The sequence below is a fragment of the Apostichopus japonicus genome, chromosome 23 (genome assembly GCF_037975245.1).
Source record: "Apostichopus japonicus isolate 1M-3 chromosome 23, ASM3797524v1, whole genome shotgun sequence".
In the NCBI taxonomy this organism is placed as follows: domain Eukaryota; kingdom Metazoa; phylum Echinodermata; class Holothuroidea; order Aspidochirotida; family Stichopodidae; genus Apostichopus; species Apostichopus japonicus.
The window spans coordinates 4,408,251-4,854,174 of record NC_092583.1 but is presented as its reverse complement, the minus strand read 5'-3'; the positions used below and the strand labels follow the sequence as shown (position 1 = coordinate 4,854,174).

Genomic DNA, 445,924 nt, shown 5'->3' with positions numbered 1-445,924 from the left:
ATGCTTATCTCTCATTTATTGATTCTTGTATGGACAATGAGCTCACCATCCCTTACACCACTCTCCCCTACCACTACACACCATGGCTGTCCTCTTCATGTATATGGAATCCAATTCAGTGCAACATCAGCGATCAACCCTCAAGAAACCTCACAATATTTCACAACTCTTTGATATGATTAACTTTCATTGACCAAAGATCAAATAATGGTTGTAAGGCAAAATGCATGGTTTTTAACCACAAGTTTAAAGTGCCTTCATCTATTGTTACATTTTGAACAGAAAAGTGCATCTTTAGACAATTTCTTGTAATACTCTGGTTGATTAAGTTTAAAGACAAAATCAATTAAAGTGCATGATGTTAGTGAGTTGTTTAATACATACACTTAAAAACAATTATATTATGCCCAACATAACATTACATTATTAATGATAAATACTGATAAGATCAAACCAAAATGCAGAGTTGTTTTCAATTAAATAAAAATAAAAACTGCTGACTGTGAAACACCTCAACATGATTGCAATAGTACTCTAGTGTTAAGTCCTGTCACATTGAATCTCAAGTGGGTATAAACTGCATCTGTTATAACATCTTATAGGTGGTGTTTAATACATACAATATTTAACACTTCACTGAAAATGTATTAAACAATACACCTGGCAGACAATTTTAAAATTACTACTGTAATTAGTATTGTTATACTGGTTTTGAAAGAGCTGCAATATTGAAATGCACCGTTTGATGAAGTTGAGCCAACTGGTTACGCCAACGAATCGTATTATACTGGATTGTACTGGTAAAGCTGTATAGAGAGCTGATGGTACATTAAGAGAATTAAGAGACACCATCCTAGTCTTGATTATGAAATCAACTTAGACCCATCAAACTCTAATCAATGCCCCCCCCCCCACCTTTCCCCCAAAAAGAAACACACCAAAAAAAAAAAGGCAAAGAATCAAACTAAATCATGGCGACAATAAAGCTATATTATTAATTTTTTTTTTTTAGTGAGACATGCAAAAAAGCACTATTGAAAAAAATGCAAGACATTTACATTATTAATTTACTAACTAGTTAAAATGATTCATTTCAGAAATAAAACTTGATAAATTCCTACGTTCTGACATCGGTTCGATAACCAAATACCATCCACTTTACCGAATCAGAATGCACCTGTCTTTCCACAACTTGAAATATATCTCTCCTATTCTTTCCTTATCTTCTTGCTACTTTCCTCTTTATTTTTTCTCTTTCTTTTTCTCGTTATTCTGTTTCCCATGCTTTGGATTTTTGTTGGCGTTATTCACATCACATCTGTTTCATAGCAATTTTATGTAATGTAAAGACACTACATGCCATGCCAAAAACGTCGTCAATTACTTGTGGCTAAAATGCATGATTTGAATATGGTGTGAATCAGAAGGACTGAAGCACGTTATAAATATCTAACTACAATCTTTAATGATACTGTTATTAGGCTGCAAATGGCTTCTGTTCAAGTACAGTTTACCCCATCTTAGTTAAATTTTTTGTATTTTTTTCTTTGTGTGTGGAAAATTACATGATTTCCACTGTTCCATTATTATTAAAGCATTAATTGATAAAAAGTGATCATATTGCTGTATGTAAATGCAAAGTTGAAACTGAACAATTTGTAGCATGCATTAATTAATCATTTTATTATCATTATAATAATTGTTGTTTTCCTTGGTGTGATAAATAGACTATAAAGGAAATTTAGATTTTATCATAAAACATGATTTTTGTAGCACTCATTTCATAACGTCTAATAGCTGTCACCAGTTTGTTGCTTTCACGCGAATAAAATATTCCCAATGTTTTTATGACTCCACAACTAACAGATGAGTTACCTAAGTACACTAACTTATGCTTATTGCAAACCTGCTACACTCTGTAAGCAATGGTTCCTAAAGAGTGACTAAAACAAGTTGGAACCATCTGTAATTTTCTGATAAAGATATGTCACAGAGTGAAATCTGTTGAAATGTTCTTGGCCCTCTCTTCTAAACGTACCGAGCCTATGTCCCAAATATGTCATCCAAACTGTCGGATGATAAACATCATGCTACAGCTCGAGTTTCTGACCCTCCCATCAATCTCTGACCCCTCCATTTCACAGTTCTAAGGTGAAAGTTGCCTTCTCACATTTCTTACATTTTCCTAACATGCCTTTATGCAGTGTACATTAATCCAGCTACATACATAGTTTCCTACAGATATGATCAAACTTTCTAGTTCAAAATGTGTAAAACATTTTTTTTACTAACACCCTGTAATGTGACTGAGAAAAAGTGAAATAGAATTGCTCACACATGTCCCAGCAGTGGCAGAGCGTCCATACAGTCAGGGGGGCGGAAGCCCCCCCCGACGGACTCAAATGGTCTGCTGGCGCCCTTTTCAGCTTTTTACCACTTTTTACTTATTCGTGATTGACTTTTTTATTGCACTCTCATCCACCTATTGACATTTGTCACATTTTGTTGGCGATGGCACCTATTTATTCTTCGTTTAGGCCCGGAAAGGGTCATTTCCAGCGATCTAGGGAGCATCTTTACTCAAAAAAATTCTGTACGCTCCGCGCCAATCTGTGGTGGCGCTCCCCTTAGATAGTGTCGAAAGCGCCCCTACAGACCATTCTCGCCTCCCTTGACCAATACCCCTAGCTCTGCCACTGGATCCCAGCACAGAGATTTAATCTGGGCACAGACCAGGGTTGAACACAAAGAGTCCTCCTCAATCTACATTTGCTCTGACAACTCTCCCTGACTCATCTCAAGGTGACTCAGGATCGTTGTGACCAGATGTGTAGGGATGTATTGTGCAATACTTCTCTGTGTGTAAGGCAGCATCTCATTCATCTCTGGATCAGACAACTATTGTTTAAACGTTACGCATTTTGACTCGCAAGAGATACGACCTTAGCAACGGAATGGTGGATTCGATCCAGACCGTGGGTCAATCTACCCTATAAATGTTCCTAGTAGATTCCATATTTATGTTAAACTTAACACGGCAGAGGTTTAAGAAGTTTGCATACCACAATCTTAAATACAATCAATTTAGAAAATATGAAAGGTATGCTGATATCCATTCCTAATAATGCGATGATTAAGTTCTAATGCCATTTTAAATGCTCTCCTTTCTCCTGTTATCTCTTCATTTTTATTTTTGCTTTTTGATGTCTGTATATTAAACTCCCAGGTGTGATATGTTATATAGTACAATAACATGCAATGTATTCAAGCTATATCTCGCAATAAAACCAACATATAAATAAACACATTCGAGCACCATATAATTTACCCTAAACTTTCCATACATTACACCATTTTTGACCAAATAATGCCATCTGATATAGTCCACATCCTGGTCCATGAAGGGTCCACTTGACACAATTTTACATTTCAATTGTCCAACTACATATCAAAGCTTTCATTTGTTATTTTTCTTTGTTAGCATGCTAATATTCCATACCTTGTAGCTACCATTGCAAACTTGTTTTCAAGAAAGGCAAGAGTTCTTTGTTTTTGGTTTCTTCGGTTGATAAAAAGGCCAGACACTTTACAACAAAATGCAACAAAAGTTTCCAAATTCAGAAAAAGTTAAGTATCTGCAAGCAGATTGACCAAGACCATGGTACGTACATTCAGAAATGTATACTTATATGCAATGTATACTTATATGCAATGACTATATATGCAAGCTGTATCTACTGTGGAAACATAACTCCCTAACCTCCTTAAAAAATGGTTGTATTCGAAAGCTTAATGAAAAACAACCAAAAGAAGATTAAATTGAAAGCAGAAAAGCCTGAACTTATCAGCTATTTTACAGCAATAATCACATTTTTTAATTTTTCTTTTATAATGAATTGGCTCAAATACCATTTTGCTCTAAGTAGAAGGGATGCTAGTTGCAGGAGCAGAAGATGGCATATTCTGTTCCTTCTTGGGACGGCCTCCTCCGGTGTAGCCCATGGCCCACAGGTCTATACCGTGGTGCTTCTTAAGGTGATTTTTAAGACTCACGTTATGGGTGAATGACTTCATACAGTTGTCGCACTTGTACGGTTGCTCCCCTGTATGCTGCCGCATGTGGTACTGCATATTGGACTTTTGGGTGAAGCCCCGCCCGCACGTGGGACACATGTAAGGCTTGTCGACTCTATGGACGAGTTCGTGCCTCTCCAGATCCATTCTGAATCGGAATGACTTTGGACAGGTCCCACACTTGAAAGCTGCCGGAGGGTTGGTGTGTTTGAAGAGATGTTTTGGGAGAGATGACGGCGTGAACTTTTTGTGGCAGACGTTACACGAGACGAGCGACTGCAGGTGAATGCGGTTGTAGTGGAGAGAAAAGTATTCCTTCTGATAAGAATTCCCGCAGACGTCGCAGAGGACGTACACCGGCTTGTCGTCCGAGCCCCTGCACCGGTGCTTGTTGGTCCGTTTCGAGACGCGGATGCCTCGGTGACAGTTCGGACACTGCGTCCTGATCTTGACCCATTTCTCGATCAGGGTTATGACCTGATCGACTTCGAGGGACTTGGACAATTGTTCGATATCCACTCCAGACTTTCTAAATTTATTAAGATATAAGCCTCTGGGTTCGCTCTGGCAAGATAGCATTGTTGACTGTTGACTGATCCCCTCTAGGGGCTTCTGTCTATTACTGGCATCGGTAGCTGGACTCCCTGCATCTGCTTCCGAGCTGGTCTGACTCACAGAACTTGCTTGGGATGTCGCAATGGCAGCAGCATTTAACAAAGACACGTGGCTGTCGATTGATGAAGGTGGCATTGGTGGACATTCATGGCTACGACTGATGTTTGGTGGGTATCCTCCCCCCGGGAGAGGAGGGAGACCTCCATCACCCAGTGCATGATGAGAGAGCCCCGGTATGTACGGTAAGGCACCGGTAGCACTTAGAGCACCAAAGACTGCACCAGGTGGAGCACCATGTAGAAAGGCCATCGCATTCGTCGCTGGTGGGAGAGCTTGGGAGAGTGCGGTCATTACAATTTCCGACGTGGGGGGCATCCTACTCTCTGCCTCCTGGTGGGACAGAATACTGGACAGTATGCCAGACACTGGTGGCAACCTCTTATTATGCTGCTCATCCTCCCCCCTGAAGGATTTGTCCTCGTACTTCCTGCCGGTGAGAAATTCAAACGCCGTAGCTGTACGATCCCCCACGGTGATCTCCAGTTTGGAATAGACCTTAGCGAGGTCGTCTACGACTTCCATGTGACCATCGAAGAGATGGAGAGACATATCGGTGATACAGGGACTCTCGTACTGACAGATCTTACACTGGTACTGCTTCATCAACTCGTTCCAACTGATCTTAACGATCGGTCTGAAACAAAAAGCGAGAGGAAGACAAAATTTAACGAAGAGGTAGAGAATTGGACTCGAGAAATTAAAAGACGGACCTGTGTTGGACACAGGAGGTAAGCATCATTGATGGATAATCCTACTGACATACGTGATATTTGGTTTAATATTCCAGGGGTAAATGCGGGAAGGACAAGAATCATGACTCCATCGTCATCACTTCACACCAACTTAGACCAATTTTGTCAAAAGGTTCTAGACCAACATGTTTCTTTGCAAGTTCATGAGAACTAAGTTTTACAGCTTTTTAAATGATTGCACTGTTTCTGAGCAAGAAGAATTAAAAAATGGTATTGCTCAGGAATGTTGCAATTAACTGCACTTCCTCAAGCTGTGAATTTGGGAAATTATGCAAAAATGTTTACATTCTTGTAGACATGAAATCCTACTACTTTAATAAACAAATCTTCTCATGGACATAGCATTGTTTGCACAGTCTTAATTTTGAGACTCAAACTAATCCCATTAAACAAATGAACCAGAAAACAAAAATGTTTAGTGGTTCCGTTGCCGAGACATACTCATAGCGAAGTAAGCCATACATGTTAATATTCATGAACTTGTGCACACCAAAATGAAGAGGGTACAAGGAATCAGTTGTATTATCCAAGTACATCTATAAAACTAATTAGACATACTATTTCAGAGATATCTGATTAAGAATTTTATGTTCACTGCTTAATATTCATGATATGCACACAAAAAACATCACAGTTGATTGTATGCATGCAGTGTGACAAACCTAATATGTCAAGGATACATCCCATTGAACGTTTGGAACTTGCCTTGTTTTTAAAAGCGATTTCTTGCTATTTTATACAAATTAATGGCATATAGTTGGACACGTCATGAAAATGTGCTAATTATGTACCAACATCACCATACCAGTATCAACCAAATTTTACATTAAGCCCCTCCCATTTACTAATATTCATGAGATGGGAACCAAAAACAATCTACTCATCACAGGCATCTTCCTACCAAGTACGACTTAGATTCAATTTTTGTTTGTTGAGATATTGTGTCTACAAGCTATTTTTGAGGATTTTCCATTAAGCCCCACCCACTCATGAATATGAATATGGTAACACTTGTTGTTGCAAAGAACATGTACTTACTATGTATATACATCACCATGTTTGAACTAAATCGGACAAAGGGTTGTAGAGATATTGACATTTTAAGGATTTTATGTTAAGCCCCACCCACTCATTAATATTCAAGAGATGGGAACCAAAAACAATCATGGGGCATGTACCTACCAGGTATGACACTGATTCAACTTGTGGTTGTTGAGATATCGTGGTTACAAGCTAGCCATCACATGCCAGCATGATTGCAAAGGTTACTGAACCTTCAGCATCTAACCAAACCTGACCATTTAGCTTCACACCAATCCCTAGTTCCAGTGAACAGACAAGCCACCAAATTTTGACAAATCACCAAAAGACAACTCCCAAGGTACAAACAATCAAAATTGTGCTGACATTTTGATATTAACATGGTTACAATTTCATGTTTGTGTTGATACTGTGTGTATAATGTGATTAGATCATCCCTTGATTATTGTATATACTGTAGTGTTATTCTTTGTCTGCTGTAGCGCTGATAGTCGACTCTTTCTTTTGTGGTCAATTAATCCCATAGCTATTCTCGTGATTACTCGGTTACAGTCATTAGGTCATCACTGTCATGTTTACTTTGCAGAAATACAGTCAAAACAAATCTTTTCCATTGTGCACTGTTTTTATTTGTTCTTTCGTGCCTTAACGTGTGGTGTCTAAATCATGTTTTAAAACATCTAATAATAATAACTATATTTGCTGACAAACTGCTTTAGTCATGTTCTTGACAAGGTAAGGCCATTATTCAAAAGCAGTTTATGTGTAATGCTAGTTTGTAGTCGAGTATTCGCAACTTAGGTTTTGAGCGCGATTAATCAAACTTCCAAAGTGTAATCGCTACTATTGGCAATTAATCGATTACGACTATCAGCACTAGTGTGCTGCACAGATTAAAGAGATGTAAGATGCAATAAACGGTGCTTCTTGTAAAGTAGATCGCAACTTTGTGTGGTAATAAGCTGAATGTGAATCATATTCCATGATTTACCCTCATTTTCTTTTTGAGGGTTGGGGGGGTGAGGGGGAATCCTTGCAGTAATCATTTCCACATGGTGAATTGTCACCACTGGGGAATGAAAAATGTTACTTGGAGAGAACGGTTTCAGAGTGAGACACTGTAAATCACGCAGAGGGTGACCAAGACTTTGAATTGAGTTTGCATGTTGTAACACAGACTTGAAGACTTGTAGTGAGTCTGTACTGGTACTCACATTCTAGCATTAGTTGCTCATGTATAACTGTACTACCTAGATACGGGAGCACCAAATACTTGATCGTAGAGTCTTGGATTTGTGACTCATAGCAAGCTGGCTGATTCTACTTGTACTCGTACTCCTAATGTTGTAATTTTACTAAGAGTCTGCTACACAATACAGAATAGGAAAACCACAAGAGTGGTGTAAAACGGTATTCAGTTTGTTACTAAGGCAACCAAAGAATATCATTGTAATTAAAAAATGCACTTTGCAGACATATGTCACTTTACAGAATTTGACAATTCACAAATATACGCCTGTTCTGATGGCAGAGTGGTTCTAAATACATATACAATCGTGTACTGTGATCGTGGCTGGCGTTAACAGACTTCTGTACATAAATTCCTCTCGCTTTAAAGATTCTCTGACATCGAATGTCTGTGGAATCTAACCATCTTTGACGATCCCCTGAACACAATACGTTAAGTCTACTGATGATTACTGGATTCACTTACCGAGTATCGATTTTACTTATCTGTGTGTATAACACTATGAGTTGTTGACATAATGCAGAGGAATCACATACCCACATAAAATCATAAAACATTTGACGAGCTACAAATACATACCTAACACACACACACATGTACACCCGGTTAATAGATACTGTACACACATACATACATGCATTCATACATGCAAACATAACAACATGCATCATACATCTGTCTGTATGTATGTTCATGAATGCGTATCCATTTGTTTGATAACTGTTGTGTCCATTTTGGGTACTTTGCTCCTGCAGCGCTTCTGAGCAGTTTTTTTTAACTGGATAAAAGCGCTTTACAAATTCTTATATTATTATTATTATTATTATATATATATTCATGCACAGACTGTAGCTAAGGAACCCTAATAGTGAACACACACATACAAACATACACATACAGTCTTACTTTGAATTTTTGCCTCTTCTTTGCTTGACAGGGGCTGTGGTATTCCGAGATGGTTTTCTTCCTCTCTTAGCCGGAACTGCCGCTGCTCCCTCCTCTGCCCTGGCTTTTGGCTTCGCTGGTCGTTTGGCTCTTACCGTCTTCTTGGGCTTGGCTGGTTTCCGGGGTTTCCTAGTTCGAGTCGTGGTACCACCTGTCACCTGGGTTGCATCTTTCTTAACCTGGCTTTCACTCAACTTCCTACTCTGCTTGAACTTAATCTTTAAAGGTGCTCTAGGGTTGTTGTTCTCGAGGATGTATTCACACTCTGTCTTCTTATTGACAACGGAGGAGGAGTTCAGTCCGCTGGACGAATGAGACCGTAGCTTGGTCTTGTGGAAGTTCAGCGGTTTGTCGTCATCGGCAGAGTCGCTGTGATACCCTGCAGGCTGGAAATCCGCATCCGAAGCATGATCGTCCGCATCGACGCCGGACTCTAAAGAAGAATCCTCCGAGAAAGAAATCACTCCGACTCGGTCTAAAGAGCTCTGATTCTTACCCCGAAATTCGTTTGCATCCATGTTGTAGAGAGGATCACTGGGTTTAGTCTTATAAATAGGAACGGGTGAATACGGCAAGTATGATTCATCCAATTTTCTCTTGCGCGGCGTCCGCTGTCCGCCTTTCCTCCGATTTACGGATGCCACTTTGGGCTGAGCAGCTTTCCGTCCGGGTCTCAACCTTGGCCTACCTTCCGATGCTAAGGTAGCACCAGATTGTTGGACGTTCTGTTCTTCCATGTCATCAGATATGAAAACCTGGTCTGGAGAAGTATGACTTTGACGAGATGGCCTCCGGCTCTTCCTGCTGTTACTTCTATGGAGGAAAATAAGAATCCCATCAATTTATCTTTTAGAGTGGACGTCATGCTCAAGATACTATTTAAATAATCTTGGTTCTACTTTAAATCTCCAAACATTCCCAAATTTTGCTAACGAAAAGTCAGCAATACTGACGTAAATTTCATATATGTTGTAAAGTTATGAAAAGTAAATATTGAGAAAAATAATTTCATGAGATGTTTGTACAACAATGGCAAGATCCCAACGAATAAGTGGTCAGCATTTCATGTTACCAGGGTGGGTTAAGGAGATTACCCTGGTTGATAACTGCTCTAGTACAGTAGCAAGATTTCACTTACTTGTAAGAAATATATCATATGAATCAAATTACTGTTCAGACAGGAAGGATCATTGATCAATTCTTTCAAATTGAGCAGTTTACAAAAAGCAGTCAAGCACATACCAACAGAATTTATGTGTAATAGCTATAGCTTCTTCAACGAAAGGAGCAGATGACGCTCCAACACTCCAAGGTTTTGTTATTTTTTAGCAGCGTTAACCTTTCTTGACTCTACTTTTCACTTTTCTAACTACTATACCTAGCCTATATATAATATTATTTATATATAATTATTATTATATATTATAATTTGTATAATTTTAGCAAATTACTGTGAACTGACCTATCTAACAATGATATGCAGTCATCAAATTCCATCTGCATTTGTTGATACTCCTCTGCATAGATTTTTAACTTGAATTAACAGAAAATTGTTCTAGTGATCAAAACCGACCTCCATCACGGACAATTTTATCGGATATCGTCATTCCCCCTCGTGGATACCAACTTATATTCCACTACACTACAAATATTGCTGTGAAAGGAGTAACTTACCGGGAGGGTTTGGCATTAATCGACAGCTGTTCGACCTGCGCTTTATTCGAAATGTAGAAATTTAGCAAAAACCCTGCAAAGTCTGAATGTCTGTCCCCAAATCCACTCTCTGACATCACCTGCTGCCATTTGGAGTCCACGGTGACATCGACCTTCATCTGTATCGGTGCATCTCTTTCGGGTTCTGGCGCAAGATTTTCTGGGGCATTTGCACCACTGGTTGACTCGGGTTCGGTTGCCTTTGAACTCTGGGATCGGTCCCCGGTATCTTTTTTCTCTTGGAAAACATCTTTCGTATCTTCTGCCTCATCGATCGGTGGTTGTTTAATAAATGCTGGGTATTTCGCTTGGACTTCTACGGATTCTGCTGCGGCGCCCTCTTTCTCCTGCACAACGTTGCCGTTGTTCGCGACGGGGTGTTGGACGGTGATGTTTTTGACATCGTGAGTGTCATCCATCTCTGTTGTCTTTGGTCCATCGGTGTTCTCTGCCGCATCTTGACCGTGCGTTTGGTCATTTTGATGCTGACCATTCTCCTCCATCTGTGAATGTTCCGTTAGACGGGGAGCATTCTCACATTCCTCCGAGTCATCGACCTCATCATGACTGCTGTTCTCCTCATCCTCCGCTTCGTACTCTTCTGCTTCATTTTCTGCCGTCTTCACATCAGCTGCGGTCACTTCTCCGTTCTCCTCACGCTGGTCGTGGTTGTCCTTGTTATAATTAGTAACATCTCCCGCAGCTTCTGGAGAATTCACCTTTTCGAGATGTAAACTCGCATCCTGTGGTGAACTCCTCACTGCGTCATTCTCGGAGGCGATCTCCTTCTCTGATTCACGTACGTCAGAGAATTTCTGTTGACCGGAAACTGTAATTGTCTCTTCTGGGGATGACGTACCACCCTCACCTGTTGGCCTAGCATTCAGAGGAGTGGGAGATGCAGTCATCTGCTCCCGGACATTATCTGTTGTCTTCTGTCCAGGTGAAGCTATGTTGCCAACCGAATGACCACCATGTTCACTGCTACCGACTGCCTTTCTATATAATTCATGCCCATAAAAGGGCATGTGCAATGGTGGGAGGTGACCACTAGACTGGTGTTTTGTATGATGAAAACTGTTTCTCTGACCCCCATCGGCATCTGTCTCTTGATGCGCTTCCGTTGGCTCGCCTTGTATTTCAGTGTAAGGGTAGCTAGCCATGTTTGTACTATCAGAGCTATTGACATGCAGCCTACTACGTGATAAGTCTTGCGGTTGGGAAGGACTGGACCGGTCTGGTGGGTGAGGGTCCGGTGAGTCATCGCTACTGGATTGGTATCTATGCTGCTGTTCTGAAGGGTGCTGCCTCAAACTCTCGTGTGGCAAACTCTCCCTGTGGACCGGATGTGTTAAATGTTTGGTGTTATCTGTGACCACTCTATACCCATGTGACAGGTCAGGTGGTTGAAAAGGATTGATTGAGCCTCTATGGAAATGGTCGCCTACGCCAGCCTGCGAGACATGGGCGACGTCATAATGTCCCCTCATACTAGCGGATCCATCATCGACTGTCTTGGGGTGATGTCTGTAGTCGGAACTTTGCTTGCCGAGGTCAGGCATGAATCGAGAATAGTAGCTCGGCAAGTCGACAGGTCGATAAATAGAGCTTTGGTCCACCTTACTGGCTTGGTGTACATTCTCTGTCTCCATACCAGCTTGCCGCAGACTGTCCGAGGATCGATGCTGTGATGTGTCGTGGTGTGAGGCATGGTTCGATTTATCGGCATACATTGCAAACCCACTCTGACTGTGATTTCCGTAACAGTAGGACGAGTTGCCATGCATGGATGCGTTCTGCATGACGTGCGGTTGATGCATTCGGTCATGTGATACGTCACCTGATGAGCTGCTGTGATGACCATGGTTAGACGACTGCTTGCCACCGTCATGCAGGAGCTGCTCGGGGTGGTGACCTCCGTGACCGGTCACAGGACTGTGTTCACTGTGCGAAGTGGATGTGATGCTACTATGAGATCCTGGTTGGGCAAGGTTTGGGTCGTGTTCAGTGGATGGTGGTAGGCCTGGTGGAGGGAGGTACGTCACATGATGTTCCATGGTGAGTAAAAGTGCAGCTCAAGGTCTGTGATGCTTCGCCTCACACAGCTCTGTAGAGAAAGCAAACCAGAAAGCCAGTTAGCTTTGTGATTCCTTGGCATATCATTTGCTCAAATTCCAAACTTCCTGCTTATGCGTTCAGCAAGTGAGTTAAATTTGTCCAAGAATTAAGTGAGACCCAGAAAGATCAGAAATGTCCATCTCTTTTTTATAGCACTCACTTGTGGGCCATCAACCACTTAAATGCACCGGTAAGGATTTTACAGTATAGAATTTGTATTCCAAAATGTTTCAATATCCAGAAAGAACTGTCTTCCTAGGTGAAATATAGACACATAGATGTATGAGCAAATGGACATTTTTTTTTTACCAATTTTGAACTAGCAAATCAGCTCTGTCACCAACCATCCCTTTAATAATTGCTATTAATAACGAATGAGAGTTACATGACTGTTGTTTATACACTGTGAAATATTATTATTATATAACTGACAAACCCAAAGCCATCTAGTATAAATCACAGAGAATAATGCCAATTTTGAGACCATTTGAGATTTACCTATATTGATCCCGTGAAGCTCAGGGTGTGAAAACTGATAAACGGCCACTTGAGTCAGTTTAAAGCTTCCAACACAAGAATATCAATAATCTGAAGCACATTTCATTTCCTGGGTGACAATATTTATATATATGAAAGGTTAAAGATCACTTGAGATCTATTTATATTGGGCCTGTTCACTAAACTGAACTGAAAGTGACCAAATTTTGTTCATCAGTTCTCCTAGCATGGTAGAACTCACAGATTAATTGCAGCTTTAAGTATGGAGTTAACATGGATTACAAACTGTACTTTGACATATGTTGGCCTCATGTGATCTTTTACCTCTACCATTTACAGTAAGGTTCTTGCAATCACTGAGCTGGTTCTACATACTCAGTATGAAGTTCCACAAATATGTACTTTTTGAGTTTTTCATCATGTTTACAAAGTCATACAGACTTTTGACTTATATTGACCGCAAATGACCTTTGATCTCCACCAATTTCAATAGAGATCTTGTACTCACTAAGCTGAATGTACTTTCTGAGTTCTTGTGTTTACAAAGTTTCCAGACTTTGACCTCTGTTGACCCCAAATGACCATTGAACTTCACAGAAAAGAATAGAGTTCTTGTACTCAATAGGACGGATCCACATACCAAGCATGAAGGTAATCCAATATGAAAATGAAGTTTTTGAGCTATGGTGTTTACAGGCAATTCTCAGATGCACACACACACACACACACACATGAAACAACCATCGTAGATTCCTTCCGCCTCCGGCAAGGAATAAAAACCTTCTGTTTTGACAATTTGTCTGTACTGATTCAAACTGATTCTTGGTGATAGTACTGATTATTGGATACAATCAATTTGATGATAGTAAAAAATCATGCATTTCTTGTCCATAATGAAAGTCAAAACAACTGATGGCATGTGATCTTCCTTCGATTGTCTAAATTTTAAAACACAAAATTTTACAAATGAAATCATCCAGTACATGTACAAATCTATTCACTTCCAAAAAATGAATTAGAAAGTAAGACATTGCAGACAGCCCTTTCTGATTTTCCCAGACAAGTGCTGACATTGCTTACAAATTCTCAATCAATTCTCAACCACCAGAACATTAACAGTGTGTTTCATATATACCTGCACATGCACATGAGAACATAGATAAGCAATCACTGGGGCATATCTAATTGTGCTTTGTACTTAGCTTAAGCTGTCATGGTTTGAATCACACTTTATCATGAAAAGGCAGTTTCATTCATGCTTCATATAATAAAGGTTGCCTACATTACTGTACAGGTAACAAACAAACAGTGATGTCGTTTATCTCATCTCAAATGTTTTTGTTGTACTGTAGGATCTCTATTTCAGTTCAATAAAAGGGGTACACCTATAAACAGTGTTTCTCACTGATTTACTGTACATTCATACTCATTTCTCCAGATTTCTAGTTTATAAAAGAATATTTGAAGTTGACTTAAAGTCAAGTTTCTATTTAATACATCACCTGATGTGAATCAAGGAGCAGAATGAAATCATGAATCCTGCTTCAAGCCTTCACCTATTGTGGCGTATATGTGACTGATAAAGCTTTTGGGTAATACTCAGCACATTGATATTTAACTGAACATTATATATAATCAACACACATGTACACACATTAGTATAGAACTGTACCATCATTGAAGTATTTCAATTTGGTTGCCTTGACCCATTTCATGGGCATGTACTGTATGTTCAGCAAAACATGTACACATTAGAACAGAACTGTATATAACACTGTTACCTTACAGCATCTCACTTGGATGACTTGACCGATGTCATGGACTGATGTTACTAATTATATTTAGCTAACATTGGTGTAGAACTGTAACACTGTTAGTGTCCGTCCCACATTTCACTGTGGGTGCCTGTTCCCTAATTTGTAAAACATAGTCTAAATACAACAAAATTAACAAGGTTTAGAATACAGTAGCTCACAGAAATTAAGCTATCTTGCACTTTGCTCTGTTAAAATATATTGTTCCAGTTTTTGGGGGATATAAGTTTGTTTTTAAAGATGAACGATAGTGATTTTTCAGCATCGACGAAAAAATACGATTTTATTCAAGAGTATTCTAGTTGGTTTCCATATTACACATGTGAAAATTCAAGTCAATCCGATGTTGGGAAAGGCTTAAAAAAAATTCCTAAACTCGTTGATTTTTTAAACAAAAATTGGGCTTTTCGCGAACAGCGATATGATGATCACGTGATCTACAGTGACATGTGACGTCATTATGATGATAACAAAGTGAGCTCGGCGTAGTGTACTTCAGCTGTGTGCACTTAGTGTGTAAGTTTAGTTGCAACCTACTCTATATTGGACTCGACAAACAACCTAAACCAGAGAGGAGATTTGATACACTGCGTGAGACATTTAACGGTCTAATTTTAATAAGGTGTTATTGTTCCTGCTTTTTCTTGTCGTTTTAGTGAAACCGACTGCCCCAATGTAAATTACGGAATAATCGGTCATAGAGCCATCTCGGGCCCAATTGAAATTTGCGTGTGGCAAGGTCACTAAAGTAACAAAAGTTTGAAAGATTGATGCTTTTATGCCGCATTATTTATATATATCCCGATAAATGCAACAGTAAGTGTTGGAACTGGAAGACATGTCATACGTGAACAACCCAATGACTATGTGAGGAGAGAATCCACGTGCAAATTTCAATTGGGGCATGGACGTCGCTTAGGCAGAGTTTTTTTGGGCAGAGATGTGTTCATACCCTCCAAACCACTTTAAATGTAATACGAATAGGAAATGTATGTATGCTCGAGCGAAACAAAACATCGTGTAAGTATTACTTACGGTCAGTGGCGTCACCAGACTTTTCAGTCTGGGGGGCACAGGGGGGCACCAGAATTTGATGGGGGCACTTAGGTGGATACAGATCGCCGTCCTGGGGAGGGGTCTAAGGGGAGGGGTCGCATACGGAGGATGGGCTAGATGCAAAATGGTGCCACATTTGATGCTAAATTCGATCTGAAGATATCTCCAGAAATTGCTATTTTTGAGGTAATGATTTAAACAATGCGCAGAATTTTGCAGAGGATATGAACCACATGCTGTCGATATTATGCCTAACCCTATCAATAGAACCTACATTTGTTGAATTAATGTGTGCATGACCCCCGACTCCTTTCTTGTCCTCGTTTTCTCCCATTATCTATTAAGATGTAACAGGTTCCAGCATCGTTATTGGCTCTTATCAGGGATCTCACCATGCAATCCAAAGTTTGATCACACATCGAGTATAGCTCAGTATGCAGGTGTGAACATTCGCCATTTGTTCCTACAAGCATCTGACCTCAAATGACCTCTGCACCCCCTACACAACAGGGTTAATATATGGGTCTACAAATATAGGCAAGTATGGTGCCTGCGGACCCTCACATTCTCACATTTCGTCAGCTCCTAACCTGTCAACCTCAGACTAAGGCAACATACTGCAGTACCCTCCCTTCTCACAGCAGGTCCGAATTTTCGGCATTTCACAGGCATCCAATTCACGAGTTGTGATGGCGCGGGTTACGACTTCGATACCCGACGGTCAAGGATAAACTTTTTCATTTTTTCGCAGCTCATTTGAAGAAAATACGAATTACTGTGCTTCTTTGTCCTTATGAAAAACCAACTCAGATGATGGGAGTTGAATATAACAAAATATATATATATATATTTTTTTACCAACCCAAATCTCAGATGGGGGGGGCACTCGGGGGGCACTAGGTTTTCCAGGGGGGCACGTGCCCCCCTGCCCCCCCCCCCCTTGGCGACGCCACTGCTTACGGTAGCGCACACTGTCACTTATGTTTGCACAGTGTGAAAGTACCGTTTGCGGACCTACGTGAAGTTGGGCTAGAATACAATTCCTCCTGAAGCCCAAACCACGAGGCATGCATGTGAATAAACGCAATAGGCATTGCATGTAGTGAGAAAATTGTTCGAGCTAGACTAACTACTCGATTGAGTTCAAATGCGGTTGTATTTCAAGCTCAGTGAAACCTTTCTGTTGGATTTAATGACGCACGGAACAAGGAACGTTTATGTTTTACAGTAGGCCTAGTGCATACAAGCGAATCTACTTTGTTTAGAACTTTGGATTTTCTTTCGGATGTTATACTAAACTACGTTTGAGACTATCATGATCATCACTTTTGTTATTGTGCCAGTTTGACTGGTAAGTGGGCACATTCATACATCACTCTGTATAAAACCCGCCAAAAACGTGATCTTGAGATTTACGTTACTTTGGGTCAGCTTGCGAGTTACCTCTTCAGATATTGGGAAATCGTTGCGAAATCGCCGCAAATTTCGTAAAAAAAACTTGTAAACACGTGGTGAAGAAATCAAGAAACACCATTATATTCAGTATCTATTTATGTCTTGAACATTACGCCGGAAAATAACAGTTATGCTGACACGAAATGCACGCACAGCTCCGTACTGAACAGTTCACAACAGAAAAGATCATCACAGTGACGTCATTCACTGACCTGAGGGCTGTTCAAGGTCGTTGCAGTGTTTGCAAATTCCTAAATTACGGAGACGAAAAAACGATGTTTCAATTCCCTTTTTTATTACTTTCCGGTGTGCTATTTGGAAAATTAAAAAAATATGTTGCTTGGTAACATATAAACTACATTATATATGAAAATGAGAGATTTTTTTTTCTGTCACTATCGTTCTACTTTAAGCAAACTCTCTAGAGAGGCATCCTACTTAAAAGTCAAACACTTCAGTGTCTAAAGGATTATGGTAGAGATCTAGTTCAACTTTAACAAAATAGTTAAATGTTTTGATTAAATGCAATGTCCCTACATGTATGTACAGTAACCTGTATTTAGGCTACTTCAAGAAAACGTTCCAAATATAAACACATGTATGGTAAGTTGGGTAAAGATCATCAGTAAGAAATTGTCATGATTTCCATACATGACAAGTTGTTCCCACTATTAAAATTACATAAGTAAAAGAACCTTTTAGAGCAAATTTGACTTTCATCAAATCTATAATTCATAATTATTTGTCACTGTGGTATTAAAACCAATTTTTGCAGACAGCATGCAACTGCGGAGTGGGTCAGGCTTCACTGTGCCTTACACTAACAACGGTTCGGTATAACAACAAAGAGAAGAAATCAAGTTTGTTTTTGTCAGCAAAACAATATACTAGATGTGACCAAACATCTCATAAATGATTTCTACATGCCAATGGTCATACTTTGCAAAATATATAAACTAAGGAGTTTTGAAACAAGTTTGCTGTCCTCACTATGCCTTGCTTATTTTTGGGCAGTTTCAGTGTGGCATACTCCTATTAAAGTCTTTATAAATCCGCTTGAGTGTTCAGAAAAGTGCCAAAATGCAGCAAATTAACATCTTTCCTGATATGTTATCAATCAGGATCTGGTGTTATGTGGCTTGAATGTTGAAGAACATAAATGGAAGAACAAAAAGTGGGTCAATTGAGGCAATTTTAGACCCCTCTCAGGAGCAGAATACGAAAATTGTTTACTACTGAGTAAAGAGGTTTGTTTACAAGTACTAACAAAACTTCAGGAACTCATAGCAAAAAATCTGTATGGTCATGGTCACCTGTGGAAAATTGATGTTGCAATGAATGGCCAACTTGTCAGCTACCCAGTGATGGGTAGCGTTTAGCTTGTGAGAACTATCTAGATCGACTTAAAGACCACATTACTTTTGTGATTTAGTGTGTTAAGTCAATGGAACTTTTAATAGGCGTATGCTACCTCAGAGTCTCACTCGACACAGATTGATGGTGGAAAAAAGATGCTTTGTCAACCTTAAAGTCTCAATACCTGTTTGCTGATGCATTTCAGAAAACAAACTTCCAAAGCAGATTTAATGTTTCTTATTCTAAATGCACTCTGACCAGGTGGGTTTAATGGAGAGAAGTTGTCGCAATCAAAAGAAAGAAATTCATTTTCTGTTGTCCTTATGGCGCGAACGATTTATCATAAAATCACTGCGACCGACCATATCGGCATGTTCATTACACAAATGTTACCTAGTTATACTTGTATCGTCCACTTTCTTTACCCAATTTCAAGGAGGAAACGTTTGAAAACACCTTTTCATTCCTTGTAATGGAGGAAATGACACAATTTTGCAAGCTACATCAGTAAGACTAAAGAAGATACTATTCAAGAAAATGTACCTACCACTGACTAGCCAGTGAAAGTCCTAGGTCTAACGTTTGTAAACAAAACAGAGAGAGTTGATTGGTGCATGATATGTTGGGGGGGGGCTTGCAAATTTTGATTGAAGTTTGTAGAATCTACAGACTCGTTAATAAATCTAGCAAATTTTATTCAAAATGTTTAACGATAGATATATAACTCAATAAAAATAATGAATATTGATATGGAAATTGCATAGAAGGGTGTCATTTTCACTAAGCTTTCAGTGCACTAGTGCAGTAAGCTGGAAAGGTCGAAGTTTAAATTTGGTCACCATGTAATGAGACATTAAATTTTCACTGTGTAAAATATCGCTTTGATCTGAGCAGTGCTAGTGGAGTAAAAGTTGCCTTAGTGATTCCTTGCCATATTTTGTATAATAACTTTAAAGTTAAGCAATATCTCAGTTCAATTACTAAAGTTTGTTGATCCTAGATATTTTGAAAAAATTAAAGGGTGTGAAGACTCGCGTTAAAAGAAACGTCTAATGCCGGTAATCTGACCTAGTTTCGAATGAGGTGTAACAGAATTGTTAGACACCACCATCGATGCCAGAAAATATGCACACACAGCTTGCTACCTTCTGTAGTTAGACACTAGTGTACAGTCAGTACATACAGCTGCGGGCAATACACACAGCACAGTGTACAAAGGATACAGCGATGGACATCTCAGGTCCAGCTAAAGATAACAAGGTATCACGTTTCATTACTGTCTGCATTTTGTAGCGATAAGCAGCAAACTTCACTTGCAAGCAACGGAAAGTTAACTTTTTTCAGAGCGGGGCACGCCATTTGGGGCGAGTCTTCAATGCCTTTAACCTACACTAGTACTGCTGACAGTGCTCCGTGATACAGAAGCCATCCATATGCTGATGTTCCTAATTTGAATCTGTTTACCAAGATGTCCATTAATCTTGTTGATGATTCTGACAATTGTTTTTGGTAACATTCTTTTTACACTTTTGTACATTGCTTCTTCATTGGTAGCAGAAGTCTAAAGTGAGTATTAATTGGAACAATAACCTTTCCAGGGTTAATTATGCAGTGGCATTTAGATATATGCGTAGTTGTAGCCTAGAAATACTATGCATGCTTCAATGAGATTCCATTAGTCTACGTTGTCCAGATATTAAGACTTTTACTCAGAGCATTTAAATTTAATTTCTTCTTGAGGCCTACTAACTTGGATAAATGACTTTCCTGATAGCTCTATGCTGTTTATTGCATTTCATCTCATTTTCAAAATTGAGGATCAAAGGACTACGATATATAAACCTGGTTAACATTTTGCAAAGAAAAACTGACCGAAAATATCACCTCCCCAAGTACTATAGGAAATTGTACAGAGTAAGTCTTAAATGTTATTCAGGCTCTGGTTGGACCAGCCGGATCCAACACTAATACTGATCATGTCAAACATCTGGTGGTCAACAACTCATCTCTTTGCTATTATTAAAAATTATTATTAAAAATTATTAAAAATGCTATGAAATGAAGTTTCAATGGCATAACTGGGAATCTAGTAGTGTAATCAATGATTTTTGATAGCTTCATAACAGCATTTCAGAAGTACATCTGGACTAGGCTACCTTTTAAGACTTGCAAACCAAGTAGCCTAGTTAGTTAAAGCAACATGACCTCCAGAATGTGGTCAACTGCAGCACCCAGCCAAATGGTGAAGGCTAATCAAAACACACATTCTTTACGAGCACATCACCTCTCATATTCGGATGTAATTTGAGGGCTTTATTCATAAGAACATTACTGAGCATATTTGCATGCCATCTTGGTAACGTTTATTTTCAGTGCATGTATCTTGTTACTTAAATCACTTATCCTAACGAGCGTTTCACACATATGAAACAATACGCATAGCTAAGCCTACACTCTGGTGCAACATGGGTACACGCCATTGTTAATACTGCTGCTAACGTAAGGCCTGCTACTAGTGTAATATCAGCAAGCCGACTCCAAGAGAAGAGACTTTGCAGAGGAATTAGCTCCGTTTAAGATGCGTTGATTTCTTCATGCAGTATTTCAAGAATATGTCATTCGAATAGACTTTACCTTCTCAGATGAGCCGGTGGCTACTGCATTGCTTATTTCTGCAAGGAATTTGATGGCTGTATTTTCGTCGATAAATAACAGGATGTTTGTTGTCTTGCTTTAATTACTACGGTGGGCACGGTAAAGCCCAAACATATATTCGCCGAACAAAACGCCCTCTAACGCATGCTGAAAAACATAAAACGAAAAAGAAACAAGACCCTCCAGAACAGCTATCGACGGAAATATGTGTTACTTTCGTGTTATTTTCTTGTGAGTCTTTCGTTGTACGTGTTTCATTCAGTAATCCCCAGTTCTGAACAATCATCAGGGGCGAAAAAAAGGCTGACATGGATCGGTCTAAATGACTTTGTTCTCTACATACCATAACAACATCAGGTTAAATACAAAGAGTGCAAGTCCCGGGATCACCTTCCTGTTGGCATGGAAGTTCCAGTTACTCTCTGTTCCAACAAAAAGTGAGATTCTAGAAGACGATATGGAAGTAACACCATGGGAGGGTAAGGGAGGGAAAACCACTATAAATTCATAACCTAGAAAGGAGTTTTTAAGTAGATAAAACTTGAATCTCACTGACTTTGACATTTTATGATATTGCACTCTTAACATGCATTCAAGCAGTTATTTCTACTCCCTATATATATGGAAAGACACCTTCATCAATTTTGTCATTTAGCCTTTGCATAATAGACAACTATAACGGAATGGTTTCTTCATTTCATTTAAATTTAAAGCAAATTTATTAAGCAATCAGTTTAAGCCATCGGAAAATGATATCCCTGTAAGTTCAACACACTATTTTTGGCACGTGCACAAATACTGCTAAGTTTGACCCCGGCGTTGACAGTCATTGAACTGAACAGCATTAACAACTTGCATACAACTACAGTGATAATACGATATATTCCATAAATCGTCTACACCGTTAAAATAGATCTTAGTCTACACGGTTAAACAGCAGCTAGGCAAGTAAGCGTATATACCAAACTGATAAATTGACCGAGACACACAAACCTACTATGAAGGATACTAAGGATACAGACCTCCGTAAGTTTATCGCGCACTAGTAATTAATGACACAAATGTCATATGCCATGTATCAAACCAAACTTTCTAAAAAAGAAACCCTTATTCAGTCTGGTATATGCATGTTTCCTCTTCACAACAATTCATTGGTACAATATAGGTCAATAATTAAGCATGCATTGAAACTATATTGAGATACTCCCAAAAATAGTGTCATTTTGTCACAGTGAATACAGGCTTCTTATTGACGATGTTTGTAGACTCTCTATTTATAAATTGAACACGACATCCCGGCTGCCGTTGTCCCTGACAGCTTCTCATCTGCTCATTTTCGAGGCGTAGAAAATATACAAGAAATTGAAAATGGCTGGGCATGCTTTCAAGGAATCATTTGGTATTTTCCATTGACTCCTCTGTATACATCAGCCAATAACACTGTACCCTCCGCCCCCACCCCGCCCCCGCCCCCCCCCTCGCACCTCATTAGAAATATTCTCCTTTGTCTCTGAGTCTAAATGCTTGCCAAGTTTACAGTGGCGTAGGAAGGTACTTTCGAGTGGGGGGCTGAAGACTGATGGCCGGCCTGGGGGAGGGGTCTAAAGGGAGGGGGTGTCCCCCTCCCCTTTGGATTTTTTGGCATTTCCAGGTGGCCTTAGATGCAATTTGGTGCAATATAGCACACTTCAACACCCAATCCATTTTGTAAATAATTTTGCATTTTCACCTGGCCTTATAGATGCAATTTGGTGCTCCAAATGAGATTTTTTTCTCATTTGGAAATGAAAAAGGGGTTTTCTGACTCGCGGAGCGGGGGGGTGGAATGATACTTCCGCCCCCATATTTTTCAGTGGGGGGCTGGCGCCCCCCAGCCCCCCGGTTCCTACCCCCTTGCAAGTTTATCAGGAAATAACGCGATGATATACTTACTGGAAAGCAGCGGAGTAGCAATCATGAGAAATGGACATGAAAGGAAAGCCACATTTGGTAAGCCTGTATATTTGCCTGTGTATTTAATGTTCCCTCTCTTTTTTCTTTCTTTTTTGGTTGGAGGGGGGGGGGGGGGGGGGTTGGTACCGGGAAGCGGAGAACTTCAAGAATGTACTGAAAAGTATTCAAGACATAAGTTAATAGATATTAAATCAATAAAATCATATCATTTTTAAAACTTATCCTACGATATAATTTACATAAAATAGCAAGGCTTTGTTACCGTATAATTGCTAAAGGCATGCTAACCAGGGACGACCAACTGCAAGTAAAAAATTAATGTCAAGGGCGTAGGAACCGGGGGGCTGGGGGGCGCCAGCCCCCCCAGTGAAAAATGTGGAGGGGCGGAAGTATCATTCCGCCCCCCCCGCTTCGCAAGTCAGAAAACCCCTTTTTCATTTCCAAATGAGAAAAAAATCTCATTTGGAGCACCAAATTGCATCTAAGGCTTGGTGAAAATACAAAATTAAGTTTACAAAATGGAGTGGGTGTTGAAGTGTGCTATATTGCACCAAATTGCATCTGAGGCTACCTGGAAATGCAAAAAATTCCAAAGGGGAGGGGGACACCCCCTCCCCTTAGACCCCTCCCCCAGGCCGGCCATCAGTCTTCAGCCCCCCCCCCCCCCACTCAAAAGTACCTTCCTACGCCAGTGATTAATCTTAACTCAGACATAACTTTTTACATTAAGTTTACACGACCGTAGTGAATTTGTCAAATAGTTTTCTATCATTCCGATGCGGACAACTCCTAAGAACTTCTATTTCTTCGTGGGTCCGACGTCCGATTGAAGGGCTCATTTGATGATTCTAAAGGGGCCTTCAGCAATACCGACCGCTTTCATGCTATATTTGGTGGGCCCGACAACATATTTAGAAAACGGCCTTTTCTAGCAGTAGTAGATGACAAAGCAATGAGCCCTAAAGAGAACATAGAAATAGAATCGTTTAATTTGCCGAATGGACGCAGTAGGTTTTAGCGGATGAGTGGTTATTTTTTGACAGTACTTTTCACCAGACCCCTTGGACAAGGGGCCCCGGACGACCGCACCGGTTTGACCGCTTTACGGCGTTGCACACAAATATATTGTATCCAAATATATATGAAACCCCATGAGGCTGTCATGTTTTTCAAACGATACATTCCTGTCGTACTAAAGGTTACAAGACTTTCATAGAAGAGGCTTTAAAATGAATCTTCTTTACAAATAGGATCCGGGCTACGGCTGTCAGGGTTTAGGCCAAGTTACCCGCCTAAATAATATTGTACTTTCTTCATGTTCAAACTTTACTAGGGTATTTTCGATACGTGAGTATAGTTGGGTGTCGTAATACGCTTTTGTAAATGTAGTAATAACATCCAGTTTTATTTGTAGGCCGAGCAATGGTAACGTAATGTAGAGTCAGAAGGACTCCAGTGGAATGTATGTAGTATAGTAAGTACCGAAGAACAGTCCATCATAAGTGAACTGGAACAGCGCCACCGTTTTGAGGAGTCTGTCAGGCTGACCCTCTTGCGTCACAATGCGTTGCTGCGTGCAACGTAAACTTCGAGATGTATTGCTTCCCATACACATGTACGTGTACGTCGTATAGTAATACATTCCTTACTGTGAAGGTATACAGACGGCGAGCCAGGATTGAAGCAGGGAACGGATAGCGCGGCGCAAGTAATATCATGGGTTGCCAACATTCGAAATGTCAGGTCAGGAGAGAGGAAAGAGGCTCAGGGAGAGTCAGAGACAGAAAAGGAAACTTTTGGAACTGGATCGGGAGGAAGCGACGTGCAATGGTGAGTCGAAATTATCATAGCCTTGATCGTATGCAAGTTATCGTTTTATGCATAGTGCAGGCATGTATATGTCTCACTGATACGCGTATACAATATAACCCAACATTTCCTTGCACAGGCCGCCACTGTATTCGATTGTCAGACATTCGTGTTTCTGTGATAAGTTTTAATATGATATTTACCTACTTATCCTAAAAGCCCTATTTGTAAAGCCACATAAAGGTATGTGCCTAGTCTTCCTTGAACAACTTGTACAACAAAATTTCTCGGACTCGGGAAACAATTCTGACGGCAATGATTTTATTTGGAAGCAGCCTGAGCTGCAGCATATACAAGTTTTTTGATCCATAATTCCTCTATGGTGCCCACCTTTTGTCAATGGAAATTATATAAAAGGATCAACATTCCCGTAGGCCTAGGCTATAACTATAGAAGATGTATTTATTTTACATAGTTTACTAGGCATGGATGTAAACCAAAGGGTTTACTGAAAAATACCGTATCTGTTTGCTTTAAAGAATTCAATAAACTGACCATCGGAAGTACTTGTCGTTTTTTCTTTACTTAAAGCTGTAAATAAATAACAAGTTATTGTAAATTTCAGAAGATCCCCTAAAAATCGTCAATGTGTCTTCTCAGTGCGCTATATTGTGAGGGCCTGTTCCGCGAAAATTAATCCCTATCGTCAGGAACACAATTGATATTGGGCATGGCGCGTTGGAGTTACCATTATATTTATGCACACTATACAGAATAAGCGAGTGAAAGATATACATAACTTGAATGATTTTATTCAATTTAGCGACACGTAGGCTGTCTAATAAAGCTGAGGAGGTAAAAGAAGAATAGATAGGGCATAGCACAAACTGTTGGATATCCACGGTACAGATATATCTTGGTAGGCTGCTGTGGTTATATAACAAAGCTATCAAAGAGAAGGGAAGGGAAGGGAGGGGGTGGGCGTGAACCACAATGGTAGCCGCTTCGGGATCTTTGACAGACGAATTGTAATGTATAGAAGCTATGGTGGCCAACATGGGACAAAGAATATTTCATTACATTATTTTAACATTTCATCCAATATATATTTTTCTCAAATTTCGCATTATCCCTCATATGTTTAAAAAAATTCTTGTCAACATTTTGAAATTAATGCTTTTTATCTCGACTTATTTCGATTTTTTCTTTGAGTTGCGCTCTTGGTATGCAGATGTATAATTACGTTTAAATCGTGCATTCTGCAGATGAGAATATGTATAAATGATTATACAGTGAACATGAGCTTACTGCAGGTCTGAAGTGAAAACTGTAAATAACTAATAACATATATAATGACCAAAAAATCACCCCCAGAAAAATGACACTAAACAACACCAAAGTATATACAATTTGAATCAGGGGTGCAACCAAGTACACTTCTGAACGACCCCATGCACTCTCCCCAAACACAAACACACATCGGTTTGGAATTTCCCTATGCATGGCTAGCAGTCGTACCTAAGCATGACAGGGAATACAGGTTATGGATGTAAAGGGCGAGGGGCGAGTGGAAGTTGGGTAAGATACCTCTAATTGGATAAAAAGTTTTCTCTGTGCTAAGTACTTTGCCCCAAACATAACTTTGCCAACATTATAATATTATAATACTTAATAAATAATATTCATAAACTGATATATCAAAACATGACAGACGATTGGGTTTATGAATGTGAGGTAGTGGGGAGGGGGGGGGGGCGTGGGTGGAAGTTGAGGTCAAATTTTTAACCTGAAATTCTGCTTGAACAAACAATTTCACGAAATGGACACAAAAAAAGGTATATACTTTCCCCCTCCCCATCTGTATGAAGGGGGGCGGTATGGAGGTTGCGGTATGAATTTAATCTGAAATTCTGCTTAAACAATTCCACAAATTGGACACAATTAATGACATACTTTACCCCTCCCCATATGGCCCCTTCCCCCCCCCCCATATTCGCATATTTGTATAGAATTCGACCATGAATGGAGAGGATGGATAAATTCCAACAGAAACAAAATGTACTCTCCGGGTCAAGTACTTTGCCCGAAACATAATTATGCCAACATGATAATTTAGTATATAATAAATCTATTATAAATTTATATATCAAATGGTATCAATTTAATTGTAAATTTTTTTATCTTCTCTGAAATTCGCTTTCTTTCTCACATTCTCAACAATTTGTTTTCATTTCTCAGTATTTCGAAAACTCTCCGCCCTCTATTACCAAACTTTTTGCATTTTTTTACTGAAAATTTCGAGTTTGTCGATTTTGTTCTTGAATCCATTTCACTTTAAAAGTCAACCATTTGGACATAATTGTTATCACAAATTATTGTTACTATCATATGTCATTTTTTGTCCACAATCTCCAACTTTGAAGTTGTTTCTGGAAACTTTGAAGGGATGCCTTTGACTGGAAAACCTGACGACTGAGGTTTCGACTCATTTCTCGAAGTTTGGACTTTTGATATCAACATTTTTTACAAAGTTTCAATAAGTTATATCTCATATCTGCCACTATGTGTACTACGGTATGGAATTAATTTCATTCGGTAGGGGCATTGCGAATAAGGCAAATAATTTTTTTCCTGGAGAGGGGGGGGGGGGCGGGAGGGGTGAGGGTATATGGTCAAGATTGTGTGATTATTTACTGTACAATAGTGTCAAGAGAGTGATTGTATAGGGTGAGGGTTACTTGGTGTTTATAATGGAATGCGTAAAGGGATTTTTTTAAACAATCAATTGACTAACTGGAAGGAAACCAAATGAAAGTGATGACGTTCTATAACCAAAGCGAGGGTGGACGGAATTTAAGAGAGCGGGTGGGGTTCTGGGGGACTGGTGAGTATATATAGGAATAGAAGAACAGAAGATAGAACATTATACAGCCTATATCAAACCCTATGTTGCCATGCGTATACAAAACAGTACAAGAAGTCATTATTTGTAGGATTTTGCCAAATACTTGTTTTTCTACTTTGATTTCCCGAAAGGGAAAACTATGGAGTCACTCTTACCGACCTTAAAAAATGGTGAGGGGGACCGCGGATTACAAAGACGACAATGACTATAACGCGGATCGCAAAGTCGGTAATTAATATTACGGTTAGATTCGCCCAACACGGCAACATGCAGAAACGCTGTACTCAAAGTCGAATACTTCTTTGGTACAAAACGCAAGACAGGACACTGTGATCATTTCTCCAAAAAGTTGCTATTACTAAAATCGTAGGGTCTGCACTGTTTGTCAATGTTAGAGAAATAACATTCAACAGGTAGAATAAAATTATCAAAGGAACTTAAAAATTGTACATGGCACTTTCAAATTAGTAAATGTTGATAATATTATGTAGTAAACATGTCTTTAAGAACAGTGGCGGAGCTAGGGGTTTTGGTCAGAGGGGGCGAGAATGGTCTGTATGGCGCTTTTGACACTATCTAAGCGGAGCGCCACCACAGGTTGGCGCGGAGCGTACAGAATTTATTTGAGTAAAGATACTCCCTAGATCGCCGGAAATGACCCTTTCCGGGCCTTGCTAATTTGAAGATAAACGAAGACTAAATAGCCGTAAGAGCACTTTGTCAGAAAATTACACCAACAAAATGTGACAAATGTCAATAGGTAGATGAGAGTGCAATAAACAAGCCTTCAATAATCGCGAATAAGTAAAATGTGGTAAAAAGCTGAAAAGGGCGCCAGCAGTCCATTTGATTCCGTCAGGGGGGGGGGGGGAGGCATACCCCCTGACTGTATGGACGCTCCGCCACTGCTTAAGAGTTAAAATATGTTGTATTTGATATAGAAATTAGTAACCCCCTTTACAATAATCCATGTATCTGAAACTTTGGTCAATATCATTATATTGATAGGGGTCATAAGTTGGCTTTAAATAAAAACAAAAGTGGAAATATATCTATAACGATAATAACTGCTTGCACCGCAGAAGACGTATACGGAATAAAATTCATTCGATTACTCAATAATGTGTATTACATGTCAACCTATACGCATTAGGGCGATTCCATATGTGTCGTAGGGGCCAATTTACAGACATTTCTAATTCACTCTTAATTGCTAATGATGTTCCATTATTTAGATGGTGAGGGAGGGAGGTTGTACCCCAAATATACTAAATATAACAACAAGTAAAAGTTTTCAACATTCTTAGTGGGAAATATGTAAGAAAAAGTGACATGTCGTACGGGACACTTCACGGACAGGCGTTTTTTTTTCTTAAAGTGAAAAGTTCTGTGAAGTGGCTGCAGATGCTTTTGTTTACCTACATTTAACAATGCACAAAATATTGATGTAATTATCATATGAATTTAAACCTACTAAATTTCTTATTGGCAGGGTTAAATCAGTATATATGTCTTATGGAACATTAAACAGGCGTGTCCATACACTTAAAAGTAGTAAAACCAGTAGAGTATCCACTCCCTTTCCCCATTTTATATACATTTAAGCCACAGCATATGGATCACACTAACAAACGCAAATAAGGAGTCTTTTCAATTTTCCATTGATGGGGTAAGAGTACATGAATCAGAAATGTCGCACATGAAATCAAGAAGGCTTGTCATCCCTCATACTAGATAAAGATGTCCTTCCTCACGGACATTGGATGACCTATACCCGTGTAAGATCTAAATGTGATTAAGTGCTTGGTTATGGTTGATAATTAAGATGTACTCTACCTGTTTCATAATCGTTCAATTATACATACTGTGAAACAATTTCAACTTTGTCTTTCGATGTACGCATCCCTTACGAACGAAACTTGCGCTAATTTATTATACTGATGCAATGTTTTATTTTAATGCAAGGTGAATTTCCCACAGTACGTACTGTCAACTTTAACTATAGTAACTAAGTAAAGTAAGAGCTGTTATATTAGGATACTTAAGCGAAAAAATGAATCACGCTCACCATTGAACAGCACCATTGAACTCCTCCAGATATGTCCTGCAGCAAACGTCTACATGCTACAAAATAAGATGGACATGTTGATTCACATAAGCCACCGATGTAAACAATCTTGAGCGCCAAAAGCAGCTTCCTTTTTTGGTTATTGATATCAGAAGTAAATGAGTGATTGTTACCTAAGGTAACAAAATATGACTAGGCTTTCAAGACATTGTATGAGGATGTCTCACCTTCTCTTTTGATCAATTATGTACAGTAAAATCCATTTTAGTAATCCTTTTGTAAGCACGAACTTGTCTGTTTCATTTAACTTTGTACCACGGCACCATATAAACGGCATATATATATATGCATACATTATAAGTGCGCGCACAGTACATACGTAATGTGTTGTAGTCTTCTACAGAACAATCATAACGCAGCGTATAACGCAGCGTAAACATTTACACGTACACAGGCGCGCGTGACGTTCTCGATCACAATCCAATCACATTTGTGTGTAATTGTAGCCCCGCCTTGTAAGTTGAATATTGACAGCTGTTTAAGTCATGTGCTGTCTGTTGTAAATGAGACGATCGGCGCATTTGGATGTTTTGTAATGGACTATTTATCCGCAATTTAATATGTTCTCCTTGACTGAAATATGAAATTTTGTTTTACAATAAGTTCGTAGGCGTTTAGTTCCGTCCTCCTTCAATCTTTCCCAGTTTTTGAAAGCTTTTACACGATTTCGCTTTGTACGTATGAGACCACATACACAGTCTTTCTGAATTTCCACTACTCGCACTCATTATCAATTGAAAAATGGATGCCAATCCACGAAGTTGCATGTCTCATCGCAAAATCACTTTTATGGATAATTTATGAGCTATGTAACAATTTGTAAAATTCACACCTTATTCATGAACGCCGCACTGACCAAGTTGTACTTCTACCACTTGGCATCATTGTACCTATATTTCGTAGCTTTGAAATTAAGGTGTGTCCAACATTTGTCATTGTATTCCTCCCTGTATGGGAGAGATGAGATGTGAATCCCCGTAAGCAGGTGTAGATATAACTTACTCTTCAGGAAGTTTGGTGTCGGTGGCCCATAGCTCCGCACCCCATGGAGCAGCGACGTGATTTGATGTGTGAAAGTTGGGGTGGGTCGGGGGGGGGGGTGGCATGGGGAGGGTCTAAGAGGAGGGGTGTCACTCCAATTTTTTTATTTGATATAGCCCCTAGATGTAATGTGGTGCAATTTTTATAGGTTATTTCCCAGTACTTGTACTAATAATGCTATCTGCATATAAATCTTGCCAGATTTATTAAGCGTTATAAACAGTATCAAATGGATTTTAATAAGAATCGTCACAATGGGTCGATCTTTTTTTATAGCTATAATGACATTATGAATAAGTATAAAAGTATCGCAGCGTTGTCAGTATTGCTGTCATAGCCAACCATAAAAGAAGCCAACTCAAAGTATCGGGGAAAGTGTGTGTGTGGGGAGGGGGGCAAGTAACCTCAATTGCCCCCTGTAATCCCGCCTATGCTCTGGACTCCTGCCTATCAACCTCAGGGAGTATGTGTATCCCATTTTTACTAACACTGACCCGGGAGTTTGTCCCTGAGCTTATACAAACACGGTAAGCTGCAAGGGCTTAGGGGTAAAGGTCGTCACCTTACATTATGCTTTGATAGTTTTTTCCTAAAATTTGCCTCAAACATTTAAATTAATTTTTCCTATTTTCTTAGAGGAGAAAAACCTCGACATAATGAATAAAGTGTAATTAAGAATTTTTTCTCCTTTTCAATAAAAATGTAGGTTCGAATCCTGAAATCATCGGATGATGACGTTTCAGCGACCACTCACGTCGAGCAGCTTACACGTGATAAGCAAGGGCGCGGGAAAACCAACCCACTTTCTACTCGAAGAGCAGACGATATGCGTCGTGCTGGTAGACAAGCTCAGAAAAAGGTTGAAAAACCAGAGGGACTGCAGCAAGGTGGGTTTACATTTCAATTAATTATAATTTCTATCATATCGATGAGCTCAATGATTTAATTTTTAATGATTAAAGTTTTAAGATCAGTTTGTAACTTATTTTAGAAAGGTTCTTCCTCCACTATATTGCTCTTCTTTCCACTTCAGGAACATATCGTGCTACGAAAAAAAGTCGATGTCCACCACCAACACCGTCTAAGATTGCTAATACGTCGACTCTTGACCAGAGAGATCGCTCCGTGGATTCGTGTTCTAGTCAACGCGACAACCCGACACAAAACAAATCCAGCAAGCCCTCTATAACATCAGCCGAATCTTCATCTGATGACATCATACCAATAATTCCAGAATGGAGGATGAGAAACAGGCCTGTCGAAGAAAAGGTCAGTGATGTGATGTCGGAGGAGGAGGAAGCAGAAGAGGAGGAAGAGGATAAGGAGGAGGAGGAAGAAGAAGTAGAAGAGGAGGAGAATACTTTGGCCCACCAAGAACAAGGCAACGAAATAGCACGTCATAGCGAGGAGCCAATTATCAATAGAAGAGGCAATGACGTCACATCATGGGAAGAGCCAGTGAGGGACTGGATTGGAGGAGATGGTTCCTGGCAAGATGAGAGACAGGATCAGATGGAAGAGGAACAAGAACCAGCGAATGCATCCATGTTAAGAAGAGCAGGCCCGGGACAAGGAAGTCTTGCGAGGGAGCAAAGCGGGAGGCAGGAAGAACTGAGCAATTCGAGAGCAATTGAAAAGCGAATGTCGAGAAGGGAATCGAAAATATCAGAGAAACGAGAGATGGAGAAGAAAACGAGAGAGAAGAAGAAGAAGGTCACCCTGAGAGAAATTTTAAAAGATCAAGTCGACAAGAGACAAGAGGAAATTAGGATTTTGAAGGACAATGAACTGAAAGAACTAATGAAGGATGAAAAGTTTGCAGAGGCTTACAGACAAAAGAAACAGAAAGAGGAAGAACAAAAGAGGAGAGAAGAGTACTTGAGAGAAAACGGATTTGTTTCTGAGGAGATTGACGATGAAGACATAAGACAATTTAAATACAGAGCGATCCAGAGACAGATTGCTGAGAAGGAAGAGCGACGAAAGATTCAGAAGCAGCAGAGAGCAGAGGAAGAGAAGCGACTGGAAGAGGAAAAGAAACGCAAGGAAGAGATGAAGTTGGAGAGATACTTTGAGCGGTTGAGACTGAAACGTGAAAATGAAAAACAACAGCTGAAGCAGCAGAGAGAGGAAAAGGAGAAGAGAGAGAAGGCGCAAGGGATCCTGGATGAAATAGAAACAATTGCAGAGATGAGGAAGAGAGAAACGAGAGCACGACAAGAAAAGATGATGCAGCCAAAGAGATTATCAGACGAAAGGAGACAAAGGTTGTCTGTTATTGATGAAATTGATGAAAGTAATAGGGAGAGAGAGAACTCATCAAACCGCTGCAGAAGTCAATTGCCGAGTGATTCTATTGACGATCTGTTACAGAGGAAGGTATTTATGAATTATAAAAGCCATCCTACTTATTTAATTTTCAAAGACCTTTCCTCAATATTGAGGATAAAGTAAAAATTTTTTTTTTCAATTCCGAAGATATGTCATATGTTTGAGCATTGCTGTTAATACATACTGACGAGAATCTCCTGTCATACAGACGAAAACGTCATAAACCGTACATTTAATAGTAGAACAAACATAAGCAAACAATATACGTGAGTATCATTATTTATCTGGACTAGTTGTTAAATGCTTTAATTACATCTTACAAATATCTACAGGTCAAACAAAATCAGACAACGTCTCAACCAAACCAGAGGAGCTCCGTCGAGACGAGAGAGGTTACTGGGATAGGAAACAGAGTTGGTGAACTTGTCACCCAGAGCATCGGCTTTAGTAATGTGAGTGAGAAATATATAATCTTGATTTATGGGATCGGGTAATGTGATAAATTCAAATTATATTTCACCTTTCCCCAGCTTCATTCAACGTTCCCAAAGTCCTGATGACAACTGAGAATGGGTGGGTGGGTGGGAAGGGGGGGGGGGGTTGGGGTTGGAGGAGTGTTATTACAATCTTGACCCAATTTCTTCTTTTTGTTCTAACTTAAGTTGGACAAATACACAATCTAAATTCCAATGGCTATAACCCTTCTTCTCTAACAACCTTAAATCATCGAACCTTTGTTTGAAACCTCACATTACGTCATAAATTATATGGCAACGCCCAACTCTTTCCTCCATCCTGATATATCGTTTGTGTTCACAGTTCAACAACAGATACCAAAGTAGGTTTCATGCATCTCGCTTCCCTGCTGCCATTACCAAATCAGTTCGGCCTCTAAGGGTCCATGCCAACCCAACCCACAGCCCACACTTGACAACAGGCAGTAACTTCTCTAGACACCAGGCACTCAACGGTCAGAACAACAGACCACAACCATCAACTGTGACGAACCAGAGAGAAAAACCAACTAGACCCAAAGCTGCAGTTGGGGAACGTCCACCAGTTCCCTCAGTTGGAAGGATCCCGGAATCTGCAAGACTATTCTTCCAACGGCAACACCGGCAGTAAATCCCATGACTCAGACTTGGCCCCAGATGAAGCTTAAGTGTCCCCACTCCCATTCCTCCCCAACCTTCCTTCCCTTCCCTTCTCCCCCTCAACCCCCCTTTTTCCGCCCCTTTTTTTCCCTTTTTTCTTATTCTTCATCCCCATTTTCCCCTTACGCTTTTTGCCCCCTCGGCATCCCTCCCCTATTTCCCCCTTTTTTCCCTCCCCGCCTTCTCCCTCTTTTATTCCCTTTTTTTCTATTTTTTTCCATCCCGCCGTACCCCCCTCTCCCCGAGTCCAAAAGCCCAAACTACTTTTTTGTCGATTGATTGCACGATGTTTTTAATTCCATTTTCCACTCCTCTCCTCCCCACCCCGCCCCCCCCCCCCCATATCCCTCCTTCGGCTGAATTCGCGTTCCGAGTTATGAGTCATGTCTGAGCCGAGTTGTTTTGGGAGAAACATCAGAAATTAATACAGCCTCAAGAGATTCTAATTTAGTCAGGGATGTTTATACTAACTGCTGCTCTTTGAAGTGAGAATCGTGAGAATTGAAACTAAGTGATGTCTGAGTCAAGATGTGTTGGAGCAAAAGAACAGACGGAAATCAGCCTCTGAGAATGAACGTTGATCAGGACTTTTAGTAATAGCTGCTCTTTGAAAGTGGGAATCGTGAGAAATGAAACTGATTTATGTCTGGGTCGAGGTATGTTCGGAAAAGGAACGGATGGAAGTCACTGTAGCCTTCTGAGAATGAAATTTTAAGTGTTAAAGGACTTTTAATAAAAAACTGCTCTTTTAAAGCAAGAATCACGAGAACTAAAACTGTGTCATGTTTAGGTTCAAGTAAAAGCTTAAGTCAAAGATGAGAACCATGTAAAGTTATACTGAAACTAAACTAAAGATTTTTTAAATTAAATTTCAATCAATACATTTGCAACTCAATATAAAACTACTTACCCCTGTTTAATGTTCTCTCGTTTATCCATTCTATCTACAAATCCTTGTCAACCTATATTTTCAGATTTTCCCAGAAATGATTTATGTTATTCCACTATGTTATATATATTTTGGCGATGTCTTGAGAACTTGCAATATATGGCAACACATTGCTTTCCATCTCCGCTGTTGTTGGTCCACCATTAACTTTGTAGAGTTATTTTGTAAGGGCCAATGGAGTGTTGGCCAAATGGACGTCGATTTTAGGAAGGGGGGGGGGGCGGGCGGGGTGTTCCCCTTTTATACATTACATCTCTTTCCGTCCACTTTTGTACTTTGGATATTTAATGTTTTAATTGACAAATCTGTTTCATGATTGATGAGATATGATAAGTTGTCAATTCAAGACATTTTGCAGAAAATTGTTCAATTGCTCTGTTAAAGCAACTGAGCAATCCAACATTTAACTGATGTTTGCTAAGATATTATCTTGTTATCTAAACAATTTACTGAAATAATGTCAACTTAATGGGGCAAAGTTTTTTATGCTGATGGCACTTTTAAGCTTCCGTACTCTCCCATTGAAACAAATTGATGTTTTCTCAATACAGAGCTCTGCTGTGGAGTGTATGCCTATAGTTGAATAAAGTGAGGGGGGATGCACATACTCCTGCTTTTTTTCTAAGTGGGGGCCGTCGGGAGGAGGGTGGGGATTCCCTTGTTCCTATGCCTAAGAGGTATTAATAGTTGAACGTGGGTAAATTGGTTGTAGTTAGTTTATGTTGTGGCTTAGGAAGCGATGCATGGTGTTACCTCTCTTTCTCTGACGTGTAGTATCAAGGGCTCGAAAATCGCTACAAGAGAACAAGAAAAATTTAAAAATGCTGTAACATCGGTCTCCCAACAACCCTTTCCCTAACTAATAACAGTAACCTTCTACATCCTCCAATGAATTATTCCTATGAAGGGAACATGATCAAATTTCGTTTCGTTTATTTCTACCATCAAATCACAATGATGCAATTTCTATGGTTAATACACAGTTATAGGCAGGGACGTAGCTAAGGCCTGATGATTGGGGGTGTAGCCAGGAAATTCCGACTGCTGCCTTGTAACCCCCCCCCCCCCCATCCCGCGCTACTCGTCAACGATACGGTCAGTGTCAGTCAGACAGACACCCCATCTTTCGCGACTGCACTTTTGTTCCGAACTTTTTTTCGATACATTTGTACCCACTGGCACTCACTTAACAAACTATTAGACCCCATCCCTTCCCAACTAAATATTTTTATGAAAATTTGGGCAATATGCTGATAACTTTTCGGACACCTACTGAAAGAAAGATAATTTGCAATGTGTATTTCAATGGTTAAACTTATATTATCATTACTATTAATGTTGTAACGACTTCCCCAATAATTGTAACCAATGGAAGGGTAGCAACACGGAAAATGATTGTATGTTATTGGCATGTCATGTAAAAACCGATGCATGCCTATATGATATGCACATTAACATCTGCAACGCGCGCGGAGCGCGCGAAAAAGTTTGGTTATATTTTTCGGCCAAGTCGTTACAGCCCCCCCCCCCCCCCACTCAATCAAATTGGGCTCCTACGCCTATGACAGTAGTTCTATTAGGATTTTTTGGAGTATTCAAATCATACGAAGTTTTGTATGGTGAAGTATAAGAATCGCGAGATACATTTTCTCAAAGTGGCAAGGAAACGTGGTAAATATGACTGATTAAAGGTCAATTTTGACCGAAATTTTCCAATTTTTAGGTCATTCACAATCACAGGAATATATGAATAGGGCAAGATAAACTAGAGTGAGACAGTCGGAAATTCCGACTCCAATTTTCCAACTATCGTCAGTTTTACCAAGTTTGTGGTGAGACCCCCCCCCCCCGACACCCCATCTAGCGACGTCCCTGGTTATAGGAATGAGGCAGCGGGACCAGAAGTAAGATAACTTTTCGAGCCCGGCCCCTTACATAGTAAAACGAGAAGATTAACGTTTATATAGAGAAAAGAAAAGAAATTTAATGGAAAATTTGTTAATTTGTAGAAATAAACAAATTACTGCTGAAGTGTTGCAACGCTTCATAGGTAAATTGGACCAAAAAATATTTATTAATATTTAAGATACACATCGTATTGTTGTATTGTATTCTGGGTACCCGCGGGACTGGTTCATGTGTCTCCATTGATTATGATCAGCTTACTCGAACCATACTTAACTTTCATCATTTTTTTTTTTTTAAACACGAGATAGGTATATACGCGTCAATAAACCTTTATTCCTTGTTGTAGATTACGGTTACAGCTTAAATAGATGCCACCAACGGAATCACAAACGCTGCTACTTTATGTTGCATCATCTCTTTTATAGAGAGTGTCAGCTGATTCACTGGCTTCATTTTAAGCTGTAACCGTAATCTACAACAAGGAATCGAATATCTCGTGTTTTTTTAACTTTTTTTTTTTTTTTTTTATGAAACTTAAGTACGGCGGCACATGAACCAGTCCCGCGGGTACCCGGGATATAACAATACGAGGTGTATATCTTAAATATTAGTTAATATTGTTGGGTCCAATTTACCTATGAAGCGTAGCAACACTTCAGCAGTAATTATTTATTTCTAAAAATTATCAAATATTCTATCAAATTTGTTTTCTTTTCTCTATATAAACTTTAATTTTCTCGTTTTTACTATGTAAGGGGCCGGGCTCGGAAAGTTATCTTACTTCTGGTCCCGCTGCCTCATTCCTATAACTATGTATTAACAAATGTAACATCATTGTGATTTAATGGTAGAAATAAACGAATCGAAATTTGAACATGTTCCCTCCTTGGAACAATTAATTGGAGGATGTAGAAGGTTACTGTTATTAGTTAGGGTATGGGTTAGGGGGGGGGGGGGGTTGTTGAGAGACCGATGTTACAGCATTTTAAATATTTCTTGTTTTTCTTGTATCGAATTTCGAGCTCCTTTACTACACGTCAGAGATAGAAAGGTAACACCATCGCTTCGTAAGCCACAACATAAACTAACTTCAACCATATTACCCACGTTCAACTGTTATACCTCTTAGACACAGGATCAAGGGGACCCCACCCTCCTCCCGACGGCCCCCTCTTAGAAAAGTCAGGGAGCAGGAGTATGTGCATTCCCCCTCACTTTTTCAACTATAGGCATACACTCCACAGCAGAGCCCTGTATTTAGCAAACAGATCAATTTGTTTCAATGGGAGAGTTACGGAAACTTGAAAGTGCTATCAACATAAGAAAATCTTTGCCCCATTAAGTTGACATTATTTCAGTAAATTGTTTAGAAAACAAGATAATATTTTATCCTACATCAGAAAATGTTGGATTGCTCAGCAGTTGCTTTAACAGAGCAATTGAAGAATTATCTGCAAAATGTCTAATTGACAACTTATCATATCTTGTCAATTCAACAGTTTTCTGCAAAATGTTCAATTGTTCTTTTCATTCCATCTGAGCAATTGAACAATCTCTGCATTATGTCTAATTAACCACTTGTCATATCTCGTCAATTCAACATTTTTCTGCAAAATGTTCAATTGTTCATCTGAGCAATTGAACAATTTTCTGCAAAATATTGACAACTTATCGTATCTCGTCAATTCAACATTCTTAACTGATTAGGTGCGATATAAAAATGCGAAGAAATGAAAAAGATTTCTGAACATTTCTGGGAGAAAATAAAAGATAAAAACGAGCTAATGACAACAACAAAAATTTTCGGCAGATGTGAGATTCGAACTCACAATGCTCATACAGCATCAGATTGACATTGTTTACAAATCTTACTGCTTTAGAGCGAGTGACACGTGCATATTTGATGACGTCAAAATGAACTTGGCTGTGATTGGCTATTCAATATACACAATGGTACGAAACTACCTGCATAAAAAAAACTTGCGGTCGGGGAGGGGGTGGTACTGACTGATATTTTAATTAGCTCTGCGTTATTCAAACGCTTTTGGCTCATGTAAATATGCATGAGATGCAATAGCCATGATGTTATTTCTTACTTTATGTAAACCACATATTACCACATATAAATTCTACAAAGATACTCAACCAATCTCAGTGGCATTGGAAGTGCACATTTCTATTTCTGTTCTTTATTTCTATATATTTTTCTATCTATCAGAGACCTCCACTAAGCATCCACAACTTTCCCACGCCCTTCCCACGGTGTCCATGGAATGTGATTCCTTGAATCAAACTTCACATGTATTCAATGGAAACACAAACACATACAAAACAGAATAAAAATCGCCCCTGTTTTAAAATTGGCATGAAAAATGTTAACCTGCACGATACAATGTTCATGGTCGTTTTTAGATTCCAACATTAAACATGGACATGGAGGTTTGTGGAATCCTCACATAAAAAAAATAATATCATCTCTAGGCATGGTCATTTTTTTACCTGTTTCATTACAAGATATGATTAGCAGATAATATTCGTTTTATGGCTACAGTATGAATTCTTCTAAAGCTATGAAGAGCCATGCATTCTCCAAAGTTAAAAGCTCAATTATGATGGTTCGGTTCCCGGCGAAATTTCCTTTCCACATATTTGGATAAGGTTAATCGAAGACGCATGCTCATACCCGGACTGTGAACTCTGACCAACTTGGTGTTATACGAACAAGGAAGTTACAAAACAATTGTGAGGATTTGCAGGTATAAATTTAATGACGTGTAACATAACCTACAAATTCAAATTGAAACTACAAATGCTGAGGAGTAAATGCCAGATAAGAGTGAGGGCGCCCGACGGTTTTGGGCGCTGATAATTTCGACAAACATTGCGAGATTCATGCCTTAAATTGGCTAGTAAGCTGTATTTTTAATCTTTGTCTAATTTCTGTTGATATTCATCCTTCTGTAGATGCGGGGACGTTTATCAGGACCCAAAATCATCGGTCGTGAACCAGTTGATTCTCTCAATAAAAGAGATGATGCAATATAAAGTAGCAGCGTTTGTGATTCCGTTGGTGGCTTCATATTAAGCTGTAACCGTAATCTACAACAAGGAATCGAATATCTCGTGTTTTTTTTAACATTATTATTTTTTTATATGAAACTTAAGTATGGTTCGAGTTAGCTGATCATAATCAATGGAGGCACATGAACCAGTCCCGCGGGTACCCAGGATATAACAATACGAGGTGTATCTTAAATATTAGTTGATATTGTTTGGTCCAATTTACCCATGAAGCGTAGCAACACTTCAGCAGTAATTATTTATTTCTACAAATTATCAAATATTCTATCAAATTTGTTTTCTTTTCTCTATATAAACTTTAATTTTCTCATTTTTACTATGTGAGGGGCCGGGCTCGAAAAGTTCTCTTACTTCTGGTCCCGCTGCCTCATTCCTATAACTATGTATTAACAAATGTATATCATTGTGATTTAATGCATAGAAATAAACGAAACGAAATTTGATCATGTTCCCTTCATAGGATGTAGAAGGTTGCTGTTATTAGTTAGGGGAAGGAGTTGTTGTGAGACCGATGTTACAGCATTTGTAAATTGTCTTGTTCTCTTGTATCGATTTTTGAGCTTCAATACTACACGTTAGAGATAGAAAGGTAACACCATCTCTTCCTAAGCGACAGCATAAACTAACTACAACCAATTTACCCACGTTCAACTATTAATACCTCTCAGGCATAGGAACAAGGGAACCCCTACCCTCCTCCCGACGGCCCCCACTTAGAAAAGAAGCAGGAGTATGTGCATCCCCCTCACTTTTTCAACTATAGGCATACACTCCAGGGGGGGGGGAGGGGGCGGGTAATGCTAACTGCATCAAAATGTCACAAAACAAATTCATATGAGTAGTGCCAGGGAATCAAAATGATAATTTTTTCATTCATATACCGGTACCTCATGCATTTAGTTTTCTCTCTCTTTTTCGAATTTTGATGATTCCTTGAAATAGACAGACACTGAAATTCGTATAGAAAATTGGAGTAGAAACGTCCAATCTGGGCCACCGTAGTGAAACATTCTTCTGGGATACACCAGACCCCACTGGTATTCTGCCCCATCCCATCACAATCGATAGTTAGTCTTTCTATACTTATCTATACGTATCTAACCAACTTCCTCAAAGAAAGGAAGTACATGCAGCATTATGGGTACATTGCTCTCATATTTGGAAGGAACTGTGGTGTCATTCAATTTCTGGAAACTGAAGCAATTATAGTAATACATAAGCACGATTGAAATACTGATTTGAGTCAGTCTCCGGAGGTACATGAAACTTATTAGCGGGTACCCAAGATGTAAATGTGCACCTTTATGTAAGAAAATATTATCTAGCCTATTATTTGAGTTATATTTGTTTGTCAGTGATATTATATTGCAATATGTAAATGAAGTCACGTAATACCACCACTGCTGTTTTTTCTTTACTGTGAGATTATATGACACATTGCGCAATGGTATACTGAGCACGCGCATTCAACAAATTGGAAGGTTTATTATAGTGAGCTTGCGCATTCAACTCATTAAAAGGCGAGATCTTGAGAGATTGCCACTTCTTCTATTAAATTCATCATCCAGACATTTTACTCCTTGATTTGCAACAACTTGTGGAAGATCGACTGTCTAGTTTGATCAAGGTAAGTTTTATTAAGTTATTTCGATCGATTATAGTTCGTTTTAACAAAAAGTGTTGTCAAAGTTGTCTTATTATAGTTTGCAGCATAAATTTTAAATGTCTTGCTAAAACATTCTCAGAAGAGGGTTATGCGTAAATTAATTTTCCAATATATCGTCTTCAACCATATGTAAAATTTAGTGTTATGAATTTAAGTCTAAATGAAACTATGATGTTGAGTATAGTTTCATGACGTTCAGTGGAGATGTCTATAATATCTGATGCATGAAAAAAAAACTACAACTAGACAGGGACATTGTCGTAAATGTTTTGTCGGGTATTAATTCTTAAATAATTTCATTTTTGCTGAAATCTGTTTGATTGTGAAGACATTGAACCTTTCTAATTGTACATGCAGACTAAGATGCTAACCATGACCCATAGTTTATTTCAAATTGTGTGAGGGGAGTAGAAAGAGGGGAACTCAGTTTGACACTTAGAAATCACAATTGTAATCGCGATATTCCTCTATATTGTTGCTAACTACTTGCGCACGTACTATATCCGAATGGGCGGGGGGTCGCTGGGGGGAGTAGGAGGGAGGCAGCAAATAACAAATAGGAAGTTCTTTGTAAAATTGTCTATATTTTCTGTGGCGAAAAAAATGAAACTCTTTCGTAACGACCCTTCCATCGGGTTCAGCCATATGTTTTTGCTGCACCGGCGATGTGGACTGTCCCTACTTCGGCAGCAAAAGTGTTCCCTGGAACGGTCATCATTAGGTCATTTTAGATTAAAGAAAAGTGGTTTTCAAATTTAAAGTGATTATTATCTATGGCAAAAACTACTGAGAATCAGAGTGAATTGTTGCTGAAAATACAGTGAAAACCAATAAGACAGGTCGACAGTTGCGAAATGTTCGACACACAGTCGTGATTATATCAGTAACGCAAACATACGAATGAGATCGACTTTCAAAGATATCGCTACTTGCGTGATAGCTTCTTTCTCCACCTCTCTCTCCACCCACCTCTCTCTCCACCCACCTCTCTCTCCTCCCACCTTCACCTCTGTGTTTCTCTCCGTCCCTGTCTTTGGCTTTTGAGAGAAGGTGGGGATTTGGGGGGGGGGTCTAAAGTAGAAACCCTTCTTTATCTACTATATTATGCAGGTATGTAGTATTTTCACTCACTTTGAACTTTGTTTCGACGAGGTATATAATTATGTATGTGTAAAGTTCTTTATGGTCACAGTGGTTTCACTTTTCAACAGTCAACAAACAGACAAAGATCACTTTTTACCTTCTGATGTGAGAATATTACACTAATTCTTATTCATTCTTAAACTCGTTTTGTCAGCAGAATACTTACTGCCGCTTCCCGAAATGGCTAGAATTAATAGTTTTCTACCACATATCCTACTGTTGATGTCTGTGTACACCGCGACAATGATGAAAGCGGAGCCACTGATTCGCAGTTCCAAGGAGCCTTCACCTTCTCAAGGGGTTGATATCGTGGACAACATAGATACGAACCCCTATAACTATATTAGTAGCTCTGATGTTATCGAAACTCTCTACCCTGACAACGAAGTCAATGCGGCTCTGGACAATAGTGATCTTGCTGCTATTGAAACTCTCTACCCTGACAACGAAGTCAATGCGGCTCTGGACGATAGTGATCTTGCTGCTATTGAAACTCTCCACCCTGACAACGAAGTCAATGCGGCTCTGTTCGGTTACCTTAAGATTATGAGCGATGAAAAACCAGGTAATGAAATTTTATATTGGTAAATTAACAATTACGATAGGAACAAAGTACACTTGTACTGAAGTATTATTTTAACAGAGAATTTATCGTCTTGGTGGACAGTTGGTTGAGATTCCAAACAGTTATAAGTGTAGCCGTTTGTTTAAATGCAATTCAATACGGGATTAAATATATAACAACTTGAGCGAAACCATGAATAGTTTACATGTAAATTGGTATAATAAACGATCTTGCATACTTTGTACCCACACCTTTAAAATGTGTTAATTATTCATGCTATTTCACGCTACAAACTAGAGACTGGTAATTATGATCATTCATATCGTTGTAAACGGTTGCTGGCTTAAATGGTTAATTCATCCCGTGGTAACACAATAGGATTGTTAACGCTTAGCCAAGTTAATACAAATTACCGTGCTAAGCTGTTATTTACAAGATGTGCTATCCTTCTGTATATAATATCTTTCTAATGAACACTCCTTTACGTGGACACATCCCGGCCGCGAATATTTTTTTCCCAAACTGAACTGACGCTGAAATTATTTCCTCGATTCTGATTGGCTCTCAGATATACTTTAGTATTCAACATGGATCCCTCCATACTCTGTCGATATCAGAATGATCAACACGAACAAATTCAAGATATTCACACTAGCAACTTTCCAGAACTTTTGGTAGGTATATATGAACGAACGTTTATAGTGTTCTTAACACAATGAAGCAACTATTCCCAACTAAACTGCTGCGCCCATTATAGGCAGTCGCAGTCCTCGATCGTTTGTTTACTCGCTTGACTCCGCTCTACACAACACATTTTATGTAGCCTATTGTACTATGTATAGCATACAACACAATACACAGTGCATTTGTAATTGTATACATGTAGCCAGTGGCGTAGGCAGGTACTTTTGAGTGGGGGGCTGAAGACTGATGGCCGGCCTGGAAGAGGGGTCTAAGAGGAGGGGGTGTCCCCCTCCCCTTTGGAATTTTTTGCATTTCCAGGTAGCCTCAGATGCAATTTGGTGCAATATAGCACACTTCAACACCCACTCCATTTTGTAAACTTAATTTTGTATTTTCACCAGGCCTTAGATGCAATTTGGTGCTCCAAATGAGATTTTTTTTCTCATTTCGAAATGAAAAAGGGGTTTTTTGACTGCGAAGCGGGGGGGGGGGGGCGGAATGATACTTCCGCCCTTCCACATTTTTCACTGGGGGGCCGGCGCCCCCCAGCCCCCCGGTTCCTACGCCCTTGCATGTAGCCGATGTACATATGTACGAGGTGTTTGTGTACATTCGGAATTGCGATACTTTTGGTTTTATAATCATAAATTCAAAATGAATTCAGTCAGTGAATCATGATAGGCCTAGTCGAATATGCAGTGGCCGTGAAGACTGCGAGCGAGTGTGTGCCAGCCAGTGAGTGTACACAAAAAAAGGCATTTGACGATATGTCTGTGTCTTTTGACTTGTTCGCTGTTTGACGTTTGACGTGCTCGCTGAGAGCCAATCAGAAGCGAGGAAATAATTTCAGTGTCAGTTCAGTTTGGGAAAAAAATATTCGCATCCCGGTCGACTGTTACCTACATAGAAGCCATATCGCTCCTACTGACAGCAATCACTGATCTTATTGGAAGAACGCTCGCGCCATCTTGGTACACCCAAAACAATGACTCGCGCAAAGGGTGCCTACGTTATGGTAACGAGGTTTCGACGAAATCGTAATCTTATCATCAAAACATAGGCCTAACCTCTCTTTTTTTATGTCGCTGAACAATAATTGACATGCTGTTTAATATTTACCACAAACATTTAATCTTCATCGTTATTTGCTTGGAAGGTCCAAGAATGACTCTGTCGTGTTGCATCTTATGCTTCTTAATTAGCAATTAGGCCTATAGGCCTACTTGACAAACAGGAAGAGCAAACTGTCATCTCAGTCCCAACAAAGCTGGTTATCACCTAATACTTGTGTTGAATTCTACTTTCCTATCCTATCCATTGAATATAGCCTAGACATAGAAACTACTGTAGCTTTAATACAACGATAACTTTATATTTGCAACGGTATAGTAGGGCCCTACTATACTACTACTACTAGTTAACTTGTAGCTAGGTCTATAGGCTAGAAAAGCCGTATATGATATCGCCCGTTCTGTCACTGCCATTGAAATACCAAAGGAAAGATGCAGTCTAGCGGTAATCAAATGGTCTCGCATCACAATTAATTGTTCCATTGACGTACACACTAAACTCGTCACTTTCAAGTCCTGCCAAAGCATAGATAGCTGAGATATTGACCTATTATGGCACTTGCAAACTTCCATATCATGACCGTTTAGATTTTGAGCTAGAAGAGGAGCAAGTTTAGCATACTGAACCCACACCCTTCCATCTGCTCGCTCGGAGTAATATCAACATTTAACCAAAGATTTTATAAAATGGTTTATATCACCTTCGATCCTCCCTATTTTCACACCATCTGTATTTTAAATTATGCTCTTTCATATAAAGGCAGAACAAACAATGATAGTTACTGAGAACATGCTTAAAGAAGCAGCAAATTTTCTCTGACAGTGGTTAACCTTTCGAGCGAATGTACACTACTCTAATTAAGGTGCGGTACCTTATACTGATCGATGAACTTTGGTAACATGTTACGAGTTGCATTTTTGTTCAGTTAAACGACGCATTTCAATTTCTTGGTGCCTTGAAAATGTCGTTAAACGTTCATTATGTTCCGTAGATAGTACTGCTTAGTGTTGTTACGACCCAGTAGTACTGATCGAGCAGCAACAAACTGTTTCGTTGAACCATTTAAAAAAAAAAACATGTTAAAGATTCCTTTTCGCTTTCCATTCCGCATACATATACTTTTAGATATGTCTCACAATCTGTGTGTTTGTTTTTTATTTAAAGAATTTCTTACAAATAGTCTGGAAAATTAATTGTGCACTTCATTGCCTAACATTTAGACTCTACGTAAAGTAGCAATGTAGGTTGACGCTTTTGGGTGAGCGGTTGATCTTCAATTTGCTGCAAGCGACAAGCAGTGACTGGCTTCTATGCATTAATGCAACGTGCATTGTTATGGCGTTAAGGGGTTCTAAGCTATGCTTATATGTGAGAGATTTCCTGCGGAGCGAGGCGTATGTCAATTTGCCCGTTTGGTAATGGCGCTGGAATCTCCAATGATGCTGGCACAGCTATTCACAGTTTTTTGTTTTCACAATTTGACCCCTGGTGACCCCAAATGATCTGTGACCTTCTCTAAGAACGATAGCCTTTTTCGACTCAATGTGGTACACCTACTCACCAAGGTTAAGATTGATTCAAGCTTCCCTTCTTGAGTTATCGTGTTAACAAGCAAGGCGTCACACTCATACACGCACTCATCCACCTACATGACTAAATAGGTTACGATTATCATCGAAACCAAAAACGCCATAAACCCCAGTAGGATGAGAGTGTTCACAATATATAGACTGTGGTTATCGAGATATGCATAATTAAGGTCCATCAAACGAAGAATACGGCTTCAGGTAAAGATAGAACCTTTTCTATATTGCATTGCTTCTATATGCATTCAACAATATGTAATAAATAGACCGATATGCATGCTTAGTTACCGTATCTATTTTAGCGTACGTCTGCAGTGCAAGTAGTCACAATGTGAAACTAACGGCCTAAGTGTACGAGTTTCCGGCTCGAGTTCTACCTAATTAGTGGACTGCTTCGAATTGCATTAGTCGTATGCGTTTTTCGTCATTACAGGACTTTGCAATAGGTCTCATGTAATACACTATATTAGCAGACGTGTTTTCCTCCTGAATGTTGAACTTAATTGATTTTTAATACCTCGATTCCAATATACCGGCTTACCGGAAGTGGACTCGTAAGGTTGGGTGGAGAGGGGGGGGGGGTGGGGTTAAGTGGACTCGACTCAAACAATGATATATGCATTATTATTATGTTTTTCTTCTTTGTTATATTTAAGTATCTGGCAGTATCTACATTCGCTGGGGCCGTGACGAGTGTCCAACCACCGCTAATAAAGTATACAGTGGTCTAGCTGCGGCACCAGATCGTGTTGCTAAGGGAGGAGGCAGTAACTACCTGTGCCTCCCAGAAACACCTGAATACAACAACAATTCGCAGTCTGGTAAACAAGAAAGAAGAAGCTCTATCTATACTGTGAAATACAGGCATGATTTCCCGCCACTAGATCCATTAGCAGAGCACGATATTCCTTGTGCAGTATGTGAGTCTATCGGTCGAAATACTATGCTCATGATCCCTGCTCGTTTATCTTGTCCGTCGAGTGAATGGAACCTCGAATACAGTGGGTTCTTAATGGCTGAGCGAGAAAAACATTATCGTGTTCAGTACGTATGCCTTGACGGTAACCCCACCATTAGAAATGATACAGATCAACGGGTAACCGGTAACGGAAACCCCACCACTAGAAATAATCAACGGGTAAAGTTTGCATCTATGCAGCCTGTCGAAGGTGTGTGCTCTTCTACCGGAGGTTTGCCTTGTGGTTCTTATAAAGACCGATTCGAATTGGCATGCACAGTTTGCACCAAGTAAAGTTTACTTGACCCCTCTGGACTGCTATCTTTTATTCATTTCTTGACTAGTGCGTAATACGTAGTAAGTTTCGTAAATTTAGCGACTAAACTCGAATGCTATGCTTAGATGTTAATTGTAAAAAAAGTCGCGTTATCACTATATCACGTGATAAGTTGAAGTATTGCTCCCAAGTATGCTACAAATTCAAATAATGGTCCTCTCTGTTTTCGATGCTTTTACATTCATCGGAACTTATGTTCTCTGGTAGGTTTTCTGTACGTTTTCTGGTTAAGAAAAGTCACCCAAAAATAACCATGGGCACGAATACTATAAACAACCAAACATTGATCCGCTCTCAACCCCAGTCCCCTTGCATCTAGACTGTGACTTTGTGATCATCGTCAGGTGTCAACGATTCCCTTAGAAAGGGAACAGTTTACGACATATGGTCTTAGCTAAAATGCCAAGAAGTTAAATTATGGTCACTGAAGATCAGATTTCAACGCCATCTTACTGCACCCTTCAAATCATTTTGCCAAATTCTGACAAATAAATGTCCAAATGAACTTGTTTTGGGCGACTAGAAAGAAAAAGAAAACACTTTTAAAAACCTGTACCAAGTTGTAGCATGCTTAAGTTTGGGGCCAATACTTCATATAACGAACACATTAAGAGAACTGTTGTTTTGTAGAATTTTTTATGATCGATGATACCTTCTGCAGTGTTCCTAAACTGCTAAATAAAAGCTATAATTATGATGACCTCGAGAAAGCCTTGGCTTGACCTCTGACCTTGTTGAATCATCTGTTACATTTTACCGAAGATCAGATCTGTAAACGAAGAAGGAATGTCACTCTATTGGTTGTGGTTAACCTGTCTCTTAGTTAGTAAATAAAATAATCACCATGCATACTAATTATGTTTCGAATATCATCATTTGCTCCTTTGTGTTTTGATATTGGATTGTATGTAAGGAAACAACAATACCCCTCCATCCTCTGCTCTTTGGCAACACCAGTACTGTTTATAACCGATGCCATTGCATTACAAAATATGTCACAAATAATGGTCAAAGGTCAAACTACACAGAGGTAAAAACAGGCGCGTAGCCAGGAAATTGCCAAGGGAGGGGCGAAAATGTAGGCAAATTTTCAGAGCCGTAGATACGGCATTGCAAACTATCTAAGCGTAGCGCCACCATGGGTTGGCGCGAAGCATACAAGAACATTTTGGCTGAAAATGCCTCCTAGATGGCTGGCCAAATGGCACTTCCCAGGCCTTGTAAGTTCCATCTTAGCATTTTCTCTTTTGAAATTACTAGCGATATCATAAAAACATTAAAAAAATTAATAAAAACATGCTCAAGGGGGGGGGGGCCGTCTCCCCCTTCGCCGCCCCCCCCCCCCTCTTGGCTACGCGCAATTGCGATACTCTCAACCCTTACGAAAATGCGGTAAAATCCATTTCCCCCTTTTCAGTATTCTTTCGAGTGACCTAAAATCTCCGTTTCTACTGTTTGTTGATGTATTTGGTTGTTATACCTCTTAATTGCTCCATTGACTGACCAACTATTCAGATTGCCATCCCCCCCCCCCCCTCACCATCTTCAATCTTATGTATTTGTTTTCTTTAAAGCTCTTCTAAAACGAGCATGAAAATGATGATATCTGAACCAAACTAAATCACCACAATAGGTAGTTGTATAAGGAACCAGTACAATGGAAATTATAACCGTTTTCATATCAAACTTTCCACGTGTTTCTTAAACTTTGAAACTTTCATATTATCAACTTTTCGACTTTGTTTTCTTGTTATATCGACTATCATTTGTAAATGCTTTATCGAAAGTTCAATATTTTTATCTTGAAATATTGACTTTGAATTTCTGCATGGTATAGCAATTACGGTAAACAAGTCGAAAAATTGACGGATTATGATCAAAACCAAGCAAAGCATTGGTCATTCGATTGTCTGGCACTGTTTAAAGGGTGTGAAGACTCGCACAAAAAAAGAAACGTCTAATGCCGGTAATCTGACCTAGTTTCGAATGAGGTGTAACAGAAGTGTTAGACACTACTATCGATCCCAGATAATACACACACAGCTTGCTACCGTCGGTAATTAGACACTAGTGTATAGTCAGTAAATACAGCTGCGGTCAATACCCACAGCACAGTGTACAAACGATACAGCGATGGACATCTCAGGCCCAGCTAAAGATAACAAGGTATCAGGTTTCCTTACTGCCTGCCATTTTGTAGCGACAAGAAGAAAATGTCACTTGCAAGCAACGGAAAGTTAACTTTTTCACAGGACGGCACACGGTTTGGGGCGAGTCTTCAATGCCTGTAATTCTCTGCATGGGATTCAGGTAAGGGGGGGGGGGGGAAAGGGGGGCCAGACGAGAGGAGAAAAGTTTTTTATTAACCCTCAATTAAGGACTCCAAAGCACAATAGATATGGAGGGAAGATGTAAAGAATTAGTCCCCCTCCTCCATCCCCTGACTCCCACTTGGTCAACCATCCCTTGGTTTTTGCCAACACAGTTAGTTTAATAAGTCAATGGAGAACCTATGCTACGGGAGATGGAAGGTAAATGTGTTACAATAAAATGCAAGTGCTGAAAATATCTCAAATAAAAATCAAATAACAAAGATTTGTAGATACAATGCATAAACGGGAGCACAGTAAACAGGGTAAGTAGTTTTATCTTAAATTGCAAATGTATTGATTGAAATTTAATTTACAAAATATGTAGTTTTAGTATCATTGCACATGGTTCTCTTCCTTGACTTAAACTTTTACTTTAGGTTTTAGTTCTCATGATTCTTGCTTTCAAAGAGCAGCTTTATTAAAAGTCCTTTAACACTGAAATTTCATTCTGAGAAGGCTACAGTGGCTTCCATCAGTTCCATTTCCAAACAAACCTTGACCCAGATATAAATCAGTTTCATTTCTCACGATTCCCACTTTCAAAGAGCAGCTATTACTAACAGTCCTGATCAACGTTCATTCTCAGAGGCTATATTGGTTTCCATCTGTTCTTTTGCCGCAACACATTTCGACTCAGACATCACTTGGTTTCATTTCTCACAGTTTTTCACTTTAAAGAGCAGCAGTTATTATGAACATCCCTGACTAAAATTAGAATCTCATAAGGCTATATTAATTTCTGATGTTACTCCCAAACAGTTCAACCCAGAAATGACCCAAAACTTTTACCCTAAAGTCAGCAGTAGTGGGGGGGGGGGGATTTAAAGGGTGAATTTAAGAAAAAATGAGAACATCCTTAAAAAAAAAAAGCGACAAATAATTATTTTGGAAAAACTTCTGGATGGGGAGGGGAGAGGGTGGGGAGATGGAAAAAATGGAAAAAATGGAAAAAAATCCAATAAAGAAGAAAAAAAGCAGAAAAAAGGGGGTGAGAAGGCAGCATGGTTGGAAATGGAAGGGGAAAGGAGGAGGGGAGGGGAAAATGGGGGTGGGGACACTAAAGTTTCCTCTAGGGCCAAGTCTGAGTCATGGGATTTACTGCCGGTGTTGCGTTGGAAGAATAGTCTTGCAGATTCCGGGATGCTTCCAACTGAGGAAACTGGTGGACGTTCCCCAACTGCAGCTTTTGGTCTAGTTGGTTTATCTCTCTGGTTCGTCACAGTTGATGGTTGTGGTCTGTTGTTCTGACCGTTGAGTGCCTGGTGTCTAGAGAAGTCACTGCCTGTTGTCCAGTGTGGGCTGTGGGTTGGGTTGGCATGGACCCTTAGAGGCCGAACTGATTTGGTAATGGCAGCAGGGAAGCGAGATGCATGAAACCTACTTTGGTATCTGTTGTTGAACTGTGAACACAAACAGGGTAAAATACATTTCACGGTATATCAGGATGGAAGAAAGAGTCGGGCATTGCCAAACCATTTGTGACGTAATGTGAGGTTTCAAACCAAGAAAGGTTCGAGGATGTAAGGTGGGAGTAAAAAAGATGAGAGCCATTGGATTTTAGATTGTGTATTTTGCTCAAATTTAAATTACAACAAATGTGAAGAAATTGGGTCAGAATGGGTAAGCCCTTCCCATCCTCCCTCCTCAGTTATCATATTTGGCAAAAATCATCCCTATTGTCGGGACTTTGCACAGGAACATTGGACAAGAAAGAAATCATGTGCAACATGACTTGATTGCAGCACTGAACTTTGAGATGGTACCCTCTTTAGGGGATGCAACCCCTCCACCTGTCTCCCTCCCCTCCCCCCACACATCACCCTGCACCTTCTCCCATGACCCTTTACATTCCTCACCACTTTAAGCTGATCAGTCCCAGGTCCCAAATATAAGAGAACATGGGAGTTCGGTAAACTAAATCATCATTTGTTTAACATTACCAACATTCAAGGACAAGACTGATAATTTCTCACTCACATTACTAAAGCCGATGCTCTGGCTAACAAGTTCACCAACCCTGTGTCCTCTCCCAGAAACCTCTCTCGTCTTGACGGCGCTCCTCTGGTCTGGTTGGGAAGGAGGTTGATTTTTTTTAACCTGCGGATAGTTGTAAGATGTGATTAAAGCATTAAGCAACTAGTCCATATTCCTTTGGTTAAGTAGGGTAGGGAGGATTTGCTTTATTATCGAAAAATTGCTGTAGCATTTTCCAAAGTGGGAACAATGATTGTATATATTACACCATACCTGCCAGCAAACAACTTATGCTTCACCCCTACCAACCCACCCCCCAATTCCCCACCCTTAATGCCTGCCTACTGTGTTCCACATGTATCATTTTATTTATTTGCTTTATTTCTACTATTGAGTACTTAAGTAAGTTGGTCAGCGATTTTAGGAGAAACTGCGCCAGGTATAAAAACTAAATGCTAAACCATATCACAGGGTACATTTATTTTCGCTGTCATATTTGAAGCAAGATATTTTAAATTAATTAGGATGGCTTTTAGAATTCATAAATACCTTCCTCTGTAACAGATCGTCAATAGAATCACTCGGCAATTCACTTCTGCTGCGGTTAGATGAGTTGTCACTCTCCCTATTACTTTCATCAATAACAGACAACCTTTGTCTTCTTTCCTCTGATAATCTCTTTGGCTGCATCTTCTTATCTTGTCTTGCTCTCGTTTCTCTCTTCCTCATCTCTGCAATTGTTTCTATTTCATCCAGGATCCCTAGCGCCTTCTCTCTCCTCTCCTCTTCCTCTCTCTGCTGCTTCAGCTGTTGTTTTTCATTCTCTCGTTTCAGTCTCAACCGCTCAAAGTATCTCTCCAACTTCATCTCTTCGTTTCGTTTCTTTTCCTCTTCCAGTCCCTTCTCTTCCTCTGCTCTCTGCTGCTTCTGAATCTTTCGTCGCTCTTCCTTCTCAGCAATCTGTCTCTGGATCGCTCTGTATTTGAATTGTCTTATGTCTTCGTCGTCAATCTCCTCAGAAACGAATCCGTTTTCTCTCAAGTACTCTTCTCTCCTCTTTTGTTCTTTCTCTTTATGTCTCTTAACCTCTGCAAACTTTTCATCCTTAAGAAGTTCTTTCAGTTCATTGTCCTTCTGAACTCTAATCTTCTCTTCTATTTTGACGACTTCTTCTTTTAAACTTTCTCTGAGGGCGAGATTCTTCTTCTCTCTGTTTTTCTGCTCCGTCCCTCTTTTCCCTAATTTTTTTGATTCCCTTCTTGACATTCGCTTTTCAATTGCTCTCGAATTGCTCAGTTCTTCCTGCCTTCTGGTTTGCTCCCTCCTGAGACTTCCTCGTACCGGGCCTGCTCTTCTTGACATGGGTGTAGTCACTGGTTCTTCTCCCATCTGATCCTGTCTCCCATCTTGCCAGGAACCATTTCCTGCAATCCAATCGCTCACTGGCTCTTCCCGTGATGTGACGTCATCGCCTCTTCTATTGATAATTGGCTCCTCGCTATGACTTGCTAAATCGTTGCCTTGTTCTTGATTGGCCACAGTATTCTCCTCCTCCTCTTCAACTTCCTCCTCCTGCTCCTCCTCCTCCTCCTCTGACGTCACATCACATTCCTTCTCTTCAACAGGCCTGTTTCTCATCCTCCATGATGGAATTATTGGTATGAAGTCATCGCATGAGGATTCGGCTGATGTAAAAGAGGGCTTACCCATATATCTTTGTGTCGGACTGCGATCACTCTGTTCAATGGTCGATTTTCGGCAATCTCGGACGATGCTGGTGTTGGACATCGACTTTTCTTCCCAGGACGAGATGCTGCTGCTGATGTGGCAAAAAAAAAACAAGAATAGAAAAAAGATATCATATTTAAATTGCATTCAATTACTATCAACGTTAAAAATGAAACCCTTCAAACCATGTATATGCTAGATAGACTCATATTAGTCACATTTGGACTTCTTACTTTCTTCCTTTGGTTTTTTAAATTTTTCTTGCCTTTCTTGCTCATTGAGGAATCATGTTATATGAGTGTTTCAAAAATTGAGGAAAATTTTCTTGAAATTATTTAATAATAACTTTCAAATTGAAATTCATAAATTTTAACCTGGAAATAGCTCTGGTCAAATGCTTTACTTAAAAGGCTCAGTGGTTAGCTCAGTGGTTAACGCCAGTGCCTTTCAATCATAAGGTCCTGAGTTTGAGTCACTCCATAATTTAATGTATGTCGTCCAGTTACAGAGTGGTTGACAATTGACAATTCATAATCATGGTCGTTAAATATGAATCTAAGAGACTGATTTTCGGTCAGATTGCGGCTTTAATAAGCCAATGATGGCTTCTTCGCGAGTTCCTGCTTACAGGAGGATCTAACATACATACACACATACACGCACATACATACAAACATACAAAAGGGAACCCACCTTGCTGCAGTCTCTCTCCTCTCTCCACTGTTTCCTGTGCTCGGTTACCAGCAACATGCCTGCCGTCTGCTCTTCGAGCAAAAGATGTTTTGGTATTCGCACGGCCTTGCTTATCCAACGTGACCAGCTCGGAGTAAGTGGTCGTTGAAACGTCATCATCATCCGATGATTTCAGGATTTTAACCTGTATGAGCGAATGCAGAAATGAAAAACTACTGATGTGAAACTGATTCCATATTGTTAATGTGTCTGTTGCTATCGAAATTGAAACGACAAAGTTGGAACAACTCTTAAAAGCAAGGTGTCATAACTTAATCCTGGTTATGTAGAAAATCTGGATGAACAGTGAGGGGATGCTGCACCACATATACAGTGCTTGTAACTAAATGTATGAGTCCCTAGGTACATACATACTTACGTGTCAAATGCCAAACTTTTTGAGGTTTCTGGATTAGGAGAGAAGGACAGGGAGGGGGAGGGCTATAGTCAAGTAGTATGCAAAAATCATGAAAAAGTAACTTAAGTAAAGAAGGCAGGTTTCGTGAATGGTTAAAACGTTTTATATTTGAGTAACTGGAAAGTTACAACCACCATTGAACTGACATAAATGACATTGGATGTAATGTATACATGGTTCAAGTACAAGCAATGCACCCAGAATATTATAATGAAGGTAAGCCATTTTCTCCCTTGAATTGCCTTGATCACTTTTCCTTCACTCACCCCCCCCCCCTCCCTCCTCCCCCCTTGTAGAAATTCCTTTGAAATATTTTAAGGTCTTCTAGCCATTCCCAGTATTTATCCACTGGGGAGGGGGGAAGGAAAAGATAGTTTGGGGAGATGTTCTGACACCAATACAGTCTCTGGCAAACCAATGATCTTATTCTACATAAATTACACCACACAACTTAATGAACACCAATTTCAGGGACACACTAAGAACCTTCCCTCTTCTTCCATCATGATCAGATTTTCTGCAAGGGCCTTTTTCCAAACATACTAACTGGGAGAGGGGCTTGGCCACTGTTTGGCCTATGCACATGCAACTCCCCTTCCCCCAGTCTGTTCCACCAAAGTAAAGCTATTTATTTGTACACAAATGAAGAATATTCCTGATTTATTCGCAAAACTAGGTCAAACTTTTTAATGTTTCAAACGATTTTCACATTTTTCACAAATCTTGAAATCTTAGAACTTTTCCCACCACCCATATACACATCTCCATATTTCTCATAAAATTCTCTATCCTGTTCATATAAAAACAACAGCTGCATATAGGGCTCTCCCAAATGAATTAACATGGCTGTCATGTTAATTCAAATATTTTTACAGCACAAAACAATGATGTGACATTTAATTAATAACAACATAAGAATGAACATCCCAAACTGGTATGTATTTCGGAAGGGAATTTGTGAATTTAAATTTATGAAAATGTTTATGAAAGTTCATAGGCAACAAAATACTTGTTTAAGTTAACTTAAACATAATGCATGTACATGCTAGATCTACTAGATCGAACTTAGGCCTAACTGTTACTGTGTTAGGCTAACAAATAAAAACTTTGGGCACCTCGGGTATTTGAAATAATTATAGGCAATGCTCAATTTGAAATTCATGAACGCAAATAAACTGAAAAGCAACGTAAGAAGCATGTGAAAGAATCATTTACATTTATGTAACACCTATTTTGTCTAAAGAAAGTAAAATGGACATCGTCAAGGCCACATTGTCATGTACACTACGACTGTAGTTAGGCCTCTGTTAACATTACTGTAGAACTAAGCCTTATGTTAGACTTGGCTAAGTACGTCATAAGATTGATGTGCAACGAACTTTTTTCATTGGTCAAGGAATCGATAAGTAATTGTCACATATTTTATAACTTACCTTTACATCCTACTGTATTGCCAAGTCCTCAAGTTCAAACAAAATTCTCGGTTATTAATGGCTATATTAAAGTTTTAATTCGTTCGTGTACTATTTTTCTAACTGAACGAAGAGCTTGTGAACACACACGTACCAATGTCATCACATATATGAACATTTCCGATATGCATGGCACGCGCCAAGCTATATCACACAGTTAATTCCCATTGAGATAAATGGTATAAATTTAAACTTGCTGTAAGTTTACCGCGAACTGTCAATTGCAACAACATTGTAATTCATCTATGTATCATTCACTAGTATGGTTATTGCTCGTTTAAATTTATGATTGTTCTCTTATCACAGTGTTTCTTTCTTACGCATAATTATTATTACTATGGATTATTTTCAACATAATAAAAACGTATTCTTTGAGGGAAAACCCGTACACCGTATTTATCATGAGTTAACGTACGAAATGTAGCCTACTAGGTGGTAGCTCTGCAATATCGGACACGGAATTAAGAGCTCAGCGGGTTCAGCTTTAGAATTACGATTTATATGGAGGATTAAGTTGAACTAAAACATTTTAATTGGGAATTGAAAAAGCAGTTTACATTTTAGTCGAATGACTTATCCTAGGAACATATGCTCACCGTTGAACTAAAATAGATGACGTCAGACGTTTTCCCGACTCAAGACAAGTTAGGGGTTATTTAAAATTGGCTACATGGTTAAACGAATACATTACCTGACATAAACAGAGCCATTTTATCACTACAAGGGAATACAGATAAATTGCAATAAAATGAAGACGATGAAATACATGGGCGGGATCATTGCGAGGAAGCGCCGTGGGATGATATTAATTTTACGGTGTACCCGTAAGACAGAACATATACACTATACTGTACATAGGCCTTACGCATATGGTCAAGGCTATAATTCCGACTCACCATTGCACGTCGCTTCCTCCCGATCCAGTTCCAAAAGATTCCCTTTCTGTCTTTGACGCTCCCTGAGCCTCTTTCCTCTCTCCTGACCTGACATTTTGAATGTTGGCAACCCATGATATTACTTGCGCCGCGTTATCCGTTCCCTGCTTCAATCCTGGCTCGCCGTCTGTATACCTTCACAGTAAGGAATGTATTACTATACGACGTATCCGTACATATACATGTGTGTGTACGGAAAGCAATGTAGCTCGTAGTTCACGTCGGGCGCAGCAACGCATTGTGACGCAGGCGGATCGGCCTACATACTCTAAAATAGAGAGGGCGCCATTAAAGTTTACTATACATATCGTTACAACTCTCGGATACGGACAGCATATCAGCACATAGTAGTGCTCAGCACATCAGAATAACCGTGTTCAATGCAGGTTGATTGCGCATGCTTGTTCTTTTTAACCATCAGCTTTGCGAGAGCAAATAATGAAGTTTACCTTATGGGAAATAAGAACGGGTTTTTTTGGCATACTTTTCATTTCTGAAATATGATATTTTCTTGTAGTTTGAAACACCTTTTGTGGACTTAATTTAACAATCTCAAATGTAATTTTTATATTACTTATATGCGTTAAGTAGTGTAGAAACAGGTAGAATCCTGTACATAAACACACAAACGTCAGCATTCTGCTGAAGCGCACGCAACAGAAGAGACTTCATTGCCTTGATAGAGCGAGGGAGAGATACAGAGGGGGGTTCCGGGGCACGGAAGTGGAAGGTTCCCCAAGTTTCATGTGAAGAATAACTTGGCTTTCTTATCATCCTAAGTGTCTTCAGATGTTTTACACTCTTCGAGTGGATGAACACCCCATGCTCCCCTTTCCATCAGGTTTATATTCTTCAGGTGGGGGAAGGAGGTGGTTGGAATACCAAAAGTGATTATTAGAAATGATAGCAATTGTTTAAGATTTACAAAAGGAGGGCTGACGGTGCACGAGTCCTAAAAGTAGTCTACACAATGCCCTGATGGGTTGGGGGAATACCCCACAACACAGCGTCGTGAAGAGTAGCATAGAAACATTATCTCCAATGTGATGGAATATTTTGAGATGAGAAAATGGCCATTTTGATACGCTGGCTTAGAAAGTTTAAGACAAAACATAAAATAAAATAAAACATAAAACTCGGAGAAAGAACTTTGTATGGACTCGTTAAATCCTTCATTTAGTTCATGTCTTTACAATATCTTGACATAATACATCTTTCCATGAAAAGTAAAAAGTCCAAAGAAAAAAAAATCATGTAGCACCAATAATAAAAAATATCTCTGTTTACCTTAAATTATACTTGAAATAACACTTTTAATTTTCAAACTGAATAGTCAGTCAAAGTGATGAAGTTCTATTTTCCTGACCATTTTTGACCTATGTTCTAATAATCAAATCAAATATTTCTTCCAGAAAATATTTCAAAGTAGATTAGGAAAAGAAGTTCTAGATGGTTGACTCAAATGTTGACAATCTTAATTTTGGAACCTATATGGGCCTACATAGGTGGAATATATAGATGGCCTGCATAGGCCGTATATACAGAAGGTCTGCATATATAGAGGTCCTGCATAGGCCACATATACAGAGGGTCTGCATAGGCCGCATATATAATGGGCCTGCATACACTCAAAAAAATGAAGTGTTAAATTTGAATCGTAAAGTGTTGAATTTAACACCCCACCCTGTTTGGATTAGGGACAACACCCACCGGGTTAAATTAACACTTCAGAAGTGTAACATAATATAACACTTTGCGAGTGTTGCCTTAACAACACCCATACAAGTGTCAAAATAACACTTCCTGGTGTTGAAGGTACACTACAGGGAGTAAAATTAACACAATAAAGTGTTCATTTGTTAAAACTTCTGGGTGTCAACATGACACTTCAGGATGTAAAATTAACACCATAAAGTGTTCATTTGTTAGCACTTCTGGGTGTCAAAATTGCACTTCAGGGAGTATAATTAACACTCTAGTGCACATTTTTTGGCCTTCTGGGTGTCAAAGTTCTGCTTCAGTGAGTAGAATTACCACCATATAGTGTTCATTTGTCATCTGTGTCAAGATGATACTTAATGGACTATCAACACACAATAGTGCTCTCTCGTTTATACTTCTGGATGTATATTTAACTGTTGGTTTGTAAAGTTTTAAATGTTTATTATGTAACGCAAATACAATACTGTTATGTAAAATTTTGCCAGAAAAGTTTACATCACACCCGTTTAGTAAATATTTTATACAGGTTTTAGGTTAATTATTACCTAGTAATTAGGTAAACAATATGGATGCATGTTTGAATCGCTCACAGCAGAAAGTTACATTTAAGAAAGAGCAAAAAGCAATGACAACACAAACAATTCAGAATGTGGGATTTTCAGCAATTAAACACCCTACTACCTTCCTATTCCAGAGGTCCATTTATTTTATCCCAGTAAATGTAAAACGAACAATTTAGGCTATAAAAGTATTGTCTTGTGGAATTAAGTCAACTTAAAAGTGCCAACATTTTCAAATGCTACAGTTCAGTTACTTGGTCTTTATTTTTTTGCACATGCCTTTTGGTTTCTAGATTAAAGACAAAGAAACAACTCTTCCCAAAGTCAATTTCAAATAAGCAACAACTTTAGAAAAATTCTGATCCATGGGATGAGAAAACATTGAGTGCTGTGTATGATGACTGCTACACTACAGTGACTATGTCTTTGTTGTTGGCAAATGCCTTTTGGTATTCCAGATTAAACGCAAGAAACAACTCTTCCCAAAGTCAATTTCAAATAAGCAACAACTTTAGATATATGCTGATCCGTGGGATGAGAAAACGTGGAGTACTGTCTATGATGACTGCTACACTGCAGTTACTTTGTCTTTGTTGTTGGCTCGTGCCTTTGGTATTCCAAATTAAACACAAAGAAAAAAACTCTTCCCAAAGACAATTCCAAATAAGCAGCAACTTTACATACATTCTGATCCGTGAGATGAGGAAACATGGAGTTCTGTTTATGACAACTGGTAAACTGCAGTAACTTTGTCTTTTTTTGTCGGCACGGTGAGCATAAAAATCTCGAATCTGGTTGCGTTTCACACCACCAGGCAACTTGTAGACAACTTTTTGGAAAAATTCCCAGCCACCGAGACTTGCAATTTGGTATAATTCAGATTTAACACGTAGAATAATTTGAAGCAAACATCAATGGCTTCATAAATGTCCTCTGGGGTAGGGCATGTCTCTGGATGATCACAAATGACTGCTTGGGGTGTATTTTGCTTCCTCCAAGAAGTAACACATATTGCTGAGGTCTTTCTGAAATCTTTTGCAAATAGAATTCCAAGTTGATGCTTCCTAAGTAACAACAAAGAAAAGAAAAGAAAATTCCCATCATAATGAAGTTGTGTTAAAACCTTCTTGGAGTATAAGCAGTTTTTTACATGTACCCCTCACAAAACATGAACATTCCTTAAAAAAATGCACACAATTTAATCAGTTGTGATTCTAACTTCTTCAAGTACGTTTGAATCTAGAAAGCCAGATGGCCTATAGTGATTACTTGTCAAAACAGGAACTTGCATTAAACTTTCATCAGACAAGGTAGGCAACTTTTATAACCAATGCATCATGTTAACATTAATGCTTAAAACAATGCTCACTCCCACTGTATGCAATTGTGTAGATTGATATGAATTATAACAGCTAGATCATTTTCATAAGATAGCTAAATTATAGTTGGGCCTAGGTCTAAAAGTATCACCAATCCACATCAGCTTCGGCCTACTTGCTACAACTTACAAGCTAAAATGGCAATTAGTGGTAATTATATATTGCATTACATGAATATATGTTTATCCCTTATTGAACATAGTACCAGCGTAACTATAGGCCCATGCCCGATGCTATTTAAAATGCATTGTCTTGAAATAGCCTAAGTATACCCTACTAATACTAGGCCTAGAAGTAGTACTAATTAAAAAAGTGACTCGCAGGGTATACGAAGTTACGGTTAACGCACAAAAAGGAATAGAATGCACTAGATTACAATAAAGGCCTAGACCAAAGTCCTCCGTCCGTCCGAAGGCAATTCCGTTTAATGTTTACTTGTATGTAGGCTACACTGATTCGTTGACAATTATGAGTTGACTATGACAAACAGCAGCTAGCCTATTATATTAACTTATAGTATGACTTTAACGTTAGGTCTACGTAACGCAAGCGATTCAAATGCATTCGTCTATCCAGCTTAGTCGTGGGTCTCTAAGCATATCTCGTTCTTGTCACGTACACTTACATAATTTCAAAACATACCTTCGAATTTTTCAATCAATTCTTCCAGGCCCCAGTCTCCTATAACGTCATTTTCATGCCATTGTAGCTCGTTCTCGCACACTGAGTACGTAACGTTTTGTGGCTTGAACGTTTATATGGCTGTGGTTACTATAGTACATTTAGTAACGATAAATGTCGACAAACTGGTACAAGTATTGCTAGGTACGGTAAATGGGTGTCCACGGTACCGTGGTATCGTTTAAACACTTAACTTACACTAAGAATCCAGCTGACGGGAGGTTTGACCAATCAGAATGCTCGAACTGAAAGTACACTTCTGCAGGTGTTAAAAAATCCACGCTACATAAATTATGTAACCCTACTCAGGGTCAGAGTAACCCTTCAGGTGTAGGGTGAACGGTTACACCTGGAAAGTGTTAAAATTCAACACTCCATTTTTTTGCGTGTATGTCGCATATATAGAGGGCCTACATAGGCGGTTTATATTGAGTGCCTACACAGGGGGCATATATTGAGGGCATACATAGGCTGTTCATATAGAGGGTCTACATAGGCAGCATTCATAGAGGGCCTACACAGGGGGCATTCATAGAGGGCCTACACAGGCTTTATATAGAGAGCCTACACAGGAAATATATATATATATAGAGGGTCTACACAGGGGGCATAAATATAGGGCCTGCATAGGCCACATATATAGAGGGCCTACATGGGTGGTATATATAGAGGGCCTGCATAGGCAGCATATACAGTGGGTCTACATAGCTGGCATATACAGAGGGCCTGCGTAGGCAGCATATACAGAGGGTCTACATAGGTGGAATATATAGAGGGCTTGCATAGGCATCATATATAGAGGGCCTGCATAGGCGGTATATCCAGAGGGTCTACATAGGTGGAATATATAGAGGGCCTGCATAGGCTGCATATATAGAGGGCCTGCATAGGCGGTATATATGCATAGGTGGTATACATAGAGGCCTACATAGGCTGTTTATGTAGAGGGCTTACATAGGCCGCATATATTGAGGGCCTACATAGGCCACATATATGGAGAGTCTACACAGGCGGAATTTATAGAGGGCCTTCATAGGCAATTTATATAGAGGGTCTACATAGGTGGCATACATAAAGGTCCTGCAAAGGCCACATATATAGAGGGTCTACACGCGGAATTTATAGAGGGTTTACACAGGTGGAATTTATAGAGGGCCTGCATAGGTGGTATATATAGAGGGCCAATACAGGTTGTCTAACATACACTGCCTTATAGAAGGTATAAATGGTAAATAGATTCTCTGTAGGTTTGTGCGAGAGAAGAATTAAGGAAGAGAAAAACCTGTGATTTGTACTTTTAACATCATGACTTGGATGTCTGTTGCCCTGATAAGTATTTGAAGTATTAAACTTGAATATTCATATTCATTTAGCAAATGAGAGGACTTGATATATAATTGAATTATATCTGAGAAAAGTACCTTAAAACAAATCAAGAATATGTTAACTACGAAAAGACTTTTTTCATTTTCATCTGTCAGTATTGGAACAAAACTTATCTAGCAGTCCCAACCAGGGTAAATAGTGTATGCAGAACGTCAACAAGCACATAACTTCACTTCAGAGTTTTCTTCTGCCTTTATAGACCACAAGGGATACATTCTTCTGTCCCATAGGCCCTGAACCAGGCAAATGCGTACGGATACAAGTTACATTTCATAAAATATCATAGACTACAATGTCACTGCAAAGTTACTAAGAGTTGGAACTATAATGTTCTGAATAACAATTAAAGTAGTTTTTCCATCTTATAAAAAGTGAAGGAATGGAATTGACAATATTCCATATGATTTCCAAAATATCTGTAAACAGCCATTCATAGAAAATTAACACAAAAAACAACATAATGATGTAAGTATGCAGGCGCGTATCCAGGGGGGGGGCGTTGGGGGCGAAAAAGAGGAGAGGAGTAAGAAAAAGAGGAGAGAAAAAAAAAGAGAAGAAAAAGGAAAAAAGAGGGGAAAAAAGAGGAGGAGAGGAAGGAAGGGAAGAGAAAAAGAAGAAAGAGAGAAAAGGAGAAAAGGAGGGAGTAAAAGAAAAACGCCAAGACACCGGGAAGAGAAAGAGGAACAGTGACATCATTACAGCGCCGACCCCTATTATATACACTGGGTAGCCAGTGACGGATCAAGGATTTCGAAAGGGGCGTGTGCCTCACCCTACCCCTTACACCGACAACTCCATTTTTGACGTTTCTATTTTTCCTCTCTCACTCATTATCTATATACTATATATGGTCTACCATAACGCGTGTGTGTGTATATAGGCCTTAAACAATTGTAGAATTGTGCTATGAAACCAAATGTGGCTGGTCTCGAACTCGACCGTGTTGTCGGGGAACATGACGCATTTCGGGAAGGGGGCGACCGCCCCCACCCTTCAGCATATTTCTTTTTTTATGATATTGCTAGTAATTTCAAAATTGAAAGTGCTCAGATGCAACTTACAAGGCCTGGGAAGTGTCATTTCCAGCGATCTGGGAGGCATTTTCGGCCAAAATTTGATTGTACGCTTCGCGCCAATAAATGGTCCTGGGTAGTGCCATTTCCAGCCATCTGGGAGGGATTTGCGGCAAACTTTTCTTGTACAGTTCGCGCCAACTCATGATGGCGCTACGCTTAGATACTTTGCCTACAGGCTTCGCCTCTCCCGTGGCAAATTCCTCGCTACGCGCCTGTTCGAATTTGTAAAGCAAACAGCAGATATCACATAATATCAGTGAGCATGAAAATGGCGTTCCAGGATGAACAGCCTCAAAACTGTCCGACTTGCCCGAAAAATAACCAAAAATTTTCGCGCGCTCTGCGCGCGTTCAACATGTTATTGTCAGTATTATATAAGCAAGCATCGGTTATTAGGCCTACATCGCATGCCATAGTATACCGTACGGTCCGTCAAAGTTGCGCAGTATACCGCGGGATGCTAATGTAAACAACGAAATGTCTTACGTAGATAGAGAAAAAGCATGGAGGTCCAATTATGTCAAAACTATCTTTTACATTAGTCATGGCGAATTAGGGACTGCAGCCCCCGCCCCCTATGCCAATGTGTGTAGTGTTCGGTTTCGGAAATATCTGCTATTTTTCATTTCCTTCAACCAAGTTTAATAGTAGCGCCGTTATAAGAGGTTTTAATATTTGTACACCAATAAATTAACTGTGTCTGAATTTTCGAAAATTTCTGACCATCATTCTTCATCACACTTCCCTCTACTCGTGCAATTTCAGAGCTCCCAACTGACCCGCAATTCGCGGGTTGGACCCGCATTCTAACACCCAAACCCGCTGACCCGCGCAAGCTTCCGAAAAACCCGCATTGTAATTGTCAAGTATACATAAAAAAAATTGCATTCAATTTTGACTTAGCAACCATCATTTCTCTAGCATTTAGCATAATATAGTATAAAACCTCCTTTACAGCATCATTTGAACCACAAATTAGCCTATATTTCTTTTCATTGGGGCGAGCAGCGAACATTTTCATGCCACGGGAAAGAATGAATTATCACCTATACTATTCAATTTATTGATGTTACACACAAAAAAATGCATATTTCTCAGAAAATGTTGGGTGACAAAAGCCTTTATAAGTGCCACCATTTTACATGTAGGCATCATCAGGATTCCCCCCCCAAAAAATGAAAAGGGCAAGGGGACAACCCCTCCCCTTATACCCCTCCCCCAGGACGGCGATTCGTGGCATGGACCAGCATTTGCCTTCTCAAGAGTTGGGAGCTATGCAATTTTGACCGGTCTGTTAGGGGTTGATGGAGGCTTTTCTATATTGGTTGTCCATAGATGAAATTTTGTGTAACATTATGGGTATTTTTTGAAGTGAGTTTATTCACGAGAATGTGAATTTTCAAATTCTGAACAAATAATGGGCTTAAAACCTTGAAAAGTGGGGCTGACGGATATTGTGGGCGGCGCGACGTAGAATCACCTACAAAAACAATGATCCACAGGTCATGCGGTGAGGTCGAACATGATGTGTGACTGGTGACAATATCTTCAACAAGGTTATGGATGAAAAAAAAACTATTGGGAAATACTTGGTTCTCAGGCAAAAGTGTACATCTGGTTGGTCATTTCAAGCCCGAGAAGTGTCATTTCCGGTGATCTGGGGGATATCAAAACCAGAAATTTTCTTGTACGCTGCGCGCCAACCGATGGTGGCGCCCCGCTTAGATAGAAATTCGCGCCCCCCGGGTTAGAAAATCCTGGATACGCCCTTGTATATGGGACAAGTTTTACCACACTCTTAAAAAGTAGAAAAACTGTACAGTGTCTACTGCCTTTCCCGATTTCTCTGTATGTCTACATTTAAGCCACAACATATTGATCTTACTAGCAAATGCAAATTAGGTTTTATATTTTTAAATTTGTCATTGGTGGGTTAAGAGTATACATAAGTCAGCGTGTTGTCAGGAAATTAATACACATGCCATACGGGATGTTTGTCTGTACTCTTAACGGGAGAAAACTGAACGTTTGGCTTATCCCTAGTCTTTTCTACTTTTTCTTTGTACAATTAATTAATTAGTAAAGGTATGGTAATCTAATTTTAACGCAAGTTGAAGTCTATTAAGTTTGTCTCTGGGTGTGGTGGAATGCAAGAATCAACATGCTAAAAGGAACATTCAACATCAGGATAATTGTTTTTTTCAAAGTGGCTATTCTTATGACTAGTTGTAACAATAATGACCTTTTGAGCATGCGCAGTTGCTATTTTTACAGCTAGGAGTACTATTTTCACGACCAGGAGTAACAATAATAGGTTCAGGGTTAGGGCTGGATTGAGGGTTAGAGTTAGGGTTAGGGTTACCCCTACTTCATGCGCAGTTGCTTTATTTACTTTGAATTACTTTGTTGTAAGAATAGTTTATAAATAATTGTTACAACTAGTCGTAAGAATAGCCACGGCCTTGTTTTTTACTTGGGTTGAAATGCAAGACTGACCCGTTCTAGTAAGAACTAGTAGTATTTAATTCATTCGAAATTTACAGTACTGCAAGCAGGGTATATGACCAAAAACTTGGTAACACTTGGTCAAAACTAAAGATTGTTGAAATTATTTAAATTAATGCCCAATATTGTAGCAAAGACCGCATATTTAATTTTGATTATAATTAAATAACATAAAATTGGAACAGTCAATACACACATATTTAGGTAGATATTAGGAGACTGTATTAGAAAAGCAGGTATAGGAGGACTCTCTCATGCAGACTAAGTCAATTGCACACTTTTAATTCGCTCTTAATTTTGCATATCGCTCGTACAGTATACTCCATATTGAGTCTCTCTATACAATATCAATCTATCTGAATTTTCTCCAAAAGTGCCAAAAAGAAATGTTTAGGAGATATCTATTACTGTAGATACTGTACTGTATGATTAATCATAGGCATGGGAGCCCAATTTGATATGGGGGGGGGGGGGGTCTGTAACGACTTGCTCGAAAAATATAACCAAACTTTTTCGCGCTCCACGCGCGCTCAACATATTAATGTACATATCATATTGGCTTTGACATTAGTAATGGCGAATTAGTCGGGCAAGCTTAGAACTATACTTTAATTACCATGGAGCTTTTTTTTAAAACTTCCTTTAGCTACATCATTACAATTTATTTTTCTTTCAGTAGGTGCCCGAAAAATTCTCAGCATATTGCCCGAATTTCTACAAAAATATTTGGTTGGGGGCTGAAGCTCCCCCCCCCCGCCAGCCCCCGCCTCCTACGCCTATGTGATTAATACCTAAGGCGGATTTGGATTTTTGATTTTTTAAGTTGTCAGCCATACAGTGAAGCAGTCCTATGCAACACCCTTAGTACCTGTAGGGTGGTCCGGTCAAGTTCAAAGTATCAAACAGCAAAGAACCATGTAGCATGCATTCAGTGCATGGGCGGCGATCCTGGGGGGGGGGAAGGGGGATATATCCCCCCATGAAAATGGGTGGAGGGGATGTAATACACCATATCCCCCCCCACACCAAATGCCAGGGATAAGAATTTTTTCATGCCTACATTTATGCATCATCGTGAATGTACGGCTCTTTTTTAGCTTCATTTCTCGCCTATCATAAACGCAGTGCGATCTTTTCAAATATACCGTCTTTATAAAGCAAGAATAGTTGACTGTAGGCTTCATTGGCCCTATAACAACAAAATGTATTATTGCGCCCACGGTATTGATATAGTACATATATGCACCCTCACAGTATTCATATCATTGATTCATATAGGCCCTATAGTAGGCCTACACACGTACATGTTCCCTCGAACAGCTGAGAATCTCATGTTACCAGGGTAATGCTTAATACACGTTTCACCTGGATGCCCTAGCAATCGGTACCTAGGAATGTAACTATGTGTAATTGTGTATTGCATGTGTATAGGCCTATAATAGCCTGCATGAGGCCATTTTCTTCATCGAATAATATAAAAGAGCTCTCGAACATTCTAACGTAGCGCCTGAAACAAGATTGACAGGGGCAATTTTCCCAAAATAACACCCGAAATTAAAAAAAAGTATTTTGGATCCTGATTATGAGATATTTCGGACATGATATCCCTATTTTAAAGTTGGGTATTTGCCGCTTGGAAACCTCGGGAAGTGCCGTTTCCGGCCATATAGAGGGTTTGTAAATCCCAAAATTTTCTTGTACGCTTCGCGTAAACTCATGGTGGCACTACGCTTAGATAGTCAACCAGAGCCGTATATAGAGACGGCTCTGATAGTCAACAAGGTCATATCCCCCCCACTCGGAAGTACGGATCGCCGCCCATGATTCAGTGCTGCTGTTCTGGATAAGTTTTACAGAAAGTTTCACAGTACTACTATATAGCAACAATTAAAGGCCTATCAGTTCTTATTCAGCATAGCCTCTTGTGCAGAAATTACATGGTTTGTGGTACTGTGTATCCATCCCTCACGCAACAGTTGTGCGTCTCTGAAAATTCTGATCTGTCCTTTCTTGCACAAATCCTATTCATTATAAGTCAAAGGTTAGATCAAATGATTTGATTTGACAATCTAAGCCACGTTTTGTCTGTCCCTTTATACTAGATAACGATGTCCTTCCTCACGGACATTGGATGACCTATACCCGTGTAAGATCTAAATGTGATTAAGTGCTTGGTTATGGTTGATAATTAAGATGTACTCTACCTGTTTCATAATCGTTCAATTATACATACTGTGAAACAATTTCAACTTTGTCTTTCGATGTACGCATCCCTTACGAACGAAACTTGCGCTAATTTATTATACTGATGCAATGTTTTATTTTAATGCAAGGTGAATTTCCCACAGTACGTACTGTCAACTTTAACTATAGTAACTAAGTAAAGTAAGAGCTGTTATATTAGGATACTTAAGCGAAAAATTGAATCACGCTCACCATTGAACAGCACCATTGAACTCCTCCAGATATGTCCTGCAGCAAACGTCATACATGCTATAAAATAAGATGGAAAACGTTGATTCACACAAGCCACCGATGTAAACAATCTTGAGCGCCAAAAGCAGCTTCCTTTTTTGGTTATTGATATCAGAAGTAAATGAGTGATTGTTTCCTAAGGTAACAAAATATGACAATCAATTATGTACCGTAAAATCCATTTTATTAATCCTTGTGTAAGCACGAACTTGTCTGTTCCTTTAACTTTGTAACACGGCGCCGCGCCGGATATATAAACGGCATATATATGCATACATTGTAAATGCGCGCACATTATATACGTAATGTGTTGTAGTCTACTACAGAACAACAGGTATAATCATAACGCAGCGTAAACATTTACAAGCGCGCGTGACGTTGCTCGATCACAAGCCAATCACATTTGTGTGTAATGGTAGCCCCGCCCTGTAAGTTGAATATTGACAGGTGTTTAAGTCATGTGCTGTCTGTTGTAAATGAGACGATCGGCGCATTGATTTGGATGTTTTGTAATGGACTATTTATCCGCAATTTAATATGTTCTCCTTGACTGAAATATGAATTTTTGTTTTACAATAAGTTCGTGGGCGTTTAGTCCCGTCCTCCTTCAATCTTTCCAGTTTTTGAAAGCTTTTACACGCTTTCGCTTTGTGCGTAGAAGACCACATACGCAGTGTTTCTGAATTTCCACTACTCGCACTCATTGTCAATTGAAAAATAGAGGCCAATCCACGAAGTTGCATGTCTCATCGCAATCACTTTTACGGATAATTTATGAGCTATGTAACAATTTGTAAAATTCACACCTTATTCATGAACGCCGCACTGAACAAGTTGTACTTCTAACACTTGACTTCAGCATCATTGTACCTATATTTCGTAGCTTTGAAATTAAGGTGTGTCCAACATTTGTCTTTGTATTCCTCCCTGTATGGAAGAGATGAGATGTGAATCCCCGTAAGCAGGTGTAGATTAACTTACTCTTCAGGAAGTTTGGTGTCTGTGGCCCATAGCTTCGCACCCCATGGAGCAGCGGCGTGATTTAATGTGTGAAAGTTGGGGTGGGTCGGGGGGGGGGGTAGCATGGGGAGGGTCTAAGGGGAGGGGTGTCACTCCATTTTTTTTATTTGATATAGCCCCTAGATGTAATGTGGTGCAATTTTTATAGGTTATTTCCCAGTACTTGTACTAATAATGCTATCTGCATATAAATCTTGCCAGATTTATTAAGCGTTATAAACAGTATCAAATGGATTTTAATAAGAATCGTCACAATGGGTCGATCTTTTTTTATAGCTATAATGACATTATGAATAAGTATAAAAGTATCGCAGCGTTGCCAGTATTGCTGTCATAGCCAACCAAATTACCAACTGAATTGGATAAAAGAAGCCAACTCAAAGTATCGGGGAAAGTGTGTGTGTGGGGAGGGGGGCAAGTAACCTCAATTGCCCCCTGTAATCCCGCCTATGCTCTGGACTCCTGCCTATCAACCTCGGGGAGTATGTGTATCCCATTTTTACTAACACTGACCCGGGAGTTTGTCCCTGAGCTTATACAAACACGGTAAGCTGCAAGGGCTTAGGGGTAAAGGTCGTCACCTTCCATTATGCTTTGATAGTTTTTTCCTAACATTTGCCTCAAACATTTAAACTAATTTTTCCTATTTTCTTAGAGGAGAAAAACCTCGACATAATGAATACAGTGTAATTAAGAATTTTTTCTCCTTTTCAATATAAATATAGGTTCGAATCCTGAAATCATCGGATGATGACGTTTCAGCGACCACTCACGTCGAGCAGCTTACACGTGATAAGCAAAGGCGCGGGAAAACCAAACCACTTTCTACTCGAAGAGCAGACGATATGCGTCGTGCTGGTAGACAAGCTCAGAAAAAGGTTGAGAAACCAGAGGAACTGCAGCAAGGTGGGTTTACATTTCAATTAATTATAATTTCTAGCATATCGATGAGCTCAATGATTTAATTTTAAAGTTTTAAGATCAGTTTGTAAATTATTTTAGAAAGGTTCTTCCTCCACTATATTGTTCTTCTTTCCACTTCAGGAACATATCGTGCTACGAAAAAAGTCGATGTCCACCACCAACACCGTCTAAGATTGCTGATACGTCGACTCTTGACCAGAGAGATCGCTCCGTGGATTCGTGTTCTAGTCAACGCGACAACCCGACACAAAAAAATCCAACAAGCCCTCTATAACATCAGCCGAATCTTCATCTGATGACATCATACCAATAATTCCAGAATGGAGGATGAGAAACAGGCCTGTCGAAGAAAAGGTCAGTGATGTGATGTCGGAGGAGGAGGAAGCAGAAGAGGAGGAAGAGGATAAGGAGGAGGAGGAGGAAGAAGAAGATGTAGAAGAGGAGGAGAATACTGTGGCCAATCAAGAACAACTCAAGGAAGTAGCACGTCATAGCGAGGAGCCAATTATAAATAGAAGAGGCAATGACGTCACATCGCGGGAAGAGCCAGTGAGCGATTGGATTGCAGGAGATGGTTCCTGGCAAGATGAGAGACAGGATCAGATGGAAGAGGAACAAGAACCAGCGAATGTATCCATGTCAAGAAGAGCAGGCCCGGGACAAGGAAGTCTCGCGAGGGAGCAAAGCAGAAGGCAAGAAGAACTGAACAATTCGAAATCAATTGAAAAGCGAATGTCGAGAAGGGAATCGAAAAGATCAGAGAAACGAGAGATGGAGAAGAAAACGAGAGAGAAGAAGAAGAAAGTCACCCTGAGAGAAATCTTAAAAGATCAAGTCGACAAGAGACAGGAGGAAATTAGGATCCAGAAGGACAATGAACTGAAAGAACTTCTTAAGGATGAAAAGTTCGCAGAGGCTTACAGACAAAAGAAACAGAAAGAGGAAGAACAAAAGAGGAGAGAAGAGTACTTGCGAGAAAACGGTTCCGTTTCTGAGGAGATTGGCGACGAAGACATAAGGCAATTCAAATACAGAGCGATCCAGAGACAGATTGCTGAGAAGGAAGAGCGACGAAAGATTCAGAAGCAGCAGAGAGCAGAGGAAGAGAAGCGATTGGAAGAAGAAAAGAAACGCAAGGAAGAGATGAAGTTGGAGAGATACTTTGAGCGGTTGAGACTGAAACGTGAGAATGAAAAACAACAGCTGAAGCAGCAGAGAGAGGAAGAGGAGAGGAGAGAGAAGGCGCAAGGGATCCTGGATGAAATAGAAACAATTGCAGAGATGAGGAAGAGAGAAACGAGAGCAAGACAAGAAAAGATGATGCAGCCAAAGAGATTATCAGACGAAAGGAGACAAAGGTTGTCTGTTATTGATGAAATTGATGAAAGTAATAGGGAGAGAGAGAACACATCAAACCGCTGCAGAAGTCAATTGCCGAGTGATTCTATTGACGATCTGTTACAGAGGAAGGTATTTATGAATTATAAAAGCCATCCTAATTATTTAATTTTAAAGACCTTTCCTCAATATTGAGGATAAAGTAAAAAAAAAAAAATTTTTTTCAATTCCGAAGATATGTCATATGTTTGAGCATTGCTGTTGATACATACTGACGAGAATCTCCTGTCATACAGACGACGACCTTACATAACGTAGTTTTAATAGTAGAACAAACATAAGCAAACAATATACGTGTGATACACGATAAATTACGAGACGGAGTAGCGTCGCAAATTGTTGTAAGATACAGAATCATTTTTCCCACTTAAAAAATGCTGTCTCAATTTCGGATACCCCCCCCCCCCACACACACACATACAACCACCTTCAAAAATATATGAGTATCATTATTTATCTGGACTAGTTGCTAAATGCTTTAATGACATCTTACAAATATCTTCAGGTCAAACAAAATCAGCCAACGTCTCAACCAAACCAGAGGAGCCCCGTCGAGACGAGAGAGGTTTCTGGGAGAGGACACAGAGTTGGTGAACTTGTCAACCAGAGCATCGGCTTTAGAAATGTGAGAATTATATAATCTTGATTTATGGGAGCAGGTAATATGAGGGTAATATTCTCGAATTAAAGTGATAAATTCAAATTATATTTTCACCTTTCCCCAGCTTCATTCAACGTTCCCAAAGTCCTGATGACAATTGAGAATGGTTGGGTGGGTTGGGGGGGGGGTAGTGTTTTTACAATCTTGACCCAATTTCTTCTTTTTGTTCTAATTTAAGTTGGACAAATACACAATCTAAATTCCAATGGCTATATTCTTTCTTCTCTGACCTTAAATCCTCGACCTTTGTTTGAAACCTCACAGTACGTCATAAATGGTTGGGCAATGCCCAACTCTTTCCTCCATCCTGATATATCGTGAAATGTATTTTACCCTGTTTGTGTTCACAGTTCAGCAACAGATACCAAAGTAGGTTTCATGCATCTCGCTTCCCTGCTGCCATTACCAAATCAGTTCGGCCTCTAAGGGTCCATGCCAACCCAACCTACGGCTCACGGATAACAGGGAGTGACTTCTCTAGACACCAGGCACTCAACGGTCAGAACAACAGACCACAACCATCAACTGTGACAAACCAAAGAGAAAAACCAACTAGACCAAAAGCTGCAGTTGGGGAACGTCCACCAGTTCCCTCAGTTGGAAGGATCCCGGAATCTGCAAGACTGTTCTTCCAACGGCAACACCGGCATTAAAGACCGGGCATGACTCGGACTTGGCCCAGATGAAGCTTAAGTGTCCCCACTCCCATTCCTCCCCACCCTTCCTTCCCTTCTCCCCCTCAACCCCCCTTTTTCCGCCCCTTTTTTCCCTTTTTTCTTATTCTTCATCCCCATTTTCCCCTTACGCCTTTTGCCCCCTCGGTATCCCTCCCCTATTTCCTCCTTTTTTCCCTCCCCGCCTTCTCCCTCTTTTTTTCCTTTTTTTCTATTTTTTTCCATCCCGCCCTACCCCCCTCTCCCCGAGTCCAAAAGCCCAAACTACTTTTTTGTCGATTGATTGCACGATGTTTTTAATTCCATTTTCCACTCCTCTCCACCCCACCCCGCCCCTCCCCCGTATCCCTCCTTCGGCTGAATTCGCGTTCCGAGTTATGAGTCATGTCTGAGCCGAGTTGTTTGGGAGTAACATCAGAAATTAATATAGCCTCATGAGATTCTAATTTAGTCAGGGATGTTCATACTAACTGCTGCTCTTTGAAGTGAGAATCGTGAGAATTGAAACTAAGTGATGTCTGAGTCAAGATGTTTTGGAGCAAAAGAACAGATGGAAACCAGCCTCTGAGAATGAACGTTGATCAGGACTTTTAGTAATACTATAGCTGCTCTTTGAAAGTGGGAATCATGAGAAATGAAACTGATTTATGTCTGGGTCGAGCTATGTTCGGAAAGGGAACGGACGGAAGCCACTGTATCCTTCTGGGAATGAACGTTGATCAGGACTTTTAGTAATAGCTGCTCTTTGAAAGTTGGAATCATGAGAAATGAAACTGATTTTTGTCTGGGTCGAGATATGTTCGGAAAAGGAACGGAAGCCACTGTAGCCTTCTGAGAATGAAATTTTAAGTGTTAAAGGACTTTTAATATAATAGCTGCTCTTTGAAAGCAAGATTCATGAGAACTAAATTTGTGTCATGTTTAGGTTGAATTAGGTTAATTTAGGTTAATTAAAAGATGAGAACAATGTAAAATGAAACTGAATCTGAAACTAAAGATTTTTTAAATTAAATTTCAATCAATACATTTGCAACTCAATATAAAACTACTTACCCCTGTTTAATGTTCTCTCGTTTATCCATTCTATCTACAAATCCTTGTCAACCTATATTTTCAGATTTTCCCAAAAATGATTTATGTTATTCTACTATATGTTATATATATTTTGGCGATGTTTTGAGAACTTGCAATAAATGGCAACACATGGCTTTCCATCTCCGCTGTTGTTGGTCCACCCTTAATTTTTGTAGAGTTATTTTGTAGGCCTAGGCCAAAGGAGTGTTGCCCATATGAACGTCGATTTTAGGAAGGGGGCGGGGTGTTCCCCTCTTATACATTACATCTTTTTCCGTCCACTTTTGTACTATGGATTTTTAATGTTTTAATTGACAAATCTGTTTCATGATTGACGAGATATGATAAGTTGTCAATTCAAGACATTTTGCAGAAAATTGTTCAATTGCTCTGTTAAAACAACTGAGCAATCCAACATTTTTCTGATGTTTGCTAAGATATTATCTTTTTATCTAAACAATTTTACTGAAAAATGTCAACTTAATGGGGCAAAGTTTTTCTTATGTTGATGGCACTTTTAAGCTTCCATACTCTCCCATTGAAACAAATTGATGTTTTCTCAATACAGAGCTCTGCTGTGGAGTGTATGCCTATAGTTGAATAAAGTGAGGGGGGATGCACATACTCCTGCTTTTTTTCTAAGTGGGGGGAGGAGGGTGGGGATTCCCTTGTTCCTATGCCTAAGAGGTATTAATAGTTGAACGTGGGTAAATTGGTTGTAGTTAGTTTATGTTGTGGCTTAGGAAGCGATGGTGTTACCTCTCTTTCTCTGACGTGTAGTATTAAGGGCTCGAAAATCGCTACAAGAGAACAAGAAAAATTTAAAAATGCTGTAACATCGGTCTCCCAACAACCCTTTCCCTAACTAATAACAGTAACCTTCTACATCCTCCAATTAATTATTCCTATGAAGGGAACATGATCAAATTTCGTTTCGTTTATTTCTACCATCAAATCACAATGATGCAATTTCTATGGTTAATACACAGTTATAGGCAGGGACGTAGCTAAGGCCTGATGATTGGGGGTGTAGTTGCTGAAAGTCCAACTGGATGGGTTTTGAAGCCAGAAAATTCCGACTGCTGCCTTGTATCCCCCCCCCCCCCCCATCCCGCGCTACTCGTCAACGATACGGTAAGTGTCAGTCAGACAGACACCCCATCTTTCGCGACTGCACTTTTGTTCCGAACTTTTTTTCGATACATTTGTACCCACTGGCACTCACTTAACAAACAATTAGCCCCCATCCCTTCCCCAACCAAATATTTTTATGAAAATTCGGGCAATATGCTGATAACTTTTCGGACACCTACTGAAAGAAAGATAATTTGCAATGTGTATTTCAATGGTTAAACTTATATTATCATTACTATTAATGTTGTAACGACTTCCCCAATAATTGTAACCAATGGAAGGGTAGCCACACGGAAAATGATTGTATGTTATGGCATGCGATGTAAAAGCCGATGCATGCCTTTATGATATGCACATTAACATCTGGAACGTCTGGAACATACGAAGTTTTGTATGGTGGAGTATAAGAATCGCGAGATACAATTTCTCATAGTGGCAAGGAAACGTGGTAAATATGACTGATTAAAGGTCAATTTTGACCGAAATTTTCCAATTTTTAGGTCATTCACAATCACAGGAATATATGAATAGGCCTAGATAAACTAGAGTGAGACAGTCGGAAATTCCGACTCCAATTTTCCAACTATCGTCAGTTTTACCAAGTTTGTGGTGAGATCCCCCCCCCCCACACCCCCTCTAGCGACGTCCCTGGTTATAGGAATGAGGCAGCGGGACCAGAAGTAAGATAACTTTTCGAGCCCGGCCCCTTACGTAGTAAAACGAGAAGATTAAAGTTTATATAGAGAAAAGAAAAGAAATTTAATGGAAAATTTGTTAATTTGTAGAAAAAAAATAATTACTGCTGAAGTGTTGCTACGCTTCATAGGTAAATTGGACCAAAAAATATTTATTAATATTTAAGATACACATCGTATTGTTGTATTCTGGGTACCCGCGGGACTGGTTCATGTGTCTCCATTGATTATGATCAGCTTACTCGAACCATACTTAACTTTCATCATTTTTTTTTTTAAACACGAGATAGGTATACGCGTCAATAAACCTTTATTCCTTGTTGTAGATTACGGTTACAGCTTAAATAGATGCCACCAATGGAATCACAAACGCTGCTACTTTATGTTGCATCATCTCTTTTATTGAGAGTATCAGCTGATTCACTGGCTTCATTTTAAGCTGTAACCGTTATCTACAACAAGGAATCGAATATCTCGTGTTTTTTTAACTTTATTTTTTTTTTATGAAACTTAAGTACGGCGGCACATGAACCAGTCCCGCGGGTACCCGGGATATAACAATACGAGGTGTATCTTAAATATTAGTTAATATTGTTGGGTCCAATTTACCTATGAAGCGTTGCAACACTTCATCAGTAATTATTTATTTCTACAAATTAACAAATTTTTCATTAAATTTGTTTTCTTTTCTCTATATAAACTTTAATCTTCTCGTTTTACTATGTAAGGGGCCGGGCTCGAAAAGTTATCTTACTTCTGGTCCCGCTGCCTCATTCCTATAACTATGTATTAACAAATGTAACATCATTGTGATTTAATGCTAGAAATAAACGAAACGAAATTTGAACATGTTCCCTCCTTGGAACAATTAATTGGAGGATGTAGAAGGTTACTGTTATTAGTTAGGGTATGAGTTAGGGGGGGGGGGGGGGTTGTTGAGAGACCGATGTTACAGCATTTTAAATTTTTCTTGTTTTTCTTGTATCGAATTTCGAGCTCCTTTACTACACGTCAGAGATAGAAAGGTAACACCATCGCTTCGTAAGCCACAACATAAACTAACTACAACCATATTACCCACGTTCAACTGTTATACCTCTTAGACACAGGATCAAGGGGACCCCACCCTCCTCCCGACGGCCCCCTCTTAGAAAAGTCAGGGAGCAGGAGTATGTGCATTCCCCCTCACTTTTCAACTATAGGCATACACTACACAGCAGAGCCCTGTATTTAGCAAACAGATCAATTTGTTTCAATGGGAGAGTTACGGAAACTTGAAAGTGCTATCAACATAAGAAAATCTTTGCCCCATTAAGTTGACATTATTTCAGTAAATTGTTTAGAAAACAAGATAATATTTTATCCTACATCAGAAAATGTTGGATTGCTCAGTTGCTTTAACAGAGCAATTGAACAATTATCTGCAAAATGTCTAATTGACAACTTATCATATCTTGTCAATTCAACAGTTTTCTGCAAAATGTTCAATTGTTCTTTTCATTCCATCTGAGCAATTGAACAATCTCTGCATTATGTCTAATTAACCACTTATCATATCTCGTCAATTCAACATTTTTCTGCAAAATGTTCAATTGTTCATCTGAGCAATTGAACAATTTTCTGCAAAATATTGACAACTTATCGTATCTCGTCAATTCAACATTCTTAACTGATTAGGTGCGGTCGGGGAGGGGGTGGTACTGACTGATATTTTAATTAGCTCTGCGTTATTCAAACGCTTTTGGCTCATGTAAATATGCATGAGATGCAATAGCCATGATGCTATTTCTTACTTTATGTAAACCACATATTACCACATATAAATTCTACAAAGATACTCAACCAATCTCAGTGGCATTGGAAGTGCACATTTCTATTTCTGTTCTTTATTTCTATATATTTTTCTATCTATCAGAGACCTCCACTAAGCATCCACAACTTGCCCACGCCCTTCCCACAGTGTCCATGGAATGTGATTCCTTGAATCAAACTTCACATGTATTTAAAGGAAACACAAACACATACAAAACAGAATAAAAATCGCCCCTGTTTTAAAATTGGCATGAAAAATGTTAACCTGCACGATACAATGTTCATGGTCGTTTTTAGATTCCAACATTAAACATGGACATGGAGGTTTGTGGAATCCTCACATAAAAAAATAATATCATCTCTAGACATGGTCATTTTGCTACCTGTTTCATTACAAGATATGATGTGTAGATAATATCGTTTTATGGCTACAGTATGAATTCTTCTAATCCTGTGAAAAGACAATGCATTCTCTAAAGTTGAAACCTCAATTTTGATGGTTCGGTTCCGAAATTTCCTTTTCACATATTTGGATAAGGTTAACCGAAGACGCATGCTCATACCCGGACTGTGAACTCTGACCAACTTGGTGTTATACGAACAAGGAAGTTACAAAACAATTGTGAGGATTTGCAGGTATAAATTTATTTACGTGTATCATAACCTACAAATTCAAATTGAAACTACAAATGCTGCGGAGTAAAATGCCAGATAAGAGGGAGGGCGCCCGACGGTTTTGGGCGCTGATAATTTCGACAAACATGGCGACACTCACGCCTTGAAGTGGCTAGTAAGCTGTATTTTTAATCTTTGTCTAATTTCTGTTGATATTCATCCTTCTGTAGATGCGGGGACGTTTATCAGGCCCCAAAATGTCGTGAACCAGTTGATACTCTCAATAAAAGAGATGATGCAATATAAAGTAGCAGCGTTTGTGATTCCGTTGGTGGCTTCTATTTAAGCTGTAACCGTAATCTACAACAAGGAATCGAATATCTCGTGTTTTTTTAACATTATTTTTTTTTTATGAAACTTAAGTATGGTTCGAGTTAGCTGATCATAATCAATGGAGGCACATGAACCAGTCCCGCGGGTACCCAGGATATAACAATACGAGGTGTATCTTAGTTGATATTGTTTGGTCCAATTTACCAATGAAGCGTAGCAACACTTCAGCAGTAATTATTTATTTCTACAAATTATCAAATATTCTATCAAATTTGTTTTCTTTTCTCTATATAAACTTTAATTTTCTCGTTTTTACTATGTGAGGGGCCGGGCTCGAAAAGTTATCTTACTTCTGGTCCCGCTGCCTCATTTCTTTAACTATGTATTAACAAATGTATATCATTGTGATTTAATGGTAGAAATAAGCGAAACGAAGTTTGATCATGTTCCCTTCATAGGAATAATTAATTGGAGGATGTACTGGTTGCTGTTATTAGTTAGGGGAAGGAGTTGTTGTGAGACCGATGTTACAGCATTTTTAAATTGTCTTGTTCTCTTGTATCGATTTTTTGAGCTTCAATACTACACGTTAGAGATAGAAAGGTAACACCATCTCTTCCTAAGCGACAGCATAAACTAACTACAACCAATTTACCCACGTTCAACTGTCATACCTCTTAAGCATAGGAACAAGGGAATCCCTATACCCTCCTCCCGACGGCCCCACTTAGAAAAGAAGCAGGAGTATGTGCATCCCCCTCACTTTTTCAACTATAGGCATACACTCCACGGGGGGGGGGGGAGGGGGGCGGGTAACGCTAACTGCATCAAAATGTCACAAAACAAATTCATATGAGTAGTGCCAGGGAATCAAAATGATAATTTTTCATTCATATACCGGTACCTCATGCATTTAGTTTTCTCTTTCTTTTTCGAATTTTGATGATTCCATGAAATAGACAAACACTGAAATTCGTATAGAAAATTAGAGTAGAAACGTCCAATCTGGGCCACCTTAGTGAAACATTCTTCTGGGATACACCAGACCCCACTGGTATTCTGCCCCATCCCATCACAATCGATAGTTAGTCTTCCTATACTTATCTATACGTATCTAACCAACTTCCTCAAAGAAAGGAAGCACATGCAGCATTATGGGTACATTGCTCTCATATTTGGAAGGAACTGTGGTGTCATTCAATTTCTGGAAACTGAAGCAATTATAGTAATACATAAGCACGATTGAAATACTGATTTGAGTCAGTCTCCGGAGGTACATGAAACTTATTAGCGGGTACCCAAGATGTAAATGTGCACCTTTATGTAAGAAAATATTATCTAGCCTATTATTTGAGTTATATTTGTTTGTCAGTGATATTATATTGCAATATGTAAATGAAGTCACGTAATACCACCACTGCTGTTTTTTCTTTACTGTGAGATTATATGACACATTGCGCAATGGTATACTGAGCACGCGCATTCAACTAATTGGAAGGTTTATTATAGTGAGGGACATGCGCATTCAACTCATTAGAAGGCGAGATCATGAGAGATTGCCACTTCTTCTATTAAATCCATCATTCAGACATTTTACTCCTTGACTTGCAACAACTTGTGGAAGATCGACTGTCTAGTTTGATCAAGGTAAGTTTTATTAAGTTATTTCGATCGATTATAGTTCTTTTTAACAAAAAGTGTTGTCAAAGTTGTCTTATTATAGTTTGCAGCATAAATTTTAAATGTCTTGCTAAAACATTCTCAGAAGAGGGTTATGCGTAAATTAATTTTCCAATATATCGTCTTCAACCATATGTAAAATTTAGTGTTATGAATTTAAGTCTAAATGAAACTATGATGTTGAGTATAGTTTCATGACGTTCAGTGGAGATGTCTATTATATCTGATGCATGAAAAAAAAACTACAACTAGACAGGGACATTGTCGTAAATGTTTTGTCGGGTATTAATTCTTAAATAATTTCATTTTTGCTGAAATCTGTTTGATTGTGAAGACATTGAACCTTCCTAATTGTACATGCAGACTAAGATGCTAATCATGACCCATAGTTTATTTCAAATTGTGTGAGGGGAGTAGAAAGAGGGGAACTCAGTTTGACACTTAGAAATCACAATTGTAATCGCGATATTCCACTATATTGTTGCTAACTACTTGCGCACGTACTATATCCGAATGGGCGGGGGGTCGCTGGGGGAGTAGGAGGGAGGCAGCAAATGACAAATAGGAAGTTCTTTGTAAAATTGTCTATATTTTCTGTGGCGAAAGAAATGAAACTCTTTCGTAACGACCCTTCCATCGGGTTCAGCCATAGGTTTTTGTTGCACCGGCGATGTGGACTGTCCCTACTTCGGCAGCAAAAGTGTTCCCTGGAACGGTCATCATTAGGTCATTTTAGATTAAAGAAAAGTGGTTTTCAAATTTAAAGTGATTATTATCTATGGCAAAAACTACTGAGAATCAGAGTGAATTGTTGCTGAAAATACAGTGAAAACCAATAAGACAGGTCGACAGTTGCGAAATGTTCGACACAGTCGTGATTATATCAGTAACGCAAACATACGAATGAGATCGACTTTCAAAGATATCGCTATTTGCGTGATAGCTTCTTTCTCCACCTCTCTCTCCACCCACCTCTCTCTCCACCTCTCTCTCCTCCCACCTTCACCTCTGTGTTTCTCTCTCCCTGTCTTTGGCTTTTGAGAGAAGGTGGGGAGGGGGGGGGGGGTCTAAAGTAGAAACCCTTCTTTATCTACTATATTATGCAGGTATGTAGTATTTTCACTCACTTTGAACTTTGCTTCGACGAGGTATATAATTATGTATGTGTAAAGTTCTTTATGGTCACAGTGGTTTCACTTTTCAACAGTCAACAAACACTGACAAAGATCACTTTTTACCTTCTGATGTGAGAATATTACATTAATTCTTATTCATTCTTAAACTCGTTTTGTCAGCAGAATACTTACTGCCGCTTCCCGAAATGGCTAGAATTAATAGTTTTCTACCACATATCCTACTGTTGATGTCTGTGTACACCGCGACAATGATGAAAGCGGAGCCACTGATTCGCAGTTCCAAGGAGCGTTCACCTTTACAAGGGGATGATATCATGGACGACATAGATAACCCAAATCTCTATAGTGACTACCATCAGGGACTTGATGTTATCGAAACTCTCAACCCTGACAACGAAGTCAATGCGGCTCTGTTCGGTTACCTTAAGATTATGAGCGATGAAAAACCAGGTAATGAAATTTTATATTGGTAAATTAACAATTACGATAGGAACAAAGTACACTTGTACTGAAGTATTATTTTAACAGAGAATTTATCGTCTTGGTGGACAGTTGGTTGAGATTCCAAACAGTTATAAGTGTAGCCGTTTGTTTAAATGCAATTCAATACGGGATTAAATATATCACAACTTGAGCGAAACCATGAATAGTTTACATGTAAATTGGTGTAATAAACGATCTTGCATACTTTGTACCCACACCTTTAAAATGTGTTAATTATCCATGCTATTTCACGCTTCAAACTAGAGACTGGTAATTATAATCATTCATATCGTTGTAAACGGTTGCTGGCTTGAATGGTTAATTCATCCCGTGATAACACAATAGGATTGTTAACGCTTAGCCAAGTTAATACAAATTACCGTGCTAAGCTGTTATTTACAAGATGTGCTATCCTTCTGTATATAATATCCTTTTAATGAACACTCCCTTATGTGGACACATCCCGGCCGTGAATATTTTTTTCCCAAACTGAACTGACGCTGAAATTATTTCCTCGATTCTGATTGGCTCTCAGCGATCAAGTGATATACTTTAGTATTCAACATGGATCCCTCCATACTCTGTCGATATCAGAATGATCAACACGAACAAATTCAAGATATTCACACTAGCAACTTTCCAGAACTTTTGGTAGGTATATATGAACGAACGTTTATAGTGTTCTTAACACAATGAAGCAACTATTCCCAACTGCTGCGCCCATTATAGGTAGTCCTCGATCGTTTGTTTACTCGCTTGACTCCGCTCTACACAACACATTTTATGTAGCCTATTGTACTATGTATAGCATACAAATGAATTCAGTCAGTGAATCATGATAGGCCTAGTCGAATATGCAGTGGCCGCGAAGACTGCGATCGAGTGTGTGCCAGCCAGCGTAATTTTTTTTCCCAGGACGAACGTGGGTTTCAGGTTTTTCTGGAATTTACAAATTCGTTTGAAATCAGGGGTAGGGTTTTGAAAGTGGGTTAGGGATCCAGTTTCTATGAAAATGAAGGATTGTCGTTCATAATCTGGGGTCAAAACTAGGAAAAAAGATTCACAACATGTTTTTTGAAAAAGCGTCACATGTTTGGAATCCAGGGATTTGATTGGCCGATGCCCACGTTCGTCCTGGGAAAAAAAATACGCTGCCAGCCAGTGAGTGTACACAAAAAAAGGCATTTGACGATATGTCTGTGTCTTTTGACTTGTTCGCTGTTTGACGTTTGACGTGCTCGCTGAGAGCCAATCAGAAGCGATGAAATAATTTCAGTGTCAGTTCAGTTTGGGAAAAAAATATTCGCATCCCGGTCGACTGTTACCTACATAGAAGCCATATCGCTCCTACTGAGAGCAATCACTGATCTTATTGGAAGAACGCTCGCGCCATCTTGGTACACCCAAAACAATGATTTGCGGAGAGGGTGCCTACGTTATGGTAACGAGGTTTCGACGAAATCGTAATCTTATCATCAAAACCTAGGCCTCTCTTTTTTATGTCGCTGAACAATAATTGACATGCTGTTTAATATTTACCACAAACATTTAATCTTCATCGTTATTTGCTTGGAAGGTTCAAGAATGACTCTGTCGTGTTGCAGCTTAGCAGTGAGGCCTATAGGCCTACTTGACAAACAGGAAGAGCAAACTGTCATCTCAGTCCCAACAAAGCTGGTTATCACCTAATACTTTTGTTGAATTCTACTTTCCTATCGTATCCATTGAATATAGCCTAGACATAGAAACTACTGTAGTTTTAATACAACGATAACTTTATATTTGCAACGGTATAGTAGGCCCCTACTATACTACTACTACTAGTTAACTTGTAGCTAGGTCTATAGGCTAGAAAAGCCGTATATGATATCGCCCGTTCTGTCACTGCCATTGAAATACCAAAGGAAAGATGCAGTCTAGCGGTAATCAAATGGTCTCGCACCACAATTAATTGTTCCATTGAGGTACACACTAAACTCGTCACTTTTAAGTCCTGCCAAAGCATAGATAGCTGAGATATTGGCCTATTATGGCACTTGCAATCTTCCATATCATGACCGTTTAGATTTTGAGCTAGAAGAGGGGCAAGTTTAGCATACTGAACCCACACCCTTCCATCTGCTCGCTCGGAGTAATATCAACATTTAGCCAAAGATTTTATAAAATGGTTTATATCACCTTCGATCCTCCCTATTTTCACACCATCTGTATTTTAAATTATGCTCTTTCATATAAAGGCAGAACAAACAATGATAGTTACTGAGAACATGCTTAAACAAGCAGCAAATTTTCTCTGACAGTGGTTAACCTTTCGAGCGAATGTACACTACTCTAATTAAGGTGCGGTACCTTATACTGATCGATGAACTTTGGTAACATGTTACGAGTTGCATTTTGGTTCAGTTAAACGACGCATTTCAATTTCTTGGTGCCTTGAAAATGTCGTTAAACGTTCATTATGTTCCGTAGATAGTACTGCTTAGTGTTGTTACGACCCAGTAGTACTGATCGAGCAGCAACAAACTGTTTCGTTGAACCATTTAAAAAAAAAAAAAAAAACATGTTAAAGATTCCTTTCGCTTTCCATTCCGCATACATATACTTTTAGATATGTCTCACAATCTGTGTGTTTGTTTTTTATTTAAAGAATTTCTTACAAATAGTCTGGAAAATTAATTGTGCACTTCATTGCCTAAAATTTAGACTCTACGTAAAGTAGCAATGTAGGTTGACGCTTTTGGGTGAGCGGTTGATCTTCAATTTGCTGCAAGCGACAAGCAGTGACTGGCTTCTATGCATTAATGCAACGTACATTGTCATGGCGTTAAGGGGTTCTAAGCTATGCTTATATGTGAGAGATTTCCTGCGGAGCGAGGCGTATGTCAATTTGCCCGTTTGGTAATGGCGCTGGAATCTCCAATGATGCTGGCACAGCTATTCACAATTTTTTGTTTTCACAATTTGACCCCTGGTGACCCCAAATGATCTGTGACCTTCTCTAAGAACGATAGCCTTTTTCGACTCAATGTGGTACACCTACTCACCAAGGTTAAGATTGATTCAAGCTTCCCTTCTTGAGTTATCGTGTTAACAAGCAAGGCGTCACACTCATACACGCACTCATCCACCTACATGACTAAATAGGTTACGATTATCATCGAAACCAAAAACGCCATAAACCCCAGTAGGATGAGAGTGTTCACAACATATAGACTGTGGTTATCGAGATATGCATAATTAAGGTCCATCAAACGAAGAGTACGGCTTCAGGTAAAGATAGAACCTTTTCAATATTGCATTGCTTCTATATGCATTCAACAATATGTAATAAATAGACCGATATGCATGCTTAGTTACCGTATCTATTTTAGCGTACGTCTGCAGTGCAAGTAGTCACAATGTGAAACTAACGGCCTAAGTGTAAGAGTTTCCGGCTCGAAGTCTTACTCCGAGTTCTACCTAATTAGTGGACTGCTTCGAATTGCATTAGTCGTATGCGTCTTTCGTCATTACAGGACTTTGCAATAGGTCTCATGTAATACACTATATATTAGCAGACGTTTTTTCCTCCTGAATGTTGAACTTAATTGATTTTTAATACCTCGATTCCAATATACCGGCTTACCGGAAGTGGACTCGTAAGGTTGGGTGGAGAGGGGGGGGGGTGGGGTTAAGTGGACTCGACTCAAACAATGATATATGCATTATTATTATGTTTTTCTTCTTTGTTATATTTAAGTATCTGGCAGTATCTACATTCGCTGGGGCCGTGACGAGTGTCCAACCACCGCTAATAAAGTATACAGTGGTCTAGCTGCGGCGCCAGATCGTCTTGCTAAGGGAGGAGGCAGTAACTACCTGTGCCTCCCAGAAACACCTGAATACAACAACAATTCACAGTCTGGTAAACAAGAAAGAAGAAGCTATATCTATACTGTGAAATACAGGGATGATTTCCCGCCACTAGATCCATTAGCAGAGCACGATATTCCTTGTGCAGTATGTGAGTCTATCGGTCGAAATACTATGCTCATGATCCCTGCTCGTTTATCTTGTCCGTCGAGTGAATGGAACCTCGAATACAGTGGGTTCTTAATGGCTGAGCGAGAAACACATTCTCGTGTTCAGTACGTATGCCTTGACGGAAACCCCACCATTAGAAATGATACAGATCAACGGGTAACCGGTAACGGAAACCCCACCACTAGAAATAATCAACGGGTAAAGTTTGCAGCTATGCACCCTGTCGAAGGTGTGTGCGTTTCTACCGGAGGTTTGCCCTGTGGTATTTATAAAGACCGATTCGAATTGGCATGCACAGTTTGCACCAAGTAAAGTTTACTTGACCCCTCTAGCCTGCTATCTTTTATTCATTTCTTGACTAGTGCGTGATACGTAGTAAGTTTCGTAAATTTAGCGACTAAACTCGAATGCTATGCTTAGATGTTAATTGTAAAAGAAGTCGCGTTATCACTATATCACGTGATATTTGAAGTATTGCTCCCAAATATGCTACAAATTCAAATAATGGTCCTCTCTGTTTTCGATGCTTTTACATTCATCGGAACTTATGTTCTCTGGGTACGTTTTCTGTACGTTTTCTGGTTAAGAAAAGTCACCCAAAAAGAACCATGGGCACTAATACTAAACAACCAAACATTGATCCGCTCTCAACCCCAGTCCCCTTGCATCTAGACTGTGACTTTGTGATCATCGTCAGGTGTGTGTCGACGATTCCCTTAGAAAGGGAACAGTATACGACATATGGTCTTAGCTAAAATGCCAAGAAGTTAAATTATGGTCACTGAAGATCAGATTTCAACGCCATCTTACTGCACCCTTCAAATCATTTTGCCAAATTCTGACATTTAAATGTCTAAATGAACTTCTTTTGGGCGTCTAGAAAGAAAAAGAAAAAAAACTTTTAAAAACCTGTACCAAGTTGTAGCATGCTTAAATTTGGGGCCAATACTTCATATAACGAACACATTAAGAGAACTGTTATTTTGTAGAATTTTTTATGATCGATAATACCTTCTGCAGTGTTCCTAAACTGCTAAATAAAAGCTATAATTATGATGACCTCGAGAAAGCCTTGGCTTGACCTCTGACCTTGTTGAATCATCTGTTACATTTTACCGAAGATCAGATCTGTAAACGAAGAAGGAATGTCACTCTATTGGTTGTGGTTAACCTGTATCTTAGTTAGTAAATAAAATAATCACCATGCATACTAATTATGTTTCGAATATCATCATTTGCTCCTTTGTGTTTTGATATTGGATTGTATGTAAGGAAACAACAATACCCCTCCATCCTCTGCTCTTTGGCAACACCAGTACTGTTTATAACTGATGCCATTGCCATTTGATACAAAATATGTCACAAATAATGTTAAGTCAAAGGTCGTGAAGGTCAAACTACACACAGGTAAAAACAGGCGCGTAGCCAGGAAATTGCCAAGGGAGGGGCGAAAATGTAGGCAAATTATCAGAGCCGTAGATACGGCATTGCAAACTATCTAAGCGTAGCACCACCATGAGTTGGCGCGAAGCATACATGACAATTTTGGCTGAAGTGCCTCCCAAATCGCTGGAAATGGCACTTCCCAGGCCTTGTAAGTTCCATCTTAGCATTTTCTCTTTTGAAATTACCAGCGATATCAATTTTAAAAAATGATAAAAATATGCTCAAGGGGGGGGGGCGGGTGCCCCCCCCCCTTCGCCCCTTGGCTACCCGCAATAGCGATACTCCCAACCCTACGAAAATGCGGTAAAAAAAAAAATTCATTTCCCCCCTTTTCAGTATTCTTTCGAGTGACCTAAAATCTCCGTTTCTACTCAGTTTGTTGATGTATTTGGTTGTTATACCTCTTAATTGCTCCATTGACTGACCAACTATTCAGATTGCCACCCCCCCCCCCCTCACCATCTTCAATTTTATGTATTTGTTTTCTTTAAAGCTCTTCTAAAACGAGCATGAAAATAATGATATCTGAACCAAACTAAATCACCACAATAGGTAGTTGTACAAGGAACCAGTATAATGGAAATTATAACCGTTTTCATATCAAACTTTCGACGTGTTTCTTAACTTTGAAACTTTTCGACTTTGTTTTCTTGTTATATCGACTATCATTTGTAAATACTTTTGAAATATTGACTTTGAATTTCCGCATGGTATAGCAATTACGGGAAACAAGTCGAAAAATTGAAGGATTATGATAAAAACCAAGCAAAGCATTGGTCATTCGATTGTCTGGCACTGTTTAAAGGGTGTGAAGACTCGCACAAAAAAGAAACGTCTAATGCCGGTAATCTGACCTGGTTTCGAATGAGGTGTAACAGAAGTGTTAGACACCACTATCGATCCCAGAAAATACACACACAGCTTGCTACAGTCGGTAATTAGACACTAGTGTATAGTCAGTAAATACAGCTGCGGTCAATACCCATAGCACAGTGTACTAACGATACAGCGATGGACATCTCAGGCCCAGCTAAAGATAACAAGGTATCACGTTTCCTTACTGCCTGCCATTATGTAGCGACAAGAAGAAAATGTCACTTGCAAGCAACGGAAAGTTAACTTTTTCACAGGACGGCACACGGTTTGGGGCGAGTCTTCAATGCCTGTAATTTTCTGCATGGGATTCAGGTAAGTACTGAAAAAGGGGGGCCAGACGAGAGGAGAAAAAGTTTTTTATTAACCCTCAATTAAGGACTCCAAAGTACAATAGATATGGAGGGAAGATGTAAAGAATTAGTCCCCCTCCTCCATCCCCTGACTCCCACTTGGTCAACCATCCCTTGGTTTTTGCCAACACAGTTAGTTTAATAAGTCAATGGAGAACCTATGCTACGAAATGAGGAGATGGAAGGTAAATGTGTTGCAATAAAATGCAAGTGCTGAAAATATTTCAAATAAAAATCAAATAACAAAGATTTGTAGATAGAATGCATAAACGGGAGCACAGTAAACAGGGTAAGTAGTTTTATCTTGAATTGCAAATGTATTGATTGAAATTTAATTTACAAAATATGTAGTTTTAGTATCATTGCACATGGTTCTCTTCCTTGACTTAAACTTTTACTTTAGGTTTTAGTTCTCATGATTCTTGCTTTCAAAGAGCAGCTTTATTAAAAGTCCTTTAACACTGAAATTTCATTCTGAGAAGGCTACAGTGGCTTCCATCAGTTCCTTTTCCAAACAAATCTCGACCCAGATATAAATCAGTTTCATTTCTCACGATTCCCACTTTCAAAGAGCAGCTATTACTAAAAGTCCTGATCAACGTTCATTCTCAGAGGCTTTATTGGTTTCCATCTGTTCTTTTGCCGCAACACATTTCGACTCAGACATCACTTGGTTTCATTTCTCACAGTTTTTCACTTCAAAGAGCAGCAGTTATTATGAACATCCCTGACTAAAATTAGAATCTCATAAGGCTAAATTAATTTCTGCCAAACAGTTCAACCCAGAAATGACCCAAAACTTGTACCCTTAAGTCAGCAGTAGTGGGAGGGGGGGGGGGCATTTAAAGGGTGAGATTAAGAAAAAATGAGAACATCCTTAAAAAAAAAAGCGACAAATAATTATTTTGGAAAAACTTTTGGATGGGGAGGGGAGAGGGTGTTTTGGATGGATGGAAAAAATGGAAAAAAGCCCCAATAAGGAAGAAAAAATAGAAAAAAGGGGGAAGTGAGAAGAGTGACAATATCACAGGAATGGGGTAAAAAAAGCAGAAAAAGGGGGTTAGAAGGCAGCATGGTTGGAGATGGAAGGGGAAAGGAGGGGAGGGGAAAAATGGGGGTGGGGACACTAAAGCTCCCTCTGGGGCTAAGTCTGAGTCATGGGATTTACTGCCGGCGTTGCCGTTGGAAGAATAGTCTTGCAGATTCCGGGCTCCTTCCAACTGAGGGAACTGGTGGACGTTCCCCAACTGCAGCTTTTGGTCTAGTTGGTTTTTCTCTCTGGTTCGTCACAGTTGATGGTTGTGGTCTGTTGTTCTGACCGTTGAGTGCCTGATGTCTAGAGAAGTCACTCCCTGTTATCCGTGAGCCGTGGGTTGGGTTGGCATGGACCCTTAGAGGCCGAACTGATTTGGTAATGGCAGCAGGGAAGCGAGATGCATGAAACCTACTTTGGTATCTGTTGCTGAACTGCGAACACAAACAGGGTAAAATACATTTCACGATATAGCAGGATGGAGGAAAGAGTTGGGCATTGCCATATAATTTTGACGTAATGTGAGGTTTCAAACCAAGAAAGGTTCGAGAATGTAAGGTCGGAGAAAAAGGATGAGAGCTATTGGATTTTGTATTTTGCTCAAATTTAAATTAAAACAAATGTGAAGAGATTGGGTCAGAATGGGTTAGCCCTTCCCATCCTCCTCCGTTACTAGTTTTGGCAAAAATCATCCCTATTGTCAGGAATTTGCACAGGAACATTGGACAAGAAAGAAATCATATGCAACATGACTTGATTGCAGCACTGAACTTTGAGATGGTACCCTCTTTAGGGGATGAAACCCCTCCACCTGTCTCCCTCCCCTCCCCCCCACATCACCCTGCACCTTCACCCTCTCCCATGACCCCTTTACATTCCTCACCACTTTAAGCTGATCAGTCCCCGGTCCCAAATATAAGAGAACATGGGAGTTTGGTAAACTAAATCATCATTTGTTTAACATTACCAACATTCAAGGACAAGACTGATCAATTCTCACTCACATTACTAAAGCCGATGCTCTGGTTGACAAGTTCACCAACTCTGTGTCCTATCCCAGTAACCTCTCTCGTCTCGACGGAGATCCTCTGGTCTGGTTGAGAAGGAGGTTGATTTTTTTTTACCTGCGACTAGTTGTAAGATGTGTTAAAAGCATTAAGCAACTAGTCCATATTCCTTTGGTTAAGTAGGGTAGGGAGGTTTTGCTTTATTATCGAAAAATTGCTGTAGCATTTTTCCAAAGTGGGAACAATGATTATATATATTACACCATACCTGCCAGCAAACAACTTATGTTTCACCCCTGTCAACCCCCCCCCCACCCCCCCCGCAACCCACACACCCTTACTGCCTGCCTACTGTGTTCCACACATAATTTTTTTATTTGCTTTATTTCTACCATTGAGTATTTAAGTAAGTTGGTCAGCGATTTGAGGAGAAACTGCGCCAGGTATAAAAACTAAATGCTCAACCATATCACAGGGTACTTTTTTTTTCGCTGTCAAATTTGAAGCAAGATATTTTAAATTAATTAGGATGGCTTTTAGAATTCATAAATACCTTCCTCTGTAACAGATCGTCAATAGAATCACTCGGCAATTCACTTCTGCTGCGGTTTGATGAGTTCTCACTCTCCCTATAACTTTCATCAATTTCATCAATAACAGACAACCTTTGTCTCCTTTCATCTGATAATCTCTCCGACTTCATCTTTTCTTGTCGTGCTCTCGTTTCTCTCTTCCTCATCTCTGCAATTGTTTCTATTTCATCCAGGATCCCTTGCGCCTTCTCTCTCCTCTCCTCTTCCTCTCTCTGCTGCTTCAGCTGTTGTTTTTCATTCTCACGTTTCAGTCTCAATCGCTCAAAGTATCTCTCCAACTTCATCTCTTCCTTGCGTTTCTTTTCTTCTTCCAGTCCCTTCTCTTCCTCTGCTCTCTGCTGCTTCTGAATCTTTCGTCGCTCTTCCTTCTCAGCAATCTGTCTCTGGATCGCTCTGTATTTGAATTGTCTTATGTCTTTGTCGTCAATCTCCTCAGAAACGAATCCGTTTTCTCTCAAGTACTCTTCTCTCCTCTTTTGTTCTTCCTCTTTCTGTTTCTTTTGTCTGTAACCATCTGCAAACTTTTCATCCTTTAGAAGTTCTTTCACTTCATTGTCCTTCTGAACTCTAATTTTCTCTTCTATTTTGACGACTTGTTCTTTTAAACTTTCTCTGAGGGCGAAATTCTTCTTCTCTCTATTTTTCTGCTCCGTCCCTCTTTTCCCTATTTTTTTTGATTCCCTTCTCGACATTCGCTTTTCAATTGCTCTCGAATTGCTCAGTTCTTCCTGCCTCACGCTTTGCTGCCTCCTGAGACTTCCTCGTCCCGGGCCTGCTCTTCTTGACATGGATGCATTCGCTGGTTCTTGTTCCTCTACCATCTGATCCCGTCTCCCATCTTGCCAGGAACCATCTCCTCCAATCCATTCCCTCACTGGCTTTTCTTGTGATGTAATGTCATTGCCTCTTCTGCTTATAACTGGCTCCTCGCTGTGACATGCTAAATCGTTGCCTTGTCCTTGATCGGCCACAGTATTCTCCTCCTCTTCATTCTCCTCCTCCTCCTCCTCCTCCTCCTCCTCCTCCTCTGACGTCACATCACCGACCTTCTCTTCGACAGGCCTGTTTCTCATCCTCCACGATGGAATTATTGGTATGAAGTCATCGGATGAGGATTCGGCTGATGTAAGAGAGGGCTTACCCATATATCTTTGTGTCGGACTGCGATCACTCTGTTCGACGGTCGATATATCGGCAATCTCGGACGATGCTGGTGTTGGACATCGACTTTTCTTCCCAGGACAAGATGCTGCTGCTGATGTGGCAAAAAAACAAGAATAGAAAAAAAAATATCATATGTTAATCACATTCAATTACTATCAACGGTAAAAATGAAACCCTTCAAACATATGCTAGAAAGAATTAGTCACCTTTGGACTTCTTACTTTCTCTCTTTGGTTTTTTTTTCTTGCTCATTGAGGATATCATGTTTTTATGAGTGTTACAAAAATCAGGAAAATTTTCTTGAAATCATTTAATAATTACTTACAAATTGAAATTCATAATTTTTAACCTGGATATATCTCTGGTCAAATACTTTACTTAAAAGGCTCAGTGGTTAGCTCAGTGGTTAAAGCCGGTGCCTTTCAATCATAAGGTCCCGAGTTCCAGTCACTCCAAGGTTAATGTATGTCGTCCAGTTACAGAGTTGTTGACAATTCATAATTATGGTCTTTAAATATGAATCTAAGAGACTGACTTCGGTCAGCCTGCGGCTTGATAAGCCAATGATAGCTTCTTCGCAAGTTCCTGCTTGCAGGAGGATCTAAAATACATACATATATACATACATACATACAAACAAAAGGGAACCCACCTTGCTGCAGTCTCTGTCCTCTCTGAACTGTTTCCTGTGCTTGGTTACCAGGGTTACCAGCAACATGCCTGTCGTCTGCTCTTCGAGCAAAAGATGTTTTTGTTTTCGCACGGCCTTGCTTATCAAGTGTGAGCAGCTCGGAGTAAGTGGTCGCTGAAACGTCATCATCATCTGATGATTTCAGGATTTGAACCTGTATGAGTGAATGCAGAAATAAAAATACTACTGTAGTGTGACTGATTCCATATTGTTAATGTGTCTGTTGCTATCGAAATGAAACGACAATGTTGGAATAACTCTTAAGCAGAGTGTCATAACTTAATCTAATATGTAAAAAATCTGGATGAACAGTGAGGGGATGCCGCACCACATATACAGTGATTGTAACTAAATGTATACGTCCATAGTTAGATACATACTTACATGTCAAAAACCAGATTTTTCTGGATTAGGAGAGAAGGACAGGGAGGGGGAGGGCTATAGTCAAGTAGAATTCAAAAATCATGAAAAAGTAACTTTAGTTAAGAAGGCAGGTTTCGTGAGTGGTTAAACCGTTTTATTTTTGAGTTACAACTGGAAAGTTACAACCACCATTGAACTTACATAATGACATTGGATGTAATGTATACATGGTTCAAGTACAAGCACTGCACCCAGAATATTATAATGAAGGTAAGCCATTCTCTCCCTTGAATTACCTTGATCACTTTTCCTTCACTCAACCCCCCCCCCTTCCTCCCTCCTCCCCCCTTGTAGAAATTCCTTTGAAATATTTTAAGGTCTTCTAGCCATTCCCAGTATTTATCCACTGGGGAGGGGGGAAGGAAAAGATAGTTTGGGGAGACGTTCTGACACCAATACAGTCTCTGGCAAACCAATGATCTTATTCTACATAAATTACACCAACACAACTTAATGAACACCAATTTCAGGGACACACTAAGAACCTTCCCTCTTCTTCCATGATCAGATTTTCTGCAAGGGCCTTTTTCCAAACATACTAACTGGGAGAGGGGCTTGGCCACTGTTTGGCCTATGCACATGCAACTCCCCTTCCCCCAGTCTGTTCCACCAAAGTAAAGCTATTTATTTGTACACAAATGAAGAATATTCCTTGATTTATTCGCAAAACTAGGTCAAACTTTCTCATGTTTCAAACGATTTTCACATTTTTCACAAATCTTGAAATCTTAGAACTTTTCCCACCACCCATATACACATCTCCATATTTCTCATAAAATTCTCTATCCTGTTCATATAAAAACAACAGCTGTATATAGGGCTCTCCCAAATGAATTAACATGGCTGTCATGTTAATTCAAATATTCTTACAGCACAAAACAATGACGTGACATTTAATTAATAACAACATAAGAATGAACATCCCAAACTGGTATGTATTTCGGAAGGGAATTTGTGAATTTAAATTTATGAAAATGTTTATGAAAGTTCATAGGCAACAGAATACTTGTTTAAGTTAACTTACACATAATGCATGTATGTATGCTAGATCTACTAGATCGAACTTAGGCCTAACTATTACTGTGTTAGGCTAACAAATAAAAACTGTGGGCACCTCGGGAATTTGAAATAATTATAGGCAATGCTCAATTTAAATTCATGAACGCAAAGAAACTGAAAAGCAACGTAATAAGCATGTGAAAGAATCATTAACATTTTTATAACACCTATTTTGTCTAAAGAAAGTAAAATGGACATCGTCAAGGCCACATTGTCATGTACACTACGACTGTAGTTAGGCCTCTGTTAACATTACTGTAGAACTAAGCCTAATGTTAGACTCGGCTAAGTACGTCATAAGATTGATGTGCAACGAACTTTTTTCATTGGTCAAGGAATCGATAAGTAATTGTCACATATTTTATAACTTACCTTTACATCCTACTGTATTGCAAAGTCCCCAAGTTCAAACAAAATTCTCGATTACTAATGGCTATATTAAAGTTTTTATTTGTTCGTGTACTATTTTTCTAACTGAACGAAGAGCTTGTGAACACACACGTACCAATGTCATCACATATATGAACATTTCCGACATGCATGGCACGCGCCAAGCTATATCACACAGTTAATTCCCATTGAGATAAATGGTATAAATTTAAACTTGCTGTAAGTTTACCGCGAACTGTCAATTGCAACAACATTGTAATTCATCTATGTATCATTCACTAGTATGGTTATTGCTCGTTTAAATTTATGATTGTTCTCTTATCACAGTGTTTCTTTCCTACGCATAATTATTATTACTATGGATTATTTTCAACATAAAAAAAACGTATTCTTTGAGGGAAAACCCGTACACCGCATTTATCATGAGTTAACGTACGAAATGTAGCCTACTAGTTGGTAGCTCTGCAATATCGGACACGGAATTAAGAGCTCAGCGGGTTCAGCTTTAGAATTACGATTTATATGGAGGATTAAGTTGAACTAAAACATTTTAATTGGAAATTGAAAAAGCAGTTTACATTTTAGTCAAATGACTTATCCTAGGAACATATGCTCACCGTTGAACTAAAATAGATGACGTCAGACGTTTTCCAGACTCAGGACAAGTTAGGGGTTATTTAAAATTGGCTACATGGTTAAACGGATACATTATTGACATAAAAAGTGCCATTTTATTACTAAAAGGGAAGACAAATAAATTGCAATAAAATGCAGTCGATGAAATACATGGGCGGGATCGTTGCGAGGGAGCGCCGTGGGATGATATTAATTGTACGGTGTACCCATAAGACAGAACATATACACTATACATAGGCCTTACAACGCATTTGGTCAAGGCTATAATTCCGACTCACCATTGCACGTCGCTTCCTCCCGATCCAGTTCCAAAAGTTTCCCTTTCTGTCTCTGACGCTCCCTGAGCCTCTTTCCTCTCTCCTGACCTGACATTTTGAATGTTGGCAACCCATGATATTACTTGCGCCGCGCTATCCGTTCCCTGCTTCAATCCTGGCTCGCCGTCTGTATACCTTCACAGTAAGGAATGTATTACTATACGACGTACACGTACATATACATTTGTGTGTACGGAAGAAAGGTAGCTCGTAGTTCACGTCGGGCGCAGCAACGCATTGTGACGCAGGCGGATCGGCCAACAGACTACAAAAGAGAGAGGGCGCCATTAAAGTTTACTATACATATCGTTACAACTCTCGGGTACGGACAGCACATCAGAATAACCATGTTCAATGCAGGTTGATTGCGCATGCTTGTTCTTCTTAATCATCAACTTTGCAAGAGCAAATAATACAGTTTACATTATGGGAGATAAGAACGGGTTTATTTGGCATACTTTTCATTTCTGAATTATGATATTTTCTTGTAGTTTGAAACACTTTTTGTGGAATTAATTTAACAATCTCAAGTGTAATTACTTATATGCGTTAAGCAGTTTACAAACAGTGTAGAATCTTGTACATAAACACACAAACGTCAGCATTCTGCAGCAGCGCATGCAACAGAAGATACTTTATTGCCATGATAGAGAGAGGGAGAGAGACAGAGGGGGGGGGGGTTCCGGTGCACGGAAGTGGAAGGTTCCCCAATTTTCATGGGAAGAATAACTTGGCTTTCTTATTATCCTAAGTGTCTTCAGATGTTTTACACTCTTCAAGTGGATGAACACCCCACCCCCTCCCTTTCCATCAGGTTTATATTCTTCAGGTGGGGAAAGGGAGTTGGTTGGAATACCAAAAGTGATTATTAGAAATGATAACAATAGTTTAAGCCCTCCTTTTTGAAATGATTATTATTATTATTCATTTTTTTCGAAACTACCTATCACATCATGAGGAAAATTTATCCTGGTGGACCTTTTAGCGAACTGATTGCATTACTTAAGAACAAGTTCACATGGAGTCCCATAATCTCTGTTCACTACATTTATCTTAACTTTCCGAACTTTGTTACTGGCTTAGAAAACAATTAAAAAATCTGCCAATTTTTTCATGGAAAATTCAAGGGCGTAGGAACCGGGGGGGCTAGGGGCGCCAGCCCCCCAGTGAAAAATATGGAGGGGCGGAAGTATCATTCCGCCCCCCCCCCCCCGCTTCGCAAGTCAGAAAACCCCTTTTTCATTTCCACATGAGAAAAAAATCTCATTTGGAGCACCAAATTGCATCTAAGGCCAGGTGAAAATGCAAAAGAATTTACAAAATGGTGTGGGTGTTGAAGTGTGCTACATTGCACCAAATTGCATCTGAGGCCACCTGAAAATGCCAAAAAATTCCAAAGGGGAGGGGGGTCACATCAGTCTTCAGCCCCCCACTCAAAAGTACCTTCCTACGCCACTGGGGGAATTTACTGACTTTGGCAAAGGTAACGGGTTGCACTTACTCTGGGACTATGTATATATAATATTGTTCAACGATGGCAGCGTTGATGGCACGTTTGGTTCATTAGTTATCAACCAGTAATTTTTTAACTGTTTCGATTGACTGAATATCAACAATTAAAAACCATTGAACAAACAGTCAACAGAAGCCTCATTTCTCGTAGGCCCTACAAGAAATTCAGTTGCTGACACTATTCTCATTCAACGTCGCTGAGTTAGGTTCCAAAATGAGTCAATGGTAGTCTGCTTGCACGCTTCCGCGCGGTCGGGTGCGTGGCCAGCACCATCAGGTCACTCAGGCGAGCTTAGGACAAACATATTCAAAGGCAATGGCATTACTAATCCCGATATGTCGTCTTTGAGGTGTGTGGAAAATCCGCAACGACCATCAAAGAGCAATTGACTATTTAGTCTACTTTTCGATTTCGAAAACACTTTTTTTTTTAAATTATGACAAAATTTTATGACACCTTTGACAAAATTTGGGGGGGGGCCTGTGCCCCCCGGGCCCCAATGGGCACGACGCCACTGAGTCCACACACTGCCCTGATGGGTTGAGGGAATACCCTACAACACAGCGTCGTGGAGATTGCATAGAAACATTATCTCCAATGTGATGGAATATTTTGAGATGAGAAAATGGCCATTTTGATATGCTGGCTTAGAAAGTTTAAGACAAAACATAAAATAAAATAAAACTCGGAGAAAGAAATTTTTATGGACTCGTTAAATCCTTCATTTAATTCATGTCTTTACAATATCTTGACATAATACATCTTTCCATGAAAAGTAAAAAGTCCAAAGGAAAAAAAATCATGTAGCACCAATAATAAAAAATATCTCTGTTACCTTAAATTATACTTGAAATAACACTTTAATCTCATTCCCTCAAAAATACTCAAGAAAATTGTGTCTTACTCCAGAAAGAAACTTAATTAGAAGACTCTGATAAAGTGTCATCTTCATCACTGACACTAATGTTGTTTTTTCAAGTACGAATATTTCTTTGACTAGTTTCTCAAATTTTGTATCTTTGATTACTTGAGATTCACACTCTTTATTCTTTTAATAAGTTGAATTTTATTTTAATAACTAATGACGTTATTAATTTTCAAACTGAATAGTCAGTCAAAGTGATGAAGTTCTATTCCTGACCATTTTTGACCTATGTTCTAATAATCAAATCAAATATTTCTTCTAGAACATATTTCAAAGTAGATTAGGAAAAGAAGTTCTAAATGGTTGACTCAATCTTAATTTTGGAACCTATATGGTCCTACATAGCAGGAATATATAGAGGGCCTGGATAGGCCGTAGATACAGGTCTGCATAGGCCGCATATATAAAGGGCCTGCACAGGCCGCATATATCGAGGGCCTAAATAGGCGGTATATACACTGTTAAAACACTGGGTAAAAAAATTGTTGGGCAAGTACCCTTTCAACTGTGTTGGTCAAATAGTGCCCAATTTATATATAAAAATGATCGAATCGCAGATTAGTATGTTAACCCATCGAGTTGGTAAACTCCGTGCTCATATTTGTCCACATGTTGGTCTTTTCTGTCATCGTAATCGTATGTTGGGCGAAATTTCGGTTCTTTATACCATACGCTGGGCAAGCATTCGGCCTTACCTTGGCGACGTTTACCAACGTTGGGCAACTTTGAATGCAAAGTGTGCTTGAGCGCGCGTGCACGACGAAGGGTTACATATTCCGTCGAGTTGACAGCCTCAAAAGTCGAAATGGAAGATCTACTCAAGAGCTGGGGGTTGTTTGTTCCCGACATATTTCAGTCTATGAAAGGTAATCATTTCAGTGAAGGGATTGAAGTAATCGGAATAAACTGGGACGATTCTTTCACACAATTTTCATCAACATTTTGTACTCCTATGCTAGGCCTAGTAGTAATACTAACGTTAGCGTATAGAGCCGATACAGTAGTGTAGCCTATCACAGTGACAAAAGGATACCTGTATACCGACGTACGAACTATATGCCTAGCCTAGATTACTTAAGCGAGTCCTACTCCTATGCTAGTTAAGGTTAAGTGTGGAGTTCGGACTTCCAATAACCTTTTCTATCCTTTTAATAAGCCTATGGTGATCCGTGGTTGAAATCTTGGGCTTATGTTTACAATGTGTATCGTTTTTATTATGCTACAGTGGCAAGCTACAGTAGCTTCAGCATATTACGGTAATTTCTTAGTGTTTATTGTAGATAATATAGAAACTGTAGGTCAAATGACAAATTAAGTCAGCAGAGGTCAAACAATGACCTTTAACCATATTACCTCAGGAACAACCAGGTTGATGATGTTAAGTATGTTCTGTATATTTCCCATATTGAATACAGGATCACTATCTTTCTTTGAATGGGAGGGGGGTCTCCCAGCTACTTACCTACCCTATTGTTTCTAACCTGATGACTATTGAATTTGGTATTTACTTCCCGATAGACTATTATATTACAACAACCATTGATTTTGAGGTTTTCATGCTTCGCTAAATTTGGCATTCTGGTTTTCACTTGCAGAGGAGAAGGACAAGCTGTCATTGCTCATGTTACCACCTATTTTTGGGACCAGGAGCAAGGCCAAAACTGGAGGACGATCAGCGGCAACAGACCATGCTTCATCATTTATTGAATTAAAAAGGGTATGTCTAAATGCATTATTCATATCAGCTGCTGACTTTGCTTGTAATCAGCTAGGGTTTGAATCTCGTAATCCAAGAATCAGTGGTTCAAATCCCGGCTACATTGTGTCCTTAGGCAAGGCACTCTATCTTGATGGCCTCACTCCACTCAGGTGAAAATGTGAACTTGTGAGGAACCTGAGCAAAACCCTGTGTGGATTACAAAGACTGCAGCAACTTACTCTCCAGGATTGTTGGAGAATTGTGACAGGCTCCACTGATCTGTAAAACCCTTTAAGCTGTATTTTCATCATTATTGTTATTGTTGCTGTTCTTCCTTTTTTTTTTTTTTTTTCTTGTTCTTGTTCTTCTTGTCATTGTCGTTGGTGGTAGTATTAGTATCAGGAGTATCAGCAGTATTAGGTGTAGTATTGCTATTGTTGGACATTGGATTGTGCAAAATCCCTGAGTTCAAAACTAGCATGTACCCATTGTGATCTACATTTATATTTCAAATGGGAAGGAGGTGCCAACTAATGCCCTACGACAATCTTCTTGTTCACTTAGATGATCTTAAGTCAGTTAAGTCCCTCCAAACTAATTCTACATATGAATCAGTGGTGTGCTGGTATCATCCTACTGGTTAGACATATCAAAAGGGAGCGTTTCCATTTTTAATTTATACTACAAGTTCAATAACATATTTGTGATATGCAGAAAGTAAATGGTTTTGGCTGTAATATAGAACACACCAGAAATAAATAAATTTGAACATGGAATACTAAAAGCTACTTTTCATTGCTTCTATTGGTTTCACAGGAGCACACCCATTTGCCTTCATACTTACAGGGAATAAGCAGTGGATGAAGATCTCAGCCTTTCATCCTTGGGTTTTACTCAGACTTCAAGCTGACACCATCACAAGTGTTTGTTATCTTGGAGAGGCACACAGTGAGCGTGCAGACACTCTCTGAAGGAGTCGACATCTGCTATAAAGCACACTACATATTCAACTTGCAGTACCAGCACCACTGCCGAAATGTTTGGGATTTCATTGAAAGTTGCATATATAAACAATCAGGAAAGAAGAATTTTTTCTCCTCCATCCGGTCTTTCAGAGCTTTCATGAAGAAAGCTGCCAGTCCTTAAACAGTTTATCACCTGGCTCGGAGCCTTTTTTCCTCGAGGTATCATAATGGGATACATATCCAAAGCCCTAATACCGCTGTTTCAAACTTCGACACAAATTACAAGGTGTCTAGAAATTCATTTTTGAAGCATGCATTTATCATGGAATTGGGTAAAAAAAGTGGATGATACGAGTATATGTAGGTTACATTTGTGTAATGAACGTGCTGAAATGGGCAGTTGCCGTGATTTTACGGCTAATTAAGGAACTATTTAGCTACTGTAGCACTTAAGTTAAGATATTTCGCAGAACTAGTCCATAGGAATTTTTATGTACAACTGAACATCTAGATTTGAACTTACTCTGTAATTGTATTCACTTAAATCAAAATGACAACATTATTAAGGGCACCCATGAAAGGCAGAGCTTCATGCACAATGTGACTGCAAATGTTATTTTGAAACTTACTCTTGATTCGCACCACCAATTAAAATTCTTCCAGCAACTACTGTGTGATGAGCTAGTGTACAATGAACTGACATACTTGTGCTCTTTCTATCCACTATTTTTACATTTTTACATATGTAGAATAGACCCTTCCCCCTCCCCCATCTCAATGTAATGAACTTTCAAACATTTCCTTAGCCTGTGCTACCTTGTATATTTGGAAACTGAAAGGAAACTGAACCGTGTGCCTTACGTGATTAATTTGCATAAGAATATCAGTATAAAATGCATATCAATTAAATTTTACCTTGAAGTTATTCCTCAATGTGTCCTTTTCAGATATAATAGGCACCTTAGCAGATTTCTCTCAATGCTTCACAAGATTTATTGGTTTCCTCCAAAAAGTTTAAATTCTTCATTTCTCTGCGTGACTTACGTGACAAATGTTGAGGGCGATATAATTCGCAATGGGAAAGCATTAATGTTTCGCAGTGGTGACAGAATTTATTTTGGGTTTTCAAAGTTCAGGAACTATAGGCTTCTGACTTAACTACAGACTTGTACTGAACATGATATTGAAAACAAGTGTAAAATTTCGCTCTGATTTGTGTCTTACGTCACATGGAATGGCCCTAAAGAATGTTATCAGTTTTTAAATCATATGAACATTGTATAGCTTGCTTCACAGCACAGAAACACAGAAATTAGCATAGCAATATATCAAAATTTGCGGATCTTTATTTTAATTATCATGAAGAACATTTTCAAAGACATTTTTTGGCCAGCCCTCATATCTCCTTTAATTCCATTATTCATTTGAACAAAAGTTTAAAAGTGTTCCATTCATGTTCATCTAAAAAAGAGACTTTTTCCTATTCAACAATTTAAAGATGGCTAGTTATGTAGTAATCATTTTGTGGAAAATGTTTTGCCAATATCATTAGATTGTGAAAGACATTTGTTCAAGTGCAAAAGAAATTGCTGTAAATTTTGTAAATTCAACTTTGTACATGGTTCCACATAATTATTAATTAATTAATGATGAGTTTAAAAGACTCCAAAGGTAATAAGTGATTAGCTATGGTCAGAAAACATAGGTCCTAACATAGATCTAGAGAGGGAGTGAGTCTGACCACAGCAAATTTCCATTTCCTAAACAAGAAAAGACAGCAAGGGCAGTACTGGGCTGAAGGCAGTAAGCATTTAGGTACAAGAACATTGCTGACAACCTGTTTTGCTTCCTGTTTAACTATAGTATGGAGCTTTACACCCCTTGATTGCAGCCCATTTTGATCCACCCTTGCATTGGTTAAATATTAATTTTAACCAGTACACTTTCAGACACGGGTACTCCAGAAATTGAGGGTGTATATGTGCTTCTGATCCACATTACTGAAACTTTTGGAGTTAAACTTAAGTTAAAAGGTTAAAATATTAATGCAAAGTTGGTGTATGATGTACAAGGGGGATTTTAGTTCTCATGGCAAGGAATCACAAAGCCATTGGCATTTTTTTCTATAAAATTTATCCTGTGGGATTCTTAAGAAAATTGAGGCCACAAATGTTAATGTCACTTTTGGGAAGGTTGTTTTCAGATCAAAATGAGTTTCCAAGGAATGTGCGTGAACCCTACATAAATGAAACATATGGCTTCGTTAATTAATTTATTTCAGTTCATACCCTTGTTTCAAGAATACCTGAATTTAAGACTTCTTATATCAAATTATACTGTTCAGTCAACAATAAGTTTCTTCAACCATTATAGTTATATGTCTTGTTCAAGTTCAGTTCATTCAACAATAAGTTTATTCACCCATGATAGTTATATATGTCTTCTTCAAGGTCAGTGAATAAAGGTGTTCCAAGTATTACAAAATACAGTATCTTTCTTTATTTCAAAGGATGTGATGTCTTAGATTTTTTAGAATTCCAACAGTTCTTTTTCCATTATTGCCCAACACGATCTAAGAAACCCCCAACAGTTGGAAGTGGTTCAGGATTAACCCAACATTTGGTTGTTGCAAATGCCCAACAAAATCCATGAATTGTCCAACAATTGGGACAAATTTAGTATACACCCAACAGGTGGCTAAATGAACTGCTCAACAGATGGATACATTACTGGTGCCTTAACCCATACGTTGGTTAAATGATTTGCCCAACAAAATGAATGACCCACCCAACAGTTGGGGAAATGGCTAACCTGAACAGTTGGGTAATTCCCCTCCCAACTGTTGAGAATTTATTATACCTATTTGGGTTGGTCAATTTTTGCCCAACTTTTGAGGTTGCTGAATACATGCCCAACGTTGGTTAAAAAGTTGGGTAAATTTTGCCCATTATTTTTAACAGTGTATAGAGGGTCTACATAGGTGGCATATATAGAGGTTCTGCATAGGCCACATATATAGAGGGCCTGCATATATAGAGGGCCTGCATTGGCAGCATATGTAGAGGGTCTAAATAGCCGGCATATACAGCATGTACAGAGGGTCTAAATAGGTGGAATATATAGAGGGCCTGCATAGGCAGCATATATAGAGGGTCTACATAGGCTGTTTATATAGAGGGCCTACATAGGCAGCATTCATAGAGGGCCTACACAGGGGGCATATATAGAGGGTCTACACAGGCTGAATTATTGAGGGCCTGCATAGGTGGTATATATGGAGGGCCAATACAGGTGGTACTGCCTTATAGAAGCTATAAATGGTAAATATATTCTCTGTAGGTTTGTGCGAGAGAAGGATTAAGGAAGAGAAAAACCTGTGATTTGTACTTTTAACATCATGACTTGGATGTCTGTTGTCCTGATAGTATTTGTAGTATTAAATCTTGAATTTTCATATTAAGTTTAGCAAATGAGAGGACTTGATATCTTATTGAGAAATATCTGAGAAAAGTACCTTTAAACAAATCAAGAATATGTTAACTACGAAAAGACTTTTTTCATTTTCATCTGTCAGTATTGGAACAAAACTTATCTAGCAGTCCCAACCAGGGTATGCAGAATGTCCACAACCACTTCACTTCAGAGTTTCCTTCTGCCTTTAAAGACCACAAGAGATACATTCTTTGTCCCATAGGCCCCGAACCAGGCAAATGCGTATGGATACAAGTTACATTTCAAAAAATATCGTAGACTATAATGTTACTGTAAAGTTACTAAGAATTGGAACTATAATGTTCTGAATAACAATTAAAGTAGTTTTTCCATCTTATAAAAAGTGAAGAAATGGAATTGACAATATTCAATATGATTTCCAAAATATTTGTAAACAGCCATACATAGAAAATTAAAACAAATAAAACAACATAATGATGTAAGTATGTAATACAAGGACATGGCCTTTTAATACTACTGAATGCTGTAGAAATTGTTTGACGTTATAAAAGGCAATTGTTTTAAAATGCTTGCACTTTTTGTGTGTGTATTGCCATTAATTGGAACAAATGTATTGTATATATAACAATTAGGTTACAAATATTCAATCCATCTGTTTTAACCCTTTGTTACATTTATGAAAATATGTGTTTACTGTTCAAAGTGTGTTTATGAATCTTAAAAAATAAGACAAGATGCTAATATCTTGAGAGAAAAGGTTGAAAAGGGCTTATGATTTCCTTTTGTGAGGAAATTTTCCGTCAGTTTCCTAAACTTTTAATTTGCATAATTTACCATAAAAGGAAAAGAAAGCAGATCACATTACTTCATGTGCCCCTAGTTTAATTTCCTCCTACCTTCCATTCACCCACTCCCCACCCCTCCCTCCCCAAGTTGAATCAAAAGCTGATATTTTATGATATTCAATCAATTTTCATTGTACCCTGATACAGATTCAGTTCAAAGACAAACTGCAGCATAACATACTGTACCACAGTTAAGTGTTGTACAGTATAGTATACTATACAATAGCATAGTATGTTTTAGTATAATATACCTCAATATGCTATAGTGTAGTATAGTATAATAATATAGTATAGCAAAGTGTAACATAGTCAAGTATAGCATAGTATAAAATTAAATAGTATAACATAGTATAGTATACCATAGTATAATATAAAATAGTATAACATAGTATAGAATAACATAGTGTGATATTAAATAGTATAACACAGTATAGTATAGTAGAATAGCATAGAAGTGTAGTGTATTCTTGTAAAACATAGAACCGTTACATACAGTAGTTATAGTGTGGTTCAGAATACTGTAAGCATACCATAATGCAACATAAGATAGTGTCACAGAGTACAGTTCAGTAGCATACAGCATAACTGCAAACACAGAACAACACAGTCAAGTTTCACAAGTGTGAAATACATTACAATGGTTCATCATGTTTCAATCGTGTGTTTCAATAGGTTGTCTATGCTTTTGCTCACTTGTAAAGTCTCTTTTCTTCTCAACTTCCTTATCCCTTTGGCCTTCTTAAGGTTGTCTTCAAAATTCCACCCTCCCTTTAAATCAGCATTGCAAAAACGTTTTAAGCCAGCGATCCCAGATATTCCATGATCGAGCCAACAGACCCCGTCGCTCAGAATTGTAGCTCAGAATTCATGACAGTCTAGCTGACAATGGACTTGATGTTAAACCAAACAATAAACTTAATTCACCCCAAATTCACCGAGAAGGTCGAGTCGGAAGCTCCAAAAACCGTAGGGAACTTTTGGGTCGCACACGGCTAACCTTTGACGTCAACATTGGCGATGAAGGTACACATCAAGATCAGCTTGTCACCTCAACCTTAAATTAATATCAAGTAAATAAAGAAACTGTTCCCTCTTAATCAGAGACTATTTTCAAGCATTTTTCATTAAATTTTTCGAAATTTGTTGACAACTGTATAAAAATGTTCAAATTTCAATAATTATACATTTCTGGTTATCTTCAAAAGTTTGATCAGTTTTGATCACCACTGCTTTTTTAAAATATTGTTTCAAATTAAAAATTAAAATCAACTAAAACAATGAAAGCTGTTCTTGTTCCCACCCATTCAGTTCTATAAGCCATTTTGCTCAAACTGCCTGTAATAGAGAAAAAATGAAAACAATTATTCTCTTCATATAATATAGAAAGCAAAAATAATGTAAGCTATTTCAAGACACTGCAAACTAATATTTACAAATAAAAAGCAAGTCAGGCAAAATTAATGTATAAATATCAATCATATTTAGAAATAATAATAATAATAATGGAAAAAACTAATTCAATATTATTTAATTTTTCAAAATAAACGACCTGAATACATTCATAAATGTGTCTCTCTGTTTTGTTAAAACATTTCTGCACACACAGCTTGGATCAAAAACAATAAATTTCTTGAAAGTTTGTCAAAAGGAAGATTAAATCACACCAACATATTATTTGATTCAAACCATTCCCTAAAAGACATGTTACAGAATTTATGCATGGTACTAAATAAATATATTATGTTAAAACTGCCAAAATATTCAAAACAAATATGAAACATATGTAATCAATTTACCATGGTTACCCATTTTTTTCATAGCATAATCAAACAAGTTAAATCCATTTCCAGAAGCAGAGGAGATCCTTGTTCAATTGTTTTATTATTTTTTCCCTGCATAATCCTCTCTTGGGTTCCGAGTTTTACAAAAAAGTTATATTTTTTATTTCTAATGTCACAACTGCTGATCAAATATGAATAAGCAGTCAAAAGTTATCAGTACTGCCCCCACCCCCGCCCCTCCCCCAGCCCTATCTGCTAGACAGCTAAACAACTGTTACTACTCCTGAGACTTCAACAAGCAATTGTCCTTCTCTGGAACATTTCATTTCTAAATAAAACACTCTTAAATGTCTGGGAATACTTTAAGATCAATGGAAGTTATCAAAATTTCTAGTTAAGCATATTAAACAAAAATTTCAGCATTTTTCAGCAAAAAAAATGTTTTGTCTAATAATGCTGATCTTTAAGACTAAATAACCCATAAGGGTCAAGGGTCATCAAAACGCTACAGCCACTGTATGATGGTTTGACCAAACACAAAAGACAAACACCCAATGCGGTTCTCCGGCCACCGTGCTCAGAATCAAATAGAAGGCATTGTCACATTAGTCTTTATTTATTTCCGCGAGACTTGACAGGTCGTTGAATTCTCTGACCGCATAGCATAGCGGTACCTTCAGTTGATCACAACTAGCAAACACAACTTTGTATGTACCTACCAAAGAAGAGATCTATTGAAACATATATGCAGAGTTTTAAGTCAAAACTAACTGTTTTAACCACCTTAACTTGTGCTTTCTTAAAGCACTCTTTTTCGTTTCGGTCAAACTGCACAATTGAAACCTTGGTCTAGTCAATCAACCAGTGTGCCCTTTAAAGGCATTGAAGACTTGCCCCAAACCGCGTGCGGCCATCTGAAAAAGTTAACTTTCCGTTGCTTGCAAATGACGTTTTCTTCTTGTCACTACAAAATGCAGACAGTAATGAAAGGTGATACATAATTGTTATCTTTTATCTAGACCTGAGATGTCCATCGCTGCTATGTACACTGTGTTGTGGGTATTGACCGTAGCTGTATGTATTGACTTAACACTAGTGTCTAATTACCGACGGTAGCAAGCTGTGTGCGTATTTTCTGGGATCGATGGTGGTGTCTAACACTTCTGTTACACCTCATTTGAAACTAGGTCAGATTACCGGTATGAGACGTTTCTTTGTGCCCGAGTCTTCACACCTTTAACGCCATCGTGTAACTTTTCATTCAGAGTTGCGTAACACAGAACGGACCACGCGCATTAGGACAGATATGACATCACCCTCCTCAATGAGACTGTAGGGTTGGAAGCTGACTAGTGTCTGGTACAATGACTCATGGATACCCTTTGTATATAGAACTGTAAATTAATCCAAATGGTTGCCCAAAATAGGTGAGATAGGCTACCTTTGTTTTAAAGCATAAAGTACTCACTTTTGCAGATTCTGATTAAAATTTTTGAATAAAATAAAACTTTTTAAAGTTAATTAGACCAACCACCACTAATTACCATTTGGCAAATTACTTCATTGCAAATCAATTTCAATAACTCAGGTATAACAAGAAGGGGGAAAAATATCAGATATTAATTAAAGTATGCCATTGTAAACACAAATAATAACAATATTGTTCAATAATCATTGAATACATTCATATAACATACCAAAAAAAAATAGAAAAAGAAAGATGAAAATCCAAAGAAAATAGTTTTTTGATGATTTTTTCCAAAATAAATTATAGAGAGATTAAGGTATTAATAATTGGCAAACTTAGACATTCCAGAACTGTTTGATCTAATGAAAACTAAAATATTAGAACCGATCACTAAATCAAAATCGAAACGGAAGGTAACAAGTTACCACAAGGTGAAAGGAATCTTATCAGTCATCAGTATTGGTCCTAAAATTTGGGCTTTTTGGGGAAAAATTTCATTTCTTGGGGGCTTTGATCATCCAAATTAATCCCAGTCAATAAGAATTATCAAAACTAGATAATTAAATATCTCAGTGTGCTTAACTACTGTACCTATATAGTGGCATCAAAATACATCTTGAAGTTTAAGCAAGGGTGACCATTATCCAACTTTTTAGCATATTTGGGGGCCGATACTGTTAACCTTTAAGTACGAGGGTTTCTCAAGATAAATGGAAGAAAATTTGTGAAGGAACTGTGATCTGGTTGTTTCATCATTAAAACCAAATCAGTAGAAACATTCTTAAATAAATAAATAAAAAACGAAAAAAGTTTTTTTTTGGCTGTTTAATATTCATATATGATAATGAATATCGATTGTAAGCTATTGGCTAATAAATATTTATGAGCTGATAATATGAATAACAACGCATAAGAATACTTTTGGGAAGCATTAAAAGGAAATAACATAATAAAATAAAATATGATAAAATGTTTTAATTCTTAAAGCTGAAGTCAAGAAATAGCAAAATAAATCTTTATCTCCCAAAGATTTTAACTGCCAGAACACTGAAAATAAATGTTGTCAAAATCCTGCCAAGTTTATAAAATACCGGGGCTAAATATGTTTATATTTCACGTATATATGAGTGATAATGTAGTTGGCTAATCTCCATTTGATGTTTCAATACGTTTCTCTTTCTATAACTGTGTATATGTGTGTATCACCAGTGATTTATTTGAGTACTTCAACTCATGGTATCATGTCTTACCTCTAGTAAGATGTAGTAAGCATTATTACGTCTAGTAAACATTCTCTCTACTCCCCATCCCCCACCCCATTCAACCCTCCTTCATACATCCTAGGCTAATAGCACTCCCACATTTCTTCTTTTATCACCTCCGCAATGCACAATAACTATCTTATCCTGACAAGAACACCATTCGATATCGTTACCAGAGAAAACGTTACAGCACATTGACAGAGAAGAAAGATTGACGTATGTTTTCTGTCAATCTGAGCTCTCTGTCGAAGAGATTAATGAAGATTTGTGCAGCATGTTAAATACTTAATATTATAGGCACGTCAAAAGAGCCAACTGATAAAAAAAAAGATATATATACGAAAGAAACTCTTAAGGCCTATCTAGTGAATGTGAATTATGAAGTAACTTGTGACGATACATGGGAAAGGGCGCCCTCTTGTAACTACCGTCCGAGTTACCGCTGCTCCCCATGGAGTCCGTCTCGTCACCGCTCGTCCCCGACTCGGTGATGGACGACGAGTTTGAGTGGGACGGCCGACTTCTAAGGCTTGGCGATCGATTGATTGGAAGATGGTACTGTCAAAAAACCAAAAGGTCAAATATGCAGGTTATGGTCAGGTTATGAGGAAACACTTGATAAAGAAACAATAACATGGAAACAATGACACAAATAGTCTTAAAAACAAGAGTATTAACACCAGAGTATTCCAATCCGTTTATTCAAGAGTCCATACTTCTTTTCACCTTATAAATTAAAAACCACCCATTGATCCAAGTCATACTATTGGTTATGCCCTTTGACCTCAAGATCCCTATTCTTTAAATACAAAGAAAAACAAGTCTCAGTGAAGGGGTTTTCAAGGAAGTTGACTTCAATTTTTACGTGATATATCAACTGTTAACGATGATGACGAAGGAAACCATTATTTTATTTAACATATTTTGATATCTTATTAATGTATACCAGTCTGTGACTTGTAACACCTGTAACTGTTTAATCTTAATATGTCATTACTGCAAACTGATTTTTTAAGTCATGTTAGAAACAGTGAAATTTTGATTTTTTTTTCAACAATTCGAAACAACAACTTCACGGTTTAAAAAATAAAATGGTCAAGGAGTAATAGACTGGTGATCAACACAACCAACTGATACAGTATGTATGACCTTAACTTCCCAGAGACTGTTATGACAGAGGTAATACTCAGAACCAATAACCAAACTATATGTGCGAAGAACAAAATATAAAATAATTAAAGTTTCATGGTAAAATTAATGACAATCCAAATATTGTGTATATGTTATTTTGTGCTAAAACGTAATGGAAATGAATAAAGCTATTTTAACCTAGTAAACGAAATAGTGCACGCAGCGTAAACTAAATGGAACTTATAGGTTACACTAGGTAACCAAGTTACCATAAGTAACCAAGTTACCATAGGTAACCAGGTTACCATAGGTAACCAAGTTACCATAGGTAACCAAGACAATGTGCGAGTCAGTGTCTTGAACTTTATAACTCTGCAGTTGGCAAGTGTGTTCAAAACTAATGAAACTAGTGGTGTTATGAGAATACCCGGTCAGAGAAAAAACACAGTGTATTAGGTCACTGGTAGACATGTTGAAATCTACTACCAATAATAATAATAGTAATAATAATAATAATAATAGCGATTTATAATGCGCACATATCCGCCCTGCGGGGTGCTCAAGGCGCAAAATAGAGAAAACAAAAGGTATGGTAAAAGAACAGAAAAAACTTGAGATGAGTTTTAAGGAGTTCATTGAAAGTCAAAATACTGGTACACGACTTCAGTTTAAGTGGTAGTGCATTCCAAAGACGAGGGGCAGCAACCTCAAAAGACCTATCACCCCATGAGTTTCTGGATCTCTGTTCCCGAAGTAACATGTTGCTGGAACGAAGGTTCCGTGGTGGTGATTAAAGCACTAGTAATTCAGAGATGTAGATTCGAGCCATTTTGTTCAGTGATTTGAAAAACAAGGAGCATAATTTTGTAGATGATTCTATAGGAAATTGGTAGCCAATGAAGTTCTCTAAGTATAGGTGTTATATGACAGGATTTTCTTGACAAAGTAACAATACGTGCATCAGTACTTTGAAGGCGGTGGAGTCTGGAAAGCTGGCATTGTGGTAGACCATACAAAAGTGAATTTCCATTATCAAGACTAATAAATGAGTGAACAATTTGCTCAATGGCATCACGATTTAAGAATCTTCAAATTCTACCACTAAGTGTGAAAGGGGGAAAATACAGTGACAAGGGGAATCTAACAAGGATTACCTCAGTAGGGAATAGTACACAAGTATACTAAATTATGTGTTGTAATTTAGTATCTAATTAAAACGTGGGGTGACAGAACAGAATGGCAGTTTGATATTCCACTTAAGATGAGATTAGGCAAGTCAATGACTCTAAGGTACAGACAGGTAAACTAAACATAAGCCTATATTCTTTCCCATCCCCCTTCCCTATCCCTATCCTCTGATAGTTATCAGGGCTAGTCATAAAGTAAAACATGCTAATATCACTTCATAGCATAAACAGTGTTTTTATTTTTATCTTTAATTGGGGGGGGGGGGTTGGCATGTATAACCCTAAAAAATTTATCCCAAGACATTAACAAATCAATTTTAAAACTTTCAAAACATTTAAAATGTAAACAAACTAAAAAATCAAATGTTTAGCAAAAAAAAGGGAAAAAAAAGCAGCTTAGAAATGGTCTACTGATGGTATTAACTGTAGCATTTGACCCAGGTGACCAATTTTTGGTCTTCCTAGCATATAAAGTAAAAAACAGAGTCACTTTGAAGATATGAGAGTGCATTACCAGAAAATTGAGTTGTATTCCTGTGCTCATAGATTTGTTCCCTTACATATGTCCATATAGTTAAGTTGTCATTAACCTTAGAATCTGCCATATCATTAATAATATTTTCACCAGGGTAAATTATTAATGGTCACCTGAGACCACCAAATTTCTGTTCAGACAACCAAAAGGTTGTCTGGTGGATAATTTGTTATTTACATCAAATTCAAATTGTATTGTTGACTAAATAACTCAAAATAGATAATATGATCATTTTTTATCACCTGCCATCACTTTGGAGCCAAAAAAAAAAAATTGGTAGACCTATGATTGACCCAAACCTGGTGTTCTATTCACTAAATCTACATATCACTCCTGCAGTGAACATATTAGTCATTCTTTGTTAATTCTTTTCAGTTTTGTAGACAACCAAATTTTCTGTTTGAACAACCAAAGAGTATGGACAACCAGAAAATATTCTGAAAAAAATTCGCTCTGTGCAGCTTTCATCATATTCCATGGATCCTAATTTTTGAACTAACTCATTGTCAAAATGATGTTATCTACAAGTTTTTTTACCAATTTCTCCTGATTTCTCAATCTGGATAAAGGAAATGTAGAAAAAAAGGGGGATATTTTGAGATTACAGATTTCTGAGCATATTTACATAAAAGTATTAGCATATTATAAAAAAAAGTCGGATGGACCAAAGTTATATTTTAAGAGATGCAATTCTCCAACACTATATACTATTTCAATGACCAACGTGAGAAAGGGAAACAAGAGTTGTATAGAGCACTGAAAATTCCAGAACTTTACTATCAGTCAAATATATCAAGGATACCAGGTTAAATTTATTGGAAACAGTAAGTAACATTATCAAACCAAACATAACCTGGGTAGATAAAATGTTTCCTCTGGTAAACTGTTAACCCCATCACTGAGCTGATAGAAAAGTTGAGGGTTTACAGTCTTATATGAGGCCAAGGCCCCTCTCACACGACTTTACAACTTAACCCCAGATAGTTGGTAACTTGTCACACCCACACACCAAAGTGTGCACAATTCATACTATCCCTCCTGGGGCACTTCAGTGCACCTCATCCTCATGTCCCCTGGGTGACTTCCCATAGGGTGCAGCCACAAACTGGCGCATTCAACTATATTTTTATAAGTTGCCTTGCAAGTTCCCATTTATACACCTGGGTGAAGACAGGTAGTGGAGATAAAGTGCCTTGTCCAAGGACACAACGTAATGATCTGGCCAGCAAACATTAGATCACAAGTCCACTGCCTTAACCACTTGACCGCAATGCTCTAGAGATGTTTGCTGAAGGTTGCAAAGTAAAGATACTGTGGTTGGGGGCGGAGAGGGGGCTAGGGAGGGTTAGGCAAAAAACTGTTTTGGGTTAATAATATTGAGAATTATCATGATATGGTTGATATATTCTAGTTGTGTTTATGGATACGTACTTGGGAGGCAAGGCTATTACATAACGGTAATATTCGGATGAGAATGGTGAGAAGTAGCTTGGTGTCTTGAATGGTACTGTCAACCTGCAAAGAACAAAAGAATCATTGTAATAGTGATGATCTGGAAACCTGCAAAGAACAAAAGAATCATTGTAATAATGATGGTCTGGAAACCTGCATTGAGTGGCAGGCGCGGCGGAACGGAAAAATTATTGGGGGGGGGGGGGACTAATGTGTGGAGACTATCTAAGCGGAGCGCCACCATCGGTTGGCGCGGAGCGTACAATAAAATTTTGGTTTTTTTCAAACCCCCAGATGGCCGGAAACGGCACTTTCCGAGTGTTTTATGCTGCGAATACCTAGCCCTAAAATATGGGTCTCAAGCCTGCAATTTCTCAGATTGCACGTAAAAGTCTGTAAAAACATTGTAATTTGTATATTCGATGGTTTTTTTAAGAGAGTAGCTATTACTCGTAGTGTACTCGCAAAGATATTTTTGAGTGTAGTAAGGGCAGTGGCGGAGCTAGAGTATTTGTCAGGGAGGGCAAGAATGGTCTGTAGGGGCGCTTTTGACACTGTCTAAGCGGAGCGCCACCACAGGTTGGCGCGGAGCGTACAGAAAATTTTTGAGTAAAGATACTCCCTAGATTGCAGGAAATGACCCTTTCCGGGGCCTTGCTAATTTGCAGATAAACGGAGAATAAATAGGTGTCGTCGCCATTTTGTCGGAAAATTACACCAACAGAATATGACAAATGTCAATAGGTATATGAGAGCGCAATAAAATAGTCAAAAATGCGAATAAGTAAAAAGTAGTGAAAAGCTGAAAAGGGCGCCAGCAGTCCATTTGAGTCCGTCATGGGGGGGGGGGCATCCGCCCCCTGACTGTATATGTGGACGCTCCGCCACTAAGTAAAAATGAGGCAAGTCATTGGCCTAAGACGAAGTTGTGTTACGCTTACCGGTACTCACACTCACTGCTTCCACTTTTCACGGGGCGTGAAGACGCGGTTGGGGTGACAATGTGGTCTATAGCCAGGGGACGGGCCGAGGGTCCCCCAGAAATTACTAAAATTATTACACCTATAGAGTATACGTGTGCATCGGACAGATCGACAAGTATGCATTGAAAAATGGGCAGATGCACGTTTCGGAGCCTTGGTAAATATTGGGGGGGCTTATCATGCATTTGCCCCCTCAATTTTTTATTGGGGGCTGAGCCCCCCCCAAGCCCCCCCGGTTCCGCCGCCACTGTTGAGTGGGATGGGGGTGGAGGGGGAAGGAGGAGGAGTTAGGTGGGAGGGGGAAGGAGGGGGAGTTGGGTGGGAGGGGGAAGGAGGGGGGAGTTGGGTGGGCTAACAATGAGAAGCTGTAAATATAGATTGCAGTGATGCTACATAGGGCATACAGAGGGCCTTAACGGTTGACCAGACTTGTTAAGCTTAAGTTACTAGAAGTTTAAATGATTCTTGGGGTTTCCAAATAATTGATGTCCAGATGCTGAGGAGGGTTAAGTCAGATATTAAGAGCCCTAGAGAATAATTAGAGATGCTGAGAATGGCAGCACTAACATGAGATTAGAAAATTCTTGATGAAAGCTTGCAAGTCTGTTGTCTGTCTAGCACATTTATGACTTATAATAGAAGTATTCAATGTGAGGCTATCAACAGAAGAGCAACAGAATTGAATACAAAACAAGTACACGATTGTAAAAGCATTTTTAGTAACAGCCAAAATAGTATCTCCCAATAGGAGGTGAGCTTCACCTATTGGACACGCAATAGAATATACAAGTCCCATGCTACAAGAGTATCAAGTAGGATGTAAGATAACAATTGTTGAAAGCTGTTTTAACTAAGTTAATTAAGACTGCCACTATGCATAGCTGTTCCCTATCCGGATGCAGTTGACCGACAGAAACTAAAAACAAATGGTGAGAAAATAAAGAGTCAGTGGTGGTCATTTCCAATCAGGTGATTGATCCCAGACAGATGACTCAGGCAGCAAGACATATCACTCCCATATTACTGATAAATTATAGATAAATTAGGTACCACTTCTACCATAGCTAATGAATGATTGAAAACCATATAGTCAGGAGAATATGTGTGTGGGAATATATATATATATATATATATATATATATGTGTGGGAACATAATGAAAGCAAAAGTCGGCATTGATATCTATGCCATTCAACTTTGTCATAAATGGAAGTATTGTATGTCGCACTTGGTCAAAACAACGATGACACAACTGCAAGAAGAGACAGTCAAATTTACGGCATCGCATCGTTAAATTATAACAACACTCTGGATCAAGAATTGACAAACCTTATTGAAAGTCGCTACTTTTCCAGTCGCTGGTGTTCTTGTAATGAACAGAAGCTGTTGGCAATAAGAAAGCACTCTATCTAGAAGATGCACTAAATCACTCCGGAGTTGACAGTCCGGAGCCTGGAAGGTGGTATCCCTGACACAGCGGAATAACTTATTACCCTCCTCTGCGAAGTACTGAAAGTAGAAACCAGAGATAAATTTGGGAATCGTCGATAGAAGATGAAATATATAGACGAGAGGTATATTAAAATTTGCTTAAAAGATTAGAGGCTAATAACAAGGAACTACAAATCTCAAGTTACTGGAGGAGTGTGAGGGATATTATACAGGAAGGGAAAACTGGTTGATTATTATTGTTTTCCTGGTAGCCTAATTGGCTAAAATAATGTTAGTTCAACCTGTACCAAGACTTGCTTCAAGTCATTTCATTTGTCAACCTGTTGATCTGTTCATATAGGTCTACACAGACAGAAAGGCGCAAGATTAGCTATGTTGATTCTGACAGATAGTAAACATCGGTTAGCTCGGTTAATCTGTTTTCTATTCAACGATATTAAGGATACTCTCTTAGGGACCGAACAGGTTTGATTCTCATATTATGGTAGGCAATGATATGCAAGCCATCATAATGATAAGTCCCTAAAATGAAGGGCTGAAACTGAGAGGGGAAGGAGGGGTGGGGGGGGGGTTGGGTTGTCAGTTTGACAATGGTACCATCCTGTTTGCGGAAAGTATGCTCTCCGGTAAGTTAGCAAGTCACTGGTTCTTCCAAAAACAAATGGAATAAATATATGTTGTTTTGCCACCTCTCTTACCAAACATGCTTTATATTTTTACTTCCGCAATGACAGAATGTCGTTTATACCTCTGCTTGTTTGAATAAGTCTTATGTGGTTCTCAATGACCCTTGACCCGAGCTGAACATGTGCATAGCATAGGCCATACTGGAAAGATTCCGGGCTCTCCTTATGATGTCGTTATCCTGGTCGCTCCACCGATCGGTCTCTGCGTAAAGCTCTGAAGTCAGAAGCTTCAACTCAAGGCCACTTTTGGCAATGTTGGTTTGCTCCTGGAATGAAAATTGATTTAACCAAGAAATTAATGTAGTTTTAATCAAAAGAAAAATTAAAGTAAATTTTACAGATTGACCTCTCTTTATGAGACATAACTGTTACATAATAATTTTTTTCGAACACACGGCGAATGTTGGGCCGTCAATGATGCTCAATGTATCCATCAGTTAATTTAATGAGAGATGATATCGACCAATGATCAAATCGACAGAGCTCAAAATTCTTGGATCAAGTTATTGTTTAATTAGTAAAATTTCCTTTTATCAGTGACTTAACTTTATTCCTTGCTAATCTTACCTGGAGGATAAAACTTCACATCTAACAAAGTGCATTTGTCAACCCTTCTCCATCACTTGTAGTGCAACCCCTTCCCAACCCTTCCCCCATTTCTCCCTCACCCTTCCCTACCCCTACCACCACCCCATCCCATTCCCCACCCACAGGGTAAGCCACCTATCAGTAATAGAGCGTGTATTAATATTTACACAGCTTATAGTTTTTCTTTATTGCGTCATTAACATGTATTAATTAGTGGGTGCTGTGACCAGCAGCACAGTCATCGTCAGGAACGCTTGTTTCTAGCCCCTCCCAAAATATAATGCCCTAAAATAACAGAGGGATTAATAATTAAAATCTTCCATCCACCCCATACTTATGGATCAGCTGACTTTAGTACATAAACCACTTGAAATTACTTTTCATAATGGAGGGATAAACACATCATTTGTTTTTGCGAGCATAAATTGCTGTTTTCTTTTCTTTCATTGTTTGCATTCATTTTTTTCATAATTTTGCATAATTCTGATTTAGTTATTCCTTCATAAATACTTCTCTTTGTAGATATGCAAATTTTATATTGCTTGCAATGGAGTATATTTCATGCATGGAAGGGAAAATTTCTTGGTACATGCCTTTTCATTTGTGTTGTAAGTCTGTTAGCTACATTTATCAACAACCTCTCTCTTGCAATTAAATACTCCGGAGCAGTAAATATATGTTCATTTCTTACATGAATGTCACAACAGGTTTTTTCTCGAAAACCTTGAGAAAATATCAACACCAACAACTAGCCTACTTTGGATGCAAGATTTGGGACAGAAATTACAGTCAAAAGTTTGTAAATAAAGGAGCCTAATGTTATACCATTTTGACCAATCTCGGCAAGAATATAAACTACCTTTTAGTGTTTGCACAGAATAACGGATTCAAGATAAACTGTGTATCTGTTAGGAAGGGGGGATATCTTTGTGCAATTTTGATAAATGAAATTAAACCATTTTGTCGAATGTGAAATAATGTCGCACTTGAGAGTACGTTATAATGTTATCGATTACATTTAACGCTGCTACTTTATGTTGCATCTTCTCTTTCATTGAAAGTATCAGCTGATTCACTGGCTTCGTTTTAAGCTGTAACCGTAATCTACAACAAGGAATCGAATATCTCGTGTTTTTTAACTTTATTTTTTGTATGAAACTTAAGTATGGTTCGAGTTAGCTGATCATATCCAATGGAGACACATGAACCAGTCCCGCGGGTATCCAGGATATAACAACACGAGGTGTATCTTAAATATTAATACATATTTTTGGTCCAAATTACCTATGAAGTGTATAGCAACACTTCAGCAGTAATTATTTATTTCTACAAATTACCAATTTTCCATTAAATTTGTTTTCTTTCCTCTATATAAACTTTGATTTTCTCATATTTATTATGTGAGGGGCCGGGCTCGAAAAGTTATCTTACTTCTGGTCCCGCTGCCTCATTCCTATAACTATGTATTAACAAATGTAACATCATTGTGATTTAATGGTAGAAATAAGCGAAACGAAATTTGATCATGTTCCTTCCTTGGAACAATTAATTGGAGGATGTAGAAGGTTACTGTTATTAGTTAGGGTATGAGTTAGGGGGGGGGGGGGGGGTTGAGAGACCGATGTTACAGCATTTTAAATTTTTCTTGTTTTTTTTTTTGTATCGAATTTCGAGCTCCTTTACTACACGTCAGAGATAGAAAGGTAACACCATCGCTTCGTAAGCCACAACATAAACTAACTACAACCATATTACTCACGTTCAACTGTTATACCTCTTAGACACAGGATCAAGGGGACCCCACCCTCCTCCCGACGGCCCCCTCTTAGAAAAGTCAGGGAGCAGGAGTATGTGCATTCCCCCTCACTTTTTCAACTATAGGCATACACTACACAGCAGAGCCCTGTATTTAGCAAACAGATCAATTTGTTTCAATGGGAGAGTTACGGAAACTTGAAAGTGTTATCAACATAAGAAAATCTTTGCCCCATTAAGTTGACATTATTTCAGTAAATTGTTTAGAAAACAAGATAATATTTTATCCTACATCAGAAAATGTTGGATTGCTCAGTTGCTTTAACAGAGCAATTGAACAATTATCTGCAAAATGTCTAATTGACAACTTATCATATCTTGTCAATTCAACAGTTTTCTGCAAAATGTTCAATTGTTCTTTTCATTCCATCTGAGCAATTGAACAATCTCTGCATTATGTCTAATTAACCACTTATCATATCTCGTCAATTCAACATTTTTCTGCAAAATGTTCAATTGTTCATCTGAGCAATTGATCAATTTTCTGCAAAATATTGACAACTTATTGTATCTCGTCAATTCAACATTCTTAACTGATTAGGTGCGGTCGGGGAGGGGGTGGTACTGACTGATATTTTAATTAGCTCTGCGTTATTCAATCGCTTTTGGCTCATGTAAATATGCATGAGATGCAATAGCCATGATGTTATTTCTTACTTTATGTAAACCACATATTACCACATATAAATTCTACAAAGATACTCAACCAATCTCAGTGGCATTGGAAATGCACATTTCTATTTCTGTTCTTTATGTCAATATATTTTTCTATCTATCAGAGACCTCCACTAAGCATCCACAACTTGCCCACGCCCTTCCCACAGCGTCCATGGAATGTGATTCCTTGAATCAAACTTCACATGTATTTAAAGGAAACACAAACACATACAAAACAGAATAAAAATCGCCCCTGTTTTAAAATTGGCATGACAAATGTTAACCTGCACGATACAATGTTCATGGTCGTTTTTAGATTCCAACATTAAACATGGACATGGAGGTTTGTGGAATCCTCACATAAAAAAATAATATCATCTCTAGACATGGTCATTTTGCTACCTGTTTCATTACAAGATATGATGTGTAGATAATATCGTTTTATGGCTACAGTATGAATTCTTCTAATCCTGTGAAAAGACAATGCATTCTCTAAAGTTGAAACCTCAATTTTGATGGTTCGGTTCCGAAATTTCCTTTTCACATATTTGGATAAGGTTAATCGAAGACGCATGCTCATACCCGGACTGTGAACTCTGACCAACTTGGTGTTATACGAACAAGGAAGTTACAAAACAATTGTGAGGATTTGCAGGTATAAATTTATTTACGTGTATCATAACCTACAAATTCAAATTGAAACTACAAATGCTGCGGAGTAAATGCCAGATAAGAGGGAGGGCGCCCGGCGGTTTTGGGCGCTGATATTTTCGACAAACATGGCGACACTCACGCCTTGAAGTGGCTAGTAAGCTGTATTTTTAATCTTTGTCTAATTTCTGTTGATATTCATCCTTCTGTAGATGCGGGGACGTTTATCAGGCCCCAAAATGTCGTGAACCAGTTGATACTCTCGATAAAAGAGATGATGCAATATAAAGTAGCAGCGTTTGTGATTCCGTTGGTGGCTTCTATTTAAGCTGTAACCGTAATCTACAACAAGGAATCAAATATCTCGTGTTTTTTTAACTTTTTTTTATGAAACTTAAGTATGGTTCGAGTTAGCTGATCATAATCAATGGAGGCACATGAACCAGTCCAGCGGGTACCCAGGATATAATAATACGAGGTGTATCTTAAATATTAGTTAATATTGTTAGGTCCAATTTACCAATGAAGCGTAGCAACACTTCAGCAGTAATGATTTATTTCTACAAATTAACAAATTTTCCATTAAATTTGTTTTCTTTTCTCTATATAAACATTAATCTTCTCGTTTTACTATGTAAGGGGCCGGGCTCGAAAAGTTATCTTACTTCTGGTCCCGCTGCCTCATTCCTATAACTATGTATTAACAAATGTAACATCATTGTGATTTAATGCTAGAAATAAGCGAAACGAAATTTGATCATGTTCCCTTCATAGGAATAATTAATTGGAGGATGTAGAAGGTTGCTGTTATTAGTTAGGGGAAGGAGTTGTTGTGAGACCGATGTTACAGCATTTTTAAATTGTCTTGTTCTCTTGTATCGATTTTTGAGCTTCAATACTACACGTTAGAGATAGAAAGGTAACACCATCTCTTCCTAAGCGACAGCATAAACTAACTACAACCAATTTACCCACTTTCAACGGTCATACCTCTTAGGCATAGGAACAAGGGAACCCCTACCCTCCTCCCGACGCCCCCACTTAAAAAATTCAGGGAGCAGGAGTATGTGCATTCCTCCTCACTTTTTCAACTATAGGCATACACTCCACGGGGGAGGGGGGAGGGGGGCGGGTAACGCTAACTGCATCAAAATGTCACAACTTTCATATGAGTAGTGCCAGGGAATCAAAATGGTAATTTTTTCATTCATATACCGGTACCTCATGCATTTAGTTTTCTCTTTCTTTTTTCGAATTTTGATGATTCCATGAAATAGACAAACACTGAAATTCGTATAGAAAATTAGAGTAGAAACGTCCAATCTGGGCCACCTTAGTGAAACATTCTTCTGGGATACACCAGACCCCACTGGTATTCTGCCCCATCCCATCACAATCGATAGTTAGGCTTCCTATACTTATCTATACGTATCTAACCAACTTCCTCAAAGAAAGGAAGCACATGCAGCATTATGGGTACATTGCTCTCATATTTGGAAGGAACTGTGGTGTCATTCAATTTCTGGAAACTGAAGCAATTATAGTAATACATAAGCACGATTGAAATACTGATTTGAGTCAGCCTCCGGAGGTACATGAAACTTATTAGCGGGTACCCAAGATGTAAATGTGCACCTTTATGTAAGAAAATATTATCTAGCCTATTATTTGAGTTATATTTGTTTGTCAGTGATATTATATTGCAATATGTAAATGAAGTCACGTAATACCACCACTGCTGTTTTTTCTTTACTGTGAGATTATATGACACATTGCGCAATGGTATACTGAGCACGCGCATTCAACTAATTGGAAGGTTTATTATAGTGAGCATGTGCATTCAACTCATTAGAAGGCGAGATCTTGAGAGATTGCCACTTCTTCTATTAAATCCATCATTCAGACATTTTACTCCTTGACTTGCAACAACTTGTGGAAGATCGACTGTCTAGTTTGATCAAGGTAAGTTTTATTAAGTTATTTCGATCGATTATAGTTCGTTTTAACAAAAAGTGTTGTCAAAGTTGTCTTATTATAGTTTGCAGCATAAACTTTAAATGTCTTGCTAAAACATTCTCAGAAGAGGGTTATGCGTAAATTAATTTTCCAATATATCGTCTTCAACCATATGTAAAATTTAGTGTTATGAATTTAAGTCTAAATGAAACTGTGATGTTGAGTATAGTTTCATGACGTTCAGTGGAGATGTCTATAATATCTGATGCATGAAAAAAAAACTACAAATAGACAGGGACATTGTAGTAAATGTTTTGTCGGGTATTAATTCTTAAATAATTTCATTTTTGCTGAAATCTGTTTGATTGTGAAGACATTGAACCTTCCTAATTGTACATGCAGACTAAGATGCTAATCATGACCCATAGTTTATTTCAAATTGTGTGAGGGGAGTAGAAAGAGGGGAACTCAGTTTGACACTTAGAAATCACAATTGTAATCGCGATATTCCTCTATATTGTTGCTAACTACTTGCGCACGTACTATATCCGAATGGGCGGGGGTCGCTGGGGGGAGTAGGAGGGAGGCAGCAAATAACAAATTGGAAGTTCTTTGTAAAATTGTCTATATCTTCTGTGGCGAAAGAAATGAAACTCTTTCGTAACGACCCTTCCATCGGGTTCAGCCATATGTTTTTGCTGCACCGGCGATGTGGACTGTCCCTACTTCGGCAGCAAAAGTGTTCCCTGGAACGGTCATCATTAGGTCATTTTAGATTAAAGAAAAGTGGTTTTCAAATTTAAAGTGATTATTATCTATGGCAAAAACTACTGAGAATCAGAGTGAATTGTTGCTGAAAATACAGTGAAAACCAATAAGACAGGTCGACAGTTGCGAAATGTTCGACACAGTCGTGATTATATCAGTAACGCAAACATACGAATGAGATCGACTTTCAAAGATATCGCTATTTGCGTGATAGCTTCTTTCTCCACCTCTCTCTCCTCCCACCTTCACCTCTGTGTTTCTCTCTCCCCTGTCTTTGGCTTTTGAGAGAAGGTGGGGAGGGGGGTCTAAAGTAGAAACCCTTCTTTATCTACTATATTATGCAGGTATGTAGTATTTTCACTCACTTTGAACTTTGTTTCGACGAGGTATATAATTATGTATGTGTAAAGTTCTTTATGGTCACAGTGGTTTCACTTTTCAACAGTCAACAGACAAAGATCACTTTTTACCTTCTGATGTGAGAATATTACACTAATTCTTATTCATTCTTAAACTCGTTTTGTCAGCAGAATATTTACTGCCGCTTCCCGAAATGGCTAGAATTAATAGTTTTCTACCACATATCCTACTGTTGATGTCTGTGTACACCGCGACAATGATGAAAGCGGAGCCACTGATTCGCAGTTCCAAGGAGCCTTCACCTTCTCAAGGGGTTGATATCGTGGACAACATAGATACGAACCCCTATAACTGTATTAGTAGCTCTGATGATATCGAAACTCTCTACCCTGACAACGAAGTCAATGCGGCTCTGCACAATAATGATCCTGTTGTTATTGAAACTATCTACCCTGACAACGAAGTCAATGCGGCTCTGGACAATAGTGATCTTGCTGCTATTGAACCTCTCTACCCTGACAACGAAGTCAATGCGGCTCTGCACAATAATGATCCTGTTGTTATTGAAACTATCTACCCTGACAACGAAGTCAATGCGGCTCTGGACAATAATGATCCTGTTGTTATTGAAACTATCTACCCTGACAACGAAGTCAATGCGGCTCTGGACAATAGTGATCTTGCTGCTATTGAACCTCTCTACCCTGACAACGAAGTCAATGCGGCTCTGTTCGGTTACCTTAAGATTATGAGCGATGAAAAACCAGGTAATGAAATTTTATATTGGTAAATTAACAATTACGATAGGAACAAAGTACACTTGTACTGAAGTATTATTTTAACAGAGAATTTATCGTCTTGGTGGACAGTTGGTTGAGATTCCAAACAGTTATAAGTGTAGCCGTTTGTTTAAATGCAATTCTATACGGGATTAAATATATAACAACTTAAGCGAAACCATGAATAGTTTACATGTAAATTGGTATAATAAACGATCTTGCATACTTTGTACCCACACCTTTAAAATATGTTAATTATCCATGCTATTTCACGCTACAAACTAGAGACTGGTAATTATAATCATTCATATCGTTGTAAACGGTTGCTGGCTTGAATGGTTAATTCATCCCGTGGTAACACAATAGGATTGTTAACGCTTAGCCAAGTTAATACAAATTACCGTGCTAAGCTGTTATTTACAAGATGTGCTATCCTTCTGTATATAATATCCTTTTAATGAACACTCCTTTACGTGGACACATCCCGGCCGCGAATATTTTTTGCTCAAACTGAACTGACGCTGAAATTATTTCCTCGATTCTGATTGGCTCTCAGCGATCAAGTGATATACTTTAGTATTCAACATGGATCCCTCCATACTCTGTCGATATCAGAATGATCAACACGAACAAATTCAAGATATTCACACTAGCAACTTTCCAGAACTTTTGGTAGGTATATATGAACGAACGTTTATAGTGTTCTTAACAAAATGAAGCAACTATTCCCAACTAAACTGCTGCGCCCATTATAGGCAGTCGCAGTCCTCGATCGTTTGTTTACTCGCTTGACTCCGCTCTACACAACACATTTTATGTAGCCTATTGTACTATGTATAGCATACAACACAATACACAGTGCATTTGTAATTGTATACATGTAGCCAGTGGCGTAGGAAGGTACTTTTGAGTGGAGGGGGGCTGAAGACTAATGGCCGGCCTGGGAGAGGGGTCTAAGAGGAGGGGGTGTCCCCCTCCCCTTTGGAATTTTTTGCATTTCCAGGTAGCCTCAGATGCAATTTGGTGCAATATAGCACACTTCAACACCCACTCCATTTTGTAAACTTAATTTTGTATTTTCACCAGGCCTTAGATGCAATTTGGTGCTCCAAATGAGATTTTTTTTCTCATTTGGAAATGAAAAAGGGGTTTTTTGACTTGCGAAGCGGGGGGGGGGGGGGGCGGAATGATACTTCCGCCCCTCCACATTTTTCACTGGGGGGGCTGGCGCCCCCCAGCCCCCCGGTTCCTACGCCCTTGCATGTAGCCGATGTACATATGTACGAGGTGTTTGTGTACATTCGGAATTGCGATACTTTTGGTTTTATAATCATAAATTCAAAATGAATTCAGTCAGTGAATCATGATAGGCCTAGTCGAATATGCAGTGGCCGTGAAGACTGCGAGCGAGTGTGTGCCAGCCAGTGAGTGTACACAAAAAAAGGCATTTGACGATATGTCTGTGTCTTTTGACTTGTTCGCTGTTTGACGTTTGACGTGCTCGCTGAGAGCCAATCAGAAGCGAGGAAATAATTTCAGTGTCAGTTTCAGAAAAAAATATTCTCATCCCGGTCGACTGTTACCTACATAGAAGCCATATCGCTCCTACTGACAGCAATCACTGATCTTATTGGAAGAACGCTCGCGCCATCTTGGTACACCCAAAACAATGACTCGCGCAAAGGGTGCCTACGTTATGGTAACGAGGTTTCGACGAAATCGTAATCTTATCATCAAAACATAGGCCTAACCTCTCTTTTTTTATGTCGCTGAACAATAATTGACATGCTGTTTAACATTTACCACAAACATTTAATCTTCATCGTTATTTGCTTGGAAGGTCCAAGAATGACTCTGTCGTGTTGCATCTTATGCTTCTTAATTAGCAATTAGGCCTATAGGCCTACTTGACAAACAGGAAGAGCAAACTGTCATCTCAGTCCCAACAAAGCTGGTTATCACCTAATACTTGTGCTGAATTCTACTTTCCTATCCTATCCATTGAATATAGCCTAGACATAGAAACTACTGTAGCTTTAATACAACGATAACTTTATATTTGCAACGGTATAGTAGGGCCCTACTATACTACTACTACTACTACTACTAGTTAACTTGTAGCTAGGTCTATAGGCTAGCAAAGCCGTATATGATATCGCCCGTTCTGTCACTGCCATTGAAATACCAAAGGAAAGATGCAGTCTAGCGGTAATCAAATGGTCTCGCATCACAATTAATTGTTCCATTGACGTACACACTAAACTCGTCACTTTCAAGTCCTGCCAAAGCATAGATAGCTGAGATATTGGCCTATTATGGCACTTGCAAACTTCCATATCATGACCGTTTAGATTTTGAGCTAGAAGAGGAGCAAGTTTAGCATACTGAACCCACACCCTTCCATCTGCTCGCTCGGAGTAATATCAACATTTAACCAAAGATTTTATTAAATGGTTTATATCACCTTCGATCCTCCCTATTTTCACACCATCTGTGTTTTAAATTATGATTTTTCATATAAAGGCAGAACAAACAATGATAGTTACTGAAAACATGCTTAAACAAGCAGCAAATTTTCTCTGACAGTGGTTAACCTTTCGAGCGAATGTACACTACTCTAATTAAGGTGCGGTACCTTATACTGATCGATGAACTTTGGTAACATGTTACGAGTTGCATTTTTGTTCAGTTAAACGACGCATTTCAATTTCTTGGTGCCTTGAAAATGTCGTTAAACGTTCATTATGTTCCGTAGATAGTACTGCTTAGTGTTGTTACGACCCAGTAGTACTGATCGAGCAGCAACAAACTGTTTCGTTGAACCATTCATAAAAAATTAAAAAACATGTTAAAGATTCCTTTTCGCTTTCCATTCCGCATACATATACTTTTAGATATGTCTCACAATCTATGTGTTTGTTTTTTATTTACAGAATTTCTTACAAATAGTCTGGAAAATTAATTGTGCACTTCATTGCCTAACATTTAGACTCTACGTAAAGTAGCAATGTAGGTTGACGCTTTTGGGTGAGCGGTTGATCTTCAATTTGCTGCAAGCGACAAGCAGTGACTGGCTTCTATGCATTAATGCAACGTGCATTGTTATGGCGTTAAGGGGTTCTAAGCTATGCTTATATGTGAGAGATTTCCTGCGGAGTGAGGCGTATGTCAATTTGCCCGTTTGGTAATGGCGCTGGAATCTCCAATGATGCTGGCACAGCTATTCACAATTTTTTGTTTTCACAATTTGACCCCTGGTGACCCCAAATGATCTGTGACCTTCTCTAAGAACGATAGCCTTTTTCGACTCAATGTGGTACACCTACTCACCAAGGTTAAGATTGATTCAAGCTTCCCTTCTTGAGTTATCGTGTTAACAAGCAAGGCGTCACACTCATACACGCACTCATCCACCTACATGACTAAATAGGTTACGATTATCATCGAAACCAAAAACGCCATAAACCCCAGTGGGATGAGAGTGTTCACAATATATAGACTGTGGTTATCGAGATATGCATAATTAAGGTCCATCAAAGGAAGTGTACGGCTTCAGGTAAAGATAGAACCTTTTCTATATTGCATTGCTTCTATATGCATTCAACAATATGTAATGAATAGACCGATATGCATGCTTAGTTACCGTATCTATTTTAGCGTACGTCTGCAGTGCAAGTAGTCACAATAATGTGAAACTAACGGCCTAAGTGTACGAGTTTCCGGCTCGAAGTCTTACTCCGAGTTCTACCTAATTAGTGGACTGCTTCGAATTGCATTAGTCGTATGCGTTTTTCGTCATTACAGGACTTTGCAATAGGTCTCATGTAATACACTATATTAGCAGACGTTTTTTCCTCCTGAATGTTGAACTTAATTGATTTTTAATACCTCGATTCCAATATACCGGCTTACCGGAAGTGGACTCGTAAGGTTGGGTGGAGAGGGGGGGGTGGGGTTAAGTGGACTCGACTCAAACAATGATATATGCATTATTATTATGTTTTTCTTCTTTGTTATATTTAAGTATCTGGCAGTATCTACATTCGCTGGGGCCGTGACGAGTGTCCAACCACCGCTAATAAAGTATACAGTGGTCTAGCTGCGGCGCCAGATCGTGTTGCTAAGGGAGGAGACAGTAACTACCTGTGCCTCCCAGAAACACCTGAATACAACAACAATTCGCAGTCTGGTAAACAAGAAAGAAGAAGCTCTATCTATACTGTGAAATACAGGGAGGATTTCCCGCCACTAGATCCATTAGCAGGGCACGATGTTCCTTGTGCAGTATGTGAGTCTATCGGTCGAAATACTATGCTCATGATCCCTGCTCGTTTATCTTGTCCGTCGAGTGAATGGAACCTCGAATACAGTGGGTTCTTAATGGCTGAGCGAGAAACACATTATCGTGTTCAGTACGTATGCCTTGACGGAAACCCCACCATTAGAAATGATACAGATCAACGGGTAACCGGTAACGGAAACCCCACCACTAGAAATAATCAACGGGTAAAGTTTGCATCTATGCAGCCTGTCGAAGGTGTGTGCTCTTCTACTGGAGGTTTGCCGTGTGGTTCTTATAAAGACCGATTCGAATTGGCATGCACAGTTTGCACCAAGTAAAGTTTACTTGACCCCTCTGGACTGCTATCTTTTATTCATTTCTTGACTAGTGCGTAATACGTAGTAAGTTTCGTAAATTTAGCGACTAAACTCGAATGCTATGTAAAAAAAGTCGCGTTATCACTATATCACGTGATAAGTTGAAGTATTGCTCCCAAATATGCTACAAATTCAAATAATGGTCCTCTCTGTTTTCGATGCTTTTACATTCATCGGAACTTATGTTCTCTGGTAAGTTTACTGTACGTTTTCTGGTTAAGAAAAGTCACCCAAAAAGAACCATGGGCACGAATACTAAACAACCAAACATTGATCCGCTCTCAACCCCAGTCCCCTTGCATCTAGACTGTGACTTTGTGATCATCGTCAGGTGTCGACGATTCCCTTAGAAAGGGAACAGTTTACGACATATGGTCTTAGCTAAAATGCCAAGAAGTTAAATTATGGTCACTGAAGATCAGATTTCAACGCCATCTTACTGCACCCTTCAAATCATTTTGCCAAATTCTGACAATTAAATGTCCAAATGAACTTCTTTTGGGCGACTAGAAAGAAAAAGAAAAAACACTTTTAAAAACCTGTACCAAGTTGTAGCATGCTTAATTTTGGGGCCAATACTTCATATAACGAACACATTAAGAGAACTGTTGTTTTGTAGAATTTTTTTTATGATCGATAATACCTTCTGCAGTGTTCCTAAACTGCTAAATAAAAGCTATAATTATGATGACCTCAAGAAAGCCTTGGCTTGACCTCTGACCTTGTTGAATCATCTGTTACATTTTACCGAAGATCAGATCTGTAAACGAAGAAGGAATGTCACTCTATTGGTTGTGGTTAACCTGTCTCTTAGTTAGTAAATAAAGTAATCACCATGCATACTAATTATGTTTCGAATATCATCATTTGCTCCTTTGTGTTTTGATATTGGATTGTATGTAAGGAAACAACAATACCCCTCCATCCTCTGCTCTTTGGCAACACCAGTACTGTTTATAACTGATGCCATTGCCATTTGATACAAAATATGTCACAAATAATGGTCAAAGGTCGTGAAGGTCAAACTACACAGAGGTAAAAACAGGCGCGTAGCCAGGAAATTGCCAAGGGAGGGCGAAAATGTAGGCAAATTTTCAGAGCCGTAGATACGGCATTGCAAACTATCAGAGCCGTATATAGAGAGAGTTTGGCCAACCATGTAACCGATTTGGATTGGTCGAGAGGGAAAACGCCCACACAGGGTGGTAAAATAGGTCCACTTGAAAACTTTAGAGCAGGCGATACGCATACTCACAGTGTATAGACTATCGTTTGTGTACACGAAAAAGTACGAAATTATGAAAGAAATGGTGCTGGGGATGCTGCAATCGGTCAGAACATGGATATTGTTGTTTGATTTTCCGACTGACCATAAAAGAAGAGGAATTTTTTGGAAGTAGAAAGAACAAGATGGAGATTCAATGAAAAAAGTCTGTGTAGCCTAGGCCCATACTAGCCATAGGCCCTAGTGTAATACGAGTAAAGTACAAGCAATGCGAGAATTTTACGTTCAGACTGGTTTCTGTAATTACATTCATGGCTATTTTCTCTCGTTTTACGATCCACAAATTCGATTTCATTATGCCAGCTCTCCTAATCATAGGCATGGCAGTTTCAGTCGCACATATAGGCTAGTTATCCTAATTCCTAGTTATTGTATGCCTAGGATATTCCTAGCCTAAAAAAGTATAACTTTTAGTTTAATGTAAAAGGGTGGGCTAGCTTCTAGGCATCACGTAAAGCCCTAATTCTTAGTTAAGCCTGAAGCATAAGTTAAGCCTGGGCTTAGTTAGACCTGGACCATTCTTGCTATTACTACAACTGTTATAGCACATTACATAATATGGCACAGTATAAGGCCCAATTAAACTAGGCCTAAGGAATACAAAGTAGCCTAGGCCTAAACTAGTTAGGCTAGGTCTATACTCATTGGCAACTTGTGGGTTGTGTACACATACCGGCCTAATTATATAGACCCTTTTAGTATGCCATAAACAAGTGCCCAAATGGTTAAATGATCTTGGTTTGTGTTAATTGTCAGCATTGGCCTAGCCTTTTTAGGCTAACATGAATTCAGCCTAATTTTTTCTTCTTCAAAATTATAGCCTAGGCCTTGGTTTAATTTGGATGCAGTCAACTATCATTTATCAAAGTAGCAGGGGCCTAGGCTACATTTCAAAGACCACTAGGCCAAGGCTAATTATGGTACTGGTAGCCTAGCCATAGTCATGCTTATTGCAGACTACCCTACACTCTTGTCTAAGTCACTGAATTATCTTAAGAGCCCTGTCACCACCAAAGAAATGTTCAAAATATTGCGTAGGCCTAGCTTAGGCAATGCACGGTTTCGTTTGACTGTTTTAAAGGAAGACTTGAAAATTTAGTGTTAACTGGTATTTCATTAATAAGCAAAACTGTCTGTGCATTCCAACGGAGTGCAAATTAAGAGGGGGGGGGGGGAGGAGGATGCAGTATGATACACCTTTCAAGTTTTAACACATTATAAATGCACTTATGCCAGAAAGTCATTGCATCAGTAACTCCTTATTCCCTTAATTGACACCCACATTGACGATTGAAGTTAAAAAAAATCTTTTTAAATTATCTTTAGACAGTAAATTTTAACTCCCTAAATTTTAGGACTTTTTTACAAATCAAAGGTGACATGTGCTCTGAAGAAAAACTCCTAACATAAAAAGCCACAGTTAGCAGACTGTGATAAAGACGAACCTGGCGAGTGACTACTAGACTGAAATCCAGTTCCTGCAACCACAGCAATAAAGTCTTTGTTTTAATCAATGCACTTGTGTGTTTGAAACTTTCAAATGGACACTCAATGGCAGTTGGTTAAGATATAAGGTTTTACCTTCATCATGGCGAGTTGAAGGGAATCTGCCTCATCATCTGAATAATGGACTCAAGGATAGCAACAAATCATGATGGGATAATGATTTTGAGCAAGTAAATATCTGGCAATTTGAAAGTTTGTATTATTTTTTTACATATTATTTATGCTGTTTAGCTCACACACAAGCAAATGATCAAGTGACAACAGCCGATGCAGTATATTTAAAGGTATTGAAGACTCGCCCTAAACCGAATGCCGCGCTCTGAAAAAGTTTACTTTCCGTTGCTTGCAAGTGAAGTTTTTTTTTGTGTCGCTACAAAATGCAGACAGTAATGAAACCTGATACCTTGTTATCTTTTATCTAGACCTGAGATGTCCACGCTGCTATGTGCACTGTGTTGTGGGTATTGACCGTGATGTTTGTATTGACTGTTCACTTATGTCTATTTACAGATGGTAGCAGGCTGTGTGTGTACTTTCTGGGATCAATGGTGGTGTCTAACACTTCTGTTACACCGCATTCGAAACTAGGTCAGATAACGGGCATGAGACGTTTCTTTGTGCGGGAGTCTTCACACCCTTTAAGGAGAAGTATTTATATCCCATTAATAGAGAAAGAATTATGTTTCAATTGGTAGCATGCAACTTTAAATTTTGCAAACATTAGATACAATCAAACAATAACAAGGTTCATTTACAAGGTAACCTACTGCCCTATATTTCACATTAATCTGTCACATCAGAAGGTCACAGCTTTCAATAATTATACAAACAAATTCCCTTGATGGGTGCTTGGTTAGATTCCTGCAATTTTCAAGTTTATCAATGTAATAAGTTCTGAATGTGGCAATGTGGAGAAGCTTTGGGATAATCTGTGGATAAGACTGCCAGACTATCAACAAGATTCCACATCCATGCAACTCCAACTGCTTCCTTCACCTCCTTGCAGATGAACCACATGTCCAAAAAAAAGTCAGCATTGGTTAATGTAATCAAAATCTGGCTTCCTCCTGAGCTGGCAAATACACATGAATTGTCAAGTACAGAGGTCAGTGTGAAACCACTGAAAGATCTTCTCAGCTTTCAAGAAAACAAAGACTTGAAGCCAAATTGACAGAGGCCACACTGATACCATTCCACTCTCATAAGATGAAGGTATCACACACACTTCATTTTGCTTCTGCGGTGCAGTGCCTGGTAGACTGTGAGGGTCACCCAATGGATGTTTGAACAACTGCCTGGTTTATAGAGCTCTGCAACAGATAATTCATCCTGATGTCGAGTCGTCATCCTGTCATGGCCTTGAGCAAGTTGAACCCACTTCAACACAAAGCAGCTATTGAATTCTTGTCTAGGTACTGTAAAATCCACATCACCATCATTGCTGGTTCCAGCTACGCCGACCATAATAAAAGAGTACAATGAGGGTTGTTTCATTCACCCAACAGAGCTTGCATTCCAGTACCTTTGGGCATCTGAAAAGATATTCAGAAATTGTTATATGCGTGTGTTTGTATGCATGCATGCATATGTGTGATTTTCTTGCTTTACAGAACAACTTCATTTTGATAAGCTATGTAACGTGGAAACCTGCCAATCATATGTTTGAAATAGGACAGGCTGAAACGACTCTTAAATGAAAAGCATAACGACTTCTTGCATTTTTATACATCACTGTTCAGGTAAGGCCAGTGAGGGCAGTATGAAGAATAAGTAACAAGTAATAATTATCATTATGGCCATTTGCTGTCTTCAAACTGAATGATGTCATCAGCCCTGTGCTCAGTTGACAGAACAGACAAGTAGGCACACTATGTCAGTGTGATCCATGAAACCTTATTAAGGACATGACCGTATAGTATATATGTTAATGGAAAATACATAAGCTACAACATACACCAGTATTCAGTTGTTGCAGGGTTTTTTCTTCTTGACAGACCCATTCAATCTATTGTACCTACTATAGCCTAGTACTACATTCCTGAGAAATTAACACCACATATCAGTCTTAGGTTTGCCCACAGACTCCCAACTATTGCTAACTCCTACACTCAAGTATATAGTTTAGTTTAGTAGAAAAAAAGACCAGGAGAGACATTCAAGTCCCCATTAAGGACCCTAAGGCTATATGAGAGGAATAAAACCGAGGACATCAAATGTCATACCCAATTACAATGCTTAATGTACTCATCCAAAGTATTCTTAAACCCATTCACACTACTTGCAATTCAACCTTCTCAGGCAATCCATTCCATCCATTCACAACCCTTGTACAAGTTGTATTAGACTTCAGAGAAAAAGTTATGCCGAATATTAATCCTACTATGTAACTTCTGGAGTTTAAGACAATGACCTCTGGTACCACTACTTTTGGCAAACCTGAAAAGATCAGTGAAGCATAAATTGTCATTTTATGTGTAGGCCTACTTTATTTAATTGAAGGATCTATTAATGTAGGCCTGATGCTGCGTCTGTAATCTAGCCTAGCCAGGACTGTTGATGTGTGCTTTTCGTTTGTATGACTAAAGTAGGACTAGTAGTATGAGGCGTAAAATAAACAAGTGTAATGAAAGGTTTTCAGCGAGTTTTCTATGCATTTCAGGTGTGAAGATAAACGTAAATGTCATTAACTTACGCATACTCTAATTCAGTACCTGATATCCATTTTGTTCCTCGTATGCCTGTCAAAATCTGACATTCTGAGTCGCTTCGTTTGTTCGCAACGAGCACAGTGTGCAAAGCTGCTATATATTGTGTGTGGTGTTTTTCGTGTTTCGCGCAACTGGTAACGACAACTGGACCTATTTTGATGCCCATGGTTTGCGTGTGACGTCACAAATCGCCAGTTGGCCAAACTCTCTCTATATACGGCTCTGCAAACTATCTAAGCGTAGCGCTACCGTGAGTTGGCGCGAAGCATACAAGAAAATTTTGGCTGAAAATGCCTCCCAGATGGCTGGCCAAATGGCACTTCCCATACCTTGTAAGTTCCATCTTAGCATTTTCTCTTTTGAAATTACTAGCGATATCATAAAAACATTTTAAAAAATAATTAAAACATGCTCAATGGGGGGGCGTCTCCCCCTTCGCCGCCCCCCCCCCTCTTGGCTACGCGCAATTGCGATACTCTCAACCCTTACGAAAATGCGGTAAAATCCGTTTTCCCCCTTTTCAGTATTCTTTCGAGTGACCTAAAATCTCCGTTTCTACTCAGTTTGTTGATGTATTTGGTTGTTATACCTCTTAATTGCTCCATTGACTGACCAACTATTCAGATTGCCATCCCCCCCCCCCCTCACCATCTTCAATCTTATGTATTTGTTTTCTTTAAAGCTCTTCTAAAACGAGCATGAAAATGATGATATCTGAACCAAACTAAATCACCACAATAGGTAGTTGTACAAGGAACCAGTATAATGGAAATTATAACCGTTTTCATATCAAACTTTCGACGTGTTTCTTAAAATTTGAAACTATCATATTATCAACTTTTCGACTTTGTTTTCTTGTTATATCGACTATCATTTGTAAATACTTTATCGAAAGTTCAATATTTTTATCTTGAAATATTGACTTTGAATTTCCGCATGGTATAGCAATTACGGTAAACAAGTCGAAAAATTGACGGATTATGATCAAAACCAAGCAAAGCATTGGTCATTCGATTGTCTGGCACTGTTTAAAGGGTGTGAAGACTCGCACAAAAAAGAAACGTCTAATGCCGGTAATCTGACCTGGTTTCGAATGAGGTGTAACAGAAGTGTTAGACACCACTATCGATCCCAGAAAATACACACACAGCTTGCTACAGTCGGTAATTAGACACTAGTGTATAGTCAGTAAATACAGCTGCGGTCAATACCCATAGCACAGTGGACTAACGATACAGCGATGGACATCTCAGGCCCAGCTAAAGATAACAAGGTATCACGTTTCCTTACTGCCTGCCATTTTGTAGCGACAAGAAGAAAATGTCACTTGCAAGCAACGGAAAGTTAACTTTTTCACAGGACGGCACACGGTTTGGGGCGAGTCTTCAATGCCTGTAATTCTCTGCATGGGATTCAGGTAAGTACTGAAAAAGGGGGGCCAGACGAGAGGAATGCATAAACGGGAGCACAGTAAACAGGGTAAGTAGTTTTATCTTGAATTGCAAATGTATTGATTGAAATTTAATTTACAAAATATGTAGTTTTAGTATCATTGCACATGGTTTTTTCCTTGACTTAAACTTTTACGTTAGGTTTTAGTTCTCATGATTCTTGCTTTCAAAGAGCAGCTTTATTAAAAGTCCTTTAACACTGAAATTTCATTCTGAGAAGGCTACAGTGGCTTCCATCAGTTCCATTTCCAAACAAACTTCGACCCAGATATAAATCAGTTTCATTTCTCATGATTCCCACTTTCAAAGAGCAGCTACTACTAAAAGTCCTGATCAACGTTCATTCTCAGAGGCTATATTCCGACTCAGACATCACTTGGTTTCATTTCTCACAGTTTTTCACTTCAAAGAGCAGCAGTTATTATGAACATCCCTGACTAAAATTAGAATCTCATAAGGCTATATTAATTTCTGATGTTACTCCCAAACAGTTCAACCCAGAAATGACCCCAAACTTGTACCCTAAAGTCAGCAGTAGTGGGAGGGGGGGGGGGGGACTTAAAGGGTGAATTTAAGAAAAAAATGAGAACATCCTTAATAAAAAAAATCGACAAATAATTATTTTAGAAAACTTTTGGATAGGGAGGGGAGAGGGTGGGGAGATGGAAAAAATGGAAAAAAACTCCAATAAGGAAGAAAAAAAGCAGAAAAAAGGGGGTTAGAAGGCAGCATGGTTGGAGATGGAAGGGGAAAGAAGGGGAGGGGGAAAATGGGGGTGGGGACACTAAAGCTTCCTCTGGGGCTAAGTCTGAGTCATGGGATTTACTGCCGGCGTTGCCGTTGGAAGAATAGTCTTGCAGATTCCGGGATCCTTCCAACTGAGGGAACTGGTGGACGTTCCCCAACTGCAGCTTTGGGTCTAGTTGGTTTATCTCTCTGGTTCGTCACAGTTGATGGTTGTGGTCTGTTGTTCTGACCGTTGAGTGCCTGGTGTCTAGAGAAGTCACTCCCTGTTATCCGTGAGCCGTGGGTTGGGTTGGCATGGACCCTTAGAGGCTGAACAGATTTGGTAATGGCAGCAGGGAAGCGAGATGCATGAAACCTACTTTGGTATCTGTTGCTGAACTGTGAACACAAACAGGGTAAAATACATTTCACGGTATATCAGGATGGAAGAAAGAGTCGGGCATTGCCAAACCATTTGTGACGTAATATGAGGTTTCAAACCAAGAAAGGTTCGAGGATGTAAGGTGGGAGTAAAAAGGATGAGAGCCATTGGATTTTAGATTGTGTATTTTGCTCAAATTTAAATTACAACAAATGTGAAGAAATTGGGTCAGAATGGGTAAGCCCTTCCCATCCTCCCTCCTCAGTTATCATATTTGGCAAAACTCATCCCTATTGTCAGGACTTTGCACAGGAACATTGGACAAGAAAGAAATCATGTGCAACATGACTTGATTGCAGCACTGAACTTTGAGATGGTACCCTCTTTAGGGGATGAAACCCCTCCACCTGTCTCCCTCCCCTACACCCCCACATCACCCTGCACCTTCACCCTCTCCCATGACCCCTATACATTCCTCACCACTTTAAGCTGATCAGTCCCCGGTCCCAAATATAAGAGAACATGGGAGTTTGGTAAACTAAATCATCATTTGTTTAACTTTACCAACATTCAAGGACAAGACTGATAATTTCTCACTCACATTACTAAAGCCAATGCTCTGGTTGACAAGTTCACCAACTTTGTGTCCTCTCCCAGAAACCTCTCTCGTCTCGACGGAGATCCTCTGGTCTGGTTGAGAAGGAGGTTGATTTTTTTACCTGCGGAAAGTTGTAAGATGTGATTAAAGCATTAAGCAACTAGTCCATATTCCTTTGGTTAAGTAGGGTAGGGAGGATTTGCTTTATTATCGAAAAATTGCTGTAGCATTTTCCAAAGTGGGAACAATGATTGTATATATTACACCATACCTGCCAGCAAACAACTTATGTTTCACCCCTGTCAACCCCCCCCCCCCCCACCCGCCCCCCCCCCCGGCAACCCACACACCCTTACTGCCTGCCTACTGTGTTCCACACATAATTTTTTTATTTGCTTATTTCTACCATTGAGTATTTAAGTAAGTTGGTCAGCGATTTGAGGAGAAACTGCGCCAGGTATAAAAACTAAATGCTCAACCATATCACAGGGTACTTTTTTTTTCGCTGTCAAATTTGAAGCAAGATATTTTAAATTAATTAGGATGGCTTTTAGAATTCATAAATACCTTCCTCTGTAACAGATCGTCAATAGAATCACTCGGCAATTCACTTCTGCTGCGGTTTGATGAGTTCTCACTCTCCCTATAACTTTCATCAATTTCATCAATAACAGACAACCTTTGTCTCCTTTCATCTGATAATCTCTCCGACTTCATCTTTTCTTGTCGTGCTCTCGTTTCTCTCTTCCTCATCTCTGCAATTGTTTCTATTTCATCCAGGATCCCTTGCGCCTTCTCTCTCCTCTCCTCTTCCTCTCTCTGCTGCTTCAGCTGTTGTTTTTCATTCTCACGTTTCAGTCTCAACCGCTCAAAGTATCTCTCCAACTTCATCTCTTCCTTGCGTTTCTTTTCCTCTTCCAGTCGCTTCTCTTCCTCTGCTCTCCGCTGCTTCTGAATCTTTCGTCGCTCTTCCTTCTCAGCAATCTGTCTCTGGATCGCTCTGTATTTATATTGTCTTAAGTCTTCGTCGTCAATCTCCTCAGAAACGAATCCGTTTTCTCTCAAGTACTCTTCTCTCCTCTTTTGTTCTTCCTCTCTCTGTTTCTTTTGTCCGTAAGCCTCTGCAAACTTTTCATCCTTTAGAAGTTCTTTCAGTTCACTGTCCTTCTGAACTCTAATTTCCTCTTCTATTTTGACGACTTGTTCTTTTAAACTTTCTCTAAGGGCGAAATTCTTCTTCTCTCTGTTTTTCTGCTCCGTCCCTCTTCTCCCTAATTTGATCGATTCCCTTCTCGACATTCGCTTTTCAATTGCTTTCGAATTGCTCAGTTCTTCCTGCCTCTCGCTTTGCTCCCTCGCAAGACTTCCTCGTCCCGGGCCTGCTCTTCTTGACATGGATGCATTTGCTGGTTCTTGTTCCTCTTCCATCTGATCCTGTCTCCCAGCTTGCCAGGAACCATCTCCTCCAATCCAGTCTCTCACTGGCTTTTCTTGTGATGTGATGTCATTGCCTCTTCTGCTTATAACTGGCTCCTCGCTATGACATGCTAAATCTTTGCCTTGTTCTTGATTGGCCACAGTATTCTCCTCCTCCTCCTCCTCCTCCTCCTCCTCTCCTTTGGCCTCCTGCTCCTCCTCCTCCTCTGACGTCACATCACATTCCTTCTCTTCAACAGGCCTGTTTCTCATCCTCCATGATGGAATTATTGGTATGAAGTCATCGCATGAGGATTCGGCTGATGTAAGAGAGGGCTTACCCATATATCTTTGTGTCGGACTGCGATCACTCTGTTCGATGGTCGATTTATCGGCAATCTCAGACGATGCTGGTGTTGGACATCGACTTTTCTTCCCAGGACCATATGCTGCTGCTGATGATGTGGCAAGAAACAAGAACGGAAAAATAAACCTTATGTAAATTGCATTCAATTACTATCAACGTTAAAAATGAAACCATTCAAACCATGTATATGCTAGAAAGACTCATATTAGTCACCTTTGGACTTCTTACTTTCTTCCTTTGGTTTTTTAAATTTTTCTTGCCTTTCTTGCTCATTGAGGAATCATGTTATATGAGTGTTTCAAAAATTGAGGAAAATTTTCTTGAAATCATTTAGTAAGTTCTTTCAAATTGAGATTCATAATTTTTAACCTGGATATATCTCTGGTCAAATAGTACTTTACTTAAAAGGCTCAGTGGTTAGCTCAGTGGTTAACGCCGGTGCCTTTCAATCATAAGGTCCTGAGTTGGAGTCACTCCAAGATAAATGTATGTCGTCCAGTTACAGAGTTGTTGACAATTGACAATTCATAATCATGGTCGTTAAATATGAATCTAAGCGACTGACTTCGGTCAGCTTGCGGCTTTGATAAGCCAATGATGCCTTCTTATACATAAAATACATACATACATACACACATATATACATACAAAAGGGAACCCACCTTGCTGCAGTCTCTCTCCTCTCTCCACTGCTTCCTGTGATTGGTTACCAGCAACATGCCTGCCGTCTGCTCTTCGAGCAAAGGATGTTTTGGCTTTCGCACGGCCTAGCTTATCAAGTGTAACCAGTTCCTTGTAAGTGGTCGCAGAAACGTCATCATCATCCGATGATTTCAGGATTTGAACCTGCATGAGCGAATGCAGAAATGAAAAACTACTGTAGTGTGACTGATTCCATATTGTTAAATTTTCTTTTTGCTATCGAAATGAAACGACAATGTTGGAATAACTCTTAAAGGGTGCGAAGACTCGCGCAAAAAGAAACGTCTAATGCCGGTAATTTGACCTAGTTTCGAATGAGGTGTAACAGAAGTATTAAACACTACCATCGATCCCAGAAAATACACACACAGCTTGTTACCGTCGGTAATAAGACACTAGTGTACAGTTAGTACATACAGCTGCGGTCAATACCCACAGCACAGTATACAAACAATACAGCGATGGACATCTCAGATCCAGCTAAAGATAACAATTAAGGTATCACGTTTCATTACTGTCTGTATTTTGTAGCGACACGAACGAAACGTCACTTGCAAGCAACAGAAAGTTAACTCTTTCAGATGGCCGCACATGGTTTGGGGCGAGTCTTCAATGCCTTTAAAAGAAAGGTGTCATAACTTAATCCTGGTTATGTAGAAAATCTAGATGAACAGTGAGGGATGCCGCACCACATATACAGTGCTTTTAATTAAATGTATACGTCCATAGTTAGATACATGACTTATACATGTCAAATACCAACTTTATTGAGGTTTTCTAGATTACTGTAGGAGAGAAGTACAATGAGGGGGATAGTCAAGTAGTATGCAAAAGTCATGAAAAAGTAACTGTAGTTTAGAAGGCAGGTTTCGTGAGTGGTTAAACCGTGTTATTTTTGAGTTATAACTGGAAAGTTACAACCACCATTGAACTGACATAAATGACATTGGATGTAATGAATACATGGTTCAAGTACAAGCAATGCACCCAGAATATTATAATGAAGGTAAGCCATTTTCTCCCTTTAATTGCCTTGATCACTTTTCCTCCACTCAACCCCCCCCTCCCCTCCCTCCCCCTTGTAGAAATTCCTTTGAAGCAGCTTTAAGATCTTCTATCCATTACCAGTATTTATCCACCGAGGAGGGGGTGAAGGGAAAGATAGTTAGGGGAGATGTTCTGACACCAATGCTGTCCCTGACTAAACCAATGATTTTAATTCTATTTAAATTACACCCACACAATTTAATGAACACCAATTTCAGGGATACACTAAGATATGAATCTTCCCTCTTCTTCCAACACACTTTCTACAAGGGCCTTTTTCCAAACATACTAACTGGGAGAGGGGCTTGGCCACTGTTTGGCCTATCCACATATATGCAGCTCCCCCACCCCCAGTCTGGTCCGCCAAAGTAAAGCTATTTATTTGTACACAAATGAAGAATATTTCTTGATTCATTTGCAAAACTAGGTCAAACTTTCTCATGTTTTGTACGATTTTCAAAAATCTTGAAAACTGAACTTTTCGACCACTCATATACACATCTCCATATTTCTCATCAAATTCTCTATCCTGTTCATATAAAAACAACAGCTGCATATAGGGCTCTGCCAAATGAATTGGCAAAGATACATGAAGTCATGTTAATTAAAAAATTCTTACAGCACAAAACAATTGACATGACATTTAATTAAGAACAACAGAAGAATAAACTTCCCAAACTGGTACATATTTCGGAAGGGAATTTGTAAATAAAAAGTTTCTTTTGTTTGGACTGTTTGATACAAGACTGGTAGAGGTCTAACTTCATATCTTTTTACTAATTTGGTTGGTCAATATCACCTAATTGGGTTTAAAAAAAAGGCAATGACATGTAGCTTAGGAAAAATGGTCAGGTGTGGCGGTATACCCCAAAAGAATATTAGTCTTGCAGATCTATGCTCTTGAAATGATGACCTATTAGTAAAAACCTCCTCGTAAAATTTAGAAATGTAAGTGTCTTCAAAGTCAATTTTTTGGTCAAATGTCGAATAAAAATTTGTAAATTAGACAGATTCTGAAGTAAAGGATTTATACTTTGATTGCTTGGCGCTCTTTTTGCAAATATGAAGGATCCAGCTATATTATCTAGTTACCAAACCTTCACAGTAGGTAGGGGAGACAGCTATCCCTCTGTATCATTCTTTCCACGCCTAAGTAGCTTCCTAGAAAAAATATTAACCACAGGAATGTAGTAAACTGATCATTTTCCTATCCCAAGAGAGATAATGTTGTTGGGGGGGGGGGTGCCTGACATCCTTTGAACCTTTCCCTGCATATTGTAGACATTATCATATGGTGGAATGACCTATTTTCGAACAGTTCCACCCTCAATTGTGAATTTTTAAAGAAGAAAAAGGGCCCAGCTGCCCAGGGGCCAGTTAATTGCTCAAATAAAGCCTATACTACCTAGATATATCGTTCCCACCCCATGATGTGGTGTGCTTATTCTCGGGCATGTGGCAAAATACATGTAGAAGCTCTGCAAACAATATTTTAACAAAAGAAAAGGAAATCAATCAATCATGATTATATGGAAAAAATAGCCTATAGGCCTAGAACTAGTTCATGCATTGTTAATCAAAATGAAACCAGTCAAAATACTGATTGCAAGATAGCAGGATATCAGCAGGCAGTTTGACAAAAACTTTTGAAATTGCTCACCATTTGGACTTGGACTTAGAGAGCATGAGCCATGACTAAAAATCTAAACACAGAAGTAAAATTTTCTTGCAACTAACAATGATACATCGTAGTCTCCGTGGTCTACTAGGGTAGATTTAAAAGTGTAGGCCTACAATGTTTACGAAATTTCATAGGCAACAAAATACTTGTTTAACTTAGTTAACTTACACATAATGCATAGATGCTACTTGTTAGTACTAGATCGAACTTAGGCGTAAATGTTACTGTGTTAGGCTAACAAGTAAAAACTTAGGGCACCTCGGGAAATATTTACAGGCAATGCTCAATTTGAAATTCATGAACGCAAAGAAACTGAAAAGCAACGTTAGAAGCATGTGAAAGAATCATTAACATGTACGCTACGACTGTAGTTAGGCCTCTGTTAACATTGCTGTAGAACTAAGCCTCACATTATACTCGGCTAAGTACGTCATAAGATTGATGTGCAACGAACTTTTTTCATTGGTCAAGGAATCGATAAGTAATTGTCACATATTTTATAACTTACCTTTACATCCTACTGTATTGCAAAGTCCTCAAATTCAAACACAATTCTCGGTTATTAATGGCTATATTAAAGTTTAATGTCTTTGTGTACTTTTTTTCTAACTGAACGAAGAGTTTGTGAACACTCACGTACCAATGTCATCACATATATGAACATTTCCGATATGCATGGCACGCGCCAAGCTATATCACACAGTTAATTCCCATTGAGATAAATGGTATAAATTTAAACTTGCTGTAAGTTTACCGCGAACTGTCAATTGCAACAACATTGTAATTCATCTACATATGTATCATTCACTAGTATGGTTATTGCTCGTTTAAATTTATGATTGTTCTCTTATCACAGTGTTTCTTTCCTACGCATAATTATTATTACTATGGATTATTTTCAACATAATAAAAACGTATTCTTTGAGGGAAAACCCGTACACCGTATTTATCATGAGTTAACGTACGAAATGTAGCCTACTAGTTGGTAGCTCTGCAATACCGGACACGGAATTAAGAGCTCAGCTTTAGAATTACGATTTATATGGAGGATTAAGTTGAACTAAAACATTTTAATTGGAAATTGAAAAAGCAGTTTACATTTTAGTCGAATGACTTATCCTAGGAACATATGCTCACCGTTGAACTAAAATAGATGACGTCAGACGTTTTCCCGACTCAGGACAAGTTAGGGGTTATTTAAAATTGGCTACATGGTTAAACGGATACATTATTGACATAAAAAGAGCCATTTTATTACTAAAAGGGAAGACAAATAAATTGCAATAAAATGCAGTCGATGAAATACATGGGCGGGATCGTTGCGAGGGAGCGCCGTGGGATGATATTAATTGTACGGTGTACCCATAAGACAGAACATATACACTATACAAAGGCCTTACTACGCATTTGGTCAAGGCTATAATTCCGACTCACCATTGCACGTCGCTTCCTCCCGATCCAGTTCCAAAAGTTTCCCTTTCTGTCTCTGACACTCCCTGAGCCTCTTTCCTCTTTTCTGACCTGACATTTTGAATGTTGGCAACCCATGATATTACTTGCGCCGCGCTATCCGTTCCCTGCTTCAATCCTGGCTCGCCGTCTGTATACCTTCACCGTAAGGAATGTATTACTATACGACGTACATCTACCATACGTGTGTGTACGGAAAGCAATGTAGCTCGTATTTCACGTCGGGCGCAGCAACGCATTGTGACGCAGGCGGATCGGCCAACAGACTACAAAAGAGAGAGGGCGCCATAAAAGTTTACTATACATATCGTTACAACTCTCGGGTACGGACGGCACATCAGCACAGTAGTAGTGCTCAGCACATCAGAATACCATGTTCAATGCAGGTTGATTGCGCATGCTTGTTCTTTTTAACCATCAGCTTTGCGAGAGCAAATAATGCAGTTTACCTTATGGGAGACAAGAACGGGTATATTTGGCATACTTTTCATTTCTGAAATATGATATTTTCTTGTAGTTTGAAACACCTTTCGTGGACTTAATTTAACAATGTAAAAAAAAAATTAAAAATGTTATTTTGTAATTAGCCTACTTATATGCGTTAAGCAGTGTAGAAACAGGTAAAATCCTACATAAACACCTACATAAACACAAACGTCAGCATTCTGCTGAAGCGAATGCAACAGAAAAGACTTTATTGCCACGATATAGAGAGGGAGAGACAGAGGGGGGGGGGGGGGAGAGAGGTTCCGGGGCACGGAAGTGGAAGGTTCTTAAATTTTCATGGGAAGAATAACTTGGCTTTCTTATCATCCTAAGTGTCTTCGGATGTTTTACACTCTTCGAGTGGATGAACACCCCATGCCCCCCTTTCCATCAGGTTTATATTCTTCAGGTAAGGGAAGGGGGTGGTTGGAATACCAAAAGTGACTATTAGAAATGATAACAACAGTTTAAGATTTACAAAAGGAGGGCTGACGGTGCATGAGTACTAGAAGTAGTCCACACACTGCCCTGATGGGTTGGGGAATACCCTACAACACAGCGTCGTGAAGAGTTGCATAGAAACATATCTTCAATATGATGGAATATTTTGAGATGAGAAAATGGCCATTTTGATACACTGGCTAAGAAAGTTTAAGACAAAACATAACATAATATAAAAACATAAAACTCAGAGAAAGAACTTTGTATGGACTCGTTAAATCCTTCATTTAATTCATGTCTTTACAATATCTTGACATAATACATCTTTCCATGAAAAGTAAAAAGTCCAAAGAACAAAAATCATGTAGCACCAATAATAAAAAATATCTCTGTTACCTTAAATTATACTTGAAATAACACTTTCATTTCATTCCCCCAAATAAAAATACTCAAAAAAATTGTGTCTGACTCCAGAAATAAACTTAATTAGAAGACTTTGATAAAGTGTCATCTTTATCACTGACACTAATGTTGTGTTTTCAAGTACGAATATTTGTTTGAGTAGTTTATCAAATTTTGTATCTTTGATTACTTGAGATTCACACTCTTTATTCTTTTTATAAGTTGAATTTTATGTTAATAACTAATGACGTTATTAATTTTCAAACTGAATAGTCAGTCAAAGAGATGAAGTTCTATTTCTGACCATTCTTGACCTTTGTTCTTAAATAATCAAATCAAATATTTCTTCCAGAACATGTTTCAAAGTAGATTAGGAAAAGAAGTTCTAGATGGTTGACAATCTTAATTTTGGAACCTATATGGGCCTACATAGGTGGAATATATAGAGGGCCTGCATAGGCCGTATATACAGAGGGTCTGCATAGGCCATATATATTGAGGTCCTGCATAGGCCACATATATATAGGGCCTACATAGGCCACATATATAGAGGGCCTGCATAGGCCGTATATACAGAGGGTCTGCATAGGCTGCATATATAATGGGCCTGAATATATAGAGGGCCTGCATTGGCAGCATATATAGACGGCCTACATAGGCAGTTTATATAGAGGGTCTACAAAAGGTGGCATATATAGAGGCCCTGCATAGGCCACATATATAGAGGGCCTGCATATGCTGCATATATAGAGGGCCTGCATTGGCAGCATATACAGTGGGTCTACATAGCTGGCATATACACAGGGCCTGCATAGGCAGCATATACAGTGGGCCTACATAGGTGGAATATATAGAGGGCCTGCATAAATAGAGGGCCTTCATAGGCAGCATATACAGAGGGCCTGCATAGGCAGCATATACAGAGGGCCTGCATAGGCAGTATATATAGAGGGCCTACATAGGCCACATATATAGAGGGCCTGCATATGCTGCATATATAGAGGGCCTACATTGGTAGCATATATAGAGGGCCTGCATAGGCCGCATATATAGAGGGCCAACATAGACAGTATATGTAGAGGGTCTACATAGGCAGCATATACAGAGGGGTGCATAGGCCGAATGTATAGAGGGCCTACATTGGCGGTATATGTAGAGGGCCTACATAGGCATCTTTCATAGAGGGCCTACACAGGGGGCATATATAGAGGGCCTACACAGGGGGCATATATAGAGGGTCTACACAGGTGGAATTAATAGAGGGCCTGCATAGGTGGTATATATAGAGGGCCAATACAGATGGTCTAACATAAACTGCCTTATAGAAGGTATAAAAGGTAAATAGATTCTCTGTAGGTTTGTGCGAGAGAAGGATTAAGGAAGAGAAAAACCTGTGATTTGTACTTTTAACAACATGACTTGGATGTCTGTTGCCCTGATAAGTATTTGAAGTATTAAACTTGAATATTCATATTCATTTAGCAAATGAGAGGACTTGATATATAATTGAATTATATCTGAGAAAAGTACCTTAAAACAAATCAAGAATATGTTAACTACGAAAAGACTTTTTTCATTTTCATCTGTCAGTATTGGAACAAAACTTATCTAGCAGGCCCAACCAGGGTAAATAGTGTATGCAGAACGTCAACAAGCACATAACTTCACTTCAGAGTTTTCTTCTGCCTTTATCGTCCACAAGGGATACATTCTTCTGTCCCATAGGCCCTGAACCAGGCAAATAAGTACGGATACAAGTTACATTTCATAAAATATCATAGACTACAATGTTACTGCAAGGTTACTAAGAGTTGGAACTATAATGTTCTGAATAACAATTAAAGTAGTTTTTCCATCTTATAAAAAGTGAAGGAATGGAATTGACAATATTCCATATGATTTCCAAAATATCTGTAAACAGCCATACATAGAAAATTAACACAAAAAACAACATAATGATGTAAGTATGCAGGCGCGTATCCAGGGGGGGGGGGCGTTGGGGGCGAAAAAGAGGAGAGGAGTAAGAAAAAGAGGAGAGAAAAAAAAAGAGAAGAAAAAGGAAAAAAGAGGGGAAAAAAAGAGGAGGAGAGGAAGGAAGGGAAGAGAAAAAGAAGAAAGAGAGAAAAGGAGAAAAGGAGAAAAGGAGGGAGTAAAAGAAAAACGCCAAGACACCGGGAAGAGAAAGAGGAACAGTGACATCATTACAGCGACCCCTATTATATACACTGGGTAGCCAGTGACGGATCAAGGATTTCGAAAGGGGCGTGTGCCTCATCCTACCCCTTACACCGACAACTCCATTTTTGACGTTTCTATTTTTCCTCTCTCACTCATTATCTATATATATACTATATATGGTCTACCATAACGCGTGTGTGTGTATATAAGCCTTAAACAATTGTAGAATTGTGCTATGAAACCAAATGTGGCTGGTCTCGAACTCGACCGTGTTGTCGGGGAACATGACGCATTTCGGGAAGGGGGCGACCGCCCCCACCCTTCAGCATATTTCTTTTTTTATGATATTGCTAGTAATTTCAAAATTGAAAGTGCTCAGATGCAACTTACAAGGCCTGGGAAGTGTCATTTCCAGCGATCTGGGAGGCATTTTCGGCCAAAATTTGATTGTACGCTTCGCGCCAATAAATGGTCCTGGGTAGTGCCATTTCCAGCCATCTGGGAGGGATTTGCGGCAAACTTTTCTTGTACGCTTCGCGCCAACTCATGATGGCGCTACGCTTAGATACTTTGCCTACAGGCTTCGCCTCTCCCGTGGCAAATTCCTCGCTACGCGCCTGTTCGAATTTGTAAAGCAAACAGCAGATATCACATCATATCAGTGAGCATGAAAATGGCGTTCCAGGATGAACAGCCTCAAAACTGTCCGACTTGCCCGAAAAATAACCAAAAATTTTCGCGCGCTCTGCGCGCGTTCAACATGTTAATGTCAATATTATATAAGCAAGCATCGGTTATTAGGCCTACATCGCATGCCATAGTATACCGTACGGTCCGTCAAAGTTGCGCAGTATACCGCGGGATGCTAATGTAAACAACGAAATGTCTTACGTAGATAGAGAAAAAGCATGGAGGTCCAATTATGTCAAAACTATCTTTTACATTAGTCATGGCGAATTAGGGACTGCAGCCCCCGCCCCTTATGCCAATGTGTGTAGTGTTCGGTTTCGGAAATATCTGCTATTTTTCATTTCCTTCAACCAAGTTTAATAGTAGCGCCGTTATAAGAGGTTTTAATATTTGTACACCAATAAATTAACTGTGTCTGAATTTTCGAAAATTTCTGACCATCATTCTTCATCACCCTTCCCTCTACTCGTGCAATTTCAGAGCTCCCAACTGACCCGCAATTCGCGGGTTGGACCCGCATTCTAACACCCAAACCCGCTGACCCGCGCAAGCTTCCGAAAAACCCGCATTGTAATTGTCAAGTATACATAAAAAAAATTGCATTCAATTTTGACTTAGCAACCATCATTTCTCTAGCATTTAGCATAATATAGTATAAAACCTCCTTTACAGCATCATTTGAACCACAAATTAGCCTATATTTCTTTTCATTGGGGCGAGCAGCGAACATTTTCATGCCACGGGAAAGAATGAATTATCACCTATACTATTCAATTTATTGATGTTACACACAAAAAAATGCATATTTCTCAGAAAATGTTGGGTGACAAAAGCCTTTATAAGTGCCACCATTTTACATGTAGAATGTGAATTTTCAAATTCTGAACAAATAATGGGCTTAAAACCTTGAAAAGTGGGGCTGACGGATATTGTGGGCCGCGACGTAGAATCACCTACAAAAACAATGATCCACAGGTCATGCGGTGAGGTCGAACATGATTTGTGACTGGTGACAATATCTTCAAAAAGGTTATGGATGAAAAAAAAACTATTGGGAAATACTTGGTTCTCAGGCAAAAAGTGTACATCTGGTTGGTCATTTTCAAGGCCGAGAAGTACCATTTCCGGTGATCTGGGTGGTATCAAAACCAGAAATTTTCTTGTACGCTGCGCGCCAACCGATGGTGGCGCCCCGCTTAGATAGAAATTCGCGCCCCCCGGGTTAGAAAATCCTGGATACGCCCTTGTATATGGGACAAGTTTTACCACACTCTTAAAAAATAGAAAAACTGTACAGTGTCTACTGCCTTTCCCGATTTCTCTGTATGTCTACATTTAAGCCACAACATATTGATCTTACTAGCAAATGCAAATTAGGTGTTATATTTTTAAATTTGTCATTGGTGGGTTAAGAGTATACATAAGTCAGCGTGTTGTCAGGAAATTAATACACATGCCATACGGGATGTTTGTCTGTACTCTTAACGGGAGAAAACTGAACGTTTGGCTTATCCCTAGTCTTTTCTACTTTTTCTTTGTACAATTAATTAATTAGTAAAGGTATGGTAATCTAATTTTAACGCAAGTTGAAGTCTATTAAGTTTGTCTCTGGGTGTGGTGGAATGCAAGAATCAACATGCTAAAAGGAACATTCAACATCAGGATAATTGGTTTTTTCAAAGTGGCTATTTTTATGACTAGTTGTAACAATAATGACCTTTTGAGCATGCGCAGTTGCTATTTTTACAGCTAGGAGTACTATTTTTACGACCAGGAGTAACAATAATTTCCGGTTAGGGTTAGGTTCAGGGTTAGGGTTGGATTGAGGATTAGAGTTAGGGTTAGGGTTACCCCTACTTCATGCGCAGTTGCTTTATTTACTTTGAATTACTTTGTTGTAAGAATAGTTTATAAATAATTGTTACGACTAGTTGTAAGAATAGCCACGGCCTTGTTTTTTACTTGGGTTGAAATGCAAGACTGACCCGTTCTAGTTAAGAACTAGTAGTATTTAATTCATTCGAAATTTACAGTACTGCAAGCAGGGTATATGACCAAAAACTTGGTAACACTTGGTCAAAACTAAAAATTGTTGAAATTATTTAAATTAATGCCCAATATTGTAGCAAAGACCGCATATTAAATTTTGATTATAATTAAATAACATAAAATTGGAACAGTCAATACACACATATTTAGGTAGATATTAGGAGACTGTATTAGAAAAGCAGGTATATATAGGAGGACTCTCTCATGCAGACTAAGTCAATTGCACACTTTTAATTCGCTCTTAATTTTGCATATCGCTCGTACAGTATACTCCATATTGAGTCTCTCTATACAATATCAATCTATCTGAATTTTCTCCAAAAGTGCAAAAAAGCAATGTTTAGGAGATATCTATTACTGTAGATACTGTACTGTATGATTAATCATAGGCATGGGAGCCCAATTTGATATTGGGGGGGGGTTCTGTAACGACTTGCCCGAAAAATATAACCAAACTTTTTCGCGCTCCGCGCGCGTTCAACATATTAATGTACATATCATATTGGCTTTGACATTAGTAATGGCGAATTAGTCGGGCAAGCTTAGAACTATATTTTAATTACCATGGAGATTTTTTTTTAAACTTCCTTTAGCTACATCATTACAATTTATTTTTCTTTCAGTAGGTGCCCGAAAAATTCTCAGCATATTGCCCGAATTTTCACAAAAATATTTGGTTGGGGGCTGAAGCTCCCCCCCCCCCGCCAGCCACCGCCTCCTACGCCTATGTGATTAATACCTAAGGCGGATTTGGATTTTTGATTTTGTAAGTTGTCAGCCATACAGTGAAGCAGTCCTAAGCAACACCCTTAGTACCTGTAGGGTGGTCCGGTCAAGTTCAAAGTATCAAACAGCAAAGAACCATGTAGCATGCATTCAGTGCATGGGCGGCGATCTTGGGGGGGGGGAGGGGGATATATCTCCCCATGAAAATGGGTGGAGGGGATGTAATACACCATATCCCCCCACACCAAATGCCAGGGATAAGAATTTTTTCATGCCTACATTTATGCATCATCGTGAATGTACGGCTCTTTTTTAGCTTCATTTCTCGCCTACCATAAACGCAGTGCGATCTTTTCAAATATACCGTCTTTATAAAGCAAGAATAGTTGACTGTAGGCTTCAATGGCCCTATAACAACAAAATGTATTATTGCGCCCACGGTATTGATATAGTACATATATGCACCCTCACAGTATTCATATCATTGATTCATATAGGCCCTATAGTAGGCCTACACACGTACATATTCCCTCGAACAGCTGAGAATCTCATGTTACCAGGGTAATGCTTAATACACGTTTCACCTGGATGCCCTAGCAATCGGTACCTAGGAATGTAACTATGTGTAATTGTGTATTGCATGTGTATAGGCCTATAATAGCCTGCATGAGGCCATTTTCTTCATCGAATAATATAAAAGAGCTCTCGAACATTCTAACGTAGCGCCTGAAACAAGATTGACAGGGGCAATTTTCCCAAAATAACACCCGAAATTAAAAAAAAGTATTTTGGATCCTGATTATGAGATATTTCGGACATGATATCCCTATTTTAAAGTTGGGTATTTGCCGCTTGGAAACCTCGGGAAGTGCCGTTTCCGGCCATATAGAGGGTTTGTAAATCCTAAAATTTTCTTGTACGCTTCGCGCAAACTCATGGTGGCACTACGCTTAGATAGTCAACCAGAGCCGTATATAGAGACGGCTCTGATAGTCAACAAGGTCATATCCCCCCCCCCCCCCCCCACTCGGAAGTACGGATCGCCGCCCATGATTCAGTGCTGCTGTTCTGGATAAGTTTTACAGAAAGTTTCACAGTACTACTGTATAGCAACAATTAAAGGCCTTGCAGTTCTTATTCAGCATAGCCTCTTGTGCATAAATTACATGGTTGGTGGTACTGTGTATCCATACCTCACGCAACAGTTGTGCATCTCTGAAAATTCTGATCTGTCCTTTCTTGCACAAATCCTATTCATTATAAGTCAAAGGTTACATCAAATGATTTGATTTGACAATCTAAGCCACGTTTTGTCTGTCCCTTTATACTAGATAAAGATGTCCTTCCTCACGGACATTGGATGACCTATACCCGTGTAAGATCTAAATGTGATTAAGTGCTTGGTTATGGTTGATAATTAAGATGTACTCTTCCTGTTTCATAATCGATCAAGTATACATACTGTGAAACAATTTCAACTTTGTCTTTCGATGTACGCATCCCTTACGAGCGAAACTTGCGCTAATTTATTATACTGATGCAATGTTTTATTTTAATGCAAGGTGAATTTCCCACAGTACGTACTGTCAACTTTAACTATAGTAACTAAGTAAAGTAAGAGCTGTTATATTAGGATACTTAAGCGAAAAATTGAATCACGCTCACCATTGAACAGCACCATTGAACTCCTCCAGATATGTCCTGCAGCAAACGTCTACATGCTACAAAAATAAGATGGAAATGTTGATTCACACAAGCCACCGATGTAAACAATCTTGAGCGCCAAAAGCAGCTTCCTTTTTTGGTTATTGAAATCAGGAGCAAATGAGTGATTGTTTCTTAGGGTAAAAAAAAATAACTAGGCTTTCAAGACATTTTATGAGGATGTGCTCACCTTCTTTTTTGATCAATTATGTCCCGTAAAATCCATTTTATTAATCCTTGTGTAAGCACGAACTTGTCTGTTCCTTTAACTTTGTAAGACGGCGCCATATATACAAAGGGGAAATATATATGCATACATTATAAGTGCGCGCACAGTACATACGTATTGTGCTGTAGTCTTCTACAGAACAACAGGCATAACGCAGCTTAAACATTTACACGTTCACGTACACAAGCGCGCGTGACGTTGCTCGATCACAAGCCAATCACATTTGTGCGTAATAGTAGCCCCGCCCTGTAAGTTGAATATTGACAGGTGTTTAATTAAGTCATGTGCTGTCTGTTGTAAATGAGACGATCGGCGCATTTGGAAGTTTTGTAATAGACTGTTTATCCGCAAGTTAATATGTTCTCTTTGACTGAAATATGAAATTTTGTTTTACAATAAGTTCGTCGGCGTTTAGTCCCGTCCTCCTTCAATCTTTCCCAGTTTTTGAAAGCTTTTACACGATTTCGCTTTGTACGTAGAAGACCACATACGCAGTGTTTCTGAATTTCCACTACTCGCACTCATTATCAATTGAGAAATAGAGGCCAATCCACGAAGTTGCATGTCTCATCGCAAATATCACTTTTATGGATAATTTATGAGCTATGTAACAATTTGTAAAATTCACACCTTAATTATGAACGCCGCACTGACCAAGTTGTACTTCTACCATTCGACTTTAGCTATATGTCGTAGCTTTGAAATTAAGGTGTGTCCAACATTTGTCATTGAATTCCTTCCTGCAGTATGGGAGAGATGAGATGTGAATCCCCGTAAGCAGGTGTAGATATAACTTACTCTTCAGGAAGTTTGGTGTTTGTGGCCCATAGCTTCGCACCCCATGGAGCAGCGGCGTGATTTGATGTGTGAAAGTTGAATGAAGGGGGGTCACATGGGGAGGGCCTAAGGGGAGGGGTGTCACTCCATTTTTTTTTATTTGATAAAGCCCCCCTAGATGTAATGTGGTGCAATTTTTATAGGTTATTTCCCAGTACTTGTACTTGTATTTGAAAATGTAATGATGCTATCTGCATATAAATCTTGCCAGATTTAAATAAACAGTATCAAATGGATTTTAATAAGAATCGTCACAATGGGTCGATCTTTTTTATAGCTTGTGTATAATGACATTATGAATCAGTATAAAAGTATCGCAGAGTTGTCAGTATTGTTGTGGCATAGCCAACCAAATTACCAACTGAACTGGATAAAAAAGCCAACTCAAAGTATGGAAAAAAGTGTGTGTGGGGAGGGGGGCAAGTAACCCCCAATTGCCCCCTGTAATCCCGCCTATGCTCTGGACTCCTGCCTATCAACCTCAGGGAGTACGTGTATCCCATATTTACTAACACTGACCCGGGAGTTTGTCCCTGAGCTTATACATACACGCTAAGCTGCAAGGGCTTAGGGTTAAAGGTTGTCACCTTGCATTGTGCTTTGATAGTTGTTTTCCTCAAATTTGCCTCAAACATTTAAATGAATGTTTCATTTTTTCTTAGAGGAGAACAACCTCGACAGAATGAATAAAGTGTAATTTTTTCTCCTTTTCAATATAAATATAGGTTCGAATCCTGAAATCATCGGATGATGAGGTTTCAGAGACCACTGACTTCGAGCAGCTTACACGTGATAAGCATAGGCGTACGGGACCATTTCAGTTTGGGGGGGCAGAACTTTTTGTGCCCGAAAGTTCCCGTGACACTATCTAAGCGGAGCGCCACCATCGGTTGGCGCGTAGCGTACAAGAAAATTTTGGGCACACAATGCCTCTCAGATTGCCGGAAACGGCACTTCTGAGGCCTTGCAAGTTGCATCTAAACATTCTTTATTTTATAATCTCACGTTTTAGAAATTTACACTTCCCCAAAAATTTGGTTTATTAGAAGAAGAAAAAATGGTAACATCACTTTGAAGGGGGAAAATGGGACAGTATATTTTTTAAGCTCCTATTTAGTTACCTTATTTATTATTTTAACACAGTACTCAACTACCTCCAGAAAAAACATACATTGTTCAAGGACACGTAAGCGGGATAATGTCGCTGTGTAGGGTGAGACTGCAATTTGTCTCACAAAAAAGTATAAAATATAACAAAGAATATGATAAACCCGTACTTCTATGCTTGTAGGCACCCCCCCCCCCACCACCATCCATGAAAAAGAAAATGTTTCTTCTATATACACTCATGTTGGGGATATCCAGGTCAAGGGCGGCGGAAGCACTTTTAATCTGGGGGGCACCTACATCAAAGGGCACTTTGCAGAAATTCGATTGGACTGATGCAGCCCTCTATTTAGTACCCTTTATAACTCTTATTGTATTATCTTATTTGTGTATACACATCACTCCATCAACGCCCCCCCCCCCTCCTAAAGGAAAATATGCATACTAGCACTGCAATATCCAATATGCAAATTGGGAAACAAGGAACAAGTTTTCTCTTGAGACAAAATGAGGTGAAATCATGCTAGTTGCTAATGTAGGAATCTTCCGAATTAGACTGTTTTTTTTTCTTGTTAATATCTTAACAAATTTTCCATTCGAAATAGTTTTAAGTTTGACCCACAGAAATTCATTAAAAGTCACGGGCTTAGCCAGGATTTGCAAAGTTGTATGCACGACTATCTGAGCGGAGCGCCACCATCGGTTGGCGCGGAGCGTACTATGAAATTTTTTGGTTTTACAAACCCCTCAGATGGCCGGAAACGGCCCTTCCCGAGTGTTCATTATGGTTCCCTGGCCTCTTGCTAACTTGAGGCACCTCAATTTTTATATAGAAAAAAGGCACAATTTTAACCTGAGGAAAAGTGGGGGGGGGGCACGTGCCCCCCGGTTCCGCCGCCCTTGGTCCAGGTAACAATTGACTAGTTAGAAAAAAAATTGATCTTGCAAAAAGCGTGGTAGCCCAGATGAACTGCGCTTCCGGTGGTGTTACACGGAAATATTCGGGCATAATGATGCTGAATAAAGAAAATCATGGAATTGTCGGGCAAAAATTTGAAAAAGTTTCGGGCAAGCTACTGCATATTTATATTCCAGATGACAAGAAATTCGGGCAAAAGTCCTGAAAAATTCGGGCAGCCTAAAAAAAAATATATATATATATATATATTTTTTTTTTCTCCTCTTAGGCTGCCCGAATTTTTCAGGACTTTTGCCCGAATTTCTTGTCCTCTGGAAATTTGGGGGGCAGTCTGCCCCCCTGCCCCCCGCCTCGTACGCCTATGGTGATAAGCAAAGGCGCGGGAAAACCAAACTACTTTCTACTCGAAGAGCAGACGATAGGCGTCGTGCTGGTAGACAAGCTCAGAAGAAGGTTGAGAGACCAGAGGGACTGCAGCAAGGTGGGTTTACATTTCAATTAATATGCTTAAAAAATGACTTCAGAAATCAAAACAGCTTACAGTCAAGGGCAAGCTAAAATTGCCAGATAATTTCTAAAGCTTTTAATTCGTGGATTAAAGGGATGGAAAATTGGGATTCTCCGAAAACCAAATGGTCTCCATTTTTTTTAGAAAAGCAATCTTTCTAAGACGAACGCGCATCCTCGAAAAGACTAATTTCAAAGATTAATTAGCTAAATGATTCAAAAAACATTTTTCTAGTATTCAAACGCTCAGATTATTTCCCAAACAATAATGAACTTTGTCAGTGACGACGAAACGAAGACAAAGATAACTTGATGAACAAAAGAAAATGAAGAAAACAACAGAAATGTCCAAGAGAGACCATTACGAGTCTTTGTATAGCATATCGATGAGCTGAATGATATCATTTTCAAGTTTTAAGATCAGTTAATTGTAACTTACTTTAGAAAGGACCTTCCTCCACTATATTGTTCTTCTTTCCACTTCAGGAACATATCGTGCTACGACGAAAAGTCGATGTCCACCACCAACACCGTCTAAGATTGCTGATACGTCGACTCTTGACCAGAGAGATCGCTCCGTGGATTCGTGTTCTAGTCAACGCGACAACCCGACACAAAACAAATCCAGCAAGCCCTCTATTACATTAGCCGTATCTTCGTCTGATGACATAATACCAATAATTCCAGAATGGAGGATGAGAAACAGGCCTGTCGAAGAGAAGGTCGGTGATGTGATGTCGGAGGAGGAGGAAGCAGAAGAGGAGGAGGAGGATAAGGAGGAGGAAGAAGAAGAAGTAGAAAAAGAAGAGGAGGAGAATACTGTGGCCAATCAAGAACAAGGCAACGAAGTAGCAAGTCATAGCGAGGAGCCAATTATCAATAGAAGAGGCAATGACGTCACATCACGGGAAGAGCCAGTGAGCGATTGGATTGCAGGAGATGGTTCCTGGCAAGATGAGAGACAGGATCAGATGGAAGAGGAACAAGAACCAGCGAATGTATCCATGTCAAGAAGAGCAGGCCCGGAACGAGGAAGTCTTGCAAGGGAGCAAAGCAGAAGGCAGGTAGAATTACTGAGCAATTCGAAATCAATTGAAAAGCGAATGTCGAGAAGGGAATCGAAAAGATCAGAGAAACGAGAGATGGAGAAGAAAACGAGAGAGAAGAAGAAGAAAGTCACCCTGAGAAAAATCTTAAAAGATCAAGTCGACAAGAGACAAGAGGAAATTAGGATTCAGAAGGACAATGAACTGAAAGAACTTCTAAAGGATGAAAAGTTCGCAGAAGCTTACAGACAAAAGAAACAGAAAGAGAAAGAACAAAAGAGGAGAGAAGAGTACTTGAGAGAAAACGGATTTGTTTCTGAGGAGATTGACGACGAAGACTTAAGACAATTTAAATACAGAGCGATCCAGAGACAGATTGCTGAGAAGGAAGAGCGACGAAAGATTCAGAAGCAGCAGAGAGCAGAGGAAGAGAAGCGACTGGAAGAAGAAAAGAAACGCAACGAAGAGATGAAGTTGGAGAGATACTTTGAGCGGTTGAGACTGAAACGTGAGAATGAAAAACAACAGCTGAAGCAGCAGAGAGAGGAAGAGGAGAGGAGAGAGAAGGCGCAAGGGATCCTGGATGAAATAGAAACAATTGCAGAGATGAGGAAGAGAGAAACGAGAGCACGACAAGAAAAGATGATGTCGGAGAGATTATCAGACGAAAGGAGACAAAGGTTGTCTGTTATTGATGAAATTGATGAAAGTAATAGGGAGAGAGAGAACACATCAAACCGCTGCAGAAGTCAATTGCCGAGTGATTCTATTGACGATCTGTTACAGAGGAAGGTATTTATGAATTATAAAAGCCATCCTAATTATTTAATTTTAAAGACCTTTCCTCAATATTGAGGATAAAGTAAAAAAATTTTGTTTTTCAATTCCGAAGATATGTCATATGTTTGAGCATTGCTGTTGATACATACTGACGAGAATCTCCTGTCATACAGACGAAAACCTCATAAACCGTATATTTAATAGTAGAACAAACATAAGCAAACAATATACGTGAGTATCATTATTTATCTGGACTAGTTGTTAAATGCTTTAATTACATCTTTCAAATATCTACAGGTCAAACAAAATCAGACGTCTCAACCAAACCAGAGGACCTCCGTGAGGTTACTGGGATAGGACACAGAGTTGGTGAACTTGTCTCCCAGAGCATCGGCTTTAGTAATGTGAGTGAGAAATATATAATCTTGATTTATGGGAGCGGGTAATGTGATAAATTCAAATTATATTTCACCTTTCCCCAGCTTCATTCAACGTTCCTAAAGTCCTGATGACAACTGAGAATGGGTGGGTGGGGGGGGGGGGGTTGGAGGAGTGTTATTACAATCTTGACCCAATTTCTTCTTTTTGTTCTAACTTAAGTTGGACAAATACACAATCTAAATTCCAATGGCTATAATCCTTCTTCTCTAACCTTAAATCATCGAACCTTTGTTTCAAACCTCACATTACGTCATAAATTATATGGCAATGCCCAACTCTTTCCTCCATCCTGCTATATCGTGAAATGTATTTTACCCTGTTTGTGTTCACAGTTCAGCAACAGATACCAAAGTAGGTTTCATGCATCTCGCTTCCCTGCTGCCATTACCAAATCAGTTCGGCCTCTAAGGGTCCATGCCAACCCAACCCACAGCCCACGCCGGACAACAGTCAGTGACTTCTCTAGACACTAGGCACTCAACGGTCAGAGCAACAGACCACAACCATCAACTGTGACAAACCAAAGAGAAAAACCAACTAGACCAAAAGCTGCAGTTGGGGAACGTCCACCAGTTCCCTCAGTTGGAAGGATCCCGGAATCTGCAAGACTGTTCTTCCAACGGCAACACCGGCATTAAAGACCGGGCATGACTCGGATTTGGCCCAGATGAAGCTTAAGTGTCCCCACTCCCATTTCTCCCCACCCTTCTTTCCCTTCCCTTCTCCCCTTCAACCCCCCCCCATTTCCGCCCCTTTTCCCCCTTTTTTCTTATTCTTCATCCCCATTTTCTCCTTACGCTTTTTGCCCCCTCGGTATCCCTACCCTATTTCCCCCTTTTTTCCCTCCCCGCCTTCTCCCTCTTTTTCCCTTTTTCTTTCTATTTTTTTTCCATCCCGCCCTACCCCCCCTCCCGAAACCAAAAGCCTAAACTACTTTTTTTGTCGATTGATTGCACGATGTTTTTAATTCCATTTCCGCTCCTCTCCACCCCCCCCCCCACCCTCTCCTCCTTCGGCTGATTTTGCGTTCCGAGTTATGAGTCATGTCTGAGCCGAGTTGTTTGGGAGTAAAATCAGAAATTAATACAGCCTCAAGAGATTCTAATTTAGTCAGAGATGTTAATAATAACTGCTGCTCTTTGAAGTGAGAATCGTGAGAAACGAAACTGATTTATGTCTGGGTCGAGATATGTTCGGAAAAGGAACGGAAGCCACTGTAGCCTTCTGAGAATGAAATTTTAAGTGTCAAAGGACTTTTAATATAATAGCTGCTCTTTGAAAGCAAGAATCATGAGAACTAAATTTGTGTCATGTTTAGGTTGAATTAGGTTAATTTAGGTTATTTAAAAGATGAGAACAATGTAAAATGAAACTGAATCTGAAACTAAAGATTTTTAAATTAAATTTCAATCAATACATTTGCAACTCAATATAAAACGACTTACCCCTGTTTAATGTTCTCTCGTTTATCCATTCTATCTACAAATCCTTGTCAACCTATATTTTCAGATTTTCACAGAAATGATTTATGTTATTCTACTATATGTTCTATATACTTTTGCGATGTTTTGAGAACTTGCAATAAATGGCAACACATGGCTTTCCATCTCCGCTGTTTTTGGTCCACCCTTAATTTTAGAGTTATTTTGTAGGCCTAGGCCAATGGAGTGTTGCCCAAATGGACGTCGATTTTAGGAAGGGGGGGGGGGCGGGGTGTTCCCCTCTTATACATTACATCTCTTTCCGTCCACTTTTGTACTTTGGATTTTTAATGTTTTAATTGACAAATCTGTTTCATGATTGACGAGATATGATAAGTTGTCAATTCAAGACATTTTGCAGAAAATTGTTCAATTGCTCTGTTAAAGCAACTGAGCAACCCAACATTTTTCTGATGTTTGCTAAGATATTATCTTGTTATCTAAACAATTTACTGAAATAATGTCAACTTAATGGGGCAAAGTTTTTCTTATGCTGATGGCACTTTTAAGCTTCCGTACTCTCCCATTGGAACAAATTGATGTTTTCTCAATACAGAGCTCTGCTGTGGAGTGTATGCCCATAATTGAATAAAGTGAGGGGGGATGCACATACTCCTGCTTTTTTTTCTAAGTGGGGCCGTCGGGAGGAGGGTGGGGATTCCCTTGTTCCTATGCCTAAGAGGTATTAATAGTTGAACGTGGGTAAATTGGTTGTAGTTAGTTTATGTTGTGGCTTAAGAAGCGATGGTGTTACCTCTCTTTCTCTGACGTGTAGTATTAAGGGCTCGAAAATCGCTACAAGAGAACAAGAAAAATTTAAAAATACTGTAACATCGGTCTCCCAACAACCCTTTCCCTAACTAATAACAGTAACCTTCTACATCCTCCAATTAATTTTTCCTATGAAGGGAACATGATCAAATTTCGTTTCGTTTATTTCTACCATCTAATCACAATGATGCAATTTCTATGGTTAATACACAGTTATAGGCAGGGACGTAGCTAAGGCCTGATGATTGGGGGTGTAGTGGCTGAAATCCAACTGGATGGGTTTTGAAGCCAGAAAATTCCGACTGCTGCCTTGTACCCCCCCCCCCCCATCCCGCGCTACTCGTCAACGATACGGTCAGTGTCAGTCAGACAGACACCCCATCTTTCGCGACTGCACTTTTGTTCCGAACTTTTTTTCGATACATTTGTACCCACTGGCACTCACTTAACAAACAATTAGCCCCCATCCCTTCCCCAACCAAATATTTTTATGAAAATTCGGGCAATATGCTGATAACTTTTCGGACACCTACTGAAAGAAAGATAATTTGCAATGTGTATTTCAATGGTTAAACTTTTATTATCATTACTATTAATGTTGTAACGACTTCCCCAATAATTGTAACCAATGGAAGGGTAGCAACACGGAAAATGATTGTATGTTATTGGCATGCGATGTAAAAACCGATGCATGCCTGTATGATATGCACTTTAACATCTGCAACGCGCGCGGAGCGCGCGAAAAAGTTTGGTTATATTTTTCGGCCAAGTCGTTACAGCCCCCCCCCCCCCCCCAATCAAGTTGGGCTCCTACGCCTATGACGGTAGTTCTATTAGGTTTCTTTTTGGAGTATTCAAATCATACGAAGTTTTGTATGGTGGAGTATAAGAATCGCGAGATACAATTTCTCAAAGTGGCAAGGAAACGTGGTAAATATGACTGATTAAAGGTCAATTTTGACCGAAATTTTCCAATTTTTAGGTCATTCACAATCACAGGAATATATGAATAGGTCTAGATAAACTAGAGTGAGACAGTCGAAAATTCCGACTCCAATTTTCCAACTATCGTCAGTTTTACCAAGTTTGTGGTGAGACCCCCCCCCCCCCCGACACCCACTCTGGCGACGTCTCTGGTTATAGGAATGAGGCAGCGGGACCAGAAGTAAGATAACTTTTCGAGCCCGGCCCCTTACATAGTAAAACGAGAAGATTAACGTTTATATAGAGAGAAAAAAAGAAATTTATTGGAAAATTTGTTAATTTGTAGAAATAAATAATTACTGCTGAAGTGTTGCTACGCTTCATAGGTAAATTGGACCAAAAAATATTTATTAATATTTAAGATACACATCGTATTGTTGTATTCTGGGTACCCGCGGGACTGGTTCATGTGTCTCCATTGATTATGATCAGCTAACTCGAACCATACTTAAGTTTCATCCATTTTTTATTTTTTTTAAACACGAGATAGGTATACGCGTCAATAAACCTTTATTCCTTGTTGTAGATTACGGTTACAGCTTAAATAGAAGCCACCAATGGAATCACAAACGCTGCTACTTTATGTTGCATCATCTCTTTTATAGAGAGTATCAGCTGATTCACTGGCTTCATTTTAAGCTGTAACCGTTATCTACAACAAGGAATCGAATATCTCGTGTTTTTTAACTTTATTTTTTTTATGAAACTTAAGTACGGCGGCACATGAACCAGTCCCGCGGGTCCACGGGATATAACAATACGAGGTGTATCTTAAATATTAGTTAATATTGTTGGGTCCAATTTACCTATGAAGCGTAGCAACACTTCAGCAGTAATTATTTATTTCTACAAATTAACAAATTTTTCATTAAATTTGTTTTCTTTTCTCTATATAAACTTTAATCTTCTCGTTTTACTATGTAAGGGGCCGGGCTCGAAAAGTTATCTTACTTCTGGTCCCGCTGCCTCATTCCTATAACTATGTATTAACAAATGTATATCATTGTGATTTAATGGTAGAAATAAACGAAACGAAATTTGAACATGTTCCCTCCTTGGAACAATTAATTGGAGGATGTAGAAGGTTACTGTTATTAGTTAGGGTATGAGTTAGGGGGGGGGGGGGGTTGAGAGACCGATGTTACAGCATTTTAAATTTTTCTTGTTTTTCTTGTATCGAATTTCGAGCTCCTTTACTACACGTCAGAGATAGAAAGGTAACACCATCGCTTCGTAAGCCACAACATAAACTAACTACAACCATATTACCCACGTTCAACTGTTATGCCTCTTAGACACAGGATCAAGGGGACCCCACCCTCCTCCCGACGGCCCCCTCTTAGAAAAGTCAGGGAGCAGGAGTATGTGCATTCCCCCTCACTTTTTCAACTATAAGCATACACTCCACAGCAGAGCCCTGTATTTAGCAAACAGATCAATTTGTTTCAATGGGAGAGTTACGGAAACTTAAAAGTGCTATCAACATAAGAAAATCTTTGCCCCATTAAGTTGACATTATTTCAGTAAATTGTTTAGAAAACAAGATAATATTTTATCCTACATCAGAAAATGTTGGATTGCTCAGTTGCTTTAACAGAGCAATTGAAGAATTATCTGCAAAATGTCTAATTGACAACTTATCATATCTTGTCAATTCAACAGTTTTCTGCAAATTGTTCAATTGTTCTTTTCATTCCATCTGAGCAATTGAACAATCTCTGCATTATGTCTAATTAACCACTTGTCATATCTCGTCAATTCAACATTTTTTCTGCAAATTGTTCAATTGTTCATCTGAGCAATCCAACTTCACATGTATTCAAAGGAAGCACAAACACATACAAAACAGAATAAAAATCGCCCCTGTTTTAAAATTGGCATGATAAATGTTAACCGCAGGATACAATGTTCATGGCCGTTTTTAAATTCCAACATTAAATATGGACATTGAGGTTTGTGGAATCCTCACATAACAAATAAAATCATCTCTAGACATGGTCATTTTGTTACCTGTTTCATTAAAAGATATGATGAGCAGATAATATTCGTTTTATGGCTATAGTATGAATTCTTCTAATCCTGTGAAAAGACAATGCATTCTCCAAAGTTAAAAGCTCAATTATGATGGTTCGGTTCCCGGCGAAATTTCCTTTTCACATATTTGGATAAGGTTAATCGAAGACGCATGCTCATACCCGGACTGTGAACTCTGACCAACTTGGTGTTATACGAACAAGGAAGTTACAAAACAATTGTGAGGATTTGCAGGTATAAATTTAATGACGTGTAACATAACCTACAAATTCAAATTGAAACTACAAATGCTGCGGAGTAAATGCCAGATAAGAGTGAGGGCGCCCGACGGTTTTGGGCGCTGATAATTTCGACAAACATTGCGAGATTCATGCCTTAAATTGGCTAGTAAGCTGTATTTTTAATCTTTGTCTAATTTCTGTTGATATTCATCCTTCTGTAGATGCGGGGACGTTTATCAGGCCCCAAAATGTCGTAAACCAGTTGATACTCTCAATAAAAGAGATGATGCAATATAAAGTAGCAGCGTTTGTGATTCCGTTGGTGGCTTCATATTAAGCTGTAACCGTAATCTACAACAAGGAATCGAATATCTCGTGTTTTTTTAAAATTATTATTTTTTTTTTATGAAACTTAAGTATGGTTCGAGTTAGCTGATCATAATCAATGGAGGCACATGAACCAGTCCCGCGGGTACCCAGAATATAACAATACGAGGTGTATCTTAAATATTAGTTGATATTGTTTGGTCCAATTTACCAATGAAGCGTAGCAATACTTCAGCAGTAATTATTTATTTCTACAAATTATCAAATATTCTATCAAATTTGTTTTCTTTTCTCTATATAAACTTTAATTTTCTCGTTGTTACTATGTGAGGGGCCGGGCTCGAAAAGTTCTCTTACTTCTGGTCCCGCTGCCTCATTCCTATAACATATGTATTAACAAATGTATATCATTGTGATTTAATGCATATAGAAATAAACGAAACGAAATTTGATCATGTTCCCTTCATAGGAATAATTAATTGGAGGATGTAGAAGGTTGCTGTTATTAGTTAGGGGAAGGAGTTGTTGTGAGACCGATGTTACAGCATTTTTAAATTGTTTTCTTGTTCTCTTGTATCGATTTTTGAGCTTCAATACTACACGTTAGAGATAGAAAGGTAACACCATCTCTTCCTAAGCGACAGCATAAACTAACTACAACCAATTTACCCACGTTCAACTGTCATACCTCTTAAGCATAGGAACAAGGGAACCCCTACCCTCCTCCCGACTGCCCCAACTTAGAAAAGAAGCAGGAGTATGTGCATCCCCCCTCACTTTATTCAACTATAGGCATACACTCCACGGGGGGGGGTAGGAGGGGGCGGGTAACGCTAAGTGCATCAAAATGTCACAAAACAAATTCATATGAGTAGTGCCAGGGAATCAAAATGATAATTTCTTCATTCATATACCGGTACCTCATACATTTAGTTTTCTCTTTCTTTTTTTTTCGAATTTTGATGATTCCATGAAATAGACAAACACTGAAATTCGTATAGAAAATTAGAGTAGAAACGTCCAATCTGGGCCACCTTAGTGAAACATTCTTCTGGGATACACCAGACCCCACTGGTATTCTGCCCCATCCCATCACAATCGATAGTTAGTCTTTCTATACGTATCTAACCAACTTCCTCAAAGAAAGGAGGTACGTGCAGCATTATGGGTACATTGCTCTCATATTTGGAAGGAACTGTGGTGTCATTCAATTTCTGGAAACTGAAGCAATTATAGTAATACATAAGCACGATTGAAATACTGATTTGAGTCAGTCTCCGGAGGTACATGAAACTTATTAGCGGGTACCCAAGATGTAAATGTCCACCTTTATGTAAGAAAATATTATCTATAGCCTATTATTTGAGTTATATTTGTTTGTCAGTGATATTATATTGCAATATGTAAATGAAGTCACGTAATACCACCACTGCTGTTTTTTCTTTACTGTGAGATTATATGACACATTGCGCAATGGTATACTGAGCACGCGCATTCAACAAATTGGAAGGTTTATTATAGTGAGCTTGCGCATTCAACTCATTAGAAGGCGAGATCTTGAGAGATTGCCACTTCTTCTATTAAATCCATCATTCAGACATTTTACTCCTTGACTTGCAACAACTTGTGGAAGATCGACTGTCTAGTTTGATCAAGGTAAGTTATATTAAGTTATATCGACCGATTATAGTTCGTTTTTAACAAAAAAAGTGTTGTCAAAGTTGTCTTATTATAGTTTGCAGCATAAATTTTAAATGTCTTGCTAAAACATTCTCAGAAGAGGGTTATGCGTAAATTAATTTTCCAATATATCGTCTTCAACCATATGTAAAATTTAGAGTTATGAATTTAAGTCTAAATGAAACTATGATGTTGAGTATAGTTTCATGACGTTCAGTGGAGATGTCTATAATATCTGATGCATGAAAAAAAAAAAAACTACAAATAGACAGGGACATTGTAGTAAATGTTTTGTCGGGTATTAATTCTTAAATAATTTCATTTTTGCTGAAATCTGTTTGATTGTGAAGACAATGAACCTTCTTAATTGTACATGCAGACTAAGATGCTAATCATGACACATAGTTAATTTCAAATTGTGTGAGGGGAGTAGAAAGAGGGGAACTCAGTTTGACACTTAGAAATCACAATTGTAATCGCGATATTCCTCTATATTGTTGCTAACTACTTGCGCACGTACTATATCCGAATGGGCGGGGGTCGCTGGGGGGAGTAGGAGGGAGGCAGCAAATAACAAATAGGAAGTTCTTTGTAAAATTGTCTATATCTTCTGTGGCGAAAGAAATGAAACTCTTTCGTAACGACCCTTCCATCGGGTTCAGCCATATGTTTTTGCTGCACCGGCGATGTGGACTGTCCCTACTTCGGCAGCAAAAGTGTTCCCTGGAACGGTCATCATTAGGTCATTTTAGATTAAAGAAAAGTGGTTTTCAAATTTAAAGTGATTATTATCTATGGCAAAAACTACTGAGAATCAGAGTGAATTGTTGCTGAAAATACAGTGAAAACCAATAAGACAGGTCGACAGTTGCGAAATGTTCGACACACAGTCGTGATTATATCAGTAACGCAAACATACGAATGAGATCGACTTTCAAAGATATCGCTATTTGCGTGATAGCTTCTTTCTCCACCTCTCTCTCCACCCACCCCTCTCTCCTCCCACCTTCACCTCTGTGTTTCTCTCTCCCTGTCTTTGGCTTTTGAGAGAAGGTGGGGAGGGGGGGGGGGTCTAAATTAGAAACCCTTCTTTATCTACTATATTATGCAGGTATGTAGTATTTTCACTCACTTTGAACTTTGTTTCGACGAGGTATATAATTATGTATGTGTAAAGTTCTTTATGGTCACAGTGGTTTCACTTTTCAACAGTCAACAGACAAAGATCACTTTTTACCTTCTGATGTGAGAATATTACACTAATTCTTATTCATTCTTAAACTCGTTTTGTCAGCAGAATACTTACTGCCGCTTCCCGAAATGGCTAGAATTCATAGTTTTCTACCACATATCCTACTGTTGATGTCTGTGTACACCGCGACAATGATGAACGCGGAGCCTATAGATATTGAAACTCTCTACCCTGACAACGAAGTCAATGCGGCTCTGGACAATAGTGATCTTGCTGCTATTCAACCTCTCTACCCTGACAACGAAGTCAATGCGGCTCTGGACAATAGTGATCTTGCTGCTATTCAACCTCTCTACCCTGACAACGAAGTCAATGCGGCTCTGTTCGGTTACCTTAAGATTATGAGCGATGAAAAACCAGGTAATGAAATTTTATATTGGTAAATTAACAATTACGATAGGAACAAAGTACACTTGTACTGAAGTATTATTTTAACAGAGAATTTATCGTCTTGGTGGACAGTTGGTTGAGATTTCAAACAGTTATAAGTGTAGCCGTTTGTTTAAATGCAATTCAATACGGGATTAAATATATAACAACTTGAGCGAAACCATAAATAGTTTACATGTAAATTGGTATAATAAACGATCTTGCATACTTTGTACCCACACCTTTAAAATGTGTTAATTATCCATGCTATTTCACGCTACAAACTAGAGACTGGTAATTATAATCATTCATATCGTTGTAAACGGTTGCTGGCTTAAATGGTTAATTCATCCCGTGATAACACAATAGGATTGTTAACGCTTAGCCAAGTTAATACAAATTACCGTGCTAAGCTGTTATTTACAAGATGTGCTATCCTTCTGTATATAATATCCTTTTAATGAACACTCCCTTACGTCGACACATCCCGGCCGCGAATATTTTTTTCCCAAACTGAACTGACGCTGAAATTATTTCCTCGATTCTGATTGGCTCTCAGCGATCAAGTGATATACTTTAGTATTCAACATGGATCCCTCCATACTCTGTCGATATCAGAATGATCAACACGAACAAATTCAAGATATTCACACTAGCAACTTTCCAGAACTTTTGGTAGGTATATATGAACGAACGTTTATAGTGTTCTTAACACAATGAAGCAACTATTCCCAACTAAACTGCTGCGCCCATTATAGGCAGTCGCAGTCCTCGATCGTTTCTTTACTCGCTTGACTCCGCTCTACACAACACATTTTATGTAGCCTATTGTACTATGTATAGCATACAACACAATACACAGTGCATTTGTAATTGTATACATGTAGCCAGTGGCGTAGGAAGGTACTTTTGAGTGGGGGGCTGAAGACTGATGGCCGGCCTGGAAGAGGGGTCTAAGAGGAGGGGGTGTCCCCCTCCCCTTTGGAATTTTTTGCATTTCCACGTAGCCTCAGATGCAATTTGGTGCAATATAGCACACTTCAACACCCACTCCATTTTGTAAACTTAATTTTGTATTTTCACCAGGCCTTAGATGCAATTTGGTGCTCCAAATGAGATTTTTTTTCTCATTTGGAAATGAAAAAGGGGTTTTTTGACTTGCGAAGCGGGGGGGGGGGGGGGCGGAATGATACTTCCGCCCTCCACATTTTTCACTGGGGGGCTGGCGCCCCCCAGCCCCCCGGTTCCTACGCCCTTGCATGTAGCCGATGTACATATGTACGAGGTGTTTGTGTACATTCGGAATTGCGATACTTTTGGTTTTATAATCATAAATTCAAAATGAATTCAGTCAGTGAATCATGATAGGCCTAGTCGAATATGCAGTGGCCGTGAAGACTGCGAGCGAGTGTGTGCCAGCCAGTGAGTGTACACAAAAAAAGGCATTTGACGATATGTCTGTGTCTTTTGACTTGTTCGCTGTTTGACGTTTGACGTGCTCGCTGAGAGCCAATCAGAAGCGAGGAAATAATTTCAGTGTCAGTTCAGTTTGGGAAAAAAATATTCGCATCCCGGTCGACTGTTACCTACATAGAAGCCATATCGCTCCTACTGACAGCAATCACTGATCTTATTGGAAGAACGCTCGCGCCATCTTGGTACACCCAAAACAATGACTCGCGCAAAGGGTGCCTACGTTATGGTAACGAGGTTTCGACGAAATCGTAATCTTATCATCAAAACATAGGCCTAACCTCTCTTTTTTTATGTCGCTGAACAATAATTGACATGATGTTTAACATTTACCACAAACATTTAATCTTCATCGTTATTTGCTTGGAAGGTCCAAGAATGACTCTGTCGTGTTGCATCTTATGCTTCTTAATTAGCAATTAGGCCTATAGGCCTACTTGACAAACAGGAAGAGCAAACTGTCATCTCAGTCCCAACAAAGCTGGTTATCACCTAATACTTGTGTTGAATTCTACTTTCCTATCCTATCCATTGAATATAGCCTAGACATAGAAACTACTGTAGCTTTAATACAACGATAACTTTACATTTGCAACGGTATAGTAGGCCCCTACTATACTACTACTACTACTAGTTAACTTGTAGCTAGGTCTATAGGCTAGCAAAGCCGTATATGATATCGCCCGTTCTGTCACTGCCATTGAAATACCAAAGGAAAGATGCAGTCTAGCGGTAATCAAATGGTCTCGCATCACAATTAATTGTTCCATTGACGTACACACTAAACTCGTCACTTTCAAGTCCTGCCAAAGCATAGATAGCTGAGATATTGGCCTATTATGGCACTTGCAAACTTCCATATCATGACCGTTTAGATTTTGAGCTAGAAGAGGAGCAAGTTTAGCATACTGAACCCACACCCTTCCATCTGCTCGCTCGGAGTAATATCAACATTTAACCAAAGATTTTATAAAATGGTTTATATCACCTTCGATCCTCCCTATTTTCACACTATCTGTATTTTAAATTATGCTCTTTCATATAAAGGCAGAACAAGCAATGATAGTTACTGAGAACATGCTTAAACAAGCAGCAAATTTTCTCTGACAGTGGTTAACCTTTCGAGCGAATGTACACTACTCTAATTAAGGTGCGGTACCTTATACTGATCGATGAACTTTGGTAACATGTTACGAGTTGCATTTTTGTTCAGTTAAACGACGCATTTCAATTTCTTGGTGCCTTGAAAATGTCGTTAAACGTTCATTATGTTCCGTAGATAGTACTGCTTAGTGTTGTTACGACCCAGTAGTACTGATCGAGCAGCAACAAACTGTTTCGTTGAACCATTTAAAAAAAAAAAAACATGTTAAAGATTCCTTTTCGCTTTCCATTCCGCATACATATACTTTTAGATATGTCTCACAATCTGTGTGTTTGTTTTTTATTTAAAGAATTTCTTACAAATAGTCTGGAAAATTAATTGTGCACTTCATTGCCTAACATTTAGACTCTACGTAAAGTAGCAATGTAGGTTGACGCTTTTGGGTGAGCGGTTGATCTTCAATTTGCTGCAAGCGACAAGCAGTGACTGGCTTCTATGCATTAATGCAACGTGCATTGTTATGGCGTTAAGGGGTTCTAAGCTATGCTTATATGTGAGAGATTTCCTGCGGAGCGAGGCGTATGTCAATTTGCCCGTTTGGTAATGGCGCTGGAATCTCCAATGATGCTGGCACAGCTATTCACAAATTTTTGTTTTCACAATTTGACCCCTGGTGACCCCAAATGATCTGTGACCTTCTCTAAGAACGATAGCCTTTTTTCGACTCAATGTGGTACACCTACTCACCAAGGTTAAGATTGATTCAAGCTTCCCTTCTTGAGTTATCGTGTTAACAAGCAAGGCGTCACACTCATACACGCACTCATCCACCTACATGACTAAATAGGTTACGATTATCATCGAAACCAAAAACGCCATAAACCCCAGTAGGATGAGAGTGTTCACAATATATAGACTGTGGTTATCGAGATATGCATAATTAAGGTCCATCAAACGAAGAGTACGGCTTCAGGTAAAGATAGAACCTTTTCTATATTGCATTGCTTCTATATGCATTCAACAATATGTAATAAATAGACCGATATGCATGCTTAGTTTCCGTATCTATTTTAGCGTACGTCTGCAGTGCAAGTAGTCACAATGTGAAACTAACGGCCTAAGTGTACGAGTTTCCGGCTCGAAGTCTTACTCCGAGTTCTACCTAATTAGTGGACTGCTTCGAATTGCATTAGTCGTATGCGTCTTTCGTCATTACAGGACTTTGCAATAGGTCTCATGTAATACACTATATTAGCAGACGTTTTTTCCTCCTGAATGTTGAACTTAATTGATTTTTAATACCTCGATTCCAATATACCGGCTTACCGGAAGTGGACTCGTAAGGTTGGGTGGAGAGGGGGGGGGGTGGGTTAAGTGGACTCGACTCAAACAATGATATATGCATTATTATTATGTTTTTCTTCTTTGTTATATTTAAGTATCTGGCAGTATCTACATTCGCTGGGGCCGTGACGAGTGTCCAACCACCGCTAATAAAGTATACAGTGGTCTAGCTGCGGCACCAGATCGTGTTGCTAAGGGAGGAGGCAGTAACTACCTGTGCCTCCCAGAAACACCTGAATACAACAACAATTCGCAGTCTGGTAAACAAGAAAGAAGAAGCTCTATCTATACTGTGAAATACAGGCATGATTTCCCGCCACTAGATCCATTAGCAGGTCACGATATTCCTTGTGCAGTATGTGAGTCTATCGGTCGAAATACTATGCTCATGATCCCTGCTCGTTTATCTTGTCCGTCGAGTGAATGGAACCTCGAATACAGTGGGTTCTTAATGGCTGAGCGCGAAAAACATTATCGTGTTCAGTACGTATGCCTTGACGGTAACCCCACCATTAGAAATGATACAGATCAACGGGTAACCGGTAACGGAAACCCCACCACTAGAAATAATCAACGGGTAAAGTTTGCATCTATGCAGCCTGTCGAAGGTGTGTGCTCTTCTACCGGAGGTTTGCCTTGTGGTTCTTATAAAGACCGATTCGAATTGGCATGCACAGTTTGCACCAAGTAAAGTTTACTTGACCCCTCTGGACTGCTATCTTTTATTCATTTCTTGACTAGTGCGTAATACGTAGTAAGTTTCGTAAATTTAGCGACTAAACTCGAATGCTATGCTTAGATGTTAATTGTAAAAAAAGTCGCGTTATCACTATATCACGTGATAAGTTGAAGTATTGCTCCCAAATATGCTACAAATTCAAATAATGGTCCTCTCTGTTTTCGATGCTTTTACATTCATCGGAACTTATGTTCTCTGGTAGGTTTTCTGTACGTTTTCTGGTTAAGAAAAGTCACCCAAAAAGAACCATGGGCACGAATACTAAACAACCAAACATTGATCCGCTCTCAACCCCAGTCCCCTTGCATCTAGACTGTGACTTTGTGATCATCGTCAGGTGTCGACGATTCCCTTAGAAAGGGAACAGTTTACGACATATGGTCTTAGCTAAAATGCCAAGAAGTTAAATTATGGTCACTGAAGATCAGATTTCAACGCCATCTTACTGCACCCTTCAAATCATTTTGCCAAATTCTGACATTTAAATGTCCAAATGAACTTGTTTTGGGCGACTAGAAAGAAAAAGAAAAAACACTTTTAAAAACCTGTACCAAGTTGTAGCATGCTTAAGTTTGGGACCAATACTTCATATAACGAACACATTAAGAGAACTGTTGTTTTGTAGAATTTTTTATGATCGATAATACCTTCTGCAGTGTTCCTAAACTGCTAAATAAAAGCTATAATTATGATGACCTCGAGAAAGCCTTGGCTTGACCTCTGACCTTGTTGAATCATCTGTTACATTTTACCGAAGATCAGATCTGTAAACGAAGAAGGAATGTCACTCTATTGGTTGTGGTTAACCTGTCTCTTAGTTAGTAAATAAAATAATCACCATGCATACTAATTATGTTTCGAATATCATCATTTGCTCCTTTGTGTTTTGATATTGGATTGTATGTAAGGAAACAACAATACCCCTCCATCCTCTGCTCTTTGGCAACACCAGTACTGTTTATAACCGATGCCATTGCCATTTGATACAAAATATGTCACAAATAATGGTCAAAGGTCAAACTACACAGAGGTAAAAACAGGCGCGTAGCCAGGAAATTGCCAAGGGAGGGGCGAAAATGTAGGCAAATTTTCAGAGCCGTAGATACGGCATTGCAAACTATCTAAGCGTAGCGCCACCATGGGTTGGCGCGAAGCATACAAGAACATTTTGGCTGAAAATGCCTCCCAGATGGCTGGCCAAATGGCACTTCCCAGGCCTTGTAAGTTCCATCTTAGCATTTTCTCTTTTGAAATTACTAGCGATATCATAAAAACATTTTAAAAAAATAATAAAAACATGCTCAAGGGGGGGGGGCCGTCTTGCCCTTCGCCGCCCCCCCCCCCCCTCTTGGCTACGCGCAATTGCGATACTCTCAACCCTTACGAAAATGCGGTAAAATCCATTTCCCCCTTTTCAGTATTCTTTCGAGTGACCTAAAATCTCCGTTTCTACTGTTTGTTGATGTATTTGGTTGTTATACCTCTTAATTGCTCCATTGACTGACCAACTATTCAGATTGCCATCCCCCCCCCCCCCTCACCATCTTCAATCTTATGTATTTGTTTTCTTTAAAGCTCTTCTAAAACGAGCATGAAAATGATGATATCTGAACCAAACTAAATCACCACAATAGGTAGTTGTATAAGGAACCAGTACAATGGAAATTATAACCGTTTTCATATCAAACTTTCCACGTGTTTCTTAAACTTTGAAACTTTCATATTATCAACTTTTCGACTTTGTTTTCTTGTTATATCGACTATCATTTGTAAATGCTTTATCGAAAGTTCAATATTTTTATCTTGAAATATTGACTTTGAATTTCTGCATGGTATAGCAATTACGGTAAACAAGTCGAAAAATTGACGGATTATGATCAAAACCAAGCAAAGCATTGGTCATTCGATTGTCTGGCACTGTTTAAAGGGTGTGAAGACTCGCACAAAAAAAGAAACGTCTAATGCCGGTAATCTGACCTAGTTTCGAATGAGGTGTAACAGAAGTGTTAGACACTACTATCGATCCCAGAAAATACACACACAGCTTGCTACCGTCGGTAATTAGACACTAGTGTATAGTCAGTAAATACTGCTGCGGTCAATACCCACAGCACAGTGTACAAACGATACAGCGATGGACATCTCACGCCCAGCTAAAGATAACAAGGTATCACGTTTCCTTACTGCCTGCCATTTTGTAGCGACAAGAAGAAAATGTCACTTGCAAGCAACGGAAAGTTAACTTTTTCACAGGACGGCACACGGTTTGGGGCGAGTCTTCAATGCCTGTAATTCTCTGCATGGGATTCAGGTAAGGGGGGGGGGAAAGGGGGGCCAGACGAGAGGAGAAAAGTTTTTTATTAAATCTCAATTAAGGACTCCAAAGCACAATAGATATGGAGGGAAGATGTAAAGAATTAGTCCCCCTCCTCCATCCCCTGACTCCCACTTGGTCAACCATCCCTTGGTTTTTGCCAACACAGTTAGTTTAATAAGTCAATGGAGAACCTATGCTACGGGAGATGGAAGCTAAATGTGTTGCAATAAAATGCAAGTGCTGAAAATATCTCAAATAAAAATCAAATAACAAAGATTTGTAGATACAATGCATAAATGGGAGCACAGTAAACAGGGTAAGTAGTTTTATTTTGAATTGCAAATGTATTGATTGAAATTTAATTTACAAAATATGTAGTTTTAGTATCATTGCACATGGTTCTCTTCCTTGACTTAAACTTTTACTTTAGGTTTTAGTTCTCATGATTCTTGCTTTCAAAGAGCAGCTTTATTAAAAGTCCTTTAACACTGAAATTTCATTCTGAGAAGGCTACAGTGGCTTCCATCAGTTCCATTTCCAAACAAACCTCGACCCAGATATAAATCAGTTTCATTTCTCACGATTCCCACTTTCAAAGAGCAGCTATTACTAACAGTCCTGATCAACGTTCATTATCAGAGGCTATATTGGTTTCCATCTGTTCTTTTGCCGCAACACATTTCGACTCAGACATCACTTGGTTTCATTTCTCACAGTTTTTCACTTCAAAGAGCAGCAGTTATTATGAACATCCCTGACTAAAATTAGAATCTCATAAGGCTATATTAATTTCTGATGTTACTCCCTAATAGTTCAACCCAGAAATGACCCAAAACTTTTACCCTAAAGTCAGCAGTAGTGGGAGGGGGGGGGGGGATTTAAAGGGTGAATTTAAGAAAAAATGAGAACATCCTTAAAAAAAAAAAAGCGACAAATAATTATTTTGGAAAAACTTCTGGATGGGGAGGGGAGAGGGTGAGGAGATGGAAAAAATGGAAAAAAAATCCAATAAGGAAGAAAAAGAGCAGAAAAAAGGGGGTTAGAAGGCAGCATGGTTGGAAATGGAAGGGGAAAGGAGGAGGGGAGGGGAAAAATGGGGGTGGGGACACTTAAGTTTCCTCTAGGGCCAAGTCTGAGTCATGGGATTTACTGCCGGTGTTGCCGTTGGAAGAATAGTCTTGCAGATTCCGGGATCCTTCCAACTGAGGGAACTGGTGGACGTTCCCCAACTGCAGCTTTTGGTCTAGTTGGTTTATCTCTCTGGTTCGTCACAGTTGATGGTTGTGGTCTGTTGTTCTGACCGTTGAGTGCCTGGTGTCTAGAGAAGTCACTGCCTGTTGTCCAGTGTGGGCTGTGGGTTGGGTTGGCATGGACCCTTAGAGGCCGAACTGATTTGGTAATGGCAGCAGGGAAGCGAGATGCATGAAACCTACTTTGGTATCTGTTGTTGAACTGTGAACACAAACAGGGTAAAACACATTTCAAGATATATCAGGATGGAGAAAAGAGTCGGGCATTGCCACATAATTTATGACGTAATGTGAGGTTTGAAACAAAGAAAGGTTCGAGGATGTAAGGTCGGAGAAAAAGGATGAGAGCCATTGGATTTTGTATTTTGCTCAGATTTAAATTACAACAAATGTGAAGAAATTGGGTCAGAATGGGTCAGCCCTTCCCATCCTCCTCCGTTACTAGTTTTGGCAAAAATCATCCCTATTGTCGGGACTTTGCACAGGAACATTGGACAAGAAAGAAATCATGTGCAACATGACTTGATTGCAGCACTGAACTTTGAGATGGTACCCTCTTTAGGGGATGAAACCCCTCCACCTGTCTCCCTCCCCTCCCCCCCCACATCACCCTGCACCTTCACCCTCTCCCATGACCCCTTTACATTCCTCACCACTTTAAGCTGATCAGTCCCCGGTCCCAAATATAAGAGAACATGGGAGTCTGGTAAACTAAATCATCATTTGTTTAACATTACCAACATTCAAGGACAAGACTGATCAATTCTCACTCACATTACTAAAGCCGATGCTCTGGTTGACAAGTTCACCAACTTTGTGTCCTCTCCCAGAAACCTCTCTCATCTTGACGGCGTTCCTCTGGTCTGGTTGAGAAGGAGGTTGATTTTTTTTTACCTGCGAATAGTTGTAAGATGTGTTAAAAGCATTAAGCAACTAGTCCATATTCCTTTGGTTAAGTAGGGTAGGGAGGATTTGCTTTATTATCGAAAAATTGCTGCAGCATTTTTCCAAAGTGGGAACAATGATTATATATATTACACCATACCTGCCAGCAAACAACTTATGTTTCACCCCTGTCAACCCCCCCCCACCCCCCCCCCCCCGCAACCCACACACCCTTACTGCCTGCCTACTGTGTTCCACACATAATTTTTTTATTTGCTTTATTTCTACTATTGAGTATTTAAGTAAGTTGGTCAGCGATTTGAGGAGAAACTGCGCCAGGTATAAAAACTAAATGCTCAACCATATCACAGGGTACATTTTTTTTCGCTGTCAAATTTGAAGCAAGATATTTTAAATTAATTAGGATGGCTTTTAGAATTCATAAATACCTTCCTCTGTAACAGATCGTCAATAGAATCACTCGGCAATTCATTTCTGCGGCGGTTTGATGAGTTCTCTCTCTCCCTATTACTTTCATCAATTTCATCAATAACAGACAACCTTTGTCTCCTTTCGTCTGATAATCTCTTTGGCTGCATCATCTTTTCTTGTCGTGCTCTCGTTTCTCTCTTCCTCATCTCTGCAATTGTTTCTATTTCATCCAGGATCCCTTGCGCCTTCTCTCTCCTCTCCTCTTCCTCTCTCTGCTGCTTCAGCTGTTGTTTTTCATTCTCACGTTTCAGTCTCAACCGCTCAAAGTATCTCTCCAACTTCATCTCTTCGTTGCGTTTCTTTTCTTCTTCCAGTCGCTTCTCTTCCTCTGCTCTCTGCTGCTTCTGAATCTTTCGTCGCTCTTCCTTCTCCTCAATCTGTCTCTGGATCGCTCTGTATTTGAATTGTCTTATGTCTTCGTCGTCAATCTCCTCAGAAACGAATCCGTTTTCTCTCAAGTACTCTTCTCTCCTCTTTTGTTCTTTCTCTTTCTGTTTCTTTTGTCTGTAACCATCTGCAAACTTTTCATCCTTAAGAAGTTCTTTCAGTTCATTGTCCTTCTGAACTCTAATTTTCTCTTCTATTTTGACAACTTGTTCTTTTAAACTTTCTCTTAGGGCGAAATTCTTCTTCTCTCTGTTTTTCTGCTCCGTCCCTCTTTTCCCTAATTTTTTCGATTCCCTTCTTGACATTCGCTTTTCAATTGCTCTCGAATTGCTCAGTTCTTCCTGCCTTCTGGTTTGCTCCCTCCTGAGACTTCCTCGTCCCGGGCCTGCTCTTCTTGACATGGATGCGTTTGCTGGTTCTTGTTCCTCTTCCATCTGATCCTGTCTCCCAGCTTGCCAGGAACCATCTCCTCCAATCCAGTCTCTCACTGGCTTTTTTTGTGATGTGATGTCATTGCCTCTTCTGCTTATAACTGGCTCCTCGCTGTGACGTGCTAAATCGTTGCCTTGTCCTTGATCGGCCACAGTATTATCCTCCTCTTCCTTCTCTTGCTCCTCCTCCTCCTCCTCTGACGTCAAATCACCGACCTTTTCTTCGACAGGCCTGTTTCTCATCCTCCACGATGGAATTATTGGTATGAAGTCATCAGATGAGGATTCGGCTGATGTAAGAGAGGGCTTACCCATATATTTTTGTGTCGAGTTGCGATCACTCTGTTCGACGGTCGATATATCGGCAATCTCGGACGATGCTGGTGTTGGATATCGACTTTTCTTCCCAGGACAAGATGCTGCTGTGGCAAAAAAACAAGAATAGAAAAAAAATATCATATGTAAATTGCATTCAATTACTATCAACGTTAAAAATGAAACCCTTCAAACCATGTATATGCTAGAAAGACTCATATTAGTCACCTTTGGACTTCTTGCTTTCTTTCTTTGGTTTTTTTTTTTTCTTGCTCATTGAGGATATCATGTTTTATGAGTTTTTCAAAAATCAGGAAAATTTTCTTGAAATCATTTAATAATTACTTACAAATTGAAATTCATAATTTTTAACCTGGATATATCTCTGGTCAAATACTTTACTTAAAAGGCTCAGTGGTTAGCTCAGTGGTTAAGGCCGGTGCCTTTCAATCATAAGGTCCCGAGTTCGAGTCACTCCAAGGTTAATGTATGTCGTCCAGTTACAGAGTGGTTGACAATTGACAATTCATAATCATGGTCTTTAAATATAAATCTAAGAGACTGACTTCGGTCAGCTTGCAGCTTGACAAGCCAATGATGGCTTCTTCGCGAGTTCCTGCTTGCAGGAGGATCTAAAATACAGACATACATACATACAAACAAAAGGGAACTCACCTTGCTGCAGTCTCTGTCCTCTCTCAACTGTTTCCTGTGCTTGGTTACCAGGGTTACCAGCAACATGCCTGTCGTCTGCTCTTCGAGCAAAAGATGTCTTTGTTTTCGCACGGCCTTGCTTATCAAGTGTGAGCAGCTCGGAGTAAGTGGTCGCTGAAACGTCATCAACATCTGATGATTTCAGGATTTGAACCTGTATGAATGAATGCAGAAATAAAAAACTGCTTTAGTGAGACTTATTCCATATTGTTAATGTGTCTGTTGCTATCGAAATGAAACGACAAGTTGGAATAACTCTTAAGCAGGGTGTCATAACTTAATCCTGGTTATGTAGAAAATCTGGATGAACAGTGAGGGATGCTGCACCAACTGTATACAGTGATCATGTGTAACTAAATGTATAAGTCCATAGTTACATACATACTTACATGTCAAATACCAACCTTTTTGAGGTTTTCTGGATTGGGAGAGAAGGACAGGGAGGGAGAGGGCTATAGTGAAGTAGTATGCAAAAATCATGAAAAAGTAGATTCAGTTACGAAGGCAGGTTTCGTGAGTGGTTAAACCGTTTTTTATTTGAGTAACTGGAAAGTTACAACCACCATTGAACTGACATAAAAGATAGTTTGAGGATGTTCTGACACCAATACAGTCTCTGGCAAACCAATGATCTTATTCTACATAAATTACACCAACACAACTTAATGAACACCAATTTCAGGGACACACTAAGAACCTTCCCTCTTCTTCCATGATCAGATTTTCTGCAAGGGCCTTTTTCCAAACATACTAACTGGGAGAGGGGCTTGGCCACTGTTTGGCCTATGCACATGCAACTCCCCTTCCCTCAGTCTGTTCCACCAAAGTAAAGCTATTTATTTGTACACAAATGAAGAATATTCCTTGATTTATTCGCAAAACTAGGTCAAACTTTCTCATGTTTCAAACGATTTTCACATTTTTCACAAATCTTGAAATCTTAGAACTTTTCACACCACCCATATACACATCTCCATATTTCTCATAAAATTCTCTATCCTGTTCATATAAAAACAACAGCTGCATATAGGGCTCTCCCAAATGAATTAACATGGCTGTCATGTTAATTCAAATATTCTTACAGCACAAAACAATGGTGTGACATTTAATTAATAACAATATAAGAATGAACATCCCAAACTGGTATGTATTTCGGAAGGGAATTTGTGAATTTAAATTTATGAAAATGTTTATGAAAGTTCATAGGCAACAAAATACTTGTTTAAGTTAATTTACACATAATGCATGTACATGCTAGATCTACTAGATCGAACTTAGGCCTAACTGTTACTTTGTTAGGCTAACAAATAAAAACTTTGGGCACCTCGGGAATTTGAAAATTGAAATAATTATAGGCAATGCTCAATTTGAAATTCATGAACGCAAAGAAACTGAAAAGCAACGTAAGAAGCATGTGAAAGAATCATTAACATTTATATAACACCTATTTTGTCTAAAGAAAGTAAAATGGACATCGTCAAGGCCACATTGTCATGTACACTACGACTGTAGTTAGGCCTCTGTTAACATTACTGTAGAACTAAGCCTTATGTTAGACTCGGCTAAGTACGTCATAAGATTGATGTGCAACGAACTTTTTTCATTGGTCAAGGAATCGATAAGTAATTGTCACATATTTTATAACTTACCTTAACATCCTACTGTATTGCAAAGTCCTCAAGTTCAAACAAAATTCTCGGTTATTAATGGCTATATTAAAGTTTTAATTTGTTCGTGTACTATTTTTCTAACTGAACGAAGAGCTTGTGAACACACACGTACCAATGTCATCACATATATGAACATTTCCGATATGCATGGCACGCGCCAAGCTATATCACACAGTTAATTCCCATTGAGATAAATGGTATAAATTTAAACTTGCTGTAAGTTTACCGCGAACTGTCAATTGCAACAACATTGTAATTCATCTATGTATCATTCACTAGTATGGTTATTGCTCGTTTAAATTTATGATTGTTCTCTTATCACAGTGTTTCTTTTCTACGCATAATTATTATTACAATGGATTATTTTCAACATAAAAAAAACGTATTCTTTGAGGGAAAACCCGTACACCGTATTTATCATGAGTTAACGTACGAGCTCAGCGGGTTCAGCTTCAGAATTACGATTTATATGGAGGATTAAGTTGAACTAAAACATTTTAATTGGAAATTGAAAAAGCAGTTTACATTTTAGTCGAATGACTTATCCTAGGAACATATGCCCACCGTTGAACTAAAATAGATGACGTCAGACGTTTTCCCGACTCAGGACAAGTTAGGGGTTATTTAAAATTGGCTACATGGTTAAACGGACACATTATTGACATAAAAAGAGCCATTTTATTACTAAAAGGGAAGACAAATAAATTGCAATAAAATGCAGTCGATGAAATACATGGGCGGGATCGTTACGAGGGAGCGCCGTGGGATGATATTAATTGTACGGTGTACCCATAAGACAGAACATATACACTATACATAGGCCTTACTACGCATTTGGTCAAAGCTATAATTCCGACTCACCATTGCACGTCGCTTCCTCCCGATCCAGTTCCAAAAGTTTCCCTTTCTGTCTCTGACGCTCCCTGAGCCTCTTTCCTCTCTCCTGACCTGACATTTCGAATGTTGGCAACCCATGATATTACTTGCGCCGCGCTATCCGTTCCCTGCTTCAATCCTGGCTCGCCGTCTGTATACCTTCACAGTAAGGAATGTATTACTATACGACGTATCCGTACATATACATTTGTGTGTACGGAAAACAATGTAGCTCGTAGTTCACGTCGGGCGCAGCAACGCATTGTGACGCAGACGGATCGGCCTACAGACTACAAAACAGAGGGCGCCATTAAAGTTTACTATACATATCGTTACAACTCTCGGGTACGGACGGCACATCAGCACATACAGTAGTAGTGCTCAGCACATCAGAATAACCATTTGTTCAATGCAGGTTGATTGCGCATGCTTGTTCTTTTTAACCATCAGCTTTGCGAGAGCAAATGATGCAGTTTACCCTATGGGAGATAAGAACGGGTATATTTGGCATACTTTTCATTTCTGAAATATGATATTTTCTTGTAGTTTGAAACACCTTTTGTGGACTTAATTTAACAATATCAAATGTAATTTTGTAATTACTTATATGCGTTAAGCAGTGTAGAAACAGGTCGAATCATGTACATAAACATACAAACGTCAGCATTCTGCTGAAGCGCATGCAACAGAAGAGACTTTAGGTGGCATACTCCTATTAGAGTCTATATCCATCAGCTTGATTATTCTTCTGTTTCAGGAAAAGTGCCAAAAGCAGCAGGAGAACATCTTTTGTGACCTATTATCAATCATGATCTCGTTTTTTTGTGGCTTGCATGTTGAAGAGCATGAATGGAAGTAAATGTGGTGAGATAATTTGAGTCAATTGAGGCAATTTTAGACCCCTTTAGGCCTCCCAGGAGCAGCGTAGGAAAATTGTTTACCACTGAGTGAAGAGGTTTGTTTACAAGTGACGAAAACTTTCGGCTCGGATAGCAAAAATCTACACGGTCATGATACGGAAAATTGATGGTGCCATGAAAGGCAAAATTGTCAGCTATCCGGTGATGGGTAGCGTTAAGCTAGTGAAAACTTCTATCTAGACTTAGAGACCACATTACTTTTGTGATTTAGTGTGTAAGTCAATGGGGCTTTTAATGGCATATGCTACCTTAATTGCAATGATAGAAAGAGGGAGAGACACAGAGTGGGGGGGGGGGGGTAGGGGGAGGGGTTGGGGGGCACGGAAGTGGAAGGGTTTCCCAATTTTCATGGGAAGAATAACTTGGCTTTCTTATCATCACATCAAGTGTCTTCAGATGTTTTACACTCTTCAAGTGGATGAACACCCCATGCCCCCTTTCCATGGTTCCAAGTTTATATTCTTCAGGTGGGGAAAGGGGGTGGTTGGAATACCAAAAGTGACTATTAGAAATGATAACAATAGTTTAAGATTTACAAAAGGAGGGCTGACGGTGCACGAGTCCTAGAAGTAGTCCACACACTGCCCTGATGGGTTGGGGGAATACCCTACAACACAGCGTCGTGAAGAGTTGCATAGAGACATATCTTCAATATGATGGAATATTTAGAGATGAGAAAAGGTCCATTTTTAATAAGCTGGCTTAGAAAGTTTAACAAAAAATAAAATAAAAATAAAAACATAAAACACGGAGAAAGAACTTTGTATGGACTCGTTAAATCCTTCATTTAATTCATGTCTTTACAATATCTTGACATAATACATCTTTCCATGAAAAGTAAAAAGTCCAAAGAAAAAAAATCATGTAGCACCAATAATAAAAAATATCTGTTTACCTTAAATTATACTTGAAATAACACTTTCATCTCATTCCCCCCAAAAAATAATCAAAAAAATTGTGTCTGACTCCAGAAATAAACTTAATTAGAAGACTTTGATAAAGTGTCATCTTCATCACTGACACTAATGTTGGTTTTTCAAGTACGAATATTTGTTTGAGTAGTTTATCAAATTTTGTATCTTTGATTACTTGAGATTCACACTCTTTATTCTTTATATAAGTTGAATTTTATGTTAATAACTAATGACATTATTAATTTTCAAACTGAATAGTCAGTTAAAGTGATGAAGTTCCTGACCATTTTTGACCTATGCTCTAATAATCAAATAAAATATTTCTTCCAGAACATATTTCAAAGTAGATTAGGAAAAGAAGTTCTAAATGGTTGACTCAATCTTAATTTTGGAACCTATATGGGCCTACATAGGTGGCATATATAGAGGGCCTGCATAGGCCGTTTATACAGAGGGCATGCATAGGCCACATATATAGAGGGGCCTGCATATGCTGTATATATAGAGGGCCTACATTGGCAGCATATTTAGAGGGCCTACATAGGTAGTTTATATAGAGGGTCTACATAGGTAGCATATATAGAGGTTCTGCATAGGCCGTATATAGATGGCCTACATAGGCCACATATATAGAGGGCCTGCATATGCTGCATATATAGAGGGCCTACATTGGTAGCATATACAGAGGGCCTGCATAGGCCGCATATATAGAGGGCCATATAGACAGTATATGTAGAGGGTCTACATAGGCAGCATATACAGAGGGGTGCATAGGCAGCATATATAGAGGGTCTACATAGGCTGTTTATATAGAGGGCCTACATAGGCAGCATTCATAGAGGGCCTACACAGGGGGCATATATAGAGGGCCTACACAGGGGGCATATATAGAGGGCCTACACAGGCTTTATATAGAGGGCCTAAACAGGCAATATATATATATAGAGGGTCTACACAGGGGGCATAAATAGAGGGCCTGCATAGGCCACATATATAGAGGGCCTACATGGGTGGTATATATAGAGGGCATGCATAGGCAGCATATACAGAGGGTCTACATAGGTGGAATATATAGAGGGCTTGCATAGGCAGCATATATAGAGGGCCTGCATAGGCGGTAATCCAGATGGTCTATATAGGTGGAATATATAGAGGGCCTGCATAGGCTGCATATATAGAGGGCCTGCATAGGCGGTATATATACATAGGTGGTATACATAGAGGCCTACATAGGCTGTTTATGTAGAGGGCTTACATATGCCGCATATATTGAGGGCCTACATAGGCCACATATATGGAGGGTCTACACAGGCGGAATTTATAGAGGGCCTTCATAGGCAGTTTATACAGAGGGTCTACATAGGTGGCATACATAGAGGTCCTGCAAAGGCCACATATATAGAGGTTCTACACAGGTGGAATTTATAGAGGGTTTACACAGGTGGAATTTATAGAGGGCCTGCATAGGTGGTATATATAGAGGGCCAATACAGGTGGTCTAACATACGCTGCCTTATAGAAGGTATAAATGGTAAATATATTCTCTGTAGGTTTGTGCGAGAGAAGAATTAAGGAAGAGAAAAACCTGTGATTTGTACTTTTAACATCATGACTTGGATGTCTGTTGCCCTGATAGTATTTGAAGTATTAAATCTTGAATATTCATATTCCGTTAGCAAATGAGAGGACTTGGTATCTAATTGAGAAATATCTGAGAAAAGTACCTTAATACATGTCAAGAATATATTCACTACGAAAAGACTTTTTCATTTTCATCTGTCAGTATTGGAACAAAACTTATCTAGCAGGCCCAACCAGGGTATGCAGAACGTCCACAAGCACTTAACTTCACTTCAGAGTTTTCTTCTGCCTTTATCGTCCACAAGGGATACATTCTTTGTCCCATAGGCCCCCGAACCAGGCAAATGCGTATGGATACAAGTTACAATTCATAAAATATCGTAGACTATAATGTTACTGTAAAGTTACAAAGAAATGGAACTATAATGTTCTGAATAACAATTAAAGTAGTTTTTCCATCTTATAAAAAGTGAAGAAATGGAATTGACAATATTCAATATGATTTCCAAAATATTTGTAAACAGCCGTACATAGAAAATTAAAACAAATAAAACAACATAATGATGTAAGTATGTAATACAAGGACATAGCCTTTTTAATAACACTGAATGCTGTAGAAATTGTCTGACGTTATAAAAGGCAATTGTTTTAAAATGCTTGCACTTTTTGTGTGTGTATTGCCATTAATTGGAACAAATGTATTGTATATTTAACATTTAGGTTACAAATATTCAATCCATCTGTTTTAACCCTTTGTTACATTTATGAAAATATGTGTTTACTGTTCAAAGTGTGCTTATGAAAATGCTAATATCTTGAGAGAAAAGGATGAAAATGGCTTATGATTTCCTTTTGTGAGGAACTTTTTCGTCAGTTTCCTAAACTTTTTAATTTGCATAATTTACCACAAAAGGAAAAGAAAGCAGATCACATTAATTCATGTCCCTAGTTTGATTTCCTCCTACCTTCCATTCACCCAATCCCCACCCCTCCCTCCCCCACTTGAATGAAAAGCTTATATTTTATGATATTCAATCAATTTTCATTGTACCCTGATACACATTCAGTTCAAAGACAACTGCAGTATAATATACTGTACCACACTTAAGTATTGTACAGTATAGTATACTATACAAAAGCATAGTATGTTTTAGTATAATATACCTCAATATGCTATAGTATACAACAGTATACACTAGTATAGTGTAGTATAGTATAACAGTATAGTATAGCAAAGTATAACATAGTAAAGTATAGCATAGTATAATATAAAATGGTATAACATAAAATAGTATAACATAAAATAGTATATACCATAGTATAATATAAAATGGTATAACGTAGTATAGTATATACCATAGTATAATATAAAATAGTATAACATAGTATAGTATACCATAGTATAATATAAAATGGTATAACATAGTATAGTATAGTATAACATAGTGTAATATAAAATAATGTACCACAATATAGTATAGTAGAATAGCATAGAAGTGTAGTGTATTCTTGTACATAGAACCGTTACAGTAGTTATAGTGTGGTTATGAATACTGTAAGCATACCATAATACAACATAAGATAGTGTAACAGAGTACAGTGCAGTACCATACAGCAAAACTGCAAACACAGAATAACACAGTCGAGTACACAAGTGTGAAGTACATTACAATGTTTCATCATGTGTCAAAGGCATGTTTCACTAGGTTGTCTATGCTTTTGCTCACTTGTAACGTCTCTTCTCTTCTCAACTTCCTTTATTCCTTTGGCCTTCTTAGGTTGTCTCCAAAATTCCACCCTCCCTTTAAATCAGCATTGCAAAAACGTTTTAAGCCAACGATCCCAGATATTCCATGAGCCAACAGACCCCGTCGCTCAGAATTGTAGCTCAGGACACATGACAGTCTAGCTGACAATGGACTCGATGTTAAAACAAACAAACTTAATTCACCGGAAATTCACCAAGAAGGTTGAGTCGGAAGCTCCAAAAACCGTAGGGAACTTTTGGGTCGCACACGGCTAACCTTTGATGTCAACATTGGCAATGAAGGTAACCATTGAGGTCACCTCAACTTTAAATTAATATCAAGTAAATGAAGAAACTGTTCCTTCTTAATCACAGATTATTTTCAAACATTTTTCATTAAATTTTTCGAAATTTGTTGACAACTGTATAAAAATGTTCAAATTTCAAAAATTATACATTTCTGGGTATCTTCAAAATTTTGATCGGTTTTGATCACCACTGCTTCTTTAAAATATTGTTTCAAATTAAAAATTAATATTAACTAAAACAATGAAAGCTGTTATTGTTTCAACCCATTCAGTTCTATAAGCCTTTTTGCTCAAACTGCCTGTAATACAGAAAAATGAAAAAAAAATTAGTCTCTTCATAATATAGAAAGCAAAAATAATGTAAGCTATTTCAAGACACTGCAAACTAATATTTACAAATAAAAAGCAAGTCAGGCAAAAATAATCTATAAATATCAATCATATTTAGAAATAATAATAATAACAGAAAAAAACTAATTCAATATTATTTAATTTTTCAATATAAACACCCTGAATACATTCATAAATGTGTCTCTCTGTTTTGTTAAACATTTCTGAACACACACAGCTTGGATCAAAAACAAATAAATTTCTTGAAATTTTGTCAAAAGGAAGATTAAATCACACCAACATATTCTTTGATTCAATCCATTCCCTAAAGACAAGTTACAGAATTTATGCATGGTACTAAATAAATATATTATGTTAAAACTGCCGCAATATTCAAAACAAATATGAAACATATGTAATCAATTTACCATGGTTACCCATTTTTTTCATAGCATAATCAAACAAATTAAATCCATTTCCAGAAGCAGAGGAGATCCATGTTCAAATCTTCTTTTATTAATTTTTCCCTGCTCAATCCTCTCTTGGTTCCAAGTTTTCCAAAAAAGCTTCTATTTTTGTTTCCAATGTCACAACTGCTGATTAAATATGAATAAGCAGTCAAAAGTTATCAGCATTGCCAACCCCCCACCCCCGCACCCCACCCACCACCCATATCTGCTAGACAGCTAAACAACTGTTACTAATCCTGAGACCTCAACAAGCATTTGTCCTTCTCTGAAACATTTCATTTCAAATTAAAACACACTTAAATGTCTGGGAATACTTTTAGATCAATCTTGAAATTATCAAAATCTCTAGTTAAGCATATTAAACAAAAATTTCAGCAGTTTTCAGCAGACAAAAGTTTTGGCCTAATAATGCTGATAACCCACTAAGACTATATAAAGATAAGACTAAATAACCCATAAGGATCAAGGGTCATCAAAACGCTACAGCCACTGTATGATGGTTTGATCAAACACAAAAGACAAACACCTATGGGGTTCTCCGGCCATGCTCAGAATCAAATATCATGAGAGGGTCTGCAATAAATTGAAACAAATCATGCAAGACCCAACACACCCCTTGTTTCAGCACTGTAATTACAACCGCTCTGGACTGCGTTTATGCCCACCTCATACACTTAGGGGCCGCTACAGATACTCATTTGTGCCTAACTCCATCCATATATTTAAGTCACAAGTGAGAAGATAAGTTTCTTATTTGTAGGACTTGCTGTATATATGTTTGTATTACTGTATGTGTATCGCAGTCTATTGATACTTATACTATTGCTTTTCTTTTTTTCTTTTCTTTTTTCGTTTACGACCTGTGTAAGCCGAATTTCCGATTGTGGACAATAAATTCAAATTCATCTCAATTCAATTCAAATAGAAGGTATTGTCACATTAGTCTTCTTAATTTCCGGGAGACAAGTCGTCGTGTTCTCTGACAGCACAGCATAGCAGTACCTTCAGTTGATCACAACTAGCAAACACAACTTTGTATGTACCTATCAAAGAAGAGATCTAGTGAAACATATATGCAGAGTTTCAAGTCAAAACTAACTGTTTTAACCACCTGAATTTGTGCTGTCTTAAAGCACTCTTTTTCGTTCGGTCAAACTGCACAATTGGAACCTTGGTCTAGTCAATCAACCAGTGTGCCCTGGCATTGAAGACTCGCCCCAAACTGCGTGCTGCGCTCTGAAAAAGTTGACTTTCCATTGCTTGCAAATGACGTTTTCTTCTTGTCGCTACAAAATGCAGACAGTAATGAAACGTGATACCTTGTTATCTTTTATCTAGACCTGAGATGTCCATCGCTGCTATGTACACTGTGTTGTGGGTATTGACCGTAGCTGACTGTATTGACTGAACACTAGTGTCTAACTACCGACGGTAGCAAGCTGTGTGCGTATTTTCTGGGATCGATGGTGGTGTCTAACACTTCTGTTACACCTCATTTGAAACTAGGTCAGATTACCGGTATGAGACGTTTCTTTGTGCCCGAGTCTTCACACCTTTAACGCCATCGTGTAACTTTTCATTCAGAGTTGCGTAACACAGAACGGACCACGCGCATTAGGACAGATATGACATCACCCTCCTCAATGAGACTGTAGGGTTGGAAGCTGACTAGTGTCTGGTACAATGACTCATGGATACCCTTTGTATATAGAACTGTAAATTAATCCAAATGGTTGCCCAAAATAGGTGAGATAGGCTACCTTTATTTTAAAGCATAAAGTACTCACTTTCGCAGATTCTGAATAAAATTTTTGAATAAAATAAAACTTTTTAAAGTTAATTAGCCCAACCACCACTAATTACCATTTGGCAAATTACTTCATTGCAAATAAATTTCAATAACTCGTAAGGTATAACAAGAAGGGAGGAAAAAATCAGATATTAATTAACGTATGCCATTGTAAAAAACAAACAATAACAATATTGTTCAATAATGTTTGAATACATCCATACAACATACAAAAAAATAAAAATAAAAAAAGAAAGATGAAAATCCAAAGAAAATAGTTTTTTGATGATTTTTTCCAAAATAAATTATAGAGAGATTAAGGTATTAATAATTGGCAAACTTAGACATTCCAGAACTGTTTGATCTACTGTAAACTAAAAATATTAGAACCGATCACTAAATCAAAATCAAATTCGAAACGGAAGGTTACAAGTTACCACAAGGTGAAAGGAATCTTATAGGTCATCAGTATCGGCCCTAAAATTTGGGCATTTTTTGGGGCAAAATTTCATTTCTTGGAGGCTATGATCATGCAAATTAATCCCAGTCAATAAGAATTATCAAAACTAGATAATTAAATATCTCAGTGTGCTTAACTACCATACCTATATAGTGGCATCAAAATACATCTTGAAGTTAAAGCAAGGGTGACCATTATCCAACTTTCTAGCATATTTAGGGGCCGATACTGTTAACCTTTAAGTAAGAGGGTTTCTCAAGATAAATGGAAGAAAATTTGTGAAGGAATTGTGATCTGGTTGTTTCATCCTTAAAACTAAATCAGTAGAAACATTCTTAAATAAATAAATAAATTTAAAAAAAAAAAATTTTTTTTTGGCTGTTTAATATTCATAGATGACAATGAATATTGATTGTAAGCTATTGGCTAATAAATATTTACGAGCTGATAATATGAATAACAACGCATAAGAATACCTTTGGGAAGCATTAAAAGGAAATAACATCATAAAATAAAATATGATAAAATGTTTTAATCTTAAAGCTTAAGTCAAGAAATAGCAAAATAAATCTTTATCTCCCAAAGATTTTAACTGCCAGAACACTGAAAATAAATGTTGTCAAAATCCTGCCAAGTTTATAAAATAACGGGGCTACTTATGTTTATATTTCACGTATATATGAATGATAATGTAGTCGGCTAATCTCCATTTGATGTTTCAATACCTTTCTCTTTCTATAACTGTGTATATGTGTGTATTACCAGTGATTTATTTTAGTACTTCCGATCATGGCATTATGTCTTACGTCTAGTAAGCATTATTACGTCTAGTAAACATTCTCTCTTGCCAAGCATTCCCTACACCCCCCCACCCATCCAACCCTCCTTCATACATCCTAGCAATTACCCCTCTCCCAGATTTTTCCTTTCATCACCTCCAAAAACGCACAATAACCATCTGATCCTGACTATAATTCCGTTCGATATCTTTACCAAACAAAACTTTACAGCACATTGACAGAGAAGAAAAGATTGACGTATGTTTTCTGTCGATCTGAGCTCTCTGTCAAAGAGACGAGTGAAGATTTGTGCAGCATGTTAAATACTTAATATTATAGGCACGTCAAAAGAGCCAACTGATAAAAAAAAAATTATATATATACGAAAGAAACTCTTAAGGCCTATCTAGTGAATGTGAATTATGAAGTAACTTGTGACGATACATGGGGAAGGGCGCCCTCTTGTAACTACCGTCCGAGTTACCGCTGCTCCCCATGGAGTCCGTCTCGTCACCGCTCGTCCTCGACTCGGTGATCGACGACGAGTTTGAGTGGGACGGCCGACTTCTAAGGCTTGGCGATCGATTGATTGGAAGATGGTACTGTCAAAAAACCAAAACGGTAAAAATTAGAAAACAGGTTATGAGGAAACACTTGATAAAGAAACAATAACATGAAAACAATGAAACAAATAGTATTAAAAAGAAGAGTATTAACACCAGAGTATTCCAATCAGTTTAATCAAAGAGTCCATCCTTCTTTCACCTTATAAATTAAAAACACCCATTTATCCAATTCATACTATTTGTTATGCCCTTTGACCTGGAGTTCTCTATTCTTTAAATACAAAGAAAAACAAGTCTCAGTGAAGGGGTTTTCAAGGAAGTTGACTTCAATTTTTATGTGATATATATCAACTGTTAAAGATGATGACAAAGGAAACCATTATGTTATTTAACATATTTTGATATCTTATTAATGAATACCAGACTGTCACTTGTAACACCTGTAAAACTATTGGATCTTAACTTGTCATTAACTGCAAACTGATTTTTGAAGTCATGTAATAAACAGTGAAATTTTGAATTTGTTTCCACAACTCGAAACAACAACTTCACGGTTTCTAAATAAAATGGTTGAGGAGTAGTAGACTGGGTGATCAACACAACCAACTGATACAAGTATGTATGAACTTAACTTCACAGAGACTGTTATAACAGGAAATACATCAGAACCAATAACCAAACTATATGTGTGAAGAACAAAATATAAAAAGATTTGTACCGATAATTTAAGTTTCATGGTAAATATTAATGACAAATCAAATATTGTATATATGTTACTTTGTGAAGTGTGCTAAAATGTAATGGAAATGAAAATTAGCAAAGTTATTTTAACCTAGTAAACGAAATAGTGCACCCAGTGTAAACTAAGTGGAACTGATAGGTTACCATAGGTAACCAAGTTACCATAGGTAAACAAGTTACCATAGGTAACCAAGGCAATGTGCGAGTCAGTGTCTTGAACTTTATAACTCTGCAGTTGGCAAGTGTGTTCAAAGCTAATGAAACTAGTGGTGATATGTGAATACCCACTCAGAGAAAAAAAACACACACAGTGTATTAGGTCACTTGTAAACATGTTGAAATCTAATAAGTATGAAAGGGGGGGGGGACAATGACAGGGAATCTAGCAAGGATTACCTCAGTAGGGAATAGTACACAAATATACTAAATTCTGTGTTGTAAGTTAGTATCCAATTAAAATGTGGGGTGAAAGAAAAGAATGGCAGTTTGATATTCTACTTTAGATGAGATTAGGCAGGTCAACGACTCTGAGGTACAAACAGGTAAACTAAACATAAGCTGATATTCTTTCCCATCCCCCATTTCCCATCTCTATCCTCCTCTTTTGATAGTTATCAGGGCTGGTCACAAAGTAAAACATGCTAATATCACTTCATAGCATAAACAGTGGTTTCATTTTTATTTTTATTTGGGGGGGGGGGGTTGGAATGTATAACCTTAAAAATTATCCCAAAACAAATCAATTTTAAAACTTTCAAAACATTTAAAAAAATAAAAAAAAAAATTAGCAAAAAGGAAAACAAAGCAGCTTAGAAATGCTCTACTGATGGTAGTAACTGTAGCATATGACCCAGGTGACCAATTTTTGGTCTTTCTAGCATATAAAGTCAATAACAGAGTCACTTTGAAGATATGAGAGTGCAAGTGAAGACAATGATGACACTATAGTAGAATTTTGAGTTGTGTTCCTGTGCTCATAGATTTGTTCCCCTTACATACGTCCATATAGTTCATACAGGTTATGTTGTCATTAACCTTAGAATCTGCCACATCATCATAATATTTTTTCACAAGGGCAAATTATTAATGGTCACCTGAGACCACCAAATTTCTGTTCTGACAACCAAAAGGTTGTCTGTTGGACAATTCGTTATTTGCATCAAATTCAAATTGTATTGTTAACTAAATAACTCAAAATAGATAATATGATCATGTTTTACCACCTGCCATCACTTTGGAGCAAAAAAAAAAAATTTGGTAGACCTATGATTCACCCAAACCTGGTGTTCTTTTCACAAAATCTACAGATCTCTCCTGCAGTGAACATATGAGTCATTCTTTGTTATTTCATTGCAGTTTCTTAGACAACCAAATTTGCTGTATGAACAACCATGGAGTATGGACAATCAGAAAATATCCTGAAAAAATTCGCTCCGTGCAACTTTCATCATATTCCATGGGTCCCAATTTTTGACCTAACTCAGTACAAAGCTGCTTTTAGTGTCATAATGATGTTATCTACAAGTTTTTACCAATTTCTCCTGATTTCTCAATCTGGATAAAGGAAATGTAGAAAAAAAGGGGAATATATTGAGATACAGATTTCTGAGCATATTTATATAAAAGTGTTAGCATATAAGAAAAGTTGGATGGACCAAAGTTATATTTTAAGAGATGTTCTTCAACTCTTAATACTATATCAATGACCAAGGTAACAAGAGAAACAAGAGTTGTATAGAGCACTGCAATGGATGACTTTTACTATCAGTCAAACAGTGATGTGCCCAGGATTTCCTGAGTGCCGGGTATATTGATCGCCGTCCTGGGGGAGGGGTCTAAGGCGGAGGGCCCTCCCATTTGAGAAATTTTTCAATTTTTGAAGGTGCTCAGATGCCAAATGCTGGCACTTGTGTAGCTTTTTAAGCACATACACAAGTACTGGTTTTTCAAACAATTTACATTTTAAATTTTTTTTAGTGAAATATATTACGTACCTGGTAAAAGTTATTAGTTTGTTTCAAAGAGATTTCACAAGGGACCAATTGAAAGCCGTAAGTAATTTTTCTGGCATGCGTAACTGACGCATTATTAGTCTGTATCATTTTGGCATAGGCTAGGCCCAATTTATGTTGAATATATTGTTAGGAATGTCGGAATTTTAGATGAAAATATAGTGCTGGGCGGGATTCAAAATTTTTAAGACAGTGCTGGGCGGTAATTTTTGGTGCTGGGCGGAGCCGCCCAGTGCCGCCCAGCGTGGGCACATCCCTGGTCAAATATATCAAGGATACCAACACAGGTTGAATTTATTGGATAAAGTAAGTAACATTATCAAACCAAACATATACTGGGTAGATAAATGGAATCACCAATGTTTACTCTGGTAAACAATTAACCCCACCACAGGGTACAGGTTTGATAGAAAAGTTGAGGGTTACAGTCTTATATTAGGCCAAGGCCCCCCTCACACGACTTTACAACTTAACCCCTGATAGTCGGTAACTTGTCACACCCACACAACAACGTGTGCACAATTCATGCAATCTCTCCTGGGACACTACAGTCTACCACATCCATGTGTCTCTTGGGGGACCTCCTATAGGGTGCAGCTACAAACCGGCGCACACAACTATATTTACAAGTTACAGTACCTCACATGTCCCAATTTATACACCCTTGGCGAAGAGATGCAATGGAGATAAAGTGCCTTGCCCAAGGACACAACGTTATGATCTGGCCAGGACTGGAACCCTGCAAACCTTAGATCACAAGTCCACTGCCTTAACCACTTGACTGCAATGCTCTAGAGATGTTTGCTGAAGGTTGCAAGGTAAAGAGACTGTGGTTGGGGGCGGGGAGGGGGCTAGGGAGGGTTAGGCAAATAACTGTTTGGGCTAATAATAATATTGAGAATATTCATGAAATGGTTGGTATATTGTAGGTTGAGTTTATGGATACGTACTTGGGAGGCAAGGCTATTACATAACGGTAATATTCGGATAAGAATGGTGAGAAGTAGCTTGGTGTCTTGAATGGTACTGTCAACCTGTAAAGAACAAAAGAATCATTGTAATAGTGATGGTCTGGAAACCTGCATTGGGTGGGAGGGCGAAGGAGGGGGGGGGGAGAGTTGGGTGGGCTTACAATGAGAAGCTGTAAACATAGATTACAGTGATGCTACATAGGGCCTTAACGGTTGACCAGACTTGTAAAGCTAAAAGTTGCTAGAAGTTGAAATGATTCTTGAAGTTTCCAAATAATTGATGCCCAGATGTCAATGAGGGTTAAGCCCTAGAGAATAATTCAAGATGCTGAGAATGGCAGCACTAACATGAGATTAGAAAATTCTTGACGAAAGCTCACAGGACTTTTGTCTTTCAAGCACATTTATGACTTATAAGGAAGTATTCGATATGAGGCTATCAACAGAAGAGCAACAGAATTGAATACAAAACAAACAAGTACATGATTGTAAAAGCACTTTTGTTAACAAAGAAATATCTCACAATAATGGCACAACCTCAACTGAGGTGAGCTTCACCTCAATGGACATACAATAGAATATATTTACAAGTCACATACTACAAGATTATCAAGTAGGATTAAAGATAACAATTGTTGAGAGCTTTTTTTAACTGAGTTAAGAATGCCTCTATGCATAGCTTTTCCCTATCCAGATGCATTTGACCGACAGAAATTAGAAACAAATGATAAGAAAATAAGAGTCAGTGGTGGTCATTTCCCATCAGGTGATTGATCCCAGACAGATGACTCAGGCAGCAAGACATATCACTCCCATATTACAGATAAATTATAGATAAATTAGGTACCACTTCTACCATAGCTAATGAATGATTGAAAACCATAGAGTCAAGAGAATATATGTGTGGGAATATATATATATATAAGTATATATATATATATACATATATATATATATATATATATATATACATATATATATGTGTATATATATATATATTATATATATATATATATATATAGATATATATATATATATAGATATCTATATATATATATATATATATATATATATATATATATATATACATATATATATATACATATATATATATATATATTATATATATATAGATATATATATATATATTCCCACACATATATTATATATATATGTGGTAACATGCTGAAAGCAGAAGTCGGCATTGATATCTATGCCATTCAACTTTGTCATAAATGGAAGTAGTGTATGTCGCACTTGGTCAAAACAATGATGACACGACTACAAGAAGAGACAGTCAAATTTATGGCATCGCATCGTTACATTATAACAACACTCTGGATCAAGTATCGACAAACCTTATTGAAAGTCCCTACTTTTCCAGTCGCTGGTGTTCTTGTAATGAACAGAAGCTGTTGGCAATAAGAAAGCACTCTATCTAGAAGATGCACTAAATCACTACGGAGTTGACAGTCCGGAGCCTGGAAGGTGGTATCCCTGACACAGCGGAATAACTTATTACCCTCCTCTGCGAAGTACTGAAAGGAAGAACCAGAGATAAATTTGGGAATCATCAATAGAGGATGAAATATAGACAAGAGGTATACTAAAACTTGCTTAAAAGATAAGAGGCTAATAACAAAGAACCACAAAATTTCAAGTTACTGGAGGAGTGTGAGGGATATTATACAGGAAGGGAAAATGATCGATTATTACTGGTTTCCTGGGTAGCCTAATTGGCTTAAATAATTGTTAGTTCAACCTGTACCAAGACTTGCTTCAAGTCATTTCATTTGTCAACCTGTTGATCTGTTCATATAGGTCTACACAGACAGAAAGGCGCAAGATTAGCTATGTTGATTCTGACAGATAGTAAACATCAGTTAGCTCGGTTAACCTGTTTTCTATTCAATGATATGAAGGATACTATCTTAGGGACCGAACAGGTTTGATTCTCATATTATGGTAGGCAATGATATGCAAGCCATCATAATGATAAGTCCCTAGTATGAAGGGCTGAGACTGAGAGGGGAAGGATGGGGTGGGGGGAGGGGGGTTGTAAATTTGACAATGGTACCATCCTGTTTGCGGAAAGCATGCTCTCAGGTCAGTTACATGTGAATGATTTTGAGTTGTGTTTTATGCAACTGTATTAACTAACCTATAAAGCAATCTTAGGATTTGCTAGGTAACTTCCACATCCATAAAGGTCCCCCTCCCCCCGCCCCCTTCCCCAACACCCTATCTTGTATAGCTTGAAGGAGTGACAACAACATCTTGCAAGTCACTGGTTCTTCAAAAAACAAAAGAAATAAATATGTTGTTTTTGCCTCCTCTCTTACCAAACATGCTTTATATTTTTACTTCCGCAATGACAGATTGTCGTACGTACCTCTGCTTGTTTGAATAAGTCTTGTGTGGTTCTCAACGACCCTTGACCCGAGCTGAACATGTGCATAGCATATGCCATACTGGAAAGATTCCGGGCTCTCCTTATGATGTCGTTATCCTGGTCGCTCCACCGATCGGCCTCTGCGTCAAGCTCTGAAGTCAGAAGCTTCAACTCAAGGCCACTTTTGGCAATGTTGGTTTGCTCCTGGAATGAAAATTGATTAACCAAGAAATAAATGTAGATTAAAATCAAAAGAAATTTCAAGTAACTTTTAATGATAGACCTGTCTTTATTAGATATAACTGTTACATAATAATTTTTCGAACACATGGAGAATGTTGGGCCACCGTCAATGAGCGATGTATCAATCAGTTAATTTAATTAGAGATGGTATCGACCAATGATCGAATCGACAGCACCCAAATGTCTTGGATCGAGTTATTGTTTAATTAGTCAAGTTTCCTCTTATCACTGACTTAACTTTCTTCCTTGCTAATCTTACCTGGAAGAGGAAACTTCACATTTAATAAAGTGCTTTTGCCAACACTTCTCCATCACTTGTAGTGCAACCCCTTCCCCAACCCTTCTCCCATTTCTTCCACACCCTTCCCTACCCCTACCACCACCCCACCCCATTCCCCACCCACAGGTAAGCCACTTATCAGTAATAGAACATGTATTAATATTTACACAGCTTATAAAAGTGTCATAGTAGAATACCTCTCCTCAGGGATATGATCCAAGAAGAACATCTTAATGTGAAAAGCCAACTCAGCATATATATAATTACATATTACAAACTTGCATTCCTTTTATAAGAAGTTTACTAATTAAGGTCTGTGATGAGACTCAACATTACTTGTTAAAAGTGACGTAGAAACGACGAGATTAAAAATAAAAAAAATACCTCTGCATCTAATCTGGAAGGTTTTAATGATTTGACCGTTGTTCCATGTTTCTGGAAAATGAAATGACAATAATCAATTGTGTTAAAAGTGAATATAATTTTGAGTACCTGTTTTTCTTTATTGTGTCATTAATATGTATTAATTAGTGAGTGCTGTGACCAGCAGCACAGTCATTGTCAGAAACGCTTGTTTCTCCCAAAAAATGTCCTAAAATAACGGAGGGATTAATAGTTAAAATCTTCCAGCCACCCCACCTCATACTTATGGATCAGCAGACTTTAATACATAAAACACTTGAAATTATAATTATAATTAAATTAAATTATAAATTATAATGGAGGGATAACCACATCATTTTTTCTTGCGAGCATTAATTGCTGTTTCTTTTCTTTCTTATTTTGCATTCATTTTTTTTCATAATTTGCATAATTCTGATTTAGTTATTCCTTCATAAATACTGCTCTTTGTAGATATGCAATTCTTATCTTGCTTGCAATGGAGTATATTTCATGCATGGAAGGGAAAATTTCTTGGTATGTATGCCTTTTCATTTGTGTTGTAAGTCTGTTAGCTACATTTATCCACAACCGGTCTCTTGCAATTTAAATACTCCGAAGCACTAAAGAAATGCTTAATTTCTTACATGAATGTCACAACAGGTTTTGTCTCGAAACTTTGAGGAAACATCAACACTTAAAAGATTAGACCAACAACTAGTCTACTTTGCATACAAGAATTGGGACTTAAATTACAGTAAAAAGTTTGTAAATAAGGAGCCTAATGTTATACCATTTTGACCAATCTCAGTAAGAATATAAACTACCTTTTAGCGTTTTCACAGAATAACGGATTCAAGACAAACTGTGTATATGTTTGGAAGGGGGGATATTTTTGTGCAATTTTGTGAAATCCAACTAATTTGTTGAAAGTGAAATACATGTTGCACTTGAGAGTCCATTAAAAGGTAATCGATTACATTTATTGCTACTTCAAATGAATTATTCTTTGGTCAATTAAATCTCTCTGGTCATTATGATATGTGTTACACCATAAGGGTAAATATATCTGAATAAAAGGGAGTGTAAAAAACAAATTACAAAGACCCTCAACACTTCATGACTCATCATTTATCACACATTGAAATCACAGTTTGAGAAAAAAAGTTCAAATTCTTTTGGGTGGTATCACAAAACAAATTGGCATTTCAGGTCTATGACCCCTGACCCCTAACAGGATAGTAAGAGGAGACTTAGCCTACAATCTAACACCAATGCCTGTCCACTTCACCCATCCCTCATCCCCCTGCCCCTCCATACCTCACCCCTGCCCCCATCCCCCCAACAATCTCCATACAAACTTGACACACTGCTTATGTTCAGCCATGATTCTATTGTACGATTCCCAAAACTTTTAAGTCTCTTCAGTAATTAAGCTTAAATCATCCCATGCTCAAGGAACGTCTTTGTTTTATTAAGTTGATATTTACAAAAAAGCTGGCAAAAAAGATCATTTTAATTGGCAAAAGACTACTAAAGCTAGACTACTTCAAACACTTATTTCATCTATGTATGAAATTTTCAAAGAAATCCTTGAAAAAATTTAGTGGTAAACTAAGAAAAACAGAATTTAACAAAATAGGTTCGACAAATATGAGGGGATAAGAAAAAACAGAGGCAGGATTTGACAATAGGATGTTTGCTGTGACTAACAGAATACACAAAGAGGAAAGGGAAGGAGTCCATTCTATTGACAGCTATTAAAACAGAAATTAAAGATAGATAGAAAAATGAATGTGAAAAATGAATTGACAGATCATGCCTTGTATGTCAAATGAAATAAAAGTATACTAACTTAAAGAAGTAAGTAAATGAGCATGTTTATACTAATTTTCCAAACCTATATTTTCAGAGAGAATAGTATTAAAGCAAAGATTCACACTATGAACTTGTCTTGGGGTACAGACGCCTCTTTTTATATTAAAGTCACAAATTTACATGTTATCATTTAAGGCCACCTGAACTTTTTCTTGACTGTTTTTACTGTTAAAAGCAATTTTTTGACAGGAATTTTTATAATTTTCTAAGTCATTGTTCTTATTATGTTCACAATCCTGTTCTCCCACCAATATGTTACATTCAACAACTTGTTTATTATAAATCTCTACAATACATAAAGTGTTATTTCAACCCTGCCCCTCCTCCTGCCCCCTGCCCCCTCCACCTGCCCCCTCCAATTCCCACTTTTATCAGCTTCATCTACAATAAAGTTGTCCACATTTATCACTGGATTAAATTTTTCCCCTCCCCCCTCCCTCCTTTCCCAGATCTCACTACATCCTATAGAAATTGTCAAATTGTCAATTTGTGCAAACTGAATGTCATCATGTTACAAATATTCTTGAACCCAGAGTGAGTTTCATTATTTATGGCATGACTTATTTTAACTCATTGTAATTACAACTATTTCTTGAATGCCTCAAACTTTGCCCTCTCTCACACTCCACCCTCCACTCCTAAAAACATGGTGACAACCTATGTGTGACTCAACTTGACCATAAAAGAAGGATATATAGTTAGACACCATACACCCATTAATCTCCCCCTCCCCACACTCTCCCAGCCTTCCCTTACACACACACACACAAAATGTTCCAAAAGCAATGGTGGCTGTGACCACGCATGGTGTTCAATACCAAACCATTGCTTAATTTTTGGTGTCAGTTTGGAAAAGAAGAAAGAGAGAGAAAATGTCCAGATGCTTGGATGAAGAAACTAGCAATGAATCAAGGAGCAGCAGATTCATCTAAAACTAAAGAAGAAGAGATATAAATGGGAGTTTGTGGAGCCCTGTGGGGTAAAATAAGGGTGTAAATCCAAGAAGATCAACCCACTAAGTGAGGGGGAATACTTCCCCCCATCTTGCAAGTTTTATGTTTGTTTCTTGGCCAAGTCCTTACAACACCACTCCCCTCTCTTTAATCAATCCAACCCAAAATATAATTCCTCACGAGGAAAATTGGTCGAAGAAAGAATCTACCAAATGTAGGGAGACACACTCATGTCGGGTTGGCACTGGGTAATTTATACTCTGAGTTAGACGAGGGGTGCAAGAGTGCGATGGTTCTGTGAGGACAGGTAAGTGAGGGTTTGATACTGTGAACGTATGCATAATAGGAGAGAGAGAGGCTCTACAACAAGAATGAGAGGCTAGGGTGACGATAACATCTGCTATTGGCTATGCTCTGCGTCATCTCAAAGTACTCTATATCTGAGAGAGAGAGTGTGTGTAAGGAAGAAACATCGAGAGATCAGGAATCTAGAAGACAAACAGCCACAATGCAACAGATGTGTTTACATTTCTCAGGATTCTCAAGTCGTTTAACAGCTGAAACAATGTTTCCCAATGTTTACTCCGCCTCTAAAATAAGACACAATAAATAAACATAAAAATACAAAAAATCTGTAAAATGTGTGGGAAAAAAAAAACAGATTATTTTGTTATAAATCCAGTTAATGTGGTATGAAATAAGCTTTATACAAAGGTAATTAGGTCACAGATAAAGACAAACATAAACAACATAAACAACATCAAAAATAGAGAGAGAAAGAAGATTAGCTAAATAAATATATAAATCAATAAAAGACACCAACATGTCTATCATATTGCCTAAGGATGATCGTTAGATTTGCTTTCTCCTCTAAGAAAATTTTTCACAATTTAAAAAAAAATTTTGTTTGTATAATAAGCTCCTTTAAACTTTTCACTCTGCTGCCACCAATTTAAGTCTAACCATGCCAGATGTCTTTCACAGTTCAAGTTCGGCTTTAGTTCCGTCTGAGTGCCAGTGTGCCAGCTAGGACAGAAATAAAACCCTTTCGTAGCCTCCTCCTAAACAAAATATCTGGCGTTAACGAACCTCAGATATTCATAGAAGTGGTATAGACTAGTCTCAAAAACTGTTGAACACATTGATAAATTTCCTTTTGTATTACAGACGATATTCAGTTCATGAATAGCTTTCAGCTCTCTTTGATCCAGAACGTTTATACACAAATCTGGTCCCACAGACATTGAATCTAATATTTGATAAAACAAATAAATTTTCAAACTTCAGATCAAACAACATAACACGCTATGAACTAAAAAAAATATTAAAAATATAATAAAAAAATATTAAAAAATAAAAAAAAGCTCTTGAGGTCATCTCTGTTGCTACAGGTAAATGCTATACATGGGCATGTAAATCCAGTAAACCTGATAATTCACACAAAACTCAATAGCTCCTGTTATACATTACTGTGACTTAACTTACAGGGTGGAGACATGTTACAACTGCTCCCTAGAAATTTTCACAAACTAAAACCTTTTGAGGTGCAATGAAAGATGCTAATGTTGTTTACAATCAAAAATTGCAGAGGCCTGCTATGTCATTAATAGATTTATGAGAATCAAACATTGATATAATGCTTCGTGTATTCCACATATAGCAGCGGCTGGCATTGGTAAATATAGTGTTCTTCGTTAATAGTCCAATCAAGTGACTGGGTTTTACAGTCGTCTAAAGCCACATTCAAACTTTGGGAGGTAAAAATATGCTATGAAGGAATGTAAAAAATTTCCTCAATTACCTTGACAATCAATGCTGCATTCCCTCTAACAATGCTGTCTGTATCGTCAAACTTGAAACATAGTGTGTCATGGGAATTTGTACAGCAATTTTATTAATGAAAAATCTGTAATTTTCAGTTACTTTTATAATGATCAATAAACATTTTAATACTGGGTGCCTTTTGGTACTCTTTTTTTAATTTTTTTTATTTCATAGGTATTTAGAATATGCAGAAAACTTTTTGCAAGAATATTGCTGATCATTGCTGATTACAAAATTTGTCATATAGACGCAATAAAACTTGATATTGAAAGAAAAGAGAAAAAAAAAGATATCAACTATGATCTGCTGAAAGCGAAATTGCAAGAAAAAACAAAAATTATAGGAAGACAGCAAAAACAAAATTCAGGTATTAAGAAACCAAAAAGGTTAGTACACAGCTTTTTCACCCACATTATATTTATTTGTTAGTCTTCAAGTACGGACATCTTGTTCCTCCAAGTTTTAATGATTTGATGCAAAGAAAGTACCAATGAATAAAACCTGCCCCCTCATGACAAGAAAGATTGATTTCAGCGCTGGTCTGAAGATTTGTTTAAAAAAACTGTACCTCCCAAATAATGAACAAAACAAAGAGAAATGATTTAATTTATCGCTAAGGATAGGCTGCTACCACCCTCAAAATAAAGATTTCTACACTTTTCCACTGTTGTATCGATTCACCCATATCAACAAATGATGTAAATGTTTACCAAGTCCTGTACCTCTTACACAACCATGTAAGTGGTGAGATGGCTTCCGTCAATGTTAGTAAACTCTTCAAACAGAGAGCATAGTGCAACCTTATGGAAGTTCAATCTAATGTGATGTAAATTTTGGTTAAGCTATGATCTGTGTGGTAGCATTAACATACAGTAGTAATAACGTGTGTAGATAAGAACAAGAATTTGTAGGTTGTAATGTTTAGGATGTTTGGAGGTGGCTCCAGAGAGCCACTTGTGTAAAAGTGAGAAGGTATAATTGACATTTCATGTTAAGTCACCATTCAGCTTTGGATAGGACTCATAGTCTACAAACCAACTACTATGATGCCAACTTCCATGTCAGTTTCCATAGTGCAAATCAACACAAACGGGCCACACAAATTTACCACGGTATCACTACAACAATAGTTCATGTTTCATCACTTAAACCAGACAATAATTTGACATGATTCTTTCCTTAATATGGTTTGGATCTTGAAAAAAAAGAAAAAAAAACATGTTGTTGCCCTCTGCAACCATGCAAATAACACAATTTTCACAGTATGAAGATTACTCAAACAGGATGCCAATTCATACAAAGCACACAATCAATTGAAACGATCTCTTCCTCAATATGGTCGATTGTCATCAACGAGGCACTTGAAAACGTGGAATTGCCTTGTAAAAACCACACAGCAAAGGTACTATTAAATAGTATTAAGGTAACTCTTAACAGGATACAAGTGTAACATCACATCACAAAAGCTTTTTGTAGTACAACTAACAGTGTGTTTTTTCACCACAAACTGTTTCCGAGCAAGGTGTCAAGATGCCAATGGAAACCTGTTAACTTCAAATGTACACAGGGAAGTAAATAACACACTAAGCGGGTGGGCAATTGCCCATCCAATTCATTATATTGCCCACCCAGATAATTCTTTTGCACCAACATTTTTTAATTTTTTTTTTATAGTTTGCCATAAAAATGGTACAAGCAGTTCTTTGTTGAACTATGTTGAAATCATTGAAAGTAAATAAAAAATCCGATGTTGTACACCCAGTTAATTGGAAAATAGCCACTGGGTGTGCGGAAACTATTGAAGCTGCCGACCCAGTTAACATGATTCTTATTTACTTCGTAGAATGTACAGGATCCCATTAAAATTTGAATTCACAGAAGCAACATGGCATCATTACCACTGCAAACTCGAACAAACAAAATGTTGAGTCTTAGACATAAACAAACCATGAGCTAACAAACACATTAATGCAATCTCGAACCTTGTTGCAATTCATAAAGTACTTCACTTTATCAAGTTTATGTACTTTTTAAGTCAATCACAGTATAAAGGAGAAGGAGAAAGCAAATTGGATTGTTTCTCCCAGAGAAACACACCACCATGAGAAGACTTCAGCTGCATTTTGTGTTGTGTTGTAACTTCAAAACATTTCGATCAAGTCGTGAATATTCACGTACGATTGCCCTCCCACCTACCTAACAGAGAGTTCTCAATGTGAAAACTTTGCATTCTAAACAGGTGATGTGATGAAATCTGTTTCATTTACAAACCTATAAAATTTCAAGACTCTCTCACCGAATTTTGGTAAGACTATGCTAACAGATTATATACTCTTTATTGGTTGGGTGTGTACCATCAAATTTCTAGATAAATTCAATACAAAATGTAGCTTTAATTTGGATGAAAGTAGACAGAGGAAAGGCTGTTTTTCTATTTAAGAGTTCCTCAAACTGAAAGATGGAGCATAAAAGTTTTATAGATATTAGATGAGAAAAGAAGGAAAAAAGGTGATGAAAAGCTAAAGACAGAATTACTTACATCGTCAAACCACAAAAAGCTCTGTTAACACAGGAAAATGGAAACTTGAGCACTATATATTATGAAATATGCAGTTCCATGTTCACTTTTCATCGAAAATATCATTTAACAAAAACAAAAAATTGGAAAAGCTATTATTAACTGAGTGTCTGGAGATTAGAAGAGCCAGTCAAGTTAGTTTCCTGATTTTGTTACTTTAGAAACTATTAATCAAGCCAATCGGGTTTCTATCATCCACTGTGTTAATATTAAATTTAATCCATAGGCTTGGACGATTATAGCAAAACCAAATTAAATAGCTGAATTAGTCTCGAAATTCATTAATCGCAAGTTATCATATTACATAACAAGCAAATGTTCCATACCACTATCAGAAAGTAAGTTACCCTATTAATATAACATTAGGCCAAATCTGCCACATGTTTTACCTGTTAGGTTAGGTCATATCAGGTATAACTCATTCCACAGACTTTTGAGGACTTTATGCATCTTATCATTATAACACATACTGTAATACCCTAATGTTAGCGGTATTATCAACCATGAATACTTACCCCCGGTCTTGGAAGTGACATATACTGTCTTCTCTCATCTAGGATTAATTAAAAAGTAATTAGAGAAATATTTACAACAACGATCGTGATGTGAAATCTAACCTTAAAAGCTTTGATAGTTTAAAGGTAATGATAAATAGTTATTCTTTTCACTAAAACAATCATGGATCATTCTTAATGATTCATCCTAGAATCATTTGAGGTCTTAGTAAACCTACATATATGAAAACTCTGAATTAATAATGTGTCTGAGAAGGAGTTTATTCAAGGCTTGTGAAGGAACTTGTTCTTACTTTTGAAAGAATGTCAAAGGGTCATGCTTCATACACTAAAAAACAATAAAATCATATACTTTATGTTCACATTTCTTTCCCCATCCCACTTATAGTTTTAGAGAAATAATGCCTAAGATATCAGAGGGTCGTATCAAAGTATTAACTAGGCTTCCAACTTGAGGCCACAGTCCATTAAATCAGCTCCCCGGAAAGAATGCATATGTAAACAGGAAAGACAAGACACGATGACCTGAAATATGAGAGTAAATGTGTCAAGGACTATTTAATGTTGTCCATGGATGCCATACATGATGTTTATGTGAAGTTACAAGAACATATTTTGGTACAGTTATTAGAATTTCGTTAAAACAAAATGGATACATTTTTACCAATCAGATACAGACTGAGGAGTCGACATTATTATCGATTCAATCTTGAAGGCACATCAGAGACGTGGCATAGATATTTTAAATGGTGAACATCTGATAAGACCAAAACATTTTCACAAATCTAACTATGACATAACAACACTGACATGTTATTTAACGTAATCCTTTTAAAGGACAATATGACTCTATGTGGTAATAGCAACAACCGATAGTATTTCATTGCTAACGTTACACAACCCTATTGTGCCCCAGCAGATGCACATGTCGCCACTCATGTAAGTAGAGCACTGCTTTATTAGTATATCAAGGCATATCTCTGCAACCAAAACGTAGCAGCCAATTGTCATTTGAGACTAAACACTTGAGGACAATAACAACTTCTGCCGAGGGTATTCCATGTGAATTAGGTTATATACCTGGCTGTGTCTGCTAGTTGAATGTGATGTTTGTTTTCGTCTGTGTTTTATCACCCTATTTCTTTGGAAAGTAACAGGAATGTCTAAAGAGTTTTTTAACAATTGATGTGGTAAATAGATCTACAGTTGCTTTTAAGTGCAATCATGATAAGAAAATCTAACCCCAGATGAGTTGACATTTTGCAGAAAGTTGTTGAAATGTCAAGTTCATCATTTTTTTTTCAGATAACTGTCAAATTCTTTATTTGGAAAACAGTCAAGAATTTAATATTTTAAATCAAAAACTTGTTGAATGACTTGATACCACAACTTAAACAATTTATCTTTTTTTCTATTTTTTGACAAGATATATTCTTGCTATCAGAATAATTTTCTGATAAAATAGTCAACTGTTCGGTGGAATTTACATATTCTTATCTTGATGGCACTTTTAAGCTCCCCTATAGCACTTACTTCATGCTCATGTATTTGACTGATGGGAAATATCTAAGTACACTTCCTTTAAATATTTAAGCTAATAGTAGATGATACTTTTGCTCCTCTATCTGAAGATAAGTCTCCAAATACAAAACTTAGCCAGCGATGCATATAGTAATGTGACATACAGGATGAGATAACAATCCCAAGCAGGATCAATTTGAGCAGTCATAACATGACACAAATGAAATTAATCAGATTTATGTTCTCAACACATTTCTGAGACTTTAATATGACAAAACCAGTGACATAGTTTTCGCTTGGATTCTGTGGGTTATGATTCATAACGCTGTTTTTTTTTTAATCTACTTTGCGTTTTGTTTCTTCGCAAAGGGGGAACTGCTCTATGAAACAGCATTTAATTCCTCAGTTCTTCCCCACATCTAGCTTGTTAAATAATGTATTGATATTTTCAACAGAAATATCTAAACTAATATATACAGTCTGAAATACTTTGCACAGTAGGAGATGCAAAACTAGAATATAACACGCAAACGTTACTTTCCTTGACCATAAAGCAATGGTTCCTGCTAATTCTCCTCTGTGTTTCTTTCAAAATAGTTAATTGTAAACTTGTTTGCTTTTCAGTTTCAATTTTCTTTGTATAATTTATATTGTAGCCTACTTGTATTTTTGCAAATATGGAAATAAAAATATCCAATTAATTTCAAACTAATAAACAGATGCACTTCCTATCGACTAAAAACAGATGTAAATGTGATATTTTATTGATGATGCTATAAATAACTCTTCCTATAACTCATTCTTAAACTACCAAATGTACTCACATCTGAGATGCTTTGTAAAATATGTCAAAACATAACCCCACCCCAAACACATCACATTTCTACTTTTATTATAATATTTACAATATTTTATTTCTACATCACATTATGCCTGTTTCTAAAAGCTAATCCTACTGAGCTTTTATTCCTATCCCATTAGCCATCATGCATACGAAACACTAAATGCTGCAGCGTTTCCATATATGTTTTATTATTTTCTTCATTAATTTTTTCCATATCAATATCTTACCTTTCTTCCTCTTTAAACAAAATGAAGACTAAAACCTATTAGCCATAAATTATTTTCTCCAAATTTGATGGTTCTATATTTCATTTTTTCCAAGTAATGTCTCTAATCATCTTAACAAAGTTGTTACTACATTTTTTGATGAGAAAATTACAGAAAATCTACTCAAATAATCTGTCAAACCGATGAAAGGAATACCTCGCATCAGAAGAAATATGAGTAAACATGAGTAAAAGCATAGATTAGTATTTATCGGAGAGAGACAGTTTTTTGTTAGTCGTCTGACATTAAGAGTAATTAATATATGGTATGTCACATGCAACATTTTGTTTTTCTTCCAATATTTCTTGATAATTTCACAGTCATTTTTCGTTGTTGTTGGATGCTGGGGGGGGGGGGAGTTCTGCAGCATTCTGCATGGTACGTAACCTTATGTGCTGGGCAGTTTCCAAACAAAAGGCTCTGAAGACTTGATTGAGTCTAAATAGCCATGTGTGCTCCATTTTATTTAACATTTTACTTTATTGATTACAACACTTATTTTCTGTTATGTTCTGTTATTTTTCTGTTCTGTGGCGCTGCTCGCGTGGCGACACAGCTTGCAGTTTCCTCTCAAATTCCATGTTTCATCGTTCTATTGTCGCTGTTTTATCCACCGAATGCTGTCAATATGTGCTCTAAGTGGATGTTTATCGTTTTGTTGGTTGTGTTTTTGACTGTTTGTATCGTTTCCCACGGAAATGGCGAGGTTTTTCATAATGGCCACCGGACAGTCTTCTATTACACTCCATCGGAACTTCGCGCAATCGGTACTAGATGTGCAGTCGGTACAGGACTACCAGATATGCGATTACCAAAAGAGATGAGGCGACGAAAGCGTGGGAAAGCAGGGGGTGTCAAACGAAGGAATAGTCGGTGTAAGAACCGGCCTTATTTACCCTCAATCATAATGGGAAATGTTCAGTCTCTCAGCAACAAGATGGATGAACTTTGTGCGAGTGTGAGATATTTGTCGGACTTCAGGAATACTTGTATTGTGTCGTTCACAGAGACATGGTTGACAGGTAACCATAGTGACGATCATGTTAACATCGACGGATTCCAACTGGTACGTGGTGACAGGGATTTGGAAGCGGCTGGTAAATGCAGTGGGGGAGGTGTGTGTGTTTACGTCAACCAGAAGTGGTGTCACCCAAATAATGTGTACAGAAAGGACTATGTTTGCACCCCCCACCTGGAAATGTTAACTGTTTCTGTACGGCCATTTTATCTACCGCGGGAGTTCTCACACGTTTTAGTCTGTACTGTTTACATACCGGACAAGTCCGTTGCCAAGGCGGGTAGTGCTGAGTTGATTAAGGCCATTCAAGATTTTGAAGCTAAAGCCCCTGATGCCCTTATTGTGGTTAATGGAGATTTCAACCATGGATCAATGAAACACCCGGGATTACGGTTTTATCAACACGTCAATTGTCCAACAAGGGGGGAATCGACTCTGGACCTTTGTTACACCAACGTCAAAGACGCTTATGTATCATCCCAGTTGACTAAGCTTGGTGAAGCCGACCATGACCTTGTTCTCCTGTTACCAAAGTACAGGCCTGTCGTCCAGCGTGAAAAGCCGCGGGTAATTACAATCAAACAATGGTCGGATGATGCCCTGGATCAACTCCAAGACTGTTTTGATCGCACGGACTGGGAAATGTTCGTTGACACTGCCGATGATATTCACGAATTAACGGACACCGTCAGCTCCTATATCAAATTTTGTGAGGACGCCATCATTCCCACGAAGAAAGTCAAATGTTACCCCAATAACAAGCCATGGATTACTAAAAGGGTGAAACAGTTGATCAATAAGAAGAAACTGATATTCAGGACGGGTTCTAAATATGACTTGAAGCTAATTCAGAAGGAGATTAACTCTGTAATCAAACAAGAGAAAGATGCTTAAAAACGGAAAATCGAAAATAATTTCACAACAAACAACATTAGGGATGTGTGGACCGGCATGCGTTTGATGAGCGGTTATACTAACAGTAGCTCGAAGCAGGGCTCATTACCAGAATACTCCCAAACCTACGCCAATCAACTGAACTCATTTTATAACCGGTTCGATTGCCACGATTTCACGGATGAAATCGAACGTATTCTCAGAGTAACTTCCGGGGAGTCCGCGCCTTTCCTAACCATAACAGAGGATGATGTACTTCGAGATTTCTCCCGGCTGAACGCATCAAAATCAGCTGGACCGGACAAACTCTCACCGCGAGTTTTGAAACTATGTAACCATCAATTGTCATATATCTTCACCCACATTTTCAACTTGTGCTTTAGGACCCAGTGCATCCCTCGCCTATGGAAACAATCCTGTATTATTCCGGTGCCCAAAAAGTCAACTATCACCAGCATGAATGATCTTCGTCCGGTGGCGCTCACTTCCGTAGCCATGAAATCATGTGAAAGATTTATATTGCAGTATATCAAAAGGCTAACTGTAAACCTAATGGATGATCACCAGTTCGCATATAGGAAGGGACGCAACACTGACGATGCACTCCTGTTCACATTGGACACATTATACTCCCATCTCGAAGACTCTAAATCTGGTAAAGTCTCCGCTCGCATCATGTTCTTTGACTTTTCATCTGCTTTTAATACGATGCAACCTCATATTTTAGCTAACGTTTTACTTGGATCTGATGATGTGCCACATGCTTTGGTTCGATGGGTATTGGACTATCTCACTAACCGCTCACAATTTGTACGTATCGGTCGTGATGTTGTATCTGACATTATGGAATGTAGCACTGGAGCACCACAGGGCACTGTGTTAGCACCATTCCTATTCACTCTGTATACCTCCGGAATACGCTCCACTGACCTCAGCTGTCCGCTCATCAAGTTCGCGGATGACACTGCTCTCGTTGGCCGGATTAAAAATGACGATGACCGGATCTACCGTGAACAAATTGCCAATTTTGTTGCTGAATGCGACAGGAATTATCTCCATCTTAACGTCAGCAAGACGAAGGAACTCATTATAGACTTCCGGAGAGCGAACAAGATAGTGCCCGAACCTGTGGTCATTGACAGTAAGACAGTGGATAGGGTAACTGAGTACAAATATTTGGGTGTAGTTATGGATGATCAGCTAAAGTGGGATGCACATGTTGAGTATGTTGCCAAACGTTTGAAACCACGAATGTATTGCTTGAGGAAATTAGTCTCTTTTGACGTGAACCAGAACATTTTATCCATTTTTTACAACTCTATTATTAGTAGTGTTTGGTCATACTGCATAACTTCCTGGGTTGGTAACATAAATAAGACATCCAAGAAAGTGTTAGATGATACTGTTATACGGGCAGGTAGGGCTGTTGGGAAACGCTTGCCAATGGTTGACGAGGTCTTTGATAGTCGGGTTAATGATAAGCTTCATTCAGTTCTCAAGGATATCGATCACCCTCTCCACGCTCCATTAAATAATTGCATTATCCCTCGTAGTGGGAGGATGAGACCTCCGAAGGCTCATACTAATCGTTACCCCTCATCTTTCATGGGACAAGCTGTTAGAATTTTTAATGCATCTTTTAATCGCTAATCTCTTGCCTTTGTCTTTCCTTCTTTCATTGGGTTCTTATCATATTTACCGTTTGTGATTTGTTTATACTTTTTATTCCTTGCCATTCTGTGAGCTTCGGCCCATCTGTTCCTGTTCCTTGTTATTAGCATTTCTTATGCTTTTATTGTCCTACTGTTTGTTCTCTTATTGTTGTATAGTATCGTTTTTATATCTTACTGTTTTATCTGCAAGCATGTAATTTCCCTATCGGATGCAATAAAGTTTATCTTATCTTAACACTTATTTTCTGTTATGGAGATGGGTTTGCGAATGCTGAACCTAAAATGTTGAGGCCTACAACATGACCTAAATGATAGCATTGGTTTCATTGTCAAAATGTGGATACTTTACCTTGAAAATATGGAGGAGAAATGGTTTCAAATCCTAGCGACACTATGATGTCATAGATTTAAAAAATATCAGCACGAGATTCTTTTTCTCAGCTGTTTCTCCATCAGATAAGCTAAAGATGATGGCTAGGTTTCTGTATCCTTCCATACTATCATTGTTGCATGTGCTTGCTAGTATTAACTTTATGGAAGAATCAAACAAAGATTCCTGACTTCCTGGCAATGAAAGCTTGTACCAGGGGCAGGGGGCTCGAGGGGGGAGGGTGAATTGGAGAGGGGTGGCGTGCCCATTTTCGCTAGGTCCTTCTACTAGTAATTGACTGTGTTGCAAACCTAGGCTGACTTGGCAACTGCTCACATCTGACTTTTTTAGAAGTTAGCAGACCTCTGGAGATAATTACTTTAGTAGATTTCTGCCGATAATTACATCTTATGCGATTAAAATCCTCATATTTTGCACACGTCTATTTCCGTGTTCATAGAAACACTGACGTTCTCGTGGAACCGGAAATAGCAACTTTTATTCCTTCCACCCATTGTGACAGTAGTGTCAAAAAAGTTAAGCCATTTGATGCTGTGTGCACACTGTCTTCTCAAAAAAACAAAAAAAAAAACATAATAAAACAATGTTATAAGCCCATTTCTTTCAATGCTTACATAGAATATTCATATGCCTCATAAGATTTTAATGTAATTATCCATGCGTCATTGACAAGTAATGAGGCAATACATTTTAGCACCTTTGAGGAATGACGTTCAAATTATCATCCTCTTACAGCGACTTACTTATCTTTCCGTGAGAGACTTCCATCATCTCCTTGACGTATGATGACAGATCGTTGATGATCGCCTCCCAGGTGTCGACCAAAATATCGAGATTTTCTTTGGCAATTTTACTGCTCGGGTACTCCAAGAGAGCAGAAGCAGCGTAAGTCACCTGAAAGAGACAACGAGAGGCACGGTGATGATGAGGGAAGTGAAAATAAATGGTCTCCTGGAAATCCTAGAAACTAGAATCTCTCAAGAATGGAATTTTGTGGGAAAACCCACAGGTTTGCTCCCTTATTTTGTATTATTTCATACTCATTTCTAAGATCAGGGATGCCAGCAGGGTTTGCCCCTAGGGCCTGAAAGTTGTGGGGACTTGGATGTCCCAAAGACTATCTAAGCTAAAGTTCGGAACTTTATGAAAAAATCAGAGAAAAAAATTACGGTATAGGCCTCCAATTTGCATATGCTACAGTGTGTTAGGATATTAGTTAGAAATTCGCGGAAAAGCTCATGCCTGTTTCAACTAAGACGGAAAGGTCGTGTGGAGCCGAAACCAAATTTCAAAATCGGGAAAAAGCCGGAATTCCGTCTATTGCCGGAATTCTGGCATCCCTGCTATGATACTGATATCTTTGGGCGCAGTATAACGAGAGCTGATCAAACCCATCTGTGACACCTCAGGGACATTCAACTTACAGTAGCTGTCCTGTCTAGTCAGGGATTGCTTGCATGAATCAATATAGTTACATCCTGAAGAGAACATTTTTTCTGTGTTTCTTGCAAACTTACCAGCGGTGCCAAATTCCTGAGATTGTCTCCCGTCATGTCCAGACAGACTGTCAGAGATTCAGATGGTGTTATGTGAGACAGTAGTCGACATAACTGTGATGAAGAAGAATAGGATTATTACACCCCAGTTTATCTACAACTTTAAGAGAATAATGCCTCATCAGCAATGATTTCAGGCAATGAATAAGTTTTCAGTTTAGAGGAGGAGAGGGAAAGTGAGAGGGCAAGGAGATGGATGGGGGGGGGATGGATAGTGATAAAACACAAACTCCAGAAAACTATTTAAATTTGAAAGCATCACCCAAGTTACAATGCTTACTAAAGAAGAAGGAACTGAAGAAGGAAGGAACTAAAGAAGAAGGAACTGAAATCCCCACCTCCCAGCCCCTTCCCCCAACTCTTTTCATGCATTTTCATGGACAAGCTCCTTGCAAGTATTAGCTTCACTTACCAACTCTACCAGACCTCCCCCTCCCCCTTTTCCACTACCCAACATTTTCAAAATTATTGATTGTTCCATAGCTTTGCCTGTGTATGTACTACCATGAGTAACCCTCTGTCCTGTTGCTGCAGTATTACCTATACCCATCCCCTCTCCCACCCCCCCCCCCCCCATGAGAGAAGCTTCTTGCAATACTAGCTTTACTATGACCAACCTGAAGAACCTTTCACAGATATTGAACAGTGCCACCTATAAAGGCCTTGTTGACTAACATATACAGATACGACATATTTATGAGACCACATATCTCAGGAAAAAGTAGGTTACGGTGAAGCAACTCCATGACAAGATGATGATGGCAGTAATCCATTCAGCATGCACGTCTGCAGAGAGTTCCCACTTGTGGTTTGCGTACGGTACGTAAATGGAAGCTTACAGAGTATTAGCAAAATTACAGATAGAACCTACGTCTTGTACTTGGTCAGAATGTTCGTGGAATTTCTCCGAGAGTTTGCCGAGCTTTCCCTTCTCTGCAGACGAAGCTGCCTCTCTGATGTTAGTAAGAATAACATGATCTTCATTGGTGCGGAAAATATCAGCTGCTTGCCCAATCGCTGTCGATTGTAGCTGGAAAGGAAAGGAAAGGAAAGAAATACAATAAGAAGGTTTCAATAATTGTAATTAAGAGAAGAGGGAAGCCAGGATGAGCATGTGAAGTTACACCATTGGGAAGGGCTAGCACAAGATAAAAAAGCCTTGTGCTCTCCCACGGGGAGTGTATCGACACGGAGAGGTGGTAAACCAAGCAAGGTGACAGAGACGAACGTCACAATCTACTCTATATACATGCAGACAACCTATGAAGAAAAACATTTATCTAGGTATCATAGGTTGCCATGGTAACTGATTTCTGACAATTTTGTTCCTTCATATAGTTATTCCATGTATGTATATTCAAACAGATTTTTTTTATTTGGTGAAATGCTTTGCTGTTCTCCATACACCATGATCGGATTTGATCACATATAAACTGAGTAACATTTCTTGGCCTTGAGTTCCCTGTCATACATCTTACACTATAAAGACCCTGACAATGTTCTTAAAGCATCACTGTTAGAACCAGTTCTTATTTACTGTAGTTAAAGGTGTGCTGTTCTCCATACACCACGAAAAAAAAACCCAAAACTGAGCAACAACGGCCTTCCTTACCTTTAATATGTCCTATGCTCTAGAGATTATGGTGACATTTTCTTTAGCAAAAAGGTAAGAACAGCATTTATGGTTTACTTAACAGTGAACCGCTCTCCATACACTAAATGACTGAACTATGTAGAAGAGAAATGCAAACTAGGAGAGGTTTAACTGTCCTACAAAACTAGGAATAGCGTTGCTATGGTTTTTATGTCCCCCTCCCGACTCCCATATTGAAAGTGCCTCATGTCTGTTCAGGGACAAAGTGACTGAACCATGTAGAAGAGAAATGCAAACTAAGAAAGGTTAAATGGTCATACAAAACTTCTCACAATACACTACATAACAGTTACTCACTAAGATCTTAACAGGCAATTAGTTTAATACACATCTCAAACCCAACTTGCAACAAAGAATTTTCTATCAAATTTCACATCATGGAAAACAATATACATGTATTTATATACATTTGTTTTGTTTCTTGTTTCAAGATTCAGGTTAAAAATTGATAGATATTGAAATCTGAAATTTCTTTCCATTTTTTTTGCCTACGTTGTATTATATTGAATTATTTCTGCATGACATTTATGTGTTTTTGCTATCATTCTAAGGCCATACATAACTTTGTGCCTCGTTTTCCTGATAACATGCAACATGACCCTCCCCCTAAAGCAATTCAACCGGCCTCTGTACCACTTCAAAACAGAGTGGTATTTACCCTCCACCTATTTCTGACAGCTTGTAATGTACTTCCCTGCAGGTAAATCTGATTCATTGTACATATTTCAGGGGGTAAGGGAAGGTTTTCTTTGGACAGTTAAATGTGTTTGCACTTTTATGATGCATGTGATCAAGCATTGGTCTCTCTATCAATAATTGTATTTTCCTTCAGGATGCACAGTGATATATGAATTGAGATGATCAAGTGATGAACCTTCCAACCCCCCTCTTTCCCCCCCCATCTCCCTCTGATGGGGCCGGGGGAGTAAATCAGGTAGAGAGGGTGAGTACTTGATGAAAAATTCACAGAAGAATAAATTAGGTAGATAAACTCAATGATAGCATAGTAGCCCTGAAAATGATGTTGTTCTTAAAAGGTACTTCTGAAAGCACCATACACAATTAGAAGAGCCTAAGTCTGTTTTTTTCTTTTCTTTTACTCCAAGTGAATGCACAATCACTTAATGCGGTACACATTAATAATAATAATCATAATAATAATAATAATATACATTGCAAAAACAAATTTTGTATGGTCTGTTACATATTCAAAAGTCTGCAGTTAATGCCAGTTGATATAGGTAGACAAGGAACCAGTTGCAGTACAAAGCTAAATGAGAAAAATCTACGTGAACAAGTTTTGGACAAACTGAAAAGGCATTTCTAAGCTCTGGAAAATTTAACTTTTCCAGGGGTTCTTTTGCTTAAAATGATTGAGACTTTCGACATTCAGGGCATATTTAAATTTAAAAAAGTAACTCATTAATATTTGGCTTGGTGTTTATACTTCTCTTGCAAACAAAAAATGTATATATTAAGAAATTACGAAGTTCTACGGGTGACAGTTAACCTTACCAAAACCAAAAAATAAATATCTTGTTTGGAGACAAAGAATTGCCTATTTTAAAAACCGCATTCCAGCATTAAGGATAAAATTTGCAGTAACGTAGCAGTCCCCCCCCCCCCCAAAAAAAAGTGCTCGATTGACTCCTCGTCAGTTTTGCAAAGGGAACAGAGCGGAGACTCTGACTTCCCCATCAAAAAAAAGCCTATTGGTACCTAAAAATCCTGTGCAGAAACCTGAACTGAAAGAATTGAAGCTTGGCCTCAGAAAGAGTGCTCCAAGGAATACTAAATATGCGACGCCAATCGTGCTCAGTAATGTCAACAAAAGTATTTTACCACTTTGTGAATGGCGGTAGGCGGCCTAGAGATCCTTTTTGAGGTAACGTGAATAGCAGAATTGGGAAGGCAGAGTAAGAATGGATAAACCTTTCATGAAAGTCAGAAGACAGATTTGAAAAGTTAAGATTACTACAACCAGCCCTCTTCCATTCAATTGGAAGGGCGTTCATTAAACCCTCATAAGTCGTAAACGGAAACTTGAGCACTCGGCTTGTATTTATTTGCAAAAGCATTACAAGACAAAGGAGCACCATTCTCATCAAAGAGATCTCCTACAAATAAAATCCCTTTTTTATACAAAATATTATTAATGGCTATATTAATACCATCAAGTATTCATCGCCGAAAGTATCTGTGGGTGGCATGTAAGAGATATCACACCACGCCTCACAAAGTTGTTTAATAAACGGCTTGGAATGTTCTTGATATCAAATTTATTACAATTGCATTTCAAAAAACAGTGTTTTACCAAACGATGATAAGTAGAGATCAAAGAAAATTTTCCAAGGTCCATCCATATCATTTGTGTAACGGCAAACCCAGGTACACTTCACACTTTAAACAAGACTCTCAATAAGAGGTACCTTTAAACCCCCCTCACCTACACAACTTATTATCGATGAACGTTTAACTTTGTCTGGATTTCCATGCCAGATATTATCAAAGATGATGTGCTCAACTTCTTTAATGAAGCTTTTTGGCAGATTTTGGAAGAATTAAGAACAAGTATACTAGTTGAGAAAGCGTGAGGCTTTTAACAATTATATTCCTTCCCGTTGGGGTTAAATCTCCAGTAGATCAGATACGTAAACAACTGTTAAGTCTGGATAGTTCAGGAATGAAATTCAAATGAAATAGATCGTCGCATTTATTAGTAAAGACGATGCCTAAGAAATTTACTGGACCTTGAGTAAGTTGAATGCCAAAGTCATCAATGAAGAGGCAAGGTCACTAATTGTTGCTGAAGTTTATCATTTTCTTCTTTTTCTCTATTTTCTCTATATTCTCTATATTCTCTACTCGTGAAACTAATATAAATATTACTTTAACAGAAATACTCAATCCAAAAACTCAAAAAATGTTCATGTAAGTAAGTATTGATTTAAAGCAAACCAACGTGGATTAAAAATGGCAGCAAGGCTGTGCTCCAAAAATGGTGGAATATTTTCTTGGTAATCATCAGGGATAACAGCCATTATAAATCGTAACATTCAAAACTTTCCAAAACATTACTCCAGTTGGCAGCAAATTATGATACATTTTTATGATTAAACTGGACAAAAGATTCATCCTTTTCCAGCAAACTTTTCCTCTTAAGTGAAATATAAATCTTGACAGTCCTTACCTGTTTCCTAAGTTCCATTATCGTTCTCGAAATCTTTAATATTGCTGAATCCAATTCATCATCATGCCGAACTCTCTTCTGCTTGTCCTAAACACAAATGAAAGGATAAACCAAAGATGACATCATTATTTTAATATTCAGAAAACCTTTCGTAAAATTGCTCACTTTACCACCGAATGTTGCATTTTCAACAGTATTTTTTATACTTGTAACAAGAGAATGGGAAATGTCAAGCCCTCGTGAAATGAGGTCAAGAATTATCGCGAGGCCCCGTACCAGTAATATAAACAGATTTTCGGGCAGAATTAATTTGGAAAATCATCAAACCATTTACAGTTGTCACAAACATTACGGAAAATTGTCACAGAGTATGTGTACTGGCCTGAACGTCAAACAAGCTAGAAATGACTAAAAATTATCCAAAGTAATTTTCCTGGCAACTCTTGACTATCCAAATTATTTCTTGAGGAAGGAATAAATTACACGATTTAAATTAATTAAATTACAGGAAAGAGAAAATATTTCATGGTGATACATTGTTCATTGAAATGTTAACATGGGTGACCATTTTGTGGACTTGCTAGCATATTTGTGGGCAATGCTGATAGCCTTTAAACATTTGAGTGAGTATTGTTGTCAAGTGGCTAAGGCAGTGATCTAATGTTTACAGGTTCAAGTCCTGGCCAGAACATTACGTTGTGTCCTTAAGCAAGGCACTTTATCTCCATTGCCTCTCTTCAACCGGGTGTATAAATGGGAACTTGCGACATAACTTGTAAGTTTAGTTGCGTGCGCCGGTTTGTGGCTGTACCCTATGGGAAGTCCCCCGGGGGACACGTAGATGTAGGGCACTGTAGTGCCCCAGGGAGGGACTGTTTGAATTGTGCATGTACACTTTGGTGTGTGGGGGTGACAAGTTACCAATGACCAGTGGTTAGTGTTGTAAAGTCATGTGACCAAAGCCTTGACCTGAAACAATTAAGACTGTAAACCTTCAATTTTAACTTTTTAAATAGTAGACCCCCCTCTCCCCTCTCCAAACAAAAAGGACATGCTGCAGCGTTTTCTCACATTCATTACCAAAGTAAACTGACTGTAGGTGAATAAACTTGAACGTTCAATTATTAATGTGAAACTGCCTGGTCCCTGCAGGCATCCTTGCCACAGTGCAGACTCGCTTGCTTAAAATTGAGCCATCATTCAAATTTAAAAACGCTTACAATCCAAATTGAAACTGGCGGAAGATATTGAATTTAAATAAAACCTTTTTTTTCCAGAGGACATTCTGTAATATTTAAAGATTGCTCTACATCTGATCAACTCATTTAAAGCAAGATTCATGTAAAAGCCAAGAGACAGTTACGATACCGCTTCGGGCTGTTAATAATTAAAACTCTCGATCCTGCACTTTAAAATATAAATTAAATCTCCAATGATTCATTGAAATCTAAATACACACTAACATTTTTACTACTAATACCCTCTCTGCTCCCACCCCCTTAAAAAAATGCAGCATCTCTTGCGACTTCAGAATAAAAGGAGGGGAAAAAATGCAGTTGTGTTTTCAATATAAAAGACGACTACTTTTGAGTGGAAGCAAAGTTGTATTACGACAAGTAAGACAGATGACTAAGCCATGTGGGTTGAGACAACTTAACTGGCAGACAATCTCTGGGGAATGTGGACTTGTTGATAAACACACTTCATCAAAAGTTTCTCTCTCTATTTGACAGCAATCTTCGTCACCTATCTCAAAGGAGTTGTCAAAATTTTAAATAACGATAACCAGATACACGCAGACGCACAAGCAAAAGTATTGAGCAGTTCCCACAATTTTCACATGTATTTATTGTGATTTCTGGGGTCGGACTTTTTGGGTTAAGAAGATAAAAAGAATTGCACTTGTTTCTTGGACAATTGTCAAATTCTCTCTATATTGGGAAGAAAAAAATAAATAAAAAAAATAGAGAGCAAATCTTACAAAACTTTTTTTTTAAAGTTTCGACTTTCTTCATTCTCTTTAGATGGAGGACAAAACTTACAGTGAAAGGCAAAGATCAGATAACAGTGAAATTTCTCACCAATGGACGATTTTGAGATGGTTTGTTCTAACATGTAAATTTCTCTCATTATTAATTCACAACACAGTGTACTAAGGTAACGAGTGATCTGTGAATGCTAAATCAATCAAACTGGATTAAGTGATGACAACAGAAATGGGAAATTTTTGCATCGTGTATGGTAAGTTGAAAAGAGAAAAACAATTGTTTACCGGCATGACATTGTTACACACACTATTTTATTATTATGCAACTAAACAAACCTCCTGCAAACCTTTGCATTCATTTACAACCCTTTAGGGGGGAAAAAAAGTCTTTTGAACTTGAACAAGTTTTCTGAAGCTTGAGACAATATTAACCTCTAGTTTCCTGACCAACTCTAGCAAAGCTGAAAATGTGAAAGGATCAAAGGAGAGAACAAGTGCCAGCACATTCCTAAGAATGTCAAACTATTTTCTGCTATGAATTCCAGAATTTTGCCCACTTCAGATCTTCTTTACTTATCCTCTTACAAATTATATTTTAAAGTCCTCTACGGAGCTTCTTTCTAGCTCTCCCAACCCTGTTCCCTCATACCATTTTCCTGCTATGTATTCATTTTCACATGATGTAGCCTGTGGCAGTATATGAGCCAATAAAAGTTGTTTCGCAGTACAGAAAAAATAGTTATAATTATAAACAATTATAACAATAACAATAAATAAATAAATTGAAACACATGGTGGCAAGCTTCAAGTATGATAACACTATATCTGACAATTATCAGAATAGACTGATCAATCATAAATTATACAAATTAGGCTAGACCTTGGTTCATCTGCTGTGAAAGTGTTGTTGGCTTAATATTAGGCTACAATACTATGCATAGAATCTATATTTCATAGTAACAGACTTTTCTCAAGCCTACACTCATACATTGTGATACTTACATTATAGTAAAGTTACTATACAAATGTTTTTCAAGTCTTTCCCTAGCAGGAAGCTTAAAAATTCCTCATCAACATGATACCATGCAACTTAAATCACAAATCGTTACATATTTAAACAACTGCTTGTTCATTCTTATCCTGCCACAGTTCATTTCAGTTTCAATAATTAAGCAAACCTATCACATCTACAGTATGTCATTAATTTCCTTCACTCTAGTTCCCCTGGTTTCTGGGACATGAATACATCAATACCCTCAGAAAGAAGCTAATTTGCATATAGATGAATGAATAACCGACACAGTATGTATGAGGACTATACAGAAATGCCAATCTAAAGAAAGGGTGCTTCTCTGGAATGAAATTAACGTACAACTGTTCATAGGCTGAATGCTAGGCAAAGAGGAAATTATATAACACCCCCTAAGATGTGAAACCAAGGGATACACCAGCACCTTACAGGGATAACCGTGTCCAGACATCTGCCTCAGTTTAAAGACATTTTCTGCTTCGTATTATTAAATGTTCATCGATGGGATTGGTTCTGTCTGGGAAGCCTGATATGTTTGCTACTGAAGATCAGAAGTGACCAAGCAATTATAACAATTGCTTTTTGTTTGGAGGGGTAGGGGAGGGGTAGAGGAGGGGAGAAGAGGAGTAAGTTAAAATGTGGGTCTCCAGTATTTCTACCCAGGGTGCTATTATATGGGTCCTAGCATGCATAACCTGCACTGTTTACAGATCTTTGAATCAAAGAACCAAGATCTCGTGAAAGTGCTCACCAGATGAATTGGAATACCGACGCGCTCTGTGATTGACTAACTTCAAGGGTTCGTTTGCGCAGTTTGGCTGGACGGAAGAAAGTGCTCTAGAAAGCACAACTTGAGGTGATTAAAACAATTAGTTTGAATTGAAGCTAGTTTAAACGTTACAAAGATCTCTTATACAAAACTACCAATGAAATTGTATCTACTTGTGTGATCAACTCATGGTACCGTTATTGATCCAGTCACAGATTGCAGCTCATCACATTTTTAGAATTAGATAGGATCGATCAGACAACGCCCTCTGTTGATTTAGGGCGTTGCTGAAGCGTCCCACTGCATCAGATTATGAAAACTCTTGTAATCGAACTACTTTTCTGTACTTATACTTAAAAAAATTTCTCGATTCTTTTCAAATGAATTTTTGTTTTTTTCAAGTTCTGCAATTGATCTGCCTTGTAATGAAGGAATTGTCTCATGGAAAAATCTTTACATACAACAGACAAAATACAGCAGAAGTTGTGGAATACGATGGGTTTAATCTTAAATTTCTTTTTGATGCTGTACAACAGTGTAATTTTTCTTGTATTTTCCCCAATATTTATGCCGATGTCTCTGAATGAAAATAAATTTGGCAAATGGAAAGAGCAGTTATCAGTCCGCCAAAAATATGCAAATATGTTAGCTAATTTAGTTTGAATCTGATTGGTCGATAGTGATTACTCATTTTCATGCAGCATATGGCTTGAGGTCTCTCTGCACTTTGGCAATTACTTTACTCCAAACACGAGCTGGGAACTTAAACTTACCAGTCGTTTGCCTGCATTTTCGATTTCCTGTAGATCAACTCGAACCAGCTCCCCGAGCTGGATAATTTTCTCTCTGTGTTCGTGAGATGTGTAAGCCGAGTCAGTGAAGTCTTGAGAGGAATCGTTGACCTGGTGTAAGATATCCTGCAGTTTCTCCCTGGTGGCATGGTCTGCCAAGGTCACCCTTGCACCCTCCACTATCTCCTGCAAGGGGGGGAAGAGGTAACCGAACGGTGAGCGGATTTCATGACAGGAGAGGCAGAGACTATACTTTATAAAGAGAGATGCGTATTATGCCGCGCACGGACAGATATCCGACGATCGATAGAATGTATTCCCTTCGGAGACATCGGTTAAAATGCAAATGAAGAGCTAGCCAAAATTGTTGACAAAAGGGGTAAGCAGAAGAAAAACTAGATTATCAGCAATGTTGTGGATCAATTGACTTTGTATCTCAAATGAAAAAAAAAAGACAAACTGCCCCCCCCCCCCAGGTGTTTGATCAAATGTTTACTTTCTGGGTCACTAACCTAAAAGAAAACCATGCCATGTTTCTTTTAGTACCAGTTTGACAGAAATTACCTTATGTTGAGTTTATTGTATCTCTTTGCACCTTTGCAGAAAGCCCCTTTTGCACGCCCTTTAATCAACCGACAACTGTCGACAAATTTCGACCAGATCACATTAAATCCCTATGACGATGCTTTCACGTTAGGACCTACCTAGACCCCAAAATGTTCTTTGATCTAATTTCTTGTGTTCATTTTATTTGAAGACACTGACATGCCCATAAGCTTCATGGTGATCAATCGATGATAAACTCAGCAAAATTTACTCTTTCACTTGAGTCTTTCCCAAGGAAGTGCATGATAGGATCAATACTGTATCGGAAAACATTCGACCTTGAAGAGTCGGGCGGACAAGCACAGCAAAATATCTGCTGAAACAGCGAGAGTCATTAGAAATTGAAGGCTGGAGCAGTCTCTGAAACACTGGGAGAGTGTGGTGTGAGGAGGGGGGGGGGAGGGAAAGGGTGTGAGGTGATTTAAATATTACCTATCCCGTGTACCACTCTGTGAATGACAAAACCTTGGTTATTTCCTCCACAAAAGATTATAGCTGTCTTGAGTGCCACGCTTAACCAAGAATACCAAACATGGAAATGTTTGTATATTCAGCACTTGAAATATCCCAGATGGCATATACCCCCAGGCTTAATGTGGTCACTTAGCCACACCAACCCTTTTTCTCCCTCCTACCCCAAAACCCCAACCCCTTTACCACTCTGCCAAGAAATTGCAAGTAGAACGTAATCAAACACACTGCTACCTTCACTTACCGCTCTGTTCAGAATCGACTCCCCTACAGGTCTCACAGATTTCTTCACCTGTAAATACTGTTTTCACAGTTATGAAACTATGTACGCTGATAACCTTCACACACCACATTCTTAGAAGGAATTCTGCCCAACGAGTTGTCTGAGAATTCTTGAAAAAATTCTCTCTGGAATTAATAGCCGTGGGACATTAAAAAAACATGCCTTATCGATCGGTACAAAATAAAGAAGTCGCTTAGAATTATAACTGATAAAATTCCATTTTAGCATTGCTTTTATTATTTCTTTATTTGTACTTGATTTGTTTATATTATTATTATTAGACTAATTTTCATTGCAAAGATAACCGGCCACTTTCGCTTTATTCATGGGCGTATTAATTGATTTCTAAACAGTCCCTCTTACCAAAAATTCCTTCAGTACTGTATGGGCTCTCTTCTGAGGCGTGGTGACACCGTTGGTGTAGCATGTATTGGTTGGTGACTGCGGTAGAGGGCGCTCTTCTACTACACTGCTAATGGTATCTAAGGCAGAGTGAATGCTGCTAATAATGCCGTCTCTGGCCAGACGGGATGCTTGAGATTCCGGGTGTCTTAAATGGGTCTAAAAGAAAAAGAGCAAAGCAAAACCATAGATTCCAAAAGTTTTCAAGGGTAATTGTATTTATATGAACAATTTTACAATAGTTCTGTACCTTTATAATCCACAACACATATATCCTACACATATATCCTTCACAGAGTAGAACATCAACTTACTATGGATATTTTCCTAGCGAGGGTGTGGATAATTGGCTTCTAAAGCAGTCAGGTATGAGGTTTTCTTATAAGGGTCTTGTGCTAATTTACTACATTAATTACTATAATGAATATTCATGAATTATTTGCATCGTAAGTCACCTGTTTTGTTTTTTCCTAAATCACAGTTAGGCTTCATTGTAAGGATATTTATCCAATAAAAGTGCATTTCTATATGCACTATTTCCTTCATATATTTTATATGGGGGGGGGGAGGTGAGAGGGGGAGGAGGATGGATGGATAACCTGTATTAGTATCATGTTTTAATCTGTATTAAAGCAGGTTTAACAATTCAATGTTATGAGAGTCCTGTCCCAGCTCTTAAAAGTTAACTTTGTACCTATTATCATAATATGCACATTCCTTTTACTTGACAAAATGTGTGTTCACATTGCAGTTTCAATCCTCTGGACTTCCTCCAAGTGCTTTTTTTATATTTTATTTTCATGTCGTTAGACCATCATTTCATGATCAGTTGCATCTTTCTTGAACTGCCTCATCTACTGTACATAGCAATGACTTTAAAGGGTCCACTGAAATGTCATCTTTTAATGTCTACAATGAAGTTGTTTTTTAAATTCAGAAATTCAAACAAATTGTTGAAGGGATGAGGACAAAATATCTCTCTCAGATTGTCCCTACAAACATGAAACACATCGCATGAGGGTTCACCTCCTGTTCCATAATGACTCACTTTTGCTGATAGCTGTGAGGAAAGGTATAAAATCAATGCTGCTACGAGGAGAAGTCAAGGACAGACTCGAAGCAAAATATATTCTGGGGTTTCAAATTTTTATTTAAATCCTGAATGGCAGACTCCTTACATGCAGAGAGGTTTCTTTTAACAGGGTACTTGATCAGAAGCCATATATTGTAGCTACAGTACTTATTTTACATAAATACTGTCGAAGATGCCAGTCGACAAAGAGAACGTTGTGTACTTCTTTAGTAATTGAGACGTCCAGCCTGCACTTTATTCACGAAAAACAGCTGGATGAAAGGGGATCATGTCATTTTTGTTTTTAAAATTACTGGGCTTAATTATGAATAATTTAATGAATCTAAGAATTTACAGACATCCATTAAGAGATTACACAACTAGTACCATACTAAAGATAGAATAACCATAAAAGTACTACAAAAAGAAAAGGGTTCTTTTATATTTGAGTTGAAAATAGCGTCATTGTTTTACATATATAATTAAAGGGTCACAGTATAGCATCCTAAAAGGTAAAATTCATATTAAGATCATACAAGACGAAAAGACAGGCTGTTTAATAATGAGACAAAAATTTGGCTGCCTGTGTAAACAGACTATTCTCTAAATTCTTCTTCTACACACTAGACCTGACGACACAGGGCACCCTGTCAGCTGACACTTGCCTCGCATTTATAACCAAACTACTGTCTGTCTTTCTGAAACAGTATCAAGACCAACACACTTCAGAATATTTCTCTTACAATTTTAAAGATTTGAAAGATGATGTGTATAATAATACAGTACGCAGTAGCCAGCTCACTCCACACACGCATCGACGTACGTGGATGTGCTTGTCTTTGAATATTTCTCGAGAGTCAACTCCACGACGACGACGTGTCTGTTATTATCGCGATCCGATTCTCGGACAATGGCGCAAAATTTTTGACAGCTATTCCTTGCCCTGGTTGCATTCAAATGCAATTGCGGTGACCGACTTTTTTTTGTTCCATTCGCGATTAAGATGGCACACCCCGGCATATATTTGCCTGTGTGTTTCTCACTTACTATAAATGCAAATTCGTTTTCATAACAGATGCTGTTTGCCCTCCGAGCTACGGTTTGACGAGTGCCGTTGAGAGAGGGAGAGGTGTTCAGATCACAGAGTTGAGTAAACTTAAAACTCAACATCTACAGTTTAAAACATCTGCCCTAAGGTCATCAGTATAACTCCCAAATATGCTAGAGAGTCTGATAATGGTCACCCATGCTCAAATTTCAAGAGACAGTTTTTATTGCCACTCTTAAAGTAGTTATAATCCACCGCACTGTGAGATATTATCATTTATCTATTCTAACATTCCTCACTTTCTGGAAATATCTGGAAATAATTTGGTTGATCAAAGGCTCTAGAAAATACTTTTGGAAATCCTCTAGCAATGATTAGAGTGCTAAAGTTTGCGGCCGATAATGATGATATTTAATTGTTACATTTAACAAACCGAGTACGAACAGATCACGATGTAGCAACATATAGTGTAATAGTGGGAGTCGTGTGGGACCAGGTGTCAATGATAAAGTGAATGCATTCCTAGTGTAAAAATATCTGTCGTCACAGATTATAATAATAATGTCAACACAAAAATCAGTCCAAAATGTGCCAAACCACAAAATTTGAAGGATAAAATGTTAGGCCTGAGTAAGCACTAAGTAGGGTAGTTAATACATTGAGTTTATTGGCTGGGGCAGCTTTTATTCTTTTTTATTGCCAATCCCTAGAGTGGATTTATTTCTACAATTTTACTTGGTTGGCAACATTGGACTTACAATTGCATAATGGTGATGTCAGCATCCTTCAAATAAACCACTGCTGTAAATGTTATTTTTATGAGGGAGAGGGGGGGGACAGGGGGAGAAGGGTGTAGTCAAACTAATTGGTTTCATTTAATCCAGGATACCATACACCATAGCCAAAATCAAGTTGGACAAACTGGTGAGGGTCAGAAAGAACCAGTTTTGTGGAATATTATGGAATATCATTTACCCAAAGGGGGCAAAATTAAGTTATTCTCATACTTCTACTTGAGATAGCTGGCTCACATGGTTTTGGTTGTTTTGATGCATATCTCTGATATGAGCATGAACATTTGTGGGCAAACAAATTTACTGGGTGGACAAAATAATTAACTTAGTATGTTCTGGCAATATGGCAAAGGTATCAGCAGTCAATGAATGAATAACCAGTACAAAATAACTAAAAAAAGTGGAAAAATTAAATACTAGAACACATTTAAGATACAATCAACGTCCAAATTTTGAGAATCATATGACGACTACCGCCGTGAGTTTGTACACTATACCTAGACCAAACTCTCTTCTTACGTTGCTGTAGCTAATATATGCAAAAGCTACAAAAATGACCCAAATTTCAACTGGGCTTAAATTGTCCATCTACAAACATATGCCAGAATAATTATATGTAAGGAACATTTGCATATAACCTGGTGTCAAAGGTCAATTGATCTAATTCTTTAATCTAATTTTGTTCTTTTTTTCACATACTCTTTTGATTAATTCTGAAATTGTATACAAAACTGAAAGTAGTAGTGTCTTCCAGCGTCAATTCAGCTTAATTCTGATCAACATCTTAAAAGCCGTTCTAGTTTTTTACTAGGCTGCAATGGAATAACCTTTTTGTTTGTGTATACCTGTGACCTATTTTTCATTCTCTATTTCTCACCAGTTTCAGCCGTTGGTTGGAACAAGCTACAATTCTGTCAGACAGAACTCCCTACAAAATACTTTAAAGGACCTCCCAACTTGCATGTCCTCTATATCTCTCTTTCTCTGACAGAGGGCGCCATGGTCAAATGTCTACTAACTAGGCAATGGACTTGCAATCTAAGGAGTGCAGGTTCGGGTCCTGGCCAGAACATTACGTTGTTTGTGTCCTTGGGCAAGGCACTTTATCTCCATTGCCTCGCTTCGCCCAGGTGTATAAATATGGGTCTGCGAGGTAACTCTAAAATATACTTGAGTGCACTGGTTTGTGGCTGCACCGTATGGGAAGTCCCCCCCCCCACCGGGACACCTAGATGTGACGCACTGTAGTGCCTGGGGAGCGACCCGTTTGCATAATGCATACTTTGGTGTGTGGGTATAACAAGTCACTAATGACCAGGAGTTAAATGTTGTAGTTGTGTGAGAAGGCCTTAATGCCTTGATACAAGACTGTGAATCTTAAAATTTCAATTTAAACATTAGCAAATTTAAGAACACTAGAGTCTGAAGAAAATTCAATCAAAATAATTCCGAGGAGGGGGGGTATTTATAAAAGCATTTTTTGGGTTGCATTCTATCGCTACATCTATTTATGATACATAATAATGATAGAACAGTTCTCAATATCAGATTCAATAGTGTTTCAATAAAGTATTCAATTTTTGTTAGATTGTTAGAAAGTAAATTTTCACTCACTTAGTATACTTATTTTTAAGGCTTCAAAAAGTTTTTGAGTTCATTAGTCTTGAGGTTAGATGAGCTAACATATAATAATTAACATATCGCAGAATATTTTTCTCTGACCCATCGGTGGCATGTTTAATACCCATATCTGTAGAATCCCTTTAAACTGTGAATCCTTATCTCCATCTTGTCTTGTAATCCTAAAACCTCTTTCGGTTGCATTTTACAAACCGCTTTACAAAATCCTGGGTTGTTTCTCCACACAGATCTATATACACAGAGTGTCCTAGAGTACAACCGTGGACGCTTTGCTCCCCCGAGGAAATGATTGTTCAGTAATCACAGCTGCCTCTTTCAATTCGGGGGGAAACATGCGACCGCAGCAGAAACTTTGGCTCGCCGACCTAACGCAACATACGAAAGTGTACATTCCCCTTTACGTATGAAGCCTCTTGCCTATTTACTTCATCCCAAGTGCTTTTGGAAGGAAAACAATTTACACTTGAGTCAGTTATTGCTGAGCATATCTCCAGGACTACAACTTGAAGTATTTAATTCAAGCATGCCAACAGACTCTCTAACACTATATTGATGCTCTTGCTATTATATTTTAATATTATCTCTTTGTAAACGCTTTGTTGTTACGATTGATTGATCGATTGATTGAAATGAAGTAAAAAATTGACGACAAAAAACAACACTCTCAACGTATATAATATGTGCATGAATACCAAAGCAAAAAAGATAACTTATATGATATCGATGCGACCACAATACAAGCACATAATATGCCAAAGTTTGTTTCTGTTATTATAAATATGTGAAAATCACTCTCATTATTGATGAACATTAGTAAATAAAGAAGACTAATTTTTATGAATGTAACCAGGAATTATTACAACCATTTTGCTACCAGAGGGGGTAGGGGGGATGGGGAAAAATGAAACTTTATTCTACAAACCCAAGAAACAAGTTTATGGTTACATTTTCTACAATCTGTGAAAACTGAAAGACCAAATGACATTTCTGTCTGCTTGCATTAACACAGTAACATTTACTGATGATCTGAGGGCCCCCTTTAATACACATCTCTGCAGTTAAGACGTCAAACAGACATACGTATAGCACGTATGCTTAAAGGCAAGTTTAGTCGTAATCTTTCGAGAAATTAGAACATGCACACTAAGATCAAGTCAGATTATACCAGAATGCTTCCAGGCTTTAAGACTTACTAATTTTTCCCTCAAAAACCAGTTCTCAATTTCTCTAAGGAGTAAAGGATGACATGGATGGTAATTGAAAGGCTTTATCATTATTACGATTCTTGGTTTTTAGTATGTTTCAGGACACAGATGGGAGGATGTAAGCTGCATGCTTGGTAGTTCAATGACTTTCAGTAAGAGCTAGCCGGTTGCTATGCTGGGGTTCACTGTAATGTCACAACAACCTTTTACACGAGTCAAAGCCAATCTGCAAGGTGCCTTTTGAAAAGTTTAAAATTTATTCAGATAACAGCACAAAACAGGAAAAAAAAAAAAATCCACAATGCAAAACTGCATTGTAGTTTCGATGATGTAACATGAGCAGTTTTCTTCATGAATCTGACATAATGTACAGTGAGGGTGTACACTGTACAACATACTTGGTAATATAGTGAAAAGCAGTGTGATGTGACAAACAATAAATACAAAATGACACTGGCTGTCCTGAAATGACCATTGACCTCAACAACAGGCTTCTTATAATAAATGTGATAGATCAACATACTAAATATGACATCTGTACTTGCTGAAATATTGTGTAAAACATGGTTTTCACAATTTGACCTCTGTTGAATTCAAATGACCATTGACCTCTATCCACAACATTAGGCTTCTTGTATTCAATGTGGTACAATTACATACATAATATGCGATCTGTCCAAGCTTCCCCCTTGCGATATTATGTTTAGGAAGGTGCGTTAGTGTAGAGAGACAGGTAAAAGAGGAGTGAAGTAAATACTTGGCGTTTGTTAACTTCAAATGACCTTTGACCTCCACCAAAAAGCAATAATAGGCTCCTTAAATTTGATATGATACATCTACAAACCAAATATAACCTCTGTCCAAGGTTCCCTTCTTGAGATATTGTGTTAAGAAGGTTTTCACAATTTGACCCTTGGTAACCCCAAATGACCTCTGACCTCCACATTAAACAATAGGCTTCTTGCACTCAATGTGGTACTTCTACACACCACATATGAAATTGGATGGACCTTCGCTTCTTCAGATATCATGTTTACAAGCTGGGCACACACGCACGCCTTCATGAATGCAAAGTTACGATTATCATCGAAACCAAAAAAGGGAGGGGGGAGTTAAAACTAAATTTATAGAGACCCTGTCAATGAAACGTTTTCAGTGCTTCTCTCCCTAAAATTGTCTCTGTTCATACTCTCAAAGAACTAGGGCTAAAAACAAAAGTTTACGTCAGTCCCCATGTGTTGGTAATTGAATTGAAATGTAACCGTTTTCACTCTCAAAGAATTAGGTGAAAAAAAAACAATTTTATGTCAGTTAGAGTTTGGGTATACATTCATTCATCAATTAAAATTTTGCTTTTGATTCTTGAAGGAAAAAACAGGAATACAACATAATAACTGTCTGTGAATTTTATTTCCACCTCTTCAATCCTAAACTTTAAAATTTGAAGAAGAAAAAATTTAAAAAACAAAAATTGAGAAATGAATGCTCAGAATTTCTTTCTCTTCATGGCCAATCTTCCTTCATATTGAAAAAATGAAAAGCAAATCTATCTCTGCTACAAAATCATGAAAAAAATGTCCATGTTGTGAATAATTTAGGTAATTGACATATTATGTCTTGAGTCAAAATTTTCGAACGACTAATATCGACTTGTGTGCAATGTGCACACGCCTGCTGTAGAGAAAACATGTACAATATGGGAAAGGGCAAGGTTTCCTCTTTTTCGTATAATCTAATTTACTTGAAAAAGCTAATAGGTTTCTCATCGTTTTGATAACTTCATTTTTCCTTACATTAGGTTCATTTAACGAGTCTTCCTCTCGTGACTCACAATTCCCGTACCTTATACTATCAAAGAAGTGACCGGAAATACGAGGAAAGAGTAGGAGCGGAGAAAATCGATACTCGGAAATGGGAGAGATATCTTTAACACAGGAAGGTTAATCAAGGAAATTATATAACAAATTTGAACTGGAGTAAACTCATACTTAACTAACTACCATCGTATATAACCTTCAATGTCGGAGAGCGATAAAATATCAAATTTGAAACATGGCATTTGATGGTGGGTTTTTGTATATTGTCATTCCTGTTTGGATCATTTGAGTGTCATGTGTACTGACTAATATACAGTATATATAAATTTTTTTTTATTATTGTCATCTTTAATGATATACTAGCTGCTATGAATTTTTCCAAGCAATAATTAAAATGTGCTAAAGGGAACAGTTGGTACAAAGAGTTCAAAGGGGATGGGGAGGGGTGACTGGGGTGTCAGTTGGACATGATGTGATCCATTAGTTCATCATAATCACAAATTCCCTTATACAAATAATCAACTAATGACAGCAAGCACTAAAACACACAAGTTATAGGGTGGGGGGGTAGGGGGAAATGGTTTGCAATATCAGAGGAAAAAGATGTAAGGAGTGAAAGTTGGATAGTACAATACAAGCAGATAGCAGTGGCTCAGGACTATATGGAGTGTGCATGCTTGATGTAGTGGTTCACACAGCCGTATCATAACACTTCCACCTATTTACGGTATTTATGGTTCAAAGTGGCAGGGAACTTGATATTCTCATGATTCTCTCCCTTCAATTTTTATAAACCCTCCCCTCCCCCCTCCCAACCTGTTCCCTCCCCCCTCCTCCTTATCACCCTCTATACCTCCTCCTATTTTCAAAATGTACAAGATAGATGGTGACGAAGGCTGTCGCCTCTCATGTCAAAGAGAACACACCGTTAAAACGGTGAAGCCATTATACCTCCGTTCTCTAACAATGACTGACAGATCAGTGAAACAAAAAGAAGGTACAAATGTTTCCAAGGACAAACGACCATTGCCAGGAGACTGACTTCACAGAGTTATCGAGTGAGAATGAAATTCAAACGGAAATCAATTGACCAATCTGACTCTGCCCAATAGCTATAGGAACAGCTTTAATAACAGGGGATCAAGAAAAACACCAACATACCAAACAGTATTGTCATCCTTGACCTAGTAAACATTTGTATATTTGTCAATAATTACTTCCTGAAATCTTTATGGATGATGATAAAAAATATGCATTTCAACTCGTCATCCTGGTAGTACACCTTGCAGATATATATGATTGGTTGCCATGGAGACATAGTTGTACATCACAACAGCATACACACCAAATATAATTATTCTTTGGGAAATTTCTCACGACAATTTGTGTAGCGACCAATTTCCAAGTCGTCGTAGAAAAGTCAAGGTCTAGCTGCATTTTTTTTTTTTTTTTTAATTTTGAACGGTTGCTAACACCGTTCACCCAGGTCGGCCGTCGGTATCCGTCGGGTGAGCGTTTATACAATTTGCGTAGAAATCAAACTCATCTTGATGTTCGAATGGAGTACTCGCGGCTACTGGATGACAAATTGTAGAAGCTTTTGTAAAACTTTAATTGGAAGAAGAGTGTTCTCTGGCTACATCTTACATGTGAACAATGACAGCATCCAGTTTGCCTGATTTAATATAATAACGACAATTGTCAGAGATGACATTCCTGAATAGTTATGGAATTTCTTCTCGAATGTTTCTTCCTATTCACCCCTCGGGAGGAGAACAAATATATAAGATGTCCTTGCGGACTGACGCGAAATATCTTTTCGACAGACGGATACTGTTCCTTTATAATAACGAAAGGCATCAACGATTTTTTTTTGTAAGTCTTGGGAAACTGTCAAATATGGTCCTAAAAATTTGATTAAAAAAAATATATATATTTTTACAAAAAGAAGACATTCACAGTTTTTACATAGGCTCTCTTTAGGCTGATGTATGTGCTTTATTTACCAAAGTAGAGTAAACAAATTATTCTGTTTTTTTTTAGGGAGGGAGAAAAGGGGGGAGGGTCTTTTTCAGACATCACATTTTTACACCTCACATTATGCTATCGTAATAACATGAAACCAGAAGATATGAAATTACCACCTTTCTGAGACGTGCCCAAATAAATAAAATATGTATATTATGAGCAGTGTGTTAAGTATTAACATTAATGTGACTATAACAATGTAACTATTAACACTCTCACTTGAAGAGCATTATATTCACAATTTGCTACAGCACCCAAATGAACAATTCCCCCCCCCCCCCCCAATCAAAGACAGTAATATTTTGTGAAACATAATTTAATGCGAAACATTTGAATGAAAGAGATATTTTGGTCTTACCAAAAGAAACTATATCTTGCCTGGTTGTTACCCATAATGCTCAGCAGAAATCCAAACAGAGTTTTTTATAGAATTAAAGGAAAATAAACATTACAAGTCCAATTTCACCTGGGAATATTTGAACCCAGCAGTATTTTGCCCTCCACTTTGATTTTAATTCTTCATAAATGTCTGCTAAACTTTGCTTATTAAACCCAAGATGACTTTTACAATACAGACAATTGAACTTGTGGAAATACACATAATAAATACACACTAAGGATACATGTGGAAATTTTCTAAAGAAAAGCGTGGATTTATTATAGAGATTCCTAGAAAACTGTTGAGAAAGTATTAATCCGTCTTAAACCCGATAAAATCACAAAGATTAATCACAACCAAATCAAGCAAGATCGTACTTTAGCAGCAAACAGATGCTGGCTGACGAGGGGGTTGTACCATGCATGACTAACGCTGGTTAATCAACCGAACCTAACCCGCCCGATGGTGATAATGTTAACTCATGTGAACTGTCTTAAATGTGAAGATAATAAGAAAGTACAGGTTCATTAAACCAGGTAGGTTTTCCCTCTCAAGGCCAGATTATTTTGACAAGAATATTATCACATTTAGCCAGGTGTATGAACATATCATGCACTACACACCAGTCCAGTCTCGAATATAAAATGGCCTTCAAATTCATAGAAGTGGGATGTTTAGCCTCCAGGCCACACCATCGACAAAAATACGACATTTAGCTAGTTCTGTAGGTATATATCTTAGACACCAGCCCTGACCTCGACATCCAATTGACCGAAAATTTATAACTCTGAGATTGCTTGGTCTTGAGACCATATTATTGACAGGATATATCCGGTTTAATATGAAGGCAAGTTAAAAAGTTGTTGTCCAAGCATCTGTCCATGGCTTTATACAGAAAATGCAACTTGTTTTCTTTCATAATCCCCCCCCCTTCCCTCTCCAAAAAGCAAACAAAAGACAGCCCTTTTGACTTTTTGAGATGAAGATATAAAGTTATATCAACACATTCAACATTCATGTTAACTATTGTATACTATCGATCAAGTGTCATGTTGTTTACGGAAACTGTTTAGTTACTCTCTACTGATGGATAATGCAGATATGAAGGGTTAATACACCTTTTGTTACTTTAATATCACAACATGTGCTATTTTGCTTCACTTCATTTAACAGACCTAACAGATGGGTATGTGAACAGGCAGAAGTATATCCTACAGTCGCAAGATCGAAATGTGCAGAGTAAAATACACGCAACAAAACAAAATTAGACTACTTCCAAAATCTCTACCAACAGGCCATTTGTGGGATGGAATAAGAGGAGGGAAGGGATGGGAAGGGAAAGGTCAGGGGTAGAATATTTGAGATGCTACAATCCATGAGCATCCCTAATTGGAGTATATAGCTCTTAGGAACCGGGTGAGAATGTCGTGGATGGGTGGGAGGGGGGTGGGGTGGGGGGTTGGAGTACAATACTCAAGATGGAATATTTCATGAACATATCTGCAATAAGACGTTCCAGGATTGGGGGAGGGAGTGAAGAGGGGGGGATGTGGTAAAATACATGATGTAATATTATCTTGTTTGCACACCCAGAAAGATTTTCTTGGACAGCTTTACTATCAACATACAAGATTTATCGATCGCTGTCTCATATTTAAAGTTCGCCATATTTAATCCTTCATTTATTAACCCCTCTTGTCTTTCTGCCTGTTTGAATCATCCATTTGTTGACATGTGAAGAGAACTTTGCTCATCTGCTCACAGTGTTTCTGCCACGGATGAATGATATTAAATATTTTCTACTGCGTCGTCGGTCGGGCAAGTCATAATCCATTAAACTGTCATGTCTCATTCGTTGGATAAATTTGTTTTCAAATATCTTACGTCTAATTCAAGTTTTCTTATGTCTCAAGGATGGTTCAAGGATTACATCTATAAAAATTTTAGAGACATGTCATCTTGTCTATCAAGTACTTTAATGACTGATCTTGTTCTTAGTTGTTTTAACCTTGTTTATATTAGTTCATTAATTTGATTGACTGATTTTCTTTTTGGGGGTGGGGGGGGGGGCTTTGACAACTTTAGTACTTTTATTACTCTTTATGTATCTTTTATTTGTATTTTTTAAGAATTTTTCTTAGTCTGATGTAAATATGTATTATTATTAATACATCATTAAAACATGGGAGCATTCCAGAGGAAATCCCTCCCCTGCCCCCCCCCTCCCATTTGTCTCTCTATCCATGTTATCCCTGTCCTGCCCTTCCCCTCGCTTTCAATGTTAGTGAAGTCAACCAACTGGTTCCAAGTGATGTGTCATTTTAAACAAAACAATTGCTCCCCTTTATGGAGACAAGAGAGGGAAAGTTGTGCAGAGAGGATGGGGGGGGGGGGAAGGAGGAGCAGGAAATGGAATTGAAGGCTATTAAAAATATAAAATTTGCTTTCCCGTGAAAAAACAATTGAGCACAGGTTTGAACAAAGTTATATTTAGGCTTAAAACTGGATATCTAGCTGACTATTTATCTTCTTACCTTACAAGAGGTTAACAATAACATGGTTGACTTCTCAAGAGTTGCTCGGGAGGAAGCCATCTTAGCTCTCTGTTTCTCATCCTTCAAATCCTAACAAATGGAAGAAAAGAAAAGAAAAATCTAGCAAAGGTCAATCCTCATTATAAAGGTAGTCATGATATTTTAAACCTTCCTTTTTTATGACTAATTTTTAATTTTTTTATTATTGTCATCTAAAAGAGGATAGTCCTGCTTAGAGCAGCACTGCTTTCCAGAGGAGCCTTCCTTTCAACTGCATTTATAGTTCGATAAACATTCAAACTAAACAGATATGCTCTAAATACAACATAGCAAGAGTACGAAAGTTGTGAGGAGAAAGTAGGCAATAAACTTCGAAACGATTGTACATGGAAACATTAACATTAGATTAAGTTTGAGGGGCACTGAACTGTAGAAACAGTTAACAACACATGTTCTAATAAGGAACAGCCCATTGTTAGCTAATACACATGACAACAGTTTTATTAATTTGTGATGTCATTCCAACATACATAGTTTAGAATATCAAGCTTACCAGCCAACACAAACCGACAGCTATAGACCAGGCAGGTTTATCAGTATTTTACATTTAATTAAACGATATCAGAAGTTGGCTTTTTATAAATCCTGCTGGATATTACTTTTGCTGACCACCAGGGTAAAGAAATCCATATTCATTGATCAACTCTGTAATTATATCTAAATGTCAGTTTCCTCTTGACAATAACCAGACTGTCATTGCCCAATAGCCAATAGCCAAACTCGACATGCACAAACTGCCGTAAATTTGGCCAATATGAGAAATGAAAACAAATTATTATGCATTTATTTGTATTCTGACATTTATGATTGTTTTTCTCTCTCAACAAATTTACCAAAATGCCCGACGACAAAGTTCCCTGTGTATACCTGCAATAAATAAACTTAACCAGCTTCACTTACTTCATTCACTGGTTGCTACGACGACTCTTGCAAAGAAGGAAACCACAGAAATTAATTTGCCCGGATCGTCCAAAAATCATGAAATTGAGTAATTGAATCTTTCTTTTGACGTTACATTGTCAGAACGTGATGCAAGACTCCGAATGAGTTCGGTTGAAATGTATTGAAAATGACACTCTGGCTTCGACAACCGTCGAGAGACATCCCACCTTGTTTTTGCGATTAACGTCACCGGGACTGATACAAAGAGCATCTTACGAGGGCCGTAAGTCTATGTAAGGACTAATTGAGATATTTCTGTCAAATCTAGTATTACCTATTATTTCTCTCATTGCTTGAAGTTTGTTGTAAGTAATGCCAGTGAGTCGACTACGTGCTCAGAAACAATCGCCGACGACTCTCACGGCAGGCAGTTGGGGACGAGAGTTGATATCGGGTTGATATCTGGGAATATTATTTCTGACTGTCAACAGTAATAACATACAGTTTACTAACTTATCTTTCCCAATTCCTCACATTCCAAATCCAAATTATTTGGGCAGTTTTTCTAAAGCAATTTTGAGCAGATGGAATGTAAGCAGAGACAGGGTTTTCAAAACAAAAAGAGAAAAACATTTTTGGGGGGAATTAGGTAGCATGAAGAGATGGGATAAGGAGAAAGGGTTCACAGTACATCCTGTAATAATGTTGCCAGGAAAAATACTACAATTTCATTGTACATATTAAACCGAACATTGCACCAAATTTGACTACACACACCAACTTATCTTTGAAACATAAGATCCTCCTTTCTAAAGTTTAATATACATGTTTTGCTTTACATTCACTGAACAAGCTCATAGCCTACACAAATTTCAGACAAAAATCTCCTAAATGATCGCCCGAATTTTCCAGTCGACACAAGACAGTGGAATCTTGTTATCGTCCAGGGATGCTGGCTTCATTAAAGTGAGTACTACCTACCTCACAGCTGCTCTGTGAACAGGTCAATGGAACTCTGCTTTATAGAAGATTTCAATCTGACACAGGTCAACGGAACCCTGCTTTATAGAAGATTTCAATCTGAAACAGGTCAACAGAACCCTGCTTTATAGAAGATTTCAATCTGACACAGGTCAACGAAAGCCTGCTTTATAGAAGATTTCAATCTCAAACAGGTCAACGGAACCCTGCTTTATAGAAGATTTCAATCTCAAACAGGTCAAGGGAACCCTGCTTTATAGAAGATTCCAATCTGAAATAGGTCAAGAGAACCCTGCTTTATAGAAGATTTCAATCTGAAACAGGTCAACGAAACCCTGCTTTACAATCTCAAACAGGTCAAGGGAACCCTGCTTTATAGAAGATTTCAATCTCAAACAGGTTAACGGAACCCTGCTTCATAAAAGATTTCAATCTGTAATCTAATGCATTTCGGGAAGACCAACCAACAGTTTAAATGTTCCTTCACCTAGCCATAAGAAAAGCTCACACAAGACATTGGCCAGACAATAGTTAATCATCAAAATATCAGATAAGAGTCGCTTAAATCTCACTAGAATATGTAGTTTTGAGGTATACACAGACGCAAATTTTTCCACCAACTTTATGTATATGAGAGAAGTCTGACACACCCTACTGAGTACAAGACTGGAATAATTTTCCAAATGTTTGACCTCTCGTAGCTAAAGAACAGCAAGCAGGCAATGGTTCTGAAAGAAGTTGCCAAAGATTTGATAATGTTTGTCTCATTTCAAGTGATGGTTAGTATATATACCCTACAGTAACCTATAGTAACAAAACCTACCACAGAGCCAGACAGACCTTGTAAATAACAACAATGGTACATCTTCCTGTGCAAGGTAAGTTGTTAGTAAGGCTATACCCACGGATGATCCTTGGATGATCCTGGGATGATCCCAGAAAGGAACACAAAGGATTACCGTTACACAAGGAACTTTAAATTCCTGTGTAGTGAGTAAGAAGGCTGGTAGGAGAGACTGTTGAGTCTTTCAAAGATAATTCCTGGCTTTGATTTTGAGAAATGTTTGGGTCAGATGGATGTTTCAACACGCACCTCAAATGTTGTAAGTAACAAGAGGTCTAGAGGTCATTGTCGAAATCTGCGTTAAGTTATTGGTAGGTTACGAGTCAGGAACAATTTTTACCTATCAGAGGATTTTGAATAATGCATTTGTCTCATCAGAATCACTTGTGCAGTCAATTTTTTTAATTTTCTCTTATGGGTTAAGAATTCTTCAGACACATATTTTATGCATTTGCAGTACAATCTATGGGTCCTGTGTTCAACTTACCATCCCTCCCTATTTCTGATCTTTATTCTTTAAATTTTTTAACTGGTTGTCCCATTTCAAACTAGATACAAATTCAAATCCACCTAGCCACCTGGAAGAATGTTCTCAGAGAGTTTTGTAAATGAGGCGCAAGACCAAGGGAAACACTGTTTGTTACACAGCAGTACATTCTGCCATGTATCGATATATACGTTTTGGAACAGTTAAACACAGAGGGCAGGCTTCATCCAGACAGACCACCTACCATTCTGATAGCTTTTACACTGCATTGGAAGCTCAGTGTCCATACTTCTTTCTGCCTGTGCAGATCCAGTTCCATGCGGTTAAAGGTTGCGTGCACGCTAGAGATTTGATTCAGTGCCCTGTCATAAATCCTGGGTTCTACATTCATCCAGAGTATGTGTTTGAACAGGTCCTAAAACTACCACTTGATATGATCCTCACCTTATCCTGTAGGGATCATCACCAGATGTTATAAGGATTATCACATGATCCCAGAGGTATCACCCTTTACATGATTCTGTAGGGATCATCCCCAGATCTTACTAGGATCATCAACTGATCCCAGATGGATCATCCTTTAAATGATCCTGTAGGGATCATCACCTGATCCCATGTGGGATCATCACACGAAACTCACATCACTCTTGGTTATGCTGGATACTTACGACTTGCCGGTCACCGGTGAGGTGGGCCAGTGCTACCATCTGTTTCCCAAAGTGACTGAAACATTGCACAAACTCGGAAAAGTTCTTGGTAACTTCTATCTTCTTAAGACATTCTTTCACCTAGAGTTGGAGAGAAGTAAGATATTGATGAGATAGAAGAAGTTGATATTTATCATCACTTCTCGAATCTTGTCTGGAATTTAAAGGTTTAAGATATTCTTCAATCATAACAAACACAATAGACCAACTCACTAGTGGTTGCTTCATACATTAGGCTTCATCGGTACAGAAGCCCCCACTGCCACCCCCCCCCCGCCATTTGGAACAGAACAAACAAGGTGTCTCAAATTACCCATCTATCTCCCCTAATTTGCTTTACTACCCTCTCTGTAACAATCACATTCATTTCACTTATACAAACTATAGGGTTGATACCTCCACTATTTTTCTTGACAGAAGAACCAATTATACCTCAGCATGTGCTGTTTATAGCCATAAGTCAGGTACACTTCAGCCAGCAGGGCTATCAGTGGGAAAGCTTTTGTCTGCCAAAATTGTTTTTCAATCAAAGAAACAGTGAAAGCAGAGAATTTTGTTTTGCGATTGTTGCATCCATTCCATACATTTCGGCATATTTAAGTAACACATGAACTAGCAACAAGCTTTGCAAGATACGGTCGGAAAGTGCAGTAATCCGTGGTATTGAGAGGTGAATTGCGCGGATGCTGTTTCACTTTACATGCGGATGAAATCAACTTTGACAGCTGGCAACTGGAAGAAACCACACATCTTGCTTTGCAATTAACTTTGCAAACGTCAGTCAGGTTATAGGTGAAACAGCTGGGAACAGTGCTTTTGGCTTGGATGCACACAAAACTATTTAACCATCCTTCAAAGCTATCACACTCCAGACAGGTAACCAACTTTTTGTGATACTTGCCCGGCAGATATGTAAGTTGAACACATGAATACCTGACTGACTTCCAGAAGAGATTTACACTCAAGAGAAGTTATACTGTACAAAGGTAAATTATCTCAGAAACATCAGGGCAATTTTGTGGGACAAACTTTTGAAAACCATAATTTTTAGCAAACAACTACAAGTCATCAGTGTTGTCTCAATAAATGCTACATTTACCGAAAATTGTCAACGATCTTTTTTACTTTTCGTTGCCAACTTAAGAAGCGTTTTTTTTTCACTAGGGCATAAAATTATCTACTTTAAGCCCTCCAAAATATCAGGGAATAAAATCAATGCTACCACAGATTAAAACCACCAGTAGAGTACTGTCCCAAATGTAAATCTGAGAGATGCTCAAATTTGGTGGAAATGCAGTTACAACAAAAGAGGAAAGAAAGAGGAACTGCTCAATCACACATACCCTTGATCGGGAAGCCATAATTTGATTGATGGTTACTTGATCTCCGATGAGAAGGACCCTCGTCACCGCTGAGAGGAGCCCTCTAGCTGCTCGGACCATGGAATTCTTATCCCCCGGCAGTGAGACCTGGCCAGTATCGTCAAAAGATATGTCGGTCAGCTTGGCAATATTTGCACCTAGTAGAAAGCAGAATGTAACAAAGGTGTAAATGAACGGGATCGATCGACACCATGAAAACACCATAAATATAATGACACCAACAGTCCTCAGACTGCAACCTTTATGTTCCAAGTTTGTTAAGAGGCTCTACATACGTGTTTTCAATCATTATCACATGCAAAACCACAGCACTAGATTCAGCGCGACTCTCTCGGCATTCCTGTAAATCGTCTGAATTTCACTCAGCATTGTATCTGTTTCAAAGGTCCTAAGATCTGGGAGTCTTTGAGTGATCGTCTCAGATCTGATTATACCGTGACTTAAAAACTCCTTACAAAGCTCTTTTGTAAACCGAGAATTCATAACGTTTCCTATCTTCTATAAAAAATATATATATCCCCCAAAATATAATAATCAAAAATAAATAAATTTAAAAAGTAAAAAAAAAAAAAATTAAATTAAAAAATTAAAAAAATTAAAATAAATAAATAAGTAAAGTCATTAGAACACCAAATGTTTATTTGCATAACAAGGCTGCTGTAGTTATGAGGAGACAGAAAAGTGGGGCACGATGTAAATATTACAAAATTAATGCAAAGCAAATTCTTAATAGCAACTGATCAATCATGGACACTCAATACTTTTCAGATATCGTTTGTTATAAAATACAACACTATCATGGTCTCCTGGCTATACCTTTGCATTGTTGCAAACTTCCTATTCCAATGACCCCTATGTGAGGGCCACCATCCTCTATCTCCAAATCTACCAATGCCCCAGTCTATTTGGGACTTATTTTTCAAAGATTGCTGGTATGGAGTGAATTAATATGTACAGTCAACATTGATAGTAGAATTTCCATGTTGTTAAGCATAATGACCTATGCAGGTCGGAGTTTCCCTTATTTTATTTTGAATTATGTTAAATAACAAGAAGTAGAACAAATTCAAAATAAAATCCACTGAAGAATTCAAACAGGTTAAAGTCTGAAAATGTGAAGGTTTCATATTTACATATTATATACCTCAAGAGTAAAAATCATCTACCATGAAGGTGGTAAAACTCCCAGAGAGAGAGAGAGAGGGGGTAGGGGGTGGAGGGAGGGTAAAGGAAAAGGGAGATACAGTAGGGGAAAGGGAGAGAGGAGAATTAAGAGATGGTGCATGGGATGGGGAAAGGAGGGACAGGGAGATAGTGGAAAGAGAGGATGATAGGGAAGGGAGAGACGGAAAAGGGAGAGAGGAGAAAGAAAGATTGGAAAGGAACATAGGACAGAGAGGGAAAAAGTCAAAGGGGAGAGGGGGAGGGAGGCAAAGAGAATAAGGAAGGAGGAAGGAGGGAGAGGATGGGAACTAGATAGAGGGTAGAAAGGGGGAGGGATAGAGAGAACAAATAAATAGGGTTCAGTATATGACTAACAGCACTTGACAAAATATAATTACTAACAACTTATAACCTCAGTCACATCATTTCTCTCATATTTCTGGTATGCCTACAGTACTTTCTTGATTGACGTCACGCATGGATTTCTCTAATCAGACTCGCTGCGAGACAATATATCTCGAATATCTAAATATCGGCTGATTACAAAAAAACAAAAACAAAAAACTGAGACAGGAAACCTAGAAAAATCGAGAACTTCATTAACACTAATTGCACGTTCCTTCTCTGCCACAGATCGACCCAAACTAGACTTTTTGTTTTGTTTTTATTCAAATCTTTTATGTTCCAGCATTCCGGTAGCTAGGGCAGATGATCCACACGACCAAATTGGCTGAGATCCTCCGGTCCCTCGGGAATCAAGCTCATAGTCGTACCGTTACCATCTTGAGGCATCTGTTAAAAAAAATGCCCTATTTTTTCTGCTATTGAGCGCTAGACATTACCGTTGCCAATTCCACTGTGCGTCTGGAAAATGTTGACGTATAATACCAAAAATAGCTCCAGAATTGAGTCTGTTTTTGTGCATAGTTTACTCCTTAATTCTGCAATATAATTAATTATGCACACGAATACAGCAAGAGACTGACACAATAGAGATAGGAATAGCTCCAGCAGCTTGCGGAGTCTGGTCATCGATTTTCCCCAAAAAAATAACCAGATATTACACAAAATTTGAGTGCATTAATTGATCAAGTATAAAAGGTTAATGGGGAAGCATTAACTTAATGCATTCAATTATTACATGTATATTTTTTTCCAACATATTTACATTTTTTTTTACTTTTTACATTTGGTTGCTATAAGCTCAGAGACTTTTCATGGTAGACTTAAACATTCCCATTTAAGAGTAAATTGGGAAAGACAAAAAAAAAAATTCAAATTGTGCTAAAAAAAATTTAACTTCACTATTTGAAATGAAACTTGATCAGATAAGCTGAACTACATGTGAGTTTATCATCTGAATATCAGACATCGTCGAAAAATTGATCATAATCAACTCGGAACTTAGCTCCCTTTATGGGATCAGAGGCTAGGATTTTCCTAATTATAGTCTCTAATACGTCCAGCTTAATATACACTCATGAATCACGAAATAACACAAAATCAATGAGGCTGCTTGTCTCTTCAAATCCTCCTAATGGACGTGAATTATCCTTAAATCGCAGTCCGAGTGAACTCAAACGTCCGTCAGTAACTATATTCCAGTGCCAGCCTCAAAAATGTCACCAACATTTCTTTACATGAATACCAACCATATTTATTAATGAACTAAGAAATATTCCAACTGTTGATGTTTGTTTTTTTCCGTCACTATTTAGCATTTAAGTTCCAGAACTTACCAGGTTACTAGCACTGAGCTTACCTGTCTCCCCACACCCTTGACACTCTCCCTATACCGTGCCTAGAGTGAAACATTAACCTTTTTAGCACTGTACGCCCTCTGTGACCGGCTACTTCCTTCTCATGGGACCATACGCATCTCTCCATCCCCCTCCCCCCCCCCCCAAAAGACAAAGAAACTACCTTATCTACAGTATAGAGCAGGGTTTCCCTAACTTTATCACTCCATGAAGCCCCTGTGGATATCAAAGTTGTCCATGAACCCCCAACTTTTCGAGACACGATCTGAGTCATTATTATACTATAATACGCATAACAGTGCTTCGTAAAAGTTCATAATGCAATATTGTGGAGTTTGTCGATAGGTAGGACTTTTGTACATTACTAAATTATATGATATATCAGATTTTAGTTCAACAAAAAGTACTCTACTTTTGACTTACAGAAACGTCTCACGAACCCCCTGGGGTGGACTCACGCACCCCCTGGGGATTCATGCACCCCAGTTAGATAACCCCTGGTATAGAGGTACAGTATAGGTATTAAAAAGCACACTACAGGATGAGAGCTGTGTCCTATAGTATTGCCAATTTACCAACCGAGGTTCAAGAGGTAGATTGAATTTAAAGGACACAACCCTGAAGGGAAAATTGTGACCCTTTTGTAAGTTGTTACATATTCTGAATTGGTCAAAGAAAACAGATACAAAAAAAACCTTACGAAAACTATTAAAAATTTCTTGTTTGGTATTCATAAAATTCCGAAGAAGTTTACAAATGCTATGCAGACAACTCATGCTGTGTACTTCAGTTTAAATTAAAATGTTTCTTTCACACCAAATATGACTTTATTTAACTTACACAGACCCCAAAGGAGTGATCAATTAGTGATTCACATGGCCATGAAACAGCACCTATCAACACACACCCACCAAACCTACAAAATTTCACAACTACCCCCCTCCCCCCCCCCCAAAAAAAAAGCAGCACACTCTCTCCTCCATATTTTCTTTAAATTCTACTGTAGTTTAAAAAACACTACCATGTGACCAGAGTAAATAATTGAAAACCTCTCCTTTAAAAAAAAATTAAAAAAACCTTTCCAACAATTACCTCCAAGCTTAAAAATTACCATTAACCCTCGGCTTGAATAGTTTCTGCTTTTGCTAGCTGTGTTAATACATCCTTTTCCCGTAGTCTTGATTGTTACAGATTCAACGGTAAATTGGACTGTTCATATATACATCGAGGATCGAGAAAGAGACCGCTAAGAGCAAAAACCATAAGGAAAATGTCTTGGAGTGTCTGTAATCAACTGGCCTCATTTCAAGTTCCTTAGGTAAACTAAATGTTGACACAAGATTTTCAAACACAGCCTTTTTTGACCAGGTAGAGAAGAAGAAGAAAGAGAGAAAAAAAGGGTGATTTATTTCTCTGATATGAGCCAAAAATAGACTGCGAATTAACGTAGGTAGCTGATATACAATTCGAGCAGCTTTTAAAGAAAAACATTTAGGTGTCATATTCCTGCCTTCAAGTATTTCGTTTGCAAAGTAAATATCCTGATGTAGTGTTGCATGTAGGGAAGATTTATTCTGCTTCTGGCAGAATTTATTACAAAGTTTGATTTTAATTTTGCCATGTTTAGAAAACAAAAAAATTGAGCAATCAGGGAGGAGGGTCTCCAAATCTTCATCAAGAATACTTACGTTCTATTGAAGCAACAACAAGAAAATTGAATGATTTTGGAGGACAAGATGGATGAGAAAATGCAGTTGTTATGTGGTGACAGGTAAGCAAAGTGTACAGCATACCCCACAATTCTTTAATCTTGCTGTGATGACAATTCTTGAAACCGTTCTTGAAAATTTTCCAGACTTTCTACAGTATATATCACAATTTTAATGACTTTTTAGTCAGCAACTTAATCGAATCGACGTTACATATCATTTGGGGTTTTAACTGTCCAAATAAAAAGTATGTTATCGATAAAGAGAATTTACTTATTTATTAAAAATCTCCTTTTCTGAGTCACCTTTTTGGCCACAAATAGTGCTTAATAGAAGCAGTTGACAAAATTTTCTAGACTTAATGACAAGTGAAAATTGGGTCAAGAAATGAGATTGACATAAAAATATGCAACGTCAGAGCATAAAGTCTATTCACAAACACTTTATATGTAATAGGCCTGGTGTAGAGTTTTATATGAAATTAAAATAGTGTACTACTGGCAAGGCAGGAAGTCAGGGTTGTGTAGATGTAGAGAATTGTTCCATAACAACTCCCTGGTAGAAGGAGGTTTGATGTGACATTTAGTGCATATTAATAAAGCAGAATGCTAAAATGCATTTGTGGTTTCGATGATGTAATATGAGCAGTTTTCTTCATGAATCTGATGTAATGTATAGTGAGGGTGTACATGTTTACAAGAGTTTCACGATTTGACCTCTGATGACCCAATATGACCTTTGACCTCCACCAAAGACAATAGGCTTCTTTAACTCAATGTAGTACTTCTACAAACTAAATTAGAGGTCGGCACAAGCTTCCAGTATTGAGATATCATGATTACAAGGTTTTCACAATTTGACCCCTGGTGACCCCAAATGACCTTTGCCCTCCACCAAAAACGATAGGCTTCCACAGGTCTACCAGTCTATTCACAGACAATTTATATGTAACAGGCCCTGTGTAGAGTTTTATATGAAATTAAAATAGTGTGCTGCAGGGCAAGGCAGGATGGCAGGGTTGTGTAGATGCAGGGAGTTGTTCCATAACAACTCCCTGGGTAGCAAGGAGGTTTGATGTGACATTTAGTGCATATTAATAAAAATATAAAAAATAAAAAAAATAAATAAAAAAATAAAACATAAAAATAGTGAATATTAATTTCAAATTGACCAAGCCAGGGCTAACTTTCAATACTAAGAGTACTCCAACAGGTGTTAAAGGATTTTAGAAGCACTGATTCAGATTGGGAGAGCTGTGCACTAATCTTTTCTGTCCTTTTCTTTTTTTCCCACTTTTTATTGTCTTTTCTTTCTTAGAGGGGAGAAGAAGTTGGGGGGGGGGGGTTGGAGGGTGAAAGGGGTTTTGTTAGTCTCCTATTATCTCATAGCCTTTCACAGTAATTCATCAAGTTTCCCCTTAACTCTACATACAATCTGGTCTACCATGAAGTACCTACCATACAGTTTTGATGGCAAAAATCTAGGCAGGGTGTCTTGTACTATACGCAGTTTGATCAATATTTTCTACAGAGTATCGCTCGGTAAAGTATACAAATTCCGGGAAATTTTGCGATGAAAACTGGGAAAACAAATCAAAGAACTACTGTCAAGGACCTTTGCATTCAAATTGAGTAGGTATTGATTCAACTGAATTACAAGACAGTATTCAGACGAGATCAAATTAGGGACCAACCAAGTGGCATAGATTTGGCATCGCTGATTTGATAAAGTATCTGTGATACTCCAGATATTCCAAGACCATGAATTTTAGCAAGTTTAAAGTTCAGTTTAATCTGAATGTAATAAAGTGAGAGACTGTGAACACACGAAAGTATCACTCCTATATTCCCGACTATTCAAATGAATAGTCTTTACATTTAGGAAAGGTTTGGAATACAAATTAAAAACAATTTTATTAAAAAGTTTAAAAATAAATAAATAATTAAAATATTAAAATTTTTGGATGAATGAAAAGTACAAAGGGAAACCATTTCGGCCTTATGATGAAGAATTAACCCTACACTTTAAACTTATTGAAAAGAGCAAAGAATCTAATGGTAGGATGATTATCCTTCAATCATTAGTCCGTAGTATTTAAAACCTCGGCAGTTGCAATGACAAATTCTTACTTTCAACCCCTATAGGTCGCATATATGCAAAATAAGGTTAGGCTATACATATCTCTGCATTGGAAGTTTGGTAGGTCAATTTATTACTATAAACACATATCATCCAAGCTGTACGTGCACTTTCAAACAGAATTACACACTGGTTTTCCCACTCAGGCAAAGTGCTTTAGGCTTTGGATAATCTAGTCGCTGAAATTTTACTTCGAGTTATTCAACATCCATGTGACATTAATGCAATCTGTGACATCAAAAAGAAGCAAATTATGCACTTCATTGATCATAGTTAATGAAAGATACTACGCTCCACACACTACAAGAGCTCTGCAGAAATAAATATAAAAATGTCATTATTTAGCAATTTTAAACAACAACCAGAAATTTAAGCTAATAAAGTTTATGACTAAATATCTCCAATGAATTATAAAAGAGACTAACTGATAAGGCCCATTCCAGGCCCATTCCCACCCCCCCCCCTTCCCTTACCATCACACATCCGTACAACCAAATAACATGACCACATGTGATAAAAAAATAGCCTCATACTGACGATGAAATTCAATGTTCAAATAATTCAGGATTTAGCACTTACACTGATTTATTAATTCTGTCAAAAAATTAAATAATAATGACTTCAACGACTGTAATGATAAATAAAAAAACCTATTCATAATACTAATAACAAATTACTGAAATAAAATATTTTTCTCTTTTGACAAAGCAAAGTCAAATTAAAATAAGAATGACTTCTTGTTTTATCAAATCTCATATTTCTCATAATTTACAAAAAAAATCAGATATCCAATCACAGCAAGATGAGGGACATTGGACAACAGCTTTACACAATGAATGTTGAAGTAATGCATTCTTATTAGAGTGTCTCCGTAGAGAGGAAAATCTATATTACAAAGTTCTTGAATAATATGACGCCATCTTGTTTCTGAAGTGTACAAAACTACATTTCCCCTGGCAACTGATGTCTGCAATAAGGAGAGACTTTTATTGTATTTGTCCTTAAAAATATTTTGATGAAAATTAAAAGCATTTTTTTTTTCTGACAAGTAAAATTGCTTGAACATATTTTGATGTGTTCATTTGCACGAACAGTAATCATGTATGTAATTTACTCTGGAAAGTTGGCAGTGACTAGATATGGTATTAGTTGTGTGTTATATTAAAGGGTAGTTTATCAAGAAACTTGTAAGCTTGTCTTATCAACACTAATGTACACCTACAGTATGTGAGACATGTTACTGGAGGGGGAGGGGAGGGGAGGGAGGAGGGGAGGGGAGGTGAATGTAAACAAAACAAAATTTGAGTAAACAGTTAACAACTGGTTACAAATGATCAAGTAAATAACTAAAATAAAAATTTGTTGTGGATGTTAATCTTAAAGTTGATTTTATTTTGTTTTGAGCAGCTGAAATTTTTTTTCTCTTGCCTGCAGTTAAAATAAAAATATTGCCCAATGTTACAACTGAGTTGTTTTTATTTAAAAAAAAATAATGGCGCATGTTTAGCACTTGGGTAGAATTCCATTCTGATAGGTAAGCTTTATAAATTTGTGATCAACAGATATTAATATTTTGGTATCAATAAAGAATGGTTTTAAGGTTACGTCAAACAAGTAACTTTGTGAAAGTGCAAGATCTTGCAGCAATAAACGAAACCACAGAGCTGATTTTTGAATGATTGTGTACATGCAGGCAGTGTGAAACGACACAAATGTCTTCAATATTACATAACCACCACAGACTACTCTTGAGATTGTCTAATTGAGTATTTTTCAGGGCCAACATTAGAAGAAAAAAACATTAAAAGGTCTTGTATTTTTATGTAGACATACTGTCATGCATTAAAACCTTCAAGAATATGAAAGAAAAAAAAAGATTTCCAATAAATCATATAACTTTTCATACAAAAAGTACTGTACTTAGTAGTATATTAAGGAAAGACAATTTCATCGTGGGGATCAAAAGACACACAAAATGATTTTGTAGGAAATTACCAGTCCTGATTTTATTACAAAACAAGGCCAGTCCCATTCATTCATTGGACCATGTAAGTGATGACATCACAAAACAAGGCCAGACCCATTCATTCATTGGACCATGTAAGTGATGACATCACAAAACAAGGCCAGTGCCATTCATTCATTGGACCATGTAAGTGATGACATCACAAAACAAGGCCAGTCCCATTCATTCATTGGATCATGTAAGTGATGACATCACAAAACAAGGCCAGTCCCATTCATTCATTGGACCATGTAAGTGAGGGTTTCTAATCCGCCATGTTTAAAGCTAGATTCAAACGACTATATGAGTAAGGCATACAAGTGACAAACAGTGCGGTACCGGTTGGAAAATTTGATTTTCTTGGAAATTTTGTTAACTCGACGTAAGAGATATTGCGTGATAGAACTCTTTAACAAACTCTGTCCTCCAAAAACATGCCTTATCTTTCCTACATCAATATCAAGGATATTGAAAAGCTGTGACATCATGATTAATTTTCCAATATCATGAAAAATTAATCAAAATCTCATTCGGTGCCCAGTCCATAAATCATTTGATGTTAAGTAATTAACAGCGAGCTAAACAGAGGATCTCATTTATCATATCATACATCAGCGCTGCAAGATACAGCTACTTGCAAAAAATGGACTTTTTATCACGACCGATACGTGAAGCTCCCATCCAGGAAATGAGAAAAGAAAAAAAAAAAATTCTTACAAACCTTACTACAGTAGTTAACTATTTGTACCATATATATCTCACTCCAGGAATGTCATACGGTAGTTGGTAATTCTTTAAATTTTGCACCTCGAAAAAATACACATTACGCCAAACGTCTGAAGGGAGGGAGCAAATCTTTTTTATATGAAACCTTTTCCCATCTCGAGAGCAGAGACAGATAAATCATTCCCTCTCCTGATCATTTGGGATGGATGTCAAATTATGGATGAAACATCAATTAAGTTAAAAGGCAGCTTCTAGAAAATTGAAACAGCAGCCAATGACAACATCACTACCAAAATAGTTATATTGGAAATAAATACACAATCTTTCTGGCTCTTTATACATATATATATATATATATAAATATATGGACAAATAAAGAGACGCATTTAATTATCCATGACTTTTAAGCTTTCAAAGAGATCTTCCTAAACACAACATTTACCATGACTCCGGTTTTACATTACCACGTTAATGACACTTCCCATGTCTCTCTATGTGAACATATTTGCCAGTGGGTCGTGACTAATGGCTGTTGGCAAAATCAAGTCGTTTATATCTATTTACCTTATCACCGTATCTTTGGTTCGCTCGCCCAAAAAAATCATCCGCTATATATCTATAAAAATGGCGTCTTTAAAGGAGTACTCATGCTGGAGAAAACTAACTGTATGTATGAATGTATGAATGTATGTAATGTATGTATGTATTTTAGATCCTCCTGCAAGCAGGAACTCGTGAAGAAGCCTTTTTAGGGTACTTGCATTTTGCATAAAAGTCCCATCAATCTGGAGGTACATTATTTTACATGTATAGCAGCTTTCGTGGCAGTTACTTTAAAGTTGGAAACTTTTGTGTGTGTTCTGCTATTCAATATTGCATTCCAATAACAACTTATCTAGCTACTTTAATTTGGTAGCTATTTTTGTGTGCTATTAAATATTGCACTCCAATAACCATTTTTAGCAAGCTACCACAATTGGTAACTTTTTTGTGTGCTATTCAACTTAGCTAGCTACCTAAATTTGGTAGATTTTTTTTGTGTGCTATAAAATATTGCACTCACATAACAACTTAGCTAGCTACCTAAGTTTGGTACCTATTTGTGTGCTATTAAATATTGCATTCATATAACATCTTAGCTAGCTAACTTTATTTGGTAACTTTTTTTGTGTGCTATTCAATATTGAACTCCAATAACAACTTAGCTAGCTACCTAAATTTGGTAACTTTTCTGTGTGCTATTCAATATTGCACTCCAATAACAACTTAGCTAGCTACTTAATTGGTAACTTTTTTGTGTGCTATTCAACTTAGCTAGCTACCTAAATTGGTAGCTTTTTTGTGTGCTATTAAATATTGCACTCCAATGACAACTTAGCTTGCTACCTAAAGTTGGTAACTTTTTTGTGTTCCATTCAATATTGCACTCCCAATACAACTTAGCTAGCTACCTGAATTGACAACAGCCAACTATCATTTACACGTACATAAAGAGAATTAGAGTAAGAAAATTTACAAGTTTCACTTCTCCTAGTTAAACAGTTAAATTACGTCCTTCTCGACACTGGCATTAAAACTTTTCTCCTTGCTTTGCGACTGCAGATTTAACCTTTGTCATCGTGGCAACCCAACAGGGGCGGGTGTTGTTGACGTGGGGGGAAGGGGTTTACAGAAAGGAGGTATCACCCACCCCTTTGAGCAATGTGGTGCTTAATAAGTTTGCCATTAAGAAACAGATATGTTTTCCAGTACCTTATCATTTGCACAATGTCCGATATGCATACCAGGTTCAATGCAAAATGGGGGTTTTAATCTATAATAAACAGTACCATCATTTGCATATAATGAAAATATATATGTATGACTACATCATTTTGTGCCAAAGACCCTAGAGAAAACAGATCTTACACAGTTTTTAGAGCTGTCGAAGATAATGCAATCTTTGTCTAGAGCAGGGTTTCCCTAACTTTATCCCCCCACGAACCCCCTGTGTATGTCAGAGTTGTCCACAAACCCCCAACTTTTCAAGACACGATCTGAGTCATTATTACACTTTAATTTTTCAAGCATGAATTTATGCTAACTTTGCTTTGTGTCGGGCAAGATGGAGGTCATCTGGAATTTCCAAAAATAATAATAATTACTTTGGCCAACCTTTCAGTTACTTTCTCAGCTCTTTATCTTTACGACGTACTGTCATGCGTACACCAACTTCACCAAAGTCATGCGGGCCTGTGTCTGTTTCATAATTCAGTTATTTATCACATGCACAGTAGGGTACTACTATGGCAACATATGCGTATGGAACACGAAAAGAGTTTGTCGATACTGTAGGTACGACTTTTGTACATTACTAAATTATATGATATATCAGATTTTACTTCAACAAATAGTTCTCTAGTTTTGACGTTCGGAAACGTCTGGGATGGACTGACGCACCCCCTGGGGGTTCATGCACCCCAGTTAGGGAACCCCTGGTCTAGAGGGAGCTACATCAAAGTGTAGAGTATTATTTATGTCAGTATACATTTAACACTTCTGTATAGCCACGGTTACAACATGTGGTCGCTTCGGAGTTTTCCGATCACATTAAAATATCAGGAAAGGACAGCAGCCTATACTCTCGACAATTCATGATGCTACAAAAGACAACAAATCATCCGTCCTAAAATATCGAGCTAATCAATCCGACCAGAGTTTTCTTTTAAGAGCAAACTGAAGGCGCGACTACTTCAGAGGGCAATCTACGTTTCATCAACTATTTTTAAATGTGATCGGGGAGGGTGATATTTATGTTTTTGCTTTCCGTTTGAAGTTGACCTGCGAGAAATCAAATAGTAGGCCATAAAATACAAGCCTCCTCCTTCTTCTCTTCAGTTTGGTTTGATCCTGAAGCCCCTGACTCGAGAACCCGAGGCTATTTACTCTGAGAGGTAATACCCTCTGACACTATCAATCATATCGAGAGGGCATCGGAAAAGAACCAAGAACGAAATCTCTGCCCGAGCTACGGAGATTTGCCGAGTAGAAATAATATCCAGGAGAACAGAGAGATAGAGAGAGGCAGTCAATTGGAGGATAAAGATCCCATGAGTTAATCACCTTTCGTGTTTGAGATGGAGAATGATATTGATATCACTGCTGGGCTAAAACTTGTCAAAACCTAATTTCAAAATTTGTCAACTCTGCGATGGAACTGAAAGCTATGGGTTAAACGAGGTGACTTCCGATGTAAGTTGGGGAAGGTAGGGTCTGGAATGGTGGGGGAGGGGAGGGTGGAAGGGGCAGTTCTGGAGGAGATTTAGGTACATGACAGTTATCTCCAAGTGTCATATGTGACATTAAAAGAAGATAATCTTGAGTGTCTACGACAGCAGTAGATGAAACCAAGATGACCTCCATCACTGTGACCTGATGATATTCAAATTTACTGTCTCTGTCTCTGTATCTGTCTCATATCTGATATCTAACGGCAACAAAGGGTTATGTATGAAAGCCATGTCATTATTGAAGTCCCATTATGCATTCCATAATAAACCAAAATTATTACCGATCCCATCTACAGTACAATCAATTTTTTGGTACCATCGTAAAGTAGATAATCACAGAATGATGACGATGTATGTAAATATGTCCAAAACCTTTGGCCCTTTCATAGAGATGCAGCAAATGAAAAAATTCAAAGCAAAACACGGTGTCCGTTTTGTTGTGATTGCTCTGGTCGAGATGAGGAACATTAATTGGACGAACGTGCAGACATTTCCGTTCATAAATGTGCATTAGGTTATATGCTATGCATTGCACCATGTCTAGCACCATTACATAATGTCTGTGTGTCTCTGTCAATGTTCCACAACAGAGAGAACTGTTCAAAGGACACAATTAAAACAAAGAAACAATCACTCAGTGCTTAATTCCCTTGAACTATAGAGTCCAGCGAAATATTTCCCAGTGTTGCCTACATTGTTTTTCAAAATTACGTATTGAGGTAAAAATATTCCTCTTCTCCTGCACATGCATCCGATTAATGTTGAGCTGCACGAACACAGATGTTTTTGTTTGATTTTTTTCATTCGATCAATTTCTGCGAAGGAACCAAAATTTTTGTCAAAAAAAAAGGTATATCGAGCAGCTGTTTGCGTCTGGTCTATGACGTCCTGCACGTTGACACAAATTAATGGAAATTATTTAATATCCAAACAAGCCATGATTCATCGTACTAATGCGTTATATGCTTTTAGATACTTCCACCGAATGAAACATAAATTTGAATAACATTTGCATACAGTAAAGAATGATTCCAATCAATGCCATATACATTTTGTACCACAGACACTTTGATATACATCATACTTAGAAACAATAAAGAATTTGAAGACAAATAACCACTCACTTCTGAGGTAAAATACTGGTCTAGTCAAGCAACTGAACTACATAAATATTGGATGTTAAGTTCTGAAAATAAATTAAAACCAAAGGTAAAACATTCTTTTCTTTTTTCGTATCATACTGATAAGCCAACAATGATCACAACAACATCTAGAGCTGCTTTGTGAACTCGTTGTCAATATTCAGCAAACTATTTTCCAAAACCTACCTACAGTAGCAGTGCCTATACCCAAGACTTCAACTGACCAAAACTATTATAGGCTCTGTATGTAAATAGCAAGTAATTGATGAACTTGGTCCATTCTAAACAAATTTCCAGACATTTTTGGAAGCAATTTTAATCACGTGCAACATGCATATCAGAAAGCATTGGCTGGAAGACTGAAAAGCGGGCTGGTTAAAAGAGAGTGACCAGTCGCAGAGTGTGTACACATTACATACAGTGGTAGTGGAGCAAGAGTCCTCCAGTTAGGAGGAGACATGTAAGCAAACAGTGAAGTAATGTTGTTCACATTTTCTGACCCTGGTCTACATACTGTGATGAAAAATTTGATGAGTCCAGCCAAAGGTTTTGTTATCTGACAGTAATCCCTCGGTGCTGGTCTAAATTTATGAACACCCTTTATGAACGATTTTACCACTTACCTGTCTCCACTGCATTTCTACGCTATTTTTTCTAACTACCGAACTTACCAAAGGTTTTAGGAGTTCACCGACAATAACCCACTTTCCGAATACTGCCCATTTCCTCTTCCCTCTGAATGTTACAAACTCAAATTTAAGAAAAACACCTGCGTTCACGACAGAGCTTTTCATCTGCACGGAACACAGTCAACTCAAGGAGGTATTTAAACAACGATCGTACTGTTACCTGCGAGACGAGCTTCTTGACAAGCTCGGAACATCTCTTCTCTGAGTTCATGGTGTTCTTCGGCAAGGGCTTCTCCAACGTTCACAAACCTCTCTACGGCCAAACTGACTGCTTGACCTATCCGCTCGATGGCTCGACAAGTCCTCTCTGATCGTTTGGACACCTCTCGATGGTTGACAAGTGTCGTTATCTGTGAATGAATGAAACAGGGATTCATTGTAGGTTAGCTGCTATCTGAGCGAGACCAAAAAACTTACGTACCTACACGCTGCAAACCTCTGCTATGTACTGCGACAAATTTATTTTCAAAGTCTATAGGAGACATGTTTGGGTCAAAAGGCTAGGTACTTTATCTGGTTTTAACTCAGCTAATGCTTGAATGATATGTTGTGTAACAGTATTTAACAAGATTTACATAGTCCTGAGTGGGAGGGGAGAGATGTTTGCCCAGGGGTGCTACAGTACCACTTTTTCCTTGTCCAAGGGAGACAAAAGTGGTAAAATGGGGGGGATGCTTGGGGGAAAAATTTTGCGATATTTTGAAACAAGGTTGAAGAATTTTAGACTCTTTAGTTAGTACCTAATAAATGAATAAAATACCACCAGTATCCTTACAATTAGGTTATTATTGTCTTCATTGTTTAAAATATTACTTCCAGCTCTTTAAGTTTTCTTCATTTATAGATCTCTAATGACCACAGCACTGATACAAATTCCTCTCTCTCCACCTCACTCTCTCTCTATATATATATATTTATATATATATTGGTATCTTTTCATTTTCCTCAAACAGTACTCCATATCAAGTCTATAAGAGGCATGTTTGGGCCCATAGGCTAGGTACTTTATCTGTTTTTACTCAGCTAATGCCTGAATGATATGTTGTGTAACAGTATTAAACTAGATTTTCATAGTCCTGAGTGGTATTGCAGTAGTGCTGATATATTCAAATCTCTCTTGTTCGACTACAATAATTCTATATAAAATTGTTCTAGCTACACATACTCAATACATCTATTGGATTGTACATAAATTGAGGAAAAAAACTTAAGACACAGCATCACTTTAATAAATATATATATGTAAAGAGGATTAGACATCATTATTGACTTTGAAAAAGATCTGAAACCCACAATAACACGTCTGTATTATATGCTACGAGAACGGGGCTGTAATTAAGTTCTAGCTGTCACCTGAAATATGCACTATTGGTTGTAAATATTTTTAATATCAATTCCCATTAATAGCTGTTGCTATCCTGCACAGCTGTCGACCCCATGGAGAGACCAAATGTAACATCTGTCAATTCCACTTGACGCTCTCTTCCCCCCTTTTTTTTTTTTTTTAGTGTTATGAACATCCAACCTCAAAACTGTTTTAGCAATGAACCTTTGGTTCTCTTTTCATGTCAATTGTGCCAACTTTCAGGGTCACGCTATCTTTTTTATTGCCACCTGCCTGTTCTACAGTAAGGTTGACATTTGGCTATAGAATCAACAAACAGGCCATGTTTTGAAATGTTCCTTTTAAAGAGACTTCCTATATAGTAATGATAAGTAATCTCTTCTAAAAATAAACTCGTAAAATGTCTCCTAATATCTTTGAATTGGATATATAAGGTTATCAGTATTATTTCCTCCTCTCCCCCCCCCCTCCCCCATCCGTCCAATAGGCTAGAAAGTCGAAAAATTGCCACTCATGTTCAAATTCAAGAAGTATTTTACAGTAGCCAGCGCAGAATCTTTACAATATCTGAATAAATCCTTCTCTATTTTTGGGAAGAATTTGAAGAAACAGAACCAATAGCAGCAGTCTCTTTATAAACCTTTTTGCCTGCAATATTCAGCAGGGTACATTTTATATGAATGTATTTTAGGTCCTCCTGCAAGCAGGAACTCGCGAAGAAGCCATCATTAATTGGCTTATCAAAGCCGCAAGCTGACCGAAGTCAGTCTCTTAGATTCATATTTAACGTCCATGATTATGTATTGTCAATTGTCAACAACTCTGTAACTGGACGACATACATTAATCTTGAAGTGACTTGAATTCGGGACCTTATGAATTGGAAGGCATCGGCGTTAACCACTGTATGGGGCCATACTGACTTATGGGGCCACATGTACCATACTGACCATACTGACGTACTGATGTACTGACTTATGAGGCCATACTGACAACCTTAAATACCGAAATGTATATAACACTAATATAGTAAAAGAAAAAGAAAATGTAGGTAAGAACATTACACAACTGTGTTACATTCTTGGTTTCAATGTTAGGTCTATACAAAGACAGAATCGAGTTAATTTTTTTTCTTTAAGAATTATGCATGTTTGTATTAAACACTTGCTAATCCAGAATGAAGTATCTTTGGAATTTTGGCCAGATTGTAACTGCAAGACAAAAGGGTATTCTACTTTAAACCTAGAGAAAAGAACTAGTGCACATCGTAACAGAAGATGCTGAGGTTATATTTGAAGAATTGCCACCTCAAAGTTAACGCATAGGTAACTGACCAAGTACAATTTAATATGCATTTTGTGATTTTAACTGAACTCTTTCCAACTCCACTCTGTAGCTTTAAAGGTATCCCCCCCCACCCGCACCCCTGCTGATATCAGACAGCCAGCTGCCTCCATAAACCAGACAAACTATAAATCAGGTACAACAACCGCTATTACAATCACTTCAACAGATGGGTCTGGTTGAATGATCCTTCAGTACATGCAGTCATGCTTGAAAAGAGATCATAGCTACTTCTGTGTCATCATCAAACTATTTCAGTAAAAACTATATACCCAGGTGAACGTGTAAACAATGGATTAATTATTCACCAGGCAGGCTATGATGGAGTCATGTGCAATCATCAAACTCATCGAAGGGATACTGTACGCTTACCTGCAAGTTGTATCTGTCAGGTAGGTATTAAATGGGATGATAACAGCATGTTAAAATCATGACATGCTGACCAAGCCCCTCATGGCCTACCATGTATATATGTCTCTGAAAAGTTTCGTCCGGGATTTAATGGGGATCAATCTTGGCGTTTCAACAGAGGGCGCTATCATACCACCGGTCCTTACAGATCCGTATCGCTATACAGCTGTGGGTCCTTATGTGCTCGATTTTTTAAAGTTTACAGATCTCCACATACTTTGTACAGAGCTGTATTAAACCCTCTCTCAATCTATTTGGTAGTTATGAAAATATGTGTTTTCAAAAGATCTCGTCTTCAGTAATTTCAAATGAATTTGAATATACATATATATATTGAATAAATTCCAATGTTAAATGTCCAACAGGGAAGCCACATTCCATACATCTGATCAGAGATATGTAAAAAAAGAATTGTTTCTTTCTATATTGCTCTTCATCGTATAGCCTCCCATGTTTAAAGGTATGTTGTATTGGCCCCAAATATGCTAGATATTCAAATATGGTCACCTTTGGTCAAATTTTTTTTAACTGATATATTACAGCCTTTGAGGAAATTTTCCTCACTTCGACATTCCGTCATCTTGTGTGTTCCTTAAAAATTGTCTGAGAACAATTTGGAGCGTAAAGAGCTCCAGGAAAGTACTTTTTGAAAACTTTTAGCAATAATATAGCGTGCTATAATTTGGGACCTATACTGACTACCTTTAATCTTCAGTAAACCATGTAGATGACAATTACAGTTTGATATCTAGTATGCAATCTCTACAAGTCGATTGTAACCTACCCTTAAGCTACTGTACACTGCCAAGACGGTAACCTGCCACTTAATTAAAAGAACACTAGTCATAATATGGTTATTTCATATTTTGAGGGAGGAGTAAGCCCTAGGGGGGTTTGGGGGGGAGGGGGATGAGATAATCAAATTCTGCGAACGATCGAGGCATGATTTGGGCCAACATTTGACCCAGGAAAAAGCCGGCCAAGAGCAAGAAAAATGAAAGAATTACAATCGTGTGCGTGCGAGGACAGAGGGGTCAAGATGACAGGCCTAGCTGTTATTCTTACAATTTGAATCTGATCTACTTCTTTTGTGTTTTATAAAGAGTCAAACGATGGAGACCTATTTTACCTACTTAAAGGGTGTGAAGACTCGCCCAAAACAGCGTGCCGCCATCTTTAAAAAGTTAACTTTCTGTCGCTTGCAAGTGAAGTTTTCCTCTTGTCACTACAAAATGCAGACAGTATTGAAATGTGATACCTTATTATCTTTAGCTGTACCTGAGATGTCCATCGCTGTTTCATTTGTACACTGTGCTGTGGGTATTGACTGCAGCTGTATGTACTGACTGTACACTAGTGTCTAATTACAGACGGCAAGCTGTGTGTGTATTTTCTGGGATCGATGGTGGTGTCTAACACTTCTGTTACACCTCATTCGAAACTAGGTCAGATTACCGGCATAGACGTTTCTTTTTGCGCGAGTCTTCACACCCTTTAAGTGGTGAAAGTATTTCCCAATATTTAGTTAGAAACAACAGCAGAAATGTTTTAATAAGTCAATACATGTACTGTACATTTCAAAATCTTCTGCATTTATAAAGAGAAGTCACTGCTGTACAAAAAAATTTAAAAAATTAAAAAACCAATCCTTATTTTTATAAACTGCATGTGGTCAACTTTCACAGGCAGCTGCCAAAAGGTTTGGCAGAAAGAGAGAAAACTGAGGAATGTTGTCAAGTAAACATCAATATCTCAATAAATAGTGGTACCTATCAATCTTAATGAAAAATTCATGTGTGACTGAATCAGTGCCAAACTGTAAAGTGTTCATTTGAATAAATGCAAAAAGGTCTGCCAAGTACTGAAGTGTCAAATTAATACACGTTATTGCCTGAAACCAGCATTATCCACACTATAATTACACAATAATTGCATACATGATAACCACACTATATAATATACCACTATGGACTAAACAGATGTATTCAATTTCCAATACAAAATATTTCATCAAGTATTAAAATACATGAATTAAAAGGTTAAATTATACACAGATTTGGGAAGATTCATTTCCAACATATACGGTAAGAAATTGAACATTTCCCCTCCAGATGTAATTTTCTATGTCAAGCCCCAGTTCATGCTTTCCATCTCAAGTATAGGAGCAACAAGCGTCTATTGAAGACAACAACCTACAAAAAAATAATAATAAAAAAAACCCAAGCAAGCTCCTCCCATTAATAACTCCAAAAATGCAAAATTTGTTTTTTTGGCCTCAAAGTACAAGATCCACTCGAATATTTAGGGATAAGATTCTACTTAGATGGATAGAAAGAAAACAGGAAACTGGACGGGAGAAAAAAGGAGACACAGATTGAAACAAGGAAAAAAATCCTTATTCTGTTATTTTGTTTGTTGTCATTGAGAGGCTAAAAACTTGACAAATTGCAGTTTGCTTGAATCCAAATTTCATTAAAGGCTGATGACTTTAAAGCAACAGTTTAATCTTGATATGTTAAAGACTTTTAAAACACAAAGCTGTCTGTCCAGGATGTACAGTATTTCTATAATACTTTTGTTTTTAATTTTTTGAAATGTCCTTGTAAATAGCTGAGGTTTGCCAATTAAAGTGACTGGACTATGTAGTCTAATACACAGACTATTAGGTCAGTTTGGCAGATACAACACAAACCTCAATGGTAAAACATATAACGTTTATGACATGTTTACAATGTAGTACAAATTTGTCAAGGACAATGGTGTTTATGTCATCCAATGATGCTCTCTTGTTTAATATGAACTTCAAAGAAAATTTTTGGTAGAAGGTACAATTGTGAGGAGGGGGGGTGACAGAAAAGCAGGGAGGGAAGGCGCAGCTAGGGTAGGAGATGCAGTGAAGAAAAATATAACTTGTCACCCTTAATACTGAAGCCATCTTTGCATGGGGAGCCATTATACTGTGATGAATGACTTTAACAGAGACATTACAAAAACAACAACGACTTCAACACTATATTACGTTGTGCAAGATCGTATCGTTGCAGGATTATACCTATTACATCATATTACCATGGTAACAACATGACAAGTGTTAGGGCCTTTGTCAATAATATATCAGGAGATTTTAAACTAAACAGTTTCCTCTGGGTTCAACTTGTCGCTAAAAATAATAATTTCCTATTTCCTTCTAATATGGATCATAAATCAATGACAACAAGCAGTTATTATTAAAGATATAAAGATTATTAAAGATTAATGGGTCGTCTGGTTTTGCAATCACTTAAAATATAACATGGCTGTATGTTACAATTAAGTATTTACCACATATTTTATGGCTATCGTTGTTTTTGTGATTTCAGTGTATTTGTAGTTGTATACCTATTTGTCTAACATCTGCCCACTTATGATAAACTTAGTCGCTATATACTTAGGCAAGGCAAAATTTTCATGAAAACTTTTCTTGTAGTTAATGTGGAAGTCCTGTTGTGTTTTTGCATTTGACTTTCACTGATCTCCAACTGAAAACATGTCCATCATCAAACGAACAGCACAACTGTATTTTAAGTTATGTAGAAACTTGGGCATCCTGCTATTAGGCCATATCATAAAATTTACATGAACATTATTACACACTCAGCTGCTTTTGAACAACATTAATGATATTGTGTTTTGCTATGGAAACATCCAATACATGTTTGAAATATTCTGATGTACAAGCCCCTCCGGCATTGGAAGAAACAAATGGAAATATAGTTTTTCGTTATTTAATTAGTTCTATTGTGCTAAATTCTTTCCTTGCACACATAATTTTGACCGTCTTGCAGATAAATTCAAATGTCTCCTTCTTCATAATAGTCACATGACCTGTTAGTGATGATGAAGATTGGACATAATCTAATGATCAATTTTCATTTTCTCATTTTATGGCTAATTTCGTGGAATAAATTAATTTAACTTCGGTACCGACAAATATTATACTAAAGGAAATCAATACAACTTCAAGAGTCAAACTACAAAGTCACAGTTGTCCTTTAGGGCTCTGGACACTATTGGGTGGCAGAATGAGAAGGGGGGGGGGTTGGTAGACCGGAATTAGGCCGGTCACCAGGGCAAGACAGATTGCTTAAAGGTTACCAAGTGCTCTAGACTACAGCAGTTGTTGCGTAGAGACAAGGAAGTGAGTAATAACATAAATTCATTACAATGAGCTAATAACTCAAAATACAAAGTCATAACATACAGACACTTGCACATATATAGCATATTGGTAGACAGACAGAGCCCCATACAATCTGTAAAGGATCATATCTCCCAAACACCCTCTCTCTCAACACTCCCCCCCCCCCACAAGCCCTCAATAACCACCTTTACCCACTTCTAACAATTCTAGAGAAATTTCACTGACATTTAAGCCTGTTACAGGTATACATTTTAAGGATTCATTTTTCAAAAGTAATTTTACGAGACCTGGTCCGACTGCACTGTCAAGTGGAACAAAAACTAACACCGCAAATAAAATTAAACCTTCCCCACACTGGCAAAGTGACTGATTTTGCTGTTAACTTGGACTTAAAGGGGTGAGCCTTCTGGGATATGCTTTGCCACCGTCTTTATTATTTGAAAAGATTTTACTTCACAAACATTTTTCATTTGAAAAGTAAAAGAATACAAAATACCAATTTTCTAGCCAAATCTGTGACAGAAATAGAGAAGAGAAGAAACCAGAAAAGGCAAACACATCAAATGGCACTCTTAGGTGATCCTTTGATGGTCATAGCAATTAATCCGGTTCAAAGATACCACCTTACTTTGGATGGAAATGGTCTTGAAACTCCTCGAGTAAAAGACCGTTTGGCCTTTAAGGAATATGGCTAATCTAGTAATGTCCCTTGGAGATATGTAATGTGTGAATCCATGAAAACTGGGATTCAATTTCGTTTATTGATATTAAAATCCCAGAAGCGGGTAGCTTTACTTGATAAGTCAAGAACGACCGTCCAAAGAAAAGTAGGTAAGTGGCATGCATGATTTAGAGAATGTGAGAAGCCGAGGAAGGCAGGCAGTATTATAAAGCAAAAGGGATCATCTTTAATATAAAATGATAGAAAGTTTTCACCAATCACTGAACATTTTATGGAATTTATATTTCGAGAAGAATCAAATGAAGTTTATACTCAATCCATTTCCAAGGACAGTTTTATCCAGATTTCTACTTAAACGAGTGTGTACAGTAGGTGTAAATTTCGTGGAAGGAATTTATTTTTCGCAGTCCTGGCTTGGAATATAGAAAGTTTGTGTATACTCGGTACTTTATAAAACTCACATCGAAGCTGAGCTGCTAAGTGATTGTTTTGCTTTGTTTCATATATTCGTCACACTTTTAATCAGTGCAAAATTAAAGACAATTATAAAGAGAATAGAATGTAAATTATTAACTCATATACGACAGGAAGAGTACTGAGAAGTACCTTACCTGTCAGTATACAGAAAAAAGAAAGAAAAAAAAAATTATTCATGAAGGAAACTTTAGAAAAAAAAGGCTTAAGTTACATTGGGCTGAAAAGACTCATCAGAGCTATTCCGAATTTCCTGAATGCTAAGGCCATAAAATGTTGTCGATAACTTTTAATGCCTCTTTCTACAGATAATCTCTCTCCTGGTTTTTTTATTTGAATTCTTCACCACGGACGAAATGTTCTTCTTCTTTTTTCTTTTCTTTACCTCTGTACGGTAATATTTTATGTTTTGCAAAGAAAGCCAACGAAGTAGATGAAAATGACTTGAGGCAAGTCTAGCAGAGGCAGTAGCAGAGAAGCATCGAATCTTTTATCCATTCACTTCATTAGGAATCGCAAGAAAGGAAATGCTCTCAGCCATTTCATCTTAAGACAAACAGCCTAGGTTTAATAACATTCGAGTTTCATACCAACCTCTTCTTCATTTTTCTCCCGTCTCACCCAAAAAACAAAAAAACTTCCTAAAACAGCCTAGAAAAAGAAATTTTCATTTTTCCGTCTTTTATAATCTAGCCAAGGAGATGTTGTCACACGCTTTTCCTTTTCTATCGTTGATGGATGTTTACATTGAGGAGATGAAATCTCAATTTGGTAGATTGGGTAGGGAAATGACTTAGAGGGTAAAAGTAAACTTCGAGTCACAACCACTTGCAATAGAAATCACGTAAAGAAATGGATTCTCGAATACAGGGGGTACTCTCCATGCATGTACAGTAGCTTAGAATTGTCATTTTTAGTCTGCAGTTCAGAGGAACTCCTTCTTCTCCCATTCAACTTTTCTGGTTAACTTTGCTTTAAATGTAAAAGCTATGACATATCCACTCCAGGGCTTCTGAGGTGGAATTCCAACAAACACACCACATCATGATGGAAGTTCTGAGAGCTATGTCCACGTTTTTGAGACATGCCTCCTCCTTTTAAACTACAAATGTAAACCTGATAGGTGACATGATGTAAACATATATCTTGCTGAGCAGTGAGCATTGTAAAATGACACTACAAGAGGCATCATTAAAGGTATCAGTTGACCAAAAATTGATAAACTCCAGAGCGTCTTCGTCTTTCATGGTGGCTTGGTACTTTGGGGGAACTTCTAGTAAGGTAAACAGTACAGCGAAAGGTTCACCAAATATAGAACTGTTCTGACAAACAGATATGAACAAACTGCATGAGAATTGATAACTGTAGAGTACGATATCTGCAACACAGTGCACGACCCCGACAATACAGTACGGTATATATTCATGTGCGTTTGTGGAGGGGTGAGTGCGTGCGTATTCATGTGCATGTGTGTACGTGTTTGTGTGTAGGACAGATTCATGAATACGACTTGTGAAGTAGCTCTTTTTCAAAAGTGAAGTGACCAGAACAAGATTTAGAATATTTCTGTTAGAAACTTCTTATACTGCTCTGGGTATAAAGCACAACTACTGTAGGTTTTCCACAACATTGTAGCGCACAGTACGTAGGTATTAAAGTCCAGACTGGCAGCTAACTTGGATGGAGCGGAACGTGGCCAGTGACCCAGAGGGGGTTCACATGGGGTATACAGGGTGAGGAAGTTACCAATTTTGGTAAATTAGTTATATTGGGAATTTGGAAGGTGGAGTTTTACAAGGGGACCGGTACTTAATTAGGTCAATCAGAAGGGTGAGTAAATTTACTAAATATACATGAATCTACCATAAACTGAATGATAGTGACCATGAAACCTCTGCATCAGCCACACATCAGTTTACATGGATTTACCATTTCAGGTCATGTTTGCATTACAGACAAGTCCCGCCCTCGATGTTCAGCATCTACTGTAATTGACATTTGAACCCTTGCGCCTGTTGACATTTGAACCCTTGCGCCTGTTGACATTTGACCCCAAGCTCTGTCAACTAGAACCCACGTTTGAGATCACTAAACAGGAAGATTTCTTGACTTAGAAGAAAAGATGTGAAACCATAAGCCGTGTGATGTGTAGTGCTGTTACTAATGCCTACCACTAAATTGTGTAACAAACAAGTTAAAAAGTCACCACTGAAGCACAGTTAACCACGAGCTGCGTTCATTATTACAAATAAACATAGACCTTGGATCCTAGTCTATAGATCCTGGGTTCAAATCAAATGCTACAAAATTATAACACGGAGGGCGGTATTCAACACCTTCACAGAGTGACGATGACTCTCTCACTCCAGACAATGCAGGTCCCCTGACTCTCTCACTCCAGACAATGCAGGTCCCCTGGAGATAATCCCCCTCCCCTTTCCCCCCCCCCCCTGTTTAATACCGATTCATCCTAGATGAGCAGGGTTTTGCAGTTTCTTTCTTTTATTGCAATTCTTTCCACACAGTGCCTAACCAAGGAACGACTTAAAAACATTATCGCAATTGATCAAAGACACCCTACTTTTTGCATTTGTCAAAAACAATGAAGGCTTAAATGACCAAATAATTAACGAGTTGGTTTCAATCTTCAATACTTTATCATCCGGACACTTTTAGTGATATTTATTATTTAAATCACAACGAAAGCAAACCGAGAGATTTCAATTCTTTATTTATGCTTCCTTAACCCAGGCTAGTCGTCGAAATGAAACTTGACTATGAAGTCAAGTTAAGCGGCCTACATTGTCATGGGATTTTAGAATTGAATAACATTGAAGACTTTATTAAAAATCTCGACTCACAGACCTGCTTTCGATCAGGTATATGGTAATGATTCTAAGAAAAGAAGCCATGAAGATGGCTTATATGCCCAATCAAACATAATTTGTATTCACCAAAAAGTAGGTACAAAACCTAATCCACCTGGAACTGTCATATATAAGATTGAGTTTAGTTGCTAGCTGCATGGCCTTTAAAATCTTTCACTCTTCTTTTCACCTTTTTCATCACTTGTACCTATCAAAGCCCCCCCTCCCTCCCCCCCCAAAAAAAACACTTCATCAAGCTGACGAAATACAGTATTATGATTTCTGTATGCCGGTTACATGACAGCTTACAATCTCCTTAACGATACTAGATACTACAACCACACATTCAGTGTACCAGCGTGAAGCTGAAGTATTTGCATTTCACATATACTGGACTTAATGGCAGTACAAAATCCCTCATGGCTATTAATTTGGTAAGTTACCGATCACGTCCTCGGAGGCTGCAGGAGCAGTCATCTCGTGTCTATACCTACCGTACATCGATTTGTGAACGCTGCTAGTTCCCTATATATATGTGTGCCTCTGTATCGCAAAAGAGTCAGGATTGAATTGCAAACCCCCCCCCCCCCCCATTGCAACACTCTGAAAGTACAGGTGACATTGGGCACGGTACTTATCGAGGACACTCCTTCAAGGGCTTTCGATGTTAGTGCTCGTAGCTTGACTATCTTGTCACGACATGATAGGGAGAAGGTTTTTATCTAATATTCATTCGGTTTCACTGGAAACGATGTTGACAATGACTGAATGTCGCTATTGTGTGATGACATAAATCACCGTAACACAAGTTAGCACTTCCCTTAGAGGAACATGTGTAAACCGTTTTCCAACATTTTGTCGCTCTTAAAATTACTTGTATGAAGTACGTAACCATATAAAGTAATAGAAGCGCATCTATATATAGACTCACAGAGTCATCCATATTAGCTCAAACAGTGGACTAGAAGTACTCCATATATTAGAGATGCCTTTGGGGAAATTTTTTGACCATGCAGACACAATACGGTGACAGTATCATTTTTGAAATATTATAACTTCTGTTTGAAAAAAATACTTTGCAACTTCAAATAATGAACTGAATTGTTTATGTGATATTAGTGTTGAAAATGGCTTTTCGATTAAAGAAAGTATTGCAAACTAAAATATATAACCCCATCATACATAAAAGAACACTTCCATTTAGTAGCACTCTAAAAGCCAAGCAGCACTAAGAAATGAATTATGGCTGAGATGATGTATCCGACGATACGTGATTGCTGCTTAATCAACAGATCATCACATGTATGTTGATTACTGCATACATGTACAGTATGGGTCCATGCATATATCGCATGATGTACAGTATGCACAATAAATCTCAGCTGCGTGGTGTACTTCTTATAACCCTGCAGTTTAATCTTCTGCCTTAAAGACATTCCTCCTCCTCCTCTACCCGTTTTATACCTCGATTAGAATGCATTATTAAATCATGAGTGGGACAGAAGCACTCCCCCCACCCACCCACCCCCCTCTAACAGATGCTTATATATAACATACATGTATAAAGTATGAATCAACGAACAGATATCGAAAGCCAAGTCATAAATTATAACATCGTCTTGGATCTTGCAATCACTGTAGCAACAAAAGAAAGCTTACTGCAATATGTTTATATGCAGCTGGAGATATCGGAATATAACTTTAGTATAATGTGCGTTTATACATTCCCAATGTGTCAAAAATTAAACAAACTATTTGATATATATCTGGCAAGAAAATGCAGCATCTTATAAAGAAATAAGATATCATACAGAAGATACAGAGAGTTCAAGCTAGGATTACAGTGGTAGCTCTTAATTTTCTACACATAGCCTAGCTTTTGTCCGGTTTGTATGGCAAAATTAGAAAGGGTTATTAGTTGTCTCTCTTTGTGAAAAATGGGAAGTATGTAGGTTAGACTTTCTTAAATTGTTAAAGTTTTCTTTTCTGATTATTCAATCTTGGGTTATAACAATGTATATCCATCTCAAATCTGCCCTTTAGCCAACTGTACCTAAGAGAAACATACATTTTGAATCACCACCTACCATGACCAAGACAAAACTTTAAGGACAGAAAGAGCAACACTACTGCAAGACAGTCTTAGTGACTACTATTCTACCTCGACCAAACAACCCCTCACCCCCCCCCCCATTCCCACCATCCCACCTCAGCAACCACATAAACCTGACATAGAAATAACATCATAATCTTGGAACAGTTGGTACTTCTGTCTCTCCCTTCCTCATCATGCATCCAAACAAAAGTAAAGTTTATCATCAAATCAAGCCTGTACTCACAGAAACAAACATGCATCATAGTGTCAATAGGGGGAAGGTGAACCTACAATGACATTACATTACTACAGTGTAGTGGTATTCTCTAGAAGCCGGTCTGACTCTTGTTGGTCGTAAAAATAAACCACAGGGTTACTGGCTTTAGCTATGCATACTGACAACGGTATGGACGGTTGTCACCACTAGCCGGCTTGAACAGCTGTCAAAAGTGGTAAACAGATTTGAATAATTTCTTGAATTCCACAAGCCATGTTATACGATGCAAAATATTATTCAGCTTATAATTCCAGCTTTTACCTTGTTCTCAACTTGTCTTTAATCTTCTGCCTTTTTTCTTAGTCCACTTTTACCCTTTCACATTTGCTTTGGACTTGAAACTCTACAAGGAAGCAAACTCACATACATTGCAATAAAGTTTCAAAAGTAATTTTATCCTATTATCTGCTCAGTTCCAATTGTATCCAGTCTGTGATCATGCACACTTGGCAGGGTCCCGCAGGACTCACGCTATCAATCATTTCTTGCCAAACCATCAAAACGGAATATGTATGCCAATAATTCCGCATAACACCCTCAGTCCTCCCTCCTTCCTTTCGTTAAGAATTATGACGAGAGGAACTTGAGGGACGGCACGTTATATGACGACTGGCAAAATGTTGAAATAGATCATCCGTAGATGATGAGCAGATCTCCTATCATTGTAAAATTTATTTCAAATTTTTCTAAAATATGTATATGTTACAAATGAGATGGCTAGGTGAGTTGAAATAAAAACAGTACATAAGATGATTGAAAAAAAAAGGAAGGATGAGATTTGAAAAGGTTTAGCAAAGATAAAATTTTTAAATTTAATTCATGGGGAGAAAGCTCGGGACTGAAAAACCATCCATCAGGAACTCTCAAATTTTTGATACATTATACCAACAATTCAGTCTCTAGGTATGATCATATTTCCAAAACCAATGAATACAATATGAATATCTTTTTGTCAGTGTTGCCATATCACTTAAACATATAATAATGTTATTACATGGTTAGCTACTCTGCACATCTGTGTCTCAAAACTTGTATATCTGTTGTCTCCAGTAGTACGGTCTTAAAGTGAATTGGACCATTCGCCCTCCCCCCCCCCCAGTTTATGTCATCTGACACAGCTGCAGATGAAAAATGACCAGACGATCGACAAGGAATCAGTAAGATCAACATTGTGAGGCTGCACATTCCGAAACTATCAAGTCACCAGTTAGAGTAACTCACTCGCTGCTTTCATAATCCCCCAAATTTACCGGTTTGAGATTTGCGAGGAACTCTCCCAGTACACATATGTCACATACTTTCATAATTTGTTTTGGGTTTTTTGGTGGTGGTGGTTTGAGACAATAACAATGTCAGTACTTATTCTTTTATAAATTTACAGTAGGCTACTTTAATACTTCTCTGCTTTAAAATATATGGTAGGTCCAGGCTATAGGTTTTCATTTGCATAATTTGCATATTATGAAATATTTGACTACATTTATCGATCTTTCAGTTTTCACTGATACTGTACCTGGTTCGATGTTTTTCGATCCGTTTGACGGTTTTAAAAGTACAAACTTTTTCTTGTCGTTCAATTAGCCATTTGATTAGTCCGATCAGTTAAGATAAATACTTGTAAATGCCTCCGATCCTTGTCTACAAAATAAGCTGCTCTAGGAATATACTTGCTCTGAAAGTGATCATTGGAAAAAAGCCATTTTATCTTTTTTATTGATGGTTTATAATACTTTCATGATAACAATGCTACACTCTAAACAATGTAATTTTGCATGTTATGGATTTTTTTTATTTTTGCATATAGAGTACATTTACATTGCCAACACGTTTTTTCCATGCAAGAATAGTTTTTAACAAACAGAGATTTCACGATTGACAAATCTTCGAGAGATCAAATTTCGTAATTACTGACTCATAATTAGTCCGTAACTACTGTAAGTTCAAAACAGTTCTAGCTTTATAAAACACATGTCACAGTAAATATATGCAGCTACTGTAGTCTCATGTGACTCACAAGGTAAACATGGCCTAAAATATCATGATTGGCCTGGAGGGCATAATTTATATCTTAATATGTTAAACAAGATTATGTGTGCACTTTACATAAAGTGATCAAGAACAATTTGAAGATGTCACCTTTAGATCTGTTGACATTCCAGTTAACATTATTAATCCATTGAATATATTCTCTTTCTATAATTTGATGAAGAAAATGGATTCAAAACGTACTGTAAATATGAACCCTCCACAACCCCCACCCCCCCCCACCCCCCACTCCCCCATCCTGCATTTATGACCTCACTGATTCCTGGCTTAATCGCTTCAATTGCAACAACTGTTATCCACTCCACCGAAACACTGGTATAAACATTAATGGTCTATACAGCATACTGCAAAATTAACATTATCATGACTATAAATTTAAATGGTGACATCACTAAAAGTACCTAACAGTACTGTAGGGCAAAGAATAAAATCTTCATAAATTTAAAGTTTGAATATCTGTGAGCTATGAGGTGCATAAGTTTTAAACTGCATTTTTCACTTAAATTTACAATATAAATTTTAATTCTTTAAATAAAATTTAAATACTGCTTACAAATCTTCTTTTTCTTTTAAGGAACTTTATATCAATGAATCATGTTGATAGCCTCAGAATGGTAGATTCAGAGGAAAAGAGGAGAGGGGGGGAGGTGGAGGACACAAATTAAAAATGTTACACAATGTTTTTAAATTGGGTTATCAGAATAAGTGCAGTCAGCCAACGAATAGGACATGTCAGGTGCGAGAGGTACTGAATGAGGCAAATCATTCTAACTACGCTAGTATGGACACAATTCTTTGAAACTTAAAGCACGCTTTGAATACTTCTCTGGTGCATGGCTAAAGAATATAAAAAAATTAAAATTAATAGGAAAGAAGTCTACTGATACCAAGAAGCCATACGCATCATTTTGATCAGTTGGTTCTTAAAACAAAAATGTCATATTTTGAGATATACTGACACCAGTGAATCAAACTTCTTATGAAGTTTATGTGGTATATGTTATAACCATTAAGTTAGTAGACATATAACTTATAGTGAGCATATTATATATACCATTTATTGCAAGACAGACAGACAGTTTGTGTGCCACAAATTATTTTTAAAATGTTATTGATTACTATGCAAGGACTTTTGAGATGTTTTTTTTTTTAATTTTATTGTTATAGTTTTATAATATTCTCATGTCATCATTGATATATGCTTCTTTCAGAGCACTTGAAATACAAGCAACAGCTTGCTTAGCTTTCTATGTACCTTATCTATATCCTACAAATGGATCGAGTAAACAGCAGATTGTGCACAAATTGTAATGCAATATTTAAGGCATCATTAAGGTTTTTTTGTCATGTTATAGATTACTTAATTCAGGAACATCCACAGCTTATTATTATTACCCATTGTTTATCAATTCATGTTCCAGCACCGATGAAAAGCATGTTTATGCCTGCTGTGTATATATATGCAGAGGCGCAGTATATATACAATTAATGAGAGAAATAGTACATTGACAAACCAGGGGCTATCTCTATCTATCTATCTCTCTCCTCTTATTGATATATATATATATATACCCACACTAGAGAAGATTAACAAGGTCTCGATAGATTGGATCTACGGCGTAAAAAGAATCTTAAACATCTCAGATATGTAGAAAACTGTGGAAGCGACCAATCAGTGAGACTGGCATATATTTCAGGGAGTCATTGGTCGACGTGGAGGTCGTTGTTAATAAAGGCCTTTTAGTTCTAGCCGGGAGCTATTAATGCTATTAACCGTCCAGTTGTGATGATATTTGAGGTTGGCCGTAATGCTATTAAAGATAAATGTCGTACAGGGTGGTCTTAGAGAGGTTGCGTGATTAAATAGTCTAGTTCTGGAATATCCTTCCACCGAATTTCATACACGGGCAAAATTATTCTGTCGAGTTGATGGAAATTTGCAAAGAGAGAACTATAGCCCAGGAAAAGGAATTTATAGAGATAAAACAGTTGTAAAGTTTACAGATAATATTTAGTCAATAACCAGTAAAACATTAAGTGGTTCAGATTCCCTAAATAAATAGTGTGGTAAGCCGTACATGTTAAATATTGATGAACTTATGCAAGGCAGAAGTGACGAGGGATTACCTACTGACTAATAAGGCAACATATTTAAGAAAAGTACCAGCAATCAGTTATCATGTTGAAAAAATCTACTTAGTGACATAGTAGAACAAGAGCCCAATGGACACTATGATTCCTTGCTTAAAAGAAAATATATGTGTGTCAGTTAATCCAATATGTTAACACAAGAGCCCAATGGACCCTATACTTTCTTGCTTAAAAGAAAATTGTTGCACATATGTCAGTCATTCCTATAGTAAAGTAAATGCTAACACAAGAGCCCAATGGCATTATCCAAAATTGGGTTCAGAAAAACATTGGCTAAAAAAGATTTGGGTCCAAAGAAAATTTGGTTATTGAGCCTTCGGCATCGTAACTAAAAAGTAGTTTCCATATACTGAACATATTTCAGCTAAAACAAAGTGAGCTCAACTCTTATAGAGTTAACATGTTCATTTCCTTTCTACATAGTTCCTCTTTTCTTCTGTTCAGGGGGGGCACAACCACCATTTTTGTACTGAGGAAGAGGAACTAAGAGGATAAATTGTCCAGGGGAGGGGTTTCCCAACCTCTCTGAGAAAGTTTGGTACAAATCCTCAATGGTGCCTACAGTAGATGTGAAATGCCATATATACTTTGCAACTTTTGAAACAATGTTGAAGAATTTTAGGTCGTACCACATATATTTATGTATACTACACTAAGATTTTTTTTGTTCTATTCTGTTGCCAGTGGGGGTGGGGCATGAGCTCCCCCTCCCCGGGGGCTCAAGCCTCACAGAATTAAGCGGATGTGCCCCTGCCTATATTGATTATTCCATATTTTGCACAAAGTCCATATTTTTTCTTTTCAAATGTTTCACATGTTACTTGCACACAATGCCTTTCATATACTTTCTAAAACTTCTCTTTACATTATTTACAATTGCTCAATTAAAAAATACCCCCAATGAACAGCTAACCAGGACAACATATGGACAATTAGTGCTCGGTTATTATTAACTCCACCCATTTATCATACAATAAACTGAACATTCTCAATAAAGATCACAATACTTGTCCTCATTCCCAATAAAAACCATGTATACTCTAAAACATTAATAACATAACAAAAACATTTATTTCTTTCTATTATACGACTCCTAGCAAATGTTGGCATAAGAACAGCTAAATTGCATCTACTATATGTATCCCCGGACACTCGCTCCGCCTGCAAAATATGACTCACTGGGGATAGAAACTGAGCTGATTGCTGTCAAACAAGATATTATACCACATACTCAAAATCTTGAAGGAAATTTGCCAGTAGGATGATCTATCCTGAAGACAAAAAAATGTCAATATTATATCACTTCAAAGTGTTGCAAGTCTAGAATTTATTCGTTAGGTGTCATAAATATCTATGACTATCGATTCTTTTCTACAGTGGCGACTGAATTGATGATCATGATGAGCACTGTAACATTCATGATACATAGAGTGTCACAGAATATCCTATAGAAAACATTCTCATTTGCATTTTTGTGAACTTTGTGACATTTTCTCCAAAAATTTCAGTTTGCTTAATTTACACCGAACAGACATGCACAGTCAAGTTAGTAATAGATCCAAAATGAGTACAGTACACTTATTCAGATATTGCCAAATCGCTCAAATTTCTCTCATTTCTTCCACAAAACAATTCTACAAAACTCTTTAGCTTCAGCTATGTCCAATTACCATAAGCTCTAAAAAACAGTTGCTCTCAGAAGGTTTTGAGCTGGGAGTAAAATGTAGTTTCAAATATTTCCAGTAAACAAATCCTCGCATGGGGGTAAAGCATCTCCTATGAGAACATTTCCTATGTCCTCCCATAAAATGTCAGTATACTAACCAAAGTTTCACAGCTCACCCCCCCCCCCCCCCCCTCCAACAAACAACATAATACATTTCATCTTCTCATAAAATGATTCAATGCTCTCCCAAGAAGCTATTTAGCATTGTCTTTACCCATATCCATCCTCCCAATGCAAATATACATGTTTATATGTATTATATACACAGGCACATATCTATATAGATATATGTATGTAATGTATATGTAATGAATGTGTTGCAAGTGGTACAACAATTTTCCCTTTAGAAAACTTCTAGAACACATCAAGTTTATAATGAGTAAATGTTTGTCTATGAAACTTTCCGACGATAAATTTCAATGTTGGGGTGCTTGTAAACAAAATCACTTTTATGGTGTGCATCAGAATTAACATCAAAAGGATCAATCAAAACACAAAGCCCTTTAGAAGACCATCATGTTTCCAAAATGTCTTTAAAGTCTTGCTACAGTTGTGTCAATATTTTGTTATCATCGTTGGTCGTCGTCGTCGTACAATGACATATCACCGCGGGAACTGCATTTCGTCTATTATTTGTATTTCAAATACTTCAAATACTGGCTGGTTATGTGAAACTATATATATATAGCTGCATGATGTAGCTGCCATACCACAATACTGAAAAAAGAATGATGACTCACACAATGTATCCTATTTTTGGAGTAAAAAAAAGAATCCATTTAATCTCAAAAGCCCTGGGAACATGCTGCAAATTATTCAAAATACTGCCAATTATGTAAAACGATGTGTTACAAGTGCAGTTTCTGGGAGCTGTGACTAAAGCTAAACAAGAGCCCAAGGGAACTGTGGTTCCTTGCTTGGGGTATATGACAATACACATAATATTATCAAGCAAGATTGGGCTCAAATAGTCCAAGTAATTGTGGTCCTACATGTTCCCATAAAGTAACCAACACTATAGCCAAAACTTTTGTGATCACAAAATGTGATCGGATTTTGGATCAAAAGGCACTTTTGAGATCTAAATATGGCGTCGAAAATGTAAGAAATATAAGAGACCTACAAGCGTGTCAACAGATATGATAACATTGGTGACCTCAGATGACATGACCTTTAAGTTTCAAAATGTTCCACCACCCCGTTCACAACTTGTCCCAAAATATCAACCATGTCACACCTTGGCATTGAGATTTAATTGCATTAAATTAAAAAAAATTAACTTTGAACTTGTAAACATAACTTCACACACAAAGGTCACCCGAAGGTCAACCTATTGACATTTTTGATCGGTGAGACCTAAATAGAGCATGACTGTAAAAATTCAAACATTTTTTCTTTGCCCATTTTCTCCCCCCAAAATACTACTTTTTTAACATTAGCTGACCTTTGGTGACGTTGGACCACATGACCGTTAAGTTTGAAAATATTCCCCTATACCATTTGCAACTTATCCAAAAAAATAAACATTGTCACACCTTGGCACTGGGAGTTATTGCATTAAATGTGTGAAAATTAACTTTGACCTCATATAACTTCACACACGAAGGTCACATGGGGGTCAACCCGTTGACATTTATGATCAGAAGGTACCTTTAACATCTGAAAATAGCATCGAAACTGTAAAAATCCACAAAACACGAAAAGATCACCAGAGGTCAAATTGAGGTCAAGGGTCACCCAGATGCGGGTCGACAATTGGATTACATTGAAGCAACTCCCAACCCTAACGGACAATTTGTTCTCAAGTTATCGCAAAAATACTAGTTTTTTATCATTAATTGACCTTTGGTGACCTCGGATCACATGACCCTTAAGTTTGAAAATATTCCCCTATACCATTTGCAACTACTCCAAAAATATCAACCTTGTCACAACTTGGAACTGGGAGTTATTGCATTAAATGTCTGAAAATTAACTTTGACCTCATATAACTTAACATACAAAGGTCACCTTGGGTCAACTTATTGACATTTTTGATTGATGAGACCTAAATTAGAGCATCAAACTATAAAAATTCAAACATTTTTTCTTTGCCCTTTTTCTGCCCCCAAAATACTAGTTTTTTAACATTAATTGACCTTTGGTGACCTCGGATCACATGACCGTTAAGTTTGAAAATATTTCCCTATACCATTTGCAACTTGTCCAAAAATATCAACCATGTCACACCTTGGAACTGGGAGTTGTTGCATTAAATGTCTGAAAATTAACTTTGACCTCGTATAACTTCGCACACGAAGGTCACACGGGTGTCAACCAATTGACATTTTTGATCGGAAGGTACCTTTGATATCCAAATCTAGCATCAAAACCAAACATTTCCTTTTTTGCTCGTTTCCTCCCAAAATAAGCACATTTTTTCTAATGTGACCTTTGACCTTTTGACCTTGATTTCAGATGTAGTTTAATCTCCTGATTCCAAAAAACAAAACGACAAGTCTGTACCACCATCCTAACTCCGACCGAAAAACTTTGACCCCATATAACTTCGCACATAAAGGTCACACGGGGTCAACCTATTGACATTTATGATCAGAAGGTACCTTTGACATCTGAAAATAGCATCGAAACTGTAAAAATCCCCAAAAACACGTAAAGGTCACCAGAGGTCAAATTGAGGTCAAGGGTCACCCAGATGCGGGTCGACAATTGGATAACATTGAAGCAACTCCCAACCCTAACGGACATTTCGTTCTCAAGTTATCGCAAAAATACTAGTTTTTTATCATTAATTGACCTTTGGTGACCTCGGATCACATGACCGTTAAGTTTGAAAATGCTCCCCTAACCAGTTCACAACTTGTCCCAAAATATCAATCTTGTCACACATTGGCACTGGGAGTTATTGCAGTTTTAATATTTTCGGTTTTTGGACCATAACTGACCTTTGGTGACCTTTGTGGGCACCAGAAACAATAGGGCACACCTTCTCCATATGGCGGATCTATAGTCCAAGTTTGGCCTCAATCCAACATTCCCTTATTGAGATAGAGCGTACCCAAGCAAGTGTCACAGACACACACACGCACATACACACATACATACATACATACATACATACATACATACATACACACACACGCCAACCTGACTGCATAGGTTCCTTTTGCTAAAGCAAGGAACCAAAAACTGGTTAGGTGACAAAAACTGTATCGGTGACTAAGAATAGCTTTACAAGAAGGAGACAACAATCAAGCTTGTTGTTTGTTTGGTTCATGCATTGTTGTTATACTCTTTTCATTTGTTTTTGGTTTTTCTCCCTATAACCTCCCCCTCCCCCTCCCCCCCCCTTGAACAAAGTAAGTATTGTTATTGTTTCAATATCTTCAGATTTGGTATGTTCTTACTTTAATCATGTTCATCATGTTTCTGAAGAACACAAAAGTGATGAAATTTGTAAAATGTTCATTGTAGCCTACTTATTGAGCTTACAGTGCTCATGAAACTGTTAATGCCATACAAACAAACATACATAAATGCACAGACATCATTTAAATATAATAATACTATAAATTAAATATTATAATACTACATACATGCATATGTATACATACATGCCCATTAAATATTATTTTTTGATTTAACATGTGCAGTACATGACCGCATGTACAAGCATGTAATTACATGAAAATAAAATTGTTTCCGACTCACAAAAGTCCAAGTGCCCTCATCATAAACGAGAATGAATGATCTATTTAATTGTTCAAGATGCTGATAAAATAGCTATAAATAGCTGGTGCATTCACGAATCATGCCGAGCTATATTAAACTCTCATTTAGAACCGTCTTGTATTGACTTTTATAGATCTGTCTTTTAGTGTGAGTGCATTACATTAATTTACATGAAAATGACACAACAACAAAAAAACCAGAAAGATATAAAGAAAGGGAAGAATTATTGGCATATTAAGAAAAGTGCACTTTGTCGGTGAAATGGTGTGTAAACTTAAGATGTGACACAACTGAACATGACTTTTATAATGAATTGACAGACAGAAACAGTGACCCCAAACTGGACTTTTCTGTTTCTTAAAAATACCTTATAATTAAGTATTGAACCCAAACTGGACTTTTTTCATTATAGAAAATACCTGATAATTGAATGTGAAGCTAATTATGCTGACTGTATAAACTTGTAAAATCCCCCAAACTAAATGGATTGGGTTTTACTTGCGACTACAACTAACATTACCATTCTACTTATGCATGCTTCCATCTACCTATCCTACTACATTGGGAAGTTATTTATTGTGCCCCCCTCCCCATCCCATCCCCTCCCCATCCGCCTCCCCACCCCCTCCCCCACTTCCCTGTCCCATTAACAGGAAATTACCTACTTTCTGATCTACCAATGTTTAGATAGCAACCTATATTCTAAGCAGAAGTTAAACATTTTAGCTACATACACTTGCATATTTTCACATTGGAGATTTCTTTTGGACTGAGCATTTCTCCTCTCAAGATATAGTTAAGATTTCTTGCCTACTGTACTGTAGCCAGATCTAGAGTGCCTTTCCTTTGTTCATACAGGTTATCACTATCTTTTACACACAACGTCTTCTTAAGCTCTTGAAACATGTATGTACGAAAGAGTGCTGACAACAGTAACCAAACCAAGTAATTGTGCTTTACATGATCTCTTCATCAACCCATCCAACCGAACTACACCCTCCTCCAACCTCCCCCCCACCCCCCCTCCCTGCATGTGCATCCCGTACTCACAAAACCTGCGAAGTTGCATAACAGTGTTAACAGTTATTTGACACATTTACATTCTCTTAATTGTTGATGTTAACAAGGTTACATCTCGTGTTAATGTTAAAAAAAAAATATTGATTACTTTCCACTGGCTGTCAATACACCCCCCATATATCTCTCTGGCTGATAATCAAGGCCGCATCCAACATATATGAAAAACAAGCTTGTACATATATATATGTCTTAATCAAACATATGATTGAAATAAAAACCGCCAGAACCCCCCCCCCCCAAAAAAAAATACACATCATCAAAATTTGGAATCCATATTTCATCTTACAACACTTTGTAATAACCTTTCGGTAACAACGGCTCATGTTTCCATCGTGACAAAGAGACTTTGATACGACTGAGATATTATGTATACCCGATGTGCATGTAACAGGCGGCTACAAAGAACGGTATTGAAAAGAAAACTTTCAAAGTAATTAGTATAGATCTCCGTTAGAGATAATGGTTTATGGAGAGATATAACCATTTGCGATCAAGAGATCGTAGTCAATTAATACCTAACAAAAAAATCCACGGGAGTTACGTCTTCAATTTCTCTTTTGAGATGATGACTGCCCGATGACGACAGACAATAAACATCACAATGAGGTATCTAGATATATAATGTACTGAATGCGTGTTGAACGGAAATATTAATTTACGCAGCAGTTTGCCTAGCTCAGAGTCACGTTATTGTTACTCATAACTTCATGCATTGTGTGCATATAGGTTATTAACACGCTTACTCTGTACAGGCACAGTACGGTGGGGATCTCCAGCCACACCCCAAGCCGGCAGAGGGCGCTATCATATCAGTCCTTTCTAGTTCTACAAAAACTTGACAAGTTGCAATCTCTGAAATCACTCAGAATTCCATCCAGGAATCTCTGAAGGGAACTTCTACGCAAACTACCTGCACATTCCATAATTCCCTAATTGGAGCTAAGATACGTTTTTTACAACTCATAATTAGATCTAGTTTTGGCAACGAAATGTTGCCCACCATTCGTTTGGCAACTTTGTTGACCAATCAGAGCGCTTGTTTGAGGTTTTTTCAATCATGTCTGCTAAACTGGGTTTAAGGATTGAGCATCACTAAAATTTCATCCAAATTTCCAAAATGGATTATGCTGGACTTCTACCTGCGATTCGTCTCGTAAATATTGAAGACAAGATCTTTATAAATTTTTTTCACTACTAGCAAATAGACTGATATACGTTTACAACATTTTATAAAATCTTTGGAGATCTTTAAACATTACAGATAACAGGCATTAGGACCCAGAACTGTATCTATGGCACTGTTAGGACCGATACGTCATCACCCTCTGTAGAAACGCCAAAGATCCCAATTGCATATATGACCGCAACGTTTCTTTTGGACAACGTTTACAGGTTCCACAGTTAGGCTACCGTAGAACTTGAAACAAGTGTCTACACATTCAATATTTAGTCAAACTTCAATCAGGTTTTTTGGCTCATTGAGTCATTTAATTATCAAAGTATGTAACTCTCCTTTAACCTCTGGAAATAATCTAGCAGATCAAAATATCTCATGATTAGGTTTGAAAAAGGTTAGCAAAGAAAATATATATTGGAACTACACTGCTGCCCTTACACTGAGGAGCATTACAAACTACAATTCAGGTTTCATATCAGGAACATTATGGACACACAAATGTTACAGTAGGTCTGTCTCTTATAATAAATTCTGTTTACTCCCTGTTCAATCTCCATTTACCATGTCTGATCAACTCCTCAAAAGTCCTAATTTTATACACTCCATTATTTCTATCAGATGTTCATTGCTATGATTCATATATAAGTTAATATACACCCTAGGACATGTACAAAATGCTTATTTTCAAACTGAGCGTGATAAATCTCTCTCTGTGTGGACAGCCTATTTTGGCAAGGTCGTAAGATGTCCTTGAAGGACAGTTGTGTTGTTAAAAACAGAAGTGCATGACAAAATGTTTGTCATAGCATTTTATGCTCTTACACTATAAATAATGCAAACTTTGTTTGAACAACAAAGTATAAAAGATAGAACATCATTCTACTGGGATGTATGAAACAGAGTGACAAAAGAAGGTGAATTTCCTACACCCTTATCAAGACCAGAATTCAAGGGCAATATTCCGTTTAATAATCTGGAATTTTTAGCATTCCATTGTCACTGACATATCAGCTATTGCGATTGATGAAAGAGAGATTACTGTGATAGACTTTTTGCTAACTAGCGAGAAATCATTTTCATAAAAATTGACAGTTTTGTTCTCCCAAACAATTATGCATGCAAACCACACCTTTCTCATTCATATTTAAACTAGACCAATCAAATAAATCATCTCTATCACGTGACGTCAGACAACATAAGCTCCTGTTTTGCTCATAATACATACATTGATGTACCATACTACTAGTTGCAGCTGAATCACCCATACAGCCTATTACAATATACTGCACTATACTGTGTATTGATATTATATACTAAACTTACACAGACTACATTTATTCTAGTATGCGCCAATGCATGACAAAATGACAAAGCTAGTAATTATGAAAGTTCTATTCGCATCTACCCTTTTGTTCTCGTCCATAAAGATTCTTTTCCGTATTGGCAGATTAATCTTGCATTAGGCCTACGGTATAATCCACGGTATGTTCCGATAAATTTTGCTAACTAGACTACAGAATGTTAACATGTTGTTCAACTTGAGCAATCGGTGTCCAGGACTGGGTATTCTGTCACTTCCAAAACACACTTGATTGATGGATTGAGTTACAACATGTTAATGAGCTTGCGTTTGTTCCATTAACTGTGATGGTTTTAGTCATGATTTCTTCATTTATATTTCAAATTTTCTAAAGATAAGTTTCATTTTTCATTGAAAGAATTTGTTCTACATCAAATGCACACAGGTGATCTAATCCATAAATAAGAGGAAAGTCAACTTTCTATTTTTCCTTTTTTTAAACAACTTTTAACAGTCACTTTCCACGTAGTATCTGCCGATGCTGTCATGACACTATACAAGAACATTGTGTAATCTTATGCAAACAAGGTCAAAGGTCACACGGAATGGCATCACGGGTGACAGTTTACGAAGTCATCAAATTCTTGTAGGCTTTTAAACATTACATATTTACATCTACAATTTTTTTTTTACTACACTCACCTTACACGATTGCTTGTTTGAGCTTAAAGAGACCAAATAACTGATCGAGAAAATAAAGATTATATCTGGTGAAGATAAACAGAAGATAAAGCATCATGTCTTGTGAAGATGATCTCCATAAAACCACAGTACCGGTTTTACTCACATAGTGATTACAAAAGGAATTACATCATAGAAGATGGGGCATTTTAATGATTATCAAGGTTTTTTCTCCCCTACAAAGTCAGCTGGACACAAGGCACTTTTATGTCATCGATCAAGCTGATCATATTTTTATTCTTTTAATTTTAGGTAAAATAAACAAAGCTGGTTGCATGGCAATGTAACTTCTCTCATCAATTACCCTGCAGTGAGGAGAAGGAGGAGGAGTCTAGCCTAACAATAGCAATACCTTATTTAGGTACCAGAATGTTAAGTAGCTAGAGTATATGATTGTAAGCAGAGACAGGTAAGCTGCACTGCAGTTGCAACACTGAAACTATCAAACTTTCAACACCATAAACCTTCACATTGCAGATACCTTTTATAGGCCACTTTAATCCATTTAAAGTCATCTTAGAGTCTTGGGGTACCTTAAACAAATATCGTTTAACTTTCTGATGTGATGATACTGTACGCAGTAGACACCTAATATAGGCCACTTTTTAATATGTCATAATGCGTTTATCACCTTAGAAACTGGAGGCACATGAAGCAAACATCGTCTAACTTTCAGATATGATGACCTGTACCTTCTATGGGGGGCCATTTTAATAAGTTGATAATCTTAGTAACTCAAGTTCCATGAAACAAACATTGTCTAAACTTTCAGATATATATATAGCAACCTACCCTTCTATAGGCCCACTTAATACGTTTATAATCTTAGTAACTCGAGAGACATGAAGCATACATCGTCTAATTTTCAGATGTGATAGTAGTAGTGCTCAGTAACTTTTATATGCCACTTAATACATGTTTAAAATCGTCTAAATTAATAGCAATGTGAGATACTGTACATGCAGCAAACATCGATCGGCTAGATTGTCTACCTTTCAGACGTGATAAACCAAGACCTACTGATTGATGGTTGCTTTATAAAGGGAGCAACAAGCCAAAGATTATCCAAGGCTTTACTATGATAGACATCTTTGTCATGAGCGACTCTCCCATCAAGGAGATACCAGGGCTTAAAAGCATGTCCAAGAACTGCCATAATTCAATATGTGCCACTTTGAGGATATATCACCTTTTTCTTTGCCATTGTGTTTCTTGTCATATTTTGTAATATAATCTGAGGTGAATGTTAGCAGTGTTTACTCTGAGACTAATTAATATAAATATTACTAAAAAAATCATAATAATTTTTTTTTTCAGCATTTTTTTAAAGCATTTATTAGCATTGTACAAAGTAAAGAAAACCCTTTCAAGACAATGTAAGCTGAATATGGGACTAAATGATATAAATATTTAAATTTGCTCACGAAAGTCTTCCGCCTTGAGTGTGAAGGAACATTAAAACTGTGATTCCTCCCAAGTGGAAGAAGATCTTCCTTATAGCTGTTTAGGGAAAGCGTCCATCGCAAGTAAAACCTCTATCACACAGGCAAAAGATGACGGGTGAGTTTGCGTCTCCTTTAAGACATTTATAGTCTTACCAACTTGAGGTAGATGAAGGCAAACCTCCTCTAACTTTGCGATATATGATAGCCTCACCGTCTCCTTCAAGACATAATATTACCAACTTGAGGTAGATGAAGGCAAAGCTCCTCTAACTTTGCGATATATGATAGCCTCACCGTCTCCTTCAAGACATAATATTACCAACTTGAGGTAGATGAAGGCAAAGCTCCTCTAACTTTGCAATATATTGATAGCCTCACCGTCTCCTTTAAGACATTTAGGAAGAAATAATCTATAGGGACCATCAACCAACATCATTTTACCAGACCTGTATCAACTTTTGATCTATGATTCTTGACATTTCATGAAACTTGGAAGTAAATTTTAGCGAAATTTCTGTTTAATAGCCTACTCTTTAATAGTTTAATATTTATTCAATGAAAATCAAAATGGCAGTGCTGAAAATGTTCACATGGTCCATACCATATATGATCCCAAACATGAAGTCGATACAAGTTATGGTTATTAGAATTATTGCATTTTTTTAAGGTTTCCTACTAACTACTCAGCCCACTCATTAATATGCTTGTGATCTGCGCTATAATCCATATAGACCATCACTGGAACATAGGGTATCTTTGTGCCAAATATTGACTCAACCCCATTTTGCTGTGCTTGAGATTATGTGTGTTCCCAACTGATTTTAAGAAGCAGCAACCCTTGCATAAGCTTAAAAAAGTATCACAAAAGCTCTTCTTACAAGATAAAAAAAACAATTCAAGAGATATCGCAAAAGGATTTAGACAAACAAACTTTCACAATATTTGCAAAAACTTAGACCCCGATATTGAAATAAATTATTGACGCTGATGACAGCACCTGCTCCTATCAAGGTTCAGTCAACTCTCTAGAGGAGCACTCCACTTAACCATGATTTTACATGCATCATCTTCCCAATGTTATGCAAATGAGGCACTACCAGATGATGAAACAACCAAACTTCTTACTCCTGGGATAAGTTTCCTTGAGGCACCTGGCTTTAAAGAATTCACACTGGAAACAGCAGCGGTTTGGATGGCCCAAAGGAAACTTCCCTATATATATATTTATATATATACCACCACCCTGTGCATACCTTCCCATGGGACATCAGATTTAATCTCTTTGAGCAATTAGGTGATTAATATCACATAAACCAGACATGTTGTAATAAGTTGTGCCTTGAGGCACCCCTCCAAGCACCCTTTCGATGGTGAAGGTACACCCTTAAGTACCTCTTATAGGTTTTCGAATGTTTTACCATCTCGAAACCCGAAGGTAATTATTTGCATATTTGCCAATGTACTTCCTCCAAATCTTCCTCTCTTCCTTTCTACCGAGCTTTCTTGTTGTTTTAGAGAATACTGTCTAAAGTCTTAAATTTGTCTTTGAGTATTTCTGTCATTCTCTAAAATCCGAACCGAAATGCAGGTAATGTAAAATATGACAGAAACATTACCAAACCACAAACGAGTCTCAAGCGTGCTCATGCAATGACACTCTTCAGAACAACGTAAATGTTTAAAATTGGCACGGCCCCCTCTTCTCGAACCTAGTCAAACACCCTACATGGACCGCCGGCGACTATGTCGCTGTGGTTTTCTAAACATCACCACGGAGATTTCTACATTCATATACCGTTCTTTTGCTTTCATTTGTCAGACTAATAAAAAGCGATTACTAACGGTAAAACTTTGCAATGTTCGACATTGAAGCGGCATACCATAACAACACATCTCGACCTAAAAACTTTGTATCGCCTGCAAAAACACATCATCACGTTACAGCTATTTTCTCATCGCCAAAATATCAGACTTTAATGATGACAGCCCCATTGATTAATGTGAAGGCATTTCAATTTTTTTTGACGCTTCCACATCCGATCAAATATGGGTAGATGACTGGAATGGTTAAATCTCAAGATGTACTTTGCTTCCTTCCACGATGCATTAAATCCAGGCCATTAACAGAGACTCGATATGTAAATTCTCCATGAAGTCAAAAGACGAAGAAACTGTCGTCTGAAATGAAGCAGGCATGGATGGATGGATGGCTGCATGCTTACAGCAAATTCAAAAATCTGTGAATAAAATAACTTTAGTACCGCCAAACAGTTATGATTTTATGAGTATTAAGCACTTGTGCAATGCGCCTATGACTGACAGGCTGGGTATATATATGTATTTAGCATTCTGTCAGAGTCTTACTCATAGTGAGTGGAGTAAATGTCAACATATATTGCTTTCAACTTTCATAATTTCAAAAATGGTTAACTTGTAAAAATCGAAGCGTTTAACGAAATCCTTAAGAAAAAAGTTGTGATGACTGATGTTGTACTTCAGAAGTACAATATGGAATATATTGTATAACTGACCCTTGTAAGACAGATTTACATATCATCATAAAAAAAAAAGGAAAAAATTTCAAAAGAAATATGAGAGAGTTTGCAGTTGGTGAAGATATAAAATTCAGAACTCTTCTGTAATAAAAAAAATCCTCAAGATGAAACTTACAGTAAAAAACATTAAAATTGGAGCTGAAGAAAATTCTAGTTAGGATGGGTTCTGTATTAGCTTCCGAGTGGTAGATTGAAATTTGAAGAAGGCACAATTCAATAATCCTGTTGTGGGTTAATGGGCCTGGAATGCTTAAACGCAATAGTTAGGTATGTTGTAGTGTACATTATGTGTAGAAAACAGGAAAAAACGGAACAGTCTTGATGTTTTGCCTGACGAAATGATATTACGCATTATTCCCCATGACCTACTATTTCATTCTACATATGCACTCAAATTTACTAAGCTTATGCAAAAAGTAGTGTTTACACGGGTCCAAAAATCGGGAACCGGGTACCCGAGAGCTGTTACCCGTCGAGTATCCGGGTACCCGGGAAAAAATGTTTACCCTCATGTATCGCGATTTTCAAGAAACTACATATTTGATGCAATAATAAATGAATGATATTCTCCACTGACAATGTTTTCATGTTCAAATACGTAGGTGTAAGATAAGGCAGCTATTCCATAATACTAGGACATATTCATTACAAATCTGTCCCCTGGGGTAGTAGCCATTAACAACATCTGGATGGAGTACCATCCAGAAATATCAGTTTATGGACTACGTTCAACACACCTGAGAGTTCGGGAGATATAAATCCCTTTTTCACATGAATATTTCCAAATTAAAGAAGAGTACTTGTTTGGCTTTTCTCTCTTCCTCCTGATCAATGTACTGCCCTAATAATGCTGATCTGGAACCCTCTCTCTGCTATGAAACCTAATACGGAAAATCCCTATACATGTGAGGCTATCTCTGCCAAGTGCTCAACAGTTTTGAAAGCCATAAATGATTGCAAAGTGGCAAGTTTCTCTCACAAGACTCTCTTAAAACATAAAGAGAGAGAAAAACTCTTAAAAGAGGGGTTCTTCAATTTTTAAGTGTCTACTAGAAACTTTGCATTTCCCAATATACTTAGATAATCTATTGGGGAATCTTCTCTTAATGGAGTATCAAACCACTGCTACATCACAGTGTATGCACATAAAGGGAACATGATACAAGTATTTGGAAGATATTTAAATCTCAATGGAACAAGATATTAATCAGGGTGTGGCTATTCCATGATCAGTTTAATAATAGAAGAATAAACTGTACAACCTCATATAATACTAGCAGTTACAACTACTGTATGTTTGGGTACATAAATAGTGTTGGTGCTGTAAGAAATCATCTCTATTAACTTCATGTCCTCACTTACCTGTCTCCTCAACACCACAGCACTCTTGCCATACGATACCTATAGAGTGAACTGGTAATCTTTTGAGCACTGTACAATACACCCCCCCCATGACCAGGCACCACCTGTTACTGACCACCCACCATTCTACCGCCTAAAGTGCTTGGAAATTTTTTTTCTTTCCCACAGAAAATGATTTTACCATTCCTATATCCAAATCTGATCTCGACCAGCTCTTGTTGGTGTTTAACTGAGGAGTTGGATCGTTGGATCATCAATTGTGCACAGCACGATAAGTAGGTCATGCGAATACAGGTCAGCTCTTATTTAAATTCGTCCCTCATCAAATATCCAAACCTGGTAACTTTTGCGACATACATAGTTTGACATTGTACACATACTTTCCATGCTGTAGCAATGTAACATGCATTTTGCTATACAAAAGTCAGTTTTGGATTCATATATGATTTCTCACGACCATCACTCGAAAATGCATTGTCTGTGCATGTTTTACACATCCTTGTATCCCAGGCTCTATGTCGCTTTAATTCTTGACTTTGAAAGTCAATCCGGTCTGTTCCATGTTCAATTGATGGTTGACATCAACCCCTAAATAATAATCCTTGTTACTACACAGAGAATTAACTTTGCTACACACAACACCTCATACTTTCCTGAGCCAAATTAAACATCAGGTTGTATTTGCATCTATCTTCATGTTTAATACACACACTCTCATGCATGAACAAAATCACTTCCTCACATAAAATCATCACCCTCTACTACACACTGCACAATATTACTGTACCACACACTATTTATTCCCACGCAAAGAGTGTGGAATACGCATCCGTGCAACCGACTCGGTTATACACGGTCGTTCCAAAAAAACCAACATATTGCATATAAATTAATTCTAATGAGCCGGAAAAAAGGTGAAATTCTCAGGGGGAACTCCCTACTGGTCAATACTATACTGGTTGGTAATTAGGTCACTCGAAACCCATTATGGTACTAAATGAATGGATTTCCTCAGAGGAGTCGATGTCATTAAGTTCACTAATTAGCACAAATTGCTGGAAATATATCGTATTATCTCATGAGATAAACGAGTGTCCAAGTTTAAATATTGTCGATGTTGGGAAAAAGGAAAATGTTGTATAATATGTTCAATGAAGTAAAAAAAATGATTTGTGATTTATTACAAAATTTTCCATATTATGTACGATTCACATCGATGCAAACAGCCATCACCGCATTCTCAAGTGCTTTAATTTGAGCAATCTTCCGTACAGAAAATTCACCCAAATGCTAAAATGGATATTCTTCCTCTTATCACTGTCGCTAATATACAGTATCACACAAAAGAGTATCCATCGACGGCCATTTTAACAATAAGGAAAAATTGTACGCAATTTTTTTTTTGAGACCGGAATTTGTGCATGCAACCCCTGCAGGGTTATCATATCTCTATATTGTACACAGGGTATAATGAGAGTGCTCTGATCGTGAAAAGACATGTAAGGAAAAAAATGAAGTCAGAATCAAAGCAAACACACTTTGGTCATGTGATTACATTTATAATAAAAAAATTGAAAGGAACTACTATCAGATAAATCTGGTAAATATTAAGACCAGAATTATACCCAAAAATATGATAAGTCAAGTCAAACTTTACCATTTTCCTGAACTCCAAAGCCGTATCAGTTCCACTGCTAGGATTAAGCTTATAAATATAAACTCTCACGCAACATTTTAAAGAGCAATGGGTTTTCATATTAAAGATGGTAAAGATCAAGAACCTAGGTTCCAATTCCGTACGAAAATCGTTGTTAGAAATCCAGACAACAAAACACACGATGTCGGCACTTTCGATGGTAGAAAGAAAAGGGCATTGACCAGAGGAGCCGGTCATAGCGGGCACACAGTGTTAAAATGTTACAAGTTCATTCTAGGCATGGTAAACGGAGTGCTAAGGTTACAAGTATGGAGACAGGAAAACAAGGAACGAAGTGAAAGGAATTGTTCAGTATTCATAGATATATATCTGAGCTGTATCAGATTGAAATAATGGGTGACAGTTATAGGCTTTATGTACAATTTCACTCCCATTACGAATCAGGCAGTTTTGAATGACCAGTACAAACTATTTTGATTTGGGATGGAACACATTCATTCATGTGCATTGTGTGTCTGGTAATGATTGGATACGCTCCTGATTCAATAGATCCAGCTGCTCCACCGCTAGCAAACTATTACTGCATAATTGGTAGAACTGTATAAATTTATAGCCCTCCGCATTGGACATGAACAACACTCCTCCTTCCTCTGAGTTTTAATGTCAGCCAAACATCTAGCGGTCTATTTTATTTGACATGATTCTCGGAACTCGTGCAGAGAATGGTATGTTTACAGGGTAGGTACACAATCGAAGCAAACGGTTTGAAATATAATCTAGGCAATGTCAAACTTGATGGTGTTCAGCCTTTCAAGTCGACGTATGGCAGACGATCCTTAAAATACCAATATTTACAACACGTTCACTCCATCTTCCGTTCTCTGGACTCTCTCAACTAATTTACTTCGATGGAACGGGAACCCTTTTTAGTGCAAACCGACACTGACAGATTCATTGAGAGTCAATCAGACAGACAGTGCTGGTGAAGACAGGTCTGGAGCAAAGAGAAGTTAAACCAAATGAATAGTCGCTGAAAAGTATACATGATCCAGAAGGGATGGAAAACAAGGTTCTGCTACAAAATGATACTGTGCTTTCACTGGTTCAAAATTATTTACAGTACTATCACTGGTACAAAACCGTAAGTACAGATCTTGTAGAAACAAGCGCAATTAATAAATAGTATTAATTATAATAATTAGTATATATAACAATGAGTATTAATATAATAAATAGTATTAATACTATCAGAATAGGTAGTTCCGTACAAATTATGTTAAAGAAAAAATGGACGGTAGAATGAGTAGGAAGGATGCATTGACCAGAGGGGCCGGTCATAGAGGGCGCACAGTGTTAAAAGGTTACCAGTTCATTGTAGGCAGGGTAGAATGAGAGTGCTAAGGTTGTGGGGAGGCAGGTAAGCAATGAGCCAGGTAAGTAAGTGCAATTGTACTGTGGAGACAGGTTATTGGAGCTATCAATGTTATTCCAGGATGTCTCATGAATGTTATTGGACTATGTGTGATAACAACCATAAAATCTCCTTGGTTTGGATATTTACAACCAATGATGAGACATACCTGTCTCGACTTTCCTATATAGCACCTCTCCAGTTTACCTAGCCAAATAACTGGTAACATTTTAGCCCTGTGCCCCCCCCCACCCCTTGACCCTCCTCTGGGTCATTGCCCATCACCCCCTCCTTCTCCTGAATCTACAATTTGCGAAGTATACAAGAGGCCTATCCTAACTCACGAATGTTATTGGACTATTTAATAACACTGTGTTTTCACCACTGGGAATCAGGATATCTTTGGTGAGCATTTAAAATTCTAAACCCTTACAAATGAGGTGGATTTGCCACATTTGACACGGCAGTCCTTGAGCTGACAGCAGCCATGGGATATTCATCATTGCTGCTTTGTTGAATAGTGTAACATCTATAGATTACAAAATTTGTGAAAAGAGTTTTCCTTCATTTTTTTTCTTTTTCTTTGAAGTACATTGCGACACCATCTAGGGTATACGCACTATGTTCAAGAATATCCTTAGGGTTCGTTAAATTATGATCATATCAAGGAGTGCAAAAACAAATGACATATGAAACAAGCCCATCAGAGTACTTTGCCACGTAACGTACTTGTCTTATTTGTTTTTGCTGCCAATGAGCATCCAAACTTGACAGTTGCCTCAGACAGTTCAAGATTAAGATCTAACAATATTCGGTGAAGACACTCTATTGGTTACTTTTCATGTTTTCTTGTTGTACAACAGCGCTTCAAAATTAGTTCACTATAGACGGGATGAATACGAGTGACATGCAGTAAGTAAACGTAGTGAATATAGAAATAACAGATCACACGTAAAAGGGTAAAACTAACGCATCATTTTGGAAGCTACGAGAGTGACCCACCATAAAAATGTCCATGATGCACACTGTTTGGTTGTCGTGCGCCAGCTTGCGGACCCTCTCTTGTGTAATGTACGCACAGTAGATGTCATACAGAAGTTGTGTAATGCCCATACAGTAGATTCCATATAGTAGTTGTGAAATGTACACACAATAGATGCAATACAATAGGCATGACTGATGATTTGAACCTATATATGACTATTAATATTCTATGTTCATGCTCTATGTTCTAATTTCAAACAGAACCAGGGCCCAGGCTGAAAATAACGGCTGATTTATGTTATTATTATTATCATTATTGTTGTTGTTGTTATTGTTATTAATTTCTAACAGTACAGTATAAGATGACCCTGCTTATCTAGGTCTAGACCAAACATCTCGCAAACCTCAAAATTCACAGACAGGTCGTAGATGACAAATTTCGTGGTTTCCTGAATTAGCTGTATAAACATGTGGGCAAACACAAAACAACAGGTTTAATACATGAAAGATGGCAGGTAGGTGATAACTATAGCACGCTCGAATGGAAGTGTCTGGCATTATCTCTCAATAAAATTAGCAATCACTTCTTTCTGACGACTAATTCGATTAAATGTGACATCCTGTCACACGCTTAATTTCCCGTTGAGAATCTTTAATTAACAAAATTATGTAACATTTCAACAAAGTTCCACTTAACCTGTTGGATGCAAGTCATAAAACTCAACACCGTTTCATTTCTCTACCCCCCCCCCCGACCCCAATAAATGGCCGATCTTATCCAACAGACGACAAAAAAAAACAACAAGAAAAGCACGCACTGAAAAATTGATTAGGGACTGTAAGTGGTTGTTAGCCCGGAGTTATGCGCGTATAGAGTCTAGAGTTTGATGGCCTGCTTGAGCGATTGCGCCCACGAGTGGAGCGACAATGTTAGCAGACAATTGACGCTGTACCTCACTTGAACGGCGGGGGACTCCTTGTAAATTATACATGGAATAATGTGATAAAACCGTAGCAGGCATGAAGTAGGATGCTCTTGGCGCCAGATGTTTGTATCCGAAGGGCATCTGGGGGGTCTTCGCAAGGTACCTCGTGTATTTAGCATGTCAATTCATGATTCTTATGACCATCCTGTCGGGGCAAAAATCTTAGAAAAGTCAGGGAGAAACAGATGTAGATTTGTTTATTTATTTCACCTAAAGACATTCTGCTCGCATGACCGGCAGAGCTCAACAGTGTCCAGTCGTTAATCTCCGAGGATTCCATTCCGGCGGCCTCCGGTATTATCAAACAAAAACATCATGTGAGCGGTTAAAAGTCTACCCTCAGAAACAAATTAAGACTAAGGAGGAAAAAGAAGCTGGGGGAGGGGAGGGGAGGGGGTAGAAAAAGAATGGACATGAATGTGCAGACCTTTCTTTCCCAGGGTTCAAAGTTTAACATTCCTTCCAAAGAATCTACATAAAATAAAACAAAATTTTAAAAAATCTAAAAAAAGTTAGAAGGATAAATAATTTGTATGAGGACAATCAGATGTTATCAACTTTCATCCTATCGAGACAGATTACCTCCATCTAGGACTACAAAAAAAATTTAAAAAAAGTTAGGGAGGATAAATAATTTGTATGAGGACAATCAGATGTTATCAACTTTCATCCCATTGAGACAGAGTCCCTCCATCTAGGACTACAAGCAGCATTTGACATGTTTTAACCGATGGGAAATTCTCAAAAGTGCGATATAACAGATTGCACAATTGGGAGCTGAGATGGCAAAAGAATTACTTTACTGATCACTATAAAGTGCCTGTACATTTTGTCCTGGTACTGTCAATGTTCACGAAGGGCATTAATTTCAGATCAGGTGTTTCGATAACACATCTCAATATACAATCCCATCGGAACATTTATCCGACGCGTGGTTTTTTTTTGGCTCCGTTCGAGAGCGTTTTCACAACTAAGAGGAATCGTCATCGCCGTGGTTGACAAGTGAATTTGTAATCGGATTAGTTTGTTAATGGAGCTTGCGGAAACCGACAATGGCCTCCTGTTTCCGATGCTTTCCACGAGGGATTCTGAGCGGTTAAAATTGGCGGTTTTACAACTGACAGTACGTTTCATCTTCACGACGAGATGCCGCAATTAGAAGTTTAAGTTGGTAATTGAGACGCACTGCCCGGGCGAAAGTTGAGGGTCGAACTTTTTAAGAGGCTGTTTCACACGGTAAAAACTGAACTAAAACTGAAGCTATTATGAAGGTCACGGAGGAAGATGTGCGACATGACAACGGATAAACGGAGGACAGAGGATTGTGGGTAACATTGAAGGGGGTTCTTCTGAGAAGGGAGAGTGGGCAAGGAATTACATCTGGAGATAAACCTGCAACCACTCAAATACCCTTAAACTTACTGGTTTGGGTTTTTTTTTAAGAATGAAGACACTCACACAAAACTCGGACACAAAATTGGCGACCCTAGACGAAATAATATACATATTTTAAAAAAAGGAAACACTTTCAAGGATAGATATATTTTATGCAAAATTTGTTGTGGATGATCTGTGCCAACCCTTATTTTGAACGGTTCGTCTAGTCAGAAGATGAAAGATTTATAGAAATGAATTCTTCCCATGAGATTTGTTAATTGTACTTAATAACGGACATACCGCACAGTATATTTATGAATATCCATGAACCTTAATATAGCTTTCATTCATTTCCTCAAACCTTACAGGTTTGGGGGGTTTACTAGGGACGATCCTTACCCTCAGCATCTCCAACTCTTCATTTGAACTTTCTTATCTTCGGAAGGATGAGTAAGTGGGCGGTGCCCCAGAGGTTTTGGGGTTCAGAGTAAAAACATTCCAGTCATGTAGTTGATAGGTAGATAGCAAAGTGTTACCAGGTTACCAGGACATTCTAGGCACGGTAGAATGAGGGTGCTAAGGTTGTGGGGAGACAGGTAAGCGAGGAACGAAGTAAATAGAGTCAGAGACAGGTAAGAGAGGAGCGAATTAAATACCTTAGTATCCTCTCTCTCTCTGGTGCATAATAAAGACTCATTCACATTAAAAGTTTCGTACAGAAAAAAACATCTTGGAGGCCAATTAAAGTCAATTGTTAAATATGCCTATTTTAAGCAATGATATGAGGCCAGTACCATATAAATTCTGTTACAAAGTTGCAGGGACTTTCAAAATATTGGTATTGAGGCTAAATTATTAATAACGACAGAGATGATATTTATGTCCAAAGTCCAGTCCATATAGGCTTCTCGAAGTTTGCATAGCAAAAAGCTATTCATTACAGCATATTACAAACATTACAGTGTTTTCAGGCATATTGGCACAGTTACTGTAAGTTGTGCTGTATTATTGTGAAATAAGTGTGTTGTATAAAACACTTCAAGTTAAACACAGTTTGTCTTGTATTTCCATACCTTCCTTTACATAATGGATGTATTTAGTCAAGTTTCTGATCATGAAATATATCGGTTTGCAAGAAGTCTAGATATCAAACTTCCATATCAATTTGCACTCCCGAATTTAAATTCTTAGTGTTACCAACCCGATATTTTTAATATTAATTACATTAATTACTTACTAGCCAATTAATTGCATTATAAATCAGTCAGTAACCATGACTAGCAAAAACTGTATCCCTAAATATGACTACCGCCACTAACCCCCCCCCTTCCCTCCCTACTAACCCACCCCTATTCTATCCATTGCATACTTCTATTGGTATTAACCACTGTTCACCACCAGTTTGTTTACAAGTCCCAAAAAATCTTTTCACATCCTCTCTCACAAACCCTCTCATGCACCCAATCCACTATACCCCCCTCCTTCCTCTCCTCCACCTGACAGGCAAAAACTTTATACCCAATGGACTGTTTTGCATTCAACAACCCTTTTCCAGTCCAATAAGTAATAAAGTTAAGCATTACTTAGTGAATCTATAGCTCATTCAGCAATACACAATACACAATATATTGTACATATTGATGCAGAATTATATATACACAGTATCGTATGATATCTGTTACTGCACGAACGAATAGCTTGAATGAAACTTGCATTCTTCATCAGGGGGTGTAAAAATGCACAATGATCATTTCTAACTTTCCCTTTGAAAGGTTACAAAAGCACTCCTTAAGATGATATTTCCTTGAGATACAAAAGACATTGTGTTGGTTGAAAGCGGCTTACAAATTCTAAGCCATTCAAGCCAAATGAAATCAAAACAAACTCCTTGAGCAAAACACTGAGATTGAAAGCAAAACTACAAAATTTGGTTAAGTTTTGGGGAGAGGAAGCTGGAATACTATAGCTGTCATAAGAGACATTTATATTAAATTCAGATGCATCATAAAAAAAAATAGATTATACAACTGCAAAATTCTGTTGAGGTTTGATTCTATACCTACTGTAGGCTAAAGCAATGATTGATTGTATAAGGAGTGTATAACAAAAAGATCTGTGTCATATGAAAAAATAAAATAAACTTTCTTTTTTTCTTTTCAATTTTGGATCAAGTTTAATTTAAGAGTTTGTACACTGTATAAGTAGTGTATAACCAGTAGATCTTTTTCATATAAAATAATTTAAAAAAAAATCTTTTCAATTTTGGGTCAAGTTAAATTTAAGAATTTGTACACTGGTAATTAAATTTAAGAATTTGTACACTGCTACTGAACTCAGCATATTCCTTTAATAATTGTTAACATTGTCCTATAAATCCCACAACTTGTGCTAGGCAATTTCAATTTCATTGAATTTATGCTTCAGAAATCCCTCAAACACCATTATCTATCCATCTATCTAAACAGTTTGGATGGTAGAATGAGAAAGGCGTTCATTGACCGATGGGGTCCGGTCACAGAGGGCATATAGTGTAAAAAATGTTACCAGTTCACTCCAGACACGGTAGAGAAAGTGCTGAGGTTGTGAGGAGACTGGTACAGTAAGTGAAGAGCGAAGTAACTACATATCTCCTACCTAACATACAGAAAAACTATAATAATAGTTTGTGTTGCTTGACATTATAACTGTAATCAAAACAGCTGTGTTGTTGGGCACATCAAGCAACATATACAACCACAATACTGATTACACTGTAGCTCAGCATAGGCCTACTTCACAAGCACTAACACTGATACTATCAGTATTACTAGACTACAAAAACTACTAGCTGAAAAAGGGTTTTGGTCTGTAACAAGCACAGATCTGGCCATCACCTTCAAACCATTCACGACAGAAAGGCTTTTCATCGAGTCTTTTATAAACAAGGACATGGCGACCCAGAGTCTTCCACTAAATGAAAAAATATCCAAACATGCAAAAGACTTTCCATGCAAGTGGTAATAGATACTTGGGGACACCTTCTTTCAATAATGGAAATTGACAGAACAGTCTAAAAACAGGCATAAAAAATAAACTACGAGCCATCATTTTTTTTTTTTTTTTCCATCAAGGAATCTCTTTGGTTTTTCTGGCTCCAAACATACAGGGAGTCATCTTGTCTCTATACATTTCCGTCAAATATTTTCCAACATTGCCACCTTGATCTTTCCGAAACATTGATTTAGGCAGATAGTCGATAATATTGAGTTCATTAATGGAGCAAACAATAAACAAACTGTTTTGTAAACAAGTTCAATTAGGTGTTTTTTATACTATAGCATGATGTCCTATATTATATTAAACACACTTGATACTTCAAACTGGCAATTCAAATTACAAAATTTAGGGCAATTTCTTTAACTGATGAAAAGTATCATGGTCAATATTGCTGCAGTTTTGGTACATATTTATGAAGCAGTCTACTTTAACAAGCATAAACTCTGCTGAAAATCATGTAGTCAGCTAGACCCTTAGTAGTTACAAATACTGCCATGTTGTTTCATGTTTCTTGAGATTGTCTTCCACTCTGTTATCTATTCAAACGATACAGCCTTCCTTCTAACCATCTATAATCAGAGGGACTCATTCTGAAAATGTTTTGATTACTGTTGCAACATTTATGAAATGACCTAACAAACATAATATTCAGTCCATCGACATCCACATGTATACATATTAAGATTCAGAAAGTTACAGATCCGACCAACAAACTTCACTACCATATACTTTAACTTTTCTCCGTGTAGAACACTGCCCACTATCGGCTGAGACAGAGGCAACCGGCAGGGCAGGTGCCGCAACAATATCACTCTACCCTTTTGATGGGCCTTTCCTTCTTCTCGCTAGTTAAAATTAGTTTTAATCTCTCTATTTTTCACCCTCTTCGCAGACACAGATCCCCAAAAGTTGTCCCATGGGGACTTGATTATTAAGTCAATGGACACAATTTCTCTGCTTACGAACCTTTGGTGGACTCTCGAATGCGATGTTGGGATAATTAAGGGAGCAGAAACAACATGGATCTATGCAAGGTTGACAAACCATGCAGAAAATATGTTTCTGTGTGACGGAGGACGGCATATTGTTTTGACTCGCTCCGTTTAAAAACTCTGTTCCTCTCTCTAGACGGAAACATGGAAACTTTCGACAATTTAAGAAAACCCCTTTAGTCCATAATTTGATTCTGCAGGGGTATAATGTATTTTGCGATACATAATCAGAACCATGAAATAGTACATAACATATGCCAAATGTCTCGCATATGGAGGGTATTCCATAAAGGAAAGGGGTTGCAGTGAGACAGAATTTTGGATCTGATATTACGTTTTCAGGGACTTTGCCGTCGAACCGTTAGAGAATTAAAGACTTACATGACGACAAACAAACAAACAAAACATTAAAAATTCCAGCCATTAGTGGCTGAGTTTATGTAACTGTAGACTCTGTAACGTCTTCACTATTGAATATTAGAACTGAAAATCATATCATCTTCAGAATGAAAAAGGACTGACTGCACTTTTAAGTTTTAACCCTCTATGATATTTTTTTTTCTCAACCTTTAGCCTTTTTCTATATTCCATATTCTTTCATGATAATTCTCTCCATGTATATTCATATGCACTTCCAGTCCAAGAATGTTACCCAAATCTGTTAACATGAGCTAGGTAGATTGGAGAGTATATGTATGTTCATAGGAGAAAGGTTAGTACCATCGTTGGTACAGTAAACAGCCAAATCATAAGTTTTGGGTTAGAACTATTCAGCCTTCTACACAAAAAAAGTATCAATCCAGCTACAATGAGTTCTTATCAACTTCAATATATTCTACAGTAATCACAACAAAAAGATACATGGTCTCTTTGTGGTAACAGTTTTAACAAAAGAAATTAGCATATAATAATACAAAGGAAATTGAATGAGTAACTCTCTACTCGGAAATTCCTTTTATGCTACAAGCAATATAAAGAGATGTATATTTATCTCATATATGATCCTGTTAGTTCAAAGTTATTGTACAGTGAAGAAGCATCTGAGAGATACTTTCAACAAAAAAAGAATAAAAGTGAATTAAAAGGTTACCCATAAATGGGACATGGGTGGGTGCAATAAAGGTATATATAGTACATGTTATATGGGTCATGGGTGGGTGCTGTAAAGGTATTGTACATGTTGAATGGGACATGGGCGGGTGCAGTATTTAATTTATTGTGAACACATGTTATATGGGACATGTTAGGTGCATAGCATAAATGAGTTATACTGTACATGTTTCAGTGCAGATATGTAAATGGGCCAGAAAATCAACACCGAGTATGAAAGTCAATATCTGATTTTTGAGAATGACGACCGTGACAAAGGTACTATATAAGTTTAGAATGAAGAGGGAATAAGCATTGCCTTATAGAAGTGGGCCAATGGAGTTGTAGTCCTACAATGTAACCAAAATAAAGTACAGACTGTATGGTCAGGAATTGAAAATGCAATCCTAAAGTTGAGTCAGGTCAAGACAGGTCAAGACAGGTCAAGACAGGTCAAGACAGGTCAAGACAGGTCAAGACAGGTCAAGAAAGGTCTAGAGGGGCATGGCACATCTCTCACTTTCTAACTCATGCACTCTACAGTACACATTGGTAGTGCCATTAAAGTACAACATTCTACCATATATGTACCTATACAAGCTCCCATGGCTCTGTACGCATTGCATGATATCCATAACAAATATGGCATATTCTGATTCAACAGTTTTACACGTTAAATTCTGGTCAGTCATTATGACTACAAGGTCAATCAACGTCCCAGAGATTTTGTTAAGGTAAAATATATATATACTGTTTAACAGTTGTTCCGTGTATATATATATATATATATATATATATATATATATATATATATATATATATATATATATATACATATATAGAGAGAGAGATATATATATGAGAGAGATATATATACATATATAGAGATATATAGATATATATATACATGCTTTAGTACTTGACAGTATACCTCCGGCCTATGGCTAATAGATGAGTGCTGAGAACATTAATCACTTCCCAACTGTAGCATGCTGAAATAATTGGAGCATACAACTGAGATTAACTTTCTGATTTTCATTGGTTAAAAACGTAAAAACAAAGCAATCATGACCTCAATATTGTCATTATGACCCCACTGCTAGAACAATTTAGCAATAATTTGCAATTGCAATAAAAGTCAGTCATAATCAGGTATTTTTAACCAAACTCGTGCGTATTCCGATATCTATGGCAATTTGTTACATTGACTGTGGGGGGGGAGGGGGGCTTCAAACATTTAGGGTGATCAAAAGAAACAATAGGGTATTTTACAAACATTTTGGAAGAACAACCTATTAAATATTAATACAAGATGATAGCACAACATGTTAGTTTAAGTTTTAACTTTTTCCTAAATGTAACTACCATTCTGAAGACCTCCCCACACACAGCTGTTTCATCACATCAAATGCTGAATTATTATGTAGCAGGTACACAAAACGTGTGTATTAGTGGAGTCGACACGCCAGAGTGGAGGGAAGTAAAATTCTAATTGACAATGGCTCTCAAAGCAGCTGGTTTTGCTTAATACAGCTTCCCGTTTTCTCGCCACGAGCTGTTAGTCTGTTTCATTAATGTCACATAAGAGGTCTCATGCCATGCACAGAGTATGTTGCTTGTCTAAAGTAAACGAGAATACTTTACCCTAGACTTTATACAAGTTACAACTTTATACGCTTCATAAAATAGGCCAGATTTTTTTTTTCATGCGGTTGTTATCATTAACGGCTAATTATCAGCTTGTAATGTCTTTCGGATGGATAGAATACTCGTGATTAGATACTGGGGCCATCTGAGCGATAATTCTCAAGTAAATGGAGTGAAATCTGGCCAACGCAGATTCTGAATAGCAATCACCAACTTGATTCAAGAATTTGTTTTTTTTTCATGTTTTAATAACTTTATAATTTTTTTAAATAATTCTTAATAATTTTCTAAATAAATTTACCAATACCTTCTGTACTGGGTATTGTTCAATCTAACATACACAGCTGATCAAACTAAAAAAAAAACATCCAACTTTCATACTTTTACCGTAAATATCAAATATAATTATTATCCGATTTTTCGAAATATAAATTGGACAGACCGTCAAGCTATGAACTGAATTATGTCCAACACTGGTATATATATATGGGATACTTAAGAATCAATACTGTGAGGGATTTAAGCCAGCTAGCACTACAAATTGGCAATGTTCCAAGTGCCAGATCTGTCACCGTCGACAGCCGCACCGGGCGGATATTCATCGCACCCGGACTGCGAGATGTTTTCTTGTAAACATTACATTTTCGAGTTGTCAATGAATGATTATTGTTTGAATACATTCTGCCTTTTTGCTCATGATCCTCTCCCCCTAGGGGGTTACATTCAATTGAACAAGCTGCACTGTTCTTTAAGGCCCCCCCCCCCTCTGACTGTTAGTTAACCAAAATTTACTCAGCTTGCTCATATTTATGTCATAATACTACAAAATATGATCCTATCCACCAATCAATAAATTTCTGCCCTGAAAATGGCACGTAACCAAGATAGCAAAATCAATAAAATAATCCAAGATTGTGAGACGCGCATCAGTCTGTGAGCTCGGCTGTGTGTACAGTAGGTCACTGTTATAGTGTGTGATACACGTCTGTTGGGACAAAACACTGAGAAAAAAAAAAAAACCCGAGCAGGCTTAATAAGCGAACGCTCGTAAATTTTTTCATTTGGAAAGAGCCAGACGGTGAGACTGTTGAAGGATAAATATAATTATATATGAAATATACTTCAAAGTAATGATGCTAAAGTTAATATTATTCTGAATAAACACACACAAAAAATGAGAGAAAGTTTAATAGAGACTCTTTTGTAAAGAGGAGAAATCTCTGCGTAAGTTTGGATGATGAGCGCTCACTACTGAAGGTTGTGGAGTAGGCCTACAGTACAGTATGTGTTATATATACAGTGTATTCCAAAATGTTACCAAATTGTTGCAAGCGTACTGTAACTGGAGCGGATTGCGTACATGAGTGGGAGACAGGTTAGGTGCATATATTTCATCGCTTGAAATTATACCGTAGTGATAGAAAAAGGGTTTAATGTACTACTGTTCCTTTCAAGTACCAGCATTTCGACTTCTTTCCAAATATGTTCAAAGACAGGTAACAGCTTGAGACCGAAGACACAAGAATTTTTTTTTTTTTACAGTATTGACGTTTTTTTAATCCATGTAGCATATACTTGTCGGTAACTACAGGATGAAAACATTAGACTTTGGGTTACAAACATGACCCAATTATGGCAGGGTGTTTATACTATGTAGTACAGTATAACGGTGGCTTAATGGATTATAGATATGAACAATGACATTATTGGCAAGTTTGGATTAAGACAGGTTCTGTTCCACATTTTAACAAATTGAAATTATATGAATTTTGCATTTATTGGAACCACACTACTTCCTTCCTAAAATTGTCTTTTAATATTGTTTAAGCCCTCTAGTACAACACTTGATCATGACTGAACAGACAGTGTAGGCCAAAGGTAGATGGGAATTAGTGTGAACTGGGCATTTCTTTGATGCATGTTAATTTGCTGACCATATTCTTGAAGGGGTTAAGTGAGTTTTCATAATTATGTATGTATATGAAGTGATTCCGGTGTGGCACATATGCAGGCCAAATGACAAGGTCAACCAAGCATGGCAATATTTCAACAGAGGTTAGCCTATCCTATTACACCTAACATACTGCATATAGTATGACAGCACACTGGACATCCCAGATGGCCAGTACCAGCGATCTACCGAACATTGTTCTTTCACAGAACTCTGAACTCAATCCTGTCATTATTGCTTAGTCTTGCACATAACACTTGATGATTCAGCTATGTAGGCCTACCAAACTTTCTTCCTAGATACATCTTCATGTTAGTCTCCACTTCAGAGAAGATACACTGGAGATTCAAGAATGTACTCAAAGTAACCCTGATTGCTATGCACACTAAGTTGAGCATTTAGTCAACAAGGTATTTGTTTTTGCTTCAGGTCTCAAGTAAACAACTGCCTGTATGATTATCCTCTGTCACTGAGCTTTAATGTAATTCGGCCTGAGGCAGATCTTTCATTTACACTTGATGCTACAACACCTACATATATTGTACGGTTTACCGTTGACCAGAGCACAATAGACATGTGATGCTAGACTTCTCAGCACCTGTAGCATAGCAGAGTGTACACAAAAGTGTCAACACTGGATTTTTACCTACAGTTACAGAGCCAAGCTATGTTAATCAAATCTTGACCTAAACTAACTTTTGTTTCTGCTAGCATGTGATATCATTTTTGGTAGAATGAATGTGAAACTTTTGGACAAGTAGGATGCAAGCAAGATCAGAATCCAGGACCGCTCCACCATAAAAGGGGTGACAATGTCTCCATCCTCCCGGGGTCCCTTCCCTTTGACTGCAGGACATCTACGCAATACATATATGTGCATGTTAACATATTGTAAAATGTACATGTTATATATAAGAGTACTGCTTGTAAAGAAAGAAGTCCACACGCTGCAACTGACCAAATAAGTACTGTATTCATATGCAATGATGCAATCACCACATACTGTGCTGTGGTTATCCAAGCATATTATTAGCATTTTATTTCCAGTCAAGGCTGTCGGTCAGGGAGTTCCTTCCTGCAATCCATCACCATGTCTTGGACAACTGTCAACTCCAAAAATATACTTAACGCCTGTCTCTACTCTGCTATGTACTGTATGTAGCACTTTCTACAATACCTGACTTCAATATATAAACAAGTATATACCAATTTAGCACACTATGACCCAAATAGCCCATTTCCAGGTTACGGTCACAGCTTCCTCTTCCTACTGGCTATACCTATAATATTGCCTACAACTATAATTACATACAGTCATACAGTCAAATAAAAATAAAGGCACTGCAGGTTGCCTGAGGGACGACTAGTATACTACTTTAATGAGACTTTCTGCTAACGTGGCCACTCAAAGAAAGGCAGTCATTCCTGCGTATAAGATAGGCACTCTGATCTACCTTCACATACAAAAGTGGTAAATATTTTGGGCCTTTTGATCAACACCACCCCTTTCCCCATCCTCCCTCTCCCTTCCAAATTCCTTCCCAATTCCTAATTCTCCCAACAAAGCCAAGCTCTTGACATCTTATTAGATAAGTAAGCAGGGAATAATCAGCTCAGTCACATTTTGTTTTAAAGCATTTCTCAGGTTTATGAATTTATTTCTTATAAAATACTGAAAATATATGCTTCAGGCTTCAGCGTGTAAAAACTGCTACAGTATACGGTTGTAGTTGTATAGTTGTCCCATTTTTGCATAGTATTTTCCAATTTAGGATACAGGATAAATATATTACCTGAAAAGTGGTGAAAATGCAAAGGGGGAGGAAACAAGGTAAAAAAGAAAGAGTGAATTGAAATTGAAAATAACTGCTAACATGCCGAGGATCTGGGTCTTGCATTATTGCATAATTAGTAATATTGTAAGTTCTTTTGATTTAAACGTTTCTCTCATCTGGCTTGGATTTCTCTGTTACCAACCCATTTGAATAAGTAGAGTAGGGTACAACTTCCGTGGAACATGAGAGAAGAAGAAGAAGAAGAATTCCAAGGCTGTAAACTTCTGTTCTGTTCTATACCCTCAGGATCAGCCTTAATTAAAAGGTTTAATGCAATTACCTGGTAGGTTAATCAGCCTAAGTTTCAGTCACTGGAATAAAGTCCTAGCAAAGTAGGATAAATTGGTCAATTTATTTTTTGTTGACCGAGATATTTATTCACAGAGCCGACCTAGTTCTGTTTTAGGGCAAAGCCAACATAGTTTTGTTAAAGAAGAAATCCTGCAAAGTGGATTTTTATTTCTTGCAGATAAATACATCTACAGGGGATTTAGTGTGAGTAAAAATATGATATGCAGCATGAAGGCAGCCTACGTATCCCTACTTTTCATAATTTAACATGATATTGACTCAATTTCTCAAATTCATCAGACAGGGTTCCATTAATTATTTACCTAGATACTGTAAGTTATTTACTGAACAGATAATATTAATTTTGGATCATCACCAAGTTTAATATTTAAATGTATCATAGACTTTGTTTTGACTTCACAAATTTCTGAAACTTGATACTGCAATACACAGGTGAAGGAAACTTAATACCGTAATACACAGGTGAAGGAAACTTAATACGGCAATACACAGGTGAAGGAAACTTAATACTGCAATAAACAGGTGAAGGAAACTTAATACCGTACTACACAAGTGAAGGAAACTTAATACCACAATACACAGGGTGACGGAAACTTAATACTGCAATACACAAGTGAAGGAAACTTAATACCGTACTACACAGGTGAAGGAAACTTAATACCATAATACAGAGGTGAAGGAAACGTAATACCATAATACACATGTGAAGGAAACTTAATACTGTAATACACAGGTAAAAGAAACTTAATACGGTACTACACAGGTGAAGGAAACTTAATACCGTACTACACAGGTGAAGGAAACTTAATACCGTAATACACAGGTGAAGGAAACTTAATACCGTACTACACAGGTGAAGGAAACTTAATACCATAATACACAGGTAGAAGAAACTTAATACGGTACTACACAGGTGAAGGAAACTTAATACCGTACTACACAGGTGAAGGAAACTTAATACCGTAATACACAGGTGAAGGAAACTTAATACCGTACTACACAGGTGAAGGAAACTTAATACCATAATACACAGGTAGAAGAAACTTAATACGGTACTACACAGGTGAAGGAAACTTAATACCGTACTACACAGGTGAAGGAAACTTAATACCGTAATACACAGGTGAAGGAAACTTAATACCGTACTACACAGGTGAAGGAAACTTAATACCGTTAAACACAGGTGAAGGAAACTTAATATCATAACACACAGAAGAAGGAAACTTTATATCATAACACACAGAAGAAGGAAACTTTATACTGTAATACACAGGTGACGGAAACTTAATAATGTAATACACAGGTGAAGGAAACTTAATACCGTACTACACAGGTGAAGGAAACTTAATACCGTACTACACAGGTGAAGGAAACTTAATACCGTAATACACAGGTGAAGGAAACTTAATACCGTACTACACAGGTGAAGGAAACTTAATACCGTTAAACACAGGTGAAGGAAACTTAATATCATAACACACAGAAGAAGGAAACTTAATACTGTAACACACAGGTGAAGGAAACTTAATACCGTAATACACAGGTAAAAGAAACTTAATACTGCAAGTCTACAATACACAGGTGAAGGAAACTTAATAATGTAATACACAGGTGAAGGAAACTTAATACTGCAATACACAGGTGAAAGAAACTTAATACTGTAATACACAGGTGAAAGAAACTTAATACTCAAGATCAAGTGCTGCATGCCCTCACAATCACATGCATGTACAGTAATGTATGTAGTTCCTTTAACTGTAACAACAAACAATCCTTTAAAATCATTCTATTGAATTGCATACGAATGAGAGACAACAGCTGATGAAAACTATTAATGAAGGCACAGTAAGTACTGTGTGTCTATACTGTACATGACACTATTACACTAATAATGTTCACATGTACGCAGCACAGGTGAAGATACTGTGTATGGCACCTACAAACCATAGTTTCAATCAGTCCCACACACACAGTCTCTCTATTAAAAAAACACAGTCAATGGTTTGTTTGTTTATTCAGAATACTGCATCTCTCTTAGATACATGTATGTACTTTGTTGAAGACAAGCAAACTTTCATGTTTTACATTAATTATACATATATGCATACAGCAATAACCTGGCTAATCACTTAGGTTACAAAATATCTGCCAAAACAAAACCTGTTCGAGTTGAAAAAATTAACTGGGTGGGGATTCTGAGTTTATGACATATATCTACATTTATAATGAATATTTCATATATACAGTACAGACCACACAGCATCTAGATGAACATGTTACATAGTACATGAATGTACACTTGTACAGGATGTTCACATGCTGAAAAATCTATGTGAAAACACATGTTACTAAATAACACTGCCAATGCTCTCCAGAAGTGTTTGTTCTTCATCTTCTGTGTTTGTTGCAGACAAACCACTTCACTATGAACGTAGCTCAACAAAACACATATATATGGTACCAGAATTCATTCAATAGCACAAAAAGAAAAGTTCACAATTGAAAAACTGTTCAAGCTGAAATTCTTTTTTTTTTCTTAAATTTTATTTTGCCAATTGTTCTAGAAAGGTACAATTCTTTATTAATTAGGTACATTAGTTGGATATTAAATGATAATGCATGTGGGAGAGGGTGTGGGCGGGCAGGGGGGGGGGGGGAAGGACCTTAAATACACTTACTATAAGCGATTTATTCCTGACTCAATTGCCAATTTGTTTCTGGGCTCAAGCTTGATCTAACTTTCTCTGACAATTTATACTGTATTATGAGCTTCAAAGACTACAATAAAATGAAAGTGACTTAAAATGCTTCTGCAAACCTAAAAATTTCTTCCTTTTCACTTGGAGATAGTGAAGGGAAAGAAAACATTCTTGTCCATTCATATAATGTCACAAGCATGTCCATGTTGTCACATGACATTATGAAGTCAACCAGATATCAAGAATATTCACATTGAGCTAGGAATTTAAAAAAAAAATCCATCTTTAAAGAAACTTTCTACAGTACTTCACAAAGTTTTGAAAGGATGCAACGATTTGACTTTTGACAACCCAGTACAATTTTTATTTTACACTTTAGTGTACCAGGGAATAATTTGTCCGGTATTGCAATGCAATATGCCACACAAAATGGTCAAATTGCTTTACAAAGGCAATAAAGCATAGCAGTTATGTACATAGAAATCATAGTACAATGCCACGCAAAATGATCAAGGCAATACTGCATAGTAGTTATGTATACAGAAATCTTAGTACAATGCCATGCAAAATAGTCAAATTGCTATAACAAAGGCAATAATGAATAGTAGTTCTGTACATAGAAATCATAGTACAATGCCATGCAAAATGGTCAAATTGCTATACAAAGGCAATAATGCATAGTAGTTATGTACATAGAACTCATAGTACATGAGACCAAGTTCAGAACTTTCAAAACACAACTGCTACAGTACATAAAAACTGCACACTTTTAAAATTAGACAGTCAGTTTTTTAAAATAGACAGTCACACCATGGGTGTGTATAAAACAAAAAATGAGTCACAAATTCCACCCTATTGCGAATCTTTTCTATTTCCTTGTACTGTGTGGCTGCTTTGAAGTTGTCGTGTACAATATTTTCTATGATACATTACTGCACATTAATTTCAACTTCTATGAGTACCTTGATATATATCTATATATCTCATATTTTCCTCTCAGGCAATAAAGTGAGCTGCATTTCATCAGAAAATGAAATAAGAAACTTGCTACAATTATGTCGTTGTCACTTTTCGGGAGTTCCTGTGTCTAGAGTGGTATTATGTTGTGTTCCTAACTCCTAATGTGGGATTTATTGTGTTCCTGTTTCTAGCGTGGGATTATGTTGTGTTCCTGTTTCTAGCGTGGGATTAATGTTGTGTCTTGTTGTGGAATACCAAAATTGAGTGCCTCCAGAGAGGTTTGCTATATTTTGTCACATCTCCATTTGATGGAAAATTTGCACCAGTTTACAAACTTGTACAAAGTAGAGAGAAAAATAAAACTGATTACACCTACGGAGGCTACGGGTAGCTCCCTGACTTACTGTAGTTAAGAAAATATGAGGTCACAGAAAAGAAATTAAAATAAGTGGCATATTTTAATAGTTGCATGGTTTGAAAAAGGTGAAGGAAGTGGGGAAGGGGGAAGGGGAGGGGGAGAAGAGGGGTACGAGGAGAATCACAAATGTGTCTCATGATTCTCTGACAACTAACAGCACTTGGCAATAAAATAAGATTTGAAAAGATGTCAGCCTAACAAAACACGGTCATGAAAACTGGAATTGCAGGATACTATAAAAAGGCTTTTCCATGATCACAAGTACAACAAGCTAATTCGAGATGGCTCTACAGTACCTGGGCATGGAAACAAGAGCTGTTTGTCCCATTACTAACAGCTTACAGTATACTGAGCAGATGCGACAAATGACTAGGCACCATAATCAGCGCACCACAGCATCTAATCAAATCAACAAACATTACGAAACCGATAGAAAACCAAAACATTCTCCCCAAAGACTTGGCATTCAGTGCTTCAACATCTTGTTTCCTGACAGACGAATCGCTCTTAAAAAAGAATTATTTAAAGAACAGAATGTAAAGCAGTTTTTGTTGAATTTGGAGACGTTTTTCTAGATGTGATAAATCTCACATAGTAACAACACAGCATACATATATCAGTTCCTTTCAAATAATCAGGGAATGTTTGTTTGTGGTTAAAAATGGCCTTTCACTGAGTCTCCATTTAGGAAAGGAGGTTGATAAGGGGGGGGGGGAAGAAAAGGAGGGGAAAGAGCTAGAGAATATATTATCTCCATTGGATATGATACCGTACTTCATACGATTCTTGCAATTGCTGAATGCTAAGAAACACACAGAAAATGTTGTTTTAATGAAACAGTGATCAATGATGAATAATGGGACATTGATAAGAAACAATAATAACTACAAATCTACCAAAAACATTTAACATTAACTAAAAAGACAATCACAGTCCTAATGTCACAACATGCAGGGAAGAATTTATCACAGTATCACATCGCAAAATGCTACAATGCAAAATGGGCAACTTGCCGTACAAGTCCAAAGGTGTATAGCAGCTTTTGTACATGTACAGTATACAGGAACTATAGTATTTTGAGACAAACTTCACAGCCTTCAAAACTCCTGCACAATGTTTCAACATTGAATTATTCCCTGACATACACAAGCCAACCTTAGTCGAAACTGCACAACAAGAGGAGTCAATTTAGAGACCCTACAGATAGATTCATTACCAGGCTATTTTCTTGGGTCAGATAATAAGGTATAACATCAATTAGTTTTGGTTTCACTTTCTAGTGATCCAACATTTTCATTGATTACACCCTAGACAGTTAAGTATTATTATTACTTTATCAATTAAATTACTTTAGAATTTCAAGGCAGAATTTATGAGCTTCAATTTTGTGTACAGTATATAAAACTTGTCTTAAAAACGTTTCGGTTTTGTCAAGTCTGATTGTCGCTACTAACTACATTAAGTACAGACTCAAATTAAGTTAAGCACAGTTCTTCACTTTGATATATTACTGTTAGTTAAATGATGTAGTACCGTAACCAAGATCTGCAGATTAGGTTCACAAATTTCATACTGTACAGTTACAAGTTCTGTGATGAACATTCTGCTCTGACATTGCAAGTTTGTTGTCCAAGATTGTTGATGTAAAAATGACATTTCTGAGAGTACAGGGAATTACTGTATTCGTAACGAGGATCTCTTTGGTACATCCGCAAAATGAACTGACAACTTAAACTAAATTGCAATCTACATAATATTACAGTACTGTAAGTGTAATTTTAAGCAATGACCTGTACTCATCCTCTTCTCATGTGTATACATGTGTGACTGCCTTACCATCTGCAACTAACTGCAGCTCAGCCTGATCCTTATGACACCTTTGGTTGTCCAATAAGGAGTTCATTTATAAATTCTCTTCTCATCTTCAGCGAACAGTCAAAAACAGATACAGTCTTGGCGCCATATCTGGGCTTCAACTTAACCCAACCACTTGGCCGTGGCTGTTAGAAAGCATATTGTACATTATCGACGGCATGGACTCCCATGTTCCTTTAATCGAGTTGCCATAAGACTGCCATAAATGGCCTCATAATTACATACCTCAATCATTAATTTCATTATCATACTTAATCAGGGCTCAAATATTGTTCCGTATGCCAGCAAATATTTTGAGTTTGAAAACAGCTCTCAAGCAGCTGCCAGAAATATTAATAAATCTGGATGTATATTGTGTTACAGACTGTCTCATGAATCATATCCTGTTTTTGTTCATTTCTGGACATGTTTTCAACTTTGGAAAACAAATGCCTTTGTAACGCTTTCAAATATAATTGAAAGTTGCCTTGGTGCCCAAAATTGAAAGCTGAGAAATTGTCATCTCAATGAAACTCAAACTGCTTTTAACTTGTACTTTAAATTTCTCTCAATCCTTAATTTTGAGCTCTGCACCATATACAGTAGTATATATATGCTCACATAGATGAACTAACCATTAAAGCTTCTTATTTAAGTGCTATTTAAAGCCAGTCTTATCCAGAAAAATAAACATTTACATTCCCTGTTTCAATCCATCATCCTCACTGTGGTGGAACACCAGTCAAGTGAGACAACCTTCACAAAAAATACTTTTGTAGAAACTTTATACATACAGTAATTTTAATATGGAACTTATCAAATGCGAATGACTTTTGAACTCTCACACCATGCATTTCAATATCATTTTTGGATCTTTGCCATTCAGCTTATAAGATGTTCATAACCTAATGGGTCATCTCTAACAGACAATCTAACAAAACAAATGCATTCTTATATGCCTTTAATTAATTACATGAAGCGGTCCAGTAAATATTTTGATATTCTGGAAGAAGCATGTCACTTAAAATATCTAGAATTTTCCCTAAAGACTAGACGGTTGGCACATGGATTATATTATATTTATGTCGTAATCCCTAACCCAATATATTGCAATATGCTCTGGTATAACTTATTAACATAAGGTTATAAACACATAACTTTTTAAACCCCCTACTTCTCACACATACTCTATAAATGTCTACACTGGCATATAAGTGAAACCTATCAGACACCATGTATGTATTTGTGACTCTCAGTATTGTAAGTCTTATAGATGAACTCCTGAATTTCCAATTCAATGGCTTGTGAAATTGAAATAATGGAAGCAAGCTATTGAAATGTATAGAAATATTTAAGAAAAGTAAACATTAATTTTCTGACCTATAGTGCGGTTCAAGAATGTGACAGAAAAACATGTGACGTTTTAGGTAATCTGGTAAAAGAACATTTTTTGGTTCTCTAACGTGAAAATTCAATATGGAAGAACAGTATTTTCTCTGTTTGCCAGTAAAAAAAAGTAATCATAGTTCCATTCCAGAACTCTGATAAATTACAACAGGATTTGGGGTTACTGAGTTCAACTTTCTTACAGGATCCTAGATAGGGGATATTCCTCTCATTTTATCCTTTTTCTACCAAATTAAACTTGACTAAACTAATAACAAGTCCACTTCATTGCCATTTTGAGGCAAATGATTTGATTCAAATGATTCACACACAAACGTTCCAGCTTCCTATCCAAAATAACTGTTCATTCTAGGCCAAAGTCTGTTTTTCCTATTTGGAAGTCATGAAATGAAGGCAAGTCACTGTTTCACATGTTTTGCACATGAGCCTAGCCTATGAAATATAAATCATTTCACTGCCAATCAGTTCAACACAATTTCAGTGGTATAACTTAAGCCTAGGCTAGTTGGAAGTTTTCAAACTTTTCAGTTCCAAAGCATGAGTTATGCCCAACGGAAAACATGTTACTTGAGTTCAAAGCAAACAAAAGTTCGTGTCATTGTCTCCGTGGTATACAATTTGTCGACGATGGGCAATTTTACACTGTACTGACTTGTAATAATTTTATTACGTGTTATATTTTGTCCACACTGTGTATTGCTTATGCGTAAGTCTGAGCCTAGCCAAATCCCATTCGGCCAAACACAGGCCTACGTTAAGCCTAACCAACTGGGGGAGATCACAGTAACACCGAAAAGTTCTGAAAAGTAACCCTCCCGACAACTAACCTGGCTCACTAGAGGCACCAAAGTTTGCTCGATAGATCTGGTCCGTATTTCCAAGCTTCGACCCGAGTATCCCAAATGCGATGGTGATTTCGCCATGTTTTTGGATCTACACCAACAACTTATGGAGCCAATCAAGTTGCCAAGGCCGAGGCAATACGGCGATCCTGGTCCCTGGTCCGTGATTACGTAATAAGATTTACCAACTTCCGGTAGAAATAAACTTGACAGTTCAACAGTACGAGAGAGACCAACAATAACAGCAACACAGCTGCACTGAACATGTCAAATAATGTCAGGTACGAACGAAATACGCGGTTGTTGAATGATGGGGCTTGAAAAGAGGGCGTTCTTGCATTATTTCTCTCTATAAAGTGAGTCCAATTTCTTCCAGAGGCCGTATTTTAAACTACGGCTCTGATTCCTCCACAATAATTGTTAGACACATTACAGCATTTGCACAATGGAGCTGAATTTACGAAGGATACTGAGTTAATTCACTCACTAAAGGAAAGCTGGTATACAACGGGATATTCACGAAGCCGGGGAGAAGAACAATCACGGGAAACTTCCTGTCAGTCTTAAATTCTGGACTTTGGAAGATAGTGAAAAGGGATTTGTCTAGTATGATGCCCTATTTTACTCACTGCAATAGGGCGCAACCACCTTTTTCTTGTACTGGATGGGAGTGGGATTAAGATGTTAAGACATTCAGGGGATGGGTCTTAGGGAGTAGGGAGGGGTGTTCCCTATCCTTTGAACCCCCCCCTTCCCCATCCCATGATCTTTTTCTGGGGGAAAGAATACGTGTTTGCACCCATGGTAAGAAAAGTCATCTAAGACAGAGCCTGGCCCAGGCACAGACTTGCACACAAACACCAAACAACTTTATCCACTCTCAAGCCCAGGCCCCTTTCGTCAAGTATAGTAACTCGATTCCCCTCCGGGAATCCGGTTGGTGGAGGATTTCAGGTTATAGTCACAGTAAGTTAAGCTTCTCGTCATATGGCACATTAAATAAGGACTTTTGGATCTGTTTGATTTTCGACTTAACTATAAACCAGTTACCAAATGATTACGAGATCTGCCATAAACATGAATAATGGCGGGAAAACCCGGGGTATAGCTTTTTTACTATCAGCTGGAATTTCCACCTGCCACGGTATATGTGAAGTCTTTCACAATCTGGGAGAGGACTGTAATTGAAAAATCTCTTGATACAATGTGGTGACGTAGGAGAATTACACAGGACGACTTTTTTACCTGCTTTGTAAAATAACAAGAAATCTAATCAAATGTGCATACTGCAGTAACAACTTTCCCGAGATTGTATTGATTGTTTTATGGCATTAACTATCTTCCAAATTCTGGTGTGGAGAGGTAGGCCTAAGCGACTGTTTAGTCAAATTAATATTATATAATATATATTTTTAATTATTCGAAGAGAGACACTGTGTATCGTGGAACAGATGAGACTGTGAGGTAAATATCAATGAAAGTTTGTATACAACAATAAGTGATTTCCAAATTTATTACGTGTAATGAATCCTGCCTTTTGCAGTAGGTGATAGTGTAACCTTCATTTTTACGATATCCTTGTGATCGATCATTTTCGTAATCGAAAACGATCTCAAAGTTTCATACTGAGGATATATATAGTAGCCAACGAAGGCGAGTAATTTATGTCCTCTGCGCATTTTCATAATTTACAATACCTTATCTTCAGAGTTATTAACTCTCTGCCAGAATATAAAGAAACATTTTAGGAGCTGCTGTGTGACAAAATAACTTTCCTGACGTTCTTGTTATTATTGGTTCGCTATAAACCTCAGTGAGGTGGTGGGGGGGGGTGGGGGCTAACCGTGAGGCAGAATAGCGGGGCACTCTGCCTTATTGGTTTACCACAAGTGCACCCACGGTCCAAACAACTCAAAGGCACATTACTGTAAGGTATGGAACATGGCCCAGAACAACACCATGCTATCCAAAAAGCCATACAATTCTGGGGTGCATTAAAACTAACAGATAACCGTCGTGACGTCATCCAAATGATTGGGCAATTAATAATCTGCGTCATTTTGCTTTGGGATAAAATGAATGGATCAAAATGATCTCAACAGGTCAGTACCCACCATATAGTGTCCTATGACGGGGAATTAGTTTGTCCCTCCAGATTCTCTGTCTTTGTTTCCCAGACCAAATTTATATATAATAATGCATGGGGCGATGCCCTACTTCCCCCCCCCCCCCCGCCCGCCCGATCCCCTAAAACGCTTTAATGAACCCAGGTGCCACGTCCCCACCTTTATAAAAACCCTTCATTCGCCTCTCGCCCTTCCATAAAGGTTCATGCCCCTACCTAAATCATTCAAGGGAATTTTGTATTTAGCCCCACCCCTTCCTTCCCGCTCTCCACCCGCCCCTCCCCACCTTATAAGTCCTGAGCTCACCACTGCTGCATGTGAGATATGACGTCAACAATGTTTTGACGTGAATACAACTCCGCCGGGATAACGGAATTAGCGCATACATTGCTTCAAGTTGGCAAGACCGAATTCAATAATTACAGCCCGACGTCGCCGACACGAGACACTTGTACTATTAAATGTCACGGTATCTTTGTGTTAGTTCTTGGAACATCTTGCGGGGCGAGGGCCTCACAAAAGCTCGTCTTACCAGATACACTCACTCCATAGGCACACGATGAGTGATTCATGTACAACGAAACGAGAGAAACATTTGAAATGAAATGTTCCATAAACGGCCGAAGATGATCCATTTGGTTCAAGCGCTATACCTACAAGTTCAAATTAATAACTCATTTAGCATAGCCAGGCGACAGACTACCATAGCCTTAAGAGTACTCAACTATAAAATAATAATCTCTCCTCCCGTGTCTTACGTTTGGTAATAAGTTTCGATACGCGTGATAGAACCACCTATCAATCTCAATTTTAATGAGCCATATCGACCAGATGAAATTGTCTCAGTAAATGGAGTCTTCGATCAATGTTAAACTTGTTTACTCGTGGCCAGTTGTGTTTGTGTTGGATGGACAGACCAATGGTAGAGAACAAATAAAGCCCTGCAGAGCAACTTTATACATGGACAAGTTTAGGCGATTGACTAAATTAAAATAATAGATTTTATCAAAAGTTTGCACGATATAAGATTTTGATATAGATGAGTGTGAATCTGTCTTTTGAGAAACACAAATACATATTCATCAACGGAATTTGAACTACAAGAATGTCAGTTTCGAGAGAGTGTCATTTGAAGGGCATAAGCTAATTTCTTCCAGAAAAAAATTTTAAAAAAAACAACTTGAAGCAAACAGGTGTGATGATATAGGCCTACATGATGAAATTGACAAAGGCATGTTTTCATGTGTTTCTTCAAAATATACTCAAAATGTTCTTTTCAGAATTGCATGTCTGAAGTAAGTTCACAACATTCTTTGGCATTTTGTTATATACACGTTACATATACACGTTACACCCTGTTTAGATAAAGTTAGGAAACCTGCCCAACACGCTAGGCGAAAACAAATCCAGTGATATCATATTAAAAAAACAAAACAAATTTCAATATTGATTTGTCAATGTCACCAACTATGAGGCACACCTGTTTGTTCATGATCTACCTTTCGTAACAAAACCTAATATCTGTATAAGAACCTTCTGTTTTCTTGAGGGTGGAGTTGGGGTAGCCCTTGCCTTGTTCAGCTTAGTAAATTGTCGCATTTTTTTTTTTAAGGATTGCAAGTGCGATCGAGTGTCTAGGTTTACTTGCATTCATGGCCTGAATCATTTACACGTGATATCGTCTGGCTCAACATCATTCAGCATGCCCACAACTTTGATGCTAAGGACTGTGAAGCTGAGAATTGGATTCTTTTGGCTTGTAACAATAATAATAATAATAATATAAGAATTTGTAAAGCGCTTTTATACAGTTAAAACCAGAATGCAAAATGCATTGAGGTTTCGATGACTTCAATGCACTAGACTTCTGCTTGTTAGTATAACCAGAATAGCTGTTACAATAACACTATGACATGCTAACACAGGTCAGTCTACTGTACGTGGTTATACACACCTCCATCAAAAGCAATAGGGTTCTTGTACTCAATGTTATGAATCCACACACCAAGTATTACAAAACCAAACCAAATCTCTTAATAACTTCGCACATTAGGGTTGCAGAGGAGTCCACTTATGGACAAGTTAGATTGGAATATGCCCACGAAACTTCAAAGAATCAACTTGAAAGAAGCTAATACAGGTCACTGGAGGTCAACCTGAGGTCAAAGGTCACCCAAATGCAGTTCGACCATTGTATTACAATAGCGTAACTCTCAACCCTGTCAGTGGTAGTTTCACAAGTTATCACAAGGGAAAAAAACACATTTTGACCCATAAATGACCTTTGGTGACCTTGGATCACATCACAGTTATTTAGGAAAATGTGTCCCTACTTCATTCACAACTTGTCCTAATATACCAGCCATGTCAGACTTCGTGACTAGAAGTTGTTGCAAAAATTAGCAAAGTTGGGAGTTTTGGCACATAATCAACCTTGAATGACCTTGGATGACCTAATGGTTTTTATCAAAAATGTTCCTCTTGATGATGTGCACTCTGTCCTAAAATCCCAACCTTGATGGACATTTGGTTCTCACGTTATTGCAAAAATACTAGTTTTTGACCCCTAATTGACCTTTGTTGACCTTGGACCATATTACCGTTATGTTTTGAAATGATCCCTTACCCCATTCACAACTAGTCCCAAAATATCAACCATGTCGGACCCTATCAGTGGTAGTTTCACAAGTTATTGAGGGAAAAAAAACACATTTTGACCCATAAATGACCTTTGGTGACCTTGGATCACATCACGGTTATTTTTGAATATGTGTCCCTCCTCCATTCACAACTTGTCCTAATTTACCAGCCATGTCAGACTTCGTGACTAGAAGTTGTTGCAAAAATTAGCATAAGTTGGGAGTTTTTGGCACATAATCAACCTTGACTGACCTTGGATGACCTGATAGTTTTTATCAAAAATGTTTCTCTTGATGATGTGCACTCTGTCCCAAAATATCAACCATGTCGGATCCTGTCAATGGGAGTTATTGCTTGTTTTAATATTTTGGTTTTTGGCCTCTAACTGACCTTTGGTGACCTTCACAGGCAACACAAAAAATAGGGCACATCTACTCAATGTAGTACTCATATACACCAAATATTAGATTGGTCCAAGCTTCCCTACTTGAGATACCGTGTTTACAAGCCAGGCGTCACACACACACACATACACGCATGCATACACACACACACATACATACATACATACACACATACACACACTCTCCGCCTGCATGAATGCATAGGTTACGATTTCATCGAAACCAAAAACTGCTCAGAAGCGCTGCAGGAGCAAAGTACCCAGAATGGACAACAGTAATCAAACAAATGGATACGCATTCATGAATAAGAACGTCTTGAGTTCTTTCTGGAAAGTTGACACATGCTGGATTGTTTTCAGATGTAAGGGGAGACTGTTCCAGAGCTGTGGAGCTGATCTAGCAAAGCAACGTTCCCCATAGGTGTAAGTGCGAACAGTAGGAACAGATAGCATATGTTGTACGCTTGAACGAAGCAGCCTGCTAAGTCTGTATGCTTGGAGAAGCTCTTGTACTGTAGGTAAACTGGGGCTAAACCATTCCTTGCTTTGAACACAAGAATTTTATAATTGATTCTGTCCGCAATTCTAAGCCAGTGAAGATCTTTAAGAATTGGTGTTATATGTTGGTGTTTTTAAAAAAAATTTTTTTACAAGTCTAGCAAGTCTGATCTGATACAGCAGGGACTCCGACACAGGATTGCGATGAAAGAGGGAGGACAGGGGGGGGGGGGGAGGCAGAAGTCACGCTTGCTTTCAGTGTAGATGGAACCGACACATATTCGTGAGGTAACAATTGTCCGCCTCCCCACCCACCCAGCAACCTCCCCGTTGACACTTTCAGCCACGCCCATTTACATTGTCCAGGTTCTACCATTGCATAATTTCTCTTAGCAGGTACCAGAGAATTGTTCTAAATAGGTTAAATGTCTGTGGTTCTGAACTAACACAGAAAACGAGATATTTGCGATCTAAAAAATGGCGGCTGTTTAATTTGATTTTTTTTCTCGAAATAGCTTGGACGTGAGTTAATCAATCCGACAGTGACTCCTAGTGTTGGCATTTTCTTGAGTTTTCAAATCAAGAATTTGTTTCAAAAGTTGAATCAGCAATGCACCCCCAACCACATCAACAACACCAAATAATGTTCACGAAGAATATAAATGTTTGATACCTCTTTTGAAGCCTGATAGGGGTAAGTTTAATATTGTAGGGTGTACTGATATGAGAGCTGGGGTTACCTTGTGTCATACTGGCAGTGGTGGCATCAGAATTTCCTGAGTGTGGGAGGGGAAGGGCAACAGCCTTTTTATTTGGGGGGGGGGGGGGGTAGATATTAGTACAAAAATGCACCTGTATAAAATTCTCATCATGGGTAAATTTAGGAAGCTAGAACTCTGTTAGCCCTAATATTACCCTTAGCTTGGAAATGTAGATGTAAGGGTGAGTATTCCAGTTGTTTTACTGCAGCTGACTGGGGTGGGGGAAGGGAGGGGGAACACACTACTATTCAGGGGGAGATGTCACCACCCTCCTCCCCTTGGCACTGCCACAGGGCAATTAAAAGGAATGCTCCTTTTTTGCTGAGCACATCAAAGTATAGGTACTGACAGTTTTCTTGAGGTAAATTACATTGAAAGTGTCATCTGTGAATAAAAATATGAGCATGGGATGGGACAAGAGAGCAAGTGGGGGGGGGGGGGGACATGCCCCTCCCAAATGCAATGCTAATGCACAAAGGTAAGAGGCAGAGGTAGGAGTATTAAGGTTGAATTTTGAGGTAAATTACATTGAAAGCTTCATTTGTGAATAATAATAAGAGCATGGGATGGGATAAGAGAGCAAGGGAAAGGAGGGGGAGGGGAGGGACATACCCCTCCCCAAATGCAATGCTAATGCACAGGCTGATTTCCAAAATGGTTTTCTTGTATCTTTCTTACTGGAGATTAAACTTAACCAAAGAAGAGTACAAATCCAGAAAACATGGCTTGATAAGATATAACTGTGATATATTTTTTGTCTGTTACAAATATATATACAAATAATTTCTTTTCTATTAAATTTACAACAACAAAAAAGAGGTGGAAAAATTCATTATTATTATATAATTATTATTATTATCATGCAAAGTGTAACCCTATTGTGGAATTTAATAATAAAAAAAAAGTACAAAAAAACACCATAATTAAAAGTTATGATTAAAGTATAGTACTACATTTTCAATTTCACTTGACTTTGGAAGAGACCATTGTTTTGTAGGAGGCACCATGTTAACTTATCATGCATAGCTACTGAAGAAGGCACCATCTGACCAGCCAATAGGACTGCATAATTAAAAGTCATTACTAAGGACATTTTAGGAAATAATATTGTAATTATCTTCAAGCAATCATGACAAAACTTTCATAAAATATACAAATGTTGGTATTCCTCAAGAGAACTCATCAACTGTGATTGTAAAAATGGTTAGAAGAAATGACAGAACATTATAGAACACAATCTGATCTAAGTCACACATTGTACATCTTTTTGATACATATTTCCCCCCATGGTTGGTATTTTTAATTTGAGCGTGTGCAATAAATTACTCTTCATTTTTAGCATAAAACAAGGTGTCTTTCATGAAGGCATATTCAAACTAAAATTTGCAAAATTCTTGTTATTTTGATCTTGTGTATCAGATAATGATATAAAACTTGAGCCCATTAAAACATTTATCAGTCATTACTTGTGGATAAATCAAATTTATGGCATTTTAAGCAATTATAATGCACCTCCACTCCCACAAACCCCCCACCTTTTCCATCCCTTCTTATAACACTGGATTAATAATTCATAATTAAGATCAAAATGTATTTCGGTTGATAATGACGGGATATTTTCTGGTTTTTGAATCACATGAGTATGAGTAAAAGGACTGACAATGTAAGCATATTGTTATAAGCTTAAAAAATATATATCATAATATATATAATAACTTTGTATATATATATATATATAAATATATATATATATATATGAATATAAACAAAATTCCAAGGCAAAAGAAAAATGTGATGAGAAATGGCCAAAATCCATGAATTTTTTGGTGCAGCATGAACTTAATTTCATGCAATGATAGAAGGTGGATCAAATTAAAAAAAATATTAATGTGTCGTGAAAATACTGGTAATGAGCGAGTTGCTTAAATTTGGAAACAAATTTTAAAAAAAGATGAACTTGTAGGAAACGACCAATCCAACAACTATTAATTTTGAAATGCTACTTATTTTTTTCTTCAAACTTCACTTTAGGTGACTCTATGAAGTAAACCCTACCTTCCCACCCATCATCATGCAAATGATGTTAAAGTTTCATAATTGCTTGATATCAGTATTGAAGAAATATGAATGCTCAATTCAACTCATCCCATCCAGTTCTTTATTGTATGGTTAGGATCTTTCTACACCCCTAACAAAAATAGGTCCACAATGTGTCCCATATCCTGATAGATGAAAAGAAAAAGCAAAAACTAAAGCCTTGCTCACACGATGTACGATACCACACCACACCATAAATACGTTGAAACTGTGTTATTACGTAAGACCGTTCACACTATATGAAAGGGACATCATTTTCAACTTTTGTTTATATTCGGAACCATGCCGTGGATTCAAAAACTTTATGCACATAGGCCTATTTATAGTTCTAGAAAAAGTCATGATGTATGTGTGTAAACCTCCTTGGTGAACTGTACGATTTGCTGCATACCGAATAATGACTTCTTTTCAAACCAGCAAGAGTCTCCCCTTGTCGTTTGACCCTTCCAAAGAGCCAAGCCACAAATTCTCATTCAAGGTGATCGACACACCTTAAACCGTGGCCAAAATGGTGGTCTGGCAACATTTTAGGACTATATATACTCTATGCCATAATCGTTGCAAGGGAGGCAAAAAAAAACTTCCCTCCCCCAAAGTGCTACGACCTCAACGATGCATTTATCGCATTTAGTGTTAACACAGATTTTTTTTTCTTGTTTTGCATAGTGTCGCATCCTAACTTGTCGTTTCCTACATAGTGTGAACGATGCTTAAATAAAGACCCATCGGTTCACCCCCTCCTATGGACTTCTTTTATGCTTATCATTCCACCCCCACCCACCCCACCCCCCACCCAAACAAGTTAAGTTGGTATGATGGTATCTACTTTACACAAGTACTTTCACATGGACATAAAACATCACATTCTTTCCAAAACGCCTGAATATCACCTCTGAAATCTCATCAACTACTGTCAAATAGTTAATACGTAGACCACCAAACCACACCCTGAATCCACAAAGAATACCTACATATGGCAGTTATATCTTCTCTTCTAAAATGATTTCTTTTTTCTTCTCAAAAGATTCAAAGTAAACATGGTTTTTTCCTTTTCAATACAGCTACTCGTATATATGAAACAAGTGATTTGATAAATTTTTATAAAATTAATTCATAAATGCTGTCATCGGTGGGACAAATTAAGCAATCTTGTTATATCGTGCAATTAAGAGACACAAACCCAACCAACCTAACCAGGAATGAGACACAAACCTATACCAGGAATGTGACACAAACCTAACCAGGATGTGACACAAACCTAACCAGGAATGAGACACAAACCTATACCAGGAATGTGACACAAACCTAACCAGGAATGAGACACAAACCTAACCAGGAATGTGACACAAACCTATACCAGGAATGTGACACAAACCTAACCAGGAATGTGACACAAACCTATACCAGGAATGTGACACAAACCTAACCAGGAATGAGACACAAACCTATACCAGGAATGTGACACAAACCTAACCAGGAATGTGACACAAACCTCACCAGGAATGAGACACAAACCTAACCAGGAATGAGACACAAACCTAACCAGGAATGAGACACAAACCTAACCAGGAATGAGAGGCAAACCTAACCAGGAATGAGACACAAACCAAACCAGGAATGAGAGGCAAACCTAACCAGGAATGTGACACAAACCTAACCAATGAGACACAACCCTAACCAGGAATGAGAGGCAAACCTAACCAGGAATGAGACACAAACCAAACCAGGAATGAGACACAAACCTAACCAGGAATGAGACACAAACCTAACCAGGAATGAGACACAAACCTAACCAGGAATGAGACACAAACCTAACCAGGAATGAGACACAAACCTAACCTGGAATGAGATATAAGAGATATAAGCACCAATCTTGTGTTTTGTGCACGAACAAACAAATATAATCAGTACTGAATACTGGCCTGTATGTTGCACTTTTACATCACATAGGTAAATTAATAATACTTTCTATCATCATTTTTTAATATCATGTTACCTTAATCATGAAACAAGAGAAATCACAAAAAGAAATGAGACCATCCTTTTAACAGATGGTTTATCACGTAAGAACTCTTAGGCTCAAATTGAAATAAATTCTCAACTAAGATCCATGATAAAAACACAAGTTAGTTTTAGGAGACCATCCATAACATATTTAAAATGCATTTACATAATTAACAGCTGATTAAGCTAACCTGTCACAGGTAACTTGAAAAGCCCACTACTCATTCTAACCACATGACGTTTATATTTCTTGTCAAAACCATCCATAACACATATGTAAATCCCATATCTAGAACACATACAAGACTTCATTTACGTAAGTTACAGCTGATTAAGCTAGCCTGTTATAGGTAACTAGAATAGCCCACTACTCATTCTAATCACATGATGTTTATGTTTCTTAAATTATTTTTAAAAAACCCACATTAGACAAGACCACAAATTTATCAACATCAACAATTCCCCTCCCCCACCCCCACCCCAGAAATAAAAGATGTTTAACTATCAGTTTCTCTCTGTAGTACTACCATAACATCACACACTATCGTTTAGGCTACACGGTATTGAAATGTCAAGCATCCTTTCACACTGAAGAAAAAAGAAGCCAAAAACATCCAGAAATTTAAATCTCTACTATGAAACTTGGCTGATCCATTAGGAAGTTTCACGTCACATTAAAACAGATTCAAGGTCGATCTCTTTATCGTTTGTTGAGATCTTGTATCTAGCTCTGTCTAAGGCAGTCAGTGAATCCAAGACAAACTCATTCTGTATGAAATATCTTGGGCATACGTGGCTCATCACCCGAAACTGAAATTTCATGATTGGCACAGGAAAGTATCGTATAAATCATACCATTTTACATTATTAAATTTTCAACATCAAAATCTAAAAGAGATAATTTTAAACTCTATAAGTTGAACATTAGATTGTAAACTAAGGGTATCTGAAAGTTACACATAAATAAATAAGTGCTGGAGAAATACACCCCAAAAGTACTATAATTGTCACGTGTGAAAAATATAAAAAAATATACTACAAAAAGTCTATAGAAATTTTAGTTTTTTTTATTTAATTGAAATTACGGAACCAAACGTTTGACCATGGAACTGAGCTGCTTATCCGTGAGGGGGAGCCGAGTTTAGGTTTATTCGATGCATTGGAGCACGATACTGCTAAACTGCGTAGTGTTAGTCAAAGAATTGTATAAGATTATGAACAAACTGCAGGATTAGTTAAACAATGAGTAAAACCTCCTCCACTATAAAACAAAAGAAATCCTTGCTTCTAATGAAAAGTTAATCGTTTTAGCAATAATAAAAAAGAAAGCAACTGGTTGACTTTTACTTACATCAGCTGTTTGAAGTTTGTTTTTGCAAACGTTTAATACTTTTTGATACCTAATAATTCCAAAATAAACCATTTAAATTGTTTGGCTATAATATTTTTCATTTCAAAATAACAAACAGAGAGTGAAAAATTAGAAACATTTTGTTCCCCATTCCCCATTTTTCTGTGTATTATATGCAAAAGGGGTAAAAATAAGTTGATTATGACATCACCTATCATTTTTACACCTCCATAAACACTACCTTTCTTCACCGAGACTTTGAACTCTCATTTTAATACTTCTCGAAATCTCTGGAAATAATTTGGAGGTTCAGATAGTACCGGAAAACACTTTTGAAAACTTGGAGGCAAAAGTTAGAATGCTAAAACTTGGGGCCACTACTGATAATATTGAAGTTAAATCAAGGTTAGTTGAGATATATGACACACAACAGAGACTTGTTAAATTGTATTAAAAAAACACGCACAAAAAATACCCCGGGAAGTTGCATTATTCATTTTCAAGATATTAAAGTTTAGACAAAAATGGGTGCATCATTTGGAATGCTATCAGCACTAGTTTCATGATGAAAAGGTTCAATTATCTGTGTTGCATCGATAATAAGTTCAAATCACACAGCGGTACATGTTCACTGGTAGAATGTTTGCTTAATGCGCATTAATGAGTTTCTCAAGGATATAATCTTACCGACTCATTATGTATGAGTGATGTAAAGTAGATCCCAACTAATTTGCAAGACCATCATAAGCACCAATATGATAAGGTATCTTACCCAGTGTGCTAAAATATTAACTCTTTAAATATTTGGGTAAAATGGTGGGATATTTTGCATTTGTGTTTATATATATATATATATATACATCTATATATATATATATATATATATACATACATATATATATATATATTTGATCTCTAGAGTAAGGCAAAATATGTCACCAAAAACAGAACTAGTATTGTTCGATACAGGTGACAAACGCCTACAGTGGAATTACGACCTTCCTTACCGGTTTCGAACCTCTGGACATACAATCAGCGTCCATAGCCTAGTGGTTAGGGTGTCCGCATATAAAGCGGGAGGCCCGGGTTCGAAACCCGGTGGAGGCTGGAAGTTTTTTCACTGTTCTTGATTTTCCAACTCCTTACGATTTCAATTATATATATATATATATATATATAGACTATATATATAGACTATATATATAGACTATATATATATATAGACTATATATATATAGACTATATATATATATTTATATATATATATATATATATGTATATAAACTTATGGAACACCTGGTCCCACAATTTACAACAGTTATTGATTCCTGTGATATTTTCAAACATGGATTTTCTGCTTATTGGAGGGAAACAGCTGATAAGTGAATCAAATCAAATTCCTTAAAATAATAATACTTATAATTTGAGGAAGAAAGTTATGAGATTCAACTCTGTTAATTAATAGTACTTAAGACTCTGTACTGTCTAACAAATAGAATTAATTATGTAATTACTTCTGTTTTAATTAATCTTTAATTACAATAAATATCTCAGTAGAGGATCCTACAGGAGAAACTACAAATCTGAGAATTTCCACACAAAAGATCTCAAACCTTTTGGAAACACACACAAGAAATGAATTCAACCAATCTTCACAAAAAACAAAAAGTTTCAAAATGTAATTACATCACCATTTTACTTTGAATAACCCAAGACGCAATGGGATTAAATTTGAAAACTTGGCCTCCCAAAATGATTTTAGTACAGCATGCACAAACACAAAAGTAATTGACCCATGCAGTACAAAGATTGGTATATTACAAAAGTTACAAAACAAATTTTATTGAAGTTTATAGATTCTAGTGACTTTTTCTCTCACACAATTTCATTTTTTATTTCAAACATTGAAGCAGTTTTTTGTTTTCTTTTCTGTTTGGCAGTTAGTTGGTTCATTATGTTTTATGAATTTTACACCTAAGACAGATCACAGAAGTCATGGAATACAGGTCACCTTTTTTTTCTTATCATATTTATCTAACCCAAAGATAAGTCAAGATTTCCACAGGGTATAAATAAATGTTTGAAATAAGACTTTCCGTCCAGCGGCCTCAGTCCCTGCTCTATCAACGAATCACCTCCGATCAACTCAGTTGATCAAAATCTCTTCATCCCTTTCCTTCACTTTAAACAGGTATAAAAGAAAACGGGTAATATTCTTATCTTATCGTCAAATTTGTCGCACTGGGTAATCAGTTTAACAAACTCTGCCAATTTCATTTTTAGCATATCTTGGTAAAATTGTAATGATTACGGTTTCATAGCACAATTCTGTGTATAGCAAACATGCCTTGTAATCTTCACTCGATGGTTTTTGAACTCCAATGGAATCCGGGATCAACTTTCAAAGCCACAAATCTGAGATGTGTTGGATCTCGACCGAATCTGACCTTCTTATCTCAAATCAAATCCAATCACTAGCAACAATTTTATTGCCTTACATCTCACCAGCTACTTCTTTATAAATTCTTCTTAATTAATACTAACTTGACCAGAAATGTCTCCAAATATTACTTTGGAAAGAGCTGTCCATATTTTGCCTACCAAATATGGTTACACCTATTTATAACCTTTCACAAATATTGCCTTTTCTCCTACCACTGAGATGCTCTCTTTCTGATTACAAGTTCCTTTTGAAAATTTAATTCTGCTGCAAAAGATGACTTGAAATATGAATCCCCTAAAACTAACCATCTAACTCCCCCTAAAACTAACCATCAAATTCCCCTAAAACTAACCAGCAACCTCCCCCTAAAACTAACCATCTAAATCCCCCTAAAACTAGCCTAGCTCCTTAAATTGAGCATTTACTCTAATCTGTATACCTTCTATTCAAATATATGTTCTGCAATGACAATGCTGGTGAGTTGTAGATGACAATCTTGTACTTCATATCGTTTCCATTGGAATACCTAAACCTAAAACATGCTGGATTTAATTGCGCCATTACACCTTGCGGCTTCTGAGTGGTAAGTGTCCGACTCTAGTCGGCACCTGACCAAAGTGTCTCAAAGATTCTTTGTATTATGTAGTAGTCGGCAGGCATCTTACAAGTATTGATAAAAAATATATGATTAAATTTATCTTATAATAGATTCATTGATTACCCCAAAAAAATAATTATTGAATTTCAGATTATTTTCATATTAAACATTCTCTCACATTTAAACTTTACTATGAATGTTGATTAACTTTATTGATAACGATGGAATTTAGAAAGCACCAATGAAAGAGTTTAATATTAGATATTTATTTATTTGTTTATTTATTTATTAAAAATAAAAAATCATACTAAATCTTGAGTGGCTGCTTATATAGCTTTGTGATTTTTTTACTCATAAAAATTGTACTCTCACGCTCTGTACAGAGTTTCACTTTTAATTAATCTGTCCAGACCAAAATCAATAAACCATGAAATGGTTGTATATTTTAATCATTCTATTTCAAATTTAATGAAAGAGCAGTCTCTCTTTCTTGGACCCATCCGCATAAGCTCCGGATAAATTTCACAGCAGCACTTACTCGATGGATGATTCGGTTATTAAAATCCTACTGGGAACCTGTGTCAAGTTTTTGATGTTCCTTCTGTGGTCTCATCAATTGAGGCTTCTTCACATGCCACTGCTGTTGGTTCTGTCTTTTCAGATAGCTAGAAAAGGACGAATAAAATGCGTTAACAAGCAGCCTATCTGCTAAAACATTCTTAGTTGGCTAATCTGTTAAAGGCAGTAGGCTGCCTGTGATGCTATCAAGTATACTGCTGTCTGTGATAAGAATGAATGTTATAGAGTCTATCTTTGTATCATTCCTTACACATCAACATGAAGTTGTCACACTATCTGTCACTCTTACCTTCCATGTTATCAAGTATACTGCTGTCTGTGATAAGAATGAATGTTATAGAGTCTATCTTTGTATCATTCCTTATACATCAACATGAATTTGTCCTACTATCTGTCACTCTTACCTTCCATGCTATCAGGTATACTTCTGTTTTAGTAAGTATGAATGTTATAGAGTCTATCTTTGTATTATACCTTGTACATCAACATGAAGTTGTCATACTATCTGTCACTCTTACCTTCCATGTTATCAAGTATACTTCTGTCTGTGATAAGAATGAAAATTATATAGTCTATCTTTGTATTATACCTTGAACATCAACATGAATTTGTCCCACTATCTGTCACTCTTACCTTCCATCTTATCAAATATACTGCTGTCTGTGATAAGAATGAATGTTATAGAGTCTATCTTTGTATCATTCCTTACACATCAACATGAATTTGTCACACTATCTGTCACTCTTTCCTTCCATGTTATCAAGTAGACTGCTGTCTGTGATAAGAATGAATGTTATAGAGTCTATCTTTGTATCATTCCTTACACATTAACATGAATTTGTCAAACTATCTGTCACTCTTACCTTCCATGCTATCAAGTATACTGCTGTCTGTGATAAGTATGAATGTTATAGAGTCTATGTTTGTATCATTCCTTACAGGGGGTAGGAGCCGGGGGCACTGGGGCAAGTGCGCCCCCACTTTTTTCCAAAATAGCAAATGTGTCCTACTGGCAAATGAAATGTGCCCCTTTGATGAAGAACTGTCATTTGGATATCTTAAGCCTTTGTTAATTTTAATATTTTATTTAATTATTTATATTTAGTCTGTACATGCTATTTCTGAAATTGCACCCATATCTTTTTGTAGCACGGTTAACAATAAACGATCTCAATAAATAGTATTGATAGGCATACTAACACATCATATATATTTAAGTGATATGGCCAGTGTGTATTGGTTTATAGCATAACGAGTGGTGGTTGTGGAATGAGAAAGTGCCCCTCTGATGTTGTGCCCCCTTCCCCACTTTTTGGAAGCTTCCTATCCCCCTGATTCCTTATGCATCAACATGAATTTGTCCCACTATCTGTCACTCTTACCTCTGCTGCTACTATGTCTTCTGTTTCTAGTGAGTTCTGTTTTGTTTGCCGTAGTAATTCTCTGAGTTGTCCAATCTGGTCATCGCGATCCTGAAACACACAAAAGTTATTTAAGATTTTTAAAAGTCTTGCTAATAAAGTGAGGATTATTCAATGAACCATGTAATTCAATGTAATCTTTCAAAATTTTGCATTATAAAGCGAGCGATTCCATAATAACACATCATATGAAAGTACATCGTCACAGATTTATTTCATTTTATCCCTAATGGATGAGGAGCAGACATTCTATGGAGATCCAACTGGAGCCGGGCAGATTCCCCCAAAAAAGCTTTGGCGCACGATCCTTTGCCTATTTTGCACCTTATCTATGGAATGCACTCCCCAATGACATCAGGGCAGCTCCATCATTAAATGTCTTTAAGGCACTCCTTAAAACTTACCTTTTTCGAAAGTATTATTCATTTTAAACCTTGGTTCATATTGTTTGTGTTGCCATCTTGCCATCTTTTGATTGTTGTATATTAAAATTTATTTTCTATTTATATTTTGATAGTCTTATTGTTACTAATTTTTTGGCTGTAACAGTTTAGTATTTTAGTTTTATTGTATGCTGTCATATTTTATTGCTTTCGTCTTTAATTTATGAATTTTATTGCTTTAATAATTATTGTTACGATATTTATTTTTGTAATTTTTAGGATGCAATATTTTTAGGCTGTAATATTTTTAAGCTGTAATAATTTTAAGTTGTAATATTTTATGCAATTTTGTGAAGTGATTTGAGATCATTCTTTGATGTAAAGCGCTATATAAGAATAAATTATTATTATGACCCAAATAAATTGTAAAAAATGTTGTTCTGTCCCTTGGATAGAAATTTCCTGACATAAGGTACAAAATTGACAACCTATTGTTGCGGCTTATTATATATGTTTTTCATCGTATCGAACAAGGGAAACTGGAACAGGATTTACGATTAATATTATGGGATTTTAAACCTTTGTTTGGGATTTTAGCTAACTTCCGCTGTGAATGACCACACTATAGCAAACGTAGACGACTTATTTCTCATTTATAAGGGATTTATAAAATGATAATATTTGATTGGGTACATCTACGATATTTGCTGACCGCATGAATAAAGGTCAGCATAGCTAGCTGGTGCACAGATTCTGAACTCAAGTTTAGATCTTTGTTTAAGTTGATTCCTTCTATTTTGTTCATGCTTTGTCAAGTCTGAAATTTCAAACCTTTTTGCAAATTTTATCTGCCAAATGGGCAACATGGGTTAAGCAGAGAATTCTACCCCTCCCATTTGGATTCTCAGCTTACCTACCATAACCCTTGACACTGTGATGTAGTGTTCATTTCTGGAAGGTTAGGGGAGGGGGAGGGAGGGTGGGATGGTAGTGGCGGGTAGAAAAAACTCGAGAGAAAGTAATCTAGCCTTGTAATATAACCTTGTAATATAACTAATCTAATCTAATCTATCTAATTTAATCTAATCTAATCTAATAGATCTAATTAGATCTAATAGATAATCTAATCTAGATAATGTAATAGATATAATAATCTAATAGATCTAATTAGATCTAATAGATAATCTAATCTAGATAATGTAATAGATATAATAATCTAATAGATCTAATTAGATCTAATTAGATCTAATCTAATCTAGATAATGTAATAGATATAATAATCTAATAGATCTAATTAGATCTAATCTAATCTAGATAATCTAATCTAATCTAAACTTGTAATCTAATGTAAGTAATCTTACCTTGATCTGCCACTGCATTAATCTCAATTCTTGGTTCACCTCTTTCCTGATATCGGAAACGATGCATTTCTTCATCTAAAATGGAAAATGTGAAAGATAAATTCATATCCTTAGCAAAAGTCTACAGAAAACATCATTTTTATAGGAATATTCAGTACATTTTCCTTTGCATGTGTCATAATCAACATTAAAGAAATGATTGGTTACAGTTATAGTTGTGGATAAAAGTGGTTTATTATGATTAATAAGCCGCCATCATAAATTCTTTGTGATGCTAGACATTCTCTTTTGTTAGTATAACAGCAAGAAGCCATTATATTCATGTAGCTTCTCTCTTCATAGGTTTTTCAGACTTAAAGACTTTTTACCTCTGTTTTTTAAGGCCAGATCATTCTTTGCCTCTCACATTATATTTTTAATATCTCAGTTAATAACAACAGGGATGAGCCTGGGGTAAAAAAGGAACTTTGCAAAAATTGTGGTATAGGCTGCAGTTTGCGTATGCTACAGTGTGTTAGGATAATAATTTTGTTCCCCTGCAGGTAGAAAAGAAATCAAGGATATTCCACGAATTCGCGGAAAAAGCTCATGCCTGTAACAATTAGAGGAAGTTAATTGAGAGGAGTTTGATTTTTCCATGAGTTTGTTCTTCTGGTTATTTTAAGCCATAGATACGAAGATTAATTAACAGTCATGATATTCAGAACACAGACGAAAACAAATTGTTTAGTTCCAGCTTGGAATCATTGAAACATCATCAACAATTGGTTGCCTTCGTGTCGACAGAATATCAACTTTTTTCTCTTGCTGGTAAATCACAAAAATCAACCTCTCTGAAGGCAGAAACGTGGATCTCTTTCGACTGCGTAAAGTTCAAGTTGCAGGTTACAATACAGCTTTAACATGCATTGTCCTACTACACAATTACGACATGGTGAATTTTTTTATCTGGCAACCTTTTTTTTGTGCTTCTACTATTTAATTCAATAAACCAAGCTATGGCCTCCCTTAAAAGATTCCAAAATACCTCCAGGGATGACCTCAACATTAACTAGTATCTGCAGACATTAAACTAATCGCTGCATAGTATCCATGAACAAATATTACAGGGATTACATTTGCCAACACTGACAGCATTTTATGTCATTTTAGTTTTGATCTAGCCGTTTGTTGACACAGCTTTTTCCCGTAAATTTTTCCCTGGTTAATTAGTCCACATATTATATGATGGAATAAAGTACATTAAATACCGATGAACCCTTTCCAGGTGGAGAGAGACTTACTAATTTCAATCCGTATCAACCTCTTCCAAGCAGGTGGTTTGTATTTGTAACAGAGCGTTACCGACTATTAAACTAAAACAGGCACAAGCAGTGGTAGTATTCCATTCAACATCAAAAAGACACAGCTTGTGTAGCTATCCCTAACATTCCTCCAGGAGGTTTGATAACTATTGGTTATCTGAAGTGTTACTTCCATTACACAGATATTTTCTCTAAAGATAATACTCCTACAAGTTTTATTCCTTCACATTTCACTCTCGTTTCCCCGCAAAGGATGTTGCTACTTTCCTTCCACTAAGTGATGCTCCTGAGATTACCTTTTTACTTTTTTAGAGCACTCTTGCTTGAACTTTTTTCTCTCCTTGACATTTTACCAAACCCTTGCCGAGTCCCTGCATCTCTCCTTCATCTAACCGCTAGCAGATGCCATAACTTAGAAACTGGTCGCAACCATACAACTACCATTCCTTCAATGGACTTATTTCCTAAAACACAGTGTTTTCCATCAACAAGTAAATGTCAGTTGGCAGCCATGCCCTACCTTAACCGCAATCTGAAATAGGGAGTGTTAACTCAGTGGTTAACGCCAGTGCCTTTCAATCATAAGGTCCCGAGTTTGCGTCACTCCAAGATTAATGTATTTCATCCAGTTACAGAGTTGTTGACAATTGACAATTCATAATCATGGACGCTAAATATGAATCTAAGAGACTGACTTCAGTCAGCTTGCAGCTTTGATAAGCCAATGATGGCTTCTCCGCGAGTTCCTGCTTGCAGGAGGGTCTGAAATACATACATACATTCATAAATACGTAACGTGAAGAACAAGTACCTCGACAATGGCGGCTGTCATTTCGTTCTGAGCCATGACTCTGAGTCTGGCTAGTTCAAGCTGAGTGTTGACTAGTTCCTGGACCAGGTCGCTCCTGCTCAATGTCTTGTAGAGGGTATCTGAGCTGAAACGTTGCGGGGTGATGGATTCCTCATCCTCCTCTCCTACTGCAAGCACCTTCCCCTTCTTGCTTTGAATTGCTTCCAAATGCTTTCTGAGAGACGACTGTTCCTTCATCAGGCTGACCATCTGTAACCATAGTTACAGAGGGAGGGTAAAAACATACAGCTGTTAACTAATCAATCAAATACTGCTGTAATAGTTCAAACGTTATCGTGCGATGAGGTTGTGTTTTATAGGAATTTTGGGGGGAGGAATGGGAGAGGGGTGGGGTGGGGTGGGAGGAGTGGTGGGTGTCACAGGTTAACACTGTGCTGGAGCTCAAATTTAGACCCCACCCTAGGACAACTGCTATATAGATCATGTTTCAATGCTTCTATGAAGCAGTGTAAAATGAAAGGCAATTGTAATCATAGAAGTAGCTGTGCAATTGCTGCGTCCATTTATACCGTGGTATGAGAGTATGTTCTACTGAACTGCAGGGTAACCTTGCATTTTTCATTTTTACGATCAGAACACAGAGTCTTGACACTGATAACGTGAGCCTTCATTCTACAATATTGTAATTTAGTCTCCAATAACCATGTTTCTCTTTTTTTTAATCTTACAAATGAGACCACATTTAGAAATTAAATATTCTCATTTCTAGCTGGTATACTATGGTCAAATATCCTGCTATTCTTATTGCAACAGTGTGTATACCATTTTTTAAATCTTACCATCAATGTTAAATGAAAAATGCAACTGAATGTAAAACCAATCAAATGAGACCACTTTTAGAAATTAAATTCTCACTCCTAGCTGGTATACTATGGTAAAAACAATATCCTACTATTCTTATTGCAACAGTGAGTATACCACTTCGTTTTACTATCTTAGCATCAGTGCTGAATGAAAAATGTAAAACCACAGGAATGAGACTACGTTTCCAAAAAGAAATTTTACCTCTATCTACAAAAGAATGTAAAACAAGGTTTGGTAATGGATACATGTGAACTATCATAATTAAACACATATATTAATTAACTAAAAGCTATGACTAAATGAAGGCACCTTGCAGATACATGGGCTTACATTTGCATATTCTTATTTTTTAACTCTGTCAGTTAAGACCCAACAGAGAAGAATTACACAAACACACATGGTCCTGAATTTAAAAAAATTAGCAAAAATCTTGCAACCGTAAAAATTTCCAGATAACCAAGAAATTGGGTTGCAACCCATAGTTTGGGAACCAAGGGTCTAGTCCTTGATGTTTTAGTAACTCCCAAAAAAGACCATGGTCCTCTGCAAAATTTTGACAAATATTTATTAACATCGTTACCATCCAAGTCAAAATTTCAATTTTCGGTTTTAGCGGGAAAAGAACCAAGCATGATCATCTGAAAAATTTGACAAAGGACAATTGAAATGGATGTATGGAGCACGGAAAGGACTTTTCATATTATGTTTACACCCACTTGCCCTAAGACACATAGCTTCCTCACAAATGAGGAAAACTTTTAGCCTTAATTTCCACCTGACCAACAGGGCATAGGTTATTCAATTACTGGAAAATTATTAGTCATGAACTGGATTTTTTTTTTTATTTGGTCAGAGTGTTGATTTGTAGGTTTCCTTAGTACAGAGTTCTACTTTTTTCCAGAAATGTGCATTTTATCATAGCAATATTGAGGTTTGTGAAAAAAAAAATTAATCTTTTAAAAAGAAAAATCTTTTCTTTTATTTTATCTTTAGTTGTAGAATTCTGAAAAGGGTGCAGTCAACTCAAACTGCACACATTCCCATGTAGCAACTTGCTTTTTTATTGCATAGCACTTTTATTTTTTGGCTATGCGATAAGCGATCATTTCTCCTATCATGCTGGCAGATGGAAGATGGAAATGAAGTTTTAGAAATGAAACGTGACCAATTGTTTCAATTGGAATGAAAGCTGTCTGTCAAAAAATGAACGTCTTGATTAAGGGTGCAATAGAGGTCTAGTGTCTTGGTTCTCAAACTTTTAACCACCCGACTCACTTTTTGGAGGCTAAATCTGAAGGTGGACCCAATTAACAGAACATTTAATCAATTTTAAAAAAATCAATAAATAAATCAAAATTTATGATTGGGAAAATTGGAGGCATTTTGAAATTGACAAAGTCAGATCATTAAGACATGATAAATGTTGCATATGTGTCACATTTATCCATTGATTAATTGTAATGTTTTCACTACAAACATTCAAAATTTGATGCTGGCATGACACAAAGGTTTCATCAGTGGTATTTCCCCTTAGGGTTTAACCGACTGTGTATCACCACGATTGGGAGAGGCAGAAAGTAGGCTGCTTGTCTCTGAGGGTCCAGCAGCTATTTTATTAACACTGTTACCCCATTCAAGTCAAAACTTTCAATTTTTTTTTTTTTAGCAAAAAAAAAATCTTGCGATCCTACACCATTCTCAAATGACCCAAATTTTGGTTGCAACCCACAGATTGAGAAATCAAAGTCTATAGTCCCAGGTGGATGCAATGCATGCTGATTATGTAATGAAGAAAGAAAGTAAGAGCAGTAAAAAAAATCCCCCCCCAAAAAAAATCCCCAATCCCCCCCCCCAAAAAAAAATATGACAAATTGTACCCATAACTTCTATATCTGTGAGGTGCCTTCAAGTAGAATATAATGAATTAATATTTCTACTTTCTGCCTACTGCAGACTATTAAAGCTAACCTTGTTAAGGACATCGATATGGCTGAAAGACCAGTGAGCAAAACGATGAGAGAGGTCGTCCATGGACTAAAACCATACCACAAAATATAAGAGGAAAAACAGGTGAGGGGAAAAAAAGAGAAGAAATGAGCCAAATTATTCACTTGTTGCTATTCGACAAAACAAAAACGATACACAAATGGACAGGGTTAGGTACATTACTTGCTGAAAATACTGTTGGGCAAACTATCACGATTTGAAGAGAGAGAGAGATAGAGAGGAGGAGAGAGACAGAGGAAGTGGATAATCATTGTGCTATGAAGAAAAGAAATTGTGCTACAGATAGGGTTCGAAAAGATAGCTATAAATGTTGCAATCTACCGGTTGGTTTCATTCGGTAGTCAAACCAGACCGACCCAGTCAAAAAATTAAAAAAAGTACAAATATTATCGGCATAATTTTTATCACGCAGTGCTAAACAAAAGAAGCATCTCTAAAGCACTAAAAGCTCATAGATTGTTCTAAACTTGAAATCTACACACTGCCTACCCTAGCAACTTCCTTTGACCGTTACCATCATGAATATTCATAAAGTGTGATACTATAACACGATCATATCTTATTGTGGATGGTAATTTGTTCTTATTGAAATACAACAATTCCTTCCTTTTCTTTAGTTAATAGTATAAGTTAAATAATCTATCATTTTGGGTGTCTATTGGATGTTATAAAATGCTTTTGAAGAGAGTTCTGGCCAGATTTTGAATTTTTTTGGGGGAACCTAACCTCCTTCCTTCTCCCCTCCCTCCAGCCGCTCCCCACCCCAAAACAATTTGACATATTGTATAATACCTGAAAAAACACTGCAACATAACTTGGAGTTGTATCTGTTTGTTCTTTTTGTCCAATACATATTGACTTATATTAATTATGAAGACCATTAGTGTAAGCTCTTCATTAAAATTATGTCAGGTAAATAATGTTGAAACAGCATTGCGTTTTATAACGTAGATCCTGGTTTCCTGGGAGCATTTTTGTTCTGATATAGGTAGAAGTAAAATAAATCCAATTATAAGCTTGACTGCAATGATTTTCAATTTTTTTTGACTTGATGTAGTTTAATGAATGATATTGTAACTGTGACAAGTTGTGGGAAATGAGCTGCAAAAGCTGTAGTTGTCATTTTTTTTTAACACTACAAATTTTTTTTTCTTTCTTATTTACAAAACTATTTACCTACAAAGAATGTAGAAACTGTTGCCGTTTATTCATGTTTTTAAACCCTAACATATTTACAAAGCCTGACATTCATTATACCAATGATGATCATGAGAAATATTAAAATGTAATATTGTTCACACATAAAATCAATAAAAGATAGTTATAGCACAAATCTCTCGTGTTAATTTAATCCTTACCCCTCTCCTGGATATAATGTCCTTGATTTGTTGTTCGATCGCAGTCTCCATCCTTTGTACTTCCTTCTTGACTTTGAGTCGTAAGTTGCCTAGCGACCCCAGCTCCTTCCTGTAAGAATGAAACGTAGAAGAGGACTTCATTCTGTTTCTTTTGTCAGAGGTCACTTTGAAGACCGACATGAAACTGTTAAATATTACAGAAGGTACATCATTCCCATGAAAACTGACGGATATGTATGCAAAATTTATGCACAGACCACATATCCCTATGGAAGTACAGTTCCATAGTTTTGGAGGGTAAGTTTTCCAGATGGTAAAGCTTTATACCAGGGTTGTCCAACCTTTTGCAGAGGAGGGCCAAATGGAATGATTATGATGGAGGAGGGGACCGCATGAACCCTACGCTCGATTTTTCGATTTTTTGCCCGAAGCCCAAGGCAACAAATGTGAGCACTGCGCGCGGAGCGCACTGATTCATTTTCCTTCCTGATAAAACATGAATAAAGTCAAGACGCCCCCCCCTCCGCTGAGAGAGTGTCACACAAACTGACCTGTATGCAGCTTTTTGGACCCAGAAGGTTCGAATGATTGATTATATAGCTTAAACTTGTTATCAATAAATCTGCTCACTAAAATTTCGCACCGTAGAGCATCTCTGGTGGGTCGGACGCAACCCTGCGGCGGGCCGGACTGTGGCCCGCTGGCCGTAGGTTGGACAACCCTGCTTTATACAAAGGAAGCCAAAGATGTATTTTAAAACTGACCCAAAGATGGACGCATATTCTTTGACATAGCCATTTGTAAAATGATAAAGACATCTTACGAGTGCTTTTAGTGCCAGGAAGTCTCTTCAACACTTTACTGATGACTATATGATAATGCAAGATAATAATCATAAATGAGACTTATATAGCACCAAATCAGTAGATAAAAGTCACTGCTCAAGGCGCTTTACAAAGAAAGCAAATTAATTAACAAAAGAACAAGTGAAAAGATGGATCTTAAGTGGATGAACATCAAGTACATTTTAAAGTTGGTCGGTATTGCCTCCAGAAGTTTAGCTTGCTAACAATTGACAAAAATCAGAACCTTTGAACTATCCTGTAAGTTGTAACCCCCTCCCCACTTCCCTATACCATATACCCCCTCCAGATTATTCCCAGGCATAGACTTGTGTCAAATTGGTCGATATGACGTCTGCAATGAGAGAAAAATGCTCTCAACTTCCCAGTAATATGCCACAGTAATTTGACTTTCTATCATAAAGGAAGGCGATACTAACGACACTTTAAAATATCACCTTCTCCTAGGCAGCCGAGTGCGGCGGTTGTCAATCTAGGTTAACTTACATTAACATGAGTTTTCACCTCCCGATCAGCCTGGGGCAATTATTGTCAATCTATGTTTACTTTCGTAACATGGGTTTTCACCTCCCGATCACCCTCGGGCATTGTCAAATCTATGTTAACTTACATTAACATGAGTTTTCACCTCCCGATCAGCCTGGGCAGTTATTGTCAATCTATGTTTACTTACGTAACATGAGTTTTCACCTCCCGATCAGCCTGGTCAGTTATTGTCAATCTATGTTTACTTTCGGAACATGAGTTTTCACCTCCCGATCACCCTCGGGCATTGTCAAATCTATGTTAACTTACATTAACATGAGTTTTCACCTCCCGATCAGCCTGGGCAGTTATTGTCAATCTATGTTTACTTACGTAACATGAGTTTTCACCTCCCGATCAGCCTGGTCAGTTATTGTCAATCTATGTTTACTTTCGTAACATGGGTTTTCACCTCCCGATCAGCCTCGGGCAATTATTGTCAAATCTATGTTAACTTACGGAACATGAGTTTTCACCTCCCGATCACCCTCGGGCATTGTCAAATCTATGTTTACTTACGTAACATGGGTTTTCACCTCCCGATCAGCCTCGGGCAATTATTGTCAAATCTATGTTTACTTACGGAACATGAGTTTTCACCTCCCGATCACCCTCGGGCATTGTCAAATCTATGTTTACTTACGTAACATGGGCTTTCACCTCCCGATCAGCCTTAGGCAGTTATTGTCAAATCTATGTTAACTGACGTAACATGGTCTTTCACCTCCCGATCAGCCTTGGGCAGTTATTGTCAATCTATGTTAACTGACGTAACATAGTCTTTCACCTCCCGATCAGCCTTGGGCAGTTACTGTCAAATCTATGTTTACTTACATAACATGGGCTTTCACCTCCCGATCAGCCTTAGGCAGTTATTGTCAAACCTATGTGTACTTACGTAACATGGGCTTTCACCTCCCGATCAGCCTTGGGCAGTTAGTGTCAAATCTATGTTTACTTACGTAACATGGGCTTTCACCTCTCGACCAGCCTCGGGCAGTTATTGTCAAATCTATGTTATACTTACGTAACATGGGCTTTCACCTCCCGATCAGCTTCTTCATCGTACATTTGCATACTCCATTCCTCCAACTCCCAGAGGTCTTGTTTATACTTAAATAATGCTCTCTGCATCAACTTCAGATCTTGAAGCTCCCTTTGGGCCTAAATGTCAAATAGTGAGATAATAAATAAATATATTTAAAAAAAAAAATTAATGGCTCTCAAAAAAATGTCATGCCTAGAGAAACAAGATTCGAAACTGCATTTGCCTGCATATACAGAGTAGGTTTTTCAAATCGGAACAGAGAATTTTTAAAAATCAGTGAAAACAAAAAGAAAGGATCTTCCGCCAATTACAATGACAAGGCAATAGTAAACAATTTCCTTCCAAGAAATAGACAGGGCAAACTCATCTCCCTTAAGTCTGTTAATGTTGCCTTAAAGCAGCTTTCACGGGGTTGAAATTGATAAATATTTTTTTAATGCTAGTCAGTGATACAAGCCCACAGAGAGAGTAAAACTCATTGATTTGTTCAGTCAAGTGTCTTAATTACATTCATTTGATGGAAAAATATCTAGAAGGACTTCTCAGTTTAGTTTAAATTGACAATCTTATTTTAACAAATACACCAATATTTGCTTTAAGCTAAACAATTTGAATAATAGCAATCTGTTCAGCTTTTGTTGAAGAGGAGAAAAAACAAGTGTTTATTGCAAAATCAGCATCTACCTAACAGCGTCATTTTGAGGCATAGGCCTCTAATATGAGGGAATAATATAATGTGTATAATGTGCCCTTGCTTTACATTCACAAAAGTTTGTGTAAAATATTTTGAAGATACTGAAGTTCTGTGTACAAGTGAGTGCAACACATCTTCTCATTTGTCTAGCAATTAGCATAACAATGTACAATATGTTTAAAATACATTTAAGCCTGAGTAGTTCATATTTCAATGGACAATAGATAAAAGATGCCTCTTCAGTAAATATAGACATATTATAGTAAATATAGACAGTATAAACAGTAATACAGTAAATATAGACAGTATATACTGTAAATATATACAGTAAATATAGACAGTATATACAGTAATACAGTAAATATATACAGTATATACAGTAAATATATACAGTATATACAGTAATACAGTAAATATATACAGTAAATATAGACAGTAGTCATTCAGACTCGACGACTTCCTCTTTGAAGTAAAATTAGACTCCTCAATCTAACACACTGCATTGTGATGGAATTTGAAAGTGTCAAAATGTTACCGTTTATAAAGAGAGAAAATTTGAAATACAAAACCCAACCCTCAACGAGTTGCTGTTAATATATTTGGGTGAGGGAGTCACAACAACCACCACCACCAGGCTTTGTTTTTCTCATTAAGCTCAATGCCCTTGATGATAATTACTAATCATCGATTGTCCTTTGCTCTCTGCTATAACAATAAACATAAGAGAAGTTTCAAAATATGAACAGGAATTCAACTATTGACCCAAACAGAAATTCACAGGGCTGATTATGCTGACAGAAATGTGCTCGAGTAAACATTACAATCGAATGCCGTCCCTTCAATCACTCCATATCACAAGCTACACAAACAAGATGTCTGTTTCTAAAGTAAAACGGGCCAGCGTACACAATCGCTGTATTAAAACAAATGATGAAATGTAATTTAAGAGAGGTTCAAAGTTTGCACAGGTATGCACTGTAAACCCAAACAGAAATTCACAGGGCTGGTTCTGCTGACAGAAATGTGCTCGAGTAAACATCATAATCGAATTCCGTCAAGCTACACAAACAAGATGTCTGTTTCTAAAGTAAACCGGTTAGCGTACACGATACCTGTATGTTTTTAACCTGTTTATGTAAGTCCTCTTGCAAGACAGTGTGGCTATGTTAGAGTTAATTATACCGCTATAGGATTCCTTGATTATTAGATCATCACATGAAGATATCAAGAGTGATCTACTCGCCCGGGGATGCGCGATAGGCAGCTCCAAAAGGATTTCAGCCCAGACCCCCCCCAAAACACACTTACGGGGTATGAAAACCCTTCTGGCCTAAGGCTTGAGCACCCTACGTACCAACCATGCACATTGCTCAATCTAGGTATCTTGCATTAGTTAGGTATGTGGGCTTTAACTAGAGCACCCTACTGGCCTACCCTGCACATTGCACAATCTAGGTATCTTGCATTAGTTAGGTATGTGGGCTTTAGCTAGAGCACCCTACTGGCCTACCCTGTACATTGCTTAGTCTAGGTACCTTCCACTAGTTAGGAATGTGGGCTTTAAACTAGAGCACCCTACTGGCCTACCCTGCACATTGCTCTATCTAAGTATCTTGCACTAGTTAGGAATGTGGGCTTTAACTAGAGCACCCTACTGGCCTACCCTGCACATTGCTCAATCTAGGTATCTTGCACTAGTTAGGTATGTGGGCTTTAACTAGAGCACCCTACTGGCCTACCCTGCACATTGCTCAATCTAGGTATCTTGCACTACTTAGGTATGTGGACTTTAACTAGAGCACCCTACTGGCCTACCATGCACATCTATCTAGGTATATTGCACTAGTTAGGTATGTGGGCTTCAACTAGAGCACCCTACTGGCCTACCCTGTACATTGTTCAATCTAGGTATCTTGCACTACTTAGGTATGTGGACTTTAACTAGAGCACCCTACTGGCCTACCATGCACATCTATCTAGGTATATTGCACTAGTTAGGTATGTGGGCTTCAACTAGAGCACCCTACTGGCCTACCCTGCACATTGTTCAATCTAGGTATCTTGCACTAGTTAGGTATGTGGGCTTTAACTAGAGCACCCTACGTACCCACCATGCACATTGCTCTATTTAGGTATCTTGCACTAGTTAGGTATGTGGGCTTCAACTAGAGCACCCTACTGGCCTACCCTGCACATTGTTCAATCTAGGTATCTTGCACTAGTTAGGTATGTGGGCTTTAACTAGAGCACCCTACGTACCCACCATGCACATTGCTCTATTTAGGTATCTTGCACTAGTTAGGTATGTGGGCTTTAACTAGAGCACCCTACTGGCCTACCCTGTACATTGCTGAATCTAGGTATCTATGTGGGCTTTAGCTACAGCACCCTAATGGCCTACCCTGCACATTGCTCAATCCAGTTATAGTGAGACTTTGATTCTATCAGACCCTTTGTTCCAATCTATGTGTTTCTCTCAGGCTCCCTATATAATATTACTCTGTACTAGCAATTCTCGTCTTGCCGAACATTCGTATGTTGCTTCTTAACATCATGACATAACAAATTTTCAAACTGGTTGTTGTTTCTGCTAAAGTTATTCTTAAATGTGAAAGAAACACCATCCACGCCCACCCCCACAAGGTAGACAATATTGTCTTCCTGTGTGTCCTCTTAAGACAACATCGCAATACTTACATTGAGTGAACCAAGCGGCAAAAACGAAAGTATTCATAACCCAAAAATATCACCACAACACTCACTACTTTGTTTACAAACCTATGTTACTTTTTTTTTCAAGGAAGTCGCCCAGGAAAGATCCTGGGCATGAAAACCAAACTACCAAACGACTGATCCGCTCTCAGCCCCAGTCCCCTTGTATTGGGACTGTAACAAACCTATGTTACTTACCTGTCTCCAACCACTTAATGCACTGTCCGTTCTAGCCGGTTTAACAAACTTTGATACTTAAATAAACTGAACCCAACATTTACATACTGAACAACTTTTTATAACTTTCAAAAAATTTGATAATTCTAAAAGTGTAAATGCAATAATACTACATCACATGTATAATCTTATAACACATCTGACCGGATTGAACAATAAAAGGCAGAAGAAAACCTTCTCTTTGTGTCCAAAGACATCAAATAATTATTTGTTATTATTAAAAAGGACGGTCATGAAAAAACAAAAGGACAAATGGTTCCTCCTAATTGGAATTTGTGACCGTCCAGTTTTGGTCCTCACCTCAATTTCTTCACGTTTGTTGTCGCTTCCGGCCGACGCAGCCGTGTCCAATCCAAGCTCTTGATCGAGCATCTGATCGGACTGCAGAGGGAGAAAATTAAAACGTAGAAGCCGATGAACGGAGAGCTGGCAGAGATGCATCTTAAACTTTTCATATCTGAGAGAGCACAATACAATGCATCACATAAAGAATCAACAAGTTTATGCATCAAATTTGTGAAGAGAAACAAGGACAAATGTCTACCAGTCACGGTTAAATATATCATGTTTGCTGTGTGTGCTACGTCAAGTTCGAAGTCTTGCAAGAGAAAACGGAAGAAACATCTGCTTCCGCAATATGGCCATGATTCTGTAAATGATAGACTCATGGCTCCTTTTGGGGGGTATTAGGACTGTGTGAGCCTCTAACCATAAGTTAATCAGGTAAAGCTCCTGATAAATACCAGATGTCTCTGGATGTTGGTTCATTTTGGGTGTGTTAAGTTTTAATCTATTTTGGTAGTACTGTGACAGATGGCCTGATATACATAATATACTTCTTTTTTATCATTTGTTTTTTTTCTCTCTCGACAGTTCTTAAAGCTCAACACAAAGTGATAATCAGTTAATAGTTTCACAGTAATTTCTCTCTCATTCGATAATTAAGAGAGGACCTACAATAAAGTAAAAATTATCATTCAAAGAGCCGTAGCCAGGGAGGTCAATACCTCGCCAAACCCATCAGGATCCACCATCCCGCAGTCTATAGTAAATCCCGCAGAAACTTAAGAAAAGCTGTGCACTGAAAGAATGACATTCTGCCCATTACAGCAATAAAAATGTAATTTTTTAACTAAACTACTAAGTTTTATTACATAAAGAGTTAAATGCAAAACTTGAGCAAAAGGTCACCACCAAATGAAGCAAGTTTGGCATTTTGAAAGGTAAATAGTTACACCAGCTCTTGTTTAATAAAGAGACTTTGTAGGAAACGCCACATACTATGAGCATACGGTGGGAGCAAATGAAAATTTGTTAACTAAACTACTAAGTTTTATTACATAAGAGTTAAATTCAAAACTCCAGCGAAAGTCACCACCAAATGAAGCAAGTTTCGCATTTGAAAGGTAAATAGAACTTACATCAGCTCTGTTTAATAAAGAGAGTTTGTAGGAAATGCCAAAATACTTTGAGCAAAACGGTAGGAGCAATCAAAAAACAAATGCTGAAATGGTTTGCAGATGAAAGAGACAAAAATTGGAATACGATTGAATTTAATACCACATTTATATATTTTTGTTTATTTCTTTCCGGAGAGTGGTTCATAACTTTAAAGCCAACATCTTTCAATGAGATATTCGCTATTCATCAAAGGATTATATATTGACACTTTTAAGAAGCATTTGAAAACTTATCTTTTTAGGCTTGAGTATGGGCATTAATCTTATTTGTTGTTTTATTCACATTACTGTGCCCATTTTTATGTATATTTATATTTTTATGTTCTTTATTGTGGTTTATAACCCTGTCTTATATTAGTTTTTACTTTTATTGCTGTTGTTATTACTTTTAGGTTTTCTTAAGTTTGGTAATTTTATATTCCAGGTATTGGTTCTTTTGTACACAGTGCTCTTGAGCATGTTTTATTTCATGATAACAGTACTTTAATATTATTTTTATTATTTATAGTGAAGGAGTAGGAGTTTGCTGTTGTTCCATATAGGAAAACTTAATATAATCTCTGTATCACTGACAGTGTCAATCACATTGTGTAAATGAGAACATGTTAATCCAAATATTTCTTTCCAGAGAGTGGTTCGTAACCTTAGAGCCCACAACTTTTCATTGTAATATTTGCAATTCATGAAAGGATTATAAAAGTTTATACTATAAGTGTGAAATAATCATCTAGCGAAACTTTCGCTACTGCCCCCCCCCCCCTCCCCAAAGAAAAGGGAGCGAAGCGACTTATTTTGAAACCTGAACAGTAACTATTGGTTATCTGATTACGACATACACTGATCGGATTTATTATGCCAATCAAATATTAAAGTAAGGAGTTAATCTTTGTCGTAAAGTCGTCACATAAATACGTTACATATTTTAATAATTCTCATGGCATGTTAAGACTGTGTGCCAAAACATGTCATCAAGATTGCCATACATACCAGCCAATTCACATTGTATCACGCAGTTCAATTGTATCGCATGTGGATGAACACAATAAACATGGTCATGTAATAAAGAGTATGCTGAATATATAAATCTTATGTCTGTGCAGAGGTGGAAGTACTGGGATGGGTTGAATGTATTATGTAAAATACCACATTTAAGGTTGTGGGACACCAAATAGGTATTTTATATTTCATATCATGTTAGTGATGGGAGGTAAATTACACATGATGAATAAATAAAAGTTTGTAGAAAATAATTATAATAATATATATATATAAATATATATGATAGTGAGGGAGTGGGGAAGGGGGTGGGGGAGGGTAGAATGAGTTGTAGTCACCACCAAATGGGAGCCAAAAATGTGACGTAAATTTTTCTGGTTTGAAGTTTTCCTTTAACCGCTAGATTAAATTTTCCATATTTTAAGTTTTGAGCAGTATTCTATGGTACACACACTCGAATACTCAACTTTGGAAGTGTGCTTTATATGTTCATTTTCTGAGAAGAAAAACTCCAGCAAAGAAGGACTACACAAGTGGCAAGATAGAATGCTATCTACTTTTCATGATAAATAGGATATAGGCTGCGCAGGAGAGGAGGTTGTTGATAGGCTGGTTAGGAAAATTATTAAACCCATAGAAATAATTAAACCAATAGAAATTATAAAAACAATAAAATACAGAGTTGAAAACTAGTGATTGGTTTATTTAGTGACGATTTAAGAAGTTTTTGGTCATACCAATCCCACTGCTCCAGAAAATAGGACATTAAATGTTTGGAAAGCCCTTACATTGTTGTATTGGGTATAGCAGGGTAGGGGAACCGTGTGTGTGAGAGGGAGGGAGGGTGAGGAAGTGGATGGGGGAGAGGGGTAGGGGGAAGAGGGTAGGGGGACTGTGTGTGTGTGAGAGGCCGGGAGGGTGGGTGGGGAAGTGGATGGGGGAGAGGGGTGGATAGTTACAAAACACTAACTTCTATATTGGAAAGAGCTTATTTTCCATGTACAGCTGGAACCTTTGTTATTTCACAAAGAATGAGGCGAAAGAAAGTATATGCTGATCATTTTCAAAATTTGCTCAGCCATGTGATGCAAAAGATGAAGAGAGAGCTATGAGGAAATTAAGAAGCGTACGAGAGTATTCAAAATTAAAGATTAACTGATAGTCATGGTGAATGATGAGCGGCAAGGATGGGCGGCAAGGATGATTCCGGAGAAGGAGAGCAAAATTTTGTCCAGCTGTGGCTCTAGACTTACCCGTAGATTTGCAGTCTTTGCAAGCTGAGCAGTCAGGTACCGGTGACTGTCTTTGGGAGGAGGTCTGATCACTGGCGGACTGCAGTAAAAGACTTTGGTATGGACATGAGTTTGAGAGCTGCTATCATTAGGAGGAGAACTACTACTCCACGAACGGTGAGCATAATTATTATTATTACTACTACAATAATTATCATCACTTTTATTTCTTGTGACTGATGATTGCGATGTTTTGTTGTGGTTAATAGAATCGTTGCGACATTTATGACATACTAAGGTGAAACTAGCCGTTGAAATATAGTAAGCAAATGTTTCGCCGACCTGATGGTAAATCTCATTTGTGAAAACGGTTTCACCCACCTGTTTCTCGTCAGCCGGGGGGTGTCCCTCCTCTCGGGTATCTTCGCGATCGCACACATCTTCCGATTCCAGACGTTCTACCTTCCGACTCCCGAGGACCTCGACGTCTCCAGCATCCGACTGGCTCGAAGGATCTGCGGTTTCAAAGTTTGAAGGTCGCTCTTCCTTGGTAACTGGACTTTGCATTGCACTTACGACAGCTGGCTCTGAAGACGGCTTTAACTCCTCTCCTACGTCTTCCTCGTGATGTTGATTCTCCTTTGACACGGATGAACCGAAGGAATAATTGTCACAATCGACCGTGTCCATCTTGGAGAACAATCTCCTTCTCTTCTGGGCTTTTCCGCCTTCATTCCGTTTCGCCATCTCCTCTTCGGCGATTTTGTAATTCTTCTGCAGCGACTCGAGTACCTGCAAGACCGATTTCGGTCGTTCCGTTCCAGAGCTTACCTCGCGGACGAAAGGGAACGACCCTGAGCGCGGCCTGCTCCAAGGGGAGAGATTCTCGTCCTCCTCGGGTAATTCTGTTTGTTTACTATCTGTAGATTTATTGCTCGCTACAGTCTCAAATAAGTTGACATTTTCAAGGTTATTATTCGGCTCCATCTGAGAATCCCCGTTCGACTGGGTCAAGTTACGGAGGTCATCGCTCAACTCTTGCCCTGCCTCCTCCTCCTCCTCCCTGGTATGTTCGTGCTGAGGAGAGGCAGGACTGACAGAGTCTGTCCCTTCATCAGCAAAACCACTGCTATCAGATTGTTGGCTCTCATTTCTGACAAGGGAACCTGTGAAGAAAAGAGTTTTGAGTATCAAAGAAACATTGGTATTGCATTGATTTTCAGAAGAAATATGGCAAATGAACCAAATTTATTTGGGAGGGGGGGAGGGATTTATGTTAGGGGTGGAGAAGGTATGTGTGACTGGGAATGCTGAAGAAAATTAGTAAAATTTATTAAAAGATCTTATTCAAAGGTCACCGAGCCCATACGTTAGGGTGAATCAAGTTTTCCAAAATAATTTCGTTAAAGCCTTTACCCTCCAAATCGTTTTGGTTTTTGGCATGACTGAGCATGACTGAACATTGTAAAAAATTTTATCTCACATACTTGGGGGATTTACTAATGACCTCCTTAATAAAAAAAGCTGAAACTGATGGTTTAAGAAGTTGAACATGATATTTATGATGTTTAAAAATATAAATGTATGTGCTATTTGCATATAATATTTTATAGAGTTCACTGCTGTTATTTTTGTGCTTATTTTACATACCTCTTTTATCTTCCACTGCCCCACTTTCTGTATGAAGTTCATCACCCTGAAAATCAAAGTTTGATATCTGTGAAAATAAATTGAAGAAAACAAAACAAAAAACAAAAAAAAGGACACATATTAAAATTGAAAACAACCACTTTACTTTACAAGAAATCCATTCATATCTACCTACCATTAAAGCGTGATTTGCAGGACGACCAACGTTACTGTTTGGCCATCCTAGTTAACACAAAAGTGCATTAGTACCAGAAACACTTCTCCCCCCCCCCCAAAAAAAAAGATTACAAAAAAAAAAAAAACACTTGAGGTTTAAATTTTTAACTGTCTGGTTTCCCCTTACACATTATAACAAAAATTTCTCCTGACATCTTTTTTATGCTTTGAATATAAGTAGTGCCAATTTTAATGTCACATTTTTCTTGGAGATCCAATTGCAAGATCTCTTTGACAAGCGACTTATATACACACAGCACCATTTAAGAGGCCGGTTGCTTTCTGTTACAAATTCCTAACAATTTTTAACCAAACTTTCTGAGTCTTCATCGTAATAAGACCCACCTTATTAATTATGCTACGTGAAATTATTTCGGCAGTAATTTCATTGTTTTGATACCAAAAAGGTTCGACTTCAAATATTGATATCGTACCGAAGCAAAATGCAAATTGTAAAAGTTTTTTTGTATATTTTGTATATAGCTAGTTCTCTTCATTTCTTGAAATGAAACTTGCACGGTCACAACTACATCGACAGAAGTCTACACTGTAATCGACAAAGTTTCAATTCAAATCGTATCAACAGTTTACCAAAGTCAACTCCAAAAAAAGGCTTACTTTTACCTCAATATCTGGGACCAAAATAATAAATGTAGATGACAAACTCCACTTCCTGAACCGGATATTCCCGGAATGATCCAAACCACGGATCGGGCTTTCTCTCCCCCCACACATGGACGGAACAACTTACCTCTTCAATTTCGAATGAATCTTGAAAAACGTTGCCGAGATCTCTTGCAATCAGACTATCTTTAATGGCAGCGACCACGTCCTCCGATTTCAGTGAGTCTGTAACAGTAGGAGCGGCTCCTTGCAACTTTACCAGCTTGCTGAGGTCTCCTTTGACAGCCTTATGTGAGACCGTTTCCGAGTGCTCTTTGGGAATTTCTGGTCGGGACTCTGACAGGGGAGGATAAAATGATGATGGTGGACAAGGTGACTTCGCTCGCAGTTGGCTCTCTAATTCTTCGTCGACTGTATCTAGATTTGGGTTGGCCATCTGTAGCCTTTTGGCTTTCACTTTAGGCTTTCGGAGTTCCACATTGTTACGTTCGGACCAGTCGCCCGTACTAGATACGTCCGATTCGTAGTTGTCCGAGGTGAACGAATCATCCGTGGAGAGTAAGGATTCTTTAGAGGCTTGCTTGGACAAACCTGGATAACTTCTCGACAACAGGTCGTTGGATGACGACGGATTTATTGGCGACGGATGTAAAACTTGATGGTTATTTCTCCTAAAATTGTAAACACCGTTCGAAAATTCACTGAGATGACCAGCATCGGAAAAGGACGGCAGTTGCTCCGACTGAGGGAAGCTCTGGGGGGAACCTACACGAGGAGAGCCAGAATGAGGGGAACCATAAGGAGAGAACTGCACCCCTGAGATGTGCAGCTGCTTCCAGAGAAACCTTTCCAGACCTCTCAAACCTCCAGTTAGACAAAAATCTGTAGTACAGAAAAGAAGAGGAAAAAAAATTAAAGACGAGCTGTTAAAGAAAAATACACAGGGAAAACATTCAGGGTTTAATCGTAATGCTCGGAGAGTAAGCCGGCAAACATCTCATCTCAACTAGAAAACAGAGATTCATGGGGTGATAGCGTAGCCTGTGTGTTACAAGAGTTATGGGGCGTGGAGTGTCATAGTTGTAAAGAAAGAAAAAACGGTTCCACAAAACTTTTCCGGATATAAAGATACGATCATATCGGCTGCCCCAGTTGCTGCGTAAAGAAAGCAACAGTATAAAATAGGAACACTTGGGATTCTTAAGGTATTCCACCCTCCCATCCCTCTCTTACCACCTTAACAACATAAACCACAGAAAAAAAATGCCACTCAGATCTGCAGCTACGTTTCCTATTTCAAATGATAGCGTGAAAAGCAAAAGAACTTTGGTATTAATTCCTGCCCCCTCGATGCTCTCCGCACATTGCCAGAAAAAAAGAGGGCGTTCCACACTTTGTGTACGGCAGTAGCCAATCTTCCTTACCGTAACCCCTATTTCTTTCTCTGACCTCCTGTTGATATTTATCCACGCTAATACCCGTTGCAGACGACTCTCTCTCCAGGAATCTCCTCGGAATCTTATCAAGGGGGTCGGCAGTCGTGATGCCGAATCCCAACTTGAGGAGGAACTCTTCGGGGTCGTTCACGACATCGAGCAGCTCGGCGACGCTGAAGAAAAGAAGAATCCAGCAAAGTCTTGTATTATTTTTAAATGTGTGCTCTCAATGATGTTGTGCATATATATCATTTCTTTGCATGTATGAAAATATGCGCATGGAAGAAGTCTTGTGTATCAGTGACGGGTTTCACATGCTCACGGGGAGGGTGACAGCTCGTCAAAGGGGGGGCCAACCTGTCTCTGGGTAAAATGGAACCGACGGGACTTCAATAGTTAGTGGTCCTAACCGAGCAGCTGGGCTGGGCTTGTGACATTAAACGCATCCAATTGACAATGGGTCACGTTGTTTCCAGATTCAGAGTACTGTAGCCCTAATCGTAATGTAAATTGTGCTATTCGTCAGACGATCGCGTACTGGCGACTTTGAAATGACAACGAAATGTTACAGTATGTACCAAACCTGTTTAGTATCTGCGTAATTAAATTTTAGTCTGAAGTATTTAGCAGGGCAAATTCTTAAGGATATCTTCTGGTCACTTTTGGGTTTAATTTTGTCTGAACGGCAAATTTGGTCGTCCAAAAAGCATGTACCGAAATAACAGAGAATGAGGAACATGTACACTGTAGCAGTGATGCGCATAGGTTTAGCAAACAGAACACTAGCTTTGGAAGTAAAACTCCCCATCCGTTGGATCAGGTTTAAGTAGCTCCAAAACGATAGAGGGTGGTACCATTTTTACCTGTTTTGGGATTATTTTAATACTTACATTGCAATCCAAACATGATGTAAACATCTAGTCATACCCGATAATCAGACTGCCTTTAAAAATATTCCCCGTTCAGGTCTTAGGTAAATTGTATCCTCTCCTTCATACCCGATGAAGAGAAATTCCTCTTCTAATCTCTAGTATGTTAAGAATCCCAAACAAAATGGCTAAGCATGACTATTTCACTCAATTTTGTGAAATTCTTAATACAGCTCAATGACATGGGGCGTATCGGGTATTATTGCTTTCTGGTACTCAGGCATGTGCCCACGCTGGGCGGCCCCGCCCAGCACTAAAAATTACCGCCAAGCACTGTCTTAAAAATCGTGAATCCAGCCCAGCACTATTTCATCTAAAATCCTGACATTCTAACAAATTTAACATAAATTGGGCCTAGCCTATGCCAAAATCATACAGACTAATAATGCATCAGTTACGCATGCGAGAAATTTACTTACGGCTCTCAATCGGTCCCTTGTAAAATCTCTTTGAAACAAACTAATAACTTTTACCAGGTACGTAATATATTTCACTAAAAAAAAATTTAAATTGTAAATTGTTAGCAAAACTAGTACTTGTGTATGTACTTAAAAAACTACACAAGTGTCAGCAATTGGCATCTGAGCACCTTCAAAAATCAAAAAAATTCTCAAAGGGAGGGGGACAACCCTCCCCCTTAGACCCCTCCCCCAGGACGGCGAGCAGTATACCCCGCACTCAGGAAATCCTGGGCACATCCCTGGGTACTTCAACTCCATTTCATTGCTACCCAAATACAAAATCTACCAATATTCTGCACACCTGCTCTGGTTGTATACACATATCCCTTTTTGACTGACTGTTGGCATAACAGAGCAACAGTGCTAATAGGTTACAAAGTGCTTACGGCTCAATAAACGGTGCAGTTGTTGTGAGGAGACAGGAAAGCACTGCAGCAAAGGCTCTGATTGTCCCTAACAGTATGTATTGCGGACACCCAACAGCAATTAAAAGTGTACAGTAGTAGTTGAAACTAGGCTCACTTCCAACCTTTTATAGTTCTATTTTCAGCCATCCTGTAGAAACTCTTATGATTCCATACAGAAGTAAAGAATTCACTTCAATAAAGAAGGCACGGACAAAAAGAGCTATTACCCAAGTACGTCAAATGATATCTATTGATAGATAGTTCATTGGGACCTTTGTTTACGAGGGGGAGGGGGGGGAGGAAATCTTTCAAGCTACTGATTGGTTCAAGTACGGAAAACTACGTCAAGAGACTCAGAAAAACTGGTTGTTTACTGTAAAACTTTGAACTTAAAATTTGTTCCAAAAGGCCAACAGTTGAATACATTGTAATATCTCTATGAATGACAAATAATACAGTTTATGGAGTACGCCCTTGACACCACAATGGGACTTACGTGCTGACGATATTATAGATTTGTTCAAAAATGCTAAAGCTATTGTTATATATTCCCTGGAGTACCTCTTACATGCTATTTTCTGACGTATTTACTATTGAATTGTAGCATACAAATTGCACACAGAAATTGCTGGTTGCCATATTCCCAGATCTTCTCAAGTTATTAATAGTGCAATGGATATTGTTTTCAGTCCCAACATAAGACAAAGGCACAATTTACCATGGTAGCTCTCCTTAACAGTTTTTGAGTTGCCAATAAAGATTTCAGCCAAAATTCTAAGAATACTGGGCTAGTATCTCTGCTGGGATACATACTGATATTCAAGATGGCTTGTGCATTGAGTACATACCAGTAAACCAGTGTGGTTTGGTCCATATTTCAGACAACATAAAACCACAGAGACTTGAAATATAAGCTCATGCATGCTCGGTGACTTCATTTTCATCTCAGAGGGAATTTAACGGCATTAAGTATCACCAAGTGGGATATACCCATAAAACATGTAATATGTATACATACTGATATTGGGTGAAATGACAAATCTAGCCACTTCAAAATTTCATAACTTTCCCTTTCACTGGAGACACACCCAAACGTGTATTAATTAGCTTTAACAATTAAAAAAATGACTTTAGTCACAAAATCAATGTTGCAGATCATTTAGACAACTGCTTTTAGTCCAGGTTGGACTTTTATATATATACAGTACCACTTTCAGTTTTTTTGAGAAATGACCCCCTTTAAACAGCTGGGGTCCATCTATCAAAGTGACTGGATTACACAGTCTAATACACAGACCAGTAGGAAACTGTAGTACTGAATCTAATGAATTAATATTGTGATGGGAGTTTAATATCTCGACTTAAGTAGACTTTACATTGCTGGTTTGGTTCAATTTCCAAAATGACATAATCATCTTCTGCGTTCTCCAGTAGGTAATGCGATATTCTTTTGGTTCAAAGTATTTCTTCTCATTGTAACACAGACGGTGCATTTAATGTTCTGATAATCAGCCTTACTTGTTTTTCAGCAACATCAAACACATGTACTGATTGTTCAATGTAAAGTAGGCTAGGTCAATGTGCATATGATATAAATGTGTGTTAGGATAGGCAATACCCCAATGTCAGTATATGAGTCAATTTCAATATAAGTACTGTTAAACATCTGTTGTGACATTAATGTGAAGTACCTGTTCCTCATGTGATCTACAAATTTATCTTTCCTGATTTACTTGATTTAATCATAGATCTCCAAAACTTAAAGCAGCATTTTGCGTTTTGTCACCGTTTTCCACTTTTTTGACAAGTCCATCAAGTTTTTTACATATATCAATCACAAAACAGCAAACTAAGATATTAGCCAAGTTTTTTCCCTGCCACAAGTGTTAATTGGCGAGTAATTAAGGAAATTTGCAGATAATCAGAAAAGTGTCCACCGACAAATTCCCCCGACCCACTAGTTTGAATTCAACCAATCAGAGATGCAGGTTAAATTATGAGCCGTTGCTAAACATAGATTCAAAACGTCGAGTTGGTAACTTGGTACAACCAGCGAGCTGGACTCTAACAGCTCCCTGGTACAACTGCCATAGACAATCTACACAATCAAGCATGGTGTTGTATTACGTATTGGCCAATGACGTTCGTAGGTTTTAAATATTCATATTATGGGCAAGGTTTATTTGGATCCCAACGGAAAATATCTTTGAGAAAAACAAAGTTGAAATGTGTAAATTTTTCGACTTTCATGCCACCATTTGAAGTAAGATTTGAATAGATAAGCTAGTTATGTATGTCGTTATGGTATCGTGGAATCAGTGAGGTTGAGAAAAACCATAGAAAAGGATGCAAAATGCTGCTTTGAGTATATGAATGTTTTTTCTATCTACTAACTGCCCGGTGACTGGTATCACTTCCAATCTTCTTACAACAGTAATATTTACAATGTGGTTTAGGCTACCAAGAAAATCATCTTTATTATGCATATATGACATTTATCCTTTTCTATACATTAAAGGTCAACAATGTATACGACAACACATACAATGACAAAGTTCACATCAACGCTATTATTGTGAAAACTAAACAAGCAATGTGTAGAGAAATGTACCAAGGCCTTCAGGTAAGCGCTGCGTTAATTAATGATTCTGCACAAGAAGAAGACATCAACCCATGCAAACTGTTATGAACACTGGTTTCCTGACCTTCATGAGAAAATCCATTATGCATCAAAAGTTGCAAGTTCTGAGTGGAATAAGAGCCATATTTTGAGAGTTTCTCAAACAGAAAACTTCCATCAAATTTTGATCACCTTTTTGATCAAAGTTTTGAAAATATGTTGATCGGCAGACAGACATTTCAAATCTTTGTCCTAATCCTAGTCTTCTGCACAATCCAAATTTCTGATTTATTTCCAAATCTCGATCTAGAAAGTTTCCAGTAAATTGTTTACACAACTCTGAAAGTTTCAGCCATTTTGTACAATTCTTTCTCATCTTGGGACCTTAAACTTTCACATAATTGTTGGAAACCTGTTAATTTTAAAATAAGAAGGCTTCAAAGACAATAAATATTGACCTCTCAAGATCTCTCCCAAGTGATCAACAACAGAACAATAATAATAAAAGACATAAAAATAATGCAAGAAAAGGGGTTATGCAAATTTTGAACAAACAAATGCAAAAAGAACATTACAATTAAAACAAGGGGTTGTGATCACAGAATTTGGTAAATCAAATGGGGGAGGGGATGGGGGGGGGGAGAGGAGAAAAGAGAGGAGGGGAACAGAAGAAGCTTGATTCCAGAGAATGAGGACCCCACTCATCAGAACATATCCAATATACCAAGCTATAATATAATCCAGTCAGGGTCAAGACACCAAATCATCAGTTATCATATTGGGCTAATAAGATGGCTGGCTACAGGGTCATGTTAATGGTACTAGTTAACGGTGTAGGATCCTTTACCATTCGCTTAAAAGAAAACTGAACGATTACTGAAATAATGGATGTCGTTACCACCCGTCTGCAGTGTTCAAACACATATGGCTCAATCATTTATGGACCAAGCAAATCAACATGTTTCATAGACAAGCACAGTTTCAGCACATAACACAAGGTTCAGCAGATTATGTTAGTCCATCAAACTCACCTCATCTAAAAGTCTTTTCAAACAATATAATTTTTTCATTTTCCCTGCTATAATATAAACAGTAGTACAATATCATAGATACACTCTTTTAATATGCAGAACACAATAACACCTAACGCAGTGACTTAAAGCAACTGGATTTTATACAGACAATTTGGAAAATTTATCTAAAGTTTTGACAGCTTGTGGTTGATTTTTGTCTTAAGCTTCAAGTTCATAATCGAAGCTAGCATTTCTGAGGGATGGTGGTCTGGTCAGTAGAGACTCGGTCCTCCTTGAGATTCTAAGTCGTTCATGTCTTATACGTTTGCAGATTGCAATATTAACAGCTAATTCTTACATCATACTTATCAATGATATAAAAAAGCACTACTGCCCTTTCACATAGGGGAAAAACCCATACAAATGTTTTAGTGAAAAGAAGCAGTGAAAATGATTTTACATATTTCCTCTACTTCTCCTCTTTGACATTTAAACATTACAAAGTTACGAAGAAAAATAAGAAAGCCAGAAAAAAAAAACCAAAAAAAAAACCCCGGAACTGATCGCTACACTAGTAACCGCAAGACCCACTGCTACTTTCCCACTTTATAACTTCACGAAGAAATAGTAGACGACATGGCTGGTATTATCTGGTTTCACATTTAAAGCTTACTTCCTTCCTTCCTTTAGAAAGCCATAATTTCTCCAAAACAGCTTTGCACTTTTTTTGGTAATTGACATCAAAATCAGGGTAATGCTGCAAACATTCAAAGGAATGCACTGAACATTTATGACTTTGCCAACGTTGTACAAACAGCTGGTACAAACGTTGCACTGTAGGTTAATTTTGGCCTTTTTTTGGGGTGCGAGGAACAGGAATTAAAGTCCCAATTATCCTGTTTGCTGACGAATTTCGGAAAACCAACTTCCGAAGGTAGATTCAATGTTTATCATTCCAAATGCACTCCACCGGGTGGGCTTAATGGAGAACAGCTGTCGCAATCGAAAGAAAGAGGTTTATTTTCTGCTGCCTTTAAGGCGTGAACGAATTACCGTAAAATCACTGCGACCGCACATGCCAGCATGTTCATTACACAAATGTAAACAAAATAGTCTACACATGCGGCCCGATCAAGATTTTAACAAAGTCCTATACTCGTATCATCCAGTTTTTACAATTCCAGGGAGGAAACGTCTGAAAACACCTGTTTATTCATTGCAATGGAAGGAAATGACACAATTTTGCAAGCTACATCGGTATGACCGAGAGAAAAATACAAGAGCAGGGACCTAAGACAGGCTAGCTACGAAAGTAAATATATGCCTAGGCCTAACGCTCATTAGCAAATAAGAGAGATTTGATTGGCGCATGATCAGTGGGTCGGGGCTTGCAAATTTTAATTGAAGTTTGTAGTATCTACAGACTCGTTAATAAATCTGGCGAATTTTATTCAGCTCAAAATTTTTAACGACAGATTTAACTCAATAAAAAATAATGAATATTGATATGAAAATTGCATAGAACGGTGTCATTTTCACGGAACATTTAGGCCAGTAGGTTGGATAGGTAGAAGTTAAAATTTGGGAAACACGTACTGAGACTTTAACAACATTGAAAACTAGAAAGGAGGGAAATTTGCAGTTTAAAATCAGCTCGGTATAAAGAAACAAACAACCTTATGCATTAACCTCTCATATTTGTTTAAAGCAAAAATCGACTTTACACTGTCGGCCAATGGAGCCACACTACAGATTCTTAAAGGAATTTGTTCCCTCCCTGAATTTGTTCGTTCCTTCACCCCCTCTTTCCTGTCCCTCCCCTCAGCTCCTCCAAAAAGCACAAATACCATCTCAAGGGAAATCAGAAAATATGTCCAAAGGTGGCATACACCCAATAGGTATTGCAAACAGCAATATTACCCACCCTTATTGCAGTGAGGTGTTACAGTACATAAGAAATTTACACCATTGAAACGTAGAGACAAATAATGAGGTCATACAGAGAAAAAAAAAATAACAAATAGGGAATAGCATGGAAAAGAAGGATAACTAGGGCCACAAGTAAAAATTGTCAGATGTTGATGTGACGAGAAAGAACAAAGTTACACTTTATTGTAAAGTTTTTAATACGGGCATACCAAGTAAAGGGGGTAGGATGGGAAGTAAGGGGGTGGGATGGGAAGTAAAGGGGTGGGATGGGAAGTAAGGGGGTGGGATGGGAAGTAAGGGGGTGGGGAGAGAAAGGAGAAAAGAAGGACAAGGGCATAATGACGAAGGGATTGTCACGGGGGAAGGGAGGAGGGAGGAGAAATGTGTAAGATATTTAATATAACATCATCATATACTGTACTTCTGTTGTTGAAAACAAAATGGCAGCCTTTTTGTTCAACTTAACCCAAAACAATAAAGTTAAATATTTGCCTTGAAGTGGTGGTATGTGTTATATGTGTGTGTTTTTTTTTTTTTTTTTAACTTTTACTGTTTCTCAACTTTGACACCTGAGTTGAAAAGTGTGTATATCATATTTGACATTTTTTCCTGCTGGGAAATGTGTACATACACCTACTATAGAGCGACTGTTGAAAACTGGCAACGACATTCCACTATACATAGCAATGAAATAGTTGGTATGTTTATAAACAAATGCACATTGAGGGTACTCTACTGACACAGTACATTCATAAGGACATTTATTAAACACGCAGCAATTAACAACGAGGTAAACATTCCAATCGTTCTCAGCAACAACAAAGAAAAGAGGAACGAAAAACAGAAATGCGACAACAGACAAATGTTTAACAATAATGCTGAAAGACTAGTACTCATCTCACAAGAAAGCTTTGAAGGGCAACTGAACCATCAAAAAGTTTCAAAACAGACAAACACTTACGCTTTGCGTAACACCCTATTAAAAAGCTAGATATGTGAAAAAGAGTTGAGAAATGAGTTTTAAAATGGGAAATTGTCACATGCACATACCGTTATTCTTAGTGATAAAAAAAAGTGGTCGCTTTCACGTCAGAGATACTAACAAAGAAAGAAACACTTTTCCGATTCAAAGGCTTGGAAAATTTCTGCCATTGTAAAGCTGTTTCAAAGTATCTTCTTCAATTCGCCATATTTATATTTCAACCCGAAAAATCACGATGAAAAATGAAAGAATAGCTCAAGCTTTCAGTTTTGATGTTTTATCGTAAACACAAAAAAATCTAAACTGCAAACCCTACGGTATGTTCAACAATCCCAATTTTAGCAAATTTTTCTTCAGCATGACCAATTTGGCATTTTCATAGGTTTATTATATCACCACGTATTCCACCAGTCGGTGATTGCTCATCCCCACCCTTATAAAGTGCTTAACGAGAGCCTCTTGGCTGTGCATATTTATTTATTTTTTCCCTTTGTTTTTACAATACAACATTGTGATGTGCTATCTATTGTTCATATAAGGAAATCAGGACAAAGGAGGATCATAAACAATACATATCAATTAAAAACTTTGAAATAAAGATAACACATACAGGGGATACTTTATTAGCTGATAAAAACAAAGGAACTATTTTGACTGCATCAGTCTACTGGCACCGTGGCTTAATTAGCAAATATTTGTGCAAAAGTGCTCTGTTAGAAATTTGTAAACAGAGTAATCCAGGCAATTAGTCTTAAACAAACCATATAAGCAAAAGGCTTGTAACTCTCCACATGGACAGGGGGAAAAAAAGGAAAATGAATATCTGTGGGTAAAAGGGTTCATCAAATTAGAGTGTAAAATATTTGGGAAATAAATTTTCATGGGATTGTGAAGGAGCGTGGATAAGGCTATACATATGGTGACTGTACGATACGTAGATAGTCTAGGACAACATGAGAAAAACAGTTGAACTATATTTACATAACAGCTATGTATAATACACATTTTGAACTGACGTATGAAAACTGCAATGAGATATTATAAATTAACATGAACATGGCAATAAATATAGGAAGGAAACGAGCAGAAAATTGCCAAACAAACCTTGTGACTGACTTAAGGCTCAGTTCGGAATCCAAGGAACTCTCCCAACTTTCAGTATGCCTGAACTGTTCACGTTTCCATGCGATGAACGGTGATGATATAGGTGATGTGTAATGTGCGTGCTCGGGGTTAGTCGGGCTTTGCACCAGATGCGACCTGCAGGTCACAACATATCGGAAAAGGATTTGCAGAGCTAAGAGACTAAAAGCAGGTTCCCAGGGTTACGGCAAAAAGTTTGAAAAGGCACCATAGGAGTTTTTCAAGCATCGTTGCGGGTCGGGTGGTTGCGTTTGCATCAGGTTGCATTTTCATTTTCGAAACTAAATCGGCGTAAAAACGAGAACCGTGTGGACACTTTAGGTGGTAGAATGAGAAGGGCATTGACCGGAGGGGCTGCCGGTTATAGAGGGCGCACAGTGTTAAAATGCTACCAACTGGTTCATTCTAGACACGGTAGAACAAGAGTGTTGAGGTAGTGGGGAGACAGGTAAGCGAGGATCGCAGTAAATTTTTACTGACCATCCGATTCACAACTGATAACGACTTTTAATGTTCTCCCACCCCATAGGTTAGGAAGTCTTTCTTTCGGCCCTAAAAGGGGACGACCAATATTTAGGAGAGGGAGGGCAAACTACTTGTGATTTGGCTTACAAGTGTTAAATGATGCTGATTTTGTTTTCCCTATTTTTTCAGAAAGAAGGAGGGCTGAAGAGGGGTTAGCCTTGTCGAGTCCAAACTGGACGCGGTATGGAAGGACCCACACCCTCCCTCTATGAGCTACTTCATAGTAGTCAGATGTCCAGAGGCAGTGGCAGGTTGAGACTTCCGTGTCTCAAAACCAATAGATACAGAGATTCTTTCATACCCCGTGCAATTAAGCTTTTCAATGAGGTTTTGTTACGTTGACTCTCATATATTGACTTTTTCTTATTATTCTTACTGTCTTATTGTACAATATACACATCTATTTTTGTAACATTTTCTTTGTGTTATGAGCGAGTGCCTGAATTTCCCTTTGGGATCAATAAAGTTTTATTTACATACTTACTTACTTTACGGTACCGACTCAGTATTGATTTTGATTAGAAACATGGATCTGATTTGAATATTTCATGCATCACAGTATCAACATACATCAAGGTATTAATTTGAATATGCAACCTACTGCTTTAAAAACATTATGACATCTAAATTCATGACAACTCTTCTTTTTTTTTGGTGATTGAAAAATGTGGAACCACATCTGAAAATCAAATATTGAAGATGCTTTTGCAGTTGGTGTTCTATCTCTTTTGATATGGGCTTTAATTAAAGGACTTTAGTTGCGTTAAAGGGGTATTCCAGTGGCAGATAATGTGATGATTGTCTTAAAGAGTAAAATACCCATCTTGATATCCTGTTCAAGATATGATTTAATGTGACCTGTTTCGGCTGGCTAAACACTTCACACTCTATCAGGTGGTCTGTGGTGTTATCACTGTAGATATTTTTCCAACAGCTTTAGTGCCCTTTAATAATCTCTTTGTTCATAATTTATCCTTAAAATGTGATATCTTTTGCATTTTTGCTTAGCTGTCAATGTTCTCTGCATTTTATCATTTTATCGTTATGCAACTTTTTTTCGAACAAATATTATTTTCCTCTGTGAATAAGTGAGTTAAGTGAGTTCAGCTGGAATTGCCATAATGACGTCGTCATTCCGTCCATTGTTGCCAGATGCAATCATATAAATATCACCAAAATTTGAAAAGAGCGGTGTGGTTTTGACCGATACACGAAGGACATTTCATTATTTGTTCCATTTTTGTTGTTAATCAAACAACTTCAAGCTCCGGAATATCATGTTTTTCAAAGTTGATTTTTTTTCAAGTTGCAAGGTTGACTACTCCAAAGCGAAATGGAACTCTCAACTTGTTTGGAGGACCAGAAGATTTTGCAGCTGGAAAATGACTAAAAACCCAGTGATTCGGGGAAGACATGTGCAGTGCTGTGGGTATTTGAGTTAGTGGCAACCCCTATTAACCAATCACATGTGGAAGATAACTACCGATAGTGGACCCGTTGCCATGGATACTGTGTGAATGGAAACCATGCTTCTTTTGAAATATCTCTTGCACAAGCCATGCAGTGATAAATGTGGGTAGGGATAACCCCATGGTTACCAGGTTTTAATTTTTCGGGAGCCACAAGCTTACCTGTCTCTGCAAAGCCACTTCACTCTCACTCTACCCTGGTTAACTTTTTTATAATGCTGTACAGCCTTGGTGACCGATCACCACAAGTCAACAACCTTTTTTTTTTTCTTTTTTTTTTAATTCTCCCGCCCAAAGTGCAGTGGGGATGGGACGGTGATTTAGTGAATTTCAGTACTGTTCCGACGATTAATGTGAAGCATAGATGTGAAGCAAGATTATTTGGTTATGAAAATTGCTGGGAGGCAAAAAAAAATGTACATACAAAATTGAATTTTTTTTTTCTTCAATTGTTTATCCAATTTGATTTTTCTTAGAAACTGGCATTTCATCAAAGTTTACTAAACTGGATTGACCTTACAGTAGAAAACTACAAAGAAAGCCAAAGACACCACCGAGGACGGGGGGGGGGGGGGGGGTGGGGGGGGGTGGGGTGACAGAATGTTAATATCCAAAGTTAACAAAACTAGATTTTGATTTATTCTAGTAGTACAGACAAGTTAATGCAACCTGAACACCCCTGAAAGTAGCACCTTCTTTTTAGACTCACTGTCTGGTATCCATTTAGACGTTTTGGACAAGATGCAATTGGCAGTGATGCCAATCAAATTTCCCAAGGTAATACCTCATGGTAATGTTTACGTTTCCAAGCAAAGAGGGTTATAAAGGCAAAAATGTGAATGATTTACTAAACCAGAAAAGTACTAAGAAAGAAAATATCCTACCAGGAAAGCTAAAGAACATATATATGTAGGAGATTACAAATTTACATATGTGAAATATTACAGAGTGTGAATAACCAAATTGTTTATAATAACTTACTTCTCTTTCACAGACTCTCGTAGATTGTCCTCTGTCAGCGTTCGTGAGAGTTTTTCATTAGTGGAGGTAGTGTCATCGAAAAAACTGCTTTGTTTTGAAAGGGGATCTGAAAGGTGAACCAAACAAATAAATGAATAAATAAATAAATAATAAATAAATAAATGAAACAATAAATAAATGATATTAACGTCTTGTTGGAAACGACTTTTAAGCCCCTTAAAGGGTGTGAAGACTCGCGCACAAAGAAACGTCTCATGCCAGTAATCTGACCTAGTTTCGAATGAGGTGTAACAGAAGTGTTAAACACTACCATCGATCCCAGAAAATACACACACAGCTTGCTACCGTCGGGAATTAGACACTAGTGTACAGTCAATACATTCAGCTACGGTCAATACCCACAGCACAGTGTACATAGCAGCGATGGACATCTCAGGTCTAGATAAAAGATAACAAGGTATCACATTTCATTACTATCTGCATTTTGCAGCAACAAGAAAACTTCACTTGCAAGCAAAGGAAAGTTAACTCTCAGAGAGCGGCATGCAGTTTGGAGCGAGTCTTCAAGCCTTTAAGAGCCTTTAAGAGGACCGTTTGGCTAGTTGACAAAGATTATGAAGTAAATAGGTGAGGAATGTCTGTTTTCTATAATTCATACTAAGTAAAGAACTAAGTAAAGAAAACCATTTCAAATTTAAGCTACAAAAAGCTACAAAACAGGGCTTTACTGCATTCCACCAATGCAAACATTTTACATGCTGTTTTAACTTAGAACTTTCATCTACCTGTAACTACATACTGCATTGAATAGACTAAAAATACTTTAAAATACTACAAAAACCACATTTTTTTCCATCTCTAAAGGCATTCTGAAAGCCATGTATCTTTAGTTTTAACTATATAGAGGAATGAATGATGAATGTTTAATGGCAGGTAACCTAATACACTATGCCATTTAGAGGTAACTGCACTTTTTATTCCCTCCTCATCTGGGATACAAGATAACATACTGACTTGAAAGTCTAGAATTTCATTTGTCTTTATCAATAATATATAAAATTGACTGACTTGTGGTTCAAAGTACTAACATTTGTTGCATTCGATTTCAGTTTCATTAATAACCCATGATACATGACCAGGAGTGTGATTTCTTATTTCTCAATGACCTTTGCACCTCCAACTGTCAGTTGATGTTCAAGCAAAAAGACAAAGGTGTCATTCTTTGATCAATTGTAACTTCATTTTAGTAATAATCAGTAGATTTTGTTGAAATTGCTGGGAAAAAACTAAATAAAAAGCTCATTTGAAGCAACTGGGTTGTGTTTCATCACCATAGCAATGCCAGATACTTCACAGAGACAACTTTGTGCAATGGTCTTTCCATAAACCTGAAATCCAGACCCCAAAATGTTCAACAAAAAAACAGAAAGATTTGGCAGCATTTAGCAATAAAAGTCACAGATTCCTACCGTACCTACAGAGTAGTCAGGGCCATACATGGTACATAGATCTGATTCAAATCTTAATATTTCCGTACAAAATGAAACAGGTCTTTGGTCAGGCGTTGAATGCCTGTTGTTTAACACACCAACAAACACACAAAAAAACACACACAGAAGGAGTGGCTTCTTGTTGAGATGTATCTAGTATTTAAAATTAAACGAAAATGAAATAATTGATTTTGATAAAACATTTGTTACTCTTTGGATGCTTAAAAAATCCCCCAAAATATTTATCACTCATTTAAACTTGACTTAAGAGTCAAAGCTGCATTTCAAACCTCATAGGTAAAATTTAACATTTTTTGTAATTTTACCACTTTGAGTGTGATCACAGCTAGTAAAGTGTTGGCAATGAAACGTGGAGAAACTGCATGTAAGCATTAATTTCTTTGTCCTTTAACTTTCACTTTGGGTGGAAATTTTAATGCGGATATCACCCTAGGTTTGACTGATTGTGCACAACTTTTATATATATTGAACATTTTTGGGTACAGCATTTCATATAGAAAATGTTGCCCAAAGGGCAAAGAGCTGCTTTAAAGGGTAGTTCTAACTTACACCTGTCACTACCCATTGGGGTTCTTCCATTCTGTTGGCCCTCCACGAACGTTTGGTCTGCATCTGGCGTTACCGTGGTATCAAAAACATTGTTATCTAGCGATTCCTCCACCCACTGAGAGACGTTGAGACTGTCTTGTAGAGAGGAAAAAGTACTGGAAAAGGATGAAAAACCTGTTAAAAAAGAAAAGAAAAGAAAGACACTTGTATAAAACAAAATTACATTTAAAAAAATCTCAACCAAAACATTACATTTTGCATTGGAATTATTTAGGTAATTAGACACTAGTGTACAGTCACTACATACAGCTACGGTCAATACCCACAGCACAGTGTACAATGCAACAATGGACATCTCAGGTCTAGATAAAAGGTAACAAGGTATCACGTTTCATTACTGTCTGCATTTTGTAGCAGAAAACTACACTTGCAAGCAACAGAAAGTTAACTTTTTCAGAGCGTGGCACGCGGTTTGGGGCGAGTCTTCAATGCCTTTAAGCATAGATGATGATCACTGCACAATCATTGAAGCTTTCACAACTGAACCAAACATATTTTCATAAACTTTGCAGAACAGATAAAAGGGGAAAAACATGTAAAGTTGACGTCATTAGCCTTGTTCATGTAAAGGTATTTATTATTGTGTACTGTATGTAAAGTTAACCAGTAGCCTTGTTCATGTGACTTATTTATTATTGTGTACTATATGTAAAGTTGACGTCAGTAGCCTTGTTTATGTGAAGGTATTTATTAGTGTTTACACGGGTCCAAAAATCGGGAACCAGGTACCCGAGGGCCGTTACCCGTCGGGTATCCGGGTACCCGGAAAAATTTGTTTACCCTTGTGTATCACGATTTTCAAGAAATTACATATTGGATGCTGTAATAAATGCATTATATTCTCTACTGACAATGTTTTCATGTTCAAATACGTAGGTGTAAGATAAGGTATAAACCTCCCTCAATAATTTTTATTTGCTTCTGTTTCTTTCATTAACCTGTTAATAAATAAATAATTTAATTATAATTAGCATTACTACTAACATCGCACTGCCGCCACTGCTTATGCTAGCTCGTGCACGTGTATTGGATCAAACCATATAGATATCCAAGTTAGCTCTTAAACAGTTTTTAATACTACTACGACTATCTATTATGCAGTCCAAGGGTTCTCATTAGCCGCGAGATTGCGCGATTCGCGCAATTTGATCGCATTTGGAATAAACGATTAGTAAAAAGCCACTTGCGATTACTATTTTTTAGTTATCCCGTCTATAATCCATAAACATCGCGTAAAATTCCTTGTCAGCCTTTCCTTCTTTGAAATAAACGAATGAATAAATAATAATTTCTACCACATGGTAGCCTAACACAACACTAAGTCAATGAGAAATCTAGCTAAGCCTAACCATCTGTTTATTTGCTGGAGATGTGACGCAGTTATAAGACATCCATGGAATACTTTCGTAATTGCTGTTACGTTCGACCACATGGTTGCCTAACACCACACTAAGTCAATGGGGGCAGTCTAGCCTAGCCATCTGTTTATTAGCTGAAATTGTGACGTAGTTATAAGATATCTATGGAAAGCTTTCGTTATTGCTGTTATCTTCGAACACATGGTAGCTTAACAACACACTAAGTCTATGGGAAATCAGCCTAACCATCGGTTTGCAATTTTTTTTTTTAAACAATCACACTTTGCGTAGGCCTATGATTCGGGTAATAAATTAGGAACCGGGTAGTATCGCGTCGAACGGCCCCTTCGTTATTGCTGTTATCTTCGACCACATTGTAGCCTAACACCACACTAAGTCAATGGGAAATCTGCCTAACCGTCGGTTTGCCAATTTTTTTTTTTTTTTTTTTAAATCACACTTTGCTTAGGATTCGGGTAATAAATTAGGAACCGGGTAGTATCACGTCAGGCGGGTACCCGGGTACCCGGATAACCCGTGCAAACACTAGTATTTATTATTGTGTACTATATGTAAAGTTAACGTCAGTAGCCTTGTTCACGTGAAGGTATGTAATATTGTGTACTGTATGTAAAGTTGACGCCATTTGCTTTGTTCACATGAAGGTATGTATTATTGTGTACTGTATGTAAAGTTAACCTCAGAAGCTTGAGGGTATGTATTGTGTACTGTATGTAAAGTTGACGTCACTAGCCTTGTTCACATGAAGGTATTTATTATTGTGTACTGTATGTAAAGTTTACCTCAGTAGCTTGAAGGTATGTATTGTGTACTGTATGTCAAGTTGACGTCAGTAGCCTTGTTCATGTGAAGGTGATTATTATTGTGTACTGTATGTAAAGTTAACCACAGTAGCTTTGTTCACATGCAGGTATGTATTATTGTGTACTGTATGTAAAGTTTACCTCAGTAGCTTGAAGGTACAGTATGTATTGTGTACTGTATGTCAAGTTGACGTCAGTAGCCTTCTTCCGAAGGTATTTATTATTGTGTACTGTATGTAAAGGTGACATCAGTAGCCTTGTTCACATGAAGGTATTTATTGTTGTGTACTGTATGTAAAGGAGAACGTCAGTAAGCCTTGTTCACATGAAGATATTTATTTTTTTGTAAGTATACGTAAATTTAACGTCAGTAGCTTTTGTCGAAGTTGTTCAACCTTTAGGCACTGACGCAAAGGATACTGTTGCTATATAACGTGCGTACTTACGTAAACCAATAATATTTCAGGCTTCACAGGAATAAGTAGTCAAAGCTCTACCAGCAAATATTAACCTCTTTATGAACGATCGCTGACGTTCTAAAAACATCGACCTTCATTATCAAAACACAGAAGAATAAGCTAAACCAGAGGATTATATTAAGCCCTTTCAACGTTTTGTTTTGCAAACTTGCAAAGCAGACCAAAGTACTGTAACTAGCTGTAACCATTGTCATTCAGCTTCCAAGAATAACCAGTTCAAATATAAATAAACCCTTCAGTGTATTCAATAAATAAAAATAAAAAAGGCAAAAACCACTGAACATCAGCATATGTATTGTCCACTGTAGACAGTGTATTCGGCAACCAATGCAAAGAGGTGACAAGTTTGCATCTGTTTGATCAACTTAAAGTATTGTGCGGGTCTTTGTGCGTGTGTTTGTGGATGTACATGTGTGGTGTAGGAAGAACAGGTGGGCAAGGGGGGAGGGAGGGGTGTAGGAAGAAGAGGTGAGGAAGGGGGAGGGAGGGGTGTAGGAAGAAGAGGTGAGGAAGGGGGAGGGAGGGGTGTAGGAAGAAGAGGTGAGGAAGGGGGAGGGGGAAGATAGAAGATAGAATTAGTTCACTCTTCCAATCTTCATCTGGTAAGGTCAACCCAAGCTCAACAAATATTTTTTCTATCATTTATGGAAAGCTATGGAAACCTCCCACATACCTGTATCATCTTCTTGATTATTTCATTTCAAGAAATTATTTCATTTCTTATGTTATATATACTGTACATGCAAACTCTTCTCTTCTGGTATCACAACTTTCAAAATTGTTTGTGGCAAAGTAATATTTAACCAACAAAATTCTATGAGTTACTTACTATATAGATTGTGTGGTAATATTTTGCTGACATTGTGGGCTCCCATCCCCCCCCCCCACATCTTTTCTTGTTTTGATTTTTGCTCAGTGTCTGTTTACAGTGTGCTTTCCACTGTTGCATTAAATAGTCCATTGTCAACAGTTATATATGACATGGAAAAAAAATGACCAACCAAGTATTTTAAGGTTAGCTCATGGGCTGATCAACAGCTACAAAAAACAATTCTCAGCAAAAATCCCACCTCCCGCCTCCTTCTTTCTATCCAATTTGAATCATATTTCAGATTATTTCAATTGAACTAATAAAATAACAGTGCAGTAACTTGACATATTTTACTCTTTTTTTTGTCAATACCTTTTTTTTCCTTTTTATTTGCATTCATCTCTTCGGCACAACAAATTATGTTAAAAAGAAATTTATTTCATGACATTAAAAAAAAAAATTACATCTCCTTTATCAATAGTCCAAGGAATCTCTCAGCAGTTTACTTCCATTGTGCTTTTTGTTACTAATAAGTAAATGCATTTCAACACTCAAGAAAAATGAAAGCTTATGTTTGAAAGTATCATAATTTGGAACGCTTTTGTTAATTCTACACAGGTAAATATAGTACTTGGCATAACAATTGTGAGGCTACACCATTTCATTTTGTTCTCATGATAATAACCAAACACATGTTCCTACTCGACCGCAACTTTTGAATTAAATATTTTTTGTCAATAGACGTAGATGTTCAAAGCGAAACACTAAATTTACACATACCTGTGCCGTCACTGGACCATACTCTGCTCCTCGTACTTCTCTTCGATCCAAAACTGTCCGACCATATCCGACGCCTGTTTCGGCTCTCCTGTATCTCTCCTCCTCGATCTGCCGCCTGGAGCGCCAGACTCTTGACGTACTCCGCCGTCCTGGCAGACGATTCCTGAGGTTCGGGGAGCTGGTCCACTGACCGCGGGAACGAACTCTGGAATACATCCGACTCCTGGGACTGGTCCAACGAACTCGAGAGCTCAGACGTCCAATCGGAATCGTTGGTGAAGCAGGATTCCGTCCTGCTTAATCTGCTGCTGCTCCTGTCGAGATTCCCCTCCGAACTCGCGGCGCACGGGCCCTTAGGAGGAACGACGTTGGCGCTGTTGTAAGACATGGCCCCTTTGAACCGTCATTGTTCTACGGCTCACAGCATCGTCTTCAAAATTAGCCGAATAAGACCACCCGGGAATATGACCGCAACTTCAAGGACTTGTGAATCACAATGTCCGTGACTTTCTTCTTTTTATTATTAATATTGTTATGTTAAATATTTTGATGAGTTTGTCTGCTTTTTTCCAACCAAAGAAAGCAATTCTCTACCACAGGGGCTCAGTCGTTGAGGGAATTCTCCGCAGCAGATGGAATACCATTCGCACTTCTTGGATGGAAAATGGCGGCTGATCTAGGCGGATTTTTCAACAAGGTCTGAAACCTTTCATCTTTATATCACTTGGAATATGGCTGGCTGTTGTTTTCTTCAAAGTTTCAATTTTCAGAAATCTGAAAAGAGCATGAAACAGAACATAGAATCTTAAAATAGTTATGAATAACTTGTTGCTTTTTTCTCAAGAGTTTGAGAACCCGATGAACAAAAAAATGGACGGGACCGCATCGTAACAGGATTTAATAAAAGACGGCACAACCTTAACACCTCAAAATTTAGATGTGCTTCTACTTTTCTAAATTTCTTCTTAAGATAGTAAATAACACAATGAGGTCATAGCATAACAATTCCTGCATGGTTTGCAGTAGTTAATACCCAACACCATTATATTAATACTGGGTCGATTTAAAACACACACCAGGAATGCTTGCTAAGCACAATACTTGTTGTGTAATACTGTATAAAACACCTTTCTGTCATCTCTATACTTGGCAGGGTTACTCCCTCCTTTCTTTCACCTATAGGGTCAAGGGCAAATCAAGAGGTAGTACTACAAACTGCATGCACAGTCTATAATCTGAGAGGGTGCATTGAAATACTGTAGGTGATGACTAAAGTCAAATTTAACTGGACTATGTCCTGGGGGTGGGAGCAGTGGTGTTTTCACCAATTGCAACCTTTCTTCTCCAAATGCATCAAATATTATATAACGATACTTTTGGGTATAAGTCTTTATCAAAAGCAAAAATTCAGATCAATTTTTGAAAGATGCAATTTTTTTTTTTTTCATTGAAGAAGACTTTCACTAAAAGCAGTGTCTTGATGACGAAAATGTCTTGATGGATTCTCGAGGAGATAGTGTTCACAAATTTGTTCTATTTATCACTTTAATAGTACTGTGTAGCACTGCACTGTAGCACTGCACTGTTGCACAGTGCTTGGCACAAAACTTCCACTGGGAAATGGTTAGTGAAATAGTCTCTCGAATTGGACAATATGTCAGATCTTTTTCTACAGTTTTTGTTTAGGCTGATGGCTCTTGTCAAAGACCTTCTGTAGTCTACTGATTTTCTTGGCATTAACTGTAACTACTGTAACAACTTATTGTGATGTGTTTTTAGTTTGTTCACTTACAATCTTCTTGTGGATAATTAGGTTTGACAAAATTGTTGAACAAATACAAAAAAGCTGCTTTAAAGTAAATAACAGTAGCCATACAGGTAAAGTACCAAAACACTTCACATTTCCAATAAGTGCCTTCCTTTCACTTCCCTGGGGAACTGGCCAGAAACCGAAAGAGAAGAGATACCTACCCGAATGCAATGATCAATGCAAGCTTACAGATCCTAACGACAACAAGTTCTACGTCTCTTAGCATAGTAGACTCTTGACCATGCATACAGTATGTGAACCAGCTGATCGAGACAACACATAAGGTGAAAAGGCAAAACACTGTAAACAAACCAATTTCAGCGACTCCTGGAGCATGACAGAGCACTTTTTGTTACAAATAAGATGAATCACAAGGTTAGATTTATGTACTGGAATATTTTAGTTTCCAACTTAAAAGTATATATACATGTATGCCCTTCACTTAATATCACAACATAATTTGATTTTTCTGGCAAAATATACTAAATTGGAAGAAAATTAGAGTGTTCAGGGCCAAAGATGGACCGGTTGAAGCGAGTGATATTCACTGTTTCGACACCCTATGGCATATGAAGTTGCCAACTGAATCAAGGCCAACACTTTACCATACCAAGTTAGACTGAACAGTGAACACACACATACTGCTCATGCCACTGTCCACAACTTCTAGTTTGCACACACTACAAACAAGCAAATTGTCTCTTTGCAGGTTTCATCACAGTATCTGGTAGAAGACTAAGACTTCAGGCTCTGAAATTTAAATTTAAAATTTTAGACAAATAAAAGGAGTGAGGACTCGCGCAACAGAGAAACGTCTGATGCCGGTAATCTGACCTAGTTTGGAATGAGGTGTAACAGAAGTGTTAGACACCACCAATCGATCCAAGGAAATACACACACAGCTTGCTACTGTCGATAATTAAACAGTAGTGTACAGTCAATACATACAGCTACGGTTTTTCAGAGAGCGGCACGCGGTTTGGGGCGAGTCTTCAGTGTCTTTAATGCCCCCTCCAAAAACACTATAAATGTTAAGATTTGGAAAGGGAGCGGCAGTGACATCTTTGAGGATCGTTGGGGGTGGGGGGGGGAAGCAAAGTGCAAGAATGTTACCAATTATTAGGCTAGGGTAGCATGGAGTAGATATCTAGCAAATGAAGCAAATTGTCAAACTCCTGCAGTACTTAGAACACAGCTGACCCCTGCATGATATCCGAGACTATGGAACTTTGTACTTAGGACCAAGATATTTTAGTGGGTAAAATTGCATTTTCTTAATGTGTCTACCTATTTCCGACCATGCTATGTACTTCCTTGAGGACTAAATACTTCATTATACATACCATACAACTTTACTGCAAATCACACTACTGGGATAAAAACACCCAGTGGGGAGGCTCTAAACCCTTCCCGCACTGTTTCATTAAATACCTACACACACCACTATCTATTCCCTTTAAAGCTATTGTCACATAATTCACTTATATACGAGTACAACACACAATACAATGAACAGATACAGTGTCAATGTATGGGACAATATGTCTACGATTGGTTTTGGTTTTCTTAATAGTGAACTGAGTTATGCTGGTACTACACACACATGCATGTATGTAAACCTTTATCAAAACAGAAGCAACAGAGCCAAGGAGGACCTTTGACAGAGATCAAAATTGATAATCAATTGTGAACTGTGTAGATAATCACTTTTATCATATTCTAATTATTTTTAATACCAAAAGACATTTCAAATGATGACAGATTACAAAATTAACTCTTTAAACTACAGATCTTCAGTTCACAATTACACAATGCTTCCATTATCGTAGCACTGCTCTGCTACCGCCCGTGGCATTTAAACATTGCCATCAAGTCCCATTTAGATGCTTGTCAATGCTACGTAATTTTTTTAAGTCAACAGTCCTTGTTTGACTACTGGGAAGGGTTAAATAAACTGCAGCCTACTCACTTGTCCCTTTCTCACTTTACTTATAATTTGAATATTAGAGATAAGGTTCCTAACATTTTTCCAGAGGCGTCCAGTACTGGATCTTAGCACCCACCCAAATCACGTACGCAGCGACTCTGGGAGAATTTCTACCGAGATGCGTTTAAAGTACCAGTTGGGGCTGGTCAAATAATTGTTAAATGTCAAGGAGGAATCTCAAAAACTGTCTTGTACAAACTTCTCACTGGATCTAATCAAGATATACACTTTACACAACTTACAGTGGTTTCTGCATCGATAATTTTCTAGATTACATACCAGTGACACGTATTGTACTGTACAGACTTACTGGTTGCATGACCGGTATTACTATTAGCTTTTCAATTATTAGCGCAGACTAAAACTGCAAAACAGTTTTCACAAGTATATAAATTCCTTTGGATATTTATCAGCGTCTAGCTCACCTTATCCCACTCTAAAATTTCAAGAGTGAACTGGTATGTGCTTAAAACTGTACCCCCCTGCCTCCCCCCTCCCCCTAAACGACTGATTACTACTTAGTCAATGCATACAAATGTACGTATACAAATGTACGGATCGGGTCACATAAAGAAATGAACCATTTTTGCGTTCAACAAGCATATTACAGACGCTGCTTTAATGTGGTACATGCATGAATCAAAAGAGTCTAAGCCAAACCCTACAATTTTTCGTTTTGCAACTAGATGGCTTCAAATCAGTCTCCAATTAAGCATTGAATTTTTATTGTTCAAACTCGAACTGTGAATATTCCATTTCATTCAATAAATTTCTCTACATGGGAAATAGATTTTGAATCGATTCCAGATAGCCTGTACTGTAGACCTATTTCCTGGAAAGGCTAAATCACATGCAACTGACATTAACTGGATCCGAGCTTCCTCCCTTTCCTGTTGGCATTTTATTGAAAGTTTATATAAATTTCTGACCTCAAACCCCTCTCATATTTAATATTGACAGATCAGATTATCATATTTTGGAGAGAACGTTACTCAGAGATCATCACGGGACAACCTTTCCCTTCATTTTCAGTAAATATTTTAATTTTGAACTAGCACAATTTATCACACTCCAAAATATTGATGGTTTGTGTATTTACAAATAACAAACTCACCTGTGCACTATTTGTACACACTCCGGTATTCCTATAGTCTACCACAATGGGTACTGAACATTGTTCAACTGTGCCACCGATGGCTGTTAATAAGGGTTACTGTATGTATGAGTATGTATGTTAGATCCTCTTGCAATCAGGAACTCGCGAAGAAGCCATCATTGGCTTATCAAAGCCGCAAGCTGACCAAAGTCAGTCTCTTAGATTCATATTTAACGTCCATGATTATGAATTGTCAATTGTCAACAACTCTGTTAAGTGGACGACATACATGTACATTATTCTTGGAATGACTCCAACTCTGGACCTCATGCTTGAAAGGCACCAGCGTTAACCACTGAGCTAACACTGCCCTCTGCCTGTGGAAATCTACCACTCCACAGTAAAAAGTATCACAAAAACACTATACAGATTGAAAAGGTAGGGTATACACAATGAGCACTGCCTGTGTAGTACACATGGTGGGCCTACATGTTCATACCTGACTTCATATATATTTCTAAAGAGAACTAAATTTACTTGTTAGGATATAATGCAAGTATTGAAAACTGCTTTTCTTAAGCAGGTTCATGCAACAATGCATCGTTCTATCTGTATCTTGTGATCTTTACCCATAACTCCATTCAATTTGTTCACTCATTCATTCATTCATTCCTTCATTTTCTACACAACAGCAATACAAAGCAAAGAACGTAACATTACTTTTCAATTATGTTTCTACCTGGAACACGTTATGATTTAATAGATCAATTTCTAACAGCTTTTACCAGTACACACCACAGAGATACATACATGCAAGAGAGGAAATCTTACCTGAGGCGAATGAGCTCCAGGTGTATGTTTTTGACCTTAATGCTCTGTTAGTGACACTGTAGGCAACAGCCTACTGTTACATTTGTCTATACATCCAGTATTCTTATATCTTTGCCTTTGGGTCACATGGTTATAGCATTAGCTACAATCACCGAGAAGAACAAACCTACAGCAGTAGTTCACTATACTTGTTACATGATTACCAGTCTCACATTGCACACGGGTCTAAGACACAAAACTGTGTAGAAACGGAAACCAGCATATCTAGATGAAAACACAATCTTCAAAATGATAGTATGTGCATATATGTATGTACAATACAAAGATACAAAAACCTGATTAAGTGAACTTTTAACTTCTTTGATATTATGAATATATTAGATACAACGTACATTGGAATCAAACAATTCAGCTGGTTGTTAAAGTACTGTATGATTAAATAACTATACACAAATGCATGGATGACTGACTCTGTGTTGCACAAACGCTGTAGAACCTCACAGACCTGCCCATGGTTGGTACAGTACTACAGTAGAACCTCACTGACCTACCCATGGCGGGTACAGTACTACAGTAAAACCTCACAGACCTGCCCATGGCGGGTACAGTACTACAGTAGAACCTCACAGACCTACCCATGGCGGGTACAGTACTACAGTAGAACCTCACAGACCTGCCCATGGCGGGTACAGTACTACAGTAAAACCTCACAGACCTGCCTATGGAGGGTACAGTACTACAGTAAAACCTCACAGACCTGCCCATGGAGGGTACAGTACTACAGTAAAACCTCACAGACCTGCCCATGGCGGGTACAGTACTACAGTAGAACCTCACAGACCTGCCCATGGCTGGTACAGTACTACAGTAGAACCTCACAGACCTGCCCATGGCTGGTACAGTACTACAGTAAAACCTCACAGACCTGCCCATGGCTGGTACAGTACTACAGTAAAACCTCACAGACCTGCCCATGGCGGGTACAGTACTACAGTAGAACCTCACAGACCTGCCCATGGCGGGTACAGTACTACAGTAGAACCTCACAGACCTGCCCATGGCGGGTACAGTACTACAGTAAAACCTCACAGACCTGCCCATGGCAGGTACAGTACTACAGTAAAACCTCACAGATCTGCCCATGGCGGGTACAGTACTACAGTAAAACCTCACAGACCTGCCCATGGCAGGTACAGTACTACAGTAAAACCTCACAGACCTGCCCATGGCGGGTACAGTACTACAGTAAAACCTCACAGACCTGCCCATGGCATTTAAAGTACTACAGTAAACCTCACAGACCTGCCTGCCATGGGTACAGTACAACAGTAACACCTCACAGACCTGCCCATGGCGGTTACAGTACTACAGTAAACCTCACAGACCTGCCTGCCATGGGCACAGTACAACAGTAAAACCTCACAGACCTGCCCATGGCTGGTGCAGTACTACAGTAATACTCACATACCTGCCCATGGCAGGTACAGTACAACAGTAAAGCCTCACAGACCTGCCCATGGCGGGTACAGTACTACAGTAAAACCTCACAGACCTGCCCATGGCGGGTACAGTACTACAGTAAAACCTCACAGATCTGCCCATGGCAGGTACAGTACTACAGTAAAACCTCACAGACCTGCCCATGGCGGGTACAGTACTACAGTAAAACCTCACAGACCTGCCCATGGAGGGTACAGTACAACAGTAAAACCTCACAGACCTGCCTGCAACAAGTAACGTACTACAGTAATACCTCACAGATTGAAATGATACAGCAAAATGTACTACAAGTCTTGATGCAGAAAGGAATACCCAACTGGGACAAAGGCTGATCACTGTCCTACTTCAACCCCCTCTTAATGATGAAATACAGATGGACAGATGTCACTTGACTTCTGAACGGAAATATGAGATTTGATTTGGATTTTGACAGTTTACATACATTCACTCTCAACAGACAAACATGGAAGTGTTTGTGTACACTGCTGGCTCTACTACAGACTATAGCATAATGCGTCCGATCAAAATGCCAAAAGAGGTCCTGATAACCGCAGTTCAGGTAGGAGTGGAGCAGATAAAAATCTGAGTCGAAAACCAAAACAACTTTGGGTGTTTAGAATGAGAAGGGGTGTCATCGACCTGCAGAGTCTGGTCACAGAGGGAGCACAGTGTTAAAAGGTTACCAGTTCACTTTAGACACGGTAGAACGAGAGTGCTGTGGTTGTGAGGAGACTGGTAAGCGAGGCACGAAGTAAGTCCATACTTCTTACTTAGGAACCTGTGGTGTACATAAGTACTAAGGACTGGGAAGAATTGCAATTACTTCTAGAATCACTGTATCTCTTTTTCCCAACTGATCACTTAAAATTAGAAACCTGAAAATATTAAGAAAATGAACTTGCAGTTGGTTTTTTCTTTTATTTAAACATGAATCCTGCTGAAATGTCTCGTTGCAACGCACCAATTGCATAACAAAGCAAAAGAAGAAAGAAAACAACCAGAAACTGTACTCATATTCTAGTGAATCAATGAAAAACATGTCAGAAAACATATATGTAATTCCGTAATACTCACTTCCCCCTACAGGACCTCTATAATGGCGGTAACCAGTAGTAATTGGCCGAGGAAGGATCAAGCTAAAATTATTCTTCACAAACCTTTGTTTCAAAGATGCCAATGTGATCTAAGAGACTGCTCATACCTTAAAGAAGCCATCAAAAATAGACATTACTTATCTATAGATTTAAAACAGAGCGTTCTGAACTGAAGCTGGTTCATCCTCTTGACTAATTAGAAACACAAACAACCAGTTAAGGATCTACCGTGTAACGAGTGACGTGTGAATCCAAGAGTCAGGATTAAGTCTGTACACTATTTGACTTAAACAACAAGTTTGACATTTGCAGAAGTCTACTACATAATTGAACAGTTTAGAGATGCTGTACAGAGTAATAACCCCCTCCCCCCAAAAAAACGAAAATGCCAATCAGGGTGGTCAGAGATTTGTAGGAACTTTAAGCCTGATATGAAGTGACAGCACCTGATGGGTATCAGAAAGACAGCAAACTGATTTGTCGTGTAAGCTCCCAGAATGGTAGCTATAAGCAAACCCCAGAATGATACCTGGTGTCAGGACCCAGTTTGGTGACAACAATGAAGTAACTTCGAATTTTATACCTGATTATGTCGTTACAACCCCTAGATTGGTATCATAAGGGGAACAGAAGGAGATCTGTTGTGAAAGCTCCCATCTCTAGACAAACCCCAGAATGATACCTGGTGCCAGGATATAGGTTGGTGTCAGCAGTATAGTGACTTAACACCTGATATGCATTGCAGTGATATGCATTACAGTGATATGCATTGCAGTGATATGCGTTACAGTGATATGCATTGCAGTGACAACCCCTAGAATAGTGTCATAAAGATTAAAGACAGCACACTGTGATCTGTAGTGAAATCTCCCAGAATAGCAGAGACATATTCCAGAATGATACCTGGTTGCCAGGACCCATGGTATTGTCAGCAGTATTGTGACTTAACACCTGATATGCACTGCAGTGATATGTGCGTTACAGTGATATGCAATGCAGTGACAGCCCCTAGAATGGTGTCATAAAGATAGCATACTGAGATCTGTAGTGAAATCTCCAAGATTAGCAGAGACATATTCCAGAATGATACACCGTGCTAGGACACAGGATGGTGGCAGCAGGGTAGTGACTTAACAGTTAACACCTGATATGCATTGCAGTGATATATATGCATTACAGTGATATGCATTGCAGTGACAGCCCCATACTGAGATCTGTAGTGAAATCTCCAAGATTAGCAGAGACATATTCCAGAATGATACACCGTGCTAGGACACAGGGTGGTGTCAGCAGTGTAGTGACTTAACACCCGATTATGCATTGAAAATATATGCGTTACAGTGATATGCATTACAGTGACAGCCCATAGATTGGTGTCATAAAGTTAGCACACTGTGATCTGTAGTGAAATCTCCAAGATTAGCAGAGACATATTCCAGAATGATACACCGTGCTAGGACACAGGATGGTGACAGCAGGGTAGTGACTTAACACCTGATATGCATTGCACTATATGCATTACAGTGATATGCATTGCAGTGACAGCCCCTAGAATGGTGTCATAAAGATAGCATACTGCGATATGTAGTGAAATCTCCCTGATTAAAAACAGACCCCAGATTTGTAAGGAGTAACTAAAAGTCATTCAACTATGAGACTTTCCTGTGCAAAACATCAGCATGGGTTGAAATAGCTTTCAACACAGTCCAAGATCTCTGGAGCTTAACTAAGAGGTTAAGGGGCTACAAGTTACTACAACAGCAACCACAAGTTATGATCAACAAAGCTTTAAGGCATAAAATTACAAGCACGAGATAACATAAAGTAGAACTTGTGCCAGAAAGAGCAAGCCTACAACAATTTAACAAACAACACACATTTCTGATGATATCCAATATTATTTACATAACAATCAATTTCTAGTTTTAAACTATCTAGAAAAGTTCATAGTGGCTGCACAAAATGACCCAGTTTTAACTTTGTGAAGCAACCACCTAACCATGACATGTCACAAACAAGTCACAACATGTTACAAACTCCTACACAACATTGTTAAAGATGAGAAAATCAAGGCAATTTTACAGTTATAGTGTATATATACACTGTACATACTAGGTACATGTAGATATAGGTATGACATCAACCATTTTCAACCTAGGCAAACTGAGAAACGAATAATAATTGTCAATGTATTAAAATAGTTTTAATAAGCTCAGCTTGCAAACTTCCTGAAATATTTGACCACCACATGTTCATTCTAAAGCCTCTCTATAAGTGCATTGAACCTCCATGGTCTTAACAATCTAGTTTTCCATGTAGTGAAACAAGATTACTCAGTGCATGTGCAGGAATGTCAGATGTATAAACATTACTTTTAAATGGTATTTTCATTATTTCTGCTGAAACTACTCCCACTGCAAAAAGCAAAATTCTCACTGAAAAAAAAAGTAACCATCTGAATCACTTGCACCGAGAGAAGCCAACCAAAGATCAAGGAGGATATGGGTTTTTTATTTTGCATATGCAATTTTTGCCCCCTTCCCCCCACCCCCCCATCTCTTCCTCGGCCCTCTTGTGAGGTGACCCTACAATTACTACACTCTTTGTTTGCAGTCATATGGATACAGCAGAAGTTAGCCTTTTCTTCTCTTTGAAGTGTTTCTTTCCTTGACTCAATTAGTTACTCAAAAGTTACTCAATTTTCCTTTAATAGTTATACATATGACCTACAAGATCAGATAATGAAGATGATCATTTTGAGTCAAGGAGGTGAGGGTCACATTTCTTTGTTGATTGCATCATTGTGAATATATTTTCATACTATATATTATATAGATATCATCATCATCATCATAATATATTGTATATCAACTGATTTAAGTAATGACTTTAATCATACTGATGCTGTAAAAGTTTATAAAAATGCACCCTGTCCCTATATAAGTTTTTGCTTTAACCTTGTCATTTAACTAACTCTTTTTTCACTAGAACTTGAAAGCCTGTTCTGTGTGGTTTCTTCAAATCTGTATGACTGTTTAAGTTTATGGTATCAGATTGCATAACTTCTATATATATATATATATATATATATATATATATATATATATATATATATCTTTAACCCAAGGAAGTACACTCAACCTCACAATAAAGTGTTTCAAAAGGACAAGGATGTCAGCTTGATACTCAATCACCCACTGATAAAAACGAAACACAATATCGAGTAATTACAAATGACCCCTGATTCAAATTAGACTGCCATCATTATTAAAACTGGGGGTAGAATGATTCATGTTCTTAAAGTTCATCATGATGCTCTAATCAAATCCAATAAGAGGAATCTTTTCCTGATTGACCTCCTGTAGTTTGATTTGGCCTGTCTTTAATTGTGCTAGTTAAATTTTAAGTCTCATGTTTTTTGTATGAAAACTTCCAAAATTTGAACCAAAACAAGGAAATGAGAAAAAGAGAAAGTTAAGAAACTCATTGATTTATCATTTTTAATTCAATGTTTGTCAATGTTTACATGCCTTACTAAGTTACATACTGTATCACTCGTTTTCGTTTGTCTATCTTTACATTTTTCCCTCTCTTTTTTTTAAGTGTTTCTAATTTATTGAAGGATGATTGAAAGAAGAAAAAAAACATCTTCTATTTAGAACTTGGCATTTGATATGTTGAAGCCTGATACCTAGGCTAAATCTGGGAGGTCGTGGATCATTCAAACCTTGTGTGCTTGCCAGGATTTAGTTTACACAAGGCAGGTAAATTGCATGAAGGAAGGAAGGGATAACACACATTCTTCAATCTAAAGTTATCTTTCAAGTTGCCAAAATAAATATTATTATTACTTGTATTTCCAACTATTAATGTAACTTCATGTAAAATCAAACAAAATTCACAAAGCTATAGGTATGAATGTCCCACCAACAAAATTTGCTTGAATCAATACAAGAGGAGCTCATCGTACGAGTATGGGTGAGGGAGGAGCATCGTACGGGTATGGGTGAGGGGTGAGGGAGGAGCATCGTACGGGTATGGGTGAGGGGTGAGGGAGGAGCATCGTACGGTTAGGGTGAATGAGGAGCATCGTACGGGTATGGGTGAGGGAGGAGCATCGTACGGGTATGGGTGAGGGGTGAGGGAGGAGCATCGTACGGATATGGGTGAGGGGTGAGGGAGGAGCATCGTATGGGTATGGGTGAGGGGTGAGGGAGGGGCATCGTACGGGTATGGGTGAGGGGTGAGGGAGGAGCATCGTACGGGTATGGGTGACTTTTTGTACTTTTCGAGATTAAAGTGCATATGAAATGATGAGACAGCTAAGCGAGGAGTGGAGAAAATGATTTTGATAAAACTTCAAGTCATTATGCTTCTTCTATACACACCCTTTAGGCCAGCAAGAAATCTCCTTCAAGACTCTCATTTCAGTATCTCCAAAGTGATGAAGGGGGTATATACACCAATTTATCATCTTTGGAGGTACTGTATTTAGTTACCAATGCAATCTCAATTTGACAATAAACAATTAGTCACTTAATTAGTATAGTAGCAACTTCTTGCTGTGCACAAAGCCTTAGTGAACACTACAGTATATTATGAGGAACAATACCATCACATTGCTGAGTAATTGCTATGAGGTACAGCACATCATTTCCGGCATTCCAACAACAACAACAAAACTGACAGTGTGGCTTATAAAAATGCAATTTAAATATGACAGATGAACTTGCATAAATTACCAACGCAAGATGCTGGTAATATGTTTTTAAAAAACTGATTTCAGATCAACAATGACATGCCACACTGGCACACAGTACCTACTGTATGTTGTATGCTAATACCGTATGTCACTGCAGACTGTGACACAATCCCTTACATGCATCATCACAACTACCGCACATATTTTACATGCACCTTTGGCTGAGCCATGTTAAAGGGTGTGGCGACTCGCACAAAAAGAAATGTCAATTGTCGGTAATTTGACCTAGTTTCGAATGAGGTGTAACAGAAGTGTTAGACACCACCATCGATCCCAGAAAATACACACACAGCTTGCTACCGTCAGTAATTAGACACTAGTGTACAGTCAGTACATACAGCTGCGGTCAATACCCACAGCACAGTGTACAAACGATACAGCTATGGACATCTCAGGTCCAGCTAAAGATATCACGTTTCATTACTGTCTGCATTTTGTAGCAACACGAACAAAACGTCAATTGCAAGCAACAGAAAGTTAACTTTTTCAGATTGCCGCACGCGGTTTGGGGCGAGTCTTCAATGCCTTTAAGCGGTGTCACCAAATATTGGAGAAGATGTGGCAGTTGGTATCGAGAGGGATAGGGAATTTAAAACTTAAAAACCTGATGAGGTCAAGAACCCTTACCACGTAACTTAGTTTTCTTTTTGCAAATTGTGACCAAACCAGGCCTTGAAATTCAGGTAATTTACTGGCTAATAGCCAATGGATTTTGCCATTTGCCAGGAGAAAAAAACACTGCACTACTCTGGCAAATATGATGAGCAAGGAAACAATCGTCAGTCAGAAATTCGCATCATTTCCGTACTGGACATAAGCTCCGTATTACTGCATATCATCAGCATATATTGTTGGGCCTCTTCCTATAAGCTATGTGCTTACAATATATAATACATGAATCTGTAATTCATGAAAATGCCAATTGGGAACTTGATTTGAGCATCTCAATTTTTTCAGCACTTGCATTTTGTAGCAAGTGGCTACAATTGTGAAAATTCTAAGCCCGAAAACGCAAATTTTAAAATCTGATTACTCAAGCTCCAAGACAAAGCAGCTTATCTTTTCTCTCTAGGTTTCCTTCAAAAGGCACAAAAGGAATATAGCAGCCAATGGGATAGAATAGATCAGAAGCTGTTCAGTGTACACACAAAATACACCCTGCTGGCCTCCAACTTCAATGAACTCATGTGGGCATCCCCTACATCTCCCCTGCATCTTTTCTTGTTTTGGTTTTTGGTTTTCGCTCACAGTGTCTGTTTACAGTGCACTTTCCACTGTTGCCTTAAATAGTCCATTTTTTTGTAGCAAGTATTATTCTTCCTCTCTGGCAAGAGTCACTTCCTTAATTTCATCTGAAAAATAGAATCCACTGAAGTTCCAAGACTTACCGCAATGTAAATTCCTATTGGAATGGTTCTTTTCCTACCACCTACCATGTACAGTAATGTGGTCTGTGGTATGTAAAATAGACAGTTACTTAGCTGTGCACATCGTCTAACGGACGATCTTCAAGTCTACAGTAACTGCTATTCTTTGGTGTCTGGACGATGGACACAATTATTGATCTTCCCGAAATATAAATATATAAATATAATATATATATAAATATAAAATAAATATCCAAATACTTTTCTGTTTATAAAGTTTCCGAATAGAACTTTTCCATCGTATTATCATAATAATCATGAGGATAAGTCTGTGATCAGAAATACCAAAATAAAAATAAAAATTAGCTCAGCATGTTTTTCCTTACATAATTTATTTCTGGTAAATTTATGCAAAAATATTGAACTTCCTCTACAGTTCATTGAAACGACATCTCACTTGCTGGAAGAGGAGCAAGATTGGGTGGGGGCGGGGGGGGGGGGGGTGGCAGGATGGAGATCACCATGTATTTTGTTTTTATATATTCAAAGAATAAGCCAAGACTTTTTCAAATATCCTTGAACTATATATAGCACATGTATATGGCAGAAAACAAGTATTTTACGAAGAGAAACGCCTTTCAACACAAAAACAGATGTGTAAGTATTATATTTCGATAGAACTTGACTAACAGGTACACGTCAGTGCTCAGTACATGACAAAAACAGAACTTTCACATTTCTCATGTCTGTTTGAATCACAATCACTGACAGAACAGATTGGTGTAACAAATGCACAAACATGTGCATATATTATATAGATATTACCTAGATATGGCAAACTCCAATGTGTACCACAGACACATTAACCAGAGGAAAGGAAACAGACGGGTTGACTGATAGACTGCACCAAGTACGACGCAACAGAGAGAGAGTACTGTATTACAGTCTAGACTGATAAAACTGCAGGTCTTAGAACCAACCAACCACAACGACCTCTCTCTATTTTGCTATCATATCCAAATTAGAAATTTTTCATAATTTTTGTAAAATAATGGAAAATTTAAACCATTCCAATTAGAAGGTGGCAAGGAGGGACCCTGGGTTTACATATATACTTTGGCAGTAAAGGTTCCTCACAAATGGGCACGGCATTGGGTTTGTTTTTCACTGTCTTTTAATAACATGTCCACAACTTGTTTGTTATAAACCTTCCATGGCCAAGAAAAACAGCTCTATATGAAAATTGCTAGTCTGTTTACAGTCTGAGACACCTTTGTCCTTTATCTAGGCTTATAGCTACCCAGATACATGGTATTAAAACCAACCAAGTAGAAACAGCTTAACTTAAAGAACAAACAAATATTATATAGATATTACATATATTAAATGCTATCAGCATAATAATGCGGTATCCCTCAATGTCATATCCGGGGTATGTCCTTTATAATTTACCACATCAATACAATCTCAAGTATCTTGAAGTATTTCTTTCCAGATCTCACCACAGTCTAGGTAGATATTAAGTGCCATCAGCAGAATAACGGTATCTAGAAGTATTTCTTTCAGACCACAGTCTAGATACATACAGTTATCCCTTACAGTGATACAGTAATCCTTACAGTAATCCCTTACCTCTAACTCCCTGTTTCAAAGAAACAAGGCAAACATGTCTCCCTGAACTTTTTAACCCTAGAATCAAACATAAGCTTAGTGTATGTACAGTAGATAACACTGTCGAAGGCTTTCGTCAGACAAGGAAGGATAAGGACCCTGTGCATGACATGGTGTTAGTCAAAATGACCGCCGTGGGGGGGGGGGGAGGATGGGGGTGAGGAGACTAACAGGATAATCTGAAGATAGAGGATACCCCCCCCCCACCTGCCCGGACACTTCAGCAAACACTTTTCTTAGACTGAGTCTGAGGGTGTATATTGCATCATGCATGCAAAATGACGGCATCTTCACGGAATAATTTTATCCCGTACCGCTGTATCGCATCTCAAAATGCTACAAAATGTGCAAATTGCTATACTCATGCAAAGAGTATTTTGTAAGTGAACGTTAAGCGCCTTCAAATCTGCTCTACATACTTCAAGCACTAAATTATCCCCCGATCTCTTTTTACTTGTTTAGCTTTCCAAGCAGACAAATCCCCTTCCATTTTTCAGTTCTCTTTTACTCTCCTCAAACTATCTATTCTCCAAAAGAAAGGCTGCTTCATTGACCTAAATTTATATTCCATTCCAATTTCTCTTTTCTAAAACCAGTTGCAAAATCCAGTTTAGTTATGGAAGAGCCCTGAAAATTTGTGAGATATGCATACCGTACAGTACGGGCAGGAATAAATGTAGATAAATAACTGACCGAAGCGGTAAAATTTACACACAGCCCGAATCCATGATACCGCGTGTTTGTTCACTCCTCTGCGACACACTTACACCATACGAATCGGAAAACCAAAGTATTCACACAAAGTGATCCTTTGAGAAGCTTACAATTCACAGACATGGTAGCGTCAACACACCGGCAGAAGATAGCCACTTTACTACTGGCTTGATCGACACAAGTAATATCGTGCAATAGACCATTAAGAAAATAGGGCCATCCTGCCCCCTTGAAAGAAACAAAATAAATGTTGCAAGGTTCCTCGTACACATGTATTTAGAAAAAATGATTTTTCCGCAAACTTTGGTAGAGCCCACAGACACAAGAGCTGTTAAAAAACCTGAATTCAGTAAGACTAACACACATTCAATTGTATTATACGTAAGCCTGGGCTTGTTATATTCCAATTTAGCATTTTGTTCCTTCCTTCTTGATTTCCTAACGTCATCAGCACACCTATTTATTTACGCGTAGCTACCGTTTGCTAATTTCGGGAACAGAGTCATTTAAAAATCTCCCATTTCTAAAATGATTACTACGGCTACAAAACCAGATGTCTGGCCTCGTTATGGTGTAATCCAATAAGTTCCAGAAAATTTGGAGCCCTGCTAGTATCCACGTTAAGTTCACTACTTTGAGTTATAGTCATTTTATTAGGCAGAGAAAGCAAGCCATGATTAGCCGGTCACTATTCCCACCGACATTTTATAAGCCACTGACAGTAGGTACACAAACTATCTATAATAACAATAAACTGACGTTCTGCTGGTTTACTGTTGGAGAAAATGATGTAGAATATCTTTGGAAACCAGACACTGGAATAATGTTACCCTATAAAAGAAAGCAGATTCAAACCAAAATATGGAATAAAAGAGCACCTGCATGAAAAACCCACTCCTTTCGCAGTGAAACATCTGTGATATCTGGTCATGCTCGTTTAAACATCGTTGTTTTTCGATTTGACATTGATTGCACAATACATTTCTGAGATATTGCAAGGTGTGTGATCGCACAGCTTCTCATGTCAAATTTTTTTTCTTTGTCAATTGATACTGAAATCTCATAACAACATAAAGTACAGTAAAGAGAGGAAGCCCCAACAAAGTACACGCTGGTGATTATTACTGCACACTAATATTATGTTTTTTCGGTTACCATATATGGGTTTCCCTATTTAAATATTCATGGCCAATGAATCTCATACTACTTTAAATTTACTTGGAACTTGTCAAAAAACAAACCTTGTTTGGTTTTCAAAACCAAGGCTCTATCTTAGGAGAATTCCAAAAAGCATCAGGACACAAAGCAACAGTTAAGTATTCGCTTTGACATCGATATCACTTCACTTCCCCCTACCACGTTTCTTCAGCTCTTTACGGGCACTGTCTTCCTCACCGTAGGCCGAGATCAACATTTCTGTCGCCGGCTTAGTACACTTTCAGCCACTCAAATAAACAGTTTACATATTAAATATTTAAGAAAAATTTGGCAAAATGCCAAGGTCCCATAGTACATGATGTCAGCTGTATGACCTACATAAGACATTTGTATAACGCGAATTGAACGGACATGTACACAGTCGACCTTGATTACAACAGCAATCTACATGACAAGAGATTTTAGTGTACATACTGGCAGGTTCATTTACTTGGAGCTGCATATATACGGTATATCGAATATTTATAAACTCAGGTATGATTTTTTTCGAGCTGATATACTTTTTTCAAAGAAAATTGATTTCAGTGTCAGGACTGGAGAGAGGAGTTAGACTGTGTTGTGGGTCGGATTGTGGCAAGTAGAAAGATACAATACTATTCATCCCAAAAGATGAATCAAAATATCACTTCCCCCCCCCTCCCCTGCAATGGAATAATTGGATGTCCTTCCTTTTCTAGCACAAGCTTTCTTTGCTGCGGTAAAAAAAATTAGCTTTTAGCTTTTGTAAATTTTCTTACAAATTTAGGATGCAATGATGGGGATGGTCCTTCTGTAAATTTTGCTCCAGTTCACTCCCTCTGCCCGTTAGAAATTTGACCTCTGTTGACAGATTTCCATTCAAAATAAAGAAGTTAATTTCTTTCAAGCTTCTTTATTTGAATTAATGCTTAATCATATTGTGGAAGTGCCTTTCATCGTTGCCTTTCTGGAGTTGTACCAATGAAATTGCTGTAGTAGCACTATTGGTTATCGCAAGAAGATCTTTAATAATTTGCGTTTCCCTTTTGTACTTTAACTAACAAATTTCGTCCAGGCTCCTATGTAGTTTCTCCTTTAGACCTCCTTCCACTTTCCAGTAAGCCTTGATAACACAAGTCCCTTTTTCTAATCAAATCTCATTTAGCATCCCTTATTGTCTATTTTTAACTTTAGAATTCTTTATTAATTAATATAAATTAAATAGAGTGATTAATAACTAAAAAGAGAAAAGTATAAGAAACTTTAAACTAAAGTTTGCTTGTGTGCAAGACCTAGATGGAAACCATGGGAAAAGGCTTCACTGACAACCAGAGCTTGGAAACCTTATAAACAAACCAAACCAGGTTTGCAGGATATTTGTAGTCCTCGAGAGAAGGCATTGTGCACAAATACAAGGAATGATGAGTAAAATAAAGAAATCAAAGAACGACAGTGGCCATTGGGTATTATTGGGTGCGATTCAGCTGTGTTTATATGGCAATTTATGTGTAGTCTAGACTTATATTATGGAAAATGTTGTTCCCCACAAATTGCTACAAATACTAGTACGCTAGGCCTAGGTGACAGAACTGAATAGCTGTTAAAAAAGCAATTTCTGTTAATGTTAAATCTTAGATCGTAGCAATGCTGGTCAAAACCTGTTTATTTTACACTTCATAATGTATAACATACCAAAGTCATGAATATACTTCCACAGCAGTTGCACCCCTGCTAATGAGTAACGGTTAGGCCTAACTTAGTTCGGCAAATAAATATTAAAATGATATTATTGGCCTAGCCTACTTACTAGTACTACTACTAGTAGCACTACTAAGTTAGGACTAAATTAAGTCCAATGACAGACTTTCTGTAACAGTTTTAAGTGTAAGAGAAGTGTACAGGAATGAAATTGCATCTTACATATATTTGAATGCGCCTTTACCTAGTGACATTGCTTGACGAAGGGATTGCTTAGGAAAAGTACCTGGCTTCAAATCAAACTGAGCTTTGGCCAATGTAGGCTGTACCTAATACTAGCCTACACTACAGTATGCCTAACGTTAGACCTGTTGCATCTAAGATTAAGTAAGACTAAGAAATGTTTGCTATCGTAACGTACGTCTGACGCGAGGCGAAATGCAGAACTTGTCAACGTTGTTTCCAGAATACTTACATAACTGACGCCGGATTTGTAGAAATGACTTTGATACAGATGTTACTTGGCTGTGGAATTTTCTGGTCTTTCTTCTGTTTATGGGACCTTTCCGCACACCTGCAGCGAACACCGTTAGTAGTAGTACTATACTAGTACTAGTACGGCAGCTAGATCACGTCTAGTCTGTCTGTCCTGGCTTTCCACAGAAACGACTCAAACAAGTCACGTCATGATGATAACACAAATAAAGATTTAAAAGAAAACCACTAGTCATTATTTATATATAGATATCTTTCTTCTAAGATTCCTGTATCATTTTGCATAATGTGCAAAAAAACAACAAATCTTAGCAGAAAGGTAACGAAGCGTAGGCTATAATTATAAATATCTTTACGCAGTTTGTTATCTTATCTGTCGCTAACACTAATAGGTCAACTGGAAAAACTGTCATCATTTCAATTTCAATTTCAAATTTTCCACATGAAACATCCCTAAAAAACTTATCAACGTCTCGAGGTAAACAATACCAAATGCTGAAGTCATTGACGGAGAGAAAACAAACAGTATTCACTATGTAGGTACTCGTGAACCTTATTACAATATGGCTTCATTATCATGGTTTTATCTCACGCCTGTCAACTCGGGCAATTTGTTGCAGGTAGAGGGAACATCGTATGGTATCAGTGTGGTAGTGTGCGGTAAATTCGGTGTTCCCTAAATTCGTGTACTGTGTTATACTCATAGAAATTTTAAGTAATAGGCCCTACGTAGTGGCACTAAAAGCCACTGTATAGTTGCTGTGTTCGTAAGTAAAATTGCAACCACTTTTTCAATCAATTTTTTTTATTAAAGCCTGAAAGGAAGCGGCCAAATTGCCCAAGGAAACTTCATTTTTATATTTTCAGACACTTTCGTGGATTATATAACCCATTTAGCGGAATTAAACAGTAAACTCTTCAATGCATTCCAAAAGTAAGGGCAATTTTTCCTTGCATCAAGCGGTTTGACTTTGCAAGTACGTAGTTTTTTTTATTTTCGGCGGAATCTGGTCGAATCATGATCGTGATGAAATCACATAAACAGCTGAGAGAAAAAAACATTAATGCCCTTATTATCGCGAAGTTAACGCGTACGTAGGCTTTACCCCTTTTCATACATGCATTTAGGCCAATAATTAGCCTCCCTCAAATCAGTCGAGTTGACTATATATAGGCCTACATGTGAACATGTTACAGTGGCGTAGGAAGGTACTTTTGAGTGGGGGGGCTGAAGACTGGTGGCCGGCCTGGGGGAGGGGTCTAAGGGGAGGGGGTGTCCCCCTCCCCTTTGGAATTTTCTTGCATTTCCAGGTGGCCTCAGATGCAATTTGGTGCAATATAGCACACTTCAACACCCACTCCCATTTTGTAAAGAATTTTGCATTTTCACCTGGCCTTAGATGCAATTTGGTGCTTCAAATGAGATTTTTTTCTCATTTGGAAATGAAAAAGGGGTTTTCTGACTTGCGGAGCGGGGGGGGCGGAACGATACTTCCGCCCCCCATATTTTTCACTGGGGGGGGGGCTGGCGCCCCCCAGCCCCCCCCCCCCCCCGGTTCCTACGCCCTTGACATGTTAACAAATTATTCGGTGACAGTTCGATTTGAATATAAGGAAAATGATTTTCTCAGTCAGGTACTAAGTGCGTGCAATCATCTCAAACTCTGCATGAAATACAAATTTTAAGAGTCCAGGATCGAATTTAGCCCTGCAGAAATACGATACTAGAAAATACTTCACGTTTGGTTAATCACCTATAAGTCGGATTGTAGTTTAGATTTTATTTATTGTTATAAAAATATCAATTGCACTCAACTCGTTGACCTTATAATGATATTCACTGCGGTGAGCACCTATATCTTAAAATAAATGAGGGCAAGGACTCTAGCGGCAATTAACCGAACCCCTTGGCTTTGAAAAAAGTTATGATGGGACACTGACAGGCACGGGCCGGGTCCGGGCTATACGCCTGTCAGATGGCAAGGTATAGAAGCTTAGCCTGCTTCAGAGGTGCACACAAAGTGGCACTCACCACTAACATTAAGTGCATGCACAATTAAATCTCAATGGACGCTAAAATAAAATGGGCAAATATTTTACCAAACAGTAGGTACGTATCGTATCCAATCAAATTTTGGCAAATTTTTGCAGAAATATTTGACATATCAATCCCTTTTTAGCAATTAAAGTAAATAAACTATCGTATTTTGATTTTCGGTCGATCTCAGGTCCAGGAAACTCTAATTTAATGGCGTGACTGAAGTAACTGAAGCGAAGTAGGCTACAATGGTTAATATCTGCTTATAAACAGATCGTTTATTTGTAGGAAGATTGATGTGTGCACTAAGAATATAACCCGTATTAACTTTTCCGAGCAAGGACATTCCCTGCCCCAGTCGTAAGCAGTGATTACTTTTACGTTAGAAGGATGCATGGGTTGCGTTGAAGTTCCGGGCCAGTTTATGAAGTGGTGTAGCAATGTGATGGCGCTCTATACAAACGCCTTCAGAGCCGTATATTTACGGTTCTGAACGCCGTATACTGTCTTCTTACTTGTAGATGAAAGTCATCAATGTTGCCCCCCGAAAAAACGCTAGAAAATCATCCTTTGCTGAAATTTCATCAAGGATGTCACTGCCACCCTACAAGTAGTTATCCACACGAACACATTAAATTGTCATTTGCAACAATTCTTAATGGCTAGGAGGATCAAATTCTCTATAAAGAATGAGGCCTACTAGAAAATGTCTAGCAATTTTCATGATACTACAATTTCAGGGCCCAAACCCGTTGACCTTTAATCTGCCTTTTTAAAACCCCAGATGTTTCCTCCTATAGTTCAAAACTTTTTACACTAATCTTCGAGGGATTAGTCCCTCTCTATAGACTTTTATATACATATGTGTTAAGTATACAGTTAAGTTGCTTACTACTAGCAATGGTATGTACATTACTTAAGACTTTATTCATGCGTTTCGTAAATTCCGAAATATATTAAAGGCGAATTATCAAAGAATTAAGTCAGTTGGTAGTTGGGAATTTCGGATTTCTTTCGCCTCTTCAAAATTCTTCCTGCGATTAATTCAAGCTCAGACACTATTGTCACTTATAGGCTAGTATAAACACGATACACATGCTTATCGCTCACTACCAACCCTATTACGTCACATGATTAGTGGGCATATACACTACACGCAGTTATATACAACAGAAGAAAAGGGGCAAACAAGTTTTCAAGAACATTGAAAATGGTGAGTAAACTGGTTGATTGATTGATCATTTCATTGATTTACAAAATAACAGCTCTCTGAAGACAGGGACGTTTACACTACGATATCTCCCAAACATAGTATGAGATTTCTTAGTGCTTCAGTGGGGTAGTTGTTCATCACAAGATCTCCGTCATATAAGCTAAATATAATGGTTTGGGTTTTGGTCCCATTTTAAGTCTCTTCGAAGGATGTCATTGTACATAAGGCCCTTCCCTATTTACCTGTAAGTGAATATATCATTTATTTCTATAATGCTTCGAAATCCTCACAACTCGTCCACTCACACAACTTGTCCACCCACAAAACTTGTCCACTTACAAAAATGTCCACTCACAAAACGTGTCAACTCACACAACTTGTCCACTCACAAAACCTGTCCACTCACAAAGCTTGTTCACTCACACAACTGTTTTTAGACTTTTTTAAACTTAATGTAGAGATGGTTATTATTTCTCTTTATGCATATTCCCATATTCAGGCCGAGGCAGAACTCCAACAACTTCTCCAGGAAGACCAGAACAAGTCCGATGGTTCCGGATCTAGTAGCGGCGGCGGTCGCTTGACCCTCTTATGTACATTACTATGGGAGAGAAGATATCTTCTACTTGTCGTTGCAGGAGCATTTTGTAACGCACTTCGATGTCTTTTTTCTAAAGTGGTTACATCTTCTTTAGATCCGGTGTTGATTTCGTTCACCGAGAGAGCGATGATGATGCTTTGCACTGTTCCAGCTATTCTGTACCATAGGCATTCATTAAAGGTGCCGCCTATCATATTTGCCTTGGTGGGCATTACCGGCATTCTTAGTGCAGTTCAGATGATGCTAGTTATGGTATCATATAAGTATCTTTTCGTTGCCGATGCTAGTGCTATCGTTTCATGTAATCCTGCACTGATAGGATTTTTCGGGTGGATATTTCTATCAGAGAAATTAACCTACATCGATATTTGCGCATGCGTTTTCGCAATTGTAGGAATCATGACGCTTTCACGACCCACCCAACTTTTCAACGGACTCATTTTACAGGACCATTCACTGTTATACGGGTTTTTGGCGGCGTCGGGCGGAGCGGTATCAGTGTCAATCGGAGCTCTGTTCAGACGAATTCTCTGCCTTAAAAAAGTCGAAGTTCAGGTGTCGATATTTTACACGAATCTCATTTCTTCAACCATATGCGCGGCAACGTGTACCATACTTGGTGTTTGGGAATACCCAACGTCACACGTCACCCAGGGGCTATTAATAGGGTCTGGTGTTTTGGGTTACGTCGGTAATCTGCTAATGATGATTGCTCTATGGTGGGAGAGCGTCTACCATGTTAGTTTGATCGGGACGTCTTCGACAGCTATGACGTACATGTTGCAGTTCATCGCTTTGGCCGTAGTACCTGACGTGTACAGTTTGGTGGGTGCAGGGTGCGTCTCATTAGGTGTCATTTTTATTACATTAAGAAAGAAGAAAGATGAGGAAAACGTCGACGAGAACGAAACGGAGTCAATCATAGGGAGTACCACGAATAAATAGCGCATGCTCAGAAGGTGGCTTCGTGATTAGAATTAAAGAGGCAGAACTTCTTTTTTTTTGTATTCAGTGATCAGGTCAACCCTGTCGAGTGATTTTCATGGGTTTTTTTGGTTCAAGACTCAAATCTCAACGGAAATTAACTTTGATAGCTTACGCCGATGCTGGAAATAACAGTTCACTCGCATCACTTTAAGTTTTCATATTTCATATTCTGATACATCATATACATGACTTCGTTCCAAAATTACCTGTGCATGCATCATGACCGCCCTTGACGATGTATAGATCTACTTGTCCTGGCCAAGCCTAATTCTTATAGAAATATATCATCATCTGTTGTGACACAAACCCAACCATCATTACTGGTCTGTGCTACAGAGCTTCCCTAAACAGCTAAGAAAGAAAACAGAACGGGATATCACAGATTTACTGTTTCTTCACTAGGCGCGTAGCCAGGAATTTGCCAAGGGAGGGCGAACCTGTAGGCAAACTATCGTAGATTCTGCATTGAAAACTATCTAAGCGTAGCACCACCATATGTTGGCGCTACACGTACAAAAACATTATGGCTGAAAATGCCTCCCCAGATCGCTGGAAATGGCACTTCCCAGGCCTTGTAAGTTGCATCTAAGCTTGAAATTACTAGTTATATCATAAAAACATACACAAAAATATGCTGAAGGGGGGGGGGGGGCGGCGGTCGCCCCTTCGCCACCACCCCCTTGGCTACGCTACGCGCCTGTTCTTCACACAAATAGGCTGAAGACTTGATCAATTCTAAATACCAGATCATTGAGCCACATGTGCTTAAAATATTTTGTTTTTTTTATTTCGTTTTTTTGTTTGTGTAAAATGTTTATTTTCTGTATGTGAGGAATGGGAATTTACAAATACTGAATCTATAACATTTAACCTTTAAACTTGACTTAATGATATTATTGGTTTCAGTGAAATAAATCTAAGAAAGAAAAAATAAAACAATGAAATGCATAACATTGAATTATATGTTTTTGCATGTCATTTGATGAAAACAGAATTATCTCCTAATTTGAATATTGCATTTATAAGATTTGCCGAGTGCATGTGGAAACCCAGTGGAAGACGTGAACAAGACGTACACTGTATTGGCCTAGAGACTGGCCGGACCATTGGTCACTGCCAATAACGTTAGGTGCCCACTGGCGAAAATACCGTAATTATTAAAAGATTGTACCATTCTGTGGTACATCTACCCCTGCCAAGAAGTTTTCCCGGCGAAAAGTTGCGTCCGTGACAGAACCACCTTCATATGCCACATGTACCAGCCCTCTCAACCTGTGGCATTCATACAGCACATACATGCTTCACATTCTTTCAACTTAGGTGGCTATGTGACATCGTGTGGGACACCCCTCTTCCGGCCTACATAACTTAAGTACGGAGTGGGAAGTGGGTGGGGCAGGGAACCATGGCGTCCCCACCTTTCATCGTCAATCGGGAGTTGTTTTGTTTACGTTCCTGCGAGGAATAATTTGGCCACTGCTACATATGTGTACATGCCCCCTAGCTGTCAAAAAATGGAGAGTATTTATTAGCATAACCTTGCGTTTAGAGCTAATCATAAACCTATAGTTATGCCGATTTTCAAGCATTTAGGACTGGGGTATACTGTGTTGGGGACGGGAATGGAATGTTACACAAAAGGACCGAATATAGAGAGAGACGGTGGGTGCCGCGCATACGCGGTGGTTTGTTGAACGATGGAATCACTATTATATCCCTGTAATGAAAATCCAATGCTGCCAGTCTAGTACATAAGAAAATGAATAAAAGGGGCCCGTCCAGTAATTATGATTTACTGAACTGACTGGCCTTAGAGGCGGATCCAGGATTTAAAAAAGGAGAGGTTAATTCATCCAGCAGACGACTCACGTATCAGGCGGGTGCTGTCAATGTCCTTCCAGCCACATGTTGAGGCACATATGTCGTCCTTGCAATAAAATATTGTAAAATAATTAAATGGAGTTTGGCGAAGAGGACTTTATCTGTTGTAGTTGTTTGTTTAGTTGTTATTTTCAACAACAAAAAAACACTTTTTGGTGTCTATACCCTTTTATGAACTTTCCAATGCTAAGGACACTTTCTGATGACACTTTCTCTATTTTCTGAACGAAAAATCCCTTTCTAAATAACTTAAATGGGCACTTTTCCATTTGCAATATGTGTGTACAAAAAGTGGCATATCAAACTGTGGGCTTCCCACACCTCAACCCACCGGCTAAGACCCCTTTCCCATAACGTCCTGAAATTTTCACAAGAAATAACGACCGGGCAACTTTAAAGCCCATTAGGCGGATTAAATACAAAACAGTGACTTAGTGTATATTCAGTATATCTGTACACCTGACGGGCTACGATGCTTTTCATAAAGGTGAACATCACATGGAACATTTAGACAATACAAGCGAAGCAAATGCAACGTTTTACCGTCTTTTGTGTACAATGGCAATGACAATAGTTTCTATTTTCGTGCTTCAATAGAAATTCAATTCCCCAATTCAGTTAGTACAAAGGACAAGGTATTTAACTGAAAACATGGGTGGTACTGTCTCCAGAAAACATCAATAGGCCAACACACTTTACATTCCAAGTGAATGAGTATTAACCACTGCACACAATCATCTGTATTACTCCGCTGCATTTGGAACGGTATATTTATCTTTGAAACTTCAATTTTCAATCATTAAATATATTTATTTAAAGTTAATCGATGTTTAAGAGCCTTTACGTGACATCAAGTAAAAATCAGAGTCTGGAAATGGAGAAATTTCACTATTAGATGGAACTATTTTATTTAGGCAATGCGATGACTCTTGTTTGATTGACAGCTGATGCATATTCTGCGGTTTCAACTTGCTAACCAAATCAACTGTCGTAGAGAGGTATAGACGCACTGCTGGAGTTTGCCGTCAAAAAGTCGTCCATTAAAAGCTCTTTGAGAAAAGACGAACCGTTACTATTCTGAATTTAGAAAGGGGAGGTGTGTTACCCATACTCTTTGGTAAGTTACGTTGCTGATAAGCCAAGTTGAACCTACAAAATTAAGCATTTTCATTGCTCAATTATGTAGCGAAGAAATGCGTACAAATTGCATTGAACGTACAGTACCCAACAATTACAGGGTAGGTTACGTGTGGATATATTACACGCTTAACACGTTAGGCTCAAGAGCCTAGCGTACAGTACTAGCCTAGTATTGGTTTATTTCGTGACAAGGCCTATACAAAGTGGTTCTAATTGTTTTGATAAACTGCATATTGTCGTGTCCTTTGCCAACAAAATAATCCACTTGAAGGTCCATTTACCAGAATATGTGTCAAAGTTAGGTATGACCTTTAAATTGCTATCCTAAGTCTGTAGAATGAATGCAGTTGTGGTACACAGTGCAATGTATTTGCCATGACTGGATGATTGTGCTTTGTAATTGCCACTATTGGTGTTTTGGTATGGTAGAATACGGTAATTTCGAGTCTTCCCTTAACTCGCATACTGTGTTACAGATATGTAATTGCATTGTAATTACTGTGTTCGTTAGTCAAATCGTAACCACATTTTCAATCACAATTTTAATCTCTGAACCCTTAACAAAACGGCAATCAGTTTTGTATTTTGAGTCACTTTCGTGGATTATTTCACTAATTTAGCGGAATGATACACATAAACAATAATGTAAACTTTTGCTTGCTTTGTGCAGTTAAAGTCTTGACCTTTAAAGGTATTATTCTTTCTGTTTCTGGCAAATCACCACTAGGCCTATCCTTTAAAAGAAAATTAATGCCTTACTATCACAAATTTTTAACATATACCATCGTAACATAACTCCATTTTCCTACAGGCTAATCCTAAGTCAATCACTTAGACAATGTTGGTCTCCATTTGTCATGAACAGGTAATACATAGAAGTTTGTCTGTAATTATTGAAGACATCTTTGAAAGGTCCAAAGTTTGTCGAAAGCTATGCCAACTATTTTAAGCAACTTATTAACATGTTTCTCAAAGCAACTTTTTTCGTATGGTGGAATTGTACAGTGGAACCATGAGTCGCATGTCAGTCACCTGTGGTGTTCGCATGATGCCAGTACACACTTTGATGTGATTGTGTCGATGAGTTATATCTTTCAATTTTGGGGGTTAAATATGCTCCAGGACTTAGCAAAATTATCATTCACCACTGTGACTCCTACTAGGATGACAAAATAATTCCCCACTGTGACTCAAGACTCCAGCCAATGAGTCCAGTACTTAAGCACTCCCCATGCAACTATGATGTCATTTGAACAAAAAATACTAGGAACGCTACTGACTGTACTGGTACATCACATAGACCAGTATCGTTGGACTGGACTTAAAAGAGATAATCAAAGTAAATCTGAAAGCACCATAGGTACAGAAACTCATAGGTTTTCCACTTTGACATTGCATAATTTGTTCAGGTTACACAAATTTTCATGGATGGTACCTTAAAGAATACTTGTAGGTGCAATGATTAACATGCTTAACCAGTCTCTTTACTTGAAAATGAATATGCCAAAGAGTGGCAAATGATCGCAAAATGGAAAACTACAATAACCCTCTATCAAAAACATGCCATAATCAAGTCACATAACATTTTGACTTGCTGATTCATGTAACAAAAAAAATTGTCAAAATTATGTGAAAGGTTTTGAGAAACTAGTATTACATAAACCTAAATTTGATTGTACATTTGCAGTTATGATCTGATGTGTAGAGAAGTGTTGCTCTTATTTAGACATAATAATTTATTTGTTAAGCTTTCTGTAATCTTTATATTATGCATTTGTATATATATATATTTTTGCCACAGATAGAGTGGGAAGATAACAGAATAACACCATGGACACTTCTGTAAGTAGCAACGGTCATACTTTTGATATCAGGCCTACGGATTTGTACTAGCTACTCTTTTTTCTTGGGACTGATGGAGTAAAGTCGAATCAACTAGTACCTTTAGGCCCATTAGTGAACAAGAAAGCAAAAGCTTAAAGTTAAGTGCTGAAGGTTCTCCCATAATTGGTTTCACATTTGACATGTGAATAATAAAGTATGATAGTCAATTACCTTTTAGAGTTGATGCTTTAGAGTTGCTGCTTTAGATATCTTGATTGTTGCTTTCCAGTATTCAACACACGAGCTATGCAGGGATTATTTTTAGAGTTTATTGGTATGCTTTGTATTGAGTATTAAAATGTCTATTAAGTGTGTAAGGTTAACTTGCTTCCTTAAGTTTTGGGAACTTGGTACTGTTTGTAGCACTTTGTTTGAAACAGAGAATCACACTTCATAAGAAGTCTGTGAAGTTCACTGACAGATGGCCCTCTCTCTCTTATGGCATCCTCTTTTTTTGCCCTATCAGTCGATTATTTTGCCGTAGTTGATACTTTAGATGACATCTATTTTCTGTTTCCGTTATTTTCCCAGTATCAACAAAAGAGCTACGCTGGTATGCCGGACCTGCCCAAGCAGGACCCTATGCAGAGCACAATGGAGTGGCAGCAGGACTATGGAATGGATTCAGGAGTTCACAGCGGTGCCACATCTCATGTGAGTGTGCTTTCTTCAAGTCCCTAGTCATATGAATTCAAGATCCTAAGCATCATACCTATATGTGTGGATAGGCTATAATAGGCAAGGGTAAAGTTGAGTGATATAACAGTTATTACTTGATCTGAACTATGAGAATCTTTCTTTTTTTTTGTGGTCCATTTTGTTAGCAAGAGTTGTTGTTTTGGTCTCCTAAAAACTTCATAACTTGATATATACAACATTTTGTCCCGTGCACATCTGGATTAAGTGCTACTATTGCATAATTCATTTAAAAATTCTTTAAAAACTTTAAATACATGTTCCAAGGAGTGCCTAATATTTATGCTAACATTGCACACTGTGTTTACATTCCTCTGCAGACACCATCCGTGACAGGCAAAAGTCACCACGAGGATGATGATATGGGGGCGCAGGAAGCCCAGGCGATGTTTGATTGGGATCAAGGTTATGGCACTGCTTACACACAAGAGCAAGTGGATGGTAAGAATGGAAGATAACATTGATGATCCTTCATAACGTCCCTTTCATAAAACTGTTGCAAGGACACTAGTGACAACAGTCTAAGTCTTATCCATGTTGGGTTAAATGAAATTTAGACCGTAGACCTAAGAAGTGGATGGTACCCAAGATAATTCCTGATTAATTGATCCATTGAGAAACAGTCAACTGGGACTGGGGAGGATATTGGAAGTGCAGCAGTGTAAACCATGAGAGGATAGGTGCTAAGAGGGGTACCAGCATGTTGCAATAGGAGTGCTAGAGTTTGCAGGAGAGCAGTTAAAAAGGGTGAAGAAGTGAGGTAAAAAAGATGATGGTTTTGATGTGTCAAAAAGATTTCCGATCTGGCTATTTCATAGATCCAGAATTTGGCGAGTGTTGCAGCAAGTTAACGCTGACACAATGTTTCTCAGACGGGGATAAAATTACAGGAATCCATTGAACGATTCAGACATGTTTGAACAATTTGTCGTGAAGAAGAGACGGTTCGAGTCACTGACATGCTCTTGGTTTTCTTTAACTTAGATATGAACCAACAACTGAACCAAACCAGGTCTCAGAGGGTCAGGGCTGCCATGTTCCCCGAAACACTGGACGAAGGGGTGCAGATTCCATCGACTCAGTTTGACCCTGCACATCCAACCGCTGTCCAGAGGCTCTCTGAGCCATCGCAGATGTTGAAACATGCTGTGGTCAACCTCATTAATTACCAGGATGATGCCGAGCTGGCTATGAAGGCCATTCCAGATTTGATAAAGTTATTGAACGACGAGGATCAGGTATGGGAAAAGGCCGATGGTAGTCATACATTGTAACTAGTTAAAAGGCATTTGCAGGGTTCTGTTTTACAATAAAATGACAATTAAATTTTATAGATCTGTTAACAGGATATTTTAAACATCCCAGTTAAGAGCAACATGTTTCCTGTTGTAGTTAAGGCTAGTTTACTTTCATTCAATGAATTTATTAGTTGCTACTGTTTTCTATAGCCTTTTAGCTTGAAGAATAAGCCAAACAGGTATCACTCATAATACCGTCAAAGTTGTAACAATGAAAGGGAAAACTTAGATTTGCAGTATTGTCTGTATCTGGGACAAGACTATTGTCCTATAGAAATGTAGAAACGGACATGGCCAAGCCTGATGTGAAGATAGATATTGTGTATGTTCTTGTTGCATTGTTATGTTACAATTATCTTTGTGTCTATTCATTTGGTGGTAGTGGGCCCAGGCCAGCATGGAGGTCGATAGAACCTCATCTCTGCTTGTGTAGTTGTTATCATGGTATTTGTCATGATATCTTTGTCTGTTCATAGGTGGTAGTAGGCCAGGCTGCCATGGTCGTCCACCAGTTGTCCAAGAAGGAAGCCAGCCGACTGGCAATCATCAACTCACCACAGATGGTGGCAGCTTTGGTCCGTGCCATGTCCAACTCTAACGACATCGAGACCATGCGCTGTGCCGTGGGTACCTTGCACAACCTGTCGCACCATCGGGCGGGACTCCTGTCCATCTTCAAGAGTGGTGGTATCCCAGCACTGGTCAAGCTCCTCAGGTGAGATTCGGGCATTCTTTAACTGACACTCAAATTTTAAACTAGTTAATTTTGCAACTTTTTAACAACTGGGGTTGGCTCTGAGGGCCCTTGCGTTGAATTAGAAGTCATCTTTAGATTCTCGGAATAATAATTATTGCCCGCATTGCAGCTGGATATGTTTGCAATATGTAACTCGCTCTGTACAAATGCATGAATGAAAGATTTCAAAAAGTTGACAAAAAAAGAGACAAAAGTTGATATTGTCATGCAGCGATCATGCTATGCTACTACTTGATTGGGCCATATTCCTTAAGAAGAAATAAGCTAAAAGCAGTGGTATGAAATGTGCATTAGTAAGTATATAGTGGGAGAGTGATTGCATATAGTGGGATGTACAGAAGGAACGCATGAAGGAACGTATGAATAAGCTATTAGTGGGTGCTCTTCAGAGGCTCTTTGTATTATCGTTTAAATTTTTGACATTTTTATACAAAAATCTGGTTATTAACAGGGTTCATTGATCAAATTTCTTTTCCACACAGTATGAAAGGAATTGTGAAATATGTTTGCAAATCTCTGGGTTGTCCTTAGGTGACTTGTGTAATAATATTGCATAAATGTTCGAGTGACAAAACTTTCCGCAGTTTTGATGGAATAAATTTGTTGCCTCCTACTAAAACATTTATGTGATGACTCAAACCTATGAGTGTATTAGTTTGATTAGTTTCAAATGTTTTGTCATACTTTGGTAATTTTTGGTTTGGTAATTTTTGTTTTGGTAAAAAAAGAGTTTGGTAATTTTTGCTGCACCGGGCAGTCAGATGCAACATGGGGGGGGGGGGTTGGATATTCAGGATGAGCTTAGTTTTGCTGCCCAGTTCCTGTCTCCCAACCACAGTGAGCTTTCTTGGTTGGATGATTTATCTTGTGAAAAGTACAATCCAGTTGGGACTTGTGTCATGTACGTCAGTGTTGACATTCACTTCTTATTTTTATTGTTTTCATCATCTAAGTACTATATATAATGGTTTACAATGGAAAGTACTAATGATCGCGACAGCATTTCTGTTCCAACGACTTTTAACGTGTTCCTTCTCCCGTTCTCGTCGCACAGTTCCAACACAGAGTCTGTCTTATTCTATGCCATCACCACCCTCCACAACCTGCTCCTCCACCAGGAGGGAGCCAAGATGGCCGTACGTCTGGCCGGTGGCCTCCAGAAGATGGTCATGCTGCTCGAGAGGAACAACGTGAAATTCTTGGCCATAACCACAGATTGTCTCCAGATTCTAGCCTACGGTAACCAGGAGAGCAAAGTAAGTTTCTCGGGAGGTACTGAAGGCAGTGGTACTTTAAACGAGTCTCGTTGCTGTGTGTTCGGTGATTAAGTTGATTTCCTTCTGGATTAACTCAAAGAGATGTTGCAGTTTTCGTATTTGCTGTGTGGAGGAGGGTCTTCTAGATTAAAGCACTGCTTAAGTCAGGGGTTCCCTAACTGGGGTGCATGAACCCCACAGGGGGTGCGTGAGTCCATCCCAGGGGGTTCGTGAGACGTTCTGAAAGTCAAAACCAGAGTACTTTTTGTTGAAGTAAAATCTGATTCATGATATAATTTAGTAATGTACAAAAGTCATACCTATCGACAAACTCTACACTAGGAACTTTTACGAAACACTGTTATGTGTATTATAGTATAATAATGACTCAGATCGTGTCTCAAAAAGTTGGGGGTTCGTGGACAACTCTGACATCCGTATGGGGTTCGTTGGGGGAAAAAGTTAGGGAAACCATGGCTTAAGTAGAACATTTAGGTGAAGTCTTGAATCATTTTAGTACCTGTGTGGTTTGTGCTGTTCGTGACAGTTCATGCCTTCTCTCTGATGATCCATATATCAATGTTAAAAGGGTTGTTGTATGCAGTTTGTGTCAATATGATACTAACAGGTTGAAGAACTGTCTTGCTTCGTAAGTTGCTTTTCATGTTAATTTCATTTTGCACGTCCTTTATCAAAATCCTGTTTTGGAAGTCATGTAAAAATCCTAACCTTTGACGTGAGCATTGGTGTGTACAAGGTTCTTGTATGATATCCCATGAAATATGAAACCTTTGGGAGGATAATATGGTTTAGTGTTCTAAAATATAAACCCATAGTCACTAAATGGAACTATGGAACTCAAGTGACTTTGCTTATTACCTTTCAGCTCATCATTCTCGCGAGTGGTGGTCCGGCCCATCTGGTCCGCATCATGCACACGTACACCTACGAGAAGCTTCTCTGGACGACCAGTCGAGTCCTGAAGGTGCTCTCCGTCTGTCAGAGCAACAAACCTGCCATCGTAGAAGCCGGTGAGTAACACGATGAGCTATCTATGTGTGTAAAACATTGTCAAAATTGTCCGTCGATGGTAACTTCTCCAGGAATGATGAGATGAATTTCATACGGGATTGTTTACATCATTCTGAAACAAATTTGGCAGTACTCTGTTGTTATTTGGTTTTAGCAGTTTTAGAGATAGCAGGAAATGTGTGCATTGTCTTTTTCATGGAGAGTGTCTGCTGATAGTGATGGGACCGCTTGTGTTAATCAGATCTGTCAGTGAAGAAGATTTCATTAATCGACTGATTCTGATACATCAATGAGAGGAAATACTGTCAACAAACTGTATATTCTACTGCAAAATACATCTCGGAAAATGACTTCAAATTATTAATAAAATTTTGGCATCATCGGACAATCATTTCTCGTTGTCTTTAGTTTCAACTATGCTCTTTAGAGTTTCTTTATTGGTACTAATCCCCAGTATTTAATGTCTCTTCACAGGAGGTATGGCTGCTTTGGGACTCCACTTGGGTCACCAGAGCAACCGCTTGGTCCAGAACTGTCTGTGGACACTTCGAAATCTCTCTGATGCTGCTACCAAGGTCGATGACCTCAATGGACTGTTGCAGATGCTGGTTCAGCTCCTCGCGTCCAACGATATCAACATTGTCACCTGCGCCTGCGGCATCCTCTCGAACCTGACCTGTAATAACAGCAATAACAAGATAACCGTCTGCCAGGTGGGCGGCATCGAGGCCCTCATCCAGACCATCATCAAAGCCGGCGACCGGGAGGACATCACCGAACCTGCAGTGAGTATCTTCAGCCTAGTGCCAACTTGAACGAATGTCCGAAGCCGTTGTAATGGAATATCGAAGAGAACGATATAGTAATATGTTTATAACATATATAATAATGTACATTATTTGAATAACATCCCAGGGCATAATTTATCCTGTATTGCATCACAAAATGGCTGTGCACAATGGGAAAAATTGCTATACAGGTGCACATATGTTTAACAGTCTTTGTACAACGGAAACGGTCTTCTATACGAGACAAAATGCAGGGCCTTGAAAGCTGCTGAACAAATATGAACAATAAATTATACCCTGTCCACCCTAAAAAACTGAGAGCTCCAGTTATCCCTCCTTAAGAGTATTATCATTCAATTTGCCAATATTGTTTGGTCTACTCAATATTGGCTTTTCTCTAATAAAAAAGAAATTCTGACAAATGACAAAATCTTCATCATCCCTTATCTGCTTTTGAAACTTTTCTAAATTGATCTTATTTACTTGCTCTATTTATGCTCTTGCAAGTCAAGAACTGTTCAGGGATTACAAGATAAAGCCTTCAGAGTATGAGTATTAAGATGGTGGAAGATGATTGCCATATTTTCAAAGATATTTTTTTCTGAAATTTGCCTCCTTGTCTGTTCTGTTCTGTTAGGTCTGCGCACTGCGTCATTTGACCAGCCGCCACAACGAAGCGGAACTGGCCCAGAATGCAGTGCGACATGCCTACGGCATTCCAGTCATTGTCAAGTTGCTGCATCCTCCATCCAGATGGCCTCTCATCAAGGTAGGCTTTGAACTAATTTATCCAGAATGGTCGGGAAGACTGATATATCAAATAGAGAGAAATTTGGAATTTTGCAAAGCCATGTTTTGACTGTATTCCTCACATAAATACCATTCTTTGACCATCCTATATCTAGTGAAGAGGGATTGGACCCCCATTGTCATCATCACACTTAGTACTCAAGCAAAAGAATATCTCCTCCAAATAGCTCGGTAGAAAGATGAGGTTTTGATATTCCTTTGTTTGTACACTAAAAGGTTTGAGTAAGTTTAATAATGAGGCCACAGAACTCCCCATGATTGGCTTATGTTTGATTTGATTTCTGCACCCAAGAAATTTTTATTACTCTGTTTTCTTTGGTTTGTAGTTGGATAGAATAACTAGTAGTTGTAAATATTTGTCTGAAATATCAATGTTCTAAAAATTAGTTAAAAGTGCTGTTAATCACAGTTTCTGGTACATATGGTTTCAAGATGAGACATGGAGTGGAAACGGGAAGGTAAAAAGACTCGAAATCCTGGTCGCACTGGACATCAGATTGTTTGAAATGGAAAACCCTTTTGGTAAGAAAGCATGCGTTATCCTAGTAGTTTGAAGAATTTCTGTGACATCAATTAAAGAGGATGTTTGAGGAAACTAACAGACGCAGCACCTTGTTGTCCACATTTACAAACTTAAAAAAATATAATAAATACATATTTCGTTCTGAAATGTAGGCTACCGTGGGAACCATCCGTAACTTGGCCCTCTGTGCCGCTAACCATGCCCCCTTACGAGAGCAAGACACCATCACCCGGCTGAGCCAGTTGCTGATGAGGGCCCACCAGGACACCCAGAGGCACACCTCCATGGGCAACAACGGCAGTCAGGCACCGGGCTACGACGGGGTCCGAATGGAAGAGATCGTGGAGGGAACCACGGGAGCTCTACAGGTACTGGCCCGTGAGGCCCACAACAGGACCATCATCAGGAGTTTACCTTGCATACCTGTCTTTGTCCAGGTGAGAATGAACAGCATTTATTGGATTGTTTCAATAAATTTAACACCTTTGGTGGAGTTTTGTTTCTAACCAAAACTCAGAAGAGGTTCTCAGAAATGTTCTTATGTTCATAAGTATGTTGAATGGATGTAATGGAAAGTGGGATTGAATTCCTGTGGTGTACCTCGGTGGTTGTTTCTGGGACAATTGCAATAGTGTTTGGTTTCTTGAAGGAAATGTAGTTTGCTAAACACTGCCAAACAACTAGCTATTCATGGTTGTCTTACACATTGCTATTCCATGTTAAGACTCTTTCTGTAACTCAACAGATCCATTTTAAAATAATCAGCGTTTAAAAAGTTTAAAAAAAATTTGGGCGACTAATATCAAAGATGGTCGTTGACTTGATGGTGATGTACGTAACAATGTTGATGAGGTTCTGCACTCTTCTATTTTTGTTATTTCTATGAAATGAATGCCATTTCTGCAATACCTTCCCGTTTCAGCTTCTGTTCTCCACCATGCACAACATCCAACGTGTTGCTGCCGGTGTGCTCTGTGAGATCTCCCAGGATAAGGAAGGGGCTGAAATGATTGAGCAAGAGGGGGCCACCGCACCCCTGACGGAGTTGCTTCACTCTCGAAACGAAGGAGTCAGTAAGTATTAACAGTTCTCCCATCGAAGGCAAATTTTCTTTAAATTTCTCAATTTTAAGATTTCAAGATTGAGAACTCCGACACTTAGAGAGAGGGGGGGTGGTGGGGGTGCAGGTGGGGGGTGCAGGTGGGGGGAGTAATTGACTATGACCTGTTACACAAACAGTATTATTAAGGAAATTATGATGATTTTGTCACAAAATGGGCCAAGTGCATTCAGACCCTCAGAGAGGGTGAACTGTGCTTGTGTTTATGATAATTTTCCTAATGTGGTGGATTTTTTGGGGGTCTGAGTTGTCATTATCTTATCCTTTGGTGTAACTGGATTGCAAACTAGAACCGAATTTGAATGATGTATTAACTTTGCTACTTATCACTCTTTCACTTTGACACTAGAAAAAGAACATGTAATCAATTTTTTTTAATATGATATATCTTGAGGAGAAATAGCAGGGTTTTCAAGTAAGGAGCATGTCTTTGTTTTGGGCAACTGCATCCTGGCCTTTGTAATGTTTTACCACAGACCTATTATCACAGGAGGGGCTCCTTGATTTTTTTATCAGCAGGTGTTCGTAAACAACTGGATAATTTTTTTGTCCCGTCGTCGAACAGAGTAGGAAACTTAATTTTACGTGCCTGTCACTCTCTGTTTGTTCTTTAGGTACCTATGCTGCTGCCGTCCTCTACAGAATGTCGGATGACAAGGCTGGCAACTACAAGAAGCGGATCTCGCAGGAGATTGGCAACTCCCTCTTCAGAGGAGATACAGCCCCCTGGGGAGAGGTAAGATGTAGGACACGGCATAGACTGCATAACAAATAACTCTTATTTGTAGGCTGCAATAGGTTACTGTAATAGTGCACAGTAGACCTGCCAACTTTCACAAGGTTTCCTATTTGGAAATTTGAAAAGCTTGACGTTTTTAATTTTAAGGTGATGCAAAAGTTGTTGCCAGTCGTAAGATAATGTAACATTAGTTATAGTCCCTGTGTGTCAGTTACAAGCCAAGACCCCTATGCCAGCAGTGAGGAATGTGTGAGGAATCACTGTCTGCATATTAATGTCAAAATAAAATAAAACTGTTAGCAAACTGCTTATCCACTGGAGAGCCTGTGTAGGAGAATGTGTGAAAGTAAGTTGGTCTGATGTTTCAATCCTAGCAGTATCTTCTTCAAAGGCTAAATGACAACTGGATATTAATGTAACGTTTTCCCAAAGACTGGAAATTTGAAATCTGTATGCAGTGAATATTTTCCTGATCTGAATGCCAGTGACTTACACCAGGCCAAATGCTTTGATTTCCTACAGTTTCAGCAACACCTGTGGACATTAGAATGTTGGGGGTGGCGCGTGGAGCTTTCTTGGCATATCCATGTGTTAACAGCTTCAGCATCAGTTGTGTAGTTTGCCTATGTACTTAAGCATAAATATGTGAAAGTAAGAGGTCCTGATGTTTAGATCCTAGCAGGAGCTTCTTCAGAGGCTAACTGAATTGAGAAACAGGTAAAGGACATTTACAAGAGACTGATGAACAGATAGCAAAATTGTACCATAGAACCACAAAAAGAACAAAATGAGACCTGAGCTAAAGGATGGTGAAATGAAAGAGATGAATGCCCTTTAATCTGTTTGCGTTTCAAAGGACAGTAGAATGAAAGCGGTGCATGCCCTTTAATCTGTTTGCGTTTCAAAGGACGGTAAAATGAAAGAGATGCATGCCCTTTAATCTGTTTGCGTTTCAGTTATCCCCTAAAAGAAGATCCTGCTAGGATTGAAAAAACGTCAGGCCCTCTTAACTTTAACATACTTGAGCAGCATACATTAGAAAATTGTTTTGAGTTTCATATTCATTTTGTTATGTTTTCCCGGCATGCATTAACTTTTGTCCCCCCCTTTCATTTTGATGTCGTAGCCGCTGGACCTACCGTCCGATCAGATGATGGGCAGCCAGCAGATGATGGGAGGACCACCAGATCATCCGTTCTCTCAGCATAGCAGCCACAGCAGTCTGCCCCAGCACCAGGACTACCATCAGCCACCCTCCTTACACGGTAAGAATACCAACATTTACAGGTCCAGGGCGTGTTGAATTTGACACGGTCTTGCGTTTACATAAAATTGTGTAGGTTAAACTTGCGAATATATTACCCGTTAGTCCACTAAGATTGCACTGGAAAGGACGTTTATTACTGAACTGATCATGAAATAAAAATGGTGGCTCTTAATTGTGGTGATGTCAATATATTCCCCTTCGGAACGAGAATAGCATAAACCGTTTCATAATGGTTTCTGGACAGATCAAGTATTGCAGAGAGACACATGTAAACCAAAGGGGGATTTGACCTGTAATTAATTGTATGGAAGTTTTTTATACCCTTCACTTCACATCCGACTGTTTTGTCCGACATAATTAGGGGTAATCAAATGATTTGATATTTGTGTTTTAATGAATTGGGAGAAGTGTCAGCAGTTTAAACAGGGGAGTCTCATGCTAGTACCACCTACAATTGCATGAGCAGGTTGAAATGACTAAACAGCTCATTCATAATCAAGTTTTTTCAGACCCGCTGGATTAGTTTTGCAAGAACTGTTGGAAGGGAACGAATTAAGTTCTCATTGATAAGTTTCTGGAAACTTAAAAATCATGACCCAAAAAGTGGCAATAGTGGGGCGTTAGAGATATTTGAAACGGGCAGTGTATTTCTAATATTCCTCCTCTCCCATCCTCCTCTGCCATCCTGAGAAGTGAAATAAGGAATGGAGGAAGATATGTCATCCCTGAATTTTGCGACATTAGGAACGATATTACTCTTTGCCGTTTCGGTGTATGTACAACTTGTTTGTAATCAAAATGTCATCATGAAAAGTTCTCTTTCTGTGAAGCTTTTTTACTATTTTCCAACTTTCAAAACGCTTTTAATCTACCTCGCATTCCAATCAGGCTCGTATCATGACCCAGTCGGACCCATAGAACCAATGATGCAGGACCTTGACCTAGGAGGAGGTGGACCTCACGAGTACTCCATGGACCCCGGGTTACCGGACCTAGCATCACCTGGAGGGGACCTAAATCTTGATGGACTGCAACCGGGACCAAACGACGGAAGCGGACTAGCATTCTTCGACACGGACCTGTGATTGGACCAAGGCCCATCGGGCGAGGTCTAAATGAAATCCAACAGATAACAGGAGTTACAGCCAAATGAAAACGGGGGGAAAAATATGCGGGCTAGCTTCCTTTGCTGTCATGCAATACCAAAATCAGAAATTAGATATACAGCCACAATAGATAGAGAGAGAGGTCAAGTAAAAAAGAGATGCATATTTAGGTGTAATCTTCAAAATATTGCAAATCTCTCTGCGCGCAATTAAGGTCATGGCGTGGCAAAAGATGCATATAGCGCACTTAACTGGTCTGAAAATAACTTGCTGGCAGGATTGAAACTCCTTTTTTTCTTTGCAAACATTTATATTCCAGTGATATGAGGTGTTGCAGTGATCTTTATTGAGGTTCAAAACTCCTAATTTTGTAAGAAATATGAAAAACTTAATTCTTGTATGTAAGAGTGATTGGGGTTCCCGAGGGTAGCAGTGTTTGGGTGGCTAAACGAAACGGTAATGGGCAGTTGAGGGCTTCCAACGTAGCAAAACTTTCATTATTTTGTATCAACCTTACCGACCTTGTTTCACTTAATCACCATACTTTTGTAAATTATTCCTTCCTCGTCGTAAGTCGGTCCAGTGGAAAGCCACGCAGCGTTAAGAATGTTTTATATGTGGTTGTTTGTTTACTTGGATTTCGGGTAGAGGGGTGGGGGGAGGGGGAAATACCCAGCTTCAGTAAGCCTGATTTTCGTACAAATATCCTAGGTAAAATGATAAACTTTTCGTGTCTTCAGGCATCGGAGGACAAATGCAGTCTCGTGTGTGGCGTCTATTCTCTCTGTGTGTGTGTCTCATATTTCGGGTGCTAGCAAAACTCAAAATTTGGCTTTAGAAACAATTTTAAGCTTTGTCTTAACTAAAATTTTTGAACCTGAACAATTCGATTTTAAACATCGGCATAGTGAGAATTTCTTCATCTATCATGAAATACTTCACTCGTTCGTTGCCCTACCCTTTTTGCTTTTTCTCATTGGCAAATTTTTGAGATGGTAACTTTCTCATGACTGTTTTGGTTCCTCGCCTCTGACTCATGTTTGTCAGATTTTGCCTAAGATGAGATTTTATGTTTTCACCAAAGGATGTTGAAATGTTAATCGTTCTCTGAGACGGAAAGACTCAAATTTTGATTACAATGCAATGTAGAAATGTATTCTATCACCAGAGTATTCAAAAGATTTTTTTTTTCCTTTTCGCAAATGGTAATTCTACAAAGTTCATTGTGTATTCCAGAGTAAACCGAGATAATTCTTTTAAAAATGTATTCCATAAGGGGCTGAGTTCACTTAAATTAAGTCTACCTTTTTTAAATTTTTATTTAAAATAGAGCGATTCGGAGAGAACGAGTTTTGTCAATGACAAATTAAAGTGGGCCATTTCATTTCCTTGGGTGTGAAATTTAAGTGTGTGATATGTTTTATGAGGGTTTGGTGAAAAGATGGTTTCTGTAATCGTAAATGGCTGTTGAGAAGATTGTTAAAGTGGTAAGGAGGAGGGGGGGGGGGTTGTAAAATAGGGATATGTATGGAGGGGGAATGATGGAAAAGGAAAAACCAAATTTGTTTCATTGATTGAGATTTAAGAGGAATTTTTGACAATGTTTAGTGAATAAGTGTGGTGATGGGCTAGTGATGACATTAGCAATTATTTTCATAAGAATTTTTTTTTAAGTATTCCATTGTATTCATTTTTAACTTCTTTTAATTTTTTTTTGTCTTATTTGGCCAAAGGCCTGCATTGTAGTGTAATCCTTTAGTTAGATCGTAATACCGTAATGATATCCCATGGATTACCCCCCCCCTCGCCCTATTAAATCTTCAAGAGGACATGGAATAACCCCCTGCCCCACCCCACTATTCAGCACCTCTCAGTACCACTCATATGGATGCTCTAAAACACCTTATATTTCTCACTTCTCAATTGAATTTCTCAATTCTTAAATATTTGACCAATTGTCGCAAAACAGTCGAACAGCTTTGCTCAGCCAGACACTACAGCTTGTAACTGCAGTTTAAATGGTCTTACGTGAGGATGGGTTGGGGTTATTGGATGTCCTGTTGGGATATTTTCTCAAGTACTCTGTCCTGTAAATAATGCCCCTCAGGGCAGTTAACAGAGGGGAGAGGGGGGGGGGGGAAGAGCACAGATAATTCAAGATAGTACATAATTCACCCACATTGTATTCAAGATATTTGATTGATCCAAATTCTAAATGTTGCCTATTTTATTTTTTATTATTCCTGTCCCTTTTTTTCCTTTCATTCATTTTTCTTTATTTTTAGCTTGTTGATAATGAATATGTAGATTTTTAGATACTTACACTCAATTAAGATACTGTACATTATTTGGCATAGATTGAAATAAATTTTACATTTTGTGTTTCTCATCTTTGGAGTCGTCTAAAGCATAAGCTGGAAGCAAGTTAACAAACTTGATTACAAACAATTATTTATCAAACATCAAGATGGAAGAGAATTCTAACTTGTTTCCAAGTCACAAGAGTTGATGATGAGTGTGTTTTAATTTTAATCGTGGACCCTTTTATTATCAGATTTGTGAGCCTGAAGTGGACTATATGACAGGAAAAGGTTACTCTTTTGCCATTCATGTTACCATGGAAACTTGATATGTTATTATTATTGCCACCAAATATGCAACAGTCGACTTTTGGTCTCCGAGAGCTCCCACGAGCATTTACTGCCATTCACCCTGTTCTCCTTATTGAATCATTTGTTTTAATGAACCCTCCACTGTTATCGGAAGGGGAGCGGGTGGGGGGATAGGGGCAGTAAGACCCGCCATGATAACACTACCAATACTCATCACCTTACCTAGTGATACGGTTTCAAGATGGAGACGGGCGATAGGGTGGGGTGATGCGCAACAGTTTGTTGTGTATTCACTAGGTTACACTATGCTGGACTTTGTTTAGCAGAGGAAACTGGTATTCCCCACCCTCTCTGTACCTTAGTTCAATATAAAATAAGCCAAACTTTCACCTCCCCCACCCCCCGCGTCATCAGCTATTTTATAAAAAAAAATTAAAAAGGATAAGAAAACGTAGTGGTATCGTGGTGCCTTTCCAAACTAGAAGGAAATACAAAAAGCCCGGAGAGAATAATGTGTGATGTTCAGAATTATAATAGAAATTTGGCATTAAAACTGATAGATCTGGTGCGATTCAAGATTTGTACTCCGTGACAACTATTCACTGCATATTCATGACCATAGATTGACGTCGCCTTCAGAGGGTTTGAGAAAAATTTGTTGTGTCAGTCCGTGTCTTACCACCAAAGCCGTGGTTGTGACCAGGGGGTAGGAAGCTTCCAAAAAGTTGGGGGGGGGGGCACAACATCAGAAGGGCACTTTCTCATTCCACACCCACCACTCATTTACTATAAACCGATACACACCGGCCATATCACTTAAATATATATGATGTGTTAATATGCTATCAATACTATTATGGTGCGCTGCAACATCGATTTTTTATTTATTGAGATTGTTTATTGTTAACCGTGCTACAAAAAGATATGGGATGCCATTTTAAAAATAGCATGTACAGACTAAAAATAAAAAAATAAAATCAACAAAGGCTTAAGATATCCAAAACACAGTTCAAAGGGGCACATTTTATTTTCCAATAGGGCACATTTGCTATTTTGGACAAAAGTGGGGGGACGTGCCCCCCGCCCATACCCTACCCTCTGGTTGTGACTGCTGAACACCAGAGCCGTCTATATGTCTCTGCTAACTACCAGAGACGTATACTGTCTATAATCTATATACGGCTCTTCTGAACATTAAAAGACGATTGCCCTCTTCCACATAACAGAATCGTTTTACTGTTCATGGAAAGTTGTTCACGCATATTCCAGTTTTCGAATAGCGACCTCTACTACTTTATTTACTGCTGTGGGTCATGTTCTATTCTGTCTCGTCGAGAGTTTGAAGGTAATATAATTGCGGTGTTCGAAGTTGACTGCTTCACTAATATTATATAAATTTCTATCCACTTTCTACTACATTAGTGAATAAAGTTTTATGAATGCAGATCTCGCAACAGCAGCGTGAGTGACATTTTTAACAAATCATGAGTTGAAAAATTGTGCTCGTTTTCATTAGTGTTGTTGAACATTTTATCCACAGAAGAGAATGAAGGAATTGTAAGAAACTGGAATCTTGGAATTATATGTATTGACAGCAGTAAACATTTCAATTGAGTCACATAAATACAAATACATAAGGAAAAGCAAAGCAAACTAAACAAAATAAGAACAAATAAAAAAGGAAAAGAAAGCTTTTGAAGAATATAACCTTGATGACGTCACAGTCTACCTATTGTGATCCATTTCCTGGAAAGTTGATGGGTTTATTCTGCAAAAGTTAGTATTTTCATAAAATTCATATCTGGAATAAGCATATGAATCGCAAAGATGTTGAAATGGGGGAGGGTGAGCTAGGGTGGGGGAGGATATGTGGTGGTGGGGTGGTGTGAGGTTCTTTTAGTAATGTGGAATATTGTTATCTTCTCTGTTAGTGTTACGTGAATATTCCGTCAATGATAGCAGCACTATTGTTATCAATCTTAGTCTGCAATTGGAAAATAAAGTGTAGAACCAGGGCAATGCAGACGGTTACATCAAAACTATGGTTATGCGTGATCACGACGTCGGTAAATCTAGTCCAGGACAGGGGTAGGTACAAGATTTAAGAAAAGGAGAGGTGGTCCTTTTAAACTGAATCCCATGTATGGTGGTGGTATGGAGGAGGGGGGGGGGTGTTTGAGGACGTGAAATGGTGCGTTCATAGACTATAAATTAAGTGTTTAAATTGGTCTACACGCAAGGTTGTGCTTATAAATACTATTACATTATTTGGGGGGGGGGGGGTGTCGAAACTAGGAGGTGATGCAGTACCCCACACCCTCTTGATCGGCGCTTGTAAGTATTACTATTTAAATTCCATGAGAAGGACAGATACTACATATTCAATTTCCATTCCAAGAACACTCATAAACAATGCAGCGCCCCCCTTATACTCCAGTCGCAACAAAACGACCATTCATTTGCCCTGTAGCTGATACAGTTACGTGATTGTATAATTTTTGCATTCAAACTTTTAAATAAGTACACATTTTAAATATCTTTGCGAGATTGATTCATCGACTGGGTACAAATCACATTCTTTTTTACTATTTTTTTTGTTGTTGTTGCAAAGATATCCCAAACAGTATTGGCATTTCATGAAGAGGCAGAGAAAAAATAAAAATACCTAGCTGGCCGAATGACGTATATAACGGCCTGGTTCCATTGAGTTAGAATGAAAGTAGGACGCATGTACATTCTTACATACATACATCATAGATATGTCACAGCGCGGATAAATCTTACTGCTATATCATGACGTCATCAGCCTATTAACCTTACTGGAATTCAATTGCCAACGATTCCGCCGGAGCTTTACGAACCTGTTGTTTAAGAATACAATAATAGTCACACACGATCAACGAATTAAGCATCTATGTAAACACGAAGGTGTGCAGTTTTACGGTTTAATGATGTTACCAGAAAAATTCCTCATTTATTTAAAGAAAATGGATTGACTAGTTTATCAACAGATGACATAACATTCTCTCTAACCTGTTTGTTTGTTCTTAAATACCTGAGATACCAATCTTATTAATCCACTTATCATACGGTCGTAAAATCGGCTTGAAATTATGATGACAATATAATCTATTGTCTTAGTATATTAATATATATATATTTGCAGGTGTGATATAACACAATAATATTACTATCCGCTTTGTCTACACGGTGTATAAATATAATTCAGTTTGAGAGGAACCTGTCCTACAGTAGTCTCCCTAAAATATAGTTCTCGATCATTAAACAGGGAAACTGTCTTCAAAACCATATACAGAGAATAGTGTATGGTCGTTACTGTAGCTAGGTCACGCATAATTATATCCAAGGAATATAGGCCTACTTCACATTACATAAACCATACAGGATGCAGGAGTGGGCTACACGGCTTCTACGTACATTGTGTGGCACGTGCATGCATATATCATGATCGTCTTCAATCAAGAGTTTTTTTGTTTTGTTTATTACGTGGGCGTAAGTGGGTCATCCTTCGACGCTCACCTCCCTACGATCAAGCAACGGCATTAGTGCTGCATATATATCGAATATGACGCAATGTATGTATGTATGTATGTATATGTATGTATGTATATGTGATCATCCCGCAAGCAGGAACTCGCGAAAGAAGCCATGGAGGCTTATAGACTCGCAAGCTGACCGAAGCCAATCTCTCGGCACACATCCATTTAACGTCCATGTCGCGAAGTTGTTATTGAACAACACCCTTGCCAGACGACACACATTGCTGTCGGCGGGGAATCGAACCGGGGATCTCATGACTGGGAGACGCCGGCGTTAACCACTAGGCTATACACTCCGCCCTGTAATGTAATCCGCCCTAATGTAATCAGGGAGTGGTCTAAGCTCTGATCCATTTAATAACCCATAGTATTACGTGTCGTCATGGGGAGGAGGAGTCTAAAATTAAGAAAGGTAACATAGAATGAAGGGTGCTCTCATATTTTCAACTTTTGAAACAAAGTTGAAGAATTTTCAACTGTTTAGGTCGTACAATATACACATATTTTGTAATATTCTGTCTGTCATTAGGGCGGGGGGGGGGGGGTGGGGCAATGAACCTATTGATATTATTCTAGGGGTTAGAATGTATGTATTAGGAGTATACATTGTAACGCCCTTTGTCTATATTAAGTATAATATACCCATTATTGTATGATGTTTTGTAGTCTGGTACAGTTGTATCATATATAGCATAGCATTTATATATATATATATATATATATATATATATATATATATATATATATATTTATATATATATATATATATATATATATATATATATATATATATATATATATATTTATATATATATATATATATATATATATATATATATATATATATATATATATTTATATTTATATATATATTAACTTTTTAGATATTTTTGCATTTACTATTTTTAAATAGTACCGTACAAAATACAATAGTAGTCAAGGGAATCATTATTACTGCAGTAGACATAAGACGCATCGTCACCACACGGTCACGGTCCAAATATAAGATGGCTGGGCCTGAAAGTGTATCACCATAAGTTTTCGTCTCAAGGCGTCTATAATGGGGGTACTTCGTTTAATGATCTATATTCAGTATAACGTTTAGTACAAAGAATAAAAAAAATGAATATCATAAATGTTACTGCCAGACAAATACTTTCAACACGATCACAGCGAGATCTGTTCGTATATTTTTGTACCCTGAATATTGCTATTAGCTTTGCGATAAAATTTCAACACAAAAGTCCATTTAACGACATCGTGAATTTCCCAAAAGGATTGGTTTAGTCAAGTTTTTAATCGCTCGTCATTGATAACTTTTGTTTTAGAGCAGATTCAGCTGTTTAGGAATGACAGAATGTTTCAAATGGTAGCAAAATATCCATCTTGTTTTGGAAAACCAGTGACAAACACTGACTATTTAGGAATAGCAAAATCAATATATTAAAGGAGACTGTTTTGACCGTGCTAGAACTTTGTTAGGGTGTCCTTAGTGTTCTTAATTCTCAGACAAGATTAACATAAATTAGCCCTTGAGCTTGTGAATATGAAAGCACCGTTAATGAGGTTACCATACAGAAGGGTGGACTTAGGCGAGAGGTGAACTGGACGCTTGCGGGGGAGTGTGTGTGTGTGTGGGGGGGGGGGGGGGTTAGGCGTGGAGCGCAGGAGATATACTATTTATGTAACCTTGACTGCAAGTAGAACAGAATTAATATACGTAAATTTGAACATAAGTAACAATGTTATTACTTCCGTTGTGTATGGAAGCACAACAATTACTAGTTCATTTCAATATTAACATTTGTTGGTTAATAAACATATAGGCCTACACCGACATGCATACTTGTAGCATAGTAGGCTACCTCTCATGCGTACACGCACGTATCAGTTAGGTGTCCCACCACTTCCATGCCTAAGCATATACGGGTGCATTTTCATGCATATGCATGTACGTTTAACTAGAGTTCTTTTATACTGATCTATATAAAGGAACTCTATGTTTAACTGAAGTCCAGCGACCTCTATGCATAGTAAATACGTTTAACTTTACAATGATGTAATTTCCTGACATGTATATATGTAAAACTAAATGGTAGAGTAGTTTTCATGTATATAATCACGTATAACTATACGATAGATAAGTTTTAATGCATACATACATGTACATCATAGTAAATTAATTAAGATGGTTAAGATGAATACAGTTTAGTATCGCAGGTTTCCCTGTTGAAAGGCCTAACATCAAGTTTATTCTTGTCCGGCTGTATTGTGACATTTTTTCGAATAGTCAATTAAAGAGCGCCATCTACTTCATCAAATAGACCAAAATCGTTCATATAGGCTATGTTCAGTGAATAAACTTAGATGACTAAGAATGCATTGGTGTATAACATCAAACTTTAGTCGATACTTAAACTTGTCCATGGAACCAGGTATAGCTCTATGTTTTTGACACATCTGAAAGTTTTCATTACGTGTGGTGACTAATGGCGGCAACCATCAAAGTAACCAGTTTGTTTTGTACCGTAGTTGTAACAGTATGAATATTAAAGACTCACGCTAACTTGAAAACCACAGTTAATGTTTGCAGATCGTGTCATTTTATCAAACGCAAGTCACGTGATCATTTTTGTTATTTCATTTGCACGTCCAAAATATTTGCCTCATAGTGTTCTCAATTTGTAAAGCAAAATGTTTAGAATATATTTACTGAATTATTAGAGTAGGACATTATATCGAATATATTTCTATTTCATTTTATTTCTATTTCTAAAGTGATTAAAACGCTGGATACATGAGTGGGTCAAACCTAGCAAGAAAAATGCGGATAGGGACTTCAGGGAATGTATTGTGCCACCGGAGAAAAGTGTCCTTTCCCTAAATACTTCCCCCACTCCCCCATTCCCCACTCCCACTCCCACCCCTTCCTCGAGGAAAAGGTCCTCGAAGAAACAAAAGTTGTGACATTGACTAAAGCAATAATCAAGACGGACAAGTTCATGGGAAAGAAAATAGAAAGGAAGATTATCAAAGTTGCCGTAACTGAAATCCACTTTCGGCAACCCTCGAATCTGAGAGACATACATGTGTACACAAGAACCACTTCCCTTGTTTTCACATTTCCAATATACAATGCATGGATGTTAATGTTATAACATGGCACTGACCAGTATATTATGTGTAAATCGGTTATGGGAAGGGGAGGGGGCGGTTATGAGATGTGTCGGAAACAGGGTAGGGGTGGTAGAATAGGTTAGGGCAAGATATGGGTGCAAGACTATGCAAACATTACTTTTGAAGCCAAGAATGTTTTTCAAATCGGGATATTATCAACAAATAAGTGACCGTAATTCAGTCCATAAGAAAGGCCAAGTCCCTATATATAGGAAGGAGTCGCTTCATGGAAAACTTTTCGATTATTGTATTCAAAATATATTCAATTGTTAACATGAAGGAATAAAGAAAATTAAAGAGGATAAAAAAAACGTATGTTTCACCCAATCATGCATTCCTCTGTTCCTAAGAGCGGTTTTTCCCTATCGCTCTTAATTCCGTGGGATATCACTTTAAAAAGGGCTCTAATATTTACATCTCAACGGGTTACCTAGTTCAAACACGGCAGAGGTATTTTAGCGGTGGTTTTCACGGCTAGATATTTAAGTCTGGTGACAAAACGATACTTATGGCAACAAGTTTAGGAGGATTTCTCGACGGGGGTGTTCCCGTCCACGAAGGAAACAACAAAGCATTTCGCACCACAGGGAGGTGATGTTGAGGGTGGTGCGGCATTCACCTTTAAACGAAGTCAAGGGGTCGAACGTCAAGCCACTAAGTTGACTTAGGGATTCTCTCGACGTAGGTGTAAAGCCATATTCATGTATATGTGTCGGTGGCAATCACAGAAGCGAAGGAAAAATTTAGGGCGAATATTCGAACAAATAATTCATTATAACAACTGAAGCCTTTTCACTTAACTGTTTACTGCTGGAAACCAAATATAGAGGGTTCTATATGTATGACTATCTGAGGTGGCTGTATATACAGTTTGTATTACAAGCTAAATCCATAGCCTTATATTCTGAGGAGTTCCCTTTCGATGTCAAAGGTCAATTGAATGTTGTAGGGTAGTCTATAGGTTTCTGTGTCAAACGTTCCTTAGGGTCTCTAGTAGGTGTTAATCATATATTCATATAGTGTCGATGGCAATCACATAAGGAAAAGAAAATGCTCGAATATTCTGACAAATAATTCACAACAACTGTAGCCTTTACATTGACTAAATCATCCTACGCGTGTATACTGGAATACTAACTAAAAAGGTGGGGAAGTGTGGGAGGACGGGTGGGGCTGGTGGAGTTGGGTATTGTGGGATTTAGGGAAATTGGGCAAGAAGGAAAGCACGGAACAACTCACTAAAATGATGATCCGTTATAGAAATGAAGAATATGTTTGTATTATATTCCCGACGATACGAGGCAGAAGTCCTTTCATTACATATATACGTGTTACATTAAGTTGTAGTTTACCCGAAACTACGTTTAATCGACCAAGTTGCAACCACAGTGCAGTTCCGATGAACGGTCCATGTTAATGTATTAAACATCTCACATAATAGGCCAATGAGGAGTACGCTTATCAAGTTACTATGTAGTGTGAACTTGTATATTTTATGCTTATTAAAAAGTTGCGTTAGGCCATCATATACTTATAATATTGAATTTTGATAAAGCCAAAAAATCGTGTTGCACGCATAATATATTGTATACGCATGACCAGTTGTTCCTTGACGCTGTCAAAATTTTCTTCTGAGTATTCGCTGACAGATGCACCTCGGGGCCAATTTTAATCCGTAAAATATAGAATTTGTAACCAGTTTGTGGCCAGAAAGAAACATTAAATATATATATTTTTAAGTAAAAATACTTATAAGCCGTTCATTTATTGATCTTATCAAGCCGGAGTAGTTACGGCTGCGGCGAGGGGTCTGAAGCGCGGCGGGAAACTAAGTGGGGAATCTTAGGCAAACTCTGCCCCGGCGGTATAACCATGGTCAGAGATCACTAGTGTCCCATAACTTGTGGTCCCAGATCTTCACATCCACGCACGCGTCGATACCAGTGTATCAACTATGGCGTGTATCTATGCCAGAGTATACGTCAATGATCTAACCACGAGTCCACTTTGTGCAGTAAAACCCCAAAGAGCCTATATAGATATACCTCCGTTGGTTGGTAACAATAGATCCCAATATAACGTTCTATCATGTAGGTCGTGTGTGTGGGGGTGGGGGTGGGGGGGGGGGTGGTGACTATACAGTTGGTGGGGGAAGGGATGGCGTATATATCTGCCAGAGTATACTGCAATGATATGACCACGTGCCCACTTTGTACAGTAATAACCAATAGATACAGTATAGGCCTATACAGATATACTTCCACGTCGGTTTGATAACGTTTCTTCTTGATTTTGTTTTGTAATATCATCTCTGTCAGTGGGGACGGGGGAGGGAGGGGGGGGTGAAATGTGAAACATTCGTGTGTGTAACATATACTAGCTGGGCAGGGTCAGTGCGTTACCTCACCTAGGTCCAGTATTAGAAAACAGTATGTTCCTTTGGACTGAGTGTTTACAAAATAAATTTAAATAAAAACACAGACGAATCAAAATTGAAACCAACGAACTGAAACCGACAATTGCCACGTCCGAGACATCGCCGCACTATTTTAGAAGATAAAACATAAACATTAACATAAAATGCAATACAATTTAATAAAGCGAATGCAACTATTTATATCTAATGTTACGTCACTGACGTGCATGGGCATCTTGTAGTGTATACGTTATGATATTTTTTTCATCACATTGTATGAGTCTACTTACATATCATTTGGCGTACAGTCTTATTAATTCCAGTTTCCCATAATTGGACTTTAGTGTAGGATATTAGTTCAGATTTAACCTAGCTCAAACTATATTCCATCCTATAAAACAGAGAGACTACCAATGATGGCACTGCGTCCAAAGCTAGAGACTGGGCGGCCATCTTTTTACAATTTGAATAGATCACGGGTGGTCATTTGGTGGTTATAATTTTATTTGTTAAAACGTCAGGTGGATTGAATTTGATATTAAATGGTATTAAGTGATGTTAATACTCTCGAGGCACGTTTTAAATTTAATCAGTTGATTTAAGTTAGTCGAGGGTGGGTAACCACGGGAGATATTTAATCGCTCTGCCCCCTATATGCAATATTATAACGTGGGGATAAAAATTGATAATGAGGGGATATCAAAGGTTTTACCCTCTGATATTAAAATAGGCAACAGCCATCAGTTTTTTTTACGTCCAGTGTCAAATCATTGGGATTCAAAGGGCAATTGATGTCACATTCCCCAATGAAAACAACATTTATGGGACTGGACAAAACAACTCAGAGGTCTTTGTTAAGAATCTTCTGTGACGTCATCGAACCCATTATATTAAAACCATCACTTTCCAAAGTCGGTTGTTTGCGAATTGACCAACGAAATGGAGAATTTATGGGAAAAGATATGACCTAGATCCATAATCGTCTCTACAAAAAATGGGATAAGTGTAGAAATTACAAAAGATTTGAAACGAAATTCAATGTTTCATTCATTATCGATGCCATATATAGGGCAATTAATCTCAAACTTAAGTAGGTAAAAATGTAACGTAGTAGGCAATGCAGACATAAAGTGCATTGTATAGCTCCACCAGATCGTACGACTGTATACGGCAACGTCGCGATGCCCTAAATATAGAAGGAAAAATAAAATAAAACAAGTAGAAAATAAATGCAATACTAGAAGTGATGTGACGTCGTTTGATTGTTGTTTTGTAACATAGTTTCGGTCTAGGTAATAGACATTAAAACAGAACTATCAATTAGGAGTTGAATATGTTGATACATCCTAACATGGTATTCCAATAGGGCAGTTCACCATATACAAACCTATCTACGTGCTGTTGCTGTATAGGCCTATACTTTCTGAAGTCTAGTTTTGTTTGGCTTTATGTATGTGTTTCATTTATAATATCTTATATAGTTGCCTGGGACACAGTCTTCGGCTTCTTTTGTGTCTCTTTGAAACTAGTTGTATCCATATAAGAGTCACTTTAGTTCATTTCTCATGATTAATCCCTTTCTTGAGGCCGCTTGTCAAGGTTGTCGGAGCCGATAAAAATGAGTTTATATGTTTTTACGCACCATATGTGTTCGGAGTGGGTATTTGTCTAGTGGAAATATAAAACTCGTTAATTGTGTTGGAAGGAAATATTAAATTCTTTTTACGGTGTTCGGGTGGTCCCTGCGTTATGGATGAACTATATAACTCACCAGTGACGAATAGTTAATCAAAAAAACACGCATCTCTCTGACGTTACTGAGACTTTGTTTTTTACTTATGTAGGCCTATGCTATATGAAATGACACGCCAGTGCATGAACTGCATAATTAAATGCACAAAAATCAATTGTTTTTCCAATTCTTGCAAAATCATTCATTGGGCAGTTTCTAGGACGGGGTCGCAGCCAGTTGGGACAATTAAATATTAATGATATTAACACTTTATACTGTCCTCCCATATCATGTTTCGAAGCACTCGTAATGACAGTGTTTACAGTTTCTTCACATGACATAAACAATATAATGAAGTAATGATACTCATTAGCGCATTACTAATTAAAAAGCATGTTGTTCATCTTAAGCTGTCAATACGACAATAATATATATAACCGCTTAATTTGATTGAAAATTTCACACCAAATTAAAGTCACTTTCCAATATCTCTAGAACGTAGTTGAAAGTTTTCAGCCGACTTTTCGTCATTTACCCACCATATACGCATAGTTTATGGCTTGAACTATCTTGGTACTTGCTAAATTTACCCAAAATGACATTGTAGATTTTAGCTATAATATGCTCAACAGTCGCTTACTTTGTTTTAATCTGAATATTCATGATATCAACCTCTTGCTCTTCTACCAAATTAGATCCTATTTTTTGTTGGCAAAAACGTTCGTAAAAGTATATCGCGATCGGTTTTGGCAGATTTATATCTCTAAAATAATTGAAAACTTAAACTTAAGTTTATTTTATAGTTTCCTGACGGACTTGATTCATCGTACACATCAAAATCGAGTCTGATTGATTCCTATTTGCAAATGAAAAACACCTGGGCGAAAGAAAACTTCCTATGGTCACCATGGTAACGTACGTAACTTTGTCTCCAGTATGTATCCATTTATCAAAATCATGTCATTTTAATGTCGTGATGTTTTATTGCTAAGAATGATTCGTGGAACAGGTACAGCAATGATGAATGAGGGGTACAATGACAACCATTGACCCAAATGTTCGGATCAACTACAATACTGATTACCTGCGATAGCTACATCTGACAGTCTTGTTCCATTTAGACTTTTTCCTCATCCGTTTCTTCATCCGTTTGACTCAGTGACTCAATAAAGACCACGTAGGTGGCGTTCAAGTGATGCTTTTGGAATGATGTAAATCAAAATAGAATTTTCAATCTTATAGAAAAGCAAGTTATTCAATGAGGACGAAAAAACCCGATTGGTTCTAAAACACTAGTCTAACGGTCTGTATGTAAGAAGTCTTTCGTCTTGTCCACAGGTTTGTCATTAGCTGATTTGAAGCCTCAATATATGCAGCTAATGTCAATAACGCCACCAAATATCAATTCTCGTATGTAATATATATATATATATATATATATATATATATATATATATATATATATATATATACATATATATATATATATATTTATATATATATATTTATATATGTTATTATTATTATTATTAGACAAAAGTAGAGAAATAATATATGACTCATATTTGACAAAGAAGGAATACTGTTTTAGAAAATATTTTGGAAGTTTCGGTGTCCCGGGACCTTCTTCAGCAATGGCTACAGTTAAAGTGAAAATAATATACAAGTGAAATGAACACAGGAGTTAAAGGAATAATACAGATTATCTGCGAGCAATTAGCAATATAAGGGGATAAACAATACAATAAACTGAGCAGAAGACAATGGCTGGGAGAACAAAGGACAGGAAGCGACATTAAGCTTGTTTTAAACTGGTACTGGGTGACTGGTCTTAAGTCTACGTTGGGACCAATTTAAGAAGTGAGTTGACAAGGAAAATAAAATCTATTTCATTCGTTTTCGTTTAGTATTTGATTTCAAAATTTGTAGCAATTAAAATACATTTCAGATTGTTGAGAGAATGAACGGTTGGAGAGATTGTAATACTCAGCCAGTGGGTATCGCAAGAAATTGTCCCGTATCGATTTCTTATGATTATTGTAACGCAGGTGAAAAGTCGTGCCCTGTGTCACCTACGTAATTACCTCCGTTACAAAGTGTACAAAAAAATATATAAACATCCATCCATCCATCCATCCATCCATCCATCCATCCATCCATCCATCCATCCATCCATCCATCCATCCATCCATCCATCCATCCATCCATCCATCCATCCATCCATCCATCCATCCATCCATCCATCCATCCATCCATCCATCCATCCATCCATCCATCCATCCATCCATCCATCCATCCATCCATCCATCCATCCATCCATCCATCCATCCATCCATCCATCCATCCATCCATCCATCCATCCATCCATCCATCCATCCATCCATCCATCCATCCATCCATCCATCCATCCATCCATCCATCCATCCATCCATCCATCCATCCATCCATCCATCCATCCATCCATCCATCCATCCATCCATCCATCCATCCATCCATCCATCCATCCATCCATCCATCCATCCATCCATCCATCCATCCATCCATCCATCCATCCATCCATCCATCCATCCATCCATCCATCCATCCATCCATCCATCCATCCATCCATCCATCCATCCATCCATCCATCCATCCATCCATCCATCCATCCATCCATCCATCCATCCATCCATCCATCCATCCATCCATCCATCCATCCATCCATCCATCCATCCATCCATCCATCCATCCATCCATCCATCCATCCATCCATCCATCCATCCATCCATCCATCCATCCATCCATCCATCCATCCATCCATCCATCCATCCATCCATCCATCCATCCATCCATCCATCCATCCATCCATCCATCCATCCATCCATCCATCCATCCATCCATCCATCCATCCATCCATCCATCCATCCATCCATCCATCCATCCATCCATCCATCCATCCATCCATCCATCCATCCATCCATCCATCCATCCATCCATCCATCCATCCATCCATCCATCCATCCATCCATCCATCCATCCATCCATCCATCCATCCATCCATCCATCCATCCATCCATCCATCCATCCATCCATCCATCCATCCATCCATCCATCCATCCATCCATCCATCCATCCATCCATCCATCCATCCATCCATCCATCCATCCATCCATCCATCCATCCATCCATCTATCTATATAATATATACATATTAAGGGAAACATTAAGAAACCGATTAAATCCATATACATTAAACAGATATTTTAACAGTTAAAAGCTAGACATAAATAGTAAGACTTTACGAGCTCTGTCTTCATAATTTCGACTTAAGACATTTATTCGTGCGGAGTATGGAAATCACCCATGTTATATTCATTATACTGTAAATATATCATGGAATGGTGTTTGATATTTTACGAGACAGTGGCATTGATAAATGTATATGTATACACTCGACGCCTTTATACAAATATACAGAAAATACGCTCGCAAGACAATTGATTGAATTCGAAGAAAAAAGAAAAGTATTTCAGTGATATATTAGCAAATAAACCGTCTGTACCTCTAAATCAGTTTGTTGTCTGCGAGCAATTTTCTTGGTGTCATCTTATTTTGAACTTACGTGTTTTAAAGGGAATATATGCTTGTATTGATCTGCAGTATTTTCCAGATATTATCAAACTAATTATAAAGCAAGTTTTGTCACATCCACTGTGTTTAAGTGACCGTTTGGGCGAAGAAGATGTTTTTCTTTACTAAACGCGAACTCACAAACAATAATACGTTTCATATAGCATTGCTGCAAACCCTGCCTTCGTGCATCTGTAATGAATCATATCCAAGGAACACACTCCGTTAACGTTAGGCAAGCACTCTTCAAACTACAAAAATTAGTTTGAAGTATTAACTGTCTGTTACAACGTTGTAACGTGAGTATACGCGATATTTTTGACACGTAACGTGTGGCTTCCTTTTTCGTCAACCCTTCTCCCAAAAAGATAGAGTGAAATATTTTCTCAAAAAAAGTTTACGTTTTCAACCAGATACCCCTTTCCACACGGTATAATAATACCCACCCCATTCACAACCTCTAACCCCCTCCTGTTGCATTACCTGCTTGCGTGCCTGGTGTACAATACTACACCTCTTATGGGATAACTTAATATTCCATACACCATTTTTATACCTGGAACGCTCCTTTAAGTGAGTATAGTTCAACTTTGAATTCCACCCTGACCGACATAAATAATTTGATTTTGCTCTTGTCTATGTGGGACTTGTCTTGGGTATTAGTTATTATTATTATTATTCTTATCATTATTATCAGGATATTAAGTGAAAGTACCCATTGATCCAGATTACCTCTATAGGTGCGGGGCCCGTATCTTCAAGGACGTGAGCTTTTGTAAGTTTTTTAGTCCATAGCCATTCCCTGTAGAGACATTAATATGCCAATGGTTTATGGTTTCTTTTCTGTGAATGGTAAATTTGATATATGACCTAATATTTCTTCCGAAAAAAATTATGATGAAGAAATACAAATGCTTACATTTACAAGTACACTTGATAAAAGTGTGACCCAATAGCCTCAGTACGTCACTACTCTGTGTGTGTTTTTCCACTAACCCCCCAAAATTAAAAGTTGATATGGATGGAATGATTTCGTTTAAATTGAAAATGTTAATTTGGGGTTTGCAAAATGAACAAAAGGCATTTGAAGGAAAACTCTGTCTTCGGTACAAAAAAAATATAAATATGGATTTGTTTTTGAACCGATCTCTGCATCAGTGCATGTGCAGTTTGTAACGTTACGATGTTAGACGGGAAATTTATGTGTTGATGTCACGTTGAAAGGTAACGGTAACAATGTAATGACAAGGACGGTGTCATTTATGAACTGAAAAATTATATATATATTTTTTTCAAAGGTAATGAATGTCACTCATCGTTCAAGTACTTGACGTCGTTATTATTTCGTGATGAAAGTGTTCCTTATTTTCTTCTTTTTCTTCTATATTCGCCGACTTTTCTTGATACTCAAAGAATTCCATTATATTTCCATTTACGTCTATGTTTATCATATACTTCTGTGCAATGTGGTTTAATGAAGAGGAACCATGCATGGGCCCTATAAACTGGATCTTGGCCTTTTATACTTTGGCCAACATAGGATGGACCACAGCACATTAGTTAAATATTTCTTGTGTTTAAAGTTTTGTTTTTGGCTATTCATCATACTTTGTATATATTTGTCTTCACAAAATAGCTCGTCAATGCCAATCACCCATGGTTGGTACCAGCAGGTTCGCATAAAAGGGGTGGGGAGGAATCACGGGGAGGAGTCATGTGGAGGGGGAGGGGCTAACTGACACCAGACAACCTGTTTGCCCCTCTACGCCCCCAAATGGGAAATCTGGCTACGGGCCTGGGTACCGGGATTATTATTTATGTAAACGGAGTGGTGGAAGGCTGAGTGGGGTGGGTGGGTGGGGTCGGTGGGTGGGGCGGGCGGGGGGAAGAGGGGTGCGACGGAGGGTTCAAATATAACTCAACACAGCCAATTGGGAAAATTGCTGCTATACGTATAGCCGTGCACGCACGAGGAAGGGAACAGAAGACATATATGTATATACACAAACCTGATATTCATTGATTAAAGTATATTTCTATAAAATCACGACTAGAAAATTCAGATAAGAAACATTAGTGTGAATAAAGATACATTGCCATTTTAATACAATATTTAAATTATGAACAGATTTCAGGAAGACGGTAAATAAATCGGTCCATCTGCTTTTAAGGTGAACGTAAGTATTTCAAATTATTTCCTCGTCGTTTGTCAAGAATAATAACGTCATACTTCCAGACTTGACAAAGTTCACTGCATATAGGCCGACCAGTTCCGCTGTTAGGCGGTTGATTGCAAACCTATGCTGGACCGAGATGTCTCCAAACTAGAACTTCTTCTGCAACTGACTATAAAATATTATTTCACAGCGTTGATTAAAACCTCCGTTGTCCTTTTTTTTTGGCCACGAGACTTTTATCATTATATTTTAATAGTGAACATTTCGGAAGTCTTTTCCAAATAAAAAAAAATATATGATTTAAACACAATGGCCTTTTGTTAATTTCAAGTACGTAAAAGACCATGTATAACAATAGAGTTTCTAACACACAGAAGAATGACATTGTGTACATTAAAACCGAGAGTGACATTAATAGTCTTGGAGCTGTTTTGAAGTCCTCCATCTAAGCAGACAACGCCTTTGTATTTTGCAAGTTTCGAGATGTAGTTACCTTCCTCTTTTATTTCGTAGCCACGAAAACCGCTACGGGGGTATGTACGTCACAAAGTGTTTCTTTTGAAGCCACCGACAACGCATAATGCGGTTTTACGATATTTTTCTTCCAAATATCGTTAAGTTCTTGTTACGTTTGTTGTGCTCATGGAAGACATCCGTTCAGGTCGACTCTATATTTGTTAGGTCCATACAATATATATTTATATATTTCCTGTAAATCTGCGAAATAGTTTCTGTTGAATATTGTTAAACAGTTGTGTTAGGCCACAAGTGAAAAACAAAATAATAATAATAAGCCGATACGCTTTTAATTTTACCCATAATGCAAATTAGCCAATTAATATCCGGGAACTTGAAAGCTTTAGGTTACGAAACTTGGTCTATTCAGTAAACGTCTGTATGTGGACTGATTGGTGTATTGTATATAGTGAGCAAAATATCAAGATCACCATGGTAACAGTTTCTAGCATCCCTATACAAGAGTAAAGTACTGCCATGTACCGGTGGCAGTCTAGTATTATAGAGCAAGGTTGATATATGGAATACACACATATTACAAAAGGCAAAACTTGGATAAAGGGTTTAAATTAAGGCGTTTTTGCTTTTTTTCGTAATTCTTTAGACCTGGTGTAGTAAAATGCCAGCGGTATCTTTCATTTAACGCCAAATGATTTTCAGTTCTTCAGAAGCTGCGATCATTTTTAGAGTCACAATTTTTTTTTTCATGAGGTAATATGCTGTAATGGTGGCAGTACAAAACAAGGGTGAAAACAGAATTGCATAGATAGATATCTGTCCATGGAAACTTGGTAACAGTTTTACTAAATTTGATCATTTTTCCGGGGCACTACAGATCACCATCAAATTTGGCCAGTCGTATCGTCAGGAAAGAGGCCCTGTGTGTATATAGGACCCTTTTGTAATACATATTGAAAAACACATTCACACTGTCAAGAAACAGGGTCTTTAGACAAGGAGGGTGGGGATTGATTCCTAAGCAACCCGTTGCCTCCCCCAATTTATACCCCTATACTTCTCCCACGCATCGAGTTCAAACACAGCACACACAAATCTGTTCGACCTATGCACTACCAGTCATAGTGCATTGCGTTGTTCCCCACCTCACCCCACCCTACCGCACCCCAATCTCACCCCCACCCCACCCACCCGACTCACCTCACAAAACACACACGCACACAACCCCGTGCAGCTTGAACCGTGCCTTGCTTCATTCCAGATCATAATACTGATAATTATAGCTGACCGGTTATAGCTTCGTGGATAAACTTTTGGCTTATGCTTTTCCCATAATATAATTAACTAAACATTATATCACATCAGGATCATATGACTTTCAAATGTAACCAGACTATGGAAAGCCGTTCGTTGTGTACCGTACTGACTGAAGGTGTCGCATCACAATGAATTGCTCCCATTGACTTACTAAACTCGTCACTTACCAAGGCTGCTAGAGCATAGATAGAAGTAATCAACTGACATGTCCTACCCACCATATGATAGCTGATGGCTTGGGCTATCACAACACATTCAACGTTTGCCACCATGACCATTGAGATTTTTTACTAGAAGAGCTCAAAGCTTAGCATAGTGCTCCCTAACCCATATGCCAGCTCTCGCTGCGGTATCTTTTTGTTTCACCCAAGATTTTCTCAAATACCCTAAAATCACCTTCAATCCTTCAGATTTTTAGACCATCAGTAGTTTATTTCATCCTCTTTAACATCCAAGTATCAAAACGAATGATGATGACTCAGAAAACGCCAAAAATATCAATACAGTATAGAGGTCACTTTAGGACTTATTTTCCGACAATGGTTAACCCTGCAGGGCGGACGTGCACTACTCTAATTGTGGTGTGATACGAGACTGATGTAACTCACATTTCTCCAATTAATGTCATCATAGGTTTTAATACTTGCTATACATGAGAGCATTCTGAATGTTACGGATGTAAATTTATCCCTGTCAAATTGTCAGCTATAACTCTTAATGGTTTAAGACCAAGCTGATAAACCCTTTTCATAAAACAAACATGTTTGATTGCCGTTCTGGTATTCACAGCTTAAGATATCTTTTTCATCACTGAGCCTACTTTTTCACTAATCGTTGCGTTCAGTACTATAGGATAATAATAGAACTTTCATTTTTACGATTTATTTGATTTCCTTGATGTTGTAGCGGAGAGGGTTACTATTGCAATTTGTATCCATATAACGCAACAATAAACTTAAGCTAGATAAAGGCTCCCTCCTACACCCCCTTCACGAGGGAGGGGGCGGGGCTTTGATAGTGCGTCTTCCGAAGTTAGTTACATTACGTCTGCAAGTTCAAACAAATACTATAAGAAACTTCTCCTTGTGATTTTTGTTTTGTTTTGGCACTTTTAGCTGTTCTTTGCCTGCATGTTTTGGTACGATCGGACCGTCATTTTACGAGAACCATAGTTTATTAGACTGTTAAGCGACATTGACGGTGTGAGTGGTACACAATATGATGCGACACTTTGCGATAAGATAGTATATTTTCTTTCTTTTTTTACGATAAGCGCGATGTAACATTATCCCATGTACGTGTTCTATTGATCTTCAATTTATTCTTAGAATAGAACGGTCTCGATAAAAGTGACTGCCATGTCACTCAGCCAATTGTTGACTTGTGTTAAACATGTCGCGCACAACCGTCTAATTTCCATAGGTCGTGCAGAGCGTGGTTCATAACGCGCGCTCAATTGTAACTTTGCGTCTCCGCATTTTCGAAGGCATCAAATTGGTGAAGCGTTTACATTATATGCTATATGAGATATGTGTATGAACAGATAGTTACAAGTCGACGACGGTCCCAGTTGCTTTTCATATGACACAAGCTGGTCTCACCACTAAGTTTGCCCACACGTTGTTTAGTATTTACAATCTCATGCATCGATAAGACAAACATACTCCATCGAAAATTGTTTTTAGATTTGTTTTCCTATATAAGCCCTATCGTAAAGTGAACTATTACTTCTTTTTTTATTCGGAAGAAACGAATTTCTATGTTGAAGTGTTGGATGTCATCTCCCGCTGGGTTTGAATTCACCTCACTGTTGTCACCTGTTACATCTTCAACCTCTTGTTGAGCAGGTGAAAGACTAAAAAAAAAAAACTTTTTAAAATGAAAGATATTTTAGGGACAACAAAGTTGAGGTTAAAATATTCTCAGCGAAGGAGATTACCAGCAAGATACCACTAGAATGTGAAGCTTATATAGTCGCAAAAATGGCGAGTAAAGAATGTCGTGTCGTACGGCATATCGTTGCTAGGATGAACCGCTTGCTCGTATTACATACATACCTAGGCCTAGCCTATACCATAATTGAGAGCTGTTGCTTGTGCTTCAGTTGAAAACTTTTGAACACCCGCATTGTCCCGTTTCAAACCAAAGCCACACAACAGTGGCTCAATAGTACAATGTTACTCTCTTGCTTCTTGCTCCCAAGACATAAAATTACTGGTCGATAAGCATTCAACCAGTTAACATTCAGACGGGTTAACACCCTCAGTAGCCCTATGGTACCATATGCTTGTCTCTCCCCCACCCCCCCGACAAAGGTTGTCCTACCCCCCTGGAAGTATTCAGGGACCCCCTATGACCTTGGGGGTCCTTTGACTTTGTGGCCCGTAAACTTGGGGTATACATTCTGGGGCACTTGCCTTATCCGGTTTGTTGAATAACTCGGTACATGCCAACATGAATGACATCCGCCCGATTATTGTATGCAAATAAGGTTCGGCACATGGACAATGGCAGTGATTGTATGGTAGGAATAATGTGTTGACATTAATTTTGAAAGCAGTATAAAACCTGGTCCTTGGATAATTTGTGATACATCACTTTAACTGACCATATGCTATGGTCACGTGATTCCTGTCCTGACATAATGAGGACGGGCTGAAATGAGCTAACCCAGTTCAGAACGGGTCACATTACCACAAGAACAAAAAAATTATAGAACTGAGAAGAAAAAAAAAGTGTGGAAGAAACGAGGCATAGCCTTATTAGTCCTTATAAAGTTCTTTTAAGTTTCGTAGCTTTATATTCGAATAAGAATCAAGCCTCGATTCTTGTTTTAACATTTGTCCAGGCGCGTAGCCAGGAATTTGCCAAGGGAGGGGCGAAACTGTAGATTCGGCATTGAAAACTATCTAAGCGTAGCGCCACCATGATTGGCGCGAAGCGTACAAGAAAATTTTGGCTTAGAATGCCTCCCAGATCGCTGGAAAAGGCACTTCCCAGGCCTTGTAAGTTGCATCTTAGCATTTTCTCTTTTGAAAATACTAGCGATATCATAAAAACATTAAAAAAAAAAAAAAATTATGCTCAAGGGGGGGGGGACGGCTGCCCCCTTCCCCCCTGGCTACGCGCCTGCATTTGTCTGTCTGTATATATACTACCAGGGCTCCAACATGGACACTTGGGGTCACGCCAATTGCAAATATTGATCTTTTATGAAAGAAAATGACATGCACGCGATTACATAAAACGGCTGCAAAACAGATCAATACACCCGTATACAGATACGTAACAACAGACACCACGGTATAATAGAGACCGTGATTACTGAGAATAAACTATACGATTGGCAAGTTGATTTACAGCAGGTTGGAAGTTTATTCGCTGTTAGGAATTGGATCTTATTCGGCTTTATTTATCATAAAAGCCATACAAATGGCAACAGGCGAAGTAATTGGCGTGTCTACTGTCTCACGTCATTGATTTATAAATGACTTAACCAATAAATTCTGCTCAGGGTCTGTTCAATGTGAATAAAAAAAAACATATCTGTTCCAAATATCATCAGTTATATTTGCATAGCAACCGCCCTCTTCCATACGGTGATCAAATTTAGCTATGGGCACGGGGAGACTGAAAGACGATTTTATGTTTAGTCTGCCCAGACAATCGAATCGAACTCAGCCGAGTACAAAGTTCAGAACACGAGTACGGCAATCTGTACTCGAGTAAGGACTCGGAAAAGAGTACAGTCTGCTTTATGCACAGTATTGTATATATGTAGGTGAATGTTAGGAGAGCGGAAGGGCCGTGTGGAGGGGGGGGGGGGGGAACCGGACCCACTTACAAATATAATTGGGCAATGAGCAATATACGTCATGTGTATAGGCAATGTTCGTAAGTACTATAGGCAAGTGTATTGACATGGTTTTCCGATTGAATTTAACGACTTTTTGGGGGGGGGGGGGTGCGTGTGGAGGGAGGGAAGAACCGGACCCGTTTACAAATATAATTGGGCAATGGGCAATATATGTCCATTTGTATACGCAATGTTCGTAAGTATTATATGCAAGTGTATTGACATGGTTTTCCAATTGAATTTAACGATTTTTTTTGGAGGGGAGGGGGGGGGGGGGAGATTGAAATTGTGCAGAACTCTATAGATAAGAGAGCATGGGTATAACTCATTGGTGGTACCATGTTACAATTATGTCGTGAGTTCATACCAATGGTACTCGTTTTTTTTTGTATATGTGTATATGCTCTTATGGCTGTCAAATTTAACATATAAAGAACAAGATAAAGGTAGATAACCAAACACACATTGTCTCTTCATGTCATATATATATATATATATATATATATATATATATATATATATATATATATATGTATATATATATATGAAAGATATATCTGAAAGATAAACTCGTAAAAGTACACGAGTTGTGACATTTTTTGTTATTGGCAGCCGGACATTTAATACCAGTAAGAATGATGTGCTCCGGGATCCATTTATAAACGCAACATATTTCAAAAATATGAAATATGCACGTATGTGATTGATTATGAACTTAGTAACCCGTACACTATATACATGTAGAGGCCCTGCCAGACAAGATTCATTATCACAAATTTAAAGAGCGGCTATACGGTCATGAATTTGAGTGTAGAGTATATAGGCTATATATGAAGTACAACAATTACTTCCTTCTACCTGACCAGCTCAGCATATTCTAGCTTATTTTCAGTTTCCAATACTCAAAGACATCCCACGCGTAATGTAATCCACGTGGTGAAATATTTGTCGAAAATTCTGATATTTATATATTTTAAGCATAAATCCTCGTGTTATGTATCATTATTATTATTGTTATTTTTTTGAGGTTTGTCACCTCAGACATGTAATTCTCGCAGAATACTGTATAGATCCTAGCACAAACATCGGAGGCAAAATGGCGTAAAATTACCATATTTTGCTCATCTATGATATATCTTTTTGATAGGCTTTGGAATCTACGAATAAAACCACCCAGTTATTTGCTTTCGTCCGTTTTTTTTTAGTGGGCCGGAGAGTATCTTCAATATTAACGACGAGAGGGGGCGCCTCTATTCAACAACACCTAGTTCTGGCATGTGCGATACAATTCAAAATAGAATTGCCTATACGCGACACCAGTCGACAGATTGAAAGAAATGAAGCCTTTTACTACTATTCCAAACTATGTAGACGTGACGTCATCGGTTCCCCGCCAATGCCATGACAGCAGATGATGTATCTTTAACCAATATATATTTTATTCCTCCCGGCTACCATGTCCCTTTAATTGATCACATCCCCCCTATTCAGTCACTGGTCGTGGTATAGGCTTGGCTCTTACTGTGAATTTTACGACGTATATAATCATTTGTTTCCAATATACACGAAAAAGTCAATAAACTTGATTCCTTGACAGTGAATTACGACTACCCGAGAAGGACCCGTACTTGGCGAAAAAAATATTTTAATATTTTCTTGGTGTTTCGTTTCCAGTGGGTATATATAGCACGGCCACGTATATTATATTCGTGTGTGGCATATTGCATGTAATACTCGTTGCGACCTTTCAATGCCTTCTCCTACGCAACTGATTTACAATTTACTATAAGAAGAAGACATAAATTACCATGGAACGCGAAAACAGCGTTTCCATTTTTTTTTTTTTTTTTTTTTGGTAGGTGAATGCAATAATCTGTGCTAACCACTTTATTACCCTACATTCCAAAACATGTACGAAATGAACCATTATGTACCGTTATGGGGCTTGCGGGAAGGGGGTAGGGAGGGGGAGGTTGGGGGGTAAATATGAATGGTAGATTTTTGTTAGCAAAATAATACAGATGGGAAGAAGTAGTAGCTTAACACCTTACAACATTTCAATGAGAAAAACATGGACATGAAATGAACTTTCTTGAAAGATGTTTAAATAATAGGCCTACATCATATTTCGAAATACACAAATTATATAACGAACGGATGTAACTAGTCAAATTTTACTTCTTCGAATTAAGATCTATAGGGCAACTTTTTCATTTATCGGGCTTACTTCAAATAACTAAACGAAAATCTTGGCGTGTGTTTTTTGTCTTTTAGACTATCCCTAATAATGATACTTCATATTATGAGTCTTAAATTTGCATCTGGGAATTTTATTACTTTAAACCGGGGGTGGGGTGGGTTCATCTACAAGACAGATTAAAATCAAAATATTTAAATACATTCAGCTATGACATTTTCTTTGGGACGCCAAGAAAAACATAAAACGTGGATAAAAACGCTGACGAGACTAGGCTGAATATGTTTTGGTGTTGTAAACTCACAGTACAGTAAATATACATCAAGAACCTACCGTTTACAATATTGCAACATTCATGTTTTCATCATTTAAATATCAATTTATCGCATATGTTGTAGCATATAGGAACATATATCTGGAAATGTCAACTTATTATAGTTGATGCACTTTTTTGGCGTTCCATGAATCTTGCAACTTTAGACCATCCTGGAATCTAGAAATGTGCGCAGCTTATTCTTTGGCCGATTTTGTTCTCTCTCAGATCCGTCGAGTGCGGTATACCACCGAGCTTCCTTCAGGTGATATATACATTAATTTCCGTTTTTATGTTCAGTTGATGTCCACATAGCAATGTTTGGAGTTGGTAACTTACGTTAACATTCCAATGTGTTAACTATGAATCCCTAAGCAGTCATTATGTGAATTCCCTCATTAACCAAGGCGTCTCACAATTTTCATAA

At 38.1% G+C, this 445,924-nt stretch overlaps 14 protein-coding genes, 2 long non-coding RNA genes and 1 other non-coding gene across 54 annotated transcripts; 9 read left to right on the top strand and 8 right to left on the bottom strand.

The window, feature by feature from the left end:
* Positions 1–1,224: 1,224 nt before the first annotated feature.
* LOC139964690 (uncharacterized) lies at positions 1,225–30,343 on the bottom strand. Of its 2 annotated transcripts, none has more exons than XM_071966523.1 (4): positions 30,137–30,343; positions 10,411–12,556; positions 8,698–9,549; positions 1,225–5,383 (listed from the first exon to the last, which is right to left on the bottom strand). In XM_071966523.1, the coding sequence occupies exons 2-4, from the start codon at positions 12,504–12,506 to the stop codon at positions 3,919–3,921; spliced, it is 4,413 nt and encodes a 1,470-aa protein (XP_071822624.1). In that variant the 5' UTR covers positions 12,507–12,556; positions 30,137–30,343; the 3' UTR covers positions 1,225–3,918. The 2 variants fall into 2 exon arrangements, with proteins under 2 accessions (XP_071822624.1, XP_071822622.1); XM_071966521.1 differs by lacking the exon at positions 30,137–30,343 and adding an exon at positions 21,381–21,689.
* Positions 25,009–74,815, top strand: LOC139964696 (uncharacterized). Of its 2 annotated transcripts, none has more exons than XM_071966543.1 (5): positions 25,009–25,184; positions 31,944–32,124; positions 32,271–33,616; positions 33,901–34,020; positions 74,439–74,815. In XM_071966543.1, the coding sequence occupies exons 1-5, from the start codon at positions 25,071–25,073 to the stop codon at positions 74,739–74,741; spliced, it is 2,064 nt and encodes a 687-aa protein (XP_071822644.1). In that variant the 5' UTR covers positions 25,009–25,070; the 3' UTR covers positions 74,742–74,815. The 2 variants fall into 2 exon arrangements, with proteins under 2 accessions (XP_071822644.1, XP_071822643.1); XM_071966542.1 differs by lacking the exon at positions 74,439–74,815 and adding an exon at positions 34,388–35,035.
* Positions 42,161–49,525, top strand: LOC139964886 (uncharacterized). 2 transcript variants are annotated; one of them, XM_071966943.1, is made up of 3 exons: positions 42,161–42,287; positions 43,627–44,034; positions 48,032–49,525. In XM_071966943.1, exons 2-3 carry the CDS (start codon positions 43,650–43,652, stop codon positions 48,625–48,627), a joined length of 981 nt encoding a protein of 326 aa, XP_071823044.1. In that variant the 5' UTR covers positions 42,161–42,287; positions 43,627–43,649; the 3' UTR covers positions 48,628–49,525. The 2 variants fall into 2 exon arrangements, with proteins under 2 accessions (XP_071823044.1, XP_071823045.1); XM_071966944.1 differs by having other exon boundaries at positions 42,176–42,287; positions 43,624–44,034.
* LOC139964701 (uncharacterized) lies at positions 51,011–155,602 on the bottom strand. Of its 6 annotated transcripts, XM_071966558.1 has the most exons (6): positions 155,507–155,602; positions 155,278–155,333; positions 142,403–142,586; positions 140,525–141,828; positions 139,961–140,049; positions 52,217–52,442 (listed from the first exon to the last, which is right to left on the bottom strand). In XM_071966558.1, the coding sequence occupies exons 2-6, from the start codon at positions 155,278–155,280 to the stop codon at positions 52,367–52,369; spliced, it is 1,656 nt and encodes a 551-aa protein (XP_071822659.1). In that variant the 5' UTR covers positions 155,281–155,333; positions 155,507–155,602; the 3' UTR covers positions 52,217–52,366. The 6 variants fall into 6 exon arrangements, with proteins under 6 accessions (XP_071822654.1, XP_071822653.1, XP_071822659.1 ...); XM_071966553.1 differs by lacking the exons at positions 139,961–140,049; positions 140,525–141,828; positions 142,403–142,586; positions 155,278–155,333; positions 155,507–155,602 and adding exons at positions 53,020–53,139; positions 53,566–54,835; positions 55,438–55,621; positions 70,047–70,291 and having other exon boundaries at positions 51,011–52,442; XM_071966557.1 differs by lacking the exons at positions 155,278–155,333; positions 155,507–155,602 and adding an exon at positions 146,605–146,826 and having other exon boundaries at positions 140,525–141,825.
* LOC139964722 (uncharacterized) lies at positions 59,447–100,620 on the bottom strand. The gene is made up of 2 exons (XR_011792072.1): positions 100,081–100,620; positions 59,447–59,588 (listed from the first exon to the last, which is right to left on the bottom strand). It is a non-coding gene; the product is annotated as an uncharacterized lncRNA (long non-coding RNA).
* On the top strand, positions 81,918–88,961 carry LOC139964717 (uncharacterized). Of its 2 annotated transcripts, none has more exons than XM_071966575.1 (3): positions 81,918–82,072; positions 83,404–83,691; positions 87,464–88,961. In XM_071966575.1, the coding sequence occupies exons 2-3, from the start codon at positions 83,427–83,429 to the stop codon at positions 88,057–88,059; spliced, it is 861 nt and encodes a 286-aa protein (XP_071822676.1). In that variant the 5' UTR covers positions 81,918–82,072; positions 83,404–83,426; the 3' UTR covers positions 88,060–88,961. The 2 variants fall into 2 exon arrangements, with proteins under 2 accessions (XP_071822676.1, XP_071822677.1); XM_071966576.1 differs by having other exon boundaries at positions 81,948–82,072; positions 83,401–83,691.
* LOC139964697 (uncharacterized) lies at positions 91,516–97,910 on the bottom strand. Of its 2 annotated transcripts, none has more exons than XM_071966544.1 (5): positions 97,694–97,910; positions 94,869–95,061; positions 93,013–94,307; positions 92,457–92,576; positions 91,516–91,886 (listed from the first exon to the last, which is right to left on the bottom strand). In XM_071966544.1, the coding sequence occupies exons 1-5, from the start codon at positions 97,805–97,807 to the stop codon at positions 91,584–91,586; spliced, it is 2,025 nt and encodes a 674-aa protein (XP_071822645.1). In that variant the 5' UTR covers positions 97,808–97,910; the 3' UTR covers positions 91,516–91,583. The 2 variants fall into 2 exon arrangements, with proteins under 2 accessions (XP_071822645.1, XP_071822646.1); XM_071966545.1 differs by having other exon boundaries at positions 91,747–91,886; positions 92,457–92,574; positions 93,010–94,307.
* LOC139964720 (uncharacterized) lies at positions 110,859–119,456 on the bottom strand. The gene is made up of 4 exons (XR_011792070.1): positions 119,131–119,456; positions 118,260–118,439; positions 115,928–116,011; positions 110,859–112,201 (listed from the first exon to the last, which is right to left on the bottom strand). It is a non-coding gene; the product is annotated as an uncharacterized lncRNA (long non-coding RNA).
* Positions 124,612–132,147, top strand: LOC139964707 (uncharacterized). 2 transcript variants are annotated; one of them, XM_071966564.1, is made up of 3 exons: positions 124,612–124,741; positions 126,034–126,630; positions 130,667–132,147. In XM_071966564.1, the coding sequence occupies exons 2-3, from the start codon at positions 126,057–126,059 to the stop codon at positions 131,260–131,262; spliced, it is 1,170 nt and encodes a 389-aa protein (XP_071822665.1). In that variant the 5' UTR covers positions 124,612–124,741; positions 126,034–126,056; the 3' UTR covers positions 131,263–132,147. The 2 variants fall into 2 exon arrangements, with proteins under 2 accessions (XP_071822665.1, XP_071822666.1); XM_071966565.1 differs by having other exon boundaries at positions 124,622–124,741; positions 126,031–126,630.
* LOC139964695 (alpha-catulin-like) lies at positions 133,815–319,472 on the bottom strand. 5 transcript variants are annotated; one of them, XR_011792069.1, is made up of 19 exons: positions 319,173–319,472; positions 260,902–261,091; positions 246,100–246,275; positions 244,718–244,837; positions 240,796–240,885; positions 228,239–228,436; positions 226,498–226,701; positions 221,939–222,025; positions 217,966–218,124; positions 217,056–217,148; positions 216,282–216,432; positions 208,932–208,969; positions 204,542–204,604; positions 201,187–201,237; positions 200,280–200,483; positions 199,246–199,425; positions 197,867–197,950; positions 191,882–194,199; positions 133,815–134,488 (listed from the first exon to the last, which is right to left on the bottom strand). XR_011792069.1 is itself a non-coding variant. In XM_071966540.1 (19 exons), exons 1-19 carry the CDS (start codon positions 319,266–319,268, stop codon positions 194,165–194,167), a joined length of 2,241 nt encoding a protein of 746 aa, XP_071822641.1. In that variant the 5' UTR covers positions 319,269–319,472; the 3' UTR covers positions 194,029–194,164. The 5 variants fall into 5 exon arrangements, 4 of the variants coding, with proteins under 4 accessions (XP_071822638.1, XP_071822639.1, XP_071822640.1 ...); XM_071966540.1 differs by lacking the exon at positions 133,815–134,488 and adding an exon at positions 196,437–196,458 and having other exon boundaries at positions 194,029–194,199; XM_071966537.1 differs by lacking the exon at positions 133,815–134,488 and having other exon boundaries at positions 187,896–194,199.
* On the top strand, positions 159,622–162,019 carry LOC139964708 (uncharacterized). Its single transcript, XM_071966566.1, has 3 exons — positions 159,622–160,753; positions 161,039–161,145; positions 161,515–162,019. Exons 1-2 carry the CDS (start codon positions 159,650–159,652, stop codon positions 161,096–161,098), a joined length of 1,164 nt encoding a protein of 387 aa, XP_071822667.1. The 5' UTR covers positions 159,622–159,649; the 3' UTR covers positions 161,099–161,145; positions 161,515–162,019.
* Positions 168,510–175,812, top strand: LOC139964715 (uncharacterized). Of its 2 annotated transcripts, none has more exons than XM_071966573.1 (3): positions 168,510–168,656; positions 169,978–170,292; positions 174,319–175,812. In XM_071966573.1, the coding sequence occupies exons 2-3, from the start codon at positions 170,001–170,003 to the stop codon at positions 174,912–174,914; spliced, it is 888 nt and encodes a 295-aa protein (XP_071822674.1). In that variant the 5' UTR covers positions 168,510–168,656; positions 169,978–170,000; the 3' UTR covers positions 174,915–175,812. The 2 variants fall into 2 exon arrangements, with proteins under 2 accessions (XP_071822674.1, XP_071822675.1); XM_071966574.1 differs by having other exon boundaries at positions 168,534–168,656; positions 169,975–170,292.
* On the bottom strand, positions 175,574–185,451 carry LOC139964698 (uncharacterized). 3 transcript variants are annotated; one of them, XM_071966546.1, is made up of 5 exons: positions 184,285–184,771; positions 181,715–181,907; positions 179,864–181,146; positions 179,304–179,423; positions 175,574–178,731 (listed from the first exon to the last, which is right to left on the bottom strand). In XM_071966546.1, the coding sequence occupies exons 1-5, from the start codon at positions 184,396–184,398 to the stop codon at positions 178,426–178,428; spliced, it is 2,016 nt and encodes a 671-aa protein (XP_071822647.1). In that variant the 5' UTR covers positions 184,399–184,771; the 3' UTR covers positions 175,574–178,425. The 3 variants fall into 3 exon arrangements, with proteins under 3 accessions (XP_071822647.1, XP_071822648.1, XP_071822649.1); XM_071966547.1 differs by having other exon boundaries at positions 179,864–181,143; XM_071966548.1 differs by having other exon boundaries at positions 178,589–178,731; positions 179,304–179,421; positions 179,861–181,146; positions 184,285–185,451.
* Positions 319,473–326,345: 6,873 nt separating the features above from the next.
* On the bottom strand, positions 326,346–397,486 carry LOC139964691 (uncharacterized). Of its 17 annotated transcripts, none has more exons than XR_011792066.1 (19): positions 396,902–397,483; positions 376,721–377,494; positions 372,409–372,582; positions 370,349–370,454; positions 367,335–367,490; positions 357,878–358,062; positions 356,581–357,335; positions 355,614–355,680; positions 353,985–355,129; positions 350,576–350,656; positions 346,612–346,748; positions 344,197–344,305; positions 342,800–342,865; positions 339,968–340,216; positions 337,853–337,927; positions 336,070–336,159; positions 329,251–334,773; positions 329,158–329,181; positions 326,346–329,040 (listed from the first exon to the last, which is right to left on the bottom strand). XR_011792066.1 is itself a non-coding variant. In XM_071966526.1 (17 exons), the coding sequence occupies exons 2-17, from the start codon at positions 377,106–377,108 to the stop codon at positions 334,690–334,692; spliced, it is 3,846 nt and encodes a 1,281-aa protein (XP_071822627.1). In that variant the 5' UTR covers positions 377,109–377,494; positions 396,902–397,486; the 3' UTR covers positions 326,346–334,689. The 17 variants fall into 17 exon arrangements, 6 of the variants coding, with proteins under 6 accessions (XP_071822627.1, XP_071822625.1, XP_071822631.1 ...); XR_011792067.1 differs by having other exon boundaries at positions 329,274–334,773; XR_011792061.1 differs by having other exon boundaries at positions 326,346–328,948; positions 329,041–334,773.
* Positions 332,103–332,174, top strand: Trnay-aua (transfer RNA tyrosine (anticodon AUA)). The gene has a single exon. It is a non-coding gene; the product is annotated as a tRNA-Tyr (tRNA).
* A 2,476-nt stretch (positions 397,487–399,962) lies between the features above and the next one.
* LOC139964709 (solute carrier family 35 member G1-like) lies at positions 399,963–403,240 on the top strand. The gene is made up of 2 exons (XM_071966567.1): positions 399,963–400,172; positions 400,672–403,240. The coding sequence occupies exons 1-2, from the start codon at positions 400,170–400,172 to the stop codon at positions 401,716–401,718; spliced, it is 1,050 nt and encodes a 349-aa protein (XP_071822668.1). The 5' UTR covers positions 399,963–400,169; the 3' UTR covers positions 401,719–403,240.
* A 1,358-nt stretch (positions 403,241–404,598) lies between these two features.
* On the top strand, positions 404,599–420,430 carry LOC139964693 (catenin beta-like). 4 transcript variants are annotated; one of them, XM_071966533.1, is made up of 15 exons: positions 404,599–404,758; positions 406,583–406,623; positions 407,197–407,319; positions 407,682–407,802; positions 408,346–408,599; positions 409,136–409,374; positions 410,471–410,672; positions 411,559–411,703; positions 412,179–412,489; positions 413,130–413,261; positions 413,978–414,262; positions 414,748–414,898; positions 415,560–415,681; positions 416,811–416,949; positions 417,840–420,430. In XM_071966533.1, exons 2-15 carry the CDS (start codon positions 406,612–406,614, stop codon positions 418,034–418,036), a joined length of 2,433 nt encoding a protein of 810 aa, XP_071822634.1. In that variant the 5' UTR covers positions 404,599–404,758; positions 406,583–406,611; the 3' UTR covers positions 418,037–420,430. The 4 variants fall into 4 exon arrangements, with proteins under 4 accessions (XP_071822634.1, XP_071822635.1, XP_071822637.1 ...); XM_071966534.1 differs by having other exon boundaries at positions 404,612–404,758; positions 406,587–406,623; XM_071966535.1 differs by lacking the exon at positions 404,599–404,758 and adding an exon at positions 404,864–404,879.
* Positions 420,431–445,924: the final 25,494 nt, after the last annotated feature.

What these genes read in the sequence shown, in the direction of transcription:
- LOC139964690 (XM_071966523.1), bottom strand. Translation starts at nt 12,506, where the DNA reads ATGGAACATCATGTGACGTACCTCCCTCCACCAGGCCTACCACCATCC. An exon ending in ATTAATGCCAAACCCTCCCG is followed by an intron (nt 9,550 to 10,410) that starts GTAAGTTACTCC and finishes TTTCCTCCATAG; the next exon opens with AAGTAACAGCAGGAAGAGCC. An exon ending in AGAAGAGGCAAAAATTCAAA is followed by an intron (nt 5,384 to 8,697) that starts GTAAGACTGTAT and finishes TTTTTGTTTCAG; the next exon opens with ACCGATCGTTAAGATCAGTT.
- LOC139964696 (XM_071966542.1), top strand. Translation starts at nt 25,071, where the DNA reads ATGGGTTGCCAACATTCGAAATGTCAGGTCAGGAGAGAGGAAAGAGGC. An exon ending in ACCAGAGGGACTGCAGCAAG is followed by an intron (nt 32,125 to 32,270) that starts GTGGGTTTACAT and finishes TTTCCACTTCAG; the next exon opens with GAACATATCGTGCTACGAAA. An exon ending in ACGATCTGTTACAGAGGAAG is followed by an intron (nt 33,617 to 33,900) that starts GTATTTATGAAT and finishes AAATATCTACAG; the next exon opens with GTCAAACAAAATCAGACAAC.
- LOC139964886 (XM_071966943.1), top strand. Translation starts at nt 43,650, where the DNA reads ATGGCTAGAATTAATAGTTTTCTACCACATATCCTACTGTTGATGTCT. An exon ending in TATGAGCGATGAAAAACCAG is followed by an intron (nt 44,035 to 48,031) that starts GTAATGAAATTT and finishes GTTATATTTAAG; the next exon opens with TATCTGGCAGTATCTACATT.
- LOC139964701 (XM_071966553.1), bottom strand. Translation starts at nt 54,804, where the DNA reads ATGTCCAACACCAGCATCGTCCGAGATTGCCGAAAATCGACCATTGAA. An exon ending in ACGATCTGTTACAGAGGAAG is followed by an intron (nt 53,140 to 53,565) that starts GTATTTATGAAT and finishes AACTATCCGCAG; the next exon opens with GTTAAAAAAAATCAACCTCC. An exon ending in AGAGCATCGGCTTTAGTAAT is followed by an intron (nt 52,443 to 53,019) that starts GTGAGTGAGAAA and finishes TTGTGTTCACAG; the next exon opens with TTCAACAACAGATACCAAAG.
- LOC139964717 (XM_071966575.1), top strand. Translation starts at nt 83,427, where the DNA reads ATGGCTAGAATTAATAGTTTTCTACCACATATCCTACTGTTGATGTCT. An exon ending in TATGAGCGATGAAAAACCAG is followed by an intron (nt 83,692 to 87,463) that starts GTAATGAAATTT and finishes GTTATATTTAAG; the next exon opens with TATCTGGCAGTATCTACATT.
- LOC139964697 (XM_071966544.1), bottom strand. Translation starts at nt 97,807, where the DNA reads ATGGGTTGCCAACATTCAAAATGTCAGGTCAGGAGAGAGGAAAGAGGC. An exon ending in GGAGGAAGCGACGTGCAATG is followed by an intron (nt 95,062 to 97,693) that starts GTGAGTCGGAAT and finishes TCACTCATACAG; the next exon opens with GTTCAAATCCTGAAATCATC. An exon ending in ACGATCTGTTACAGAGGAAG is followed by an intron (nt 92,577 to 93,012) that starts GTATTTATGAAT and finishes AACTAGTCGCAG; the next exon opens with GTAAAAAAAAATCAACCTCC.
- LOC139964707 (XM_071966564.1), top strand. Translation starts at nt 126,057, where the DNA reads ATGGCTAGAATTAATAGTTTTCTACCACATATCCTACTGTTGATGTCT. An exon ending in TATGAGCGATGAAAAACCAG is followed by an intron (nt 126,631 to 130,666) that starts GTAATGAAATTT and finishes GTTATATTTAAG; the next exon opens with TATCTGGCAGTATCTACATT.
- LOC139964708 (XM_071966566.1), top strand. Translation starts at nt 159,650, where the DNA reads ATGTCGGAGGAGGAGGAAGCAGAAGAGGAGGAGGAGGATAAGGAGGAG. An exon ending in ACGATCTGTTACAGAGGAAG is followed by an intron (nt 160,754 to 161,038) that starts GTATTTATGAAT and finishes AAATATCTACAG; the next exon opens with GTCAAACAAAATCAGACGTC.
- LOC139964715 (XM_071966573.1), top strand. Translation starts at nt 170,001, where the DNA reads ATGGCTAGAATTCATAGTTTTCTACCACATATCCTACTGTTGATGTCT. An exon ending in TATGAGCGATGAAAAACCAG is followed by an intron (nt 170,293 to 174,318) that starts GTAATGAAATTT and finishes GTTATATTTAAG; the next exon opens with TATCTGGCAGTATCTACATT.
- LOC139964698 (XM_071966546.1), bottom strand. Translation starts at nt 184,398, where the DNA reads ATGGGTTGCCAACATTCGAAATGTCAGGTCAGGAGAGAGGAAAGAGGC. An exon ending in AGGACAGAGACTGCAGCAAG is followed by an intron (nt 181,147 to 181,714) that starts GTGAGTTCCCTT and finishes TTTTTGCCACAG; the next exon opens with CAGCATCTTGTCCTGGGAAG. An exon ending in ACGATCTGTTACAGAGGAAG is followed by an intron (nt 179,424 to 179,863) that starts GTATTTATGAAT and finishes AACTATTCGCAG; the next exon opens with GTAAAAAAAAATCAACCTCC.
- LOC139964695 (XM_071966537.1), bottom strand. Translation starts at nt 319,268, where the DNA reads ATGGCGAAATCACCATCGCATTTGGGATACTCGGGTCGAAGCTTGGAA. An exon ending in TATTGTTAACCTCTTGTAAG is followed by an intron (nt 228,437 to 240,795) that starts GTAAGAAGATAA and finishes TTTTTCTTTTAG; the next exon opens with ACCCATTTAAGACACCCGGA. An exon ending in GTAATAGCCTTGCCTCCCAA is followed by an intron (nt 194,200 to 197,866) that starts GTACGTATCCAT and finishes GTTTTTTGACAG; the next exon opens with TACCATCTTCCAATCAATCG.
- LOC139964691 (XM_071966524.1), bottom strand. Translation starts at nt 377,108, where the DNA reads ATGTCTTACAACAGCGCCAACGTCGTTCCTCCTAAGGGCCCGTGCGCC. An exon ending in ATTCATTCGAAATTGAAGAG is followed by an intron (nt 355,681 to 356,580) that starts GTAAGTTGTTCC and finishes TTATTTTCACAG; the next exon opens with ATATCAAACTTTGATTTTCA. An exon ending in TAATGCAGTGGCAGATCAAG is followed by an intron (nt 336,160 to 337,852) that starts GTAAGATTACTT and finishes TGTGTGTTTCAG; the next exon opens with GATCGCGATGACCAGATTGG.
- LOC139964693 (XM_071966533.1), top strand. An exon ending in CACACAAGAGCAAGTGGATG is followed by an intron (nt 407,803 to 408,345) that starts GTAAGAATGGAA and finishes TCTTTAACTTAG; the next exon opens with ATATGAACCAACAACTGAAC. An exon ending in GCATACCTGTCTTTGTCCAG is followed by an intron (nt 414,263 to 414,747) that starts GTGAGAATGAAC and finishes TTCCCGTTTCAG; the next exon opens with CTTCTGTTCTCCACCATGCA.